At 38.0% G+C, this 576,716-nt stretch overlaps 4 protein-coding genes and 1 long non-coding RNA gene across 27 annotated transcripts in view, besides 18 other annotated features; 3 read left to right on the top strand and 2 right to left on the bottom strand.

Annotated features, from left to right (window-relative positions):
- Nucleotides 1-96,468: 96,468 nt before the first annotated feature.
- PLCL1 (phospholipase C like 1 (inactive)) lies at nt 96,469-441,739 on the bottom strand. 4 transcript variants are annotated; one of them, NM_006226.4, is made up of 6 exons: nt 440,993-441,739; nt 160,100-162,574; nt 157,271-157,474; nt 144,972-145,047; nt 142,396-142,505; nt 96,469-99,552 (listed from the first exon to the last, which is right to left on the bottom strand). In NM_006226.4, the coding sequence occupies exons 1-6, from the start codon at nt 441,230-441,232 to the stop codon at nt 99,370-99,372; spliced, it is 3,288 nt and encodes a 1,095-aa protein (NP_006217.3). In that variant the 5' UTR covers nt 441,233-441,739; the 3' UTR covers nt 96,469-99,369. The 4 variants fall into 4 exon arrangements, with proteins under 4 accessions (NP_006217.3, XP_005246700.1, XP_016859828.1 ...); XM_005246643.5 differs by lacking the exon at nt 440,993-441,739 and adding an exon at nt 436,010-440,968; XM_017004339.3 differs by lacking the exon at nt 440,993-441,739 and adding an exon at nt 244,324-244,437.
- Nucleotides 204,089-204,178: a silencer, noted in NCBI's record as "silent region_12218". NCBI's record gives its function as "represses an Ori minimal core promoter by ATAC-STARR-seq in GM12878 lymphoblastoid cells {active_cell/tissue: GM12878}" and the evidence as "EXISTENCE:reporter gene assay evidence [ECO:0000049][PMID:35858748]".
- Nucleotides 240,815-241,004: an enhancer, noted in NCBI's record as "active region_16949". NCBI's record gives its function as "activates an Ori minimal core promoter by ATAC-STARR-seq in GM12878 lymphoblastoid cells {active_cell/tissue: GM12878}" and the evidence as "EXISTENCE:reporter gene assay evidence [ECO:0000049][PMID:35858748]".
- Nucleotides 307,630-307,843: a silencer, noted in NCBI's record as "fragment chr2:198803213-198803426 (GRCh37/hg19 assembly coordinates)". NCBI's record gives its function as "represses an EF-1alpha promoter that drives an FKBP-Casp9 reporter gene in an ReSE screen in K562 erythroleukemia cells {active_cell/tissue: K562}" and the evidence as "EXISTENCE:reporter gene assay evidence [ECO:0000049][PMID:32094911]".
- Nucleotides 316,693-316,987: an enhancer, noted in NCBI's record as "tiled region #14302; K562 Activating DNase unmatched - State 5:Enh". NCBI's record gives its function as "activates a minimal TATA promoter and a strong SV40 promoter by Sharpr-MPRA in K562 cells {active_cell/tissue: K562}" and the evidence as "EXISTENCE:reporter gene assay evidence [ECO:0000049][PMID:27701403]".
- Nucleotides 336,234-337,433: an enhancer, noted in NCBI's record as "CDK7 strongly-dependent group 2 enhancer chr2:198773623-198774822 (GRCh37/hg19 assembly coordinates)". NCBI's record gives its function as "activates an origin of replication core promoter dependent on BRD2, BRD4, P300/CBP, MED14 and CDK7 cofactors, with strong dependence on CDK7, by STARR-seq in HCT116 cells {active_cell/tissue: HCT116}" and the evidence as "EXISTENCE:reporter gene assay evidence [ECO:0000049][PMID:35650434]".
- Nucleotides 352,133-352,427: a silencer, noted in NCBI's record as "tiled region #13904; K562 Repressive non-DNase unmatched - State 2:TssF". NCBI's record gives its function as "represses a minimal TATA promoter and a strong SV40 promoter by Sharpr-MPRA in K562 cells {active_cell/tissue: K562}" and the evidence as "EXISTENCE:reporter gene assay evidence [ECO:0000049][PMID:27701403]".
- Nucleotides 352,620-352,679: an enhancer, noted in NCBI's record as "active region_16948". NCBI's record gives its function as "activates an Ori minimal core promoter by ATAC-STARR-seq in GM12878 lymphoblastoid cells {active_cell/tissue: GM12878}" and the evidence as "EXISTENCE:reporter gene assay evidence [ECO:0000049][PMID:35858748]".
- Nucleotides 352,720-352,769: an enhancer, noted in NCBI's record as "active region_16947". NCBI's record gives its function as "activates an Ori minimal core promoter by ATAC-STARR-seq in GM12878 lymphoblastoid cells {active_cell/tissue: GM12878}" and the evidence as "EXISTENCE:reporter gene assay evidence [ECO:0000049][PMID:35858748]".
- Nucleotides 356,926-356,975: an enhancer, noted in NCBI's record as "active region_16946". NCBI's record gives its function as "activates an Ori minimal core promoter by ATAC-STARR-seq in GM12878 lymphoblastoid cells {active_cell/tissue: GM12878}" and the evidence as "EXISTENCE:reporter gene assay evidence [ECO:0000049][PMID:35858748]".
- Nucleotides 357,236-357,325: an enhancer, noted in NCBI's record as "active region_16945". NCBI's record gives its function as "activates an Ori minimal core promoter by ATAC-STARR-seq in GM12878 lymphoblastoid cells {active_cell/tissue: GM12878}" and the evidence as "EXISTENCE:reporter gene assay evidence [ECO:0000049][PMID:35858748]".
- Nucleotides 372,784-373,284: an enhancer, noted in NCBI's record as "H3K27ac hESC enhancer chr2:198737772-198738272 (GRCh37/hg19 assembly coordinates)". NCBI's record gives its function as "activates a minimal SCP1, AML or CMV promoter by ChIP-STARR-seq in primed H9 embryonic stem cells {active_cell/tissue: H9 hESC(primed)}" and the evidence as "EXISTENCE:reporter gene assay evidence [ECO:0000049][PMID:30033119]".
- Nucleotides 397,750-399,062: an enhancer, noted in NCBI's record as "amplified fragment containing the chr2:198711994-198713304 (GRCh37) CAGE-defined region". NCBI's record gives its function as "transcribed enhancer in T cells {active_cell/tissue: T cell}" and the evidence as "EXISTENCE:reporter gene assay evidence [ECO:0000049][PMID:24670763]".
- Nucleotides 441,563-441,692: a silencer, noted in NCBI's record as "silent region_12217". NCBI's record gives its function as "represses an Ori minimal core promoter by ATAC-STARR-seq in GM12878 lymphoblastoid cells {active_cell/tissue: GM12878}" and the evidence as "EXISTENCE:reporter gene assay evidence [ECO:0000049][PMID:35858748]".
- LOC105373828 (uncharacterized) lies at nt 441,786-448,159 on the top strand. Of its 4 annotated transcripts, none has more exons than XR_001739850.3 (4): nt 441,786-442,623; nt 444,513-444,594; nt 445,446-445,508; nt 445,965-448,159. It is a non-coding gene; the product is annotated as an uncharacterized LOC105373828 (long non-coding RNA). The 4 variants fall into 4 exon arrangements; XR_001739851.3 differs by having other exon boundaries at nt 441,825-442,623; nt 448,043-448,159; XR_001739852.3 differs by having other exon boundaries at nt 441,825-442,623; nt 445,442-445,508; nt 448,043-448,159.
- Nucleotides 459,608-459,837: an enhancer, noted in NCBI's record as "active region_16944". NCBI's record gives its function as "activates an Ori minimal core promoter by ATAC-STARR-seq in GM12878 lymphoblastoid cells {active_cell/tissue: GM12878}" and the evidence as "EXISTENCE:reporter gene assay evidence [ECO:0000049][PMID:35858748]".
- BOLL (boule RNA binding protein) lies at nt 460,126-519,442 on the top strand. 12 transcript variants are annotated; one of them, XM_011511692.4, is made up of 12 exons: nt 460,126-460,349; nt 464,467-464,610; nt 467,266-467,357; nt 469,219-469,273; nt 470,592-470,667; nt 474,350-474,477; nt 479,729-479,800; nt 487,325-487,390; nt 488,932-488,979; nt 489,776-489,904; nt 503,173-503,271; nt 517,754-519,442. In XM_011511692.4, the coding sequence occupies exons 1-12, from the start codon at nt 460,329-460,331 to the stop codon at nt 517,775-517,777; spliced, it is 954 nt and encodes a 317-aa protein (XP_011509994.1). In that variant the 5' UTR covers nt 460,126-460,328; the 3' UTR covers nt 517,778-519,442. The 12 variants fall into 12 exon arrangements, with proteins under 12 accessions (XP_011509994.1, XP_047301536.1, XP_011509995.1 ...); XM_047445580.1 differs by having other exon boundaries at nt 517,758-518,084; XM_011511693.4 differs by lacking the exon at nt 517,754-519,442 and adding an exon at nt 490,371-490,402 and having other exon boundaries at nt 503,173-503,266.
- Nucleotides 516,515-517,085: an enhancer, noted in NCBI's record as "NANOG-H3K27ac-H3K4me1 hESC enhancer chr2:198593971-198594541 (GRCh37/hg19 assembly coordinates)". NCBI's record gives its function as "activates a minimal SCP1, AML or CMV promoter by ChIP-STARR-seq in naive H9 embryonic stem cells {active_cell/tissue: H9 hESC(naive)}" and the evidence as "EXISTENCE:reporter gene assay evidence [ECO:0000049][PMID:30033119]".
- On the bottom strand, nt 537,937-540,963 carry MARS2 (methionyl-tRNA synthetase 2, mitochondrial). Its single transcript, NM_138395.4, has one exon. It carries the CDS (start codon nt 540,924-540,926, stop codon nt 539,145-539,147), a length of 1,782 nt encoding a protein of 593 aa, NP_612404.1. The 5' UTR covers nt 540,927-540,963; the 3' UTR covers nt 537,937-539,144.
- Nucleotides 540,560-540,679: an enhancer, noted in NCBI's record as "active region_16943". NCBI's record gives its function as "activates an Ori minimal core promoter by ATAC-STARR-seq in GM12878 lymphoblastoid cells {active_cell/tissue: GM12878}" and the evidence as "EXISTENCE:reporter gene assay evidence [ECO:0000049][PMID:35858748]".
- Nucleotides 540,720-540,769: an enhancer, noted in NCBI's record as "active region_16942". NCBI's record gives its function as "activates an Ori minimal core promoter by ATAC-STARR-seq in GM12878 lymphoblastoid cells {active_cell/tissue: GM12878}" and the evidence as "EXISTENCE:reporter gene assay evidence [ECO:0000049][PMID:35858748]".
- Nucleotides 540,910-541,149: a silencer, noted in NCBI's record as "silent region_12216". NCBI's record gives its function as "represses an Ori minimal core promoter by ATAC-STARR-seq in GM12878 lymphoblastoid cells {active_cell/tissue: GM12878}" and the evidence as "EXISTENCE:reporter gene assay evidence [ECO:0000049][PMID:35858748]".
- RFTN2 (raftlin family member 2) overlaps nt 570,745-576,716 on the top strand; it is a 107,364-nt gene continuing 101,392 nt past the window's right edge. For all 6 annotated transcript variants that reach the window (XM_017003332.3, XM_011510598.4, XM_011510597.4 and 3 more), the window contains exon 1: nt 570,745-571,012. In XM_017003332.3, the coding sequence (XP_016858821.1) occupies nt 570,874-571,012 (139 nt within the window). In that variant the 5' untranslated portion in view covers nt 570,745-570,873. The remainder of the gene's footprint in view (nt 571,013-576,716) is intronic.

Below are 576,716 nucleotides of genomic sequence, written 5' to 3'. Positions count from 1 at the left end.
TATTTACAAAGAAGATTATAGAAGAATCTTCTACAATTAGATTATAAGGATGCCTCTGGCTCCCACTTAGAATTTATTCTTTTTGTTTCCATAGACCTCTTCTGTGGACACCACTTATTAATCTACTTACTAATCTCAGTCAACTACTTATTAATCTCAGTTTCTCATCCCTCTGCTTGGGAGCAATAAATCATAGGAATAACCAGCTATCTCCACTGTCTTTATAGGCATTGTTGCCCTCTGTCTTTTAATTACCTGAATTATGGCACCTGCAAGGGTGTTCTCTTCCACAGGGACATTTTCTCAGATCACCTCCAGTGAAACCTTTAGAAACTGGACCGCCACCATGCACCAGGAATAATCAATGCCCTACACATCATTCAGGGTGGTGCCTTTTTGCCCGAGGGGAGTGAGTAAGCTAGTCCCCAAATATCCATCTTATTGACAATTTTATTGGACCTCCCCATGTCCAGTACCATCACTTTAGTTTGGATCCTCAAGAAATAGATGCATCACAGTTCTAAGAAAAATTTGGCCAGGATGGGAGGACTTCAGAATTATCCATTAGAAGAATCTGGTGTCCTACACTCGTACCACTAACATGTTCAGTCACAGGCTGGGAGCAGCCAGGGTGAGCCTTGACTAGTAAGAATGTGGTACTAAATTACCTAGGCTTGTTAGTCAAGATCTGGAACAGGAGGTCTAAGTGAAACTTTTTTTTGTGGTTGCTACAATAGGAGAGAATCCTTGTTTGGAGAAATTTACACTGTTGTATTTAATGATATTGGACATTATGTCTAAAACATGTTTTCAAATGTTCCAGAAAAATGATAATGGATGAGAGATTAAACAAATGTAGCAAAATGTTAATAGTTGGAGAATATAGATGAAGGTTATATGAGAGTTTTTATGCTGTTCTTGCAACTTCTCTGAAAGTTTAAAAGTATTTCAAAATAAATTAACTTTTAAAAATATGTTTTAAATCTAAGTTGTTTTGTAAACCTAACTCAAAGGAAAAATAAAATGTTTCACACTTAAGTTAATTACATTGTAAGGAAATGAGTCCACATTCCTTTTACATATAAATTAGATTGGAGGAAGATACAAAGTGAAGGGAAGACTTTTAAAAATATTAAAGTGGATTTTAATTCTAAAGGAAAAAGCCTGTTTTACCCATATAAAGGTGTATATCTATATATATAAAACAATACTGGAAGAGAGAAAATGCCTTCAGAAGGTAAGAAGAGGGTGAGCCCAGAACACATGAAGAGGAATATGCTTTCTACAGGGGGATGGAAACTAGAGACAAAGCAGACAGACACAGCCGGTCAAAATGGTGCTGAAGGGTATATAATATTTTTTGGAAAGTTTCTATATTCTCAATGAAAGATGAGACAATGTTAGATACTAAGTAGGGAGAGGTATAAGAGGAGATTTGTGAAGTAGGTAGCCTTGAAATAATCATTTGGGAGTGATTATTTCAGTAGGAAACAAGCACACTAAGAGGAACAGGGCTATGGCCAGATGGTGGTCAGTGAGTGGTCATCTAAGATTTGTTCTATGTATTGGCTTCTTATTGATGCTGTAACACATTACCACATACTTGTGGCTTGAAACAACAGAAACTTTTACAGTCTGAGAAGTCAGTACTCTGAAATCAGTTTTGTGGAGCTAAAATCAAGGTACAATCAGGGCCACATCCCTCTGGAGAGTCTAAGGGAGATGCAATTTCTATGCTTTTTCCAGCTTCCTACATTCCTTGATCATAATTCCTTTCCCTATCTTCAAAGCCACCAGGGTAGCATCTTCAAATTTCTCCCTCTCTCTGACCTCTGATTCTATCTTCACAATTCCTGCTTTGAACTTCCACCTCCTACCACCCTCTTATAAGGATTCATGTGATTACATTGGGCTCACCCTATAATCCAGGATAATCTCCCCCATCTCATGAGCCATAATTTAATTACATCTGCAAAGTCCCACATTCACAGGTTCTGGGGATCAGGACATGGGCATCCTTGGTGGGGGCATCATTCTGTCTACCACTGAGAAGTGAACACAGTCAAAAAAGTTGCATTTTTCTGCAGCTGATGGGAAAGAAGCCATGGAAGAAGCAGAGACTTGGTTTTTACCACAATTGTAACTCTACCAACCCTGGAGTGAGAGAGGACTAAACAAGCTAACGATAATTATAATGATAGACCTTAGAATCTAAGTTGGATAAGAAAGAACGAGAAGACACATTGATGGGGGTGAGGGTGATTCATAATGAGACAGTGGTAAGGCCAATGGGCTAAATGTCTGGATGGTGTCAAAGCATTGCTAAATAAGATGCCTCAAGTAGACTAGTAGATGCTAGGACTCAAGATTTCAGAAGCATAAAATCATGAGGTGAAAGATGTGACCACAGAAAAGCAGTGCTGAGGTGAGGTGAAAAACACTGATTGGGTTCAAAGGGGCCACTCAGGAATTGCTGTGATTAAGAAAGCTGGAAAGAGGTAACTCACTGAATAAAAGGAGTTAGGTTGATATTTGTCGACAGATGCAGCCCATGGAAACTAGAGTAAAACATTTGTTTCTAAACACGCTTATTCCAGCTAATCCTGTAGTTTTGCCTTGTTAACAAAACCAAAAGCAAACTCATAAGTATTACTAGATAGAAAATTTAAATCATTCCTGTGCTGATCTCTTTCATGAATTGCTAATAATCTGGGTTACTTGGTGTTATGGGCTAAATTGCATCCCCAGTAATGCCTATGGTGAAGCCCTAACCCCCAATACCTTGGAATATGAAGGTATTTGGAAATAGGACCTTTAAAAAGGTAACTAAGTTAACATAAGGGTGTCATAGGATGGATTGTAATCCAATCTGACTGGTGTCCTTATAAGAAGAGGAAATTAGGACACACACACACACACACACACACACACACAGACACCATAGGTGGGTGCACAGAGTAACAATCCTGATGACATGGCAAGAAAGTGGCCTTCTGTAAGGCAAGGAGAGAGGCTCAGGAGAAACCAAACCTGACACCTTGACTTCTGACTTCTAGCCTCTGAAACTGTGAGAAAATAAATTTCTGTTGCTGAAACCATCCAACTGGAACCACCATGCCTACTTTTAGAGATGATTAGCTAGAAATTGTTCCTAATTTTAACACTACTTTAGAAATTTCTTCCTACCTGGAAAGTTCTTTTTCTTTAGGATCTCAGAATTCATTTCCTCTTACTTAATCCCACTAATTCTCAGAGTCTTAGTGAAAGCGAAGTGAGGAGTATTAATGGGAGCAGAGAGAGGTGGTGGGCAAAATTCCATTATGGTCTGGACTTGACTTTGATCTGCATGGAGGCAGTCTTGGTATATGGAGATTGTGTTGTGAAATGCTCCTCGGAAAATACGCACGGCTGAGTCTTTTCCACAGGCTGTGTCTGGAAAAGTCTGAGTGCAAGCCGGCAGTAATTTAAGAGCAACTTAGGAGTCCAAGTTCTTTCTAGCCTGCCTCTACCACATGTTTTCCTTGTGGCAACTGATTTTCCATTGACAGGCTAAGGGGTTTTGTCATTTTTGAGTTAAGATGTTTTTGCTAAAACATTCAGGAAACAAGCAGGAGTAGGAGAATAGGATGTACAGTTCTAAGCAAACTAGCAGTGAAACATAAAAATTAAATGCCTTATGAAGGAGAGCTTGGCAAGATGACCCGCATTCTCCCACCAAAGACATTAAAAAGGCAAATGTCTCCATTTGGAAATGTTACAATGGGAACATAATGTTGTGTTCTTGTGTAGTCCAACTCATATTTTTTAGCTACCATGACATTAATTTGTGGATAGGTTTCTACTCTTTTGGATCTTCAAGTATTGGTAGAAACCACCAAAGTTTTGGTCACCAAATAATTTGTGGAGTTCCTGTAGGAAAAAAAGAGCAGAGATTGCTCAGTAAACACAAGCTGAGTGAAAGTCTTCATGTTGTTTCTTTCCCATGTCACCAGTCTGATTCATCTTTGGCAGCAGAGGCCTTTTGTAAAAGTCTACACCTGGTGTCGTCAATTGAGGCAGGCCACCTGCCCCAAGAGGAGCCAATCCACTGTAACTACTTGGAGAGCAACCTTCGCAGCCTTCACAGCACCCATTAGGTAGCACACTCCATCTTTAACTTGTCCTATGGGGCCTTCCTGCTGTTCCGTCAGCTCCTGCACCAAGTGCAGGGTGGATGCTCTCATCCAGAACATATCTGGATTCAATGATGCTCCGTTTGATACCCAAGAGGCTGTGCATAAATAGTAGTCCTGCCATGAATGCCTGTCACTGCCAAAAATGCATGGCAAGAGGAGAGCATGTGTTAGAATGCTTACAGCACAAAGGGGTACGTGCATGTATTTTTAAACAAACAGCAGAATTAAAACCGTAATTATTACTCATGGCTCCTTCATACGAGTTTCCCTCACTGTGAGAAAAAAATCAATTTTAATGTGTTTCATGAAATCAGAGAAGCGAAACCCATCATTTTACCAGTGAGACCCAAAGAAGTCTTTGTTCAATGTCACACAGAAGCTCACGATGTTTGCTTAATATTTGATCAAAGATGCTTGTTACAAGTTCGCATGGCCTTAGGATCACAGGTTCTAATGGAGTGAGCCTGGGTCAGGACCCAGAAATCTGAATTTTAACAACCACCTCCCCTTCGGTGATTTGAATGCAGGTGAGAAATACTTGGATAATTAATTGCAGGTCTCAGTCACTTCTGTCTTCAGTGGCAGCAAGCTACCTGTGACTTCAGTAGCCTGAAGGTCTCTTGCTAAGTACCTTCACCATAATATTCTTGTTTTAAATTAGAAACAAATCTTTGGAACTCATGTTGAGCTACAGCTGCTACAAGCATGGCTCGCAGGCAGCCAAAGTGTTTGTAATTATTCAGGAGGCAGCAAAAGGATGTTTATAATAAACATTTCATTTAGAAAAGTATTAAATCCTAGAGATGAAATAGTAAAATAAATAGCACTTAGAAAATTGTAAGGCCTATGCTAAAGTGACTGCCTTTTAAAGGCAGACAAAGCTGGAGTTGAGAAATGTCTCCCTGATTTCTTCCAAAGCCCTAGATTTAACCAGTGTCAGCCAGTCCACATAGGAAGGGACAACTTGGCGGGGAGGGGCCACTGGCAGGTGACAGTGGAAAGACACTAACCTGGGAGTCAGGAGATGTGGCCACTGGCTTTCCTTGTTCTACTAACTAGGTAGGTAGGCTCAATTAGGTCACTAAAACTATTGAATCTTGGTTTTCTGTCTATAAAAAACAAGCCTGCAGTGGTTTCCAGTCTGACAGCTCATGAGAACTATCTGGGGGTACAGATTCTTTAACTGTACTCCCAGAGATTTTCATTTGATAGGTCTACCTCCCCATGCACAAAGATATTTTCAGATCCAGTGGGTTCCACGGAAACTCACATCCACTTCAGTGTTCAAAGATTCCACCATAGCCCAACCTGAAGGTGGAGTGTGGGAAAAGACATGAGCAACAAGAACCAGAAAACTGTGCACAGTGAAACTGGCTTCAGACTCTCAACCTGAGAGCAACTGACCTGGTTTAGAGGTGACATATTCTAGAAGGTGCTTTCTGCCTTAACTAGGAATCCTAAATTCAGTACACTAAACACTGTGAATGACCTATTTACATAAATTTACCTTAGAAATTGTTCATGAATTAACCTTTAGATAGGTTCTTTTAATTTTTTTAAGTTGACAGATAACATTGTATGCTTTTATCATATACAACACGATGTTTCGAAGCATGCCTGTATTGAGGAATGGATGCGTTGATTCTTACAGCATCCCACAGCACATCCTAAGTTCTCTTGAACACAATTCAAGGTATAAAAAAATCTAGCTGTTGGATAATTTGGAGCTCAATTCTCTTTTAAATTCACTTGTTTCTAGTCATGAATGGATCTCAAATGAATTCAGCCATTTTTCCCTCACTCTTTTGAGGGAAAATGAATGCAGTTATTATAGTTTTCACTAGTGAAAGAGTATCTGATGCTTAGGCTCACATAAAATTACAATGGCCAAGGTAACACACATAATAAATCAGAAGACAAGGGTTAACTTACAGCAGTGGTTCCCAACCTTTTTGGCACCAGGGACTGGTTTCATGGAAGATAATTTTTCTACAGACAGGGTGGGGAGTGGGGGATGGTTTTGGATGAAACTGGTCCACCTCAGATCATCAGGTATTAGTTAGATTCTCATAAGGAGCGTGCAACCTAGATCCCTCGCATGCATGGTTCACAATAGGGTTCCCACTCCTACGAGAATCTCATGCCTCTGCTGATCTGACAAGAGACAGAGGTCAGGCAGTAATGCTCACTCATCCCTTGCTCACCTTCTGCTGTGTGGCCCAGTTCCTAACAGGCCACAGACTGGTACCAGTCCACGGCTGTGGGGTTTGTGGACCCCTGGCTTATAGAATCACTCAGACGCTTGGGCAAGTATAGTATGTACCAGAATCACTAGAACTTTTCTACAAATGTTCGTTGAGAAATACTGTCTGCAAATCTCTGTGCTACAGGTATTAGAGGAGAGTCAACATCCTACAATCTTCAAGATATATGACTGGGGTAGAGGATGAATATAGAAAGGCAACCACCAGTACCTACTTCATTCACCCAAGTTGCTTATACTGCAACATACAGCATAAACAGAGGTGTGCTGGAGCTGGCTAATATGAGCTTGCAAGATTCAATTGTTAAATTTTCAGAAGTTTTGCAAGTCAGTTGTTAAATACAGCTGTAATTAAAAATTAAACTTTATAAATTTAAAATAAAATGATATTACAAATAATGATGATGAATACTGAAAACTCACCACTTCCTAATAACTATACTACATTTTACTATTGTCTATACTCTTGGGGTGATTTATATCCATTATATCTGTATGGTGGAAATACAGCAAAATAATATACATCTCTTTCCAGCCTCAAATTCAGTGACATCATGTTGGTAGCTTGAAATCAGCCATGATGGTCAGGTTTACACCATAGAAAACAGCAAATGCTACAAACCAGGGCTTGAATTACTGTTCTGTTGATTGTCTAAATTGGGGGTTGACCAACATCTTTGATAGAAGTTCAGAGAGCAAATATTTTAGGCTTTACAGGCCATACAGTCTCTGTCATAACTACTCAATGTTACTGTCATAGTGAAAAAGCAGCCATGGACAACATGTAAATGCATATCATGGCTATGTTTCTATAAAACTTTATTTACAAAAAGAGGTGGCAGCCAGATTTGACCCATGGATGGTGGAGCCCAAAGGCTGAGGTCAGCTGAAGGAAATGAGGATGGTCCTGTCACATGGAAGCTGGTCCTGTCACATGGAAGCTGGTCCTGTTACATGGAAACTGGAAGCGATGTCCCTCAAGGAAGAGAGGGGTTGGTCAAAATACACTGGCTTCTTCCCTCCTCCAGCCCTCCAGTTGCTCACCAAGGTATTCCATCGATCAAATCCTAAGAAAAGCCAGATGAAGGGGACAAGAGGAAGCACTGTGCAGCTGTCACTCCACACTTAACAAAGTGATGGAGAAAATATTCATGCACATCACATTTAAAAGGATGTTGTGATATAGTGTAGCCATTACATCATGAGGAGCACAAAAAAGTTGAGGAAAAATTTTTCCAGTGTTCTAAAACTATTTTCCAAGTCAGCAAATTCTTCTCATCTCATTGATGAAACAGCATATATCATAGCTATTTCACTTTCATCTGAATTGCTAACATAAAATATCAACAAACATGTCAGAACTTCTTTTAAAATATATTTGTTTAAAAAATAATGTGTCTCTATACTTTTTGTCAGGTGATTGGTCACATATAAAAAGTTTTAAAATTGGCTCACATATAATCACTTGGGTGTTTTTTCCTTCTTCCTTTTTCTTTTCTTACTTTGTTTTTTAACCATTAGACTCAGAACACTTACCCCTAGTACTTATTTTGCTAATTTTCTGTACAAATTAGGATACTTTATACTACAGGTAACAAACATCCTAATTCAACCTGCCTTCAAAGCAAAGGGAGTTCCTTGGCTTAAATAACTGGAAGTCTAGAATACTAAGCAGGTTTCAGAGTTGATATCATCTGTGGCTCTGACCAGGTCCCTGCTGTTTTGCCCTCTGGTGTGTGTGGCTTCCCGTTTATGAAGTGACTGCAGCACTTCTGGGCCACACATCAGCTGCCAACAACATTCAGAGGAAGATTAGAAAAAACAAAACAAAAAACTCTCGCAGAAAAGAAAAGATGCACTTTCCTCATAATCTCTAGCACAGCACTCTTTAGTGCTTATTGGCACAAACTGGGTCCTATGTCAATTCCTGAACCAGTCCCCAGCAAGGGGGATAAGCTTATGTATAGGCCCACCCCTGGAGTTTTGAGGTAAGCAGGGTCAAACACCTGAACAAAAGGGAGCAGAGAGGATATGGATGATGAAAAGGTCACTGAAGAGATCCACTAGTATTTATTTCTCATTTACCTTTTCTTTTGGTTTTCATTTTCTCTGCAGCTTAATCTGAACTAAGATTGCTAAAAAGGAGATGTGTTCATAGCAGTTATGCTAAGTAGGCATTGAAAATTACCCCTTTGGATATGATAAAATTACTCCATTGGTCTATAAAAAAGACCCACAGCTCATTGACCAGAGCTTCAGTTAGTTCCAGAAAGGGCCAAAATTCATAGCCTTTAATCGACTTCAGTCAGTTAGAGCCAGTTGTGATGAAATGCAGCATTATGTTTTGATATCTCCTAGGTGAGAGTAAAATATTTTCTTGCCCAATGCAGTGGTGAGCACCTGTAGTCCCAGCTACTTGTGGGGCTGAGGCAGGAGGAGTGCTTGAGCCTAGAAGCTCCAGGCTGTGGTGCACTATGATCACACCTGTGAATAGCCACTGCATTCCAGCCTGGGCAACATAGCAAGACCCCATCTCTAAAAATTAAAAAAAGAAAATTATTTTTATATCACTTTGAACCCATATCAATCTGGGTCCAGCAAGAAACGCAGGAACCACCCTAACATTTAAATAGAGAGAATTTAAGTCAGAGAATTGGATACACAGGAGATAAAAGAGTTGAAAAATCAGAGGAAGATGAGAGATTAGCAAAAGCAAGAAGCTACTACCCCAACCCTAGGCTGGGGGGACAAAGGGAAAGTTGGTGACAGTAGAGACCAAAGGCTGATGTTGTCCGAAGTGAGGACCTTGATGGTCCTGTCACATAGAAGCTGGAAGAGATGTCCCTCAAAGCTGAAGGCAGGGAGTGGGGGTCAAAATACCCTGGCTCCTTCCTTGCTGCAGCCCTCCAATCTCTCACCAAGGTGTCCCATTGGTCAAACCCTGATATAAGCCAGATAAGGGAGAAATTGAGGACAACAGGAAGCACTGTCTGCAGCTGTCACTCCAGTCCCCATCCTTTGCCTATAGAGCCAAGAAAGAATGGATCTGATCACAAATAGGTCAAGGTCTAGTACAGAAGGTCTTGGAGGTATGTGTGCAAATACCCTGCAATTACACTTTACTCTTCCATAGGGAGCAAATATTTGAACCATTAGAACTGTGGCAGAATGAAATATTCTTTTTCTTCAACCATTATTTTACTTCCACTTTTTTATCCCTGGAAAAGATAGAATCTTTTCTGAGAGTAAAAAAATCAGTTCTGTTAACACAATGACATGTTAATATTTTATTCTTGAGAAGCAGCTAGGAGTGGCAAAAGGAAGGTTTGTTTTTCCTTGCAAATACTCCACCCTGGAAACATTTACATTTACATGAACATTTACAGAGACACTCCTAGAAGTTCATCTACACAGAAGAATGTTATTGTTTTTCTGGGTTATAATAGTCTTATTTTCTTATATTTAATTGTTTTTATTCTCTGATTTTTTTCAATGAATATATATTATTGAAGTTATTTTTTAAAGATTACAAATTGTTTTAAAGAATTACATCATTAAAAAAGGAATTGCAAATATTTGGTCAACAAGTCACTCTGCTTTCTGCTTTCACAAAATCTTCCGTATTGTTGTTCATGTCCATGATGCCTGGGAGGGCATGTAGGTGTAATCCATCCTGAGAAATAAAGTCAAATTCTCCAGTGTGAATATACCATGTTACTGCGGGAAAGCAGGGAGATAGTGTGGAATCCAGTAGGCTTATTGGGAAGGCTCTCCTTCACTGTTCTCATAGTGTTTTTATAGTCACGTGGCACTGTCTGCAGATGCTGGCCACCTGCTTGCTTGAACAGTAGATATAAGTAACTACTAACAATGCCAACCCATTCCCAAATGCCTCTTAAATGGTTAGGAGACTAGATGAACTGAAAATCAATTTTCCTGGCATGCTACTCCCTGGTACAAAGTATCTTAACTTTGACTGCCCATTAAGTTAAGCAGGGAAGCATGTTTTAATACTAATACCAGGATCCCATGCCTAGAAATTATCCACAGTTCCTACTTGTCAATTGCAGCCAGGGTTTGAGACCACCCCCGGTGAGGACCAGGCCAAAGTCCACCAAGGGTTTATTTCTGAAAGTGTTCCCTGATGCACATACATGAATCTCCTGCTGGGGATGGTATAATAGCTACTCTGCCTCTCCTCCTCAAAGCAAAGACTAAATGGAATTTTCTAGCTGTTAACATTAGACACTTTTAACCAGACATTTTGCTTAACTATCACCCACTCAAAAGGAGAATTGAAGACAGCCAGGTCAATTTAGCCTGTGGCTGGGCAGCAGCCTAAGACCTCTTTCCCCAACACAGAGTGAAGTTCAAGAAGGGCAAATCATTTACCCAAATTCTCCACAAGTGTCTTGGCTTTGTTAATTTTTAGTCCCAAGACACATCTGTAATAAAATTTAGGCACATACCCATAAACACAAAAAACACAGATAAATTTGCTGGTTTTAGCCCAAGTCCTACTTTGAGCAATAGGACCTTAGCTATATAATTTTCCTCATTTCACTAATGGAGAAACTGAAAAGGGGTGATATGGTTTGGATGTGTGTCTTCACCAAGTCTCACGTTGAATTGTAATCCCCAGTGTTAGACATGGGGCCAGATGGGAGGTGATTGGATCATTGGGGTAGTTTCTTATGAATGGCTTAGCACCACCCTCTTGGTGCTGTTCTCAGGATAGCGAGTTCTCCTAAGACCTGGTTGTTTAAAAGTGTGTAGCACCTCCCCCTCCCTCTTGTCCCTGCTCTCCCCATGTGAGACACCTTGCTCGCACTTTGCCTTCTACCGTGATTGTAAGTTTCCTGAGGCCTCCCCAGAAGCTGTGCAGGTACCAAATCATGCTTCCTGTACAGCCTGCAGAACTGGGAGCCAACTAAACCTCTTTTCTTTATAAATTGCCCAGTCTCCGATATTTCTCTATAGCAATATAAGAATGGACTGTACAAGGGGGTCATTTGATTTTCAATTTAAATATCTCTTCCCCCCGGGAAAAAGTCCCAGTTCCCTAAGTTCATGTCCTTTTCCTATGGTTCTGCCACCCCCTCTACTTCCCTATCGACCACATTTCATCCATTTCATCCTGTTTTATACTGTCCTGGTATTACCCAGTAAAGCAGGGATTCCATTCTCCTGTTCATCCCTGGCTCTCCAATGCCAGGCAGGATACACATTGCAGGGGAAATAGACAGCTATTCTACTTTCGTCAAATGACTATCTTCTTTTTTTTTTTTTTTTTCATGCTTGGAGTCATATATCTTAATATCTCTTTTTAAAAAACCACACTCTACTTAATACTTTAGGGAACATGATAGAAACATGAACTCCTTCAAATCCTTATCACTGTCATCATACATAGTAACACCTTCAGAATTGACTTGGAAGTTTAAACCAGGTCTACCAATTTACAAAAACAAATCTTAACAGCCAACTGAGTAAGACCTAAGAAGATAGCCCAAATTGGAAAGAAACTCCAAGGATTTATTTCTAGGGAAAAAATAAATAAACTTGAAGGAAAGTAAGTCAAAGAGTGAGCACAAGCATCAGAGGTGAATTGAAGGGGAGCCTGCTGGCTGAGACGTGGGAGAATTCTTAGATGATTACAGGCCATTTAGGCTGAGATTTACACTCTTAGTGGTTGGGAGTGCTTGGAAAATAATCAGCAGTCTGTTATTACTGAAAAAAAATAACGTTACAAGATGTGAGCCAACAGTACAAGGTAATAATCTCAAATACCTAAAAATCTTCCTAATTTTGTCTCAATATTGTAGAAGATGATGTCTAATGGAATGTATATTTTTAGAATTTCATACTTTTCCTAATGTTCTCACTTTTCTTCAAGCAAAGCAAAGGTACATTTAAGCCATTATTTTATAGAAAAAAAATTGTTAAAAAATACATTTTTCCCAGCTTCCACATCAATTTCCTATAGCCTTGAATAAATAAATGTTTGGCTAATGTTTTCTCATGTTTTTGAAAAAGACAATTATCTTGTGTTTCTAGGCACTAAAAGCCTCCACTAAGTAAATTGCATCTTTAAAAATGTGCCCCTTTTCCATGAAAATGTAGGAGGAAAAAAACCTACTAAATCTCTTTCAAACAATTCTGTAGAATTTTCTTTTTCTTCTTGCTTTCTCCATTTTGTGAACTCATGCTTGACTCCCAATACCTCCATCTGTCTTGCAAAAATGAAAATCTGGTACATACATTCTTCTCCTAGGTATTTGTCAAAACTCAGAGAGAAGGCTATACTCTTTCACACGCTGTCTTTCCTGCGCTCCGTATTCCCTCATAGGCAGGATGGGAGTGCTCTTGGTATTTCTCCACTTTTCTCCTCCCCATCTCACAAGCAGATCTCTATATTCCCCCTTCCTAGTGGCAGAAGAGGGAAAGAAGGCTAGTTTCTACAAATACAACATTTAGTCAAAAAGAAAAACAGTGTCAGTAAAGCAGACTCCCCTTGCTGATAGGGGAAGTAGGCAACTAAGAAATGCTGTTGGAAACAGTTGCTCAAGAACAAAAAACAAATTCAAGCACTCAAATAACCAGGAGACAAGTTGATGGGTTGTGAGCCATGCTGAATTAGAAACTAAAACATTAGGAGACAGTACTAAACAACACGCTGTTGGGCTTAACCTCAATGGTCAACATCAGTAAGGTCAATACCAGTTTATTATCAGCTCTGACACCAGAAGTCCTTGTTTAAGGCAAAAGACTGAGGTTTCCTGCCGGGCCTGGGAATTATGTACACATGAAAAGCAGGTCAGGTCACAGCAGCCTGACAGCTACCCAGTATTGTAGGATAATATTTTTAGGGATTAACTGAGGTTTCTCTCCCTGTCCCCTGTTTTAAAAAACAAAAATAATCTTTAAACAAATTAGTTATGAAAATATATAAAAATTGTACTAAATCTTACTTCAAGGGAAAAGGCCTTAGCAGACCAATTCAAAGATTCAGTAGGGTATTTTAGAGGAATAGACAATGACTCTATGGGTGTTTCTCAACCTCAGCACTATTGACATTTTGGGCCTGATAATTCTTCATTGTTAGGATGTACAGGATGTTTGGTAGCATCCCTGGCCTCTACCACTAAATGCCAGTAACACCAACACCCCAAGTTGTGACAATCAGAAAATACCCTCAGACACTGCCAAATGTTCCCTGGGGGACAAAATTGCCTTTGGTTAAAAAGCACACATTGTTAGATTCAAAAAACAACAAAAAAAGAATGGTTTGTTAAAAGTTATTAAATTCTCGACAGACATCAGCTGGCTAAGTGAGTGACTGGATTCCCAAAACAAGTTTTGATCACATTAGAATCCCTCAGGAAATCGCTTAAATATTTTTTCAGGAATGCTATTTCCCACCCCCCTAGAAGGAGATTGTGAATTACATTACACAAAAGTTCCGTCCCAGATGAGCTTTGGGGCAATTTTCTTTTACAGTCTTCATGGACACACTTATTTGTGTTCATCACCCTCTCCCCAGGCATTTAAGCGATAACAATGGCAGCTTTTCATCTGTGCTGCTGTTGAGGGAAGGAAGCATGAAAAAATAAGATGGATGAATTTCTAAATATTATTATTAAATGCCTAGCTGAAGCAATCATGGAAAGTTAATCCATGAAAGCCAGAGCTCCTCTTGTAAGAACTAGGCTTTTTGAAATAACAAACATGTATTGAACTCAAAGTTTTAGAATCTGGAACATTGAGAGTATAAAAAGATGCAAGATGCAATATTCCCACCAAAAGAAAAAAAATGGTAGAAATACAGAGATCAAGTTAGATACAGGGAGTTATTTCTGAAAGGGCTCTATACCTGACCTCAACCAAAGTTAAAACACAGATATGGCAGAGGGGGTGACACATCGGGAAACACACCCAGATCCCAAAAGCAATAAGGGCAGGTCAAAACAAACTCTAAAGGGCTACAAAGGGCTAAAAAAAAAATGACCCTGTAGCAGAGAGCTAGAGGACTGACCACCCAAATCAAGTTTCAAATGAAAGTCACAGCTAGACCTTGGGGGAACTTACAGCTTCACCAAGAGCTGGGTCAGCTGAGTCAGCAGAATGAGACCTCTTGTCCACAGGTCATGCTAAAAGTATGAGGGAGTTAAGCCAGTGGTGGACACCCCAACAGTGGATGCAGCAACAGCAGAGTGGGAGGGGGGAAAAGCGGGGCAGTGGAGAAGATAGATCTCAGAGAGTACATGACTAAAAAATGTTAAACAGTTCTTGATGACAAAAGACAGCACTAGATTTGTGAAGCTAAGCAAACTATACTGACTTCTCCCCTCCTGAGGAGTTCAGGAAAACACATCTCACCTAAACACTAGCAACAAAATGATTGTAATTGAATTCCCTATAAAGTTATCATAAGCAAAAAGTGAATAAAGAGTAGAACAATAGTACTGCAAGCAAACAAGTCATCCAGAAATGTATGTACAAATATAAATATATAATATTTTAAACAAGTTAAAATAATTTAAGGTGATAGTAGAAGCTATAAAAGTACAACCTAAATCATAACTTTCAAATCTCAGAAATGAGATGTTTGGGCAAGAGAGAGCTGACAGAGCAGAAAAATTAAAACTAATTATAAGATAAGTCAGGAATTAAGACAAACTGGAAGGAACACAAGAGAAAATAATCGTGCCATAAAAGAAATAGGAGATGAAAGGAAGAAAGTTTTAAAAACCAACAGGAAATGAAGACAGAAAAGATTAAAAGGATCTGAAAGAAATATAGAATACAGGCAAAGAAGCTTCAGCATACATATGAGTCAACAAAATATCTATAATTCAATAAAATTTCCTAAAATAAAAAGAAGGGTACATATTTAAAGGGCATTTTGTCTACCTGGAAAAAAAAAAATGAAACCAGGCAGTCAAACATCAAAACATTGTCTAGTAAAACTATCACCCAAAAGAATAGGGGATGTGGGGATTCAGACTAACAGACCAAGTCACTTATAAGGGGGAAAAATCAGATTGACCAGACAGTTTACAACAGCACTGTTTTATGCCAGAAGAAAATTGAATAACATCAAAGTGGCTCAAGAAAAGAAACTATGAACCAAGTAGTGTTTTTTGTTCTTGTTGTTGTTGTTGTTTTTGAGATGGAGTCTCACTCTGTCACCCAGGCTAGAGTGCAGTGGTGCAATCTCGGCTCACTACAACCTCCACCTCCCGGGTTCAAGTGATTCTCCTTTTTCAGCCACCTGAGTAGCTGGAATTATAGGTGCCCGCCACTACACCTGGCTAATTTTTGTATTATTAATAAAGACAGGATTTCACTATGCTGGCCAGGCTGATCTCAAACTCCTGATCTCAAGTGATTCACCTGCCTTGGCCTCCCAAAGTGCTGAGATTTCAGGCATGAGCCACCGTGCCCGGTCCAAGTATTTCATATCTAGGTATATTGACCTTTCAATATAAAACCACAAAAAAACTGTTGTGAACATATAAGAATTGAGTAAATATTGTTCCTATCAACACTTCCTAAGAATTCTAGAAAAGGAGTTTTTCTAGAATCTGGAGAGACAACTGCAAAATGACTGTTGTTGAGCATTAAATACATATTTACCTGTAATACTTATTTTTATTTAATTTTCATATTATTTTATAAATTGCTACTTTACTAAACTTTTGTTTACGATACTCTTCACATTGATTTTTGGAGGCTATTCAGATACATAATCATATTATCTGCAAGTAGATACAGCTTTTTTTTTTCATTTTAATTCTCATTTCTCTAATTACTCTGTCTTGTTTAAATTCATTGCCTACTACCTCTAACATAATATAGAGATGTGCAACCTTGCTGTGTTTCTCATTTTAGCAGGAAGTCCTCTAATGCTTGTCCATTAAGTAAAACTGGCTTTAGTAGTCTGAGGTATACATATTTTATCTTGTTTAGAAAGTATCCACCATATTCCATATTATTGAACTATTATTTAATTTTGTCAAATTATTTTTCTGCATCTATGGAGATAATCATATAATTTTTCTCCTTATTTGTATTAAAATGATAGAACATATTAGCTGATTTTCTCATGATGAGCTTTGCTTTGCATGGAAACAACTCATTTGGTCATAATGTATTATTTTATTAATTGGCTATTGGGTTCTCTTTGACAATATTTAGAATATTTTAATTGATGGCGATGAGTGCTATGATCAAATGCAAGTGTTCTCCCCAAAATCATGTGATGAAACTAACCCCCAAAGTGAGGTATTAAGAGGTGGGGGGTCTTTGGGAGGTTATTAGGTCATGAGAGTGGAGACTTCATGAATGGGATTCATGCCTTATAAAGGAGGCATGAGGTTGCCTGCTCGCCGCTTCTGCTATGTGAGGATACCGCAAGAAGTTGCCCTCTATGAGGAATTGTCCCTCGCTATACATCAAATCTGCGGTGCGTTGATTTCATACTTCTCAAGCTCCACAATGGAGAGCAATAAATTCTCTTCTTTATAATTTACCCAATCTAAGGTATTTTGTTAAAGCAGCCCAAAAGGAAAAAGACAGTAAGATTGACCTGTAGTTCTATTTTTTGGAGCAAATTTTGTCAGGTTTTGGGATCAATTTACTTCATAAAAAGAATTTGGAAGCTTTATTTTTAAACCATGTTTTGGAATAGTTTAAATACTGTTAGGATTAACTGATCTTTAAAGTTGTAGTAAATTCCTGTGTGAAACCATCTGGGCCTCATAGTGGAGTGTTGTTTGACTTTCCTATTTCTTATCTCTTAATTGGTCCATTTAGGCTTTCTACATCTACTGTTAAATTGTATTACACCATAAATTTACCCATTTCAAATTTATTTTCAGAGTGTAGTGCAAAGTAGTCTCATAATTTTTAAAGTTTTCTCTCCTCTGGACTTTTTTATTTCTAATTTGTGTATTCTTGAGCTTCCTCTCTTATTTCTTCATTAATTTGGAAAGTGGTTTGTCTATTTTGTTGATTTTTCCCAAAGAACCAGATTCTGAACTTATTTTTAGTACTCCTTTTTTTGTTTTGTTTTCTAATACATTATTTTCCCTTTTTATCTTTATTAATTCCTTCCTTTTTTGTTGCCTTTGTCATTCTCTAGATTTTTGTGTAAAGTATACCAGTCATTCACTTTCATTTCATTGGCATAGCTATTTAATGGTTTTGTAGAGACAGGAGTCTCGTTGTGTTGCCCAGGATGTGTTCTACTGTTCTGACATATTCATGGCAATAGAAGCACATTCTGAAGATCTAGCCTGATATAGAAACTAAGAACATTACAAACACATGAGAGACTGGTTGATTTAATAGTGTTACATTCATACTATAATGCAGCCATGAAAATAAATGAGTTAAATGTATACAGGTTGCCTGGCAGAAATTTCTACAAAGAGTTGTTTAGTGATAAAGCAAGATGCATAAAAGACTATATAATTTTCTCTAAAATAAACAGTGATAAGCCTTTAAACACATACTCAAATATAATTATATATCCAAGGAAAAGGACTGGAAGGGTAAATACATTAGTTACTTGGAGGAGAAGGGAGAGCAGGTGAAGACAAGTATATACACAGAAAATGTTTTAAAATATGACCAATAACAGTAATGACATAATCACATTTAAGATAAATTATAAATGTGTGAAAATAAATATAAAGAGAAACACAAAAAGATTGTCAGTAAAATGTGGAATCCTGATACCTCAAAATGATGTGATTTAAGATGTTTTTAACTTTGTTCATTATATATTTAAGAAAATAAGAAGATAATTAAAAATTTATGGTATGGGGAGAGCTTCTCATAGTTATACATGCTCATCCTAACTGTTTCTCATTTTTACCAACATATAATTATATATTTTCTATTATTGCCATCTATTTTCCTTATAGACTAAAAATCTCTCAAAGAGAAGTTGATTTTCTTAGTTGATAGAAGGTGATTTAACAATGATTTTTGTAATGAATATTATATAAGAATAAGTAATTCTACTAATCTCAAAAATGTTCAGAAATATACTAGCTTTCCACGAAAACTTGAATCCCACAATTTTATAGCAGTATGGTAAGCTTACTAATGATTCAGAGAAGTATCAAAAAGATAATTAAAGGACCTGAAAAATAAAATTTATGGGGCAAGTTTAGAGGAAAGTATTGTTTAGCAAAGTAGTTGACAAACTGAATCATATTTATATCTATAAAAGCTTCATACAGAAGAAGGAGGCCAGCTGGTTTTCATATCCATTAATGATGTAACCAGAAAAGGGGGTCGGGGGAGGAGGAAATTGCAGCAGATGAGACATGGACTACCTACAAAGACCCTTATGGCAAGATTTGTCAAACATGAGATGAGTTACTAAGACAGGTTGTGGGATTACTTCTTCCCTCTCCTAAGGGGTGCTTCCCTCATCTCTCTGGAATGGTTTAAATGCAATCCAGCCTTGAGAAGGGTGAATGCCTTCATGACTTATAGGCACTCCTTGTGCTGTATGTGAAAGACAAATTTAGACAAGGGTAAATTTAAAACTAAAACAATTACATTCCCTTCTATCACTCCCCACTCCGTGTCCAATATTTACAGGGATGTTTGCTGTAAAAGTTTATGAGGCAACATGGCAAAGACTGGCTCCATAAGGCAATTTAACAAAGAGAATGGACCATGGAACAGCATAGCCCTGGCTCTACTACACACAAATTTCAACATTGTGTCCTATAAACCTAATTAAAATGTTTTTGCTGGTCTCCTAAACAATTTGTTTTACTTTGGACCATTCTATTGATATGGAATTTTTTTTTAAAGACAGGGTCCCAAGTCTTTCACCAGGCTGGAGTGCAGTGGCACAGTCACAGCTCACTGCAACCTCAGTCTCCTGAGCCCAAGCTATTCTCCCACCTCAGCCTCTGGAGTAGCTGGGATTATAGTTGCACACCACCACACTTGGCTAATTTTTTTATGTTTTGTAGAAACAGGAGTCTCATTATATTGCCCAGGCTGGTCTCAAACTCCTGGGCTCAAGGGATCCTCTTGCTTTGGCCTCCTAAAGTGTTGGGATTATGGGCGTGAGCCATCATAACCGGCCTTGATATAGAATCTTAACAGTGGCCATACAGCGGGGCCTCTTTGCAAGATGACTGTATCTTATTTTGCAAACATATCTCATAAGTAGTCGCTTGTATTTATCATTTTGATTCTGAATATTAAGCATTAAGTAAATACTTGCCATAAAGTAACAATGAAGCAGAGATCAAAGATTATTCCATAGCATAAGCATGGGATAATCAAGTTAAAGGTGGGATAAGGATCAAGGATTCTCCACAAAGCAGTGTACAGAGACCTATGGAAAGCAGGCTGAGAAGTTAGTGAAGAAATTTAAAATGCCTTAGAAATATGATAGCTAGCGCCTATAGGTCCACTTTTTTTAAATTTTTAATTATGGTAAAAAAAACATATACACACAACATATAATGGACCATCTTAACTGTTTTTAAGTGTGATGTTTAGGAGTGTTAAAAACATTGACATTATTGTATGACAGATCTCCAGAACTTTTTTATCTTGCAAAACTGAATCACCGTACTTATTAAGCCAACTCCCTATTTTCCTCTCCCCCCAGCCCCTGGCAACCACCATTCTATTTTTTGGCTCTCTGTGTTTGACTATGTTAGATGCCTCATATAAGTAGTATCATATAGTATTTGTCTTTTCGTAGCTGGCTGATTTCACTTAGCATAACGTCCTCAGTTTTAATCCCTGTTAGAGCACGTGGTGGGATTTTCTTCTTAAGGCTGAATAATAATCCACTGTATATATGTACCACATTTTTTTATCCATTCATCCATTGATGGATATTTGAATATGCCCTCTAATTTTCTAAAATTCAGCATAAAGTATTTTAGGAAGTGTGTCAGTTATGATGCTATTATTTCTCAGCTTCAAACCAACCCTTCTATAAACTATTTCAGGCTATTGGACCTGAGACTCTGTGAATCCCATTTCTGCTTTGCAGGCTGACTCCCTGTTAGGTTTTGTCAGTAAGGGGGCGCAGGAAGAGTGCTACTGGGGGAGAAGGAAAGCACTGTCTCCTTGACCCTATTGCTTTTTGTACTCTTGCAGTTCCTGTGTCACCCGTGCAGTATACTGCACCAAGCAGGGCAGTTCCCTTCCGTGCAGTAGCAGCAGCTCAATGCAGTTTGCAGTTTTTCTAACACTTGCAGAGCCAGCCTTAGTGTACCCCCATCAGCGGACCAGGGTCTTTCCATCTGCCTGACTTTTACCTGTACAGGTCTCTCCTCCAAACTTCTGCCTTTCAGAAATTTCAACCTGTACCTTTTGCCCCCAGCCTTAGTGGAGGGCAGTAGCCTCTGAGATGGAACGGTGTTCTCTTTTTTCCTTTCCAGTTATCTTTCCATATGATTCTCTATATGAAATTCACACTGTCCAAATAACTTGTCTGGTTTCTCCCTCCTGACTCACCCAAACTGATAAATTATGCAAACATGCCACCTGAAATTCTCAGAACCTTCCAGAAAGCAAGAACAAGCCTGAGTGTAGCCAAATAACTGAACACATCTGTTTAATCATTCATAAGATGAAAGTGAAGATTATGGCACAGTGTGGTAAGCCTTATTAAAAGGAAATGCAGGTTGTTATGGGAAGTCAGACGAAGGGCTCAGAGACAGAGAGCAGTCAAAGACAGCCGAGGGAGGCCACCTTGCACCTATGCAGGAGTCAGAGTTCAGGACGGGCTGGGGACGCTTCAGGTCTGCACTCTCCACATCCAGATAGGAGGTCTGCACCATCTAGTGCTGCTTCTGCACTCTGCCGTCCCTCTCTAGGTGATTCTCTGTGGTCATCCCTGAAGTTACAAAAAAAGTGTGTGTGTGTGTGTGTGTGTATGTGTGTGTTCTCCTGTCTTCTTTACATTCTGAGTTCTACAAGACAGCAACAAGAACAACAAGGAGACTTTTGTCCTATCTTTATATCTCTTCCAGCCCCTGGGGGATGGGGGCAGACAGAGGAAACTTGAATAGACAGTCTAGGTCTCTGTGTGCTACAAAAATTCATTCAGATGGGAGGTGTGGATGAGCAATCACAGGGACAAATCCACAGGTGCTCATCAGAATAATAACGACATTTCCTACAGAAGGGCTATGTGCCAGGCATTGCCCTGATTGCTTCATATCCATTAACTTCTATTTTTCAAAAACATTAATATCATTATTATCATTACCACCATCTTACTGATGCTCAAAGAAATTAGACTCAAAGAGAGGTTAAGGAGCTTGCCTGGCCTCACACATGCAGGATTTGAACTGTTTTCTCTGACGCAAGAGGTTGCAGTGTTCTCTCTACTGCCCCTGCTACTGCTCATTTTTATTTTTTTTATTTTTAAAATTTTCTGTTTTTTTTTTTGTTTTTTTTTTTTTTGAGATGGAGTCTAACCCTATTGTCCTGGCTGGAATGCAATGGCACAATCTTGGCTCACTGCATCACTGCAACCTCCACCTCCCTGGTTCAATCGATTCTCCTGCCTCAGCTTCCCAAGCAGCTGGGATTACAGGTATGCACCACCATGTCTAGCTAATTTTTTTTATTTGGTTTGGTTTGGTTTTAGAAACAGGGTCTTACTACATTGCCCAGGCTGGTTTCAAACTTCTGGGCTTAAGGGATCCTCCTGCCTCAGACTCCCAAAGTGCTGAGATTACAGGCCTGAGCCACCGCACCCAGCCTACCCACCCATTTTTATAAATGAAAATAATTTTAATAAAGTATTCTGTCTACTGATTTATCTTCTATTCTTATACTGTTTTAGATATAATGTTTAAGAAATTTTTTTAAACCCTGCTGTTGGCTTTTAAATATAAATTGACTCTTGCTTGACAGTAGAAACTATTCAGTTTATGATAGTATGTATAAATATAAAATTATTTTTACATTAAACTTTTGGGAGTTAGACTAATAGAGATATTCTGGAGAGTAACATTCTGGCAGTACGTAGTCAAAAAAAAAAAGTGTGCACATACCCTATGACCCTACTATCCCTCCCTCTGGGTATCCATCCCACAGAACATCACACAGTCTAGAAGAATCTTCATTGGAGCTTTGTGGTAGTAGAAAACAAGCAATCTGGTTGTCCACCTTAAGGAAGTAGATAAGTTAAAAAGTAGGTAAGGGCTGTGTGTGGTGGCTCATGCCTGTAATCCCAGCACTTTGAGAGGCCAAGGGGGGTGGATCACCTGAAGTCAGGAGTCTGAGACTGGCCTGACCAACATGGCAAAACCCCATCTCTACTAAAAATACAAAAAATTAGCTGGGTGTGGTGGCAAGCTCCTATATTCCCAGCTACTCAGGAGGCTGAGGCAGGGGAATTGCTTGAACCCAGGAGGCAGAGGTTGCAGTGAGCCTAGATAGCACCACTGCACTTCAGCCTGGGTGACAGAGCGAGACTCCATCCCAAAAAACAAGAAATAAAAAATGTAGGTAAGTGTGGTGGATGCATATTACTGAGTTCTATGCTAGAAAGCCAAACAATTGCATTTCCCAGACTCTTTTGCAGCTAGAAGTTAAAATAGAAGTTAATGGATTGATGCTACTCTATCAGATGTATTTGTGTTGCTGTAGGGGCTTCTTAATCATAAGGGCCTTTTGGTTTGTGGCAGGGCAGCTTGATTCTGGCACCAGCAACTTCCCAATACAAGTAGCCTCTTGGTGGCCTTTGGGGGTTTTTTTGTTTGTTTGTTTCCTAGACAGGGTTTGGCTTTGTTAGCCAGGCTGGGGTGCAGTGGGTAAACTCAGCTCACTGCAACCTCCACCTCCTGTGTTCAAGTGATTCTTCTGCCTCCGTCTCCTGAATAGCTGAGACCACAGGTGTGTACCACCATGCCTGGCTGATTTTTGTATTTTTATGTAGAGATGGGATTTCACCATGTTGCCCAGGCTGGTCTCTAACTCCTGGGCTCAACCAATCCACCCATCTCTGCTTCCCAAAGTGCTGGGATTACAAGCTTGAGCCACAGCACCTGGCCACCTTTGGGTTCCTAAATCAATTTTTGAAGGTTCAATCTTTAACTTTCCCAATGATTCTGTAAGCTGATTACCCTATAATAAATTTATTTCTGTCCAAACTTAAGTAGAATTTCTATTCCCTGCCCTGACCAAAATAAACACCATTGTGTATCTTGAAAAAGAAGCCTTGGGAATAACTTGTCAGGACCTGAGAAGAGCAATCTGCCCCTCTGCAGCAGGGTAAGCAGGCTTTTGGATTTTTTTTTTTCTTTTGCTAAAAATAAGACTTTGTTGCCTAGCATGTTTCATGGCTAGTAAATTTATTGTAAAAAATAAAGCTTTTTAAAACTAAACATGCAATGATATCGCCTACCAGCTATATACACAAAATGCTTAGAAATATAGCCTATCTACAATAGTAGGCACAAATATGACTTTATTTATACTCATATCCTTGGTGTAAGACTTGCAGGCACCTCAAGTGAAACCTTGAATCATGTTTTGTTTTACTTTATACTCCTAGCTAAAATGGAATATACTTTCTTTGTTTGTGTAGTTTTACTTTAGCTTATATGAAGCTAACAGTGGAATTTGAGGACTCTCAAGGAAGCTTCTCATCTTCCCCTGCAGCAAAATCAGCAGCCATTATGCTGTATGGGATATATACTCTTTCCCTACTCTTACAAGGCATTTGCTTTCTTTTTCCAGCTAGAAACATTTTCACCATCTAAGGAAGGAGGGACCAGCCCTTAAAGCTAATGTTACAGAAGGGACCAGGATTGGACCAGCTGGAACTGGTGCTGGCAATGAAAGGAAGCCTCCATTCAATGGCAACAGTTTTCCAACACCTAGGCCTCAGGCCCCAACACTTATAATGTACCTGAACTTTGGGCACCATGGCTAGGCTGCTAGGCACTTTTTTTTTTTTTTTGAGACAGAGTCTTGTTCTGTTGCCCAGGCTGGGGCAGTTTTATATTTTTAGTAGAGATGAGGTTTCACTATGTTGGCCAGGCTGGTCTGAAACTCCTGACCACAAGTGATCGGCCCACCTTGGTCTCCCAAAGTGCTAGGGTTATAGGTGAGCCACCAAGCTTAGCCTTACCTCCATCCTTAATGGTGCAGTCAGCTGTACCTTGGGAAAGGAATTGTGAGGGGGGGGGTGGAAAGAAAACACCTGTTTTCATTTGCTAAATTACATCCGGAAAAAGGGAAAAGTTTAACCCTTAATATTCTAGAAAGGGAAAATGATAATACCAAACCCTAACATCATTGCTTTTGTTATTTAATTGTTAAATACAGAACTTGAGAATTAAAAATCTACACATAAGTGTCCACCCACTCCACTACTTATTAGCTCCAGACATTGGGCAAATCACTCAATGGAGGTTTCCATTGCCTCACTGTGGGGATAATTTCTTTCTGATCTAATCCCAGGATTGGAGCTGGGAACGTAAAACACTGTGTGTGAAGCCACCTTATGAACTTGAGGAAAATCATATCATTGTCAGGTGTTAGTGTAAAAATATGTTATGCTCTTGTCATCCATGTAATGACTACCAAGTTCCTAAAACAACATCTGCTCCCCAAACTATTGCTAACAGACATTGATCATACTTCTTTAGTAAATATTTATCAGACATAAGTGTCTGTTGAATGAACACATATGTGAATGACTACAGCTGTGCTCCAAGGAAGTGACTGATTGCAGTCATGCAGGGAGTGCATGTCACAATGTTGCACAGAGCCAGAAGAAAGGAAGGCAGATGCTTCTTTGCCTCATCATCTGTATCTCTCACTGAAAATACAGCAACTGAACTGTAATCACGTTCGAAATCCCTTGCAGGTGTTTCTGCTTGGCTCCTCTGCTCTAGCTCCAGTGACTTTCCACATTCTGGAATCTGTGGTGATGTTTGATAATCATATGTGGTGACAGTCATTAAATTAGGAAAGAGAGGAAAGTGTGTGTCATGACTGCTTCCAATGGCTCCAAAACATAAATCTTGCATCCACTATGACACTACAGCAGTTCAGTAACGGGTGCTATGGTAATACCCAGTGTCTTAATAGAATCACTGATGTTTTTTCCAAAGAGTCATTTCAACAGCATGGTGCATCTGTGTTAGTAAATGCACAGCCTTCTAATGCACGTAGATATAGCAGTTGCTGGGTCTGTGAGCAGCATAGAAACATCAACGAACTGGGAAAGAATTTTGTAAGATATGTATCCAGAAGCTTCTTTTCACTTCCTCTTTGTCTAGGGATACTGCTATGTTTGATTTTAAAGGTAGAAGATTCTCAAATAACACTGAAATATGAACTCAATGTTTATTTTTATACTCATAAAAAATCACTTTTCAGATTCAGTTAATTACAGTAATGACTAGTTACATGTGTAAAACACAGGGTCTGACTTGATTTTTCTTCCAAAATTTGAAGCAAACTTCAAGCTCTTGAAGTTATTTCTGGGCTAATGTTTTATAAAAGATTTCTTAAGACTTTACCATCCCAAAGCAAATAACATTAGAAATGAGAAATCTTGCCAAACTTTTTACATTTTGATGTAGACAATCCAACTGTCTGGAAAGTGTCCTCCCAAGGATTACATGAGACATATACTCTTTCACTACTCCAAAAAAATCTTCGCCTAATACATTTACCAAACTTTGGGTGGAAACTGTTTCTTAAGAAAACTTTTTCTCCAATAATAGCATATTCCCGTGCCCCATGGCAGGCCTACTAAATTAGTAACAGTGTGGGGAGGGCAGCGATCTTTGGTTTAACCAGTATATCAGGTGATTCCAACGCAGCAGTTCTCTAACTTCTCAAACTGTAGCCAGCCTGAGAATTTGCATGTCTATGAAGTTTCCAAGTGATGCTGCCGGTCTGGGACCACTTCTTTACAGCATTTTTTAAATCCTAGTTTGACTGTCTGACAAGTCAAAACAGGCTTTCCCAAGTAATTTGACTAAAATTATCAATCATTTAAAAAATCTCCTTTCTTTCACAGATGCAGTATGTAGTGAATAGATTTAAAAAAGCATTTTATCCTAAGAAAGCTCCCAATTGGTATTTTAATAATATTGTGCTTTTTGCAAACAACTGAGTTTTGAAACCCCTGTTTTGTTGCCATTTGGTGTCTATGGACACACCCCCTGTGAAGCTACTGAAACCTCTGTTTGGCTTTGTCACTTTCCACGAGTGGTAGACATTGGGAGAGGATAACACTTGATTCCAGAATCCCCCTAGTTTCAGGTACAAATTTGTTAAATGCTAAATAAGTGATTTCATGGTAGAATAAGGCTTCAGCAAAGTTGAGAACAAGGATGAGACAGCAAAATTCTAGCGGAGCATGATTCACATTGCTGCACAATGGTGGTGTCTGCAGTTGTGCTGTACACAGCCTGTACAGCCTCACTCAGTAACCCTCTCACCAGCTACACACATATACTTAGTACTTTCTTTTATTCATGGCCATTAGTTGACAGTGCCTAAAGTTAACCATCATACCCTCTGTCCTAAAGAGAGAGCTCTGATAATATGCTCATGACTTCATGCAATGTAGGATAACTACTCAACTTACATTTGAGAAGCTGACACTTTTGGGGGTGCCTGCCCAGCCACAGTCCCCTGTCTGAAACTGTCTTCTTACTCAGGGAAGTAAACTCTTACAGCCATATCCATACTACATGATCTAAACCTCTGGTCATAGCTAATTAGACTATGAGGAGTATCAAACAAAGAAAAAAGGCTAAACTGGCTGACTTGTGGCCAATAAAAATCTATCAAGAATTTGAATTAAGAATGTGGGGACTAAAAGTATTAGGAACTGAATCATCATCAGTGCGAAGCATTAGCAGTAAAGTCCAAGGAAGTGCTAAAGTTTCTGTACCTGGCTGGGATACCACTCTTTCTGAAGTCTGGTAGCTTCTGTTGATCTACAAGGCACTCTGTTCTTCTTTACTGGTTATATTACATTTATCTCCACTTTCCCCAGACCTATTTTCCCTGTCCCCTCTCTTTCCTGTCCTGGGAGCTGACGAAAGTACTCTGCATCACTCTGGTTCTCTTGCTACCTGACTTCCCTTGGAGTTGGCCAATGTGAGGCACTTGCAGGTCATCAGATGGTGGAAGAAAAAGAAACCAGAGTGTTGCTTCCCTACTCCCTTCCTTCATGCTTCAGTGCCTTCTCTGCTAGTAGCTGCATTCCTCTTCAACTACAACCCCTATCAGGCTATCTCTCTAGAAAGCTTTTAACTTTCACCAGGCTCTAGTAATATTATTTCTCCCTCCTCCCTTTAGCCCTAGAGGCGGTAATGATTTCACACTGTTGCTGGACTTTGGTTGCCTCACCATCCCTTGTTTCTTTAAACCTGCATTTCAGTTTTGGGCCCTCATCCTAAAATACACAATCCTGAATGCCATAATCCACAATGTTGAAATTTTTTTTTTTTTTTTGAGATGGAGTCTCACTCTGTTGCCCAGGCTGGAGTGCAGTGGTGCTATCTCAGCTCACTGCAGGCTCTGCCTCCCAGGTTCACACCATTCTCCTGCCACAGCCTCCCGAGTAGATGAGACTACAGGTGCCCACCACCACACCCGGCTAATTTTTTGTATTTTTAGTAGAGAGGGGTTTCACCGTGTTAGCAAGGACAGTCTTGATCTCCTGACCTCGTGATCCGCCTGCCTCAGCCTCCAAAAGTGCTGGGATTACATACGTGAGCCACTGCGCCCAGCCAACCCAAATGTCCAACAATGATAGACTGGATTAAGAAAATGTGGCACATATACACCATGGAATACTATGAAGCCATAAAAAATGATGAGTTCATGTCTTTTGTAGGGACATGGATGAAGCTGGAAACCATCATTCTCAGCAAACTGTCGCAAGGATAAAAAACCAAACACCGCATGTTCTCACTCATAGGTGGGAATTGAACAATGAGAACACATGGACACAGGAAGGGGAACATCACACACCGGGGACTGTTGTGGGGTGGGGGCATGGGGGAGGGATAGCATTAGGAGATGTATCTGATGCTAAATGACAAGTTAATGGGTGCAGCACACCAACATGGCACATGTATACATATGTAACAAACCTGCACGTTGTGCACGTGTATCCTAAAACTTAAAGTATAATAATAAAAAAAAAATCTTGAAAGATGAAAATCCCAAAAATATAATCCTGGAAAAAAATCTTTTTAATTATTTAAAAGACATTTATTTAAATTGTAAAAGGAAATTTAGTTGAAAAACATAAAAACACAATAGAAAGTTTCATAGGACACCTTGCACAAAATTGGCAATAACATACATATTTTTGCAATCATAAACACATAAGTATACTAACAGTCACACAGTTATGAGCAAACTGCATTCATAAAGAAATAGCCCTAAAAGCAAAATATATAAACACATATCACTGTGGTTAGTAATTGTGTGCACCCAGCTTTATAATTGCAGTAACATGAAATACTGTGATGCACAACTCCAGTCTTTTGATGAGATCAGTCAAAAACCTGGATAAGTTATCACCACATCACCACTGTGCCAGTAGCTCAAAGAGCCAAGATCTCTAGACATTTTATCTTTCATAAATACAGATATGCAAAAAGACATTTCTTCATTTACTGAGGAAGTTTCAACGTTTTCCATACATGCACAATGCTTACACACAAAGTCAACCTTGTGTTAATGCACTTTCATGGAGTCACATTTGCAAAAAAAAAAAAAAATGCATAAAATGAATTAGAACTCTCTAAAAGTCTATACATAATTTTACACCTCCAGTATTGAAAATGATGTGAAGATGAGATACCTGGCATAGCAAATTTTGAAAAATAACGCTGACAATTTAAAATAATGGACAAAGCTTTAAAAAAAAAAACCCTCTCAAAAAAAAAAAAACTAAAATGAAAATTTGACATAAGAAAAAGTGGATTACCAGACTAGCTTATGGGCAATCGCAGAGAGAGAATCTGTAAGAGCTAGCCAACTTTCACATCAACTGTTTTGAACTCCTGAATCCCAATGAATAGCTGCCTTTTTTCCTTTCACAGTGTGGCTCTCCTCAGAGAATACATTCACATTCATTTTCTTTCTTTCTTTCTTTTTTTTTTTTTTTTTTTGGAGATGGAGTGTCGCTCTGTTGCCCAGGCTAGAGTGCAGTGGCACAATCTCAGCTCACTGCAACCTCCGCCTCCCAGGTTCAAGCAATTCTCCTGTTTCAGCCTCCTGAGTAGCTGTGACTACAGGCACCCACTCCCATGCCTGGCTAATTTTTGTATTTTTGTAGAGATGGGGTTTCACCATATTGGTCAGGCTAGTCTCGAACTCCTGACCTCAGGTGATCCACCTGCCTCGGCCTCCCAAAGTGCTGGGATTACAGGCGTGAGCCACCACACTCGGCCTATTCACATTCATTTTCTACATGGCTCTGCTTTTTTGAAATTCTTCTACAATTCAATATACACCAATGTGAGCATTCCTTATTAAATTTTTTCAGCTTCTGTGCCATGCTTCTATGTTATTTTGGGTACTCAGAAATTCATTTTGCACGCACTCATATACAAAGCACAAATTTGGCAGAAACAATAATGGTGATGGAACAGCAACACCATTGCATAACGTGTCTTTTTATCCTACTATACACATAATTGTTTTCTTTTGTCTTTTTTTTGTGTGTGTGACAGAGTCTTGCTGTGTTGCCCAGGCTGGAGGGCAGTGGCACAATCTCGGCTCACTGCAACCTCCGCCTCCTGGGTTCAAGTTATTCTCCTGCTTCCTGAGTAGCTGGGATTACAGGCATGCACCACCGTGCCCAGCTAATTTTTGATTTTTTAGTAGAGACGGGGTTTCACCACATTGGTCAGGCTGGTCTCGAACTCCTGACCTCGTGATCCACCCGCCTCGGCCTCCCAAAGTGCTGGGATTTCAGGCATGAGCCACCGTGCCTGGCCACATAATTATTTTCAAACCAGTCAGTAACTTCATTGGCTTCTTCAGGCAAATGTGGCTTTAACTTATTAAAAGCTCTTAGAATGTCATCAGCTGGAAGAAATGCTCATTCAGAAAAATGACACATTTTTAAACTGAAGTTTCCATCATTGCTGTGTCATGTGGCCAATCCACTCATCTGAATTTTCTGCCAAATTCATTGGAATGAACAGAAAAAACAACTTTTTGGTAACACTTTGAAATTTGCTTTTGGAAGCCTTGATTGCACCTGATTCCAAATCTGTCATTATCATTTGGGGACTCTCTGAAATTCATTTTCTTCTGCAAATTTCACCAACTCTTCAAGTAAGAGTTTATAAACTGCTTCTCTTTTTCTGTTGATACATGAACAAGCAAAGAAGTTATAGAATTTTTGGATCCTACAGGGCCATGAATTGCATATAGTTGACAAAAAATATAGTAAGGACCATTTTTTTGTTTCTGTTTTTGTTTTTTTTTTTTTGAGACAAAGTCTTGCTCTATCGCCCAGGCTGTAGTGCATTGGCGCAATCTTGGCTCACTGCAACCTCCGCCTCCCAGATTTAAGCGATTCTACTGCCTCAGCCTCCAGAGTGGCTGGGATTACAGGCGGGCACCACCACACCTGGCTAATTTTTGTATTTTTAGTAGAGACAGGGTTTCACCATGTTGGCCAGGCTGGTCTCAAACTCCTGACCTCAAGTGATCCACCTGCCCAAAGTGCTGAAATTTCAGGCGTGAGCCACCCTGCCCAGCCGAGTAGGGAGCATTTTTAAAGTGCCATCCATTAATCAGAGTGAAGCATGCACTAGTTTTTCTATGTTAGATTTAGTGTTATGAATTAAAAAGTCTATCTTCTTCAACAACTTCTAACATAAAATAGTTGGTTGTTTAATGTGTTTTTTAATATTAGAAAAACCTCTATGTCAGCAAGTGTCTTTAGTTCAGAAGGTCACTGATCCTGTCAAATTCTTTTTATTCTCTAATGAAGAATGATTTTTGAAGGCAAGCATGGCACTGTGTGTGAAGAGACATGATTGAATAATTTGGCAGGGGAAATTTCTTGTATGTTCTGCCTGTGTTTTCACTTCTATGACCTTCAAAACACTCATTGCACTTGTATTTGGAGAGTGGTTGTGGCCTTTAAATCTTGTAAAGTCTCTGCTGCCCATTTGAAAGCCTGATTATTGCTCAGCGATTCCAATTAAGCAATTTTCTGCTTTCACGACACCAATAATGATTAAGACAGTGAGCCTGGAGTTCTGATGTCCAAGGCAACAGAAGAAAAGTCTGTCTCGGCTCTGAGAGAGAGAGAATTGTGCCTTCTGAATTTGTTCTCTCCTGGCCCCCGGCTGATTCGATGGTGCCAGGCTACATTTCCAACATCTTCCCCATCTAATCCACTCAGATTCACACACTAATCTCCTCCGGGAACACCCTCACAGACACACCCAAAAATTATGTTTTACCGGGTCCCTAGATATTCCTTAATCCAATCAAGTTGATGCCTAAAATTAAGTCTGAAAGTTCACCCCTTGTCAACTGAGCACCCATATGCATCTCCTTAAACTGTACTTAATTTCCAAGTAAAGACAATAACAGGGTAATAGTTCCACCTAATATGATGCAACTAACATGATGCAACTATCAGGCAACCAGAAATGCACTAACCTCTTCCCCAGAATTCAGCTTTTAGGATTTCAACATTCAGGATTTTAATATTTTAGAATTGTGATTTTCAAAATTTTAGACATTAGAGATTTTAGAGTTTAGGGATTTTTGTCTTTCAGGATTTCAACATTGGGATTATGGCATTCTGGATTGTGTCTTTCAGAATTATAATCAGCAATGCTGAACCTCTGTAAGTGTTCTTCTCATTAATATTTATTTGAACCATATGGGTGAATTCTATTTCCTGCTGGAAGCCAGACTGACACCTTCCAATACAATTTCCTGTTACTACTAGAAGTAGAATTTGTTTAAATTGGTTATGATTGAGCTGTGGCAGTTGCAAGCAAACATTACTTAACTAAGATATGCTGCCTTTTACAGGGGATTGAAAATTCCAAAAGATATCACTTCCAGGTAAACATGGTAGATGTATCTCCTTTGCATCAAAAATTCCATTGAATGACAGAATTAAAACATTTAACAGCAGATCCAGAATTTCATTTGTGCTGAAGAAATGTAACCAGGATCAGCAGAGGATGAGACTTAGAAAGTGTGGCTGAGCTCAGGAGGATTGTGTAGGAGTCTGAACATCTATTCAGCCTCCAGAATTCCAGCAGCCAGAAGGGATTGGAGATTTCTCCTCTGGAGAAAGTGACCTACTCAGAGAGAACACACTCAAATACTGACAACTGGAAATCTAACAAAGGGCTGGATGCATGCCTGTTCACCACAGAGAGAACCCTGCAGGTTGATGAGCCTCACTGTTACACCCTGGAAAACGTCTTCTTAGTCCCCTGTTCTGTGATGAGTGAAAAGCCAGAGCAGAACCACTCTTGGGCCTGGACAGGAGTAGCCCCTTCCCTAGCCCTCCATTTTAGAGATCCCCATATATCTTTAGCACAAAATTTAATTTATTAAAGAACACAGTCACTCTGGACTTATCACAAAGCTAGTATAATGGTCTATAACCTTAAACATGCCCTCTAAATATCTTGAATGAAAATTAACTTTTTGACAATATACATGAAAAATAAAATTTTTACTTCTTTTACATTCACTTTAACTTAAATATTCAATTAAAATGTTATTGTCAATAACAAGTTATATAAAAATCTTCCTTATGACATATTTAGTGTATTTGCTTAGAGGCAAGAAAAATAATTTATAGAATATATAAATTATTATCTAAATATATTCTCTAAATAGATATATATTATATAATATCATATTACATTATATATTATATATCATATTACATTTTATAAATATAATATATAAATTATTTTATTGCTCATCTACACATCTATAGATCTGTAGAACACCCAGAAATGAGCTATAATAATTAAATTCAATTGTCTTTGATGCTCTGATGACTTCTAGTCCTACAAAAGCTAGCTTTACATAAATTTTTAATTATTATTATTATCATCATCATTGTTTGGAATTATACTTGTCAAGATAGGAGAATTGCAATCTGTTACCTTGAATCATAATTTTTAAATATTTAGGTATATGATATATAGGCTTACATTTGTATCTTGTACTGGGCCCCACAAATATTAGGGGCAGGCCTGAACCATAATTCCCAGGATGTTTGAGGAAAGTCTCAATAGAAAAATGAAGAAAGAATATAAAACAAACAAAGGAAAGAGATTTCCCAGGTATAAAATAAATGCAGATGTCTGAAGAAAACTCCAAGAAATCTATATGATTAATTAATAATCTCAGAAAGAGAAGAGAAGCCATTGTATCCCATTTAGAAAACAGATCAGGATCATTTTTATTTATTTTTGGAATTCAGAGAATAAGAAATATCTCATGGAAATAGAGATGGCCAAAATAAAAATTTTAAACTATGTACTGGTCAAAACTCAACAGTAAAACATAATTCAATTAGAGCATGGGCAAAAGATATGAACAGACATTTCACCAAAGAATATATACAGATGGCAAACAAGCACATGAAAAGATGTCCAACAGCATTAGATATTTAATTTGTATTAATACAAATTAAGTGCCAAATGCAAATTAAAACCACAGTAAAATACAAATTGAAACTACAATGAGATGTCACGACATACCTGTTGGAGTGAATTAAATTTCAAAAAGTGTGAAAAATCAAATGCTGGTGAGAGTGTAGAAAAACTAGATCATTCATACGATACTGGTGGGAATACAAAATGATACATTACTCTGGAAAATAGTTTGATAGTTTCTCGTAAAACTAAACATGCAACTACCATACAATCCAACATTTGTATTCTTAGGCATTTATCCCAGAAATATGTAAAACTTATGTTCACACAAGAATCTGTACAAGAATTTTCATAGCAGCTTTATTCATAGTAGCCCAAAACTATCAGCAACCCAAACATTTTTCAACAGTTGAATGGTTAAACAAACTGTGGAACATCCATGCTATGTAATACTACTCAGCCATAAAAAGGAACAGACAAATGGTACACAAAACAACTTGCATAAATCTCAAGGGAATTATGTTGAATGAAAAAAAATTAAAAATTTATCTACTTTATAACTTTGTGTATAACATTCTTGAAATAAGAAAATTATAGAACTGGAGAACAGATTAGTGATTGCTAGGGGTTAGTCTGAGCATTAGGGAAGGGACGTGAGTGTAGTTATAAAGGCCCAGTTAAAGGATCCTAGTAGTGATGGAAATGTTCTGATCTTGACTATTTCAATATCCTGGTTGTGATATTGTACTACGGTTTTACAAAATATTACCATTGAGAGAAACTGGGTAAAGGGTACACAGGCTCTTTGTTTTATTCCTTAAAATTGGACACAGATCTACAATTATCTCAGAATAAAAAGCTTAATTTAGAAGTAGAATAAATATATTCTCAAATATGCACAGATTTTCTAGAAAATAAATTGCTAAGCACCTTCTACAGAAAACTACCAGCAAGCTATGCAACAAATCAAATGAATATATAAAGGAAGAAATAGAAGATATAGTATATAGGAGACTCAACATAGGTGATCAGCAGCGAGAAATTCTAAGATGATGGTTAAAGAAATCTCAGGTTACCTGCTAAGAAGGTCATGAAAGCATGCATTATAGAATGGAGAGAAGAACTGATGACTTGGAAGGAAGAGATCAAGCAGGAGAGGAGGGAGGGAGAACTGATAGATTTTATTTAAACATATTATTTGAAATATAGTATTGACAGACAAATCTGTTCCAATTTGGGGCCTAATTAGTAATAGGTTGCTATGGTCAGAATGCTTATGTTTCCCCAAAATTAATGTTAAAAGCAATTACCAATGGGATGGTATTAGTAGGTGGGTGGGGCATTTGGGAGGTGATTGGATCATGAGGGCAGAAGTCTCATGAATGGAATTAGTACTCTTATAAAAGAGGTTTCAGAGAGCTAAATAGCCCTGTCCACCATGTAAGGACAGAGCTACAAGGTACCATTTATAAACCAGAAGCAGATCTTCATCAGAAACTGAATCTGCTGGTGCCTGAATCTCAAACTTCCCAGCCTCCAGAACTGAGAAGTACATTTCTGTAGTTTATGAGCTATCCAGTTTATGATATGTTGTCATAATAGCCCAAAAGAAATAAGACATAAGTATATTTTCAAAACTGAACATGTGAAGAAATGGAAACAGTTAAGTCCAGAAAAAGAGTTATGAAAAAAGAGAATAACACTGTAGTATTTGACTAGCAGAGACTAATATTAAATGGCCAAAATTATTCAAATAAATACTGGCTATAGAACAACTGTGTTGTAACTATATTGGGTCCAGATAGGTGGAAGAGAATTGGAAGTGACAGTTACATAAATACTAAATACTAAATTCTCATCTACTAATAAAATATAACAAATTATGTCTACAATTAACAACAAGAAGAAGTGACAATTCAAGCATTTTATTTTAAAATGTGGAGTAGTATCACAAGAAATAGTTAAAAATGTTGAAAATGGTTTATTCATTGGTGAGTGGGACCAGGGGGTGTGTGAATGAGGCAGTGGAATGGCTTGGGAGGAAGATGGAAATAGTAAGTAATTTTCTCATTGACTTCAAATTTGTTATATATCCTTAAATGCTATATACCTTTCTAAAACATGTGCTTATTTGACTCAGACAAAGTTAAACTCTGTTATGGAGCTCCATGTTTATGTGGAAGTGTTTTAGCCCCACCATTCTTTCAGTTATTAAAGTACCTCTGTTCCCATTTGTTTTATATACTGAGCTTCTATTTGGATTAATTTTAAGGCATTTTTTTCTGTTAAAATATAAATGAAATGAAAACCTAAATAATATAATCTAACAAAATAATAGTGTAATTAAATAAAATAACAATAGAAAATAATAAAGTACACTTGGAAAGTACCACGTTAAGGCAAAATAATAAATTTCTGATTATAGGATGTTATGTATCAGAAATAGGCTAGTGAAGAGATCATTTGAAGGTGATGGGTGATTTTTCTTGTTCTTGTTGTAGGTCAACCTACACTGGCAATAGACAGAGCAAGCCCTACCTAACAGTGAAGTTATAATTCTTCTTAGGAAGGAAAATATTCCCTTCTACCTTTGTTCTTATAACAACCAAATCTTATCAATGCATTTACAAATTAAGATCTCTTAATTGCAACTGTCATAAGCTCCGTTTAAATTAGCTTAAGAGTTATTCCAGCTTTCTTGTGATCAGTTAAAAAAATTAACTTAAGGGGAAATAAAGTGGAACTTACTGACTTGTGTAACTGAACAACTTAAAAATAAATTTTTAGGCTAAGTAGATCCAGGAGCTCAAATATCAGGCATCAGCAACAGATCTTACTCTCTTCATCCTTTAGGTTTACTGCTGTATATTGGCTTTATTCCAAGGCAAGTCCTCTACTCACAGAATGGAACTCCAAGCTGATAGCCAATAATCTCAGTAACCCCAAGAAAGAGCCACTCTTTCAAAACAACTTCACAAAAGTTCCAGATTAGTTCTGACTGAATCAATTTAAGTCATGTGTCCTTCCATAAATCAAAGCCCTCTAGATCCACATGGAACGCTATAAATGGGAAATAAAAAGAAGGAGCCATGCAAATTCTTTGGCAGCATCATTCCTGCTGGGCAGGTACCAATCCAGGAACTGGATGCTGAAAAAGGATACAACTTACTCTGCCCTCTATGTGAGTAAAGGTTGAACAACTTGCGAGGGTGATTCCACTCCCTACTGCCCCTGGATCCTCAAGCAAGGCCTCAGTAATGGAGGCTAAATTTTGCCTGTTGGCTAAGTTGTCTTAGATGATAACTTGGAGGAGAACTGCTTTCCAAAGAAAGTAAGTGACCTGCCTGAGGAAGGTTCTATTAATTTGAGAGTTGTTTGTTTGTTTGTTTGTTTGTTTAATGCTTGGGTGGGTAGCATTATTATTTTTAAGCCTTTAGGTTCAACTTACAATTTCTTTAAATTGTTATGAATCTAATAATTGTTATATTGTTAAATTAAATAAGCAGGAGGCCATTGGCCCAAAGTGTTCTCCATACTTTGAGTTCCTATGTAACAAAACACAGCTAACATAGGATGTAAACAAACTGAAAACCTAACTGAGGAGTATAACAAACAACAGAGTCCAGCCAGTGAGCAGCTGAGCCTCAGCCAATCACAGGCAGCCAGGTGATCAGACCATATCCAAAAAGGCAAACACCTAGCTTAAGCAATCAAGCTATTTCTGTACTATATTTCTATACTTTACTTCCATGTACCATCTGTAAACACTCATTGTGCACTTTGCAGAGCAGAGCTCTCTGAACCTCTTCTGATTCTAAGTGGTGCCCAATTTATGAATCATTTTTTGCTAAAATGTTAAATTTGTCAAAAGTTTTCCTTTTAACATATTAAAGTTTCACATTTGATCAATAATAAATTAACTGACAAGGCAATTTATAAAAAAGATACCTACCAAGACTAAACCAGGAAGAAATTGATTTCCTGAACAGACCAATAACAAGTTGAATGAGGAAACTGAATCAGTAATAAATAACCTAACAACAACAACAAAAAGCCTAGGACTTGATGGATTCACAGCTGAATTCTACCAGATGTACAAAGAAGAACTGGTACCATTCCTACAGAAGCTACTCCGAAAAATTGAGGAGGAGGGACTTCCCCCAACCCAGTTCATTCCGTGAGGTCAGCATCCTCCTGATACCAAAACCTGGCAGAAACACAACAAAAAAAGAAAACTTCAGGCCAATATCCTTGATGAACACTGATGCAAAAATCCTCAACAAAATACTTGCAAACCAAATCCAGCAACGCATCAAAAAGTTTATCCACCACGATCAAGTAGGCTTCATCCCCAGGATGCAAGCAAGTTTGGTTCAACATACACAAATTAATAAATGTGATTCATTGCATAAACACAACTAAAGACAAAAATCACATGATTATCTCAATAGATGCAGAAGATGCTTTCGATAAAATTCAACATGCTTCATATTAAAAGCTCTCAATAAATTTGTATTAATGGAATATACCTCAAAATAACAAGAGCCATCTATGACAAACCCACAGCCAACATTACACTGAATGGGAAAAAGCTGGACGCATTCCCCTTGAAAACCAGCACAAGACAAGGATGCCCTGTCTTACCAGTTTTATTCAACATAGTATTGGAAATCCTAGCCAGAGCAATCAGGCAAGAGAAAGAAAGAAAGTACATTCAAATGGGAAGAGAGGAAGTCAAACTATCTCTGTTTGCAGACGACATGATTCTATATCTACAAAACCCCATATTCTCGGCCCTAAATCTCCTTCAGCTGATAAAGAACTTTATGAAAGTTTCAGGACAAAATCAACAACAAAAATTACTACCATTCCTATACACCAACAACAGCCAAGCTGAGAGCCAAATCAGAAAGGCAATCCCGTTCGCAATTACGACATAAAGAATAAAATACATAGGAATACAGCTAATCAGGGAACTGAAAGATCTCTACAATGAGAATTACAAAACACTGTTCAAAGAAATCAGAGAAGACACAAACAAATAGAAAATCATTCCATGCTCATGGATAGGAAAGATCAGTATCATTAAAATGACCATACTGCCCAAAGCAATTTACAGACTCAATGTTATTCTTATCAAATTACCAATGATATTCTTCACAGAAGTAGAAAAAACTATTTTAAAATTCATATGGAAACAAAAAAGAGCCCAAATAGCCAAGGCAATCCTAAGCAAAAAGAAAAAAGTTGAAGGCATCACATTACCTGACTTCAGACTATACTACAGGGCTATAGTAACCAAAACAACATGGTGCTGGTACAAAAAAACAGGCTCATAGACCAATGGGACAGAATAGAGAGCCCAGAAATAAGGCCACACACCTACAAATACCTGATGTTCAACAAAGCTGAAAAAAACAAGCAATGGAGAAAAGACTCATCTCCACTAGTGCTTAAATATTTTTGTTGTTAAAAATGGAGAGGATTTACCGTCTCAACAAAACTGAGGTGGTTGGGTGGAAGGCCTGGGATGGTGATAGGTGCCTTATCTGTCAAAAGTTCTAGGCCAGGACATGGGATCTGAGGTAAATTACAGGATGAGTCTACTTAAGCCACAGGTGAATACTATGAGCCCTTTTCTCATAGTTATTCACAATCTGTGATGTCAATGAGCAAACCTAAGTCCACACCTTTTAGTTAAAATGTATTTTGCCAACCAAGTCAATATGCAAGGTATCTGTCAAGTTTTACCTTTACCAGTGTTTGCTGTTCCATTTGGGTAGAATTCTGGGCTTCTTTATTGCAAAACTTTATTTCACCACTATCTGTTTATTGAACAATAAAATTATATATTCTTTTCATATTCACTTGCCTGCTTATGGTCATTCTATTGACAGTTATGAGTGCTTAAAAGAGAAAGAGAAAAAATGCAGAGCTGGAGGTAACTGTGCTGTCCTTCTCATTCTCCCTCATGTCTACTAGGACCACTCTAGTAGACATGGGGTAGGGGGTGCAGAAAGAGGCAAACGTAGCTCTACCCAGTAATGAAACACTGCCAATGTCCTCTGTACCTTGATGCTTGTGGTGGTCCCAGCCTGCCCACCTGCTTCTCACTTGTGTATGTACTGTCCAAGAAAACCTGCCTTGATTATTCAGACCTCAAACAACCGTTTGCTCAAGACATAGAGGTATAAACATGTGAAAATTATGATAACTACTAGAAGACCTAAAAACAGAGAGGGCGGGTTAAATTGGAATACAGAAGGATTACAAATATTTTAGTTCATTTTATGTCCTACATGTCATTTTCCCCATGGTTAGCATATAGTACATAAATAATAAAAAGCTCCAAGAGGGTTGATACAAAGTCAGTTTTGTTCACTGCTTTATCCCCAGTGATTGGCCCACAGCATATGCTGAATGGGTGAAAGATTGGGTGGATGAATAGGTAATGAGCCATTCACACAGTGAAACACCACACAGCAATTAAAGCAAATAGTTAAATCTCTGAATTGATATGAAAATATGTTATATTGTTAGTGTTTTGGATGCAAATAACAGAAAAATTCCCAAATCAATAAGACATGTAAAATAAAAAATTCTCATATAAGGAGTTCCTAAGGAGAGGAGCTATAGTTAAAAAAAAAAAAAAAAAAAAATTCCAGGCCAGGCATGGTGGTTCATGCCTGTAACCCCAGCACTTTGGGAGGTCGAGGCAGGAAGATCATCTAGGACCAGCCTGGGCAACAAAGTGAGACCCCGTCTCTACAAAAGAAATAGAAAAAAATTAGCCAGGCATGGTGGTGCATGCTGATAGTTCCAGCACCTCGGGAGACTGAGCTGGGAAGATCACTTTAGCCCAGGCAGTCAAGACTGCTGTAAGCTGTAATCATGCCACTGCACTCCAGCTTAGGCAACAGAATGAGACCCTCTCAAAAAAAAAAAAAAAAAAAAGAAATCCAGCTTCTATTCATGTTTCCAAGGAGTCAACAGCAGCACAACAATCTGTCCTGAGGCTGGCTCTCCTCATGTTACAAGGTAGCTGCTAGAGTTCCAGTTGTCACATGCCAGTATAGCTGTGTCCAGAAGAAAAGGGGTTGTCACTTTTAATTTTTTATTTTTATTTTAGAGATGGGGGTCTTGCTATGTTGCCCAGGCTGGTCTCAAATTCCTGAGTTAAAGAATTCTCCCTCGCTTCCAAGTAGCAGGGACTACAAGCACACACCACTATGCCTAGACTTGCGTCACATTTTAGGAGAAAGAAAACCTTTTCTACACTTTCTAATTGACTTCCCTTCATCTCTCATTGACATTGCAAACACTCATTCCTAAATCAGTCCCTGGAAAAAACAATAAAATTGTCACAAATAGCTTGGTGAAACACATGTTCCTGTGGTAGAGAGATGAGTATCTGAACCAAATCAGAATTCCCTATCAAGGGTGAAAGGGAGAAACGGCCTTTGGCTATGCCACAAGCAGTTCCTGCCATAGATGTCTGCAATGCTATGAGTAGAAGAAATGGCTTGTAAAAAAAATGTATAATGTCATTCCCATGGTGTTAAAAGTAGATATATAGATATTTATAAATGTGTACTGTATAAATATGTATAATTTAATGCATAAATTTACAATATTATAAATATTGTAAATATAGATATTTATAAATATATTATAAATATTGTAAATATAGATATTTATAAATATATATAATTTATAAATATATAGAAAGACACATTCTGTTTTTATATTTCTTTTAATACTTTGGGTTTTGGGTTTTGGTACAGTGAATATATATATATTCCCTATATGGTAAACAAAAATATTCTGTTACAAAATCTAAAATCCTTTGTCCTTTGTTAGATTTATTACTAAGTATTTAATTCTGTGAGTGGTATATTATTTTAAAAAAATTATATCCTGTGTTTGCTGCTTGTATCTTTTAGAAAGAGTTTAATAGTCTTACTACTCGTATCCTATAATCTCCCAAACATTCCTCTACCTACTGAAATATAGTTTTCAACCCTGATAGTTCTTCCTCAAAGCAGGAATATCCTCCTTAACCCACACCTTACACTTCATAGAATCCTTTCACCTTGAGGATCATTTCCACTTTCTGGAAATACTCTCTTCCTTTCAATTCTGTGACTACTCTCCTACATCTCTGGCCTTTCTTTTCAGTTTCCTTTGTGAGTTCTCTTCCTTTGTTCATTCCTTAGGTTAGTAATTCTCAGCATTGTTGCCCTAAACCCCCTTCTCATTCTGCATATTTTATGTTGGCAATCTCTTCTTCATTCATGACTTTACATATTATTTATAACCAAGTGACTACTAACTGTGCATCTTCTGCTCTGTTATTCCAGGAACTATGCCAGAGACTGTTGATGTTCACCAATATCCATATTCTCATCTTAGTTCTCAGACACAAGCTAGAATGTATTTTTCAGCCATTGTGAAAAATACATTCTGAACATTGTGCTGTTCAGAGTGATTATGTGATGTTACTCTGGAAGTAAAATTGCTACTTCTAGGGCTGGCCCATAAAACCCTCCCATGGGCAATACTCATTCTGCCGGGTGAATAAAAGAATTTCAGAGACCTGGACAAAAGTCCTAGATGAAAGGAGCCTTAATTATCATATGGAACAGATTCCTATTCTACCACTCCCACCCACACTGGACTTTTAACTGACTGTGAAATAAGCTTTTATTGTGTTTAGTTTAACACAGCATTCTCCCCTTAGTCACGGTTTCGCTTTCTGTGGCTTCAGTTACCCACAATACAACAATACAATACAATTTGCTATTTGGAGAGAGAGAGAGAGAGAGAGAGAGAGGGAAAAAGAGAGAGAGAGACCACATTTATATAACTTTTATAACAGTATATTAATTGTTCTATTACTTTTGTTGCTAATCTCTCACCATGCCTCATTTATAAATTAAACTTTATCATAAGTATATATGCATAGGAAAAACATAGTATATATAGAATTCCATACTAACTGTAGTTTCAGTGGATACTGGGGGTATTGGAACGTATCTGTCATGGATAAGATGGGGACTACTGTACTAAAGGGTTGTCTGTTTTAATAACTAACATTATTTACCTTAACTAATAGAGACCCACATATTTAATTGCTTCCACAGCTTTGTTAAATACAACCAGACACAAAACAAGCTCATCATCTTCCTCTTCCCTACAAACCTCCCACCTAACCTTCTCCTATAGCTCTGATCTCTCTTAGTTATTACCTCATCCACCTAATTTTTAAAAAGGGACATCTGTCAATATCGAATCCTTCCTCTTCTGTGTTACACAAGGCTAATTATCAAGAGCTCTCTGGAATCTAACTACTTTTCTCTATGCCCACTTTTGACACTTTCATTCCAGGCATCATCACCTGGCTCGATTACTGCAATAGACTCCTGATTTTCCTGCTTATATTCTTGCCTTTCTCCAATTTGTCCTCCATACTACAATCAGATTTGTCTTGGAAAAGTATAAGTGTAATCATGTTACTATTCTCCTCGATATTCTGAGAATAAAGCTCATCCACCTTAGCCAGGCTTAAAAAGTCCTATATTAACCATTCCTTATGTATCTCTAGCCCCATCACCTCTGCCACTTTTTCTTATACTCAATCCTCTACCATGCTGAATATTTTTCTGTTCCTGGAACATATTATAAACTTTGTTCTTCTCTCTGCTACTGCCTATTAATGTGAGTAATTATGTGAGTAATGTATGTATAATGTTATTATTACATTATTACACAGTATGTAATAATGTGTGTAATAGTGGTGACAACATTTAATTTTTTTTTATACTTTAAGTTCTAGGGTACATGTGCACAAAGTGCAGGTTTGTTACATATGTATACATGTGCCATGTTGGTGTGCTGCACCGATTAATTCGTCATTTACATTAGGTATATCTCCTAATGCTATCCCTCCCCGCTCCCCACACCCCATGACAGGCCCCAGTGTGTGATGTTCCCCTTCCTGCGTCCAAGTGTTTTCATTGTTCAATTCCCACCTATGAGTGAGAACATGAGGTGTTTGGTTTTTTGTCCTTGTGATAGTTTGCTGAGAATGATGGTTTCCAGCTTCATCCATGTCCCTACAAAGGACATGAACTCATCCTTTTTTATGGCTTCATAGTATTCCATGGTGTATATGTGCCACATTTTCTTAATCCAGCCTATCACTGATGGACATTTAGGTTGGTTCCAAGTCTTTGCTGTTGTGAATAGTGCCACAAGAAACATACGTGTGCATGTGTCTTTATAGCAGCATGGTTTATAACCCTTTGGGTATATACCCAGTAATGGGATGGCTGAGTCAAATGGTATTTCTAGTCCTAGATCATTGAGGAATCACCACACTATCTTCCACAATGGTTGAACTAGTTCACAGTCCCATCAACAGTGTAAAAGTGTTCCTATTTCTCCACATCCTCTCCAGCATCTGTTGTTTCCTGACTTTTTAGTGATTGCCATTCTAACTGGTGTAAGATGGTATCTCATTGTGGTTTTGATTTGCATTTCTCTGATGGCCAGTGGTGATGAACATTTTTTCATGTGTCTGTTGGCTGCATAAATGTCTTCTTTTGAGAAGTGTCTGTTCATACCCTTCACCCGCCTTTTGATGGGGTTGTTTGTTTTTTTCTTGTAAATTTGTTTGAGTTCTTTGTAGATTCTGGATATTAGCCCTTTGTCAGATGAATAGATTGCAAAAATTTTCTCCCATTCTGTAGGTTACCTGTTCACTCTGATGGCAGTTTCTTTTGCTGTGCAGAAGCTCTTTGTTTCTTTTGCTGTGCAGAAGCTCTTTAGTTTAATTAGATCCCATTTGTCTATTTTGGCTTTTGTTGCTGTTGCTTTTGGTGTTTGAGACATGAAGTCCTTGCCTATGCTATGTCCTGAATGGTATTGCCTAGGTTTTCTTCTAGAGTTTTATGGTTTTAGGTCTAACATTTAAGTCTTTAATACATCTTGAATTAATTTTTGTATAAGGTGTAAGGAAGGGATCCAGTTTCAGCTTTCTACATATGGCTAGTCAGTTTTCCTAGCACCATTTATTAAATAGGGAATCCTTTCCCCATTGCTTGTTTTTCTCAGGTTTGTCAAATATCAGATGGTTGTAGATGTGTGGTATTATTTCTGAGGGCTCTGTTCTATTCCATTGGTCTATATCTCTGTTTTGGTACCAGAACTATGCTGTTTTGGTTACTGTAGCCTTGTAGTATAGTTTGAAGTCAGGTAATGTGATGCTTCCAGCTTTGTTCTTTTGGCTTAGGATTGTCTTGGCAATGAGGGCTCTTTTTTGGTTCCATATGAACTTTAAAGTAGTTTTTTCCAATTCTGTGAAGAAAGTTATTGGTAGCTTGATGGAGATGGCATTGAATCTGTAAATTACCTTGGGCAGTATGGCCATTTTCACGATATTGATTCTTCCTATCCATGAGCATGGAATGTTCTTCCATTTGTTTGTGTCCTCTTTTATTTTGTTGAGCAGTGGTTTGTAGTTCTCCTTGAAGAGGTCCTTCACATCCCTTGTAAGTTGGATTCCTAAGTATTTTATTCTCTTTGAAGCAATTGTGAATGGGAGTTCACTCATGATTTGGCTCTCTGTTTGTCTGTTATTGGTATATAAGAATGCTTGTGGTTTTTGCACATTGATTTTGTATCCTGAGACTTTGCTGAAGTTGCTTATCAGCTTAAGGAGATTTTGGGCTGAGACAATGGGGTTTTCTAAATATACAATCATGTTATCTGCAAACAGGGACAATTTGACTTCCTCTTTTCCTAATTGAATACACTTTATTTCTTGCTCCTGCCTGATTGCCCTAGCCAGAACTTCCAACACTATGTTGAATAGCAGTGGTGAGAGAGGGCATCCCTGTCTTGTGCCAGGTTTCAAAGGGAATGCTTCCAGTTTTTGCCCATTCAGTATGATATTGGCTGTGGGTTTGTCATAAATACCTCTTATTATTTTGAGATATGTCCTATCAATACCTAATTTATTGAGAGTTTTTAGCATGAAGCGCTGCTGAATTTTGTCAAAGGCCTTTTCTCCATCTACTGAGATAACCATGTGGTTTTTGTCTTTGGTTCTGTTTACGTGATGGATTACATTTATTGATTTGCCTATGTTGAACCAGCCTTGCATCCTAGGGAATGAAGCCCACTTGATCATGGTAGATAAGCTTTTCGATGTGCTGCTGGATTCGGTTTGCCAGTATTTTATTGAGGATTTTTGCATCGATGTTCATCAGGGATATTCGTCTAAAATTCTCTTTTTTTGTTGTGTCTCTGTCAGGCTTTGGTATCAGGATGGTGCTGGCCTCATAAAATGAGTTAGGGAGGATTCCCTCATCTTATATTGATTGGAATAGTTTCAGGAGGAATGGTACCAGCTCCTCCTTGTACCTCTGGTAGAATTCAGCTGTGAATCCATCTGGTGCTAGACTTTTTTGGGTTGATAGGCTATTAATTATTGCCTCAATTTCAGAGCCTGTTATTGGTCTATTCAGGGATTCAACTTCTTCCTGGTTTAGTCTTGGGAGGGTGTAAGTGTCCAGGAATTTATCCATTTCTTCTAGATTTTCTAGTTTATTTGTGTAGAGGAGTTTATAGTATTCTCTGATGGTAGTTTGTATTTCTATGGGATTGGTGGTGATATCCCCTTTGTCATTTTTTATTGTGTCTATTTGATTCTTCTCTCTTTTCTTCTTTATTAGTCTTGCTAGCAGTCTATCAATTTTGTTGATCTTTTCAAAACCCAGCTCCTGGATTCATTGATTTTTTGAAGGGTTTTTTGTGTCTCTCTATCTCCTTCATTTCTGCTCTGATCTTAGTTATTTCTTGCCTTCTGCTAGCTTTTGAATGTGTTTGTTCTTGCTTCTCTAGTTCTTTTAGTTGCAATGTTAGAGTGTCAATTTTAGATCTTTCCTGCTTTCCCTTGTGGGCATTTAGTGCTATAAATTTCCCTCTACACACTGCTTTGAATGTGTCCCAGAGATCCTGGTATATTGTGTCTTTGTTCTCATTGGTTTCAAAGAACATCTTTATTTCTGCCTTCATTTTGTTATGTACCCAGTAGTCATTCAGGAATAGCTTGTTCAGTTTCCATGTAGTTGAGTGGTTTTGAGTGAGTTTCTTAATCCTGAGTTCTAGTTTGATTGCACTGTGGTCTGAGAGACAGTTTGTTATAATTTCTGTTCTTTTACATTTGCTGAGGAGTGCTTTACTTCTAACTATGTGGTCAATTTTTGAATAAGTGTGATGTGGTGCTGAGAAGAATGTATATTCTGTTGATTTGGGGTGGAGAGTTCTGTAGATGTCTATTAGGTCTGCTTGGTGCAGAGCTGAGTTCAATTCCTGGATATCCTTGTTAATTTTCTGTCTCATTGATCTGTCTAATGTTGACAGTGGGGTGTTAAAATCTCCCAGTATTATTGTGTGGGAGTCTAAGTCTCTTTGTAAGTCTCTAAGGACTTGCTTTATGAATCTGGGTGCTCCTGTATTGGGTGCATATATATTTAGGATAGTTAGCTCTTCTTGTTGAATTGATCCCTTCACCATTATGTAATCGCCTTCTTTGTCTCTTTTGATTTTTGTTGGTTTAAAGTCTGTCTTATCAGAGACTAGGACTGCAACCCCTGCCTTTTTTTGTTTTCCATTTGCTTGGTAGATCTTCCTCCATCCCTTTATTTTGAGCCTATGTTTGTCTCTGCACGTGAGACGGGTCTCCTGAATACAGCACACTAATGGGTCTTGACTCTTTATCCAATTTGCTAGTCTGTGTCTTTTAATTGGAGCATTTAGCCCATTTACATTCAAAGTTAATATTGTTGTGTGAATTTGATCTTGTCACTATGATGTTAGCTGGTTATTTTGCTCGTTAGTTGATGCAGTTTCTTCCTAGCATTGATGGTCTTTACAATTTGGCATGTTTTTGCAGTGGCTGGTACCGGTTGTTCCTTTCCATGTTTAGTGCTTCCTTCAGGAGCTCTTGTAGGGCAGGCCTGGTGGTGACAAAATCTCTCAGCATTTGCTTGTCTGTAAAGTATTTTATTTCTCCTTCACTTATGAAGCTTAGTTTGGCTGGATATGAAATTCTGGGTTGAAAATTCTTTTCTTTAAGTATGTTGAATATTGGTCCCCACTCTCTTCTGGCTTGTAGAGTTTCTGCCAAGAGATCCGCTGTTAGTCTGATGGGCTTCCCTTTCAGGGTAACCCAACATTTCTCTCTGGCTGCCCTTAACATTTTTTCCTTCATTTCAACTTTGGTGACTCTGACAATTACGTGTCTTGGAGTTGCTCTTCTCGAGGAGTATCTTTGTGGCATTCTCTGTATTTCCTGAATTTGAATGTTGGCCTGCCTTGCTAGGTTGGGGAAGTTCTCCTAGATAATAACCTGCAGAGTGTTTTCCAGCTTGGTTCCATTCTCCTCATCATTTTCAGGTACACCAATCAGACTTAGATTTGGTCTTTTCAAATAGTCCCATATTTCTTAGAGGCTTTGTTTGTTTCTTTTTACTCTGTTTTCTCTAAACTTCTCTTTCACTTCATTTCATTCATTTGATCTTCAATCACTGATACTCTTTCTTCCAGTTGATCAAATCGGCTACTGAAGCTTGTGCATTCAGCACGTAGTTCTCGTGCCATGGTTTTCAGCTCCATCAGGTCATTTGAGGACTTCTCTACACTGGTTATTCTAGTTAGCCATTCGTCCAATCTTTTTTCAAGGTTTTTAGCTTCTTTGCGCTGGGTTCGCACTTCCTCCTTTAGCTCGGAGAAGTTTGATCATCTGAAGCCTTCTACTCTCAACTCATCAAAGTCATTCTCCATCCAGCATTGTTCCGTTGCTGGAGAGGAGCTGTGTTCCTTTGGAGGGGGAGAGGAGCTCTGATTTTTAGAATTTTCAGCTTTTCTGCTCTGTTTTTTCCCCATCTTTGTGGTTTTATCTACCTTTGGTCTTTGATGATGGTGATGTACAGATGGGGTTTTGGTGTGGATGTCCTTTCTGTTTGTTAGTTTTCCTTCTAACAGTCAGGACCTTCAGATGCATGTCTGTTGGAGTTTGCTGGATGTCCACTCCAGACCCTGTTTGCCTGGGTATCAGCAGCGGAGGCTGCAGAAGAGCAAATACTGCTGAAGAGCAAATGTTGCTGCCTGATCATTCCTCTGGAAGCTTCATCTCAGAGGGGTACCCGGCCATGTGAGGTGCCAGTCTTCCCCTACTGGGGGTGCCTCCCAGTTAGGCTACTCAGAGGTCAGGGACCCACTTGAGGAGGCAGTCTGTCCGTTCTCAGATCTCAAACTCCATGCTGGGAGAACCACCACTCTCTTCAAAGCTGTCAGACAGGGACATTTAAGTCTGCAGAGGTTTCTGCTTCCTTTTGTTCAGCTATGCCCTGCCCCCAGAGGTGGAGTCTATAGAGGCAGGCAGGTCTCCTTGAGCTGCTGTGGGCTCCACCCAGTTCCAGCTTTCTGGCCGCTTTGTTTACCTACTCAAGCCTCAGCAATGGCAGGCGCCCCTCCCCCAGCCTCGCTGCCACCTTGCAGTTTGATCTCAGACTGCTATGCTAGCAATGAGCGAGGCTCCGTGGGCATGGGACCCTCCGAGCCAGGCACAGGATATAATCCTCTGGTGTGCCATTTGCTAAGACCATTGGAAAAGCGCAGTATTAGGGTAGGAGTGACCTGATTTTCCAGGTGCCGTATGTCACCCCTTCCCTTGGCTAGGAAAGGGAATTCCCTGACCCCTTGCACTTTCCGGGTGAGGTGATGCCTCACCTTGCTTCAGCTCATGCTCAGTGGACTGCACCCACTGTCCTGCCCCCACTGTCCGACAAGCCTGAGATGAACCCTGTACCTCAGTTGGAAATGCAGAAATCACCCGTCTTCTGTGTCGCTCATGCTGGGAGCTGTAGACTGGAGCTGTTCCTATTCAGCCATCTTGGAACTGCCAACAACACTTAATTTTTATGCTATTGTATTTTCAGAGTGTTTGGTATGAGTGAGGACTCAATACTTTTAAAGTGATTGATAGACTAAGTTTGATTGGACCACAGACAAAACCCACATGTATATTCCATATAAAGACATGTCAGAGTTCTCAGTCACATTAATATCTATAAATAGAAACACCAAAATCAACTGTACTTTCAAAATAGTAATTATATTAGAGGAAAAGGATATACATAGCTGTAGCAAAGAGACTCATAAGGAAAGTGGCTTAAAACAAAAAATGTATTTCCCACTCACATTACAGTTCTAACGTGGGTTGTCCAGGTTGGCAGAGCAACTATTGCCTATATGGACATTCAAGGACCTGAGTACTTTCTCATACAGCTCCTTCACTCTCTCTTGGGGATTGCGCCACCATCTACATGGTCAAAACTAGGTCAACATGAGTTCTAGCCCATGAAAAAGGAGAAGAGAACATGGAAGAGACAAGAGAATAGAGCATGTATCAGCCTGGCTTCTAACAGAAAAGCAGAAGCAGTAGGTTAGACATATATTGACATGGTTTGGCTCTGTGTCCCCACCCAAATCTCATGTTGTATTTTAATCCCCAGTGTTGAAGAAGGGACCTGGTGGGAGGTGATTGGATACATTGGGGTGTATTTTTCCCTTGCTGTTCTCATGATAGTGAGTTCTCAAGAGATCTGGTTGTTTAAAAGTGTGTTACACTTCCCCCTTCACTCTCTCTCCCCTGCCACCATGTGGAGACATGCTTGCTTCCCCTTCACCCTTCTGTCATGATTGTAACTTTCCTGAGGCCTCCTGTACAGCCTGTGGAACTGTGAGTCAATTAAACCTCTTTTCTTTATAAATTACCCAGTCTCGGGTAGTTCTTTATAGCAGTGTGAGAACAGACGAATACAAAAAATTGGTACCAGAGAAGTGGGACATTACTATAAAGATATCTGAAAATGTAAAAGCAACTTTGGAACTGGGTAATGGGCAGAGTTTGGAAGAGTTTGGAGGGCTCAAAAGAAGACAGGAAGATGTGGGAAAGTTTGGAAACTCCTAGAGACTTTTTGAATGGTTTTAACCAAAATGCTGATAGTGATATTGACAGTGAAGTCCAGGCTGATGAGGTCTCAGATGGAGATGAGGAACTTATTGGGAATTGGAGCAAAGGTCACTCTTACTATGCTATAACAAAGAGACTGGCAGCATTATGCCCCTGCCCTAGAGATCTGTGGAACTTTGAACTTGAGAGAAAGGATTTGGGGAGTGTCTCGTGGAAGAAATTTTTAAACAGCAAAGTGATCAACATGTAGCCTGGCTGCTTCTAACAGCGTATGCTCATATGCGTTCAAGAAGAGATGGTCTGAAATTGGAACTTACATTGAAAAGAAGCAGAGCATAAAAGTTTGGAAAATTTGCATCCTGACCATGTGGTAGAAAAGAAAAACTCATTTTCTGGGAAGAAATTCTAGCTAGCTGTAGAAACTTGCATAAGTGAAGAGGAGCCAAATGTTAATAGCCAGGATAATGGGGAAAATGTTTCCAGGGCATTTCAGATATCTTCACAGCAGCCCCTCCCATAACAAGCCTGGAAACCTAGGAGGGAAAAATGGTTTGTGGGCTGGGCCCAGGGCCCTGATGCTCTTTGCAGCCTCAGGACATGGCTCCCTGTGTCTTAACTGCTCCAGCTATAGCAGTGGCTAAAAGGGGCCAAGTTACAGCTTAGGCTGTTGCTTCAGAAGGTGCAAGCCCCAAGCCTTGGTAGATTCCATGTGGTGTTGGGCCTGCAGGTGCACAGAAGACAAGAGTTGAGCTTTGGGACCCTCTGCCTAGATTTCAGAAGATGTATGGAAACAAATGGATGTCCATGTAGAAGTCTGCTGCACAGCTCAGATACAGAACCTCTACTAGGACAGTGTGGATGGGAATGTGAGGTTGGAGTCCCCACACAGAGTCCCCCCTGGAGCACTGCCTAGTGGAGCTATAAGTAGAGGGCCACTGTCCTCCAGACCCCAGAATCATAGATCCACCAACAGGTTGCACCATGCATCTGAAAAAGCTTCATGCACTCAATGCCAGTCCATGAAAGAAGCTGTGGGGGCTGTATCCCACAGAGCCACAGGGGAAGAGCTACTCAAGGCTATAGGAACCCACTCCTTCCATCAGTATGCCCTGGATGTGAGACATGGAGTCAAAGGAGATTATTTTGGAGCTTTAAGATTTAATGACCATTCTGCTGGGTTTTTGACTTGCATGGGACCTGTAGCCACTTTATTTTGGCCAATGTCTCCCTTTTAGAATGGGAGAATTTACCCAATGCCTGTGTCACCATTTTGTCTTGGAAGTAACTAACTTGTTTTTGATTTTACAGGCTCATATGTGGAAGGGACTTGCCTTGCCTCAGATGAGATTTTGGACTTGGACTTTTGAGTAAAGACTGGAATGAATTAAGACTTTGGGGACTTGTCAGGAAGGCTGGATTGGTTTTGAAATGTGAGAAGGACATGAGATTTGAGAGGGGCCAGGGGTGAAATAGTATGTTTTGGCTCTGTGTTCTCACCCAAATCTGATGTTGAATTGTAATCCCTAGTGTTGCGGGAAGGACCTGGTGGGAGGTGATTGGATCATGGGGGCGAATTTCTCCTTTGCTATTCTTGTGATATGGAGTGAGTTCTCAGGAGATATGGTTGTTTAAAAGTGTGTACCACTTCCCCCTTCACTCTCTCTCTCCTGCCAGCAGGTGAAGATGTTCTGGCTTCCCCTTCACCCTTCCACCATGGTTGTAAGTTTTCTGAGGCCTCCCCCAGCCATGCTTCCTGTACAGCCTGTAGAACTGAGTCAATTAAATCTCTTTTCTTATAAATTACTCAATCTCAGGTAGTTCTTTATAGCAGTGTGAGAACAGACTAATATATATATATCAAGAGATTTATTGCAGGGAATTGGCTTGTGAGATTTTGGGTAGGAATCCAAGGAATATTGGCTAGGAAAATCTCAAATCTATAGAGCAGGCGCCTTAGGAAGGCAGGCTGTAGAAAACTCTACAACAGAAATTAAAGTCCACAGATAGAATTTCTTCCTCCTCAAGGAAATCTCACTCCTGCTCTTAAGCACTTTCAACTGACTGGATTGGTCCCAGTCCAAGGATAACATCTTTTATGTAAATGCAACTCAGATATCAATCACAGTTACAGAAGGTATCTGTAAAATATCTTCACAGGCTGGATGTGGTGGCTCTTACTTGTAACCCCAACATATTTTGAGGCCAAGGCAGGACTGCTTGGCCCAAGAATTCCAGACCAGCCTGGGCAACATAGTGAGACTCTGTCTCTATTTAAAATAAATGAATAAATAACAAATAAATAAGTAAAATACCTTCACATCAATACCTCAATGCTCATTTTATTGAATTAACTAGGGACTATAGCCTAGCCAAGTTGGCACATAGAACCGACCATCACAGAGGAGAAAGGAACATGGAGGAATGCATAGAGGAGAACACTAGAGAAGAATCACCCACTGTGTTTGGGCCCAGGTGAAGGAGGCACCTTCACTTGCACTCACATTCCACTGCGAGATCTTAGTCATGTGGATGCACCTAATTGCAAGGAGGACTAGGAAATGTAGTCCAGCCATGGGCTCGGTATAAAAGCAAAAATAGTTTTAGTGGACAACTAAGTGGTCACCATGGCAATGGTCAATTTTCAGAAAGTGGGTCTCAGTTCTTTAGTTGCGCATGTTTGGTCCTCACGCTACAGAACTGAGAATGGACTTTTCCCTTTCCAAATAAAGTCTTACTAATACCTAAAAACCTGAAATCATTGCTAATACATATCGGCTTACATATGCAATAGGCCATACAAACTATCTCCTCGGCATTGCTTGTCCAGCTGCTATTTTTTCCAGCAGAGGTATGAGCTTTGATCAAACTTCAGTAATTATTTGTGCAAATTTCCATCGTATAACCCTGCTAAATGTACTGAGTCCATATTATATAATTGACATTCTACTACCTATTTTGTAATGAACAATTGAGAACTTCTAGTTCTAGCAATTCACCAAGAGAGAATGATAAACACTGAAATATTTTGGCTGATTAAACCAGAGAGATTTGATCATATAAGAGCAAGCTTCCTGACTTCAAAACTTGTGAAAAAGTGTGAGATAACTCTGGGACTGGAAACATGTTTCATTTCTCTTAGCAGCTTTATTTCATTTTCACTCATTCACCTTTATTTGAATCTATAGACATGACCCTAAAATAACCTTTCTGCTGGCACCCTTCCATTCATTTTCTCCTCATTGTCACTCTTCCTAAAATCTAATTACTAAGCAAGGAAGGAAGAAATAGAAGGAGACAGCCTGGAACTTCATTGAGTTTGGCTTCCTTCCAGCTCTGATTTTTCCACATGTATTCCCAATACTGCTAAAGTTAAGAGGCTTAAGTGACTTCCACGTTGGTGAGATATCATTATCACTATACTCCTATCACTCCAGGGTCCCTAAAACATTATGTGTGGCCATGTATTGTAGTTACTATTTTAGTATGTCTCACTTTCAAATGAGGTGAAAGGTAGTGAGGAATCCAGTTAAGATATGGTGCCTATTCTCCAGAAATTTACCAGCAAGGGACATGATAGATGTGCACAGAACAAAATTAGGGCTTATCTCTTACTAGAAGAATCTTTGTTCTTTTATGAACTTGTTCCCCCTCTTTCCCTCCAGGTTTTGTCTCCAGATTTTTCTGAAAATATTAATGAAGCCAGCTGGGAAGAGGAGCAGTTTGGATGAGACTGGGATAAGAAGTGGTTAATAAAATCTGGTTATCTATTCTGGAAAAAATAAACAGCTGATACCACCATTCTGAACTATTACAGTGAATTCCACATAGGCACTGAAGGTGCAAGCTTTCATGAATTGCTTGCCTTTGAGTCAGGTACTGTGTTAAGGACATTATGTTTAGGACTAGATTTACTTCTCCAAAAAGCTAATTCCATGAGGTAAGTATGATTAGCCCCAATTTTCAAATAAGGACATCAATGTTCAGAGATTTATTAATTTGCCCAAAATCAAATTGCTAACATGTAGTAAAGATGTTAACTTACCCGTGTTTTTTCTACTACATATAAATGCACAAGGACCTGAGTTAAGAGAAATTGTTTCCGGTAGTGTCTTAGTGCAAGCTGCCAGTTTTAAAATGTTGTTTAAGCCTGGGAGACTTAAATAACAGAAATGTATTTCTCAGTTCTGGAGGTTGGGAAGTCCAAGATAAAGATGCCAGCAGATCCAGTGTTTGGTGAGGACCGGCTTCTTGGTTTGTAGATGTCCACCTTTTCATTGTATCCTCACATGGCAGAGAACAGAAGGCAGAAAGCAGAGAGAGATGCTTTCTCCTGTATTTTCATAAGAGCACTAATCACTTATGAGGACTCCACCCTCATGATCTAATCACTTCCTAAAGGCCCTACTGCCTAATACCATCATACTGGGGATTTGAATTTCAACATATGAATTTTACGGATAATACAAACATTCAACCTATAGCAGATACCTTTAAAAAGAATTATTTCCACTCATTAAAAATACAAAAAATAAAGATGTGAACTATTAAAGATTTTAATATTTATGAGACGGACTTCAGAATCTATTTTCTAAAGATCACAGAACTACTTGGATAAATTGAGTGCAAGTTTAGACAGTAAAAATGGCACAGGGACAAAGAAGAGGGGAGGAAGAAAGAGAACCTCTTTTTATCCTTCGGCTGCTGAAAAGCTTGCCTGAAGTTAGCCTTAACTAGATTCAGAAATAAATTCCAACACGTACTCAAAGTTAGTGGGTCTTAAGTTATAATGGTATTAGGTTTATTTACAAACTAAAGATATTAAAAATGAAATTGTATTTATATATATTTTTATTCCCTCATTAAATATGCCTTTTAAACTATCATTAGAAAATAACATAATGATCACTTTCTAAATGAAATGACCTCAATCTATATTCTACTGGCCCTTCAAGACACCAAGTCCTTAGCTCACATAGTATTTTCATCCACAAAGACAACTCTCAAGGCACCAGACTGTTTCTACCTCTATTAACATACCTTTTACATTGTACTAAAATTCTTTTTATGTATCTATGAATGGTATCTAACATGGTGCCTGTGTAGATAATAGTGGATGAATGAAAGAGGGGGAGAAAGAGAGAAATGAAGGGAAAGAAAAAGAGAAAAAGAATACTGATTTGTCCCCTTGAGGACAGAGACATTGCTAGACACAAGAAAAAAAAAATCTTTGCCCATGATCCACTCACACACATGGAAAAGAGCAACAGCATGCTACCCCTGGTAGCATTCACTGAGGACTTACTATGTGTTGGGCCCTACTCTATAAATAGTTGCCATCATCCTTCTCATTATTATCTATGAGTACACTGAGAAACTGAGATTATGCAATTAGCCCAAAGTCACAGTTAGTAAATGATGAAGTCATTATTCAAACCTTAGCAACCTGAGTCTAGCTCCCATACTCATATCCAGGACTTTCTACTACCTTCCAAATAAACAGGTAATTACAGTGTTCCATGCCCAAAGAGAACTCTGTTCCAAGTGCCAAAGGAACAGAGAAGGCGTAGTCTGTGCAGATGGGAAAGAAAACGAGCAGGCAAAGAGAAAAAATTATCCCAAATTATAGAGATCTGAAAGCATGTGGCAAATTCCATGTGTGAAGAAGGTAGTACTGGATGGAGTCGGGGAGCAGGGCTGGAGACTCTGAATGTGGGCTGGGAACTGATTGTAAAATATATTTTCATTCAACATTTCACAATCAGCTATTTACTGAACACCTACTACATGCCAGCAGACAGCCATGAATAAAGCAGACAGAAACCCTTTATGGGGCTTACATCCTAGGGGGGAGGTGACAGACAATAAACGTATATATTGCGGCATGTGGTGATGAAACAGGAAAAGTTTTCCCTTATCCCCCTCACAGGGCATGCGATGCGGCTGCGGCTCGCTTCTTCTGCGTCCCACTGCTCAAACCCCTAGGGGGAACATGCAGAGGGGCAAGTCATGGGGCTCCGACCCCACAGCGCATCTAGGGTTGAGTGTTTACAGCTGCGGAAGCCCCAGCAGGCGTGTGTTACAGTGTGCTCTTTCAGTTTTGCTGTCTGCAGGCGGCTTGTGCTAATCAGCTCAATTAGACCCTCTGCCTTATCTCAAGGACAGAGGGCTTTCTGTATCCTGGGGTTCTTGCCCTAGCGTACTGGAAAAATCAGATCATATGTGGGCTTGGAAGATGGGTGCAAGGTTTTATTGAGTAAACGCAGCTCTCAGAGAGGTAGATGGGGAAGCCAGAAGGGGGGTGGAGTGGGAAGATGGTCTTCCCATGGAGTGGGGCCGCCCAGGACTAGACTTTCTTCCAACCGCCCAGTGACTAGACTCTCCTCCAACCGAATTCTCCTCAGCGTCTGCCTCTTTCTGCCGTCGATGGCCTGCCAGCATCTGCCAGTGTTTTCTTCTGCTTGTGTGTTCCTCTCGATGTCCAGTTGCTTATGTGTGTGCCCACTAGGGTCTTGGGGGTTTGAGAGTCACAGGATGGGGGACGTGGTGGGCCAGAGTGGTCTTGGAAAAATGCAATATTTGGGCGTGAAAGCAGGAGTGCCTGTCCTCACTTAGGTCTGTGGGCACAGACCTGAGGGTGGAGCCCTCATCAGGGACCCTGCCCTTCTCTACCCAGCACTGCCCTGCCCCCCTCCTGTATCAGTGATAAGTGCTCAGGATGAAAATCAACCAATGTAAGGAGACACAGAGTAAGGGGTAGGTGCTATTTGAGATAGGGTGGTGTCTGATAAGGCATTTGCACAGAGAATTCAAATGAAGGAAGCCTTTATTTTATTAGCAGGGACAGTTCAAGAAAGAGTTTAAGTAGGGATGTGATTTGATAAGATTTCCTTTTCTGGAAGCCACTTTTGGCTAATGGCTTGAGGTGGTGACAGGGAGTTGAGGTTGAGGAGAGCTGGAGGACCACTTAGAAAACTATGGTGAACTACTATATTATAAGAATAATGAGAAATTATGATAGACTAAACCACAGCAGCAACATGTGTGTGGTTTTTAAATAAGAATAACTTCCTTGTAGAATCTGGAACGCTGAGGAGGTCTCTTTCCAGTAACTTGGACCAGAGACAACTGTAAATGTGCTGGAAGCCAGAAGATGTTGGGGAAGCTGGCAAAGAGAAAACCTGAGAGTTATTTACTGCTCAGCCTGCAGCATCCATGAGTGACTGAAGGGAGTATCTGGACCTTTTTCTCACTTCCAAAAGCAAGTGCTACCAGAAAGGAAGAAGAAAACCTTGAAGTTATCTTAGCCTACAACAGTGATATCATCCATATCTTTATTGTCATGGATGAAAATGGGAAATAAAAGATTCTGATGGCTCCTAACTCCTTCCCACTCACACAGACATTAACCACACCATGGTCAGTTCCCCACCAGCATGTGTGCCCACCACAAAGGTCACTGCCACTCAACACAGATGCAGTGGGGGTAGGTACTGCCATACAGCAGAGACAGGTGAGGGCTGGCAGCCTGGCAATGGAGAAGAGAGCAGAGGTGAAGGTGCTATGCAGACAAGAGTAAGGGACAAGGAGGGCCTGGGCTGTGCCTGAGCTAGCTTTATTGTCCCTACTGTTAGAAAACTAAAAGAACTGAAAGTAGGCTGGGCTCTGTGGCTCATGTCTGTTATCCCAGTGTTTTCAGAGGCTGAGGTGAAAGAATCACTTCAGGCCAGGAGTTCAAGGTCAGCCTGGGCAACATAGCAAAACCCCATCTCTTCAAAACATTTAAAAAATTAGCTGGGCATGGTGGCATATGCCAGTAGTCCCAGCTATTCAGGAGGATCACTTGAGTCCACAGGTTCAAGGCTGCAGTGAGCCATGATGACGCCACTGCACTCCAGGCTAGACAACAAAGCAAGACCCTGTCTCTAAAAAATAAAAATTTAAAAATAGAAATGAAAGTCAACAACTTATAATGAAGACAAACACCAAAGACCACCATAGAGAAGGGCAACGAGGGCTTCAGGACAGTGCCCAGCCTGGATGTGGTGAATTCCTTCTTTCTCCTTCCCTAAAATGTTTAGAGGGCTATGGGTCAGATTTTAGGGAAAAATGAAAGAATTCATTAAACTAGAGGTTCTGCAAATAGATAACAGGTGTGCCACAAGATATTGATGTTTGTACTTTTTCTCAGTGGTGACAAAACTGAGTCATTTCCAAATTTACAACAGTTGAAATTATGCTTGACAAGTATTTTCGTAAAGGTCTCTCTGAATGTTTCCTAAACACATGAATTCTTATCTTGCTAGTAAGCTTGGATGAATAGCAATCTACAGAGAGCCGTCTATAAGGGCTACGATATGGCACAAGTCCAGGTGTGTAATACAAAATATAATTTTCCTATGTGCTCCATGAGGTACAAAGACAGGTGGCACTAGGTTAAACTCTCGTTTGTTTTTTAGAAGGAATGTGATTTATGACTAAGTTTTATTTACCACAGTGTCCTTGCCACCTAGCAGAGAGCCTGGCACCATAAAAAGTTTACTAAAATCTTGTAGAGGGGAAAAGCTGACTTAAGAGCCCTGGGAAGCTGTTTTAGGGTCTCTAGTGGCCACTTTGTCAGCTGGAGGTCCACTTGGGGGCTGGGGATACCTTCAGTCTGCAGGTTATTTTTGATTCTGAAGAGTTAAAAGGAACTGGAGCAGGGCAGAGAAGAAGGAAAGCTGGCTGCTTGCCAGAATCAAGAGAGAGAAATAAAGGGGATTCCAAAGCTTTCCTTGAGCATAGTTAGCCCAGGCTTTCCAGAGAGGAAAGATGGCTGAGACTCTAGAGGGATCTAACAACCACATGGTGGACAGTAGAGCTCCATGGTATATACACTTCGCTTTTACACATTCACCTATTTCTACTCCACAACAGGGAGTGAGAGAGTGGGGGTGGGAGTGGGGGAGAAGGAGTAAAGAGAGGAGACTTGAAAGAAAGAGAATAAATGGGAAATTGCTACATTGTTTTCCATGCACAAATGGGAGATATATATCCATTGTTCCCTTAGCCATTTGATACCCACATGCCTCTCACAATATAAACATCTTGCTGAACTAATCGCTTCAAACATTTAATTTTTTGTAGAGTAAGGCATCTAAACGTAGGTACTTAATCTAGTGCTAAATTATAGAAACAGAAATCCATTCTAACACTTTGTCAGACTTGTAAGAGACGGTGTGTTGATCTCTACCATGACACCTTCCTAATGGATTTTCAAAGGTTTGACCTCATAGCCTGGGCTTCGTATCTAACCTCAGGAGACATTTGGCATTGTTACATTGCTCAGGGACCTGGTCCTGATGAAGCCCTAATTTTGTTCATTTTTCTCTGAGTAGCTATGTTCTCTTATTGAGGTTACCCTCAGCCCAGGGACTGAATCATGACTGATTCAAGCCATTCATGGTTGTTTTATTCTCTTGCCAGGTAATTGGTTTAAATATGAATGTATAATATAATTCTGTCCAGTTATAAGTGAGGGGAAATCAACTGGGATGATTCTAGAAGGGTTTTCATTATTCTTAAAAATCAAAAAAAGCAAAAACAGGAATATTTCCCCTTTTCTACCTCTGGATATTCTTGTCTTCGTAAGATTACTTGGAACCAAGCAGCCACTGTCAGAATCAGCAAAAGAGGATAACAGAAATAAAAGTGTCTCTGTTGACATTTGAGGCAAACTTAGAATTGCCCTACCTTCAAACTTCTAGGTATACAGTATAGTAAGTAGTCTTATTATTTAGGCCACTTTTTGGTGTGTTTTCCTTTTATTCCTTATAGTCTACGGTAGATTAAATATGTCTATAAATTATTTACTTCTCTTATTGAGCAGTATTGTCCAATTCCTCTCCCCTTGAATCCAGGTGGGCCCTAGTGGCTTGCTTGATCAATAGAATACAATGGGAGACTTATGAGCTCGGGTCATATGAAGCTTTGCAGTTCCCATATAGTCTTCTTTTTATTTACTTATTTATTTTTTTAGAGACGCAGTCTCACTATATTGCCCAGGCTGGTCTCAAACTCCTGGGCTCAAGCAATCCTCCTACCTCAGCCTCCCAAAGTGTTGAGATGACAGGTGTCAGCCACCATGCCTGGCATCCATACAGTCTTCTTGAAAGGCTCCCTCTGAGAGACAGTAGCGGCAATGTAAGAAATTCAACTACCCTTAGACTGTGATGCAGTGAGAAGCCCAAGCCACATGGAGAGGAAACACATAGGTACTCTAGTTGATAGCCCAAGCTGACTTCCTAGCCAGTTTCAAAGACAAATTGCATCAAATAAGTTAAGCAGGCAAGAAAGACTTTATTCAAAACTACTGCAATAGGGAAGAGAGATGGAACTGAACTCTGAATACAACAGTAGTAGCTGGGGGTTTATAGCTAATGGGCAGGATAAGGAAGTCAGTGGATGGAAAATTAATAAGGTGAACTTGACAAACTGTAAAGGTAGAAGATTCTTGCTAAATTCACTTGGCAGGATTCTTGATAAAACTAGGCTGGACAGACCAAGAACAAGAGGCCGAGGATGAGGTCTGGCAAAGAAGACAGCTTGGAGAAGCCTGACTGAAGTTTGTTCAAGTAGGGAGTCCTTGTCACCAACAGCCACATCAACTGCTAGTCACATGAGTGACCATCTGGGATATCCAGCCCAGTCAGGTCTTTAGATGACTCTAGCCCAAGCTGCCATCTCACTGCAACCACACAAAATATACCAAGCAAGAACCACCCAGCTGAGCCCCATCAAATTATAGAATCATGAGTGATATAACAAATTGTTTTAAAACACTAAGTTTTACAGTTTTTTTTATGCAGCAGTAGATAACCAAAGCACAACCAAAAGCATTCCAAGTGATACAAAGATCTAGAAGATATGAACAAATTTCTTTTCACACAAGTATCTTCTGAGGAATTCAAGTGTTGAAGTAACATAATGAAAAGAGTACCAGGACTACTCTAAGGACCTGTACCACTGCAACAGGAGAGAGGGTGCTGCTAAGGTTTGACATATAAACAAGTGTATCGGTCCATTCTTACACTGCTATAAAGAAATACCTGAGACTGGGTAATTTATAAAGAAAAGAGATTTAATTGGCTCAGCTTCTGGTGAGGCCTCAGGAAACTTGCAATCATGGCAGAGGTGAATGGAGAGCCAGGCATCTTACATGGTGGAGCAGGATCACGAGAGAGAGTGGGGAGGTGCTACATACTTTTAAACAACAAGATCTCACAATAACTCACTATCATGCGAAGAGCACTAGGGGGATGGTGCTAAACCACTAGAAACCAACCTCATGATCCAATTCCCTCCCACCATGCCCTTACCTTCAACATTGGGGATTACAATTCAACATAGGATTTGGGTGGGGACACAGATCCAAACCACAGCAACAGGAATCACAGGGTGGCAAGAAATTTGAACTAGACATGTTTTGGAGCCCTCTCTGTTATAAGAATCGAGGAGCTTTAAATAATAGCTGGAAAACTCACTGAATCATTCATTATACAATCAAAAAATAATGAGAAACTTACCAGAGAGGTAGACCAACAATAAATGAGTGAATGGATAGGATATAAACAGAGCAGGACACTGGTAGTCCATGGTGATTGTCATTTTTGCTGCCACTCTCTTTGCAACCCCACACGGCTGTGCTGTGCCTGGCCTGGCCCTATCCCTTGAGTGTGCTGTCTGAGTACACTTATAGGCACCCCTTTCTACAGCTGTCTACTCAACCTCATGCATGGCCACAGAGACCCTCACTGATGCTCTCAAGGCACTTGGTGTCCAGTGCCACAGCCATTGTCCAGCCATCCCTTATCTGCCCACTGCACGCAAGTTGGGCCTGGTGCTGCCACTGAAGGAAACCCTCAGTCCCCATCATCCTCCCTTTTTCTGAAGATGACTTTCTGTCTCTTGGGTTTGTCCACCCTTGCTTTATCTAACCGTCAGCCATTTACCTTTGGGACAATCCACGCTAATCCAAATCAGTGATCTAGAAACCCTTTAACTGCTCCACCCAGAAGGCTGACAGGTAAGGATGGCAGGAGGGAAAGGAGGCCTGCCTCCAGGAAGCAAGGTCAGATTTCTCTTTTCTGGGATGGGGGTGGGGTGTGAAAGGAAATAGTTCACAAGAAGGAGAATAACAGTTTTTATTTTCTTTTTACTAATACCTCATCCTGTCGCACATGGTATTTGAGAAAGGAGAACTTGGTATTCTAGTCTATGGGGAAAAATCATTCTGAACTCTTGGAGTACATTTAAATTGTTTCTTGAACTAAAATGATGAAAGTATATTTCAGAGGAAAGATTTGAAGGTAAAAAGTTCATGGAAAAGATTTTCCTTATTTATAGCCCAGCGTTTCTCTGAAATGAACTGTATTTCAGTTCATATCAAGATAATTAATAGACCCGAGAAAGCAGTATTCCTAACAAAGATGATACTTAAAAGTGCCTATTTCATTAAAAAGCAAAATATACTACACAGCATAAAGTTGTCCTGTGTGTCCATTTTATAAATTCAATCTTCCCAAAAATATAAAAACATCATAAGACTCAGCACTTCAGAAATTAAACACAATCAGCTAAACATGAAAGTAGGTTTTGGTATTGATAGATGAAAGTGCCAGTTTGAAGCAGTAACATTTAACAGAAACTGACAGCAATTTAAAAGGGGTCATTTCCAGAGGTATAATCATTCAACCATAGCTTTTTGTAATATAGAAAGAGCAAAATAATATGAGTTACGATTGATTGTTCCATCATGAAGGGAACATATCCACAGGGAAGTTCACTGGAGTTGGAGTCAGAAGCCATGGCACTTGGCATTGCAAACATCACCTGGGGGAGCGGAGGCAAGTTGCTGGCCCAGGAGCTCCTTTCCTCACCCCTGCATGGAAGATACTATCACCCACACTGCCTGCCACCCAGGGGCTCAAATGGGAAATATGTGAAAAATATGTGCAATCTCTTTTCAATATATAAATGCTAACTACCATTGTGGTTATTGTTGTCAAAGCCAGTTTTGATAGTACTTGAGATATGGTGCTTAAAAAATCTTAAGAAATGTTAAATTTCTGTACTATAAATATAGAAATAATAGTTGACGTTTGAGTCCTAAAAATTTTTTTTATGGATCTATTTGTTTTGCTGTTGTGAATTATGTAGAAGGAGACAAATGCTAATTGAGATGGAAGACCAACCAAGAGATCAAGCTATCTCTGCGAATCAGGTAAATATCAGCAGTAATTATTGAGGAAATCTTGCATTCTATTTATTCTTTCAACTAACATTTATTGAGTTTTTGCTTCATGCTAGATATGGTGCTAAGTTTTAAACATTCAAGGAAAAATGGCACAATTTTTGCTCAGGGCTCTTACAGTATACTTGGAAAGACAGTCATGGCCCAATATGATAAAAGCAATAAAAGAAGTGGGTATGTGTAAATAAACATAGGACAGAGGTAACTGCGCTCCAAGAACTTAGAGTGCTTAAGGTTACAATGCTATGTGTAGGAGTGTGTATGTGTGTTGGTGGGTGTGAATGTATGTATATGCAAGTGTGTTGAGCATGTCACAAGAGGACAATAAATAAAACAAAACATTTTCATGAAGAAATATTTGTTTCAGCAAAATTTTTCCATGTGTTAGCTCAAGTATGCAGTATTTTTTAACTCTTTCATTATGAAAAATTTCAAACATAAAACAAGAGTAGAGAGAAATATATGATGAACTCCCATGTATCTATCATACAGAATCACAAAGATCAACATTCTGCTTGTTGTGGACTGAACTATGTCTCCCCCTAATTCATATGTTGAAGCCCTAACCCCCCGCACCTCAGAATGTGACTGTGTTAGGAGACAGATCCTTCAAAGAGGTCAGTAGGTTAAAATGAGGTTATTAGGGTGGGCTCCAATCCAATCTGACTTGTGTATTTATGAGAAGAAGAGACTCCGGCATAGGAGAGACACCAGGGATGTGCATACATAGTCACTGTATGTGGCAGAATCACCACATGTTTCATTATACAGTCAACAAAGGAGGAGGTCATGTGAGGACACAGCAAGAAGGTGGCCATCTGCAAGCCAGGGAGAGAGGCCTCCGGAGAAACCAAATAGAACCTTGCTCACTTACAGTTCTGTCAGCAACATGAGCACACCTATGTCAGTCTTGGATAGGATTATAGCCTGGCAGCAACTCCAAAGAGATAAAGGTCAAGGTCAGAGCCCACAGCATTAGGCCAAATGGGAAAGGTTTGAACTGCAAGAAGGTTGGCCCTTGCCATACTAGAGCCTTACAAATTAGCCAAACACATTCTCCTGTTTGTGAGGCCAGAGGCTATTTCCACAATGTCCTTCCAGTTCCATCTCTAAAACTATGGCAGCATTCAAGACTTGTTAGTAAAGAAAAGAAAACGAAATAGGAGAGGAATGGAGCCCAGATATTGCACTTGCACTTCTGACCAATATGAAGTAACAGAGACCAGATTTATCTTCCTGTGTGACACAACTAAAAAACCAAAATATGCATATATATATGAAACATTGACATTAAACATTGCACATCTCCTATGACTTTGCACATCAGGTAACAAAGAACAGTGATACATAAGAGATGGGGAACAAATGAGATAAGCCCCATGAGTGCCCCAGATTACTGCCTAAAGAAAGTTTTTTCCAGACTGTGATGTAGGGAGCAGGAACCGAGGCAGAGCCAGTGATCTCTTTGTGTTGAAGATATACAAGGTTGGGAATCTAAGGAGCACAAGGTAGCTGAAATTCAAAGGACATGGTACTAGAAAGGTCATAGCTACACAGAGAGAGAATTCTAAGGGTCCCCCTCAAGTATTCAATTGAGTAATGATGAGAACACGTATTTAAGGAAACAACCTGAGGTCTTGGCTGGGGTAGGGGGTGGGGTGGTAACTGGAAAGGATTGGAGAGAATAGTGCCTAAAGACCACATAGGATCAAGAATAGCTCCTGCTCCAAAGCCAGAGTGGAAAACCTCATCATTAATGGAGCATTGGTTAGAAAACTAAAAAGTCTTTTGCTTAAGTAGTAGGAAAAAGTTAACCCTAGACTAAACACTATAACAAGGCTTGAGAGCAAGGCACAGAAAGATCTAACAGTTTCTAAAAAGCTTAACTGCACTGCAGAATATTGCAGAATAAATTGTGCAGAATATTTAAAGGAATACAAAAATAATATACAATTATTAAAATATATAAATTGCATTTTATATATTATTAAAAGATATAATATATAATTTCTGGCATCCCATCAAAACTTGCCAGGCAGATAAAAAAGCAAAAATATGCAACCCATAATAAGAAGAATATCAATTAATCACAATGGATCCAGAAATTATACAGAAAATAAAATTAGTAGATAAAGCCATTAAACAGTAATTATTAAAATATATAAATTGCATTTTATATATTATTAAAAGATATAATATATAATTTCTGGCATCCAATCAAAACTTGCCAGGCAGATAAAAAAGCAAAAATATACAACCCATAATAAGAAGACAATCAATTAATCACAATGGATCCAGAAATTATATAGAAAATAAAATTAGTAGATAAAGCCATTAAACAGTATTATTGTATTATTTTATTATTGTAAATGTACTGTAACTGTTATTGTAACTGTATTCCACAGGCCCAGTAAATTACAGGAAAGATTAAACTTGTTAAGTAGAGACATGGAAGATACAAAAAAAAAACCCAGTTTGAACCTTTTAGAGATGTCTGAGATGAAAACCTCATGGATGGCATTAATAGCAGTTAGACGTTGCAGGACAAAGATTAGTGAATTTGAAGAGATAGCAATAAAAACCATGCAAATTGAAATAGCAAGGGAAAAAAGCTGAAAAAAAAATGAACAGCATCAATGAACTGTGGGACAATTTCAAGCAGCTAAATATATATATATATGTAATTGGAGTCCTTAAAGGGCAAAATGCGACAGAAAATATTTTAAGAGATAATGGTCAAAATTTTTCCAAATTTGATGAAAAGTATAACCCCCCAGATCATACCAACAAGCTGAACAAATCTGAAGTACAAGAAACTTGAAGAAAATTACACCAAGGCATATCAAAATCAAATTCTTAAAACCAGTGATAAAGATAAATCTTAAAAGTATCATATCTTAAAAGATATGCTATGTACAGAGGAACAAAGATAAGAGTGGCAGTATATTTCTTGTGGGAAACAATGCAAGCTAGAAAACAGTGGAAGATCATCTGGAAATTACAAAAAGAAAAAAAAGTAGGCAACTGGAATTCTTTACTCATTGAATATATCTTTCAAAACCAAAGATGAATATAGCTGAATTCTACCAAACATTTTAAAAAGAATTATCACTAATACTTCTTAAACTCTTCATAACAACAGAGCTAGAGGGAATACTTCCAAACACATATACAAGGCCAGTAATACCTAAACAATTAGGTATTACTTTGATACCTAAGCCAGACAAAGATACTTCAAGAAAACTACAGGCCAATATCTCTGATGAATGCTGATGCAAAAAATCTCAATAAAATATTAGCAAACTGAATTCAAAACACATGAAAAAAATTATACATTGTGACCAGGTAAGATTCATCCCTGGCATGCAAGGCTGGTTTACCAAATGCAATCAATCAAGGTAATACATCACATTAATAGAGTGAAAGATAAAAACCACATGATCATCTTACTTAATGCAGAAAAAGATTTGACAAAGTTCAGCATTTTTTCTTGATAAAAACTCTGAACAATTTAGGTATAGAAGGGGAGATTCTTAACATAATGAAGGCATTCATTAAAAAGCTACAGCTAACACAGTAACCAATAGGGAACTACTAAAAGATATTTAACTAAGAACCAGCACAAGTCAGGGAAGCCCACTTTCACCATTTCTATGTAACACAGTACTGGAAGTGCTAGCAAGAGAAATTAGACAAGAAAACGAGTAAACAGCATCCAAATTGAAAATGAAGGAATAAAATCATCTCTATTTGCAGATGGCATGATCCTACATGTTTCTTCATATAGAAACCCTAAAGATTTCACAAAAAAATCTTAGAATTACTAAATGGACTCACGAGTGTTGCAGGGTATAAAAATCAACATACAAAAATCAGTAGCATTTCTGTGTGCAAATTAGACCTAGTTGAAAAAGAAATCAAGAAAATAATCCCATTTATGAAAGTAATTAAAAAATAAATTTAGGAATAAATTCAACCAAGGTGAAAAATTTGTATACTAAAAACTACAAAACACTGATGAAATAAATTGAAGAAAATAAAAATAAATTGAAAGAGATACTGTGTTTATGGATCAGAAGAATATTGTTAAAATATTCATATTACTGAACATAATATACAGATTCAGTGTAATCTCTCTCAAAATTCCAATGGCATTCTTCATAGAAATAGAAAAAGCAATCCTAAAATTTGTATAGGACCCTGCCTGCCAGCAACAACAACAAAAAACCTGAATAGTCAAAGCAATACTGTAAAAGAAAAACAAAGTTAGAGGCATCATACTTCCTGATTTAAAATTGTATCATAAAGCTACATTAATCGAAACAGTATGGTACTGGCATAAAAACAGAAACATAGACTAATGAAACAGAATAGAGAGCCCAAGAATAAATCCAAACATAAATAGTCAATTTTCAACAAGGGTACCAAGAGAACACAGTGGTAAAAGAATAGTGTATTCAATAAATTGTGTGGGGAAAACTGAATCTGCACATGCAAAAGAATAAAATGGGACCCTTATCTTACACCATACACAAAAATCAACTCAAAAATGAATAAAAGACCTAAATGTAAGCCCTGAAACCATAAAAATCCTAGAAAAGTACACAAGGGAAGAGTTCCTTGACACTGGCCTTAGCAACGATTTTTTTGATGACACACCAAAAACTCAGGCTACAAAAGCAAAAATAAATAAATGGAACTACATCAAAGTATTCACAAATCACATATCTTATGAGGGGTTAATATCCAAATTGTATATAGAACCCTTACAACTCAACAACAAAAAAACAAAAAACAAATAACCAGATTAAAAAACGGGCAAAGGACCTGAACATACATTTCTCCTAAGAAGATATAAAAGTTGTCAACGGATACATAAGGTACTCAACATCACTAATCATCAGGGAAATACAAGTAAAAACCACTGTATCATCTCACACTTGTTAGGATGGCTATAATCAAAAAGATAAGGAATAACAAATGTTGGTGAGGGTGTAGAGAAAGAGAAACCCTGGAATATTGTTGGTGGAAATACAGATTGGTACAGCCATTATGGAAACAGTATAAAGGGTCCCAAAGAAATTAAAAGTAGAACCACCATATGACCCAGCAATTCCTCTGCTGTGTATATCCCAAAGGAGATTATATAACCACCTCATAAAGATATCTGCACTTCCATGTTCAATCCAGCATCATTCACAATGGCCAAGATATGGAACCAACCTAAGTGTCCATCAACAGATGAGTGGATAAATAAAATGTGGCATATATGTACAACGGAGTATTACCCAGCCTTGAAAGAGAAGATCTTGCAATTTGCCACAACATAGATAAAACTGAAAGGCATTATGCTAAGTGAAATAAGCCAGACACAGAAAGAAAAATATTGTATAACCTGACTTATGTGTGTAATCTATAAAAAAATTATGGAACATGCAAAGATAAAGAAACAATGGTTATCATGGGAAGGGGGTAATAGGCAGATTTCATCAAAGGATATGAAGTAACACATATGTATGATAAACAAGTCTAGAGCTCTAATGTACAAAATGAGGATTATAGTAAATAAAATTGTATTAAATATTTGGAAGAAAATATAGAAGAAAATCTTTGTGACATTTGGCCAGGCAGAGTTTTTAGATATAACAACAAAAGTACAGTCTATAATAGAAAAAGAGTTGACATATTAGACAATAACAATTTAGAACTTTTTTGCTCTGAAAAAGGTTAAGAAATGAAAAGATAAGCTAGTGACTGGGAGAAAATATGTGCAAACCATATATCTGATGAAGGACTTGTATCCAGGTTCAAGAACTCTCAAAACCCAACAAACAGGGAACAGACCAATTTTTTAAAATGTACCAAAAATTTGAGCAAACACTCCACTAAAGATATACTGATGGCCAAAAAGCACATGAAACATCTGCCAGCACTTTGGGAGGCCAAAGTGGGTGGATCATGAGGTCAGGAGTTTGAGACCAGCCTGGCCAAGATGGTGAAACCCTGTCTCTACTAAAAATACAAAAATTAGCCAGGCACAGTGGTGGGCTCCTGTAATCCCAGCTACTTGGGAGGCTGAGGCAGGAGAATCACTCGAACCCAGGAGGCGGACCTTGCAGTGAGCCAAGATCGCACCACTGTACTCTAGCCTGGGTGACAGAGCAAGACTCTGTCTCAAAAAAAAAAAAATGTAAATTAAAACCACAAAGATGACCAATGTTTACCTATAAGAAGGGCTAAATATAAAAAATACATAACAAAGAACTACCCATACCAAGTGTTGATGAGGATGAGGAGCAACTGGAACTCTCACATGTTGCTAGTGAGATTGCAAAATAGAGCTGCTCTTGAAAACAGTTTGGCAGTTTCTTATAAAATTAAACATACACTTTCCATATGGCCCATCAATTCCACTCGAAAGTATTTACCATAAAGCAAGAGTCACACGTTTTTGAAAATGAAGTTGTATTGGAACACAGCCACACTTATTTATGTAATGACTGTGGTTCTTTTTATACTTCAGGGGAAGTGCTGAGGAGTTGCAACAGAAACTATATATCCAGCAAAGCCTAAATATCTATAATCTGTCCCTTTACAGAAAAAAATTGTTGATCTGTCCCGAAATAAATGAACACAAATATTTATAGCAGCTTTAGTCATAATTGCCCCCCAAAAAACAACCAGAAACAACCCAAATGTTCTTCGATATGTGAATGGATCAAGAAATTGTGGTAAATCTATAGAATGGAATTTTACTCAGCAATAAAAAGGAATGAATAATTGATACATGAAACAGCACAAATGAATCTCAAAATAATTATGCTGAGTGAAAGGAGGCAGACAAAAATGAAGAGTACATATTGAATGATTCCAATTATATAAAGTTGTGGGAAAAGGAAAACTTATAATGACAAAGTGCAAATCAGTTGTTGCCTGGAGATGGGGGTTGGGGCAGAGAGGCAGAGGAAAGGATTGCAAATGGTCAAGAGGAAATTCTAGAGATGATGGATATGTTTGCTATCTTGATTGTGATAATGGTATGTGTGTGTACACACACGTAGACACACGCATGCACACACACAGGAAACAGACCAGTTTTTTAAATGCTATATATGTCAAACCCTTTAAATATGTGGTTTATTATAAGTTAATTGTCTCTCAATAAAGCTATCAAAAGCCCAGACCTGCACTGAGTCCAATGCCTGCACATTCCACCATGATGTTCTACCTTCTCTTGTATGACAGGAAGGAGCTGCACTGTGGAAAGTCTAACCACTGACACCGGACAGTAAGTAACAGCCTGCCATGTTTTAATCCCACATGCTCTGATCTTGGAGTGGGGCTAGGTAGGAAGACACAAGCTGCCTCTTCACAGAGGAGTTTTGCAGTCATCAGAGCCAGAGCCACAGGCCTCCCCAGGAATAAGCCTGTATCCTTGCCTTCCACGCCTCCCCTTCCACCCTGACTGCCTGACCTGGCCCAGGTGGAGCGTCTCAGAAATCCTAACAGAAATCTGGGTACCTCTATTTTTGAGACTCCAAGAAGCCAGAAAGCATAGACTTATTTAAATAAATAGTGTCATTCACTGTCACAGGTTGGATTATCTGGAAGCAGATACTGATACTGAGTTGGGGGCAAGACATTTATGAGGAACCAGCCTGTGAAAGAAAGGGACAGGACCGAAATAGGGTGGCAGAAGGATAATCAAACTGTGGCCAAGGTCAGCAAAGCCTTGGTCAACTTGGAGGGGAACTCTGAGGTGTCCCTGGCAAGTACATCCCAAGTGAGTACCAGACAGTTGGTTCTTTGTACCCCTGCCACACTGACTCACTACATGCGGCTGACCAGGAAAGGGTCAGCATAGACTGAGTACCCTTCTGCAGCTAAGGTGGACCCTGAAGGAGCTAATGGCTAGATGCTGTCATCTGGATCACAGGGTCTCTGTAGACTCAGGGTGACTTGAGATAATTATACTATGTTCATTTATCATTAAAAAACACATGCCAAAACAAATCAGTGTGCAAAATATAAATGTGGTCTCTTGACCATTTTCACTAGCTGTAAACACAAGACAAGAGAAAAGAAATTAGGTCCTCTAATTACAGACAGATCAACTTCACTAATTTATCTTTTGTCCCTTTCATGTGCTGCCCAAGGTTTCCAAGCCTTGTCACATTGTGAGTGATGACGTTGGATGGCAGATTTCTGAGCTAGCTAAAAAGGAAAAATTAAAAAGTAAAACCACATACCTGACCTGTTAGGAAGAAACTGTATATTATATGCAGAAGGAGAAAGTAGAAAACTACTCATTAATTATGGGTATGCTTGACTGGCTATAGAAAACCTGATAGGTGTAAAGGAGTAGAAATCGGATGAAGATAATGAGGCAGCCAGCAGGGGCTGAGGATCCTATTTATGGTGCACCAAGCTTAAAACGGGTGTCAGCAAGAGCAGCAGGAGGAACGTGGGCTGTCAGGTCTGTGACGAACAACAGGAGAATTTCGGGGAACAGTTGCTGCAATAGTAAGATTTTGCCAAATACTGAGAGCAAAAAAGTTAGTGTGCTGCAGGATCACGAATAGAGACAAGTGACTATGAGTTGGTATTTCTCAAAAATGAACTGTCAGGAGTAAGCTTTTATTAATCAAGTGATAATGTTTTGCTGTTGAATGGTACTGTTTGCAGAGTGTGGAAAAATAATGAATCAGAATTCACAGAATATTTGAAATGCTGGTCTACAAAAATAAAATACCCTTGCTTTTAATGACAAAGGAAAACTTGTAGAATTTTCATAGAAATGAAAGCAGGGGACAAATGTAAGTAACAGTAGCAGTGGAACACATGGTAAAAAATGGGCAAAAATGGGCCTCTGGAACTTTCTCTCCTCTCCATTTGTCACTTTCACAGCTTCATGTGGGGCTTTGGTCCCTGCCAGCTTACAGATCATCTTCCTCTTTGAGGCCCCTCTTCAGCCTACTCTGTCCACATCAGCCCCTGTTCACCGACTGCTTTCCAGTACACCTGCTGTGTGTTTTTCATCCTGGAGGATCTTAATTAGAGTATACAGCAGAGAGCTACTGAATCTTATATCAATCTCTAGTTAAACAAATTAACCCTAATGTATATGATCCTTGCAGGAGCATTTTGATTGTTTAAAAAGGACTACAAGATATAGTTTCCTGCATGTTGGTGAGAGAAACATTTTCAGGTTGTTTAGGAGTCCTCCAGGGATTCTCAAGTCACACAAGTTAAACAGTTACATCTCTGCCTCGTATTCAGACTAGCCCGGTATCTAACCCTCACTAAATGAAGTTCATATAAGCATGAAGAACCTCCCATCTCCCCTCATTTTGAGCACAGTATTTTTTTTCCATGACTCTTTTCCTGCTTCCTTGCCTATTCTTTCTAGACATAATCAGAAGGCAATTGATACAATAGAAACAACAAGATGACCTGGACTTAAATCCTGACTTTCCCATCATCTAAATGAGCTGCTTGGCAAGTTAAACCTCTTCAAATCTAAAATTTGTCGGTAAAAACTGGTGATTATACCTACCTTTATAGAGTAGCTGTGAGAACTGTTTGATGCTTGGCACATCATAGGCTCTCAAAAGTCAATTTCTTTTCTGCAAGCCAGAAAGCCATGAAATGAGACTGCCATGTGTTCTCCTGGGCAGCCCAGGCTAGACACGGCCATAGAAAGAATCCCTGATGCCAAGTACACAGGAACAGGGACACTTGTTCTCACGCCACTAAGGGACACATGAGGGAATGTGCCAAGGCTGGAGCCGGGAGACCTGGCTACAAAGTTCAGCTCTGCCACACAAAAGCTGTATGATCTTAGACACTTAAGTGCCTTCCTGAGCCTCCAGGTCTTCAAATGGAAAAGAAGGGTGACACCCATGGCTCTCTCTATTCCAGAAGAGCATGATAAAGATCAAACATAAGTCAAAATGTCTTTGTAACAATAAATTATGCAAGGTAAACATCAGAATTCTAGAAATCCCTTGAGTAGCATAAAGGTAAAGATTGTTAACAACGTTTTTTTTTTTTTGTTTTTTGTTTTTTGTTTTTGTTTTTGTTTTTTGAGACAGGGTCTCACTCTGTTGCCCAGGCTGGAATACAGTGGCATGATCACAGTTCGCTGCAATCTCAATCTCCTGGGCGTCAGCAATCCTCCCAGCTCAGCCTCCTCAGTAGCTGGGACTACAGGCTTGTACCAATATTCCTGGCTGATTTTTTCTATTTTTTGTAGAGGTCTCACTTTGTTGCCCAGGCTGATCTTGAACTCCTGGGCTCAAGCAATTCTCCTGCCTCAGCCTCCCAGAATGTGGGAATTACAGGCATAAGCCACCGTGTCTGGCCTGTAAACAACTTTAAAAGGAGAGCTGATAAATAGTGATTTAAGAATCAATGTCTTGATTTTCAGCCATCTTACTTTCCTCCCAATACAAGATTCAACCTGGCTTCAGATACTAACAACATCTACAAGGTTAAATATATTCTTCTTATTTTAACTTTAAGGCAAAATTAATTTGTGTTTTAGTAATGTTTTAAATGTGGAAATACCAAATATCGAAATACTGAGGTTATGAAATTTATACATGAAGTTAGAGACTTACAACACATAACACATTTCTTAAATTAACCAGAATATTTTTGGATGAAGAAAGCTGTACTTACACCATATCCTATGTAACTCAAACTAAGTTTTGGTTTCCAGAAAGAAATTCATACCAAATTAATGTAACCACTGCTATATATATACTATTGTGACCATGACATTATCTGTTCCAATCACTAGGTCACCTCTTACTCCCAAACAAATTCTTGGAGAGGGGTCACAATGGAAGACAGTCTGAGAAAGGTATTTGTGAGCAGGTGAGATGTTCCCTGAGGACTCTCAACCCATAACTGGGTGAGGTTTTCATCTAAGTGGGACTGCAAGTCCTATGTCAGCTATGAGGGTTAGAGGGATAAAAATATGGATTATTTTGTTTAACGTGACCTGCATGTATATTCATAAGCTGTGGAGCTGAAGAAACATCCTGACACCTGTACTACTTCCTGACATCTATAGATATTCCCATAGACAAAAACGCAAAGAAACAAAATACTGATATAGTACCTCTGGCCCTGAATATTCAACACTGAGAGTCTTCTAAGGTTTCTCAACAGAAGATTTCCAAAGTGAATTGGGTCAAATCCTTTCAATGTCACTTTCCCTGGGTGTATTTTAATTAGGAATAAAATGTATTCACCACCAGCTCTGAATCCTAATACGGTAATTAAATGCACCAGTGGAAAAACCTGTACTGTTTGAACTAACACCATTATCTTAAACTGTTTCATTTGATTTAGTCTCAGTCTCTACAAGGATCTTAAAACAGGATGCCATTATAGGCAAATAGGAACACGTGCACAAATGAATAGGCACAAGGAAAGCCACAGGGTATAGTCCAAGTAGAGAATTATAAGGGGGCGGGAAGGCCAAGAAAGACGCCTTGGGAAACATGGTAGACATAGTGAGGTTAGGGTGTTTCCTTAGCTACAAGTGACTTTTAAGGTCCTGTATTTGCTTTACTTGCAAATAATGAAATAAAAGAACAAGCTTTTCTGGAAAAAAAAATGTATTCTTAAGTTATGGCTTTTCTTTCTAAAATCTCTTGAAAGCAAAACTTTGGTTTAACTTGAATAAGCAAGAGGTTTTGAGGAGGAAGAATCATGGTTTACACACACACTTCTCTTCAAGTAGAGTGGAGAAAGATCACTGGACCCAGGCACAACTGGTACACATTCAAGCCCTACAAGACCACCCATAAGCTGCTGAAACTCTCTAGAAAACATACTTCAATGGGTTACCTAAACTTGATTGACAACAGGTGAAATTCTACCTCGTATACTCTATAAGTTTCGGCGGGCATTAAATTCTGTGTAAGACTCAGTGTTTCCAATTAACCAAGGCAATTTCACCTTCTCCACCTCCATCACCTCCCAGAAAACACCTGTCTGTATAAAGCAGCTCCTCCTGGGAATAGTCACAGATTTCTTCCCACCCACCAACACCTTTGAATGCTTGCTACATTCCAGGGAACAAGGGACATCACTTCCCCTCCATGTGCCCCAGATCCATCCTTTGTGGAAAGAACCTTCTGCAAATGTACAGTGTGATATCCCCAGGGTACCTTGACACTGGTTTTGGTTCTCTTTGCCTGGTCAAAGTCTTTGCCCATTTCCTTCATGGATTATTTATTTTTATTAGGAACTCTTGTCATTAGCTGACAAGCTAGCTGGTATTCCCATAAGCCTTTTTAGCTCCTCTGGTAGGAGATAAGGTTACCTCACACTCCAAGTTGTCAACTCCTCCAGATCAGAGTCCATGGCTTTTTCTCTGTGCCCCCAAATTTTGTTTAATGCTTGTAAAAAAAAAAAAAGCAAATACTGTACCCAGTAATTCCTGTTAAACCAACAAGCATAGATAGGAAGACAAGCCTTCTTATGCCACTCTACATGAGTGACTAATTGCCTTGAGAGCAAAAGGTTTCCACAGTTTTGTAATCCTTCAGAAGATCTCCTAAGAATGTCCTGTAGAACCTACCTGGGTTTTTCCAGGGCTCCCAGAAAGGCTGACTCTCAGTTACCTGTTCTCACCCCTTTTTTCCATTCTGTACAAATCTCACAAGAGAGAAGCACTGCTTTCCTCACTGAGGAGTGACTAGTAGATCCAAATTTCAACTGCAGAGTATAGAGGGTTCAATAGTGTCCCCCCCCACCCAAATTCATGGCCACCTGGAACCTCAGACTATGACCTTATTTGGGAATAGAGTCTTTGCAGGTGTAATTAGTTTAGAATCTCTAGATGAGATATCCATCCCAGATTATGATGGGCCCTAAATCCAATGACAAGTGTCTCCATAAAAGAAATAATACAGAGGTTTTCAGCAGAAACATAGAAGAGCTGCAAAGAAGGCTACATGAAGACAAAAGCAGAGACTAGAGTGAGTCAGCTACAAGCCAAGGAATGCCAGGATTGCAGGGAGACTTGATTTCAAACTTCTGGCCTCCAGAACTGCAAGAGAATGTGTTAAGTCACCCTATTTGGGGTACTTTGTACAGCAGCCTTAGGAAAGAAATGCATAGAGAAACAGTCAACCTTAATATGCCCAAACCTGTCCTTCACTTTCTGCCATCCCCTTTTACCTAATCTCAGGTTCTGAGAATATAATCTGATAGACGTTGATGAAGACAGTGGGGAATAGTAAAATATCAGCTTCAGAATCAGATTGTATGCCACAAATGTGACTGTGCCATTGAGTTACACGATGTGTGCTTCTTTTTCTGGCAAAAAGTAGTACATTCCTCTCAGAATGAGATGATTCTGAGAATTTAGTGAGATGATATGGATAAGGATACCTTGAAAGTTTTAAAATAACCTAGTGTATCTTGATTAAAACTGGAACGTAGGCCCATATGTCAGAGTGATATGATGCAAAAAGAAACATTTACCAAGTTAAATGTTAATAATCTCTAAGGTGATTAAGCTAATCAGTCTTGGTCACACATTGGAATTACCTGGAGATCTTTCTAAACCTATATAAGTCCCACCCCAAACTATCCTCTGTGAGTGGGGGAGGCATTGCTAATTTTTTTCATAGTCTCCCTTGTGTAGCCTTCCAAATTTGTTTTCATTTCACCAGACACGCTTCTTTTAATAGATCATATCTACTGATGTCACCAATAATTTCCTCTCCTCATGTCCCATCATAGAAAAATGGGACAAAAGAATGAGGGCTCAGATGCAGAAAAACAGTCATACCCTGGTGACCCTTGCTAATATCCCTAACAGCACAGACACTTGGTGACAAGACACCACTGAATACAGCTTTTATCTCCATGGCAAATTTCACAGTTAAGATGGCTGAAAATAAACCCTTCTGCTTTAGTGCTTGAGCATGCACAGTGGCTGTTTATTATTCTATGATGTCTACTGTTTTGCTGTTGATGGTGTGCATGTATGTATGTGCGTGCACGTGTGTATGTGTGTGTGTTCCAGTTAGCAATGCCTAATTTGATATTTTCTATCTATCCCCATTCTTTTAGCTTATTCCAGTGCCTAGCCGTACAAAAACTTCCAATAATGCAGCATAGCAAAGCCCTTTAAACATAATCCATATTTTGCTTCCTTAGTGAAGAGGCATTGATTATCTTCCCATCTCAAGCGTGTATAACAAATAAGTCATTTCTGCAGTCACGGTGCATCATAATGCATCCCAAAATAAATATTATTAAAGCAGATAGCTTTGAATCTCAAATATAGAGCAAACCTTAAGAAAAGCTGGCAGTGTCCTTGGTGATAGAGTTGCCTGTTGCCATGGGAATGAGTCCAAAGATTCTGTGACATTTCCAGGGACCACATAAGCTAAGTGGAAAGGACTCCTTTTAGACATCAACCCTGTGCTCATATATTTACCTGGTAAAATTCTAGAGAAGGAAAAACTCAAGATGAAAGGAATATATAAGTAGTCTCTATGTGACTCAGGCATTACAAAATTTCTATCTGAATGTTCTTTTAAGTTGTTATATAAACTGTGAAAAAGCAAAATGAGAGAAAATAACAACAGACTGCCTAAATTGTAATCCCATTAAACCTTGAAGTATAATGTATGGGATAACAATATTCTCACTGAAAATACCAGTAGACTTCTCATTTTCATGTCTCTAACTCTTCCCCAAGACAAGCAGTACTAAGCTTTGCAATTCACACAATCATGAGGCCTGTAGGTACAAGTGTAGCCACTCCATTGCCTACCTTCATGCACATTTTGTCTTAATCTGGGTTTCAAATAAGCATACTAAGGATTAAGCTGACTGGTTTTGCTGCCACAGACATGGAACCAGGAAGTTATTCTGACTTGATATAACTCTGTTCTTCATCACGGAACTCATGTTTGGAAGTAGTGATGAAAGTTGGCCTAATCAGCAGTCCGTGGACACTGTGAGGTCATCGCCAAGAAATAAGTAGCTTAGTTCTGCATTCACAGGGGTAGGGAGTCATTGGCCGCACCCCTACCAGCCTGTACCTCAGGAAGGTCCATCCTTTTCCAAAAGTTGCTGCATTTTGGATATTAGGTTTAAAAAAAAGGAATTGCCTGTCTTCAGCCTCTTTTGAACTGTAAAAATGGCAATTTCCGCCTAATAAATTGTTATTCTGCTAGGCTCTACTTAAAATGCAGCTACTAAATATTTTTATTTGATATTTAAAATGCTGTATGGTTTAAAAATCTATATAATATGTATAGATGTAACTATATCACTTACCTATGCCCTATCTAACCTGGCAAAAGGAATTTATTTTTTAGACATTTCTATATTTTTTAATAAGTATCAAGTATTTACTATGTGTCAGGCACTGTGCTAAGAACCATGTGTGTGTGTTTTTAATAATTTAAGACAATAACTATGTGGTAGATAAAATTATTACCCAATTTTAAGATCAAATTGAGGCTAAAGCAGGTGGAATATTTTGTCCTAGTTCTTATAGCCCAGAAGATGTGAAGCGAGACTTTGACCTTGGGCAGTCAGACTCCAGAGCATAACCAATCAGGGTCTATGGTGCGTTGGGTCTGGAAAGGGTTTTGGGGTGCATTTAATCTAGTGCTTTCTTCATTTTTTTTAACAGCAGCAGAAAGCTGTTACTAAGCAAAACTTTATGTGGAACTCCCAGTGATAAAGCACTGGGAACAGAGCTGCCTTGGTCTGCTTGGAGAAAGCAGGGACTGTTGAGACTGACCCCACCGGGCATTTACACCTTTTTAAAATTGTAGGGCACCATTGTGTCCCTGCTTCCAGGAGTCATGCAGCAGCCCATTATGTCCAGCTGCAAGTTTTTGCTGTCTCCAGGAAACCTGTGTTATGGGAGAACTCCCCCATGTCAATACATCCCCTTCTGCAAACACTGTATTCTATTTCCCCTGATCCAACATTTTCAAAAGCCCATCCCACATGGGTTCTCCTGGTTTCACCAGTATACATTAGCCAGTTTTCTCCATGAGTAAGCTATGTTCTCCAGGAGCAGGGACTTACTCCCTTCTATGCTGAGCCCTTACCTCAGGTACTGGTCTGGAGGAATAAAGCAAGGTGATGATGAATCTTGAGGAAGACAAGCCTCACCTCCCATGGCATCTTTCTCAGGTCAAGGTTGTAATGGTCTCCAGGCTGCTTTCTCCACCTCCAGACACGGAGAAAGAGGCTGCTTCTGCTGACTGAGATAGCCCAGAAGAATCTGGAGGCTCTAGCATTTTTGGACTCATGCATCCAAATATTCCCATCTTAAGTCTTCTTTATCAGGGTCCTCATTTTCTGCGCAGGAAACCTGTCACTCCTGTGCATTTTCTCCCCTTATCTCTGCAATGCAGGCCTGATTTTCAACACAGTCTGCCTGTGGCTCTATGAGAAGAGAATCTCTTTAAATGCTACCTTGAAGGACTTTCAGATTTTACGATCACTCTGAGTTGATAGTTGGCTAAACTGATCCAGTGGTTTTCTTTCTTGAGGACTTTTGTAGCCAGTGCCATAATCTTTTAAGTTACCACGACTCTCCTACTATTCCGGTGCTAGAGCTATTGGGTGGGTAAATCCTTCGCCTCCCACCTGTACCTCATCTGAATCTACCCAGGTGAGTCTGTTTTGGGGACGCTTCAGCGTGCCACAGGTTACATCAGGAATCAGTCACTTACCACTAGCAAAAGGTCCTTGTTACTATTTGACGGGTGAGTGAGTGTTGCAGAATCTATCCTAATCAGCTGCTTTCGAAAGCTATTCCTGATACCAGCTGGCTTGCCTTAGCTTCCCCGCAAATCAGTGCCTGAAACGAGACCTGTGTGTTAGTAGTCTATTAAGAGCTGATTCCAGGGCAGAGGAGTGAGCCACCAGGAAGAGTAAGAAAGGGGGAAAACAACAACAATATAGGCCAGTCACTGCTGTTGCAACAGTGATGGCAAGGGTTTGGTTTCACCAGGACTTCCTGAGCAGCATAAAAAGTATCTCCCAAATTTGTCCCATGGGAGGACTAGAGGCAGAGAGTTTTATTATTCGCTATGTCACACTTTTCACCAAAGTAATCTAGAAGCTCAGAGCTGACCCTTAGAGAATGATAGTAAATTCACTTGCTAACATTAGCCATATTCCAAGGTACCAAGTCTGGAAATACGGCAAAAGAGATTACATTGTTTTGAATACATAAACATGAAAAACATCAGCTACCCTTGCTATACAAAGGGCAGCCTACTATATTAAACTCAAATTATAATAATGCCCTTTTTCAGAGATAGGATACACAGTAACAACAGATACATTTGGGAAGAAGTTCAGGGTTTTTTTGGCGGGGGTGGGAGGTGGTTGAGATGGAATTTCACTCTTATCACGCAGGCTGGAGTGCAATGGCACTATCTTGGCTCACTACAACCTCTGCCTCCTGGGTTGAAGCAATTCTTCTGCCTCAGCCTCCCAAGTAGCTGAGATTACAGGTGTGTGCCAGCATGCCTGGCTAATTTTGGTATTTTTAGTAGAGACGGGCTTTCACCATGTGGCCCAGGCTGGTCTCAAACTCCTGACCTCAGGTGATCTGCCCGCCTTGGCCTCCCAAAGTGCAGGGATTACAGGCATGAGCCACTGCGCCCAGCCAGAAGTTCAGTTTTAAAATGTAGAATTACTGTACCTGCAAAAATATTCCAGTGGAGACTAAACAATTCCAGAACGAATCCTTTAGTAAAAGTCAGCTTTTCCTGAAGCAAAGTATGATATTCCTTATGTAATTTCTGTTAGCTAATTTATTATATGTTAGTTGCTTTATAACCTTCATGAATCAGATATTTATAGGACATTTCCTATATTCCAGGTACTGTACTAGAAGCCAGGGGTAGCGTGGTGAATAAGACAGATGAGGTCTCTGCATGTTTATATTTTACTTGGAGAAGGCAGATAATAAACAAGGAAGCCAACAAATAAACAGAATGCTCCAAAGAAATAAAACAGTAATTAGCTGGAGAATATTTGGGGACATTACTTCAGATTGTGTGGTCAGGGAAGGTCATTACAAAAAGGCAACATTTGAGACCAGAATGACACAAAGAAACCAGTCACTGGGAGAGAAAAGATCTAGTACAGAGACAGGTATAATCTCGGTGGGTTTGAGCTTAGAATACAATGGCAGAGGGACCAGCAGACGCTAAAGGCAGTAAGTAGGCAGGAACAAGAGTTCGTAAGTCATAAGGATCATGCTTAGGAATTTGGGTTTTAAGTGCAATCAGAAGCTATTTGACGGTTTTAAGTAGAAGCATGACACAACTGTACACACACATATATCGTTAGACAGATACAGGTATACACATATATACATACATTTCTTTCATTCACTCTGACTACTGTGGAGAAAAACAGACTAAAGGGAATTTAGTTGGAAGCTTTTTCAATAACCCTGACAAGACAATGATAGGTGATACAAGTAGATGACAGAATTCTAGATAGAAAGAAGCAGGAAGATCCCAGGATATCTTTAGGAGGAGGTGCTGACAGAAATTGGTCATAGATTGGATATGGGCAGTGAGAGGAGTTGACATGAAGATGGCCTTCTGGAATTCTAGCCTGAGCTTCTAGGAAGATGTTGATGCAGCTGAGTAAGAGGGAGAAGACTGGGGGGAGGACAGGTCGTAAGGGGCACGTACTTGTTGAGAAATCAAGACTTTTTACATGATGTTTTGACTTTAAACTCTTCTAGTTATGACGGTAGAGAATACTGCCGGCATGTTTATGACTTAAGAAAGGAGGCGGAGTTTGCAGCAAGCCGAGATTGAGATCGCGCCACTGCACTCCAGCCTGGGCAACACAGCAAGACTCCGTCTCAAAGCAAAAAAAAAAAAAAAAAAAGGAAAGAAGGCCTTATTTTGTAAATTGTAACAAAGAGGCATTCCCTGCACGTACCTTGAGGAAAGAACACAATCTATCACTGATAAAAAATGAGCCCAGTCTTATTCTATTCGTGGAATATATTTTTCATAATTATTTAGAAACTGTTGAAGGACAGAAGTAATGAATGAACACTTTCTTACTCAGAAATTTATTTTAAATCTTAGAGGTGTCAAAATGTTCTCTACAAACAAAATTTGGTAAAATCTGACACTGTTAACAAATGAACAAATATAGAAACAAATTTTAATAGCATTTTTTCTTGCAATTTGATTTTTAAAGTAGCAGAATTATAATTCCTTAAATTGTCATGTTGAATTCCTCCTCACAACTAAATTGAATTGAAGGCACAGAGAAATTGATAGTAAAGAACTCTATTGTGATATTTCAACCAAAACAAAAGCCTCCTCACTTGATGACTGCTACAATACACAGCTTCAGTGTGAAAGCCCTTTGTTTTCACAATGCAGGGTGGTTCACCATGAAATGTCTGGCCCATAGAACAGGTTCAGAAACATGTCTTCTTCTAGAAGAATTAATCAGTTAGAAGTTAGAATGGCACATAGGAGTCAAAAATCCAATAAAGATGGCACAAGGATAATAGAGGATTTGAATTGTTGGAGGAGCAAATGCAGAGTGTTGACTTATTTTTGTATGGTGGCCTATGAGTGATGTTTTTAAATTTTTCCAGACAGCTTGGTATTTCTTTTGCTTGAAAGGCTAATTGAAAATTTGAGCACAAGAGGGAATCAATGAACAGATCATGGAAACAAAGAAAAATATCCAAAGTGTAGTGGAGCAGCAACAAGAAGACTGCCACAAGAAGGGAGAGAAGAAATTCGGAATAAGCAGCTATAATTGTAAACCAGGATCTTTTACCATGTGCCCCCCTGTTGCTCTGCCGAAAGGAATACAGGCCTTCATAGGTACTATCCACTGAAATCTGACCCAAATTTGATGGCAAAGAGGTTGGAATACTGCAAATTCAATGTGTTATTTAGGCTTTTTTTTTTTAACCTAACTCCTTATATTCTATGAAGGAAAAATCAGAATGCATAGTGTCTCAAGTATAGATATACTGATGAGAGACTGTGCAGAAAATCTAAAATCTGGACTCTCCAGCTTGCAAGGTCAAATTACTTATATTCTATGCGCTGATTGTTAGCAACTGTATTTTCTAAGTAAAACAGATAAAGAGAACTTTAAAAATATAAATATTAATATTAGCTACTGAGCTAAACTTTTAATCATTGAATAGCTACAATGCCCTTAAGATTTTATGTGAATAGAACTTTTTTCCATTCAGCTGTGTCTCATTACTTTCATTAAAGATAAGAGGTGCTGTATAATATTTATATAAAAGCTATTGTTATTCTCGCCTATGTCAATGGTTTGTTTTTCCCAACAAGTAATTGTGAATTCCTTGTTGAGAAATGCTGAAATTTGTGGTTACATAAATAAAAGACAGTTAAAAGGACTTCTAAGCAATGTGTCAGAAGCTGTTAGTATGTTTGTTTGCTTTAGTAATTCTAAAATCTAAACATTTATATATTATCTTTTATGAAGACATAGTACAGAGGAGATGACAATATTTATGTGGCACATTTGGAAATGGACCAATGCAGACACAAAAAAATCAGTAGAGCAGCATCCAATCTACAAAACAACAGACAAAAAATGAACAAACTACAGTTTTCCCTCAGCAACTGAGGAGGAATGGTTCCAGGACCTCCCTTGAATACAAAAATGTGCAAATACTCAAGCCTCTGATATAAAGTGATATAGTATTTGCATGTAACCAAAGCACATTCTCCCATATACATTAGATCATCTCTGGATTACTTATATTTAATACAATGTAAATGCTATGTAAATAGTTGTTATACTAGCTTGTTTAGGGAATAATGACAAGAAAAAAGTCTATACATGTTCATTAGAGATGCAATTTTTTTTCCAAATATTTTCCATTGTGGTTGATTGGAATCCAAGGATGTGGAACCCATGAATATAGAGGGCTAACTGTATACACATTCCTATAAGTATATATTCCAACTTACATATCTATTTTCTAAAATGTAAGTATATACGTTGTATACATAATGTATATAGGTATATATATTTCATATATATATTTCCATACAGCTTGGTATTTCTCTTGCTTGAAAGGCTAATTGAATAGAATATATACAACTCCTCTAAGATTTAAAATACATTTTGGAGTAAGAAAATATTCATTCATTACTTCTGTCCTTCTTCCACAGTTTCTAAACAATTATGAAAAATATATTTCACAGATAGAATAAGACTACAATATAATATATATTATTGGAGATATATATATATATATATATATATATATATATATCCAATATATGTATTCATTTTTCCCAATCTGGGCCTGTGGAAATTTGAAGACTTTAGGAAGAATTTAGAGCCTAGAAGACCATTTTTTATGTAATGTCACCATGATGCCAATAACATGCTCACTATGATCACTATGATAAAGAAAGGAATCCAAATGCCTATCATTGCATCCTCAGAACTTCCTTGAGTTTAAACTGAGATCAACTATGCCCTAAAGATATTCTGAATGACTTACTTTCTGGTTTCCTTTATCTTGTTCACAAGATACTGCTAAAATTCCTGTAAATGAATGAAAGTTCACTAAATAAGTAGCCAGTCAATATAACTTTTAGGATCTACTAGAGAAACAAATATGCTTTGGTTTCCCCAGTAGCCAAATGAAGATTTTAAAAACTGTTGTAAAACATTAGGAATGTTGCAAAACAAATCATTTCATAGGTACTATCCACTGAAATGAAATTATTATACCATTTAGGAATAAAATAAACCACTGGGTGCAGTGTCTTGCTCCTGTAATCCCCACTACTCAGAAGGCTAAGGCAGGAAGATTACTTGAGCCCAGGAGTTCATGACTAGCCTGGGCAATGTAGCTGGATCCCATCTCTAAAAATAATAACACAATTTTATTTTAAAACCATGTAAAGTCATTCCCCTTTATTACCATATAGTTCTTTTTTTATTAGGAAGTGAAACACTTACACTTTGGTATGCTTTGGGTCCTTACCCCTAACATAAGAAGATCACTAAATAAATAACATCAGATCCTGCAGCTTAAGACCAAATATTTAATTTTTCACTCAAATTTATGTAAGAGCTTTAATTACATAAAAGCTGAAAAGAAAATCTACAAGAATAAATGCATGCCATTTCTTAAGGAAAAAAACAGGTTTAGGTAAAACATTACAAAAGTAATCAGAAAAACTCAGAATGAATCGTACAAAAATATCTTGTAATATAAAGTAAGATACTATAATACAAGACCATGCAACATAAAGAAACAAGAGTAATGGAAGGTCACACTTGTAAAAGTTTTAAATTGAATTAGCATCTCTTTTATACTCAAATTTAAGAAGACCTGATTTCTATGAAATAAGAAATTCCAGTGCCATTAATTATTGTATGACCTTATAAAAATTGCTTAATTTATTTGTGGAATACTATAATTTTCAAAAATGGCAACCACAACATTTCTGGTTTTACATACTCTTCCAGAACCTCACTGTTACATCATCAAGAGTTAATGTTTATCCCACCCGCCTCCCTGATATTGGGTGTACCTTTGTGGCTGTTTCAATGAATATAATGTGATAGAAATGATCTATGTGACTTGTAAAGCTAGGTAGTTCATAATATGTAGAACAATTTCTTCCTGGCTTGCTCTATCTAGGAACACTCACTCTTGGGACCCAACCACTATGTTGTGAAGAAGCCTAGGCCACATGCAAAGACTACTTAAAGGTTTTCTAGCTAAGATCTAAGCCAACAGTCAGCATCTATTGCCAGGTATGGGCAAGAACAAGCCTCCAGATAATTCCAGTCTTATTCCTTCAAATTACCCCCAAGTGATGCCAGTAGAACAGAAATGGGCACCCAAGTTGAACCCTACCTAAATTGCAGATTTGTAAACAGAATAATGGGCTTCAGGTTTTGGTGTGATTTGTTATGGAGCAGTAGATAGGCAGAGCACTCTTTAAGCCTCAGTTTCCTCTTTTGAAATGAGAATTATAATAAGACTGTATTAGTCTATTTTCATACTGCTATGAAGAAATACCCAAGACTGGGTAATTTATAAAGAAAAAGAGTTCTAAGTGATTCACAGTTCAGCAGGGCTAGAGAGTCCCCAGGAAACTTACAATCGTGGCAGAAGGGAAAGCAAACATGTCGTTCTTCACATAGCAGAAGCAAGGAGAAGTGCCAAGCAAAAGGGGGAAATGTCCCTTATAAAACCATCAGATCTCGTGAGAACTCACTCACTATCATGAGAACAGCAGCATGGGTGGAATCTCCATAATTCAATTACCTCCCATGGGGTCCCTCCCATAACACGTGGGGATTATGGGAACTACAAGATGAAATTTGGGTGTGGACACAGCCAAACCATATCATTCTGCCCCTGGCCCCTTCCAAATCTCATGTCCTTCTCACATTTCAAAACACAATTATGCCTTCTGAGCAGTCCCCCAAAGTCTTAACTCATTCCAGCATCAACCCAAAAGTCCAAGTCCAAAGTCTCATCTGAGACAAGGCAAGTCCCTTCTGCCCATGAACATGTAAAATCAAAAGCAAGTTAGTTACATCCTAGACACAATGGGGCTACAGGTATTATGCAAATACACTCATTCCAAACGGGACAGACTGGCCAAAACAAAGGGGCTATAGGCTCCATGCAAACCTGTAGCTGAAAACCAATAGGGCAGTCATTGAACTTTAAATTTCCAAAGTGATCTCCTTTGACTCCATGTCTCACATCCAGGTCACACTGATGCAAGAGGTGGGCTCCCATGGCCTTGGGAAGCACCACCCTTGTGTCTTTGCAGGGCACAGACTCCCCACCCCCCACACCCAGCTGCTTTTAAGGGCTGGCGTTCAGTGTCTGCAGCTTTTCCAGGCACATGGTGCAAGCTCTCAGCCGATCAAGCATTCTGGGGTCTGGAGGATGGTAGCCCTCTTCTCACAGCTCCACTAGGCAGTGCCCCAGTGGGGACTCTGTGTGGGAGCTCCAACCCACATTTTCCTTCCACACTGCCCTAGCAGAAGTGCTCCATGAGGGCCCCACCCCTGCAGCAGATTCTTCCTGGATGTCCAGGAAAAATGGCATTTCCATACATCCTCTGAAATCTAAGTGGAGGTTCACAAACCTCAATTCTTGACTTTTGTGCACCTGCAGGCTCAACATCACATGGAAGTTGCCAAGGCTTGGGGCTTGCACCTCTGAAGCAATGGCCTGAGCTGTACCTTGGTCCCCTTTAGCCATGGCTGGAGCAGCTGGGACAGAGAGCACCAAATACCTAGGCTGCACACAGCAGGGGGGCACTGGGCCAAGCCCATGAAACCATTTTTTCCTCCTAAGCCTCCAGGTCTGTGATGGGAGGAGCTACTGTGAAGGTCTCTGACATGCTCTGGAGACATTTTCCCCATTGTCTTGGTGAATAACATTTGGCTCCTGGTTACTATGCAAATTTCTGCAGCTGGTTTGAATTTCTCCCCAGAAAATGGGTTTCTTTTCTATCACATCATTAGGCTGCAAATTTTTCAAACTTCTATTCTCTGCTTTCTCTTGAACACTTCACTGCTAAGACATTTCTTCCCCCAGATACCCTATATCATCTCTCCCAAGTTAAAAGTTCCACAGATCTCTAATGAAGGGGCAAAATGGCACCAGTCTCTTTGCATAGCAAGAGTGACCTTTACTCCAGTTCCCAAAAAGTTTCTCATCTCCATCTGAGACCACTTCAGCCTGGACCTTATTTTCCATATCATGATCAGAATTTTAGTCAAAGCCATTTAACAAGTCTAGAGGCAGTTCCAAACTTTCCCTCATTTTCCTGTCTTCTAAGCCTTCCAAGTCTCTAGGAAGTTCCAAACTTTCCCACATTTTCCTATCTTCTTCTTAGACCTCCAAACAGTTCCAACCTCTGCCTGTTATCCAGTTCCAAAATTGCTTCCATATTTTTGGGTTTCTTTATAGCAGCATCTCCATAGCATCAATTTACCATATTAGTCCATTCTCACACTGCTAATAAATTAACTCAACCTGGGTAATTTACACAGGAAAAAGGTTTAATTGACTCACAGTTCTGCAGGGCTGGGGAGGCTTCAGGAAACTTACAATCATGGTGGAAGGGGAAGCAAACATGTCTTTCTTCACATAGTGCCAGCAAGAAGAGCCAAGCAAAAGTGGGAAAAGCCCTTTATAAAACCATCAGATCTTGTGAGAACTCACTCACTATCCCAAGAACAGCAGCATGGGGTAACCACACCCATTATTCAATTACCTCCCACCAGGACCCTCCACAACATGTGGGGATTATGGAAACTACAATTCAAGATGAAATTTAGGTGGGGACACAGCCAAAACATATCAAATACCAACCTCTAAGATTGCTTTTGTTTTTGTTTTTGTTCTTTTTTTTGTTTTTGAAACAGAATACGAATGCAGAAAATCTGAGACAGGTCTCAGTTAATTCAGAATGTTTATTTTGCCAACATTGAGGATGCACCCATGATACAGCCTCAGGAAGTCCTAAGGACATGTGCTCAAGGTGGTCAGGTCACAGCTTGGTTTTATACATTTTAAGGAGACATGAGACATCAATCAATATATGTAAGCAGTACATTGGTTTGGTCTGGAAAGGCAGGACAACTTGAAGCAAAGGCAGGAAGGCTGGAAGCAGGGAGGGAGCTTCCAGGTCACAGATAGGTGATACACAAATGGTTACATTCTTTTGAGTTTCTGATTAGTCTTTCCAAAGGAGGCAATCAGATAAACATCTATCTCAGTGAGCAGAGGGGTGACTTTGAATAGAATGGAAGGCAGGTTTGCCCTAAGCAGTTTCCAGCTTGAGTTTTCCTTAGTGATTTGGGGGGCCCAAGATATTTTCCTTTCACAAGGGTCTCACTCTGTTGCCCAGGCTAGAATGCAGTGGTGCAATCATGCTCACTGCAGCCTTGATCTCCCAGGCTCAAGCAATCCTCCCACCTCAGCCTCCTGAGTAGCTGGAACTACAGGTGTGCACCACCATGCATGGCTAATTGTTTTTATTTCTTATAGATATAGGGTCTCACTATGTTACCTAGGCTGGTCTTGAATTCCTGGGCTCAAGCAATCAATCTTCCCATCTTGACCTCCCAAAGTGCTGGAATTACAGGCATGAGCCACCACACCTGGCCTCTAAGGCTGTATTGAGAACTAAGCAAGATTATGCATGTAAGCATTGAACACAGTACTTCACATATAGAAGACATAGTAAATGTTAACTATTAAAGATGTAATTTTCAGACAATCAATCATAAGAAAAAAGAAGGAGCTGGATGAGGAGATAAATAAGAAATGCTTTGACATGCAAAATGTGGTCAAGTACTATAAAGGAAAAGGGTATAAAGTTGAATTTTTGTTGTATAGGAAAGGTACAAGAATACGTCCCATGATTCAAAGAAAAGTGAAGAAAATTAACATGATTAAAGATGAGGGAAAGGATATAATGATGATATGGCCAAAGCTGTTCCCAAAGAATCCAGAGCAGCTGCAACAAAAGCAAATATTTCATATTCTTATATATTTCCATGTGTGTGCTGTGTGCATGTATGAGTGTGTGTTTCTAATTTCCAAACACAAACATACATGCACACTGCACATGCAAAAAAAAATAAAAATTTGAAAAAGAAAACATCTATAAACTGAAAAAAGCTCAATCTATGAATTCACTAATTCCAAGACAAAAGAAAAATTCAACTATCTTTTTTTTTTTTTTTTTTTTGAGACCAGTCTTACTCTGTCACCCAGGCTGGAGTGCAGTAGCATGATCTTGGCTCACTGCAACCTCTGCCTCCCGGTTCAAGTGATTCGCCTGCCTCAGCCTCCCGGGTGGCTGGGATTAAAGGTGGCTGCCACCAAGCCCGACTTATTTTTTTTTTTTTTGTAGTTTTAGTAGAAACAGGGTTTTGCCATGTTGCCCAGGCTAATTTCAAACTCCCGAGCTCAGGCAATCTGCCTGCCTCAGCCTCCCAAAGTGCTGGGATTACAGGCGTGAGCCACTGCACCCAGACAAATTCAACTATTATATTTTTTAAAAGCTGCCTTAAAATTATTAACTGAGAGGTGCTCCTATGTATTTCTAAGAGCTTTTTTGAGATATAATTCCATAAAACAAACTGCACATATTCAAAGTATACAATTTAAATTTTGACATATGTCTAACATGTGAAAACACCACCACAATCAGGATAATGAGCACATATATTATTCCCAAATATGTCCTTATCCACTTTGTAATCTCACACTCCCCATTCCACACTGACCCCAGGTAACCACTTATCTACTTTTTGTTACTATTCATTAGTTTGTGCTTCCAGAAATGTATGTTACTGGACATACAGCATGTACTTTTTGTCCAAGTTATTTAACTCATCATTTTGAGATTTGGCAATTTGTGTCTTTTAAGGAATTTGCCCATTTCACTGAAGTTGTAGAATTTATCAGCAGAAAGTCTTCATAATGTTTGCCTACTATCCTTTAATATCCTTAAAATTTGGAGTGATGTATTCTCACTCGTTTTTTTGATTCAATATTGAAATGATGTCTGATCTTACCTTGATATTGGTAATTTGAGTGTTCCTTTTTTCCTTGTTTGACTAGAGGTTTATTAATTTTATTGATCTTCCCAAAAATTCAACCTTTTTGTTTTATTGATTTTCTCTATTGTTTTCTATCTTATTGATTTCTACTCTAATCTTTATTCTCTTTTTTCTACTTTGAACTTAATTTTCTCTTTTTTTTTCTAGTTTCTTAAGATGAAAATGGAAGTCTTTGGTTTGAGAAATTTCTTTTTTTCTAATACATGTGTTAACTGCTATAAATTTGCTTAGTGTTAGTGTTATCCCATGAATTTGGATGTTTTGACACTTAAATTCAAAGTACTTTCTAATTTCCTTTTTAATTTCTTCTTTGATACAGGAGTTATTTAGAAGTGAGTTATTTAGTTTTTAAATATGTTGAGATTTTTCAAAGATGTTTCTTTTATTGATCTCTAATTCCTTTGTGGTCAGAGCACATACTTTATATAACATTAATTGTTTTACATTTATTGAGATGTGTTTTATGACCCAGAAAATGGTCTATATTGGTAACTGTTTTCTGTGTACTTGAAAATAATATGTACTCTGCTGTTGGTGGTGCAGTGTTCCATAAATGCCAATTACGTCCAGGTAGTTGATCATATAATTTAAATCATCTATATCCTTAATGATTTCCTGTCTAGTTGTTTTCTCCATTGAGAAAGATATGTTGAAAATTCTGACTATAATTGTGTAATTGTGTGTTTCTCCTATCAATTCCACTGGTTTTTGCTTCATGTATTTTGAAGCTCTGATATTAGTTGTATAAATACTTAGGGTTATTACATCTTCTTGATGAACTGATACCTTAATTATTATGTAATAACTTTCTTTATGCCTGGCAATATTCACTGCTCTGAAATCTACATCTCATATTAATATATCCACAGCAGCTTTCTTCTGACTTGTGTTATCATGGTATATCTTTTCCAGTTCTTTTCCTTTAAACTAATTGTGTCCTTATATTTGAATTGTGTTTCTTGTAAGCAGCATATTGTTTGGTCTTTTCATTTTATTCAGTCTGACAATTTCTGCCTTTTAATTTCATTACTTATACAGTTTACAATACAATAAGAGATTTAAGTAATATACCTTTTTCAGTAGTGCCTCAATATCAGCAGAAGATTGGTTCCAGGCCTCCTCATTCACTGCCTGCAAATACCCCATTCACCCCTTGCAAATACCAAAATCCATAGATGTTCAAGTCTTTTTCATAAAATAACATAGTGTTTGCATATAATCTTTATGCATCTTCCTGTATACCTTAAATTATCCCTAGATTACTCATAATACCCAATTAAATGTAAATGCTATATAAATAATTGTACTGTATTTTTATTTGTATTTAATTTTGTATTGTTATTTTTATCAGTTTTTAAGTATTTTTAATCCATTGTTGGTTGAATCCACAGATGCAGAACCCCTAGATACAAAGGGCCAGCTATATTTATCCCTGCAGTTACTATTTCTAGCTCTCTCTCTTCATCTGTTTTTGTACATCCATATTTTGACCTGGCATCATTTTCCTTCAGCCTGAAGGATTTCCTTTAACATTTCTTATAATGTAAGTCTACTGGTGATGAATTGAGCTTTTGAAAATTTTTTTGTATAACCTTCATTTTTGAATAGGTATAGAATTCTAGAATTCATTTTTACTGGGTATAGAATTCCAGGATTACAGTTTTTGCTTTGTTTTCAATACTTTAAAGAAGTTGCTCCACCGGCATCTCATCTGCACAGTTTACAATAAGACATACGCTGTCTTTCTTATTTTCTCTGTACATGTCTTTTTTTACTGGCTGCTTTTAAGATTATCTCATTATCACTACTTTTGAACTATTTGGCTACAATATGCCTTGGTTGTTGCAATGGTTTGAAGGTGTCACCAAAACTCATGTGTTGGAAACTTAATTGGACTCCCTATGCCAGAGTGTTGGGAAGTGGGGCCAAGTAAGAGGTAATTGGGTCATGAGAGCTCCACCCTCATGAAAGGTGTTGTCATCGGAGTGGGGTAGTTGTAGAGGAGGTGGCTTTGTTATAATAGCAAAACCTCCTTCATATGGGCTCTCTTGACCTTCCACCTTTTGCCCTTCTGGCATGGAATTACACTCACCAGATGCCAAAGCCATGCTCTTGGACTTCTCAGCCTCCAGAACTGTAAACCAAATAAACTTCTTTTCTTTGTAAATTACACAATCTGTGGCATTCTATTACAGCAGCAGAAAACAGACTAACTTGTTTTTCTCATGTTTCTTGTCCTTGGAATTTTTGAGACACTTGGATCTGGAGGTTATAGTTTTCATTACAAATGAGAAATTTTTAGCCATTATTTCTTCAAATTATTTTTCTTTCCTGCTCTTCTCTCCAGTTTCATACATATTAGATTCTTGAAGCTATTTCACTATTCTCTAATACCCTGTTCATTGTTTAAATTCTTTTTATTTCTCCTTTTATAACCCTTTTACTGAGATAATTTACATACCATAAAATTCACTCTTTAAAATATACAATTAAATAGCTTTTAGTACATTCACAAATTATGTAAACAAACATCATCATTATTTCTAATTCCAGAACATTTTCATCACACCAATAAGAAAACTCATACCCATTAGCAGTCACTCCCAGACCCCCACAGCCACTGGCAACCATTAGTCTACTTTCTATCTCTACTGATTTGCCTATTCTGGATATTTTATAAAAATGGAACGGTACAACATGTGGCCTTTGTGCCTGATTTCCTTCACTTAGAATAATGCTTTCAAGGTATACTCTTGTAGCATGTATCAGTACTTCATTTCTTTTATTGTTGAACAATCCAATGTATGAATATGTAATTTTTATTTATCCTTTCATGAGTTGATAGACATTTGGATTGTTTCTACTTTTGACTATTATAAAAAATGCTGCCACAAACATTTGTGTACAAGCTTTTGTGTGGACATATATTTTCATTTCTCTTGGGTAGAAATCTAAGAGTAGAATTGCTGGGTCATATGGTAACTCCATGTTTTTTTAACCTTTTGAGGAAGTGCCAAGCTGTTTTCCAAAGCAGCTGAAATATTTTACATTTCCACCAGCAGGGTAGGATGGTTCCAATTTCTCCACATCCTCACTAACACTTGTTATTATCTGTCTTTTTTATTATAGCCAACCTATTTGGTGTGAAGTCATATCTAATTGTGGCTATGATTTATGTGATCTTAGTGGTTAACGATCTTCAGCACGTTTCTATGTGCTTATTTCCTGTTTGCATATTTTCTTGGAAGAAAAGTCTATTCCAATCCTTTGACCAGTTTTTAAAAATTTGGTTTTCTTTTTATTAAGTTGTAATAGTTCTTTATAAATTTTGGTTGCCAGTCTCTATCAGATATATGACCTGCAAACCTGTTCTGTGGGTTCTATTTTCACTTTCTTGGTAGTATCCTTTGGAGTACAAAAGTTTTTACTTTTAATTAGATTATTTAGAGTCAATGAACATATTAATATGCATCCAATCTCATTAGAGATTAAAGATAAAGAGAAATAAGATTTTTGTAACTTAGAAGATTGGCAAAGATGAAAATAAGAAAAATTAAATTTATCATTAGCAAAGATTTAAGCACTCTCATAAACTCCTGGTGGGGTTTTAAATTGAACAAGTTTTCCTGAGACTATTTGGCAATGTATCTCAAAATCCCTAAAAAACAAAAATGAAACAAAACAAAAAATCTCTGTATCCTTTGACCCAACAATTCCACTTCTAGAAATGTATCCCAAAGAAAAAGTTGAACAACTTTGCAAAAATGGATTTTATTATTGGAATGTTTATATAACAAGAAATTAGGTGAGTAAAATCTAGCAATAGGAGATTGGTTAAATATATTCTGGTAAGCCATATAATAAGATACTGTATAATTATTATAAATGACCATTAATTTTTTTTTATTTTTTAAAGACAAGGTCTTACTATGTTTCCCAGGCTAGTCTCAATTCCCAGCCTCAAGCAATTCTCTCATTTTGGCCTCTCAATAAATGATAATTTTCATCAAGTTTCACCACCTATCATGTCCTTAAGGTCCAGATGTAACATAAATGAATGAAAAGGCTCTCTAGAAAATTGGACAGCATATGCCCCTTTTGGAGAGGGCAGTTTCAATTAACTGATGCCAAGCAAGAAAGTATATGTGTGGTGGTTGTGAGGTGGGGAGTGGGAGGTGTTCTGTGTTGTTAGATTATCCAGTATTTTAAAACATGCAGGACATTGAATTGTACGTAACATTTTCTGAATTTCAAAAGCTGTCTATTGCTTAAAGATTTTTTTAAAAAATGTTCAATGGCCAAATAAAACACATCATTTTTGGACTAGATTCAGTTCAAATGCTTGGAACTCTAATGTAAATACACATTTATTGACACAGAAAGATATCCATAACATATTGTTAAAATTTTAAACACCCTGCTACAAACAGTTTATATAATATCTCAATTTTGTTAAAATACAAGCATATTTACATATATGTATAAACTCTAAACAGTGTCTAAAGGGATATAAATCAAAATGTTATTAGTGGGTAATTTTGCTTTTCTGTTGTATATAGTTCTCTATTTTTGTATTTTTATATTGACCATTAATATTTTATATTCAGAAAATAAATGATACAGTTCTTTGTATCTGTGGTTATAAAGGTAAGAGTTAATAGTCTGGTTTAAAATGTTAAGAATAAACTTAAAATCAAAATCACTAAGTATATAATCTTGCACATGAAATCAGACAGACCCAAGTTCAAAATCAATTATTCCATTAATTACCTCAGTGGCTTTGGGCTTTCTCACCTGTAAAATGCCAGTGATAATACCCGCCATCTCCACCTCAGATCCTATTGGTGATGTAAAAATGAATAAATAAAAATAGAATTAATATCTAAAACACTACATTCCTAGCATCACCAAATCTAAGTAGATAGAAGAGAGAAGGGGGCTTTTTCTACCACAGTTCAAGTCTAGAAAGGAGACAGATGCTCCTCATAGAATGTAACAATGTCATGGAGGCATAATACACAAAAAAAAATTGTTTGTTTTTGCTATTCTATCTGGAGGCAGGAACATCACAGGAGACTAGGAGACTTTTCCCTTGCCACCTCCACTCCCAGAATCCAAAGCTCCTCCCTGCTCCACATCTCACTCCCCATCTAGCAAGGACACCCAGTGGAATGAAGCAGAGTATGGCTGACAACCCACTGCCAGAAATAGCATCAGATGAGGCAGAATCCATATTACGTTTTTGAGAATTTTTGGGTGGGTCCTAAGTGTGAGTAGAGCTCTGGGACAAATAAAATAAACTAGAGAAGCTACTTCCAAGGATTGGATTTGACCCTGGAGTAAATAAATGTATAAATATTGTTTGAGAGTTTGTCATCCTTTATCTCCTCTTCCCACCTAACTGTATATCCAGTAAAGACATGGATTTACCAAATAGAATTCAAGTAGATGAAGAGGTACACTAGTAAAATCAACCAATCAGCTGATGTAAGGTGGGTTTTGTTTCTGTCTATAGAACCTCTTTTTCACCACAAAGGGCTTAACACCTGCATTCCACTATTCCTCCTACCAGCAAGTTAAATATAACAGAGGGTAAAGAAATTTTTTCAGGCCATTGTAGCATCATTGGAAACTTGCCTTCAAATGACTTCAGGTACCTCCTCCTCGAGTGCCCAGTTTTAAACCCAGGGAATAATTTCATCATATCTGGTCCATGGAAATAGCAAACTCTTTAAGATATTTTTGATGTAGTAACCCATTTTCATTAGCTTTGCTTTTTCAATTCACAATAAAAGAAAACAATAAGTGTTTTTTTCATATCTTTACTCTTTCAGTAATGTGCAACATAAACATAATAGTGTTAAGAAGTCAGAAATAACACAGAAGCTATAGGAGATGTTTATATTTGCAAAATTTCAACAATTATCTTCTCTAGGTTTCCCCAAATTAGCATATTTGTTAATCAAATTAATTAAGAAGCTTTTCAAAATAAAAGCAATGCTTTAAATAAATATATTCTTTCATAACCATAGAACATTTAGTTCTGTTGGAGGTAACAAACATTACACTCAAGTACTTTATGAAGACATTAGGGTAAAAATTACCTAGATGCAATTATAAATGTACCCTAATTAGTCATTTCTTTTTGCATGTATGCTTTTCTGTGTGTGTTAGGGTTATATCATAGATGTGTGGTAACTGGTTAGCTCTTAAATTATCACAAAGATATTATCGGACCCACAGAATTTATATCAGCTCAATGTGATGATATGATATTGTTTGAACAATATCTTTAAATTTAAATTTAGTACCCTAAATTACATCCAAACAAAGCCAACACCTCTAAGCTGCCATATCTGTTATAGAAAATGAGTGCTAGACTCTCAGCTTGGAAGAATGAGACCTTCCTACAAATCTCGAAATTATACAACAATATTATTGTCACATCAAAATCCTAATTGCAACAGAGCTTTCAGTGTGTTTCAGAGTACCACACAGGTAGGTATAAATTCACTTATGATCAGCTTTTCTAGTGAAATCATATGTTTAGTAAATGACTACAGAAAACTTCCTAAAAATTGATTTTATTTAATAAATATTTTTTAAAGTTTTCTGACTGAAGAAATGACCTTGCTAATCTTTTTAGAAATTCTCATCATCTGTTTAATCTTTCATTCACTTTTATTTCTACTCTGATTCTTAGGAATTTTTCTAATCTATATTTAATCTACCAAAACATCTATGCTTTGATAAATTTGGCTTCCTTCAATAATAAGCTATGCTAAGATCACTAAATTAAATGTCAAAGGCAGAGAAGTCAAATTAAACACAGCAACAGGTTACAGTAAGTGCTCTTTAGAATTTCAGATTAAAACAATTGTCCCAAAATGATCAAGGAATAACTCACTAAATGAATAATGCAACACAGAATAGATTTTAACAGAATTTCTCTCTCTCTCTCTCTTTCTCTCTCTCTGCCACACACACACACACACACACACACACACACTCTTCCACAGGCATCCACACAGGGGTGTTGACACATGTCTCAGAATTTAAAACACTGATACTAAAGGCTTTAATTTAGATAAATTAACTACACTGAAATACTGACATTGTGAAAATATCTATGTCCAATACCCCATATAGGGCACCATTTTGTGAACTTATAAAACATTTAAAGAAAGAAAACAAGAATGAGAAACCAGAGTCCTTGATAAGATGGGTGAACGTGTCGATAATGCCCAGAGTCACAGCTTCCCATTCTCCTCACTACTTTCCTTCTCCTCTATGGCTTCCAGGCTGCGCTTGCTCTTGGCCTCAGCACTGCTGCTGGGGGCTTTACTCAGTCCACAGGACAGGCATGCCAGCTGGATCTGCTTCATGTTTTCTATAGCTTCATTCTTGGCATTCTTCAACAGATCTCCTTGGCCCTACAAACAGAAAAAAACAGGCATCAAAGAAGACAGTTATGGGCCAGGCATGTGCTGAGTGACATCACTCTATGTTCTTACTGCCCATTGCTGAATAAGGAAACAGACCCAGACCTGCAAGCTCACTTTTCCAGGGTTTAACCCAAGGTTCTTTTCTAACATTATTAAGTGACTTTGCTTGTTAAGCCAAGTACCTCAACCTGAGCCTGACCAGCTGGCTATGCAATTGCTGGCAGTCCGTTGAGATTCCTATTGTGAGGAATCCTCCTCTTTATGTGCTGAGGACATCAACTCTTCCATCACCATGGTCTGAGACTCTGCACACTGCTGCAATACCTACCCCGCCCAGATCCAGCATTCCTAGTCTTGGGAGAAAACAAGGAAAGAAGCTCTTCCTTAAAGAAGTGAAAATAAAATCTCCCCCTCTGTACAAGAGCTTACAAAGCAAAGTGTCTTCTGTAAAGTAAGTCACATACCCTTATGCTTGGTGAGCTGGTTTTTAATATACTGGGTCATCCTTGCAATCTGCCTGTTGTTAAATTATCAGTCACCCACATTACTTCTGCCTTTTCCATCATCCTGAAGATGATGTTCCCACCTGGCAGATGGAGAAAAAGAGTCTCCAGAGGCAAAACAAAAAGGAAATGAGGATTGCAGGAACACATTAGCTGTCATTTACATCAGTGCCCAACAGAGATCTTTTCCTGCTATTTTTATTTCTTATTTTAGTTCACTGTTATGAAGATAAAGTGCGTATACTGATACTGGCCCAAGGGCTGAATGACTGAGTGTGGGGAAGCAGGGACAGGTGTCTATGGCCCATAGACAGAGGAAGAAGTAGCTTCTTCCCTCTCCTCTCCATTCTCATGGCAGTGCCTGAAAGTGTGACCTTGAAAGGACAATATGGGTGGATATGGGGTTATGACGATTGCTGGAGCATTATTCTACAAAGCAGAGGCTCAGAGAAAGGATAATTTACCTATTTTATGAAAGGCCAGTAAATGCTTTTTCCTTAGGGTGTATGAAGAAACTTGTATTTTACAAAAGCTTGGAATATTTTATTTCTCAAAACCTAAATATGCACTTGCCAATTCTATCCTCTGTAAAAAATAGCTAAATCCTTCTAATAGCAGCTTTTAATTATATGGGATGATTAAATAGTTGGGCTTTGCCTGATGTTTGTGTTAAAGCGAACTTCTTCTCAAGTACATCAATTATGGTATGGGATTTTGGAAGAAGAGTTGGAGGTGGACAGTTTTGCCTTCTCCTGAGGAGAAATGAAGCTGAGCCTGATGAGGTTAATTGACTGTCCCAAGGTCACAGCTGGTTAATCGCTGAGCTGGGACTAAAGTTCAGGCCTTTGGCCTCCTGCATCAATGCTCTATTCCCCACACCATGTTTACAATCTAGTCTGAGACTAAAGACTAGAGATTAGAGCCTAAAGACTCTGTCAGTGAGAGATGTATTTTCTAAAGAAAAAATATTTACTACACCAGCAGACTTTGGGAAGTCTGTTCTTAACACTATAGACATCACGAATGAGTCTGCTCAACAAAACTGCACATTCTGCACATGTATCCCAGAACATAAATTTAAAAAAAAAAGTGAAGTCACATCCACTTTGAAAAGTGCAACTCTTCAGTAATAATAATAACAGACCAACATATGAAGTGCTTGCTCAGTGTGGTCACTCTTTGTGCTTTATACATGTTCATTCAATCATTCATTACAACATCCCTATGAGATGGGTACTTTCATTATTCTCAATTTACTGATTAAAAAAACTGAGGCCCAGAGCACAGTCACCCTTCCCAAAGTCATACAGCTGCTAAGTGGTAGAGCTGGAGCTTAAAATCCAGCAGCTGGCTCCGGGGTCTGTGGTTTTAACCACTACCTGATAGGCATCTTTTAACAGCAAAGCAGGCACTCTCTGCAGGGCACCCTAGAGACTCCTATTCATTGTTACCCATGGAAGCAACGCAGATAAAAAGAAAAGCATTGCCCATGTGACACAGCCTGACACAATTTAGAGATAGCATCCAGAATCAGGAAGACAGGGCAGAGCAAGAACACACTAGCAGGGACGAGGGTTGGAGCATCTTCAACCAATTTTTATCTGGGCCATTTTCTCTTCTGCAAAAATGATGAAAATATCCTTCAGCCTTCCTTACAGTTCTAAGATTAAAGACAATATGTTGAAGAGCTCTTTATGATTTAAATGATCATAAGTATAGGAATCACAATGATATAAGGTGATTTAGAAAGTGGTTAACATTATCTGCTACTATATATAATAAGTATCTTGGTACTATCTATATTTTATTAAAAATTTGACTAACATTTAAAATGCATCTACCAGAGTCTGTTTTACAGAGATATGTATAATGTATATGTACTACTATATTTTTAAAGGAATCTTTCCATTTATAAAAAATCTATTAGTAATGAGACTATATCCTCCTTCATTTTCAGAGTATTACTTTTAAGTGTTCCCTTTTCATTTAGTTTTGAAAGTTTCATCAAGAATTTTAAAAGCATAGCAGTAGCAAAACTGGCAACTTTCCTAATTGCAAGAGAACAGTGAAACGTACAAAAACATCATTTTATCCTACTAACGCATAAAATTCTCACATCCCCTTTTCCCACAGCATGGCATGAAACATATTTTAATAATCCAGAATGTCATCTCATTGGTTCTAAGAGGTGGCATCCAAATGCCAGACTGTGCCATTTCTGGTAAATAGAAGTCAGTCTCTGTAGAAAACAATGGCCAATGGGAGGAAACAGTTTGTACCAGTGCATAACTAACACAACTACATCATCTCCTGATAACCCTGGAGACAACACACACTGGCTGTACCATATAGGCAAGAAAAAAAAAAAATAGGTAAACTATTAACTAATAAAAGAAGCAAAACTGAAAGGCTGTGTTGTGAAGAGTGTACATTGAAACATGATATAAACTTCTGTTTTCTCTTTTTTTATGAAGGAGGAATAGCAGTCATCTTTCTGTTCTGTGGTTCCAGGAATCACAACCTGCATCTCTTCTTTGGGTCTTCCGAATCAAGGCACCAGAATCAGAAAAGACACATTCTGGTGAAAATTGTAGAAGGTGAATTTGATTGTTAACAACCACCACCCTGGCATTTTCCCTTGGCATGCTGACTTTTTTCCCATTTTATATGCAGCAATTTTCCCTAATCATCTAGCAATCTCTTTCTCTCTACTCTGTCACAAACACCCCCAAACTTCTCTTAACCAGCCAGCTTATACCAGATCTCCCTCTAAACGTCTTTGTCCTGTGTATCATTTCCTCCAAAATATATTAGGTACAGCAGGTGTCCCCAACCCTGGGGCCATGGACTGATACCAGTCCCTGTGACCTGTGAGAAACCAGGCTGCACAGCAGGACGTGAGCAGTGGGTGAGTGAGCATTACTGCCTGAGCTCCCACTCCTGTCACATCAGCAGCGACATTAGATTCTCAGGAGTGTGAACCCTATTGTGAACTGAGCCTGCAAGGGATCTAGGTTGTGTATTCCTTATGAGAATCTAATGCCTGTTGATCTGAGGTTGATCCAGTTTCATCCCAAAAACCACCCCCCGACACCCACCATGGTATTCAGGTCAGCCAAGCCATTTAAAGGTATTCGTCTATAGTATATATTTAAAGAGTAACCTAACAAGTCATTCTTAAGAAAGTGTTTTAATCTTATTCTCCCTAAACAGAGGTCTTAAGGGAAGAGGAGGAACCCCAGGAGAATTCATTTTATTTGGTGATATAGAAATGGAAACACCTCTTGTATACTAAAATAAGTTTAGGATTGTTATGGCATGAAATGCAGAATTAATGTACAAGTTGACCACTGAACACTCAACTTGAAAAAAAAATGTCAAGCTGCTGCCGGCATTTCTATACTAGCAATCTCATGGGGATTTGAAGTATCCTCTGGTACTGGGGATCCTTCATGAAAAAAAAAAAAGAGAAGGATGCTTTAACTCAAAGGAAAGTGAGGGTAATAGAGAGCGCCTCAGGTAGACTGATGCTGATGGGACAACAAGACTAATAGAAGTCCCAAGAGCAATGGCCACCATTTAGCCTCCACAGTGATTTGGCTTCTGAATGTAAGGTTCCACTGGCAGGTCCAACACATTTAGAAAGTAACATGGACTCATGCAAAGCCACAGAGATCATTATAGAAATTCTGAATTTAAAAATGAGTGATAATTAGTGAATATTTAAAAAACAAACATTAAGCATTCCTTATTAAATCTTTCCAACTGCATTAAATTATAATTAAAGTACATTATCTAGAAATCAGGAAATAACTGATGCAATTTAGATTGCAAATTGGGCTGCCGTGCATTGCTGTGGTGATATATCACCACAATTTTGATTACTACTAATAAATTTACTACTGACAAGAAATATTGTCACAACACTAAACAGCAGCTAACATTTACTGAACACTTAATATACTAAACGTAAACCAGTTCAAATACATCTCATTATATCCTAACCATAAAATAGGGTAGAATTCTAAATATAAATTATCTTTTAGTAATATATCTTATAACCCATCAAAAGATATTTAGGATTTCTGTTACTTCCATTTTTACCAAAAAAATGCAGTCCTCCCCCCACCAATGAAAATGGTTTTGACTACAGTCTGGCAGAATTATTCACAAAAGACATCCCAGGCTCCTTCACACCCACTTTTCCCATGAACCGCACTATCCCTTGTGATATTAGTACACAAAAGAGCAGGAGAACATCATAACTAGTGTTCTCATCAAGTGTAAAGGAAATGAGTGGGTTGTTTCAGAGCACACCACAAATATTTAAAGCAGCTAATTGGGACTCTGGGAATAGGAAAACCCTCACATATACAAAACTACACACATAAACAAATGCAGCTCTGTCTCCAAGTCAACTCGTGTGAGTATTTTTGAGCCCACACTCATCAGCAGACTGGGTTTTCTGATATTCTTTTATCCATGGGAGAGTCCATACCCACAGTAGAATCACCCTTGGACAGTGCTGCAGTAGAAACCAGTCACAGACATCATAGTGGGATGAGTAGTTATTTATTTGGTCCATTGATGGACCATACTGTGGAGGGCTGTGCACAACTGCCATCTTACTAATTCAAAAACCATCCGTTGGGACTCTATCATTTAAGAAGTTTAATCCTTTGCTCTGAAGAGGTAAAACAACTGCTACAATGTCCTTCATTTGAGAAATTAAAACAACAAATCAAAAATGTTTTGATGTCATGTTAGACTTTTTTTTTTTTTTTTTTGATGTTACACTCTTGGTATGTTACGCTGTTTGGAAAACTGGGTGAAACTATTCAAAGATGGCCTGGAATTCTTGCTCTCTAGAATGAAGGCCTATCTGTGTAGGAATTATATACAAGATGTTAACAAGAGTTAAAAGGCACAAAGGTGCAGCTATTAGGAAATTGCATATAATATAACTTAATTTTGCACAAAAATAGAAGTGTCCACTGCACTAAGTTATCAATGCTCAGATTTACTGTTTTGCAACACCTCAGCAACCAAATATTTCAACTGCATTCTACTTGCTATTTAAAAAGTTAAATTTTTACTCCATGAACACTCAAGAAATATGGATGAATAGTCGTAGAGTAGTTCTGTTCTAACAGTCTTGGCTGAATGAAGCTTTATCTGTTATTCTTCTGAAACTCTAAACCCAAAACAAATGAAACTCTGCTTTTCAAATCTTTATTATATAATGCAATAAAAATAATCTGTACAGGAACATGAAGAGAATTACACTGGACATGCTCACCTGAGACATTAGATTTTGTAACTGTATATAAAGTTAATTTTTTAATTAGTTACATAAAGGATGTATTTTAGGATTGGTCACAAACTCTGATTAATTGAATACTTCTGAAAACTATGGAAACTGAATATAAATAAATCTTTTTAGTTCCTGAGAATCTAATTCTCAAGAAAAAATAATTTATAAAGTATAGAAGACACTTTAAAGAAATGTTAAGAATAATTTAATGCCAAAGGGTCCACAGAAAATTGTAAAATGCAGCAGATGACATGTTTAATAAGCCATATGAAAGGCTCAGAAAATTTTGAAATCATACTCTGTTAAAATTCAACATAATGAAAATTAAATTTGAAAGAAATTTGAAAGATCTTCTTTTACCACATTTCTTTCTCAAATAACACCTGCATTGTTACAATAGCTTTCCTATCAAGCTTTCTTTGTTACAATAGCTTTATTTATCAAGAAGTCTTGGTTAACTTGAATGTTGAAGAAATGAAGGACCCTAGTTACTTCAAAATAGTAATTAACTGCATTTTAAGCAGAAAACCTTTGTATTAGCCATGTTTTTTAAAATAGTTTTAATATAAGGAGACAATTTTATGTTCTTGTATATATAGAATTCTACATATAAGTGAAGTCTTTCAACATTATTTAAACACTACTCACTAATAATAATATAATTTAAAAAACCATTAATAATCCAGTGGCAACAATGCTGACAATAGGTCCTGTTACTGGTGGAAAACATCTGTATCACTCAATAAAACCCACTGCATTGAGATGCACTTGTTGACCAGAGCTTAAAAAAGAAGTATGGGCCAGGCGCGGCCAACATGGTGAAACTCCGTCTCTACTAAAAGAACAAAAATTAGCTGGGTGTGTTGTTAGGCACCTGTAATCCCAGCTACTCAGGAGGCTGAGGCAGGAAAATTGCTTGAACCCAGGAGGTGGAGGCTGCATTGAGCCAAGATCGCACCACTGCCCTCCAGCCTGGGTGACAGAGCATGACTCCATCTCGGGGAAAAAAAAAAAAGTATGAAATTTAATGTTTCAAATTCTCATTTATTGTCCCTGTTATACCTTGTTCAAAGCTATGTATATGTGAACTGAGATACACCCATCTCTTCCCTGTGCTTTGGAAACAATGGTGGTCTCTTAGCTATTAATGAGGACTTGCACCTTAGTTTTCATTTTATTCACTTATCCAGCAAACAAATATTTATTAAACAATTACTGTATACCAGACTTTGGCCTGAGGTTCTCAATCTATCAAAACCAACCCTTTGAAACAAATACTTTGTAAGGCTTTCTTTATTTTCATAAACTTAAATTCATAGATAATATAACCTATTCATGTATTATTAAAATAAATATAATACCCTAGCTGTAATATAAAGGAGAAAAAGGGAATGGTCATTTAAAATAAAATAACATGTATTGCCATATGTGAATGTCAGGCAGGCACACCAGAAACCTGAAGTAGGCAGATGCCTGTACTTAATATGAATGCAATTAGATATGAAAGAGAAATAAGATCAGATGCCATTCCACTCAAAAAATACATATTTAATGGAAAATGATAATGCAAATGTAGAGACAGACACTAGTATGAAAACAAATAATGGCAATAGACTAGTTGTATTTGCATAGAATAAAAGAAGGAAAGAAACAACCTCAATTAAGGTCGGCATAACATGCCAAGACAAATACAAACCCTCACTGTGGAAAGAAAAAGCTGATAATCCCATAAATGAGGAAGTAAATAATGTCCATACACCACATCAAAACTGCCAAATCTTTTTTTTTTTATTTTGAGACGGAGTTTTGCTCTTGTTGCCCAGGCTGGAGTGCAATGGTGCGATCTTGGCTCACAGCAACCTCCACATCCTGGGTTCAAGCGATTCTCCTGCCTCAGCCTCCTGAGTAGCTGGGATTACAGGTACAGGCCACCAGACCCAGTTGATTTTGTATTTTTAGTAGAGATGGAGTTTCTCCATGTTAGTCAGGCTGGTCTCAAACTCCTGACCTCAGGTGATCCACCTGCCTTGGCCTCCCAAAGTTCTGGGATTACAGGTGTGAGCCACCACGCCCAGCAAAACTGCCAAATCTTTAAAAGTACTCCAAAGGTCATTGTTCTTGTGATTGATAATACCAGCTGATACTTTGTGGGGCCCAGGCGGATGCCCACCATGGATTATCAATAATAAAAAATAAGGTATCAGGTTAAAACCATTATCTGACTGCCCAATTTGTTCCAATATTACTGTGTAGCAATTATATGGTCAAGTGGACAAAATACCCAAGGTGAGTAAATTATTCAATAATTTGGAAACAATGTCTTTATTTCATTTAGACTTACCTCTCAATAACTACCTTTTACTCAAGTACTGGCCTTCAAACAACTTCTTGTAAAAAATAATAATAATTAATTAATATCATATACTAAAGTATTCTGATTTGTATTTTAGAGGGTGATATGGTTTGGCTCTGTGTCCCCACCCAAATCTCATGTTGAATTGTAAACCCTGGTGTTGCAGGAGGGGATTTGGTGGGAGGTGAATGGATCAAAGGGGCAGATTTCCTCCTTGTTGTTCTTGTGATAGTAAGTTCTCAGGAGATCTGGTTGTTTGAAAGTGTGTAACACTTCCCCTTAGCTGTTTCTCTTTCCTGCCACCATGTGAAGATGTGCTTGCTTCCCTTTTGCCTTATGCCATGACTGTAAGTTCACTGAGGCCTCCCCAGCCATGCCTCCTGTACAGCGTGAAGGACTGAGAAAACAAAACAAAACAAAACAAAAAAACCTCTTTTCTTTATAAATTACCCAGTTTCACGTAGTTCTTTATAGCAGTATGACAACTGACTAATACAGAGGGTTTACTCAGGCAGGACTTAACAGAAATCTTGCAGGACACAGGACATTTTTCATCATGTTGTACTGCCCTGCCCAGAGCATGACATCAAATATTCCTGTCTGTTTCCACTAAATGCCAGGAGAATCCTCCCAATCACCTCTACAACTTCCCAGAACACAGCCTAGGGGGCAGTACTGCACCCATTGAGAATCACCAGGCTGGACTCTGGGGGTTACAAAAGTGAGCACAGACATCATCCCTGCCCCTACGGAACCTATTTCTAGTGTGGGATACAGGTATATATAAAATAACCACAAAAATAAAGTTATATCTAACCTTAAATTATGCTAAGTACTTGAGGGAAAAGAATGTATTGCTGTGAGGACTAGGAGATTAGACAAGCCTCCCCATAAAAAGTAACAAGAAAGCAATGATTTGCAAGATGAGCAGGCATCTTCATTTATTTCTTGGCATCTTATGATCAGTGAAACACAGTACAAGGATTTTTTTATGCTTGCCTGGAGGAGAGGCAAGAATCCTCCTCCAGTCTTACAGATACAGATATACATGGTATGGGAGAGTGTTCTGGAAGGTTACCGCCTTTATGGCACAGCACCAAATTGCCTAATACATTCCATTTTTCCTTACGTTTTCTCTATTTAGGATTTATTTTGTTTCATTGACATTTATACTGAAAGAAACACTGAAAGTGGAAAACAATAAAGTGTCATTTAGTGACAGTATCACTGAGATCTGCTAAATAACCGTTCTTAGTAATTATTTCAAATTTTCGAGCCATTCGAAGGACTCCTTTTATAACCTTCAGGTGAATAAATGGACACAGGAAAGCTAAAAAAATACATTGCCCAGGTTCACACGAGAAATAAGTGTGAAGGAAATGAATAATGCCGGCTTCCCAGGCCAAGAGTTGTTTTTCTTAATCTCTATATTGTTTATTTGTTTTTTTGTGTTTTTTTATTTAATTTAGGTACATTACATGATATGGTGCACATGTCATCAAATAGATCTATTTGATCAAATAGAAAAGAAAAACTAGCTTAAGACTTCTTTGGTTTATAAAAGAATTTCTTGATAGAACTTCACAAATGTCCCAGACATAAATACTATCCTTGTGCTGATATTTTGATTTCTAACTTTTGTCTTCAGTGTGGGTACAGGGTTTGGAAGCATTTAATAATTTTAATCTGAGCCAGATTTTCGGAAAACTGAAATACAAAAGCAATGATAGAGGATTCATGAGTGGGATAAGTGCTGGAAAAAAGGACTGGTTTTCACTTCAAAGGTATCGTCATAAGCCCTGATGGCTCAGATCCAAAAAGAAGATTATTAATGAATCATATTCATGACAGGCATCCACTGAACGTTTTGAAGGATGCTACTAATGTGAGGCCTCATCAGTCAATTCTCAGGGCCCCTGTACTGATTTCTCCTTGCAGCACCCATGAGCCCCCACAAGCCTTCCACATAAGCTGGCTGCCCAAGATGGCAGAACACACTAGCTGACGAGTGGAACCCCAGGAGTGATGAAGGAATAAATCTGATTCTAAGGATTCCTCATTTCTCTCTTAGAATAACAATCTAGACTAGTCTCTAGTCTCTAGACTAGAGACTTTGAATCGTAACCATATTGCCATTCTTATAAGTGAATTTACAGCATAAGCTCCACTCTTACTGTACCTGGGCTCAAATCCTGGCTCCAAGACTTACTAGCTTTTTGACCTTGGGCAAGATCACTGGGTGCCTCAGTTTCCTCATCCATAAAATGGCTATAATAATTGTACTCACCTCATAGATTTTTTGTGAGATTAAGAGAGATAATACCTCTAAATTCTTTAGAACAATGCCTGCCATACATGGAAAACTCTAATGATCGTTAGCAATTATTATTCTATTATATAAACAGAAATAACAATGTTGTAGATAAGTCCACTGTCCTTTGCCTCATAAAAATGTGAGGAAACAAAAACATCTTGAAACTTAAAAAGACAAGTTGACAAAGTGGAGAGAATAAAATGCGACAATAAAAGCCAGGATTGCATTACTCATTAGTCCAAAAAAAGACCCCATGTTTAAAATAAAAATGACAATTGCATTAATGTGGCAACTTTCCTTGGGGGATCCCAAAAGGCATCATCCTCCCCTCTCAAAAGCTTATTTTCTTACTCATAATTTAGAGGCTACAACATTGTTCAGTGTCAAACACCAAAGCGTTGCTCACTATTGGAATAAAAAATGTAAAACAGCTGTTTCATTTAAGCCAGCAGAGAAAGTAAAAATGAGCTGAAATCATTTGTCACTAAAAGAAATTAATGCCAAACATTATCTTTTGTGACAGACCTGTTTTATTTCTGAAGATACCATAAGATAGGTTCCTACGGGGGTGCTCTGTTTAAGAAGCCATCTGTCTGCTTTGGGCAAATGACTGCAAGCCTAATCCACTTACAGAAAATGTCAACAAAATTGCTTCAACACCAGTGAGCTGAATAATAGAAAACCCCAAGCTAAACTTTAAAAATATGATTCAACTGCAGGAAGCCTTATGAATTTAGGTTTGTGTGATGATACTGGTATTCTAAGAATTTTCTTGCAGTCATTTTGACAAAAGAACCATTCAATAAAATAATAGCAGTCACTGCTTGTTTATTCCCTTGCTCTCTGCTCTTTCCTTCCCATTATTGTGATCATCTCCCTCTGTGTCAACAGAACTAATAGGATAGGACAGAATATTAATGTCAATCTTTAGCAAGGTGATGAAGGTAATTAATTGCATTTCAAATGAAATTTAGTAACAGATCGTGATTAGCACAATAAACAAACACTGTTTAAAAGTTCCAACATCTCAAATTAACTTTCCATGGATAATAAATGACCCTGAGATCTGAATTCATACTACCGCCATGAGTGTCATAAGCCGAATACAGAAGGAGCTTCTATAGAAATCTCTACCTGACCAACTCATGCTATTCCCATTTCAAAAAATATCATTTATAACAGCTTGAGAGACAGAGGATGGCCCAAACCCCAGAGCAAAGGCTATCAAGATAGTTACAAATATTAGCAAAATATTTTTTAAATACATTCTGGTATTTGGTTGGTAAGGTTTCACTCTAAAAAGTTACTGTTAAATTGTTGCTCAAATTATTGGTTACTTGATCCGTCCAAAAAGTAATTCTGCAAACATGCCAGAACAAAAGTGCAAATACAATAACAACAGTATACCATAGAGTGAACTGATCACAAAAATGGCTTCAGCTGCTTCACCACCTCCACAGTGCTGGATTTCAGCAAGTAAATTGTTTTTCATGACATCTGTCCCGTGTTACACAATTCCAAGGGCACAATTCACCCTGCCTTCTACGTGCATGGCATTCCCTACAGCCAATGACAGTTGTACTACATCTGGTCTAGATATGTCCTTTTACCAAGGACATTTATTCTTTATTCTCTGCTAAATCATAATGCTTTTAAAGAGGCTGAAATTGTCCTCTTTGAGAGTGAATCATGGCATGTGTACGGCTGGCCCATCCCATAGCCTTGTAGCCACCCTTCTATGCTGGCATGAGTTCCAGGTTCTGTGTTAGCTGAAGTGGCCAAAGAGTTATTAGCAAGATATTTCTAAAGGGGCAACTTCTTCCACCCTCCGCCCAATGAGTCAGGTTTTAATGAATGAGGCTAAGGCAGCTATAAAATAAAACATGCTACTTCTTAGTTAAATCAAGGATGTGGCCAACTCAGCTTCCTCCACAATGACTGGTTTGGAGATTTGGTCATTAATGAGATATTCACTCTCGGTGCCCCAGATTCAGCAAAGCATTCATTTAAACACCAGATTAATGTTACTGCAAGGAAAGTCAAGACCTATTTTCTCTAATCTGAGACTGGCTCCAATTTCAGATCTCAGACTCAAGCCATCTACACCAACAGACTACTAGTTACACTTTTTCCTCCAACTTTTTATATTATTTAAAGATTTTTCAACCCTACACAAAAGTTGAATGAGTAGCATCCATATTTCCCAATTTTTCAGATTGTGTCGTGTTGGCTTGATCAACTTACCTATCCCCATCTATCCAACAATGTATACTTCACCCTAAATACCTCAGTGTGCAGACCATGAAAATGAGGACATTCTGTATAACTACAATACTCTTATTAACCCCAAAGAAATTAACATTCACTCAGGAATTGCATCTGATATACAGTACATATTAAATTTCCCCAGTTGTCCCAAAACATCTTATTACTTTTTTAAAAATCCAGAATCCAAACACACATTAATTACTAGCATCATTGAAAATAGCAACTCAGTTACGTGAAGTTAGAGTAAAAGCATGAGTGAGGGAGAGTGTATTGGGAAATGGAACAGCAAATTCACAGCAGTAAATACCACTCACTCAGAAAGACAAACATTTCCACAGCTTCACTCCTGTTGACTTTATGGAATATGCACCATTAAATCATCACATGCACTTGTCAAAACATTTCTTCTAAATGTCAAATACCATCACTCTTACATTCTTATTTTTTTTTTTTTTTTAGATTTCTTTTACTTGGAAGTTTTTTTTTTTTATTATACTTTAAGTTTTAGGGTACATGTGCACATTGTGCAGGTTAGTTACATATGTATACATGTGCCATGCTGGTGCGCTGCACCCACTAACTCGTCATCTAGCCTTAGGTATATCTCCTAATGCTATCCCTCCCCCCTCCCCCCACCCCACCACAGTCCCCAGAGTGTGGTATTCCCCTTCATGTGTCCATGTGATCTCATTGTTCAATTCCCACCTATGAGTGAGAATATGCGGTGTTTGGTTTTTTGTTCTTGTGATAGTTTACTGAGAATGATGATTTCCAATTTCATCCATGTCCCTACAAAGGATATGAACTCATCATTTTTTATGGCTGCATAGTATTCCATGGTGTATATGTGCCACATTTTCTTAATCCAGTCTATCATTGTTGGACATTTGGGTTGACAAATCTGAGAAAAACAAGCAATGGGGAAAGGATTCCCTATTTAACAAATGGTGCTGGGAAAACTGGCTAGCCATATGTAGAAAGCTGAAACTGGATCCCTTCCTTACACCTTATACAAAAATCAATTCAAGATGGATTAAAGATTTAAACGTTAGACCTAAAACCATAAAAACCCTAGAAGAAAACCTAGGCATTACCATTCAGGACATAGGCATGGGCAAGGACTTCATGTCCAAAACACCAAAAGCAATGGCAACAAAAGCCAAAATTGACAAATGGGGTCTAATTAAACTAAAGAGCTTCTGCACAGCAAAAGAAACTACCATCAGAGTGAACAGGCAACCTACAACATGGGAGAAAATTTTCGCAACCTACTCATCTGACAAAGGGCTAATATCCAGAATCTACATTCTTATTTTTAAATCAACTTTGTAAGTATATATGCCTGGAAAAAATTCACCATACATTCACCAAACCCATTCAACTTTGTGAGTGTCATGATAAGGCCTCCCTAATCCTTCCTATCCAGATTTCTTCCCAGAATATCTTACTGTGAAAATCAAACTATCAGTATCTAGTGGGAGAGGACATTCATATTCAATTCCTTAATATGTCAGTAGTTGAGATTTCTTAGAACTTTGAATATGTGGACTCCCCCCCCCAAAAAAACACATTTTTAAAGAAACTTTAAACTATCACCATGTAGAGAATCCAGAAGTTTGTCAGGCCTTATGCAATGCTGTCCATGTCCACAGACCTCTGGTAAAGAAAACAGCCCCACGCTGACCTTGAGTTGGAATGGCCCTGCTCTAAAAGGTAAGAACCAACCACCACAGCCAAAACTGGTTGGACCAAGGATTCACCACAGCCCAAGTGTGGCCAATCAGTAGCTGACCAGTGACCTATGAGATGTCCTGATGCCAGGCAGTAATGACAGCAATTAGACAAACCAATTGGATTAACTCTTTCTGAGACTGAAACTGAAAAATTCTAAGAGTCTTAGTTGGTTGTGAACAGAATGAAGTGCTAGAAAATATAGAGAGGAATAAAAGACCAGCAGAGCTGAGCCCCTGTAAGCCCACAGCACTAGAGTGAAAATCTACAATTCTTGCTCTTAAGGCAAGGAAAGGGGAAATGGAAAAGGAAAAGATAACACAGTCCTCTAAAGCCTGCTTCAAATGTGAAGGATCTTCTAGCCTGAGATTCCATGAGGCTGCCCATTCAGTGGCTCCTCTTCTTTCTAGGAGATGTGTTCCCTGCATCGTCACATGCAGTCTCACTTCAAGAAGCCTGAATGAGTCCCGTTTTATTTTAAATGAGAAATGACAGGCTTGCTACAATTTTAACCACACCATTTGATTGCTTGATAACCAAGGCAAAATAGAGTTTAAACCATGTCCTGGCTAAGGCTTTCAAGCTTCTTGCAGAGAAAACCAGAATCAGTCAAAAGGATAGAAAGAATAGGGGTTATGGCTGATGTCTGCAGTGGGAAGAATGATTAATAAGTTATGAATTGACTTTGTGACTTTGGAAATGTCCCTAACTCCTGTGGGCAGCAGTTTCCTTTTCTCCAAAACATGGGGATTTGACGAGACGTTCTTTGATTTGACCTCATATGCTAAATGTCTACTGTTTATTAATTGGGGCTCAGGTTAAAATTGCTATGTTAAAATTCATCACCTAATTGCTTACAATAATAGAGACTGTCTCGTGAAAGATAAAAAAGCAATTAAAGTGCTATGATAGTGGAATAGCAGAGTTCTGTGGGAATACGTACAGGGATACCTAACTCTGTTGAAGATGGGAGGCAGGAGAAGGTGAGGTGTCCATGAAGGCATCCTGAAGACTCCGTACCTGAGCAAACACCTGAAGTACAGATAACAGTGCCCCATGCAGTGTGAAAACAACAGGATGGGGGCTCCCAGGGAGCAGGGGTACAAGCAGGGTTACACACTTTCAAGGAAGAAGGGACAGTCCATGTGACTACTCAGCATGAAAGCATCCCTGGTGCCACTGAGGAAGTGGAGAAAGTTCCATGTGGCTGGAGTAGTGCATGGAAGAAGAAGGCAATGAGAGACGAAGCTGGAGGGGAAGGAGGGGAGCTGAGAAGACAGGCCACAATGAGTTTCAGAAGAGAAGTTAAGAAGGAGCTGTGGGAAGCCCTGGAAGGGCTTTAGGAAGGGAGAATGGCCATGACCAGCTTTACATTCAAAAAGATCACTCCAGCTCTATGCTATGGAGTGGGAAAAGGATAGAGGAGAAATGACTTTTCACTAACTCAGGTGATAAATGAAGATAACTAAGGTGACGGCTATGGGAATGGAAGTTTCCTAGGGAGGTATTAAGGAGGTTGACCCAACGGTGCTTGCTAACCAATTAGAGGTGGAGAGTTAAGAAAAGGATCAAGGATAACCCCCAGGATTTAGGTTTGGATAACTCTGAGTTGTCATTTATTCATTCAAGCAGGAATTCCAGAGGTGTCACTGAGGATAAGCAGGACATATGGATAGGGATAAGCACAGCTGGAGACATGCCGACCTTGCTGTGGCTGAGTGACCTCCCAGGTACAATGCCTGGGAGGTAATTTGATATATAAACTATATGGGAGGATGAGCAGGGATCATCAAGAGATAAAGAGAGTGACACCTGGGCCAAAAATACACACTTGAGATTTGACAGCATGGTGAAGATAATCAAAACCCTTTGCATGAACTGTGTCCCCCAGGGACAGAAGGTGGAGTGAGAAGATAGCCTAAGCTAGAACCCTAAGAAATACCAGCATTTAACAGAATAGCAGAGGAAAGGGAACCTGCAAACGATTCTGGGAAGAAAGAGTCAGAGATGTAGGAAGAAGAGAGAAGGGGGTGGTGTCCCAGAAATCAAGAGAAGCAGTGTTGCAAGAAGTGGGGAGTCAGCCTGGGAAATATCACAATATTCTATCTCTACAAAACATAAAATTAGCAGGGTGTGGTGGCATGTGCATGTAGTCCCAGCTACTTGGGAGGCTGAAGCAGGAGGATTGCTTGAGCCCAGCAGGTTGAGGCTGCAGTGAGCCATGATCATGCCACCACAGTCCAGCCTGGGTGACAGAGCAAGACCCTGTCTCAAAAAAATTAAAAAAAATAAAAAGTAGGGAGTGCTTAGCCACGTAGAATGTTCCCAACTAGTCAAAAAAGATAAAAACTGGAAAAGTGTCCATGAGATTTTGTGACAAGGTGGTTATTGGTGACCTTGGTGAGAATGATTTAATGGAGTGTCGGGGAAGAAGAAAGATTAAAGTTGGCTAAGAAGTGAGTGGGAGGTAAGGAAGTGGATTCGGCAAGTATAAACAACCCTGTTAAGAAGTTTGACTATGTAGGCGAGGAGATAGAAAGAGGAAGGAGATGAGCTGAAGGAGGGCTGAAAGTCCTTTAGAAAAGCCCGTTTGTATACATATTGTTGATGAAAAAAGCAAGCCAAATTCTGTAAAATATTTGAAGAGATTTATTCTGAGCCAAATGTGAGGACCATGACCTGTGACACAGCCTCAGGAGGTCCTGAGAACATGTGGCCAAGGAGGTTGGGTTACAGTTTGATATTTTAAATTTTAGGAGGACATAAGACATCAATCATGGTTTGGTAGGGAAAGGCAGAACAACTCGAAGCAGGAGACTTACAGGTCATAGGTGGATTCAAAGATTTTTCTGATTGGCAATTGGTTGAAGGGTTTAAGTTATTATCTAAAAAACCTGGAATCAATAGAAAGGAGTGTCTGGGCAAAGATAAGGGGTGTTGTTGGAGACCAACGGTCTTATTATGTAGATGAAGTCTTATAGGTGGCCATCCTTAGAGGCAATAGATGGCAAATGCTTCCTATTCATACCTTTAAAAGGTACCAGACTCTCAGCTAAACTCTTCAGGATCAGAAAAAGACCTGGAAAGGGAAGGGGCTTCTCTAAAGGAGGTAAATTTCCCCCACAAGAGATAGCTTTGCAGGGCCATTTAAAAATATGTCAAAGAAATATATTTTGGGGTAAAATACTTGATTTTTCTCAGGGCCTGCTATCTGTCATGTGATGCTATACTGGAGTCAGGTTGGAATTTGGTATCTTATTGCTACAAAGAGCCTACTGTGTCTTAAGATCTCTGTTTTAATTTTAAGGCCGATCAGTTCAGCCTGAATTCCAAAGGGAGGAAAGTATAATGCAGCGTATCCAATTCCCTTTTACCATTGAAACTGCCTTTGCAAAATTATGACTGAGACAGTGAAAGAGATCCAACTTAAATGACTCCATCTTGCCTCTAACCTCCAAGCTGGGCATAGGCTGAACTAACTTTGGGAAGAACTTATAGTTTATGGTTTAAAACAAGAACAATAACATCCCTTTCCTAAAATAAACCTCCTTCTTGACTACTAACAGTAGCCACAAGATTAGAAATTATGGTTTAGGAGTCATGCAGCTGGAGGCTACAAGATTCTGACCCTCCCTAAACTGCTCCTAAGATCAGTACTTGAGAAGTTTTGCAGACCCTGCACTTGACGGATCAACTGGCACCACCATATCAAGAAATTGGCCCATCTGATCCTGTGATGCCCACCCAGGAACGGACTAAGCGCAAGAAGACAGTAACGCCCCATGATTTCCTCTCCATAATTTCATCTCCGACCCAGCCAATCAGCAGTCCCTGACTCACTGCCCCTCCCCTCCCACAAATTGTCTTTAAAAACTCTGATCCTGGGGAGACAGATTGGAGCAATAATAAAACTCCAGATTCCCGCACAGCTGGCTCTGTGCGAATTATTCTTTCTCTATTGCGATTCCCCTGTCTAGATGAATCAGCTCTTTCTAGGTAGCATGAAAGGTGAACCCAACTGGGTGGTTACACCATCAGGTTCCCATCATGGCCTGAACTAGCTTTTTGGAATTTTTTGGAATCCCCTTGTCCCCATAGGACAGGTCCATTCAGTCGGTTAAGGGGCTTAGAATTTTATTTTTGGTTTACAATATAAATGCAGTTAGGCTGAACTACGAATGAAAGGAAAAAGACAAAATACAAAATGGAATGACTAAAAGCCTCTACTTCTAGTACTGATCGTTGTTCAAATTTGTGTTTCATAGCATCCTAATTTTTTTCTCCTTATTTTAGAGCCGCTTTATTTGTGTGAAGTGAGAAATTTACTCAGCAAAATAAAAAGTACATAAATTTATATGTAAGTAAATCTACCTAAACTTAAAAGTAAAAAAGCAGGGATGACTACCTCCAGAAAATGAAGATTTTTCACACTGTCCAGCAGGTGGCTCCCCTGCTTTGGACTTAGGTAGGGAGTGCCTGCTGTCCACAAAAAGCTTGTGCTCCAATGATCAGAAATGGCTTCTAAAACCATGTGGTTTATTCCTCTGCTTCCATGTAGATTTGCACCTAAGTCATTCTAAGCATATAAAAATGACCTCAAATAGATTTTGAAAACTTACCACATCATCAAAAAACATTGGTGTATCCCCAACCTGTGTAAATAGGCATTTAAATTAGAAGTAAACACTATGTACACACATTTTCAGATGGAAACTATCTTTCTTAGCAAAACCTGAAACTGTCATGCCTCTTCAAAGGGAGAAAGCATATCTAGCTATTTGCTTTCACAATTTGGTGAAAGAGAGAAAAAATGGTAACGTAAAACTATGTCCAATAAAGTTTATTTCATATAATTTAAAAAATATGTTAAAATAGCCATACCTCTTATATGTATAAGACAGTATCTTTATACTTACTGTTTGGAAAATTTTAATATACACAACTTAATCTAACATGATGTAAAGCTCTCAGGTTTAAATAATCTGTTGGTATTATAAGACAACATTCTTTCCTCTACTTGGTAGGGGTCATTAGCATGATTTAGCATGTGGAAAATGTTATCATTATGCATTTATGATTATTCACAGTAAAGAGGGTATGTGGATGGAAGGGCAATTGAAAAGGTTCACCCCATAGACAATTCCCTTTGCAACTCTTCCATCCTGCTGTGCTACAAACTGCCTACTAACATCAGAAATAACATGGGAGAGAGAAGGGCAAAGGTCAGTTTTTCAACTGTCAGTGTAAAAGGGACTAAGAATACACCACCCCCCACACACACACACACACACACTCACACACTCATTCACTGTACTAGCTAAAACCAGCGTCCCTCACCTGCCAATCTGCTTAGTAAATGGCTCTATCTTGTTGTTGTTGTTTGAGACAGGGTCTCACTCTGTCACACAGGCCGATGTGCAGAGGTGCAATCATGTCTCACTGCAGCCTCACCCTCCAAGACTCAAGCGACTCTCTCCTCAGCCTCCCAAGAAGCTGAGACTATAGATATGTGCCACCATGCCCAGCTAATTTTTGTATTTTTTGTAGAGCTGGGGTCTCACCAGGTTACCCAGGCTGGACTGGAACTCCTGAGCTCAAGGGATCTGCCCACTTCAACCTCCCAAAGTGCTGGGATTACAGGAATGAGCCACCGCGCTTGGCCTGGCTCTATCATTTTTAACTTGCTAATGGTGTGAAATGAATGTGAGCACCTAGATTTGGAATCTAGGTTGACGTCATGGTTATGAGCTCAGCGCTAACGTAGGGATGGTTCCCTCCACACAGCCCCTGGGTGGTCCCCACAGCCCAGGCAGCAAATCATGTGACCTCTCACTCTTTCCATCTTTTCTCATTTTCTGCAAAACCTAAAGACAAAAAGTTGAAAAGATTAGCCACTAAGCAAAATCACCTCAGAAGGAGACAAGGGCTTTTTTTGTAGGACAGGCACAGATTTATCATCATAAATGCAATTCTTGTTCAAAAAGATCTCAAGGCTGAGTCTTCTAGATTGTAGAGGAGTTGGGGGGTAAGCACAGAAGAGAAATGGTGTATGCAGAGACATAGAGGCAAGCACACACATGGGATATTTGGAGAACTGCAGAGGGATGGCCATGTTAGGAGCAGAAGGAGTAAGTGGAAACTAATCAAAGAAAAATGAAATCTATTGTAGGGAAAGTGTCCTACTTAACCTGAGGGAGTAGCCCCACTAGAAACAAATTAAAGAATTATATACACCTAGACAGGATTTTAAAACTTTGTTATCCTAGAGACTTGAGAAGCTATATTCCACTAAAGAAAATATATGTTGACTAATATTTGAACACTTCATGTATCTGTTGTGTCGCTAAAGCAAAAATTTACACGTCTGTTCAGAACAAACACTGGAGCATTCTGCTCGGTCTACTAGGAGGATCCCATGGCCCATTTTTGCTTACTCTTTAATTTTCCATATTTTTTTGTTCACACACCCAGGCTGACACCTGCCAGAGGATGTTTTAGTACTAGAAAGAAATCAATGGATCCTGGCAGCTGTCTCAGCTCCCTTCAAAGAGTGACCTTTAGGTGTGGCAGCCAAAGCATATCTCCCACCATGACATATTATATTTTATAATCCTCAGCTTCAGGTTGCATGTTTTAATAAAGTCTTCTACTAATGTCACCTTCAAGGGTATTAAACCAACACAGCTGATTTCCTTATTCTCCACCCACATATTCTTTTCTTCTTTTTTCTCTTGTACTTGAAAAAAAATGGGAATTGGTGGTACTGAAGCTGAATTTAATTCTTTCAGCTGTGAAAAGTCCAAACATTGCTATACTATTTTAAAGTAACAGATTCCAATACTCCTCATATCTGTAAACCACATGTTGTTTATTTTATGTAGTCATATATTTTAAATAAAAGGAAAAAATATAAAAATCCCCTAGTTCCTATGGACAAATTGCTCATACATACAAAAATGAGCACTCACAAAATGCAAAACCCCAATACTCATAAGACTAAGAGGAAAGGAAATCTGTCCTTGGTTTAAAACCAGCCCATTCTTCATTTTGAAGGCCAGACTAAGATGAGATTTATACTATGGCCTGCAGCCAAAAGTGGACTATTTTGGTAGATATAAATATATATATCTTCTGTTCTCTAAGGAATTAAGCTAAGGGCCCTCTTTCTTGACTTTGCAGGTCTGGCACAACTCTAGAGCCCAGATAGCATTCTCTGGTGAAACTTTCAGCAGTGCAGAAACATTCTGTATCTCTGTTGTCCATTATGGTAGTCACTAGCCACATGTGGCTACTGAGCACTTGAAATGTGACGAATGCCCCTGAGGAATGGAATATCTAATTTTATTCAATTGTAATTATTTTGTATTACTTAAAATAGCACACCTATGGCTAGTGCTTTCTGCATTGGACAGCACGGGCTAAAAAGTGCCAACCTTCAGCAAGATAATGAATTAAATAAAATTATTTTTCATTCTCTACAAAGTACAAGCCAAAATAACTAATTATGGCTTGTACTTTGTAACATCTGTATCTCCCATAAGAACATAAACTCTGAATGCAGTAGCTGCTTCTATCATGTTCATAGAGGCATCCCAGGAGTTAGCACAGGGCCCGGCCAAAGCAAGATTTTGTTTGTGTTTGTTGAATCAAAGGCTTTGTTTGTGTTTTTTGAATGAAAAAATTAATTGAGTGCCACTGAATTCCTACTCCCCTCAGCCTAGGTCCCAATTTCCCAGGACTATGACTAACCACCCCCAAGAAACCTCATCTTCCAACTTCTTAATTCTGGCAAGGAATAGTCAACTTAACCAAAAATTAGCCTATCCTTTTATAACTAGTTCATTGCCCCCAGCTTTTTATGCAGGCCCATTTTAACAAGACTTTTCTGGAGAAAATTATCAAAGGACTGACCATCATGCTAATTAGTAATTTCAAGGTCAGACAATTATAATTATTTTAATTACATTATATTATGACAGGTATATCTGGGAAAGGCAGAAGCCAGTGGAGTAACAATGTGTGTATTTGTTGAGCGATAAGCTAGTGAAATTCTAATCACGCTGGTTAAGGAGACTGTCCTATCTGCCCACATAAAGAACAAGTCATGTGGCCAAGGGCACCCCACTTTACATAAAAATGCATCCTAATTAAATTACATTTTTCTGCCAAAGATCAAGAGAAAATTGTGGAGTTTTAAGTTTGTGTCCTGATGAGTTTTGCACTAGGAAACTCAAACGTTAGCTTTCTCCTCCTAGGTCCCTGTATTAGTCTGCTAGGGCTGCCATGACAAAGCACCACAGACAGGGTGGCTTAAGCCAGGGTCCCCAACCTTTTTGGCACCAGGTACTGGTTTCATGGAATACAATTTTTCCATGGACTGGGGGGCTGGAGAGGGGTGCATAGTTTCAGGATGAAACTGTTCCACCTCAGATCCTCAGGCATTAGTTAGGTTCTCATAAGGAGCAAACAACCTAGATTCCTCACATGCACAGTTCACAATTGGTTTCCCATTCCTATGAGAATCTAATGCTGCTGCTGATCTGACAGGAGGCGGGGCTCAGGCAGCAATGCTCATTGCTGCATGGTCTGGTTCCTAACAGGTTACGGAGCGAGGTTTGCTCTGTAGCTTAAGCAACAGAAATTTATTTCTGACAATTCTAGAAGCTAAAAGTCCCATATCAAGGTGTTGGCAGGGTTGGTTTCTTCTGAGACCTCACTGCTTGGCTTATATAGATGGCCATCTTTTCCCTATGTCTTCACATGGTCTTCCTTCTGTACCTGTCTAAGTCTAAATTTTGTCTTCTTATAATGACACCCATCATATTGGATTATCCCCCGCCCCACCAATTACCTCATTTTAATTTAGTTACCTCTTTAAAGGCCCTATCTCCAAATACAGCCATATCCTGAGATACTGGGGGTTTAGGATTTCAACATAGAAATTTGTGAAGGGGACACCATCAAGTCCATAACAGTCAACCCCTCCTAATGTTCCAATCTCTGTTGCAAGTGGACTTGTTATCTACAGCCAACCACACTAGAATCCTCTGTATTTAAAATTGAGGGATAGTTTGCCTATTGTAACATGAATAACAAACCCTTCCCTCCCCACTGAAGATGAGCATCTATCTCTCTGCTTTTATATATTTACAAGTTCAGGAGTTTAATTGTTATTATGAAGTGTGGATTTACCATTGTTATTGAGCTTTTTCATTCATTGTATATGAAACAGCTATGGACCAGGTGGGGCAGTCTTGTCAGACTGTGGACAAGGACTGCGGGTCCACACTGCCTGGGTTTCAATCATGGCACTGCCACTCATTAGCTATTAGCTAACCTTTCTGTCCCTTGGTTTTCTCCTGTAGAAAATGGATATCATAATAGTGTGTACATATATCACATAATTGCTATTAGAATTTACTGATTTAATAAGTACAAAACACTTAGAACACTGTCTAGAGAGAATACATATTTTATAACTATAAGTGATTATTTGTTGTTAAGTGTATTTTACATTTTAAAAATATATTTTAAAACTGGAACAAATTCAGTTCCAATCAGTCATATGCTTAATTCCAGCTTTATGGTGAATATTCTGATTTTCTCTAAAATGTCCCACTTCTTTCTGGTATACCCAATTTGTTTTACAATAATTCTCTAGTTTATTGAATAGAAATAATGATGATCTCAAGATGAGAGGATTATTCCAAAAGTGTAACTGAGACCAAAGGGTTTGCCAATTTGGAGCATAAGTGAATACCGGGGAGGAGAGCATTTTCTAAAAGCATTTTCATATATTTATGGCACTAGATATATGATGAGTTCTTGGTAAATACTTAAAGATTGGCAGTGATGAAGATGGTGATGATTCACAAAGGAAGGAAGAAACTCAAAGATAAAAGTTACCCAGATTTTAAGAAAAGATCATATAAAAAATCTAAAGTTCAGTCACTTTGATTGTTAATATCTGAACCATGCTAGAAAAAGACAATAAACCTAAAGGGAGTTAAAGTGTCTTTTTTTTTATCCTCTTATGAGCAACCAAAGGCAATAGTGACCAATGTCTTCTTGCACTGGGATAATTGTTAATATTTTCACAGATTTAAATTCATATAATTCAGTTCACATCTTGAGCACATTTTGTGTGCTTCTTCTAGAGTAACAACAAAAAATCAAACATGGGCACTAGAAGAGTAGAATGTAGAATAGGGCCACTAAAAATTGTATATAATGTATACTCAGGATATCTGTGTACATATGTATATGGATGCCTGTACACAGCATGAATTGAGGGAAATGGCTTGAAGGAGCTGAAGCACTGATCTAGAAACCTGTGCAATTATATCAAATAACCCTGAGAACAGTCACCAGTTGCCTGATAGTCAAAAGATGGCCACCAGAAGGAGGAGAAAAATAAAGATGGGCACTGGTCCTATTGAGAGAAAAAGCCAAAAGCAAATTGCCAGTCCAGTGCATATGGGAGCCTGCCTGTATTCTGAAAAGATGGAATACTCTGGTAGGAAAAGATGAAACTGAGTAAAAGAGTAGGCCAGGTTCTTCAAATTATAAGACAGAGCTGTAATAACCAAAACTGGATGGTGCTGGCATAAAAACAGACATATCGACCAATGGAACAGAATAGAGAACCCAGAAACAAATCTACACACCTACAGTAAACTCATTTTCGACAAAGGTGCCACGAACATACAATGGGGAAGAGACAGTCTCTTCAATAATGGTGCTGGGAAAACTGGATGTCCATATTCAAAAGAATGAAACTAGATCCCTATCTCTCACCATTTACAAAAATCAAATCAAAATGAATTAAATATAAGCCCTCAAACTATGAAACTACTACAAGAAAACATTGGGGAAACTCTCCAGAACATTTGTCTGGGGAAATGTGTCTTAAGTAATACCCCACAAGCACAAGAAACCAAAGCAAAACTGGACAACTGAAATCACATCAAGTTAAAAAGTTTCTGCACAGCAAAGGCAACAACCCAAAAGTGAAGAGACAAACTATAGAATGGAAGAAAATATTTGCAAACTACCTATCTGACAAGGGATTAATAATCGGAATACATAAGGAGCTCAAACAATTCTGTAGGAAAAACTCTAATAATCTGATTAAAAACTGGGCAAAAGATCTGAAAAGACATTTCTCAAAAGAAGACAAATGGCAAACAGGCATATGGAAAGGTATTCAACAACACTGATCATCAGAGAAATGCAAAACAAAACTACAATGAGATATCATCTCACCCCAGTTAAAATGACTTATATCCAAAAGACAGGCAATAAAAAATGCTGGCGAAGATATGGAGAAAAGGGAACCCTCATACACTGTTGGCAGGAATGTAAATTAGTACAGCCACTATGGAGAACAATTTGGAGCTTCCTCAAAAAACTGAAAATAGAGCTACCATACAATCCAGCAATCCCACTTCTGGGTATATATTCAAAAGAAAGGAAATCAGTATATCAAAGAGTTACCTGCACTCTCAGGTTTATTGCAGCACTATTCATAATAGCCAAGATTTGGAAGCAACCTAAGTGTCCATCAGCAGATGAATGGATAAAGAAAATGTGATAGTACATATGGAGTACTATTCAGCCATAAAAAAGATTGAGATCCTGTCATTTGCAACAACATGGATGGAACTGGAGGTCATTGTGTTAACTTAAATAAGCCAGGCACAGAAAAACAAACTTTACATGTTCTAAGTTATTTGTGGGAGCTAAAAATTAAAATAATTGAACTCATGGACATAGAGAGTAGAAGGATGGTTACTAGAGGCTGGGAAGGGTAGTGGGGAATGAGGGGAGATGAGGATGGTTAATGGGTACAAAAAGAAGTTAGAATGAATAAGACCAAGCATTTGATAGCACAACAGAGTGACTATAGTCAATAATAATTTAATTGTATATTTAAAAATAACTAAAAGAGTATAATTGGTTTATTTAAAACACAAAGGATAGATCCTTGAGGGGATGGATAACCAATTTTCCATGATGTGATTATTATGCATTGCATGTCTGTACCAAAACATCTTATGTACCCCACAAATATATACACCTATGTACCCACAAAAATTATTTTTTTTAAGAGTAGACCAGGAAAAATGAAACTCCCCAGAGGTTGAAGTAAGAAAAACAGGACAAAATTTCAACCCCATGAGAAAACGGAGCTGCCAAGAACTGCAGAAACGCCCATCTTCCCAAATGACACATAGGCATCCAATGGTGACGTTGGACACAACGCCCAATATGAAGAACAAGCTTTGGTACACAGGCATCTACAGTGACCTTGGACATCATGACTGTGGATATTAAGGACAGGTTTTGGTGTCACATAGATCAAGGTGTGCATCCATCCCCACGGCTTACTAGTTAGTCGCATCATCTTGAACAACTTGCAGAGCTTCTGTAATCCTCTGCTTTCTCCTAAATCTCAGCACTGTACTAAAACACAGTCCCCACCCTGAAGGAGCAGGATTTTGTATGAGAAAAAGACATAGGGACACATCATTAACATTTAGTGAGTCAGGGTGGTGAGCATGGGAATAAAATTGTGTATAAGCTACAGATCTGGCACTATACAGGAGATAATTTGGTTTTGATGAGAATTGGAGGGTGAGGGGTATGGAGGGACAAGAGCAGGGAAGGCTTCCCTGGAAAGGCAATGGATAACACTAGTGCTGGATGTGAGTGATGAAGAGGAGCTGGTGGGTGACTGAGGAGGGAAAGAACATCACAGTTGGCAGGAACAGCAGTGCGAAGGCATGGAATCCCAAAACTGCCTGATATTTCCAAGAAACAGAACTGAGGGCCTGGAGAATATAAAATGTGAAGACACGGAGGTAAGCAAAGCCCCCATCACAGAGGACCTTCTATCCAGGTCAAGAACTTGGCATTTTTTCTTGAAGCTAACAGACTAACATCAAATCATTTCTCTCACTCAAGTCTTAGGCTTTTTAAAAGATTTATTTATTTTTAACTCTCTTAAATGAATTTAGAGCATTTTTTTCAGAAGATTAAATGAATTTAATTAAATTTTCTTACACAAGAAGGATGTATTAGATTTGAAAAGAGGACTTGATATTATTTTCCAAATGCCTACAGTTTCTGTTGTCAAGTTACAAACTGAATCAACTATGTTTGGTTGTCAAAACCAATCAAAGTTAAGATCTAGCTGAGTTACAATTGACATTTTCCTCATCTGATGTATGTAATACTCTGGATTCTTGGGCTTCTCTACTGTGCTTCAATACACAAATAACAATAGTTTCACATGAAGACACACTACTGTATATGAATCCTTTTGAAATGACTGAAGATTTATCCTAAATGTAAACCTTAGTAGGGAAAATCACTACATTAGACAATAATTATAATTAATGTAATAATAGTTAAAGGCACTCAAAACTTCATGGAGAACAAAAGGTTAGAGACAGAAAAATGCTTAGACTGACAACTTCATGGTAACTACATGACAAATCCAGAGGACACTACTCACATGCATTCAGTGGGAATGGCACCCCCTACGGTTGTGCAGTGCACAATTGACATAGGAGTATGCAGCAGCTCTGGCCAATTCAGGGATTAGACTGTTAAACCTTATGCTGCAAAAAAGAAATGACAGACAAACTGGTATAGAAATGTCTAATCAAAAGCTCCAGGAAAATAATACTGGTTGTGCTGATGTTTAACTTCAATGAAAATTCATAAAGTTTCATGTAATTAATTTTCAAGTCTCCTGTAGTTCAGAGATCTCTATGAAAACTTTTCCTGAGTATCTTTGACAAAACAGCCAAAGGATCTGACCTTCCCAGGAGCTGTTATTTAAAGAGGAAGGACAGTAGTAGTCACTTTATTATTTGCTCCTTTCTCTCTCTCCTCTCCCTCTCTCTCTTTCTGACCAGAGAAGAATCTCTAGAACAAAATTATGCTTCCTGAGATGAACCCAGCAATTTTTAAGGTGGTGGTTATTAAGTAGAGGATGACCGAATGATTTAGTATGGTTGATAAAACTGTGATTCAGTAGCAAAGACTATATTTTTCAGAATTTAAAATTGTAATTTCCATCTTGATGGCATTTGTAATTATTATATTGCTTACACATTTTTATGTTTTTCATAAGAACAGCTGAGAATACATTTAGTTAACCAAAGCCTCCAAGGAAAATTTCATTCCTCTATTATTGTTATTATCATATCTACATGTATTATTACAGAGCTTACAATAAGCAGGGTTTAATAAGTGAGTTGTTTAATATAAGAAACGAGCCTATGATATAACACATATACAAGCACACACTATGCATACATATAATTGTTCCTTTTGATGGTATTCTTCCTCTCCCAGGCTAAAATGTACTATTGATAAAGGAGAACAGGAAGGAAGTTGCTGGCTTTTTCCCTCTCTAGTTTCAGAGTACATGTAAAGACTCTATGGGCTGACTCAGAGGATACACAATATACATTGTTAAGAAGCTTCAGTCTCACCTACTCAGATTTAATACTAGGACATAGTTACCTCTAAAACATACTTTTCCTATACAAGACTTTATACGCTAGCTTTGTTTTTTAGCAGTCTTAGATATCAGTTTCTTGGTTGATAGCAAACCCACGATAAACAAGAACCTGTTTCCTGCAACATGTGTGGTAAGTGTGGAGAGCCATCTGGAAGGTAAGGGAATGAGGAAGCGGTGTGTAACCATCCATGATTTCACCAGCAAATAAACTGTATGGAACTCTCAAGTGTCTATAGGACTGTTTCAGCATATGTTCAAATTGTGCCCATCCAAGCAGTTTGGAGGAATAAACTTCTGTTACAATAATGTACCACCAGAGAACATGAGTAATTCTAACACATTCAACCTTCCCTTTCTATATATCTTTGCTTACAAAAAAGTGAAGCCCAATTGAATCTGAAAAAAAAAAAGAAAAAAAAAACAGAAAATGACTGATAGAGACCCATATTTCTGACCCAAGGAAATCAGAATTTGTTGCTGAAACCCAAGTCATATTTTCAGGGCATCCAGTATATTTTAAATGTATATGAAAAATATGTCTCTTAACACATGCTTAAGAAAAGGAGCTCAACTTTCTGAGACTAGATTTATTTGTAATTGATCAGGAATGTTTTTTGACCCAAGAAAAGGAAAATTCCCAGGCAACACATTCATGAACCAGTTTTATTCTAGTTTTTTTCATAAGGCCAGCTGCTGAGTAGCTGACAACTGGGAGATCCAGAATATTCTAGTTGATTAAGGAATCCCTCTGAGAGATTTGAATTGCAATATTTTTTCCCTGGAATACATTGTAAAGCAATTTAAGAACTTTCCATCCCTCAGTATAACTGACTCAAAAATCCATTGAGAATAGTTATCTTTTAAATAAACACTCAAAGACTTTAGCTATTTTTAGAACACATAGCTTCGTCCTGGCAGATTTACAAATCCCATCATGAGGGGTTAGTGTATTTCACTGCATAGGGAAGGATTCTCTTCTTTGTCTCTGAAACCCTGGAGCTTCTACATAACGACTTGTTAACCTTTCCATAATATTATGCAATGATGCAAAAGTCTAATACTTAATTCTAAGTCATGGTTCTGTGAGAGTCTTTTCTTTCTGGAAGTTACCTTTTTTCAAAGCATTAATAAAATTATTATAATGATCCGTATTTCTTGTCTTATTCAAGTAGTTATCTGAAGAGTTATGTGTAAATTTTTATGAATTTAAGCATATTTTTAAAACTCCAAGGGCATACGTTTTTCAAAGAATCTATAATTAATCTCATAAGGCCATGAGTTTTTCCTTAAAGGGAAAATTCAGTTATTAATTATCCTGCATTCATAGATAGGTATCTTCACTTACCACAAATACTAAAAGTATCAATAATGTATGGAGAGTAATTAATAGTACAAAATCATTTTACAAAAAGTGGGAAATAAGGAGAAAAAAAGATTTATCCTCCTGGCCTATTACTATGAGTATGTAATCTCATATTTGATGTATCTTTGAGCACATTGTATCTACTTGAAATAAGAAATGTTTAATTAAACTGGAAAATAACCACTTATGACTCCAGGGTAACTTTTTTGCTGCTCCATAATCACGATCTTTTCAATATGACTTTAAAAAAGTAGCATCTAATTTCATTATGCTTAACCTAAATTATTCTTTAGATTTTTACATTTACATATTTGTATGTACACATATACATATATACACACATAACATTTTATATATACATGTATATTTATATATTTATATGTATCTATTTTTATATATTTAATAAGTATATTTTTATATATTATATGTATATATTTTATATATTTAATAATTTTATATTTCATAAAAATTTTTTATATATGAGATATGGCTTGGCTGTGTCCTCGCTCAAATCTCACCTTGAATTGTAATAATCCCCACGTGTCAAGGGCGGGGCCAAACAGAAATAATTGAATCATGGGGGTGGTTTCCCCCATACTGTTCTAGTGGTAGTGAATAAGTCTCACGAGACCTGATGGTTTTATAAATGGAGTTCCACTGCACAAGCTCTCTTGCCTGCCACCATGTAACACATTCCTTTGCTCTTCTTCCGTCTTCTGCCATGATTGTGAGGCTACCCCAGCCATGTGGAACTGTGAGTCCATTAAACCTCTTTCTTTTATAAAGTAACCAGTCTCAGGTATATCTTTATTAGCAGCATAATACAATATATAAATGCATATGTTGACAATGCTCAACTTTATCTGAGCCCTGTGTTCCAGGAAATCAGGGATGGTTAAGAAATCCCCTCATCCTTTTGTGTTCCTCAAAAGACCTTACTTACTGCAAAGAACCCCTCTTCCCCATAGGACTTGGCTAAGACTCATGGAATCTCCCTTGTTTATCTGTGACATGGCCAGACACAGACCTTTCAAATTCCCTTTCTTGCCTCATAAATGACTAGCTGAACTGTTTGTCTGTTTGTGTCCACTAACCAATCTGGAGAAAATATTGATACCTACTACCTGGACTTGGCCAAACTTTAATTAGGCTTCTCTCTTCCCCTTAGGCCCTGGAACTTTGACCCACTCTCATCCTGAGACAGCACACAGCCTCTCCTTAATCGCCTCTTACCAAGAAAGGACTGACCACAGGAAAGATGTTTCCTCACTGTAGGATCAACTGTGGGATCACGCTACCCACTCCCTCATATGTGCTTCTTTCTGACCTTCTGTGCCCTTCCCTATAAAAGAAAAATCCTTTCTGCCTGGCCTTTCAAATGCTTACAGATCTTAAGGTAGGAGCATTCTCCCCATTACAATAGTTCCCCTATCACAGTAGTCCCCTCTCCTTATTGTGATAATTCTTTTGAACAGATTCTCTATCTAAATTCAGATTTGACTTTATTTGACAATGTCTGTGTGCATACCATATATGTGTGTATATATGTATATGTATATATAGATATATATATGCACACACACACACACATTCAGAGAAGTGAACTCATTTTGCTCTGATTTGGATTAACAATAAGGAAATTAGATAGATGTAGCCCATTTTTGTCTTCCTTGAGTAACAATATCAGAAAAGGAGCTTGTGAGTATAAAACCTACAAGGGCTGTAAGGAACCAGAATGAAACAATTTGGTTATCAATGTTTTCTTTCCACTTATATCACTGTAAGAAATACTTAATGCAGAGTTAAGACATCAAACTCACTTAAGCTACAACTCACCTTAGGCTAAAACTCTGTGTGTAAGAAACAAATTTTCTCTAAGGAAAATTTTCCTGAAAGAAAAGTAAGACCTTCAATAACTTCACAAGTTGGAGCCAAGTCCTCTGGTCTATGATGCATCTATTCATTAGGATCCTGCCACTTTTGAATTATTCAGATTCATTATAAAATGCAGCTTTCATCTGAAAAAAAAAAGTGTACCTCCAAGAGATGCTAAATTTAGTTCTACTGGAGATAAAGTGGTGTGTGCTTCCATAATCATGTCAACAGCCCGGCTTTTATCTCTACTAAACTCCTGGGCAGCACAGCTGGGATGCAGCCACCCAAGGCAGAAATCTGGACACCATGTAACCAGTCTGCCTATTGCTAAGAAGCATTAACATTCTATTTAAACTGTCCTATATTGTTGGATAAGAGCTGTTTGAAATAATGTTTTAAACTTGTGGCTTTTTTTAAATTATAGATGCATCAATTATACTTCAAAAAATTTACCCATATATCTAACACTAATACTAATATTCTATATTATATAACTCTCTCTCTCTCTCTGCATCTTTTCAGCTTTAAATTGTAGAAATTTCTCAGAAACCAACCTTATAACATCCTCCTCTGTAACTATAAGCTATTAAATGAATTTTATGGATACACATGGTTATAAAACTTCGCTGCAGATTATATTTTAGAAGGTGGATGATTAAATTAATTTGTAATTAATATGGCCAGATTTGATATAATAACAAATTAGCCATAATGCTAATGAGTGGTAATTAAATGAGCAAGGCAGAAATTTTAGAACTCCCCAGACCATGTTGAAGAGGTCCGGCACATCTTTATTTTGATGTGTTTTCTTTTCACCATTATTTTCAAATTGTTTTGGCAACCACACTCAAGTATCAAGATACAAGGCAGGGTTTTGGAATCCATGAAAGGCTGGAATATTTACTCACCACTGTACTGGTATTTCCTCGTGGAATACTTCCCTGGCCTCTCCCATTAGGTCAAATCCCATTGCACACTCTCATAGTGTCATGCACTTTTTTAAGGCACCCATCATAAGGACAAATTTAACACACATCATGTGCTTGTTAAATGACAGCTTCCCCCACTAGACTGTCAGCTCTGAGACCAGAAGGCCACATTTTTATTCACCAGTACATTCCCAAGCACAAAGCCTGTCACCTAGTAAAGACGTAACAGATACATTTGTTGAATTAATAAATTTGGTTTCACCAAAAATAAAATGAAATAAAAATTTGTTAAATTATTGTTTGCTAATTTATGGATTAGAAGCCTCATTTATGCATTGCACTTCCTTATTTATAAATGTCAGTGTGGAAATAACATCACCTTCTTGAGGTGGGAGAGAAGGGTCTTTATTTTGCACTAATTAGCCAAACAATAACAAGATTCTACAAATGTGTCTAGGAGTATCTTTTCAGATACCTCGTCCACGGATAAATATATCAAACTTAGTTTATAACCCCCAGATAGATGCTATGCCTTCTAAATGTATACTCTACACTTTATAAGGCTTAATAATATTTTCTTTTGTGTATAAAAATAATGGTACTGACATATGAGATTCAAGCTGTTTTTCTAGAAGTGATCCATCCATTCTCTCCCTTCTGCCACCCACCTTCTTCCTGGTAATCAATGATATCCATTGTAAAGCAGCTGGCTAAGATTCCAAGTGAGTTGAGGGCTTACTAGGTTGAGCGAGACTAAACTGGCTGCCACTGGAATAAGACCCTCAATTTTGGCTTCATCCCTATTTTGCCCCTCCCAGTTGCGTTCACCAAATGTTTCTGGCATGACTGTTAACCGTAACTGTTTGCCAAAATTCCAACATTATTTTTAAACGTTTAATAGACAAAAAAATTGAAATAAACTTTACAACAAAATGAAAATTGAAGAAGTAAATGTTGCCTAGAGGAGACACAGAATAGATTCTGCTGTAACTCCTCAGTTGATAAAGGACAGATTGTAGGTCTGAACAGTAGAACTGTGGCTGTGGAGGAGGGGGCATGAGGAAGGAATATGAAAGGAGTATAGCCTTTGTAAAGTTTTTGCTAGAGGCATGGCTCTTGAACTTCCTCTGTCCCATCAAGAAATGGCAGCTAGCAATGTCCAGACTAAAAGCCAATGAATAGCAAAGCTGTCCAAGAGAAACAAGAGGAGGCTGGCTGGGCTCTCAGGGGTCCTGGGTCTGGTCTTCTGCTTTGGTATTGTTGTTGTTGTTTTGCTTTGCTTCCGTGATTCCCAATCGTACCTGTCCAAGGACTCAACTGTATCCATTCGCTCAGGGGTGATCAGGCCCTGGGAAGCTGATTCATGCTAACCAAGCTCATAGGAGATGGACAAATAAAAAAGGAAGTTAACTGATTTACTTACAAAGAGAAATGTGACTACTGGGCAGATGGAACTAGTTATACCACTTGGTCAATTCATTCTATTTTCCACTAGAAAAGTGTACCTGGGAAACCAGATTGAGAAAAGAGAGTTGTTTTGTAAATATAGTGTTGTAAATAAATTATTCTCAAGATACACTCTCTCGCTGTAGCTTTCTGCACTAACCACTGACTACTGACAGTAGGCATATTCTGTCAAGGTGATTGAAATATTCATGCTAGATGGGCAGGACACTCACTCCCTTAGATAAGTAAAATAATAAATATAAAACACTTGGTAGGATACTTGATACATAGAAAGTGCTCAGTTAATACAAACCATTACTATTATGGTGCTGTCAGTATTTTGACAATATAGCATAGTGGGATGACAACATGGCCTTTAGAGTTAAATCCTTGCTCCATCACTCACTTCCTGTATGCCAATGGGAAGGTTCTTAACCTCCTGAGCCTCATTTCCCCTATCTGTAAAATGGGTATAATAAGAGTAAATTTACAGGGTTATCCTTAAAAGTAATTAAAATGTTGTGTAAAAATCACTTGATTATTGTAAGCACTGAATGTTCATTTTTAATAATAAAAATAACAAACACTCATATAGCATGTGCCAGATACTGCTTTATATATATTTACTCATTTAGTCCACATTATAAGGGGTAGTTGAAGAACTTGTCACTGGTAGATTGTATTTACCAATATCTGCTCCTCTTCCCTGAGAAGGTTTACATTTGTCCTACTCCATGAAATCAGACTTGACTGTGGCTTGCTTTGACCAGTCAAATGTGAGTGGAAGGGACATGTGACTCTACTGGGCAGAAGCTTTTAAAGACCATTTTTGCATCCCTACCTCTGGGATTGTAGAAGTATTTGCTGGGATGGAGTCCCCATTAGCCTGTGTTCCTGAGTGACCATTACTTACCTGTGATGGACATGTAGTACAAGCAAGAAATAAGCCATTGTGTTATATTGTAGTAGATTTTCAGATTTTTGTTACTATAGCACAACCCAGCATACCCCAACTGATACAAGAGCATAGAGACAAAACAAAATTTTCCCAAAGACACAGAGCTAGGAAGTGTCTGGCTGCAGCGTCTGTACACTTAATCACTTTGCCTGCTGTTTCTCAATAATTGATAGTATAATAATATCAATATTAAGGATGGTTTATTATTAATGCATTATTGTTGTTGTTTGGAGGTCTGTTTCTACACTTTGTAAATATACTTTTTTTTCTGAATACTCAAAAGGAATCCTAGCCTTTCTCTAGATTCTACAGCAACAACAGCTGGCAGATGCCAGAGACACCACTGGAAAAGTTCTCAATAGACAATGTGGATGATACTGGGCATGTTCCTTCTTTATATACCCTCAGGCAGCCCCCAAAGGCATGGTCACTATGTCTGTTGGAAGAGCCTGGTTTGAACATTCACACTAACAGCCCCCTCTCCACAGTATCTCATAGAATGATTTTAAATATCTATGGCCAGTAAGTGAAGGGTAGCCCACTTCTCACTCTCACTCAGCTTTCAGAGATGGATGCCTCTCCTCATACTTCTTTTCCCATTAGCCCATCATCTGTTTCCTTTCTTTTGTCTCTCAACAATGAACAGAGACTTCAAATGTGTTTTCAGGCTCTAATTGAAAGCGTATTTCTACACTGACATCCATGTAATTTCCTCTGTTGTAGCAAGATTCCCCAGAACTGTAAGGTCCTGAAATTCGGGAATTCAGTGAGGGAATCTGCCTGGGTTAGAAACATAACTACACACGGAGAAGTGAGAAGCTTCAATCTCTGCTCTTCCCACGGAAATTGAAAATGTTTTAGATAAAAGCAGAAGGAGCAAAGGCTTAAGTAGTGATAAAAAGCAAAAGCGTTATGGGGAAAAGTAATAGTCACATATACTAAACATAAATTTATAAAAGCAGCCCAGAATCATGGCACACATTGGAATGCATTAAATTATAAGTTGGAAATCTATCCAGGAAAAGTGTAAATACATATTTAATAGGAATGACCATTGAAGAGGTAATAGTTATATTCATTTTTTATTTATTGCCTGTTATTCAACAAGTAATCAATGAAAGTCATGAATAAATAAGAAGGGCAGCTACTTCTTAACCCTTTTATTTCTCTTTAAGCTCTAGTGATTACCTACTTCATAGTTTTTCCTTTGTAATAAAATATTTATTAATTATATTTCTTTAATATTATTTTTATATATCTCTACTTGATACTTCTCCAGCCTGCTAAAATTGATTTTTACATAAAACTTTTAAAAACACAAAGTAATAAAATTTAGTTTCTTAAAATAGCCAACAGGACAAGTTAGAAAAATATATATTGGGAAAGCTCACTAAAATGCTCCCCTTGGGTTCTTTCTAATTTCAGTTTTATAGATGTGATCACCTTTACAATGCAGTTCTTTTTGTACTTAAAAAGTCAAATCACTCTGGATAGAGTTCAAGACTTTAGATGAATTCCACTTCATTGCAAATAGCATTTTATCAGTGATATAGTGTAATTCCACATCTTGCTCCCAAGAGATCTTCAGAACTCTCATGAGTGAAACACTTCCAAAATTACTAACAATGTACTAGAATATGTTGGCTACGTAAGTGAAGTTGTAGTATCCCTTTCTGAAAGCCTTAAAAAACAGGAAAAATTTCCATTTTGAGATTTTAATATTATGTTAACAACCAAATGTCTATAGTTTGAATGTTTGTGTCCCTTCCAAAATTCATGTTGGAACTTAATCCCCAATGCAATAATATCAAGAGGTAAGGCCTTTAGGAGGTGATTAGTGCCCTGTAAAAGGGCTGGAGGGAACTAGCTAGGCCCTTTTACCTTCTTTTGCCTTTCTTTCCCTTCAGCCATTTGAGGAGACACCGTTCCTCCCCTCTGAAAGACGAAGCAAGAAGTCACCATCTTGGAAGAAGAGACTGTGCTCTCACCAGACACTAAATCCACTCCTGCCTTGATCTTGGATTTCTCAGCCCCAAGAACTGTGAGAAATAAATTTCTGTTGTTTATAAATTACCCAGTCTCAGGTATTTTATTATATCAGCACAAGAAGGACATCATGGAGAAGAAACAGAGGGAAAGGTCTTTTAACATGTGAGGGTGGAATGGAATGGAGTTATTTTGATCCAGTGATTGTCTTGAAAAGGTAGTGAGGACTGAATCATCCTATCATCCTAAATAAACACAATGGCTATGTAAGGAGACCAATTTCATGTACAATAGTGAAAAAGAAAGAAAGGAAGAGCAAATTGACTGCTACAGTTGGATATAGACATATGGCAAAAGTATGGAAAAATGCAAAAGATACGCTAAACAAGTCCCTATACTGGACCCACGTAGGTGCTAGAATATGAATTAAAGAAAAACACAAGTGTGGGATCTTCCAGAAGCACCTTGATTTCAGTTTCCTTGCTAAATACTAAGTCCTGGTCTCTGCAACAATTTGGACACTGTAATTATAATTCTTATTCATTATATTGTCGTTAGTCATTTTTCTTTCTGCAATTTTTTTCTCCAGCTTTTAATATCAGATAAATGTAATATTGAACTGCAGAAAACACTAAACAATTTATTTTTCAGTCTCAGCTCAATTTACTCTAAAGCCAATGCCCCTTTGCACCACTCCATGCTGTCAATCCCCCAACTTGCTGAGGGCACATTTCTCATTTTTTTCCAGCTCCTTCCTTACTTATTGGAAATTACACTGGAATTAAATATTTTTAGAAATACAAACCAACACATTTAACCAGAATTGGTTAATTCCCACTCCCTCTCTCTAGATAGTAGGGAATACTAGTCTAAATCATGTATAAGGAAACTTTTTCAGTAGGCAACGCAGAATTGTACCACAGCCTCCTAATTCAGTGATTATGTCTTTCCAGGATGGTTATTAATCATTCAACCAACTGGAAGCAAGGTAAATTGAATCTACTAAACTTATAAACAAAGAGCATTTATTAAAATACTTAGAGGAGCTCTGAAAATCAATAGCAAGTCTGGAGAATTAATTGGGAATCAAGTGTTTCAGATCTAATGCATAAGAACTAAAGGAAGAATCGTATAGAAAAAGATATCTTCTTAGAGCAGCACCACTGGAATAAAAAGTCTCCAACAGAGCCCAGGCTCTTTTTCTCTCAGCTAATAATTCAAATTCAAAGGAGGTCATTTGTCCAGCTCTTGGGGAAAGGACACCAGATTAACAGGCCCCAAACTCAATGGAGGAGAAAAAGGAGCTATTGGAAGTGTGGAAATGTTCTCTACTCTTGTTTAGTAGTAGTCCACTACTCTAGTGCTCAAGCTGAAATACCAGCAGCTAGTATGTGAGTTATAATAATAGAAAATCAATTCTGTCTGAAAAGCTCTCTCTTGGAATAATTTGAACAGCATTTGCTCAATCACATCTAACAATCAGCTTCTGTTACTAAACCAAACAAAAACATTAAGAAATCTCTGACAACACTAAGTGGGCTTAAGTCAGAAGTTAACAAAGAAATAAAAATAACAAAAACCTCATTTCTCCATGTTTATCCTCACCTGGCAAACAAACAAATAACAGCTAACATATATGCTGTCTAGTTTTGTGCACTGTGACTTACATCTTTTGTATGTATTATCTCATTTAATTCTCACAAAATCTGAGATGTAGGTATTATTACTACCCTGAGGGAGATTATATAACTTGGCTAGTCTCACCACTATCAGGTAATCACACAGGGCCTGCATTCTTATTCCTGCACTAGGCTGCCTGGACCCAATGGGACTGATATGGTTTGGACCCAAATGTCATCTTGAATTGTTGTTCCCACAATCCCCACGTGTTGTAGGAGGGACCTGGTGGGAGGTAATCAAATCATAAGGGAGGTTATCCTCATGCTGTTTTCATAATAGTGAGTGAGTTCTCACAAGATCTGATGGTTTTATAAAGGGCTTTTCCACCTTTTGCTCAGCACTTCTCCTTGCTGCTGCCATATGAAAAAGGACATGTTTGCTTCCTCTTGCACCATGACTGTAAGTTTCCTGTGGCCCTCCCAGCCATGCTGAATTGTGAGACAATTAAACCTCTTTCTCTTATAAATTAATTACCCACTCTCGGGTACGTCTTTATTAGCAGCGTGAGAAAAGACTAATACAGGGACTCAGCCACATGGATGGAGTTTTAGAGGAGGCAGAACAGTGTAGTGGATAGAACCATGGGCGTGAGTTAAAAATTGCAGGCTGGCTGTTTACTAGCTGTGTGACTCCAGGCAAGAAATTTCAACCCCCACAAGCCTCAATTTCCTCATTTGTGAGATGGAGAGAGTCCTATCAGAGTCAGCATGTCATGTTGCAAGATTGCACTGTTGTGGCAAGGAAGAAAGGGGAAATGTACATAAAGTACCTAGCCTTGAGTGCTGATCACAAAATAAGTGCTGAACAATTGATGGCCATTATTAGTTACATGTCTGTCTCTCCTTATAGACTAGTCTTGGAGACCCAGGTAATCCTCCTGATATTTGTATCCCTAGCACCTTTCTGTGACAGGCACATTAACAAGCCCATATAAAATCTTCTGAACATAAAATGTTTATATCAGGGTACACACTGCCACATTATAATCTAGGGTTATAATAAGCACCTCTTTAACACTACAGCTCTAGGTCATCCCTGCTCCTTAAGCAAATGATGCCTTATCCATCCCCCTCCTCCACTGGACTCAGACTGCTAACTTCATGAGGTCAGGGTCTGTATCTCATGTTCTCCACGTATTCCCAGTGCCTAGCACAGAGCCCAATGCATAGTAGGGGCTTATCACTTGTGGACTGAATTTTTAATAGACATTTGTAATATGTCTTACAGCTAACCTAACACTTTCACATAAACATGTGCAGCATCTCTGCAGCACAGGTTAAAGACACAGGGTCTGGAGCCAGACTGCCTGAGCTTAAAATTTAGTTACACCATTTACTAGCTGAGCGCCCTCAGGAAATATACACAGACTTCCAATGCCTCCGTTTTCTCACCTGTAAAATGAGATTAATAACGATACTGAGTTGGTGTGAGTATTAAATTGTTAATTCATATAAACCTCATAAAACAGTACCTAGCACAAAATGAGTGTTCTTTAAATGTCAGCAATTATTAATTTTGTTTGTAGCTATTTTTCTCCCATTTAGCTGTCAAGAATATATTGTCTGCCTAAATCATTTCTTTTTTCATGTAAGAAAATATAAAAAGTGGCATATTTACTTCAAAATTCTAAAATTCATGTGCAGCAGAGAGCAAATCATAATCTCAAGAAAATGACTTCCAAAGTTATTTGCAAAAAGAAATGTATTTATAGGAACTGTTCTTAAAATAAAAATCCTCAATGGCCCTAGATATTTTGTACTTTGTCTCTTCAAAATCATTTGTGTTGGAATCTTCCCCAGAAGCATTTGTCATTATTCTTTCCACAAACAAGAACAGCCATATTGACTTGAACGTAAGTATTCATGTGAGTAAACACACACACACACACACACACACACACACACACACACCAGGCAAATTAATCTCACACATGGGCTGTACCCTGCCTGCACCGAAAACCTCATTGCCTTATTAAGGCAAAAACCATGTTAATTCCAGTATGCAGCTCCCCATCTCCTAGAGTATGAACCTAGAGATCAAGCCACACATTCCTGAAGCCATCACTTGACCCAACTTCAAACGATACTACAAGGCTACAGTAATCAAAACAGCATGGCATTGGTACAAAAACAGACATATAGACCAATGGAACAGAATAGAGAGCTCAGAAATAATGCTGCACACCTACAACCATCTCAGCTTCAATAAAGTCAACAACAACAAGCAATAGAGAAAGGACTCCCTATTCAATAAGTGGTGCTGGAATAACTAGCTAGTCATGTGCAGAAGATTGAAATTGGACCTCTTCCTTGTACCATATACAAAAATCACTCAACATGGATTAAAGACTTAAATGTAAAACCTAAAACTATAAAATCTCTGGAAGTTAACCTAGGAAATACCATTCTGGACATAGGACCTAATAAAGATTTCATGACAAAGACACCAAAAGCAATTACAATAAAAACAAAAATTGACAGTGGGATCTAATTAAAGAACTTCTGCACAGCAAAAGAAACTATCAAGACAGCAAACAGACAACCTACAGAATGGGAGAAGATATTTGCAAACTATGCATCCAACAAAGGTCTAACATTCAGAATTTATAAGGAACTTAACAAGCAAAAAAATAAACACCCCATTAGAAAGCAGGCAAAGGACGTGAACAGACACTTTTCAAAAGAAGACATATACGCGGCCAACAAGCATATAAAAAGGTGTTCAACATCACTAATCCTTAGAGAAATCCAAATCAAAACCACAGTGAGATACCATCTCACAGTCAGAATAGCTAAAAGTCAGAAAATAACACATGCTGGCAAGGTTGTGGAGAAAAGCGAATGTTTATACAATGCTGGTGGGAATGTAAATTCATTCAGCCATGTGGAAAGCAGTGTGACAATTTCTCAAAGAACTTAAAACAGAATTACCATTTGACCCCAGCAATCCCATTAGTGGGTATATACACAAAGGAATATAATTCCTTCTACCATAAAGACACATGGACATGTCTGTTTGTCACAGCACTATTCACAATAGCAAAGCATGGAATCAACCTACATGTCCGTCAATAGTGGACTGGATAAAGATAATGTGGTACATATACACCACAGAATACTACACAGCCATAAAAAAGAATAAGATCATGTCCTTTGCAGCAACATGGATGGAGCTGGAGGGCTTTATCCTAAGCAAACTAATGCAGAAACAGAAAACCAAATACTATATATTCTCACTTATAAGTGGGAACTAAACAATGAGACCACATGGACACAAAGAGAGGAACAGCAGACACCAGGGACTACATGAGGATGGAGGGTGGGAGGAGAGAGAGGGTCAAAAAACTACCTATTGCATACTAGGTGCTTATTACTTGGGTGACAAAATAATCTGCACTCCAGCCCCCCGCGACACACAGTTTACCTATATAACAAACCTGCACATGTAACCCTGAATCTAAAGTGAAGGTTTAAAAATCCAAACCATCATATTTAATCCTTTACATTTCTCTACACATTGGAGAGATGAGGAGAAGAAAAGTAAAGGCACAGGGGACATCTGAGTGTTTCATCTACCTTCAATACTGTAATGTTCCAAGCAAAGCTCTCAGTTGCTTTGTTGAGTTTTCTTCCCTTCAAGCCTTCTTTTGCCCCCAAATTATGAAGTTCTTCATGGAACTCCATCCCTTTGAAGAAAGAATGCATAAGAAATCTGAGTATATATCTCAGAAAAATGGGCATCTTATAATGAAAATATTATCAGTAAAATATAATTTCACATTCCTGTCTTCTCATAATTTCCAAATCCCTAAATTGAATTATCCTTTTCATTCTGTTCATCCCACCAAGTAGCTGTCCTTATGCACAAATTGACAACAGTCAATGCATTAGGCTAAATTGTATTTAAAACAGCCAGGAGCCATAGAAAATGACATGAGAAGGAAAAAAGTAAATTCTATGGGTACAAAAAAATAGGAAGAATGAATAAGACCTAGTAATTGATAACACAACAAGATGACTATAATCAATAATAAGTTAATTGTACATTTAAAAGTAACTAAAACAGTATAATTGGATTGTTTGTAACACAAAAGAGAAATGCTTGAGGGGATGGATACCCCATTTTTCATGATATAATTGTTACACATTACATGCTTGTATCAGAACATCTCATGTACCCCAAAAATATATACACCTCCTATGTACCCACAAAAATTAAAAATTAAAAAAAATTTTAATAAGTAAATAAGTAAGAAGCAAATTATTCCAACAGGTTACATGGACCTTGTTTGTCCTCTTCCTGGTTTATGCATGAAATGGTCTGATGTGTCAATGGCAACCATATGTGAGGAATGCATATGTCTTATTTTTCTTTATGAACCATCCCTGTCGCTTAATAGTAGGTCCTGGAACCCACATAGATAACAATGAGTAATCAGTAATGTTGGCTAAAAATAAAAAGGCTTTTTTAAAAATAGCATTTTGGGAAACACCCAAGTATTTCAGATTTGGGAATGACCTTAAAGTATTTTTAGCTCAACCATCTGCTCGAGCTTGAAGATTATGAAAACCATCACCATCACATTTCTTCAGCCTTTGTCTTAGCACCTTAAAGATGGAAATCATATTCTCTTATGAACAGCTCATTCCATCTTCAGAAAGCTATGACTGACATCAAGCCAAAAATCTCCTTCCTTGGAACTTCTACTCCTTGGTGCTAGCTGGACACAGACCAAAAAGGTCTAAACTCTTTTCTACAGTGCAAGCTTTTAGATATTTGAAGAAAGATATTGGGTAAAATCCCTTCAAGTCTTCTCTCAGTTAACCATTCAAACATATTCAGCTTGCCAATGAAACTCTTCTTTAAAGATGGCATCCAGGCAAGGCCACTGCATTGCCCAGTTTCCTGGAGCTGAGCTCTGTGGGAACTTGCCTCCAGGAGTGAACGCTGTACTCAAAATGGGCTTGGAGAAGCCTACATGAGGTCAGGGATCTACCACCATTCTCCTTGTTCTAGTTTTTATATTTTTATTAATGCAGCCTAAGACCACGTTAACTTTCCTGGTGCTAACATCACAAACATAGCACATAGTAAAGAACATGAGTGTGGAGCCCAGCTCTACCACTTACTAGCTATGTGAGTCTCGGAAAGACCCTGACATCTCTGGTCTTCAGTTTCCTCACGGGTGACATGTGGTTAACAAGTGGGTTTACCTCATGGGACAGAGGTAAAGCTTAAGTCAATCAGTACATATAAAGATCTCAGAGCAGTGCCTGGCATCATGTAAGTATCAGGTATTATTATTTTTGTGCTTCCTGTCAACAGAAATATCTAAGCCTGCTGGTCAGCCAGTGAAAAGCACCATTTTAAAAGTTTGGTCTGGATTCAAAGGGCAGCTCCACCGCGTGTTGATATGGCACCTAGGGTAAGTCACTCAGTCTCTCAGAATCTCAGATGCCTCATCTATAAATCGGATATAATGATGATTACTTTGCAGAGTTGTCATGAGTAAGATAGTGTGTGTGCTTGGTATAGCATATGCAATGTATCAAGCAGTTGCTACTATTGTCATCTTCCTCGTCATAATCATTATCGGGTATGTGGATAGAGAAGGTTGTGGATCCAGGAGATGAAAGCACAAGGGTGTGGATGAAGGTGAACAGAAATAAACAAGTACACTCTCACAGATATGTGACTCATCCCATACTTAAAAAGAAAGAACAAATCTAAATCTAAAGTGAAGACTAGTAATGGGGCAAAAGCCTGGAAGATTAATAGGATTTTGGTTCCAATTGTAAAATTGAAGTGGGTTTTAAGGGACTGTATGGAACCATAGCTTCAATACCAGCAGTAGAAGGTTTTGATGGGGTTCCAAACCACAAAACTAGATTCAGAAACCCTCATCCCTCTAGACTTCTTCAGACACCACCCCAACCCTGTACGCTCACATACAACCCACCTATTATCACTTGGATTTCATCTGTACTAAACAAAGACTAAAGTGTAACTTAAAGTATAGTTAAGCATTGCTATAAAATAACTGCATTTTAAGAGAAGCAGAAAGTTTCTGAAAAAAAAATCTACCAAGAATTATTATAGTTTCCAAACAAAATAGAAAAAAAAAACAGAAAAAAAAATTAAAAACAATTACCTGCTTTCTGACACTGTACAATCTTTTCCTGGACTGTGTCCGCCATTTCTATGAGAAACCGGCTCTCTTGAATCATCTGTTACAAAATAAACATCAAAAAGGTGGTTGTCAGAATCCTTGAACTGGCTCATTGGGAAGACGACATACAGAGAGACCCACATGATACCTCCAGTAAAAGTAAGCCATAGTCTCACCACAACAGATGGGAGGGAGAAGGATAAGCTCTGTTCCAACCCCCATCCATCCTAACACTGAGGCTAGTGTCACCTTCCTTATGATTACTCTCTTGTGTAACATGCTTGGCACACAGTGGGCACCAAATAAGTAGCTGTCAAATAAATGTATATACATTCCTTATGTCCCAGGTCATATTCATAAATACCTAATTCCACTCCCTTAACATCAAAGATTACTGCAATATCAAGGCAAGTGGTATTGGAACATAATAGCAATGAGAACCAGAATAGGGTTTTTTATCCTTCCAGAGGCAGCAAAGTCACCTTTAAAAATATTATCTGCTCCATTTTATCCTCCCTGTCTCTCCCCCACCCCACTCCCACCAAAAAAATGAAGTATCTCCTATCTTCTCCGAATTCTCTCAAGCAGCACTCAAAGGTGGGCTTGAAGTCCCACTCAGCTACCAGTAGGTTCTGGTCCTTCTGATCTCACTCCTTCCTAAGTACCACTTCCAGAATCATCATCCAAAACTACAGTACTAATTCCTGGCTTTGTCATTTTCTCCCTTGCTTACTGAATGAAGTAAAATTTTTCTAACCTAGAACTATGGTGTTCCAGTTCCCCTAAGTCTCAGTTGACATGGATGAATCACGCTTCTCTAAACACACCCTACTTGTTCCTCCTCCCACACATTTCTTTCTATTAGGGAAACTTTCTTAAGCCATCTGCCCTGATCAAAATCCTGCCAGGCCTCAAAGCTCACTTCAGTGCCCTCTCCTCTATTAGTTTCCTGATTTCCCCTTCTGTCTCCTTCTCACTCCCCATATTCCCAAAACATTCTATTTTTTTAAATCTGTTCATGGAATTTTTTTATTTTCTATCTTATGATTTATTCTTTACCTATATTATTTCCATCTTGTTACTTCTCCAGTAAATTGTAATTCCAGTAGAGCAGGGACTCAATCTTATTCAGCTTTGTATTCCCAGATGCATCCATCCATTTACATAATCACTTTTTTCCCCGTTTTGCTTTTGTGATACTTATTTCTTCTCTCTGTCTGCTACCCACATATGTGTGTGCAATAAAACATTTTATTTATTACTGACCACTTCTCAAACTTGTAATTATCTTTTTGAACTCCCATCTCTCTTTTTGTCTCTAGATTTCTCCACTCTTATTTTTCCTAGGCTTCCTCATTTTTCTGTAATTTTGTATGCTCTTAATTCTCTTTCAAATTAAGTACTGAAAAATAAGCATAAAGCTTTTAATAGGATTACCCCTGTAGAAATATAATACTCAAACATCAGAAAGTAAAACAAATGTTAAAACTTTATTACATGCTTATTTGAGGTAAAATAAATTTAGGATCAAAACATACTCCAAAACCTTATAGTTCAAGTTCTTCTCAAAAGCCCCCAAGTAAATATTTGTTAACCCCATGGTATAAGTTGTTTCTGTTTTTCCCATTGTCTAATAAACGTCATAAAGAGATAATCGAGTATAATTTTACCTCAAAACAAGCTTCTGTTTGAGATTCCTCAGAAATAACCAGAAATCTTTTAGTAATAAAAGTCTCAAATTGTGTCCTCACATATCTTATCATTAATATTCTCAGAACATAAAATCATTGCTCATATGAAATTGTTTCATAAGGGGATTTGATTTTTCTCTCTGTCAACAGCTTCTATTGTATTGAGAATTATAAATTTATTCTATTTTCTGCAGTCAGCTTTCAATTATTAGTAGCTATAGAAAAAACAAATGAGATGAATAGCTAAAATGTACCAATAATCCAAACCACAATTTAAGTCAAAAATTTCAAATTTTCCTCTCAACTAAGTAATTTATCTAAGTTGTCAGGGAGAAAAAATGGTCGATTTGAGTTTCACCTCCTTCCAAGATCTCTAAATGATACTGATGGAAATAAAATACAAAGCGCAAAAGCCAAGCAGAGAAGGTGAGAAGATGTCCTCAGATAATCCCTGAGCCGGGAAGTCAGCACGACTCAGCCATGACGGCTGGGTTGATTCAGTCGATAGAATCTGGCAGTGGCCTGATTTACATATCTGATGTCTCAGCCTGAGCTGCTAGTTGCCTTTGCCTGTTGTAGTAATACAAAGAGCTTTTCTCTGGTTCTGTCACATGAATATCTCCTAATGGATCTTATTTCCTTGTCAGGGCTTTGTCTCTAAAAGAATAGAGGACTTGCCCAGATAAAGGTTGACATTACTTTATGCATTAGATGTATCCAGAGCAGGGGTGTGTAAAGTTACCCTTTAAGAGTAAAATTATGTCTTTAAAAAGAAAACTTTACTGAAGGGGGCAGTGATACTGTTACTCAAAGATGGATTAAATTGTCCAGCTTTTGTGAAGAAACTATCCTTCCAGCTCTTACCAGTAAGAAGTTTAACTAATTGCCCAGAATCATTGCAAAGTCAATGTAATTATTTAATAATACTGAAAAGATGCACTTTCGTCATATTAGGACTCAAAAATCTTGCATAGATTCCCATTTTATCCTGAATTAGACCTAAATTCCTAGAACCACAATCTTTCTACTTAGAAGTTATCTTAAAGACAGTCTATCATGGACAACCACATTTTATAGTTGAAAACCCTGAGCTAAAACTTAGCTTGCTTAAAGCCACACAACTAGCTAGTGAAACAATTTAGACTAGAATCTAGGCATTCTTGAGGAGCAGACCATATTAAAGTGTAGAATTCCTATTGCAAGTGCAAGTTGGTAATAAACAATAAAGTAACATTCATCAAATTAAGCATCATGAAAATAAATTTTGCCATGACTGCTTTTCCCTCCAAGTCTAATTCACAACATGCATCAATCATGATAAACATTTTTTCATATGAAACATAGGAAGAAATGTATTTACTTGAGTCCTCTGTTTTTTCAGGAAGGAGTTAGGAACTTTGGAGAAGCTATTGCTTGAGAAAATGTGAGTCAATAAAAAGCTAATCTACTCTAGACTTTTTTTGTCCTCTCCTTTTCAGAACACTGGAATAATTCCTCTAGCTCTTACTTTCCTTCTAAGCAAAAAAACTAGGTTTCGATTCTATGGTTCTGCAGTGGCTCATCTTTTCAGATCATTTAAAACAAGATGACTCTTATTAAACTTGGTACATTTGTAAATCAGATTGCTCTTACATATATATTTGCTAACTAGAATGAAGATTATTTCCTTTCATTCTCAAGTTCCTTAAATATTTAAAATGAAACAAATAAAAGCATTGCTAATAGATTGGCATGTTGTTTTTAAGCAATCAAGCCTGTCAGTGTGGTCAACTCTCGGTCATACAGAAACAAGTGTAAAGTCAGAATATTTGCAAGTTCACTGGAAGTCCACTGCCTTTGGTGTATGCAACAGAGCTCTCTGTCCTGGGACTAATGCATCACATTTGCAAGCCTGATTTGTAATGGCGCAGGACAAGTGAACTTGCACACAGCAAGTCAGAGGACGTTTGTCTCCACATTCACAATGGTGACAAAATCTACTTCAGGGGGCCCTTTTGGCATAAACAGATCATTTTTTTTCTCTTGTTGTTTTGTTCCCCAAACAGTTGTCAGCTATACCTTGAGTAGTCATTAGAAATATTTGTTTTTATCCAGCTGTCATTACGATTTAACTCCTTCATAAAATATCCAGACGAGTAGCCTTAGTAAACCTTCTCCAGAATTTTCAGGCCAATTTGACTACCTTACTACCTTTAACCAAAAGTGTTACAAAGCCTGAGGATTCAAGAATGCAAAGCCAGCTTTGAGTATGCATGGACAAAATTCCACAAAAAAAAGCCAACCTGAAATACTTGCTTATGGATATGTATCTCTGATATCCATGGTCCTAGAGATCCTGGTACCAAGTAGAAATTTTGCCACTCCTCAAGATGCTGATAATTTTCCCCTTACACAGAAAATGTGTCCAAAGACATTGCTGTACCCACATGTGAAGGAAGTTTCCATACCCCAAGAATACAGCATCTTGTTTTTAAACACCGAGCTCTGTTTGGGCACATGCCAGCAGACAGTTCTTTTTTTAGGTTCTATTACTATACAAGCAAAGATACTTCTTGAAATGCAAACTAATAGAGTTCCACACAAACTTCACAATAAGAGACAGTGATGGAATGAGACTATCTTTGACTGAATCCAATTTTAATTTAAATGGATTTCAATAAGCAAAACTAAATCGGGGAACTATAGACATAACTACAACTCTTTCCCATCCTGAGGCTGAATATATACTGGTTATAACACTGATATAACAGAATGTATTTAAGCCAACCATTATGCCTGGCTTAACTGTAATACTTACTAGTGTATTCATTCCATTGCAAGCGTGATTAGACAGCAATTAGCTCTTTTTTGCTAGATTCCTGCTCACTCTAGCACTATCAACTGCTCTCCAAATCACCCCCAACTGACTTAGTAAAAGATTAAATAACCCTTGACTTATGTTCTCTAGATTGTTTTGATTTCCTTTTTTTAACAACAAATTTAAAAAAAATTGTTCTTACCATAGTAAAGTTTTAACTTTTATGTTAATGTTAAATAAGGTAGCACAGAAGTCACCTTGGAGAATGCTTTGGGCTTATTTCTTACAGTTGCAACCTCCTGTAGCTATTCCACTTCAGAATGATATATTTAAGATATTACCCAAATATTTTTCATAACAACTTAAAATAATGGAAATGATCAAATATATTAGGAAAATACTTCTTGACTGCATGAAAAATTAGAAAGGTGAGAACACTGAAAAGGAAAAGCTCGGCCATCTAAAGAAGAAAGTATATAAAGTCAGATAATATTTTTCTTTCAAATGTATTTGGAAATAAAATTCTGCTGAGTACCAGGTGGCAGAGGTGGTAGAAGAAGTGTGTTATAAGTCACTGTGAAAAGTCTATCATAGGACTAAATGATCTAAGACTCCAGCTAAGGACATAAAATACCATGTGGTCAACTCTCTGAACACTGCGTGTGACTACTTCCCTTTTTAGGTGTAAGTCCTCCTTTCCCATCAGGGTTGCCCATTCCTCAAGGACAGAAGTTTTGCTTCATACTATTTCTTTCTCTAGCACCTTGCACACTGCCTTGCACATAGTAGGCATCCAAAATATTCTTGTTTAGTTGAATAATTAAAAGCCTAAAGACATATACAAAATGGCATATCAAATGAGAAAATGTTATTTTACAAGTGGCAAATATATGTGTTCCTACACATTTTCCTATTTCTCTTGAGTTACAGAACTGTCATTCGTTCTATCATGACTATCTGTGCTGATTCCGTCTCTGCTTATTCATCTTTGGTTACACAGAATAAAACGTAGAAATGTGACTAGAGTAAAACATTAGGGCTGGAGCTAAGTCTACATGCATAAAAACACGATTGCAGAATGAAAAAAGTCAAACCAATTCAAACAAACTAGTTTTGATAGTGCCCTACTAAAATTACAAAATGTTTTCCAGTGTAATCCCCTGCTATTACAACTCCATGTTAAATGATGAGTAACATATTCACATCCCCAATAGTAGACTCCTAGGGCTGGGTAGTACCTCACCAGGTTACATCTCCTGCTGGTAAGCTGCTGAAGCACAAGATCTGCTGAACCTTCCACAACATTTAACGCAGTGGCTTGCACATTAAAAGGAGTTCAGAAAATGTTTATCAAATTAAACATCTCCATTTTCTGGCTATAACACTAAGTAACTCTTTCTGTAACCAATTTTTACTCTTAACAACACCCAATTTAAGATGAATCCTAAATGAAAAAAAGTCATATTACTTTTATTTGCAAAATATAATTATATGACATTATCAGCCTTAAAAGACGATGACTCTGTGACTATACTACCTACTTCAGTGGGATATTTTTCCAGAGAAAGTAAAAATCCAGAGTGGGGAAGTGATGCTTGCTCTTTCAGAGACCTGAGCCAAAAAAGAAGAAGAATCGCAGTAAAATAAATGGAAGAGTCACTTAGAAATGGTCTTCTGATTTCAAATTAAGCTCCAGGGACAGTTTCTGGAAAACTTTCCTGATGAGCAGAGGGCCACTGAAATGGCACTGTGGTGAACAATCCAATGCCAACAGCTCTTCTCTTTGTGTATTTAGCCTGCGAAAGAGGCATCCATTCTACCTTCGACTTTTAGAGCCTTTTCTACTTGCCAGAGTTATTGATTGATAGTGCTCCCAGTTCCCTCTAGTGCTGTTTTAGAAGCTGTACACTTCCCACCTCCAGCCGTGACACGTTTTATATCAGCAAAGTCATCTCTGCTTCAGTTGCACAAAATACTAGATAGGCATTTACATGGCAACATCCTATTGAGAGTATTAATGGTAACAGTAAACAGGGCTGCCCGTAAGCAAATTGCAATTCTTTGAGCAACCCCACCTTCACCTTACCCAGACTTGGTGAACCCTCTGTCATTACCATCTCTCGCTTCTCCCAGGTTAAAACCTGCTTGTAGAACAGGATCTGCTAAATTTACTCGAAAGTAAGAATGAATTACTGATAACCCAGTGTGTTATTACTCACAGGGATGTTGCTGCATTTTAAAAAAGATAAAAAGTCTTAACCCTAGGGAACTGGTTGTAATTTTGAAATTTCAAGTCCCAGGAAGCAGACAGAAAACGTATACTTTAAGTAAGATGTGCTAAGACAGGGGAGAGTGTGCCTTCCCTTTCTTCTGAAATTCTGCCACGTCAATAGGCCCATTTTGCTACAAATACATTTGATTTTTGATTTCTTGATACCAACACAGTTGCTATAATGGAATTATAATTGCAAGACTAATTTAAAAGGACTTTTAAGGCTGGGCACGGTGGCTCACACCTGTAATCCCAGCACTTTGGGAGGCCAAGGCGGGCAGATCACGAGGTCAGGAGATCAAGACCATCCTGGCTAACATGGTGAAACCCTGTCTCTACTAAAAATACAAAAAATTAGCTGGGCATGGTGGTGGGTGTTTGTTGTCCCAGCTACTGGGGAGGCGGAGGCAGGAGAATGGCATGAACCCAGGAGGCGGAGCTTGCAGTGAGCTGAGATCGCGCCACTGTACTCCAGTCTGGGCGACAGAGTGAGACTCCGTTTCCAAAACAAAAAGAGAGAGAGAAAAAAAATGACTTTTAAGACTGAATTTTAAAACCCTCAGGAGGAAATATTTTCAAATATTTAATGACTAATAAATAGTGGGATTTATTTATTTATTTATTTATAGTGGGTAATAAATATGGAAAGCTAAATTTAGGGGAAAAAATCTGTGCAGATGAACTCAGGGTCAGTGTTTTCTAGAATATTTTATTTTATTTTCCCTTGATAATAGTATAATTTGATGCACTCAAGTTTGCTTTCAACAAATGTAGGCTACCAAGTTGCCTGATTTCTTTCTTTCCATACTGAAAAAAGAAAACATTTGTATCTGTTCAGGAAAGATTTCAGGTTGTTTTTATTCTAAACATATTCTGCATTTTTTAGTGGTAACAATTTTTCCTCTTGGATGGCATCTACACAGTTCATTACCATTTTCAAGAAATCCAAAAATTTAAGCAACTTAAGTCTAAATTGAACCCAAGCTGTTCATTTTGGAATACCTTCTCCCCACACCAACCACACCACTAGGCAATAAATCTTGGATTTGCTTTTTTCCCTTATTCATCCAAATCAGTTTTTATTAATAGTCTGTGGTAGGTTGGGGGGGTGGTTAGACTGTATTTTTACGAGAAGTTTCAAGTTTGCATAAAAAGTAAATGGAAAGTACAGAGTCCTCACCCTCTAACTCTACCCCCACCTCCCAGTTTTCCCTACTGTTTACATTTTGCATTAGTGTGGTATATTTACTACAATTGACAAGCCACTATTGATACATTCTTATTAGCTAAAGTCCATAGTTGACATTAGGGTTGACTCTTTGTGTTGTACATTCTATAGGTTGTTGACTAGTGTATAATGACATGTATCTGCCATTACAGTTTCATACAGAATAGTTCCACTGCCTTAAAAATCCTTTGTGCTCCACCAGTTCATCCCTCCCTGACCCACTCAAAGGCCCTGGCAAATAATAATCTTTTTACTGTCTCCATAGTTTTGCCTTACTCTGTAAGTTTTTTAGCCAAATATAAGATAGGGAACAATTCAGCAAGGGTGGTGTCAGAGAGGTAAAATCAAGGGGATTTAATAATTTATCATCAAACATGTTCAGTTATAGGATGGAAACTACACGATTTTCACCAACAATAGATGCTTTTATTTATTGTTTTTACTCAGTGAACATTACCTGATAACGTGCTATGTGCCAACATTGTTTTGGGTGCCAGAGGTGACAGTAATAAATATACAGATAGGATCTAACCTCACGGAGTTTACATTCAAATTGAGGAGTAAAAGAGGACAGCAATTAAAAAGTTCAAGCAAAGTATTTTTCAATACTTCTAAGCAGGAAGATGGAAATAAAACATGGCTATGTGACAAAGGAATGTATGGGGAGAGTAGTTAGGGAAGGCTTTTCTGAGAAAATGACATTTGAGCTAAGAATTAAGAGATAAGGAGGAATAAATTATGGTGTTCCATTGCACAGTAGTGACTATAGTTAACAATAATATATTGCATATTTCCAAATAGCTAGAAGAGGTGGTGTCGGTGGTACAGTGGTAAGTACCTTGCAAAATAGCCAGAAGAGAGGATTTTAAATGTTCTCACCACTAAGAAATAAATGTTTGAGGTGATGGATATGCTAATTACTCTAATTTGATCATTACATATTGTATAAATGTACGGAAATATCACACCATACCCCATAAATATGTGCAAAGAAAGCCAGTGTGGCTGGAAGAGAGTGAGCAAAATAGAGGGTGTGAGAATGAGGCTGGAGAAGCAGATGAGACTGGAGAGGCAGGTGAGGTTGGGGAAGGCAGGTGAAGCTGGAGAGGCAGGTAGGCTAGAAAAGGCAGATGAGACTGGAGATGCAGGTGAGACTGGGACAAGCTGGTGAGGTTGGGAGAGGCAAATGGGGCTGGGGAAGCAGGTGAGAGAGGCAAGTGAGGCTGGACTGGCAGGTGAGGTTGGGAGAGGCAGTAAAACTAAAGAGGCAGGTGAGGTTGGGAGAAGCAGGTGAGGCTGGAGATGCAGGTGCAGTTGGGAGCGGCAGGTAAAACTAAAGAGGCAGGGGAGGCTGGAGAGGCAGGTGAGGTTGGGAGAGGCAGTGAGGCTGGAGAGACGGGTGAGGTTGTGAGAGGCGGATGAGGTTGGGAGATGTAGTGAGATTGGGCAAGGATGGAGAGGCAGGTGAGGTAGACAAGCAGGGGCAAATCATAAATGACCTTGTAAAGCCACAGTCAGGAGTTTCCGTTTTATTTTAATGGAACCCATTGGAGGATTTTAAGCAGGAAAGTGACTTGATTTGATCTATGTTTTTATTTTATTTTATTTTATTTTATTTTATTTTATTTTATTTTATTTTATTTTATTTTATTTTATTTTATTTTATTTTTTATTTGAGATTGCATCTTGCTCTGTCACCCAGGCTGGAGTGCGATGGCGCAGTCTCGGCTCACTGCAACCTCCGCCTCCCAGGTTCAAGCGATTCTCCTGCCTCAGCCTCCCAAGTAGCTGGGATTACAGGCGGGTGCCACCATGCCCGGCTAATTTTTGTATTTTTAGTAGAGACGGGGTTTCACTATGTTGGCCAGGCTGGTCTCAAACTCCTGACTTCAGGTGATCCACCCGCCTCGGCCTCCTAAAGTCCTGGGATTGCAAGTGTAATCCAGCCCCTTGATCTATGTTTTTAAATGTTCACTCCAGATCTGAAGAGATCTTAGAAGACCTATTTAAAATTAACACACAGTAATACACTAAGAGCATTAAAGATGCCAACCAATACAATGCAAATCCTAGAAAGTAAAAATGGTGTTTTAATTTCAAGGCCAATATCATCATTACATGTATCTGTCCCTACCCACCCCATCCCCCAAATAAATACTCAACAGAGATGTCAATGGTGTTTTTAATCATTTTTGAATTCTACCAAGTTTACCATGTGGTATAAGGATATTTACACTCAATTCCCTCCCAAAATGGTTTTCCATAGAGAACTGTACATGAAAGACTTCATTATAAGTATTTCTGCTTCCACCGTAGCCTTTTATTTTAATCTTTGAAAACCATGCTCTGCCTGCAATTACAATTTGCATTGTAATAATACAGATGAGAAAAGGCTAATATTTCAGTCTTGGCTTCAGCAGATAAAACAAAAAATAAGACACTGTCAGACACTCGGGGGTGTGAAATGGCAATTGCCCAGCCCCAGACCAGGTATCCTTCTGCTTATTACAGGCCAGCTTCAGGGACCTCCCTGGCCATGAATGATTTCTTTTTCTTAGCTTAAAAGAGAAGTGGAGGAATAAGTGATTTCTACTGTCTGTCTCTATGGCAACTAGTACCCTAATTTCACCTCTTAGATGGCAATTATACCTATTCACTGAATAGCTTTCAGTCCCCATTTTTATGATGAAAAAGTTGATTTCATGAAAAATGAGATACAGGTAATAGGTAAACTTTCCCCCTAGCAACCATGAAGTACATTTTATAACAGGTATGGTCATTCATAAGCAGAACATGCCCTGTGGAAATTTTTCTTTTTCATTCGTAGAATGTTTATCTCCAATATCTTTCTTCTACTTGTTTTTTAATGACAAAATCTTCATCTTTTCTTCCTTAAGGTTTATTTTATGCAATTATAAAATTAGTTGGGTTCATTATAAAGAGTTTGGTGAATATAGAAAAAATACAGAAAAGCATAAATAAGAAAATAAAATTCACTCTTATATAAAAACATTCACTATTAATAACCTGCTAGCAACTTAGGGGCATATTCATAGAAATGTAATTTAAATCCTATCTCCCATTTTATTGTAATCAAATTTTCTACAAAACATTGTAAGGACTTCTCCATACCATTACATATTCTTCTAACACATGATTTTAATATCTTCAAAGGAATCTATAATATAGATTATTATATTTCACTTAGCTAATCTTTCTATGTTGAATTATTAACATAAATGTTTATGCTTCTCTCTACTGGCTTAGAATAAATCCAAGAAAAGGAACTCTATAGATCAAACTCGTAAGCATTTTAAATTGTATTGCCAATTGTTTCTCCAAGAAATACTATATCAATTTATTTTTCCACTAGAAGTAGATGAATGAGAGTATCCATTTGCTTAAATTCTTGATCAGAGGTACTATTTTTAAAGAGAAAAAACATGTCAATTTAATGGTGAGGGGAATATCTTACTATATTTTCTTAATTTCTAATTAAAAACTTATTTTAAAGTTAAATGTTTTTAATTTTTCATTGTTATTGGGTGGGGGGTAAGTGAATTGCCTATTCACCTCTGTAGCAGACTATTGGTTGTCCCTTAATATCCATTCTCCCCTTATTTCCTAGTAACAGAAGAGACAACATTTAGCATATAGCCCCTTGAAATGATATTTTCCATTCTCCTTTGCAACTAAGTGTGGCTATATGTCAACTCCAGGCTGATGAAATAAAAGCAAACATGATCTATTCTATTCCAGAGAAACGTCCTTAAAGGAAGAAGCTATGTCTTACATCTTTTCATCACTCCTGATGGTTGGAATGCAGATATTATGGCTGGAGCTCAGCACCCATTTTGGACCATGAGGATAAGGGGTACATTCTAGGAATTAGCTGAAAAATATAGATTCTATATAAATTTTGTCTCAACCATCATAAGGCAGCACTGAGACATGTTTACTTCCCATAGGTATATAATTAAATGGTTATATTGCACTCTAAAGTCATTTAGATGATGAGTGTACATATTTTTGAGGGTTTTTTAATAATTCATTCCTTGCTAAAGCAGAGTTTTCCACTTATAACCTGTGCAGCTCCAGGTTCAAGTCATTTTCTCAGAGTTTTCCACTGAGACTTAGCAGAAGCTGAATGGGCCGGCTCTGCATGCTACCTCCAATCCATGTTTCAAAGGTAGTCACCCTGTGTTATTCATTGGAGTTCCACAGAGGAGTCCCTGCTATTTGTGATTTCACACACACACACACGTAAAAAAATATGGAGTCGCAATTTCCTACCAGATCATAAGCAGTCAGCATCTTTTTCTGCACATCTGGAATTGCACCCAGAGGCTCCAGGTAAGGAAAGCTGTCTTTCATCACAAGTGAGACTGAAGGAGTATTGTCACTGGTGATGAGCCGAGATGACAGAGTTAACAGGCACTGCTTCAGACTGGCAATTGGAGGGAGTCCACATAGTTCCTTAATAGACACGATTGCATTCTGTGAGGAAGAAAACATGGAATCACACTTCTGACCACCTGACACATCACCGCCAGCACTCCCAGGTTTACAGAAAAGTACATTCATTTTTAAAAGATAATAGAGGGCTAATTCATAACTATACTTCATCTTGCTCAATTTTTAGCAATCACCACAAACAACCCATGAAAGCAAAGCAGAGTGGGACACAAGGCTATGCAGTGCTTTTCAAAGCAGACCACTGGGATAGTCACACAACTAAGTACTGGCTGATCATGAATGTCATGTTTGATTTGTATCATGGTGATCAGGAAAACAGAATGGCAGGGGTTGTACACTGGAGTGCATTTCACTTGGGCTTTTTTCCTCAAGGTAGCAGGATGCTACTGCTCACCACCCTCCATCTGACTAATCAATGGCATTCCTTTGTCACTTCATCAGAAAGGCACCTGACAGACACACACACTGAAAGCACATTTCATGTAGAGCTACATTTGTCCATGTTACAGTCTTTTCAAAAAATTCATTTGAAATAGAAATTATGACTATTTTACATTTCACCCACAGTGAACAGTACCTAACTTATTAGGTGTCTCATGAATTTCATGACAATGATCACCTTCATTTTTCTTCTGATTAGACTCCAAATAATCCTTAACCCCAAAGACTTTATGTTAAGATAATATGAACTATCAACGCTACCTGGATACACTTTATCTATAACACTTCTATGTATTTTAAATACATAATATAAAATATGCAAAGTACATATTTCAAGATTATATAAAATATGTAAAGTCTAATCTATAAAGTTAAGTGCAGAAATGGTTTATAACTAATCTAACATAGGGATTTATAATAGTACTAGAATTATGTCAGAAAAAGTTACATAGAATATGCTGATATTGGGACTCTATTTTTTAAATGGTGGCTAAGACAACCTACCACAAGTATTTAACTGTGCCGTGGGTTTGTGGTTCTGCACATGAATGATAATGGAAATGGATTTTGGTATTAGGCAATCCTGGATTTATTTTCTTTAATTTTTAACTTTTGCAGGTACATAGTAGGTATATATATTTATAAGGTACATGAAAAGTCTTGATACAGGCATGCAATATGAAATAAGCACATCATGAAGAATGGGGTATGCATCACCTCAAGCATTTATCCATTGAGTTGCAAACAATCCAATTAGACTCTTTAAGTTACTCTAAAATGTACAGTTATTATTAACTATAGTCACCCTGTTGTTCTATTAAATACTGGCAGTCCTGGATTTAAAGGCTAACATTGCTATCTGTTAACTTGCAATACTTAGGAAATGCATTAACATTTTCAAATTTATTATCTATCTTGAAAACAGGGATTTTTGGTGAGGATTATTATAAACACATCAGCTAAAGAAATAAAGTGAATTGAATAATATCCACTTTGCACATTGCAGGTACTCGGTGAATATCTGTTATTGTTTGCATCTCAATAACACTAGCCTAATAAGTATATTAAGTAATTTTTTTTAAGTTTACCACTGTCTCAGATTATAAGCATTAATGAAGGAAAGAAAACTTAATATTGAATTTCTAAATGTTCAGGCTAGTCAATTTCCATATACCCTAATTTTACTCTAATAATAATTTTGCGATAAGTGTAACTATTTTTCTTACCTTATATGGAGAATATTGATGATCAGAGACCTGAAATAATTTGTTCAAGATCGCACAGGGATAGATTTGATCAAGAACCCATGTTCTTTCAATTAAACCACATTTCTAAGACAAGGTTAAATATTTTTCAACCAGTTTGAGTGCCAATTTTTTTTGTTTAGTTTTACTTGTTCTTGTGGGGAGTAATTTATTATTGTTGTCATTATACCTAATTTAAAACTAAAAAGTAACCTAATAGACATTATGCTTGTTTTATATCACTTCAAATTCTTTCATGATCATATATGCAAATATGTTATATATACACTGGTAATTAGTATGTGTATGTTTGTATAAATTTTTTATGTATTACACACATATATTGTATATTCTACTTGGTTCCCATTGTTTCAGATGCACATTTCCATATATTGATTCAGTTTTGTACTAAGGATATTTAATATACAGCATTTTGCTACATCTTAGTTCAGTCCAAACTTAACATAGCATTCACAGTTAGAAACATAAAATATATCTGTTTTATCACAGACAATACTGAACTTAGTTCAATGGTACACAGGTTTACACATCTTTCTTTCTTTTTATTTTGAGACAGGGTCTTGTTCTGTTGTTGCCCAGACTGGAGTGCACTGGTACAATCACAGCACACTGCATCATTGACCTCCCAGGCTCAAGTAATCCTCCCATGTCAGCCTCCTGGGTAGCTGGGACTACACGTGCTCGCCACCACATCTGGCTAACTTTCATGTTTTTTAGAAATACAGGGTTTCACCATGTTTCCCAAGCTGGCCTCGAACTCCTGGCCTCAAGTGATCCACCTGCCTCAGCCTCCCAAAGTGCTGGGATTACAGGAATGAGTCACCACACCCAGACTTAAACAATCTTTCTGATAAATTTTTGCAAATCAGATTATTAATAAAACATTATACGGGTAGGAATAAGCAGGGATAGGGAAGGAGAGTGTGAGTGTTTCTCCTACCTGCATATTTTCTCTCATATCTATGGCTTCTCGTAATGGATGAACCGCTATTTTAAAGATGTCATCAATGGTTTTAAGACCGATATTCCTGAGCATGGTATATTCCCGAACTTTCTTCCCCATTCTCACTGAAAGACTGCGCTTCTGTGCCTTTCCTCCTCCACTTCGATTAGTTATTGCTATGTGGACAAAAAGGGTTACGTGCTCCATGATGTCACCCACAAAAGAACGCAGGGGAACATGCCGATATCCAGGCTGCAAACATTCAAATGGTATCGTATATTGCCCTATAAACTCATCCCCAATGTAGTCATCATCCAGAACAACAAAACGGATCATGGCCAGCTCAGGTAGGTTTACTTGGAACTCAAAAGTTTCATCAAAAATAGGATTATCACTGTTTTGCTGTACAGTTTTAGTTCTTTGTTCCGAACAATCCGCTGGAATTCCGTGTATCTCTATACAAACATAGGGATCTATGACATCCCCTTTGGCACAAGCTCCCTTGGGCTTTGGGAAATTCTGACCACTGATGATCTTGATATGAAGAGCTAGAGGAGACACCCCAGGTAGAATGCCCTTTGTATTTGCGCTGAAGTAAGAAACTTCATCTCGCATTATAGACGGCCTTAGAACATAACCACATCCCCCGTTTTGAAGAAACCAGCCCGTGTGAAGGTCCATCATTGGACCCGGAGTCTGAAAATTCATTGCTACAATCTGACAGCCACAATTCCAAAAGTCCTGTGGATTCAAGTTACTGGAATCGATCCTCATGGCACTTGGATAGATTCTTGATAAGAACTTCTTATTATAATTAACAAAATCCTCTGGGTACTCATTTGCAATGCGGCTGGCCTCTGTTTCACTAAATGAACACATTTCCCAATAGTTTTGGCTTTTCATAGATAGTTCAAAATCCCTGTATTGAACAGATTTACAAATAGACACCAAATCAGAGAGCTCCCTACAGAGTCGGATTTGCTTCTGCTCACCATTGTAATCTACCGACATCCTTCGAGACATTTCAGCTTCTTCATCTTCATCTGTTACTTCTCCTTCTAACACATCTGGATCAGAAGGCAACTTCTTTCCTTTCACAATGATCATTCTTTTTAATTTTTCTGGTGATGGGAGGTAGGATTCTGAGGGCAAAGGTGCTTCAGTATAGAGTTTATTGCCAAAGACCTTTTTCATCTGTTGAGCCATTACCTTCTGCTGCGGCAAGGAGCAGTGATTTCCCAAGCAAAGAATGAGTGGGTATTCAGAAGCAACAAAGGCAAATTTATTTATTACCTCTATGACACTTCGAAAGGAAACATGGGTTGTCATGTTATTTCGATTACAAAGGATTGGTTCATTATCTGAACCATCACTTACATCGAGTTCAACGCTTCGACAGCCCATTTTCAAAGCTCTAATGTACCCATTGATGTCAGCTGGCCCCCTGAACTGGTCTTCTATTAGATAGGTGTTATGAGAGGCATTGATATAGTAGTGAGATAATGGCTGGGTCATATCTTGGGCAACCTTCTTTTGCTCAGGATCAAAAATGTCACATTCTGATGACAATAAATACTGGGTAAAGCCATCAATTGCAAGAAACCCTTTTTGACGTCCCTCTTCAGAAAGTTCGTATCTCCTTATGATGTCTAAGCATATATCCTCGGTGATATGGGTGACTCCTTGCTCAGCTTCTAAAAAGAGCATGAGATCATTGGCATCCAAATATTCTTTGTTTTTAGATATCTGTACAAGTAAGAAATACACTTCTGGCCTGGTGCAAAGTTCACAAAAAGCTTCACAAAATTCCTCTTCGGTCACGCGGGTGGTTAGTTTTTCCTTGCTCTTCTGGATTTCTTTAAACTTTAACCTGATCTTGGCTTCCTTCAGAGTAGGGTTGAGTTGTTTTATTAACTCTACAGAGGTGTCTTCCAACATAATCCCATTCCCATCAACATCTGCTGCTTCAAACACTGTTTTCAACCACATGAACCGTGGTGTGTTCTGGTTGCCCTCCATAAAATCAAGAGGCTGCTTACTTCGAGAAACCAGGTACCGTAACCCAGACACCCAGATGTTTGCCACATCTGCTGAATTGGCAACTAGGTCCAGAGACTCATAGTTTTCCCCGTGGAGTATGGAAAAGGCACAGTCCTCACAGATCTGGTCAGCAAGGCCATTGTTTCTAAATGTTTCCGTGTTTTTCCCCAGTCTGATCTCTTTTATGGCAGAAATATCAAGCTTGGCTTTCTCGAGGTCTTTCTTTGAAGGTTCCCAGCGAAGAGCTTGAAGGTCTGTGTCCAGAGTGAAAAAACGGTTGTAAATGCGAGAATTTGGCCGGACTTTCTTCAACTCACAGCCAGCTTGCATGAAGCTGATGCAGTCATTTGCACTGCTAATTTTCTTTTCCGATGGCATGCTGCTGAAAGACACGGTTTTCTTTCTTCCACCACATTTTTGGTTTGAAGGATCCTGTAAAATAATTTGAAAAAAATGAATCAATTTCCTTTAGAAAACAGACAAATTCAGTAACACTCTATGAACTCCTCAAACTTCAATTCACATATTGTGATTATTTGAACAGAGGCTACCCTAAAGTTTACATTTTCACTGTTTCAGAAAAGAGAAATTGCTAAGAAAGCTGAAATTACAGGATTCAGGCAAAAACTTATTTTTCAAATGCCTATGTGGCCTTTGAAACAAAATCAAGTATTAAGTACAAATCACTCTGATTTGTTCATTAAAGCAGATTTCTTAAGAACCTCATGCTGGTGCCTCGACTACCTAGCTCAATTCCCAATAGATACGTAAAAGAAATAAAGCTGTATTTTTTTAAAGGTTTCCTCATTTATACTCTGCAACTTTCTAAAGAGGTTTTCTTAAAGTTGATTTAAATAAAAGGTTTTACCTTAACATACTTTGTATCACAAAGTGCTTAACTGAACAGCTTAACTAGAAATCACGTTTTTTTCCTGAAGCTATTTCAAGGTGTCTTGAAAGTCAAATTGAGAGCTAACAATAGCCAATCACTCTCATTTGAGCAAATTTTCAAACTGAGGTAAACAATTTGATTTTAACATTATAGGAATTCACGCCTGCATTTCAGTGCAATGTTATTAGCAGGCACAGCTTAAACCAAACAGAAATATGAATGGCTCTACTAACTTTTTAAGGTTCTTCCAATATAAGTTAAATTTCAAAGCCCTTTGCCAGAAGATTTACAGGGAACACTTGCACCTTGTAAATGCCATTTCTGGAAGTGTCCTTGGATCTTAGTGTTACAGAATTCCAGTTTCCTCAGCCCATTTCACCCTTCCCTGACCAACAGGGCCAACAGATCATCAAACTCCATCCATTCAGAAGAGGGTATCTTAAGCAGGTTTATTATTTTTTGAGGCTGTTTCCTTCTTGATTGTATCTAGGCCTTCTCACCTATCGTCCTTCCTAAAATATAGTTCCAGTCCCCTGAATACTCATGAGATGATAGATTTCATTTCAGTCTTGGACCGTTCACTGTGTCTATCATTCCCAATTCATTTACACTGAATATCTGACTGATGCCACTTACACTGGGTATTTCTTTATACTAGTCTCTGTTCTGACCACAGACTCAATTAATGATGCTCCCAACCACATCCCAATTCACGTGATTGCCCCAGGAACAAATTTTCCAAAAGAGTCGTAATGCATGTTTACCATGCCCAATTTTATAGGGCATGCCAAAGAGTCAGCAAAATGTAGAGTGCAAAGTACCTTGTCCTTGGAGCAAAAATAACTTTTTTTTTTTTGACAGAATCTCGCTCTGTTGCCCAGGCTGGAGTGCAGTGGCGTGATTTCAGTGCAATGCAACCTCCGCCTCCCGAGTTCAAGCGATTCTCCTGCCTCAGCCTCCCGAGTAGCTGGGATTACAGGAACGTGCCACCATGTTCTTGAGTTGTAATTATTCCACTCCCTAAATATATCACCTTGAGTGAGTCACTTAACCTCTCTCAATCTTAATTTCTGATAGGAATTAATAATCTTTTCATATAACATAGTGTCATTGTGAGACTGAAAAGAGAAAATGTGCGTGACTGTTCTTTATAAACTGTAAGCGCTTGAAAGGTTATGCTTTTCAAAGGAAGAGGAGCATTGCCTTTTACACCCAGTAACTGTAGGACTATGAGTAGGTACTGACCAGGATATTGGGTGTTATATAGAAGTTAATTCATTCCTGACTTCCGAACATTTCAGACAAATCTTCGGTGATAAATTGAAAATATTTTTCAAACAACCACATAAGATTACTATTTCAAATATTGAAAAGTATAACCAAAGTAGTCTGGACCATATCCTTCATTGGAAATATTTTAAAACAGGGTAAAATATCTTCTTTGGGGCCTCATTTCATCAGTTCTGCCTACAGAAGCTTGCCTATCCTATGATTCAGAAAAGACAGGATAATTTATTATTCAATTGACTAAAACCCTACCCATGAAAAGGAAACAAAATTTGCTTTAGTTATGAGATGTTGGTGGGATGATTCAGTGACTCCAATTTATATCAGATCTTCAAGTGACAATGATATAAATTACCCAATTTAGATTACAGAATATTGCCTGTTGGTGCCCTGGCATTTGACAACTTAGCTCCTGCATTTACAAAGAGTTGCTGTTTTTAATTATCCTATAGTGGTCAGTTTCCTCATCCTTAAGTTAAAAAACATCTATAAATCTTAAGCTATTTATACACAGATGATCTATTAGAACACATTTAAATTTGTCACAACCCAAATGCTCAGAAATATCAGATGTTTGTGTGTATTTTTCCACACCATCAAGGCAGGCACCTAATGGCATTGCTGAGACAGGATTAATCTACTAATTAAAATAAAGAAGAAAACTGTGAATTCTGATGGTAAATGAGACTGTGACTCAGCTTTTAAAGCTAACCATTTCATTTGCCTTTTAAGCTAATGAGAGCTTTCACATTAAAAATGATTTTTATATAAGCAGCTCATGTTCCAAATAGAATTGTTGTCAGCAGAGTGATAAAATCTCTAATAGTTTCTAACAAATATTAAATGGGAAATTAATGCTACTCTAAATGAATGTATATGGTTCCTATACCCCAAGTATGATATTATGCTAGCGTTCTCCACAGTCTATCGCCCTGCTACTGACTTGAGTCACTGTTTATTTGTAAGAACAAAACCACTCATGTCAGAATAGCTTTCTCTTACAAGGCTCTTCTCTGCCATATCTCCTTAAATCAAGACATTCCCTCCTAGAATGCCAAGCCTTCAAGAAATACATGTTTTACATCTAGCCTGCAAAAGAATCCACCTGCCCATAATGCTTATTTCTTGCTTTGACCCACAATTCCTACATGATTATAAAACTTATATCAAAATCCCACCTAAAACTTGGAACCAGTAAAAAGACATGATTCTTAGGTTGTCATTTTACAAAGGACAGAATCCAAAGTCATTACAAGTCTCCAAATGAGCTAAAACTTGGCCAGAGCATGTGTGAACGAATAATTATCTTGTCTGCTGATGACTACAGCCAAGATTACGTACATTCAAAATACGCTGGAAAAGGTTCAGTTGTCTGATATTTCTCCAGGTCTGTCATAGGAAAGGACAATGTCTGGATTCAGAGAGCAATCACGCTGTTCTTTCAGTAGCCATGCTATTGGCTCTGACAGGTTGGGAGGAGGGGAGATGGAAATGGTGCCTCAGCGGACTGAAGGGTGGACGACTCCAAATCTCCTTCTAAGCTTCACCACCACCAGAGTCCTACACCCCTACATCTGTATTCCCTCAAGAAGATCTTGGCAGATTGATGGTGAGAAAGTAGGAATATTAAGGTAAACAGACTAGAAAAAGTTGAAGGTTGAGTATCAGTTTTCCTTCTTGGTAAATACAAAACATAATTATGATGATGATGATTGAATGAGAGTCAATTCTCTCTTAACACAATTCAACTATACACTTAAAAATGGTTAAATGGTAAATTTTATGTTGTGTATGTATTGGGAAGATGGGTACTTTTGGCACTTTCCAAAAGAAACCAAGTTTATTATCAGTTCAGGTGTGCTCCAGCCAATGTGTAGCTCATTAGATGACTGAACTGATTCCAATGACCATAACATCTTTCCAGGAGATTTTTATAAACTACAAGGTCTTTCAGCTTATTTCAAAGCTAACTCTCCTCACATGAGAATGAAGGCAAGAGGCTGAAGTACCAATACCCCTTCCACCCAACTCCTGCCCCACAACCAAAGTCTCTCTTTGAGCAGCTTACAACAAACGCTTTAAATTTATTAAGATAAATAGTGCATTGTCATGCCTCTGTCCCCTAAATTAAAGCTTAACCTCATATTGTAGTTGAGTCCAATAATTAGTCAGACATTGAATTCAATCCTTTCTACTTCCTAATATTCTATGCATAAGTCTCCAAATTATCATTTCTCAAGAAAGGAATCACATTTAAATAAGTTAAATTAAAAAAAATTAACAAAATTGGGTTTATATGGTCTCTGAACATCTCTAAATAATATTTCACATTTTGGATCTACTGTCTTTTGAAATTATTCAATATCTTATAAAGGATTCAATCATCAGAATCAAGAAGAGTCTCATGAACTAGTAAAGCAATAGACAAATACTTTTTTGTTAAAACAACACAAGATTGATTTACCTATGAGCACTGTTTCTATTACATTTATATCATAAAGATAATTTCTATCTAATCTTATGCTATAATGTCTGATTTCTAAACTCAGAAATCATTTCAAAATACAAGGGGAAAATGGCCAAATGTCTTTTTAATTTTTAAATTATTTTCTACAACACTGTTGCTTATCTACTACTGTTAGGAATAGGATACCAATCATGATTAAATGAGACTCGTCACAACAGCAAAATATTTTCAGCTTCCTAAATATTTAATATTTTTAATAATTGTATTAAAATATTTAATAATTTTATTAAACTAAAATTGGAAACAAAGTTCAGATAAGCCAAATTAATAAACATGTTTCCATAAATTCCCATTGACATTTGCTCTCCCTAAGCCCAATAAGATTGGATATAATGCAAGCTCCTTAATCAAAATTAAAAAAAAAATCATTTTTCTTCAAAACACATTGATAAGCCCCCAGAAAACTCTACTTATTCAATACAAGTTTTGGATCTCAATCATGAAAATATCAAATTATTTCAATATAAATTCAGGAAAAAGTATACTGAAATTGCACAAAAAATGTGAATCTACCTAATGCTTATACACTTAGAAATGGTTATGTACTTAAGTGTACTTACACACTTAAAAATGGTTAAATTGTAACTTTTATGTTATGTATATTTTAACACACAGGGAAAAAATGCACACTGAAGCATTGTACAAAAATTTAAAAGTGAGTAAAGGAAATACCAAGCCCAAGCTTCCCTGCCTTTGACCTCATGAGCATATTTAAATATCTAATTATATCATCACATATACTTTTTGGTGTTTTGGCAAGTTTTTTTTAAGCAAACAGTTCTAAAATGATTCTTTGTTAGAACAAATTTACACAACTCTAAAGACTAGAAATCAAAACACCAGTTGTCAAACTGTGATGAGAAGGAATCTTTGTTTCATAACACTGAACTCCAGCTACATAGTGTAAGGGAGGGAAAGATTTATATTTGAAAAGTTCTCTTAAGAAATTATTAATAAAAATTTAATAGATTATACTAAAAGATAAGCATATAGGCACATAGGTTTGATTTTCACCATACAGACCCTATCTGTTCATATATACAACCTATACACTATAAAAATATGCTATTCATTCTGGTTTTGTGAAGTTCCAAGCAAAACTGAGAAACAAAAATTTGGTTGATACATGACATTCTCAAAGGATGGTAGACAATATACAATCTAGAATCCAGATAACTCCAACCTTGGATACTGAGAAGCCTCTGGTCTTATTCTTCATTTATTCATTTGACAAACAAGAATAGGTACCTACTCTGTGACAAAGTCTAGCACATTACAGAGTTTGGAGGAAACTGATAAGGTTTCATTTTTATCTTAGATATATCACTCTGCATATGTGCTAAAGGGATTTGATACGGACAAAACTGAAGATGGTACATTAGATGACTATTTCATTCAGCATTACAATAAAGAGATAGTGATGGCCTGAGCTAGATTCCTAATAAAAAGGATGAAGGTATTAGGTAGATTAGGAAGGTATCCTAATAAAAAGGATTCCTAATAAAAAGGATGAAGGGATTAGGTAGGTTCCTAATAAAAAGGATGAAGAAGAGTGGGAAATATCAAGAAACATGAGGTAAAACAACTTCTTGACTGAGTAAAGGATGACTTCTAGGTTTTTGGTTTGAGTGAGAAGTGAGTGGAAATATTACTAAATGAGGTATGAAATATCAGGGGAAGTGAAGTTGAAGTGGAAACTAAGTTTACTTTGGGCCATGGTGGATTTTACATGACTATGGGCCATCTAGGTGAAGTTGCCCAATGGAAAGTTGGATATATGAGTCAAACCTCCAGGGAGAAGTCTGGGCTGCAGTTTCAGTGTTGGAAGTTATACCCGTAAAGGGATAAATAGAACCTTGAGCATAGTACAGTCACCTATTAAATAAAAGCAGTTAGAGATGAGCTAAACCCAGAGGAACACCAGTATTTAGAGGCTGGGCAGGAGAGAAGACCTAAAAGAAAAGAAGAGCTGAGGGGTAAGAAAACCAGGAGAATGAGCTTCCACAGAAGCCAAGACTAAAAGGAAAGCGTGTTGGAAATTAAGATCTGAAGATAAGCTTACTGAATTCAGCAGTTAAGCAGTTACTGCTAACTTGGGCAAGAGAATGTCTTATGTTCCTTTTTTTTTAAATTATTATTATTTTTTATTATTATACTTTAAGTTTTAGGGTACATGTGCACAACGTGCAGGTTTGTTACATATGTATACATGTGCCATGATGGTGTTCCTTTTAAGATGCCTAGGATAGAGAACGAAATGAGACCCAAACTGCTGCCATGACAAGACTGAGAGTAAAGGGTTCCAGGGAAGGAACAAAAGTCCTTCAGTGGGAAAGACAGCCAGGATGGCTACTACCATATACTAAGTGAGATAAAGTGGCCCCAAATGAGACCGAATAACAGGCAGAGGCAGAGAGTAATAAATCCAGGAGAGGGCTATCCTCAAAAATGTTGGCTCCACTAACCTGGATTGTGATCACAGAATGGAATTCAGTTCTGATGCATACATTTTGCCTTTCCAATGGGCCTATGCTCAAAATCACATCCATGTTTGGCAGTTAAGTGTTCTGGAGAAAACCCTTACCCATACACAAGGCCTAACAGTTCACACAAAATTCAAGATGGTGGGAGAGATGGGATCATCACTGTATCTGTTGCCTTCAAGTTTCAGAAAAGGGAAGTCTGCAACTATAGAATTATACCATTAATTTCACGTTAAATTTTCCCAAGTTTTATTCCCATGGTCAACTCCAGTTACTTAATGCAGAGACACAAACAGGTGATGCACTTATTTATGGTTAATACCATGTGACTTACCCAGGGTCACTGTGATGCAGTGGGAGTGGAGGTCCTAATGGCCACTATTGAGAAGTAGCTGAAGCATAACCCAAGTAAACCACTGGCCTTCCCTAGTGGGTCCCTTATTGGTAAGGATCTGAACAGTTATTTTATGATCAATAAAAAAAGCATTTATTGTCTACACCATCTTCTAAGTCAACAGAATTAATTAAAGGCAATGCTAAGTGTATGCATGCAAGTTTCTCTAGCCAAATTAAGTTCTATGTCTGAATTTACCATTAAATTTTATTTATAAAAGGTGATTCATTTAATAAAACGCACTAAAGCCATCTCCTTTAGGAAACCCACACTGATATATACGCTGTGGTGGGGATGGGATACTAATTAAAATATGGGCAGCCAGTGACCCTCTAAATTTTACACATCTTCTCTGAAATGACTCTCTTCACTTGGAAGCAAAAATAATTGATGTTCTACAGGCAAAGCTAGTGATAGAGTGCTGAGAAAAAAAAAAGAGTCCATTTCAGAGTGGGTAGTTAGTACCATTGATTTGTTTTTGTAAACAGAAGAAGCTTCCACTGTGCTGTACCTCACTGCAATCATTTGCTCATTAGAACTCATTAAGAAGGGACAATCTAAATAAAAGTGATTATCTCAAGCTCTTCTTCTGTATAGTTTCCATCCAGTTAGGGTTTTTCTGCAAGAATGATTCTTATTATACACATCCAATGGATTATTTCAAATACAACTTCCATTTACACAAAGATTGACTGAGCCCCTACTCTGGGCTATGCATTGTACAAGTGATTTGTTCTTTAAAAAATCATTAATCCCAACACTAATGTTGTCCGGAATAAATTTTAATGTATGAATGTTTGTAGCTAATTAAATCAGTAAATAAGAACAAAGATCATCAAATTTAATAATTAGAGCAAAATGTATAAAGAATGTTTCTAAATAAACAATAAAAACAGCTTTAAATAACATTAAAGATGTTCATGAGCCAAGCCCACAAGGGAGCATAAAAGGCTGATGAGGCCTATTAAACAGAAGTACTACGTCCTTTGTAGTGTCAGCTGCTTTCATGTAAAGGCCTTGTCTCTTATTTTAATCTTGTCATTCTCCTCTTGTATCCTTCCCAGTCCACTGCTTCGTACGCAGTTATGAGATACGTGAACTTCCATTTCTCTAGTCAACAACATGGTCCTTTTCACTAATCCCACTGCTGCATGCAATGCGTAGTTTTGTTAATACTGTGCTTTAGCTGCGTCAATTTGAACAAAATGAGGGTGACAACAATAAAGGTCATCTGACGATTTATTCAGCAGCCTCTGAGGAACGACTTGCGGCTATCAGTCCTGTCCCTCTAAGACAGATGTCTGCCTCATCCTCAAAAACAATACATTTAAAATTAATAGGTAGCCTGCGCAACTCTTAGCAGAAGTGCCAAGAACCAAGTGGGCTTGGAGACCGAGATACGATTCTGTCCTTCCTCAGGAGACCCCTGCACAGCAGGGCCCAGGAATCCTGGCGGAGCTTATGCCAGCACTGACTGTTGTTTCTGGTGTGAGGATTAATTCGATGTTCTCTTGATGGAAAACAGGATGTCATGTCCCTTTAAAAGGAAAGTCAATGATGAAGTCTAGCTAAATGTATACCTTTAATACCTACATGGCTAATACTTCTCTTTCAATGTATTGTTATAAAGATTAAATGTAATGCTCCAATTATTTCACAGGTATAAACATATAACTTGATGCTTAATTAGGGCATTCATCAGAAAATTATATGTAATTAGGTAGGCCTTCAAATAGACGCATACTTTTATATTTTATTCTAATTAATGTTGCACATTTACTTAAAATACTTTATCTGAAAAATTAAAATATCAACGGGAATAAGACATTATTAAATAGAGTTCATGTCACGAACATTCCTGACAAAATTTCCCACCTCTCTTTGTGTCCTATGTAGTGAGTTCACAGAATCGTTTTTCCTTCCTTGCGACTTTTCAGGGGTTTTTTTGTTTGTTTGTTGTTTGTTTTTGAGACGGAGTCTCGCTCTGTCGCTCAGGCTGGAGTGCAGTGGCTCGATCTCGGCTCACTGCAAGCTCCGCCTCCCAGGTTCACACCATTCTCGACTTTTCAGTTTTTAATGGTAATATTTACCCCCAACTATGACACACCAATATATTATTTTCATTGATTTTAGTCACTTTGGAGTCCAAATATATTCTTTAATCATCTAAATTTGAATTAAGCATATTTAAAACTGAAAAGGAAATACCCAATGTGCTTCAATATTATGTGAGTTTTGCCATTTATTATCATAGAGTGTTATTGGAGCTAAGTTTTAGAACAGATGTGATTTATAAAAATAAGAAAATCATTTACAGTTATACCAGCTTAAGTGGAAATAAGAGACATAATTAGCCTTTCTTCAGAGCATAAATTTTCATTAATGAGATAGTTTGAAAAATAGTCAATTTCCAGGAATTTATGGTTTTCTATGCAATATTTGGTAAGGACAAAACTCCAGGTTATATGCATCACTTACAAATTCAACTCAATGACATAAAATATATAACGACTAGTGGTATTTCTTAGAAATGAAATCAGTTCTATTGTACTGTACAGTAATATATACATGTAGGTTTTTCATTACAAAAAATATTCTGTAGAAGATTTAAAAACAGTGAATTTACTTTTTAAAAACATTTTATAAATGTATGTCACTTGGGACAAGGAGACTAAATTTCAATTTCAATTTTTAAAAAACCTAATTCTATTCAAACTTAAGAAATAATACATTAATAGTCTAAACTGATCTTTCTCTAGATTTGGAGAAGTCTATTCTACCATTTAATAAATTGGTGTATATATCAACAAATGGACTCCTTCTTGCATTTGTATTAAGTCTGTATTGTAAAACTGACATTTAAATTATTTTAAACTGCCTAATTGAATCTTTCTTTTGCAACAAACCCCTTAAAGCAATCTCTGAGTTTTCCATAAGACAGATCTCTGAACCACATATAAAATACAATGTCAATTATCTTGACCCAATGCTGTGTGCAAACACATCCTTAATATGTTTTCTCTTAATGACAATAATAGAATATGTCCTTTGGGACTAGCTATCATAGAGATACAGAACCTTTGGCTCAAATAGCCAACTTGGTTTCAACGTCAAGATGAATCTGATTAAAGGTTTTAAGTTTTACCCATAACTTCCGGAATGGGTTAGAACTATCTAACACTTTAATCCTTATTGCATTACCTCTGATTAACTGAACATCAGCATCTGCTCATGTTCAAGGAACAGATGGCAGATATCAGAGAATGAATATTCTCAGCTCAGGGACTCCTTTAGGGTGAACTCTCCCTCACCCCCATTCATACCCAGTGAAGCCTCCATGGTCAAAATGGAAACAAATTCATTCTCTCAACTTAGAAAAATGTAAAAGAAAACTACATAAGCATAGTTTTTATTTGAGATAATAAAACTCAAAGTCCATAAATATCGTACTGATAGAAATTACTGAACTAATTAAATTCCTTCTCTCCAAACCAAAGTATTGGATTAGAGATTAATAAATTTTACTCACCATTACCACCTACTTGCATGACTTTTTGCAAAGCAAATTTCTATGTCTATAATTTTTATTTGTCAAAAAAATATAATTCCTAGCCTGATTCATAGGGCTGTGTCAAGGAAAAAAGGAAATAAAGCATGCTAAAGTACTTTGTAAAACATAGACCACAATCTGATAAAATTCCAGAGAAGTGAATTATAGATCTTTTTATGAAAATAAGTAAGATATGGCAATGTATTAAAGAAATATATTCTTCAAAAAGTCAGATTTATTCCAGGAATGTAGGAATGAGTCAACATGAGACAGTCCATCAATGTAATTCAATAAGTAAATTGGTTAAAAGAGAAAAACAATTGTTCATAACTGAAACTACCCCAAAGACATCTGACAAAATACAGTATCAATTCACAACAAAACTCAGTAAACTGAGAAGAGAAGAAAACTTCCTTAACATAATCAAAACCATTTCAGAATCCTAGAGAAAACATTTTACCAACTGCTGAAGATTTAGACGCATTCTCATGAAAATCAAAAAGCAAACAAAACAAAAAAGCCCACTATTTATTTACTTTATATTTTAATATAATTTTGGATAGTTAAGCCAAAGCAATAAGATAAAGATAAGAAATTAAGCGTAAAATATTGTAAAGAAAGTGACAGATCATTATTACTTGCAGAAAATATAACTATTTACCGAGAAAATCCCAAAAGATCAAATGAAAAACTTATTAAAACCAGTAAAAGTGATAGTGGCAAAATATAATATAAATATAGAAAAATTAATAGCTGCCTTATATGCCAACCTGTTTCTAAACATAATGGCAGGGGTGAATGGGGGTGAGAGGAATCCCATTCAAATCAGTAATTAAGATTATAAACAAGTCAAGAATAAACTTAACAAGATATGTGCAAAACTTATATAATTTTATTTCACTTAAAGTTAAAAGGAAAAATTAAATAAATAAAAATGTTAAAAATTACCAAAAACATACTACTGGCAAAATTCAAATTCTTCACTAATTAGCAGACAAATACAATCAAATTGTAATGAAAAGCCCAATGGGATAGTTTCAATGGATGCAGTTGTAAGAGGCATTTTAAATAACAAAGGAAACAATACATTATTCAATTATTAGTGTTAACGAATTGAGTATTCATTTGAACAAAAAAGCTAGATTTCTGCTTCATGTCAGACAAAAAATAATTTTAAATAGATTAAAGATTAAATAAAACACAGAAATGCTAGGAAAAACTATAAGAGTATATTTGTATAGTTTTGGGTGAAGAAGACCTTTTCTTAACAAATATATTAAGACCAGAAAGCATAGAGGAAAAGATTGATAGATTTGACCATATAGAAACTTAAAACTGTATTGATATTTTTTAAAAAATTGAAACTGGAAATATTTGCTATGTGTTTCTTAATTTATAAAAATTGTTCACAAACAAATTTTGGAAAAGACAAATTCACAAAATTATATAACTGTTTAGAGAATATATAAAAAGATGCCCAAATAATTATACATTATGTATATATATATGTTTACAAAGGTATAGACAAATAAAATGACTATTTTTACCTATCAGATTACTAAAGGTAGGGAAATGGAAATTTTTGTACAACAGTACATTGAATATAAACTTGTACAACTTTTCTGGAAGGTAATGTAATAATATATTTTAAAACATTAAAGATGCATCTACTTTGATCCAGCAATTTAATTTTTAGGAATTTAAAGAAATCTGAAGGAAATACTTGAGTAAATGAGCAAAGATATAAGTAAGAGGTGGTTCACTGCCATGCTGCTGATATTTTAAAAAGTAAGTATAAACTAATAAACTAAACATCCATTCCAAGGACTGGCAAAATAAATTATGGTACATTACATGTAACAGGATCCTATACAGCCCATATAATGGGTGATGCAGACCTATAAATCTTAAAATGCATTGTGTGTGTGTGTGTGTGTGTGTGTGTGTGTGTGTGTGTGCATACTTAAAAAGCAGATAACAGAAGAGTACTTATAGTATAATATGAGAGCTTGAGAGCTTACCATTTACCTATGACAAGTCTGGAAGAATATATTCCAATTGGTGATAGTGGTTATCTCTAGAAAAAGGGAGCAAAATTATGGAATTTTCTTTCTCTGTATTGCTCAAATTATTTAAAATTAACATATATTAGCATATACTATGAGAAAACATATTAAAGATATTTGCACATTAAAGACAATTAGAAAGCATTAGTCCTATAATTACCTCATGAATTATCAGAACAATAGATACACTTTGTAGAGATTAATGACATCCATCTTTTTTAAGCTTTTTTGAGTCATAAGTAGAACGGTTAAAATTTCAAAGAGCCCAGGAGTTCAAGGGCTCTTTTGAAATTATTTTTATTAAAATAATTACACTGGTGTTATTTTAGTTAAATACAATATTTGAAATATTTATTATTCTTGAGAATGGTCAATGCACTTCTAATACAATATGTAAAAATAGCCCTTAAATATCATGTCAGACCTCTGATTTGGAAATTATTTTAGTATCTTACATTTTAGAACTAATAATATTAGTTAGCTGTGGTGAAAAGAATGTCCAAAGCACAATTCAGTTTTATAATGTATCTGGAAAATTAGTCTTATAAATATTTAAACAATCAATTTGAATGAAAATGTGTATCTTCTCTTAAATCAAATTTTTTCTACCTCTAAGGTTTGAGAGTAGATGTAAGCATATGAATGTACCCAGAGGTGGAAAAGAAGGTTAAACTTGAGAATTCCTTACTAGATGTTTAAATCAATTTGATTTCAATTAAATGCACTCCACTGATAATAAGATTCAAATCTGCTATATTGAATTAGGATTTAAGTATATCCCAAAGTATTGGGCTCAGTAAGAATTACATATAGGTTACAAGGTCTTTTACCTTTCAGAGCATACATACTATTAATAATTATAAAATTTCAACCACAATCATCAAATATAGAATGTAGCCTTAAAAGCTCTCCATCAGGTGAACTTGGCCTATCCCTCTATTTTCATGTCTAGATATGTAACTACAAATTTGCCTTTGCATTCCGCCCCGCAACACACTCCCAAATCTTCAGAAAGTATACATTAGTTCACCAAAAAGTCTTTCATTGTCTTCTAATCCACATTCCTTTATTTCTTCTTTAATAGAGGGTCCTTATCTGAACTCAACTAATCTCACTCCACAAAATAATTTCTGCCCATCTCTGCCACTTAAAATACTCTTCTACTAATTGTACTTAACTCTACATTTAACATGTGAAATCTCAGGACATTCAACTAATGAATGCAATATTACACTCAAAATGTTACTTAAAATAGCAGATATTTTCTGAATCATTTTTACACTCTCAGGAAAAATATAGTTGTCAATATATTTTTTCAAAAAACTAAATCTGCTCAATTACCACCAGGCTTATTGCCTCCTGAGAATATCTGCAGAATGAGAATATAATTATAAGTAATAAGAAATGGTAACTAAAATAAAAAATGCTCTCATAGCCCATGTAAATCTGAGCCAAATTCAGGTGAAATATTAACACTCAATTCTAGTGCATATTTTTTATTTTGGTCAGGGTCTTGCTCTGTCACTCAGGCTGGAGTGCAATGGTGGGATCATGGCTTACTGCAGCCGTGAAATCCTGGGCTCAAGCAATCCTCTCGCCTCAGCCTCCCAAGTGGCTGAGAGTATAGGCATGCATCACCACTCCAGGCTGTTTCTTTATCTCTGTAGAGACAGGTTCTTGCCATGTTGTCCAAGCTGTTTTCAAACTCCTGGGCTCAAGTGATCCTCCCGCCTCAGTCTCCCAAAGTGCTGGGATTACAGGCATGAGCCACCGTGCCCAGCTCTGGTGCATATCCTTGTGTGTTGGTTCACTTTAAAAAAAAAAAAAAACTGCCAGGTGGCTTACTTTCTTGGCACTGAGAGAAGTTTACAAAATCTTATGAAATTTGAGTAGTTATGTTTGCTTATCTAGGCAATTTTTTTTATTTTTTTATTTTTATTTTATTTTATTTTATTTGAGACAGAGTCTCACTCTGTCGCCCAGGCTGGAGTACAGTGGTGCAACCTCAGCTCACTGCAACCTCCGCCTCCTGGGTTCACGCCATTCTCCTGCCTCAGCCTCCTGAGTAGCTGGGACTACAGGTGCCTGCCACTGCGCCTGCCACCACGCCTGGCTAATTTTTTGTATTTTTATTAGAGATGGGGTTTCTCCATGTTGTTCAGGCTGGTCTTGAACTCCTGACCTCAGATGATCCGTCCACCTCGGCCTCCCAAAGTGCTGGGATTATAGGCGTAAGCCCGCCTCAGTGGCAATTTTTAAATGGAATAAACATCACACTTGTTTGCAGGACTATAAGCTAGCACATACTGATCTCTAGGCTATCAATTTGTCTGAACACAAAGATATTTAACACACATTTGAATTGTGTGTAGGGTGTGGTTGTTACATAAGTTCATTCGTTTTACTAAGGGATCTTGAATTCCATTTGTTGATGAAACTGACCAGCACAACCCCTGAGAGGATAAATTTCTAATACATCTACTAATATTATCTGAAAAGAATAAGATATTTCACCTCAGGAAGTGTGAATCCCATGATGTAGAAATAAAAGAAAAATATTCACATTACACTTTCTTCTTTAGTATTTAATCATAAAAGGATCATGGGCAGCAAAGATTCCAAGCCATGCAGGGTCAATTAAATTAAATTTGTTTCAAAATAATGTTTCATCTTTTAGATCTCATTTAAATTATCAGCAAAAAGAACGTTAAAGTCATTTATTTCTGTAGAACTGGTATAGTGACAGGGAAATAAAGTACTTAATGAAACCATTTATAATCTATAATCATTTTATTAAAACAGCATTTCCACTAAACACTTTACAATGAAAAAGTATAGTAATTTACAAATAGCTTAGGGACTGAGCTCTAATTAATCTCTTTAAAAAAAATACTTGACACCTCAACATATTTATACTTTATTAGCTTTGCTATCAGGAAACCTTGTAAAAAATGAGAAAGGCAATCCATAATGAATTCACTACACTTAATTTCATATTATCATCCCTAGGTGGTTTCTTAATAACACTTGCATGAATTGAGAGAAAGTGACAGCTAGTCTTATCTATGAGAATGACTGTGTTCATTATTACTTTAAGAACCTCCAAGTAAAACCACTTTGTGTTCAAAAATGAAAATCAAAATAAGGAGGGTAAGAGCATCTCACCTTTCTAAGAAGTTTTAATTTTTTCAAAGGGTTTCCACATTTGTTTTCTGTTGACATCTCTGAAGATTTGAGATGAGAAAATGCAAGACACAGGAGACTGAACAACATGCCAAAAACATAAATCAGTGGCAGAGTCAGATGCCAAACCCAGGTATTTCTAGTCCTGGTGAAATTTTTTTCCTTTAAGTTTATACTACCTCTACATTTTACTACTATGCTTTTCTAGTTCCAAGTGTATTTTCTCACCCTTCACTACGGGAAGGAATACAAGTTTTACCATTATTGATATTTTCCCTCACTGAATGTTGAAAAAAAAGAACTGTTACTTACACTAATTATCTCTTCCCAACAGTGCTATATTACTTGGCAAAAATGCCGCTCAAAAAGAGGGCCACAAAGGCCAGGTGCGGTGGCTCATGCCTGTAATCCCAACACTTTGGGAGGCCGAGGCGGGTGGATCACCTGAGGTTAGGAGTTCGAGACCAGCCTGGCCAACATGGTGAGACCCTGTCTCTACTAAAAATACAAAAATTAGCTGAGTGTGGTGGTGCACACTTATAATCCCAGCTACTCAGGAGGCTGAGGCAGGAGAATCACTTGAATCCGGGAGGGGAGGTTGCAGTGAGCCGAGATTGAGCCATTTCTCTCCAGCCTGGGTGACAAGAGCAAAACTCCGTCTCTAAAAAAAAAAAAAAAAAGAGGGCCACAAAAAAGAGGACATGGTATGGAAAATTCTTCATATTTTGGAATATTTGAAGTTCTTCAACATATATTTATGGAGTCCCAATTTAGTGTCAAGCACTGAGCTGGATATATAGTGCATATACTGTAATGGCACCTGTAGGAGAAAGATATATTAAAGGATAATCACACAAACATGTAATTTAAAATGATAAGAACTGCTCTGAAAGAAAATATGGAGTATTTTAGGTAGAGGGGAACTAATTTAGACTGGAGTGGGGTACTACGCATCCCCTGAGGAACTAACACAAGCTAGGCAAATTGCCAGGCAAATAGTGTGGGAAAAATATTCCATGCAGAAGAAACAGCACGGGAAGATCCTGAGGAGACTCCACTAACACAGGCCCCTACAGCAAATGCATAGGAGAGGAGGGAGGAAATGAAATGAAGCTGTGGCAGGGGGCTGTAAAAGCCATTTTTTATAAATCTGGAATTTATTCTATGGAGGTTTTAAGGCAAAGAAGTGAAAGTTCTTACATTTTCAAAAGAAAAAATATATCTAGCTGCTAGAGAATGGATTTGGAGATACAAATTAATGGAGTAACCACTTGGTGATTGCAAGAGAGTTCCCAGTATACTGAACTAAGGTGAGAACAAGAGAAAAGTGGATTTATTTGAGGAGCTACTGATGAACTGGGTTGGGAGCAATGGGGAGAGGGAGAGAGGGATCCCCAGATCTCTGGTTTGGGCAACTGAGAGGCTGGAGGAGCTGCTTGTAGAAACAGAGAAGTCTATAGAAGGAACAGATTTGTAAGTGGCTCTAGAGTATTAAGAATACAATTGTAAATAAGGAACTAGATCCTAAGATAAACCCTGAGTTCAAGGTAAAAATTTGGGATTTAGGAACTGTCAGGTTATTAGTGGTTTTCAAAATCATGGGGCTGAATGAGATAACTTAAGGAAAGAAGGCAGAATAAAAAGAGAAGAGTACTTAGCAGTGACCTTTGAAAGTGCAGAACATTTTGAGCTTGGTTAGGAGAAAAGCTAACAAAGGAGAGGGAAAATAGTGGTATTGGTAATCTCAGGATTTCCACTAAATAAATTATATTCCTTGAAATTTTCAGTAATAATAATTTGTAACCCTTGATATTTGGTATAATTAGGAATTTGACACGATTACTAATATTATATAATAAAAGTGAACAAGCTATTTAGAAATAAAATTGTTCATAACACTTTTTCCTTGTCTCAAGCTTAAAGAGATATTCAACTTAAATGTAAAAATGGCATAATATAAAAATCCCTCAGTGTCTTATCAACACCTAAACTGGCAAAAGGCAAATTAAAAACATGTTTTACATCTAACTTTGTATCCAAGGTGAGGCAGAGACTGATATTTTCCTGTAGTTTAATCAAGGGAAAATAGGCCCTTTAAGTTCTATTAAATTATTTAACAGCCACAAACAGATGCAATAATTCATTGTTGGCAAAACAAATCATTTTCTCTTCTTTCTCAATGCCAATAAAGCAAACATTCACAGGCACTTAATCAACATCCTTCCATAAGGCCAAACAATACAACCGTTTTATGAATGACAAAGGAAACATACATTAATAGGGTGACAGAATAATGCATCATTGATAAGCCAAAGATTTGGGAAAGTTTAAAAAATGATTCTGAAGGATATGGAAAACAAAAATTTACCATGATTCTGAATGTGCATGTCATTTCATTGAATTGACATTTATCAAGCAATTGGTGGAGAGAATTCTGTAAGAAGAATTAAGTTATTTAGACTTGAAAAGCTTTCTGACTTATTTATTTGGTCTGGAAAGTTGAAAGCCTTACTCATCCTGGATTGAGAGTACCCCTTGGACTAAAGAAGTTTTTTTAAAGAAGTTTCCTAAAGTATTCTGGCAAGGTGGCAACTAAACCAATCCAGAAAGGACTACCACCAAAGAAAATGAAAAACTTAGATTAATATTATTCTGATTTGCTAAAAATTTCCCTTCCTTCAAATAGAGTGGAGCTTTTCTCTCTATCCTAATCTTAGAGGATGTTGAGTGTGTCCATTATTCCCTACAATGCAGTCTACAGAATGTAGGTTTGTGTATTTGCATAGTCTATGTTCTTGAAGACTACATAAATCTTAGCTGCCCCTCAGTCTTATTCTGTATTTCAAAAATCCTAATCCCTTGAATTTTCTGTCTCCACAAGCTTCTGTCTCCATAAGCTTCCCTATACCAAACGGTCCACTGAAATTATTTGCTCCAACAATTCATTTGCTGAGGATAAATGGGTGCTCTCTTGTCTGCAAAACATAAAGACTTTCATTCAGTCTTTGCTTTAAATTAGTTAAAATCCTATAGAAGAAGTACAGTCATAAATGAATCACAGTTAATAATTAATACAATTTTGGCAAAGTTCCACAAAACTAAAATAGTACTCTCCTTTTGGCCCTGGAAACAAATTTTACTTAAATTTTCAAACATACTAAGACTATAACAATGGTGCGGTTAGTGGGAATCAATAGCTTCCTAGATTTTGTAGTTAAATTTGACCTCAACAAAATGAAAATTATTAAATTATATAGAATTTCTAATAGATTATAAAGTGAACATTTTAATTGTGGCTAAGCCTTAAATTACAAGCATATCAAATAGAGAATAAAAACATAAAGTTCACTGTTATTTGCACTGGTAATATGGACAAAATCTATTAATGCCTAAGACAGGATAGAAATGAAGATTTTTTTAAGTTGCAAACTAACCTCTGTTAAATTCCCGAATTAAGGAGCTCAATCTGATGAATAAAATAGTAACCTAGTCAGTAAATCTAAGTCACATTTGACTTTTGATGAGCTTATGGAAGGTAAACAAACTAGGATATAAGGCACTATAATGGAACTTGGAGGACTAGGGACTTATGTTTTAGTTTTGTTAATTGCTCCATCCTTAACACCTACTATTATTATATGAACTTTCTTATTCACAGGTTTCTTGCCTGTCTCCCAGAGCTCCCTGAGAGTGGATATCCCCAGTACCTGCCACCATGCCTGGCACCTCTCAAGCAGTCAATAAATACTTGTTGAATAAAAGTTTGTAGAAATCCCATAGCTATGTACTATAATGATTACTAGCTTATTGAACATTCCTATGGCAACAGAACGGGCCCTAAGAGGTGAAAGCAAGATTGGAACCCAGATATCTGACTCCTGGAGTACTTGCTCTTAACCAGTACTCCAGGAGTTCAATTCTGTGGGAACACTATCTCCACATAAGGCTTCTGCCTGAACATTGGATTTTACACCCAAATTGGCTTTTCTATTTCAAATCATCAGAGAGGATAAAAATACTTCCCATGAAAAGCTGATGGAACACAGTATACAAATTTAAATAATGGTATGAACCCTAAATATGATGGCTATGTTTCTTTCTTAGAAAACTAAGTTTACAAATATGTCATTAGTCATGTGTGTAAAAAGAGCAGGTAGCAATCATTTTATCCTCACTGACATGAAAAACAGCTCTCACATGATTGGTTTCTCCATGTCAACATTATTTTCCTCTTTTCAGTATCTGAACTTTCAGAATCTCAACAGTAATGATTCAGACAAAGCATTCAAATTAATCAATGCTATCATACTTGTACAGCCAAGTGACCTTTCTCTTCTCCTTGCAAAGTAAACAGTTAGCTTGACTTTTAATACATTCACTTTGAGTTTGCTTCTGATTATGTTGTTTTGCTGGGTTCTGGTTATTCTAGGACACAGTTATTACTGTGCAGACCACTCACTCTCCCTTGAACCTACTTATCAGCCTCCTCCTTGCTCTCATTTCTGCCTCCTTCTTCTCGGTTTCCATCTGTGCTCCATATTTATTCAAGGTAGCATTTAAACCCAAGCATAATATATATGTATGAGTGTATAAATTTATTTAAGGATATTTTAAAAAATTGAAAATAAAGAGGAAAAAACTCAGTAAAGTATAGTATTAAGTACTTAGTATAGTATTAAGTAACTATACTAAAAAATTTCCAGCTATTAAATGAGACTGGAACCCAGATGTGTCTCATCTCAAGACTACATTCTTTCCACTACATCAGTGGTCCCCACAGTGTGATCTTTGGACTGCCAGCAACAGCATCACCAAGGACCTTGTTAAAAATTGCAGACTTTCAGACTCTACACCCACTGGATCTGGGGGTGGGGTTCAGAAATTTTGGGTTTTAATAAGACAAGGGTGATTCTGATACACCCTTAAGTTTTACTGCATTACATCATTGGTCCCAAACTTACCTGATTATAAGAATCACCTGAGATAGCTCATTGACTTAGTATATTCCCAGGTTCTACACATCTGATTCAGTAGGTTAAAGGGGGGAGGCCAGGAATTTATTTTTTTTAACAAATGATACCCTAGGCTCACCCCCAAGTGATTCTTATGGTCAGGAAAATTTGAAAACACTGCACCAAATCAGAATATTCAACTTCATACACTTATGAAAAAAACTAGACATTGCATTTAATTATATGATGGCTCCATGTTAAGAATATAAGGATACTGAAACCGTGTTTTTTCAGCACTTGAATTTTAATTCCATTGTTAGTTCAGAAAAAAAGAGGAAGGGTATTGCAATATAATAGGGAGTCACCACTTTAAATGTGTTAAGAAATATTATTTTACATAAGCAGTTCTAGAGAAGTATATATAATTGAGTTACGTATAAATTGTAGGTAACTGAGAAAAGTCCAACCTCCATTCAAATATACAGAAGTTAATAAAGAAGCTTTATTTGCATAATAAAGGATTTCTTCCTTTAAGAAAAAATTTATCACAATTGTCTTGTATAAATTTGGAGCTCCCCTAGAATAGATAAAACTTGTCTTTTAATGCACAAAATTTATCAGAAAGGATAATCTTTGCCATTTCAAAAAAATAACGTGTAAATGAGACAAATAATTTGAAGGGCAGATTTGGAGCAGTCTGGGGCTTCCTTTGAATTTCACTTTATTTCCTGGAATTAGGCTCCAGAATCTTACCATGTCCTAAACAATTCAAATTTCTGACTAATGAATTGTAGCAGTTCAATGTACTCAGATGAAGAGGAAGGGAGCCGTCATTTATTAAAGTCCAACCACTGCCGTGCTAGACAGGATGGAATACATTTCTTCTCAGTATTGTGTAATGTGTATGGAGGAAAAAGTAAGAATCAACGTACCTATTGACCCTTATAATACATTTGCAGCCAGGCTCAGTGGCTCACACCTGTAATCCCAGCACTTTGGGAGGCTGAGGCAGGCAGATCATGAGGTCAGGAGTTCGAGACCATCCTGGCTGACACGGTGAAACCCCATCTCTACTAAACATACAAAAAATTAGCCAGGTGTGGTGGCACATGCCTGTAATCCCAGCTACTCAGGAGGCTGAGGCAGAAGAATTGCTTGAACCCGGGAGGTGGAAGTTGCAGTAAACCGAGATGGTGCCATTGCACTCCAGCCTGGGCGACAGAGCGAGACTTGTCTCAAAATAATAATAATAATAATGACGATACATTTGCAATGGAGGAATGATTTGATAATTCCTAAATCAGTGCTTCCCATTATCCCAGATCATATACCAATGAAGCCAGCTTCTCTAGTTCCCCTTCCCTCCCTTCCTTCCCCTCTTAGGCAACAGCTGTTCCTCTCCCTGCCCACCCTCCTTCACTGCTGGGGGCCGTTAAAGAGGATTCGAACGGTTAACATCCCTTTATAATGTGTAGGTAGTACAAATCACACTGGAAAACAATATTCACACCTCAAGCATTTCCTAGTGTTCAAGAAACAATAGAAATTGTATCGGTAAGATATAAATGTATTGAAAGTTACTAATTAACAGAGTGCACGTTTTAGATAAAATGTTCACATCTTTATAACACACCCCTACTCCCACCATGATCAGTGGCTTTCAGTAATCATTACTTTCACTCCCACACACTGAGTTCCTAATTATAATTATCTGTAATCTTTTTTTCACGAGCATATGGAACTAGAATTCCACAATGGGATATTTCCATTGCTAATCATTACACTTGGCTGGGTTGATTTGCAGTCCTTACTTCCAATTGGGATTTGTTTACCCCCAAAGTAGCTTATGAGAAAAGTTAAATAGAAAGTTCCATAGAGTTGCTGGCTTATTAGGGTTAATAAATACTTTCAGCTAATAACCACAATATTTAACACATCAATATCAGTGCATTGATCCTGAGACAATCCGATTAACATTCCTTATGTTCATTTTACTTAATGGTACTTTAAAGGAAGGTGGCATTTTTCAAGTCACCTCAAGGGATGACATCTACCACTATTTTATAACAAAAAAAATCAACATTATTTCTTTAAACAAACAGTGATATAAAGGTAGAAAGCTCTGATTAATTGAACCTAATTATTTTCAAAACATAAATTTGAACTATGCTAATCAAAAAGTTCTATAGAAAAGTTTGGGGCAGTGGAAAGGAAGGAAAGAAAGAAATCCATCAAGATTCCAACAGCATGTACATGTGTGTCAATGCATTCCCATAAACTATCTTCATGGACAAATTGACAGCACGATGGTGAACTGTAGGACTGAAATGTTCCAACTCGGCCAGAGGTACTGTGTCAGCTCAGCAGGAAAATTCATCTGAGACCAATTCAACAAGCAGTACATTTGTGTTTAACACTACAACATTCAGCACTCTCCACACCCAGGAGTTTATATGTCTTTGCTAAATTTAACATCTGTAATGACTTAACACAGAGACAACTTCAACTCACTGATAATTCACATATCTCTATCAAAATTAGATCATAAATTTTCTGCTGAATTTTGAATTGGGTTCCACTGCCCATTACCGTAGTCACTTAAAGTTAGTACACTTTTCAGCGGTGAAGATGGCAGGAAATGAATGGACAGACTATCAAAGGTTTTGTTTCTCCACATTTTAAGTGAATGGTCGTTTCTGATTTCTTCATTTTTAATGAAAAAGAAGTGAGAAGAGCCAACTAGTGGTCTTTTTCAAAGGACTCGAATTCAGTAGGGTATCAGAAGCTTGTGAGCTGTCAGCAGCACCTGTGGCTCCTGCATTTGTACACAGGGAGGGGACATCCCAGGCCCATAACAGTATGTGCAGTCAGATAACCTCATGCAGCCAGATAACCTTGCGCTGCCCTGCCAACCTGACACCTTTAGAGATCAGTTTAAACATGGCCTGTCTCCAATTCCACAGCCCAAGACAGCGCAAAGCCCCTCTGTCCCCGTGCATCGACGGAATTCCTGCAACAAAAAATGCCATCTCTTTCCTACTCTGTTTGCCTGGGCTACCTCTATTCTCAAAGGTTTCCCTGCTTGCAAAACAGAGAATTCAGAACCTTTCCCAATTTCCTGAGAAATCCACACATAATTAAACTCCATGATTGTACTTAAAATTCTGAGTGTGTGTGTCCTGGGTAGAGGAGGCAGGGGGCTAGCTTGGCTGAACCCACTCTCCCATCCTCTCTCAGCTTTCTCGTCCCTCAGTGCCAAAACTACTTTCTTCCAACTACACCAGGCTCCTCGCGGTCTCTTCTTCTCTGTCAAGCAAAGTACTTCTTCCTCCACAAATGAAATGCCTTGCCTAAGTAAAAGAGATGATGTCTGTCAGGCATAGTTAACCTAAAGATAATTTTCTACCTCAAAGTATGTAAAACATACAATATAAAAATCAACTTTACTGGTACTATACAGAAACCAAACAGATGTTTCCAGATAATAACATCCTGATTCTTCATATATTTTTTAATAATGAGATACATCAAATTTAAATATTTGATTTCTTTTTATATGCTCTAAGACTTTTCATATGTATCAACTCACAAATCAGAAAGAGAATTTTGTCAGGTCATGTTGTCCCTTTTCATAGGTATACACATTTGGAGGGGAGCGTTGGCTATGCCCCAAAAGCTTGAGTTGGTCTCTGATGGATAAAGTCACACAAGAATACAGGAGAGTAGCCAGAATAGGGAACCTGCTTATCCAGAAGGAGCAAATGGCAGGACTGCTAAGTGTTCAGGGGGTAGTAATTATATGAACTCAGCTAGAGCTCATGATTCCTGTTGGGGGTTATAGGCAATGAAACAGTATATATCAATGACACCCACAGTAAGATGTACTCAGGATTCTCTTAGGTTAGTTCCTTGGAAATCTTTAAGAAAAAGACAAAAATGAAAGTCATATCCTGCTCTATAATCTGTTTTTGCATGAGTATTTAATGTGCATAATTTTAATTCTGTCTTCAGCCTGATTGAAGGAATCGCTAAAATGGAATGAAATAGAATAAAATAAAATAAAGCAATCATATGTCTTTATACTAAAATCTAAAAAGAACGGAGAATTTTTGAAACTGACCTATCTATATAAGACACATATTTGGATAAGTAAAACAGCTATCTTTTAGATTGCTATGATATCTGGTACAGGTAGATAGAGCAACTTGCTTATATAGAATATAATTAAAGTAGTTCTTAATTATATTTATTAATATAATTAAAATTGTTTATTATAATTGTTACTTTTATAAACTATATCCCTCAAAATGATTTTTTAAAAATGTTTACAGAAGCCAAGCAGTCTGGTAATTGCATGTATTTGATCTTATTAAATGGCACTTTTTATTCCTGAAAATTCTTTTCTATGATTTGACTATAATTTAATATTATTTTGATGTATCGAAACTCATACACTAAAATGAATTCTTCCTCCTTTACAGTAGACACCTTGAGAAGGGATATATTTAATTTGGGATGCAGCCTTTGATTAAAGGTACTGTTTTATTAAAAATTAAAATTTTATTTATAGAATTGTAGGAAAGCAATGTCTATATAAAACCAACCATACAGAAGGACATAAAATGGAAAGTAAAATTCAACCAGTATCACAAAAATGCAGAGGTATCACTATTAATATTTTGGCAAATATCTTTCCAGCCATTTATTTATATGAATATGTTACATAAAGAAAAAACAACTACAAAAATACCATCATACTATATCTGCAGTTCGAAAACCAGTTTTCACTCCACACTATATCAGAGGCATCATTCAAAATAGGTAAGTTTTAAGTCACATAGTATTTATTTGTTGAATCCCTCTTTGATGGATATTTCTATTTTTTTCCAATTTTACATTACTATGAACAACTCTGCAACAAGCTAAATGCATTTTCAGAACACGATTTTGGAATAATCTTCTAAGTCTAACACATAGACATCTGCAGTTTTAGGAAACTATACTTCTCTAAGTGTATCTTCCCTTGGAAATATTCAAGTCTTTCAAAATCAGGTCTAGTTAATAAGAGTAGCACTATTTCTCGCCACGCCTAGCTGTGACTGACAGAGGAAATTCCTTGTAAAGCACTTGGAGTTCCATGCATCATACTTTTTTGGTGGTAGTATGATAGAAAAGAGCATAGACTTTGTCAGGCAGATCTGTTTGTTTTTATAAGTAACTTTTTATTGAAGTGAGCATATATACAGAAAAGTACACAAATTATAAATATACATCTTGATGGATTTTCACAAAATATACTGGGTAACCAAAACTGATATTTCCTCCTTTTATTACTGCTTTTCTATTCACTATGTAATCTTGGATAAATCATCTCTCTGCACCTTTGAAATGGGCATGACAATACCTGCCTTAAAGGTGTACCGAGAAGACTAAATGAAACAATGTGTACAAAGCATCTAGTACACAGTAAAAAAAGGTTAGTATCCTCCCTACTACCCCCACACCAGGGAACAGGTCCTGGCCACATCCTCACCAGCTCCTCCTGTCCTTCAACCCAGCACCATCAAGAGCCTAGGATGCCTCGTTCCCCAGACTGCTTTCATTATGAACCTCTCCATTATAAAATAAGTTCTTAATACTGTTTGAGAGGAATACAATCACATCGAGGACTCTAATTTAGAACCACAGAGTATTGACTCCTAAAAGATAAAGAGGCTCATCTCCATTAAGAAAAGTGGTTGTTCAAATGATTCACAAGTTTAATTCTGCTACTTGCCAAGCATTATTAAAAATATAATGAAATGCAAAGCTCCCTGAGTTTTCACCAGGGCACCCACACATGCCAAGTGCAAGTCTCACTCAGCAGCTCAAAATGTGCTATATCCTCAAGCATAAAACCCTATTTTTATTCAAAAACCCCAAATCAAGGTTGTGGATAGCGTTGATTGAAATGGAATTCATCTTTTGCCATTGCTGCTAAAGCTATCCAGGTGCTGAATGTGGTGTCCAGGGGTGCAAATCAAAGTCAGCAACACCCAACACTTCAACAGGTCTATCTACACTGTGAGGTCTCAACCATCGCTCAGGGACTGCTCTATCAAGACAAAATTTAGTAATGCGGTAAGCACACTGCCAAATGCTAATAGTCACAAAAGAAAATAGTGCAAAAATAATTTTGTTAAAAAACAGCTACTATGAATCTATATGCTAGGCTCTCTGTTATGTAAGCTCTTTACACACACGATCCTATTTTCCCCTCACAACAGGTCTTCGTGGTGGTTTCATTATCACCATTTTGCAGATGAGGAAACTGAGGCTTTGAAAGATTAAGTAACCTGCCCAAGATCACGAAGTGGAAAGATAAATTGAGATTCAAATCTGGCTCAAAGGAGAGATAGCTTAAATGTAATCCTAGGTCTGTCTGACTCAGAGGCCTTGGTCTCCAAAAACTACATAGTACCAGAAAAGTCCCACTTTGTCCCACTGATGTTTGCATTCCGATCAAACACCAATCTTTTAAACTAATCAATCCTTATGGGGGGGAGGGGAACAACTTGATATTGTAAGGATAAGAAAAAAATTATTAAACCAAAAGCCTTCCTGATGAAAAATTCTGTTGCTAGAATTTTCCAGTTGTTTTGTTTTTAATTAGCAGGTAATTAATAGTGTGATAAACAACATGAAGACAGAGAAATGTTATTGAAATGGTTGTTGTCTATAATAATTTTCTCCACTTCTTTGAATGCTTTTAATTTTAAAATTGAAACACAGGCATCTTAGTGTAACTCCCTCTCAATTTGAAGCCAAGAAATTGTGGAAATTTCATATGGAAATTTAAATAATCCCTTTATCTCCAAAGCCAATTATTTTTCTTTCCTACTTGGAACCTGCCCACCCCATTTGACTTCCAGCCATAAGCTTGGAGGTTGGTTGGAAAGCTGTAATGAGCTGAGGCTGCCAGCATGTCAGGTTCCATTGTGTGTATGTGACCGCTGATCACGGTGATGAAACAGTGATTATTTCATCCCTATCACTACAAATAAATGTGATTTTATGACAGCACTGGAGCTTTCATCATTTATTTAAAAGGAAAGAAAAAGATGTAAAGGTGGCTATACAATCCTTATCATAAAAATCTGTTTGCTCCCTGAGATCAGCAGTTGATTTTAATTTTATATTATCTATGTCGTTGTGAGATAAAAAGCCTTATTAATGTAAACATCATTCCAAGGAGAACCATGCTTCATGCTTCACCTCATCATATTTTAGAAGTACATAACATAAACGGTTTTCTCCAACTAAACCTAATTCACTCAGAGTTGAAAAAAAAAAAACAAAATAAAAGGTTTGAGAAACTACAGAATATTGATGTATTTAAGATTCACATGAATCAATTATTCAGTTATCTGGAGACTATCTGGAAATTAGATGTAATGTAATACTCCAAGAACATCTGCAATAGATCTTTCTCTCTCTCTCTCTCTCTCTCTTTCTCTCTCTCTCATACACAGACACACACACACACAGAGAGAGAGAGAGAGAGAGAGAGAGAGAGAGAGAGGCTTTGACCAGCAGTCCTTGAGGTTTGTGAATATTATGGGTTTAAGAGTTTAAATCAATTGGTTTATGCATTTTTCAGCCCCAAGTTCCTACAAAACAGGAAACGTTATATTTGCAGAATGCAGGTCAGAGCACTAGCTGTTTCTTCCCAGAACCTTCGACCTGTACAACGTGACTAAGAAGTATTTGGGAAGAGAGTTTAGGAAGGGTTTCCTGTTTGTCTTCATTTATTAGACTCTTCTTTTCTTTCCCAACACACATATACTATATAAAACATCATGAATGCCATATAATGTGCACCTTCTGATTTGCCAAAATGTTTTTATATTTGTTTTTCATCTGAGGTCATTTCTTAATATATCTAGATATTGTTCCCAAAGATGTGGAATCATTTCTCTCCCTCAGAGATCATTATTTTCCATAATGCCCCAGTACATTGAGGAAGTGGATTCCAGCTTGCTGTAGCAATGTTGGCCATCCCCACTATGAACTATCTTAACCCACAGGGAAATCAAAATCTTAAGTATCTGCTGTTTTACTTATTAAGTCTGAACCTAAAAGCCAGTCCCAAAAATGTCTCTGAAATTTTGCTGGCCATTTGGAAGTCAATTTTTATCTCCTCCCACAGCACTCCTCTTGCAAATGTTGCACTGACAAAAGGAACAGCCTGCTCATCTTGGTCCCTTGGTAAAGAGCTGCTGCCCAACTGGCAAAGAATGGGTTCCTATTCTACTCCCAAAAAAGTTACAGAGATGGGGCTGGAGTCAATGGTGTTAGATGTGTTCCAGGCTTAGCAAGCCACCAGGGGGCATTCCCTTCTGGGCCACACACTGCTGTCCTCTCTGAATTTTGTTAAGACTTGTCTTGTCGCCTAAGATGTGATCAATCCTAGAGACTGTTTCATGTGTACTTGAGAAGAAGGTGTATTCTGCTGCTGTTGGATGGAGTATTCTGCATATGTCTGTTAGGTCCATTTGGTTGAAAATGTAATTTAAGTCCAACACTTATTGATTTTCTGTTCAGATCATCTAAACAAAAAATCAATAAATATTGGACTTGAATTATACTTTTACACCTATGTGTAAATGTGTGAATATTGGACTTGAATCACATTATTATACCTATGTATTTAGGTGTTCTGATGTTGGGTGCATACATATTTGCAATTGTTATGTCTTCTTGAGGAATTAACCTCTGTATCCTTATGTAATGACCTTCTTTGCCTCTTTTTGTAGTTTTTGACGTAAAGTCTATTTTTATCTGACATAAGTGTAGCTACCCCTGATCTCTTTCCTCTGAACATTTTTACCCTTTCCCAAGAGAGAAAGGCAACTCCATAAATACTCCTGCAGCTGCAATACACTGAAGTGGGAAAGGCAGTGAAATCATGAAGTTTATCTTCTTTGACATGCTCTACACAAAACCCATTGGTTCTACACCCAAACCAGTTCCCCTTCCAAAGGCCTGTCTTCAACAATGGCAGTCACAATTATCTGAATTGCTTTATTTCTCCTGATCTTTTCCCCATCTAATAGGTTACTGCTCTCTTTCTCCTTTGGCAGGTCTCTCCTTCCTTTCTATTTCTATCACAACCAGCCTAGTTGAAGTACTGCAGCTCACAGCTAGATTACCGAAATGGACTGGATCAATAAGGGTCCAATGAGGGAAATAGGAACCACTCCAACATTCTAAAAAGAGGGAATGTAATACAGTGACTTAGATACATCACTGCTAAAAGAGCTAAGAAGCCAAAAGAGAATAAAGAGGCAACCCGGAGGCTAACAACTGCAGGTAGCTACTACCACTCCTTGGCTGGAGGGACAGAAGGAGAGGATGGTATTACCAGCACCAAAGGGCCAGAGTCATGGAAAAAGCTGGAACCACAGTGGGCCTGTCTTACACAAGCTGGAGCCACAAAGCAAACACAGCAGCTGTGCTTGCCTGCCCATCTCCTGCCAGTGCCTCTCATTGGCTAAACCCAGCTGGGAAAGAGCTAGGAAATCAGCCTGCAGGGGTTGAACCTTCAGCCATGCAGATAATGAAGTGGGAGAAAAGGAATAGATCTGACAGCAAAAAAGGCCAATGATTAGTTCATAAGATAAATTCACTCTTACATGTAGCTCTCACTATAGATTACTGACTTCCCATTTTATATAATGAAATATGGCCTCAAGAGGATAAGTACCAAACCGAGGGTCAAAGTACCAAACCTAGGGTTCTATCCTGCAGCCCAGGCTAGAACTTGAAGGTCTCTCAGACCTAAAATCCCACTTTTTCCCAAGTCTCCACTGCCTTCTCTTGTCAGTTGCCCTTCAGCTACAACATTTATACCATCATGGGCTATATATAGCATATGATTACTTTTATATAATAAGCAGAGACTATAACTGTAATCTCGAGGCTCCAGTCTTCTTCCAGGCTAGGAATGAAGGGGGAGGTACCTCATTTTATTTAGAGGCCTCCAGCACCTTGAGGAGATACTTAACCTAGTCAGTCCCTTCTTCCCTGCCAGTCCAAGGCCCAGAATCAGCAAAGCCTGTCTTACCTGGAATGAGTGAGCACTTCCCAGGTGGGATTTGAGGAGACACAGAAAAGGCCCCACATTTCAAAATGACATTCCTTATTTTTACTCATTGCTTCATTTCACAAATATTTATCAAAAATTCTATGATATCCAATAAGGACTATGGGAAACCTGTATTGGTTGGTGCTGAAATAATGCTTCCAAAATTTATGTCAATTAGTGTAAGGTAATGGTTTTTTTTTTTTTCAACCTCTATAGCTATAAAGACAAAACAGAGTGAACTCATACCACCAAAGTCTGCACACTGCCAGAGACCACCAAAGAGTCCCATTTTAAGCTATCTCTTGCTTTTTAAAAATGCATAAATTTTACATTATACCCCACAACAGTTCCATTTTAATCTAAAAAATAGTGAGATTTGGGCTGGGCGCCATGGCTCATGCCTATAATCCCAGCACTTTGGGAGGCCGAGGCAGGAGGATCACGATGAGGTCAAGAGATTGAGACCATCCTGGCCAACATGGTGAAACCCTGTCTCTACTAAAAATACAAAAATTAGGGGCTGGGCGCGGTGGCTCACGCCTGTAATCCCAGCACTTTGGGAGGCCAAGGCGGGTGGATCACCTGAGGTAGGGAGTTCGAGACCAGCCTGGCCAACATGGAGAAACCCTGTCTCTACTAAAAATACAAAAAAATTAGCCGGGCATGGTGGCGCATGCCTGTAATCTCAGCTACTCAGGAGGCTGAGGCAGGAGAATCACTTGAACCCAGGAGGCGGAGGTTGTGGTGAGCCAAGATCACGCCATTGCACTCCAGCCTGGACAACAAGAGTGAAACTCGGTCTCAAAAAATAATAATAATAATAATGATAATTAGCTGGCCGTGGTGGCACATGCCTGTAGTCCCAGCTACTCGGGAGGCTGAGGCAGGAGAATCGCTTGAACCCAGGAGACAGGTTGCAGTGAGCCGAGATCGCGCCACTGCACTCCAGCCTGGCGACAGAGCAAGACGCCGTCTAAATAAAATAAAATAAATAAATAAAAGTGAGATTTGCCAAAGAAACTTCCAGTCAAAGCAATTTTCCAGGATAAAATGCCATGGTAACATACCTAAATTTGGAAAATTTGGGCATAAAGTTTTGCATCCTGCTAAAAATGTAAATAACTCAGAGAAGGGCTGTTTTTTTAAGATATGATCAGGGGTTTTGTTTGCTTGTTTTTGTTCTTCTTGATATGAATGTGGTTGGAAGATATTACATATTCTTAAAGTGTAAACAAGAATATAAATTTTCAAGTAGAAAATTATATGTCTAATTTTCTTCTAATACTATAAAAAAGTAGTGACATCTATAAATCATAGACTCATGTTTATCATAACCATTAAAAATCTAAAACTGTAATATGTTAGCATTAGGGGAAGCTGGATATAGAGTATATAGGAACTATTTTTGCTATCTTTACGAATGTTCTATTAACCTAAAATTGTTGCAAAATACAAAGTTTTTTTCTCAATCCTCTATATTTTTAAAGTCCCCATAGAACCTATGGATTGTTTTTCCCTAGATATGGAAAATCCCTGTATTTGTTCCTCTTGTTATCCATTTTTCAGTTCCCTTTCTAATGAGTTTGTTCTCCTTATAATTTTCTTGTATCTCTGACCCTTCAATTTGACTTCATTTTGTGTTCAAGCCAGGAAAACCTACCAATTTGAACTTGAAAGAGACAGAACTCACTTAGCACAATTTTCATTCTTTACGTTGTCGTTGTACCACGTTAAAATGTTTTCCCTTCAAATAATTATATGGCATAGCACTTTGAAATATGACCATTTGCGGAAACCCAATTTCAGAAAATCAAACACAGCTCACGAAGGTGCTGACTGGATAACAAATTCAATCCAGGATCATAGATGCCTCTAAAGAGATAGTTGCCAGATGTTCTTTTGGATATGGGAGAAGATAAAGAATTAGGAAAGAAGAGGCAAAGGAGAGAACAATCATGAATTAAGCAGGGACTTTTTAGGGGAAAAACTAGAAGGGGAATTTTTAATTCCAAATAATTTCCTATCTGTCAAACTGGCCAACTGATATATGTAAGTCTTAACTTAAATATCACCACCTAAGCCAAAGGAATGTTGTGAGACATATTTTAAAATATTTGTCTGTCATACAGCACACAAAACAACCTTTTAGCATTCAGCTTTGAACTGAAAAAGTTCTAGTAAGTTGTGTATTTTTTTTTATCAATCTCAAGGTTCCCAAAATGATATCTTTACTACATCTCCATTTTATTTACTCAAATAGATGATATCTTCTTTGTCTTTTCCCTTTTTCCCTTACTCCTCCCCTGCCCTCCCCACAACCCCAGCACCCCATCTCCTGAGACATAAGAGGGATAAAGGATCCTCAAGTATCTACATATTAACCATGTACTGGGTATTGAAGAGTTACTTTTACTTTCTTGTTTAACTCTGTTTTCCTCAAGTCTCTTATTTCTTCCAATCTCACCTACCACTGTCTACAAACAGCCATGAAAACGTACAGAAAAAAAACAGGCCTCGGCAGACAGATGTCCTGAATATTAAGCTGGAGCTGTTTCCATGCTCCAACCAGGCAACTGTGAGCTAGAACCTTTTCTGTGTCAGACTGCACACTACAGGAGGCCAACTTCCAACTCACGAAACCTCACCTCGTTGCCCTCTTCAACCAGTCCGGCCTGCAGAGACCCATACTTGTCTAAGCGCTGGGGCATTTATCCTTGCCAAAGCCTTTCTCAAAGCTTTCATACAAGGTCTTTCAGGACACAGTGGCCCCATGGGTGATAGATGTGCCCATCAATTCTCATATTTACTAGTCTTTTAGTTACACACAGACCAGCTTCCTTGGCATCCTCTTGCTGTCCTCTCTGCAGAAACTTTCAGCCACCCAATCCATCATTACTGGCACTGGCTCACCCAGTTTCATCGTTCAATGGAAGTTGTCATCTGTTAACATTATTGAAGTCAGGGACAGTGTGACCACCACACAGTTGTAAGCTGGAGGTGCCAAGTTTCACTCAAGAGACATGAAGGATGCTATGATTTACAGCACTTCTAATGAGCTGGGGATTTCTAGACCTATAGGCACCTGCTGCTTTTTGTAGCCTCTGCCAGCTCCACCACCACACCCTGGAGTATTGGACAGCACCACCTAACCCCCTTAAGAAAATTTATGGTTAAGCTATATTGAAAATCTCTCTCTGCCATCCACCTTCATTAAAAAGCAACACTAACACTCAAAGTCCATTGGGATATGTAAGAGAAGGGGTCTTGCCTTTGCTTTTTCTTCTTTCTCTCTGTGGCTTCTCTGAAAAGGAAAGAGACTCCCAACCAGCTCCATAGTGACATAAAATCAGGAGGCAATTTTATTTATTTCCTATCTACATCCTACACTCTTCTATAAAAGATTTAGAACAAAGGGTCAAAAGGCTACAGGTGCTGTCTATTATGAGAGAGGATTTATGCTGTTGCATTTTAGTCACTTGATGTTCCTTTCCCTCCAGGAATGTGATTTGTCTTCAGTTGCAACTTGGAGCAGAGCAAAACAATCTCAGTGATTCCCAAACCAGGTAGACCTGTGCACACCACTTGGTCTCCCTATGATTCATTCTATGAGATGTCACTGAGCATTAAACACTCAATCCCATAATGTAACGGAATCACAGAAACTAGGCTGACCCAAGTGGTACCTTAGTTCCCTTATGTTCCATCACTCTCCCACCCTTATCTCCCCTCACCTTTCTTACTACGCAACTAATCTGCTCAACTTGAGGCATAAGCCATTCACTTTGCCCAAGTTCTTCTTCTACACAAACCATGCTCATTGCTGAATATGGTCTGAAAGCTTATGCTCCCCAAAATTCATATGTTGAAACTTAGTCCCCAGTGCAGTGGTAATGGGAGGTGGGGCCGCTAGGAGGTGAATATGGTTAGTGCCTGGTTATTTGTTCCTTCCATATCTCATGTTGAAATATGATCTCCAATGTTGGAGATGGGGCCTAGTGGGAGGTGTCTGGGTCATGGGGACAGATCCCTCATGAATGGCCTGGTGTCCTCCCCATGGTAATGAGTTCACATGAGATCTGATTGTTGAAAAGAGTCTGGGACCTCCCCACTCTCTCTCCTTCTCCCTCTCTGTTGTTCCTTATCTCACCACGTGATGCACCTGCTCTCCCTTCACCTTCTGCATGACTGGAAGTTTCCAGAGGCCTCACCAGAAGCAGATGCTGGTGCCATGCTTCTTTGTACAGCCTGCAGAACTGTGAGCCAGGTCAATCCTCTTTTCCTTATAAATTACCCAGTCTCAGGCATTTTTTACAGCAACATAAAATGGACTAATACAGTGCCCTTATAAAAGGGTCTAAGAGAGCTTGTTTGCCCCTTTGGGCCATGTGAGAACACATAAAAGGTATCATTGATGAGAAACAGGCCCTTACCAGACACCAAACCTGCTGGTGCCTTGATCTTGAACTTCCCATCATCTAGAACTGTAAAGCAATAAATTTCTGTGTTGACTATAATTTACCCAGCCTAACGTATTTTATTATAGTACCCCAACAGGACTGGGAAACTCATTCAAATCCCAGAGTCACCAACTTGCTTCTTTATAAAGGCAGCTTCATACTTTACTCAGAACAGAAACTGAGAGAAAATCCAATATTCTCCATAAAGCTTTTCCCAGTTAGTCCAGGCCACCACATTGACCTCTTTTTTTATTTTTATTTTTTGACTCTATGAAATTTTGTGGTTGGCAATGTGTAACAAAATGGTTCTACTACAGAAGGTTCTTAATCTGCCACCACTCGCATGGAAGAGTTATGCAAGGAGCGTACCTACTTCTGATTTTAACCTCCCTGCCCTCTGATAGTTATTTCAATATAGAGCAGAAACACTCCACTCTTTAAAGCTGGGATCTGCTTTATTATTATGCAAGACACTCAAGATACAAAACCAAATGTAAATGATACAAGTTACCAATGTATCATCTTGTGTTATTTATGTTCACATATAAGTTCACACCAATTTATAATTGCTTCTAGTGCCCCTTCCAAGATCACCCTTTTCCCCAATATATGTTCAACTGTGTGCCATGTTATTTATTCCAGCTTCATTTAGTCCCTGAAGACAGATTTTCAACATGTTTTAATCCTAAGCCTCCCTACCTAGGTCCTATTAAAATTGTGTTCTTCAGAAACAGTTGTGGTGGCATCCCTATATACTGATCATAGAACTACCTGAAATTACTGCATCTTTTGGCTGGGCGTGGTGGCTCATGCCTATATTCCTAGCACTTTGAAAGGCCAAGGTGGGCGGGTCACAAGATCAAGAGATTGAGATCATCCCAGCCAACGTGATGAAACCCCATCTCTAATAAAAATATAAAAGCTAGCTGGGCCTGGTGGCGTGCACCTGTAGTCCCAGCTACTTGGGAGGCTGAGGCGGGAGATTCACTTGAACCTAGGTGGCAGAGGTTGCAGTGAGCCGAGATCGTGCCACTGAACTCCAGCCTGGCGACAGTGTGAGACTCCCTCTCAAAACAAAACACACACACACACACACACACACACACATACACACACATGCATCTCTCCTGGTTCATACTCAAGCAAGCCTAGTACATCATCCTTTCTGACCCCACAATTTCTAGAAAAGCTCTAGATTCCTTTAGAACCCTGGCTAACCTAGATACAACCATATAACTATATGGCACTAAGTTGATGTTCCCATTTCTAGACGAAAACATCAAAACATATCCTACTACATTAGTATGCTAACATTGCAATTTTGAGAACTTTAGAACTCTGACTCTGACCACATTAAAGTGACTTTCAATTCACATATATTTATGATACAGAATATATGAAGGTTTTGGTTTTTTGTTTTGATTTTGTTTTTTAAAGAAAAGGTCTCACTCTGTTGCCCAGGCTGGAGTGCAGGGGCTCAATCACAGCTCACTGCTGCCTTGACTTTCCAAGCTCAGATGATTCTCTCACCTCAGCCTCCCAAGTAGCTGGGGCTACAGGCACACACCACCATACCGGGCTAATTTTTTGTACTTTTTGTAGAGACAGGATTTTACCACGTTGCCCAGGCTGGTCTCGAGCTCCTGAGCTCAAGTGATCCACCTGCCTGGGCCTCCCAAACTGCTGGGATTACAGGTATGAGCCACTGAGCCTGAAAAGGGTTTTTTGATACTATCATACAATTTAGCCCTCGATTATAAAGTGATATATCTTTCTCTGTTTTACTTATTTATGTCTTATCTGAAAAATTTTTCAAAGCAGAAATCACCCGTCTTCTGCGTCGCTCACGCTGGGAGCTGTAGACTGGAGCTGTTCCTATTCGGCCAGGTTTCTTTCTCCTTTAGCATCTTGGTAATTTGATTCCATATTGACATGTTAAACAATAGTATACCATCAGGTTTAAGAAATACAGTACTATAAGGGAAAAGTTTAACTAAACTTAGTTGAAATTTTTTTTCAGTAAAGAGCTAGATACTAATATTTTAGGCTTCGCAGTCTAGATAGCTCCTCTTGCAATTACTTAATTTTGCCACTGTAGCATGAAAGCAGCTATAAACAATACATAAACAAATGATTATGTCTGTGTTCCAGTAAAACTTTATTTACAAAAACAGATGGCAAACTGGACTAGGCCTGCAGGCTATAGTTTGCCAACCTCAAACTTAAACTATGAAAACATCAAAAGGGACAAATACTACCACCCCCCACCAGTCACCCTTTTTATTCAAACTCAACAAGCAGTTTTTGATTGCTCGTTACATTGAAATGAAAAGTGGTAGGATATATGCAATGAAGATCTCTGTCAAATAAAATGGTACATGTGTACCCTGTTAGGGCTCACTTCCAACATCCCTGAGGATTTTATTTCAAAAATAATCACAGCTAAACCTAAAGAGGCAATTGTATGCTATTATTGACAATTTTCAGCCATTTTTGCTTTTCATCTGAGTCCAAATAAATCAATTTCTAAGTAAATGTCTACTCATTAAAAATTAACATATGAATCTGGCAGAGCCATTGATTTCCGGCAGTTGAAATTCATTACTCTAGAATGCATATCCATGAATGTCTTCCTCCTTTCCTCCCATTCCTGGTTACCTCTCAAGTGCTTATATTAAATATAAATTAATGCAAAACAATTATTTCTTTTCATGTCAATTTGGAAATTCTATAAAACAAGATGAACTGACTCATCAAATATTTCCACAGTTAAGATAATAGTGAAAATGCCCTATGTAATAAAATGAGGACAACCTATCTAAATTACAAAGTCTAACTTTCCATCTAAAATAATGCAATATGTTTCATATTATCTACATTCCTATGATTCATAACCCTCATAAAAGTACAATATTAAATGAAACTGAATAAACACTGGGAGATTAAAGCAAATCTGTCTTGAATAATCAGTTGACTCTAATGGACATGTGAGTTCCATTAGGAAACATAATACAAAAAACTATATACAAATGTTAAGAGAAAAATAACTTGACAACAAAAGGACTTATCACCCCAAATTAATTTCTATGTTTTGGGATATAAATAAATGATTCTAATCAAGGTATAAAACTAAAATGTTCTACGCTTAGAGTTAATCCTGAAAAGAATACGGTATAAATCATAATAAAGCTAAAACATTGTTTATCTTCTACAGAATAGTGACATGGGAGACTTTACTCATTGCAACCACATTTTTCTCAGTAAAAAGTTACTGGATGTCACAGATTAGTCAGCCTTTCTATTTCCCACAGAAATAAGCTATCTGCTAATTCCTATGTTATATGCTACCTACTTCTAACACCTTTGCTTGCTGACCTTACAGAGTTTTCAGAAAATGAAACCAGAATTAAAAGTCAATTGACCTATTGAGGTAGGAAACAAAGGTTGTTTAATATGATTCAGTTTAAAAAATAAAGTGCCCCTCCCCTCACCCAAAAATAGGTGAAGAGTGACTATCTCCAGGAAGTTGAGATTAAGAGCAATTTTTATTTTCTTTCTATTTTTCTCCATTTTTCAAAATTTCTACATGATAATGACTCACTTTTAAAAATCAGAAGAAAACAACAGTTTAAAGTCTTACTAAATTAATCATAATTTGCAATGATTATTTGAAACCCCTATGGTTTTGGTTTATGTGTAGTTTTTACATAATAAAATTAGTACTATAACATATACATTAAAATTTGTCCCAACCTACAGAAATTGTTCCTCTCTAAGTTAATACAAACTTGAGCTTCGCAGGATTCCTCCTGAGTTGAGAGCAAAGTTCTTTATATAGTTCAAGTACAGTGTGGAAGTAACACCAGTTAGGAAACCATGCAACACACCATCTGCCATATAATTAAAGTAGCATGCTTTTTTAAGGACATTTAAAAAATTGTGCTCCATGGAAATCACTAGGAGAAGCCACTGTGAATGGATGGCAGGTTTCAGTAACACTGTAGAAACCCAAGGTTGAGTTCAGCAAGAGGGTAGTTGAATGTGTGGAAGGGGAATATATTGCCAGAATTGGAACATGGATGGCTTTTTATTTCGTATTTAAGAAGTCTCACCAAAGTGAGATAAAACTCAGTACATTTGTACCTTATTTATACTTGGCCTCAATTTTATTTATAAGTAAATAATGCACTAGAATATACTGAAAATATGTTGTGTAATTTTGCAAGGGTGGTAGACTTAGTAAAAGATAGTTTTAAAAAGAGTGAAAACTGGGAGGAAAGAACTTTGTGGAAAGGACCAACACTTAAGTGGAAAGAAAGGTACAAATACACAGAGAAAGTAAAAGAAATGTGTGACAAATTAGCCTCTCATTTAAAAAAAAAAAAAAAAAAGAACAAGAATTAAATCTCTACTTGTAACAAGCTGCTGTGTCCAGGTACTCAGAAGCAATTTTTGGATCTCACCATTTCAAGCTCTGTCTGAGATTTGGACTTACTCTGCTCAAGCCACCATCCCCTTCTCTGCCACCTCCCCCAACCAAACCTGTTCTCTGGACAATCTGCACTTGGACTTTAACCTCTTCCTGAGAACACTAGATTTCTCCTCCCTCTCCAGGAGCATTGTTCTAGATTCTCTCACCTTCACAACTCCCTATGAACCTCCACCTGATTCTGGGTCTCCTCTTCAGCTTCTGGTTCTCCGCTATGGTCCTGCCTGAGAAAGACACAAAATTACGCAGCCTTGCCCTTGACAATCCTTGCCACGTTGATGGCAAGGCTGCATGATTTTGTAACTGCATGAAGTGGCTAGCTCCCCTTTCACTTCTCCCTACCACTAGACCAGCTCCTAACACAGGACTTCACCTACCCAGTAGAGACAGCTGTTTACAAGTATATTTGCTTCCACTCATTAGATTCCAGAGCCTCCTTGTCATCCCTGCCTCCAATTTCAGAGGAATATCTGAACTGTCCTGAAACTAAAGTCTTTCTCCAACATTACACATTTCTTTAACTTTCTCTGTGTGTTTATACCTTTCTTTCCATTTAAATGTTGGGCCTTTCCATGAAATTCTTTCCTCCCAGTTTTCACTGTTTTTAAAACCATCTTTTACTAGGTCTACCACCCTTGCAAGAATCAGCCTTTCTCAATTCCCAGCTCCTTCAATGAATGATCTGTCACTACCACTTTCATCTTGGACTCCCTTCCCTTCCCACTTAACTGCTCAGATCTGGGCAGCCAATATATCCTCTCTTGGAAATCATTGGTGTCCTATTTTTACCAGATTCACTTTTTGTCAGATTTACCAAATTCTCTCCTCATTCCTCACCTTTCTTGATCTCTCTAGATCATTGGATACTGATGATGACATATTCATCCCTGTACCAACCCCGTATTATCTCCTTTCTCTGTCTGTTTATGCAAATGACCTCTTTTCTTCCTCTCAAATAACTGGTGGCATCATTTATTGCTTTTCTGTTTCTCCATGCCCAAGGTCATAGGCATTGTATAGATTCGCCTCAAATCAAATGTTGTATTTCTGACTATGCACGTAATATTTCCACTTGGATGTTCCATCATCATAATCTCAAACTCAACATACCTTAAGACAGAACTCGTCTTTACCATTATCTGCCTATCCCCAAAGCTGTAATGCAGGCCCACTTATCTTCCTGATTAGAAACTTTGAGGTTATCTGGCTTCTTCTATCCTTCACTGAATCTGCACTGAATACTTTTGCTTCTTCTCTGAGATGTCTGCCTTCCTTCCTATTCCCCTGGCCACAAGTCTTGCCCAGAACTTCTTCACTTAAGACCCATATTGCTAAAACCACCACCTCAATTCTCATCACCTTCCGGTTCAGCTGGTGTGCTATTGCAGATTAACCTTTCTAAAATAATGTTAAAACATTGCAAACAACTAAAACCATAATTTATACTGTTTTACATAAACAGAGGTTGGTTTCTCTCACATAACAGGAAGTCCAGAGGTAGACAGCTGTTGGTGTGGGTTTAGCAGTTCAGCAGTATCAGAAACAATAACTCTTTGCCTTTTCCTCATAACAGCAAGGTTGCTGTATATTTACAGACCTTGCATCTTCATTCAAGGCAAGGAGGAGAGGAAAAGGAGGTGCCAACATTTTATCAAAGAACAAAAACATTTCCAGAAATGCCATCAGCAGACTTCAGCTTGAAGCCAGAACACGATCACAGAGCTGCCCTAGCTCCAAAGGAGACTGGAAAGGCGGAGGATAGAATCATCATGAATGGGTTAGACCAATCATGATTCATCACTTGCAGATAGGCACAAAATTGAGGTTCACTTATCAAGGAAGGGGGGATACCCAACTTTATTTTTTTGTTTCTCTTGCATACCGATTTTTGTCACCTGGTCTCCTCTTATTGTCCAAAACACATGCCATGCTCAACTCCATCATCAACCTTGTTACCTTTGCTCTCTTCACCTAGAATATTCTCTCCTCCACTTACCAGTCCTATTTATGTTTCATGGCTATGTTCGTATCCGACCTATTCAATGACACATTCTAGTCCACAATGATTTCTTCCTTGAATGAACACTTCATTCATTAATTTATCCATATTCAGTATTTACTTCCAGGAGATTCCTATCATGAGTACTACACAGTTGAACATTTAATTGTTCTTTGTTTCCTCTGATTTGGTTTTATTTCTCCACAAACACTGTAACCTACATGAAGACTTGAACCATGCCTCAGATTTCATTTGTATGCCTCAGTTCCTTACACAGTGCTGAAAACATGACATGTGCTTAGTAAATTACTGACTGAAAAATTCTATAATTACCTAGAAATAACAATATGTGGATTACTGAGTGTAAAACAAACAAACAAAAAAAACACTGTGGTTGGAACTTAGAAAACAGAACATTGTCTACTTATTTCGGTCAAAATATACTCTGTGAGACAAGAAAATAACAACGATTATATTTGTACTTCAGTGGCAAAGGTAGCAAAATATAATCCACTTCTGAGAAAGCTAAAAAGAGCAGCAGAGCTAAGTAAAATTCAAGATTGTAAAACAGAGAAGCAGTTTTCAGACATTTCAAACCGAAGGGTTAGTCTCCCAAGCCATTCCTGCAATGTTAGGCAGAAAACAGTCAAGTGATTTATTTTAGAGAGATGCTGATCTATATGAGGATTAAGAGATCTCAGGCTAACACTGCTGGCAGCCACAGAGCAGCTTTGGGAGTGTACTAAGAAGATTTCAAACTGGGAGCAACTTATGCAAAAGACACAATTCCCCCAACCCCCCATTGGCCAGGGCTTTAAACAGTCCTTGTGATTCGCTTGTTGCCCTTTCTTTGGCCTATTTACTGAGTAGACACAATCAGTCCCTCTCTATTCACATAGTCCTTTGGTTCACATATTTGGGTAAATGTATTGTTTCATCTATCAGTTTCTACATGAAACTCTAGCAGAAGACCAATTGAAGGCACACTTCAATCCATGAATCTCAGGCATTTCTTCTTAGCCAACCTAAAATGTATGGGACCATGTTTTCTCCAATTAGAAAATGTGCAACTTCACCACTCAGCTCACAGAGCCTGTAGAATGGAAAGCTTTGTAGTGTGTTCCTCATTCCTCCTGGGGCCAAATGAAGAGAACCTTTCAGAAGCTGGAAGAAGAAAGCAATTCCCAGGGAAGCTCATAAGCCTCCTCAGATCCTCCTCTAGAACGGAAATTCCACCCACCAAGGAGAAGCAGTTTGGACCCACTGCACCATTGCTGACAGCTGGGTTCCTCTCTGCCTCTCCTCCCCTATCTCCACCAGGAGAAAGAAGACCCAATGATAGGTCTTGGGGAAAAGCTTTTCAAAAAGCATCTTTTTTCTATCTTCCTTTCTCTCAACACCACATGACAGTCATGATAGTCCTAGGATGGCTGCAACCTCAAAAAAAGCAAAACCTGCAAATAACCCCTGTGAGACCTCTGTCCTGACTGTCCAAAACATGAAGCCCAAGAGCCAGTTTTTCAAATGCACTAATGTCCACGGGATGAAAATCTTGTCCTGTTTGCCTATATTTTCCCTTACCCTCCTCAACTCCTCGTCTATGCTGAGAATATCAGCATGCTCTATGATTTCCATAACAAAGTAAGATTCAGAAAAAGAAGTATAACTAGAAGAAATATTGTTGCAACCATTCTACTTTTGGATTTGGTATCAAGTCGTATTTAAGACATAATTTATTGCCCTACTTCGGACAAAATGTCCAAATCTGATCTATTCCCTCTCCCTAACTCCAATCTCAATGTCACTCCCATATTTTTCATGTAGGTTAAGACATATGTTTGCCCCATTCTAGCAAATAACATGTTCTCCATTTCAATTATCTTTTCATATGGTACCATACATTTTCTAGAACATAGCAGCTGAAAAAGGAATATTGACCAATCTTGCAGAGAACTATCTCATCTAGCTTAACATCTCTAGTTCTCAGCAGCTACCTGACTCATAGATGTTCAGTGAGCCAGTCAATGAGTGATGTGTTTGCACACTTAAATGGCTACTCTTCCTAATGTAATAAAAGCTCTGACAAATTTTCTGAAAGTGCTATATTGTGACCCTCTAAATTGATCTAAGGAAACAAAAATAATCAGTTAACTATAACAAGAATGATCAGAAACCTGAGAATCTCCAAGAAGGAGGCTCAAGAAGTGTTCAACTCCAATAAAACAAAAATAGAAGTCCTTTCTCCTTCATGGGACTTACAAAATAAAAAACACAGTATACACATGGGTATACCAAGAGACAGGAAAATATTTCATTATTACAGTAACAAACAAATCCTAAGAAGTAATTATGCATCAGTTCTACAGGGTGATTTGGTAGAAAATTATGTGGATAACTACAGGAATAAGATTTCAACATAACATCAAGAAGGCTCCTAAAACGTCTACAGGTATCAAAAATGTATAATCCATGCTGCTTGGCATAAGCTATGGGCAGATAGATCACTAGAGTTTAGAATAATGTTTTCCATGTTGAATCTAGAAAAACTATATTGCAGGTCCCAAAACAACCATGCCAACTACTCTTCTTGAGAATGAGAAACTATGTCACTTTGACTATGAACCCTGTTCAATACCAGCTCCTTCCTTAGTCTGCTACATCCTGACATGTTTACCCTCCACAAAAATGTATAAAGAACCTGTCAAAATGAAGCAGACAGGGTTTGTTTTTAAGCAGTCATTCAATTACCACCCTAATGTAAGGGCTTTTAGTATTTCAAAAAAGCAATATTGCACGGGGTGGAAATACCTTTTCATATTCAAATACCAGCTTAATGTGTAGTTTAACAAATTACTATCTTACAGCTCTGTTTCTGGTATTTGTGAAAAAACACGAGATAAAAAATTGAGTGAACTCTTTTTTTCTTTTTTTTTTTTTTTTGACCTTTAATGAAAGGATCAAGACAGTATTTTCCCTTTTTGTTCTGTTTGTATATAACAAAAGCATTTCTTTGCTTAACTGCTTTTATAAACTACAGACCTCTGTACAAACACAGTCTTAATTAAACCTGAGAAGTGATTGTTGTATTCTACATTTCAAAAGGAAAAACTGGTCTGCAATAGAATAACTGTTTTGTTTATGCAGCACATACAAGTACAGATGCTAAAAATTCTTAAATAACAACATAACCTTAACCTTGAATTATAGGCTGCCATGGGACCAAGCCTAAGAGAACATAGATAGAAATCAAATATTATTTATTACACAATATTTTAAGAACTTTTACTACAAAATAACACTGAAAAAATACACTAGTAGTAAACTTTGTTCCCAGCCATGAACTATGTATATATATATGGACCACTCCCAGGGAGAAATTAGATTTTTAACTCTAATTTTCTTTAACAAGGTATTAAGCAATCCCACAGACTTACAATAAAGTTGAAAAAACACAAAAGCAGTGTGTCAAGAATGCCAAAGGGTTCTGAAGACAACTGAGCCTGGCTTGAGGAAATATGGGCAAAATCTATGTGGAATATTTTAAAACATGCCACAAGGGGTATGTGTGTGTGTGTGTACACACTTTGCTTTGTGAAGTCTTCTCTTTAATTCTCTCTCTCTCTAGAACAAAAGCCCTTTTCTGACTCTTACAAGGTTTATGCTTAGTCACTTAATCAAAAAATTCAGTAAAAGCAGAAAATAATAAAAATTGGCATACATATACCTCACATGTTTTATTTAAATGTAAGGCTTTTGAGTATGGCTCCACTAATTCAAGTTCTCTGCTTGAACTCTTTCTTGAAAAATGATACATTTCAGTTTCTTGAAAATGCATCAATAACTTAAAAGATACTTACAAAGTAAGTTGTATTAGAAATTCTTTTTTATATTTTTCCCAAATCTTTCATAGTTGTCTTACCCTCACCTTATTTAATAACACTTTCAGCAATTCTTTTCTAGAGTCTTTCCAAAACTTTCAGTTTATTTTTCAAAGAAACAATAACTCTTTATATTTACACTCAAAAGTCACGGGATTATGTAATATTTAATTAAGTTATGTAACTGTAATTACAAGTACAAATAGAATAAAACCGTTTTGGAAAAAATCTCAATTGACTCTTTGTAAGCACAGAACTCAACTTGATAGAGAGTATTTAAGATAGGTGCCTATTATCCTCGAATTTTATAAAGAGAATGCTGAGTGTCAGTTAAGTGGATGTTGAAGGAAGCTTCTCCTATAATCTCTAAAGCAATGTTTTCTAAAGCCTTTCCCAGGAATAACTAATTTCAAGAGTGCGATGGAAAAAAGGACTTGGGGTCAACTAAGTTTGGGAAATGCAAGGTCGAACAAAACTAAGCAGCTTTCCTTTATTGCAGGACATTAACCTCTAAATAGCTAACATGCATTTTTAATTTCCAAGATGGCACTATAGTATGTAATGTTCTCCCAGTGTATTTCATCAAGACTGTACATTTATCCAGTATTTTATCAGAAAGGCAATACTCCAGAAGCAATCACTATAAGTACTTCTATTATCCTGATTTTTATTAACACCTAAGACTTTAATAATCAGTATAATGTATGCTAGCAATGGATTTTAATTGGTAAAACTAGTGGCTTATTAATATGAAGAATTTAGAAATGGACTCTCTCGAGTAAAATTAAAGACAATCAAGAGTATGTGGAGTAGCAAAAATATTTTAGAGATATTCTCCACTCTAGTGTAATGGAGGATAAGGATCCAGAGAGCCTCTCCCCCAGAGACAAACCTGAGGTTTTTTCCTAAATGGCCCAGTGTCCACCTGTTGATTTAAGAAGATTTGGCATTGCCCACTGGATTGATAAGGGTAACAGGATCCAGCCTCTGGGATGTTGCCCTGTCTGCCTTGGAAGAACCTTTATGCAAGGTAGCAGAACTGGGACTTCCTAACAAGTTGTATAACGAGCTGTAAAAAAATGTTTTTTACTTTGCTTGCTGTTAAGTATTTATGTAATCAATGGTCTCTGTGTGTAGCAGAATTTTGTCTGGCTTGCTTTCATTATGGACTAGTAGCAAAGTTTTGTGTAGTGCCTAACACTGACTCAGCTCAAACCTCTTTTGATGTATGAACCATGGAGGAAAAAACCACTAAGGGCTATGAATGACCAAATCAGCTTAGGTCAATTCTCAACACCTGTCTTCAAGGCAGAAGATGAAATTATATGTCCATCCATTCTATGATATAGAAGGAACCCCAAAAGTCTCATTTGCCCCCAATAGACTCTCATTTATCTGCTTCCCAAGCAGATAGTTCCCTCTAACTTATCCAGATTTTATCAATAGCATGTTTGAAAATGCACTTATGTTAGCTGGCAATGAAAAATGATTCTAGCAAACTTCTCTAGCATCTCAACTTAATTCAAACTAATAGAAAATTAGCTAAGTGTTTCCTTGGAATGTGTGAAGAATCTAAACAGAGATGAGGTAAGATATTACTTCAGTAGTGGAAAAGCAGCATATTTTGTGGTCTTAGATATTCACACACATGGTACAATGGGAAGGGGAAGCCCAGCTTAAGAACAGATTTGACCAAGGCAATTGTGTGCTAAAAGCTGTGCACTGAATGGATAGGGAGGAGTCAGAAAGAACAAATCTATGTTATTAAAAAAGAGAATTCATTGATGATTCTTGCCTCAAACAACCATTACTATGGTAGTTAACAAATGATGATTTTCAATCAATCATACTACATACATTTTTTATTTTTGAGACAGAGTCTGGCTCTGTTGCCCAGGCTGGAGTACAGTGGCACAATCTTGGCTCACTGCAACCTCTACCTACTGGGTTCAAGGGATTCTCCTTGCCTCTGCCTCCTGAGTAGCTGGGACTACAGGTGCACACCCCATGCCCGGCTAATTTTTTTGTATTTTTAGTAGAGATGGGGTTTCGCCATGTTGGCCAGGCTGGTCTCAAACTCCTGACCTCAGGTGATCTGCCCGCCTTGGCCTCCCAAAGTGCTGGGATTACAGGCGTGAGCCACCGCATCCAGCCATACCACACACATTTATTTGTTGGAATTCTATTGTAATGAATAACTAACTTTCCATTTTACATAGTTGCTCATCTATTTGTTCTTATCAGTATGGACTCATGGATTCTTATTCCATCTGTTACTACCATTTATTTTTATGGTCACATTGTCCTGTATTTGGCTAGTAGGAGCCCCTTGGAGCTGGCTCGTGTGTCCTTTTGACATGTCCCCATCATTCTTTGCTCACTCTCTTACTTTCAAATGGAAAAAAACCAAAAACAAACAAACAAACAAAAACAAAAAACAACACCTGTTCCAGGCTTATCTTGTTCTTTTCCTGCCCCAGCAAGGAAGAAGACTTGGTTGATTTTTGTTGGTGAATAGTATTTAGAAACCAAGATAATGGTACTACTTATGCTAATTGCTACTGAATTATCATTGCTTCTTTATCCTGTCAGAGGATACAGCTAGGCAATTAGATTGATCTACATAGCTATAAAAACCACGAATTCATACAGTTATTGCTAATCTTAATCCAACAGCACATGGGTTCACTCTAGCATTCTACCTTTTCATATCTATAATTCCTTTCTTCTTCAACAATGAGAAAACTGACCGTCATTAACACTAATAGATATATTTATTTTCATAGTCTTGGTGTGTCTCCCACAAGATAGTTATTAATTACAGGGGACAAAGAGTAATTTTACAGTGCAGAAATATGGCAGATACCACATTAATTAAGTGAACACAAGTAAGGGCAGAAATAGATACCATGACGAGACATGAAAAAGGACACAACATTCTTTCAGTGGTGTTCTTGCCAAAAACATATAATCTGAATCTAATCATTAAACAACATCAGATTAACCCAAAATAACTGGCCTGTACACTTCAAAAATGTCAAGGTCATGAAAAACAACGAAATACCGAAGAACTGATCTAAGTTAAAAGAGACTTTAAAAATGACAGCACAACACAACATGTGATCCTGGATTGATTTCCTAGACCACAAAAATTGGTTTTTGCCCTTTGTTAGAGATGACATTGATGAGACAATCAGCAGAATCTGAATGAAGTCTATTAATGTTAATTTTTAGGTTTTGATAATTGTATTGTGGTAATAATACAAGAGAATGTCCTTGTTTTTCAAAATGCACACTGAGGTATAAGGGGACAGGAAGTCTGTAACTTACTTGCAAACATTAAAAACAAAAACTTTTTTTATGGCTGCATAGTATTTCATGGTGTATATGTGCCACATTTCCTTCATCCAGTCTATCATTGTTGGACATTTGGGTTGGTTCCAGGTCTTTGTTATTGTGAATAGTGCCGCAGTAAACATACGTGTGCAAGTGTCTTTATAGCAGCATGATTTATAATCCTTTGGGTATATACCCAGTAATGGGATGGCTGGGTCAAATGGTATTTCTAGTTCTAGATCCCTGAGTTCATGTCCTTTGTAGGGACATAGATGAAGTTGGAAACCATCATTCTCAGCAAACTATCGCAAAGACAAAAAACCAAACATCGCATGTTCTCACTCATAGGTGGGAACTGAACAATGAGAACACTTGGACACAGGAAGGGGGACATCACACACCGGGGCCTGTTGTGGGGTGAGGGGAGGGGGAGGGATAGCTTTAGGAGATATACCTAACGTAAATGACGAGTTAATGGGTGCAGGACACCAACATGGTACATGTATACATATGTAACAAACCTGCACGTTGTGCACACGTACCCTAGAACTTAAAGTATAATAATAAGAAAAGAAAAAGCTAATAAAAATCAAATTTTTTAAAATAAAAAAATAAAAACAGAAACGTGTGCACCACATACAGACACACACACACAGAAACACGAGGCAGGACAGGGCAGGCTGCGGTTACCTCCCAGGCAATTCTAATGCACAGTCAGCCAAAGAATATAAAGAAGAGGGCTGGAAACAGAATCTTAGGAAATAGCCAGCTTGAGGGGGTAGAGACTGGAACCCAGAGAAAGAAAGAGGCAGCAGCAATAAATCACGTAAACGGAGAATCAGGAAAGTTAAAGAAAGTTTCCAACAGAAAAGGGGATGGGTGATTTCCAATGTTACACAAAGGTAAACAAGATGAGGTTGGATAAAGGGTTACAGTCAGCAGTTTGGGCTTAAGGGTACTCATTCAACCACATATGTGTTTTGAATTCTTGGATAGTAGGCATGTGAGGAAATACAGAGACTCAGATACCGTTCTCAAGAGGTTTACATTATACTGATCCCAAGAGAAAACGGTACTGGTAAAATCTGTCGCATTTGAGAACACCCAATATCTCCCAATCTCCGTCTTCATGGTACCCTCACATGGAGCACTCTTGATGCCAGTAAGTTCTGGGGTTTGCTGTCTGGGTTCCCTCCAGTGAGGGGGCAATTCTTTGGAAAATGTGGCTCTCCCTGCAATAAGGGATGAAAGGCTTTGTGAGAAGAACCTGCATTTACCAAAGAAACTTCATCTGGCCAAGTTTAATTAAGATAAGGCCTCAGAAAAGTGCTAATGCTGCTCTTGGTATTTTCTGTGTCAAATGCACTGCATAGTCTCAGTGCTTCTCTGATTGCATTTTATCTGTTGTTCAGATTCCAGGTTCAAATTCATCATTAAAATTATTCTTTTGTTCCCATTTATAAGAATCACATTTTACCTGTTCTACAATAAAACACATTTTCAACTTCATTCAGAAGCTGAGAGGAAAGATAAGCCTGCTCTTTCCATGTTACCTGGTGACCCTATTTTTATTTGACTTTATAAAGTTTAGGAAGCTGGGCTAGGGATTCTTGAGCAGCAAATCCAAGTCCCAGTTCTTAGCATTTAAACAGATGCACCAAAGCAAATTCCCAATTTCCTGATGCATTAATTGGGTCAGAGGGAGGGGTGGAATAAACACATGCATTTAACTTTGTTTTCCAGATAATAATAATTAAGATAACAAGTAATATTTTATCTTTTACAAAGCTCTTTGTAGTATGTTCTTATTTGATCTTATAACCTTAAGGTAACCTGAATAAATAAAATTTCAAATCAAAAGCCATTTAAGAAAGTGATTTCCATTTCCAGATTCCTTTATCTCTATAAAACAGCCTGTGATATAAGATTCTAGCACACACTAGATTAAGCACCCAAACCAGGAAATCCATCCATAAACTAGATTTGAGATGTACTGGCCTAAAAAAAATGTTAATTTATGAATAATTTGGTTCACCTGATGCTTAGCAAATTGTTTAATTTAAAAAGTAACAGCAAAGTTATCTGGGTATTTGACTTCTTGCACAAACCTTTTGTCTTCATGAAAGCCAAAGACACACAGTCTTATTTTATCTTTCTGAGGCAATCTCTTGTCACTGATGACAAACAGAAGCTTTAATTAAAATGGCAATTAGGTATTGGAAGGAGTTTTTTTTTTATTATTCTCATTTATTTTGAGCCTGCTTTAGAAATGTTAATGTCAGTGTGTTTGCCTAGTGCAGCCGTATCTCAGAGGAAAACGTCCAAATATTTAAAGGCTGACTTCTTTTGATGTTTAAAGAAACCAGTAGGTTTTCACAGTCTGCTAGCACACAGACAGATTGATTCTTAGAAAATTAGATTTTTGAGAGACATGTGATTAAACCATCATAGAGACCACAAAGAAATTTTAGTCATTATCTTTTCCTTTTTTCCAAAACAGAGAATCAATATTTTATGTTTATCTAGATATACATGCAGAAATAAGCTTTACTTCTATTGAATTTATTGTGGATTTATTCTACATGCCCAACAAATGAAGAATAACAAAAATCTATATGTACCCATCTTACATGACAATGCTATAAGATTTGTGCTCTCAAATTATTTTTGATGCAATAATTATCATTAGTTTTCTAATTGTCACCCAACATATATAGAGGCACAAATTTCATAGTAACAAGTAATATTAAGTCATTTGTGGCACAAATATTTATTGAGAACCCATGAAATAAAAAACATTCAAAGAGCATCCAACTCAATAGGGGGGTGACAAGACATATATATGAATAACAATAATATAAAAACAAAAGTGATGTGTAAGAAGAGAGATTAAAAAAAAAAAAAAAAAAAAGCACTGGCCATTCACGGTGGCTCATACCTGTAACCTCAGCACTGGGGAAGCTAAGATGAGAGAATTGCTTGAGCCCAGGAGGTCAAGGCTGCAGTGAGCTCTGATCACACCACTGCATTCCAGCATGGGTGGCAGAAGGAGACCCTGTCTCAATCAATCAACCAATACTGAACGGTCAATCCATACAATTGATAAATATAAAATCTCACCCCTTCCTTTAATTTTGCTAATATTTCTATAATTATGTAACCACAAAAGTTAGAAAACATTATATATTATATATATATAAAGACACGGGGCCTCTTGCTCTGTTGCCCAGGCTAGAGTGCAGTGTTGTGATCATAGCTCACTATAGCCTCAAACTCTTGGGTTCAAGCAATCCTCACGCCTCTCAGGTAGCTAGGACTACAAGTATTTGCACCCAGCTATTGGCTATTTTTTTTTTTTTTTTTGTAGAGACAAGGTCTCACTATGTTGCCCAGACTGGTGTTGAGCTCCTATGCTCAGGTGATCCTCCTGTCTCCACCTCACAAAGCACTGGGATTACAGGTGTAAATCACTATGCCTGGCCAGGAAATATTTATTTAACATTATATTAGTAAAGCAACTAAGGCATGATGTATGGCATTTTGTTTAAATATGTTTTAGAGCGCTTTATTAAGGAACTGATATTTTAATTAAGCTTATCAATTTTGAACCTTTGAATAAAATGTAAAATGAAGCAAAAAAGGAAATCCTTAGCAGACTCTTGTGCCTTACGAACACAGAAAGTCTGCCTTCTATATTACAACACTCAATAGCTCAGGTGCCTACCATCACCATTCCTCCTGGGTCAAATCAGAGACAATGGAGTAGAAAACATGTCAGTGAGAATTCCGCCTCTGCAGTGTGCTAACTGTAAACTTGGTGAGATTGCTCCACTAAGCTCTCTATGCTGCAGTTTTCTCATTAGCAAAGCAGAATAACAATACATTCACCTCACAGAGCTGTTAAAGAAACTAACAGCATTAATGACATGTAAAGCATTTACACCACTTCAGGCACATAGTGAGTGCCAGAAAATGATAACTACTATGATTATCATCATACTATTGCTAGCATGTGGCTTCTGTACACACACATTCAACTACCCTGCTGGCCTTCAAAGAGGGGAAGGCTCGTAAAAACCCCATTACCATCTTCTTTGCTTCCTAAACTTTTTTATCTTCCTTTCCCCAACTGTGGAAAAACTTTTATTTATTAGTTATTCTGGAATCTGAAATTTTGGGGTGACAGTGTGAGGTGACACAATCACCGGGCAGTGTTACCCACCCCCTGCTCAACAAAAGCAAGCAAGAAAGACAGAGATGGAGGCCATTATCTTTAGCAAACAAACACAGGAACAGAAAATCAAACACCATATGTTCTCACTTATAAGTGGGAGCTAAATGATGACAACTCATGGACACATATAGGGGAACAACATATACTGTGACCTACTGGAGGGTGGAGGGTGAAGGGTGGGAGGAGGGAAAAAGTCAGGAAAAATAACTACTGTGTAGTAGGCTTAATACCTGGGTGATGACAGCTGTGCAGCAAACCCCCATGACTTGGTTTTACCTGTGTAACAAACCTGCACATATACCCCTGACTGAACTTAAAATTTAAAAAAAGAAAGAAAGGCCTGGCACTGTAGTTCACATCTGTAATTCCAGCACTTTGGGAGGCTGAGGCAGGTGGATCATTTGAGGTCAGGCATTCAAGATCAGCCTAGGCAACATGGTGAAACCCCGTCTCTACTGAAAATACAAAATTAGCTGGGCATGGTGATGCATGCCTGTAATCCCAGCTACTCAGGAAACTGAAGCAGGAGAATCACTTGAATCCAGGAGACAGAAGTCGTAGTGAGCCAAGATTGCGCCACTGCATTCCAGCCTCTTTTTTTGAGACTGTCTCAAAAAAAAAGAGAAGAGAGAAGAGGAGAGAAGAGGAGAGAAGAGAAGAGAAGAAGGAAGGAAGAGACATGGCTGGAAGAATAATCAGCCACTGCAGCCGTGACTGCAGAAGGCTCTTAAGTCTCCCATTTGGTGATGCCAAGCGTAGCCATCAGCCCAGACGGCATATCCCACTTTCATTTGTCTAAAACCCTGCTTTTCCTGCACTCCAGTTGTTCTTCGGGGTATAGAGATAACAATACACAAAAGTGCCTGCCTCAGAAGCAATTTAGATCCCAAAGAGAATGCCATCTCATCCTCACAACAGGAAAAATATAATGTCTCACAAGTGAGCTTTAAGAATAGATACTCTCTAGTAGAAAATGTATGTTTGTGCTAATCTGAAAATTACTCTCTGAATAATTATATTCTCTAAGTTTGATAAAACAAACATAAACCTGAGGTTCAAGTGTTTGACCTATACAATGTAGTAAATAAAGCAAGCAACTGGACATGCCAAAAGTAATTAAGTTGTAAGAATCATCAGAAAAGCCAGACAGGAAATGTCACCCTCCCAAAGATAGAAAGTCTTTAGGAAGATGAATTACTTTTAGTCTCAGCATCAGAGAGTTCTTGAACACCTGCTGAAGATCATGATCACGCTGTGAATAATGAAGTAAATCTCCTTACTTCTCCACTGATATGCTGTGAATATACCAAGTTAAGAAATGTCACTCATGAATTTGTCTTTTTATTTAATAAATTCATCTGAATCCAACTATATCTAATTTCAGAATGTTTGAATAGTACTGTATATTTGTTTGTAATATCTTCTCTTTAAATAGACTTCATATGTATCTTCTGTAAAAAACAGAAAGTGGGGGTGGTGGCACTGGCAGGGGGAGCTCCAAGATGGAATCATTTGTACGAATGGGCCAAAGTCATGTTAGAAACCTCATAGAAAATAAGTTCATGAAATGTCATGAAATAACAACTTTAAACATCAAAAGCTAGAGAACTTGGTGAGAAAGCAGGCAATAAATACCCTTCTCCCCGAATAGGAGAAGGTCAATGTGATGTGATGTAGAGACGGTTTGTGTACAAAAAATATGACCGTGATCTCTCTCTTCCAATGTCACATTAAGGATAACTACTTTTACTCTAGTCAAGGGGAAAAATGTCAGAGAAAAGGAACGACTGAAAAGATAAACTGTCTGAAGAGTAAAAGTAATTCTTTCTCTCTGCTAAGTTGAAAGCAGGATAAATCCTCCTATCAGGGTTCTGATTGCAGGGACTCTGAGCAAAGGCATCACCATCTGATGTACAGTATTTACATATATCCATAAGCCCACATCCGTAGCAAGGGGGAAGGCCAGTGGCAAGCCCAATCCCACTCCTGCTGAATGGCCTAGAAAATGTTTTAGTCTTAAAAAAAAATCCTAATAAGACTAGGAAATTTTTTGCATTACATAATAACAATTGATGTAATATGTGCATTTTTATTTAATTCATTTCATATATGTTGGTATAAATTTTTACTTTTAACTTTTTATTTTGAGAAAGTCTTTGATTTACAGAAAAGCTGTAAAAATGATTCAAAGTTCCTGGCCGCACATGGCAGCTCATGCCTGAAATCCCAACACTTTGGGAGGCTGAGATGGGAGGATTGCTTAAGGCCAGGGATTCAAGACCAGACTGGGCAACATGGCAAGACCCCATCTCTACAATAAATGAACAAATAAAAAATTAACCAAGCATGGTAGTGCATAACTGTAGTTCCAGCTACTCAGGAGGCTGAGCTGGGAGAATCACTTGAGCTCAGGAGTTTGAAGCTGCAGTGAGCTATGATTTGCACCACTGTACTCCAGCCTGGGTGACAGAACAAGATCCCCATCTCTCCAAAAAGAAAAAAGAAAAGAAAAGAAAAAGATTCAAAGTTCCAAATTACCCTTTCCCCAGCTTTCCCTAATGTTTACACTTTACATAACCATACTAAAGTTATCAAAAACTAGGATATTAACATAAGTATAGCACTATTAAGTAAACCACAGATATTATTTGAATTATATCAGTTTTCTACTAATATTCTTTTTTCCCCTTTCTAGGATTTTTTCAAGTGACAAAAATTGTATATATTTATGGTGTACAACATGATGTTTCAAAATACAAACATATTGTGAAATGGCTGAATTGAGCCAACTAATATTTGCATTACCTCATATATTTATCATTTTTTGTCATAAGCATACTTAAAATCTATTCTATTGGAGATTTTCAAGTATACAATACGTTTTTATTAACTATAGTCAATATGTTGTACAATGGGTCTCTTGAACGTTTTCCTCCTAACTAAATTTTGTGCCCTTTGAACAGCATCTCCCCAATTCCTCCATTCCCCCAGCTCCTAGCCACCACCATTCTAGTCTTTGCTTCCATGAGACTTTTTTCAGATTCTGCATATGAGAGAGGGCAGGTGGTACTTGTCCTTCTGAGTCTGGTTGATCTCACTAAGCATAATTGCCTCCAGGTTCATCCATGTCGTTGCAAATGACATGATTTCCTTTTTATTAAAGGCTAAATAGTATTCCATGTGTATATATACCATATTTTCTATATCCATTCATCCACTGATGAACAATTAGGTTGATATCTTGCCAATTGTCGACAATGCGTAATGAACGTGGGAGTGCAGCTATATCTTTTCAACATACTAATTTCCTTTGGATATACACCCAATAGTGGGATTGCTGGATCATATAGTAGTTCTTTTTTTAGTTTTTTGAGAACTCTCCATACTATTTTCTATAATGACTTCACTAATTTACATTCCCACCAGCAGTGTGCAAGAGTTCTCTTTTCTCCACACCCTTGCCAATATTTGTAATCTTTGGTATTTTCTATATTAGCCATTCTAATAGGTGAGTGGTGATATCTCATTCTAAATTTAATTTGCATTTCCCTGATGATTAGTAATGTTGAGCGTTTTTTCATATACCCTGTTTAAAATGGCCTGCCAGCCATTTGTATGTATTCTTTTGAGAAAGGTCTATTCAGGTCCTTTGCCCAATTTTTAATCAAGTTATTTGTTTTCTTTCTAGTTAATTGAGTTCCTTATATAAATTGGATATTTTTAAGAGAATTACTAAACCCTTTCCATACTTTTTCTTCCTTTAAGTCTTTAAATATGATGATGTTAACAATTTACAATCTAGAAATCTGTCTTCAATCCATGATAGGCAAGTCACTAACACTGAAGCCTCAGTTTCCTCTCCTGTAACATAGAAATGATAACAACTACTCTGTTCAATTAATTCTCTCTCTCCCTCCAATTAACTCACTAAGTCATTCACAATTATAAGAAACTTAACCATTAAATCTAACTTTCCCAAAACATGCTCCATGAAAAATAGACTCCATAAAGGAAAATGTCTGTGAAAACCAGCATTTTACATCCCTATCTTGAGAAGTTATATGCATATTAGTTACTAAAAGCTCTAAGAAATCTTGCAATAAATAAACTTAGTTCTTTTCAAATTTATTTGATTATGGAACTCTTTGTTCCCAATAACACACTTTGTTCCCAAGAGAAAACTATGGCAAATATTGCATGAGTTCATGAGACCAATGCATACACCACCACCTACCTGAAGGCCTCTTTCAGGGTGGCAGATGCAGTGCCCAGGAATTAGAAAAATAAATAAATAATTTTGCAAAACTCTTTAATGCCAGCCTTAAAACTAAACCTATAAAGAGACAACAATGGCCCCATTGCAAATATGATTAACTGCATGTTGTTTTCATTTTGAACAAAATCTCTGGTCCAATGGCTCCACAGCAAGTCACCTAAATAGTTTATGAATCACTATTTTAAAAATTCACAATCTTAAAATTTTTAAGATTTTCAGAAAAGGTAAGTCCTAAGTGATTGTTATCACTCTCCAAACACTCTTTGATCTGGGTTCTCCATGTTTACATAGGAGTTTTCCCAGGCTGTCCAGGGTTAGTTCTCCATGGGATCTGGCACCAGGCTTGTCACACTGCTTTCCTCAAGGTTGTGCCAAAACTAAACATTTTTTTAGTTTATAAAATGATATAAATATCATTTTACATTCAACTCACACAAAAAATTGATTTCTGTTAGGTATTAGTCTCCAAGAGACATATAACCACCAATGGACAGACATTCAGATTACCTGATCAGCCACTTGGGAAATATTTATTTAAAGCATGATATGACAACCCCTATGTCTATCAGTGTGCAACCTAATGAATAAAATATTATGTAGCCACATAATATGGTACTGTGCAGCTATCAAAAGAAATAAAATGATCTTCAGAATGTATTGTTACATGAGAAAACAAGGTCCAGTAGAGTGCATCTAGTATACTACATTTGTGTAGAAAGGGGAAAAGATTTATGAATTGATATATGTATAAATATTCATATTATTATCTTATATATGCATGTGTGTGGGTTTGCTTATGCTTTTAAAAAGAAATAAGTAAACTAAAACATACACTAAAAACTAATTTTTAAAATTCATTTGTTAAAAGGGTATAGAGAACAGACAGGAATGAATACTCCAAATGTACCTTGTTTCATAGTTTTGATTTTGGAATCATGTACAAGTTTTAGATTATTAAAAACCAAGGTTAAATAAAAAGGAAAAAATCAAAACAACTCTTAAAAAACAAACTGATAGAAATAAGCCTAATTATACATCAAGTAGATTTTCAAAGATCAAATTTCAACCATACATTTCAATGGAAAATATCCTGAGGAAAAAAAGAACCACAGAGAAATCTCAAAAATTCAATGGTCCTGTTGTTTATGGAAGTATCATTAGGAATTATGTTAAAGTCACTAGGAATAATGGAATTACGTTAATTAGGGAAATTAATTCATCAGAAATTTTCATGATGCCACATAAAAGACACTAATGCAAAAAAAGGTACCACTCGTAGTAATTGTTTTTTTTTTTTTGAGATAGATTTCGCTCTTGTTGCCAAAGCTGGACTGCAATAGCACGATCTTGGCTCAGTGCAACCTCTGCCTCCTGGGTTCATGCGATTCTCTTGCCTTAGCCTCTGGAGTAGCAGGGATCACAGGCATGTGTCACCACACCTTGCTAATTTTGTATTTTTAGTACAGCTGGGGTTTCTCCATGTTGGTCAGGCTGGTCTCGAACTCCCGACCTCATGTGATCCACCAGCCTCGGCCTCCCAAAGTGCTGGGATTACAGGCATGAGCCACCACGTGTAGTAATTCCTAAACATCAGTTGCTTTAAGATATGAAATGCTAGTGTTAATATAAAAATAATTATGCTTTTTTTTCCTTTTTTTAAATTATTATACTTTAGGTTCTGAGATACAATGTGCAGAACGTGCAGGTTTGTTACATAGGTATATATGTGCCATGGTGGCTAGCTGCACCCATCAACCCGTCATCCACATTAGGTATTTCTCCTAATGCTATCCCTCCCCTTGCCTGCCAACCCCTGATAGGCCCTGGTGTGTGACGTTCCCCTCCATGTGCCCATATGTTCTCATTGTTCAACTCCCACTTATGAGTGAGAACATGTGGTGTTTGTTTTCTGTTCCTCTGTTAGTTTGCTGAGAATGATGATTTCCAGTTTCATCCATGTCCCTGCAAAGGACATGAACTCATTCTTTTTTTATGGCTGCATAGTATTCCATGGTGTATATGTGCCACATTTTCTTTATCCAATCTAACATTGATGGGCATTTGGGTTAGTTCCAAGTCTTTGCTATTGTGAGCAGTACTGCCATAAACATATGTGTGCATGTGTCTTTATAGTAGAATGATTTATAATCCTTTGGGTATATACCCAGAAATGGGATTGCTGGGTCAAATGGTATTTCTAATTCTAGATCCTTGAGAAATCACCCCACTGTCTTCCACAATGCTTGAACTAATTTACACTCCCACCAACAGGGTAAAAGTGTTCCTATTTCTCCACAGCCTCTCCTGCATCTATTGTTTCCTGACTTTTTAATGATTGCCATTCTAACTGGCATGAGATGGTATCTCATTATGGTTTTAATTTGCATTTCTCTAACGACCAGTGATGATGAGCTTTTTAAAATATGTTCATTGGCCGAATAAATGTCTTATTTTGAAAAGCGTCTGTCCATATCCTTCGCCCACTTTTTGATGGGGTTGTTTTTTCTCTTGTAAATTTGTTTAAGTTCCTTGTAGATTCCGGATATTAGCCCTTTGACAGATGGATAGATTGCAAAAATTTTCTCCCATTCTGTAGGTTGCCTGTTCACTCTGATGACAGTTTCTTTTGCTGTGCAGAAGCTCTTTAGTTTAATTAGATCTCATTTGTCAATTTTGGCTTTTGTTGCAATTGCTTTTGGTGTTTTAGTCTTGAAGTCTTTGCCCATGCTTATGTCCTGAATGGTATTGCCTAGGTTTTCTTCTAGGGTTTTTATGGTTCTAGGTTTTACATTTAAATCTTTAATCCCTCTTGAGTTAATTTTTGTATAAGGTGTAAGGAAGAGGTCCAGTTTCAGTTTTCTGCATATGGCTAGCCAGTTTTCCCAACACCACTCATTAACTAGGGAATCCTTTCCCCATTGCTTGTTTTTGTCAGGTTTGTCAAAGATCAGATGGTTGTAGATGTGTGGTGTTATTTCTGAGGTCTCTGTTCTGTTCCATTGGTCTATATTTCTGTTTTGGTACCAGCACCATGCTATTTTGATTACTGTAGCCTTGCAGTATAGTTTGAAGTCAGGTAGCATGATGCCTCCAGCTTTGTTCTTTTTGCTTAGAATTGTCTTGGCTATACCGGCTCCTTTTTGGTTCCATATGAAATTTAAAGTAGTTTTTTCTAATTATGTAAAGACATTCAATGGAAGCTTGACAGAAATAGCATTGAATCTATAAATTACTTTGGGCAGTATGATCATTTTCACTATATCGATTCTTCCTATCCATGAACATGGAAAGTTTTTCTATTTGTTTGTGTTCTCTCTTATTTCCTTGAGCAGTGGTTTGTAGTTCTCCTTGAAGAGGTCCTTCGCATCCCTTGTAAGTTGTATTCCTAGGTATTTTATTCTCTTTGTAGCAATTGTGAATGGGAGTTTGCTCATGATTTGTCCCTCTGTTTGTCTGTTATTGGTGTGTAGGAATGCTTGTGATTTTTGCATATTGATTTTGTATCCTGAGACTTTGCTGAAGTCACTTATCAGCTTAAGGAGTTTTGGACTGAGACGATGGAGTTTTCTAAATATACAATCATGTCATCTGCAAACAGATAATTTGACTTCCTCTCTTCCTATTTGAACACCCCTTATTTCTTTCTCTTGCTTAATTGCCCTGGCCAGAACTTCCAATACTATGTTGAATAGGAGTGGTGAGAGAGGGCATCCTTGTCTTGTGTCGGTTTTCAAAGGGAATGCATCCAGCATTTGCCCATTCAGTATGATATTGCCCATTCAGTATGATATCAGTGGGTTTGTCATAAATAGCTCTTATTATATTGAGATATGTTCCACAAATACCTAGTTTATTGAGTGTTTTTAGCATGAAGGGGTGTTGAATTTTATTGAAGGGCGTTTCTGCATCTATTGAGATAATCATGTGGTTTTTGTCATTGGCTCTGTTTATGTGATGGATTACGTTAATTGATTTGTGTATGTTGACCCAGCCTTGCATCCCAGGGATGAAGCCAACTTGATCATGGTGGATAAGCTTTTTGATGTGCTGCTGGATTCAGTTTGCCAGTATTTTATTGAGGATTTTCACATTGATGATCATCAGGAACATTGGCCTGAAGTTTTCTTTTTTTGTCAGGTTTTCATATCAGGACGATGCTGGCCTCATAAAATGAGTTAGGAAGGAGTCCGTCTTTTTCTATTGTTTTGAATAGTTTCAGAAGGAATGACACCAGCTTGTCTTTGTACCTCTGATAGAATTCGGCTGTGAATCTGTCTGGTCCTGGTCTTTTTTTTGGTTGGTAGGCTATTAATTACTGCCTCAATTTTAGAACTTGTTATTGGTCTATTCAGGGATTTGACTTCTTCCTGGTTTAGTCTTGGGAGGGTGTGTGTGTCCAGGAATTTATCCATTTCTTCTAGAATTTCTAGTTTATTTGCATAGAGGTGTTTATAGTATTCTCCGATGGTAGTTTGTATTTCTGTGGGACCAGTGGTGATCTCCCCTTTATCATTTTTTATTGTGTCTATTTGATTCTTTTCTCTTTTCTTCTTTATTACTCTGGCTATCCATTTTGTTAATCTTTTCAAAACAAAAACAGCTCCTGGATTCATTGATTTTTTTGAAGCGTTTTTTGTGTCTCTATCTCCTTCAGTTCTGCTCTGATCTTAGTTATTTCTTGTCTTCTGCTAGCTTTTGAATTTGTTTGCTCTTACTTCTCTAGTTCTTTGAATTGTGATGTTAGGGTGCTGATTTTAGATCTTTCCTGCTTTCTCCTGTGGGCACTTGTGCTGTAAATTTCCCTCTAAACACTGCTTTAGCTGTGTCCCAGAGACTCTGGTACATTGTGTCTTTGTTCTCATTGGTTTCAAAGAACTTATTTATTTCTGCCTTAATTTCGTTATTTACCCAGTAGTCATTCAGGAACAGGTTGTTCAGTTTCCATGTAGTAGTTTGGTTTTGAGTGAGTTTCTGAATCCTGAATTCTAATTTGATTGCACTGTGGTCTGAGAGACTGTTTGTTATGATTTCCATTCTTTTGCATTTTCTGAGAAGTGTTTTACTTCCAATTATGTGGTCCATTTTAAAATAAGTGCTATGTGGTGCTGAGAAGAATGTATATTCTGTTGATTTGGGGTGGTGAGTTCTGTAGATGTCTATTAGGTCTGCTTGGTCTAGAGCTGAGTTCCAGTCCTGAATATTCTTGCTAATTTTCTGCCTCGTTGATCAGTTGAATATTGGCAGGTGGATGTTAAAGTCTCCCACTAGTACTGTGTGGGAGGCTAAGTCTCTTTGTAGGCCTCTAAGAACTTGCTTTATGAATCTGGGTGCTCCTGTATTGGGTGCATATATATTTAGGCTAGTTAGCTCCTCTTGTTGCATTGATCCCTTTACCATTATGTAATGCCCTTCTTTTTCTTTTTTGATCTTTGTTGGTATAAAGTCTGTTTTACCAGAGTCTAGGATTGCAATCCCTGCTTTTTTTTTCTTTTTTTTTTCTTTCCATTTGCTTGGTAAATATTCCTCCATCCCTTTATTTTGAGCCATGTGTGTCTTTGCACATGAGATGGGTCTCCTGAATACAGCACACCAATAGGTCTTGAGTCTTTATCCAATTTGCCAGTCTGTGTCTTTTAATTGGGGCATTTAGCCCATTTACATTTAAGGTTAATATTGTTATGTGTGAACTTGATCCTGTCATTATAATGCTAGCTGGTTATTTTCCGATTAGTTGATGTAGTTTCTTCATACTGTCAATGGTCTTTATATTTTGGTTTGCTTTTGCAGTGACTTGTACTGGTTTTTCCTTCCCATATTTAGTGCTTCCTTCAGGAGCTCTTGTAAGTCAGGCCTGGTGGTGACAAAATCCCTCAGCATTTGATTATCTGCAAAGGACTTTATTTCTCCTTCACTTATAAAGCTTAGTTTGGCTGGATATGAAATTCTGGGTTGAAAATTCTTTTCTTTAAGAATGTTGAATATTGGTCCCCACTCTCTTCTGGCTTGCAGGGTTTCTGCAGAGAGATATGCTGTTAGTTTGATGGGCTTCCCTTTGTGGGTAACTCGATTTTTCTCTCTGGCTGCCCTTAACATTTTTCCCTTCATTTCAACCTTGGTAAATCTGACGATTATGTGTCTTGGGGTTGCTCTTCTCAAGGAGTATCTTTGTGGTGTTTTCTGTATTTCCTGAATTGGAATGTTGGCCTGTCTTGCTCAGTTGGGGAAGTTCTCCTGGATAATATCCTGAAGAGTATTTTCCAACTTGGTTCTATTCTCCTTGTCACTTTCAGATACACCAATCAAATGTAGGTTTGGTCTTTTCACATAGTCCCATATTTCTTGGAGGCTTTGTTCCTTCCTTTTCATTCTTTCTTTCTCTAATCTTGTCTTCATGCTTTATTTCATTAAGTTGATCTTCAATCTCTGATATCCTTTCTTTCACTTGATCAATTCAGCTATTGATACTTGTGTATGCTTCATGAAATTCTTGGGCTGTGTTTTTCAGCTTCATCAGGTCGTTTATGTTCTTCTCTAAACTAGTTATTCTAGTTAGCAATTCCTCTAACCTTTTATCAAGGTTATTAGCTTCCTTGCATTGGGTTAGAGCATGCTTGTTTAGCTTGGAGGATTTTGTTATTACCCACCTTCTGAAGCCTACTTCTGTCAATTCATCAAACTCATTCTCCATCCAGTTTTGTTCCCATTCCTGGCAAGGAGTTGTAATCCTTTGGAAGATAAGAGGTATTCTGATTTTTGGAATTTTCACCCTTTTTATGCTGGATTTTCCTCATCTTCATGGATTTATCTACCTTTGGTCTTTGCTGTTGGTGACCTTAGGATGAAGTTTTTGCATGGTCGTCCTTTTTGTTGATGTTGATGCTACTGCTTTTTGTTTATTAGTTTTCCTTCTAACAGTCAGGCCCCTTTGCTGCAGGTCTGCTGGAGTTTGCTGGGGGTCCACTCCAGACCCTGTTTGCCTGGGTATCACCAGCAGAGGCTGCAGAACAGCAAAGATTGCTGTGTATTCCTTCCTCTGGAAGCTTCGTCCCAGAGGGGCACCTGCCAGATGCCAGCCGGAACTCCCCTGTATGAGGTGTCTCTCGACCCCTGCTGGGAGATATTTCCCCGTCAGAAGGCACAAGGGTCAGGGACCCATTTGAGGAGGCCGTCTGTCCCTTAGCAGAGCTCGAGCACTGTGCTGGGAGATCCGTTGCTCTCTTTAGAGCCGTTAGGCAGGAACGTTAAAGTCTGCTGAAGCTGCGCCTACAGCCGCCCCTTCCTGCAGGTGCTCTGTCCCAGGGAGATGGGAGTTTTATCCATAATCCCCTGACTGGGGCTGCTGCCTTTCTTTCAGAGATGCCCTGCCCAGAGAGGAGGAATCTAGAGAGGCAGTCTGGCTACAGTGGCTTTGTGGCACTGCAGTGGACTCCACACAGTCCGAACTTCCAGGCGGCTTTGTTTACACTGTGAGGGGAAAACTGCCTACTCAAGCCTCAGTAATGGTAGACGTCCCTCCCCCTTCCAAGCTAGAGTGTCCCAGGTCAATTTCAGACTGCTGTGCTGGCAGCAAGAATTTCAAGCCAGTGGATCTCAGCTTGATGGGTTCCATGGGGTGGGATCCATTGAGCAAGACCACTTGGCTCCCTGGCTTCAGCCCCTATTCCAGGGGAGTGAACGGTTCTGTCTCGCTGGTGTTCCAGGTGCCACTGAGGTATGAAATAAAACTCCTGCAGCTAGTTCGATGTCTGCCCAAACAGCCGCCCAGTTTTGTGCTTGAAACCCAGGGCCTTTGTGGTGTAGGCACCTGAGGGAATCTCCTGGTCTGTAGGTTGCGAAGACTGTGGGAAAAGCGTAGTATCTGGTCCTGATAGCACTGTCCCTCATGGCAGGGTCCCTCTTGGCTTCCCTTGGATAGGAAGGGAGTTCCCCAACCCCTTGCACTTCCCGGGTGAGGCAATGCCCCACCCTGCTTCTGCTCGCCCTCCATGGGCTGCACCCACTGTCTAACCAATCCCAGTGAGATGAACCGGGTGCTTCAGTTGGAAATGCAAAAATCACCCGCCTTCTGTGTTGGTCTCACTGGGAGCTGCAGACCAGAGCTGTTCCTATTCAGCCATCTTGCCTGGGAGCCAATAATTGTAAGTCTTAAGTGGCAAAGATAGAATCTCATTTATCTTTGAAATTCCCACACAATCAAGAACAGTATATAATATATACTTAAATGTCTACTGTTGAATGAATGCCTGACCAGTGTTGCCCAGGGAATACATGTAAACTTGCTGAAAAATATTTTTTGAGTTAAAATTTTGCGGAATAAAGTTTAACATTTTGGATAACTATGTTATTACTAAAGCATTAAGAACATTCTTATGTGTGCCTATTGGCAAAAGCAGAGATTCTCTTAGAGCTGAGAAATCAACAAGCCAAATATCATTACAATGTGCTACCCAGGTCTGTCCAAATCTTTATGCTATGTTAGAATAATGTCAACAATTGGCTTGGAACTCTTAGGGTTACATTAAGACATACAAAGAGAACAATTTTTTTGTCCTTTCATTCTTTACATAAGTACTGAGTGCCTGCTATATGGAAAATCTTTCCTAGATTCCTCTTTTATGGTAGGCAGCTGCATAGGATGGAAGACAACCTCTGCAGATTTAACTGGACAAAGGCACTGTCATCCTTCTTATTCAGCCAACCTGAGTCTCCTCAGACATTACAATTTAAACCATGCCCCCAGTTCTAAGGCTGAATCGTGTAAGATAATTCTCGACTGTGTAGGAGGAAGCAGGTGTTTAAAACTGGTCAGAATCCAAGGTCTTGGCCCCATGTCTATTGTTCTTTGTGAAGGTGAATTCCTGTTGTGTTTTTGGAGCATGTTAAATGGGCATCATATGTGTCATTGTGGTTTTAATCATAATAAAAATACACTGGGCAATTTTGGCAATGCATAGGGATTGTCACACAATATGGTACATATTATTTTCCTGGTCACTATCATGCCTTTAAGAGTTTATTTCATATGGCTCCACCTTCATTCCCCTATTACCGCCTCCCCACCAAAATCTGCAGAAGCACGGCATGAAAAGCACCAGTCTCCATGCCCTTCATGGTCTCTAACTTTGAGAAATTTGTTGAAAGGCAGTCCAGAAGTGGCAGTATAAGCATTAAGTGCTGACTGGATACTGAGGACTCTGCAAGGCACAAGGAAGGTAGAAAAGCATAAAATGTTTCATGTCTTCAAGACTCTCACCATGCTCTGAGGGAAATGAGGATTACAGAGGAAACAACCCGAGGATAACCTGATACTGAGCTTTGTAACCTCAAGTTCGTTCAAAGTTGAGCCCTAAGTAATAAGCAAAACAGACTAAGTGCCAGCCATGGTAGAAGACGCCTTACCTGTGTCAGTCTCAATCCTCACACAATCCTGTAAACAAAGTTTTATTACCCCCATTTTAGAGTCGAGGAAGCTATAGATCAGGAAGTTAAATAATTTGCTCAAGTCTCCCAGCTAGAAAGAGCCAGAGCTGAGATTTGAATACAGAACTACCTGTGACCCCAAAATATTTCCACTAGACTGCAGCCACTGTGCTTACAGTTGCGTAGAGCACTGCAGTTTATAAATAGCTTTCTTAGAAGGAAGACAGCCACATGGGACTTGAAGAGAGGAGCATCAAAGAAAGCTCCAGGGTGAGCAAATTCAATGTTTTCAAGTTGACGGGAAACAATTTTCTCACACAAAACTGGTTTGTTTTCTGTGAGCACGACAAGTAACATGAGCATGTAGATCTTTTACTCTTCTTCCAACCTGCTCTCCTATTAATTGGCTGTTACCACCTTGACCCTAGAAGTAAAAGACTCTGTGGATCAGCCAGAACTTCAAATGTGTTACTACTGACTAGATCCATTCATCTGTCCCTCCTCAGCCACATCTACCTCCCCACTGAGTGAGGCATTAGTGTCACTATTTTACATGATACTACACAGGGCATTTTAGCACTTTTGAAAGTTAAGAAAAAAGGTTTTTTTCACTCACATGTCAGACTTATTGTACATTTTACAAAAATGTTTTCCAACATATACAATCTATTGTAATTTAGAAAGATCATGTCAGGTAAGTTGTAAAAAAAGTTTACCTTCAGCAAGATAGTCATATATATTTTTTAATGCATCATTCTAAGCACCACTGTTTTACTATAAAGTGTTTTCAAATGAGCACTCAAAATTTTGGCTCCAGTGTTTTAAACATACTGCAACAACTTCATTTATCACACATATGCTCTGAGTACAGTATTTGGAGTAGGTTACCACCACCGTGACCACCCTCGTTATCTTACACTATGCATATCACATATGTAAGTATATTTTTATCCATTTGTTAACTCGGAGCTGTCTGTCTCTCTCATTAGAGTGTAAGCCACTTTATTCACCATTTGTATTAACAAGTAGTACCTGGCCCACTTAATAAGTATCTGTTGAATGAATAAGTCATTTCCACACCAAGAAATAAAGTCAATATATTTCTTACCTCATTATTAGCTTAACAGGTATTAACTGATTACTCACCATAACCAACAAGACTTATTATAAACCAACTAAATCTAGGTCAAAAAACTTTTGCTTTCTGATTTTTAAGTGACTACTTTAAATCGTAAAAACAAAATAAAAGTGTGGAAAAAATGTGCCTTATGAGAGAATGTGTTATATTTTTTGCTAAGTACTATATTGCTTTTTATATTTATGCTTGTAAATATATCTTACAGTGACACTTTTTATTATGCTTGTGGGGTCCCACTAAATGCTTCTTCATTATCCCTAAAATGAACAAGATAGAAAGATAGATTTGTAGATAGATAGATAGATAGGCAAGAACAGTAAAATAACCAACATGCAGTTATAATCTCTATAAGCTTTGAGATTTGATGAAATAGAAGGAAAATAGCCTGTTTCTAGTGGAGTGGAAATCAAGTTTCTTCATTTTATCTTCCACTGAAACGCCGAACATGTAAGTGTCAAGGAAAAGTAGGCAATAAGTTTTTAAACATTAAAACAAATTGACTCAGAGACTATATCAGAGGAAGCAATATGGATAACTTCACTGGCTACTGCTATACAAAATTGCATGAGGCTCAAAAATATATGGGGGGAAAAATTCCTGTAATAAGCCTACGTTTTCAGAATTGATGACATAAAAAGGAAAACAATTTGCACAAGTAGAACACTTCTGTACACCCCCTAGAGATCAAAAACCTTAAAACAACTGCCACAGGGTGTAGCTAGTATTAAGTGAATTATTTGCAAAGGCTAATCTGTGTGTATACTTGAACCGAGCCATGAATCAATCATTTAAAATGAACACTTCAGGAAAATGCAAGAATTGTTTATGCAGTCATTACAGATGCTGTTGCATATTATCTATTTAAAAAAATTCAGTATTATATATTTTTCAGCATAAAACTTCCCACATGGTTATAATAAAGATAACATAAACAACAAAATTAACAAGAAAAAAAAGGTCTAATACCTATTGAGAGCTTATCATGTGCCAGGCACTGGACTAATTACTTCTTTATACACAGAGTAGTACATTTAATTCCAATCAGAATCAATTAAATTGTGGTCCTACCATTGTGCTCACTTTACAGATGAGGAAACTGACTATTGGAGGAATAACTTGACCAAGCTCACATTGATGGTAAATGGAGGAATTTGTATTTGAACTCAAGCAGTCTGATGCTTGAGCCAAAGTTAGGCTCTTCACTAATAAGCTATTGTTACACCCTAAGAATTTTCATTCCTTTGAAACAGACATCACTTTTCTTTCAACCCCAAACTTTTCTACCTAAGACAGCCAGAGAATTATTAAGGCAGAGCATGTCCTCATGTGTAGCACACCAGTTCCTTGTATTAGACTGTGCTGCTTTCTATGAAATAAAAGGCTACTTTTTAAACCAATTATCTAAATGGACTATGTTCTGAGATGCTTTTCTAGAAATGATGATCCATTCACATTCTTTTACCTAGTTCAGCTTGGGAGTCATGACACACAGGTTGAAACAGGCCAAGAAGAATTAGGAACAAAAGCTGTGGCCATAAAGAGCGCAGAGTTCACTACTTTATAGTCTCACATGCTCAACTAGCCACAAACAACATTAAGATTTTAAAAGAGGTGTGAATTATAATAATCATGCTTATTCCAAATCCCCAGAGTATTCATACCAAAGGAAGAAAAGTTTAATGTTCACACAAAATATTGTTTTAATTTACTTCAGCTATATAAAATGATACATTAAGCCCACTTAGATGTTTAAATCCCCAGCTGCACTGGTTCATTGGTGTTTCATAATTATTCATCTCACACACATTCTCACAGCTTTCTTATATGTTTGTCTATAATTGGTCTAATCGCCACCCATATTTGCCTTAAATTCAGACCACCTATGATACGCTTTCTCAGATTTTCCTAGGGAAAGTCAAAAGATTTTTAGTTAAGCTGTAGTCAAATAAAACAGCAAACCACTTTCTAGTATAATATTAATCAGCATGGTACATAGACACAGAGTCTTGGAGTAAGAAGATTTACCCAAAAGGTAAACCCCAAAAGTCAATTAATGGGATTCATCTGGGAAACAAAAAGGCTTAAGGGAAAAGCGATAGTCCTAATAAAGTGGTCACAATCAAAGGATGATGATAACAGTCTCATTTAGTCTCAGCACTTACAATCACAAACTGATCTTCAATATCACCATATATAAAACCTAGAACCAGGAGTGATAACATTAAAATGGCAAAATAGGAAGCCCTGGACTCCCCTTCAACCACAAAAATATGAACTTAAAAATGACCAATGGACCAATGCCCCTGAGAGAAATCTAGAAACCAGTTAAAAGGATCCTGCACCCCAGGCAAGTGCAAAGCCAACCATATCAAAGCCTGCTAGAAAAATTAACACTTATAAATCTGGTATAGATTTTTAAAATCTATTTAATAAAGCATAAAAAGTAATGATAAATCTATGTTCATGGATATGAAATATGACGGCAGATAATTGTGTCATCAATAACATAAACTGGGAGGGGGCAGAGATGTAAAAGGTTTTCTACATGATTGTAGTTAAGTTGTTATCAGTTTAAAATACAGTGTCATAATTTTAAGATGTTTTATCTCATTGCAATGATAACCACAAATAAACTATCTATAGAATATATGTAAGGTATGCTTTGTCATCAGAACACTAAACCTCTTTCAGTTTGGTGTTTCCCAATTCATGAACTGCTTCTTACTCAAACTCGTTAAGGTTTATATATATGTAATATATATAAATTTTTATATATACACATATACACACAGCTACACACAAAGGAAAATGAGAGGAGAATCAAAACATGTCACTACAAAAAAAAATGAAACACGAAGACAACAAGAGAAGAAATGAGGGACAAAAACAATAAGAAAACAATAAAATAGCAATAGTAAGTCCTTCCCTATCAGTAATTACCTTAAATGTAAATAGCTTAAATGCACCAATTAAAAGACACATATTGGCCGAAGGACTTAAAAAAATAAGATCCAACCATATGTTGTGTCTATAAGAGACTCAATTTAGCACTAGAGACAGTGCAGAACGAATTCCAAGATGGCCTTGACTGACTGCACTCTTCCCCACTTTCTCAATTGTAGTTCTCAAAAATAACTGTAGGATATATTAGGAGTGCAGCATCTTGAGATAAGGAGAAAGTATCTGAAACAGCTTGGGCTCTGTTCCTGTCCCTCCAAGAATAGGATGCCCTGCAGCACTTTAGCCCAGCAATCCCCATTGCCCCTGGGTATACAATCCAGAGTAGACTGCTTTCAAAGTTCTTCACCTGCACTGCAAAGTAGGTAACACACAGAAAGATTCCATTCACTCTGAGCTTTGGGGAACTATGAATCCTAGGCTTTTGTTGTCCCTTGCTGCCTAACTGTGCCTATAAAGTTGCTTCACTTAACTTGTTTGAGTGTTCTGTCTCATACAATTGATAGAAATTAGAATTACTGATTGGTAATCAGTGAACCTGCCTTACAGACACACATAGGCTACAGTAAAAGGGTTAAAAAAAGATATTCTATGTAAACAGGAACCTACAGAGAGGAGAAGTGACCAGAGTTGTATCAAACAAAGTAGACATTAGGACAAAAATTGTCACAAGAGACAACGAAGAATACTGTATAATGATAAAAGGGTCAATTCACCAGGAAGATATAACAGTAAAAAAACAGATATGTACTTAACATTACAGCACCTAAATAAATGAAGCAAAATTGACAGACCTGGAGAGAGAAATAGACACCAATATGATAATAGTAGAAGACTTCAATACCCCACTCTCAGTTATCAACAGAATCAGAGAGAAGATCAATAAGGAAACAAGAGGACCTGAACAACACAACAGACCAACTGGGTCTACAGATATATATATACAACATCCAACAACAGCAGAACACACATTATTCTCAAGCGCACATGGAACATTCCCAAAATAGACCACATGTTAGGCCACAAAATAAATCTTAACAAATTTAAGAAGATTGAAATCATATAAAATACCTTCTCCAATCAAAATAAAATAAAACTAAAAATCAATAGCAGAAAGAAAATAGGAAAATCCAGTAATATGTGGAAATTAAACAATGCACTCATAAACAACTAATGAGTCTAAGAAGAAATCACAAGATAATTTAGAAAATATCTGGAGACAAGTGAAAAGAAAAACACAACATACAAAACTTATGGAATGCAGTGAAAGCAGTAGTAAAAGGGAAGTGCATAGCAGTAAACATCTACATTAAAAAAGAAAAAAGATCTAAAATCAACAACCTAAATTTATACCTTCAGTAACTAGAAAAAGAAAAACAAACTAAATTCAAAGTTAGCAGAGCAAAGGAAACCATAAAAATTAGAGTAGAGATAAATCAAATAAAGAATAGAAACAATCAGTGACTCCAAGGGATGGTTTTCCCAAAAAAACAACAAAATTGACAAATCCTTAGCTAGACTAACAAAGAAAAAAGAGAGAAGACTCTATGGCTAAAATTAGAAAAGAAAAAAGAGATATTACCACTGATGTCACAGCAATAAAAAATATACTACTATGAGCAATTATATGCCAACAAATTGGATAATCTAAAAAAAGACAAATTCCTAGAAACATACAACCTATCAAGACGGAAACAGATCTATAACTAGTGAGGAGATTGAAGCAGTAATAAAAAAAAAAAATAACCTTCCAAAAGAGAAAATCCCAGGACCATGTGGCTTCTCTGAATAATTGTATCAAATACTTAATGAATAATGATTACCAATCCTCCTCAAATTCTGCCAAAAAAATTAAGAGAGAACAATTCCAAACTCATTCTATGAGGCTAGCATTATCCTAATACCAAAACCAGAAAAAGACACACAAAAAAAACTGTAGACCAATATGTCTGATGAATACTGATGCAAAAACCCTAAACAAAATAATAGCAAACCAAATTCAAGCACACGTTGATCACACCATGATCAAGAGGGATTTATAAATGAAATGAAAGAATAGTTCAAAATATAAAAATTAACCAATGTAATAACCAAATTAAGAAAATGGACAAAAACCAAATGATCATCTCAATCAATGCAGAAAAGACATTTGATAAAATTCAACATGCTTTCATGATAAATACACTCAACAAACTAGGAATAGAAGGAAACTACCTCAACATAATAAAAGCCATATATGAAATGCCCACAGCTAACATCATATTCGATGAGAAAAGACTAAAAGCTTTTACTCTAAGATCAGGAACAAGGCAAAGATGCCCACTCTTGCCACGACTATTCGATACATTGCTACAAGTTCTTACCAGAGCAATTAGACAAGAAAAAGAAATAAAAAGCCTAAAATTTGGAAAAGAAGAACCTAAATTGTCTCTGCTCACAAATGACATGGTCTTTTAAGTCACACACACAAAAATGTTAGAACTAATAAATGAATTTAGAAAAGTTTGCAGGATTCAAAATCGATGATCAAAAATCAGTTGCATTTTCTATACATTAACAAGACCAATCTGGAAAGAAAATTAAGAAAATAATTCTGTTAACAATAGCCTCAAGAAGGATTAAATACTTAGGAAAAAACTTAACCCAGGAGATAAAAGACTTATACACTGAGAACTACAAAACATTGCAAAAAGAAATCAAAGAAGATACAAGTAAATGGAAAGACATCCCATGCTCATGGGTTGAAAGACTTAATATTGTAAAGTTGTCCATAATACCCAAAGCAACCTACAGATACAATGCAAACTCTATAAAAATTCCAATGACACTTTTTGCATAAACAGAAAAATAATTATAAAATTCTACAGGATCTTAAGGGGCCCAAAAGAGCCAAAACAATCTTGAAAAAGAACAAAGTCAGAGGCATCACACTTCTTGATTTCAAAACCTACTGCAAAGAAACAGTAATTAAGACAGTGTGGTATGGCCTAAAGTAAGATACATAAACCAACGGAGTAAAATAGAGAGCCCAGAAATAAACCACTGCATATATGACCAAATGATTTTCAGCAAGAGTGCCAAGACCACACAACAGAGAAAAGACAGCCTCTTCAACAAGTAGTGTTGGAAAAATAGGATATTCAAATGCAAAAAGAGTGAATTTGGGCCCTTGCCTTGTACCATACATAAAAATTAACTCAAAATGAATTAAAGACCTAAAAATTAGACTTAAAACTGTTAAACTCCTAGAAAGAAACATAGGGGTAAAGCCTCAGGACTTTGAATTTAGCAATGATTTCTTAAATATGACACCAAAAGCACAGACAACGAAATCAAAAATAAACAAATGGAATGACACAAAAACTTTTTCATGTCAAAGGAAACAATCAACAGAGTGAAATTGCAACCTATAAAATGGGAGAAAATAATTGCAAATAATATATCTGAAAAGGGGTTAATATCCAAAATATATAAGAAACTTTAACAACAACAAAAAAATTGATTCTAAAATAGGCAAAGAACTTAAACTGACATTTCTCCAAAGAAGATATACAAATGGCCCATAAGCACTTGAAAAGATGATAACATTACTAATCATTAGAAGAGTGCAAATAAAAACCACAATGAAATATCACCTCATACTCATCAGGATGGTCACCATCAAAAGAGCGTAAAATACCAAGCATTGGTGAAGATGTAGAGAAGATGGAACCCTTGTGTATTATTGGTGGGAATGTAAAATGATGCAGCCATTACAGAAAATAGCATGGAGGTTCCTCCAAAAATTCAAAATAGAATTACTATATGATCCAACAATCCCATTTGTGGGTATATATCCAAAAGAATTCAGAAAAGGATCTTGAAGAGATACTTGGACACCCATTCCTTGTGGCATTATTCTCAATAGCCAAGAGATAGAAGCAGTCCAAATGTCCATCAACAGATGAATAAGTAAGGAAAATGTAAATATATACAATGGGATATTATGCAGCCTTAAAAAAAAAAAAGAAAATCTTGTCACATGCTACAATAAGAATGAAACTCGAGGACATTACGTTAAGTGAAATAGTCACAAAATGACAAACACTGTATGATTCCATTCATATGAAGTATCTAAAGTGGTCAAATTCATAGAAACAGAAAGTAGAATGGTAATTTCCAGGGTCTGAGGAGAAGGAGAAATGGGGAGTTGTTTCATGAGTAGAGAGTTTCAGTGTAACAAGACGAAAAAGTTGTAGCAATCTGCTGCACAACAATGTGAGTATATTTAACACTACTGAACCCTACACTTAAAAATGGTTGAGATGGTAAATTTAATGTTATGTGCTTTTTACCATAATTTTTAAAAATCTAAAACCAAGCCCAAAGAATTACTTAAGCACATGCAATATAGTATGAAAAAAATTGGAAGAGTTCATTGTGATTTTAAGTCAAACTTTACATTTCTGGAGGTAATAAGACTTGAGGTGATCACTAACATATCTCTAACAATCTCAACGTGGAATAGGGAGTAGTAAAAGTAAACAATGAAATAATGATCATGTTATGTTACTGGAGTCCCTTTTTGCCTTGGCTGCTGGGAGGCTTAGAAATAATTATTAGTACTCGCTTTCAATGAATGTATTAGCCTAGGTTTGGGTGGCATATTTATTTCCCTCTCCCTGTAAAAGCATTCAAATTATTATCTAATTGCATATATCTTTCCTTATAAACATTATATCTTTTATGGAGACAGTCAGGGTGTAAATTATAGATAAATTGAGAAATATCAATGGTTGTGGAGCAAGAGAGCTGGAATCTGAACAAATGCTTAATGAAACACAGACCTGACTATATCCAAGTCCTAAAATGCATGTTTTTTGAAGAGGGTTTATGATGAAGTTGATGTAACTGACCCATAAAAGAGAGGGTTAACATTCTACTAATACAATGACATCCTTTACTTTGAGAAATAGTGATATTTAACTAACATCATTTCTTTACACTGTTTCACTGAAACTTCACATCAGTGGGCTCCCTTGTGCCTGTAATATTGTAAATTAGCTATTTTTTAATATATGTACTGAATTACACACATATGTCTTCATGGTCCCTGTTGAGACTGATAATTCCAGCTATTCTGTATGAGTTTGTGATAGCCAAAACAACCATAAAATATAACTAAACAGCCAGTAGGTTATCAGAAGTGAATAAAAACAAACAAGAGGGGGGTGGGGTGGTTAAAACACATTTTGACTCAATTTTTAGTTGCCAATTTCTAGATTTCCAATGAGTTTTATTTTTTATCATGTGTAGTGAGCTCAATGCTGATCCCCAAAGATACTCATTTCCTGGAAAAGCAGATCATTGTGCATATTATAGCTTCTTCTATGTGTCATGATCTGATCCTATTTTTTAATTAAAATACCACATCATCAATATTGAGGAACATTTTTAAATCCAGCCATCCAAAGCAACAGTTGTTTTCATTCACAACTTCTAATCCTTATTTTCATGAATCTGTTTCTGTAATCTAAAGATTACCTTCTAATCTTATCTTCATGAATCTGTTTCTATTTCATGGTATCTACACACAACAAGCTGCTCACTTGGTATTGCAGAGATATAGGGGTGACTATCGCTCACCTAAAGAACCTTCCTAGGAAAATGAAAGCAGGTGCCTTTAGAAACTGGTAAAAGGTTTTGGGCACAGCTCAGTTTCTAGAAGGCAGATCAACAATCATTCCACAGGGTCCTTTGCAGCAAAGGCAGCTTTCTGTTGCTCCAAAGGGCACTAAAGTAAGAAAAATGCTCTAGTCTCATTCTTGAAATATTAACACTACAGAGACAGAAGCCCAGAGCACAAAGACAGAATCTTGGCTATATATCAGCAGCCTCTCCAGGAAGAGAATCCTTCATCACATTATGTACACCCACCAAAGGTTCCAGACTATTGGGAAAATTTAGATTCTAAAAATATATGTGGCAAAAATAAACTGCGAATAAACATAAATATAAACATTATACATGCAATGACTAAAAACATGGGGGAAATGAGGCAACACGCCTCCAGAGTTCTTAAGAGGAAAATTCCACTCTGGTAGGGCATTTGGGACATATATATATACTCCAAAAGTTATACTTCCTTTACCTGAAATTCAAATTTATCTTGATGCCTTGTATTTCCATTTACCAAATCTAGCAACCCTACCCTATTGTACCAAAAATTAATTTAGCCTTAGGTATGCAAGCACACATGCCCACACACATACACATTAAATGGGATGAAAGGAGCTGCCCATCTTCAGAAAATTAATGCCATTATCACTCAACAATAATGATAACTTACTTCTGCATCAAAACATCACAAACTTCATTTTCTCATGTTTTATGTCAACAGACTTCTCACCCTGTCTTTTAACAACTCCAGTCCTTTTATGTTGTTTCCCTAGAAGGGAAGAAACTGGTGAACTGTCCCTCTTTTCTCTTAGCTTAAAATATCCTTTTCTAGATACCTAGGAATCATCTCTGAATATATTAAGCCTCCTTCAGCTGCTGGCCTAAGTGCCTTAATCAGCATTCCTATTTCAACAAGGATTTATTAAGCAGTTATTATATTCACACATTAACTGTGTTATCAAGATGTGGATGTCCCCATTTTTTTAATTAGAAAAGGAAAAGTCTGAGTGGAAGAAATGTGCACTGTTTGCTCAGCTAAAAAGAAGTCCTCAGTCCCCTTGCATCTTTCAGCACCGCCTTTTGTGATATCGGCTGTCCACGGCCTCCCTGCCCCTGTCACCAGCCTTGCCTCTCCACCTCAGGCGAGTTGCCTGCAACCCTTTGCCTCTGCCCAGTTAACCAGTCTCAGCCTTCCCTGACCACCGCCCACACCTGTTACACATTCACAGTGCCGCATACTTTTTTATTGCAGTCTGCCCGTCAACACTGAGGTGAGTCTTTAATGAATGTCTGCCTTCCCCTCAAGACTATAATATCCTTGTGAACAGGACTGCAGGACCTAACACAGGGTCTAACATAGGGTAGGCAGTCAGTAAATATAATGCAATGAAGAAACTGAAGTGTGAAAGAAAGACTTCTTGAACACTAGCCTGGAGGGACTTTCCAGGCACGATGTGCAGTTTCCATTTCAAGGCCTCAAAGAGAACTTTCCTTTGCCATCAACAGAGTGAGCATGATCTGTGAATGGATGGCTGGAGATCATATTAACCCTGGTACAAGAAGGGCATTTTCACCTTTGAAATCTGCTGGTGAATTTGCCATAATTTCACATCTTTTTTACTCATTGCCTATGCAGGGAGATAAAGCGTATATCTCACTGCCCCTATCACTTAGCACTCGGAAAATCTTGAAGTGAAGTTCTAAGTTAACACACATAAAGAAGGAGAAATAAAGGAGGGTGGAAGTGAGGGAGCGAGGGTGGAAGGAAGGAAAGTTTAAAAAGAAAATCCTTTAAAAACTCACCTCCCTACCCTGCCTTGTCTGAATATTTTATTTTCACTAAGCTATCTTAGGAACCGAAAGCTAGAAAATGACTATTTCTAGATGTGTTAATGGCCTCATGATTTCCTTTCATGTTCTGCAGCAGCAGCTAAATTAGCAGTAAGCACTTTTATGTTCATTGGCTAAGTTGGACCTTTTTAAGAACCTAAAATTGAAAACAGAACTTAAATTTCAAATAGTCTGACATGGCAAGTCTATTTTCATTCAAAATACTTCTTATACAAAAAGATGCAGGAGGCGTTTATCCTGACCAAAAATGCTATAATTTCATATTTTTTGGCATATGAGACTGAAATATGTTTAGATACTTAGGTTTTCAATGTTGGAATATTTTTCTTAAGTCTATTCTTTCCAGTATTTAAGATTTATTAACAAAAATGTGTAACAGTACTCATCTAATTCTTAGATTTATTATTTAAATATGACCACCCTAGACTTTATAAACAATACTGACTACTAAATCTTTGTATTTCTTTCAAGAGCCACAAAGTTTTTTTTAACCAAATACATCACGAACTTGACTTGGACACACATTCTACAGATAAGTTAGCCAGAGCCTCTTTAGAATTAATGTTGGAAGTAAGCCTAAGTCATATCAGTAGGACACAGTCAATGCAATAAAGATATTCATTCAAAGAGTACCCCCAAATGACAAATTCATTCAGAATGTTTTAATCAGTTAAATGTTCCCTGGCATTGGCACATGCAAGTGATCCATCAAGGAACTGAATGACTAATCCACTAAACTTCCCTGTAACTCTTCTCAATCTTTCCTGAAAGCAAAAAGAAGAGTAATTTAAATGAACCAAGTGTTTAAGATCTATTGAGTTTCCACAAAAGGCTAGCTACTGAGCAGAACATTTGTAGAAATTGGCCCAGCTTCCAGACTTGCTTTTAAAAAAAAAAGCTAAATATATTACATTGAATCCTTAAATAATGTTTAAAGTTTAATTTAATATATAGGAATATAGCAGTGAAATGACAGTTTACTTTCAGTTTTTAATTACCCTATAAGTTGAATAACTTATTCAAATAAGAATTTCTGGTCCTATGCATGCATTGAATAATATTAATCACTTCACTTTGAGGCATAAATTAAGCCACAGACTTGGTCAAGTTCCTTCTAATGGATTCTCTAATTAGGATATTCAGTTTTGTGGTGGAAAGAGGTCTTGAGGAATAACCTCAATCCATCAACCTTTTTCAACCACAACACTTTGTAATAGTTCCACCTCCAGCTCAGAAGTTTTATGAAAATATTTGTATAGGTCTGTATAGAGAATGTACAGTGAGAAGTTATTTGCATAGACCATATATTCTTCTGCGTAGGCCATATATTCTTCTGCAAACCACTTTAATGATGACAGAGTGAGCATTAGCTAAAAATATTAAGCATAGGTTGAGCCAAAAAAAAGTATCTGAGAAGAAATTATCTGAAATACTAGAAGTTAGACGAGGTGAAATACATAGTTCTTCTGTCTTAAGTAGAAGGTCTAAAAGCTAGAAGCAAGAGTTCAAGTTTCTGGCTATCACTTCCTAAACTACAACTAAAGTCAACGAACCAATACAAGAGTCCAGCACATAATTCCAAGATGTGACAGGTCCAAGGATGGTTTTCATGCCTGGGTTCCATAAGGAGCATCTCTATTATTCACTAATATGCTCATAAGTGCAGAACTGTTTAGATCTGTCTTCCCTGCTCCCTATAGCTAATTCCTTCCTTGCCTAGCACTAGTTCAACCAATAAAGACTAAGTTAGCACAAAATGGCAAGAAGTGCCCCTTGTTTTTTAAGATATTAAAAAAAATTGTAAAGTAGTCTTAGTAGAAGTTTACATTAAGAATTATGTCTATTATTTAAAAACTCACATTATTAGTTAAAAAATTGTGATTGCTAAAGTTTTCTTATGAATTTCTTATGATTCTGTGTAGTTCATTTAGCATCTAGTATAAATACAGAGTATCTAACAACCTCTAAATCTAGAAGGGCGGACAGTACATCCATCTACTCCTTAGGGACCAATGAGAGCAGGTAGCTTCCAGAAGTTAATTGCTTAGAAATGGTAACATAGTTCACATAGAGGGCTGGAAATCCTGACAAATGATTGCAAATATGGGCTTCCCTTAAGCAGGATGATGACCAAATGTTTAACAAAGTGCATGGTAGAAGAGCAACCAAACAAAACAGATGCTCACTCAGAATGATGCTGGCCTACAGCAGTACCTTATGGTACCTGCCTGCAGAATACAGGTCCCACAAGGATGGACAGACCCTCAGGATACCAGAATCAATCCTAAAGAGCAGAACACTCAAGATCCCACAGCCTGGCACCTGTACATTTTTCTGGCCTTTTTAAAGCTTCACTGTTTAGCTTTTTCTGAGTTTATATGCATAAGAATCTTTACAATAACACCCTTCTTCCCCACAAGCTAAGTTACTGGAAATGAGGCTGTATTCCATGCAATCTAAGAACATAACTAAAATAGAATGTCAACAAAAGAGAAAAACATAAACCCAGTTTTCAATGATTCAAGCTGTATTTTTGTATATCCCACTATGAATGTAACAATTTTACAGATGTTAAAAAATATTATATTTGTAGTCATGTAAATTGGTACAAACACTTTGGAAAATTATTTGTCACTATTTATTAAAATCAAACCTTTGTATACCCATCCTACCACCCAGAAATTTGATTTCAAGATATATATACAACAAAAATGCATACATATGTTCTCAAAGGACACATGTAAGAATGTTCATGGCAGCACTATTCATAAAAGCCAAAAATTAGAAACAACCCACAAGCCCATCAACTGAAGAATAGATACATAAATTGTGGGGTACAATAGGACACTCTAGAGTAGCAGTTGCCAACATTTGTGGCACCAGGGACTGGTTTTGTGGAAGACAATTTTTCCATGGACCAGGGGGTGGAGATGGTTTTGGGATGATTTAAGCACATTACATTTATTGTGCCCTTTATTTTTATTATTATTACATTGTAATATATAATGAAATAATTATACAACTCACCATAATGAAGAATCAGTGGAAACTCTGAGCTGTTTTCCTGCAACTACACAGTCCCATCTGGGGGTGATAGGAGACAGTGACAGATCATCAGTCATTAGATTCTTATAAGGAACACGTAACCTAGATCCCTCACACGCACAGTTCACAATAGGGTTTCGCGCTCCTATGAGAATCTAATGCCGCCACTGATCTGACAGGAGGCAGAGCTCAGGTGGTAATGTGAGTGATGGGGAGTGACTGTAAATACAGATGAAGCTTAGCTCGCTTGCCCACCACTCACCTCCTGCTGTGGGGCCTGATTCCTAACAAGCCACAGACCGTACCGGGGTTTGGGAACCCCTGCTCTAGAGCCATGAGAATGAATGAACCACAACTACACAGAAAAAAAATGGATCAACCTCTCAAACATAATAGGAGTCAAAGAAGCCAGAAAGGGAAGAGAACATTCTGTATAATTCCATTGGTTAAGAGTTCCAAAATGGGAGAAATTAATCTATGGAGTTAGAAGTTAGGATAATTATCTTTGAGATGAGGTAGTGATGGGAAAAGGGTACCTTGGGGCTTTCTAGGAGGTTCTCTTTTATTATCTAGGTTCTGGTTACACAAGTATGTTCACTTTGTGAAAATTCATAGAGTTGTACACTCTTGTGTGTAGTTTTCTGTGTGCATGTTGTCCCTCAATAGAAAGCTTACGTTGAAATAACTAAGCAAACAAAAAAAATCCCTCAATAAGTGATGTGACAGCAGCACTTCACTGTTCACAGTGCCCTTTTCCAACCATTGTCTCCATGGTAATCACAATGCCATGTGGTAAATAGGTTGCACAGTGTCATCTCCAACTTACAGATACAATAGGAATGCATAAACCAGGTATTCTATGTAGGTTACCTCATTTTACCCTCTAAACAACCCCATGAGGAGGCTATTATTCCTCTATGAGTTACTTATACAGCTAGTAAACAGAAAACACCACATCTCTCTGCCTTCGAAGCCCATTTTTTTCCAATAAAACTTGCTGGGCCTATAAGAAACTTAAGGCTCTGAAAAGTTAAGTAGCTTAACTAAGTTAATTTAGTCATGATGACTCGTTAACAGGATACATACACATATATTCATAAATCAACTATCCGCTCCATGAGAATAGGAACTGTGCATATTTTTTATGAATAATCAAATTAGAACACTCAGAACTCAGAAATATGGACCTTAAAAGTTTGAAAAGTTTGAATAGTTCCTTTCAATAAAAGTCTCCAAGATAAAAAAAAAAAAGGGAAATAAAGTGATAGCAGGTTGTTCTCCAGCTCACCAGTGTTATCACCTCGAATAAGTCACTTTGCCCCTGTGAACACCAGTTTGCTCATTCATCAAGTGAAACTTTAAACCATATGACTTCACTGATCTCTTCAAAGTATAATATAGTAGGCCCACATGACCACACAGAAGACCCCAAAAATGAATATTAAATGGCAAAACACTTTTGAAAAGTGACTAACACTAACAGCATTACTCTTGCAACTTTCAACTCACTAAATTTCCCTGGGAAAGAAGGGATATTACCAGTGTTAAATTGAGTCTCATTCATTTTTTCTTCTAAAACTACAAACAACTATGACCAGTACCTGGGTGGCAAGATCATTTGTACCCCAAACCTCGGCATCACACAATATAGCCAGATAACAAACCTGTACATGTATCCCTTGAATCTAAAATAAAAGTGGGAAGACAATAAAAATAAATATAAGTCCAAACAAAGCAGACATTTTTGCACTCACAGGTATCCATGGGGTGCAAAGTATCGCAATTAAGATGTACGAAACTTGGCCAAAACTGAAACCTCCCTCCTTAACTACCCTGGCATCATCTTTCTTTTAGGTAATTTAAGATACACTATAGATGTACAAAAAAAAATTCTATTTTCAGTATAAAACTGTCATCAACTCCAGGAGGTCAGAGGTTATTTGAGATTATACTTTGGGTAATTTAACAATGAAAGTGGAAATTTGTATATTTAATGATTTGCAGGAATTTGCTCCAAACAAATAGATAATTGATAACTGATACAGGTTTTTCAGCTATGTGTGACTGCACTACCTACGGAATGTGTTTTATCTTGTTTTTTTCCTCAAACTCACACATTCTGTGGATAAGCACACACACACACATACGTATTACATATACAATATGTAGGAGAGGGAAGAAAGGGAGGAATGTTGGTTCTATATGATTTCCATAGCCACATCTATATATGCAATTTAAATTTCATGGTCCATCCCCTCCTTTCCAGAATCTGCACTAAGGCAGATGCTCAGTCATGGAGAGAGGAAAAGATGGGGTATTTCTTTGTTATGGTATCCATTAGGGCAGCAACGCCCTATACATCTAATCTATAGAATTCTGTAGAATTGAAATCATGAAATCACAACTCTCTACATTTCTCTCTGTCCAAATTAAAGAAGCATGTAGCTATACATTCACATCTACAGGTATGAATATCACTAAACAAGCAAGTCTCACTTAAGCCTATTTCTTACAAATTTTAGGATATGATAAGGGATGTTAATTATTAGGCTACAGGGAGAGCCACTTACTTATGATATAGCTAAAATGTAGTAAAAATGTTCTAATATTACTATCACTGCTACTACTAAACTACATTTATAGGGTCCTTTTTATTGTCCAGGTGCTGTGCTAAATGATTGTATGTAGATCACATTCAATCCTGGCAGTTTACGTCTTCATTTTATACATGCAGAAAGTGAGATGGTGCCAGCTTTTTTGCCCCTCCAGTATGACACACCACCTTTCTGTGCCCTGCTCTGTGCCTTGAGAAGCTGACCTTTAGGGACCCTGGTCTTGTGTTTCTCTTGGGCTTCCACCAATGGGAAGAAATAGCTGAATAGAGAAAGATCAGGATACTGGTTCCTCTGTGATCTTTCCTTGCCAGCTTATGGTCTTGAGCTGTCCTACCCATGGCCACAACTCCTGTTGGGAGGTTCCTTACCAGAGCTGTAGCTCTCACTAGTTCTGAAAATGAATGTGTCTCTCTCCTCTGGCCACTCAAGGCTTAGGGTGGCAGTGATTTTCTTCTGCTGCCAGTCTCTAGGTGATTCACAATCATGTGGGTGGGTTCCGTTCCCACCCACACCTTCGTTGAGTGTGTTGTCTGTTTGATCAAGATCGTAAGACAGTGAAGACATAGAAGTAAGGAAGTAGTTCACCTTGGATTGGGTGAATCCAAGGGCCATAAAAAGGAGTGGGTGAATGAGCACATGCTAACTGTGGAGAGTTGAGGCAGAAGGACAAATTCATTTTAAGTCATTGGAGCAACTGCCTGTGGAGGTTCTATGTAGCCAACTTCTCTATCAGACTTAAACCAAGTGAAAACAAAAGCTTTTCTGATGCAGCGTCATCAGTCCTAATTTCCTATGTTGCCTCAAAAACAGGAGGCCCCCATGATGAGAGGAAGTAGTTCGAGTGGGCAATAAATACATTGGTACCTAACAGGCTAGAGATGAAGGGACAAATAATGATTTTACAAAGGTAGCAGCAACTTGGACATCTATGAAACCATCACTGTTTCTGCCTCCCTACACACACCCCTCACACATTTAGCACTCATGATCATAAAGTCTCCAGGGAACCAAGCATCATTCTAAGAAGAATGTTAGTTGAGAATATTGCATTCGATGTCTGGCTCTTCCCAGTTATCATTTCTTATCCCAAACTTTCCACAGTATCGTTCAACACATACACATACACACATGCACACAGGCGCACAAGCAATCTCATATCACACACACACACACACACACACACACACACACACACACACATAGCTCCATTCTTCTCAAGGAAACTCCCAGGAAAAACTGAATAAATAGGCACAGTTTCTTCTCCTCTGGCCTCAGTTTTCAGTTTCTGTCTCGCTCCATATCACTCTCCACCACTCCCACCCACTAAGCCCTCATGCTTTCTCCTCCATTTGCCTTATCAAATTCTGAGCCCTTGGCAACTCCTTTACCATAAAGGCTATAACTGAAAAGAGTTAATACCCAGAAGGTATTTATATTTTAACATAAAACAATAATCCTCAATCTAAAGTGTTACTAAATGAAACATTAAATATAGAATTGAATGAATCAGCCTCAGGGAACTTTTTGGGAGGCAAAGGGACCCTTTTTGCAGCTCCTAAAATGTCACCACATGGGCCACAAGGTAAGGCCCTCTCTCTGCTGTTTCCTCTTTCTAAAGGCTCCACTCCAAGGGTTCATAAAATGGAAGATAAAGGTCATGATTGGCATGCTTCTTCAGACCTATAATGCATCACTTGAGGTTCTAATCTAGTTAAATTCCAGAAACTAGGTAGCTCCTTCACACAGAATGGGAGATATCTGGGTTCCCACACTGCTGGGCTTGTCTACCTGAAACAGCCATCAGTGCGTGCAGGGCCATGAAAAGGCCTCTTTGGGTGTGAATTGTGGGGACCAGCTCGATGAACAAATAACCATTTCTACTACACATTGTCTCAGAACCAGAAGAAGGTGGTGTGGCTGCAGGTTATGATAACATAGTCATCACCTGTCACTTCTAATTATCAGAAGCCGACCTCAGCAGATCACAAGAAACCACTTGGCTGCCACTTGAGCTTTGACCACTTGAGCTTTGAGTTCTTGCTTTCATTTCATAGGAGTTATTGCATTTAGGATAGCAAGCAAAAGACAGAGCCAAACAAAGAAGCAGATACCAGCAGCCAGCTGGGCTCACGCCCCCGCCCCATTAAGGGGGAAGAGAGAAAATGGGAGCGGACTCTGTGGACTGTGCCACTTACGCTGTGCACAGATGGGAAGGAAGAAATGCTGGGATAAGCCAGCTATACCTGTTGGCTCCTGCCCTCCCCACAGTAGTGCTACACTCTCAGGATTCCGTGAGCACAGGAAAACGACACTAAAAATGTTTGACAATTGAGTCTGGTTCAGGTAATAGGACAAAGCACAAGCTATCTCTCTCCTTCCCTCTCCCGCCACCTCACCCTCAACACTTGTCCAAGCAAAACTCATTCAAAATGTGGTGTAGTGAGGACTAGGAGAGCCCTGGTACGCTAATGCCACCCTAATGTCATTAGTGCAGCCTTGACAGCAAGCAATGACCTCCCCTCCTCCATGCAATTTGGGTTGCTTTACTAGTAAATTTAGAGGAGTTAGAAAAACAGGATGTACTACAGCCTGCATTCTGATAACTAGTGATTTGTTCAGCTGATTATTTCTCTGTGAGGGGAGTGTTATTTTTCTTTCTTTTAACTGTATTATGTAAGCCTGAAAAAAGCACGCTCACCAAGGAGATTCTGCAGAAGTATAGCTGCTATGCACATAACTGATCTTCACTGGCTTTTTTTTTTAATTAATAGACTTTATTTTTAGAGCAGTTTTAGGTTTACAGAAAATACAGTGCTCCTACAATATTCACCTCTCCCCACACTGCACAATTTCTCCTATTATTAACCTCTTGCATTCTGGTGGTACATTTGTTACAACTGATAAACCAATATTGATACATTATTATTAACTAAATTCCAAAGTTTACAATAGAGTTTTCTTTGTGTTATGTAGTTCTATGACTTTTGACAACTATATAATGTCATTTATCTACCATATCCTCAGTATCATACAGAATAGTTTCACTACCCTAAAAATGCCCTGTGCTGTTCCTCAGATTTTTCCTTAGCCCTCTCATCTCTCTGTGCATTCTTCAAATGACCTAGTCCACCCCTGTGACTTCCACTACCATGCAGCACCAATGCCTTCCTAACCAGCATTTCTGGCCTGGATCTCTCTTCAAACTCAACAGAATTCATCATCTCCTTCCATCTTTCTTCTCCCTCCTTTCCCTTTCCCTCTTGCCCGTCACCTTGAACAAACCTGCTCTTCCTCCAATGCCCCGTCTCTTCACACAACATGATGTATGCAGCCCCCTCCCTGTCGCTGCAGGCATAAACCTTGCAATCATCCCCACTTCCCAAATACAAAAATGTTTGCAGAGGCACTTGTTTCTCCCCCAAATCACATTTCCTGTGCATAAACTCATGTGACAATTTAACCTTTCAACTCTCATAAGATGACCATTTGTCACTAAGACAGAAAGTTCTTGCTTTCATTTCATAGGAGTTATTGCATCTAGGATAGCAAGCAAAAGACAGAGCCAAACAAAGAAGCAGATACCAGCAGCCAGCTGGGCACACGCCCCCCCATTAAGTGATTTCCTCCTGTACACTGGCCACCCAGGGCATGAATTTAAAATGTATGCCTCCACAAAAGTACCACTGTACCACACCATGAACATGGCTGACGCTGAGATTGTTGACTGCTCAAATGCCAGGGATTCCCTGGTCTTGGCCTTCCCATGCTGTGCTCTCCGCCCAGGGTTGCCTTTCTTCTCCTTGATTATGGAACTATTGCCTCATAAACCCTCAGGACCCACCTTGGGTCACCCCATTAGGCCCCTTTGTGGTATTCTCATTATACCATGTGTCTCCTGTCTGACATGTATATCATGTGGCAGTTTTTATTTACTTGTTGCTTTCCTTTCCATTGGATGGCGATAGCAAGCTCCTGGAGCAGGGGGACTTTGTGTTTCATTTCAGATTCTCCAACACCTGGAACAATGCCTGTGACACATAATATAGCAACTCAACCAATACTTTGAAGGAGTGGAAGAAGAGAAAAGGAGGGAAAGGAAAGAATGAACAGTCTGGTTCTCCAAATGGGTCCATTCCTAGGAGATTCATAGGAAATAACAGAAAAAGCTTTTTACCTAAAATGGTAGCACATGACACTACATTAATAACACAGAGAAGGCTGACATTATAAAACAAAACAGAGCAAAATGATAACACATCTGCACCAGAAAGAACAAAAGTTAGTACCTGTAATTTACTGAAGTCATGGATATGTGCCATATGTTAAGACTGCAGAATTCCACTAAACTCATTTAAAACCCAAAACTTATGGGGCAAGCATTGGAGAAAGGCTTTGAGAAATGACAGCTTAATCACTTAATCCCTTGCTTCTGCATGGAGATGACAGGTTCCTCCTTTCTTCACTGGTTCTCTGATTAGATAAGAAAACTGATGCCTAGGACACGTCTGCTTTGGGGATCACATACATAAGAAAGAAAATGGCTAGAGGTTTATTCTAAACTAAATTCAGAAATTAGGCCTTCACAATTAAAATACATTTAAAAGTATAAACAGTTAGATGTGAAATTATTTATGCCAAGGAAACTACTCTACTGAACTCACCTGAAATTAAACAAGAATGTTTCTAGTGTGAACTTTAATTTAGGCACACCTTACCAAATGTTGAAATATTTTCATTTACCTAATTTAGGTTTTAGCTACTTAAAGCTAAGAGATACTTGGATAAATTTCATGGAATTCATGAGTTATCCTATTTGGCCTGTGTTTCTACATTGGGAAAATGTCAAAGAAAGCATATCTTATATCCCCAAATATGAAGTAATCCCAAATATAAAGCAATCTTTCCCATTTCTGACTCAGATGACTTTCTTAAAAATGTGTTTATATTTACCAAAATATACAAACTTTTAGGGATATGGACTGCATATGATGTTTGTTACAGGATGTTAAAATACAACCAATTCAGCCCCAGTTTCTGCTAAAGTTCCTAGCCCATAGCCAGCATATTTCACAGTGAGGTGTGAAAGGACTGCGTAAAGATTGCAGTTTCCTAGATTTTACCCTTCTCCTCATCTCTACTGAGGGCATAAAAGTCTAGGTAGTTGGAGATTACAGAAGACTATTTGGAGAAAGTTACTGGTGTGCTATGAGTCTCATCTTCCCCGCAAGAAGAATTTGGGGAAGAATTTGTCCCTCACCTCAAGCCTAGAGTAAGGAGCTTCAGTGGAATTTTTAGAGCTCACATGCTTCCTGGTTGTGGTGGAATGGCGACTAACTCACACTCTTGAGAACCCTAAAGGGTAAGTGACTCACTGAAGCAGCCTAGGGCAGCAGAGAAAAGCCTGTGGTTTGAGAAGTAACTGCACTCCCAACAATGGGTAGAAGATCCTGTGGACCAAAGAGGAATTCCACTCATGTGCTGGATATATCTTGTCTACCACTGTAGACCCAGCCTCCACCTGTTACTATCCTGCTCTATGCCCAAGAGACTGACCTTGATGGAAATTATCACAGACTTCCAGCTACATTTGTCCAACAGGAGGCACCTGCAGAAGACAAGAACAAGGAAGGGGAGAGAGAATGGGGTATTTATCCCCCCAGTTTTCTCCCTGCTGGGTTAGCACAGGTTCTAGAGAAGTTGACAGCTTCTGCTGGGCAGTCCTCTCCTGCAGATGTAGCTCTCTCTAGGCTCTCTGTCCTCATGCCTTCTCCTTGTCCCCTCAGGCCCAGGGGTGATAATGACTCTACACTGTTACACAAGGCACTTCAACATCCCTTGTTAGTATCTCAACACTGCCCACACTTCTGAGAATAATCTCTTCACCAAGCTCTCCTCAGTTCCTCCACTGGAGTGTGCCATCTGTATGCTTCCCTGACCCTGATGATGGAGCACACAGGGACCAGCACAGGGTCACCAGAAATCCTACCCAAGAATGCTGATGCTCAACAACAAAAACAAACAATCTAATTAGAAAGCAGGCAAAGGACTTGAATAGACATTTCTCCAAAGAAGATATACAAATGGCCAAAAAGCACATGAAAAAATGCTCAACATCACCAGTCACTAGGGAAATGCAAATCAAAACCGCAATGAGATACAACTTCACACCCATTAGGATTGCTATTATAAAACAAACAAATAAAAACAGAAAAGTACAAGTGTTGGCTAGGGTATGCAGAAATTGGAACCCATGGGAATGTAAAATGGTACCGCCACTATGGAAGACAGTGTGACAGTTCTTCAAAAAATTAAACATGGAATTGTCATACAATCCAGCAATTACACTTCTGGGTATATACCCCAAAAAAGTGAAAACAGGGACTCAAACAGATATTTGCATACCTATGTTCACAGAAGCATTATTAGTAACAGCTAAAAGATGGAAGTAACCCAAGTACCCTTCAAAAGATGAACCAATAAACAAAATGCGGATATTATCCAGCCTCCAAAAACAAGAAAATTTTGAACACATGCTACAACATGAATGAAAACAGCCAGTCACATAAAGACAAATATCATATGATTTATTTTATGTGAGGTTACAGAGTAGTCAGATTCATAGAAACAGAAAGGAGAATGGTGGTTGCCAGGAGCTGGAGGGAGGAGCAAATGGAGGGTTAGTGTTTAATGAGTACAGTTTCAGCGTTCAGTATGGGGAAATGAAAAAGTTCTGAAGATGTGTGGTGTGATGGTTGCACTACACTATAGATACACTTAAAATCACACAATTATAACTTTAAAATACTTGAAATTGCCAGGCATGGTGGCTCATGCATGTAATTTCGACACTTTGGGAGGCTGAGGAGGGGGGTTGGTTGAGCCCAGGAGTTTGAGACCAGCCTGGGCAACATGGCAAAACCCTGTCTCTACAAAAAACACAAAAATTAGTTGGGCATGGTGGTGTGTGTCTGTGGTCCCAGACACCCAGGAGGCTGAAGTGGGAGAATCACCTGAGCGCATGAGGTCAAGGCTGCAGTGAGCCATGATTACTCCACTGCACTCCAGCCTGGGTGACAGAGTGAGACCCTGTCTCAAAAATAAATTAATTTAATTTAATAGTTAAAATGATGAATTTGTAATATATATATTTTGCCACAGTTTTAAAAATGAATGCTGATTGGGAGATATACCTAATGTTAAATGACAAGTTGGTGGGTGCAGCACACCAACATGGCACATGTATACATATGTAACTAACTTGCACATTGTGCACATGTACCCTAAAACTTAAAGTATAATTAAAAAAATCTTGCTAATCATAAAAAAAAAAAATGAATGCTGAGAAGCAAGCAAGGGGCCTCATCAAAAGGAAACTGAAGTTGTGTGCAGAGCTGAGCAAAGCATCAGGAGAGACGAACCAGGAGAAATGTTTTCACCCATGGAAGACAAGCACAGATGAGCGATCTCCGGTGAGGGAGAGATTTCCAGGCCCCACAGAAGACAGTGGGTGCTTTCAGCTCCAACCTCTCCTCACTCTGATGACATACCCCACCATGCTTCAAGGGGAGTAAGCTAGGAGAGGATGAGAGGAAGTAGAAGCACTGAGTGGGAAAGAGAAGGGCTTCTCAGCACATCTCCCACTAATGAGGGCTCGTCTGCAGCAGTCCTGCACTGGGAGAAAGGGGAAGCTTTAACTTCAATAAATTCTGAAGTTTGGAATAAATATACTAAGCAGACTGTACTTCCAGTGGAAGTAGAAGTGACTGGAAGAACCATGAGGCTGTGTCTAAATTTCAAACCAGAACAATAATAAGTAGGAGCACAGAATAAATTTAAAAGAACAAAAGTGGGTGACAAAAATAAAGTTGCTTTATAATGACCATCTGTATTTGTCAGAGTTGTCCAAACAAACAGAACCAAAGGAGGTTATATATGCACAGAGAGGAAAGGAGAGAATGAGAGAGGGAAGTGGAGAGAGAGATTATGAGTAATTGGCTCATGCCACTATAGAGTTTGAGAAATCCCATCATCTGCCATCTGCAAGCTGGAATCCCAGGAAAGCCAGTGGTATTCCCAGTCTAAGTGTGAAGGCCTGAGAACCAGGGGAGCCAAATTATAAATCCCAGTCCAAGGACAGGAGAAGATGAGATGAGAGGTCCCAACTCAAGCAAGAAGGCACGAAGCGAAAGGGTGAGTTTCTCTTTCCTTTGTTTTTGTTCTATTCAGGCCCTCAATGGATTGGATGATGCCCGACTTCACCAGGAGGGAAGTCTTCTGAGTCCACCAATTCAAATGCTAATCTCATCCAGAAACACCCTTACAGACACACTCAGAAACAATGTTTAATCTGGGCACCCGATGGCCCACTCAAATTGACCGTAAAATTAACCTTCACTCCCTCCAGGATTAATACTTGTTCAAACCTAATGGTTATATAATTAATTTAATTATCCATATTCTATAACACATCCTATAAAATTATATATTAATCTTGGAATGCTATAAATTCCATGAGTTTTATCCAGACTCTACATTTCCACTTAAACTTTAAGTCATCAAAGAGTTTTCCAAAAAGTACACCTTTGCATCAGTCTAAACTGTTAGAGAAACATTTTCTGAATCTACCCTGATATGGTTTGGCTGTGTCCCCACTCAAATCTCATCTTGAATTGTAGCTGCCATAATCCTTATGTGTCATGGGAGGGACTCTGTGGAAGGTTATTGAATCATGGGGGTGGGTTTTCTCATGATAGTGAATAAGTCTCATGAGAGCTGACAGTTTTATAAAGCGCAGTTCCCCTGAACACTCTCTCTTGCCTGCCGCCATGTAAGATGTGCCTTTGCTCCTCCTTCACCTACTGCCATGATTGTGAGGCCTCCCCAGCCATGTGGAACCACACTTAGGTATTTCTTCATAGCAGTATGAAAATGGACTAATACATACCCTCACTGGAAATCTTACCATACACCTTGAATTCCAGTCATATTAGGTTAGCTTTCCTTTTGTCCTGAGGTGTATGTTTGTAATATCCACAAAATATCTGCTGCATTGCTTTAAAAGGCATGTTTAAAATTATATCCAGCACCTGCAATTGCAAACTCATATCTCTAGGAATAATAACAGAAACTGTATTCCATTTATTTGCCTCCTTTTTTTTACCCATCATGTCAGCTACATCTCTATGAGCAAATAAAAATAGCTCTGATGAGCTCGTTTAGGTCTAATGTGTCTTCCTCAAGTGGTCTGCTGCTCAAAATAAGGTAATTGAGCAGCGCCCTGTAACATGAGAGACTCTATAAAGACTCCAATATAAGGTGACTTCCATAGGCCTATACAGGAACTGAAAATTAAATAACATTCCAGACTCAATACTATCTTTAGCAAAATGGGATTCTCCAACTGTAATCTATTACCAGTAGGCACTATCTGTACATTTTCCTTCATTTGTATATTAGTCTCTGTGTATCCTAAGTAATACCTGGGAGAATCTCCAAGTGGACTCCAGGTGCAAGTCTGAGGGGTTATTTCTGCTTAGGAAGGTTTTGATTCTCTCCTGAGCAAGCTGTTTTCTAAATCGCAGCTATTCACAAAGGCATTTTACAAACTCCACTGAAAGTAATCCATCCCAAAACACTTTTTTTTTTGTTTTTTGTTTTGTTTTGTTTTGTTTTGAGACAGAGTCTCACTCTGTTGCCCAGGCTGGAGTGCAATGGTGCGATCTCAGCTCACAGCAAACTCCGCCTCCTGTGTTCAGATGATTCTCATGCCTCAGCCTCCAGAGTAACCAAAACACTTTTAAATGTATATTATGATCTTAGCACCAAGCTCACTTGGTCAGTTTTGGAAACCATCTCTTTGAAATGCAAATTATCTAGCCTGGAAGTCAAGGCCCTCCCTAAACAAACTTCTACCATTCCTCTGGTATTTCAAATCCTACTCATCCCCTCAGATCTAGTTCAAATTCCTGGTCCTCATCCCTCAGAAAGTCAAGCTAGGAGAAGTGGTGTCTCTTTCTCTAAGCCACCAAAACATTAACTTAACATGGGCTTGCCTTATGTAGAATACTCCATGTCTTCCTTTTTTATCTCCCCAACTAGGTCAAAAGCAACTCAAAGGCAGAGACGTTTCCCCAATGCTCAGTATGGTGCCCTACACCTAGCAAACTTCTATAAATAATTACTGAATGAATGAATGAATGAATAGTAATAAGAACAGCCATCATAATCTGAAAATGTTTTCATCAAATATTTTGTTTTACGCATTTTGTAGGTTCATTCAAAAAACAAGAATTTCTACTCTTCATTGTTTATTATAGTTATTTTTTGCAAGTCCCCTAGTTAGTTCTTTCACTCAATAGGATATAATTTATCCCCTTGGGTTTGAACTATATAATCCATCCTAGAAATTACACTTCACAAAAAATAAGTGATTCAATGAGATATCACCTTACTCCTGCAAGAATTACTATTATTGAAAAGTCAAAAGACAATAAATGTTGGTGTCAATATGGTGAAAGGGGAACACTTATACACTGCTGGTGGGAACATAAATTAGTACACCCTGTATGGAAAACAGTACAGAGATTTCTTAAAGAACTAAAAATTGATCTACCATCCGATCCAGCAATCTCACTACTGGCTATCTACCTAAAGGAAAAGAAGTTATTATATCAAAAAGACAGCTGCACACAAATGTTTATTGCAGCACAATTCACAATTGCAAAGATATGGAACCAAGCTAAGTTCCCATCAATCAATGAGTGGTTAAAGAAAATGTGATATATATACACCATGGAATACTACTCAGCCATTAAAAAAGAATGAAATAACATCTTTTGCAGCAACTTGGATGGAGCCAGAGGCCATTATTCCAAGTGAAGTAACTCAGGAATGGAAAATCAAATACTGTATGTTCTCACTTATAGGTGGGAGCTAAGCTATGGGTAGGCAAAGGCATGCAGAGTGATATAATGGACACAGAATGAGAAGGAAGGAGGGTGAGGAATAAATAATACTACATATTGGGTACAATGTACACTGCTCGGGTGATAGGTACACTAAAATCTCAGACTTCACCACTATACAATTCATCCATGTAACCAAAAACCACTGTACCTCAAAAGCCATTGAAATAAAATAAGTGATCAACACTATACTCACTCAGCTCATTTATATATCTGACACCCCTTCTTATCACTGGGTAGGTCCCACCGTCAATTCCTTTAAACTGCCTATTCTCACTCAGCTTCTACATGCTCCTACTTGTGGCTGACAGTGCTAGTCCACTCCTGCATCCACTCATCCCAGTTTCTCAGTATATACCCGCAATACCGATCACTGCTCTTTCCCTCAGTTTCTCTTTAACATGTGCTATTATCTAACATGAGGCACCTTCTGCTTCTAAAACTGAAACTCAGTCTCAGTGCTGAAATTCATTCAAAAATGCACCCTCCAATCAACTTCTCCAACATAAGAAAATGAAATTCATTCATTCAGTTTACAGTGACCCATGTTTTCAAAACTGAAACATACAATACATAGTCTGATGTTTGAAATATTTTAAGTCTGGCTAATATGGCATAAATATAAAATATATAGCAGACCCTCACTAAAACCATATCCATTTATTTAAAAGTGTGCATCATTTTGGCATTTCTAATTACTATTCCCTTGCTGTTCTGTTATTCTTCAGTAATGATAATCTGGCCATGAAGCCAGGATCCAAAAAAGGGCTCTGTCTCAGGAAAACAAGTTGTAATCTTGGTGCTGCCTAATTGACTTACTACTTCGAATGTCACTTCTTCATTCACAAAATGAGTATCCTAGTCTAGATCAGGGATCACAAACTCAAATGCTTCCAGGAGTCAGGTAGGTACCCTAAATGATTGAAGTGAGGTTTGAATGGGAGGGCAACAGGGCATTATAGTGACTTGTAGAAACTAGAAAGCAAATGCCCCCTCCAAAGGAGACAACTGTTTAAATTCAGCCTACTGCCATGCATGAATGTGGGCACAGTGTGGCCAGATCTGACTTTTCTAAAGAAGTTGGAAATCTGGACTTATTTGTGATATTACTTAACAGCTAAATCCATGTAATTGTTTAATAAAGCCATGTACAGGCCGATATTATAGAGGCTAAGTCAAACACATCTGCAGGCCAGATGAGACTTATGGTCCAACAGTTTGCCAGCTCTGATCTAGATGATACGTGTTTCTGGTGAAAAGGTCTCTATGTTCTCTCCTCTGGATGCTTACTTTAAAAACTAATGAGACTTTATATTTTAGCTATTTTTCAGTAAACTTGGCGGAGAGTTAACATCAGACAAAATAACTTGGCAGAGAAAACATGGGATATGAAGTCAGAAGACAAATCAAGTCCCTCCTTCACCCTTTAGAGTTGTATGGCCTTAGGCAAGTGGCTTAACTTCGTAGAACCTGAAGTTGTTATCAGTATGAAATACGGATGATTCCAACCCTTCTAGCTTGTAAGGTGATTATGTTATTTGAATAAAATTGTGTAAATGGAAGCACTTTGTAAACTCTAAAGCACCAAATAGCTCTCAGGAATGATGATTGTATTGTCTAACTCCCCAAAGATCAATTAAGGAGAAAAGCAGACTTTGGGATGGTAGAATATTACTTATTATGAAAAATGAAAGACTTCTCAGAACTTCCAGTAGAGGCCAGCAATTGATCTGATGTTAAATCTATCAAAATTATTAAATTGAAGCCAGACTCTGTGGCTCACACCTATAATCTTAACATTTGGGTAGGCTGAGGCGGGAGGATTGCTTGAGGCCAGGAGTTCAAGACCAGCCTGGCGACATAGTAAGACTCCATCTCTACAAAATTTAAAAAATTAACCAGGCATTGTGGTGCATGACTATAGTCCTAGCTACTCAAAGGCTGAGGTGGAAGGACCACTTGAGTACAGGAGTCTGAGACTGCAGTGAGCTATGATCACACTACTGCACTCCAGCCTGGGCAACAGGGTGAGACCCTGCTCTAAAATAATAATTTTTAAAAATGATTAAATTAAGTGGAATATGGCTTCAGACCTTCAGTCATTTGCAGCACACAGAGCCTTGTCTAGTTTTGCCTACTCTGGCACCTGAAGCAGCTACTCTAATAACCAGGTAAAATGCATTAATTCCAGGGTCTCTACATAGTAATATCGGGTTACAATCTTTTAATTTAAGATTTAGGATGATTCACAAAGACCTTTTAAGAATAACTAAATCCACTTTGTAATGAATGCTTGGAACAATTTCCATAGCTGTAGGCTGATAAAGGATGTCATATAGGAATCTAATATCACTCCCTGGCTTCTCCCCACTCTGAAACTGAACCACAGAAGGTTTTGGTCCTGTCCAAATGCCCTTCTGTAGGTACTAGGTTTTTATTCCCATCTATTCCAGAGGATCTCACCACTAATCACAGATAATCCTTGGACTTCTCTGGTGAGCCCAAAAATAGCTAAGTAATGCTGTAGTCTATTCCTACAGTAATTCACTTAAAATGGATCCTCTCATTTGTGCAAACCACAACACTTCATAATATCAATTAAGCAATCCCCTGACAACAGCTTAGACCAGGAGTAGCTAAACTTTTCCTGTAAAAGGCCAGACAGTAAATATTGTAGGCTTTATGGGTCACAAGGTCTGTGCCACAACTAATCTGCCATGATAGCATGAAAGCAAACACAGACAACACTTAAATGAATAAGCAAGGCTGAACTGCAATAAAACAACTTTTTTATGTATCATTGATATAAAATAATTGTACATATTTATGGGGTACAGTGTCATGTTTCTCAAATCAGGGTAATTAGCAATAAAACTTTACTTACAAACACAGGCAGAAGGCCCTATAGTTTGCCAACTCCTCTGGCTTAGACTATTTATTCACTTCATCCTATATGAAGTGAGCTGTATTCAATATCAGATGATACTAAACTGGGTAAGAATTCAGCCTACTGCCATGCAGGAATGTAATTCAGCCTACTGCCATCCTTTTAAAAAGGATTCCAAGTATAATTAACAAAACACTGCAATATGCTCTACATAATGAATTTCTCTTTCTTCTCTAAGCTACCCTGTGAGGTGGTTGTTTTGTTCCCCATTTGACAAGTAAAGAAACTGAGACTTCACACGCTTAACCAACTGGCTCAGAGTTATACAGCTAGTGGGCAACAGTTACACAGCTAGTAGGATTTCACCCTAGGTTGCTCTGATCCTACCTTGCGCTTGCACCAAAGCATTCAGCTGCCCATGGTAGTACATCTGGGAATTTCTAAATGCCTCAAAAAATTGCTGTGCTAATCTGAGATATGGATACTCATTAAACTTGCATTAAAAAATGTACATAATGATCGCACCACTGCATTCCAGCCTGGGCAACAGAGTGAGACTCTGTCTCAACAAACAAAAAAAAAAAAACCATAATGAAAGTGAGGATTTTTAAAATTTTTAGCTGAAATGAATCATGCTTAAATCCAAAAGGATGAATAGGGCTAAATTCCATTCACTATCCTTTTATTTTCAATTAGGGCTATAACATTTTATTTACAAGCTCTTTTGTAGAAGCCAACGAAGTAATAACAGGCCGATTTCTAATGCAGTAAGTAAGATAAATCATTCTTCTCACAGTTTCACTGGGCCTTCTCACTCTCTTGTTATAAACAACATCAGTAGAAACATTAGCTTTTTCTTGCACTTAAATTTGAAATACAAATCTCTTTTGCAAATTTAACAAGTTGGTATTATGGACCACTCAGGAGAAAACTGTTAAAAGGAAAGAAACCCATTATTGAAAAATCCAAATATTTAACAGAATAAACTGTGAACATGATACTATTACTATTGAGGATCTAGTAGAGCATATTTAAATGGGTTATTTTTAATGTATTTTCTTAATACTGAAAATGTTTTCAATGTACCTTCAACTTCCTTGGAAATCAGAGCCAGTCACTATTGAAGATTTTGTTCCACATATCAACATTACCATCTATGGTGCTAAGAAAAATTACTCTCAAATGTTTTTAAGGTAACCGAAGTTCTCTAGTAATTGTAAATTACCATGAGAGATAAATGAAAATTTGTAAAGTAACTCAAAAGAGCTTATTTGTCTTCTAATCAGTAATGCGCCTTTAGCTACTAAAACATTGAAAGTAAAACATGTTGAAACAAACCATTAAAACATGTTTAGAATTTCAAGAAATTGGAAAGTACCCGTTTTCCACAGATCTGCCTAATCACTACACAGACTAATCAAAACAAATCTAAAAAATTTTCAACAAAGCAAAAATTATACTTTGATAACAAACTAGATGAAGCTTAATATAAATACAACTGCTAGTTGTATTTCAGTTATGCTTCCCTTGAAGGCATATGGAAGATTCAACTAATAAAGTTAAATCAAGAACTTGGGAAGCACAGTAAAACTTTTTAACTAGAGGCTGCTGGGTTCCATGCTATGTTATGGAAATACTACTCTTTATTCACCTTCTGTAATCCTTTGTGTATTTTTGCAGGTCTATGTATTGCATTAAAGAACAGATGCATAGACCTGGTGTGTAAAATGGCAGAAGGCTCCAGACCCAAACTACAAAATAGCCACAAAGTTCCATCTTTAGAAAACAATCGTAATTCTAACTCGATCCCTACAGGCCTCATCACCAGGCTTTGATCCTTTTGAGATAGTACACTTTTATCTCCTTTCTATCTTCGGTGCCTAGCACAGGGTCTGGCAATAATAGTAGCAACAACAACAACTAACATAAATTCCATCCTTCCTATAGGCCAGATATTATGCTAATAAACCTTTTATAGAAAATGCTTATTTAGCCCTGATGCAGCAGCTCATGCTTGTAATCCCAACACTTTGGGAGGCCAAGGCGAGAGGATTACTTGAGCTCAAGAGTTTGAGACCAACCTGGGCAACCCAGGGAGACTCCGTCTCTACAAAAAGTTTTTTAAAAATTAGCCAAGCGTGGTGGTACACGCCTGTGGTCCCAGCTACTCAGGAGGCTGAGATGAGAAGACCACTTGAGCCCAGGAGGTTGAGGCTGCAGTGAGTTGTGATTGTGCCACTGCACTCCAGCCTGGCAGCCTCAGCAACAGAGCAAGACCCTGTCTCAAAAAAAAAAAAAAAAAAAAAAAAAAAAAAAAAAAAAAAGAAAAGAAAAGAAAAAGAAAAAGAAAAAAGAAAGAAAGAAAGGAAAAGAAAAGAAAATGCTTATTTAATCCCCAAGAGAAGCTTCCTGAAGCAAATAATAACTCCTCATTTGAACACAGGGATAAAGGGGAAGGAAAATATGCATTTTACAAATAATGAACTAAATAATGAACTAAAATCTATCAAAATTGTTCACTTATAAGCCAATTTTTATTATTACCAATTTAAAATTAAGCAAACAAACATTTAGCTAAGAAAAATATATAAATTTAAATGTTAGACAAATAAAAGTATTAATCTGAAAAATATTGATATTTAAAAGTTTTGAATCAACAAATTGTTGAGGCTGTTCTGTTTTTGAGAAGCCAGTTGACTTGTAGCTAAAGATGGATGCGAGGTCCTCCAAGGCTTCAGCCCTGCCTTGTGGGCACTCAACTCACATGTTTGGATCACAGCTACTCCCTCAGCAGATCAGGTTACCCCACATTTATATCACAAAAGGAGGCAAAAACAATGGTAAGGTCCACTTAAAATGTGAAGTGATATATTAAAGTTTACATATGTAAGTGCACCCATAACTGATTATTTTCCAGAATGGTCAGTAGCTTTCAAATTTTTGAGATTCGTAAAATCCTGGAAACAGAATGTGGATTCAACTGCAGGAGGAATGATAAGAGCTGATCTAGTACCAAGTGAAACAGACAGAAGGGAAGAGATCGGGAAACAGAAAAAGAAGATTAATTTCTTAGAAAGCATGAGGAGGCTTAAAGATAGTTAAAAGTATGGCTTTCTCTACCACTCTTCAGCAAATTCCTAACTAGCCCTCTGAGATTATACACTTAACATTTGGAAAGTGTTTGGTTATCAATAAAAGTGGAAATAATGCAAAAATAGGAAGCCCAAAAGACAGTAGAGATACAAAGGGGCTCCTAGTTGCATCACCTTTTTATTTTGTTCCAATTTTAGACTTTCATATATATATATACATATATATATACATAAATTCTATTGATTAAAATTCGTCTCTTTTAATAAAAACTCAGACAAAAATAAATTTATTCACTAATTCAGTAAATCAAATTGAATTATAACAGTTTTTACTTTCCCATGATTAAATACAAAATGCCCACATAAATTAAACTATTAAACTATTAAACTTAAGGCAATAAAATATAATTATATTTAAAAATTAAAACTATATTACAGTTTTCTAACTTAAAATAATTAAAATACATAGATAAGCTTAAAATGCATAATTCTAAGTAAATATGCAAGTTTATCAAGAAATGCTACCCAGAATCTCATCCCTTCTAGGTTGTGACTTTAGATAAGACAGCTGGCCTCTCCTGGGTTATAAACTGAGGGCACTGGATGAGAAGATCCTTCTAAGCTTCTTTCCTGCAGTATGGCCCTAACTTTTATCATGCCTAGTTTGAGACGTCTTTCTACACAGATTTATTTTACAGATTGCTATGGATAAATTCGTTCTGGAAAATGAAGGCTCCTTTCTAATAACAGACAGACATTTCGGGCCCTTGATGAACTTCCTCCCTCCCTTTAGCCATCACAGTCTCATCAAAAATTCTACGTAAGAACAAGATGGAAAATCAAAAGTCCAACTACTGTATTAATCTTTTCATAGTTGCCCTAAATGATTGACAAAGTAAAGTTTGTGTGTCAATATGATTTACATGCAAATAACCTATACAGATCAGGAAAAATGAATTAAAAAGTAATTGTTTATATTTGCTTGTTCCTAAGAAACTTTTCCATTAAGAATTTAGTCTGATTGAGTGAGCAGATAAAGTAGGTATATCTTTATGATTTTGCTCTTTCCTAACTTAATCTACCTTAGAATCTAAATCATTTTTCTACATGTGTTTTCATATCATTTTCCTGTTGATCTTTATCATAATACATTAGTGAGTACAAATGAGGTAAAATTCCCCAATCTCCACTCACTACAAGCTACATGTGTGTCTTAATGTACGTGGAAAGGTCTTTTGCCCTAACCTTAGATTCTACAATTAACTACTGCTAGTTTGATTGGTTGTAGGTGAACTAAGGTGTAGAGTATTTGAAGGCTAGTGAATGCAACTTGCAGTGATTAAGAAAAGTCTGTATTCTTTTCACATTAAAAGAAGAAGGTTTTATTAGATTGGTACAAAAGTAACTGCAGTTTAGCCATTACTTTTAATGGCAAAAACGAACCTAATAAAACCTAAATTTACTTGAACTGTGCATGAAACATCCTTCCCCCAGATCTCATTGAGGCTGGCTCCTTCACAATTCAGCTCCATTATAACTGCAAACAGCCTTCTCTGACCATTTGCCACCATATTACTCGATTAATTTCCCTACCTTATAAGATATTGTGAATATTAAATTTTAAAATTCATGTTAAATGCTCAGGACAGGCCCTGACACATAATAAGAACTCCATAGTATTAGCTATGATCATTTTTATGATCTGATATTATCTTGCTTATTTACTGTGTTACTGTTCCCCCACTATCATTTTCACTGCTGTATTTCCAGTGGCCAGGAGACTTCCCAGTACATAGAAGGTGCTCAATACATTATTTATTAAATGGATCAATTTCAATATTCTCTCACCCATGAGTAAGACATGGCTGAGTGAACTCATATTCATTCTCTCACTTGAAATGAAATTTTTATGTGCAAAGCAGTGTAGTAGACACTGAGGATACGAGGTGAATTAATAAGTGAGTGTCCTTATGGGAAAGCAGGCTATGTCACCAGATATACAATATGATACGGAACAAAAGAAGGGCATGGAGCACCTGGTAAATTCAGAAATTTTCCTAACATCAACTGCTATTTGCTTGTTGGAACCTCCCAGAAACTTAACTTAATCTCCGCTTCCTCTCCTGAGCTCTTGATCCATAAATCCCATTGCACACTGGACATATCACTCAGATGTCCTAAAGTCACCTCAAAGTTAAACTGGTCCCACTTCCCACCTCGCCTGCTCCTTCCTTTCATTTCCTGTGTCCATGGACAGCCACATACCTGTGTCATTCAAGGCAGGAATATGGGGATTGTTCTCTTCTCTTCCGCTTTCTGCATTCCCACACACAGAGTCAGGCACTAACTCCTCGAGTTTGTTCTAATGCATGGAGTCTCTCTAATTTGGTCCCCTCCCTGCCCTCAATGTTGTCATTTTCTTTTTTACATCCCTATACAGCCCCTTACAGTCCAGGGACTAAGGTTTCTAGGTCACTTAATTCCCAGCACTTTTTAACTACCTGGATTTCAATATGTGAATGAGTGAATGAATGGTATAGGAACACAGAAAGGGGGCTGCTCTCTGAGGAAGTAGGGAAAGGCACCACAGATGAGGTAATACTTGAGTTTTTATTAAATAATGAATGGGAATGGGTCAGGGGAAGAAATTAGAGGGATCTTTCAAGCCCCAGAAGAACATGGGTCTTTCTGGGAGTAGTGAAAATCTCAATGTGGCTGGGGACAGGAGACACAGCTAAGCAAGTGACAAGAGATGAACCTGGGGAAGGCAACTGGGATTTGAATCTAAAGGGACTCAGAGGTCCCACAAATGGACTTGGACTTAATTCTGGAAGCAATAGGAAATCAGAAAATGTGCGTAAGCAGAGAAGTGGCCCCACCAGAGATGATTCTTCTGCAGACAGATAGCAGTAGGATGAAGCTGGTGGCAGAGAGGTGGTGAGGGTCAGAAATCCGGCCCCTACAGTGTGAAGGGAGAGAAAGGGATAGATTTCAGAGGTCTTGTAATGGTGGGATCAGTAATATTTGGTGATGTAGAGAACTACGTTAGCAACAACTGGGTACCTCAAAGTTAACTTAGTGATATTAGTAAAATCTTGTTTGCTATGTTTTTCTACCAAAACACTGCATCAAAACCAAAAAGACAAAAACAACCTCATATCAATTGGACAAAATAACCACGGGAACAATTTTAGTTACAGTATTTGGGCTTTTTCCAAGCAAAATCATGTACAGTCCCAAAGGGCCTCAGAAGCCGGATGTCCTCTAAGTCCATAACAGATACTATTAGCTTTCGTGAGATCATAGGTCAGGAAAATGGAAAAAAGTCTAAACAACTAAAACAATCAAACACCAAGCAACTGAAAAATTGTTCAAATGATATTAGTGGAAACTAAGAAAACTGGGCCTACAGAGCAATCCACAGTGGATGTACAGCAGGTCCTTGAATAGCGTCACTCTGTTATTATGTTGATGAGAACAAAAACCGATTCCCAGACGAGGCCATTGTCTGTGTGGAGTTGCAGGTTCTCCCCATATCTGCATGGGTTTTCTCCCCTTATTCCAGTTTCCTCCCACATCCCAAAAACGTGCATCTTCGGTGAACTGGCGTGTCTGCATGGTGCCAGTCTGAGTGAGTGTGGGTGTGTGTCTGAGTGCACCCTGGGAGGGAATGGCTCCTGGCCAGGGTTGGTTCCCACCTTGTGCCCTGAGCTACGCTGAGCTGCCAGAATAGGCTCTGATCACTCACAACTCTGATTTGGAAGAAGTGTCTAAATAATTATCTTACTTGTTTTTATTCATCTTTCTTAAATGTATGTATAGCTTACATTTATTTTAATGTTTAATGTTAGAAGTGTTTTGTCTTATTTCGAGTTTTGGTGATGTTTTTGTGGCCAGAAATATGCCTTAGGAACTTAACTCTTTTTTTGTTTGTTTGCTTTGTTTTTGTTTTTTTGAGACGGAGTCTCCCTCTGTCGACCAGGCTGGAGTGCAGTGCCGCCATCTCGGCTCACTTGCAAGCTCTGCCTCCCGGGTTCACGCCATTCTCCTGCCTCAGCCTCCCGAGTAGCTGGGACTACAGGCGCCCACCACCACGCCCGGCCAATCTTTTTGTATTTTTAGTAGAGACGGGGTTTCACCGTGTTAGCCAGGATGGTCTCTATCTCCTGACCTCATGATCTGCCCGCCTCGGCCTCCCAAAGTTCTGGGATTACAGGCGTGAGCCACCACACCCGGCCTGAACTTAACTTTTTATATCAATCAGCCTATGGTAAAATTGGTTTCACTTAACTTCACAGTTTCCAAGAACATATGAACAAAGTGCGGATTTACTCTACAATAAAAAATATCATACAGAGTTAACAAGTAACCTAAGATAATCTACTACAAAATTCGGAAAAGACTATAATTTCTTGCTGAGGATGAGAGAGGCCAGGAAAGCTTTTAAAAGAAGTGCCACCGGAGTTAGACCTTAAAGTGTGCAGTAATTTCACTTGCAGAGTTGAGGGGTAGTCCTCTTCAGAGAAAGAGAACAAAGACAGAGGTGGGAAAATCTGGGGAGCAGTAAAAGAATAGCCAGGGATTTCCATTTTGATTGGCTTATGGGGTACATAAATAGAAATAATGGAAATTAAAACTGAGAATGTAGTCCAGGGCCAGGTCTTAATGGATCCCAAATGCTACAATAAGCCATCTGAACTTCAGGGACCCACTAGAGGCAGAGTGAACAAAAAAGTGCCACACTCAGCGCCAGCTTCAGGAACAGTAACCTGGCAGGAAAGGGACAGGGGAATGAATGGATGGGGGCAAGGTAAACAATTGTTGGGTGCAAGTTAGGGTAGGGGCAATAGGAACAGATATGGAAGACACTTTTGAAACAAAAAAAGAAACAAGTAGGTGGGGCTTGATAAGATTGGAATTGGAAAAAGCTCAGAATAGTTCCAGTGAGAAACACAAGTAGGAGCAAATTTGTAATGAGACTGCAATGAAGCCAGAAGAGGTTCTAATTGTGGGTTGATATTTGTGGTAAAACCAATCAAACCAATTTTTCTGCTGAGTCTGGTCTCTGCACGGCCCCTGGAAATGCAGCAGCTGGTGGCTAGCTAGAGACTGAAGCTGTCCTAATAGGACAACAGGGGGTTAGGTGAGGGGGCGGGGGGAAATGGGAAGATCCAAGGTCTTTGATGATGTTATTGGATCGCTAAATTAACCAATCATGGGACTGACTGTGAGTTACATGCTAAAACGTTATAGCAGATTTTCCTTATTGTTAACAAAAATCAAGATTCATGTCCTTTTTTTGTACTCAGTAATACAAGAGGAGGCGGAGAGAAATCAGATGGTGATACCTAGAATTGGAGATTTGCAGAGCAAGTAAAATAGGATCAGAGCCTGAAGTCCATGGAACTATCAAAAACTGAGCTCAAATGGCAGACCAAACGGTCCACATGAGTAGAGAGGCAGGTGAGGCCAGTGTGGCATGTCAAGGCAATGGATGAGGCAAGAAGCTGTTACACTGAGAATAAAGCCAAGATTCAGCCCAAGAGAAGATTGCAAAGAGGCAGAACTATAACTGGGTATCATCCGAGAAGATCATTTCAGATAAGGGGCAGTTTCAAATGTCAAGCAGGTCTGAAGTGTGGTTGTGCCTATAAGGAGCAAGAGTGAATTAGAAATAAAGTTCTTTGGCCGGGCACAGTGGCTCATGCCTGTAATCCCAGCACTTTGGGAGGCCAAGGTGGGTGGATCACGAGGTCAGGAGTTCGAGACTAGCCCAGCCAACATGGTGGAACCCCATCTCCACTAAAAATACAAAAATTAGCCAGGCATGGTGGTGCACACCTGTAATCCCAGCTACTCAGGAGGCTGAGGCAGGAGAATCACTGGAATCCAGGAGGCAGAGGTTGCAGTGAGCCGAGTTCATGCCACTGCACGCCCTCCTGGGTGACAGAGTGAGACTCTGAGAAAGAAAAAGGGAAGAGAAGGGAAAGGGAAAGGAAAGGAAAGTTCCGTAATGTCCTCAGGCCAAAGATCTCTGAGGCCAGGGATTGGAACACCAGGTAAAGTGTTTAGCAGTTTCCATGAGATGATAGAAGAAAGAGAGAGTCAGCAAAAGTGGACTCTTCTAGGTTGAGAAGTGAGCAGAAGGTGTGAGTTGAATGTAAGATGGAAGAAGTGTGGTACACAGGATAGAGTGGAATTCACAACACAAGTTCTTGAGAGGCAATGAACAAGCAATAGACTGGATGTGCTGGTGGGAAGCAGGAAATTCTCTGGCTCCTGCTCCTCACTCTGAGAGCCAGAAAATTGAAAGAAATGACGACGAGTGAAGAATGTGGCTCAGGAACTTGTAATTTAGAATAAGGCCAAGAGTGAGTTTTGGCAAGAGTGTAGGGAAATATTAAGGGAAAAGTTAAAGAATGAGAGGTCTGTGTAAGTAATAGAATCCTAGAGTGTACTAGGAAGGTATGGTTGGGGAGAAGAAAGGTATGAATTTGAGGATGGGGCTGAAATATTTAGACAGAAACCAGAGGCGTAAGAGGCGGGGTAGGGGTGTGTATACTTCAGGGGACTTTTTTCTGTTTTTTCTGTTGTCGTTGTTGTTGTTGTTGGATGGGGGTGAAAAGAGCCTCGCTGTGTTACCCAGGCTGCCAGGCTGGAGTTCAGTGGCACAAATATAGCTCACTGCAGCCTTGATGACCTGGGCTCAAGCAATCCTCCTGCCTCAGCCTCCTGAGTAGCTGGAACTATAGGCATGTGCCACCACATCCAGCTAATTTTTAAGTATTTTTAGAGATGGGGGGGTCTCACTCTGTTGCACAGACTGGTCTCGAACTCCTGGCCTCAAGCAATCTTCCCACCTAGGCCTCCCAAAGTACTGGGATTGCAGGGGTGCCTGGCCCTTAGGGATGATTTTTAAAGACAGAAATGTAGATGATAGCCAATTGGGTTTTTGGCTGGAAAGACATAAGAGTTGATAGGAGAAAGCAGGACTGGAAGAATAAACTAAGGCAAATTTTGGCAGTTTAACAGCCTGGCAGAATGAAAATTGTAGATGCTTTCAGAAGCAAGCAGACCCTAGGCCTGATTTTGTAATTTACTAGCCATGTCACCTTAAGCTTCTGTTTCCTCATCATTAAAATGGAAATAAAAATACCTACCTTGCAGGGGTTTTAATATAATTTAGAGATAATCTATGCAAAACAACTGGCATTGTCATAAGCATTTCGTGGACACTCAATAATGTGAAGCATCACTCTTTTTTTTTTTTTTTTTTTTTTTTTTTGAGATGGAGTCTCGCTCTGTCGCCCAGGCCGGACTGCGGACTGCAGTGGCGCAATCTCGGCTCACTGCAAGCTCCGCTTCCCGGGTTCACGCCATTCTCCTGCCTCAGCCTCCCGAGTAGCTGGGACTACAGGTGCCCGCCACCGCGCCCGGCTAATTTTTTGTATTTTTAGTAGAGACGGGGTTTCACCTTGTTAGCCAGGATGGTCTCGATCTCCTGACCTCATGATCCACCCGCCTCGGCCTCCCAAAGTGCTGGGATTACAGGCGTGAGCCACTGCGCCCGGCCAAGCATCACTCTTACTATAGCTAGCTTCCAAGCTCCCAGGCCTGTCAGGGCAAACAGCTTCTGACAGCGCAGCTGAGATTGGGAGAAGGGGTCAGAATTTCCCCCAACGGCATTCTTCCCAAAGTACACAATACCATTACAGAATAAAGCCATGAGCTTAGCAATGAACAAGAGTGAAAATTCTGAATTAAACTCTGCACTAATTCAGCAGCCCTGTGGTGCAAAAGACCTGAAGAGGAACTTCACATATATGGCTGTAGAAACAAACTTTGTGCTCTGCATTTTGTTTATTCAGTGAATGAGCCTATCATCAGTACTTGCAAATTAGCTCTAATTATCAGATAAAAGTGATGTGGTTATTCTAATTGCCTGAAAATCAACTGCTACAAAGACTCTAAGTAGTAAGCAATAATTACCATATCATTTCATAAAGGAGGGCTTCTTTTTTTTCCTGACTGAAAGTAGCACATGCTCAAGATGAATTACAGGACTGGTTTAAACTTTTACTTATCTTTTCACAATTCACATCAGATCCATGCCAATGGTTCCCAAATTGAAATCTCCAGCCCAGGACTTTCCATAGCAATTCAAGCTGCCTGTCTGATATCTTTCCTTCAATATCTATTAGGCCACCCAAACTTAATATGGCAAAATCAGAACTCTTGGTAAGTCTCCAAACCAGTTCCTCCCCAGGTCTCTCCCTCCTCATAAATAGCCCTACCATACACCCAGTTTTTCCAAGTCCAACACATAGGAATCCTCCTTGATTTATGCCTTTTCTTATTCTCTTACAGGCAGCCATCAGCAAGTCCTGTGAGCTCTACTCTGAAATACATCCCAAAGCCATGACACTTCTCTCCTTCTCCACTGCCACTAACCTTGTCTGAGTCACCATCACATCTCAGTTGGATGACTAGATAACTAATTCCCTATTCTCTCTACTCCTCCACTATCCATTCTTCACCTAGCAGCCAGAGGAACCAAGAAGAGTATACAAATCAGGGCCTATCATTCTCTTGTTTAAACCCTCTAATGGTTAACTGCTCTTACAATAAAATCCAAATTTTTCCCCATGGCCTGCAAGGCCCACTTGACCTCACGCCTGCCCACCTCCCTGACCTCAACTCCTGTCATGCTCCCCTTTGCTCATGTACTCCGGCCACACTGGACTTCTTCCTTTTCCCTGAACATGTGAAGCTCCTCCCCACCATTCCCTTGCCAATCCCTCTCCTGGAATATCCTGACATCAAACCTTTTCATGGCTTGCTCTTCTTTTCACTAAGAGTGAAATGTTACCTCCTCTATGAGTCTGTCTCAATTTTAATTAGTACCTAGTCATTCTGTACTAAATTATACTTTTTTATTATTTTTATACTTCTCCCCACCAAAATGGCATAGGGCAGGCACTCAATAAATGTAGGATTCATGAATAAACTATACATAAATGTTCTTCAATTGAATTATGGTAAACACATCAGAAAGGCTTAAAGTATCATCCTACTTGGGACAGTCAGATCTCCTAGAATTCACCTTCAATTCAAAAGTCACTCAAAAATCTGCTGAATTGGTTTCCACCAGCTCCCAAGCCCATAAGGAAAGACGGTGGTAAGCAGTCGCCAAGCAAAGTGCACTTGTATCCTTCTACAGCTTCTTAGTTCATACCTCCATGCACTACTGTGGCTGAGAGCCTCTGGGAACAGTAGGGACTCGCCTCATGAAGACCCAGATTGTGTTTCTTAAAGAACCTGAGCAGATCTCCCACCTCATTAGGCAGAGTCACCAGCAGCAGGGCAGCTCCAAGAAGACTTGAGGACAAGGGTAGTTTATCCTTGCCAGGGGGAGAATATTGCTGTCTCCTGCTCTGCACAGCCATCTCATTGATACAGAACCTGTGTCAGTTGGATTCTTCCTGTTTATCAATCACTACAACCCTTCTGACAACCATGCAAAGGCTTCAAAGTGTATGGAGAACTGGAAGGGACAATGGGGAAGGTCCTAGTTTTCGATCATGTCTATGAAGTAACCACAGTGCTTTTCACACCATATAAAAATTAGACCTTGATAAGGAAAAAATTTTGCTGACATATATCAAAGAGTATGTGAATATGTCAAAAATAATAATTTGTTTTACTTAAAAAAATTAAACCTAGGAGAGACCATAGCACTTTTTACATCTAAACCCTCCAGATTAGACAAAGGAGAAAAATGGACCCAGAAAATGTAAACGGCTTGCTGAAGATCTCCAGCAATTCAGAATATTTTTGGATATATGACACCTTATATTTTGTACATTTTTAAAGATGGATAAAAGTGAACTGATGATGAAGGATAATTTCTTTACTTTACCCACACTCAGGAGTTTGAGTAAAATTAACATTACGAGGATGTTTTCTCTGATGCTGTCAGACATGTAATTGAACTCAACAAGGTCGCATCTCTTGGGGAAAAAAAATCTCCTTTTCTCATCTCACATCTTGTTACACTTTGTTTTTCCTTTCCTCTTGCTACATGTAATTTGTTGAGGTAGAATGCCTTCATACTGAATTTATTTTGGAAAGATTTTCCAAGAAATTAGAGTTCCAAGTTTTCCAGACATTGCAAAACAAACCCTGTACTTGCCTTTCTTTGACGAAACTTGGCAGCCTGCCTCAAAAACATATTACTCAGCATGTGCCCTCATGGCATAATTCCCAAATCTTCTATAATCTTACAAAAGCATTTTTTATTTCTGAAGAAATGTTCACTTTCAGATAAGATGCCACCATGACCTGAATCAGCTACTTCCCTGTGTCATTTAGAAAATCAATTGGAGCCTAACCCAGGGAGGAGGATACTAGGCCTATAAACATGTACATTTTAAATATTCTGTGATAACCAAAATGCATGTACTGGCAGTATACTTCTGATTACTTTTATATTTATAATAATTTGACAGTTTTATTTTAAAAATTAGCATTCAACAGAATGCAAATAATATAGACAATTTTTGGTTGGGTTCTTAATCTTTGTCCTGATGTTACCCATAAATGAAAAAATGCTAGATCAGATTATTTGCTGAGTATACAGATGATACATGCTCATCTGGAGAAAAATTCAAAATGTGTAACAAAGAAAGTAAAAGTCACCTGAGATTCAGCCACCATACAGAGAAAGAATCACTACAGTTTGGTAACCACTGTTGTAATATCTTTCTATGCACATACACATAATATGTGATTTTATGCACATGGAATAGTATATAAGTTGGTTTGTGGACAAGTTTTTGCTAATTCTATGGTCTTTTGATGAGAGTATCTATCTTCCCCTTCCCCTGTGTCACCTCCCCTGCCGCTCCTTAGCCAATGGAACAGCCTAGTATGCATCCGTCCATAACTCCTTCTGGGTTCGTACACTTTCATGGCAATAGCTATAATTTATTAAGTGCTTAAGATGTTTTCCAGCCTATTTGGTACTTTGTGTTTCCCCCACCCTTTATTTGTTAAGGTATGTTGTTCCTTTCAGTGACTCTTTTTACCACCTATTTTACTTTCTGTCTCACTCATCTAAAAATCCAAAGAACTGCTTCCTCACATGTGCAGTCCCCACAGCTGATGCTGCAGAAGGACTTCATGGCAGCTCCATTTCTCTTTTTCTGTTTCCTTTTGGTTTGTAGCACAAGGCCCCATGCAAAGGGGCCTAATTTAATAAATATCCTAAGTGGCAGATATTGGAAAAGAAATAAAAGTCACAACTATGACTGAACAAACAGGGACTTCTTTGTTATTTTTACAAAGATAAGAAAATGTTAGCCATAAGGAGTGACCTTGCTAAAAAATTTCATCAGGAGAAGTATTTAATGGGCATAACCCCAGCCTTCTTATTATAGCATAAACATAACATCACAATATGATATTCAATTATCTGATGATTGAAAAAGATTTGAGTTATTCTTTAGCTAACGGAATTACAAGAAGGAATTATTAAACACAAAAATACAAACAAACTTCATGTTGAGAACGGCATTATTTGTTAAATGTTAAACTACATATAAATGGAGACACAGTTTGTTCATTAAACCTACATTAATGTTGCATATCTCATATCCCAGACACTGTTGGATGTTGTGGGGGAAAAAAAGGTAAAACGGATACAACTCTTGTCTTCAATAAGCTTGTAGTTCAGTGCAGCACTATCTAACAGAAAGATAATGCAAACCATGTGTAACTTTTTAAAAGTAAAAAGCACCAGGTAAAATAAATTGTAATACTATATTTTATTTAACCTAATATATCCAAAATATTATTTCAACATGTAACTAATATTCAAAAATTATTGAGATAGTTCACATACTTTTTGTCATACTAAGTCTTCAAAATTCAGCATGGGTTTTACACTTATAGTATATCTCCATTTGGACTAGCCACATGCTATGGTTTGAATGTTCACTCCAAAACTCTCATTGAGATTTAATTGCCATTGTGACAGTATTAAGAGGTGGCACCTTTAAGAGGTGATTAGGTCATGGGGACTGCACTCTCATGAATGGATTAATGCTATTGTCATGGGAGTGGGTTTGTTATTGCAAGACTAGGTTTTTATTAAGTGAGCCTGGCCCCCATGCTCTCTCTTTTTACACACACTCACTTGCCTGCTTACCTCCCACCATAGGATAACATAGCAAGAAGGCCCTTATCAGATGCTGGTACCATCCTCTTGGACTTTCCAGCCTCCAGAAATGTGAGAAATAAATTTCTTTTCTCTATAAATTACTCGGTCTTGAGTATTCCGTTACAGCAACAGAAAATGAAATAAGATGCCATACTTCAGGGGCTCAATAGCCACATATAGCTGGTGGCTATCATATTGGAAAGTACAGGTCCAGTGCATTTGTCAGAATAAGTCAGGTTATGCTGTATACAAACCACCCCAAAATCTCAATGGCTCAAAGAATCAAAAGTATATTTCTAGTTTAAACTACATGCACTTTGCAGGTCAGCAGGAGACTCTGGACATTGCAGTCATTCAGGGACTCAGACTTCATCTCTACATACCATCACAGTGAATAGGAAGGAAAAGTAGGAGTTGAGCAGTGGCTATTAAATGATTTCACCTGAAAATAATTTGCATCACTTCTGATCACATTTCTTTGGTCAAAGTGAGTCATTTGGCCAAAGATGGTGGAAAGTACAATCTTATCATCTGCTCAGAAGACTGAGAGCTGGAAATATTTGCTGTACAATATCAATGATTACCATATGTATTAAGCAAACATTATGAGTCAAGCAATGTGAAAAACAAGAAGGGAGAAAAAGAGTAGATAGCTAGATCTACAACACAGGATGGAGGTGATGAAAGCTCTCAGTAAGAGAGAGATAAAAGGCTTAGGGAGTTAAGGGGAGAGTCAAGTTACTGCTGGCACCAATGGAGAAGCAGGCATAAATAGCACTTGCCTGGAACTGTCTTACACATCAGGAGGATCACTCCACCTAATTAACTCAGAGTCTAGCCTTGAGAAAGCAGATATCTCAACTCTATTATAGAGGACATATTGCCACTATGCACACCCTATAAAAAATGTACACTACAACATATGCTAGACTCACACATGCACTTTGAGGGTGATTTTGTGTAAATTGTCCTTTTAAATCAGTGGTCGCCAAACTTTTTGGTACCAGGAACTAGTTTCATGGAAGATAATTTTTCCATGGACCAGAGTGGGAGGTTGTTTCAGGATGAAACTCTTCCACTTCAGATCATCAGGCATTAGACTCTCATAAGGCACACACAATCTAGATCCCTTGCATATGCAGTTCACAAATAGTTACCACTCCTATGAAAATCTAATGTTGCCACTGATCTGACAGGAGGTGGACTGCTCAGGCGATAGTGTTCACTCACCTGTAGCTCACCTCCTGCTGTGTGGCCCGGTTCCTAACCAGACCGTGGTCTGGGGGTTGGGGACCCTGTTTTAAATGAATTACTCTTAACTTATAAAACAGCCATCTCTGAACCAGCCATCAGATCATCCAGAACATTCTAAGATCTCAGAAGAGGGGTAAGGGGAGTAATCTGCAGTGACTAATACCTGCACTATGTTCTGAAAACGTCCAGTAGAATAAGAAATTCAGTGAAAAACCAAAGATAGTCTCCAGAAGAACAATTTTAATTTCCTAATCAGCATCCTGTACTGGTATTGAGAGACTGCTTTGTTGAGAAACAGACCATTCTGATTAGATAAAATAATTTTTTATAGAGGAATGGAAACTAAAACTGGAGAATTAAGTTAGCACCATGGTATACTGGAAGCCCTTCAATGCAAAGAAAGTGATTTTTAACTATTTCTATTTTCCCAGTTAATTGCCTTAGAATAATATCTCTAAAGAGTTGGAAACCTAGAAAGTACCCCAAAAATGATGAATACTTTTGTTATTATCATTTTATAAGGAAACCTAGAAAGTACCCCAAAAATGACAAATATTTTTGTTATTACCATTTTGTAAGGGGGGATCTCTGATAATTCTGTGTGGTACATTCACCTTGCTAGGAATGATGGATTGGCCTTTTAAGGCTGACATAGTTCCTGGGTTTTATGTGACCACTTGGGTTTAGTTCTCCCAAGGCCAGATTTCCATGCATGTTAATCTCATTTACTAGTGAAGATTAAAGAAAATAACAGAAAACAGCTTAATTTTTGGATTCCTAAAAAGCATAAAATAATTTCAGAACCTTGAAATTCTAAAGCATAATGTAACACACAAAAGCAGTATCCACTTAGGTAAATTAGACTTGTATGTTATCTTGAGGTAATAGAATGTCACTAGAATAATAAGTGAAAGACAATTAAGCTCAATAATGGCTATGTTCTCAAGAAGCTACTCAGCCAGCCACACATCACCAGGGGGAAGCTACTAGAAGATATTGGTGAGTGGAAGAGAGTAGGCCTTACAAGAACAAGGGAGAAATCAAAAGTCACCCAAGATGACAATAACTTTTCTAGCTTTGATGGATCAGGCCTTTGAGTTATATGAGGGAGCATATAATTTCTTTCCATGTTTCTCTCTTCTGAACAAAAATAATTCAAAGTTCATATGCATGATAAAGTTCAGCATTTAAAGGGCACTGACATTTTATTGATAATAAAAATAAACTAAGAGAGAATATGTAATTTTTTCCTCTGGATTTCTTACCTTTTCATTTATGACTAGGAGGCAGACATAACTTTTCTGACCAACTTTTTAACTGTCAAGTAAATAATGAACCCACATACAAGTCCTGGAAGAGTCACTAAAGAAACCCCCAAAGTAAATAAAGAAATATAAAATGGAAAGCAGTGTTCCTACTTTTGAGCAGATTATTTCAATTCTAATTACTCAGTTTAGAATGCATTCCAGTTGCCCATATGTATCTAGTGATACCCAAGTTACTTCTAAATTTAGGTCAAGATTATCAATAAGTGATCAGAAAGAGAACAGCCTGGCCAACATGGTGAAACCCCATCTCTACTAAAAATACAAAAATTAGCTGGGCGTGGTGGCACGTGCCTATAATCCCAGCTATCCTGGAGGCTGAGGCAGGAGAATTGCTTGAACCTGAGAGGCGGAGGTTGCAGTGAGCTGAGATTATGCCACTGCACTTCAGCCTGGAAGACAGAGCAAGACTCCATTCCAAAAAAAATAAATAAATAAACTGCTAATGTAACGTGGTGATTCTCCTGTAGAAAAGCAGTTTTTCTTGTAAGGTTGCAGGAGCAAGTTCTCACTGGGGATCCACAATGTCAGCACCCATTCAACTCTCTGACCCTCTAGTCTCTGAGCTGGAGCAGCAGACTCTGCTTCCATGTTTAGTTCTGCCCCAGACTCTGACCTTACTCTAGCTACAGGGCCCAGGCAGATTTAAAAAAAATTAGTATGGATGAGGCAGGAGAATGGCATGAACCCAGGAGGCGGAGCTTGCAGTGAGCCAAGATTGTGCCACTGCACTCCAGCCTGGGCGACAGAGCGAGACTCTGTCTCAAAAAAAAAAAAAAAAAAAAAAATTAGTATGGATGGAGACAGAGCAAGATGGCCAAATAGTAGCCTCCATCAATCATCCTCCCTGAAGGAACACCAAATTGAACAACTATTCACAGAAAAAAAAGCACCATCATAAGAACCAAAAATCAGGTAAGTGACCACAGTACCTGGTTTTAACTTCATATTGGTGAAAGAGGCACTGAAGAAGTAGGAAAGGCAGTCTTGAATTGCCAGTGCCATCCCTTCCCCATCCCCTGCAGCAGCTGCATTGTTCAAAGAGAGAATCTATGTGCCTGGGGAAGGGAGAGCACAGTGATTGTTAGACTTTACACTGAAACTCAGTCTTGCCCTGTCACAGCAGAAAGCAATACAGGCAAAACTCAATGGAGGGTGAATTCAGGCCAGCCCTAGCCAAAAGGGAATCACCCATCCCAGAAGTCAGAACCTGAATTCTGGCAAGGCTTATCACCCTGGCTAAAGTACTCTGAGGTCCTAAATAAACTTGAAAGGCAGTCTAGGCCACAAGGACTGCAATTCTTGGGAAAGTCCTGGTGCTGTGCTGGGCTCAGAGACAGTGAACTTGGGGGCATGTGACCTAGTGAGACCAGCTCATGTGCACCATCTCTTCCACAACCACAGGCAACACAGCTCACAGCTCCAAAAGAGACTCCTTCCTTCTGCTTGAGGAGTGGAGAGGGAAGAGTAAAGAGAACTTTGTCTTGCAACTTGAATACCAGCTCAGCCATAGTAGGATAGGGCATGAGGCAGAGTTCTGAGGCCCTATCTCCTGGATGCCCAGATGACATTTCTAGACACACCCTGAGCCAGAAGAAAAACCCTTCCTTGAAGGGAAGAACCCAGTCCTGGCAGGATTCATCATCTGCTGACTAAAGAGCCCTTGGGCCCTGAATAGTCAAGAGTGGTAGCCAGGTAGTACATGCTGTGGGCCTTGGGTGAGACTCTAACCACAGTGGAATAAAACTAGAAATCATTAACAAGAGAAACTTTGGAAACTATACAAACACATGGAAATTAAACAACATGCTCCTGTTCCTGAATGGCCAATAGGTCAATAAAGAAATTAAGAAGGAAACTGAAAATTTTTTTGAAACAAGTGATATTGGAAACACAACATACTAAAACCTATGGGATATAGCAAAAACAGTGCTAAAAGGGAAATGTATAGTTATAAGTGCCTACATCAAAAAAGAAGTAAAACTTCAAATAAGCAATCTAATAGTGTATCTTAAAGATTAGAAAAGCAAGAGCAACCCAAACACAAAATCAGCAGGAAAAAATAGTGAAGATGAAAGCAGAAATAAATGAAGAAAACAATACAAAAGATCAATGAAACTAAAAGCTGATTTTTTGAAAAGATTAAAAACAATCAACAAAACTTTAGCCAGATTAAGAAAAAAAGACAGAAGACCTACATAAATAAAATCAGAGATGTTAAAGGAGATATGACAACCAATACCACAGAAATTCAAAAGACCATGAGAGGCTGCTATGAGCAACTATATGCCAATAAATTGGAAAACCTAGAAAAGATGAATAAATTCCTAGACAAATACAACCTACGAAGATTGAACCATGAAGAAATCCAAACCCTGAAGAGATTAGTAACAAGTAAACAAAAGATCAAAGCTGTAGTAAAAAGTCTCCCAGCAAATAAAAGCCCAGGACCTGATGCCATCACTGCTGAATTTTACCAAATATTTAAAGAAAAACTAATACTACTCCTACTCAAACTATGCCAAAAAATAGAGGATGAGGGAATACTTCCAAGCTCATTCTACAAGTCCAGTATTACCCTGATGCAAAAATCAGACAAAGATACATCAATAAAAGAAAACTACAGGCCAATAAAACCATCAATAAAATGCTATCAAACCAGATTCAATAGCATATTAAAAAATCATTCATCATGACCAAGTGGGATTTATCTTAGGAATGCAAGGATGGTTCAACACACACAAATTAATCAATGTGATATATCAATAGAATAAAAGATAAAAAACATATGATTATTTCAATTGATGCTGAAAAAGCATTTGATAAAATCCAATATCCCTTCATGATAAAAACTCTCAAAAAACAGGGTATAAAAAGAACATACCTCAAAATAATAAAAGCCATATAAGACAAACCCACAGTTAGTATCATATTGAACAGCAAAAAAACTGAAAGCCTTTCCTCTAAGATCTGGAACATGACAAGGATGCCCATTTTACCACCATTAATTGGAACTCCTAGCTAGAGCAATCAGACAAGAGAGAAATAAAGGGCATTGAAATTGGAAAGGAAGAAGTCAAATTTCCTTGTTTGCAGATGGTATGATCTTACATTTAGAAAAACCTGAAGACTCCATCAAAAAACTATTAGAACTGATAAACAAATTTTGTAAAGTTACAGGATACAAAATCAACATACAACAATCAGTAGCATGTCTATATGCCAACAATGAACAACATGAAAAATAAATCAATGAAGCAATCCCATTTATATTAGCTACAAATAAAATAAAATAAAATACCCAGGAATTAACCAAAAAACTGAAAGATCTCTACAATGAAAACTATACAACATTTATGAAAGACATGGAAAAGGACACAAAGAACTCAAAGATTCTTCCATGTTCATGGATTGGAAGAATTAATACTGTTAGAACGTTCATACTACTGAAAGAAATCTACAGATTCAATGCCATCTCTATCAAAATACCAATGACATTCTTCACAGAGAGAAAACAATCCTAAAATTTATATAAAACCACAAAAGACACACCATAGCCAAAGCTAACCTAAGCAAAAAGAAGAAAACTAGACAAATTACATTATCCGACTTCAAGTTATACTACAAAGCTACAGTAATGGTACTGTACAAAACAGCATGGTACTCTGGTTTTAAAAACAGATACATAGACTAATGGAACAGAATAGAGAACCCAGAAACAAATTCATACCTCTACAGCAAACTCATTTTTGACAAAGGTGACAAAAACATACATTGGGGAAAGGATCTCCTCTTCAATAAATGATGCTGGGAAAACTGGATAGCCATCCACATGCAGAAGAATGAAATTAGATCCCTATCTCTCACAATATACAAAAATCAAATCAAAATGAATTAAAGACTTAAATCTAAGACCTCAAACTGTGAAACTACTACCAGAAAACATTGGGAAAACTCTCTAGGACATTGGACTGGGCAAAGATTTCTTGATTAATACCCTACAAGCAAAGGCAACCAAAGCAAAAACGGGCAGATGGGATCACATCAAGTTAAAAAGCTCTGCACAGCAAAAGAAACAACCCACAAAGTGAAGAGACATCACACAGAATGGGGAGAAAATATTCACAAACTGTCCATCTAACAAGGGATTAATAACCAGAGTATGTAAGAGCTCAAACAACTCTATAGGAAAAAATCTAACAATCTGACTTTTAAATGGGCAAAAGATCTGAATAGATATTTCTCAAAAGAAGACATGCAAAAGGCAAACAGGCATATAAAAAGATGCTCAACATCATTGATCATCAAAGAAATGCAAATCAAAACTACAATGAGATATCATCTCGCCCCAGTTAAAATGGCTTTTAACCAAATTCAGTCAATAACAAATGCTGACAAGGATGTGAAGAAAAGGGAACCTTCATCCATAGGTGGTACAATCCATAGTGGTTGTAAATTAGTACAACCACTATGGAGAACGGTTTGGAGGTTCCTCAAAAAACTAAAAATAGAGCTAACATATGATCCAGCAATCCTACTGCTAGGTGTATACTCAGAAGAAAGGAAATCAGTATATCAAAGAGATATCTGTACTCCCATGTTCGCTGCAACACTGTTCACAATAGCCTATATTTGGAAACAACATAAGTGTCCATCAAGAGACAAATGGATAAAGAAAATGTGGTGCATATACACAATCAAGTACTATTCAGTCATAAAAAAGAATGATATCCTTCCACTTGCAAAAACATAGGCAGAACTGGAGGGCATTATGTTAAGTCAGGCACAGAATGACAAATTTTGCATGTTCTCACTTATTTGTGGAAGCTAAAAATAAAAACAAACCCATGGAGATAGTAGAAAGATAATTACTAGAGGCTGGGAAAGGTAATGGGGGAATGGGGAGTGGGGATGATTAATGGGTACAAAATCATACTTAGAATGAATAAGGCTTAGTATTTGATAGCACAAAAGAGTGCCTACAGTGAACAATAATGTATTATACATTTTATAATAACTAAAAGTATAATTGGACCATTGTAACACAAAGAAAGGGCAAATAATTGAGGAAATGGATGCTCCACTTACCCTGATGTGATTATTAGGCATGTGTGCCTGTACCGAAATATCTCAAGTACCCCATAAATATATATACCTACTGTGTACCCACAAAAATTAAAAATTAAAAAGAAATTCAATTAGTTTACGTTAGTTACCACACAGTGATGGATGATCCAGAAGAACTCTGAGTTGAAGAGAAAAACTAACGATAAATTTTGAAGTCACTAAGGATAATCCACCTGTGGTTAATCAAGTGGTCACACAGATAAGCCATTTATATTTTACTCCACTTTAAATGTCCCAAACTGCAAGTGGTGACTCTGAGCATCAGCAGTCTGCTCATAGGTATGCTGGGTGGTCTCTACATTGGCATCCTAAATGACTTATTAATACATGTACCATCATTCCTTTTGTGTTTAGAGATGTTTAAAGGGAGAAGGAGGATAAGAGTTAAGATAAAGGAGTTATGAACAAACTCTGCAAGCTATTCTGAGGGCATAGAGTCTTTTACAATATACTTTTCTCTCATTAAAAACAACTTTACTGTATACTATGCCATATACATTCCAAGGATAGCTTGATCACTTATATTACTCAAATACAAATTATTTTTGTTACTAATTATAATAGAATAACTACTTCAAACAGATACAGCCTTCCTCCCAGTCCATTTATTTATATTCTAAAACACAGTATATTTCTTGTTACTTTCCATTCTTTACCTCAGTTGAAGAGGCAGGAAATATCTCATCCTTTGTTCCAGGAGAAAGCACCATTATCACCTATCCTGTAAATCAAAACAACCCCTAAGGTCTAAAGTTTCATTTCCAAAACCACCTCTCACATAGAGTCTATTATTTGGTTGGAGAAAAAAGACGTTAACTGCCATGGCCCTAGGACCTAAGCTTATTTTGTCTGAGCCAAATATTAATAAGACTACAGTTCCTAGCAGAAAAGCATAATAAGCAATCCTCCAGCAGCTATAGTCAGTCCTTTACTAAGGTTATTCCAAAAGATACCATAGGAAGCACAAAACTAGTATTAAGTATAATAGTTCTCTTTCTATGATTTCAAGGAAAAGGGATATATAAATAAACTCTTAAGTAGATTTAAAAATAAAAAAGCTATAAATCTATTCAAAATTTAAATAAGCAACTGGCTAGAGTTAATAATGATCCTGATATCTTCAAAATTAATAGAAATAAAAAGTAATAGAAAATGTTCTAAGAATGAAAAATCTAGAGGCAAGCATACACCTCCCAAGCAAAAAATCTAATGTTAGACATTAAAACCTATGCATGCTCGCTCTCTCTCTCTCTCTCTCTCTCTCTCTCCACCTTCCCAAATGACCTTCAAATAATTTATCCACAGGAATCCAAGTATCAAGGAAAAAACTTTGCACACAAAAATGAATATTCAAATACACACTATGGGAAAGGGAAAAGCATTTCTACTGAAATGGAATATGGCAGCTATTTAAAGCTAATACATTTATGACTAGTATAAACCATTATTGATTGAGATTATTAAAGAGAAACCAAATGCCAAGTTCCAAAATAAAATTTGGAAACATTCCAGAACATTTCTAAAATTGTGTGTCCTGTGGAGCATAAATTTATAATCGAATACTATTTGCCAAGAAACTGACAGAGATTCTAACATTACCGAATTACTTTTATGAAGGATGACTTCTAGAGAAACCATAATAATGCTATACATCTTAAATGCATTTTTTAAACACAGAAAAATAAAGCTTGTTTGCAAACCATATGGCTGATTGAATTAATTCTCAATTCCCTAATGACAATTTGTATCTGTTTTGTCCCCCCAAAAACGGCCATAGACATTTTAACATGAAAAGAAAAGATGTGGCTGTGCCAGTCATACTGCACAGATGGTAAAGCAAATCTTGGTCCTCTAAGCTTCTCCATTATTGTACACTTTTCCCTTCTGCAGCTTTCAGACTATACAGTGTCCCTTGGTTTCATCTTTTCCCTAGTCCCCCCACCAAAATGTATTTGCAGTATGGCTCTAATATCACCATTTTGTTCCTTTGTCAATTTAAGCCATGTGTTGCTACTCTCAATCTCTGCTATATGAACTGCTATTTGTCCTGGTTGAAGTAATTTGAGCATTCAGGGAACAAGTGGGGAAGTAATGAGGCTATGTAAAATGAAATCTTACTATTAGACTGATCATTCTGTTTTCCTATAAAGCCAGCCTTGCTAAAAGGAAAGTAATTCTTACATTTGAAATTGCTTCATGAACTAACTCAACTCCATGCAAAATTAGCAGCTTCTATTCTTACATCAATGTTCCTCCATCTTTTTATCTAGTGACCCCACTCAGTGACTCTGAAGAAGGCAGCTCACAATTTCTATCACCTCCTATGAAAAAGAAGTATGCAGGAATATAAAAGCATGTTTTTTATTAATGTGAAAGAAGGCAGTGATCTGAGGAACCCAGAGAAGGGAACTCTGGGAACGGTGATAAACCACACACACTCACAATGAAGAGATAGCTCTGTTTTCCAGCCCAAGCTCGGGCATTCACTGTGTTACAGAAATCCTAGTTCTCTCTTTGTCATTTATAATTGAGAGGTGGAGGTGCCACAGATGTTTAGTAGCTATGGAGGCAAGGATTAAAAACTTAAACGCCTACAAGAGCTCTGAAGCACACAGAAATAAGTGCAATGAACCAGGCGAATGAAATGGGAGGAGTGGTAGGCATTTGGGAGGTTGCAAGCCACTCCTACAGGTAGCATCTGTGGCTCAGCTACACTGTTGTCATGCAGTGTTGCCAGATCATCACTTGTTTGTTGTTGTTTTTTTTCCCAAGAAACTAGAAATACAGATTTTTATGTAGAACTTGTTAGCAACTTCTGGTAATTCAAACAATTTTTTTAAACACTGGTTGCTTTAAAAAAACAACTCTAGATGAGCCAAACTAAAGTCATCACTTTTCAGGGTGTGTTCCACTGGTCACCACTTTGGTGCATCTATTATGTAGTTATAACCATCTGGCCCAATCCCTGGTGATCTTCTCAATGAGATTTGATCTATGGAACTCAGAGGGGTTGAGTCAAATGATGAATAATTTTATGTGTCAACTTGGTGAATATTTTTTGGATGGGATTCACATTTAAGTCTGCAAATTTGGGGTAAAGCAGATCACCGTCCACAATGTGGGTAGGTCTTATCCAATCAGTAGAAGACCTGAATAGAACAAAAAGACCAGCATCCCCAAGCAAGAGGGAATTCTGGAGAAGACTGATTTCAGACATCAACTGCACCATCAGTTCTCCTGGGTCTCTGCCTGCCAGTCAACACTACAGATTTTGAACTCACCAACATCCATAATCATGAGCCAATTCTTAATAATAAATCTCTTTCTCTCTATATCTGTATATACACATATCATATTAGTTCTGTTTCTCTGGAGAACCCTGACGAATACAAGTGATTTGGCTGAAGTCACATAGCTAGTTTGGGGCACACACACAAAAATTTTCTAATTCCCTTTCTAGAGTATATTTCGGTATACTGTACTAGAACAGTAATCCTGGTAGAGTGAGTGATGATATATCTTGGCAGCTCCCCAAGATGATCCTTATGCATGCCAAAGTTTGAGAATCCTGTAGTAATTAAGAGGCAATACAGATTAGTGCACAAGAGCACAGATTCCGAAACCAAAATGCCTGAATTTAAAGCTCAACTCTACCACTTACTAGATATGTGAGTGGCCTTGGACAAGTTACATAGCTCCTGTGCTTGAGAGTAGAGTACATTTCACAGCTCACATTATCTCTGTGGTGTGAGGATTGAATGAGGTAAGGGTGTAAATATTCATACATAGTTGGCATGTAATAAATAGTAGCTATTATTACTAAACTCTCCTGCTATGAGTGTTCTGGCATATTTTCACTATCATGCTAACTTGACATTTATAGTGACCATCAGAGTGTCACATCTTGAAGTGTGCCACTTGAAAGATTTTGAAATACTTTCTAAAGCAAAGATCAATGTGGTTAGATGCCATGTGTTTCATTTAATGCAATTTTAGAATAAGGTGTATAGTTTAGTTTGGAGCAAACTTGTCTAACCCATGGCCTGTGGCTGCATGTGGTCCAGGACAGCTTTGAATGCGGCCCAACACAAATTCGTAAACTTTCTTAAAATATGATGAGTTTTTTTTTGCGATTCTTTTTTTTTAGCTCATAAGCTATGGTTAATATTAGTGTATTTTATGTGTGGTCCAAGACAATTCTTCTTCTAATGTGGACCAGGGAAGCCAAAAGATTAGACACCCCTGCTTTATAACTTGGTGACCTGGTACAAAAGGAAACTAGAAATAATATGGATTCATAGAATATTTAAGTTTTCTTCCTCACCAAAAAAAAAGGCTAATTAACTCATATGTAAACTTTTTATCCCACCAAACCCTTAACCAAAGAGTTGTTATCAGCTAATAAAATGAAACTATACAAATATAAAAGCTACTAGACAAGGGAAGCCACATGAGAGAAAATTGAGATAAGCCAGAAATATGATGGTCTTTTTGATCATTTAGAACCAGAAATAAACTTGGGATCACTTTGCATTTGATTTTGTCAAGATTAAAATTAGTCTATTAATAACGTGGATCTGCTTCAGGACAACTTAAAACATGGAAAATATTTGATAGATCTTGTATGATAAAATTAAATCACTGAGGATAAAAAATAAAAATAATGGAAACCAACAATTATCACAGAATTTAACTTTGGATAGAAGGAATATGCTCAAGAAAATAAGGAAGGGCATGGGCAAAATAAGGCATTTGGCATAAAAAGTAACATTCCTCCATTTAGAGCTTGAAGCAGGATGAGGGGCTCTCTGGGAGGGATTATCCTGGTTGAGCAGAGGCCAATAGGCTCCGAGTCGGGAGGCTGTTCCCTGTAGATGAGATGGTCTGAGAATATGTGAGGGAATCAGCAAACTGGCAACTATATCCAAGACTAGAATGCCAATGGTCACAACTTAACAGCCTAAGGTCAGACTAACATATCTACATGTATCCAATATCATGCAAAATCCACCAACTTTATACTAGTGAGAGGCTTCTAAAACAAAGAAAGAAGCAAGAATAAAGAAGCTACAAAAAAAGAGATTTCACCAGAACTAAAACCCTTCATCCACTGGCCCATTCAACTAGCAATTATAAAGGTCAACCCTCTGCAAGGTACTATCCAAAGGAAAACAAAACAAAAGACATGGCCTCTGCCTCAAAAAGTCATAATCTAGTAGAAGGATACAACATAAAGAACTTACACACAAGAAATAATTATAACACAAAGGAACAATCACAGTGCTTTAAGTGAGTTTCAGTACTCTAGCAGAGTTAAAGAAAGAAAAGATAATTCCTAGTGGAAGTGAGTTGGAAAAAAATGTATGGAATTAAAAGCTTTTAAAAAGGCCTGAATAGTTGGGCTTGACTTGATTATAAGATAGAAGGAGAACAATATCAAAAGAGGTGGCACAAGCAAATGCCTATGAAGGGAAAAACAGAGAATAACCAAGTAAAGAAAGTAGTTGACATGGGTAAAGACTTCATGACAAAAACACCAAAAGCAAGTGCAACAGAAGCCAAAATTGATAAATGGGATATAATTGAACTAAAGAGCTTCTGCATAGCAAAGAAAATTATCATCAGAGTGAACAGGCAACCTACAGAATGGGAGAAAATTTTTGCAATCTACCCATCTGACAAAGGTCTAATATCCAGAATTTACAAGGAACTAAACAAATTTACAAGAAAAAAACAAACGACCTCATCAAAAAGTGGTCAAAGGATATGAACAGACACTTCTCAAAAGAAGACATTTATATGGCCAACAAACATATGAAAAAAAGCTCGACATCACTGATCATCAGAGAAATTCAAAGCAAAACCACAATGATATACCACCTCATGCCAGTCAGAATGGCGATTATTAAAAAGTCAGGAAACAGCAGATGCTGGCAAGGCTGTGGAGAAATAGAAATGCTTTTACGCTGTTGGTAGGAATGTAAATTAGTTCAACCATTGTGGAAGAAAATGTGGCGATTCCTCAAGGATCTAGAACTAGAAATACCATTTGACCCCGTAATCCCATTACTGGGTATATACCCAAAAGATCATAAATCATTGTACTATAAAGACACATGCACATGTATGTTCACTGCAGCACTATTTACAACAGCAAAGACATGGAACCAACCCAAATGCCCATCAATGACTGACTGGATAAAGAAAATGTGGAAAATGTGGTACATATGTTTACTGAAGCACTATTTACAAAGCATAGACTTGTAACCAACCCAAATATTCATCAATGATAAACTGGATAAAGAACATGTGGCACATATACACCATGGAATACTATGCAGCCATAAAAAAGAATGAGTTCATGTCCTTTGCAGGGACATGGATGAAGCTGTAAGCTATCATTCTCAGCAAACTAACACAGGAACAGAAAACCAAACACCACATGTTCTCATTCATAAGTGGGAGCTGAACAATGAGAACAAATGGACACAGGGAGGGGAACATCACACACCGGGGCCTGTCAGAGGATGGGGGGCAAGGGGAGGGAGAGCATTATGACAAATACCTAATGCATGTGAGGCTTAAAACCTAGATGACGGGTTGATAGGTGCAGCAAACCACCATGGCACATGTATACCTATGTAACAAACCTGCACATTCTGCACATGTATCCCAGAACTTAGGGTAAAATTAAAAAATAATAATAAAAAGTTTAAAAAAGGAAAGGAAAAAAAAGAAAATGTGGTACATATATACCGTGGAATACTATGCAGCCATAAAATGGCATGAGATCATGTCCTTTGCCGGCACATGGATGAAGCTGGAAGCCATCATCCTCAGCAAACTAACACAGGAACAGAAAACCAAACACTGCATGTTCTCACTCATAAGTGGGAGTTAAATAATGAGAACACTTGGACACAGAGAGGGGAACAACACACACCAGGGCCTGATGGGGGATGGGGGAGTAAGGGGAGGAAAGATCAATAGGAGCAGCAAACCACCATGGTACACATATACTTATGTAACAAACCTGCATGTTCTGCACATGTATCCCATTTCTTTTTTTTTTTTTAGAAGAAATAAAGAAAAAAATTAGATAAAAAATAAAAATAAAGTAGTTGAATCAACCAGGACACAGAGTTCTGGCTAGAGTTATAGGAACAAGGCTGGACTCACACCAGACTGTCAAGGACCATCACTGCAAAGCTGCAGTGTTTGGGTTTTATTTGGTAGGCACTAGGAAGCCACCAAAGGCTTTTACCTGATCCCATCTGGGTTTGATCTATCTGATGAGTGTCTGCAAAGCTGTATTAAGAAAAGACTGAGAGCCAGGAGAAAAGCTAGGAGACTCCTACAACTATCTAGAAGAGTGGTGGTAACAGATGCTTAAACTAAGGTAAAGCGTATAGGAATGGGAAGGAAAAGACTGATGGAAATGATACCTGTTCCTAAAATGTAGCATATTCTGATAGTAACTGGTATATACACCGCCTAGAAAATGAATACATATCATGCCCTCTGGAATTAGAAACTGTTTCTAATTCCAGGATGATAATTCTCCACATAGCTTCCTCTTAAATTCTTAAAATACTTTTTAAATGTTTCCTCTTGAAGAGACAATTTCCTGTAATACACTTTAGCCTCCAAATTAAAATAAATCAAAATTATCACTGATTGTTAGTTCCTAGATTCTGTCAGAGGTTCTTTCCTAACTGCCATGTAGAGAAAGAACAAAGATGGTTAGAAATAGTGCATATCCCAGAATACCAAAAACAGTCCCTGTCATTAATGAACTTAAGTGTGAAATTCATAGAAGTCAGTAGCTACTATCACTTACAAAGCTAGTCGTTTCTGAATATAATCATACTTCAGCAAAGAAGCGCCTCCAAAACTATTATTCTCAAGTGCACACGCATTACATGATGCCATCGTATTATACTAAATTAGCATATAATTCTTGACACCCACTATGATGCTTGCTCATGAAAGAAACCACAGATGCTGAAAAACCATAGAGATTAAAATCTCTCCTGATCATTTTGAAGGAAACAGGAGGCAAGACATCTGAGAAACTAACCTGAAGCTCTCTGCAGGCCTTCCTGTCTTTAAATTCTATTCCAACACAGTGAACAACATAAAGTGTGGTCAGTTTTCTGCTATTTACAAAATGTTTTGTGATCAAACCTCAGAAAGCAAATCTCCAATTATTTGGCATTTGAGAATTCCAGCTTTTAAGTTGAAATGAAACTTGCATTTCGTTTCACTTCACTCAGTCACCTCATTCTAAGGCCAAGAGAAAAAGAGGATCAAGAGCCTTTAGCTGGTATGGAAAAACATAAGGCATTTCATGCCAGTTTATTGCCCTCCATATTGTCTCTCATGAGCTTTCAGTTCTAAATATCCATGTATCCAAATGATAGGATGTCAGTCCCAGTATTATGTAGTCAGTCACAGTTGAGTCAGAAAATTTTTTAAAAACAAACAGCCATGTACACACAGGGCAAAATTATTTCAGTTCTGTCCCATCATGGAGATGTGTATTGTTGCCAAGGTGTAGACCAGTAAAAATACATGCAGATTTATTCTACTGTGGCATTGGTGACTACTCAGGAAGCTAGCAAAAATAGAGCAATATTTTAGAAAAAAAAAAAACTCTGGAATACACGAAGAACTGTTTAAAACACTTAGAAAAGATAACAAAAACACATAGAAAAAATGTTGATCCTTAGATGTCTGAGATATAATTCAGTTTGGTAGGAGAATATCAATATATTTTTCAATCCAGATGCTTCTAAAATTGAGTAAATGATGAGATGTTCATTACTGATATATTAATATATAAGTAAGAGCATGATTGTGGTCCATTTAGAACCTTCAGACCTGAACTCCAATATGCCTCTAGGAATCAGAATCACAGGTTCTCAATCAATAACTCAACCACCCTAAGGTAACATGCAATAATTCCCAATTACCCTGAGGAATTAACCTCTGAGCAAAATGGCAGACAAGCAACTTGCACTCAGCCTGTGCATCATCATTTAGTGATTCTTGGTTGATATCAAGACTCTTCCACAGCTAGGTTAAGTCATGATCCATGGGGGGCTTCCAGAGGTTTTCTGTTCCCTTGGGATTAACACAGCACCCACTGCCCACACCACAACTAAAGGCAGGTAAGAAGGTAACTCATATAGGCAAGGAGTCCAGTTTGAAGGAAGCAGCACTGGTAAGTGTCTTCTGGGTTTATTAGAATGGTACGGAAAACCAAACTTTGGAAATTATATAGACAAAAGAAGCTTCAGAGTCAGCAAACCCGAGTTACATCTCCGCATTAGTCATATGACCTCAGCCAACCTGATTAACTTCTCTGTATGTTATCTCTAAGGATAACAATACCTACTTCATAACATTGTTCTCAAAATTGAATTCAATGAGATACAGTGTGGAGGCACCAGCTATATCTGGCACAGGGCAGCTCTCTACAAATAGTGCCTATTCTTACAGTGCATGAAGGCATGGTATTAGTCCGTTTTCATGCTGCTGATAAAAACATACCCAAGACTGGGTAACTTATAAAGGAAAATAGGTTTAATGAACTCACAGTTCCACATGGCTGGGGAGGCCTCACAATCATGGCGGAAGGTGAAAGGCATACCTTACATGGCAGCAGGCAAGAGAGAATGAGAGCCAAGTGAAAGGGGAAACCCCTTACAAAACCATCAGATCTCATGAGACTTATTCACTACCACAAGAACAGTATGGGGGAAACCGCCAACATAATTCAGTTATCTCTCACTGGGTCCCTCCCACAACATGTGAGAATTATGGGAACTACAACTCAAGAAGAGATTTGCCAACCATATTAGGCATGATTCATCCACACAAGTGCAATGATGTAGGATCCCCACAAGAAAATAGACTTGAGATAAAATACTGCTTACCAAGAATGGTTATGGACAGGCTCTCCAATAAAAGAATTTCAGCATCAATAAATTTAATGACGTTTACTGCTGGCACCTGGGTGCTGCTTCCACAAAAAAATTTTCCTTCTTGCTATGCACCTTCAATCCACAACTAACTCATCTGGTGAATTAAAAGCCAAGTGCTAACTGAAAAGACCAACAAAATAGGCCATTATTGATGAATTTCACTTCAGCACAGAGCAGGTTATCACATTCTTGAACTAATCACTAGCAGGGTACTAACTTAGGGCTGGGAAGGTTTAAGATAGGACATAAATAAAGTTAAAAGTCTAGAGAATGTCCCTTGACTTCCTGAAAGAGCACTTTCTTGAACACCAGGGAATCCCACAGAGAAGAAAAGAGGCTATCACGGGATAGAAGGATTGTAAAGAAAACTTTCACTGCTAAATTATGTTGCCAATAAATAGTCTTGAGTGTAAACACCCAGGCTGTTCTCATTCAGGTTTGAGAAAGGACTTGTTTGCTCAGTTAGGGGTCACAGTGACAGGATCCTATCAGTCCTGGTAAATTAATCACGAATGCTTATTACAAAGACAGAATGAGTTTCGACAACTGTCCTGCTAATCAAAAGAGACAGATTAGTCTCCAGGTTTCTGGACTGGCCTTGTGAACAATTAAATATTTATCAGAAGACAATAAATCACTCAATCAATCAATGGGATTTCTACCAACACAAGTTCATGTTCCTCAGTCACGTCCCACAAGCAACCAGTTCAGAGTGTTTTAAACCTCAGAATTATTTTGATGACAACAGTCTTCTAGTCTTTAATAAAACGTCCTTCCTATGGACAGTGCCTATGTGTTCGCTGGAATTTCTGTTGTTGTAAAGTGACAGAAATCCAGATTAGATTACTTTAAAGCAAAATTAAAATATATTAGAAGAATGCTAAAATAGCCTGTGTTATTAAGGGATTGAACACTCAAACTACAGGAGGTATGCTTCTCTCCACAGTCTGACCTTCTCACTGCAGACCGGCTTCCTCCTCTGGCAGCAAACCTGGCTGTCAGAAGCTCCTGGGTTTCACCTCTTATAAATTCCACAGCCAAAGGAACTGACTCTTTTCTAATACGCTTGAAAATTTCAGGGGAAGAGCCAGCTTAATTCAGGTACCCAACCTGCACAGTCCACTGTGGCCCTGGTAAGACAGCAAATGGAAGCAGGGAAAGAGCAGGGTCATGTGAAGCACAAGGCAGTATCCACTGGACACTCGAGTCATTCCCAAAGGGAAGAGAGTGCTGTTGCCAGAAGAAAGGCTGGAGGAAGGGCTGCACAGACAATAGCAGACCATTATAGGTACTTACATGCAATTTTATTTCAGAGATAAGTATGGCATGAAAACATGTATGTTTGTTCATTTTGTAATTATACCTCCACCAAACTTAATCATGGACCATAAGTTCTATAGCCATTCCAGTCATGTAACCTATTGTATCCCTGACCTTCTTAGCCCACTAGTTCCATCATTCCCATCTCCAGACTCTTAGCTAGAACACAAACAGCCTCCTAAGTAGCAACTTCTACAGAAGGGAACACAATACAATATTTCACAACCATGCTTCTCCTGTCTAAAGCAGCCCTCAGGCGAGAATTATTTTCCTGCTATTCTAGGTGTCTAATTCTGGCCTCAGATAACCTAAGCAGTTTTTGCAATGCAATTTTATTACTGGAAACAACTTCATTATAGGAGAATATTAGGCAACTGCTCTAGTGAAGTCAAAAGGTTAATATCCACATATAAACCACATTCCTATCTTACAATTCTGCCTACTTAGATTTAGTAAAATCTGAAGTAGCAAAATAGACTCAGTAAAAATATTAAAATATATTTTTTAATTCTATTATATTAGCAATTGTAAATATTTCCTCCAAAAACATGTGTGCTGACTGTGACGTTTTCGTCATGTAGAGTACTTTCAAGGCACTGGTTCTAGGAGTTACAATACGGCTACTAGTGAATCTTCTATTGCTTCTTCCTCTCTTCGGTGACCTTTTAAAGTTACCTGATATACCATATTCCTTTCTGGTTTAAATCTATCTGATCATGCAATATATGGTCTTTGAAAAACAAATGCCCCACCCATGCTTATGCTCAGGAAAACAATTTCCCTGAATATTAGTCATGTCTGATCTCCCTTCCCTGGTTATTAGAGGTCTGGCTGAATTCAGGTGCTGGACGGGGTACGAGAGACCCCCAGCTGTGGAACTGAAGAACTGGTCTCCCACAAAGCTGAGAGGGGCAAGAGAAGGAGAACAAGATCCAAAACAGAGAAAAGTCAAACAAAGGACACTCTACTAGTTGGAAGCAGCCAGTGGAGAGGCCCCTGAGTCAGAAGCACGGGTTTAATGAAACATCCAGCAAAGCTGAAGATGAGCCAAATCACTTTAACAGAGAGAGAACCCTAAATTTTGTCAAGAGAAATTGTCTTTGCTATCCAAAATGTTATAATGCAAATGTGACCTGGATTTGGAGTCTTCTGCCAAAGCTCTGCCCCAAGTTTCTGAGGATTCCCTAGGTACATGCAATGGTGGAGGTGGAGGCAGAACTTGCATTCTCAAAGTCATCTCAACTCCCACTTCCAATAGCCCTCTCTATTCTCCACCATTACACTGGATATGAAGCTCAGACTTTCTTGAGTTCCCCACTCATAAATCCCACGCACACAATGCATCCATTAATATAAGAGACTTTATAAATTATTTAAAGGGAAGCATAAGGGAGTTTACATTTCAGCAAAGTAAACAATTTCCAACTGAACATTGAACATCTCCCTTCTTAAATTAGTTTTCAGCCATCCTACCACTATGTTATTTCCTCAGGTCCCTTCACCCTGAAGTTTCTCTCTCCTCCCCTTTCCCTCTGTTTACCTCCTTAGAAAGAGAACAATGAATTCCCCTTGTTATGTAAGGGTATCAACCTAGCCATTCTCCTCTGCTACCCTGAGTCTAGCTTCTGATTTGTTCTCTGGTTTCCTTTTGTATCCCTAAGTGAATTATCAAGGTATTTTCACAAATAGGGTTTTTTCCTCCTTGAGAAGAACTTGAGTGACAGCTGTTAAGATCATGAGTTTAACTTTTTACCCCATTACACAAGATTGAAGTGGAATCACTTGTCCCTGGATGGGGTTGATAAGGACAAATGAGTGCAGATGTCCATTTCATAACCTTCAGATACAGCATCCTGGACTAGGGAGAGATTCCACCTGCTCATTCACAAATCTGGGCATCTGAATATAGTCTGGGAACAGTTCTCAGCAGCCTCTCTGATCTCCCTAGTTGTAGAATTGATTCTCCTTAACAAATTCTCCAAAAACAAATTCTGACTTCTGGTTTATCAGAAAAGGCACTCATAGACAGATGTTCATCATCTGTGAAATCTCAGATAATCAGGTATGATCCCAACTAGATTATCATACACAGCACCAAGCTGGCTTATGGGAGTTCTTGCCTCTGATCTCTGAACATTCCCCCTGGCAGGCTCTGGCATGCAGAGAAGCAGGAGGACTTTCTGTGAAGGCAGATCCCAAACTTGGGCTGATTTTGCTGAAATCACACAGATTATACTGGCTCATGACAAAGGGCAAACATATGATCAGAGACATGGGACTAGAAACCCACAGGGGTCTTAGATCCTATTTACTGCCCCTTTACCAAGGATAACCCAAGGAACACAACACCGTTTATACCAAAACCCTCTGCCCCTTTTGATTCAGTGGATTCATTCTACAGTTACTTTATGGTAATAATTGAGACATAATCTTTAACCACTGGATATTTGATGTTCCCTATACAATATGATCTGAACCCACATCTTTCATCAAAATGCTAAATGGGATTGATATATAAAAGTGAGTTCATGCATTCATTCATTCAACAACTATACACTGAGTGCCTACCATGTTCCACTATGCTCACAGGTTTAAACCTCTAGAAAGTTCCTACTCTGATTCTATTTACCCCTTTAGAAAGCCAAATATTTGCCATGGGTGGTAGTGAGTGAAAACAAAAAAAAAAAATTAAGCCACACATTACAGGAAAGTTTACATATTTCAAAATGCATATAAAGTCCACATAAAAAATAATCCTATCCCAGCTAGCTATCACAAGCCTGTCAAAGGAGTAAGGCAACTGTCTACCCTCAGTCCCACTCCCTTTCTCTAAAAACAACCTGGTTCTTAACTGTTCCAAAAAGGCATCTTGGAGTTAATAAATCCAAAACAAAATTTTGTCATTTCTCCATAAACCTGTTTCTACTCCAGCGTTCTTAGTTAACAGTGTCACCTTTCACCAGTTAAAAGGTTACCTTGGAGCCATCTTTGAATTCACTCACTCTCTCACTGCTCATATCCTCCCATCCATCAGCAAATCCTTTCTGTTCTACCCCCAAAATCCCATCTACCATCCTGTTTCTCATTTCTCATCATCCCCATCACTATCACATAAAATAAGCCAACATCACTTTTAACCTGGACAATTATGACATTTTCTGACTGTTCTCCTCACTCATTCTTAATCTCTTACAAAATCCATTCTACAACCAGCAGCCAGAAACTACCCCCTAATTATGTCCTCTACTGCTTAAAACTCCCCAATGGTTTTCATGACACTTGAAATAAAATCTTAACTTCCCATGGCTGCAAAGGACCCCTATCCATCATTCTCAGCCTTTGCTGCTTAGTAGAATCATCTCAGGAGTTTTGAAAAATACTTAAGTGCCACCCAGATTAATGAAATCTGAGTCTCTCTCTTGGGGTGGGCTCCAGTATGGTTGGAGGTTTTTGTTAAGTGTGCACTCAGAGCAGAGGATAATCACTCTGCATGGCAGATCTTCAGACTATCTTCCTCTCTGCTTTTATCTGCTGCCACTGTCTCCATTCATTACATTGCAGCCTCAGAGCCTTTTTGCTTTCTTCAAACCACAAACAGCTTCTCTACTTTGCACATTCCCAGCCTACATTCCCCACCACTGCTCATCTTCACATGAATGGTTGCTTCTCGTCATTAAGGTCTCTAACCAAATATCACCTCTTTGCAGAGGCTTTCCAGGATCACCCTCTGCCCAGCTCCAGTGGTTCTCAAAGTGTCTCCAGAGCAGCAGCAGCGGCACCTGAAAATTTGTTTCCCACGCCCCACACCAGGCCCCTACTGAATTAGAAACTCTGGGGACAGGGCCAAACAATCTGTGTTTTAATAAGTCCTGCTAGTAACTCTGATGTACACTAAAGTTTGAGAAGCACTATTTTGCTCATACATAATGTGTATATACATATATATATATATATATATATTTATCTAAGCACCTCTACCCTTTACTCTTTATTACCTGATTTCATCTTTTTCATAGCAGTCATCTGAAATTCTTAATTTTTTAAATTATCTGTCCTCACTCCCCTAAAAGATAAGCTCCATGAAAACGTATGTTCACCCCTATTTGCCCAATGATCAGAATACTATCTGATACACAGTAAGCACTCAATAAATATTTACTGGGTAAATGAACCCATAAGCAAACCCATCTAGTCCCTTCTCCTCCAGAAGCCCTAAGGATTTGCTTTATTTTGTTCTCCTCTAGAGTGGGGGCCCCTGAGGAAGATGTACACAGGGATCTGCAGTAGAAGGTCTCAGAAAGCAATCTCAAAACCCAACCAAACGGCCACACACCAGCCAATTCAGGCTCTTTCAGAAGAGAGGCTTTTTAAATGTTGAACATGCTTGGCTCATATGAATGTGAAGTAATTGCTAGCTGTGACTAATGCACAGCTGGAAGGCCTCATTAAATCACAGGTAATCTGCCAAGGCATTTTTCCAAGGAAAGGAGCCTGCAGGAGCGTTCTACTCAACAGAGTATCTTGAAAGTAGAGAGGAGGCCAGGTACTCAGGGCAAAGGTCAAGACAATCCTGCCCCCAGAGTATATTCTCCCTTGATTCCAGAACTCTGGAAATGTTAGTTATCTGTTCATATATCTTTCTAACTTCCACTAGCACCCTCATTTCCAATAAATAAAAAAAATTGTTTTTAATTTCTTTAAAATATAATGAGGACTTTTGCTTATCTTTGCTTGCCATTTTTCACTTCTTTTTCTGTAAACAGCCTGTTCTTGTAGTTTTCTTTTAGACTGTTTGCCATTTTCCAACTGATTGGTAATTAAACTTACTCTTGTCTATCGTATGTACTGTCATTATTTTTCCCAGTTTCTGTTCCCCTCTCGACTTTGTTTTGGAGACTCCCCTCAGGCAAAAGTTGAAATTTTATTTAGTCAAATATGTCAATCTTCTACTTTAGGGTTTCTGATTTTTCATATAAATAAATAGAAAAGCCTCTTCTACTCCAAATATATAAAACCATTCAATCGTATATCCCACCAATACTTCTATGGCTCTCCTTTTTTTGTTAAAGGTTTAAATCTTATCTATCTGGAGGTCTTTTTTAGTGTTAACGTTGAAGAAATGTTCTAGTTTCATTTTAAAACTCAGTAACCTCAGCATTTAGCATAGTCAAATTGTACATGGTTGACATTAAATTTATATTTGTTAAATTATCAGAGGAGTGACAAAGGTACAAAATAGTTATGAATCACACTCAACAACATATTCTAATAAAAATGTGTGTACATATACATATATTACTTTAATGTAATATTAAAGTGTATTAATATAAATTTTAATAACTGGACAGGTGTTAACCAATGCCAATTTGGTCATCACTTGTTCTATAACAACAGAAACAATAATAATAACTACTGTTTATCTAGCACTTATTATGCTTCACAAAGTATAAGAGCTTTAAACATATTAACTCATTTAATCCTCAAAACAAACTGATGAGGAATTTCTATTTCTATCTTAATTTTAAAGATGAGACTACTGAGGCACCACGAGTTGAAGAAACTTGCTCAAGTTCCCACAATCAGCAATTGACAGAGCAGCAATCTGGGACCACGGCACTCAAGAGCATCCCATGCCTTCACCACTATGTTATCCTGTCTTTAAGAACACTGTTGACCGTGAAATAGAAAAAGCAATTGGTTGTTTGTGCTATTAACATCTAAGGGGTGTATACATTTTACTGGGACATTCTGCATTTCTAATTCTGTGTTTCTAATCTGAAAACTGAATAAGCATGCCCTCATCCCCACCCTCACCTACCTCCCCTAAAAAGCATACGTATCTTAGAGCTCAATGCATTTGGCTAGAATATCTAATAAAGAACCTATGAGGGTCCAACACAGGTAACTCAAAAACTGATATCTCTCTAGACCAACCCACATTCTCCCCGCATCTTTTAAGTTCAAAATCCTGCCATGAACTGCTGTAATTCCCAAGCATCCTCTGATCTGAAATGTGTATATTACAAAGCTGCCGTGACTAATTTGGTCTATATAGCAAGGTCAAAAAGTACTTCCCAGGATCTTATGCTATAAATTAGATTTTAAACATTTAGATAAGATATTAAAACACTCTGAACAATAAGGAATGTCATTGTACAACTCTATAGTTTTTATTTAGAAAAATGAGTAAAACTTTCAGTTTCATGATGGCAAAAGAAAGATACTTTTGCTCTTGTTACTTCTTTCAAAATTCCATAACCACAAAGATGATAGGAAACAAAAACACAAACTCCAGTTTCAATGAAATAAAGAAGTGACTGCAGTCTAACATCTGAAGATGAAAGTAGTTGGAGGAAACAGCAGAGAGAAGAAAAGTCAAGCCAGTGACTACAAGAAGCAAGCTGATTTGTCCCTGGAAATGTTTAAGAAATTGAGATACTGGATACTTTAGAAGCTAAAGGTAAGGGAAGTTGCTAAAATGAATGGGTATTTAGACTTTCCATCATTGGTGAGCTGCAGCTGGCTTATACCGGCTTGCAAGAGTTATTGTTAACGTTTCTTTCCAACTTTGCAGTGACCTCACATTCTTAGCTTGAAATCAATGCTAGTGAAAGTATTTACACAACACAAACTGCACATGCTACAAATCAGAGTTTTGCTTTGTTTTGTTTCAGAGAGCTAGTTGTTAAACATTTACCAGCACACCACTGCTCCCAAGTTGTAACCTCTACCACCCACTAGAAATCTGGGGTTTATTCTCCAGAGAATGTGAGCCATAGGAGCTTGAGACTCAGGCACAGCAGTCAAAAAGGAGGGCAAGCAAAAGATCCACTGCTGAAAATAGAGACACTGTGTGAAAATCTGTATATTGATCACTAAGTTCCTTCAACCCCGGAATCAGCATTCAGGTTGCATTCCCCTGACAGGAAACTGAGAATTCTTCTCTGAAGAGACAAAATTGTCTCTTCAGAAAAAAGAAAAAAGACTTATGCAGAATGATATGTTGAGAGGGCCTCAGTGAAAAATCCGGCTAACTTGTTTGATCCTCCTGCACTGAACTAGTCTATGCAAGCTATCTACCCAGATACGCAAACTCTAAAGAATTCATTTTACAAGTAACCTTTCTCAAGAAGTCACTAAAGGATATACTCCTCCAAAACAAAGGAATAAACCAAGAAGAGAAAATGGATTTAGGAAACAGAGAAGAGAGGCAATGGACATTCCCAGAGTGACAGCTGTGCCTTATGCCCAGAGAGCACAGTGCATGCTGGGGCAGGAAGCAAAGGGCTCCAAGGAGGAGGAATGAAAAAGGAGCTGGTAAATTATCTGACTGTTTGACCACACAGAACACTGTAATGAGAGATATTTTACAGAACTGTTTGGGGATATTAGAAGACTTAGACATTCAAAGAAAATTAAACAAAGGAAAAAATGAGGCAATTACTAACTCTAGGTAAAACTGACAACAAAAGTAAATACAAAAGGCAGCCACACATTCCAGTGCAGATCACTCAACACTGGAAAGCACTTATGTAGTCACAACAAAGTAACAAAAAAAAAAAAAAAAAAAGATGTAACCAAAAATTTAGACATAATCAATTATATATGGAAGAAGTGAGGAAAGGTATAGGAAGTATAAGGTTTAAATGAGTAAAAATCCTAACATATCCTATAGAAAGTAAATTGATTTAACAAGAGGAATATTATTTTCACATGAGGAGGTAAATACCAGAACAAACAGTTAAAAACGAAGTGATTCTTCTAGCAAATGGCACAAATCAATGAAATGGGACAAATCAATGGGAGAAGAGAGTGAAGAAATATGTATGTGTGTGTGTGTGTGTCTTATAGAAGTATTTAATAATTATTTTCATGTAATACTTTCACCATAATTTTTAAAATTTAAATAATCAAGAAATAATGAAAAATAAAAATAGTTTATAAATTACAGACAACTGCAGAGAATGTGGGAATTCTGATTTTTTTTTTTTTTTTTTTTTTGAGAGAGGGTCTCACTCTGTCACTCAGACTAGAGCGCAGTGGCACAATCTGGCTCACTGCAACCTCCACCTCCTGGGCGCAAGTGATTCCAGGCTCCCCCACCCCCGACAATCCCACGCATGCCACTGCACTTGGCTAATTTTTTGTTTTTTTGTACAGACAAGGTCTCACTATACTGCCCAGGCTGTTCTCAAACTCCCAGGCTCAAGCAATCCTCCCAGCTGGGCCTCCCAAAGTAATGGGATTGCAGGTGTTAGCCACTACACCTGGCTTGATATTCTATTATAAGGGGATTACTGCATTGTAATAACAGGAAAAAATTTCCAAATCAGGAGAAGTCTGGTTAAAACATCTTGCAATAAACTTTGATTATTCATCATTAGATACCATAATCAAAGCCTCACTTAGTTATGGGCCATTAGACAAGAGAACCTGTGATGAACACATCAAGGATAAATCAGGACAGTACTTCTGACCTTATCCTTTGCAGGAAGCCAGAATCTTTACTGGGGCACCCACACTTACTCATCAAATGTTCATGAAAGATAAAATTCATGCGTCCCTTGTGTATTTCAAATTTCATTTCTAAAAAAGATCAATAAAAACCTTTTCCTTTCATAGTTCTCGTCATACTTTTTATTTCCTGCTTTGAAATGCCAATATAACTGCTATAGGGAGAAATTGATTTCATAATTACAGGGGGAAATTAGCAATGGGAGCAGGCTTAGAGTGGTAAGAACAAGAACCATAAATTTTAGTGGAATGGAAGAAATAAATCATTCTTTCTGGAAGTTTGGTGGGGAAAGAATGAGAAATTCAGTGGTAGTGGCAATACGGAGGAATGAATTTTCTAGATGGGGAGATCTACGTTTGTTAAAAGGCAAAGGGGCAAGATGCAATTTTTTAAAAAAGTTAAATGGTGGTGAAAAGGAAAACTAAAGATGGAAATGGACTGATTGAAAAGCAAAAGTGGAGGGGTTTGCTTTGTGACCAGGGAGCCCTTTCCTGTGAAATTCAAAGAAAGACAATGACTATCTAGAGAATGTTTCTAATGTAACAAAAGGAAATATTCTTCACATGAGGAGGTAAATACCAGAACAAACAGTTAAAAACAAAGTGATTCTTCTAGCAAATGGCACAAATCAATGAAATGGGACAAATCAATGAGAGAAAAGAGTGAAGGAAGGCTGACTGCACCAAGAATCACCAACTGAAACAGAGAGACTCCCCAGTTCCATCCCCAGAAACTCTGATTCAGTAGGTCGAGGATGAACCTGGGAGGTCATGACTAACAGGTTCCCCAGGGGATCTCTGTGGGTAGCTAAGCTTAGATGCCACTGTATAGGGATCCCCAAGATATGAATAAAATAATTCCAAACAGTATTAAAGGCACCAGTGGGGCTAAGATGTTAATGCTCCAACAATGGGAGAGAGAGAGAGAGAAAGCAGAATGGTGAGGGCTAACCCACATAATTAGTGGGAATTACAGCAGCTTTGAGTTGCTGGCCAAATCGCACCTTCTTGTTCCAAGGTGAAAATGATTAAAACTAAAACACAAAACCTCATTTCTCATTCTTTTTTATTTAATCAATTTTCAACCAAAAGTAGCTCCCAGCCAGGTGCAGTGGCCCACGCCAGTAATCTAACACTTTGGAAGATAGGAGGATTGCTTGAGCCCAGAGTTCGAGACCAGCCTGGGAAACATAGTAAGACCCTATCTCTATAAAAAAATGAAAAATTATCTGGGCATGATATCACACATCTGCAGCCCCAGCTACTTGGGAGGCTAAGGTGGGAAAATTGCTCAAGCCTGGGAGGTCAAAGCTGCAGAGAGCTGTGATTGCACTACTGCACTCCAGGCTGGGCAACACAGCGAGACCCTGTCTCAAAAAAAAAAAAAATAGTATTCCCCTTCATTGATAAAATCATTACCTCAGTGCATGGGGGCACTTGCTTCCCAGGTCACTACTTAGTTCAATAAAAGGAAAACCCATAATTTGGTTCCTCTCTTTGGGTACTTTGCTAGTGTACTTCTAGGGCAACATTTGTTTTTAAACAAGGTATCTAAACTTATTGGTATAGATGTCTAGTTTAATCTCAGTGCTTGGAATTCTTGTAGAACTTTCAGCAAGATATGGGCTCCCTGCAACTTTAGATAATGATTACTTATTAGTTTTTTTTTAACTTAAAAAGCATATCAGCAAGTATCTGTATCAGATATTAACATACAGAAAGGACAAATAAAAATCAACTACTTTCCTAAGACTGTATACTTTCATCATTTAAATAATGCTTTTCTGATCTTAAATATTGCTTCTTTAATTATTTGATTAAAGCTACAAAATTCAGCCGAAATAGAAATCATAGTATTTAAAATAACTTTCCAAAAAGATTGAAACTAAAAATACTATTAGAGCACAATGGAAAAGGCAGTGTGTCTATGTGTAATATGGCGTAATAGACATGGTCTTTTGTCATTGAAATAATAATACTGTTTCCTCACCCAAATGCAGGCTTCTTTTAAGTCCAGAGAGTGAAGAAATGTACACATAATCAATTTAAGCAAATTACAAAGGCAGCTGATCCATGGCTTTATAACATAATCTCTGTCACAGCACTGCATTCTGGGAAGCAGCCAGCTGTTGTCAAGCCTTAATGAAAAATGCCAGATAAGTGGCTTTACTTCAAAACACAGAAATTGGCCTGAATAAATCAAGGAATTGTTATCAGATTTTGATATCATCTGGAAAGGAAAGTCTAGCCTCCTTCTGAAAGCTGAAAAACATCATTTCTTTAATCAAGAAATTACCTCACTAAAAGCTGTGACACTTTAGTCAACTTAATCATTAAAGTGTCAGTTTCTTCACTTCATTTGCTTTCTGAGTGATAGGCCCAAGTTCTTTTGATTTATTTTCATTAAGCAAAAAAGGACTATAAGTCACAAAGAAAATTATATCACAAAACCCACATTTGATTTGAAACATAACACCTTAAAAGTATTTTGTTCATTTTTTAGACCTGAATACTACATCATTAAATATATATCTTTCATTAAAATAACTTGCATTTATTAAAAATTTTCAAAAAAAACAATTTGGAGAAAGGTAAGAAATATGCTTCCATTTATACAGTTAAGAAACACATATTAGTGCAGTGATACTCAAACCTGGTTACACATTAAAATCACCTGGGAGACTCTGTAAACTAACAACATCCCACCCCACACGGATCAAATCACATCTCTGAGGCTGATGCCTAAGTATTGGTATGTGCTGTTTTTGGGGGTTGTTTAAGTTACCCAGGTGATTCTAACGCAGCCAGGTTTGAGAATCCCACCTAGGGCATTGACTCTCAAATTTGGCTGCATATTAGAATCACTTGGGGGAAGACAGTGGCCGATTAAAAACACTGATGCTTTAATCCTGTTATAAGTTGAATTGTGTGTCCCCTCCTCTGCCAAAAAAAAAAAAAAAAAAAAAGTCTGTTGAAGTCCCAATCCCCAGTACCTCAACATGTGACTGTATTTGGAGATGGGTTATGTAAAAAGGTAAAAAGAGGTCATTAGGGTGGCCCTACTCTAATAAGACTGTTGTTCTTATAAAGGAAGGAGAACAGGATACGGATGGGTACAGAGGGAAGACCACATGAAGAAACCAGGAGGAGAAGATGGCAGAGAAGAGAAGCCTCAGAAGAAACCAAACCTGCCAACACCTAAATCCTGGACTTCTACCCTCCAAAACTATGAAAAAAATCAACTTCTGTCGTTTAAGTCACCCAGACTGTGGTACTTTGTTATGGCAGCCATGGAAAACAAATACAGGTCCCATTCCCAGAATTCTGATTTTGTAATTGCGGAGGCAACCCTGGATCTGGGCTTTTTAAATGCTCCCAGGTCATTCTAATGTGCATTCAGGGTTAAGAGACACTGCTGTAGGTATCCTAAAATCTGATTTCACCTGTCCTCTACTTGATGTTAGGAAAGCAGCAGTTGCTTATACTTACCGACATCTCTCTACTAAAACTATTAAATGGATGTAATCAAGAAAATAAATAGAAAATTAAGTATTTTATTGAGAACATTGCTTCATCCCAGTTAAGAACTCCCACTGGAGATAGTGCCATTGATCCTCCTTCTCACCACCACCCCCATTAATGGAAGGTATGTTATTTTCTTATGAAATATTTAATATCTGTTCCCTATAATTCACAACTTACAAACAGGATCATTCCAACCATTTGTGTTCACAAACTCAAATGTTCTTATTTCTATTTATCTTTCCACTCTTAATATTGCCATTTTCTTGTCTCCACTTGAGATTAATGAAACTTTGCACAATTATTTCAAAATATGGGTTTTAATAGCTTCAGTGTCAACTTGGAATGCAACAGCTATGCATTATCTTTCTTTCCCCATAAAAGAGATCTAGTGGCTTCTGAATCACACAAACCTCAGATCCAATCAGCCCTGCCACTAAACAGCTGTGTGACCTTCAGGAAGTTATATAAACTCTCCAAGCTTCCAGGTATTCCCCTTGAAAGGACTAGGTATGTGTTCCCCTGGCCCTTTCCCCACCAACTGCTGGTAGGAGATGGCAACAAGTGGAGATTTGGGCCCAAGATAAAAACCGTGTTTTGAGGATGGTAGGACAACCCAAAAAAGCTAAAGACCCCTTGCCTAGCTTGGATATTATTTGAGGGATAATTAAATGTCTATCTTGTCTGAAACACTCTATTTAGAGAATACTACATCACAGCAGCAAAGCTTGTACCATATTCTACATATTCGCTTCTGTGGAGACAAGTTTGAGGAAACTATTCTGGAATTTTGGAAGAAACTCTTATGGAAGATACAAGAGCAATGAGGAGGTTACTATAGAAGTTCAAATGCAAGAGTCAGTGGCTTGGAATACTACAGTATGACAATGGAGGTGGATGTGGAAGTTGGTAAACATACACTTTGGAAGTACAATGAACATAAACTGATGATGCACTGAATGTAAAAGAACATGTCAAAGATGGCTCCCAAGGTCCTAAGAAGATAGAAGAATTATTGACTCATGAAGACTGGAAAAGAACTATAATTCTAGGGGAAGATTAAGAAATTTAAACTTGTAAAATGTAAGATATCTGTGAGACATAGATGTGATCATGTCAGAGTTGAAGGTCTGTGCCAGTGACGTGGGAGTAACTTCTCTATTCATCTCCAGACTTGGGTTGTTGCCCAACAGGTCCCAAGTACAATGCACAAAGTGAGCACAGCCACACTAATACCACCTTAAATATTTAGGAAACATTATGGGACCCCAAGTCCTTCATTCATTCCTGTACATGGAAAAAAAATCCTTGATCCTTCTCTTGGTTTTATTTTATAGCCTTCTCTTTGGCACTAATGGACCGTAAGTTCTTTTAATCCTTTTGTAAAGCACCTGACTGATTTATATTTAATCTTTCATTGTAGCTGTGTATAGTTTATGTTTGTTTTCAAAATTCTATGTCTAAGGTTTATTTTTAAAATGTCTTTGTCCAAACAATCTCTGCAACATTTCAAGGATGATATGGCAGAAAACATTATAGTGTGCTTGGTGACCCAAATCAACAGAAGTAGCTGGTGAGGGAGATGAGACAAAGAGGCTTAACAAAATTTATCCAGCCCATTTACAATAGCTTCAAAGAAACAAAATACTTAGGAATAATTTTACCCAAGGAGGTGAAAGATCTGTACAATGAAAACTACAAAAGATTAATGAGAGAAATTGAAGAAGACATAAATAAATGGAAAGATTATCCATGCGCATAGATTGGAAAAAATAACATTGTTAAAATGTCCATCCTATGCAAATGGTGTACAGATTCAATGCAATCCCCACCAAAATTTCAATGACATTTCTCACAGACACAGAAAAAGCAGTTCTAAAATTCATAAAGGATATTACAGGACCCCAAATAGCAAAAACAATCTTGAAAAAGAACAAAGCTGGAAGCCCACTTCTTGATTTCAAAACATCCTAAAAGCAACAGTAGTTGAGACAGTGTGCTACTGGCATAAAGTAGCATACATAAATCAACAGAACAGAATAGACATCCCAGAAATAAATTTATGCATTTATGGTCAATTGATCTTTGGCAAGTGTGCTAAGAACACACAATGAAGAAAGGACAGTCTCTTCAATAAATAGTTCTGGGAAAACTGGGTATCCATATGCAGAAGAAAGAAAATGGACCTTTATCTCACACCAAATTCAAAAAGCAACTCAAAGCAGATTGAAGACTTAAATATAGGACCTGAAACTATAAAACTACTAGCAGAAAACACAGGGGGAAAGCTACGTGACATTGGTCTAGGCAATGATTTTTTTGTATATGACTTTAAAAGCACAAGCAAAAAACCTTAAGCACCTTAAAAGCACAAGCAACAAAAGCAAAAATAGACAAACGGAATTACATAAAACTAAAAAGTTCTGGCACAGCAAAGGAAACAATCAACAGAGTGAAGAGACAACTCACAGAATGGTAGAAAATATCTGCAGACTGTACATCTGATAAGAAGTTAATATTCAAAATATATAAGAAACTTAGGCAACTCAATAGCAAGAAAACAAATAACTCAATTTTAAAACAGGGAAAAGACTTGAACAGACATTTCTCAAAAGACATACAAATGGCCAACGGGTATATGAAAACATGTTCAACATCACTAATCATCAAGAAAATGCAAATTAAACCAAAATAAGATATTACCTCATGCCCATTAGAATAGTTATTGTCAACAGATAAGTGCTGGAAAGATATGCGGAAAAAAGGAAAGGCTTGTACATTGTTGGTGGAAATATAAATTAATATAGCCACTATGGAAAACAATGGAGGTTTATCAAAAAATTAAAAATAGAATTATCATATAATCCAGCAATACCACTTGTTGGTGTACATCTAAAGGAAATGAAATCAATATGCTGAAGAGATATCTGCACTCCATGCACTGCAGCACTATTCATGATAGCTAAGATGCGGTATCAACCTAAGTGTCCATCAATGCATGAATGGATAAAGAAAATGTGAGGGGGGGGGTGTTTAATATATGTATACATACACACAATAGAATACTACTCAGCTGGAAAAAAGGGATCCTGTCATTTGTGACAACATGAATGAACCTGGAGGAATTATGCTAAGTGAAATAAGCTAGGAACAGAAGAACAAATACTGCATGATCTCACTTATATGTGGAATCTAAAAAAGCTGAACTTTAGAAGTAGATAGTAGAATGACAGCTGCCAGACACTGGGAACTGGCATAGGTGGGAGATGTTGGTCAAGGGGTGCAAAGTGTCAGATAGAATAAATAAGTTTGGGAGATCTATTGTATAGCATGGTGACTATGGTCTGTAATAACATATGGTATAGCTGAAATTCACTAAGAGAGATTCTCTTTTAACTTTTACGTTCAAGGGGTACACATGCAGGTTTGTTGTATAGGTAAATTGTGTGTCACAGGGGTTGGGTGTACAGATTATTTTGTCACCCCGGTAATAAGCATGGTACCCGATAGGTAGTTTTTCGATCCTCTCCCTTCTCCCACCCTCTACCCTCAAATAGGTTCCCGTGTCTGTTGTTCCCCTTTGTGTCCATGTGTTCTCAATGTTCAGTTCCCACTTATAAGTGAGAATATGCAGTATTTGGTTTTATGTTCCTGCATTAGTTCACTTAGGATTATGGCCTCTGGCTCCATCTATGTTGCTGCAAAGAACAAGATCTTGTTCTTTTTATGGTTACATATTAATAGCATCCTATGGTGTCTATGCACCACATTTTCTTTATCCAGTCTACCACTGATGGGCATTTAGGTTGATTCCATGTCTTTGCTATTGTGAATATTGTTGTCATAAGCATACATGAGTCTTTAGGGCAGAATTAATTATATTCCTTTGGGTGTATACAGAATGGTAATTCTGTTTTAAATTCTTTGAGAAATTGCCACACTGCTTTTCACAGTGGCTGAACTAATTTACATTCCCACCCCAGCAGTGTATAAGTGTTCTCTTTTCTCTGCAAACTCACCAGGACCTGTTATTTCTTTACTTTTTCATAACAGCCATTCTGTCTGGTGTAAGATGGTATCTCGTTGTGGTTTTGATTTGCATTTCTCAAATGACGAGTGATGTTGAGCATTTTTTCATATGCTAGTTGGCCGAGTGTATGTCGTCTTTTGAAAAAGTGTCTGTTCATGTCCTTTGCCCACTTTCTAATGGAGTTGTTTGTTTCTTGCTTGTTAATTTAAGTTCATTTAGATTCTGAATATTAAACCCTTGTCAGATGCAGAATTTGCAGATATTTTCTCCTATTCTATAGGTTGTCTGTTTACTCTGTTGATAGTTTCTTTTGCTGTACAGAAGTAAAAGTGATATTAAATGTTCTCACAAAGAATGATACGTATGTGAGGTGACTGATATGTTAATTTGCTTGATTTAATCATTTCACAACATATACATATATGAAAACATTACTTGGTATACCATAAATATATACAATTTTTGTCACCTATAAAATGTTTTTGTCAACTATAAAATATTTTTCTTTCCTAACGAAGAAAAAAAAACTTATCCAGAGGTCAGAATTTAAGTTTATGCCTCTCTTATCTGCAAATACCTCATTCAAATAAAATCTATCATCTTAATAGTGCTTTTGAATATGAGAGAGAAAAAAAGAAACCTTCTGTCTTGGTTGCTATGGTTACAAGAAAGGCGTTGTGGATGTGAATATGCCGACTTCACAAAGTCAAAAGCAAGAACAGTGATATTCTCAGCACTGATAAACACTCTGCCACTACAGCTGCACATTTACAAACTTCCATGAACTCAATGAAAGTGGATTCAGGGATCCATTAGGTATTTTATCATATTATATATCATCCCCAGCTCACACTACTTTTAAAAGAGCTGAAGAAAGAAATCTCTTGATAGACAGCTTCCTGTCCATTTACAACCTAGAAGGTACCTAACAAAAAACAAACAAAAAAACTTGCTGGCAAACCAAACTGTTTTTACTGAGATAAGAAAGAAACCATAAACACAATCATTTTAAAACACTCATATTTTAAGTATAGCTGCTAATATTGAATGACAGTTGCCATAAACTCTAATTGGATGAGATGCATTAGAGTTAAGTGTGTTGAGCCAAAATGCTCTTACATTTGCCGTACAGATTTCCGGGAGCAATTCACAGTATGTATTTCTGCAGCTATAACCATTTTTAACCCAGATTACTCTTTCAGGAAGTTTATTTTAAGCTCAGTAACTTAAATACTGTACCCAAAAAATATATAGAAAGGAAGAAAGTAAGACTTTACAAAATTATTATAGAGGCCATTATATATATATAGACAATTATTATATAGACAATTATCCAGTCTACCATTATGAGCATTTAATATAGAATAAGAAAGAGCTCTGTACTGTATCACATCAAGAACCTTCTTCCCACCCTTAAGAAACATTCTGATCTTAAATCACCCTGCAGGCCCAGTTCCAATGACTTCCATTAGCTCTCAATTATCCACGATGATAATGAACCAGAACAAATAGTCAATTCACCAATTACCCTCATTTTGCCCAAATATCACAGCCTTTTCCTTAACTAATATAGCTAAAGATTTGCAATTAATCTATTAATCTTGTTATTTCCTTTCTACCAGCTCTGAGGCAATTAGTATATAGAAACAACACATACTAGCTAACACGGCGAAACCCCGTTTCTACTAAAAATACAAAAAATTAGCTGGGCGTCGTGGCAGGCGCCTGTAGTCCCAGCTACTTGAGAGGCTGAGGCAGGAAAATGGCGTGAACCCGGGAGGTGGAGTTTGCAGTGAGCCGAGATCGCACCACTGCGCTCCAGCCTGGGCAACAGAGAGAGACTCCGTCTCAAAAAAAAAAAAAAAAGAAAAGAAAAAAAAAAGAAACAACACAAACATCAGATGGGAGTCAGGAATAAAAGAAAGAGAAAAAGAGAACAACTTAGATAATTCTCCAACTTGATATTTAGCTCCTGAATAATTAAGAATCAACTAGGATATAGTGCCCACCACACTCACTGAAATTTTTTAAAATTCTCTTTTCATACCTTTAAGTCAAGGGCAAGCATTTTAAAAAGCAGACAGCCAATAACTGCTCCTCTCACACATACTTTGTTTCTAGGAGTAGATACTTTAAACTATTTCCTTTATGAAATTCTAACTTATTGTTTTTGTTGATTGGCCCTAAACCTCACCAAAACAAAACCAGCAGACCTAAGCAAATCAGGATGCCTCCCAGTTTCAGGTGATCTCTTTTTCCTTTTAACACTCACAGTGAAGTACCTAACATGCTCTCCTATTTCTTCACCATTCTGAATGCCATCTCCCAATCCTGCTTTAATACCAATTTACTGCCACAGCCCATGTCTCACTTACCTTTTAATTCCTGCAATACCTGGAATAGTGTCTTGTGCATAGTAGGTGACTAAGAAATTGATCTTGAGTTGAAGTAAGTTAAAAACGCCTTTCTATACACATGCAAAATAGTGAGTTAGCAGGAACAGAAAACCAGACACTGCATGTTCTCACTTATAAGCGGAAGCTGAACAATGAAAACACATGGACACAGGGAGGGGAACAGCACACACTGGGGCCTGCTGGGTTTGGGGGGTAGGGGGACGGAGAGCATCTGGAGAAATAGTCAATGCATGCAGGACTTAAAATCTAGGTGGTGGGTGACAGGTACAGCATACCACCATGGCACATGTTTACTTATGTAACAAACCTCCACGTCCTGCACGTGTCCCAGAACTTAAAATTAAATTAAATTTTTAAAAAATAGTTGTCAAAAAAGTGTAAGTACCTCAAAATGGGAAATAACTGTGTTCAGTGCAGTATAAAAAGAGGTCCTAGACAGCAATTCCTAAACCATCACAAGCTGAAGAAAATACCCAAGTTCACTGCATAATCTCATTCAACAGAATCAGAGCACTGAAACTAGCCACATCTCATCAGATGGTAACTGTGGAATGAGTGAGTATCAGAGGACCGTGCAATCAATATGAGTAGCAATGACCCAACAGAGAAAGTATGGGGAAGATCACAGAAGCCTAAAACTGAGAAATTGGCAGTTTTTCAGGTCCTTTGGTCACATCATGTCTTGCTCATTACCCATTCAAAAGAATTTCCTTTAAAATAGTCCAGTTCTGCTCTATGCAGGATATTTTACAATCTAGCCTTAAACAAAATTGAATATACATATGTAAATTATGTAAAATGACCACAGCCCTCCAATTTTGACAATTTTAACCTTAACAATTTAAACCTCTCCACTTCCCCTTTCATGTTCAACTGACCTGTGTAGTAATAAGACATTCAAGAAATAATTTTATCATAGTCCTTTATGCTTCCCACTGAATTTAAAACTGGGAATAAAGGCCTCTGTCCTATGAAAAGGTTAGATCATTGGTTGGTTGGGTGATTGGATGGTTGGGTGGGTGGGTGGGTGGGTGGGTGGTTGGTTGGTTGGTTGGTTGGTTGGTTGGATGGTTGTAGGTTGGTATGAGGAAGGCAAGAGGTCTGTCTATTTCTTGAATCATACTCAATAAGGCCATCTCCAAACAGGAAGACAGGAACCCCACCAAGATCATTTGTATAAAGGTACTGGTAGCTTCTGCCATAAAAAGGAAAAGAATGGGTGGAATTTGCATGCAGAAATGAATAATTTAATTGAAGATCAGCCGGTGTAGACTGCCTTATAAGTTGTTACCACCTACAGCAACAGCTGAGCCTCCTTGTAATTATAGTTCTATCAATGACTTTATCCTTTAAAGAAAAAAACAAAACCTGAAATATCCTCAGAGCACTATAAATGATAGCAACTATTCCAGAATGCTGCTCTGAGGTGGGTGAGGAAAGTTTAAGTCTGACTTTCACCGACCAGATCTAAACACTTTTATGGGGGCAAAGGGAGCCCAGGCTTTCTTGCTAGCAATAGATACTGCTTCTTAGGCTCTATCTTCCCTTCCGAGACACCTCCCAGTTTCTTTTCCCAATCAAGGTGGCTCTTATTTTTATTCCAGCTGGAATTTACCACACGAAACTTAAGAGGGTGAGCATATAATGTGACTTAGCCCAAACCCTTCACTTACCTGCCCTGCCACCCTCCAACTGACCCCTCCCTCATGACCTTCTGTCCACAGCCCCTGCTCATTCAGCACTGATGTAGAATAGGGCATAGAGTAAAGAGTAACTGTCTACCACTTTTAGCAGCCTATCTTTATAGAAAACAAGATCATAGAAGGCACAATAAACCAAATAAGCCCTTCCCAGATAGAAAAAAGAACTTTGACAGTGCTGGCCTCCTTATGTGGGAACTTTTGTGAGTTAAAAATGTTATTAATAAAATTGCAAACATGCCCCTCCATATGTGTCCTGGTAGGAGCAAGATGGCTCCCTGAAAATTATGCAGGCAGATGACCTACTGATTACAATTCTTCCTCACATCTGCAGTGTGTTGCAGCTCAGAAGGCCTGACCAATTGTCGCTGTATGGTGCCTAGAGTTCTATGAACATACATTATTTTTCCAAAACATACAAGGAAATGAAAAGCATCAAAGAATAAGGTATAGTAGGAAAACGAGGCCTCTTTACACAATAAACTATTAAGAAGAAAAACAAAAGACCCAGTTATTTCATTTTATTTTAGCCCCTTAGTTTTCACAGATTTAAAGTCATCAAGTATAAAAGAACCCAAAGATCTTTCCCTCAAGACATTTCACCAAATAGCTCAACTGCCAAACATCTGAATTTGAGTTCAGTCATATCATTTGCATGTACTCTATTTTGTGAAGAACAGATCTGTTGAAGTAGTGTTTCTTATTACCAAAATTGTATGTTTCCCTGAAGCAATGTAGTAATTAAAGATTCTCCTTGACTGATATTTTCAAAAACGTCTATTTAAAGTGGGAGGTTGGGATATGTGGTAAGTCTTATGAAAGTGTGAAGTAGTTAAAAGATCTAAATGGCACATATTCCATTGCAGATCACTTAAGTTACTTTTAGGTTGTTAATATTTATATAGAGCAGTAGTAATGGATTTTTCTTTACTTCAGAAGTTCCAAGATTAGTAGGCATTTGCACAGATTAATGCACACTCTTCCATGCAGATTCACCCCATGGGAATCTTTTTCCCTCTCACTATTTGATACTCAGTGAGACATCTGTGTATCACAGGAGAAAAAATGTCAAAAGAACAACTTTAGGTAATGTTTGATTCAATAAATAAATTGAAATTAAGTATGTTATTTTTGTTTTCTTTTTCTCTCTATTATTCTATAACCTCACACTGATAGAGTAGATAAAGGATGAGGCAATGCAAGTCAACGAATGAGAAACAAAGATGGACGAAGAACTAAAGGAAAGTCTCTGTGTCACTTACTTTACTAGTTACCTAGCACTATTTTTAACTCTCTCATTAGAATTCATACCTGCCCAGAATCCAAATGTGAAGCTGTCCAGTACTCTGTTCTAAAATCAAAACACATCAAATGCCCAGCTTTCAATTATTCCTATAAAATATATCTTAATCACTCATATCCCTTCTACCTAACCTTCTGAAGTACCTGAAAACTGTCAAGAGAAAAGGAAGGAATTCTTGATATGAATCCCACTAAGTCACTGTGAGTCACAGAAATGGCCAGGCCACTCCTGCTTATCTGCTAATAACAGCTGCAGCCACTTCCAACTGAAGAGCAGGAGCCTTCCTGCCCACCAAACAAAGAGTGGAAACAGGAAAGAATCTTCATTCAACAGTTAAGGAGCATGCTGCCTCATCTTCTGGAAGGTGGAGCTTCCTTCTAGGGTGTTTATAAGACTGCTGATACAAATGTATAAAACCCAAATCAGGAGAAGGCGTTTACAGTCGGCCCTCCATATCCATGGGGGATTGGTTCCAGGACCCCAGAAGGATACCAAATTCAAGAATGCTCAAGTCTCTTATATAAAATCGTTCAGTACAGTATAACAAATGTCACTATGGCATTAATGAGGCTAGAAAATGACTGGCCTGGAAACTGTTTATTCATTAACATAATTTAAAAACTAACAATTCACTGAAGCATATACATTAGCAATCACAGAATCTCATTTAGTTAAGTGACACATGCCAATGCTAAAATGTTTTCATTATAGAAAAGTTGAAAAAATTAAAGAAAAGTGTAAAGAAAAAGATTACCAAAGGGGAAACAATATAATCCAAACAGAAGGCAATGACTATTGACATGGTGGTATATTTTTCCAGGTATTTTTCTAGGCATATTTATTTTTGAATTGTTGTACTGAGTTGTATACATAATTGTGAATCGATTCTGTTGCTTCATTTACTATTGTAATATCTAAGTTATGAGAAACTCTTTATAAATATCATGTTTATGACTGAGTTTAATCTTGGAACTAAGCAAAGGTGAAGACAAGGACTCATCAGTGATTTAACACCTTTTTAAAATCAAAGTTCAAGGATACACTTCCATCATTAACATTTCATCATATTGTTTTCATAAATACTTTTAGAATTGTGGGATCCAGTCCAAGTCAAAAAAAAGAGAGTCCCCTAACAGTGCTTAACACTTTCAAAATAATAATCCATTTCATAAATCTTCAGAGCAAAAACTATACCAGTGGTAATAATGTTAGCACAGATTCCACTCAGAGCATCTTGAATATTTATCTAAGACATAGTCCCAGCATTGGCTAGTATCTATACTTCTTTAAAAATATAATGGGGTCAAGAGAGAATTTTCATGTAAGTTAACTTCCTAGAGGCTCCTAACAGCTCTTCATAGTTAGTACTTAGTGAAAAATAAGCAACATTTGCTTGCTTAATGCCACTGAGTACAGAGTCAAGGAGATTTAACCATGACAATTAAGTCATGTTGAGTGATTATATAAATTGGAAGAAATTTCTTGTCCAAAGTGAAGAGCTAATACATATATCATTCTGGATGCTTACTCATGACTAATCATGTATTGAGCAATAAATGCAAAAGGAAAAATTGAAACTTGATGAAAGGAAGTTTCTAAAACTGTATACCTTTGGTTGAAATATATGCATATAATGACTAGATGCAGATATAAAGCAATATACCAGTCAAAAAAATCATACCATCAAACTTCATTTAAAAATGACCCTTGGTTCTAAATTTAACCTTAAGAGTTTGTGCATTTTTCACAAAATGGATCCTTCTTTGTGCTTTTCCTAAAAGAGGGGAAAACTACACCATATTTGCTTGTCAATTTTCACATAATCTGGCCATAACGTCACTAATGCTAGTCATCAGTGTCTGTTTGGGTTATTCCTGAGAAACAATATAACCTTAAAATTTTCCATAATAAACATAGATTTTGACACTCAAATTATTTCATCTTAGTATCTCACCCATGCACACTTGAATCAAAAGTTTGACCCATGAAGGAAGGTGTCTAGTGATAGGATCCCTCCTCCCAAGTAGTCCTTTCAAGTGAGCCAGAGAGGTTTCTAAATCTGGAAACCAGCATAGCCATTTCTCCAGAATTTTTGTAAAAATGCCCTGTGAGTTGGCTTATGTAATACTTGGCTGTTTGCCTTGAAAACACTAATTTTGTTCATTACAATGCTACTTTTGCTTTTCTACCTTTCTTCTTTGTATTTTTAGCATTAGGAAAAGACAGAAGGTAACCCTCAAAATGATAGAAGAACATATCAACCAAATTCTTCTTGAAATCCCAAAGGAAAGAGATATGAAGCATCACAGAAGAGGGTGAATACATTGAGGAGGGGCTCACTGACATTGGTGGTGCCAAGATGAGTTAAAGCAATGAATGGAGACAGAATTAAATAACATTAAATGACATGGTAGAATGCCATTCCCCTTTCAGTTCTCTTTCAATCCCTCTGATTACATCACAAAGAACATTTAAGTTTGCTATTCTTTAACACCCCTCTGACAATAACTGTGATAGATAAAAAGATGGCCACAAATTCTTCCCTACTATTTTCCTTGAATCTGAACTAGACTAAATCAATAGAAAGTGGTTAAGATGTTGTGGGACTTCAGAGCCTAGATCCTAAGAAACCTCAGTGTCCACGAAGACTTCTTTGAGCACTCACTCTTGGAACTTAGCTGCCACATGTGATGACAAACCATATGAAGAAGCAACGTGTAGGCACTACAGGAAATAGCTTCAGGCGGTCCCAGCTAACAGGTAGCAGCCCTTGCCCAGCCAAATAAGACAACCACCATGAACATCCAGCCCAATCAAGCCTTCAGATAATCCCTGCCCCAGCTGTCAAATGAAACCTCATGCCAAACCCAAACGAGTACCACAGGATAGCCAAGTCAACCCACAAAAATGTGAGTGATAGTAATAAAGTATTATTTTAAACCACTAAGTTTTGGGTGGCTTGTTTTGCAGCAACTGATAACCAGAAGGCTTCCTACTCCCCAGTTTCAAGAAAGAAACAATAGGCTGCAGTTTCAGCAAATGCGCAGGCCAATAGTAGACAAATGATAAAAATACTACTTTTGATCTTATTTATGTTTGTGCCATGTGATAGTGGGTTTTTATTTATGGTCACGGTTAGAAAAGGCAACATCAAATGAATACAAAGTTAAAGAGACAAATTTTTTAAATATCACGTAAATTATAATTTGAGTTTGAAAGCTCATAACAAAAAATGGGATGGTGAATGGCCATGAATGGCTGACATATGGGAAACATTGCATAAAGATAAAGGATAACATGGAAAGGTTCTAAGGGAATAGACTAGGCTCAGAAACAGAAACCTCTTATTTTGCCTAAAGAGGTAAAATGGCAGTGCAAAATCCACAAGTGGGTTCAGCCATTGCTTGTCACATTCTGATGTTTTCTGTCTATGTGTCACTACTTATTCCTGAGTCTCTACTACAAAATCTGAGGGTAACTCTGACCTCTCCCACAGGGTTGGTTTGGGGCTCTACAGCATGTTATTGAATCTACTCATATACTCTTTGGAGGTAGAAAAAAATCACAGTGAGCCACTGAAGCTTGACAAGTTATTTGCTGACATGCTGTGAACAAGAAATTTACACATGTTGCAGAGCAGCAAGTAAGGATTCATAAAGATGAGAGGGAAAACAAGACCCCCTCAAAGACAAACCAAAAGCCATAACTGACAAACATGGTTTGAATAGAAGGAAAGCTGACCTTCAAAACAAGACTGAATTTCATTCAGAATGTATTTAAGATCCAGAAGAAAGGACAGATGTGCTACAAATAGAGTGACAAAATATGATACTTAAGAGCATTTAAAACTGAGTAGAAAAATCAGGTCTCCAGCTAAAAGAGAGATTGAAATAAAAAGGGTTAATGACAAAGGTGTGGGAAGGTTTGGCAGGAGGCTCTGGTGTAGAGGAGGTCTGAGGGAGGGAGGGAGGGAGGGAGTGTTAGTGAGTGCATGGAGAAAAGTTGTAGTTTAAGTACAACTAGCAGACCATTAACATTTATGATGGATGTCCTCAGGCTTTTGTAAATACCACTACAACATATGATTTCCTCCATAAGATACACACTTGAGAAGATGTGGGTACAGGCTTTCTCCTTGGCTAGGAGTGGCTCCAACAAATTAGTCTTGCATTCTCACTGTCATATTTATGATTTGACCCAATTACAAATCACCACATTGAAGAGCTTAAAGTTCATTCCCAAATAATAGAAACTGAAAATGTTAAATCTGGGAAAGCCAAGAGTCTACTGTATTCACTTGGGAAGAAATTTCTTCTCAGAAGCTGAATGTTGATGATTAAGCAATCCACTAGCTAGAACTGAAACACCCCACTCAAAATTCAAGCTAACTGATTTTTTTTAACCAACCAGTTTTTAAAACTTCTCCAATATACTTCTATAGCACATAAACAAATCCCTCACAACTCTGAAAATTTTATTTTATATTTTTCACTTTATCACCCATATAAATACAGATTTTTTTTCTCAATACTTAAAAGTTTTCAGTGTGGGAAACAGCATGTGGTGTTGATAATTTCCTAGCCGGCACATTCATAAATTCAAGATTATTGAGAACTACAACAGTGTCCACAAAAGCCCATCAGGAAAAGTAAAAAACTGATTCTTAATCTGTTCATTTATAAATCACTTTTTCCATCTTAAAAACCAAAGCCATAATATTATGCTACATTTCAGATTGTTTGATTGCCCGAATTTATTCAACAAATGGGTAGGGAATCAGCTAGAAATTTGCATTCCTTTCACTTTATTCTATGATCAGTTCTAGATTATTCTCAAATATTATGGAAACCCTAAATGTAATATCTAAATGTAACGTTAAAAACTCTAGATGTAATACCTGAAATGCTCTGGGTTTTCAGTCAACCACTTAAGTCCTCAGAATATAATGAATACGTTCCTACTCATGACCCCCCCAGATAAGAAGGATGCTAAATTCAACTGTTGCTCTCCCTGTGCTGACAGGCAGGCCTGCACAGTGCTCAACAGTGAACTGGAGCCGGTCTCGACCCTGTGAGCGCTTCATTAAACAAGTTTAGCCCTCTGTACTTCAGTTCCCTGGTCTATAAAGTGCTGTATCAATAATAATAGTATTGCTCATGGGTTGTTGTAAAGATTAAATAGAGTGATACACATAAAATACTTAGCCTAATGCATCTACATACATTTTAGTGCTACTGTTTGTTGTTGTTACTAAGATTTACCACAACTCAAATTAACTCAAATCTAAAGGTGAATTTCTCAGAGCTTTCTCCATTGTCAATACCAGTGGAGGGTTCACCTGAAAAGATGTTTGTGTATTTGTGATATGACTGCTCTCAATTAAGAATTTATCAATCAGAGCCTGCTCAGGAGGAACAAAGACATTGAAGCTGCAGCAGAGACAAGGTCTTGATTTTCAAAGATCAGGCCTACGGCTAGGGTAAAGCTAGTGAAGCACTTGCCTTGCGTGCAAAAATGTAAGGGGGCCTCTCCCTCTCCCTCTCCCTCTCCCTCTCCCTCTCCCTCTCCCTCTCCCCACGGTCTCCCTCTCATGCGGAGCCGAAGCTGGACTGTACTGCTGCCATCTCGGCTCACTGCAACCTCCCTGCCTGATTCTCCTGCCTCAGCCTGCCGAGTGCCTGCGATTGCAGGCACGCGCCGCCACGCCTGACTGGTCTTGGTGGAGACGGGGTTTCGCTGTGTTGGCCGGGCCGGTCTCCAGCCCCTAACCGCGAGTGATCCGCCAGCCTTGGCCTCCCGAGGTGCCGGGATTGCAGACGGAGTCTCGTTCACTCAGTGCTCAATGGTGCCCAGGCTGGAGTGCAATGGCGTGATCTCGGCTCGCTACAACCTACACCTCCCAGCCGCCTGCCTTGGCCTCCCAGGGTGCCAAGATTGCAGCCTCTGCCCGGCCGCCACCCCGTCTGGGAAGTGAGGAGCATCTCTGCCTGGCCGCCCATCGTCTGGGATGTGAGGAGCCTCTCTGCCTGGCTGCCCAGTCTGGAAAGTGAGGAGCGTCTGCGCCCGGCCGCCATCCCATCTAGGAAGTGAGGAGCGCCTCTTCCCAGCCGCCATCACATCTAGGAAGTGAGGAGCGTCTCTGCCCGGCCGCCCATCGTCTGAGATGTGGGGAGCGACTCTGCCCCGCCGCCCCATCTGGGATGTGAGGAGCGCCTCTGCCCGGCCGAGACCCCGTCTGGGAGGTGAGGAGCGTCTCTGCCCGGCCGCCCCGTCTGAGAAGTGAGGAGACCCTCTGCCTGGCAACCACCCCGTCTGAGAAGTGAGGAGACCCTCCGACCGGCAGCTGCCCCGTCTGAGAAGTGAGGAGCCTCTCCACCCGGCAGCCACCCCATCTGGGAAGTGAGGAGCGTCTCCGCCCGGCAGCCACCCCGTCCGGGAGGGAGGTGGGGGGGGTCAGCCCCCCGCCCGGCCAGCCGCCCCATCCGGGAGGGAGGTGGGGGGTCAGCCCCCCGCCCGGCCAGCCGCCCCGTCCGGGAGGTGAGGGGCGCCTCTGCCCGGCCGCCCCTACTGGGAAGTGAGGAGCCCCTCAGCCTGGCCAGCCGCCCCGTCCGGTAGGGAGGTGGGGGGGTCAGCCCTCCGCCCGGCCAGCCGCCCCGTCTGGGAGGTGAGGGGCGCCTCTGCCCGGCCGCCCCTACTGGGAAGTGAGGAGCCCCTCTGCCCGGCCAGCCGCCCGGTCCGGGAGGGAGGTGGGGGGGTCAGCCCCCCGCCCGGCCAGCCGCCCCATCTGGGAGGGAGGTGGGGGGGTCAGCCCCCCGCCCGGCCAGCCGCCCCGTCTGGGAGGTGAGGGGCGCCTCTGCCCGGCCGCCCCTACTGGGAAGTGAGGAGCCCCTCTGCCCGGCCAGCCGCCCCGTCCGGGAGGGAGGTGGGGGGGTCAGCCCCCTGCCCGGCCAGCCACCCCGTCCGGGAGGTGAGGGGCGCCTCTGCCCGGCCGCCCCTACTGGGAAGTGAGGAGCCCCTCTGCCCAGCCAGCCGCCCCGTCCGGGAGGGAGGTGGGGGGGTGGGGGGGTCAGCCCCCTGCCCGGCCAGCCGCCCCGTCCGGGAGGTGAGGGGCGCCTCTGCCCGGCTGCCCCTACTGGGAAGTAAGGAGCCCCTCTGCCCGGCCACCACCCCGTCTGGGAGGTGTGCCCAACAGCTCATTGAGAACGGGCCAGGATGACAATGGCGGCTTTGTGGAATAGAAAGGCGGGAAAGGTGGGGAAAAGATTGAGAAATCGGATGGTTGCCGTGTCTGTGTAGAAAGAAGTAGACATGGGAGACTTTTCATTTTGTTCTGCACTAAGAAAAATTCTTCTGCCTTGGGATCCTGTTGATCTGTGACCTTACCCCCAACCCTGTGCTCTCTGAAACATGTGCTGTGTCCACTCAGGGTTAAATGGATTAAGGGCGGTGCAAGATGTGCTTTGTTAAACAGATGCTTGAAGGCAGCATGCTCGTTAAGAGTCATCACCAATCCCTAATCTCAAGTAATCAGGGACACAAACACTGCGGAAGGCCGCAGGGTCCTCTGCCTAGGAAAACCAGAGACCTTTGTTCACTTGTTTATCTGCTGACCTTCCCTCCACTATTGTCCCATGACCCTGCCAAATCCCCCTCTGTGAGAAACACCCAAGAATTATCAATAAAAAAATAAATTTAAAAAAAAAAAAAAAAAAGAATTTATCAATCAACCTGCACTTGTCTCTATCTGTACCTAGAATTCTGCTAGATAGGGCACTTTCCTTCACTAACACCACCCAAATACAAAAGGAGAAAATATAGAAACATTAAATATAAAGATAATAACACAAGTTTTCATGACTGTTATATTATGAGATACCCAGTAAAAGAGTTGTAAAAATTCTGATGAGAGAAATAACAGTGTGAACTGGATTTCAGTTTTCTGATATTTCAGAAAAGATATGCAGTTTCTGTTGTACATTAAACTCAAAGAAGTGTATGTCAGGTGAGAGAGACGGTGTGATCAAAGGTACAGAGGTGGAACAAGAGTGGAGTGTGCATAGAAATTAAGTCATGAAAATAGAGATTTTGGTGGGTAAGTACAGGTATGCTTGTTTCTCCAAGTATTAGGTAAAGAAATGCTTATTTATTTATTTATTTAAATTTGATTTGTATTTTTTGAACTTTTATCCATTTATTTAATTCAACTATAAAAGCTTATATCCGCCTGAATTAAGTATGAGGACATTTTTCCACGCCAATATTTATAATCAAGGCATACATTCTTACCACAACCAGTAATTTTTCACCCGAAACTTTGAAAAGGACCCCTATTAATTAATAGAGGTGCCTCTTGTTTTCCTATTTCATAGGTTCCATGCCATTATAAGTAACACTCAGCAACTGATAGATGCTGGTTTGCTATCATTCAATATAAACCAAATTTTCAGAAGAAATACAGTCATGTACCACATAACGCTTTGTTCAACAACCAACCTCATATATGACAGATTATAATACTGTATTTTTTACTGTCCCTTTTCTATTTTTAGATATGTTTAGATGCACAAATACCATTGTGTTATAATTGCCTACAGTATTTAGTACAGTAACATGCTGCATTCTTTGTAGCCTAGGAGCAATAGGTTGTATCATGTAGCCTAGGTGTGTAATAGGCTACACCGTCTAAGTCTGTCAATGTGAGTATACTCTATGATGTTTGTATGATGACAAAATCGCCTAACAATGCCCTGTCGTTAGCGACACATGACTGTACAATCACTAGATACTAAAGGCATAAGTATACATTCAATTTCATCTCCATGGCCTTTCTCATTGAGCTGGGAAATTAACTTGCTCATAAATCAAAATACGAAAGGCTTTCATGGTTTGCAAAGAACATTACATTGGCTTGCAAATAATGCTGGATATTTGCCCACTTTTGGAAAACAGCTGCAACAAAGTTATAGAAAATATGCCAAGTCATTTCACCCTTAGTTCTATATATATTCTTCAGAGGGCACAAGACCACAGCAGGTGTATCTTTTTACACTAGACACTGTCTGTAAGAACTATAATAATTTGAGCAGCATAAACCTATGCAAGCAACCTTAGGTACTTTTGCATATGTTATTATATACTTACTCTATTTTGCAATCATTCCATTAATTTCAATTGTTTCACTCATCAGAAATGTTACAATAAAATGAAGCAGCCATTTGGTTAATAATTTTTTCAAAATATGAAGTTACCATTTCAAAGGAGCTAGAAAAATAGTAATAATTTCCAATTCCAAGAAAGAAATCTCAGTCTTCCTCAGGCACTCTGTCCTCTGCTTGTCACTGATGTAGCATCCCATGCTACATGGTAGTGTCCAGTTTCTTCATGTTTCACAAACCACTCAACATCAAAAGCACTGGAGAGAAAGATGATACACACAAGTCTTCCAATGAGCATTCTGAGACAGTCTGTGGAACAGCTGTCCCTTTCACTCTCCCCTGCAGAAATAGCTGTGCCATTCTGAACAGCATTGTGATTAATGTTTCATATTCAAAAGTTTAATTTGACGGACCACTGATAAATTTTGAGTTGCAGAGTCAAAAAGACCAATGGATAAACAATAACCCAGTTGCTATTGACTTTGTGCCAGAAGACAATATATATGATCTTATTTCATTTTCATGACCACCCTATGGCTAGGCATTATTATTACCCTCATTTTCCAGATAAGGAAATCAAAGCACAAAGAGGTTAGGGAAGTTGCCCAAGATCACACAACTAGTAAATGGTGTGTAGCCAGGATTCAAACCCAAGCAATCTAAGAACTTGTCATTTTCTTCCAGAGACTTAATACAATGAGTTTATTTCTCATTCATGCTTCAAGGTCAACACAGGTCATCAGGAGAGTGCTCTGCTCTTCTTAGTCACTCAGAGAATCAGGCATACAGAAGCTCCATTTGGACACATATTTCCCCATTCATGCAGGCAGGAAAAGGAAATGTAGCAAACCTTGTACCAGCCCTTAAAATGTCCTCCTGGATAGAACATAAGTCACTTCCTCTCTTGTATCATTGGTGATTACAAGTCATATGCCTAACTTCAAAGAGGCTAGGAAATGCATTCTTACTCTGTGTTAGGAAGGCAGACAGCCAAAATATTTTGGAGCAGAACTAATGACAACTATAAAGGAAGTCAATGAGTGGGGGTTTTGAAGACACAGGAACATCATTAGAATTGTCAAGGAGGTGGAGCTTCCAATAACTATCTTGATTTTGATTTTTTTAGTTATGTTAAAACATCATGATAGTAAACGACATGTGGGTAAATGCCCTGTAAGAAAATCTTTGTGCTTCAGTACAAAACTATACATTGTCTAGAAAACATCCTTCTGGGTATCTGATTCTGACCCTATGGGTGTTGTCTTACAACTCTATAAATTATAGGTAACCGATTGCAATACAAAACAATTCTTGTCTATAGACATGCACATTATGTCCTGTCCAGTGGAGGTTAAACTGACTTGCTTTCCTCCCAGCAAAAGAAGCTAGTTTTGCCTCCATTTGCATGTTCATTTCAATATTTTTGATCTATAAATATATCTGATCTTTGGATTTATCTTTAAACTAGTTGTAGCATCTGCCTTGTTCCTTCATTATGAATTAAGTAAAATCTTTTAACACTATAATAATTTTTATATCTGTATGTGAGTCATTATTTTACTTTGTGTGTGTATGTGTGTGTGTGAGGGAGAGAGAGAGAGAGAGAGAGAGAGAGAGAGACAGGGTCTCCGTCTGTTGCCCAGGCTGGAGTGCAATGGTGCAATCACAGCTCACTGCAGCCTCAACCTCCTAAGCTCAAGTGATCCTCCCACCTCAGGCTCCCCTAGTAGCTGGGACTACAGGTGCATGCTACCTCACCTGGTTAATTTTTCGTTTTTTGTTTTTTGGGATTTTTTTGGCAGAGATTGAGTTTCGCCATGTTGCTCAGGCTGGTCTCAAACTCCTGGGCTCAAGCTATCTGCCTGCCTCAACCTCCCAAAGTGCTGGGATTACAGGCATGAGCCACCGTGCCTGGCCAACTTTACCCTTGTTAAAAATCTTCTTTTAAATGGACCATTATTTTTTATAATAAACTTTAATTTTTAGAACAGTATCAGACTGTAGAAAAATAATGAAAATAGTACAGAGAGTTCCTATATACTCCATACTCCGTTTCTCCTATTTATATCTTACATATTATGGTACATGTTTTTATAGTTAATGAACTATTACTGATATATTAACTAAAATCCATATTTTCTTCTAATTTCCTTAGTTTTTGCCTAACGCCCTCTTTCTGTTCCAGGCTCTCATCCAGGAAACCACACTGCAGTTAGTTGACATGTCTCCGCCTTAGGCTCCTCTCGGCTGTGATAGTTTCTCATTCTTTTCCTGTTTTTGATTACCTTATTAGTTTTGAGTACTGGTCAAGTATTATATAACATGTCCCTGAACTGGGATTTATCTGATGTTTTTCTCATGATCAGACTGGGGTTATGGGTTTGGAGGAGGAAGACAACAGAGGTAAGGTGCCATTTTTATCATATCAAGTGATAAATATGTATGTATAGAGAATATATACTATCAAATGATTTCTCACTGTTGAGGTTAACCTTGCTCACCTGGCTAGTTTTTGTTGGGTTTCTCCACTGTAAAGTTACTTTAACCCACCTTTCCACACTGTACTCTTTATATCAGTATGGACTCACGGATCTATTTTATTTGGGGTGGCGGTGGGGCAGGTTCCAGTACTACTTTATGTTGTTGCTCAAACAGTTCCAGTGTTGGCCATTGGAAGCTCTTTCAGTTGGCTCCTGGGTCCCTTTGATATAACCCATTCTTGTGGATTTGTTTGTTGTTGTTATTGTTTTGTTTTAAGCTCTTCCTTACTTCATGGCACTACAAGATACTACAGGTTCATCGCGTACATCTCCTGCCCAGTCCTAGAATCATCCACTTACATAAGGAGCCTTGGTTCCTTTTCCTTGGTTCCTTTTATCGTCTTGTCACATTCTGCATTCAATCCTAGGATCCCCCAACCCCTTAAATTATTTTTTCATTTGCATACATTAAGGTTCACTCTGTGTACTATAAAGTTCTATGGGTTTTAACAAATACATAGTATCATATATCCATAATTACAATATCATACAAAATAGCATCACCACCCTAAAAAATTCTCTGTACTTCACCTACTCAACCCTGCTTCCTCTGCCAGCAACCACTAATAGTTTTACTATTACTACAGTCACTTTTCCAGAATATCATATAATTGGAACCATAGAGTATGTAGCCTTTCACTTAGCAATATGCATTTAAGATTCATCCATTTCTTTTTGTGGCTTGATAGCTATTTCTGTTTATCAATGAATAATATTTTATTTTATGATATACCACAATTTATCTAATCACCTATTAAAGGACATTTTTGTTGTTTCTAGTTTTCAGAAATTATTAATAAAGCTGTCAAAACATTCACATGTAGGTTTTTGTGTAGACAAGTTTTCAAATCCATTTGGTAAATAACTAGGAGTACAATTTCTGGTGTGATAAGACTATATTTAGCTTTGTAGGAAACTGTCAAACTATCTTTTAAAGTGGCTGTTCCATTTTGTTTTCCCAGAAGCAATGAATGAGGGTTCCTTTTGCTCTGCATTCTTGCCAGCAATTGGTATTGTCAGTTTTTTTGGATTTTTGCCATTCTAATAGGTGTACAGTGGTTTCTTATTGTTGTTTAATTTGCAATTCTCATCTACAGCCATACTACCTTGAACATGCCTAATCTTGTCTAATTTGCAATTCCCTAATGACAAAAATGACATCTTTCCATATGCTTGTCATCATGTATATTTTTAGTGAGGTATCTGTTCAGTTCTTTTGCCCATTTTTTATTTGAGCAGGTAATAACTTTTTAGCCTACATCATTTTGCTGGGCACCGGGCATCAGAGTCCATCTTTGATTTTCCCTTCACTCTTATTTTTGGGCAGTATCTGGTATGCAATTTGAATTGGCCTTCTCTGAAAGCCTGCTCTCTTAACCATGACTCTGTCCTGGTCTCTAAACTGCTGCAGCTGCTGGTAATGAAGATGATGATGATGATGATATATATTGAGTGCTAACTATGTGCCATTGCATGGACTGCATTGTACATATATAAGTGTACAGCATGGATTATTCCCTTTCCTCCTCACAACAACCCTAAATGTAAATACTATCAGTATCTCTGTTTTATAAATGAGAAAACTGAAAACTAGAGAACATTAAGAAACTTGCCCATGTTTACAGCTAGTGAGTAACTGAGCCACTACTGAATCCAGAGAGTTTAAGTCCAGAGCCTATAATCTTAACCAGTATGGAATATCCACACTGCCTAGAAACTAGAAAGATAAAAAGCTAAAAACAACTTATATTCTTTCCCAGTGCTTAAAAATACTTGAAACACCAAATCAGTCATTTTTGGAAACTACCAAAAACAAATATTATCTGTGGAAAAGGAATGAAACAAATTACTGATAAGTAGTCAAAATAATGTTATCTGAATGCTGAAAATGTACTCCTACCAAGTAAAACACAGAGAAGAATTAGGCAATCTTTGCCTCAAGAATTTAATGGTTAGGACAAAGGAAGGTTTCAACATCTCCAAGTTGCAGCACTAATATGACCACAAGCAATCACAGACATATGCCTACCAGGCTCTTAGTTATAGCAACTAAAGCTGGTATATTGTCTGATGCTAACTTAGCTATTTCTCCTATTGTCCTCTGAAAAATCTTATACTAATTCTAGAAACAATAACAACTGAGATACCTAAAGAAGTGTCATTGGTAAAGAAATCATCCTTCATCTCTGTATCTCTCTCAGCCTTCGCATCACCAAGCCCCTCCAACCACTTGAGTCAGAGCTTTGAGATGAAAGGGAAATCATCACCTTATCACACACAAATAGGGTATCGGTGCCTCATGGAAGGGAAGCAGTTGAGCTGGAAATCATCACTAGGTTGTCTGAAATCCTTCCTGACGATTAACAAGCTGCTTCTGTGAAAGGAGCACATGCTATGAAGAAGAAAGATCTCCACCTTCTTCTGCTTAACTCCCAGCACCACTGAACTGGGAATCTCACATCCTGCTGCCATCGGACTTCAAAAAAAAAAAAAATCTCCTTCTGAAGAGTAAAATTTTGAGGTTTGGTTTAAAAAAAAAAACCCTCCTTTTATCCACAGAATTCTTGGAAAGAGTGTCTTCTGACTCTTCCTCTCTTTCACACTTGACAAGTAAAATTCCTCCAAAACTGGCTCCTCATTTAAATATGGGTAGGAAATAGATTTAGACTTGGCATCTTGAAAAATGGGACTGCTGACATACAAATCCTGCTACTTTATGTGGTATTGTTGACACCGCTATCACTTCTTTTACTGGTTGATCCTTGAGAGCAGCTTTAATCAGGTTAATCATTACTGTTTCCAAATTTTGTTTTTAAGTTAGCAGATGATTTGAAGATTAAACCCCTTCTAGGCTCTAATCTCATCTGGAAGTTGGAATTGTTCTTACCTGAGCTGCAAACTGTCCAGAGCATGCAGTCAAAACAAGAATGCAGGATCTCTAGAACTCTAAATGGTATTTTGGCTCCTTGGGAAGAGCTCCATGTCCCTGACAACGTTTTAAATAAATGCTTCTTTATCCAACTCTTAATTCCAACAATATGAATCATGTTCCAGGTTATTTATGAGGAAACAACATGCCCTTCTCAGACACTGTGTTACTCCCTTCCAGGCCACTATTGCAGAGCCTCCTGTTCACCTGTAATAAATGGTGCGCCCTTCCATTGTGCAGCAATTGCCTTATGTTGTGGTCCTACTTACATCAGTTAAAGTGAGCCAAAGACAAGAACTGTGTCCTCTCATCTCTGTAACCCCCTCACACAGTAGGTATTCAATAACTGTTTATTGACTTAACTGATTTAATAAATCACCCTGCGACACAGGACTGCTATTTGATAAAGTTGTTTAACAGTATCTCTTTCATGTGCTGACTATTTTAACATAAAAATATGGCCGGGCACAATGGCTCACATCTGTAATCCCAGCACTTTGGGATGCCAAGGCGGGCAAATCACAAGGTCAGAAGTTTGAGACAAGCCTGGCCAACATTGTGAAACCCCGTCTCTACTAAAAATACCAAAAACTAGCTGGGTGTGGTGGCGTGCACCTGTAGTTCCAGCTATTCAGGAGGCTGAGGCAGGAGAATCACTTGAACCCAAGAGGCAGAGGTTGAGGTGAGCCGAGATTGTGCCAGTGCACTCCAGCCTGGACTACAAGAACAAAACTCCATTTCAAAAAAAAAAAAAATAACATAAAAATTTAATGTGAAAGCAAATAGGACCTATATATTTTCACTACCATATAAATCAGATATTCACTTTTTGCTTTTTCTTTACACCCATGTCATGATGTCTGTGATTTACTCTTAAATGCTCCAACATTACGAATGTGTAAATTAACTTAATATACCCTAAAGTGTTTCAGTTACCCTAATTGGGGATCCATACTCCTGGGATGGTTAGCTAACATTTAATCAGAAAGACCACACTATCAGTGGTTACTACAAATGCTTCAACTCTCTCTATTTCTAGTCTGGCCAGAGGCTTTACTAATTAACACAATGAATGTTAGAAATGAGTTTTTCTTGATTAAAATAGTAACATATTAATTAGTATAATGGATATTAAAAATGGACTATCACTGGCAAAATTAATGTATATTCGAGATGGGTGAATTGTTTAAATATATATATATATATAAAACCAAGACATTCCCTACCCTTTTATGAAAAGGAAAGAGAAAACTTTGCCTCCACCATGGGGTCCAAGGCTGAACCCTAAACTACCATAGTTTGTGTCCAACCATAGGTTTGGAGGATTCTGGTAAAAAGTTAATTGAGTTCTTCCCCTAGAGTATTCTTACTGCCTTGAGTAAATCTTTCATGCAATGAGTAGACAAAGCATTTCTTCCTTGATCATTTGAGACTTCCTCAAGTTTATAAAGCAAGCTGTCTGATAAATGTTTACCTAAAAATATCTAAACATTGTATGTATGATGAAATTTGATCAAGTCTTGCTTTTATTGTAACCTGGTAGGGGAATGCGTAGTGGAATAGCTAACCTCTGCCCACCTCTAACTATGGGTAAATGTTATTTATTGAAAGAACCTAATCGTTTCTCATGACACATTGGCTTAGGTCAGTTTGCAACACCCCTGTAAACTGGTTGCTTTTTGCTGCTGCTATTATTTTACTTGCATTTTATGCTAAAAAGGCTTTAGTGATGAAGCAGTCTTTTCCCACAGCTGAATATCATTGGTGGAGACTAGAATTAGCAACTTCATTAGCATACGGGACTCTAACTTGGCAAACTGGCCCTTGGAGTCCAAATATGTTTAACATATACATGGATATCTTCCAAGTGTTTTCACATTGACTTTCTTTTTTTCCTAGTAACTAAAAGTGACTTCTGCCTCCAGAGAGAACACCCATGAAGTCGTGTGACAGGGGAAGCTATTCATTTCCTATTCATTAAGCCAAAATGTACACTTTCAGCTTTGGTCCCATCATTTTATCTCTACATATTTCAGCTTACATTGTTGGAGTCAGAAGGCATTTTCCAAACCAAAATTTGAAGATCCAGCATAAGAGAAAGCTTTTCATTTTTCTTTTTTTTTTTAATTTTTTTTTATTATACTGTAAGTTTTAGGGTACATGTGCACATTGTGCAGGTTAGTTACATATGTATACATGTGCCATGCTGGTGCGCTGCACCCACTAACTCGTCATCTAGCATTAGGTATATCTCCCAATGCTATCCCTCCCCCCTCCCCCCACCCCCCACCCCACCACGGTCCCCAGAGTGTGATATTCCCCTTCCTGTGTCCATGTGATCTCACTGTTCAATTCCCACCTATGAGTGAGAATATGCGGTGTTTGGTTTTTTGTTCTTGCGATAGTTTACTGAGAATGATGATTTCCAATTTCATCCATGTCCCTACAAAGGACATGAACTCATCATTTTTTAAGGCTGCATAGTATTCCATGGTGTATATGTGCCACATTTTCTTAATCCAGTCTATCATTGTAGGACATTTGGGTTGGTTCCAAGTCTTTGCTATTGTGAATAATGCCGCAATAAACATACGTGTGCATGTGTCTTTATAGCAGCAAGATTTATATTCCTTTGGGTATATACCCAGTAATGGGATGGCTGGGTCAAATGGTATTTCTAGTTCTAGATCCCTGAGGAATCGCCACACTGACTTCCACAATGGTTGAACTAGTTTACAGTCCCACCAACAGTGTAAAAGTGTTCCTATTTCTCCACATCCTCTCCAGCACCTGTTGTTTCCTGACTTTTTAATGATTGCCATTCTAACTGGTGTGAGATGGTATCTCATTGTGGTTTTGATTTGCATTTCTCTGATGGCCAGTGATGATGAGCATTTTTTCATGTGTTTTTTGCTTTTCATTTTTCTTGCCTAGTCAGAAAACCAAGTTGATGGATTCCAGACAGCACCTTCTTCCCAGCCATCACCTCGTGTGATAGCTAAGGCAGTTAATATAGATTCAGTGTTCCCTGTGGAAGTGTCCAATGCTGTGACTCAAATGTATTTTTAAGGAGGTCTAAAGGGACTGGCATTAGAAAATAATCCTGGAAGCATTAAGATGTATGAAGTGGTAGCGGCTCTCTCCATTTTCTTCAAAAGTATAACTTTCCAGAGACTCCTATGCATGCAAGGAATGCTTTCCAGGGGGTCGGGAATGTTTCTCCCTGTGTTCTGACAGGGACTCAAGGGCAGCATAAACTGGAACTCGGGACAAAAGGCACAGGCTATGTTGCAGGTCACTGAGCAAATGCCCAATGTTTTTACTGAAAACTCTTGATCTATTATCCTAGTGAATATTATATGCTAAAAGTGTTCAGGTGCCAGACTCAGGGTATTAGGCATTCCTCACAAATTGGACAGGAAGCTAAAGAAACAAGAGAAGGAAAAGAGGGGAATAATTAACAGTATTAGCAACTCCCAAATCCTGGCCTAATTCATACTCTTAATGCCTGGAAGCAAAGGGTGATCTTCCAAAGGTAAATAAAGTACAATATTTTATGCAGTTCTAATTAATATTTAAACCATAATTTCTGAAGCAAACCTGATTATTTTTTCTATTCTTGGAGAAAACTTGATTTTCAGATATTCCCTCAAATATAAAAGGGAATATCCGAAAATCAAGAAAAAAATATTTTCTTTTCTAAATTGCTAAACTTTATTTTTTATTTTATTTATTTATTTATTTATTTTTTGAGACAGGGTCACACTCTGTCACCCAGGCTGGAGCTCAGTGGTACTATCACAGCTCACTGCAGCCTCAGCCTACCCAGGCTCAGTTGATCCTCCCACCTCAGCCTCCAGAGTAGCTGGGACTAAAGAGGCAAGCAACCAGCTAATTTTTGTATTTTTGTCGAGATGGGGTTTCCCCATGTTGCCCAGGCTGGTCTCAAACTTGTGAGCTCAAGTGATCTGCCCGCCTCAGCCTCCCAAAACTAAAGTATTATTAAAAGATGACTGAATCAGTGTGCTTTTGGAGTTTTTGAATAAGGTGTATTATACCCAAAATATCAACATTCTGGATTGTGATTCATTTCACAATGTGTTCAGGCTTAGTTTACTTTAAATAAACATCCTGTCCATTAATTTTATATCAAAATATAAAGCTTCCACTTCTAGATCATCTTTATTCTAGCTTCCCTCTTACATTTTATAGAACAATAATAGAAACACAAGTTATTTTATTTTGAAGTAAATACTAAATGTAATATGCGTTACATTGAACACTAAGCTATTTACTTCTCACATCATTTATTGCAGGATATTTGAGTCAGGCAGAAAAGGTTAAGAAATTAACTCTGAATTAACCTGGAATTCAAGTTTAAGGGAATTGAGGGGAAAGGGGATATTTTCGGGTTGCCGGGAATAAAGGAATATGGTTTGATATCAGAAGCCTGTGAGAACAGAGATGAATAGGATGAAGATTCTGCTTCAAAGCAATTGACCATCAAGTAGAGAAGAGACTGATGTGCAGTAAGAAACAGAGTTTCTCACCCAGATATTGAGGTGAGCTGATAAACAAAAATAAACAAACAAAAAACCTGAAAGGGCAAGAAAAGGAGCAATCATCTCTGAGATGGTCGTGGGGTAAAAGGAGGGCTTGGGTAAAGCCCTTGGAGAAGGTGAGCTAATATTTGTTGAGTGTCTACTAATTCCTGCCCAAGTAGGACAAGATGGTCCACTTAAATCTTAAAACAGTCCTCTGAGAATGGTACAGTTTTACAGAAGATGAAACCAAAGGTTACAGAACAAAATGCTTGGGCATCTTCAGTGATCAATCGTGCAGCTAGGAAAGAAGAGATCCACCAGGGAAATGAAGTATGAATGGTTCCAAAATCCATCTCCTTTTCACTAAAAACACTTGCTTTCCTAAGAAGATATGCTAACCATCTTGTATACATTAACCCACCTAATCTCATTTAATCCTCACCTAAATCCCTGTGCAATAGGCATGGTTAACCCCAGTTTACAGATGAAGAAAGCAAGTCCAAATAAGCAAGTTAACTTGACCAAAGCGCCACACTTTGACCAAAGTCAAAGATTCAAACAAAGTCTGCCTCACTCTCACTTGAAGATCAGCTTGAAATCTGAGTAGAACCACAATAGGTGCAGATGAAGGAGAGATTCAAAGAGAGCTCACTTCCCATTTCCCTACACTGATGCCTGGAGGTCACAGTACCTGCAAAGCCAGAATTGAGGGTCCACTGGACTTTTTATTTTCCCAAAGAATATTTACTACATCCTATGACCCTTATCAAAGGGCAGACAGCATAAACTTTATAAGCCGACTGCTACCAGCACAACTTTTCCCTAGAGAACTCCACTCTCCAGAATTCCAGGCCACCATCCAAAATTCCAAATACCCTCAGAGAGGGAACTCTGAGGTAAACAGATCCCATCTTCAGAGAGTAACCAAAGAGCCTCTGGCCATGACTCAGGAGATTAGCCACTGCCTTGATTCATCTCTGCAAAGTCAGCCTGTGGGGCTTCCCAGAGCCATGAGGAGGAAGTGGGCCAGGAAGGAATCAATAATTGCCACCCACAGATGTGCCTGTGAGTGCTATAAAGGGAATGACCGAGAACACCTAGGGGAGGTTCTCAGAACACGCAGCCAGTCCTCTATGTTGGAGCAAGTCTTAGTTCTTCCAGGCACGAATTTTTAGTGCCCACTTCTGTTCCTTAGCAAAAAAGGAAAAAAAAAAAGAGAAAAAGAAAAGAAAGCAGGAATGAACTTTTAATAACATTCTTTCAAACCAGAATGGGCAAGAAAGGTTTTTCCAGCTATATATGGAAAAATGTCCTGGCTCTGCCAAGTACCTAAAGGAGACTTCCAATCCTCTGACGTATGAAATCATGATCTAAACAACAAATTCCGAGCTCAAAACAGTTTCCAAGGGAAGAAAAGGGAGCTCAGTTATCCAAATGTGTGCATACCTTCTGGACTAGCAGCAGTGGGAAACTGAATGCCGCATTTATCCTTGAAGATTAAATCTTCTGCAAGAGAAATAGCATGAGTCTCGTGTTTGGTCCTTGAGTGACTCCTCTCTTCTATAACTTTACAGACTTTTAAATAACCATTATCATCAATCTTGAAACAAAACAATCAAATACTTGACCATGTTGAGCTAATTCTTAAATCAATTATAAGAATATTTTATTCAACAAAATATAAAGTATTTTTACACACATTTTCTATTTTTAAATGTAATTTTTAAAAATATATAATGGAGTATAAAAGAAAAAAGAAGAGCATTATTTCAGACAATATCACCTCTTCTATACTGCAAATATATCATGAGGTTTTTTTAAGTTAGGATATTAAATGTCATTAAATAAAGACATGATTAGGAAATGCTTATCGGGTCTAAGGTATTTCATTAACATTTATGTTTAGCTGACTTGATAAGAAGATGAGTTAGAAAGTATGGTTATTGCAAGCATATTAAATGAGGACCTGGTGGCCATGGGCCCAAGGAAGAGAACACTTGAGAGTAAATTTCTTCTGAGGCTTGAAGACTATCTCATGGAAGAGAAAGTAGACTTGTTGTGAATAACTCCAAAGACATCAAAAGGATCACTGGACAGAGGTTAGGAGCAAGGCAGATGCGGGGTCAATATAAGGAAGAACCTTCAAACTATTTTAGCTGCCCAAAGATAGAATGAGTAATTCATTCTCTTTTGCTAGAAATATGTAAGCGAAAGTTAAGCACCTGGCAGGGATTCTTTACTATTTTTAGCAATAGAGAATACATTCCTATTTTATTTCTAGTCAGCACTGATATTTCCTAACAATTGTGATTTTCAAAGGGATTTCCCCATGGGTTGCTCAAATTCTCTCGTTCAAAACTAAATCCTTATTTTTTCTCTTAAGCAGCATGTCTATTTTTGCTATCTCAGTAAAAGGCACCTTCATCCATCCATTGCAAAAGCTCAAAGCCTATGCAATGTCTTATACTCATCTTCTTTCTCATGCTAAATATGTGATCACTTCCCAAGTCTTATCCATTCTCCCTCTCAAATATCACTCACGTCAGATGATAGGTTAAAAAAGATGACCCTCTTGTACAAGAGCAGTGGCCCTCAACCTTAGCTGCTCATTAGAATCATCTAGAGAGTACTTAGAATGTAAGGTGATTTTAATATTCTCAAGCTGTGCCCCAGACCAATTAAATACAAATCTCTGTGGGATAGACCAGGCATTAGCAGTTTAGCTCTCAGGTGATTTCAATGTGCAGCCAGAACTGAGAACCATTGAAAAAGAGGCAAGAAGGCCAGACAAGAAGGTACTGAATTGAAGTAATCAAAATATGAAATTATGCACTAGGGTAGTTACAATTGGAATTGAAATTTGAAAAATATTTTGAGACAATTGAGAGAGATACTGGAACACAGTGCCAACCTCTCATGGCAGTTCTTTTCATCCCATGCCATGGTCAGAAATAACCCAGCAACCAATTACTTCCCAAAGTAACTGAAGGTAAAGGTATCTGAATGGATCAGCTCAAACTTTTCACTATCCCTGAGGAACAACCTACACTGAGTTAGGCAGGTAGATCACTTGAGATTAGGAGTTCAAGACCAGCCTGGCCAATATGTGAAACCCCGTCTCCACTAAAAATACAAAAGTTAGCCAGGCGTGGTAGCACAGGCCTGTAGTCCCAGCTACTCAGGTGGCTGAGGCAGGAGAATGGCTTGAATACAGAAGTCAGAGGTTGCAGTGAGCCAAGATCACACCACTGCACTTCAGCCTGGGTGACAGAGCAAGACACTGTCAAAAAAAAAAAGAAAGAAAAAGAAAAAAGACTATTTGAATATCTTTTATTTCTTTCTCTTGCCTGATTGCCCTGGCCAGAACTTCCAATACTATGTTGAATAGGAGTGGTAAGAGAGGGCATCCTTGTCTTGTGCTGATTTTCAAAGGGAATCCTTCCAGCTTTTGCCCATTCGGTATGATGTTGGCTGTGGGTTTGTCATAAATAGCTCTTATTATTTTGAGACATGTTCCATGTCTCTCTGTCTCTGTTTGCAGATAACATGATTGTATATTTAGAAAACCCCAGCATCTCAGCCCAAAAACTCCTTCAGCTGATAAGCAACTTCAGCAAAGTCTCAGGATACAAAATAAATGTGTAAAAATCACAAGCATTCCTATACACCAATAACAGACAAACAGAGAGCCAAATCATGAGTGAACTCCCATTCACAATTGCTACAAACAGAATAAAAATACCCAGGAATACAACTTACAAGGGATGTGAAGGACCTCTTCAAGAAGAACTACAAACCACTGTTCAAGGAAATAAGAGACGACACAAACAAATGGAAAAACATTCCATGCTCATGGATAGGAAGAATCAACATCGTGAAAATGGCCTTACTGCCCAAAGTAATTTATAGATTCGATGCTATTCCCATCAAGATACCATTGACTTTCTTCACAGAATTAGAAAAAACTAGTTTAAACTTAACATGGAACCAAAGAAGAGCCAGTATAGCCAAGACAATCCTAAGCAAAAAGAACAAAGCTGGAGGCATCATGCTACCTGACTTCAAACTATACTACAAGGCTACAGGAACCACAACAGCATAGTACTGGTACCAAAACAGAGATATAGACCAATAGAACAGAACAGAGAACTCAGAAATAACACCACACATCTACAACCATCTGATCTTTGACAAACCTGACAAAAAAAAAAAGCAATAGGGAAAGGATTCCCTATTTGATAAATGGCATTGGGAAAACTGGCATTCAGAAAACTGAAACTGGGCCCCTTCCTTACACCTTACACAAAAATTAACTCAAGATGGATTAAAGACTTAAACGTAAGACCTGAAACCATAAAAACGCTAGAAGAAAACCTAGGCAATACCATTCAGGACATAGGCATGGGGAAAGACGTCATGACTAAAACACCAAAGCAATTGCAACAAAAGCCAAAATTGACAAATGGGATCTAATTAAACTAAAGAGCTTCTGCACAGCAAAAGAAACTATCATCAGAGTGAACAGGCTACCTACAGATTGGGAGAAAATTTTTGCAATCTATCCATCTGACAAAGGGCTAATATCCAGAATCTACAAAGAACTTAAACAAATTTACAAGAAAAAAACAACCCCATCAAAAAGTAGGTGAAGGATATGAACAGACACTTCTCAAAAGAAGACATTTATGCAGCCAACAAACATATGAAAAAAAGCTCATCATCAGTGGTCATTAGAGAAATGCAAATCAAAACCACAATGAGATACCATCTCACGCCAGTTAGAATGGCGATTATTAGGAAGTTAGGAAACAACAGATGCTGGCAAGGCTGTGGAGAAATAGGAACGCTTTTACACTGTTGGTGGAAGACAGTATGGCGATTTCTCAAGGATCTAGAACCAGAAATACCATTTGACCCAGCAATCCCATTACTGGGTATATACCCAAAGGATTATAAATCATTCTATTATAAAGACACATGCACATGTATGCTTACTGCAGCACTATTTACAATAGCAAAGACTTGGAACCAACCCAAATGCCCATCAATCATAGACTAGATAAAGAAAATGTGGCACATATACAGCATGGAATACTATGCAGCCATAAAAAAGAATGAGTTCATGTCCTTTGCAGGGACATGGATGAAGCTGGAAACCATCATTTTCAGCAAACTAACACAGGAACAGAAAACTGAACACTGCGTGTTCTCACTCATAAGTGTGAGTTGAACAATGAGAACACATGGACACAGGGAGGGGAACATCACACACTGGGGCCTATTGGGGGATAGGGTGCTAGGGGAGGGATAGCATTAGGAGAAATACCTAATGCATGTGGGGCTTAAAACCTGGATGACGGGTTGATGGGTACAGCAAACCACCATGGCACATGTATACCTATGTAACAAACCTGCACATTCTGCACATTTATCCCAGAACTTAAAGTATAATAAAAGAATTTTAAAATTAAAAAAGGAGAAAAAAAATGAAGCATTTGTGCAAGAAGACAACAAAATGCTTTATCAGAGTCACCTATGGCATGCCCTGAAAAATTAGATGCTAAAAAAGTTTTGGCTACCTACAAAGCAAGGAATGTGTCCATCTAAATCACATTCTAAGATCTAATATTTACATATGTGATATTCATAAATATTAGAGCTAATAATACTTTTGATAATTGACTAAATATTATTCTTAAGATTGAAATTTTTATTATATGCAACAAACAAAATTTTTCTTCAAAAATTTTTTTCTAATTAACAGAATTATGCACATATTATCATATGCATTTAGTTCAAAGATAAAATCACTGTCAGACCAATATACCTTGCCATCCCTAGAAACAGCCCTGATTTACCACAACTATTTCCTCAGGAAGTGGGGTGGGAGTAGAAAGCCACTAAACTCCTACACTCGTCTGTCAGCCCATGACACTCTGTGATGGCACAAGAAACCCAAGAATAGGCCATGAAATGAGTTAAAGTCATATACTGTAGGCACCCTACTCCGACTTCCTGGGCCTGCTCAGTGTATTGCCAAGAAAAAACCAATAAAGGAAATCTGTGACTATCCATTAAGCCAAATTTTACTGCCTTTTTCTAAACTTTCTAATACAAAAGAAATGAAATAAAACCATCTAAGGGAACGACTTTTTAAACCCTGCAAAAAGAATACAAGTACATGAGATGAGACCATGAAGAAAAACAACGGAATAAAGAACCCAAAATTCAGTTAAGGGAATACCTCTGAAGTGGAGAGAAAGGGAAGGGCCTAGGGAGGAGAACATGCAGAACTCCAAAGGAAACAGTAATGCTCTGCTTCCTAAACTGACTGTCTGATGTTCACACCAGATGTTTGTTTTATTCTTCTTTGCACCTTTCACATATCTAATGAGTATTTATGTAATTAATACCTAAAACAATGTTTAAAGATTGTTTTTGGGCCAGGTATGGTGGCTCACGCCTGTAATCCCAGCACTTTGGGAGGCCGAGGTGGGCAGATCGCCTAAGGCCAGGAGTTCGAGACCAGCCTGGCCAACATGGTGAAACACCGTCTCTACTAAAAATACAAAAATTAGTTGGGTGTGGTGGTACATGCCTGTAATCCCAGCTACTCGGGAGGCTGAGGCAGGTGAATCGCTTGAACCCAGGAGGCGGAGATTGCAGTGAGCCGAGATCGCACCATTGCACTCCAGCCTGGTCGACAAGAGCGAGACTTTGTCTCAAAAAAAAAAAAAAAAAGGCCGGGCACTGTGGCTCACGCCTGTAATCCCAGCACTTTGGGAGGCTGAGGCGGGCAGATCACGAGGTCAGGAGATCGAGACCATCCCGGCTAACACGGTGAAACCCTGTCTCTACTAAAAATACAAAAAAAAAAAAAAAAAAAAAAAAAAATAGCTGGGCGTGGTGGCGGGCACCTGTAGTCCCGGCTACTCAGGAGACTGAGGTAGGAGAATGGCGTGAACCCGGGAGGAGGAGCTTGCAGTGAGCCGAGATCTCGCCACTGCACTCCAGCCTGGGCGACAAAGCGAGACTCCGTCTCAAAAAAAAAAAAAAAAAAAAAAAAAAAAAAAAATTTAAATGGAGTAAAAAGGAAGATACATAGATTTTTGTCCCAAGCCTGAAACTGTGTAACCTTTAGCCAGATATTCCTCTGAGATTTATTTTAGTAAAATACAGGCATTGGACTAGAGCAGGAGTAGGCAAACTGGGGCTCATCAGCTGCTTTTATAAATAAAGTTTTATTGAAACATAAGCAAATCCATGCGTTTGCATAGTGTCTGTGGCTGCTTTTACAACAGTAGCTAGTGGTAAGTAGTAGCAATAGAGATCATATGTTCTGAAAATCCTAAAACATTTATTATATGATCCTTAAGAAAGGTTCCCAACCTTGGGCTGGGGAATTATCGTGGTTTCGCCTAACTAACAAAGGCTAATATTAAGGGGAAAAATGGTAGTATCAAAACACGCTAACACCTGTTGGCTCACTGATGGACCAAAATTTATTTTTGGTACTTTCCATAAATGTTTTGTTTAGGTTAAATGCCCCATATTTGTAAAATCTCATGAACTGTATCAACAGATTTTAAACATATATTTTGTACAGTGTATCAATAGTAACAGGAGTGCAGAATCAGCACTCTCCTGAGCTGGATGCTGAGATCTGTCTCTGAAACTAAAGCTTGTAACTGAAAACCTGGGCTGGGAAATCTCTGAAGCCCAAGACACTCCAGCTCTTGTGAAGACTCTCAGCTCACTTAGAATCAGAGAAGTTCATTCCCAGAACTCCCCATATGCTGTCCCAGGGTTTTCTCAAGGAGAGTTTTAGTCTCAGCATACACATGTATGCACATGGAAAAGCCTGGCATTTGTCATTTTTAAATGCCAAGAGTGGTAAGTTCATCCTGTTCTTCATACCAGTATGTTCACTTTTATATCTGGGCAAACAATCCATTAGCCTACAAAACTATTAGGGAACTGCCTATTCCAGAGATAAAAAACAGGAAAATATTTTCTCCTCAAACTTTTTCCTGTATAGCTGTAGCTCTTTGTTCTCCTTGATGTCCTCCTGTGACATCAATGATCCAATGTCACGTTCACACTTGGGACTGACAGCTGCCAAACCCAAACTTGCCATGCTGCCTAAAGTCCAACAATTACTTGGATGACCAAGTAGCATGAATGACCGGAAACCACTCTGAGTACCTAACTTCTGGTTCTGAAAAACCCATGAAATTAACTAAAACTAAGACATTGGTTGGAACTATATCCATTCCAGGGTCTATAGATTCACAAGAGCAACAAGCCCAGAATTCCCTTCCTTGGCTGTCCTAGGATAGCTGCGTATCAGGCCCACAAAAGGGTCGTAATGCAGAAAATGGGGCTGCTCAGTGCCCCAACAGTCTCTGGAGCCACAGCCAGTATGCCATCCTTGTTTGACACATAGTGCTTCTGTTATTTTCATTTAACTGAAAGCAACAAATCTCCTTTTTTCCCTCTAAAAATAAGAGTTTATGAGGGTTTATATGATTTCTTTTCTAGCCTGCATTTCATGTGCATAGATCAAAGTTACTTGTTTGATAAGAAGTGCTTAACATAGGAAACTATTTTGGTATATAGGTCTTTAGGGAATTTTGACTTTGGGCAAGAAAGAACACTTGGAGTCGAAATGAGAGGACCTGGATTCTAGTTTTTTGTATCAAGCTGGAAAGGCACCTAACCTCTCAAGACATATTTTTCTGAAGTAAACTTATTGGAATAAGTGATCTGAAGATAACTCTCATCTGCCTCCTTTCAATGAATAACTTTGCTCCCAAATCTAATGAGCTTGAAGCTTTGAAAGAAACTCCTTGATGTCTTCACTTCAAATTGCTCTGAATCTTTATCCTCTCGGTCTCTGCTTCCTCTCTCTCTCTCAGTTGGAAATATCCTTCCTTCTTAAGGTACACTTTCCACGCTGGCTCCCCTTCTGTCTCTTCTGGAACATTGCTGTTGCCTGAACGTGACCCATAATATTCGATCTCTATGCCTCTGCTCATGATATATTGTCATCCTACTTCATCGGAAAATCTCATGCAAGATCCAACAGAAATCCCACTTACTGCCTCTTGCCTTTTCTGAATCTTTACTGGTAGTGATCCCTTTGTCCTGTGCATCTCACCAGCTTTTATTTTATTTATTTATTACAGTACTGACCTGTATCAAAAAGATTGTATATTTTTGCCTTTTCTGCTAGATTATAAATTCCTCATTTCTTAGTTAACTTCCTATGCCTTATAATGTCTTACACAAAATAAGCACTCAACCTGTACTGAGTAATGATGAATAAAGTAGATTAAAAGTCTCCTCATATACTGATTCTGGATTCTGATTCGAAAAAGCTTCACTTCTATTGTCTGTAGCCCTTATCATGAAAGGGGTACACTTTAGAAACACATATCTTTATTATTGAGTAAATTATCAGCTAGTCACAAATTCGATCCCAAAAGACATCACTTCTCAATGTGTATGTACCTAATCCATTTTTCTGTTTCCCTAGTTTAGAGATTTTTTTCAAAATCCCAGGAAGTAAAGTTGAGTAAGGGAGAGACTGGCAACAAAGGCTTAAACAAAACACTTACAATCTTTGAAGAAAAATCACTGTAGACAGGAAAGCCTTGAGGTAGGAATGGGACTTCCACTCCAAACAACTTACTCTTGCATCTTCCAAGAAAAACCCTCCAGAAAAGCCCTTAGATTTTACTGCTTGTCAAAAGTTAGCATTTTTTTCTTGTTTTGAAAAAACATTATTTATGACAACCCTTTCACTTTGTAAACATACAATAAATAATTAGTTGAGTGAAAACAACTTAACAGTAAGAGCACAAAAGACTAAGAGGTAGTAATAAAAACTGAAATGAGAAGTCAAGTGTTCAATTTATTTTGCCCAGATTCTCCAGGGATTTTGTACTAGGGCTAAGTTAGACAATGATCCCGAGGTCCAAGGACTATTCTTTCACACATTGGTGAGACCCACAGCATCTTCTGCACTCAAATGTTTCTGAATATTTATACTCTTGGACAATATATTTAAATATACAACATTAAATTCTGTTTTCTTATTCTTTTCTTAATTTTCCCAAGATTCACTTTATTTCTTCTCAGTCCATTCCATTCCATCTTAATCACTATTTCTGACTCCTCTTATGAAAACAATCATGATCTTTAGCTCCATTTCACCTAAACTTAGAATTTACTGTCCTACTTAATAGATTCTAAAATATTTCCTCTGTAAAGTTGGTAAGCTGTCTTGCATGTATTTATTCAGTTAGTGAATATTTATTGGCCACTTACTATATGTACTCACTCTTCTAAGTGCTGGAAATACAGCAGTGATCAAAACACACAAATTACTGCTCTCAAAGAGCTTACATTTTAGTGGTGGGGACAAACAATAAACACATGTATGTCAGGAGGTGTTAAGTGCTATAAAGAAAAGTGAGGCAGGTATGGGACTAGAAAGTGCTGTGAGGAAAGTACTAGCTTAGGTAGCATGGTGAAGGGCAGAGTGGGGTAGCAAACCTTACAAAAGTCTACAGGAAGAACATTCTTGGTAGAAAGAACTCATGTGGGCCGGGCGCGGTGGCTCACGCCTGTAATCCCAGCACTTTGGGAGGCCGAGGCGGGCGGATCACGAGGTCAGGAGATCGAGACCATCCTGGCTAACACGGTGAAACCCCGTCTCTACTAAAAATACAAAAAATTAGCCGGGCGTGGTAGCGGGCGCCTGTAGTCCCAGCTACTCGGGAGGCTGAGGCAGGAGAATGGCGTGAACCTGGGAGGCGGAGCTTGCAGTGAGCCGAGATCGCGCCACTGCACTCCAGCCTGGGCGACAGAGCGAGACTCCGTCTCAAAAAAAAAAAAAAGAAAGAAAGAACTCATGTGCCAAGGCCCTGAGGCAGAATCCTTCTTAGTCTGGTTAAGGAATAGCAATGGATAGTTAGAAAACTCTATAGCCCATCAGATTATACTAGCTGAAGACTTCATTTAATTAAGGTTCATAAACCTTCTACTATTATTTAAATTACTTTCCAAATAGAAATTGTCACATGAAACAAAATAATCTAAACTACACTGTCCTCTTGAATTAATTGCTGAGTACCAGTAGGTATTCAGACAGTGACAGATGGACAAAACCATTTTCTGGCTCTAAAGCATCCTAGATGTGAAAATGACTTTGTGTGATAGTAATTCATTTCCTCCAAAGTCTTATTCTTATTCTTATCCTTAGTCTGTCTAAGTAAATGAAATGACAACCTAAATATATGTAAATTATGAAATATGTGTCTAAAAATTCTTCACGATACTTAATCACTAGCATCATTATTCTTATTTATGTGCTCTCATTCTCCTCCACTGGATTGTAAATTCCATGAGAGCAGAGAATCTGTTTTGTTTAACACTATTCCCAGTGTCTGGAAAACAGTACTTGAGTTGTATACTAGACACTCAATGAATATTGAAGATCAAACAGGAATACAACAAAAAGGAGACAGAAATATGCTGTTACTTTGGTTAAAGACAGCCTATGTCATTGAGGTGATGGCAATAAGAAAACCAGTAATATTGTGTGAGTCTTTATCGAACGGCAGGTACTGTGCTGAATGCTCTACAGTGCAGTATGCAGTGTATACAACAACTTTTCGAAGTAAATACTATTATTATCCTTATGCTACAATTGAGGAAACAGAGGCTGAAAAGGTGAGTATGACCAATTTGCAAGCATCAGAGTTCAGGTTCGAACACAGGGTATTTGAGTCAAGGACTAAAGAAACTAGGAAATACATACACACACACATTTATATTAATAAATTATAAGTATTGTAAAAATGTTCTATCAGGAAGACAAAACTAGGAACAGAGCACAAAGTTAAGGATGAACAGGTACTTGTCAGATAGAAGAAGGGCAAAACATGAGGGTTCTCTTGGGCATGATGCCAAGATCAGCCTTGCAGTACATTTTATAAATGGACTAGAAGAGACTGAGTAATCTGATGTTTCAAATTTTGCAAATGACACATTAAGCATCTTTGGGGTGTGAAATGCCAACCTGATAAAAATAAAACAAAGTACACTTAGAGAATGACAAGCTATAAGTTCACAGAGCCCAAGAACGGGATCTGGCAACTTCATGAAGCAGGTAGGTGTCTTTCTGATTTCCATTTCAGTACTTGCTTTCCTGGTTCAGAGCATTCCACTGTCCTCTGATCTATCAAGACCCTTGAGCCCAGTAACCTACCTCATGGCATAGTTAAGGCAAGAAGGCCCCCAAGAACTCATAGAGTTAGCCAAGACCTGAAATTTGAACTAACTACACTTGGTGTTCAGATCAGGACATCCAGCCCTGCCAATCAGAAAGATCTAATTAGTCCCAGTCTGCAAGGGAACAAATGCCAGAAGACTACAACTCAGCTCAGCTGTACCTTCTCAAACTGGACAGACGCCTTTTAGCTAAAATGCGTGGCTTCTCTACACGGAGATGGTGAGCCTGTGGAACTTATTACTATAATATATGGCACAAACTGAAAATACAACTGTAGCATAAGAACTTTTAATGAATTCATGATCATGAATCCAAATGGGATTTCAGGTAAACTAGGGCCACTTCTGACATAACAAAAATCAGTTTCAGCTCCTGTCACATGCTTCTTGAGGTAACATTGGATATGCGATACTAGAGCTGAATGGATCACAGATCTGACATATGTGAAAATTCTCATATAAAATATTTAGTAGCTACCAGACCTCAGAATAACAAATTTGCCTCTTAATGCTTTAACACTTAAATCCTTTAATGCATATTCACCTGACATCCAGAAACCAGCAATCTTTATGTTTTTGGTCACTAAACAAGTAATTACAGCATTAAAAATGTTCATTAACAAATAAATATCTTATTAATTAAAGCAAACAATAATTTTTGTTTGTTTTTTTCTCATTTAATGCATATTAAAAAAATAAGTTAGGTACCCTTATTATTCTGATATTTTAGATAAGAAAACTAAGGATTTTAGAAGTTCTGTGACTTAGCCAAGACACTATGGCTATTAGTTGGTAGAGCAGGTAGCCAAACCCTGACGGTATGGCCTCAGAAGCCACACTATGAACCACAAACACTCTATATTGCCTCCATTGTCTTCTACAATAATGCAAATTCATTATAATGTACATCCTTACATATTAATCTGCAAATTAAATCCTCTATTTCAGCACAACTAGATACAACATATAACAAGTTAAACAAAAAAGAAGAGGAAGAGGAAGAAGGAGGAAGAAGAAGAGGAAGAAGAGGAAGAAGAAAGAAGAAGGAGAAGGAGAAGAAGAAGAAGAAGAAGAAGAAGAAGAAGAAGAAGAAGAAGAAGAAGAAGAAGAAGAAGAAGAAGAAGAAGAAGAAGAAGAAGAAGAAGGAGTCATACTTCTATCCCCAAAGGTATCATTATGGAAATGTTCAACTATACTGTTTGGCTTAATCACAAAATACTAAAAGCAGTATATAGTTTTCTAATGAAAATGACATGTCTGTCATAAACCCCAAATCTCAAATTTAGGGGTTTTTATCTTCTTTCTATCTGCTCTAAAATACAGAGGGTAATTTTAAGACAGAAAAGCACAACTGGAGAATCATCAGTGGCCACATGGAACCATTCTTAGAGATAACATTTTCATGTAAAACAGAGACCAATCACTCTGTGGACACAAAACAAATTCTATCTGGAAAAAAGCCACCAATGAAAGGAAAGCAAATGCAAAACTCTTTTAGCATTTTAACTAAATTGCATGTAAACAAAGATTACCAAACTTTAAGCAGCAAAACTGGTGGCTTATAGAAAATGAGCTTGAACGCAGACATGTACCAAAACCACGTCGATCTGCAATTTATTATGCCTGATGTTAAGCACCATTCTCACATTTTACACATCTACCATATAAAATAGCCATTTCAAACTGTTTAATACTGGAGATTAGTCTTTATCTTTTAGAGTCATATGCTGAAATATTTATGGATAAAATAAAAATGATATGATTCCAGATTGGAAAAAGAAGAGAGTGGAAAGAGGAGCAGGTGAAACAAGGGAAACCATGAGTTGAGAATTGTTGAAGCTGAGAGATGGGCACATAGGGCTTTGCTCTAGGATGCTCTTTGTTTTTTATTTATACTACTCTACTTACTTATGCATATTTCTGACATGTCACATAATGAAAACTGTTTTTAAGCTAAGAGTTTGTAAAGTACAATTATACTTGAATTAATACGGAATTTGGTATTAATTTGTACACTAGATAGAATAATCTATACAACAATTTAAAATTCAGAGTATTAACAGAACATAAAGTCTCCACTAAACAATACACAGTTTATAATCTGCCTCATTTAGTTCAGTGAAAGCCTGAGACTACTAGGTCAAAGTTACAGGTTCAATTTTGTTAAGAAGTAGTTTGCTTTCTTCTGTCTCTCAAATGTATAATTCTAATCTCAGCCAGGCATTCCAAAAATGCATTTTAGCCCCTAAAACAAAGAATAATATATAATGTTGAATGAGGACAGCAATTACCAAAAAAAACCCCACATCATTATACATGACAGTATAATCGAAAGATGATCAGTTCAACAGGAATTGCAGGGTATGGTTCCAATAAGCTTCAAAACCAACAGGCCTTAGAGCTTCACTGATGTGTTCCATTCTCCTTCAAGGCTTCTAACTCAAGGCCCATATTTCACATGTTAATGTTGATTCTCATGATCATTCTACAACACTAAATTGCGAAGTTCCACATTTTGCTTCTAATAAACACAAATGGCCCTAGTATGGCAAGATCCAACTTATCATGGAAATGCTTCTTGATTATTTACCAAATGTGTATGCAAAAAAACTGTTTCCAGAGCACACTATTTAAAGTACATATATATAAATGTTCTGAATTCTTCATTATAACTAGCAACCCAAAATGATAGTAGTATATACTTATATTTTACAACCTGCTTTATAAATATCACAAAAGCAACTACGTCAGGAAAGTAGCGCTCCTTGACTTCATTAAGAATTACATGAATTTCTACATATGGAAATTTGCTTTATATGTATATATATGTAAAATATATAACAAAAAGAAAAATAAAAATGATTGATCTTTTATTTACCTATATTCTTCTCTTAGATGCACACATCTTAATTAATATTTTCCTTTCAAAATGGCTCTAGAATGGCACCTTTTACTTTCTCTGACTCAAGATGGTTTACTGAAGTGAAATGGAGACGAATGGAGGATGGGGAGAGATGTCAGTGGATTCCATTTTGAGGGAGCACTTTTATTCTTGGTAGAGAGTATGCTCTCTCCAAAGTGATAACTTATGACAATTTTATCTGGCACTTGTATCTCTTTTATTAAACATAATTGCTGTGTATTTAATCAAAAGGGAAGTCCACTGGGCCAACACTTTTAAATTACTTCCCCTTTCTGTAAGAAACAAAAACTAAACCTTTTTATCAAGGGAAATAGATAAACAGCTTCCAAGTTCAACAAGCCATGGTGTTGTATGGAAAACAAAGAACTAGAAAGAAAGAGAGTTAAAACACAGTGAAGTTAGCCCAGCTCTGTGGTGCTGCCAGCCATGTGCCATGTCATGAATCCCCTATCCTCACTTGGAAAAGGAGGGACCATGGTTCAGGAGGTGACCCAGGATTATAGCACAAGTCCATCTGACTCCAAAACTTCTCTTTACATTTCACTTACCTGAGAAACAGAATATACATCGTCACTTGGCTGCAGCTTTAAATACACTCATGAATAGGTTTTTGCTTCTTCATAAAAACACTCAGCTCTAGGCAAACACACACAATCCAAGGCTTGCTGATCCTACACCATTCTTAAGACAAGCGGCCACAGTTTAATTCCAATTCTTAACTAATTTACATGCATGCATAAAATAAACATTTACAAAGGATGATAAGGTAGATGTGTAACTATTGCACCCAAAAAAAAATGAGCTAGTTATACTGACAAAGAACTATTAAGAATCCAGCACCCCTTCTCTTCTCCCATGTAATTATAGTTCTTTAAATTTGACTTTCCCCAGAAGTGAGCAGAAAAGAGCTGCCTAGCACTCAGAAGCAATAATCACAAAATTCATCAGTGGCAGGAAACTATGAGGATGTGCACTCAATGTTTATCCAATGCTATTTGCTCCAAATAGAATTACGGTAAGACTGTGACAGGCACTGTAGGCTGGCTCACTCAACACCTATTGTCAACCACCTGTCTCCCTTGCCTGCCTCTACTTTTAAGGTTGACAAAGCTAAATATTCACTTTCCCTGCCTTTTCATAAGGCAGGAACGGGGCATGGACAGGGGATAGACAAGATGACATGTACCAACTCTCTGGCCAATATGACTTAAATAGAAGTCAGCTGGTGGAATTTCTGGGCAGCTTTTTCTTTTCCTGATAAGAGAGACAGATGAGGCTGGCACTACCCCCCACCCCTTACTGCACACACACTCCATCACCCTTCTCCCAGAGCTAGGGCAGCCACCTTGGCAAGTAGGAGGAGACAAGCCTGAGAACGAAAGTCAACATATGCAAAACGGCAGAGCAAAAAGTCAAAGAGCCTGGGTCTCTGAACAGCAGAATCAGCACTAGCAACTGCCTACCTCCAGCTTCTAATTATACAAAAACATTAAATCCCTATTTGTTTAAACCACTCTAAGTCAAGCCTTCTGTTGCTTGAAGCTATTTCTCTAACATTCAAATAAACACTATGGTAAGTAGCCACGTAAAGCCCAGCTACCCTAGAGCATTTAAGCACCTAACTTTCTTTGGGTTTAAATTTGCATGCTGAGATGAAAACACACCGGACTCCAGACCAGGCATTCACTGTGACTTGCTTTTGACCTTAGCCAAATCATTTCACTTCTCTGAGCCTCAGCCTTCTCACATTTGTAAAGTCACATTTGTAATGATGCCTGTGCTGCCTATTTCACATGACTGTTCTGAGGGTCAAATGAAGGACCTCACTTTGAATAAACCCTAACGTGCTATAGGAATGTAAAAGTTGTATACTCCTTGAATGTATTATGCTCCCTGTATATATATTTAGTTGCCACCTATCTCACTCCCAAATCTGACAACAAATATACTATGGCACTGAATTTACTCAAGAACACTACACAAGATACTGGTTTTTTAAGTATTCTTCCCTAAAGGATATTTATGCTTTCTAGCCAACACACAGAATCTACTTTGAAGCAAAAAGGTTCAAATCTAATAAGAGACAGTATATATGTAGTGAAGGCAGACAAAAGAGGTACTCTAAAGTTACAGATATTCCAAATTCTGCTTTATAATTCATCTGTTGGTTATATCTGATTAAGAAATTTGATTAAGGAACAACTATACCAAGAAATAAGCAATGGTGGCTTTGTAACTCAATACAGTTAACTAACTTCAAACCTCTTATTCTGTGAAAGTTCCTCCTACTCAAAAGCGTTTTTCAGGTTTTTTTGTTGTTTTTTGTTTTGTTTTGAGATGGTCTCTTGCCCAGGCTGGAGTGCAGTGGCGCGATCTCAGCTCACTCCAACCTTCCCCTCCCGGGTTCAAGCGATTCTCCTGCCTCAGCCTCCTGAGTAGCTGGGACTACAGGCGCGTGCCACCACACACCCAGCTAATTTTTGTATTTTTAGTAGAGACAGGGTTTCACCATGTTGATCAGGCTGATCTCGAACTCCTGACCTCGTGATCCGCCCACCTCAGCCTCCCAAAGTGCTGGGATTACAGGTGTGAGCCACCATACCTGGTCCAAAAACAATCTTTAAACATTGTTTTAGTTATTAATTACATAAATACTCATTAGATATGTGAAAGGTACAAAGGTACAAAGAAGAACAACAAAACAAACATCTGTCTACCGCCAGCTTCTAATTATACAAAAACATTAAATCCCTATTTGTTTAAACCACTCTAAGTCAAGCCTTCTGTTGCTTGAAGCTATTTCTCTAACATTCAAATAAACACTATGATAAGTAGCCACTTAAAGCCCAGCTACCCTAGAGCATTTAAGCACCTAACTTTCTTTGGGTTTAAATTTGCATGCTGAGATGAAAACACACTGGACTCCAAACCAGGCATTCAATTTAGGATCAGACACTCAGTTTAGGAATCAGACAGTCAGTTAGGATCAGACAGTCAGTTTAGGAAGCACAGCATTACTGTTTCCTTTGGAGTTCTCACGTTCTCCTCCCTAGGCCCTTCCCTTTCTCTCCACCTATTCCCTTACCTGCCACCGCACCCAGCCGCATTTTTCAGTTTTATGAAAACACTTAAGACTTAACTAGAAAATTGGCTCTGAGTTATGTATGTATTGGTTGGCTCTGCATTGAAGCTTTCACATAGTAAATCGTGAGTAAACAGGATGTTATTTGCACAGAGAAAGGGGTCAACGGAAGTAGAACTTTGTTAGGGATATTACCATAACAGATCGCAAAGTGAGCTTCCTGAAGTCTTAAGATCATAAAGCACACTCACGTGTAAAGAATAAAGTGGAAATTCTCATTTAATCAAAAACCCTCCTTTGGCACATCTACTCCTGTGTAGTGCACAGATTAGGGCCCTCAACATCATTTAGGAGCTTGTTAGAAAGGCAGAATCTCAGATCCTAACCCTGAACTATCAAGTAGGAATGTATATTTTCACAAGATTCCAGGTAATTCATAAGCACATTCAAGTTTGGGAAGCACTGAACACTGCCCGGCCAGCACTTAGTTTGATTTATTGTTGATAAAAATAACCAGCAAAACAAAAATGTATTACCTCTGCACAAGAAGCTGGGAAAACATTTCCATAATACTCTCCCTGTCAGATTAGCTTATCTCAAACACAGTTCTAATCATGACATTCAAAACCTTCAATGACTTCACCTATCAAAAAAAAAAAAAAAATCTAAAGCCCTCAGTATGACAGTCAAGCTCCTCCAGTATCTGGCAATAATCCCCTTTCCAATTCCACCTTAGCCCCTTCACACGCCCAATGTCTGTTTCTCAAAGTGTCAAGAGCAGGTCACCTGCAACAACAGGACCACCTGAGGCCCCACCCTTGACCTTCTGAATCATGCTCTCTGGGAGACAGAACTGGGATGGAGCAATCTTAATCACTCTCCCAGGTGATTCTTGGGAAACAACTGCTTATGCTTTAAGACTGTCTCATCCTTGGTCAAATTTCTCAGTGTAACCACACAGAAGGGGTCACTCCATCCTTAGTGTGAACATGGGCCTATATGTGGCTCTGTTGTTGTCCACCTCACACAGTATTGCAATTACATGTTTCCATGCCTGTTTCCTCTTTCAGTACCTAAATGTAGGAGATGCATGCTATGTATCTCTGTATCTCCAACACCTAGCACATCCTTGACAGAGTAGGTGTTCAATAGTTGCTGATTTACTATAGCATTACTTATACTAAGTAAAAAAAAAAAACTTTTGAAGCAACCTAAAACTCTATCCTTTGGAATCTACCTAAATTAATTACAGTACAACCATCCAGTGGAATATGCATTCATTAAAAATGACATTGATTATTTATTGATTGGAAGGATACCCAGGATATATAGATACACATATATATGCGTGCATATATATATGCATATATGTATATATACACATATATATGCGTGCATATATATATGCATATATGTATATATACACATATATAGCAAATATATATATACATATATACATATATATGTGTATATATGTATATATACATACGTATACATATATACGTACATATGCATATATACGTATATGTGTGTGTGTATATATATATATATATATAGCAAAAAAATAAAAAAGCCAATTGCAGCATAAGTCTATAATGATCCTGGAGAATATACACCAAAATGTTAACGGTGGTTATCTCTGGGTGGTAGGTTTATGAATAACATTTATTCTCTTCTTTATTTCTTAATTTGAATTTTGTATAATAAGCATGTATATCTTTTTTACATTTTAAAGCTTTTCCCATTTTAAATGCTTAGGGAATAAATGCTGTTACAGTAAATGATGGCTTCATTTATTCTCCTTCCAAGGACAGGGATTTCCAAAGGTTGGCAGTGATCCAAAGGTTGGTGTTGCTGCTAAGAGGGAGAAGAAGAAAGTAGGAAATGGGTTGTCCTTAGCAACTGGCTCTCACAACTGTTCCTCCTACTGTCTGGGATTCATACGAATATTTAAATAGCCTTAAATATCTTATCTCATAACACTTTTCTAATAAGAACTGTGGCTTCCAGTGGAAATGATATAGCTCAATTTTGACAATACCAATTAGTTTCAGCATAAAGAAACTATCTGTTGTCAATTTTTTCAGTTGTGAAAATCAGCTTCCAAACTCATTTCACCTTCCCTGTTGGCTCTTCTCTCACCTTTCAAAGTGTTCACTGTCCAAGATGAATTTATTAAATACTGTCTTATTCTATTTAGCATGATACCAAAGCTGCGTATGCAAGCTGATGTCAATGACCTTCTCTTACTATCACCAAATTGGGGCACTGCTTCTGCTATAAGAAAGATGAATGGGGAGGTGGAGGGATATCTCTAGTCTTTTTTCTTATACTATATAAGAAACCTACAAGCAACTTTCATTTCAATTAATATTTTACATGAACTCAAGATAGCTTAAAGAAAAATAAATTAAAATTAAAATCACACCAACCACAGGAAGAACATGTCAATTTATTGGTATTTATTTCCTTAATTTTAACATTTAGCCTAAAACACAAACAAAACTAAGATTTGCAAGAAAAAAAAACTGAAATAAATTTGCTAGCCATGCTAGGATTTTATTATAGTTTGGATCAACTTTGAATGCTTTAAATATATATTATGCTTGAATATCAACAGAAAAAATGTGTGTTGGTGTAGCCTAAAAACTTGAACATATTTGCTTCTTGGGTTCTTCTAAAATGTCCTTACTCTATGAAAACCTGAAGTAAATCGGAGAAAAAAGTTTAAAATGTTTGACAGAATATTAAAACTCAGTGTAAGCAGAAGTATAGGAAGAGCTTTTAAAGCCTGTTTTTTTTTGGTTAAAGCAGCTCAAAATCATATCTCCAAAAGAGCAGAGTTTGAGTACAACTTATTTCCCTCTAGGCTAGAAAACCATGGCTGTTCATTTAACAAGTTTAAGGAGTATAGCTAGTGTCATAAACCCCAAACATGTAGCAGAAATGCAACCTATGCATCCAAATGACATAGGACAGTGAAAGGGGCCCTACACTGGGAGACAGGAGACAGAAAATTTCTTCCCTTTTGTTCTGCAATGGCCACATGACTCACTAGTCACTATGCTTCTCGGAATTTCTCACTTCCTCATCTGTAAAAACAAGCCCGGGGCTAGATGATGTCTAGGTTGTTTCCAGATCAAAAATTTTTAAAGCTCTAATTCTACACATTCACTTTACACATATACAAAACTGAAAACATTCTATTTTTATGATCTAAAAAAACTGCAAATAAAAGAACTGCATTTTAGCAAATTTTTCCACTGACATTTTGAAAAAGGAAATAAGATTTAGCCTTATCATTTTAATATAATTAATTTACTTTTCAATACTAGTATCATATAATCCTTTATTACTCATTAGCATTTAATAATCATATCTTTTATTTCTAATTCCAATATTAGAAAGAAATTTGTCTTCCTTAATTATGGAATCAGCAGGAATCATGAGATATGCTAACAGCAGAAAAACATCTGAAATATAAAAATTAGTTTTGTCTTTCAAAAAATAATTGAAGACAGAAATTTCTATTTCCTGAAGTATTGTATTCCAATATGCAAGATAGTTCAGTAATAAAAACTAATATTCACTTAGTCTTATGTATAGAGCACTTTAACATGCATGATGTCACTAAATCTTTATGACTCTATGAGGAAGTATTGTAATTATCCTCACTCTATAGTTGAGGAAACTGAGGTCTCCTGACATTAAGTGATTGTCCAGGATCATAAAGCTAGAAAGCCCCAGCTCCATGACTCAACCTCTGACCTTTTCTCTCAATTTCTTGCTCTCTCTCCATGCTGTTCTGCCAGTTCATAAGCCCTTAATGTTTCTAATGAAGCCCACTTTCACCTAATTTAATGTAGACGGTTGCTCATAAACACCATAACAATTAACTGGGAACAAATATTTGAAACACATATGGCAGAAAGGGTTAATTACCTATCTTTAACATATGAGGAATCTTTACAAATTAAAAAAAAGAAAAGAAAAAGACCAACAATTCAATGAAGTTAGGTGAGAAATACAACCAGAGAGTTTACACACAAAAAAAATTATTGCTAATAGCTTTGAAACACTTGGGGGGAAAATGCTCAATCTCAATTAAATGACCGCTAGTAAAAATAAGATTTTTTCCTTTTTTTTTTTCAGACAGTGTCTCACTGTCGCCCAGGCTAGAGTCCAGTGGCACAATCACAGCTCACTGCAGCTTCAACCTTCCAGGCTCAAACAATCCCCCTACTTCAGCCTCCCAAGTACCTGGGACCAGAGCCACACACCACCGCACTTAATTTTTGGTAGAGACAGGGTCTCACTATGTTGCCCAGGCTGGTCTCGAACTCCTGAGCTCAAGTGATCCTCAGCCTCCCAAAGTGCTGGAATTACAGGCATGAGCAACTGAGCCAGGCCTTTTCCCTATCTTATTAACAAAACTTTTTAAATTGTTCATGTGCTTGTACATAGAGTATGAAATAATAGACACTGGAGACTCGGAATGGTGGGAGGGAATGAGGCATGAGAAATTACTTAATGGGTACAAAGTATGGGTGATGGCTACACTAAAAGCCCAGATTTCACGATTACCAATATATTCATGTAACATAACTGTGCTTGTACCTCTGAAATTTATACAAATCAACAATATTTTAAAATAAGATCAAAATTTTTCATATACCGAATTGACCATGGTATAGGAAAAAGTTACTCTCATATACCATCAGTGGGGAGTGCATGTGTTAAAAGTTTTTTGAGGGCGATTTTACAATATTTAGCAGAACTAAACACAGCCTTAAACACAGCAATTCCTCTCCTTGGAATTTGTTATTTATTTTATTTATGTGAGCAAAGAAAAAAATGATCATCTTGTAAAAGATGTTCCTAAGAGCATCAGCTATTACAGCAAAATACTGAAGACAACTCAAATGTCTCCCCTCCCTCAGAATTAACTGAATTTGGGGTACTTCATACAATAAAACACTACACTCCAATGTAAAACAGTATGCTTTTTTTAAAAAGCAGAATATATTGTAGTTTACTCCTCATTTGCCTATGAAAAATATACATGGAGATCACACCCAAAGATCTGAGATGGTATATGCTTAATAAAATATGTCTGGAAAGATACGCAAGAAATTCCCCTTTAGAGAATGGAACTAAGGATGCAGGTCTCTAGGGAATTACATTTAAGTTATTTTAAAATGTAATATTGTTTGAAGTGTTTAATTCTTTGCATGGCTATACTCAACTTGGTTGATGTGAGGAGCCAATTAGATAAAATAATGTATGTTAAAGCAGCTTGCAAACTGAAGAGAATAACAGAATATAAAAACCTAAGGCTTCCTGGATATTGCTTTATCACTAGCATTTCGGGAAGACTTTTGATTGATCCAGCACCTACTGCCCCGAGCTAAACCCAGTAAGCATAATTCCTCAAAAGAAAACTTTATGATGGATTGAAGAATTCTCTATCAAAATGCAAATATCCACCCAAGAGCTAAGACCTTTAAATGGTGCTTTTCAAACTTCATCAAATAGCCCTTAGTGTCAAAGACACTGAGCTTGTTCCCCCAGGGACCTAGAAAGTAGATCGAAAGGCCCTCACATTTTTAATATGTCCATACTCTTTCTGATAATTTTTTTTTCCACAAACCTTCAAATAAACTGACAATCTGATAATTTTTTTTTCCACAAACCTTCAAATAAACTGACAATCCAGGGAGATGCACTAGGTTTATTTTGAGGCCTTGCCCCCAGGAACTGGGATGCACCTATTTGAAGAATTTTACTTTTTTTTTTTTTTTTTTTTTTTTTTTTTTTTTTTTTTTTTGAGACAGAGTCTCATTCTGTTGCCCAGGCTGGAGTGCAATGGTGTGACCTCGGCTCACTGCAACCTCCACCTCCCGGGTTCAAGCAATTCTCCTGCCTCAGCCTCCTGAGTAACTGGGACTACAGGCACGTACCACCACACCCAGCTAATTTTTGTATTTTTAGTAGAGACAAGGTTTCACCATATTGGTCAAGCTGGTCTTGAACTCCTAACCTCAAGTGATCCGCCCGCCTCAGCCTCCCAAAATGCTGGGATTACAGGCGTGAGCCACTGCTCCCAGCTAGGAATTTTACTTTAAAGGATATGTGTTGGCATCTTAGCAGAGGACATTTTAAATATGGGATGAAAGCTATGGAGAAAAAAAGGAAGTTAAAAAGAACTGGAATCAGATACTCTGTGATTTAATCTTCAAATTCACCATTCTTTCAACAAGTTACTGAACTCCTACTATGGCCATAGTCTCTTTCCCTCATGAAGCTATAGTTTTAGTTCTAATGGATACTGTACAAGTGCCCTCTAAAGAGGTTTTTAGCCAATGCATGCATTCCCCACTGATGATGCAGGAGAATATGTCTTCCTCCACACCGTGGTCAATTCAGCACATGGCCAAAATTTTTGTCTATTTAGAGGAGCAGGGTGGAAGCACATGTCAAGCCCTGAATCAAATATAATTAGATAGCGAAACAAAGGATGTCTTGGACATGAAGTTAGAAAGATGGTCAGAGAAGGCCTATCTGAGGGAAAAATGTTTGAGCTGAAACCCAAACTGCGGGAAAGTGTGATGGTTAATTTTTGTGTCAACTTGACGGGACCTTGCATGGGATGTCCAGATTAAACATCGTTTCTGGGTGTGTTTGTGAGGGTTTCCGGATGAGATTAGCATTGGAATCAGTGGACTCGGTAAAACATATTGCCCTCCCCACTGTGGGCATCAGCCAATCCATTTTGAATAGAACAAAACATGGAAGAAAGAGGAATTTGTCCCCCCTTCTCTGTTTCTTGTCTCACCACTTGAGCTGGGAAATCTCATTTCATCTTCCCTTGCCTTCAGACTGGGATTCACACCATCAGTTCCTCTGGCTCTCAGCCTTCGGACTCAGACTGAATTACACCACCAGCTGTCTTGGGTCTCCAGCTTGTAGATGGCACATTGTGGTCTCCATATTTGCATATGCTAATTCTCCATAATAAAATCTCCTTAAAAATATAAAAAACCAATTGATTATCTTTCTATGGAGAACCCTGACTAATTCAGAAAGGGTTAGCCATGCAAAAATGAGAACGAATGTTCCAGAGCAAAAGTCTGAGGTAGTATATACTGGGTACATTCGCGGGACAGGAAGGTAGCCACTGTGGCTGGAGCATGAGAACCTGGGGACAAGGGGTAGATGATGAGTTTACAGAGGCAGGAGCCAAACCACGTCAGGCCTTATAGGCCAAATAAGAAGGTGACATTTATTTTTATTGCAATGGGAAGCTGTTGGAGGGCTTTAAGCAAGGGAACAATACAGTCTCAATTTTTTTTTTTTAGGAAATCATTCTGTTTGCTATGCAGGCAGTGATCTGTGGAAAGCAACACAAGAAGCAGGGAATTAATCAGGAGGTAACTGAAAGAATCCAGATAAGAGATGATGGTGATTTAAATTGTGGATTTAATAGTAGTGATAGAGGGTTCCGATTTCAGGATGTATTTTAGAATTGTGGGATTGCTGCTAATTTGCATATGGGGAATGAAGGGAAAAAAGGATTGGTGAATGAACCTCAAATTTTCAGAGTGAGCTATCTATCTGGTGGATAGTGATAGAATTTGCTAAGGAGAGGGGCCATGAAGAGTTTTGTTGAGAACATCGTGTCTGAGATTCCTGGCTGACAGCCAAAATCACTTTCCACTTCTTCCTTAGTAACCAATCCCCATTTTTATTCCAGCTAAAAGACTACATTTCCCAGCCTCCTTCTGTTGCTACGTGAGGTTATATTGCTAAATTCTAGCCAATAAGAAACAAAATGGAAGTATTGTACAGGACTTCTAGGACAACTAAAAGAGAGAGAACTCAACTGGGAGCTAAACTTTTTGCCCTATGCCCCATCTTTCTTCCAGCTGTCTGGAATGAGGAAGATGGCTTGGAGCTCCAACATCCACTTTGAGGATAGAACTCGTGCTGAGAATGGCAGATTGAAGAGTTTAAATGGAGCCTAAGTTGCTGGTCATTTCAGGAAGCAGATGTACCGGTGCTAGACCGTCTATCTCTGGACTTCTTTTAAGTGGAATAAATTACTGTGTGTTTACAGTTATTTTGAGTCCTGACACAAAGATAGATTGATATATCTATTAAATATCCCAGTTAGGTAGAACCCCCATTTTAAATATGAAAAAATTAGTGTCAGAGAAGTTACTTGCCAAAGTCAAACAACTTAAGATAGAGACAAGATTTGAACTAATAGCAGTCTAACTCCAAAGTTCGTGTTTTGTTCTCATATGATACCATTCTGTACTTAAAACAAAGAGAAGAAAAAAGGCACCAGAGCCAAATGTTCCCAGTAGCAAAATCCTATCTAGGACAAGTTCTGCACATGATACCCAAAATAGTCCTACTCAACTTGATATAAGGAAGAATTATCTCCTATCTAAAAGTGTTACTATTTATATCATGTGAGTATCACTTCCTTTACCCTTTTCTAAAGGCAATACATTTTTTACTGTATTCACCTATCAATTCAGCCCTAGGTTTATTTCCATTGTATTAAAATACTACTTATATGTATAGTTGCTCTTGCAACTAAATATATGCTGAACTTCATTCTGAAGTCCTCTTGTCATACTCCTTTGGCAAGTATAATACATACTCCAACCCTGAGTCAGGACCTTCCCTTACATGACCCATTAATTATGCACCCTGTAGGAAAATAATAAGTTTTCCACAGCTGCCAACACTGATGTATCCAACTAGTACTTTATTGTAACAATCATTTCACAGTTTATTGATGATTATTATCCCACGAGGCAGAGAAACAAATACTTTGTACAGTAAAAACTTCGTGTGTCTATAACTTCTTCCTCAGTCTACCAGGTCTATCTCCCATACAACAGAGAAAATCTGATTAGTAAGGCAAGTCTTATTTTTTATATGGTCAGGCTGACAATAGGTTTAAACTTTAGGTGTTCCTAAGTAATCAAAAGGAAGGATTTTTTCCTTTTACTTTTTCATTTAAATATAATTACATACTGTGAAGTACATAGATCTTAAATGAACAGCTTGATAAAATTTTACAAAATGAGCACAACTGTGTAGCCACCACCCAACTCAAGATATAGAACATCTGCAATGTCTAGAATCCTCTCTCAAGCTCTGTCCCGTCATCACCTACTCCCCCATCAAGTTAACCATTATCCTGACTTCTGATTCCACAGATTGATTTCACCTGTTTTTGAACCTGATGTAAATGGAATAGTGCAACATATAATCTCTCACTTAACATTATGTCTGTAAAATACGTCCATAATGTTGCAGGTAGCCATAGTTTATTATTTTTAACTAGTGCATAGTATTCCACTTATCCATTCTGTTGTTAAAGGATATTTAGATTATTTGAAGTTTTATATTTGCTATACCTTATAAGTATACATATAGTATATATTTGCAGTTTTATATTTACTGTACATAATGCTGCTTTTAACAGTCTTACCAAATACTTTTAGTGCATAAAGGAAAGTTTTTTACTTAGAATTTTTTATTCTTGTTTTTATTTTATTTGTGGTATGCAGACTATGTTGCCTATACATTTGGGAGTAATACATCCAAAGTAAGTATGCATACTTTGGCTAAAATATATTACACATAATTCAGTGCTCAACAAAACTCCCTTGAGTGCTTTAGCATTGTTGGGAAAATAATGAAAAGAAAAGAAAGAAGGAAAAGAGACTATTGTGAAGGATAAAAAATGTTTAGAAAACAGGTAATAGAAAGTATAAAATAAAGAGAAGCATCAAGTGTCAAGTCCTTCCCATAAATTTTTAAATTCCCATTAAATTAGATGAACACAGTTTGGCCTTTAGGTTGTGCTATCTCCTAATGCTAATATATTTCCTCAAGATGCACCCATAGGGTTGCATGCCTTTTTTTGCTTATCTTTGGCATGTACCTTAACTTCTTGGAACATGCTGGGGCTCCCTGGTGATACAGTGATTACATGTAATAGATAAAGTTGCCCTTTAATATTCCACACCAAATTAGGATTCCCAATAACTGGAAGCCTTGGCTCCTCCCCCTCCACTGCCCTGAGGAACTATAGGTTAACAATTTTTAAAATGTTTTAAATATTTATAATTTGGGGTGGGGGGTGAGGTGCCTCATCTCTTACCTTTCCCAACCCACTCTCATTCATTTATTCAAAACCATCATCTTGTTTCCTAATGTATACGAGGTTCTATGTTAGGTGCCTGCCTGAGAGGTGAGAAAACATATAAATACAAAATATTTACAGATTAAATAACAAGTATCTAAGATTTGCTTCCAGATAATAAGGAGAGTAAGAGGATGGGGCAGAATGGGGCAGAATTGGCCATGAGTTGATGGATTGATTGTTGGAGCTGGGTGATGAATGCTTGCAGGTTCATATTACTGATCTGTCTGCTTTTGTGTGTGGTCAAAGTTATCTATAATAAAAAGTTTTTTAAAACACACACCAAAAAGCTGCATAAGAACATACAGACTAATAAAAGCACTAAAACATGCATTCAAACAGCATACTGAAGTTTAAAGGGGCCATAGCAGTTATAAATCCCAATCTTAGCATGATAACTCTGAGGCCTAGAGGTTAAGTGAGTTGCCAAGGTCACATGGGCAGTAGCAGAGGGGATACTAAAAACTAGCTCACACACACACACACACAGAGCACTGTTCCTTCTTCCAGACAGACTGCTCCAATACAGAGCAGTATATGGCAAAAACCATGAAGCTAGTCCAAACTAGATGCCTAAGAATTCAAAAGAAACACCACCTGGGCCTGAAAACCATGGGCTCTTTCACAAACTATGCTCTGCTCACAAAACTAAGAGGGCTGTCCCCCTATAACAGAGATAAAAATCTGATTAGTGAAGCAGGAATTTTACATTAATTTGCAAGATTGTTTGGTTAACCTCTGTTTCTCCCAAAGTCGCACACTTGCCTCGCAAGGTGCTGAAACCGTCACATATTAGCAACAGAAACACTAGCAGCTGATTACCCCTTCACTTGTCAGTTAGATAAGAAAAGTGAGCATATACTACATGCCAAGAACTGTGTTAGGAGTAGGAGATACTACAGAGATGAGCACAGTGCCTGCCCTCAGGGAGCTCACAGGCTGGCAGAGAATTTTTTAACAATTCTGAAGGAGAACCACAGAGTCCCCTAGCAACCTAAATTCCCTACAGCTCTAAATTCACATTGACTAACCTTTAAAAGGTACATTTCTGCACATTTAGACATTTTCAGATGGGCATAATTTTAAAGCAATAAACCAGCATAAGGTATGGTTTTATTCTAACTAGCAAATTGTCAGGCACTAATAAAGGTAAGGCAACTGCCTAAAAGAAGACAAAAACTGTCATGCATTGGTAAATGTTTGCTTTTGACCATGATGACTTTATTCTGAACATCTGTCCAGGTGATTCTTCCCATAATGGAGCTTTATAAAGAACCTTCAGTGAGATTTCATCTCTTTAAAAAACAAAAAACTATAAATATTCCACTTTTCTCCTATACATAATGTTGTTCATTCTAGACTCTAGATGTGCTAGATAAAATCCTAACGAAGCATCTTCTCATTTCTTTTGGAGTAGATTGCCTTTTTCCTTATAGTCCAGGAAAGGAAATTCATTTTTTCTTATGTTTTCCATTGTGTCTTAGAACACCTGAAGACAAGTAAAACAATAAAATTACTTAAAAAGTAAAAAAGCAGTTATCAAAATTAACTCTTTCAGATCATCTCATTTTTACTTTTCACATAAAAATAGATGTCACCTCTGGTCAGCCTAAAAAAATCACAGAAGTAATATAGTCTGTACTCAGAACATTCAAACATATTTCTAAAAATTTCACTGTTGGGGAAATGTAGCAAGTTATAGTGGTTTACCCAAAGTCCTTCGGCTGCCTCTATGAGGAAAAAAATAGAAGAGAAAAAGAGAGAGAGGGAAAAAAAATCTAATTTCATAATCATTAGATCACTGCTCTGCTCATACATAAGCACTGCCAAAAGTGATTTATAATATTAAAAAATGCTATTGATCTGGACATTCATAATTTTATGTAGCTTTTATTTCTAAGGTTGGGCAATAATTCTCTACCTCATTATAAAACATTTATCCATTCCCACATTCAAATCCCCTGAGCTTTTATGCATTCTAATTCATTGCTAGGCTAGCAGTATGTGAAAACAAAATTGTTTCGAAAGAAATATAATCGTTCCAAGTTAGCACACTGGCAAGCTTTTATTTTTCTCTTTTGGACATTAAATACTAATTACCTTCACATTCATGATATTACTAAATACCTTGTTTCAGCCACTCTATCTTAATCAAACTGCAGAATTTAGTGGGATTAAAAATGGCTTCCAAAGACCTTAGGCAGAAAGATAAAGGCTAGCCCTCCAACAAGTTGAATATGAGTTTTGGCAAGGAGATTTATCCATAACCAGAAAGGGTTGTTTGGAACAATTGGAAAGGAAGACTATCTGAATTTGCACAGCCCTTTATCCTGACCAAAATAATTGAACATTTAAAATTAGAAATTTACAGCCTCACAAATTAAAGAGACAACCCAAATCTATTAAATTTTCCTCAGGGTTTTGTCCAAAGCATAAAGAAATCATAACATCCTAGAAGTCTACATATACCATAATGCCTTTTTAATCAATCAACTCTTTGTCTTAAGGCCAAAAAAAATCCATTTTTTATCATCAAATTCCAGAACCAGCAAGCACAAGTTAGTTACAGCACTACTGTAATTACAGCTTCAGACCAGCTCTGATACACAACAGAAATTGAATGTTTGTAAGGACAGATAAGCATTTTAGGCATTTGTGTTCTCTTTTATTTGCACTCCTTGCCAACTTCAAGCCCAAATTAGAAATTCCAAATCCTTTGAACCTGAAAATTATTAGATTTGATGGTCAGATATCTATGTATTATTAAGTAATAAGGCTCTCTGGGACCAAGAAGATAGCTTTATACAAAACCTGGTTATTAATCAGAAGACTAAGGCAATCTCAAAGGCAGCCTTAAGCCAATCTCAAACTGCCTCCAGCAGTCAAGCAGGTAAATAACTGCTTGGGCTGGGTGTGAGCACATGAAGTCATGGAAGGAACTGCAGAAGGAAGCTGTGCCCCAGCGGGAGGAAGACAACTGCCCCTCAGCTCCAGCCAGTTATTCCCATGTCTTCTGATTTCTCAAGACAATGCAGAAATGCAGATCCATATGTGAAATCTTCCTATTAAAATGTTGGCACAAACATTGTAAAAGCACTGCATGGGCCAAATAAAACATGTCTGTGGGCAGGCTTCAGCCAGCTGGCTGCCAGTTTGAGAGCTCAGGGAAACTATGGAAAAAGAACAGAGTAAAATATTTCCTTGACTCTCCCTCCCCCAACCTGATAATGCACAATCTTGGAGACCACTGTGAGAGCCTAGTCAAACGAGGGTGAAAAAATGGTGTGGAAACTTCAATTTGATCCTAAGGTAGACACTACTTTTCTATTATACTTTGTTCAATGAACTTTGTATACACACACACACATGCACACACACACAGTTTTCCACAGATCCAGGATCACAGATAATTTCTGGAGCACTTTCATCCCCCATTGACTTGAGGAATATCTTGCTTATGTATCCTAGAAAATGGAAATCCATTTAAAATGCATTCATATTCCAAAAGATAGGCTGACTTTAATCACAGTTGACCTTGCTCTTAACAAAAAGCAAAATGTACATAGCATTTTGTTCTTGGGGAAGCAAATTGTTCTTGGGGATATGAAGTAACCAATTCAAAGTCCAGTAAGCTCATTTTCAGTAACAAGTCAAATGCTTGCTGCTACCAGGCCACCCTTGCTTTGTTCATTATTCAATCTGTGATGTGGTACAAGCAAAGTGTGATAACTAAAGAAAAATAAACAGAATGTCCAAACTTCTGATCTAAGCACAGCTCTAATCATGGAGAATGTTATTTCTCATTGTCTGTTTGCAGGACAAGGCAACATAGTACAGAGGGAAATAAAAGTTTTGCATCTCAACAAAAGAATAAAGTTCTCTATGCAAACATTTTAATAACATAGATACCATTTTATTGCATTCCCAGAAATATAGCCTCCTTTCATCTTTGTTACCATATACATAGGCATATTTCACAGGCTTGTTATATTTCCCAACTATTTACCCACTGTCTCTAACTAACACACACTAGGAATTGGTTTAATCAATGGTTCTTAACTGTTGAGAACCTGATAAAAGTGTAGGACCTACTTACTCCTGAAAAATGGCTTTGATTTACTACATTTGCACACAATTTTAAGAGGTTTGAGGACCCCCTGAAAAAGTACATCCAAAGGCCCTCATTTGAGAACTCTGTTACAAAACTACGGTAATTTCATTTTTATTTCATTTATTCTAACCTCCCAAAACATTTATTTTAGGATTTGCTCTAAGAAATTAAGGCAGTGGACTTGCGTTCATTTCCTTTCTTTTTGACATATATTTAAGCAATTGTTTATATTTTAGAATTACCATCATTTTAAACCAGTCAGGCCTGGGCAGATCATTAGGCTACTAATTGGCTAAGAATAGTTTACCATTCACTTGGTAAAATATATTATTTCTTTTTATTTCTGGACCATAAGTGCTTTTTCCTTTCCATCATTAGGTTATTACAAATGTTAAGATGATGCGGAAAAGTGGCACACTATGAGAGTATCACTTCCAGGAGATATTTCCCACAACTATCCTATACTATGGGCCAATATTTTACATTTCACAAATTTTTTTAATGGTATAATTAACTTTAAAAGCCCTTATAAACACAGGCCCCTCATGTTGCTTCCTTTATCACTAATGTTCTGCTGTCTCCCACTTGAACTTTCATTTATTTTCCCAGGCATTCCTCTCATAAAAAAGAGAAAGGATCTAAGGCATTTTCTCCATATTACCTAATGACTCATCAGCAATTATAAAATATTTTAGAGAACCACCTTAGTGGATGTCATCAGAGATGCCAGGATATGTCTATCAGGAAATGCAAAATACCGTTTCCACATAAAGGTTTTGATGTTATTACATTCTCTTTCTGTAACTGAATTTCTTTGCTGAAATTTGGTTAGGCCTGACCTCTGTTTACAAACAAGGGATCATCTATTGAACCTCACATAAAGAATAAGATGATGCACACATCATATCTGAAAAACAAAAATGTCAACCTTGAAAAGTGGCCTATGCTGGCATCAGTATTGTACATGGGATTTTGCTGCCTTAGAGCTTTACGCTCATCTAAATGCCTATAAATAAAATCTATAGCATAACCTATTTTTAAAAATTAATACCACCAACAGGCTGTATGCAGCTCAGTTGAATTTATTTGTAAATGGATTTTGATATGCAAGACTTGATGATGTTAGAATTCAGCTGAAATAAAATATCTGAACAACCTCAAATCTAACAGCTCAGCACTTTAGATTCACTGACAAAGAAGGCAAGTGTAGTATTAAAATGAAGAACTCACTTCTACCAAAAATAGCCCCCTCCAAAAACAATCCTGCAATAATCTTAATGAACAGGCTATTATGCAACTGGACCCTGGAAAAAAAACAAGGTAGTATAAGATGTCCTATCTTCAAGGAGTTTACCATCCAGTTGCCATCTCTGGAAATTCAATCTGTTCTTTAAATTTCAAAAAAAAAATGTTCTCTAAGAATACAAAGTTTCTTAAAATTGGGAGGTCAAAATATTATGAGGGGAAAAATGTAGGAAATCTAACTGACCTATCAAGTTTTACATAAAATAAAATGCATCCCTGTATATTTCAGATTAGATTCCGGGATCCCCTCCTCCAAAAGACCTTCCAAATGCTTCTTTTCTAAGAAGCTCGTTACCAGCCCCTCTTCTGGGCCAATATTTTCCACAAAACACTGTGGGATTCTCTATTATTTCACTTATCACGTTTGTGTTATAGTAATATTCCTAGCTCCATCTCCTGCAGAGGCAGGCACAATACCCAATGCTCAGAAACGTTTGTTGAATCAGTGAGTAACTCCCCTCAATGTGCTTAACCATACTTCTTAGATACAAATGTAAATTTCATCTACAAAAATGTTTTTATAGTTAGTGCCTATTCGTGTTCATGGAAATCTTTTTTCTCTGGGAGTCCAAGTTTTGGGGAAATTCTGAGTTATCTATGACTGTAGCAGTGTTATATAGTCAGACAGCACAGAGGAATGTTAAAAGAACTGCATTTCAATTCCAGGCTCAGCCAAACATTTACTCTCCCTGTGTCTACTTTCCTTATCTGAACAATAGGGACTGCAATACCAGCCTGTCTCACACATCTGCTGGGAACAAGAACTAATAAAATGTATCAACTATCTAGAAAATATGTAAATGACTTGGAAATTTTATCACAATAGAGACAAAACAAATGGTAGCAGTTCTACGGTTTTTTTTTTTAAGCCTAATGCATCCTTGGAAACCATGACAGTAAAGCAAACCATATTTCCCTGAGGAAATAACAGGAAGATTGGGTGTTATGTCGGGAGCAAAGAGTAGATATCAAATAAATATGACTTCTGTAGTAATTATTTAGCTTTTTATACTGAAGTATATCACACACACAGCAAAGTACACAAAATATAAAGGAAGCTCAATGCGGTCTTTTTAAAAGCGAGTGCACCTTACTAGCCATCAACCAGGTCAACAAATAGATCATTTTGAGTACCCTAGATGTTCCTTCCTGCCTTTCCCAATCACTACCCTCTTCCTCCTTTCAAAAGCAACAAATGTCCTAAATTCCTAACTGTATTATAATTTCCTGACTGTCCTTATCCCATCTATAGTTTAGTTATATCTATTTTTGAACTTTACATAAATACATTAATACAGTATTTTTTTTTGAGATGGAGTGTCCCTCTGTCACCCAAACTGGAGTACAGTGGTGTGATCTTGGCTCACTGCAACTTCCACCTCCTGGGTTCAAGTGATCCTCCTGCCTCAGCCTCCCGAGCAGCTGGGACTACAGGTGCACACCACCACACCCAGCTAGTTTTTGTATTTTTAGTGGAGATGGGGTTTCACCATGTTGGCCAGGCTGGTCTCAAAATCCTGACCTCAAATGATCCGCCCACCTCGGCCTCCTAAAGTGCTGGGATTACAGTCATGAACCATTGCTCCTGGCCTGAGTATATGTATTATTTTGCATCTGGTTTCTTTCATTCAGTATTATGGCTGTGAGATTTATCCATGTTGTTGAACATGGCTATAGTTCACTCATTTTCATCACTGCATAGTATTTCATTATGTAAACTATTAGTTATCTATCCTACTATTAAAGAACATTTTGGTTGTTTTGACTATTATAAAGTTAAATAGATAAAATTACACTGCAAACCCTAGAAAACAAGCATAAAATATACTATATGCTATCAATGCATAAGAAACCTTAGTGTACCATATGCAAATTGAATCCCAACAAAAAATTATGCTACATAACACAAAAGTCTATTAAATCATAAACAATCTAAATCTAAAACACCTGTGTATCAAACTTAATATTTAATTTGTGCTTTTTCACCTTTTAAAATTTCAAATAAAGTGTTTATTTGCTTACTTTTAAATAGTTTGGAGGACTTGGGCTTCTTTTTAAAGAAATCTATCAAGGTTAGTGTAAACAGATAATTTAATTTTCTGTCAGTATATTTTCCTGCAATAAGCAGTAAATTTTAAAAAATCATTTCATTATAAAAAACAAATTTTAACAACGGCTATCTCTGGATGATGAGATTATTAATTATTTTTATTTTCTTTTTGTTTATCTACATATTCCAAAGCTTCTAAACTATATTATAATTTTTAAAGTTACTTTTTTCTATAACGAAGATAATTTCATCAGCCTTCAAATTGCAATATTCAAAAATAATCTAAAGAAAATAGAATTTATATCAGTAAGTTGATGTTAAAAAAGTGGGAAAATTTGAAATACCAGAAAGGACTTGTGACTGCATATTTACTATGGAAATGTGACTACACGCCATTGAGATTTGAATCCGTCATTATTTTGACAAGTAGCCATTTCCCAGAGCAAGTGCTATAAAATGAAAAACTTATAAGTAAAATTTCATAAGGTTGCTTTGAAATTACATTTTTGTTAAAGAACCATTCTAAATACTATTGATAATATTGCGTTACTAAAGTCAACATCAACAAGTACTAAAAAATATTTCCTTTAAGAAGAAAAGCTATCAGTGAACAGCTGAGTGTGGAGATGAAATGAACTACACTGGGTTTCCAACAAAAAATAAGCAAACAAACAAGTAGCAATGCTGAGCCTTGTCCGAAATATTTTGCATCGCAATTTAAGCTCAGATTGTGGTGTGCCAAAAATCTGGCAAAGATTGAGACACCAATGTCAGGACTTTTTTAGGATTTTCCTATTGGAGGAAGGTGGCCTGATATATTGGTGAGGCACAGAGACAATAAAGTCAGACTGGCTGAATCTAAATGTTCTAATCCCCACCCCCAGCTTTGGCTGTATGACATTGTAGACCGTATGGATGCATGCGTTGTGACTCATGAGTCCCAGGGATAGCCACAAATAAGGGTTCTGTTATTTGCATGTGCATAAAACTCAGCCAGATGGATGGGGGTAGCAAAGCCAGCATGCTTGCTACTTTGCAGAAGCCAATTATAGCATGGCTGTGAGCAGCCACAGCCCAGAAGAACCTCTCCCAGCAAGAAAGTTCCCCGCCACAAAGTGTAAGAACCTGCCCAGCACAGCTTGATGACAGTCTCTCTGCAGGGTCCATGCTATTCCTCTACTGGCCACAGGCACTGGACTTCCTGCTGGCTCTGTAACCTATGCAACCACCAGAGAGAAAAAGAGCACTCCGTGCCTGCAGGCTCCCACCTAGAAGCTAAGATGCTGGGGCTTTTTACCCCCACCCTAAAGGAACATGTGTTTGTGATATGTGTATTAATAGAAAGTTTTTTGAATAATGTTATAGTAAACAATTTGTATTGAATACACATAAACATGTTGAATAATTATATTATAAAAATGAGCAATTTAGAAACCTTCCCTATATTAATCTTTTGAAGCCAGTGGAGTGACTATAACATAGTGTGTGGTAAATCTTAGACCCTTGTTAACGCTGACAAACTTTGAACAAGATACTTAATCTCTCTGTGCTTCAGTTATCTCATCAGGAAAATAAGGTAATAGTAATAGTTCTTAGCATGCCATGATGATCAAATAAGATCATAGATGTAAGAACTTTGGATTGTGCTAATGCCTACTAAGAGCCTAATCAATGTGGGTTATTATGCAAATAATTTTACTCAGCCTGTCATCCTGTAGTTATTGTCTTCTTTCCTAGTATAAGAAATCTTTTACTCAAGCTTATCTTACTGGCATTTTAAACAAATAATAATAATATAATTACAATTGTAATCACAAAAATAGCTAATTGAGAATTTATTGTGTACCAAGCCCTTTATAAAACTTACATAATCTAATTCTCTCAATCATCCAATAAAGTGGGTATCATGATCATTGTCATCATTGCCCCCATTCATCAGATGGGAAAAATGAAGCTTAGAGCAGTTCAATAACTTGCCTATGATCACAATCTAGTAAATGGTAGAGCTGAATACAGTCATGGATCTGTGGCACAGCCCTTAACCATTAGGGTACAGTGCCTCCAAGGAAGGGATGCCAATCATATGTTTGGTATAAAACTTATGGTTGGCATTGATGCCTACAGTTTAATGGGGAAAACAGACGGATTACAAATGAGAAAGAGGGAGGACACAGGCAGGCAAAGAGATTCAAGGCCCTAAATGCCTTCCAGACTTAGTATAAAGAAATTAATAGGATAGGTGATTGGTATTGTGCTGATTTGGCTATATTTCATTGAGAGAACTTCCTCTGCTTGCATGGAACAGGAAATTTGCTACCTAAAAGTAAATTAAGGTCACCAGAGGACCTGATGAGCTAAGCAGAAAGCTCTTGGATTAGGCCAGGGGGGAGAAAACTAACAAATTATTTCAGGTCAACTGGCTTTTTAAATTTTACATCTTCCAGCATTGTAAATATTAGTCCGAGTTACTCACAAAAGGTTTGTAATCCAGACTGGAATTTAGTGTCTACAGCAACAAAGTGACAGCACAGCTGAACAAACTAGCCATTCACCAGGAGTCCCAGGAGCTAAGTACCTGCCCCCACTTCTTTCCCACAGAAAGCATGTCCTTGGGTTTATTAGAGAGCCTCCAAGTCCCTTTGTAGAGGGTGTAAAGGGGAAAGCACAGGTGTCCTTGTCAGATAGGTGAGTGTTGCAGTGCTGGTCGTGTTCTTATGGTTGTGTGTTAACCAGAGCAATCAAAGCAAAATTAGAGATTTACTCAAAGCACTCAGGGAGGGGGACACTAAGGAGTGCACCTAACTTAATTTAGGTGGTATTTTGTTATTTTTGTTTTGTATTGTTTGGGGTACGATGTTATTATAAGCCAAGGAATGCCAAGGATTTCCCACAGTCACCAAAACTAGGAGACAGGCATAGAACGAATTCTCCCTCAGAGCCTCCAGAAGGAACCACCCCTTGCTGACACCCTGATTTCAGATTTCTGGCCTCCAAAACCATGAGAAAATGAATTTCCGTTTTAAGCCAACAAGGGTGTGGTAATTTGTTACAGCAGCCCTAGGAAACTAAGGCACTCCCCTCAGTGGATCCAGGTGGGGGTCTGGAATCTGCATTTTACCAAGAACCTCAGGCGTTTCAACACTTGAGAACTTCTGCCTTATCCTATTCCCTCTGGTCTCAGGAGGGCCACACTGCCCCTTCCCTTATGAACCTCATTCTAAGAACAGGCCCCAAAAAATCTAAAGCCAGGGATGTAGGGAAGACTAGGGGTTTCTCTCCAAACAGTACAGGATCTGTTTGGGGTGAAACAGATGTGTCTGCAACTGTACAGGCCCCTCACATCCCTCAGCTAACTCTTCAGGAGTTTAAATTAGGATTCTAAATTCAGGAGTCTAATCAGTCTAGTAATTTAAATGTACCTCTCATTCCTGCTTGAGGGTAAGTATCAAGCCTCTCTGTATGGCATTAGACCCAGGAAGTATCTCTGCCTCTAACACCATCCCAAACACGGAATTTTACACAATACAAAATGTTCACTCTTGCTCATGTAGTTTAATATCCAGAAAAACAGCTCCTCTCCCGAGGTGAGCATCTGAATCACGGATGGTATCAGATATAGTGAATTGGAATGATCAGGGTAAGGGAGTGTGATAAGGAATAGGGGCAGCCTGGTCTCTTTTCCCCCCAGTAGTAAGAATCTCAGCTCTAAGGAAGAGCGTCACTCCTATCTACTCACATCAATTCCACATCCAAGGAGAAGCAGTTCTATTCGAGCTCAAAGGAAAATGTGCATATTCAAGAAATATAATTATACCAAGGCAGCTGGACTTGGAGGTATGGGTAGTAGAATAAAGAGGTTCAAAGTTTTCCACTCTTTGAATAGATGTTCAAAGTTCTCTTCTGTTCAAGCCTGACACTTTTCTCTCTTCCCTTCCCGCTAACAAATATGGTAACACTCTCTGAGGGTAGAGATGCCACATATTTAGAAGGGGTAATGATACTTAGGAGGCCTGTGCAGAGGTTCCCAAATATGCATCAGACTCACCCAGGAAGAATAGTTAAAATGTCCATCTCTAGTCCCTACACCAAGAGATTCTCATTCACTGGGTCTTGGGTGGGTGGGACTCTTAACGCCACAAAAACGAACCATAGGCCTCTAACCTACATTCTATGTTAAAAAGGTCAGTGTGGCTCATGAAGATGTGACTAGATAAGGGTTTGGAGCCTACATGTACCTGAGTGTCCCTTGTACTGTGGTATCAAATAGATTGAAGGTAGTAGGAGACCAGATCAGAATTCACATCAAACACCCTAAAAGCAGCAAAGCTCCCCTTAGCATTTACTCTTATTTCTGCATGCTTTAGTAATTCAAATTCTAGCATGAGTCAATTCTAATCAGTTATTTGTGTAATTCATTTTAGCTAAAGTTCAGTAGAACTGCTAAAACCAGTTAACTCCACGGAGACACAAAACAAAAACTCCATGATGCTTCGTGGCCGCCCAGATACACGGGAATCTTTATTACCCTTCCTGTTTCACAAAGTTTGGTTTCTACCATTTAAGATTTCTGATAAATAACACTTATGGAAAAAAAAAGTATGCTTGAAACCTTTTTACAAAATCAGATAAGAAGCTAGAAGATAATGTTGTGGTTTTCTTTCATGTGATCCCTGAATTACGTAAGAAGTCTTGCCATGAAATTTACCGTTGCAGCATACCTTCTACTATGAGCTGTTGCTGCTGTTTTTACATGACAGATAAAAATTGATGGTGTCAAGAGGTGAGGAGGGATTAAAACCAAACACTAGGATAACATCAAAACTTCTTTCAGTCACATCTGTCCCCATTGTTTTGCTCTCTGCACCAGTGATGGCTCAGCAAAGAAATTACTTTTACATATCTGTTCTCTTTAATCACTGTACCACCCGTGGCAGTTGTCACAATTATCTTGATGCTTTTCTGGCTGTTCCTTCCTTCACATGATCCTCACCACAACCATTTAAAGAACAAGTATGTGACTGCATGAGTCGAACATCAACAGGCCTGAAGCCAGAAATAGTATTATTAGAGTCACAAACTGAATCTATACAAAGTGAAAAAGTTATTATGTAAATATAAATCAAAATAATCACTATTTTTGTTTATATCCCCATTTAGGCAAAAAAAAAAGAAAAAGATACGTAAATTCAGGGGAGTCAGAGGAGGTTATTATTAAGTTCCTCTAAGAAGTGTATTGCTCTTAAAATAATAATTTCACTAAGTACATTGTGGAATGGCCCATGTGGAAGCAATTTGATATGATAGAAACAATAGGGCCTTTAAATCGGACAGTCCTGGTTTTAATTCAAACTCAGTTACTTACTGCTTGGCCTTGTGCAAATCATTTCACTCATCAGAGCCTAAGTTGTTCTCTAATTTTTAAAATGGCAATAATAATGTCTGTCTCACAGACAAGATGTAAGAGCTAGAGAGGACTCTGGTAAACATTGCATTGCATTGCTCAGCGTATAACAGGCACTCAAACTGTCTGAAGCTTTCTAACACAATTATCAGTTTTTAAGTTAAAATGTGACTAAAACTCACTCTTTCACTAAGTTTAATCATTTAGGTATTAATAAAGTATAATTTCTTAGTATTTTTCTCTGGTAGTCTATTCTTTTCTCCCTTCTTGTTTGCTACTAACCAGGAAATTATATAACTGAACCAAACCTGTTAAAAGTATGTGTAAAGGCCAGGTATGGTGGCTCATGCCTGTAATCCCAGCTCTTTGGGAGGCTGAGGTGGGTGGATCACTTGAATCTAGGAGTTCAAGTGAACTTATCTCTACTAAAAAAAAAAAGCGAGACCTTATCTCTACTAAAAAAAAAAAAAAATTCAATTAGCCAGGCATGGTGACATGCATCTCTAGTCCCACCTACTTGGGAGGCTGAGGTGGGAGGATCACTTGCGCCCAGGAGATGAGGCTCCAGTCAGCTATGATCGTGCCACTGCACTCCAGCCTGGGTAAGAAAGCAAAATCCTGTCTTTAAAAAAAAAGTGTAAAATTTTTTAAAAACAAACTGATTTTGCATGTGGTTGTAGAAGGGTTTTCCAGTGAATAAAGATAAAGTACACAAGAATAGGTACTGCATAGACACTGGGATATCTCTTAGGTTATCTCACGAGCCAATTCAGCTTCCTACCTGTTTCTTGCCTAGTTTCCACCTAGTTGAGATTGTCAGATAAGCAACATCTGATATGAAAGACACTGCAGTAATCTACCATTAGTAAATAGCTCACATTTCAGTAAATGCCTAGCCATGTATTTAAATGGAAAAGACTATATGAACACTTCTTTAGCTAGAAGTAATATTCATAAGCAAGCATATGCAGAGTTTGCAGTTTTGACTGGACATAAAAGGTTCACAAAACTTCCAGCAGTTATAATAGCTAAGATAATACCTATTTCTAATGAATAATACAGTGGTCACCGGGTGGATAGGCCTTTCAATTGTAAAAATCCTTGCCATTTGTTTTCAACCATTTGGTATTTTACCTACAGGATCAATCATTGTCATGTTTAAAGTATACAGTATACTCATACAGTTGTCACAGAAATGATGAACAGTGGTTAAAGAGGTATAACTTCAAGTTGAGAAAGACAATTTACAGCACACAGCAGCATACTCAATTTTTTTTATGAGTATTTCTGTGAGATCACCACAAGAGTCAGAGTGACATCTCTAAGGAATTGCTGATAAGGACGTCTGGTTGGGGACAGTGAGCCACGCTAGAAATCCTGGAGCAGAGTAGGCAAGATGATGGCAGTGTTCATCTAACTACTACCCTGGGGATCCCAGCAAACCACAGCCAGAGAAGCGAGGTGTAGCAGGGATGTGTCAGCAACAACTGGCTTGATTGCTCCTGGTTAAGGCTGGAAGAGATTTCCTTAGCATATGAAAGTTCTCATTCACAAGATCATGCACAGAACTAAATGGGACTAGAAACAAAAGATTAGAAACTATGTCTATTTCATCAATATCTTATCACTAATTTTCAAAAATAAATCATCAGATGCTAATTTTGCCAAGTACTCCTCGAAGAGAAAATGGAATATTTGACAATGCTCCATAATGTAATAGCAACAAAGACCAGCGGACTTATAGTACAAAAAAAAAAAATACCTACAGATCCTAGAAGTAACTGCTATAACAGAATTTAATATAGCACCTGACAGCACAGCACAGTAGCCCATTAATCAACAAGTATTCACTATCTATGTGTATACTGCTGTAGAAGATTTAGGGAGAAAGAATAAAATGAGATCACCGCCCACATCAGTCAGGCCAGGAAGGACATGCAAAAGTAAAAGAAGGCATTGCAGAAATGCCCTTCCCTGAACCTCCAGCTCTACAGCAAATCCAAAGCAATGTGACATTGGACAAGGAAGGCTTATCATTCTGACTTCAGTCTTACTCTCCAGGCTCAGATCAGGGGCTTTCTCCCAAGGTCAGATTTCCTGTGTTTGCTAATGCATCTCGGGTCATGCTAGATAACTCTTTCAATCCATTAGTGTGCGTCATTGATCCTACTGGTCCTTCTTTAGCTTTATGAATGATGCCTTTTATGTAAAACACTTGAGAATTCCCAAACGATGATCGCCATGGGGTTAATCCAGGTAGTGCATAGAAGTGTAATAACAATAATGCCTAATTTTAGGATTTAGTATGGGTTCTCCAGAAGCAGACCCCAAGTAGGGAACAGTGGTAGGGAAGTGGGGAAGAGAGACAAAGAAGGAAAAGCATCTAATAAATCAGCTGCCAGAGTGGGTGCTTGGAGCTGAATTCCCTGGGGAAGCTTTCAGAACTAGTGCAAAACACAGCTTCAGAATTATCTCATCTGAGGGTGAGGGAGCTGGAGTATTTATATGTCACCTCTAGAGAGTTATTAGATGAGGGCTGCTGGAAAAGCAAGCATATTAATTCCCTAGAATGAACTGCTGTCCATGGGCAAATCAGCATTTGAGATGCAGGTGCTGACAGTAGAAAGTTCACAAGAGAAATGTGAAAGGTCCTGGGGATAAGGGTTGGCTCTGGTAGCATCTGCCCCATTAACATTCAGGTAAGTAGCCCTATTCTTGTTTATCCACTAGAATAAGTGACAAATTAATTCAATGTGAAAGTACTAGGAAACATAACTAATTCTTTTTTAAAATAAAACTGTAGATTTTTTTCACTGTTTACAAAGAACATTTTCAGCCAACGCAAATGTTCAAGATATTTTTGGTGTTTAATCTAAGAAAAGCTATCATAAATTTCTGCCTAGCTATTCATTTTTGCTCATTTCTTAAACTAACTATATATATATATATAGTTTATATATATATATAGTTTATATATATATATAGTTTATATATATATATAGTTTATATATATATATAGTTTATATATATATATAGTTTATATATATATATAGTTTATATATATATATATATATAGTGTGTGTGTGTGTGTATATATATATATATATTTTTTTTTTTTTTTTTTTTTTTTTTTGGAGATAGGTTCTCACTCTGTTATCCAGGCTGGAGTGCAGTGGTGCAATCATGGCTTATGCAGCCTTTAACCTTCTCTCAAGCTATGCTCCCGCCTCAGCCTCCTGAGTAGCTGGGACTACAGGCAGGCACCACCATACCCAGCTAATTTTTGTATTTTTTGTACAGACAGGGTTTCACCATGTTGTCCAGGCTGGTCTTGAACTCCTGAGCTCAAGTGATCTACCTACCTTGGCCTCCCAAAGTGCTGGGATTACAGGTGTGAGCCACTATGTCCAGCTTAAACTGTGATTTTTAAAATATTAAAATACATCATTTGACGCGTGAGCTTTGATTCCACTGATATGTTTCATCTAACTTAACGTGCTAATTAGCATTTCCGATTTATATTTGTGCTTTTTTAAAGTCAAATTTGTTTTTAAAGATTTATAAAAAGGTAAATTCAAGAAGAATTCACTGATCTAAGCTTCCATGCTCTCACGGCCATATCGGTAGTTTTCTGTCCTGATCTCCCCTGCCCCTTCCATCTTATTGCATGTGAGCTCCTTAAGGTTAAAGGGACTGGGTCTAAAACTTCTCAATATTTTCCAAATTTCTAACAAGAAGCCAGGTTTACTTTCCAATTTTTGAAAAACAGTCCCGTTTTGCTTTTAATAGTTTGGAAAGGTGAGCTGGAATCTAGTGAAATTTCTTCAGTGCTGAGAAATGCTCCTTATAATATACAACCTATAACTCACCATTATAAACTATCTGACCTACGTCCCCTGCTGGTTTCCCCATATTTCACTAAAGGACCACAGGACCAGGCGAGATCTCCCAGCAAAGCACTTCATTGAGTGACTGAAACCTATTTTATTTTGAACTCTGTCCCTCAGTAGGTCACTTATCTTGCTGTACCTTAGATTCTTCAATTATAAAAAGATGATTTGTTGCTAATTAACCTTGATTCACACTCTAATTGGGCACTAAAGTACAAGTCACTACACAGAATTAGAGGGTCTCTATGCAGTGGGCTCAAAAGCAACTAACTTTAAATAAAAGGGTTTAATATAAAGTGGCTTAGATCAAGGTGAAATTAGTATTAAGAGCATTCAAGTCATTTGGAAAATAAAGACTGAGTGAACATTGCTTTCACAAGGAAGTTCTTAACCGCTTCTGTAACTGCTGATTTTTAACATGTTTTTATACTGTATAAAAATGTGTCCGGTTGAAATAAGATTTTTTTAAAAGAGTAAAATTGGCCAGGTGCAGTGTTCATGCCTGTAATCCCAGTACTTTGGGAGGCCAAGGCAGGCAGAAGGCTTGAGCCCATGAGTTCAAGGCCAGCCGGGGCAACATGGTGAAACCCCATCTCTACAAAACAATTAGCCAGGCATGGTGGCACACACCTGTAGTCCCAGCTACTTGGGAGGCTGAGGTAGGAAGATTGCTTGAGCCCAGGAGATCGAGGGTACAGTGAGCTGTGATTGTGTCACTGCACTCCTGCCCAGGTGACAAAGTGAGATCCTGTGTTAAAAAAAAAAAAAAAGAATGCTATTGAAATATGCATTCACATTATTAAGTATTTATTAAATTACTATTATAGAATAGAAATTATACTTAACAAAGAGAGTTCACCCCTTAAAAAATAAATGAAACATAGAGAAACAAAAAAAAAAAAAAGAAAGAGTTGACATGAGATTTGTTTCCTTCATTCTCTGGCCCTCTGTTACCATGATGCTCAAATCTTAAATGCCACCTGGAGGGACAAGGATAACAGAAAAATAACTTCCATGTGATATACTGAAATTGGCAGGGGACAGTAGAAGACTTCTCATTGTTCTTCTAACCTCCACTGCCTTATTGAGGTATTGTCAATTACACCATCAAGATATCTTTATCAGGCATTATTATCATAGTTTACCTGGCATGATCTATTTTAGTCTAAGAGGTGACCAGGGACATGGTTAGAGAGCTAAATCTGTCATTCAAAAAATTAATTATTCCTCCTACTAAATACTCTGCTAGAAAAATAGAGAAAGAAGCACTGGGACTTTCCAAATGCTGTCATGTCTATGAGTGTTTAAGATGTTATTAATTCTTAAAGGAAAAATAGGCCATACCAAAGAAGTCACATGACCAACAGCTATCTTATCAAAGTGCTCTGCAGTATAAAAAAAGTCCTCTGACACTGTTCCTTATAGAGAAATTTAATATTAAGTGTACAGGTAATAAGTTGTATTGTTTATACACGGGATGACTTCAAGTCCTGGTTTGTCTAGATTCTGCCTGGTCTCACAATGTAATTTTCCCCTGTCACTCTCAACAATGTCCTAGTTTGGACTATTGATTAGATGATCACCTATTTATACAGTAATCTATGATAATAAAAGGAAATTTTATGATATCTTCTTGTATAAAACCCCTATACTATTTAAATAGGCCAAGTTGGCAGGAGCTAATTCATCTCTGACTTGAATTTTACCAACAGACAGAACAAATCAGAATATCCATTCTGATTTTTTAAAGGAATACATTAAATGTGTCCAAGAATTCTAGAAATGGTTATGATATGACAAGCTACCCAGAAACATGCAATAATCGATCACATTTATCTATCTGTTATCAGACTAATAGTCATAATACTATTTTATATAACTGATGGATGCAAATATAACTGTTTTGAGTACTTTTAAACACAATTTACAAATTTTTAATGGAGAAAACATTTTAAGTTTGTCCAACACTGAATTTTATAAACAGCATCAAGCCTTTTCATCACATTCAGTGTCTTCCATCTGTAAAATCAGAACATTATTATTGCTAAATAATTGCGTGAAAGGCACATAATCATTAAAAAAAAAAAAAACGCTTTAAGAAAAGACCAGAGAGTGCAAACTCTTATCTATATTTACCCAGCAGAGTTCCGAGAGCAAAATACACAAAAACTCAAAAGGCTAAAATATCCTTTTCTAACAACCGTCTCTAATTTAAGACATATTATTGAGCATCTACTGCGTTCCAGGAACATGTACGTTACATTTGTAATAGACCCTAGCTGTGTTTGGCTTGCCATGTCAGCTTTACCCTACTTTTGAAGTCTCCTATTGTTATCTAGAATCTACTCTTCTCCAGTCTCAATCTGTGGGCTTAGGATGAGGGTCCCTGACTTTGTTCCAGAAGAACAACAAGTGAAGCAAGAGAGAGGCCTGAGACAATCAAGGTATTCCATCCTTCTAGTTCATCTGGGGTTGGACAGACACATGACTCACACCAGATCAAGCAGTCCTAAACAGATCTAATCTCAGGCATTTTCCTGAGATTAGAAAACCATTCTTTTCTATTGTACTTAAACCAAAAGAATACAGGGATTTAAACTATTACAACTAAAGTGTTCCCACATCAAGCCTGAGACTGGCACCAACACAGAAGAAAGAGACAAAAAACATGGAGAAAGAAAAACTGGGTCTTCATTACCTCCTCAGGCCCCTACATCCAGCTGTACTGAAATGTATTCCTCTTAACCCTCCCTTTATATGACCAATAATTTCCCATTTTACATTTTCTGTCTTTTGCAACTAAATGTCTTGACTAATAGATCTGATTTCACTAGAAATAAACTAAAGACAAGTAGTAGCATGTACTTCCTTTTCCTTTTATTTCCGTATCTCTTTTCACTTATTATTCTTAGCTCTCCAATAATCAGCAAATCAAGTTAGCATTTATCAGAAAATATTTATTATTGTCAGTTATATAAAGAACAGTATTTCAAACTAATTCTCCAAATGATTGTTTTTAGATGCAGTGCAGATTATTATGATCATGGCATCACCAGGAGAACCTGGTTGATTCTCATAATCATTTAACAGGTTCTTAAAAGTTATAGATGCTATCTAAATTATTAAAATCCATGTAACTCATCTATCTGTAGACTCAGATTAATTTAATTACTCAATAAGGAGACAATTAATTATCACTTAAAGGGGAAAATGCTAGAAGTTTGCTTTATTGGTTTTCTTAATCACATATATACAATTCCATTAAACTGAAAAAGAAGAGTGCCGTGAGCCTTTGTCAAATTGCTAAATATATTACTTTTTCCGTATTTTAAATTATTATTCATCTTCATTCCAAAACCAAGCTTTCTTCAGCAAATTCCTTATTTGATATTGAGGATATAGGAAAAAAACAAAGTCAGTTTCTCCTATACTGTCACTCAACAGTCAACACAAAAGATTTCTGTGACCAAATGTAGGGGTAGGGGTTCCCCCCCATACACCAAGCAAGCAATCACTTCTGCAGCAGACACCAGCTGGGTGTCCTCTAATTCAAGTCAATTGTGACACTCTCTACCTGGAGGTAGTTCAGATCCCACAGGTTGAAGTCTCAGTCCCCAAGACTTCCCCTCCTTATCCTCCACCCACCACCATTCTGATGCCAATTGCAAATTCCAGGTTATTTTACCTGTGCTTCTGACCAATCGGCTATAATCAGGGTTTCCACAATCCCCTACTCAAGTTTGATTAATTTGCTAGAGTGGCTCACAGAACTCAGGGAAACACTTATTTATACTTTCTGGTTTATTTAAAACGATGTTACAAAGGATACTGATGAACACCAGATAAGAGATGGATAGGGCAATGTATGGGGGAACGGACACAGAGCTTCCATGCCTTCTTTAGGTGCTCCACCTTCCAGAAACCTTCATGTGGTCAGCTATCTGGAAGCTTATCCAAAGCTTTTATGGAGGCTTCATTATGTAGGTATGATTGATTAAAATATTGTCTATTGGTGATCAACTTAAACTTTATCCCCTCTCTCCTTCTCAGAGGTTGGGGAATAGGGCTTAAACAGTTCCAACTACATAATCATGCCTTGGTCTTTCTTGTGATCAGCCCCCATCCTGAAGCTACCCAGGGGCTGCCAACCACCAGTCATCTCATTAGCAAACAAAGAGACGCTTATCACTTTGGAGATTTTAAGGATTTTAGGAGTTGTATGCCAGGAAACTGGGTGAAGATCAAACACAGTCATGTGCCACTTAAGACAGGGATCCCAATCTAGACAATACCATTCTGGACATAGGAACGGGCAAAGATTTCATGACGAAGATGCCAAAAGCAATTGCAATAAAAGCAAAAATTGACAAATGGGATCTAATTAAACTAAAGAGCTTCTGCACAGCAAAAGAAACTATCAACAAAGTAAACAGACAACCTACAGAATGGGAGAAAATTTTTGCAAACTATGCATCTAACAAAGATCTAATATCCAGCATCTATAAGGAACTTACAAATTTACAAGAAAAACGGTCCCATTAAAATGTAGCAAAGGACATGAACAGACACTTTTCAAAAGAGGCATGCATGCCGTCAACAAGCATATGAAAAAAAGCTCAACATCACTGATCATTAGAGAAATGCAAATCAAAACCACAATGAGATATCATCTCACACCAGTCAGAATGGCTATTATTAAAAAGTCAAAAAATAACAGATCCTGGTGAAGTTGCAGAGAAAAGGGAACACTTATACACTACCGGAGGGAGTATAAATTAGTTCAACCATTGTGGAAAGCAGTGTAGTGATTCCTCAAAGAACTAAAAGCAGAACTACCATTTGACCCACCAATCCCATTACTAGGTATATACCCAAAGAAATATAAATCATTCCACCATAAAGACACATGCACACATGTGTTCATTGCAGGACTATTCACAATAGCAAAGACATGGAATCAACCTAAATGCCCATCACTGGTAGACTGGATAAAGAAAATGTGGTACATATCCACCAAGAAATACTATGCAGCCATAAAAAAAGAATGATATCATGTCCTTTGCAGGGACATTAATGGAGCTAGAAGACATTATCCTTAGCAAACTAACACAGGCATAGAAAACCACATACCACATATGCTTATTTGTAAGTGGGAGCTAAATGATGAGAACACATGGACACATAGAGGGGCACAACAGATACTGGGGCCTACCTGAGGGTGGAGGGTGGGAGGAGGGAAAGGATCAGGAAAAACAACTGATGGGTACTAGGCTGAACACCTGGGTAACAAAATAATCTATACAACAAACCCCTGTGACACAAGTTTACCTATATAACAAACCTGCACATGTACCCCTGAACTTAAAAAAATTTTTTAAAAGACAGAGATCTGTTCTGTAATGTGCACTGTTAGGCAATTTTGTAATTGTGCTTATATCATAGAATGTATTTATCCAAAACTAGGTGGTATAGCTGACTATACACCCAGGCCTATTGCTTCTAGGCTACAAACCTATACTGTATGTACTGTACTGAGTACTATAACAATCATAACACAATAGTAAGTATTTGTGTATCTAATCATAGGAAAGGTAATAGATATCACTACGACTTTATGACCACTACAACTCATGAGACCATAGAAATTTTTCAGCTCCATTACAATCTTATGGGAGCATTGTTGTATGTGTGGTCCATAGTTGGCCAAATTTTGTTATGTGGTGCATCACTGTATATATTTCACAATTTCACAGATATAAACTGAAAAAGGCAAGACATTTTAATGTCTCATATACAAACTTTTTAAAAGAAAATACAGTAAAATTTTTAAGCATTTTATTTTTAAAAGGTATAAGTAGGTTTAAAATTCAATCTAATTTAAACAACAGATTAAGAATTTATAAAACTGAGTATCAGACACATCTGAGGGAGTCTTATTTATGTCTAGTTCTTCTCTTCTTCCATGGAAGCTTCTCTTCAATTCGTGTTTATTTAACCTCAGCAGAAATAAGAAGCAAGGTAGGAAGAGGAAGAAGAGAAAGCTAACATATTTCAGGATCTCCTATTTCAGGCAGAGCTAGTGGTAGATTATAAACAGCCACATTTCTTTGCAGCTCATTCTATCAAGCAATGGAATCTACTTTTCGACTCCTTAAATCTGGGCTAATCTTATGCCTCACTTTGATGAATAGAATGCAGCACAAGTGGGAGTTCTAAGCATAGACGTCACGAGGCCTTCCAGTTTTCTCTCTCTCCCTCTTTAAAGGCTATGCCATGTGAGCAGCTCTGAGCTAGTCCACTAGAGAGGCCCCATGGAGGAGTAACAAGGTAACCAGCTAATAGCCTGACAACTGCCAGACAGTTGACTGAGGCCATCTTAGATCACCTACTCTCTGCCAACTGACTGCTATCACAAGAGTGAGCCAAGGCCAGATCAGCAGAAGAACCACCAAGCAGAGCCCAGGCTGAAGGGCTGATCCACAGAATTGTGAACAAATAAAATAGTTACTGTTCTAAGCTGCTAAGTTTTGGAATGGGCTGTTATTTGGCAATAAATAACTGATAAAGTGCTTTACATGATTATTTTGCTTAATCTTAATAAGAAAGTTACAAAATAAACATGGCAGACCCTAGGGTTGTGAGGCATGAAATTTATCCAATTTGGGAAGCTTTCATTAGGAAAAATAGTACACATAATATAAAAATAGGAAAATAATACAAAATGTACATACAAAGGAAGTAAACATATAATTATAAACCCAAAAATATCCATGGCCATTTCAGTACCACCCCGCATAAGGGAGAACGCGATAGAGGAAAAATCAGAATGGAGACCACAGGCTTAATAAAAACAGCCATGTGAACACATGGCTCAGGCCCTTTGGAGGGCTTGATTCGCTAAGCCTCATTAACTTCACAGGAAATATACTTCAACGGTTAGCATTACTTTATTTTACAAGAGGAGCTACAACTCAGTGGCTGTCACTTGCCTTGGGATCACATGGATAGCATGCTGGAGAGCCAGGATTTGAGCTCAGGTCCCTTTGTTTCCAAAACATGTGCTCTTTGCAATACCCAGGCTACCTCCCTACCAATAGATCACATATTCATTTTGACCTTGTAATCTACTCCACACCAAGTTTTATATCAATTGAAAACACCTCTACTTCAGTATTCCGAAACATACCCCACTGCAAAACCTATCTAAGTACTTCTCTCTCATGAGGTATGTTCAACAGCCCCATGATGTAGGAGTAAGAGGGCCTGGTTTCCTGTCCATTTCTCTGATTAGATGAAGAAACTGCAGAGTAAATGCCCTCAGTCAGGGACTCTTTTGGCTTCCTTTTTTTTCAAGATCCCTTTCACCATATGTCAACTTCCTCTTGGGCAAGGTTATATAATTCCAGAAACATTGAGTGCTGCCATCTTGCTTGCCTACCTATTTTATGCCCTTGCCTTTGCATTTTTTCATTCATTCTATTTGTATCAAGTTTCTTCAAGTGCATATATAAACTTGCTTATGCACAATAAGCCCAGAGTGAAACCATGCTTTAATAACTTGTAATTAATCATTCTGTGTTCAGCTAGACCCATCACTGCTCACTCTCCTTTCAAATGACCTTCACTAGAAAACTAGTGAATCATTACTACAACATGGAAACCAGATTTCTTCTCTTTTAACATTTAAATAGACTGCTTGTTTGCAAGGAATTCCTAGCTTTTCACCTCACTAAACTGATACAATCAGCTGATTATTTGTTTTGCAGCTCAGTTTCAAAGTCAGAAGCCCTGATCAGCAGTACTATAGTAGTTTATTCAGTGTACCTATGCCTATCAGAGAACAAACTTTCTGTGTAAGGTTTAACCTTGGGAGAAAAATTAAGCTGCTGGAGAATATAGCTGAAGATCTCTGCAGAGGTTGTACTGGTGGTGATTTAAAAGCATGCCAGGCAGCCTGGTATAGAGAAAAGAATGCAGGAAGGGTTCAGAGATGGCCACATGCCATTTCTGGTAGCTTCAGCTGTAAAATTCTGTCAATATATTGACTTTCTCCTTATCAAAGTGATCTTAAAAAAAAAAAAGTTCATTCTCTTTTTTTTAAATTTCCAACTTTTATCTTAAGTTCAGGGGTACATGTGCAGGATGTGCAGGTTTGTTACATAGGTAAACATGTGCCACAGTGGTTTGATGCACATATCATCCCATCACCCAGGTATTAAGCCCAGCATCCACTAGCTACTTTTCCTGATCCTCTCCCTCTTCCCACCCCTCATTCTCAATAAATATTTTTAAAGTACAGGAATTCTAAATATACAATCGTCTTAAAGTTAGACCACTTTGAAAAAACTTCAAAAAGCCTCATCATAATGTATTTTTAAAAGTAGTTTTAAACAACAGAATAAAGGTAATGAAGAATATTGTAGGTAATAAATGTTAAGTCACAAATATTGCAAATAATGGCAAAATAATGGCTCATTTCATCTTTACCTATACATTGGTCTTTGGTTGTCTGAACTAAACTTGGAAACAAATCAATGAAATGTCCTGTGAAGGGTTTTTCATATCTTATATATTGTATAAACCACTAGGCTAGCTGTAATTCTTCAACTTCCAAGTAAAATAGTCCAGGTTGAAATTTAATAAAATTCCAACTGATTCTTCCCTAGAGAGCCAAAACTCACTTTTATATAATTCGTAACTGCATACATACAATAAATTTAAAATGTTGACAATAACATTCTGTTAAAGATAAATGCTTTTCTGATTTTTTTCAAGTTCATTTCCTGCATAGGTACCTTTTGGTAAGTTGTTTTATAAAAATAACATTTAGAAAACTGTCATTGTAGTAACAGTAAGCCAAACAGCATAAATCTAAGATCCTATAATGCTAAAGAAATTTTAGCATCATTCTCCTCTAACTTATCTCGACTTCTATCTCATTTATCAATTGTCTTTACAATAAGCATGGTTGGATATGACAACTATAAAAAGGAAGTAAACGTTCCATCACAGTGTCACTATGACCTACGGGGCTGGACCTCTAAGTAGTCCATGAACTCCCTAAATTGGGAAACAAAATATTATGCATATGTGTGTTTCCTCTAAGACCAATAAAATAAAAAGCACAGCAAGACAAGTAACTCAAAATTGTCTGATATGTTCTTAAAGTTCCATTCAAAATCACCTTAGAAAGTAAAGCTTATGCAGTGAGACAAAATTTGGTGGGGACACTTGCTGTAGATATGGCTGGCCTCTGTTTTAGGTTCAAAGGAGGTGACCAAGCTAAAACAGGTGCCCTTACTGAGTAACATTCTGAAGTGACATATTTTATGGTGCTCCAATGGCACATTTGAACAACTGACTGAGAAGCAGAGGTTAACCAGGATGTTTCTCCTGTAGTGAATTAAAAGCATAGACATTAACAATTTAGCCACTGAATTGGTCTTTGGTCATCTGAATCAGGATTCAGGTGAAGCAGGATGGGCCCCGTTAAAGAAGGCTAGGCACAAAGACTAACCCAAGTGGAGAAGTGATGTGGAACAAGTGAAGGACATCAAGTTGGCAAACCTACATTAGGCAAGGAGTAAAGTTAGCTAGAGGTGTAAGTAACTAGGCTCTTGGAATTATAGAAAGACATGGAAGCAGATAAATTAAAACCCAGCCAACTAGATTGTTCTGGAGAAGCCTGTAGAATCCAAGCAGGAGCCCAGGACCAGACTAGCTGGGCTATCAGAAAAGGTGGAAAGAAAGTGATAGTGCAGAATTTTGGTCACAAGGAACAAGAAAAAGGCTTATTAATAGAATCAGACAAAGGCATAGCAAAACCAACCAAAGATTGATTTGTTGTGAATGACCAGATTAAGTCACTAAGAACAGGACTGGTAGAAAAACCTAAACCAGGGCAGAATCCACATGTGGGGATTAAGCGGCTTCAGCTCTGAAAAAAAATAGCAGTGTGCCAGGAAAAAGGGCAAAGCTAAAATGAAGAGTGGGATTTACTTACAGTAGAATGGGCAAGCATGTAAGCTGAGAGGAAACTAATGTCAGGTGCCAGTCACAAACACGGATGCAAGGAACAGTTTATTCCCTTAGCCCACCTCTCAGTTTAACAAAATTCTTTCCCCAGTTTCCTTAAACTAAATGAGGAAATCCGTATACTGACTTGAATATTTATGAGCTTTATTAAGTTACTTGCTCCCAGAATATTAGCCAAAAGAGGGCCTCAACTAACACAAGGATCTTTATCCTAGTGACTGACCATTTCAGTTATCCAAAAGAATATTCACAATGACCACAGGACAAGCTGTAAAAATTCTGTCTTTATTTTAAACATGTAATTTTCAGAATAATATTTAGCTTAAGCTTTAAACCAAAAAGCAAAAGCATGGGGGAGGGGAAAGCATGGCATTACAGTACCAAAAAAAGTGACAAGCCATCCAACTGAGACCCTCCATAATTAATTCAGGCAACTCCTGAGTGCTAGTAATTTCAGGCCCTTAAGTAATTTGTATCTTCCCTCCTTTTCTCCTTACACAAATGCTTAAAAATAAACTTACCTCATTACACTTCAACAAAAAATATAGCCCTAGTATACAGATACACAAGTGGAGTCCTTGTACACAAAATTTTATAATATTATGTATGTATTTCTTTATAAATAAATGTTAACATAAATTATGGCATCCAGAAAACTTTATTTCAAATTCTTGCACTATATACCTTTGCAAACATTATAATGCTTAATAAAAACTCATTTGAAGATTTTTTTTTGCTGGAAACTAAAGAAGCATGAAGACTCTCAACTAGTCAACAATGTAATGTAATTTAAGACGAAAATGGGTCCATTTCCTTCCTTTAGGAAATCTCCTAGAGATGAGGCTGAGGCAGAGAGAAGCCTCACTCAGTAAGAAATCAATATATGTTTAGATTTATGTTTGAATTGGCTTGGTATTCCACTTGTTGGGAAAAGGTAGAGTTAATCTTAACCTCATACTATTGCTGGTCACTCCTAAATTCCAGCCCCATTTCAATTCAGAGTACCCTCCTTCTTCAACAAATACTTTTGTGTAACTGTTTTGTGCCAGAAATTGCACTCAGGGCCAAGGATGCAGTGTTGAAGTGACACAGGGCCTGCCCTCACGGAACCTCTGAACTCACAAGCTAATAATGTGCGTAAGAATCACCCAAGGGGAATGTTAAAATTCAGATTCTCAGACCCAGCATGGGTCCCCAAAGCTTCCAAGGATTCTGATGCAGGTGAGGTGGTCTTTAGGAACACACCCTGAGGAACTGGTCCAGATGAAGCCCCCTCCAGATAGATCCTATAAGTGTCTGCTACCACTGAATCTCCAGCACTGACCACATATTAGATATTTCAGTACATATTAAATTAGTCTACAAACAGGAGATGGAAGAATGAAGAGATAATCCCTATTCAGTGTGGCAGGTACAATGATAGAGGTGCCATAAAAGCATAAAATGGGGCAATATAGCTTGGGTAGAAACAGGGACAACTTCCTAGAGAAGGCAGCCCTTGAACAAGTCTTACAGGATGCATAGGAGGGAGTCAGGTAAGAAAGGCCATTACAAACAGAGAGACAGCAAGAGCAGAGGCAGTGAGAAATAGCAAGATTTAGGCAGAAACTACACGTTTTGTTGCTACTGGCTCTAGAGGCAAGAAATGCTGGCACTTTAACTACATTATCTCTAACCCTGATAGCCCTCTTCCAGTTAAGGATGATTATTCCTGTTTCACAAATAAGGAAGGTGAGGCACAGAGAAATTAAAGTTTGTCCTAGGAAATGATATCACAGTTCCTCAAAAAATTAAAGCTAGAATTACCATATGATCGATCCAGCAATCCCACTTCCGGGGAATATACCCAAAAAACTGAAAGCAGGAACTCAAACAGATATTTGCACACCTGTGTTCATATCAGCATTATTCTCAATAGCTAAAAGGTGGAAGCAACACAAGGGTCCATCATTAGACGAATGGATAAACAAAATATGGTACATACCTACAATGGAATATTATTCAGAATTTAAAAGGAAGGAAATTCTGATACCTGCTACCACACGAATGAGCCTTAAAGACATTATGCTAAGTGAAATAAGCTAGTCATAAAAGGACAAATATTGTACGATTCCATTTATATGAGGTACATAAAAGAGTCAAATTCATAAAGACAGAAAGCAGAATAGTGGCCACCAGGGAGTGGAGAAAGGAGAAAATGGGGAGTTTATGTTTCATGGCTATAGAATTTCAATTGGGGAAGATGAAAAAGTTCTGGAGATGGATGGTAATGGTTGCAGAACAATGTGAATGTACTTAATGCTTAAAAATGGCTAAAATAGTTAATTTTATGTTAAATATATTTACCATAATAAAACAAAATTTATACAGATAGACAGACATAGATACATATTATAGATGTATATAGATATCCTAGTGGCTGCTCTGGGATTCAAGTCTAGCTCTGTTTTCTAAAAGGAGTGACTAGTTTCACCCTCAGGCCCAAAATAGGAGAGGTTTAAAGAAGGGACCTTGGCCAAAGCTACCTACAACCCGCCAGCATCTTAGAATTATAACATTAATTAGCAGTGACTGGCATCTATCAACATTTCTATACATATATGAACATTGAAGAAAAATCCATCGGTATAAAAATGTTAAATGACAGAAGCAATATGATATATTAATCCTGAGAGCAATAGTAAAAGATAGTTACACACCTTCATCTCCTCCTTTAATCTACAATAAATGCAAATGAATGAGCATATTAAGTGCTTCCTATCTCTTTTTAATCACTACCATGCCATTCCAAGCATAGAGATTTTTTTACAAGCTGTAGCAAACAGATAACAGTCATGAAGTTGGTAAAACAATGTGTAATCAGATGACAATCTAGAGCCAGGATCAGTACTCTCCAGCTGCCTTGTCAAGAGTTTGGCTGGCCAGGGCAGGCTGCAGCACACAGCAGTGCCATCTCCCCACCATCCTCCCTGCTCCCTCCCCCACCCTACCACATTGCAGCTGTGCAACAGGAGGTGCCAGGAATTGAAAGGCACGTTGCCTTGAATGATATTTTTGCCCTCATTCCACATGCTATTAAGTCCCTCCTACCTCCAACTATCACCACCCGGTACATCAAAAACATGGCCAAAGCTGTCGCTGAATTCATTCACTGCATTTGCTGCAGCTTTAAAATACATAGCAAAATCAAATGCCAACCATCCTTATTCATATATGAGAGGAGAGCTATTTGGAAATTGTTCTACATTGACCTTTTACTACCAACAGCAAATCCAAATGCCCAGCCATGAGCCATCTATCTTGTGGCCTCACATTGGTACAGAAATGCAATCTTAATATATAATCATCAGGGTTTGGGTGAGGTGGAGTCAGGGGAATGGGGCCAGGTGCCAGTACTTCTTCTATTTCATCTTGTTGGGGTCTAAAGGCCCCTTGAACTTTGTCCAAGGCTAGACCTTCTTGTCCTCCTGGTCTCCTCTAACATGCCTATTTCCATACCAGGACCTGCAGGTGAGGGGTAAGAGAAGTGAAATTGCTCCCCCTGGAGCCAATGTCTTTTCTCCCCCACTGTCTCTACTGCTTTTCACTACTTTCCCCAGTTCCTGTCTCTTCTCTTTCTTATCACTTGTACCCAGATTTTAGGTGTCATTGGGAAAGTCTTTCTTCTTATAGCGGCTCAGGCAGCATGCCTTGCCATAAACACCAATAGCTTCATATGCTTCTTCAAATAAAGACCACTGCAGCCAATCAGAGCACTGCTTTTATTCCAGACAGATAGCTAATCAATACTTCTATCACTGTGCAATAGAAAAAACTCTTCAGATTCTAGATTGATTATTACTTGATAAGCTACGTAATTACTAAAATGCATCTGTACTGACTGTTTTGTTGTATTTTTTCTATGTATGTAGAACTGCTCCCAAAGTCTGAAGTTTCCGGAAATCCTATCTTCATGTTTACAAAAACTGCATTTACATAAAACAGATGTCAGGGAGGAAAAAAGTTTTTCCGCTGCTCTCTTAGGTTTATTTCCTGGAGGTATGTGAATTAAACTGACAGAAAATAAAATAGCAAGAGAAAAGAAGGAGTTTATTTACACGTGCAATGCACACACATGTGGGAGTGCCCAGTGATGACTAACTCAAAGGGGTGGTTAGAATATGAGACTTATATACCTAACTTTGTGGGGAAAGGGGAGGAAGCTCCTATGGGAAAAACAGGTAGGCTTCCTTAGGAAAGGCAAATCAATTTTTAGGAGAGCAAACGGTATATAAGAAAGTTTGTGATAATGTTTGTTTATGGAGGTGCAAGTGGTCTTTCTGTCTTCTTCATGGCCATGAAACTCTCCTGGAGAGAGGATTTATGGTAGCCTCATTTCCCACAAGTTGCTGCTTTTAGTCAGATAAGGGAAGCTCCAATATGTGTTCTTGAATCTCAAATGTCTCCAGCTTGAAATAAACTTTATACCAACTCAGGGATTCCCGTAGGTCCCCACTCCAAAGATGAACACCTGAAGTAGGTAGGTGTAGTTGTTGTACAGACAATATAACCTGTCTTCTATAATACTGGAAGGGAAAAAACATATAAGCCATAAAGTAACTCTCCTGATATGTATATGGCCTTCGGGTTTATTCTACTTATGAAACCCACCTTCTTATCAAGTACTGAACCCTCCTAATTTTTCTCATTCCAAATATTACTAAAAATTATAAGCTTGCTCGTTTATTCCTACATGCATTCTCTATTTCACACAAACACACACACACCATATTTATCAAGACAATTCTGACAATCATATATTCTAAACTCCATGCAGGATTCACACTTTCTCAAATAATTGACAAAAACGTGCATTCCTTGAGTTCGTATGTTCCAAAAAGCACTTAGCTCACTGTCTGAACTGGAAATGGCTTAATTACCTTGGGACAAGGGGAAATGGTGGGGTGAGACAGACAGGAAGAGAAAATGAGATCAATTCCTTAAAACAAAACAGTTAGAGCAGGTAGAAACCTTGGAGAAAATCTGATTCAATCCTGTCGCAGTACTAATGAGGAAATTGCTAAACCTTGGAAAGGTTAAATCACCTGCCCAAGGGCATACCACTACCTGGTGACTGAGCCAGGCTTCCTGGCTGCAGTCGTGTGTGTGTGTGTGTGTGTGTGTGTGTGTGTGTGTGTGTGTGTGTGTCTGTGTGTGTCTGTGTGTCTGTGTGTCTGTGTGTTTAACCTCTAAGAGAATCACTGAAAACTTGTGTTAAAAGGAAATTTCAGATACATGCTTCAACAGTCAGTGGTACTTCAAGAGCACCTCAGAGAACCTGAACCAGTCACTCAAATGATAATCTACTCTCACTTTAATAATCTCCCCAGAGAGATTGCCTCTTGCTAGACATTTCTGTATTGATTTAAGGCCAGTTCTACAGATCCTAAAGGAGATGTGCTCAGTTCCTTTTATTGCTCTTTAAAACCTCTTGATTTTCTCAAAGTCTATGAGGAGCTTCTTCCTCTCACTCTCTACCCACCACCACCATTGAATATTTCAAGAAAAAAAACATTTTAAGGTTATTTTTAAATGCCATTCTCCTTTTACATTTCTCCAAATTTCTTGCATTAAGCTGTACTGCTTTTGTAAGCAGGGGAGAAAAGGCAATAAATATTTATTTTTTAATTTCCATTATTCTATGTCATCTGCACATCTCACAATTACTTTAATCATTACTTTAATCATTTAAATCTTCCTTTAAAATTCAAGGCAAAAATTAAGACTTCCCACAAACACACACATGCACGCACACACAAAAAAGCCTTTTTTCTTTTGCTAATTTTTTGTTATTTTGTAGAGATGGGGTCTCTCTACGTTGCCCAGGCTGGTCTCAAACTCCTGGCCTCAAGCAATCCTCCCACCTCAGCCTCCCAAAGTGCTGAGATTACAGGCATGAGCCGCCTCACTAATATTTTCTTTTCTATTGCTATTTTGTTGTGGCTTTCAATTACACATATGACAGAATACCAAGGGTACTGCAAACCTACTGTTCCTTGCATTTATTACTCTCTTGCCTGCTACCATCCACCCAGGGATTAAAGAAGGCAGGGAAGATGGTATGTCATGTTTGTCTCCACCTTGCCAATATTCTATGGACTGTAGCCTTGGGAACAGAACCCCACCTGCCCTTTAATTCCCTCAATACCAAGTCTTCATTGTCAATTCACTTAGCACCTAGGGCATAAAATATACTTTGTGAAGTATATCAGAATACCAAAGACATATAGCTCTGCAAGTACACAGGTTGACTGCAGGGTCCATTCCCTCTAGTTAAAGAAAGGAATTTTCCGTCTCTTTACTTCCCCAGGACTGGTAGTACTTGTCTCATCTCTGTGGTCCTATATTTCTCCTGATAAAAGGTTTGGCTCCAGACACCATCACTTGGGTCAGGCCAAACCAGTCTCTAGGCAGCAACACAACACCTGCAAGTGGTTTGATTGTCCTTCTTGCCCAGAAATATTTTGACCTTGTCTATTATTTTTAAAGCCGTTTGTTCTAGTTTACCTTCTCAATCAGCCCTTCTCCAGGATCTGTCTTAGATAACTTGCCACAAAATGTTTTGTTTATTTTTTGACTCCTTCTTTTGTTCACAATGTTTTCCCACAGCAGTCTACTATGGGTTCATAACAAATGAGTCCCCACATTTACATCAAACTACCTCGGCCTAGTCCTTGTCTTCAGGAAGAAGTACATTTACACTCTACAAATCAACAAGAAAAACTCTCAGAATAGGAAGCCTATGAAAAAGCTATCTTTATTTCTCGTTGTGTAAGAGCCCATTTCTAATCCTGACGTACTCCCGTTTTACCAAGTAAGTTGAATTTCTACCTTTTCTTCTACTCTTTCTTATCAGAAATCTTAGTCTCCTTCCCTGATTTTTCTTCATAAACAGCATGTTCGTGTCAGAATTCGGTGGTTAATGAGTGCCAACCACTCACCTGTGCCAAGAAGTGTGGGTGCTCCCAAACCCATTGTTTTACCTTTCAATGAAACAGTTCAGAAATTTCAGAAGCTCATCTGTTTACAATGAGCCTACCTAGTTTCATCTGAAATAAATTCACTGGTATACTTTAGTATATATGTGCTTTATCAGAATTCATCTACTTCATTCTATAGTATGGGTTCTAAATAGTTTTATCCCGTTTAACACTTTAGAAATCTGATTATAGTTTTATTTTTTTAGCTCTCTTTAGAGGAAAGGATAGGAAAACACATCTTAAATTGCACAGCTGCACTCTCTGACTCAAGCTACCTAGCAACTGTCAAAATATAACCCAAACCACAAAGGTGTTTGAAGCTGCATGTGAAAGCTTATTCTAAGACAGATACTGCCAACTCTTCTACTGTCACATGCAGCTTGGCATTTCAGCACAAATACAATAGGGAGACAGCTTGAGAGCGGGAAAAGTGTTCTGACGGCCTAAAATGTTTCAATATTCTCCTTTGCATTATTCAGAATATAACATAAATGCATAATTAGAGCCAAAGCAATAAATTCCATGAATTACATGAGGGAAAATGTTATTAATTCCAGTTCCTCCAAATTTCAGTTTCAGTGAGTACATGTCCACATAAAAATCCAAATATCTGGGTCTCTTAGGTCAGAGTATTTAATCCTGCTCCTCAAAACTCATGTTTCAGAGTCTGCTTGGAAAAAGAAGGTAAAAATAATTTGCCAACTGCATTGCAAGGAAACTACAGTTACCTTTTTGTATTCCAGAGGTCAAATAAAAGCCATTCTCTCTATGAAAATAAAAACATCTATTGTATGAAAGACCCACTAGAAACTGTTAACAGTATTTGCCTCTGGGGTGCTGAGGATCTGGGGCACTGAGGATCTGGGGCTGACCATTTATTATATGTTCTTTCATATTGTTAAACTTTTTTCCGTGTTCACTTCTTGCTTTTAAAATATGAAACAAACATTAAAAATAAGCTAACTTGAAGGTTGCATAGGTTTAATAATGAGATTACCCCCCCGGGATGAGGAATGGGAACATGTTTATGCTGGTACCTGCAGACAATCACAGGTTTCTACAGTAAACACTCCTCCGTCAAGTGCTTTCTGACCATATTTAAGAAATACAGCTTTTCTCACTGGGACTACTGAGAAAATAAACTGGAGTTCTGTTTTGAGAATTCAAAGTACATACCATTCATGCAAACCAAAGAACACACACTTATTCAAGGACCCAGCCTACTACTTCATAGTTATAAAATGTGGAAAAGAAACCACAAGTCTCATATCAGCAATACAGCTGCACAACTCCTCAAATACTTTTCTAAAGAATTTCCATTGTATATATTAAACCCATAAAACATCCCTGAGGATCTATCATCCATATATGTCTCCACCTTGACAACATTTACTATAAAACCACAATATTTGTGCGACTTCGTTGCTTTCTCACCCTCCTACCCTAAATATTTGCACTACTTTTTCTTGCCTGGGTGAAATTAAGTTTGAAAATAATTATTTTGTAAATTACTGGGCACTCACCCATCACATTACACCCCAATTGTCTTCAGTTCTTTATTCCTTACCATATTTGTCAGCTTCTTGAGGTTTAGGGGACTCTATCCTATTTATACTTACAACCCCAGCACTTACCACAGTAGGTCCTCAATAAATGTGTTTTTAAATCTAAATAAATTCCTCCCCAAAAAGATTCCTAATTTTAACTTTTAAAATATATTTTCCTGGTGATTTGCCTTCTGGTCATCTGAATACTCAGACAGAAACCTAATATTTGCTTCTCTCGTACTACCATTAACATTCCCTCAGGGTTTGGCTAGTTGTTCTCTATACAGAGCCTCCTAAACATAATTTGCCTTTGCGATTATAATGATCTCTATATGAATCATCTCCAAATCTAATTTGCCAGTCCTGATTGTTTTCTCTTATTAGCTCATCTTTTATTTCCTGTACTTATCAAATACTTCCACCAAATGTCATGCAGACACATAATCCTTCAAATGGCTAAAACAAAACACTTCATTTTCTATACAAAGTCCAAAAAACCTGGAAAAAGTGTATATACAGCCTATTTTAGTAGCGTAGTTCCGAACAGTACTTTCAGATTTTTTTCCTCATATTGTATTTTATACCCCTCTTCCTCTCAGAGTAGACTGTTCGACCAGACCCTCGTTCTTTTAATACACCCATTTCACTAAATTTCCTAGTCTGTGGACCCTAATTTCAATTAGTATCAAGTGCACTGGAGAGGAAACCTCACCCTTCTCATTTATTCTTTTGGCTATGGCACTTAGCCTTGGTGATTTTCAAAGGATGGAGAAGAAATGAAGAAGTACATACACACACAGGCATGTTAGAATGTCCCCAGGATGTATGTAGTTATTAACTTAACTCAACATTCTCATCTAATTTACATTTGGGGGGAATCCTTTCTCTACAATATATACTATAGAGAGTGAAGCTTAACAAAATCATCTTGGCTGGAGATACGTAGGAAATATAATCACCTACATATTATGGGGAGGAAAGGTAATCAGAGTTTTAGGATGGAGTGGTAAAGATATATGTTTATCTAAAGGAGGCATGGGCTTAAAAACTACTGAGAAGCACTGCATTGGCATTCTTTTACCTGGAATACGAATTCAAATTCCCAAGAAAAGGCTGACCACGTCCTCATTCCCTCTCCCTCCACACCAGTGAATCTTTTCTTTTCTTGCCAGGCTCCTTTATGCCTTCTTTTTCCATGGCAATGGCTTTCACCACTTCATGGCCAACATTTCTATGCCAATTATCTCGTTTCTCCTACTTCCAAAGTCTAACTCAAATGTCCTATCTTTCTTCCTAGTCTACTTAAGAGAAATACTCTATATTCTTCCCTCCTTACCCCTCTTCAATTACACACACTTAGCATGTGTGTGTAAAATATTTATTTTAGTAGCTAATTGTCAAACTTGTAGAATCTTTGACTTGTCATTTTCCTGAATAAATTGTATGCCGCCCCTCAAAGGTAAGAATTCAGAGCTCTTGTGTCATTTTTTTGCCTTCATCTTGATCTTTTTATCTCACGGATGTTCTACAAATATTAACTGATTCAAATCTGAAAACACAGCCATAAGGCTGAATAACTTGTTAATCTACTAGAACCTATACACACAGCACCAAAACATCACCTATTATCTGCCTTGAGCTGAACTGGATAAGATACTAATATATATAAATAATATGTTGAAGTCTGTCCTCCAATATCCTTGCACTGACAGGAAATCTCCATCTCTCATCTTCCTTCTTCTGAATAAACCATCATTTATAATGTCTAAATGACTTCCTAGGGAAATCGAGATGACCTTTAAATCCAAGAATTCCTTCAGTCATTTCAAGAAATGCCATATATGAAGTTATAAGAACAGAACACAGAGTTTAATCCTACAACAAACTAGTTTTTTTCAGGTAATATTTACTTTAAAAACGTTTCCAAAGGCCTACAATATTGATTCACTGTATTCAAATAGCTAGAATATAATACTAAAATTTTAGAGCTCATATTAGAAATCCTTAGCCACAATTTCCATGAAGAGATTAAAATAATGAAAATGATAAATAAGTTAAATAACACAAAGATCCTTATAATCTTAGACATTTTATACTCAGTTTCTCAACTCCACTTTAAGAGTGACAGTAAGTGTAAAAGAATCATTTAAGATGCAGAATATGGTATATGTACTCAATGGAATACTGAACACCCATAAAAATAAACTATTGCTTCACACAAAAATACAGGTAAATCTCACAAATATTATGTGGAGGGAAAGAGGCCAAACACGAAGATGCATATTATATGACTCATTTATACAAAGCTCAAAAATGGGTCAAACTAACCTACGGGGTCAGAAATTAGGAGAGTGGTCACCTTTAGGATGAGGCAGCAACTGGGAGAAGGTGTGCTCCTTCTGGGGTGCTGACACCATTTTATTTCTTGATCTAGGTGCTGGTTACACAGATGGGTTCACTGTTTTGAAAATCCATCAAATTATCTATTTGAGGTTTGTACCACTTTTCTGTATATATATTTCAAATAAAAGTTTACTTGCCAAAAATAAAAAATAGTAATGTCCATAAGCTTCTTCCTAATGAAAAGTTACTTTACAGAAAATGTGTACTTCTTCAACAAAACCCATGGGTTAATTTCTAATTGCATAAAACTTGATATGTGACAAAATAATAGCACAACCAATACATGTTCCCTCAAAATGAGTAAAATAATTATTAAATATGGTGCCGCACTGCCTGGTAAAAAGATGAAAAACCTGATTCAGAAATCCATGATTAATGTTAGCATTATCTGTGAAACTAGACAAGTCAAAAATGTTCCTTGGTTCTGTTTCAACTATTTGCAATAAGAGTAAGTTTCTATATTCTTCACCAGACCTACTAAAATTGTTCCTTCCCCTTTCAGATCTAGGGAATCTTTCAATTTGGAAGTATGTAAAGTTTTGGGAAGGACAACCAAATGGAAGCAGAGTAGTAGCAGAGCCTGGGATGGATACTTCCTCCATTATCCATCTTGACCTTTAAGTCAAAAGTGAGTTCAGGATACTCCATTTGTGTTCATGCCAACTGTTTGAGATTTTCCTTGTGGATTCTCATCATGCTTCCATTGTGATCAACAAAATTGGATAATTAAGAATTATTTCTACCTTGGAAGAGCTAACAATATAGAAGGAAGAAGAACACATGTACTCATACCCAATAATACCTGTCCTCACACAGGGAATATCTAAAGTGATATGGTAATCTATAAAGAGAAGATATGTGGAATAAAAATATAAGTTTTCTTTTAATTAGTGATTAATCTGAACCTTGAGGGATGTATAGAATCACACATGAAGAATGTAAAGCAGGAGGGGAAAATATGTGGCAAACGCTGGGCAATGCCCCACTAATGCATGGTCCTTCCATCTTCCATACCCATGATGGTCATTACTAGTCGATCATTGCAATCTCTTGCTGACCTGGTTTTGAGCATCAGAATCCTTCTCAACATAGACCTACTCATTGCCACAATGAGCAGAACAGTCATATAAGATGAAATCTATTTGCCATCCCTGGTGTAAGATAAAACACACAGATGAATAAAGAAATATGAGAAAAGTAAACAGTACAGTTTGGCAGGAGAGGCTATAAAGGAGTAACAGAATACAAATATGAAAATTTACATTAAAGCCAGGTCATGGAGTGCTAGAGTGACCTGAATGCATTAACAAATTTGGATTCTTTCCTATTCCTTACTGCCTAGCAAATGAGGCTCAGTGTTAAATATCACTCTGTGCATGTATGTGAAATGAAAAGGTTCTACCTTATAACTTTCTCCATCAAGGGAGAGAAATACAGTTGAGACAGTATACGACAGAGGTTGACAAGGCAGATGTGGCATAAGGACAAGAGATAAGAACAATTTTAGGTGCTGGTAATAGCCTTGTTGATAGAGTTGATTGTGGATCTGAGAAAGGAATCAAGGGAGCTAATGGGTTAGAATATGGGTGTTGAGAAATCAGAAACCACAAAAAAGGTTAAGTACAGGTTCAGTAAGAGTGAGTGAAGAGAAAACAGAATTATGATGAACAGACAAATGAGATAAGAGAGATTCAAAGTTCTCAATTTTGAAGCTGGAACATTAGTTCCCAGAGATTATATGACCCTTTGAGAGACAGTGTTTAGAGGTGCTGATGGGGGATGGCAATTTTGAGGAATAAGATCGTGAATAAGAATAATAAAACTAAAGAGTGTGAGAGAGTCCTGGAGGTCAGTGGAAAACATTAATGTGGATGAGAAAAGTCAGAATGTCAGCTGTCCACCAGCCTCCAGAGAAGAGTAGGGTTCCCAGAGATGGCACTGGAACAAGAGTTTAAAGCTTTAGAAGGAGGCATCAAGGAGAAGTGTGCTCAACCTTTCTCCTCAAAACTGGAATGAGGGGTAGGAGAATAAACAACACTATTGAAAGATCATGTAAGGGGCAGGTAGGCTATGGTTATAGGGAAAGATAGGAGGAATGATAAAGAAAAAGGCAAGAATGTAGGGGAGTTTTGACACAAAATTTAACAGGCATTCCTAATGGGCAATCTTAGATCCTATGAGGCCAAACAAATCTGGACTTACTGAAGGCTTCATTTTTTCCCCCAGCTATTTTTTAAAACATAGGCTAAAACCTTCTGAGCAGTTTTTACCTAGAACAAGAATAGAGAAGGGAAGATCTTCCCTACATGTCTTCAATAAAACTAAGCTAATACATATAGCAATAGACCACTTAATTTCCAATCAATTGCAAGGGTCTCAGTTCTTAAAGGCATCACATCATTTCTGCTTCATTTTTCTTTCTTCAAATCCGCAAGTATTTACAGAACATCAGAAGTTACCTTGACATTTCTTACAAAACTAAACATGTCCTTACCATTTGATTCAGCAATTATACTTCTTGATATTTACCCAAATGAGTTAAAAACTACATTCACACAGAAGCCTACACACAAATGTTTATAGCAGTTTCATGCATAATTGCCAAAACTCAGAAGTAACCAAGATGTCCTTCAATAAGTGAATAAACAAACAAACTGTGGTACATCCATACAATGGAATATTATTCAGTGTCAAAAAGAAATGAGCTATCAAGCCACAAAAAGACATGGAGGAACTTTAAATGCACATTGCTAAGTGAAAGAAGCCAGTATGAAAACACTATACATAGTTGAGTCCAACTATATGACATTCTGAAAAAGGCAAAACTATGGAAACAGTGAAAAGACTAGTGGTTGTCAGGGGTTTGGAAGAGGGTGACAGGCAAAGCACAGGAGATTTTCAGGACGGTGCCACTACTCTGTATGGTGCTATAATGATAGATACATATTATTATACACTTGTCAAAACCCACAGAATGGACAACACAAAGGGTGAACCCTGATTTAAACTATGAATCTCTACCTATGGGTTCATGAAGAAAAAAAATAAAAAATAACTATGGGTCTCAATATATTGATATTGGCTTATCAAAGTAACAAATGTATCACACTAATGCAAGACATTAATTATAGGGGAAACTGCGGTGGGTTGGATATGAGGAGTATATGGGAATTCTCTGTACTTTCTGCTCAAATTTTCTGTAAATCTAAAACTTCTCTAAAAAGTAAAGTTTATGAACTTAAAAAAAAGTTAGCCCTGAAGTGTTGAAGAAATTTAACTACTTTCCAGGACTTTATTTCTGACTTACACCAAATTTTGAAATGTACTTCTATAGTCATAGGTAGCAGCTTTTTCCATGATCTTCCACTAGAAGATTAGTTGCATTCTGTTGTTTACTCACATGGCAAAGAAGTAGGCCATCTCCCTCAACTGATAAAACCAAACAAAGGGGACTATAAAGGAAGCTAGGGTGCTATGGTCCATTCGGCTTCCACGTATGAGGATCATTGGGCCACACATCAGCTTAAGAGTTGCACCCAGATCATGGCATCTGCCCTGCCCTTCCTTACTATGCATTCATTTTAGGAGCATTTATTCCTCCTATTTCTAAAGAAGATTATGCTGAGAGTAGGATTTGCCCTTTCATCAGGACTTATTTGAAATAAAATGGACCAGTTTGAGTCGTGCCAAAATGCCTTACCCACCCTCAGTCTCCCCACAACACACAAAGCGAAGTAGCTTGAAAGGGTGAGCTTCTGATGATGAAATGGAGAAGTTAGTGAACAAGCCTACATAAAAATTCAGGTTTGAAAACACATTTTTTCTCACGTATGTTTTATGTAGGCAGATTTCTAAAACTGACAATATTAAAATTATTTTCTCACCGAGAGGCATGCTATCTGCATTTTAATCAACCGATGAAGTTTTACAAAATCTCTAATGATGAAGTGCCTTCCTGACCAGACAGGGGAAAAGTAAATTGGGTGCAAAAGAGCTTCCATAGAAGGTGAAACAAACTCTTTTTAATTCATCTCAAAGCTTCAAGCTCTGTTTCAGAAATGCTGCCAAGTTTCAGGGTGAAATAAGGAAATTTCCCTTTCCCTCTAGCCAACTATTTCATTTACCCTTCTTAAGATACACTCTTTCCTTAGAAACATAGAATCTTTTATATTTAGAGATGACCTTGCACTTCCTACTATAATACTTGGTAGACAAGAGAATAGTCTTCCACTGCCAGGTTTTAAACAGTTCTTGTAGAGAAGAAAAATAAATTGAGCCAGAGTTACTGCTTACATTTATTTTCCTAGAATTCATCTCTAATGGGTATTTCTAGCTCACTCTCCAAAGATTAAAACCACAAAAGAAATGAAAAGGAAGCTTTAGAACATACTAATGCAGTTTTTAAAAAAGTAATAATAATATATGTGGGTTTGGCTAATGGGAAGCAAAAAATAAAAATCATATATGGATAATTTTGCTGAATAGTCTAATGGTCTTAAAGACTCTCTGGAGATATGAAATATGAAACCTGTTTCTTCTAACAACATTTTACTTGATCATGGACTGCATTCTTGAATTGAATATTAAGGTGGCTTGTTAGAATTATTATTTAGAAGAGGGGTCCCCAATCCCATGGCTACGGACCGGTGTCAGTCTGTGGCCCATCAGAAACTGCACGGCACAGCAGAAGGTGAGCTGCAGGTGAGCAACTGAGCATTAACAACTGAGCTCCACCTCCTGTCAGACCAGTGGCAGCATTAGATTCTCACAGGAGCTCGAATCTTATTGTGAACTGCACATGTGAGGGACCTAGGTTGCATGCCCCTTATGAGAAAATAACTAACGCCTGATGATCTGAAGTGGAAATTTCATCCTGAAACAATCCCCCCTTCCCTTGGAAAAATAGTCTTCCATGCAACCAGTCCCTGATGCTGAAAAGGTTGGGGACTGCTGATTTAGAGCATACATTTGTTTGACATAAACTGATTCCAGACTATTTCTAAAGGTTGTTTTCAAAGATTTTTGTAAAGGTACCCTGTTCAGATTTGACAGGGAGATATCAAATAGCAAAATCTTGTGTTAGTGAAATGTTTTTCTTTTTAAATATTTAGGGTAGTGTTGAGAATAACTGCTTTTCAAAAATAGATGTAAGAAGAAATAATGTGGTATTAAATTCTTCTTTTGTAAAAGTTGACAACGGCATGAAAGATTCAAAAACTGAACAGAGCAGATATATAAGGCAATACTTTTCCATTGAATAGTATTCAACATAAATGCATATGCACCAAAACAGTGTAAAAATTTCACAATTTTACTCATTGTCATATTTCTAAGATAAAGCAGGTTCCTAACAGAATTCTTAACAGTGATCTCTTTAGATAAATCAGAGAGAAAATTACAACTGAACCACTGATTCTACTGTGGGTCAGGATGGTGACCAGCTCTGGCTCATGGGCTTGACACATCCAGGCAGAACTAAGTCAGTTTTTCTGCAAATTCCCATCTCTTCCCCTGTGAAACGGGAAGTGTATCGAGGAGCTCCATTGCCACTCACCCTCTTAAAGTCAAATTTCAATCCTTTGTGATATATGTGTTTATATTTCCTTTGATTAGTGTCTCCAGAATGGTATAGAAATACCTAGCATACATGGAAAGCTATTAAAACTTTTTCAATTCATGATTTTTTTTCTAAAAGAAACTGAAAGCATACCGCATGTTATGTTCTTTGTGATCCAGTACTTTTCAAGTTAAAACATCATTCATTTCCTGAAAAATCCCAGCCTTAGTCTTCTCCAACACTAAAACTGAGGAAATCATAGCTGTCTAAATTTTTCTGCCACTACAGAGTAAAACTGAGATATTACTAAGAAAAGCATTTAGAACTCTTATGATTCATTAGTTGGTTAAGTGTTTTTCTTTGGAGAAGCTAAATGCTCTTCGAAAGCAGAATTACATGGGCCCTCCCATCTAAGTGAGGAAAGCATAAGGCAGTTTATAACACTCGACCTCTTGACATAGCCAAAGGGAAACTGAAACTCTAAAAGATGATTAGCTAGCATCACTAGAAATAACAGAACTCAAACAAACTGAGCTCCCAGGCGAGAGCTTCCTGAGAAACATGCCGCTCCCTTCAAGCCGAGAGCAAATGCTAGATATTTTCATCTTTAGCTTAACCTATCAATTTCAGCTGCTGAGGAAAGAAACTTTATACACCACATACAAATTTTAGAATGTAAAAATTATTAAACACACAGCTGAATTCAATATAGGAATGACTATTTGTTCTTTGAAAAAAAAATCACAGTTTATAGCAATCTTTGAAAAATGTAATTGGAAAAAAGGAGCCCCCAATTTCAAACAAATGCTGCTGTTTCGCTTCCCTGGTGATGCTAAATTGCATAATATTCTAACTGGATGCATATCTTCTTCTACTTTCAATATGCACCAAATGATTCCTATGATAATTAAGGATTAACATAGCTTTTGTAATAAAATCCCAAAATTTTTCCAGAAACCTAATTTTAGTTAACAATTTTACACACTAACTTTGTGCACTGAAACCAATCCACTCACTTAGTTGATTCAGTGGGTCACCCGCCAGTCATAACTAGATGCCTTTCTACAGGCCTGGCCCAATCCCGGCTCTCCATCCTTCATCCTTCAGTTCCCATCCTTAGCTTAGCCAAGTTGGATTTTTGATATCTATCTTCTCTGGAGAAAGTGGTGAAGATATATGACCTGAAGTCAGCTGATCTTGAGGCGCAATTCTAACATACTCCTGATGTCCTTCTTCCTTTAAGAAGCCACTGATTTCAAGAAAACGGCTAAGCAGACAGAGACCACAGAAAGAGGTAGCAACTGAAAACTATTGTCAAACTTGATTATTTTGTAGAATATTTAAAATATACTTACTATTTAGGGAGCAAAGTTTACAAATTGTACCAACATCTGCTTTTATCATTAATGCATATAAAACCCTTTATGTTGGATAGCATGCCAGTCTTTTGTCCTGAGATCCAGAGTCTCATTTAAATTAGGATATCCCATCTTCACCTCAAAGCCTAACTCGTCATTAGTCTCACAAACCCCATGACTCTGACCTTCTGAACCGCAACCTTAAACTTTAATGCACAAGTGGCCTCCCTTTCCAAGGAGACTCTAAATTCTTTCAGGGAAGAAATCATGATTTAGATTTTTTTTAATCTCTCACAAAAACTGATACTTAATACTTGACAGAATCTGCTCAATAAAGCCAGGCACAGTGGCTCATACCTATAATCCCAGCACTTTGGGAGGCCAAGGCAGGAGGATCACTTGAGTTTAGGAGTTCAACACCAGCCCGGGCAACACAGCAAGACTTCCATCTCAACAAAAACAACTTTAAAAAAATAAGCTATCTGTGGTAGACTGTGCCTGTAGGAGGATCCCTTAAGCTTAGGCAGTCCAGGCAACAGTGAGCCATGATCATGTCACTGCACTCCAGCCTGAGCAACAGAGAACCCATCTCTAAAAAAAGAGAAATTGCCCAGTAAATATTTTTCAATCAATACATTGGAAATAGTAAAATATGTAACTTAACAATATAGGAATTTCATTAATTTGCATAACTTGATTATTTGGGTAGTTTAAATACTCTTTGACTCCTGGAATACAGAAGACCTGTTTTAACAGAGCTAACAAAAATTTAGCAAGCTTAAGTTAAATCTCCTTTTATTTATTCTATATATTCTAAGACGGAAGTGACAGACAGTGAATTGAACAAAAGGTAAGGATTTTTTTTTTTTTTTTTTTTTTTTTTTTTTTGAGACGGAGTCTCGCTCTGTCGCCCAGGCTGGAGTGCAGTGGCGGGATCTCGGCTCACTGCAAGCTCCGCCTCCCGGGTTCACGCCATTCTCCTGCCTCAGCCTCCCAAGTAGCTGGGACTACAGGCGCCCACCACTACGCCCGGCTAATTTTTTGTATTTTTTTAGTAGAGACGGGGTTTCACCGTTTTAGCCGGGATGGTCTGGATCTCCTGACCTCGTGATCCGCCCGCCTCGGCCTCCCAAAGTAAAGGTAAGGATTTTTTACAAACAAAATAATTTTAATAGGAAAATTAGAGGATGATTTAAAAACTGGCCAAAAATAAAATTCATGAGTTAAATCATTACTTTGCTTTCTACTGGCAACAGCCAAAAAAATTTATTTCTATAGATATAGCAAAACATTGTTTAAAACTTCAGTTTATAAAATGCAACGACTTGTGATTTCTACTCTCCAAGGAAAAAAAATTCATTTGTAACATACCATGGACCAACCTGGGAAATAGGTAGATTTGAATTCACAATGACATACTATCATTACACTGTAGTAGTCTCACCGGCTCCTGCAGAAGTCATTAAAAAATTGTCCGACTGAAAAAAATGAGTTAATATTTTAAGAACAAAAATAAAATAAAATAAGAATACTTTGAGAACATTCTATATTTCTAATATCATTTATTAAATGCCTATTATGAGCCTGATGATTTACATACGTTGTCTCATGTAATTCTCACAACATCACAGTAAATTGCTAGTCCCATTTTAGAGGCGAAGAAACAGAGTCTCAGAGAAATCAAACAGTTTGGCCCAGATTACAAACTAAATATGACAGAAAGCGTTTGGCTCCAGTCCAAAATTTTTCCTACCATATCATGCTGCTCCTATTAATAGTGGATATCAAGTTTTGGCACTATTAAACATGGCCTTTGCAAACTCATAGAGACAGAAAGTATAACGATGGTTGCCAGGAATGGGGAGGGGTGGAATATGAGGAGTAATTGGCAGGGTCAGTTTGGGATGACGAAAATGTTATGGACCTGTATACTGGGAATATAACAATGTGAATATACTAAATGTCACAAAACTATCTACTTAAAAATGGTTAAAATGGTAAAAATTTCTGTTATGCACATTTTAACACTATGGTTTTTTTATTATACTTTATGTTCTAGGATACATGAGCAGAATGTGCAGTTTGTTACATAGTTACACACATGCCATGGTGGTTTGCAGCACCCATCAACCCGTCATCTACATTAGGTATTTCTCCTAATGCTATCCCTCTCCTAGGCTCCCACCCCTGACATACCATTGTGTGATGTTCCCCTCCCTGTGTCCATGTGTTCTCATTGTTCAACTCACACTTATGAGTGAGACCATGTGGTGTTTGGTTTTCTGTTCCTGCATTACTTTGCTGAGAATGATGGTTTCCAGCTTCATCCATGTCTCTACAAAGGACATGAACTCATCCTTTTTTATGGCTACATAGTATTCCATGGTATACATGTGCCACATTTTCTTGATCCAGTCTATCATTGATGGACATTTGGGTTAGTTCCACGTCTTTGCTATTGTGAATAGTGCTGCAATAAACATACGTGTGCATGTGTCTTTACAGTAGAATGATTTACAATCCTTTGGGTATATACCCAGTAATGGGATTGCTGGGTCAAATGGTATTTCTGGCTCTAGATCCTTGAGGAATTGCCACACTGTCTTCCACAATGGTTGAACTAATTTACACTCCCACCAACAGTGTACAAGCGTTCCTATTTCTCCATATCCTCTGCAGCATGTGTTGTTTCCTGACTTTTTAATGATCGCCATTCTAACTGGCGTGAGATGGTATCTCATTGTGGTTTTGATTTGCAATTCTTTAATGACCAGTGATGACAGGCTTTTATTCGTATGTTTGTTGGCCACATAAATGTCTTCTTTTGAGAAGTGTCTGTTCATATCTGTCACCCACTTTTTGATGGGGTTGTTTTTTTCTTGTAAATTTGTTTAAGCTCTTTGTAGATTCTGGATATTAGCCCTTTGTCAGATGGCTACATGGCAAAAATTTTCTCCCATTCTGTAGGTTGCCTGTTCACTCTGATGACAGTTTCTTTTGATGTGCAGAAGCTCTTTAGTTTAATTAGATCCCATTTGTCAATTTTGGCTTTTGTTGCCATTGTTTTGGTGTTTTAGTCATGAAGTCTGTGCCCATGCCCATGTCCTAAATGGTATTGCCTAGGTTTTTTATGGTTTTAGGTATTATGTTTAACTCTTTAATCCATCTTGAGTTAAATTTTGCATAAGGTTTAAGGAAGGGGTCCAGTTTCAGTTTTCTGCATATGGCGAGCCAGTTTTCCCAACACCATTTATTAAATAGGGAATCTTACCCCACTGCTTGTTTTTGTCAGGTTTGTCAAAGATCAGATGGCTGTAGATGTGTGGCATTATTTCTGAGGCCTCTGTTCTGTTCCACTGATCTATATATCTGTTTTGGTACCAGTACCATGCTGTTTTGGTTACTGTGGCCTTGTAGTACAGTTTGAAGTCAGGTAGCATGATGCCTCCAGCTTTGTTCTTTTTGCTGGGGATTGTCTTGGCTATACCAGCTCTTTTTTGGTTCCATATGAAATTTGAACCAGTTTTTTCTAATTCTGTGAAGAAAGTCAATGGTAACTTGATAGGAATAGCACTGAATCTATAAATTACTTTGGGCAGTATGGCCATTTTCACTATATTGATTCTTCCTATCCATGAGCATGGAATGTTTTTCCACTTGTTTGTGTCCTCTCTTATTTCCTTGTAGTCCTCCTTGAAGAGGTCCTTCACATCCCTTGTAAGTTGTATTCCTGTGTATTTTATTCTTTTTGTAGCAGTTGTGAATGGGAGTTCACTCATGATTTGGCTCTCTGTTTGTCTATTATTGGTGTATGGGAATGCTTGTGATTTTTTGCACATTGATTTTGTATCCGTAGACTGCTGAGGTTGCTTAGCAGGTTAAGGAGATCCTGGGCAGAGAAGATGGGGTTTTCTAAATATACAATCATGCCATCTGCAAACAGAGACAACTTGATGTCCTGTCTTTCTATTTGAATATCTTTATTTATTTCTCTTGCCTGATTGCCCTGGCCAGAACTTCCTATGTTGAATAGGAGTGGTGAGAGAGGGCATCCTTGTCTTGTGCCGATTTTCAGATGGAATGCTTACAGCTTTTACCCATTCAGTATGATATTGGCTATGGGTTTGTCATAAATAGCTCGTACTATTTTGAGATATGTTCCATCAATACCTACCTTATTGAGAGTTTTTAGCCTGAAGCTGCCTCCCGGGCTCAAGTGATTCTCTGCCTCAGCCTCCTGAGTAGCTGGGATTCCAGGCACATGTCACCATGCCTAGCTAATTTTTGTATCCTTATTAAGGACAAGGTTTCACTCCTGACCTCATGATCTGCCGGCCTTGGCCTCCCAAAGTGCTGGGATCACAGGCGTGAGCCACCGCACCTGGCCAAATTTTATCGAAGGCCTTTTCTGCATCTATTGAGATAATCATGTGTTTTTTGTCATTGATTCTGTTTATGTGATGGATTACATTTATTGATTTGTGTATGTTGAACCAGCCTTGCATCCCAAGGATGAAGCTGACTTGATTGTGGTGGATAAGCTTTTTGATGTGCTGCTGGATTTGGTTTGCCAGTATTTTATTGAGGATTTTCGCATTGATGTTCATCAGGTATACTGGCCTGAAATTTTCTTTTATTGTTTTGTCTCTGCCAGGTTTTGGTATCAGGATGTTGCTGGCCTCATAAAATGAGTTAGGGAGGAGTCCCTCTTTTTCTATTGTTTGGAATAGTTTCAGAAGGAATGGTACCAACTCCTCTTTGTATCTCTGGTAGAATTTGGCTGTGAATCTGTCTGGTGCTAGGCTTTTTTTGGTTGGTAGGTTATTAATTACTGCCTCAATTTCAGAACTTATTGGTCTATTCAGGAATTTGACTTCTTCCTGGTTTAGTCTTGGAAGGGTGTATGTGTTCAGGAATTTACGTATTTCTTCTAGAATTTCTAGTTTATTTGCGTAGAGGTGTTTATAGTATTCTCTTATGGTAGTTCGTATTTCTGTGGGATCGGTGGTGATCTCCCCTTTACCATTTTTTATTGTGTCTATTTGATTCTTCTCTCTTTTCTTCTTTATTAGTCTGGCTAGCCATCTATCTATTTTGTTAATCTTTTCAAAAAAACAGTTCTTGGATTCATTGATTTTTTGAAGGGTTTTTTGTGGCTCTATCTCCTTCAGTTCTGCTCTGATCTTAGTTTTTCTTGTCTTCTGCTAGTTTTCAAATTTGTTTGATCTTGCTTCTCTAGTTCTTTTAATCGTGATGCTGGGGTGTCGATTTTAGATCTTCCCCACTTTCTCCTGTGAGCATTTAGTGCTATAAGTTTCCCTCTAAACACTGCTTTAGCTGTGTCCCAGCGATTCTGGTACATTGTGTCTTTGTTCTCATTGGTTTCAAAGAACTTATTTATTTCTGCCTTAATTTTGTTATTTACCCAGTAGTCATTCAGGTTGTTCAGTTTCCATGTAGTGCGGTTCTGAGTTTCTTAATCATGAGTTCTAATTTGATTGCACTGTGGTCTGCGTGACTGTTTCTTATTATTTCCGTTCTTTAGCATTTTCTCAGGAGTTTTATTTCCAATTATGTGGGCAAATTTAGAATAAGTGCTATGTGGTGCTGAGAAGAATGTATATTCTGTTGATTTGGGGTGGAGAGTTCTGTAGATGTCTATTAGGGCTGCTTGGTCCAGAGCTGAGTTCAAGTCCTGAATATATTTGTTAATTTTCTGTCTCGTTGATCTGTTGAATATGGACAGTGGGGTGTTAAAGTCTCCTACTATTATTGTGTGGGAGTCTAAGTCTCTGTGTAGGTCTCTAAGAACCTGCTTTATGAATCTGGGTGCTCCTGTATTGGGTGCATATATATTTAGGATAGTTAGCTCTTCTTGTTGCATTGATCCCTTTACCATTATATAATGCCCTTCTTTGTCTTTTTTGATCCTTGTTGGTTTAAAGTCTGTTTTATCAGAGACTAGGATTGCCACCCCTGCTTTTTTTTTCCTTTCCATTTGGTTGGTAAATATTCCTCCATCTCTTTATTTTGAGCTTATGTGCGTCTTTGCATGTGAGATGGGTCTCCTGAATACAGCACACTGATGGGTCTTGACTGATGGGTCCAATTTGCCAATCTGTGTCTTTTAATTGGGGTATTTAGGCCATTTAAATTTAAAGTTAATATTGTTTTGTGTGAAATTGATCCTGTCATTATGATGCTAGCTGGTTATTTTGCCCATTAGTTGATGCAGTTTCCTTATAGTGTCAATGGTCTTTACAACTTGGCATGTTTTTGCAGTGGCTGGTACTGGTTTTTCCTTTCCGTATTTACTGCTTCCTTCAGGAGCTCTAGTAAGGCAGGCCTGGTGGTGACAAAGTCTCTCAGCATTTGCTTGTCTGTAAAGGATTTTATTTCTCCTTCATTTATGAAGCTTAGTTTGGCTGGATATGAAATTCTGGGTTGAAAATTCTTTAAGAATGTTGAATATCAGCCCTCACTCTCTTCTGGCTTGCATGGTTTCTGCAGAGAGATCCTCTGTTAGTCTGATGGGCTTCCCTTTGTGGGTAACCCGATCTTTCTCTCTATCTGCCCTTAACATTTTTTCCTTCATTTCAACCTTGGTGAATCTGATGATTATGTGTCTTGGGGTTGCTCTTCTCGAGGTGTATCTTTGTGGTATTCTCTGTATTTCATGAATTTGAATGTTGGCCTGTCTTGCTAGGTTGGGGAAGTTCTCCTGGATAATATCCTGAAAAGTGTTTTCCAACTTGGTTCCATCCTCCCCATCTCTTTCAGGTACACCAATCAAATATAGGTTTGGCCTTTTCACATAGTCCCATATTTCTTGGAGGCTTTGTTCATTCCTTTTCATTCTTTTTTCTCTAATTTTGTCTTCACACTTTATTTAGTTAAGTCGATCTGCAATCTCTGATATCCTTTCTTCTGCTTGATCGATTCGGCTAGTGATACTTTTGTATGTTTCACGAAGTTCTCGTGCTGTCTTTTTCAGCTCCATCAGTTCATTTATGTTCTTCTCTAAACTGGTTATTCTAGTTAGCAATCCCTCTAACCTTTTTTCAAGGTTCCTAGCTTCCTTCCATTGGGTTAGAACATGCTCCTTTAGCTTGAAGGAGTTTGTTATTACCCACCTTCTGAAGCTTACTTCTGTGAATTCGTCAAACTCATTCTCCATCCAGTTTTGTTCCCTTGCTGGCCAGGAGTTGTGATCCTTTGGAGGAGAAGGGGCATTCTGGTTTTTGGAATTTTCAGCTAAGTCATTTTAACCATTCTCAAAAGCATATTTTTAACTAATGGGGCTTACGATGTGATGTTTTCATCTTTATATTTAAGAGGTTCCAGTTTCAAGGTATTTTGTGACTGTTAGATTTCATTTATTTATACTTGTAAATGAGTAAATGTAGATCATGAATTATTACAAGATTTCATATGTAATCCCTGCCTAATTATTAATGAGGGCTAAGTCATAAAAGGCAACCACTGTCACTCATGGGAAAAAATATGTCCCATAGCATGCAAAGAGCACTGGATGACTGATGGCTACAGCAGAAGAGACCAAGGCCAGCCAAGCTAAAGAAACAACCAGAGCAATGTGCCACTCCAAACTATGGCTGCTTCCCAGTTGCATAGCACAAACACAGTAATTCAGCCTTAACAAGAAAATGAAAGGCAAATCACTATTAATCATAAAGCAAACAAAAACATTTGGTGAAACTAATGAATACTACTTATAATAGAACAGCAAAAATCTACATGTTTTTTGAAAATTCTCATCAAAAATGCCTCTTTTAAAAAGAAGAAAATTAATTTATTAAATAAGTTAATTTCTTAACATAAAATTTAAAAATGGATTTTAATAATTTTAACGATGCATAAATTCAACATAATACAGTATGAAATAGTGTGTAATGTTGCAATTGAATTACTTTTAATTTCACAAACACCAATATGAGAGGTGGTGATAGGGCACGGCTCTTAAAGCTAGCTCTCTAAGTTCACGTACTAGCTTCAAATATGATTTACTAGCTGGGTAACCAAGATATTCTTTATTTGATTCTGGAGGAACTTAGGGAAGAAATTCTGTTTCATTAGAAAAATCTGTTTCTTTACTATTACCTATAGTCTACCCAATCACATACAGCTAGGGTTGCCAGATTTAACAAATAAAAACACAGGATGCTCACTTAAATTTGAATTTTAAATAAACAATAAATAATTTTGCCTAAATTGTACTAAAAACTTATGTACTGTTTATCTGGAATGCAAATTTGACTGCATGCCTTGCATTTTGTCTGGCAACCACCTACAGCAACTCTGCTAATACTATACTTACTATTTTTCATTATTTTTAGTGAGCACACCATAACAATAGTGTCATAAATCATGCTTTGTGCTATATGGCATGTAATTACACAATCAGCTGGCAGCCTGTGTAAAGAACTGCAATGGATTCAAGAGGATTCCTAACTTTTGAGTTAAAGTGGTAACCATTTATGGAATTGTTTTAAGACAGTTAAAGACATTCTGTTTCAATCTGTTCTTGATATGTTTCCTAAGGGGACATAACAGCTTTTAGTATTTGCTTTTACCCAAATGGCAATGACTGGAATATTCGATTATGGATTTATGTATACAATTATAAAATTGATCTCAGCAATCAAGTTTCTGCCCACATAAGCATATTTCACATCACTATATGGATACTTTTACAAAATTTCCTTTGACATTGCAAAGGTATAAGTTTTAAAAGATTTGTTCTAAACTTCAAAATTAGCATTATTGAATATTTTTTCAAAAGCCACACTTGATTGTTAAATTATAATAATCCAAGCATAAGAATTTTTAAATCCTATGTTAAATAACAATTCTGTAATCTAATATAGATATATGAATTAGCAAAAAATCAAAACTTTGACTACAATTTAAAATCACAAAGACATTAAATAAAATGTTTTGTGCTTTTTACTGTTAGTAAAACAAGTTTTGAACTCAAAGGTAATTTTGATCATCAAAACGTCTCAATAATATAAGTTTTCTATGTGGCATTTATACTATTTCAAAGCAATTTGACAACAGTTATCCCGTGAACCAACCAACCTCTTGCAAATGGTTTTATCAAATAAAACATAATTAATATAAACACCAGTGAAATACTGATATTTACAAAAGATCTATTTACTCCAAACTAATGAAAATGAATCTTCCAACCCAAATTATAAAAAGAAAAAGAAAAACTATAATAACAAACTTTTTTCTATTCATCTCTAAAACATGACCTAAATGATTCAATCTCAAGTTATCAACAGTATTTGTAATACTAGACAATAAAAAGTTAGCAAAATGATATTTTATTTCATGTCTTATAAAAAACATATTTGCTAATCTGTGAGAGTAATAGAAACATAGACTCTTGACCATGTTAAGATAAAGATCAGTAAGCTAAAACAGAAAACAGTTACATTCCCTGTGAGTCATCATATTCCATTGACTAAAAATCACAATTTAAGGAAATTCTGTAGCCAACTGAACACTTAACAACAGTGCTATGACCATTTGGGGGACTTTGGAAAACAATGTAAATCTTGAAGAGCGAATATCTGGCAACTTTTCTAAACTAGATCATAATCTCAGGAAATGATAAATTTAAGATCCAACAGAGTACTTTTTTAATGCTACACTGAATTATTTTTCAAAACCAACCCAAAAATACGTTTTTCAAAAGTTGAATGGATTTATTTTTTAACCTTTATCATGATATCCACTTTGTTGACAACACCTAGATTATATCCTCTTGTCGACTCTGAGCTTCTCTCTCTTCCAATCTCCCTTGTTTAATGCTCCTAAAAACATTTTTCCCAGCTGTGCCAGTTTCGAAGAAAGCACATTTAGAAAAATAAGAATAGCCAACATATATTGAGCAACTATGAGCAGGGCACTATGCCTATATATATATATACACATATATATTTATATGCATATATACACACAGTGTCATCTCATAAACTGGAATGTGAGAAGTAGGAAGTGGTAGGAATTGGAACTGGAAGAAAAAGCGGGCTCCACATTGCACTGGGCCTCCTGACCCACGTAAAGGGATTTGCACATTATTCCTAGGACAATGAGAAGTCATCAAAAACTTTTAAGGAAGAAAATGATGCAGTTGGATTTGCCATTTAGAAATAATACTCTAGCTACTACTCTGGAGAATTAATCAGGCAAAAGAAAATGGCTGGAGGCAGAACTACCATGTGGGAAGATGCCACAATGATACAGGCCAAGCTAGTGGCCTGAACTAGTGTAGCAGTGAGAACTATTTAGTAGGTAGACCCAAGAAAACATGGTGATACATTGGATATGATAGAAGAGGGGAAAAAGGAGACAAAGATGACATCCAGATTGCTAGCAAGGGCAACTGAGGATAGTGGTGCTATTCATGAGATGAAAAACGAGAAGGAAAAATCTAGGAACTTGGAAATATCCAGCAAACAGATATCCAGGCCTAGGTATATTCACTCATTCAATAAACATTTTTAAGCACCTGGCTTGGAGCTCAGCTCTATACTATACTTCTGTTACAGCACCTATATTCTATTTGGGCTTACAGTTTTAATACATTGGGTATTGTGCATGTCTGCCTCACCTTCGAATCTCTATATTGCAAATATAGTCTTGTCATGAATGCTAGAAGCATCAATGAACAGATGAATGAACGAATCGGTCATTAAAAGTAACTTTGCCAAATGTATTATAGTGTAAAAAGAATTGATTAGCATTGCCAAAAAGGCTGTTAGTAGAGTTAAATTTCAATGGCCTTGGATCCACAACAGAGATATTAAGCATACATTTAAAGATTTAACATAAAACATTAAATAGTAAGAGAAAAGGTCCACATTCTTCCTCATCTTCACATATAAATCAATTATATATCAACTCAATTTTCAATATTTGAAGGAAAGAGTCAAAATCTATCAGAATTAAGAAATTCCTTTATATATAATCACCTAAAGAACATTGTTTTCATTTTAGTTGTATCTCACAGGATGAAGCGTAGGTAGATGATAGGCCACCCATGCCAGATGTGGTCCATATTCACAAACATTCACTTATGCTATTGTGAACGAGGTATCTCAAGATAGCAGATGGGTAGTCTGACTAAATACATGTCATACATGGTTTGATTAAGAGATAGCGGCAGCCGATAGGACTGCTTCTCATACACCAGTCCACTGCTGTTGTGAGGCTCAGTGAAAAGCCTCCGAGAAGGAAATACTGGCAGGTACAACTGCTAGGAAAGTATATAGACCCTGTCGTAAAATTATGTAGTGAATTACCGACTTTTCATTAGTAGCCAATGGACAGTGTCTTTATTAGAGGAACTGCTAGATAAATGGATTGTCAAGTCCATTTTTTTAGGCACAGCCTAAAATATTTCTAAAATATATAACAGATATATTGCATTATTCACCTGCAAGCCTTATGGCAAACTTGTGGGATAGGCATTAAAATTCCCATTTTACCAATGAAGAAACTGAGGCTCAGGAAAAATTTTATGATCACACAGTTAGAAAGTAGCAAAAATGAGATTCCAGGATCCCAGATCAAATTCTCAAATCTGTGTCCTCTTACCTGCCCACGCTGTCTCTCAAAGACTTAAGTTCCTGTTAAGGAAAGCGAACCTAGCAATGGTAGACTACATTAACTCAGGGCAAGATTCCCTTAAGGAAGGTAGAAGAGAATGAGTTGTCTTGGTTTAGTTTGGGTGAGAGATGGGAGATAAATCAAGTACATGCTTAGCACTTAGTAGGAGCTACAGAAGATGCAAGAAAAGTCTAAAATGTGGTCCCTTTCTTCATGGAATTGGTAGGAGACACTGTAATTTCCCACTGTTTATAGGATAGTTTCTAACTTATATCATCCTTGTGAAAATCAAGGTTATAGCTGATTAGCTAAAAGAATACTGCCTATGCCTTCTACTGAAAGAGCTTGTAGCCTTAAAACTTCCAGGAACACTGGCTCCATTTTACTGTGGTACTAGGACTGGGTCCAGTGTCATACAGCAGCTGAATTTCAGAGTGAATCCATGATTGGCTTGCACAAAGATTACAGCCAAAATTCCAATTCTTTCAGAATGCTTTCATAAAGAAAGCTATGTTTAAATCTAATAGGTATAAAGAAAGAAGCAGAAAAATGTTATATTCATTATATCCTCCTCCACCCACTGACTTGTGTCTTACCCACGAGAACCTGGCAGGTGACAAACACCTAAGGCAAAAAACCAGAGACACCTCTGATTTTCAGCATGCTTGGTCAAAAAACCTGCAGAAAAAAAAGGCAATATTGCTTCCTTAACCAAATTATTACTTATAATAAAATGAGTAATAGCTGCCAATTTTATGGTTCACCCCTTTCCTTAATTTTAAGGTTTTATTTTAAGACCAGTCATTACTTATTTAAGGCCCCTGCCTTTACAGAGCATCGTTTTGGACCACAAAACTGAACAGCTCGAAAGAGTTCTGGCTTTTAAGGAATTTACAGTCTAACAAGAAAGACAGACTCATAAACAAACAAGCTGAATATCTGAGTAGGAGTCAGACATGTTTTTTTTTTTTTTTTTTTTTTGAGACAGGGTCTCGCTCTGTTGCCCGGGCTGGAGTGCAGTGGCACAATCATAGCTCACTGCAGCCTCAACCTCCTGAGCTCAAGCAATCCTCCCATCTCAGCCTCCAGAGTAAATGGAGCTATAGGCATGCACCACCACACCTGGCTAATTTTTGTATTTTTTGTACAGATGGGGTCTCACTATGTTTCCCAGGCTGCTCTTGAGGTCCTGGGCTAAAGTGATGCTCCCACCTCAGCTCCCCAAAGTGTTTGGATTACAGACTGATTTTTTAAATACTTAAGTTTTCATTCACGTTTTGCATATAGCACAAATTTTACCAAAATGGCCATAATTCCAGGGTGAAAAAAAAAAGGAGTATGAAGTCATCAGCTGTAACAGGACTTTTGCTCAGTAAAAAGCAAAATTCAAAGATGTCATTGAATTGTAAGGTGCAATCAGTTTGGACAAGTTAAGAAAGTTATTCTAACAGATGCCTTCACAGAGTTTTAGGTGTCTCTTAAGTCTGAGTTTGTGTCAAGATGAGAATTATGAGGACTTTTCTAAAATTTCAATCAACTTGAAGCAAGGAAAAAAAACCATTATATATTGTTCATTAATATGAAATTTTAGATAAAAGAATGACCAAAACCAAGGACACAAATATATCAAAACCAAGGACACAATATAGTGTCAAATTCTGTAAGTACTTAAAAATCATTTGCTGAATTAAATTGAGCTATGCTAAATTCATATATAGCTCATTCTTTTACTCTAGAATTTGAGGAAAGTGGAGACCACTTTTAAACAAACTTGACCCTTTCGTAAAAATTGTGCTTTTGTTTGTCAAGAAAGAACAGAGAGAGTGACAATTATACATACTGAGGAGTGGTTTACAGAACTTTTTTGGAAGAAATTTGAAGCGTAAAACAAGTAACTACTTACTATATCAACTCAAATCAAAGTTTCTGGGCATTTTTCTTTGTAATACTGCAAGAAATTAGAGAAAATCAATGATGACCAATATGAACAGAGACACTGGAACTGCCCCATCTACCAGAAAGATGACCATCACAACTCCAACCTGGTTAGATATGGCAGCCAAAAGACAAGGTTTGCTCCATGACTCAAACATACCATTTTATTCAAAGCCCTCTATGATCAAAGTCTTAAGAATTACTATTTCTTTATTTCTTCATATCTGAGAAGTCCTGACAATTCTTTCAAAACTAGCCTCAGATTTTATTTTCCTATTTCCAAATAATAATAATTAACATTCATTGACTATCTACCTTGTATCAACCATTTAGGTAAGCACTCTACATGAATTCTCTCATTTAAATCCTCCCAAAAACCACCAACCACATATATATATATAGAGAGAGACAATCAGTATTCCAATTCTGGCAGTCCAATTCTAGGGCCTTTTAATGGTAGTGCTATACCACCTCTTAGATCTAGCACTTAATTCTAGAAACTTCTAGCCATTCTCCTAATCCCTAATTTATTTCTACTGTTTCACATAGTTATTAAGAAAATTATCTTTAAGCTGGGGGCAGTGGTACATGCCTGTAATCCCACCACTTTGGGAGGCCAAGATGGGAGGATCACTTGAGCCCAGGAGTTCAAGACCAGCCTGGAGAGCCCATCTCTTAAAAGGAAAAATAGAAAATCATTTTTAACTGATTTTTTACCTATGATTTTTACCTATAATTGCTTCCCTATTGAAGAAAAGTACAACGGCTTTATACATCATATTAAATTGAATCCAGCTGCCATATCAAGCCTACCTTTGGTGAACTCATCATATCCTCTCAAATTCAGGAGCATAGTGTCTTAATATAAAGACAACTTTGCTGAACTGTGGTCAATGGAATATGTATTTTTTTCCAGAAAAACAATTCTCCTGATGGTTACATTTGTAGAAATACAGGATCCAAAAGAAGGAAGGTAAAACAGCCCACTACAGTGGACCACAGTGCATCTGGCATAGCAACCAGTGTTGAGGCCTAGGAACACCATTTCAAATGAAACACTGACAAATCAGAACATGCCACTTACTGTGTGAATCTGGGCAAATACTTAACCTGTCTGTGCTGCAACTTCCTCATCCATGAAATGGGGTAGACAGTCCCTACTTCATAAGACTAGTAAGAATTGGTAAGAGTTAATACACATAAAGTGCTTAGAACAGTGTCTGGAACATGGTAAGCACCCAATAAATGTCAGGGGTTATTTATTATAGTGGGAGTGTGGGAGGAGACACCCACGTAACTCCCTTCAAATATGTCAAGAGCTGTCATGTGAGAACTTAAACTTACTCTTTATAGCTCCTGAAGGTAGAAATAGGACTGCCTAAGGAAAGTGTCAGAGAATAACTTGATTTGGGCTCAACGTAAGAATTTTTTCAAACGACAAAAGCAGACTGAAAATGAAATTGGCTCCCTAGTAAGGGAGGCAACTCCCTGCTGACTGGAAGCAAATTCTGCACATCTAGAAGGGTTCCTGCCCTAGTGTGGTTAACTGCAAAATGACCTCCAAAGGCTCTCCTAAAAGTTCACCACAGGATCTTTCAGACAGCATGTGGCACACAACAGTTACTCAAGGCATCCTAAGTTGTTCTTGCTTGGAGTTTATCTATGATTCACATATGGTATACATTTGAAAGTCAGGATAAAAAGTGCAGTCCATGTCTGTGAGACATCATTTTGAAGCCAACTGGCTCATACAGACAGACCCTAGTAGCACATGAGCCGTGTTCTGGTCAATTTTCCTAACCAGGTTAAACAATGTGAACCCCAAAACAGAATAATGTCTGATTCCCTCCTATTACAAAACACTTTGGTCCCTTCTCCAAATTAAGAATATATCCCACGACTAACTGTTTTAACCTTAACAAAAACTTACAGTCTCCTCTTGTTCATTTTACCAATAGAATCTCCTAATCTCTACCTAAGCACATGGCCATCCTGATAAAGACTACATTTTCCAGCCTTCTTTGCAGCTGGGTATGGCCATATGACCACTGGGCCAATGGGCCAGTGGGATATGAACAGAAGTGGCATGTGAAACTTATGGGTCACTTCCTTAAAAAGAAACTAATTGCTCTCCACTTTCCTCATCCCCCTTCTTATGAAATAGAAGGCAAATGTGGTGATAGGCCATTTTCATCAAAGGGACAAGCCAACATCTTAAGGGGTGGCCCAAAAAGAAGAGCAAAAAATCTGGATCCCTGAATTACTTTACGGAGCAGAGACACCTACCTGATTTGTAATAACCTGCTTAGTGTTGCTTATTAAAGAAATAAACTATCTTGTTTGAGCCACTATGTGCAGGGATCTCTTTGTCAGAGCGACATAGCCTCCCATCAGATGAAAGTATTTATAAATATGGAGAGTGGACCTCTTCACTTCAAAAGCTCAGAAGTTCATGTATAAATATTCTCAGCTAAATTCCTCCTTTAAAAAAGATTTTTATAGTGAAATTTTAAGTTCAGATGTAGATCAAGCCAACTATCTAAAGCAAACAATACTTTGGAGGGCTGAGTACCACCACCAGTGATATACTTCCTGAACACTGAAAAACAGAATGGTTTATAAAGGAAAAGACCCAAATGATAGGGGGAAAAAAGAGAACTTGAAGAAAACTACAAAGACAGTCCTTGTGGGTTATAGCACCGTGATCCTTACAGGGACAAGACAAATAATCTACCTTAATCATCTACTTGATCTTTAAAATGCTTAAGCCATTTTCAAATGTAAGACCTAAATATCAAAATTGAAACCATTAATAAGAATACAGAAAGGCTTCAAACATAATCAGATAAACACAGTTAAGCTTTAATGTCCATACGAAGCTTCAGAGCAATGTTTCTGTAGCTTGTAAAAAAGCAAATTCTTTAAAAGATAGTAAGGTATTAGGCACAGTGGGTAAAGAACTTAAATCACAGTTTTGCTTTCTCCAGATTTTTCTTGAAGAAGTTCAGAACAGCAAAAATATCCACTTCAGAATTTTCATTTTATGTAAATAAATATCTAATATCTACATCTAGACAGTTTTAAATTTTGATTTCAACTTTTTATCTTATTTAATACCACTAAGCCCACCACATTCTCAGTTGATCCCAATGTCAGCAGAAAGTATTGCTTTTCTCTTCTGGCTTTTAACAGGCTTCATGCAATGAAAAATATTCCATAACCTGGTCTTGTTATCCATGAAACCAGATTGCAACTGATTCCCTATGATGTGAGCTTATATGGAAATCACACTTTGATACAAGCAGTGCTAAGAAAACTGGGCTTTGTTCTTATTTTAATATCTTACACTGCCATACAGGCTGGCATACATACCCCATTACACTGACAATGCACAGAGGAACACAATAAATGACTCTAGAACTATAAGATAATAAATCTGTGCTGTTTTAAGCCACTAAGTTTGTAGCAACTTATTACAGCAGCAACAAGAAACTAATACTTGGGGTTGCTGACATGTAAGTTTTGAAGAGTCAGAAGCCCAAAACCCAGCCCTAGGAGTTGTGCCAAAACAACTACTTCAGATCCATTGCTTTTTCTTAGATCCTTCCTACTTCCAACTTAAATGAAATAACATATATGCACCTAACTCAATAAACGGTGGTTGCTTTTATTGCAAAACAATCCAGGGTTTAACTACCTTAACTTTTGTTTTTCTGCTCAGCTCCATTCCAGCCAGATGAATATATTCTGAAATCATTGTTCGTTTTTTCAGGTTGCAGGTTTGGAAGACAAAAGAAAATGAAGAGTAAAAGTATACCTTCCCCCAACCCTACTACATACACACACACACACACACACACACACACACACACACATGCATAATAGTGAGCCTTGGCTTCCTCATCTCTAAGGTGGAAGTGATAATGATAGCTACATGTCTTCCCAGACTGTTGTAAGAATTGAAGATATTGTAAGATCTTGACAATGGTGTGCTCATTATTATTCTATAACATGAACGCTTGAAAGAAACCTCCACTACCTATCCCTGGTATCATAAACAATTCTAATTACATTATCTAATTATCACAAATAATCTCATTTTAATGATTCTCTGAAAGAATGGGAGTGATAGTAGACAGCCGGCTTAGTAAAATGAAAGGGTAGAATTGGAAAATGGTCTCTAAGCTCCCATTCAGCCCTCCAATTCTATAACAATGTAATTGAATAAGTAAGCAGTCTCAAGTTGTGGTATAAACATATATTTTTTTCCCTAACTGCTCATTCTCAGATCCTCTCTGTTTCTCTATACTCCAGTTATTACTGATAGCTTACTCAGATTCCATAGTGTTTCATTCTGTTTCCATTATCAGAAGGGTTCTTTTGAGTCCTTACTCAGTCTTGCTCACTTTAAAATTTCAATGTCATGTTTAATTCAAGGTCTTCTCTACTTTGCAGCCCCCACGGCAAGCTAGAATGGTGGATTTAGTGGCTAGGGCTGGGGGTGGGTCTACTCTACCCACTTCTCCCTTTCTCTTCCCTGCTACACTTCCTTTCTAGTCTTAAGCTGGAGGATGAAATGAAGCCGAGGTCTCTCCATAGGATGGCCTCATAGGGATGTTGCAGGCCCCACTGGGTTGGTTTTCTCTACTCCTCAAATTAACACTGAACTGACCACTGGTTCTCTCTGTGAGGCAGGCATCCAAAGGCTGACTCTCTATGAAGTTGCTTATTCCCTATAGTGCCCTTCTTCCCCACACATTTATTATCCTGGTGTGGGAGATTTGGCATGAACATTGACCTTTTCCCTCCCATCCCTCACCAGCCCCTGTCCCAGCCTTTTGTTACCAGAGTCTCTTCACCCAAGAAACCTCTTTGGGTGGGGCAGCAGCAAGAGGACTGGATGTCTTCTACAGTGTCCTCTTTCTCCACAAACAGGAGAGCATCAGGGGCTCTGATGGTCCAGTAACTCAGTGTCTTTCAAGAAGAGACAGAAAGACACCAGTCTGAACTTATGGGGAGATTTGGTGGAGAAGGAGACAGTTAAATGCCGCCACCATTACCAGTCCAATCTTACACTTAAGAGTTATCTCTTGGCCAGGTGCAGTGGCATGTGCTGTAGTCCCAGCTACTGAGAAGGCTGAATCAGGAGGATTGTTTGAAGCCAGAAGTTCAAGTTCAACCTGGGCAATATAGTGAGACACCATCTCAAAACAAGCAAACAAAAAAGAATCATCACTTGAGTCCTTTCTCAACCTCAGAAAGGGTCATTATCTCTTCACCTTACAATGAGGTAAGTGGAAGGAATAGGCTGTCTTCAGGAACCACAAACACCCCCCGCCCCAACCTCCAAGTCTACTTTGTCCCTTCCAGTCATTCCCTTACTCAGCCTGGGGAAAAGGGTTTGGGCAAAAGAAATAGTGAAGGTAGTGGAGGTAGTGAAGCCAGCTTCTTAGTAAGGAAGGGACGGTCATGGTTGCCTGAGTATGTGAATATTTAGAGCCTTTTTTAAAGGAGTGGTGGCTAATTCCAGCACTCACAACTACTTCCATCCTAGTACACCAACTTCTACAATGATTTGTTTGTCAGGTCATTTCTCCCTATTGGTAAATCTATCATACTGAAGGTGCCACCATGAAGAATCTCCCTGGACTTTCCTAGAGCTGGGGTTAGCAAAATAGCCAAGTAGACAAAGCTTACTTTTAACGCCAATCATCACTATCGACAACCCAGAACAGTCCTCCCTTGATTCTTCTCAGGAATCTTCAGACTCAAAAGAGCTTTGGGTCCAACGATCACTGCTAAGTGTGTTAAGGTGTCAGGTGCCCATCGGTTAAAAGTTCTCCAAAAAAACCAAAGACCATCAAAATTAAAAAAAATAAATAAATTCCAAAATGTACAACTTCTGGCAGAATGATTCAAGTAAAGACATTTGTCAAGGCATTTACTCAGCCCATTTATAAGCATGGTCCCATCTGACTCCATTCCCCTCTAGCACATCTTGATCCCTCTCTTTCTCTTCACTCCTTTCAGAAACCTCAACTACTGGTCAAGCTTAACAGCTAACATTTCTGAGTGTGACTTCTCACAACCTATGCAGTTCTTACTTTGATGACGATGTCTCTGGATAAAGACCATCTTCCCAGTTGCAGGAAAGAAAACTGGGGATCAAAAGGTTACCTAAACCAGGCATGGGGACACAGGCCTATAGTTCCAGCTACTTGGGAGTTTGAGGTGAGAGGATCCCTTAAGCCCAGGAGTTCAAATCTAGCCTGGGAAACACAGCAAAACCCCCATCTCTACTAAAAAAAATAAAATAAATGTTACCTCCTGTTGAGACTTCTGACTTCCAATATGCCTGGCGTAAGTATACACACACACACACACGTGCACACGCACACGCACATAGAAACATCAGTTCATTTATCACAAAACTAGCTTGTTCCCACACTAAATAAACATGAGAAAGTATGAGGAAAAAAAGTTTTTTAGGTTTCAAATGCTTGGGAGAACCCTTTCTTTTTGGACAAGAAAAAAAAAATCACTTTAAGAGAATGTGACCAAATACTTTATTGCATAAGTGCTGTAATACTAGAGAGAGAGCCAAAGACCTGTACCTTTCAATAATTTAACATAACTTCAGATAGATAATTAAAACTGACATACAAAAGAAAGCTTACTGTACCTTTAACACTAGGCAGTCTCCAAGTTATGGGGACAAACTTATGGGTACCATTTGGCCATGACACTAAATCTCTGCACAGCAGAATGGATTCATTACCTTTAACACAATAAAGCATCCACAAGGGCACAATTTCATGACACAATCATATATTTGAATTTCCCACATATTGACTTTGCAATTTCTACCAAAAATAAGAAATTAATTGATCAGACAGAATTTCAGTTTAATGGAATTTAACAAATATTAAACATGTTCCTCCTACATGTAAGGCACTATATCTGCCTCAAAGCTAATTAGGAGGAAATCTTGACCATATAGCATCATCTCTCCTACCACTAAACAAAAGTTACAACTTCCTTGGACTGGAAACTTAAATGCTCTTTATTTTATTTATTTATTTATTTATTGACACTGGGAGACAAATCTATCAAAATATAAAATAATTCATAACAGATTACAATAATTAAGTAATGGTCCATCCTTAGCCTATATAATTTATACCAAAGTTGGACCATAAACTCTTGCTTCATGGTAAAGAAGATAACTTCAGTCAAAGAATAAAAATAAACAGGCATACCTCAGAGATATTGTAAATTCAATTCTGGACCATCACAATTAAGCAAATATTGCAATAAAGCAAGTCACACAAATTTTTTTGTTTCCCATGCATATAAAAGTTATGTTTACACTATACAGTAGTCTATTAAATGTGCTATAGCATTACATCTAAAAGCACAATGTATATAACCTTAATCTTAAAATACCTTATTGCTAAAAAATGCTAATGATCATTAGCCATAATCATAATGATTATGAGCCTTCAGCCAGTCATAATCTTTTTGCTGCTGGAGGGCCTTGCCTCCATTTTGAACACTGGTGACTGATCAGGGTGGTGGTTGCTGAAGGTTTGGGTGGCTGTGGCAATTTCTTAAAATAAGATAAAAGTGAAGTTTGCCACATTTATTGACTCTTTAGTGAAAAATGTATCTGTAGCATACAATGCTGTTTGATAGCATTTTACTCACAACTAACCTCTTTTAAAATAGGAGCCCACTCTCTTGAACCCTGCTGCTGCTTTATCAAATAGGTTTATGTAATATTCTAAATCTTTTGTTGTCATTTCAATGCTCAGAACATCTTCACAAGGAGTAAAATCCATCTCAAGAAACCAATTTCTTTGCTCATACATAAGAAGCAACTCCTCATCCATTCAATTTTTATCATGAAATGGAAGCAATTCAGTCACATCTTCAGGCTCCACTTCTAATTCTAGTTCTCTTGCTATTTCCACCCCGTCTACAGTGACTTCCCCCACCGAAGTCCTGAACCTTTCAAAGTCATCCATGAGGTTGGAATCAACTTCTTCCAAATTCCTGCTAATGTTGATATTTTTACCTCCTTCCATGAATCATGAATGTTCTTAATGGTACCTGGAATGGTGAATCCTTTCCAGGTTTCAATTTACATTGCCCAGATCCAACAGATGAATCACTATCTATAGCAACTATAGCCTTATGAAATGTATTTCTTAAATAATAATACCTGAAAGTCAAAATTTCTCCTTGATCCATAGGCTGCAGAATGGATCTTATGTTAACAGGATGAAAACATTAATCTCCTCTACATTTCCATCAGAGCTCTTAGGTGACCAGGTGCATTGTCCACAAGCAGTAATATTCTGAAAGGAATGTTTTTTTCTGAGCAGTAGGTTTCAACAGTGGGCTTAAAATATTTAGTATATCATGCTATAAACATATGTGCTGTCATCCAGGCTTTGTTGTTCCATTCATAGGGCACAGAGTAGATTTGGCATAATTCATAAAGACCCTAGGATTTTCAGAATGGTAATTGAGCATTGGCTTCCACTTAAAGTTACCAGATGCATTACCCCAGGCAAGAGAGTTAGCCTGTCCTTTGAAGATTTGAAGCCAGGCATTGATTTCACTGCTGTAGCTATAAAAGTCCTAGATGACACCTTCTTCTAATTTGAGGTTTTTTAGTGTAGCCGGCTTCATCGATAATCTCTGCTAGATTTCCTGGAGAACTTGCTGTAGCTTCTACATCAGCACTTGCTGCTTCACCTTGCAATTTTACATTATAGAGATAGCTTCCTTCCTTAAACCTCATAAACCAACCTCTGCTAGCTTCCAACTTTTCTTCCACAGCTTCCTCGCCCCTATCAGCCTTCACAGAATTGAAGAGAGTTAGGATCTTGCTCTGAATTAGACTTTGGCTTAAGGAAATGTTATGGCTGGTTTGATCTTCCATCCAGATCGCTAAAACTTTCTTCATATCAGCAACAAGGCTGTTTTTGCTTTCTTATCATTCATATGCTTCCTGGAGTAGCACTTTTAATTTCCTTCAAGCACTTTTCCTTACATTCACAACTTGGCTAACTGACAAAAAAGGCCTACCTTTCAGCCTATCTCAGCTTTAGACATGCCTTCCTTACTAAGCTTAATCATTTCTAGCTTCTGATTTAAAGTGAGAGATGTGAAACTTTTTCTTTCACTTGAACATTTAGAGGCCATTATAGGGTTATTAACTGAACTAATTTCAATATTGTTGTGTCTCAAAGAGTAGGAGGCCCAAGGAGAGGGAAAGACACTGACAACGGCAGGTCAGTGGAGCAGTCAGAACACACACATTTATCAATTAAGTTCGCTGTATTATATGGGCATAGTTCATGGCACTCCAAAACAATTACAATAGTAACATCAAAGATTACTGATCACAGATCACCATAATAGATATAATAACAATGAAAAAGTTAAAAATCTTGTAAGAATTACCAAAATGTGACACAGAGACACAAAGTGAGCACACGATGCCAAAATGAGACACGAAATGCCACCAGTAGACTTGCTTAACACAGGGTTGCCACAAATCTTCTATTTGTTTAAAAAAATGCAATATCTGCAAAGTACAACAAAGCAAAGTGTGATAATGTGAAGTTTGCTTGTACTACTAGGAGCCCCACTCCTCTCAAGGGAAAATGGAATGCAATATTAAAGTAAAGTTATAGGTATTTTATGTGAAAGGAAGGCTATGAAACTGAGAAAAAATGTATATTCAAGTAATCCTTGAGTTTCCCAAAACTGTTTTAAAAATTGGTTTTTGATTTGTCAGCTGAACTTAGTGTTTAAGATAACAATAAAAAATCTGCTATTTTATCCACACCAGCTAAGCTTCAAATCAATACTGTTTTAGAGGATAAGAACATATAGCATAAAGATTAAAAGCAACCTCTGGAGCTAGATTATTTGGACCTACTTCTTGGCTCTGCGTTTATTAGCTATGTGACCTTAGGCAAGTCACTTAACATCTCTCCATCTGTAAAAATCGAGATAATAATAATATGCATATCATATGGTTATTGTGAGAATTAAATTATTTGACACACGTTAATGCTCAAAACAATGCTAGACTCATCATACAAATTATATTAGTATTTGCTATTATTATAAAGAAAATTGCTCAGTAGGAAAACCAATTCAAGATGTTACTAGGTGTTTTATATATTAGATTAAACATAAAAATAAAGCTACTTACTATTAATAACATTTCTAAATATATAATATTTAATTATGATATGAAATCAATACTTCCAAAATATTTCAAAGCTGGAGTTTACTAAATGCTGAAGATGACTTTGCATCTTTTATATACGCCTCTAGGGGGAGCATGAGGCTCCAACTCCCTCACCTCCATCCCCACTCCCACTTCCAAACATTAGTCACCATCAATGATTAAGAAACTGCAAGTTCAAGGACATTGATGGGGTATGTTATATGGGGAGGAAGCTTTCAAAGGAGAGAGAGGTCAGAGTGCACATAGCATGGTCTTCTCTCTCTCCTCCCCAACCCAACAATCAGGGCTGACCTGTAGGGGAGCAGGGCCATCACTCTTCTGATGCCATTACCCTTTTCCTGAACCAGGCCTTAACCCAGCCTGAGCCAAGGGAGGCTTAGAGGGGAAACATACTCTCCCCCTGCTGACCATGTCTCTGACTCCTTATTGTCTAGCCCTAATGCGTGTGCCCCTGATTACACCCTAGAAGGTGTGCGCACCCTCATCATCGGCTGTCAGATCTGGGAGGTGGGGTGTGGGCTTTAAGTATACAGGTTATTTGGCTTGCTTTTGTTTGAAGTCGTTTGGGCCTTAGGGAAAAGTGCCTACAACATGGTCAGGTCTAGCTTTCTAGGGTTCTACATTGTAATTTTGGTCCCAGATAACACTAAAGTGTTCTTTTGTCTCTTTTTGCCTCATTTGTGCATCCATCTCCCTCACATCAGAGAATGTCTCACAGAGCAGGTGTTCTGAATTTGAGTATCTCTGATTGCTAAATACTCAGTAGCATCACAATCCCACCATTTCTAACCGTGATATTGTACCGTGTAAATAATACAAGTTTGCCTGCTTATACATATTGCCTGGGCTTAGTCTGTGTTTAGTACATACTTAGCATCTTTAAAAGGCTTTTGAAAGACATGCATGCAGCCAACAAATATATTTTAAAATGCTCATCATTACTAATCATTAGAAAAATGTAAATCAAAATCACAATGAGATACTAACTCACACCAGAATGGCTATTATTAAGAAGTCAAAAAACAACAAATGTTGGTGAAGTTGTGGAGAAAATGGAACACTTATACACTGCTGGTGGTAATGTAAATTAGTTCAGTCACTGTGGAAAGCAGTGTGGAGATTCATCAAAGAGACTAAAACAGAACTACCATTTGACTAACCAATCCCACAACTGGGTATATATCCAACAGCGCTCTACCAAAAAGACACATGCACTTGTATGTTCATCACAGCACTCTTCACAATAGCAAAAACATGGAATCATCTCACCAATGGTGGACTGGACAAAGAAAATGTGGGAAGCATACACTATGGAATACTACACAGCCATAAGAAGGAACAAAATCATGTGCTTTGCAGCAACATGGATGCAGCTGGAGGCCATTATCCTAAGTGAACTAATGCAGAAATAGAAAACCAAATACCACATGTTCTCACTTGTAAGTGGTAGCTAAACACTAAATACACATGAACACAAAGAGAGGAACAATAAATACTGGGGACTACTCGAAGGGGAAGGTTGGGTTAGGGTACTTGGGTTGAAAAACTAACTATTGGGTACTATGCTTACTAGCTCACAGGATCATTCATACACCAAACCTCAGCAACATGCAATTTACCCAAGGAACAAACTTACACATGTACACCCCCTGAACCTAAAAGTCAAGAGAAAAGAAGTAAAAAATGTTAAAAATTAAAGGCTCTTGAAAAAGGTCAGCATAAGAATTAATAAAGCAGATATTATCTTTCAAAGGTATTTTAAACTTTTGAATATGAAGATGTATAGTTAAGGAAAAACACAATAACCTTGCCTATAATAGCTACACACTTTCATAAATTTACAAATACAAATTAAGAAATATATGGAAACGAGACACACTAAAATAGTTTATGTTGTTTTGCCTTGATAGATTTTATTATTTTCAAAATTAACTTGCCTTCTTTCTGAAGTGATAATGATAATGTAAACAATGCTTCTTTTCTACTCACCATGTACAATCCTACTTTTCTCAAAGTAATGCTAGATTGATTATTAATAAGATGAGTTTAAACGGCACTGCTGAAAATAAACTAGGTTATATCTCTCTCTTATATTCACAAAAGATGTTACAGATAAAACTACAAATGAAATCCAATTTTAAATCCAATGGACTATTCCAATACTTCGTCATACTATGATTTTGTTGCCATTAAAAGTTAGCTGAAATACACAATACATTTGCCAATATGTAAGACCGAATGTTGTTGTTACAGAAGTTGGCCGTTTGGCCCTAATAGTTATTGTCAGTTTAGTATAATCATTAATTACCATAAACTCTGTCTATTGTTTCCTATTACAGGAACTAGAATACAGAGATGATCTAGGATAGATAGGGAGGTGAATAAGAGTCAACAAAACTACAAATAAACCTCTTTTACATTATTAAAACACTAAGATTTTGCAGAACTGAAAGGTTTCACTATAATAAAGTTTATTGATTTATTACCTTAGATTTCAATGTAAAGTCCAACACAATGATTCTCTCCCTCCTTCTTATAACCAATGGCTCATTTACTGTTGCTGAGATCCTGCCTCTTAGCTCTGTCTGGTCATCTAAAGTCGGATAGTTTTTTAAAATATACAGTGTTAAGCACATCTCAGTTTGGACATTGCTCCTGAATGTGGAGTTATTTTTAATATTCACAGTTATTAAAGCTGAACAGAATTGAGTGAGGGCGCAAAGAAGACTGATGCAATTCCTTCATTGAGTTACTGCCTGGGCCACTGCCTGATTAGTTTGCTGTGGCATTGCCTAGAAGCAGTTAATGAATTGCTTGTTCAGTAGCACCAAGGTAAGGTCGGCTGTCTCCTGATATCTTTTCATAATGCCCTGCTATGCCTGAGGTGTTATTTGGCAATAAATGTTCAATTGACATTTTACTGTACAAAATTTAATTACCTGTTTTCTCCATTGTAAAAAGGGAAAGGTTGGGAAAACACTATTCAGTCTCAATCACAATGCACGTTTAACCCCTCAATGGCTATGTAATTAACTTACACTTTTTTTAGCCTTAATATATTTTCCAAAAGGGAAAACAAACTTTGTAAATTCTGATAATAGTAGCAAACACTAATCAACAGACACTTCAAAAACCTTTCATCAAAGTAAGACAAAGCTCTTTACCTGAAGTTTATTCTTCATTTTCTTGAGAGGTGCTATAAGAAATCACATCAGAAAGACCCTGCAATAAGAAGCAACCACTTCTAAGGTGAAATGTGACCATGTTACTATGGCAATTTGAGAGAAAGTAACATTCTAACTGAAGTTGTGGGGATCATAAACCAAATCTACCTAAGAGGTTCATGCCATTCATGCAGCCAAATCACATCTCGGGAGGAGAGCCGCAGCTGAAGCCCCCAGGGCACACTCTCAGCAACCCTTACGGTAAAGTAAAGGCTGGCCAGCTCCTCTGGTTATTTCTCCAAAATCCATCCATAAGTTGGTTATTCGGAACTTTTAACACATATTTGTAGAGAATAAAATCTATAAATGCTGATTAATTCCTGGGTCAATCTACAAACGCCTATATAATCCATAGAGTGCCTAAAATTTTTAACTAATTTTTAATCACATTTAATTTCCCTTCATAACCGTCCCTATTTAAACACACACACACACACACACACACACACACACTTTCAGAGCTCCAAAAGAAGATTCCCCCATTTCCTTACTCCCCTAGATTTATATATATTCCTATGACCCAGGTATTTTTTCTGCCTGCGTATCAGCCTAAAAGAGAATACAATGCTTCACAAACTCCACTGTCTGCAGGGGTATGGGGAAAGTGGGCCTGGGGTAAAACAATAGGATGTAAGCTCCATATATTGACGCCAAGCAGAACACCTGCCAGATTGCTCTGTCTTTTCAAGTACAGCACAGGCCTAACAAAATAGCCAAAGACAGAAGAGGTTGCAATCCCTTTCTAGAATAATCAACCTCCAAATGTTCTGAACTGAAGGAAAGAAGGCTGAGAAAAGATAATGTACCCCACAAACCATAGGACCTAAGATGCGTACTCTTCTGTCACTATCTCACGTGTTCGGGCTGTTTCAAACCTAGAAGTGTTGATGGATTGTGGGACTTCTTGCATCTGAGAACCAGCCCAAGAGCACAAACTCTGAAATTAAGCAGACATGACTTTCAGTCATCACTCCACATTTTAACAGTAGCTCTCTGTGCCTTCCTTCCATACTTTAGAGAGTTTCCTGTGAGGTTTAAGTGATACAAACGTACGAAAGCTCCTAGTTTAGTATATGACTCACAGTAGTAGGCACTTAATGTGAACTGCATTCCTCTTGCCTCTCTGAGGAAAGCCATAATCTTGATAGGGGTCTACTGGTACCCAAGGGGCACCTTTAAGGCTTCAGTTCAAAAATCCACCATACCAGCCCAAGATGACATGAGAGAGTGAGACTCGCCATGATATAAAATAATGAGACATGAACAACACCCAAGTAGCTGCTCCAGTGCTGGTCTCAACACCTCATTCCCAACTCCCATCTTCATCCCCCACACCCATGTCCATGAGATCCAAGTGACAATTTCTATTCTTCCTTGCCTAGAGAATTTGTTCTTAAGTAGAACAAAAGGAAGTTGAAAAAAAGTAGAACCCGTCAATGTGTCACATACAATGGAAGAAAAATCAACTGCTATTTTTAAAATACACATGTAGCTCAGTTTCCACCAACTAATATAGTAAATAAGCTATGCTGCTTCCTATTTCCAAAACATTACAATTATTACTGCACTACAGCTATTTGGAACAGCATTTAATGTTTTGATTAATATAAAATGTACTAAAGCTTTTCTTCTTTGTGTACATTTCAATGCCAAATTTAAAAAAACTCTTGGCAAAACTGTGAAAAATGCATTTTCTCTCAATATAAAACATTTGCTATGTATTTCTTATATGATCTAGACTTTTTTTGGAAACTCATTTTTACTATGCTAAAGGGAACAAACCACAGGGCAGCAGATTATAGGGCTATAAGCAATAATCTAAAATGTTAAATATTTTAAATGCTATAAGTTTGATATCAAATACCAGATAAATAAATGGTCTTATTTCTTAATTAGAAATATATTCAAATGCAGAATAGTAAACAACTTTTAGAGATTATCAATACTGCAGGTATCCAACTTGTCATTTCAAACCACAAGTCATCAAGAAGAAATTAAAATGGATTCTATTGCATTATTGTGGTATATAACAATGCGCTTACCAAAAAACATGCAGCATTTATCAATGTCAATGCTGTTGAAACAATCACACAGAAAAATATAGGAAAAAGTAGACAGATTTTAAAAAAACTTAGTTTAATTCTCACATTGAACGTTTTTAAACCTAGGATTGGTTATATGTGGGGAAGAAACACAATGTCAGTAGAAAGAATTTCTGAAGATGCATACAGATAAATGTTGTCATTGTTTTCCTCAGCTCAGAAGAAAATTGTTTTTTCAACTAAACACATGTTTTCACAAATTATGGAGGGCAAATTTACTAAAAACATTCTTTTTATTAATATACAAGACAGTCTGTTTTCTGTCAGGATAGCACTATTCTGAAACAATACCTTAAATTGAGCTGACAAGAATTTAATATTTGATGATTCACAACCTTTCAGTGGCTCAGCATTATGAATATCAATTATTACTGCACTACAGCTATTTGGAACAGCATTTAATATTTTGATTAAAATGTACTAAAGCTTTTCTTCTTTGTGTACATTTCAATGCCAAATTTAAAAAAAAATCTCTTGGCAAAACTGTGAAAAATGCATTTTCTCTCAATATAGAACATGTGCTATGTATTTCTTATATGATCTAAACTTTTTTTGGAAACTCATTTTTACTATGCTAAAGGGAACAAACCACAGGGCAGCAGATTCAAGAATGTCACCAGAAAGGTTCTTGATCTCAGAGACGGAGTGGAACAGAGCTTACCACCTGCCTTTTTTTCTCCTTAGAAGGGCGTTAAGGCCTCTGGGAACAGACCCCAATGACTGCTGCCCACCAAAGACCTACCAGATTACCCCCTCTAGGCTTCAAAAATGCTTAAAACTATGAGACTTGTAAAACTCTAGCCAGATTTTTTTGTAGAAATCAGGAGCTGCTATAGTTCATCATAGACACATATAGATATATCTGCTTACACATGCATGGAATATTTTGGAAGCATACATAAGAAAGTGTTAACATCTATGAGGGTGGACTACATAAGTGGGAATGTGGAGTGTCTGAGGGTCTTTCCTTCACACTCCTTTGCAACATTTGATTTTTTAAATTATATGTATGTGCTACTTTTCCAATAAAAACCTAACATAATAATTCACTTTATTTTCTAATATCTTTAATTTTAAAGGCCATTTACCAAATGTTAATTGCATTTACTATTAAATAGGGGAAAAATCAAGTTAATATTCTGTTGTCTCCCTCCTTTTTTGTCACAAAAAGAAACTTCAAAACAAAAGAGGCACCATTACTCAGCAATGACCCTTCTGAGAATATAAACCAGCATAGTACAATTCACAAGTGGCAAACTCAGTTGCAAGAATTTGTATATTCCTTATACTCCATTACTTTTGTTTTTTACAACATTATAGAGCCGTTTGCTCTTTATTGTCATATATTTTAAAGTCTCTTGCAGTGCCTGTTTTACACACACAGGACACCATGTAGTATCAATACAGTAGAATCCAAAATGTATGTGTTTCCTAATTGTGATGTTTTTTAAGTTTGAAAACAGTGTGCTTTCTGACCTGTGGGTTAAAAACAAAATAGTAATTTCCCTTTGTCCAAATTCACACCCAGAATAGAACACTCCTGTTACATAATCAAAAAGCCACAAAATAACAGAAACTACTACAAGCCATTTGTAATTACCACCCACTCTTCTTTATATATTATAGAAACCTCTCCACTGATTTTAAACTTCCATGTGTCAGTGTTGGGAAAAAGACTTTACTGGAGCCACATTCTGTGGTTAGTCTACCTAAGCTGGTGCTGGGAGCTTGCAACATGCGTGATGCACTGGTTACGCAGCTTAACCCTGAACAGAGCTTTTGAATATATTAGTGAACCCAATAAATTCAATAGTAAGTAAAAGTCCATCTTTCATTGTCATTGAGGGATGTGTGTGTGTGTATGTACACACACACATATATACTTACATATATACATACATACATATCGTTTTATACTGACTGCTCCACCAAAATCAATTTTAATCTGACATACATTTGATTGATTACTCACATGCATTTACACTGAGGCCCTTTTCCAGAGCCTGTGCGAGGGTTCTTTCCTAAATAACCTTACCCCAAAGTCATGCTCCCAAAAGAGGAAATCTCGAACAGAAGAAACAAGCCCCAAGTGGAAGGAAGATGGAAAGAGAAAGGGGAGGAAAGAGGTTTACAAATTCCTTGCCAAATGGATGGAGAGAAATTCTGTGAGGTGATTAGCGGGTCAGGAAGCGTTTTCCCTGGATGTGGTGGTAACCACAAGGACCAGTGATAATGCTTGGGGGATTGATTGCTTTCCGGTTGTGCTTTCTGCAGCGCAAAAACTCTGGGCTCTTGCATTGCTCTTTACTGTGATGCAGGGTCCACTTAAAACTCTGCCTCCCTACCGGGAAAGTTCACACATCTTGGGATTTCGGGATCATTTAAGTCTAGAGGGATTCTTTTTTTACACTTGAGAGTAAGCTGTGCATTTTCTTCATTGTATGGGAAAAGCTAACCCTTCATTGGAAAGCAATGCACAACCATCCGGTGGGTCTGCATTTATCCAGAGTTCTCCCTTCCTCCCTCCATCAACGGTTTAGTGAAGCTTGCAGAGAAAATGAGGGAAAGCATCCATCAGAACGCAAAGACGCAGAGCGGAACTTTTCCTCTGCCGTCAGTGGGGAGAAAAAGTCACTTGTGCGTCTCGTGGCTGACAGCTGAGTCTGGGAACCTCCGGATAAGGAAGGAAGGTTTGGCGTTGAAGGAGGTGGGAGAAAACAATGCTGAGCCCGGATGCCTCCGGACACCGCACATCCTGCCCGGGTCCCTGACCCACCCATCACCCACAGCCACGCTCCCGGTGCGGCGCGGCTTTGCTTACCTTGATGATGCTGCTGCGCCGGGGGGTCGCCCGTGCTGCCTCCAGGAGGCCCGCCTCGCTGTCCGCTGGGGTCCCCGCGGCGCCTGGCAGTGCGACCCCGCTGCGACGGTCCCTCATCCGGCCCCCAGAGGCCGCCGTCACGCAGTCCCCGGCGGCATCCGGGCCCACTCGGGGGTCGTCTTCGCCCCCCGCCGCGTCGGGCGGCGCCGGATCCTCCCTGCCGGCCGCGCCCTCGGCCATGGCCTGGAGCGTTTAGGGCTCCCCGGGGGAAAGCGGGACGCCCGGCAGCGGAGTCCAGCCGCTAGGCACCGGTGCGCTCCTGCACCGGGAGGCGGCCCCGCCAGACTTTGTTTCACCGCCCAGCGGCGGCAGTGGCGGCGGCGGCGGCGGCGGCGGCAACTTTCTGGAGAGGGGACATCGCTCGGGCAGAGACGTCCTCGGGCTTCGGTCTAGGAGGCTAGCAGTCCGGCGGGGGACGGTGGCGGGAGTGGGGAGGCGATGTGAGCGGGAGGCAGAAGGAGAGGCGAAAAAGAGAGGGAGGTATCCGAAATGTGATGCAAACGCCGGCCCTGCGCCAGACAAAAGGCACCGGGCGCCCAGCCAGGCGGCCTCTGGAGCCCGGACGCCGGCGGCCCGATAGGGGCCAGAGCCGGGCGACTGCGGCCGGGCGCACCCGCCACCTGCCCGCGGACTGCGGCGCAGCGGTCCCAGGAAGTGCGGCGGCGGCGGCGGCCTCCACTCAGCTCTGTTGTGACAGGGAGGGAGACTTGTTTTGACAGCCCTTGGGGATTGGCAGGCGTCTGGGCCTCTTAGGAGCCTCGCCTCGCCGAGGGGGCTCGGCCCGACCAATCCTCACTGCGGAGGGGTGTGCCCGAGCGCGAAGAATGGAATGTGTTCTGCAACTGGGAGCCGGCCCAGCGGGGCTAATGTACTCGAGCCAGGGTGTACCCGCGCGCGCGCGTGTGCAAACCCGGAGGCGCTCCGTGTATATTTTAGGAAGTTTAGATTTGCGAAATGAGCCTGAGATGCAACAAAAATCCAGGTTGGGTGAAGGAGAGGGGAGAAAGAAACCTTCTTCTGCCAAACAAAGCAATTTGGAGGAAAGTGGGTATTGAGTATGAATGTCTAAGCGTTTGGGGTGACGGGGTGAAGCTTTGCGTGGTCACAGGTTAATTGCAGGCTCTCAGGCCAATTCTTAGAAGTCAAGTCCATGCAGAGATAAACTAGGGTTTACTGGGATCTTGGGGTTCCATAATTTGCTTCAGGTTCCAGGAAAGGATTCTAAGGTCATTCTGCAGTGTGAGTAAATATAACAAGGAAAGGGAGTCAGTGAAAGAGATGAGGGTGAAAGGAAACTGAACCAACTAAATCCCTCCGAAGACTGACTCTTAAAAAGCACAGATATAATCCAAGTCAGATAAATGCAGGTGGGGAGTTTAGTCTCTATCCTAAAACATTCCTATTTGACAATGGTTCAGCCTCCTTTCTCTATATAATCCTATATAAAAACATATTTTGCTCATTTCCAGTAAGCTAGCAACCAAGAAGGGAGAGATCTTTGGATGATGAGTTAAGTCACTGAAATTATCCACAGAATGCTCAGATGCAAACCATGGTCCTAAGGCTCCCTGGTAAGACAAAAGACTTGGCATTTTAATTTTAAACTCCTTTGATATTAGAATCTATATTAAACCTCACTTATAACATTACATTTTATCTTATTAATAATTTAATAATTTGAGATTTTACTTGTTCCTTAGTCTGGCTAACAGCATGAGAAATTATTCAGCATTTTAGACCAACAATTTGGTTTGAATCTCATAATTTTAGAGATATATGGGGATTTAGGGATCAACTAGGACATCATTTTTGTTTTACGGTTGAGACAAAGGCCCAGGGAGTCTTGTCTACTAGTTAGTGCAGGAGCCAAAATTAGAATCAGCCACCCAACTCCTCCGATAATCTCTTCACTACTTTATCTGTCTCCTCTGGGCTACAACCAGCCAGAACTGGCAGGGGCACTTGGGAGGTTTCAGATTTGACATTTATCAACTACTAGGGAATACTGAGAAGGCTTGACTTTGCCTTTTCTTTAAACATAAATGCAGCCTAGTAATGAATGTACTGTAGAGAGTAGCAGTGACCTCTGGTTTTAGAACCAACACCACCCTCTAGTGAGATTCTGAGAACTGCATCCATAACAGCAAAGGCTTCTTTTTCCCCCTCATCTTTAAAAGACAGGAGGGGTAACCCAACAAAAGTTTCCTTTTCAACAGGTATGCCTTTACAACGCACAGACTAGAGGAAGAAAATAAAGTGTACCCAGACTTAAAACAACCATACATGTCTTCCATCTCCTTTAGTTCAGGGAATTCCTGTCTATGCTATATAGGAAATATTTTTAATTGCTATCCTCAGAAATATATCTTATTTTAGGCTATCATTTTTTTCTTTGATATTCAACTATTATTACATTTGACTTCTGTCATTTACAGTTGTCAGTGCTTCATTTTTCTTTGTTACTCTAATAAAAGTCCCATTCTTCGGTTGTCCTCTGAAAAATGTAAAACTGCCTTTATCTCACTCATTATCTTGTTATAGGATATTAATGTCATTTATAAGTTCCTCATCCTACAGATTTGTGTACCATTATGATAATAATTTATTTTTACAAATTTTAAAATTAGCATCACTTTATTAACAAACATTCAAGGTCAGTGATTTAAAAAAAAACAGAGGCCAGAAAGTACAGCATATAACTTGCAAAATGTTGTATCTTTCAACTAGACAATGTCTAGTTGGACTCTTTTCTCTTCCTTGGCATCCTTCCCTCTCACCCTCATGTGAAAGTGCACACACACACACACACACACCCCTCTGATTCCTTTGCTCTGAGCCTCTATCCGTAAAGATTGTTGTCTAAATTACTCTGCTTTGATAAACTAGTTGGACCCTAATCTAGCAAGTCGTTTATATTGTTGTGTTCCAGCATAAGCTCAGAAGGCTTTTCCTGATACTCATGTTTGCAATTGAAAAAAAAAAAACCCCTCCTATGTACTTGCTCCTAGCCAGGAGCAGATTCTGCTTTGTGGACCCACTTCAAAAACTGAAAGAGACTAGCTAGTTTCAGTTAAGTCAGCAGCCATGGGCACATTCCTACCCCTGCATTAACAGTCCCTCTTTCCAAATAGCTGTCACCTACAATTCTTGCCTCCCAACCTTTTACCAAGTCATGGTGACAATTGCTAGATTGGCAGATTGGAATTTGGGGGTGAGCAGGGGTAGGAAGGTAAGATATGAATAATAGTAACGAGCAGGAAATTCAAATGTTACTACGTCAGAAAGGACTCTCTAACTACAAATCTCAAGTTGCCCCTACAAGCCTCAGTACATGTCAGTCATATTGTGTTTTGTCTTCTCACAGGATTTTATCACTGTGAACAAACTGTCTTTTCCGTGGAATTGTTTACTTACATATTCTGTTTTACTTTCCCCCTATCTCTGCTTCACTGAAATGTAGAATGCCATCTCCATGTGCCTAAAGACCTTGCGATTTTATTCATTGCTGTATCTCCAGCTCCCAGAACTATGTCTGGAACAGAGTAAGTGCTCAATAAATATTTATGGACAGAGGACTTTTGCAGTCCTGTGACTAAATAAAATAATCAATCTGATAAAGAAAAATGGTTCTGTCACTGTCTGCATGGTAGAACTTCTCATCCTCAAGGATCCTAGAATTCCATTTTAGAGCAGAAATCAGAACAGATCCACACCAAGCAGCTACAAATCTCAGAAGAAGGGCACTTATTAATTGGAATGACTTGAAATCTAGAATTAGACTGAAATACAACCAATAAGAACTAAGCAAGTTCTAGCAGTCCTGAAAATACCTAGACCAGACTAAAAGACTAGATATGTCAATATAGTCCTTCCAGCCAGGGAAGTCCAGAACCCTGGGCCTGAGAAAAAACCAGTGAGAATATTAAGACTTTCCATATACTACCAGGAAGTCATAGTGGGGGGAAAAGAACTATCTCTTTGATAACTGCTTTCTATGTACCAGATAATCCTCTCTGCAGTATTCTGATCTCCACTTCACAGATAAGAAAACTGGGGATCAAAAGGGTCAAGTAGCTTGCTTGAAGTTAGAGCCAACTAGGAAGTGAAAGAACCAGCATTTGAGGCAATGTTAGTGACTTCAAAGCCTGCATTCTTCCTGCTACCCAAAGCTCTCATAAGATACAAGTCCAGTAGCTGTCCTGGAGAATGAAGAGCCACTCCTTCAGATCTGGGACCACTCATATTAACCATGACAACCTCCTCTCTCAACATCAACATGACCTTTATGTCATCAGCATGGACCACCAGTATGACTGATTCATTAGTGCATGAGGAAACACATTTATCATCTCATTCACATATGTGTAAGAAAAATATTTTTATATTGAGACAGGTCTCCTAATAAGTTAAAGGACGCATTGCACGTAATCAAAGAAGAGGACATACAGCATTTTCAGTTAAGTTGCATGCATCTTTACATTCAGTCATAGCCCTCCCCAATATACATGGTGATCATTTTGTTTTGCTAGCTCAAGAAAACAGAATTTGTAGGGTAATTTGTAGAGTGAATATTATAGTAGAGTAAATACATACAAGTCAATAAAAGATAAGCAAAACTTGATATATGACCTCTTTGAAATTCAAGTTTTTTCTTGAAAGTTTTTGTCACTTATATTAGGAATTAAGAAATTTCAGTAACTAAAACATAAAAATCAACTAATCTTATTTCAAAGAACAAGTAAAGTGTGCTCCATTATAACAGTCCTACAAAAATGAGAAGTTACAAATTGCTTATAATAGGTCTAGATTCCCCAGTTTAATAAATCTTTAAAGTACTGAGAGGCAATGAATCTAAGAAATCTTTAATTACAGCCAATGTTCTTCAATGTCTGATTACTGCTGCTTCTTTCAGAGGTTGAGAAATCTCTACTGTCTGCAGGAGAGCAGAATGCCTGGGCCTCTATCCATTAACACCATTCCCACAGGAATTACCCCATGAAGACCCTGGGGCTAAGGCACTATCAGGAGCTCCAGGCCAATCATCTGGCAGTAGTCTGTATTGTGCATGGCAAAGGTCTTTTAAAAATAGACAGTGTTGATTTATTTTCTATGTATTAACTTACTTTGACGTGGATCCTGGAGTTGGAGCTCATGTCACGGTTTTTTCCCCCACTGATGCAGAAGCCAGAGGCACTTAGGAAAAGTACCACTGAAATGGCACAAATAAGGCCCCCATAAAAACTTGATTCTCTGTTTTATTTGACAACCGAATCTTTTCCAGGTACAACGTTATGACAGAAATCTTTTCAAACCAGATATACACCCAATGCCTGACATTTTCAATGCAGAAGTGAATATACAGTAGGTTCCTCCTCCCCTCGAGCCCCCAAATCCCAGGTACATTCCTCAAATCTAAATCACCTACACGATGTTGGGGTTTTTAATCCTCCAACTTATACCAAGGTATGAAGTTTATTAATGCTTTTTAGTGTCACAGGGCCCATTGGAAGAAACTGCAGAGTCATATTTCCTTTTCTAATGCACTTCTTTTCTCCACTCATAATGTGTAAGACTCTTACACCTATTTTATAGACTTTATTGATATGCCTTTGTTCTAGTCTACCTTAAACCTTTCGGGAGGAAGAAGCAGAGTGCAATATTTGAATAAATATAAAATCATAATGCATGTTTTACATTAAAATATAGGACAAAAGTAAAGTATAGTTTGTTTTGTAAGCCCTTTTTTTCCGAGTTAGTTTTCAGGTATATAGCTCTTTTGTTAAGCATGATACGAAGTTTGTCTGCTTTACAAAATGAGGAGTTAGAAAAAGTGAATCCTTCCTTTTAAAAAAAAAAACAAACAAACAAACAAACAAAAAAAAGCCAAATGCCTCATGAAAGCTGGCTTGCCAGCGTTTGCTCTGTCATTAACCCCTGTGAGAATCACGCAGTTCCCACTCTCATTAAGTCATATAGGTCACCATGGATACAACTGCCTCTACTCAGCCCACAGTACGGGAGCAACAGCTGTTGAACCACACTTGGGACTTTTGCCATTCACTGTTCTGTATAAATTGTACTGGTGAAACATTTCAGATAATGTTACAATTGTTTTTGAAATTTTAAGTATGTTGTAGGAAACATCTGAAATATTAGACAACAGTAAAGGACTGAAATTTAATTTAACTTGTGAAATAGAATAACAAGTAAGAAGCACCGTACATTTTGTGTAATAAGATGTTGCGGCACTTTCTTCAAATTTTCTCCTAACCAAAATGAAATTTTAATAACTAAACTGATAGCTGCAGATAAAATCTACTTGGAAGATTCTTTGACAAGCAAATACTTAACTCTGGGCAAAAACCACAAAACAGTACTATTTTATACTATAATTTATAAAGGAAGGAATATGTTTTCTGATTTGTGATGATCATTATATTTCTCATCAATAAGCTACTGTGAATTCTAAAATTCAGAAAAGTAAAATATGTAGTTAAAATTTTACCCTTCTGCCTACCATAATTTTTCTATATTCAGGATATGGATTAAAGAGATTTTACTTTGTTTTATGAAAATGTGATGAGATGGTCTGTGATCTGTGATTGAAACAAAAAAAAATCAAAAGGAGTGTCTTTATACTTAACACCCAGTGGATAATAAAAATAGCATTTATTTAATTATAAAAAGTAGCATACACAATGTATTTCCTCTTATTTCTCATCTTAATTCTCACCACTCATTAATCCACCAATCATTAATAACATTCACTACTGTGATCACACGGAAACACTTCATTAACACTCTTTGTCATAAAGCAGATCTTTATACCCTGGGGGATTTTTACTGATCCTCCCTGGAGGAGGGTCATACATCCTCATCCCATTTACAGTGGGCTCAGCCATGTGACTTGCTTTGACCAGTGAAAGAAACCCCTTCTAAGCAGACGCTTTAAAAGCCAGCATAAATTTAACTATGATCTCATTTTCTCAGCCTCGAGATTGTTCACCAGACAGGGGCTGAATCCTGAGTGAAAGTGGCATGGAGCAGAACTGAAGCCAATCTATAATAGACACGTAACATGAGCAATAAAACATCCTTTGTTGTAAACCCCTTGGATTTGAGGGTCATTTGTTACTGTAATATAACCTAGCCTCTGCTGAGTGATAGAGGTATGTAAGTTTACTGAAAGCCCTGTGCTTTCCACAACCATGCTTTCAGTTCATATGGCCGGATACTGTTTGATTCACATGTAACCAGTAAACATTTCTGGCATCTAGTAAACTGGTACAAACTAAAAACTTTTATATATCCAATAAAATTGCATATAATGATTTCCATTTCTGTGACCCATTTTTCTCATTTATCTCTTTACTGCAAGCTGTGTAAGCCCCGATTCTGCCTTTCTTACTAGGTTTAGAAATTATAGCATAATGAGATCATATGTATGCTTTTTTGGTACAATTTGTTCTTCTTTTGCCTATCTTGGACATATCTTCCCTCTTCCACCCACATCAACCCTCCCCACTCCTTGCAAGGTAACTCAAGTTAACATTCATCTATGTATATGTATATGTGTGTATATATATACACATAAACAAAGTATATTTTGTCACTGTTTAGCAGAAAAAAATGAGGGGGAGAGATAATCTTATATATACCTGATATGGTTTGGATGTGCCCCACCCAAATCTCATCTTCAATTTTAGTTCCCATAATCCCCACTTGTTGTGGGAGGAACCAGCTAGAGATCATTGAATCATAGGGGCAGTTTCCCCAATCCTATCCTCATGATAGTGAGTTAGTTCTCACAAGATCTGATGGTTTTATAAGGAGCTTTCCCCTTCACTTGGTGTTCATTCATTCACATTCCTGCCACCCTATGAAGAAGAACATGTTTGCCTCCCCTTCCACCATGATTGTGAATTTCCTGAGGCCTCCCCAGCAATTCTGAACTGTGATCAATTAAACCTTTCTCCTTTATAAATGACCAGTCTCAGTAGTATCTCTGAAGCAATGTGAGAACAGACTTATAGAGTAAATCGGTACTGGTAGAGTGGGGTGCTGCTATAAAGATACTCAAAAATGTGGAAGCAACTTTGAAACTGGGTAACAGGCAGAGGTTGGAACAGTTTAGAGGGTGCAAAAAAAGTTAGGAAATTGTGGGAAAGTTTGGAACTTCTTAGAGACTTGGAGGGCTCAAAAAACAGGAAGATGTGGGAAAGTTTGGAACTTTCTAGAGACTTGAATGGCTTTGACCAAAATGCTGATAATGATATGGACAATAAAGTCCAGGCTGAGGTGGCCTCAAATGGAGATTAGCAACTTGTTGGGAACTGAAGTAAATGTCACTCTTGCTATGCAAAGAGACTGGTGGCATTTTGCCCCCATCCTAGAGATCTGTGGAACTTTGAACTTGAGAGAGATCTGAAATTGGAAATTATGTTTAAAAGCAAAGCAGAGCATAAAAGTTTGGAAAATTTGCAGCCTGACGATTCAGTAGAAAAGAAAAACCCATTTTCTGGAAAGAAATTCAAGCCCACTGCAGAAATTTGCATAAGTAATGAGAAGACAAATGCTAATTGCCAAGACAATGGGGAAAATGTCTCCAGGGCATATCAGACACCTTTGCAGCAGCCCCTTCCATCACAGGCCTGGAGGTCTAGGAGGAAAAAAATGGTTTCCTGGGCCAGGCCCAGGGCCCCCCTACTGTGTGCAGCCTAGAGACTTGGTTTCGTGCATCCCAGCCACTCTAGCCATGGCTAAAAGGGGCCATGGTACAGCTCAGGCCATGGTTTCAGAGGGTGCAAGCCCCAAGTCTTGGCAGCTTCCACATGGTGCTGACCCTGTGGGCCCACAGAAGTCAAGACTTGAGGTTTGGAAACCTCCACCTAGATTTCAGAGGATGTATGTAAACCCCTGGATGTCCAGGCAGAGGTTTGCTGCAGGGGCAGAGCCCTCATGGAGAACCTCTGCTAGGGCAGTGCAGAAGAGGAATGTGGGGCTGGAGCCCCCACACAGAGTCCCCACAGGGGCACTGCCTAGTGGAGCTGTGAGAAGAGGGCCACCATCCTCCAGACCCCAGAATGGTAGATCCACCTACAGCTTGCACTATGCACCTGGAAAAGCTGCAGACACTCAATGCCAGCCTGTGAAAGCAGCCAGGAGGTGGGGGCTGTACCCTGCAAAGCCATGGAGGCTGAGCTGCCCAAGGCCATGGGAACCCACCTCTTGCATCAGTGTGCCCTGGATGTGAGAAATGGAGTCAAAGGAGATCGTTTTGGAACTTTAAAGTTTAGTAACTGCGCTATTGGATTCTGGACTTGCATGGGGCCTGTAGCCCCTTTGTTTTGGCCAATTTCTCCCATTTGGAACAGGTGTATTTACCCAATGCCTGTACTCCCATTGTATCTAAGAAGTAACTAACTTGCTTTTGATTTTACAGACTGATAGATGGAAGAGACTTGCCTTGTCTCAGATGAGATTTTGGACTTGGACTTTTGAGTTAATGCTGGAATGAGTTGAGATTCTGGGGAACTGTTGGAAGGGCATGATTATGTTTTGAACTGTGAGGACATGAGATTTGGGAAGAGCCAAGGGTGGAATGATATGGTTTGGCTATGTCCTAATGCAAATCTCATCTTGAGTTGTAGTTCCCATAATCCACATGTGTTGTGGGAAGGACCAGGTGAAGATACTTGAATCATGGGGATGGTTTCCCCCATCCTGTTCTCACCATAATGAGTAGTTCTCACAAGATCTGATGGTTTTAAAAGGGGCCTCCCCCTTCACTGGGTATTCATTCATTCTCCTTCCTGCCACCCTGTGAAGAAGGACATATTTTCTTCCCCTTCCATCATTACCATGAGTTTCCTGAGGCCTCCCCAGCCATGCTGAACTGTGAGTCAATTAAACCTCTTTCTTTTATAAATCACCCAGTCTCAGATAGAATCTTTGCAGCAATGTGAGAACAGACTAATACAATACTCCTCTGCATTTTTCTTTTTTCATTCAATAAGAGCTAGTAAAAAATCCCACCACCTCTTCTGCAATAGCTACTTATTCATTCTTTTAAATAAGTGCATAGTATTTCCATGGTGTGAATATATCATAATTCATTCAGCCATTGCCTTATTTAGGGTATCCAATTTATTTCTAGTTTTTCACAACTACAAACAATGTTGTAAAAATCATTTTTATACACATATTTATGAACCAAAGGTTTTATTTGTATAAGATAGACTCCCAGGAGTCAAATTTTAGGGTCTAAGGCGTATATTTACCTTTGATAGATAATGCCTGATAGCTTTCCCAAAGAGCTACAATACTTCACATTCCACCTTAAAAGGTACTGTAGCTCTGATTAATTTCTGTGACTATTATAGGTATAAAGTTATAGTCTATTGTTATTTTAATTTTCACTTTCCAGATTACTAAGCATTGTTTCCAATGTTTCTTGGCCATTTGGTCTTGATCTTCAGTAAGTTGTCTACAAATGTGCTTAGCCCTATTTTCTATTGGATCAAATGCCATTTTCTCAGGATTTTGTAAGAGTTTTATGGCAAACATGGAGTTGCCACACCCAGACCCTGCTACGATAAAGGACTCAGTCCCCAGCTGCGAGGAGTAAGGTTCACTGACAGCCTGCAGCTATTCACTTATTCAGGGTCCACCTCAAATTTGAACCAAGATCATAAAGTTCTTCTTCAGGCAGCCCATGGCCAATGAATGAGTGAGGCAGTGATAGCTGAGGGCATGCCCTTCTCCATTTCCACCATCACAGGACTCCACCAACAGACATCCTTGCTCCACAGCTCCCACTTGGCTGGCTGAGTCAGCTTGTAACAGAAGTGATGGCACCACCTGCTCCTCCCTTTTCCCCCAAATATTTTTTGCACCCCTATAAACCTTTTGCACCCCTAACTCCATATGCTTCCCAGAGAACTCAATCAGCACATTGTAAATATTATCCTTATTATGTCATCTACATTAATAGCTATCTAGAATAATCCTTTATTAACTTTATGGAAACTTTTGCCTGCACATTATATTAATTTTCACAGAATCAAAAAATGTCTATCAGCTTGATTATAATTTTTGAGTCTCCACTGTTGATTAAAATGCAGTTTTCCACCCCTAGATTGTACATGTAAATCCTACCTTTTTCTGCAAGATTTTTATTTCTTTTTGAAACTATGTATTTGGTCTGTTTATAATTTATTTCTAAATTTGGTTTTTATATTTATATAAGTGTTAATGAGTGTGTATAAGTGTCAAATAAATTTTTTAAAATAAGATGGGGGTCTATTTTTATTTTCTTCCAGATGAATGTCTATTTGTGCCAACGCTATTAAATAATCCTATTGTCTCCTCACTGAATAGAATTATCCTTCTTGTCATATATCACATTTCTACATGTACTTCAATCTACTTTTGGATTGTCCTGATTCCCATCCAATACCAATTAAGTTGATTACAGTGACCATGTGTTATGTTCTAATATCCATCTTCCCTCTATATTGTAGATAGAGGGATTTCTGTAAAGTACAAATCTGACTTCCCGCTATTAAGATTCATTGGCTTCCCAGTGCCAGCTGAATAGAGTCCAGGCTCTTTGGCACACATGGCCATGGCTCCTATCTACATCCCTGGAATCCTCTCTGGCTACACCACTTCTCTTCTTTCACACTCTAGGACTATCAGACTACTTGAAATCCACTGAATACTAAATGCATTTCATGCTTTCACCTCTTAGTTATATGAAATCCCTTTCCCACCTCTCTTCCTTGAGCTAACCATCACTCCTTCAAAATTCATTTCAGACATTGTCTTTTCCAGAAAGTGTTTCCAAAACCCTCAAGTTACCATGTATTCTCCATTAATACCTTTTATACCCAGTGTACTATATTTACATCTTTTTAAGTGTGTCTGCCTTTTTAAGTGTGTATTTCCTCTGCCTTCTAGAACAAAACAAAACAAAAAAAAAGCAGATCTTGAGGACCATGCTCTTCTGTAGGAGTTTCCACACATTGTGTTTGCAAATTCTTGTTGGTTTTTGAGGACGCCCATCATTTACTATGTCTCTATGTTAGTATTTATGCACATTATAAAACATACACCAAAGAGTTTTAAGAAGATGAAGCAAATATTACTTTAAAATGTTTTGCTAATGGTGATGGCTTTATATCACCATTAGCTAATATCTTAAGAAACAATATCCATTTAGGGCCTTCTGTTGTTTATGGAAGAGGGTGTACATCCACATACTAAAAAGTCAATTTTGGGGAGCTGACTTCTTATAAGATATATTGTCATTGTTTTTACTTCATGATGTGGCTGAGGACGTGCTTGTAGTAAGAATAGAAGAAGGGAACGCTCTGCAATTTTTGAAATGTTCACTAGAATTATCTTTGATTTATGTTCTCTGGAATATTTAAGCCATGCATCCATCTTGAGTTAGTTTAATTCAAACTAACACAACATAATTTAAAATTCATTTAGCTGGGCTCATGGACCAGGCAATGAGTTGGAGCTGTCAACTTCTCCATGTTCTAGAACTCCCAATCTTCCCTCAAAATATTTTTACCCATATATGGACCAAGTAAGGGTAAGAGTGGAATCTACATATCAAACATTAGCAAAGCTTGATTTACTTCTTATCAATTTAGATAAATAAAAATATGAGCTCTAATATTTTATTCCCATATCCCTGGGGTACTACTGCTCTACCTCAATAGTTTAAGATAAAATATTGAATGTCTGTTATGTGTCATTACAGAGTTAAGTTCACAGTGTACAAAAATGAATAAGACCTGACACATATCTCTAATCATCAAATAAATGCAAATTAAAACTGCAATGATGTATCACCTCACATCTGTTATATGGCTATCATCAAAAAGGTGAAAGATAAGTGTTGGTGAGGATATGGAGAAAAGGGAAGCCTAGTTGGTGGAAATGTACATTTGTACAGTCATTTTGAAAAACAGTACAGAGGTTCTCCAAAAAAACTAAAAATAGAATTACCATATGATCCAGCAATCCCAGTTCTGGGTATACATTCAAAGAAACTGAAACAAGTACGTCAAAGAGATATCTGCACTCCCATGTTCACTGCAACATTATCCACAAAAGCCAAGATATAGAAGCAATCTAAGCGTCCATCAACAGATAAATGGGTAAAGAAAATGTGGTATATGTACACAATGGAATACTATTCAGCCTTTAAAAAGGAAATCTTGTCATTTGCAACAATATAGATGAACCTGGAGGACAATATGTTAAGTGAAATAAGCCAGGCACAGAAAGGCAAATACTGCATGATCTCACTTACATAGAGAATCTAAAAAAGTCAAACTCATAGAAACAGAAAAAGGGAGGACATTGGTCAAAGGGTACAAAATTTTACTTAGATAGAATGAATAAGTTTTACTGATACATTTCAAAATTGCTAAAAGAGTAGATTTTAAATGTTCTCACCACAAGAAAAATGATAAGCAGATGAGATGATGGATATGTTAATTCACTTGACTTAATTATTCCACAATATATACATATATCAAAATATCACATCGTACCACATAAATATATACAACTATGCACTTATAAAATATTTTTATTTGTCAATTAAAAAAAAGAACTACAGAACATCAGAGCTATTAAAGGACCAACCAGTGAGCTTTTTAGATTTGCCTACCACCAGGCTGGCAGAAGCTTCCGAGAGTGAGAACTTACAGTGTGCCAATGAAAAGGAATCTGTACTCTCACAAATTGTTATGGGAAAATCAATCAGGAGAAATCAATTAAAATTTAGAATCCACATATCCATTGAGGGGGAAAAGGAACAAAGAAAAAGGTTATCTGGCAATAATCAATTGTTCTTCACTCTTAATCCAGAAGGATGTCATAGTGGTCTAGAAGGACAGTTGTGTTCTAGCCATGAGCTAGCCTGTCTAAAGTACCAAGAAGTCTCCTAGTTTATATCTTAATGAAAAAAAAAGCCACCTCTTACTAAGCATCACAACTAAAACTTTCCTTTACAGTTAAACATGTCCAAATTCACTTCTGTGAGTTAAGGACAAGAAAGTAAGTATCTGATCTCATTCTACCGATAAGGATTAGAGGACAGTCCAGCTGGTGAGCCTCTTAATGGTCCAAATGTCTAAAGTAAGAATCAAATGGTGGGGACTTAGACAAAGTGTGGTATGGGGTGAGGCTTATCTGTTCATTTATTCCCTTATTCTACAAATATTTTTTGAGTTCATACTTTATGCTAGTCAGTAGGTTCTATATTGTATGTTCTTGTATCTAAGTAGTGCTCACAGTAAACAGCGTAAGCAAATAAATGAACTAATTTTTACCAAAAAAAATCCAATAAATCAAATATTGTTCTAGTCTTCGTCTCTGTAACAACCTCTCCAAGTCTAAGTGTTGTGCTCCCTGTAGGAGAAAAGAAGATCTGAGCTGTCCTCTTTGCTTTCTTAAGGCATTTTTTTAAACTCTATCCCTCACCTCTCCTATTTCAAACATCCAACCATTACAGAGAAAAAGAAAGCACCTAAAATCCTCCAAAATGAAACAATAAGTTAATAGATCTGGAAACAAGAAAAAAAATAAAATGGAAACAGAGGCATCTTCTAAACATGTCTTTTCATGTTGTTTTATCTACCAAGTTAAATCACTCCCTGGTCTGGGCTATCTCTGTACCTGGCAACTCTTCTACTGCCATGCTTAGCACAATGAATGTATAAACTTTTTACTTACTTAGCTGCTTCTTGCACTAGACCACAGGCTGCTTAGCTGCTTCTTGCACTAGATCACAGGCTGCCACTAGGTCTTGCTACCAGAGCAAGAACTAGGCCTTAATCATTGCTGTATCCCATGCCATAGCATAAAGCCTGCCCACAGGAGGAACAAAATAGTTATCCACATCTATAAACTAGAGAATGCATCCAAAGGGTTATCAAGAAAATGAGAGCCAGAAGTAGATATTAGGAGCTTCAATCTGAAGTTAGAAAACTCAAGAGGCAAGAAGGGAAGAACTGTCAACTAGGGAAGGCAAGAAAGAAGGGTAGTTGGGTAAATCCCTGAAACAAAGACTATGTTCTGAACAGATTGTGCGAAGAAAAAAGATGAGAAACATTGGGAACCTGGCAGAAAACTTAAGAAAATGGGATTTTTAGGTTTGCAATTTGTAATGTGCTATACTTTTATGTTTATCTTGGTAAACAGTATCTCCCATATGTGAAACCAGATTTCTGAATGAGCCTCACCAATCCCTCTCCATCATCACCCATGCCCAACAGTCTCAATTCCTCACTGGTATCTCTTTAACCTTTTCCCAGTGTTTGATTCTCACTCCTGTCACCTTTGTTCAGGTCCCCATTATTTTTCACTTGAATTGTTTTCTCCTCCAAATTCAACTATCTGTTTCCAGTCTGTGCCCCTCAAAAACTCTTCTTTGATATGAAAATATCTTCCTAAAATTTGGCTCTGATTATACAACTTCCTGGTTCAATCATCTTCAATGGTCCCTATTTACAAAGGTCTCCAGAATAAAATTCTCTTTATTGCCATAGTATAAGTAACATGACAAAGTGCACTGAGCCCGAACATAAATCATGCTACTGTAAAGACACATGCACACGTATGTTTATTGCAGCACTATTCACAATAGCAAAGACTTGGAACCAACCCAAATGTCCATCAATGATGGACTGGATTAAGAAAATGTGGCACATATACACCATGGTATAATACTATGCAGCCATAAAAAAGGATGAGTTCATGTCCTTTGCAGGGACATGGATGCAGCTGGAAACCATCATTCTGAGCAAGCTATCGCAAGGACAGAAAACCAAACACCACATGTTCTCACTCATAGGTGGGAACTGAACAATGAGAACACTTGGACACAGGGTGGGAAACATCACACCCCAGTGCCTGTTGTTGGGTAGGGGGCTGGTAGGGGGGGGATAGCATTAGGAGAAATACCTAATGTAAATGATGAATTAATGGGTGCAGTAAACCAACATGGTACATGTATACCTATGTAACAAACCTGCACGTTGTGCACATGTACCCTAGAACTTAAGGTATAATTTAAAAAAAGGAACAAAGTTTTGAAAATGACATCCACCACTTACTAGCAATGTGACCACGAGAGTCACTTTTACCTCTCTAAGACTCAGGTTTCCAATGAGAGAGAGAAAAAGAGAGACTAAGAAAAAGAGAGAACTAAGACTTAAAAAGAATGTGGCTAGCCCAGCATTAGGTACATGATGCAGGCTCAATATCTTTCCCTCAATTTTTCTGCCCAGACCAGCATTCCAGCCTTAACAATGCCCTTACCCAGCCCTGGACACTGTGCTCTATGATGCTATCCTCTGTTCTCCCACAGACCGTTGATCATTGTTAATATATCACTCAGCCTGTTATGCCTGTATTTTATTTTCTTATAAGCATATTTATATTATACTGTTTGGAGTAATTAGTTTTTTCTATCCTTCTAGATTTAAAATGCTTTGAGAACAGAGGTTTGACCTTGTTCTTCAAGCTTGTCCAACTGGTGGCCCATGGGCCGCATTTGAATGCGGCCCAACACAAATTCGTAAACTTTCTTAAAACATTATGAGATTTTGTGATTTATTTTTTTAGCTCATAAGCTATCGTTAGTGTTTATGTATTTTATGTGTGGCCCAAGACAATTATTCTTCCAATGTAGCCCAGGGAAGCCAAAAGATTGGACACCCCTGTTCTTCATCTTCATATCTCCCACATTATATTCCATTATGTACTGCACAGAATAGGAACTCTGTTAAGTGTCTACTAAATTGGGGTGCATTGCATAATTTTATGTGGTTTATCCAAGTTTTAAAGCTGAACTTTCCTTTTGGTGTAAGAATTAATAGTAAGAGGCAGAACAGAGAACTGCCACACTGAAAATAAAGTATATCCCTCTAGTACCCAACACCAGCCTTGAAATACAGTTAGCGTTCCCTAAATTACGTAAATTTTTGTCAGATTAAACACCTACTGCGCTGAATACATTTTTTAAGAGAATGTAGTTCTTGAAAATAAGTGTTTTTAGTCAAAATGTTTTGGGCAAGAGAGGATAGTAACATCTACCCAAATCCAGCAACAGTCCTAGGAAAAAAAAATGCCCAAAGAAGATTAGTTCTACTGGTATTGAACAGTAAGATTATTATGCTTTAGAATATGAGTTTTCATCTAAATAGGTTTGTATTCTCGATTTCCACAGAGACTGAAACCTGGTAAAATGAGCTTAAATTGCATGCAGAAATGTATAATGACTTTAGGGATTCTTCGGGTAAGATAAACAAAAATTGTTTCCCATTTTATTTTGGGTAAAATAATATGAAGAGCTAATCTTTGAATAAATCAAAAATTAATATATTCACTCTGTTTTTAATTCTATATCTTGAAGGCAAAGTAACCCAAAGTCAAACTTTTATAGTAGTGTGTACAATAGTTATTACTGGTGTAAATTTTAACAGTTGTTACTGCTGATTCTTTAAAAATATGTGGCAAAATGGTTATGATCAAGAACTGTGGGTTGGGGGGGAGACGAGGGTTAAACCTCCTACAGCTTTAGATCTTGACCAAATTACTTATCCTTCAAATCTCTGCTTCATCACGTACTATGACGATAATTGGAGCATCTATCTGAAAGGTTGCTGTGAGCATGAAAAGATTAAATGATACTGATCATAAAGCATTGTGCCTGAAACAAAGTGAGTACTTGATAAATGGCAGCTATAATAATGATAATCATTACTATAAGTTTATCCAGTTGTAATCATTTTAGCTACCTACTAGAAATACGTATTATTTACAAAGCAGTCTTCTTTCAGCCAGGCATGGTGGCGTGGGCCTGCCTGTGGTCCCAGCTACTCAGAAGGCTGAGGTGGGAGGATCGCTTGAGCCCAGGAGGTCGAGAATTCAGTGAGCGTGATCGCACCACTGCACTCCAGCCTGGGCGACAGAGTGAGCCTTCGTGTCTAAATAATTAGTCAACTGGACGGGCACGGTGGCTCAAGCCTGTAATCCCAACAATTTGAGCGGCCAAGACAGGCAGCTCACTTGAAGTCAGAAGTTCAAGCCTGGCCAACATGGTGAAACCCCGTCTCTACTAAAAATACAAAAATTAGCCGTGGTAGCGGGCGCCTGTAATCCCAGCTACTCGGGAGGCTGAGACAAGGAGAATCGCTTGAATCCGGAAGGCGGAGGTTGCAGTGAGCCGAGATCGCGCCACTGCACTCCAGCCCGGGCGACAGTGCGAGACTCCGTCTCAAAAATAAAAATAATTAGTAAATTAATTCATTAATTTAAGAAAAAAAGCGCAATCTTCTTCCAAAGGCGATCCCAAGGCTGTTGGAGGCTGAAACCGCTAAGTCGCCCCCTACCGCGCGGGTGGCTTCGTCCCGGACCCCTCCAGAGGCTGTGCCACTGCTGGAGGTGCTCAGCGGGGCCGGGACCCGCTTGGGGCGCCGTCCGGGGCGAGCACCGGAGCCCGACTGGGCTGAATGGCAGGTCCTGACCAAGCCACCCGCGCGGCCCCGCCCGCCTGGCGGGATGAGTGACGGCGGCAACAGGTGCAGAGCGGCGTCCGCGGCTTCTCGGGAGCCCCCGAGTTTTGCGAGTCAGGCCCCGAGAGTCAGAGTTTGACTCTAGAACCTTCTTCGCTTTACACCAGTCTTCGGAAGTCGCCCGTCAACCGGCTTCTTCTACCTCAGTAAAGCCTTAAGGTCACCTCAACCTCTCGAAACCCACCAGTCCCAGAGGCCGACTCTTCTCAAGTGGAGGAGAGGGGAAGGCGTGCATGGAGCTTTGCCTGACCGCTCGCTCTCTCCTCCCCAGCCGTCTGAGAGAAGGCGAGAGGGGTCCCAGAACCGAGCCCTCGCTCCGCACGCCCCACGCCCGCCCCGCTGTGCCGTGCGCTCTGCCCCTGAGACGCCCCGGCTCGGAGTCCCAGGGCCACAGCCGAAACTCGCCCTCCCGCGCCCCTCTCCGGCTTGCAGCGCCCGCCCGCACCGCCACCTGCCACCCGAGGCGACGCAGTCCGCTTCTCCCCACCCGCCAGGTGGCAGGTTCAGGGCCGGGGTCCGAGCCTGCTTCCCTGCAGCTGCCACAGCCACCCTCGCCGCCAGGGGGCGAGAGTCCCAGGCAGGACAAGCAGCGCTGCTGCCTTGGCGTGAAGGTGGTTTCAAACTTTAGGCTTCTTTTCCCTACCCCGCGTCTCTGAAGAGCAGAGAGGAAGATGGAAACCGAGTCCGGGCCGGTGAGTACGGCGATCAGGGCCCCAGGGCGCGGGATAGCGGGGAGAAGGAGCAGCGTGGAGCCTGTCCCTGAGGGCTTGGAGGGGCGAGGTGAAGGCCCCAAACGCTCGCTATCTGGTTGGGAAGAAACGTGGCCAGGTGCCCCATCGACCGCTGCCAGGAGCCACCCGCCCGCAGACCTCGTCTGGCTGTGTCATGGGGGTCAGAAAGGCGCCGCCACGGGGCCTGGACTGGGTGTAGACGGGCCAGGGGACCTCAGGCGTGGATGTTTCGGGAGGCGGCGGGCTGCCAGGCACCCAGCGAAGTCCGAGCAGGTAAACCGCTTTCCCGCCGAAATTGGGCTAGGCAGCGTCTTTGACGCTCCCTGCGGCCGAACTCGACCCAGCCGCCCAAGGCGAGGAGTTGCCAGGGCGGTCGACGCCTCCACTCCCCGACTGGTCAGCGAGGACCGGAAGGTCTGAGAGACCTGGCAGGGCCCGCCTGTGGCCCAGGCGGGACCCGGACACTCTAGCCCTGGCTGTGCACCCAAGCCAGTCAGGGTGGACTTGGGGAAGTGAAGGAGGACTGCCCGCACAGGCCCGAGGCGCAGCGGCAACGTGCCATCCCGCCCCGCCCCGTCCCGCCGCCAGCAGCCAATCAGGGAGCGCCGCGCGAGGGTGGGGACCAGCTGCGCACGAGGCCAGCGGCGGGGTCGCTGCCGTTGAGGCTTCCCGCCACTGCTGCTGGCGGATTTGTGGGGCAAAATTTCTCGCTGGCTAGCCTTCTTTTCCCTCCCGCACTTTGGTGGGGAGGGGGTGGATCCTCGTTTCGGTGCCCAAGTTCACGATGACCCGAGAGAACTCGAGGAAGTTGTCGCCGCGGCCATTTCCCCCAGTGCCGCAACTTGCTGGCCTTGGAGGGGGAGGAGCGCCGAGGCAGTGACTGCGACGGTTAGCCCGCCCGTTCCTGCTGTCTTCGTTTGCAAAATAGATGCTAGATCTCGAGGTTGATTCTCAAGGGGAGGGGCCAGTGAGGGCACATTGCTTTGGAGGAGTAGTTTAATAAACTCTCTAGTGCTGGAAGTTTTAGCAAACGGAGGAGCCTTCAAACCCGGCAACAGTCCCCATCTAGGTGTTTCCGTAACACATGCGGAATTATTGCTAGTGGAATTTCAGGCTTTCTTTGTTGTTTAACTCAATGCATCGCTAATTGTTTATAATGAACTTAGATGTTGCCTCCACCTGAGCCTTGCTATTGCTAACATTAAAATATTTTGTAGGCCTGGCGCGATGGCTCCCGCCTGTAATCCCAGCACTTTGGGAGGCCAAGGTGGGCGGATCACGAGGTCAGGAGATCGAGACCATCCTGGCCAAAATGGTGAAAACCCATCTCTACTAATACAAAAAAATTAGCTGGGCGTGGTGGTGCGCACCTGTAGTCTCAGCTACTCAGGAGGCTGAGGCAGGAGAATCTCTTGAACCAGGGAGGCGGAGGTTGCAGTGAGCCGAAATCACGCCACTGCACTCCAGCCTGGCGACAGAGCAAGACTGTCTCAAATATATATATATATATATATATATATATATATATATATATATATATATATATATATATGTATTAGACTGCTGTTATACTGTATTCTTTAGCCTTCAGCCTATTTGGCATATCATGAGCAGGTCTCTCCTGAAGAAATGATTCACTTTTAGTCATTCAACAGATATTTATTGAGCACCTGCTGTGTACTGTCAGTACTTTAGATGCTGCCATGAAAAAAGCAAAACTTCTGCCCTGGTGCATTACATAATAGTGGAGACAGATAATAAACATACTAAGTAAACTATATCGTATGTTAGAAAATGATGAGGGAGAAAACTTAAGCAGAGCGAGCCCACAATAGAGCCTTAGAGAGTGGAGGAGAATGAAGTGAATTGAGTGTGAAAGGTTGTTTTTCTTTTCTCAGGGAGTATCCTTTAGTTTCTCGAGATTGGAAATAAAGCACTGTTTACTTCCGTTCATTTCATCCTTCTCTCAATGAAATATAATGGGGTTTGTCTTTTACTTAAACTTGCGAACATATTAGTACATCTTATTTTCAATAAGAGAATTTCATGAAGAATGATTTTTTAAATTTAGCAAATAGGTAATTTTGACACTGTAAACAAATGGGCAGAAAGACAAGATTACATCTACTAGAGCTGTTATATTATCTCTAGCAATACAAAATCCATAGTTGAAAAATACTAAGCATTCCAGAATTACCCATTCTGAGCATTATATCCTACTGAGCGAAGTGACTGAAGTCACAAATAACCTCCAAGTGCCCAGAGAGAAAGCTGTTAAGATTAGATTCCCAGTTTCTTTCATTGGAAACTACAACATAGTAATTATTAAATGTGGTGGCTTTTCTGTGTTTTAAAAGAAGTATTTACATATTCCCTTATTAGGAGTACATACTTCCTTAAGGCTGGATGGGGAAGAGAGCCCATAAGGTCCAGCCTATAGCCCAATTGCCACTCCTGCCCTAGTCATTTCTCTGTACATCTTGCAAAGATTAATTTAGGGATTGTGATTGTATTGGCCAGAGAAGAAAGAGCAGAACAAATTTGAAAAAGAACAACTTTATTACCTGAGCTGGAGATTCATTTTCATGAGTTTGTTTCTCAGAGAATTGGAATTATGAACTTCAAGCTTTTGTTATTTTCTTTTTCTTTCTTTTTGAGATGGGGTCTTTCTTTGTTGCCCAGGCTGGTCTCGAACTCCTGATCTCAAGCAATCCTCCTGCCTCAGCCTCCCAAGCAGCTGGGATTACAGGCACAAGCCACAACACCCAGTTTACTTCAAGTTTTTTGAAGCACACATTTAGGATATTATGGGGTTTGTCTTTAGGATATTATGGGGTTTGTCTCAGAAGTGTGTTTAGTGTTTCCAGATGGAAAATAATTCACCAGTTCTTGAATTGGTTTCTCTTCAATGTGATTCTCAAGTCTTGGGTTTTTTTTCAGTTATACCTTAAAAGTCTATTATCTTACCATTCTGCAAAGGCTTATACATTTATATATATTTATTAAAATTTAAATTATGTCCTCTAACTTAGAATTGTGAACATGTGGATATGTACTGAGCTAATTCTTTGGAATAAACATTTATGAGCTACAAGTATATAATTTTTTAACAAAATCAGTCCAATCTTCAAATTGACAAGTGCATTTAAAATTTTGACTTTCAGGCTGAAAATGGTGAATGTGAATGTTAGAGTTTATTAACTTGTCGATGACCATTAGTTAAAGACCACCAGGAACACATGCGTCATTTAGTAAAGTTGGGTCTGTTAATTGTTCAAACAAGGGAAAACATAAACCATGGGGCCTCTCAATCAGAAGGTGTTAGAACTTACAGGATATAGGCTTCTGTTGAGCAATTTCTAGAGAGGGTTTAAGGAAGTAGGGCTTTACTCTGGAATGTATAGCGTCAGGAAATGGTAGTAATTCTATGATTGGATGTGTTAACTTTTATCTAAAAGGAAAGAAAAATGGATCGAGGCTAAAACTATAGCTGATAAAGAAGGAGCAGTCACTCATATCAGCCAGAATGGAGGGTTGTTTGGTTATTCTTGTGGTTTGGGCAATGCCTTTGTTTTTGTCAGCATTCAAACATGATTATGGAGTGGTCTTGTTTTTAATCTTGATCCATCAGAGTCACAGGGTGACTTTGTCTGATGTTGGTGTTCTGTTAACAAGAGAACACCACAGCCTAGCTGTGAGTGCCAGGCCAACTCCTAACAACACCAGGGTGTAGTTGATTGTGTCAGGCTGGGACTGTTTTCTCTTTCTCAAACATGTTCATGAGTTTAATATTCCCCTTAATAATTAAGTAATAGGTTTGATAATAATATAAGCATTTTAAGTAATATATTTAATATTTAAAATCTCTATAGTGGAGTAGATTCTGTGTTTCCTAGTTCTGTTGCCTTAAAAAGCTCTTAGCTCTAATTATAATTTTTATAATATTAAAAGTAAAGCCTAGAATACTATATTTTGCCTAAATGACTCTTCTTTTTGAAAAATATATGTTTTTGGTCTGCATCAAAAGCAGACTGCATTATACCCAGTGCAAAAAGTGTAAAAGAATTTTATTTTACAGCAAACATCAAACCAGATGCAAACAGATTCATTATCTCCATCCCCTAATCCTGTGTCACCTGTGCCTTTGAATAACCCAACAAGTGCCCCAAGATATGGAACAGTGATCCCTAATCGCATCTTTGTAGGAGGAATTGATTTTAAGGTACCTATTTATGCATGCAGTAAAGTGTATTTTTTCATTAGAAGTCTTTATTTCTCAGAAATTATTTCTTTGTGCAACTATAAAATAACATATTTGCATAATGATTAACAGATTTTGAATTATCTTATTATAAAGAATCTTTTCAACCAGCATGTAGGTTACATAAAGCATTAAAAACTGTTCAATGTCAGATATAAAGAAATTGATCCTCACTGACTTGCTGTGGGCTGCTAGCCACATAGTGACAGAGTGAGACTAGAAGCCTAGTTTTCTGTCTCATAGCTCCATACTCTTCCATACCAGAACTAATTATACTTTCTTGCCTAATATTCCAATAGCCAAAATAATTGATTATTATAATTTTCAAAAGAGACTCTATTTTTTAAAAACTTACTTTTATGAAATACTATTTCTTTACCCCAACTCTTATCTCAGATTCCTGAGCAACCTCCTAGGCATCTATTCTTTGCAAAGCACTTTCTATGTTAGAATTTAGGATTTGATCACCAAAAAAGTCCTGTGTCCTTGTCAGAATAAAGCATCTTAAAAGTAGTATATTTAAGCAGAAAAAAAAATAACTATTCGGTACTAGGCTTAGTACCTGGGTGCCAAAATAATCTATACAACAAACCCCAATGATGAGTTTATAACAAATCTGCACGTGTACCCCGAACTTAAAATAAAAGTTTTTTAAAAACTAATATATTTATATCATGTAATCAGCCATTCCACTGTTTCAAGAAAGCATAGTTCATGACATGATGTGCAGTGCCCCCCAGCCCACATAGGGGAGGTAAGAGTAAACACCTACAAGAAAGGCATGCATAGATATTTTAAGTGGAATACTCTTACTTTCAAATGGATATATAGAAGGATTTCCAAGCTTCTATTTTACATATTAGAAATTATAGGGAGAGTTATCATTTTCAACAAAAAAAAAACCTTCCTTATGCCATTAGGTGTGATATTTGACATTTATAACTATTTCCATATAACCAATCTGTTACAATTTGGGTGGAATTTCTTTTTTCCTGCACAAGAGAAATGTTACACTTAGTGTATTTGCCAAAACAATGAGTCTTAAACAAGTATATGATTGTTTCACTAAAAATAAAGTAAGAAAAATTATTTCTTATAAAATATTTATTTTTAAAAAGATTTTCTTTGTGGAAAATACTGATAGCTGGCAGAAATGTTCAATTTGGGAATTCATTTATATTACAATAGATTAGCATGTTTTTAAAAATAAGTTATCAATAAATATAAACATTTGTATGGCCAGGTTATTTTAGGTTACTGAAGCCCATCAGCTACAGCATGCACTTTGGAGACGGTTGTTATAATGCAGCCATAGCTTTAAGGTAATTGCTAGGGCTTCCTCCTGTATACTTATACCTTTTTCAAAACCACAGATAAAGGCCAGCAAGGAAATCATTTACTTTAATAGCAAGTAGTCACAGACTTTTTAACCTTTCATTTTTATAAGCAAACAGACTATCCCTCTTAATGCTTACTTTTCTTGACTGTCTCTTTGTCACTAAAGAAGTGGAGCTACAAAATTGAGGTAGTGATTATTCTACCAGAGAATAGTTGGAATTAATTTGTATTCAAATATCTAGTAACAATTCTTATTCTAGCATTGATTTCATTTTCTGTTAACTGAAATAAAAGTCATTCAGTTTTTCTTAGATTGAATCAGTATTTGTCATTATGCAGCTTAGCAGGCTTTATGTTACCAACTAAAAACCAATAGTGTATGTAAGTAGTGAGGTGGCAGTTGAACTCAAAAGGCATAGCTCTGCACTAAGGCATGTCTTTTTGCAGTGTATATAAAGAAATTTTTTTCTAGAGAAAAGTTACTCTTGTAGACAAACAGTTACAGCTAAACCAGGAAATGAAATTGCAATGAATTTAGTGTCAGTATTCTGAGAAAAGGTGATATGAGTCTATTATCAGACTATTTCAATTAAAAAAACAGACATGCCAAAACCATCTTTGTAGACACCTTGTATGCTTTAAATCTAATTATGATTCCAATTTTTATTTTATTATCAAAACAATGTCTGAATTTAGCTGAAATGTATATTGAGTACAGATAAGGAATCTAATAACTTTAAATCTTATAGTCACTCCATTGTTCTCACAGTTGAGTTCAAGCACTTTTGGAAATACATTCCTTTCCTAAAACTGACTTAGGAAAGGAGTTCCTGAGACTACTGATTAAAATAGAATGACTGGTGTAGGCCAACACAACCTAGTTCCACTGCCATGACTGTCTCTGAGCCACAAGAGCCAAAATAGTATTGTACCCTTACTATGGAAATAGCATTCCTAATCCAAATTGGCTTTTTAAAAACTGGCCAGCTAGAGAACAAGAATCATTTAAAGATTTCTTTAAATAGTGAGTTTTGTAGTTTTAAAATAATTCAGCTTACATTTTTATTGGCATATGGTAATTTAACAACATAGCTATTGCATAAAGCAAGATATTTACCTTGATTTTAATCACCTAGTGGTTTATGCACTGTTTTGATGATGAGAGGCATTTTTCATGCATCTTATCTATAACTTTTTCTGTCTCCAGAGCAAGCATGAGAATTATTCATCTTTTATCAACTAAAAATGCTTTTTAACGTTTTCTTTTTATGCCATTAGACAAACGAAAGTGATTTAAGAAAATTTTTTTCCCAGTATGGGTCTGTGAAAGAAGTGAAGATTGTAAATGACAGAGCTGGAGTATCCAAAGGGTTAGTATCACTATAGATTGTCTATGGAATTAGCAACTCTATTTTCATTGGATGACTAGGTTTTGTACGCCAGTTTACTTTGGTTCCATTTTCCAGCAGAGACCATCATGCCCTCTTCTTTCCTCCTACCTTTTGATTTCCTTGTGTGTGTGTGTGTGTGTGTGTGTGTATTTTGGAGGGAGGAGACACTGTAATATTTCTTAATTTGTTGAGAAGTTATTCTTGCATGGGTGGAGGGACCATTCAGTGGTAGGCAGCAAGCACTTAATGTAAGTAGCAGATGTACATTAGCTGAGGAATGAGAAGCAAAAGGAATCAGATTCTTTTGGAATTGTATCCCTGCTTTAGGCCATAGAGAGCTTTATTTGAAAACAGCTGACACCAAGAAATGTCTGTAGGTTGTGCCTCAGAGACCTAATTAGGGGACCAGTATGAGAAATATAATTCTAGTGAGAATGATTTTTAATTGCTATATCAATGATAATGAAAATTGAGAAGAAAGTAATAGACTGTGTCTTTAAATGTGTATAGAGCTGTTTCAGTGGAATGCTATGTGTACAAAGCCAAATTTCAGAAAGGAAAAAGATAGTTTACATAGTACACTCACTTAAGGAGTTGGACTGCAAAGTTAAAAGAAAATAGATAAGGCAGTAAAGTATTGTATTTACTTTCTTGAAAGAGAGACGAGACATACATATTTATAGGCATAAGAAAAGGGACCCATTGAGGTGGTATTGGTGAGAAACAACATTCGACAGATGGATATGCTGGAAGAGATGGGATTCTACAGAAAGGTTATTTATAAACAGATGAGATACTTCCTCAGAATGCCAAACAATATTAAGGTGAAGTGAGATTTACCTCTTTTGTTTGACTAACAGAATTTGCTATGTTTTGGTAATACCATTTTTTAATCATTGGAAAACATACATGGAAATGTAAATGTAAACTGTATTTTATGCCTTTTCCACTGGGTGGCGTGTGTGTTCTACCAAAAAAATAGCGTAAAACTAATTCCTTAACTTTTTAATGTTTGGGCAAATAGATAAAGAGAAATTCCTTTGTTTAAAAGAAGAAACTTTGTATATGATCCAGTAATTATGAATTGAAGAAAATAGTGAAGATATTTAGCATTACTCAGAAGAGTTTACTTAAGTTATCTAAATAGCAATTATGTTTTGAGAGATACATTTTTTCTTTCTTTTGTTACTTTTTTCTCTACCTATTGTGGCTTTTTGGACATGGAGCACATCATTTATGTGTATTTGTATCTTCAACATTATATGAATTGTGCTTGAAGTTAATTATGTATGAAAAACAGATGTGAAATCTGGGTTGTACATATTTTTAATTGATATTGTTTGGGAATATACTAATAATTACATTATCAGTTATATGTGCTAATAATAATAATTAAATAATACATTTACATTGTCATTCACCAATATAAGAAATTTTATTGTGTTGAAATTTTAAATTTTTTAGTTATTTTTCTACTTTGATTTCTCTTAGCCAAACTTCTATTAGTTTAAAAGGAGATTATTGCTCTGGATTGAAATTTATTGCATCCCCAATTTTTAAGCAACAGCATGAATCTCTTGTGCTTTTCTTTCCTGCATACAGCTGAGAGCTGAAGCTGTTTCAAGATCTCAGGGGTTTTTTTTCTTTTAGTTCCTGACTAAAAGTGACAGTGTTAGGCTGTGAATGATTCTTCTAAGATTCCCATGCTAGTGCAGCATAGAAACATGCCTACTCCTACAGTGGCCGATGATTTAAAAACAAAATTTTTAAACATTTTAATATAATTAATATAACATTCTAAGAAAATGATTAATTAGTAATAATTAATGCATTTATTTAGGTATGGTTTCGTCACTTTTGAAACACAAGAAGATGCACAAAAAATTTTACAAGAGGTATGATCTTTTGGTGTATTTAACTTCATTTCTGGAAATTTTGTATTTGAAACTAATCTTTTCGGGGTTCAAATACAATAATCAACTGCTTTTTAAAAAAGGTTTGCATCTTAAGATTGGCATTGGTCTCTAGGAAACTTAATCTGCAGAAGAGCAAATTCCAAAATCACTACAAGTATGGTTGTGAAACTGTAATATAATGTTTCGCTTTATTTACTTAAATTAAGAACTTGGGGATATATCTTTTGCGAAGTGTTAATAGCATTTTGAATGTTTAAAAAACACTACAAATGTGGATTCCAACAGTGAGGTTATCTGAGATGATTTCCCTCCTGTGAAAAACATTATATAAACTAAGAATATTCACAGAAAAAAAGCCTATAGCCAGCAATTCAGTGTAATAACTTTAAGTTAAGGCAAATATAACATTTAACTTTTTTAGAAAAAAAGTAGAATTTGAATTGTATGTTATTAAAATCAAATACAGTCAATTCTTGTTATTTGTGGCAGTTATGTTCTCTAACATTGCTAGGAACACTGAATTAGCAAATGCTGAACTCCTCTTTCTAGGGGAAGTACAAGGTAATGTTCCCAAGAACCTCTGGTCACAATATTGCCATCAACCTATCAATATATAACCTTGTTTTATATGGTTTTCCATTTAAAGGCATCATATATAACAGATTACTGGTTCATTAACATTGAAGCCATGGCCAATAGCACTATAATTCATGCTTGAATTAAGCACATCTAATATATATATTCTCCATAATGCCTATGACAGTCTTCTTGTGCTAGCCAGCACTTCAACAATACACATGGGGGCCATTTTAAATAGCCAAATCACCAACAAAAAGCACAAAAATGGAGAAAACATGGCACTAAATAGAAAGCTCTCTCTTAGAGTATGAGCACTGGAACAAGAAGAAAGAATATCGCCTTATTTGACCTCAACTGGGAGCATGCGCATCAGGCTACTCAAATTTTCCGCCGCTCTTCACGTGTCCACTAATAACCTCAAAATTGCCACAAATATTAATTTTAGGATTACAAGTAAATTTTAGCAAGTAGGCAAATTCACAAATACAGAATCCATGAGTAATGAGGATTGACTGTATTACAAATGGAGAAAATGGGGAATTGCGGTCAGACCCAGATCTATTTCAGTCTGAAGACGGCTCTTTCCCACTATTCCTTGCTGCTTTGAAAGAATATTATAGTCTGAATTTTTGAAATTCTTTCTAACTAGTTTTTCCTTATTGATTTTATAAATAATAGTGCTAAAATAATAAAATAATTTCTTTTTTCTTTATTTTAGGCTGAAAAACTTAATTATAAGGATAAGAAGCTGAACATTGGTCCAGCAATAAGAAAACAACAAGTAGGGATCCCTCGTATGTATTGAGAACTAATGTATTTTTAAATATTTTTGCATGGTTCTTTTTTGAAATATAAGACTTTTTATAGAACTTTATTAAAAGATCATGTTTCTTTCATCTAATAAAGTTATTTTAGCAAAGTTGGTGGAAAAACTGAATATTTTTGCCACAAAATAATATATCTCAATTTTTTTGGCTGGGAAAAAATTTATATACATAAAGATGCTTAAGTATATTCCATGTAGTTACATCATTAAAGGAAAAAAAATCTTTCGTGATGAAAATATCATTTAATATAGCAAAAGTAATTAGAAGTAATTTAATAATTTAGACTTACTAATGAGAAAAATTTTAATTAGAAACTAATTTAAAATTAATCAGAGTAAAAATATTGAAAGTGAAAACATAGAACTAATATCAGAAACTCGCTGCATGCTGTGTACTGTAACCCAGCCAGGTGTGTCATAATTTTCAGGGGGACAATCCCTAAAGCTTTAGGAATTGGCTAAATTATGTATCTACCTTCCTCAAATTTCTCTAATGCTTTCAATTCTATCTTTCCTCACTCTTTCTACTTATTAAGTTAGGCATCTTTATAGTTAACTTTTTACCTTTAATATTTATTAAAATTCCTAACAGTCTTTGGCTAGAAGGAGAAATGTGATGTAAAATTTATAACTAACTTATTTTCCCTTAGCCACATCCTAGTGTCTACGGGAATGTTTAAAACATTAGGTTATTATATATAATCTGTTAACAAATTAATAGATTGTATTCATTTGGACTGTTATGCTTTTGACTTAGAAATAATAGATATTTGGTTAATACAGTTGCCACAACTACAACAAAAAAGAGATTGATGTATATTAAGTTTAATTTTGACTTAGTATTTGTTAATTTAGGAGACAATCAAAGTATCCTCAGTAGGTTAATACAAAATGGAATGCACTAAATATGGCAGAATGCTGAATATTTTCAATCTACTGTTGTTACTTGCAAAGGTTAAGCTAGAACATATAGTAACGGTCCGTTAGCCCATTATCACCAGCAATATGTACTAAATAGTAATGCTCATAGTATGATCTACCAGTTGCTGAAATAGAAAATAAATCAGCACTATGCTGAATGCTTTCACATATACAAATAGTTTTTTCAAAACTACTTAGTGCAAGGGTCAATGTTATGAGTTTTCATTTAATCTTCATAGAATCCCATGATGTATTGTTATCTCTATTTTTGTAAATAGAAAATTCAATCCCAAAAAGATAAAGTCATTGTTTTAAAAATGTTTCTGCTGAAATACTCCTAAAGGTAGAGGAGAGTTAATCTTGGCATGTTGTGGTTCCTAACCCACTGCAGCATACTGGAATTGCAAATTTTCTTTAAAGTCTCATGATTTATGCAAAAACATCATGTATAATTTGCATTCTGTTCCATAATATCATATTGTTTATTTGAATATAAAAATATTTCCCAAAAACAATTGAATAAAACTGATTCTGTAGGAAGATTACTATGTTCAGCCTCTGCTTTTTCATATCTCCTGGTATACCATCCATCCCTTATCCAACTTTAAGAAGTATGGGGTTAAATAGCCTAATGGTGAGTGGTAGCACTAGCCTTCAAATGCAGGACTGTTTGACTCCAAAGTTCTTTTGACTTTTCTGCGAAGAAAAATAGGTGTTAAAAGTACATTTACAAATAAGGGATTCTTATCTTAGTTTTTTCTTAGATCTGTCATTTCTTTCCATCTCCATTACCAACACCCGAGTCCCAACTAACCACTTTGTTTACCTTAATTCCTGGAAAAACATCCTAAGTGGTCTCTCTGAATCCAATCTTTCTACCTTCCAATCCATCATTCACAAGGCAGCCAGAGTGATCTTTCAAAAGTGCACCTCTTATTGTCTTATGCTCAGCTTATTTTGAGGTATTCTTCCCTTTTCTTTCCATGCTTTAGCCATGTAGCCTTCTTTCAGTTCCAGAACATTCTATACTCCTGTTCTCAGAATCTAATATACTGTTTTCTTTACCTAGAATGTACTTTGCCATCCAATTCATTCTTTAGAGCTTAGCTGAACATCATTTCATCACAAATTTTCCATATATATGTATATAGAGAGAAATTTTATATATGTTTTGTATACATAATAATTGAAATGTTCAGTATCGTACCCTATAATGCCTCATGTATTTATCAAAATTGTATTTAATTAATTAATTGTGTAATCAACTAATGACTATCTTCACTACCAGACCTAACTTCTTTGAGGATACAGACCATCTCATGTCTAATTTTTTTATTTTTTGCTGTATCACTAGGGCCCTGTTCAATGCCTTGAAATAGTATGCACTGAAAATTTATTTATTTAGCAGGTAAAGCATGGTTCATTTTCTTTGAATAATGAACCATTATTGAATAATGAACCATTATCATTATCTTTGAATAATAGTGGAATATCTTTTGGGGGGAATCCATGGACCTCCAAAATTGTGTGTAAAATTGTGTTTGACTGTATATATATCTGAGGAAAAGGTCCCTGATTTTCATCAAATTCTCAAAAGGATCTAATTAAGAACCATTAAAATAAATAATAACAATACTAGATCAAATGCAGTGAAAATATAAAAGCTGAGGAGCAATAGTATTATTTAAAGTGGTAGGCCCATGCTATTTGAAGTGTGGTTTGCAGACAGTGTCATTTCATTGGAAGCTGTCAAAATGCAAATTCTTAGGCCCTGTCCCAGATTTACTGACTCAAAATCTCTGAAGATAAGTCCCTGGAATTTGCATTTTAGAAAACAATTTAAGTGATTCTAATTTATGGGAAATTTTGAGAAGCACTGGTATAGGTGGAAGAATTGTCAGTTTCACTAATTTATATAACCTTGCTGGTTAAGACCTAATCTAATTTGGCTAATTTAACTTTTAAAGTCTCCTCAATGACAAAAAATATATATATATCTATGTATATTATTTACTGTTTTTTGGTTTGTGGTGGGGGTTTATATAACTTGGCCCGGGAAAAGAGTTGGGGACCCCAGACTAGCCACATGAAGACTTGCGGTCATGTTTGCAACAGCAGCAGTTGTAGCAAAGGGAGACTAGATAGAGAATAGATCATAGAAAAGAGAGATAAAAGACAGCCATAGCATGAACGAATGTTTGCTGGTAGGATATCCAAAGAATTAGTAGGGTGGAACCAAAATGTCTTCAGGAAAGTAGAATCTTCTCCAACTTTACTGCCTCCATCATCTTTGGACTTTCAGAAATAAAAGGTCTAGCCAAGACCTTAGGAACTTCACTACAGTGTATGTTGTCTTGAAGTAACTTTAAATTATACATAATTTATATTTGTACAAATAATTACTTCGCTGATGATAGTCTAAATTGTTCAGCTTTGTGTAGCATACTGGTGTTGGAATCTGAATTGATACATTTTTGGTATTTCTTATTCGTATTGTTTTTCTTTTCTTTTAATCATCTTAAACTAAAAGCTTTAAGGTATTGAGTTTAAAAATACAGGCTTCAAAGATACTTTGACATAAGGAATTTTTTAAAAATATCTGTGACATTCAATTTTTACCATAGCTACATAGGTATATTAAGATAAATATTTTTCTGAAGTGTTTAGAAACTACATTTTTAACAGTTAAATTGAACATTTCAATTATTATTATTTAATCTTTGCTTTAGGTTCTAGTATAATGCCAGCAGCTGGAACAATGTATCTAACAACTTCAACTGGATATCCTTATACTTACCATAATGGTGTTGCTTATTTTCATACTCCAGAGGTAACTTCGGTCCCACCGCCTTGGCCTGTAAGTAATTTCATTTAAAAAAGGATTTCCATCTATTACTATCAATTTTTTAATGTTTGTTATATTTCTGAAATATCTTAACCACAGATAATTACAAATAATAACACACATCAACCAAATTAAATAGACATCAACATTTTGCCACATTTACTTAAGTTCTTAAAATGGGGAGTAAAGTAAGACAGCTTCAGGTCAATTCTCCTTACCCCCACTTCCTTACCCTCTTTCCTGTTCAAAAGTAAGCAGAATATCTTTCCTATTCATTTTATATATTTTTACTACAAATATATGTATTCATAAATGACATATAGTACTGCTTTAGTGGTTTTTATTTTTTATTTTTTGCATTTCTTTTTTTTATATACTTTAAGTTCTAGGGTACATGTGCACAACGTGCAGGTTTGTTACATATGTATACATGTGCCATGTTGGTGTGCTGTACCTGTTAACTCGTCATTTACATTAGGTACATCTCCTAATGCTATCCCTCCCCCCTCCCCCCACCCCACAACAGGCCCTGGTGTGTGATGGTCCCCATCCTCTGTCCAAGTGTTCTCATTGTTCAATTCCCACCTATGAGTGAGACCATATGGTGTTTGGTTTTCTGTCCTTGCAATAGCTTGCTCAGAATGATGGTTTCCAGCTTCATCCATATCCCTGCAAAGCACACGAACTCATCCTTTTTATGGCTGCATAGTATTCCATTGTGTATATGTGCCACATTTTCTTAATCCACTCTATCATTGATGGGCATTTGGGTTGGTTCCAAGTCTTTGCTATTGTGAATAGTGCCGCAGTAAACATACGTTTACATGTTTCTTTATAGCAGCATGATTTATAATCCTATGGGTATATACCCAGTAATGGGATGGCTGGGTCAAATGGTATTTCTAGTTCTAGATCCTTGAGAAATCGCCACACTGACTTCCACAATGGTTGAACTAGTTTACACTCCCACCAACAGTGTAAAAGTGCTCCTATTTCTCCATATCCCCTCCAGCACCTGTTGTTTCCTGACTTTTTAATGATCGCCATTCTAACTGATGTGAGATGGTATCTCACTGTGGTTTTGATTTGCATTTCTCTGATGGCCAGTGATGATGAGCATTTTTTCATGTGTCTTTTGGCTGCATAAATGTCTTCTTTTAAGAAGTGTCTGTTAATATCCTTCACCCACTTTTTGATGGGGTTGTTTGATTTTTTTCTTGTAAGTTTGTTTAAGTTCTTAGTAGATTCTGGATATTAGCCCTTTGTCAGATGGGTAGATTGCAAAAATTTTCTCCCATTCTGTAGGTTGCCTGTTCACTCTGATGGCAGTTTCTTTTGCTGTGCAGAAGCTCTTTAGTTTAATTAGATCCCATTTGTCAATTTTGGATTTGTGGCCATGGCTTTTGGTGTTTTAGACATGAAGTCCTTGCCCATGCCTATATCCTGAATGGTATTGCCTAGGTTTTCTCCTAGGGTTTTTATGGTTTTGGGTCTAACATTTGAAGTCTTTAATCTATCTTGAATTAATTTTTGTATAAGGTGTAAGGAAGGGATCCAGTTTCAGCTTTCTACATATGGCTAGCCAGTTTTCCTAGCACCATTTATTAAATAGGGAATCCTTTCCCCATTTCTTGTTTTTGTCAGGTTTGTCAAATATCAGATGGTTGTAGATGTGTAGTGTTATTTCTGAGGCCTCTGTTCTGTTGGTCTATATCTCTGTTTTGGTACCAGTACTATGCTGTTTTGGTTACTGTAGCCTTGTAGTATAGTTTGAAGTCAGCTAGCGTGATGCCTCCAGCTTTGTTCTTTTTGCTTAAGATTGTCTTGGCAATGTGGGCTCTTTTTTGGTTCCATATGAACTTTAAAGTAGTTTCTTCCAATTCTGTGAAGAAAGTCATTGGTAGCTTGATGGGGATGGCATTGAATCTATAAATTACCTTGGGCAGTATGGCCATTTTCACAATATTGATTCTTCCTATCCATGAGCACGGAATGTTCTCCCATTTGTTTGTGTCCTCTTTTATTTCGTTGAGCAGTGGTTTGTAGTTCTCCTTGAAGAGGTCCTTCACATCCCTTGTAAGTTGGATTCCTAGGTATTTTATTCTCTTTGAAGCAATTGTGAATGGGCGTTCACCCATGGTTTGGCTCTCTGTTTGTCTGTTATTGTGTATAGGAATGCTTGTGATTTTTGCACATCGATTTTGTATCCTGAGACTTTGCTGAAGTTGCTTATCAGCTTAAGGAGATTTTGGGCTGAGATGATGGGGTTTTCTAAATATACAATCATGTCATCTGCAAAGAGGGACAATTTGACTTCCTCTTTTCCTAATTGAATACCCTTTATTTCTTTCTCCTGCCTGATTGCCCTGGCCAGAACTTTCAACACTGTGTTGAATAGGAGTGAAGAGAGAGGGCTCTACGCCAATAAACTAGAAAATCTAGAAGAAATGGATAAATTCCTGGACACATACACCCTCCCAAGACTAAACCAGGAAGAAGTTGAATCTCTGAATAGGCCAATAACAGGCTCTGAAATTGAGGCAATCATTAATAGACTACCAAATAAAAAAATTCCAGGACCAGACAGATTCACAGCCGAATTTTACCAGAGGTACAAAGAGGAGCTGGTACCATTCCTTCTGAAGCTATTTCAATCAATAGATAAAGAGAGAATCCTCCCTAACTCATTTTATGAGGCCAGCATCATCCTGATACCAAAGCCTGGCAGAGACACAACAAAAAAAGAGAATTTTAGACCAATATCCTTGATGAACATTGATGCAAAAATCCTCAATAAAATACTGGCAAACCGAATCCAGCAGCACATCAAAAAGCTTATCCACCATAATCAAGTTGGCTTCATCCCTGGGATGCAAGGCTGGTTCAACATCACGAATCAATAAACATAATCCATCACATAAACAGACCCAACGACAAAAACCACATGATTAATCTCAATAGATGCAGGAAAGGCCTTCGACAAAATTCAACAGCCCTTCATGCTAAAAACTCTCAATAAACTAGGTATTGATGGAACGTATCTCAAAATAATAAGAGCTATTTATGATAAACCCACAGTCAGTATCATACTAGATGGGCAAAAACTGGAAGTATTCCCTTTGAAAACTGGCACAAGATTTTTTCTTCTTTTTTAGTTTTTTGTTTTTTACTACAAGAATATATGCTATTTTTTATTTTTAATGCTATAGTATTGCCACTTTTCACTTCTAGATCTTAAATCTTGAATTTATGTATCGACTAATCCACCTATTTCCTGCTATTTTGAAATTAATCCTCTGCCAAACACTAAGTTTCCATGTGTGTGGGTCTTTTTTCTGCTATTTTGTTCCATTGGTGTATTTGTTCACCTTGCCCAGTTGTAATTATTTTGACTTTATAACGAGTCTTGAAATCTTAAAGTACATTGTTCATCTTCAGGAGTCTCTCATCTATCCTTATGTCTTTGCTTTTATGTGTATAAATTTTTTAATTCAGTTTGTTTAGTTCAGTGAAAAGCCCTTTTTTTTATTAGAATTGCATTAAATAGTGTGAATAACTTGGGACATTTCAGTATTTTAAAATATTGAATCTTCCTATCCATGAACATGATACATCTCTCCATTTATTTGTCTTATTTTACTTCTATCCATAAAAAAGTTTTCTTTCTCCATAAAAAAGCGTGACACATTTTGTCAAATTTATTCTTAGTAGACTATAGTTTTGTTGCTTTAATGAATGCTGTTTTTTAAATAACATTTCCTAATAGATTGTAGCTGGTGTATAGTAATGCTCTTGATTTTTCAATAGTGATAATCTATCAGTAACCCTGCCAAACTCTCATTTACACAATTATTTATGATTCAGTGTACTTCTATTTCTTTCACTTCTTTTTTTCCTGGAGTTTTTGCACTGACCATGTCTCTGCTACAGTATTGATGTAGTGAAAACATCATGACCTTGTTCTTGAAAAAGGGAGCAATTTCAGTGATTCACCATTAAACTTTACATGTATGCATGCATGTATACATACATATATAGACACACACACGCATACTTTGTAAGTGGGAAGATACTCTTAACCAGACTTTCTCAATCTTAGCACTGTTGACATTTTGAGCCAGATTATTTCTTTGCTGTGAAGGTCTGTCCTGTGCACTGTAGGATGTTTAGAAGTATCCCTAGGCTCCCCATAGTTATGATAATCAAAAATGTCTCCCAACATTGCCAGATGTTCCCTATAGGACAAAATCACTCATGGTTGAGAGTTACTGCCCTAAATCAATTAAGGAAGCCATTTTCTACCATGTTTGTTAAGAGTTTTTAATCATAAAAAGGTATGGAATTTTAACAAATGCATTTTCTGTCTCTGTTGAAATTACCATTTTTTCTCCTTTAATCTATTAATATGGGAAATTACATTATTATTTTCTAATGTTAATCAGTGATACAGTTTTATTAGCATACCATAGTCTGTGAATTGTACAAAACTGTGATACTTTTCCTCAGTTTCGGGGGTGCAAACATTAAACAAAACAATATAAGTTAGATCCCACATTAGACACTGAATTTTAATTGCTACATTAGAGCCAGTTTTACTATCTTGCAATACAACTTGCCTGTTTTATTAAAGATCTGGTTTTAAGTAATCTGTTTTGGGGCTTACTCTTTCACTTTGAATAATCAAGTGTTACCTGTACTTTTTTCAGCACAGATTTTTCACTTGTAAGTTTATCAAACTATTAACTCTTTTAAATGTCAAATTACTAAAATAAAAATAAAATATCTTTGCTTTAATTATAGGTATAACAAAGGAATAGAACATTGATTATTTGTAACTAGTGGGAAAATTAGATACGACTATTCATTCAGTTCTAAACACTATTATAAACATTAACTGTTTCCTGCTGGTCCCCACAATGGAAACAGGCAGCGTCACCCTAAGTCTTGCTGTCATTTTCCTCTAAGTATTCTCTTATAACTATATTTTCATAATCTTTGGAGATGGTACATTTCAGACTAAAAACAACTTTTCTGGTGATTGTTTTAGCATTACTATGGAAATGAAACCACGTAGAAGTAGAAATATTGTGATGATTTTAATAGACTTAGTAGAGTTGGTAATCATATCAATAAGAGGTAGAAAAATAATATTTCTAATCATAAACCAGAAGTTTACTGGGTTTAGGTAATAATTTGAGATAAATTTTATTGTGAGCTATTTTAAAGGCTTCTGCCTAATTTTTCTTTTTCCATCCTTTTATAGTCACGTTCTGTATGTAGCTCCCCTGTGATGGTAGCTCAGCCCATTTATCAGCAACCTGCATATCACTACCAGGTAAACATAAATTACAATTAAAATTCTCTCTGAAACTTTCAGTCCTTTCTTAGCTAACTTTCATTTATTTCTTTCTCATGCAACTACTTTGCTAATTACAAAGAGATAGTTCATTAGAGAAATGTGAATCAAAACCACATTGATATACCATCTCACACCAGTCAGAATGGCTATTATTAAAAAGTCAAAAATAGCAGATGCTGGCGAGGTTACAGAGAATAGGAACACTTATACACTGTTGGTTGGAGTGTAAATTAGTTCAACCATTGTGGAAAGCAGTATGGAGATTCCTCAAAGAACTAAAAGCAGAACTACCATTAGACCCGTTACTGGGTATATAGCCAGAGGAATATAAATCATTCTACCATAAAGACACATGCATGCGAATGTTCATTGCAGCACTATTCACAATAGCAAAGACATGGAATGCCTATCAATGACAGATGGATAAAGAAAATGTGGTACATATACACCAAGGAATATTATGCAGCCATAAAAAACAATGAGATCATATATTTTGCAGGGACATGGATGGAGCCAGAGGCCATTATCCTTAGCAAACTGACACAGGAACAGAAAACCAAATAACCACATGTTCTTACTTATAAGTGTGAGCTAAATGATGAGAACTCATGAACGTAAAGAAGGGAACAGTAGACACTGGGGTCTACTTGAGGGTGGAGGGTGGGAAGAGGGAGAAGAGCAGAAAAGATAACTATTGGGTACTGGGCTATGAAATAATTTGTGTAACAACCTCCTGTGACACGAGTTTACCTATGTAACAAACCTTCACATGTACCCCTGAACCTAAAATAAAAGTTTTAAAAATAAGTAAAATAAAATAAATGATTAGTTAGAAAATAAAAAATAAAAAAGAGATAGTTAATCCTTGGTAGTGTTTTTTTTTTAATTTTTTTTCATTGACAAATGATAATTATACCTATTCATGGGGTATGTAGTGATGTTTTGATACATGTAATATGGTGATCAAATCAGAGTAATTAGCATATCCATCATCTCAAACATTTATCATTTCTTTGTGTTGGGAGCATTCAATAGCCTCCTAGCTATTTGAAACTATGTATTATTGTTAACTATAGTCATCCTATAGTGGTATAAAACATTAGAACTTATTCCTCCTATCTAGCTGTAATTTTGGAGGTGTTTTGGATTTTTTGTTGTTTTTTTTTTAATTTTTATTTCCATAGGTTTGTGGGGAACAGATGGTATTTGGTTACATGAGTAAGTTCTTTAATGGTGATTTGTGAGATTTTGATGCACCCATCACCCGAGCAGTATACAGTGAACACAATTTGTAGTCTTTTATCCCTCACCCTCTTCCTACTCCTTCTCCCTAAGTCTCCAAAGTCCATTGTATCATTCTTATGCCTTTGCATACTCATAGCTTAGCTCCCACTTATGAGTGAGAACATAGGATGTTTGGTTTTCCATTCCTGAGGTAGCTGTAATTTTGTATCCTTTCACAAACCTCTCCCTATTCCTCCTTTCCCTCTATCCTTCTCAGCCCCTAGTATTCTTTTTACTTCTATGAGATCAACTTTTTTTTTTTGTAACACATGGTACTCTTTATTGTGATGCTCAGTGGAAAACATCTGTAAACCAGCTTACTGTAGTGATGACAGTTGCAACTCATGCTAAGGCAGTTTTATTATATAAAAAAGGGATTAGGGTAGGAGTTACATTCATTTCTTTGTGACAGCAATGGGACCTGAATTCAGAGCTTTGTAGGCATATGCAACATTTACATCACTTCATGATTTGAGAGTTTGTTTCCTTTAACAACAACAACAACAAAAATGCCTTCTTGCCATATGTAAGTCTAAATGCAGCATATACAAAAACAGGAATACAAGTAAATTCAGCAACCAGTGTAGACCAGCAGAGGATAAGCTACTCTCTTCTGAACATGGTTTGGAAGGCAGTGAAAAAGACTTGGAATTTTATCACTTATTACAAGAAAGGGGGAAAAATAAAACTTGTTTCTTTCAAAAATATCTGTGCAGGTGGCAGATTTTTGAGATCAGTGTTTTTTAGCTTCCATATATGAGTGAGAACATGTGTTGTTTAACTTTCTGTTCCTGGCTTATTTCATTTAACGTAATGACCTCCAGTTCCATCCATGTTGCCATGAGTGATAGGATTTTATTCTTTTTTATAGCCAAATAGTATTCCATTGTGTATATATATACCATATTTTCTTTATTCATCTGTTGTTGGACACCCAGGTTGATTTCATATTTTGGCTATTGTGAATAATGCTGTAATAAACATGGGGGTGCAGATGTCTCTCTGATACAATGATTTCCTTTTCTCCAAATAAATTCCCAGTAGTGGGATTACCAGATCATATGGTAGTTCTATTTGTAGTTTCTTCAGGGATCTCCATACTGTTTTCCATAGTGGTTGTACTAGTTTGCATTCCTAGTAACAGTGTATAAGAGTTCCCTTTTCTCTACATCCTCACCAGGGTTTGTTATTTTCTCTTTTTGACAATAAACATCCTAACTGGGGTAGATAATACCTCATTGTGGTTTTGATTTACAGTTTCCTGATAATTAGTGATGTTGATCATTTTTTCATGTATTTGTTAGCCATTTCTTTGTCTTCTTTTGAGAAATGTCTATTCAGATCATTTGCCCATTTTTAATCAGTTTATTTTTTGTTTATTTTGCTGTTGAGATGTCTCAGTTCCTTGTAAATTTTGGGTATTAATTCTGTGTCAGATAAGTAGTTTACAGATGTTTTCTCCCATTCAACAGGTCGTCTGTTCACTCTGTTGATTGTTTTATTCACTGTGCAGGAACTTTTTAGTTTAATATAATCAAACTAATGGGATGAATTAGGGAGAATTCCCTCTGCTTCAATTTTTTGGAATAGTTTGGGAAGATCTGGTATTCTTCTCTAAAGGTTTGGTAGAATTCAGCCATGTAGTTCTGGACTTTTCTTTGTTGGAAGACGTTTTAATTACTGATTCAATCTTGTTACTTAAATTTGTTTCTTAAGGTTTTCTTTCTTTTTTTTTTTTTTTTTTAAGACGGACTCTCTGTCGCCCAGGCTGGAGTGTGCAGTGGTGCAATCTCTGCTCGCTGCAAGCTCCGCCTCCCAGGTTCATGTCATTCTCCTGCCTCAGCCTTCCGAGTAGCTGGGACTACAGGCGCCCGCCACTACACCCGGCTAATTTTTTGTATTTTTAGTAGAGACGGGGTTTCACCCTGTTAGCCAGGATGGTCTCGATCTCCTGACCTCGTGATCTGCCCGCCTCGGCCTCCCAAAGTGCTGGGATTACAGGCGTCAGCCACCGTGCCCGGCCTTGTTTCTTAAGGTTTTCAATTTCTTCAGTCTTGGTTTAGTCTTGGCAGATTGTATATGTTCAGGAATTTATCCGTTTCTTCTAGGTTTCCTAATTTATTTGCATAGAGTTGTTCATATTAGCCTCTAATGATCCTTTGTATTTCTGTGGTATTCATTGTGGTGTCTTTTTCATTGCTGATTTTATTTATTTGGGTCTACTTTCTTTTTTTTCTTAGACTAGCTAATGGTTTGTCGATTTTATCTTTTTAAAAAGTCAACCTTTTGTTTTGTTAATCTTTTGTATTGTTTTGTAGTCTCAACATTGTTTATTTCTGCCCTGATTATTACTATTTCTTTTCTTCTACTAATTTTGGGTTTAGCTTGTTCTTGCTCTTCTAGTTCCTAGAGGTACATTGTAAGGGTGTTTATTTGAAATATTTCTAGTTTTTTGATGTAAGCATTCATTGTTATAAATTTGCCTCTTAATACTGCTACTGTTGTGTCCCATAGGTTTTGGTATGCTGTGTTTCTATTTTCATTCTTAATTTCTTCCTTCACCCACTGGTCATTCAGCAGTATGTTGCTTAATTTCCATGAATTTGTATAGTTTTGAATGTTTTTCTTGTTATTGATATCTTGTTTTATTCCATTGTGGTCAGATAAGATACTTTATATAATTTCAGTTTTTTTTAATTTTTTGAGACTTGTTTTGTTTCCTGAAATATGGTAATTCTGGAGAATGTTTTATATCCTGATGAAAAGAAAGTATATTCTGCAGCTGTTCAGTTAAATGTTCTCTAAATGGCTGTTAGGTCTGTTTGGCCTATGGTGCAGTTTAAATCCATGTTTCTTTGTTTCTTTTCTTTTTTTCTTTTTGAGAAGGAATCTCGCTCTGTCACCCAGGCTAAAGTGCAATGGCATGATCTCGGCTCACTGCAACCTCCGCCTCCCAGGTTCAAGCAATTCTCCTGCCTCAGCCTCCTCGGTAGCTGGGATTACAGTTGCATGCCACCACGCCTGGCCAATTTTTGTATTTTTAGTAGAGACGGGGTTTCACCATATTGGTCAGGCCGGTCTCGAACTCCTGACCTTGTGATCTGCCCACCTCGGCCTCCCAAAGTGCTGGCACTACAGGTGTGAGCCACTGTGCCCGGCCTGTTTATTTTCTTTCTAGATAATCTGTCCAATGCTGAGAGTGGGGTGTTGAAGTCCCCAACCACTATTTTATTGGGGTTTCTCCCTCTCTCTTTAGATCAAATAAGACTTGCTTTATATATCTGGGTGCTTTTTGTTGGGTACATATGTATTACATTGTTATATTCTCTTGCGGAATTGATCCCTATATTATTATATAAATGTCCTTCTTTGTCTCTTTTTAAAACTTTTAACTTGAAGTTGGTTTTGTCTGATATAAGTATAGCTACTCTTGCCTGCTTTGGTTTCCATTTGCATGAAACATGTCTTTCCATCCCTTCACTTTCAGCCTATGTGTGTCTTTACAGGTAAGGTGAGTTTCTTTTAGGTAGCATATAGTTGGGTCTCTTTTTTTAATATATTCAGCTAGTCTCTATCTTTTAAATGGAGAATTTAACCCATTTGCATTCAGGGTTATTATTGATAGGTGAGGACATCCTGTCATTTTATTTATCATTTTCTGGTTATTTTGCATATCTTTTGTTCATTGTTCCCTCTCTTTTTGGTGATTTTTTGCAGCTGGGTTCTCTGTAATTATAAGGCTTGATTCTTTTCTTCTTTTTGTCCTTTGTGTAATGGCTGTCCCAGTGAATTTTATAGTTTTGCATGTTTCATGATCGTTGTTACCATCCTTTCACTTCCTGATGTGAGACTCCCTTGAGTATTTTTTTTGTAAGGCCAATCTAGTGGTGATAAATTCTCTCAGTTTTTGCTTGTCTATGAAAGAGCTGGTTTTTTTAGAGACAGAGTATAGTGACATGATCATAGCTCACTGCAGTGTCAAACTCGTGAGCTCAAGTAATCCCTCCCACCTTAGCCTGCCACACAGCTGAGACTACAGGCATGTGCCCTGCCTGCTAATTTTTTTTAAGAGATAGGGTCTTGCTATGTTGCCCAGGCTGGTCTCAAATTCCTGGGCTCAGGCAATCTTCCTGCCTTAGTCTCCCAAAGCACTGGGATTACAAGTATGAGCCACCACACCTGGCCTTGTGAAAGATCGTATTTCTCCTTCATTTCTGAAGGATAGCTTTACTGGGTATAATATTCTTGGCTGGCAGGTTTTTTTCCTTCAATATTTTGAATATATCTAAATATATCATCCCATTCTCCCTGGTAAGATTTCTGCTAAGAAATCTGCTGTTAGTATAATGGGGATTCCTTTAATTGTGACTTGATACTTTTTTCTTGCTGCTTTTAAAATTCTTTCTTTCTCTTTGACTTTTAACAATTTGACTATAATGTGCCTCTGAGAGGATCTGTTTAGATTGAATCTGCTAGATTCAACCTATCTGCTAGGGTAGTCTCTGTTTAGTCTCTTAAGCTGTAATACTCTCTAGTTGTGTTTCCAAGTTTCTCAGTGACCTAGCAAAAGAGAGTCTATGACAATGGTGGTAGGGCTTTGCCAGGGGTGGGCTTGCTGAGCTGTTCCTCAGGTCAGGGCTGTGTACATGAACATGGTAAGTCTGGCTCACTGGGCTTGGGGCCACAGGGCTGTTACTCTGGCTGAGAGCACAGGCATGCAGTTTCTCAGCCAGCCTGGAGGAGTGCCCACCAGAGGCAGCCTGTGGGGCTGTTTCTCAGGTCTGGTATGCAGGCACATGGCTCCTTCGCTGGCCTGGGGGTGCATCTGCTGGGGACAGCCCATGGGACTGTTTCTCAGGCCTGGAATACAGCTGCATGGCTGTTCAGTCGGCTAGGGACATGTTTGTCAGGGGCTGTTTCTCCGGCTCAGGATGCAGGTGCACAACTGCTCACCTGGCCTAGGGGCATGTCTGCTGGGGGTGGCCCACGGAGCTATTTCTCAAGTCTGGGACATAGGCACAGGGTGGATCACCCGGCCTGGAAACGTTTCTGTGAGGGCTGTTTCATAGGCCCAGAATGCAGGCACAGGGCTATTGGTCGGCCTGGGATCATGCCCACTGGAAGCAGCCTATGGGGCTGCTTTTCAGGCCTGGGACACAGGCTCCAGGCTGCTCAGCTGTCCTGGGGACGTGTCTGCTGGAGGGGTGGGCACGAGGCCATTTCTTAGGCCTGAGGCATGGACACACAGCCACTCCACTCCCCTGGGGACATTTCTGCCAGTGGCAGTCCCCGGAGCTGTTTCTTGGGCTCTAATTGCATGCACAGGGTAGGTCAGGGGCTTGTCTGCAGGGCGTGAGGCACCTCTGGGCTGTTTCTCAGCCCTGTATGCAGGTGTGTAACCATTCCATCCCGGCAGCATGTCAGCTACTACGAGGCTTGAGGACCTGTCCTGCTCAGGAGAGTGCAGCAGTTTGACCAGCTAAAGAGTGGGTTCACCCTGGGCAGGTCAGCCAGATTGTTCCTCTAGCTGGAGGTGAGGGCAACAGACGTTGGTTTCCCTACTGTACAGAACCAGAATCACAGCCAATCTTGAGCCTCAGGTTCCATGCTGCTGAGGTTGTGTTCAGCCACTGGTGTGTACTTGGCAGAATGAAAATGGAACCCCAGTACTGGAGACGTGCAATAGCTACTGGCCCCCTAGAGATGACTATGGCTTCAAGATGCTGTCACGCTGTAGCAGCTTCGCTCACAGGGTGGGGTTGAGGGGGTGGGGAGTACACACTTTGTACTCCTAATTCGGGGCAATGCAGCCACGAATTCCCAGCAGCTCTTCAAACTGTGAGACTGTGGGATTCTCCTGTTGCAAGGAGTGTGGCTGTTTGCAGTAGCAATGCAGGCTGGTGGGGATCTTCTGCTTACCTTTTCCCTGCAATAAGAAACTGCAGGACTCCAGGCAGAACCAATCCTAGCAGAAGAGAAGGGTTTGCAGAGGCTGGGTGGCTCCATGCTGCGCTCCTGGATTTGCAATCACCACAGGTGTGTCTCCACTCCCCTGCGGCACTCCAGCACTCTCCTTTTGATGCTCCTGTCAAATTGTAGCTGTTTATTCTTTGCCTTAGTCTTTTCTTGTGGCGGGGTGGGGAGCCAGTGGAAAATGAATGCTAGGCATCTCTGGTCAGCCATCTTGCTGACATCATGCCTCTCTTTTTTTACGAGGGAATTAAACAATGTCATACAAGAAGATGGATGGACTCTTTGCTTCCTTTTACCAAATGTGATGAGGTCAGTTTTGCTCCCCTGGCTAACATTTAGATCTAAAAAGTCTTTAGCAATAATTCCCCAAGTAAGATACAGGTATTGGACTGCAAGCTGGTTTTTTAATGTTAACATATGTCAGTTTCTTGCTATATTATATTTAACATAATTTATATTAAAGCAAATAATATATTGTGGTTTATTATATATTATGATATCCTCTTTCAGTTAACCAGCACTCTTCATTAATTTTAGTGAGAAATTGGGGATAAGTGAACTATAATGCCAGATCATTCTGGTCTATAGCAGGGTCATCAAACTATGGCTTGCAGACCAAACTCCAGCCAGCAGCCTGTTTTTGTAAATAAAACATTATTGGAACACAGCCACATTTGTTTACTTATTGTCTATGGCTGTTTTTGTGCTACAGTAGATGAGTTGAGTCTTCTTTTTCCCCTTATCCCAGTGCTAGGCAACCAGTAATCTACTTACCTGTTTTTCTAGATTTGCCTATTCTGGATATATCCTATAAAAACAATCATACAATATGTGGTCTTTTGTGACAGGCTTCTTTCATTTAGCATAATGATTTCAAGATTTATCTATGTCATGATAAATGAGACATGACATATCTCAGTACTTCGTTCTCAAATAATATCCCATTGTATGGATACACTGTACCACATTCTGTTTATCCATTCATCAGATGATGGACACTTGAGTTGTTTCTACTTTTTGACTGTTATAAATGATACTGCGATGGACATTCACATACAAATTTTTATGTGAACACATATTTTTATTTCTCTTAGGTTTTATAACTAGAGTGGAATTGCTGGGTCATACGGTAACTTTGTTTAACCTTTTAAGGAAGTGTTTATTTTCCCAAAGGGCTGCGCCATTTTACATTCCCACCAGCAGATTATGAGGGTTCTAATTTCTCCACGTGCCCGTCAACATTTATGATCTACTTTTTTGATTAAAGCCATCCTAGTAGGTATGAAGTGATGTTGTATTATGGTTTTGATTTGTATTTCCCTGAAGGCTAGTGGTGTCGAGCATTATTTCTTGTGTTTATTGGCCATATGTATATCTTCTTTGGAGAAAAGTCTATTCATATCATTTACCAATTTTTAAGTTGGGTTACTTGTCTTTTGATTATTGAGTTGTAAGAGTTCTTTATACATTCTTGATATAAGTTCCATGTTTTCTCTCATCCTGTGGGTTGTATTTTCACTTGCACAAAAGTTTTTTAAAGTTTTGATGAAATCTAATTTAACTATTTTTTGTTGTTGCTTTGTTGTTTATGCTTTTGGAACCATAATTTTAAAAACATTTCCTAATTCAAGGTCACAGGCATTTACACCTATGTTTTTTTCTAAGAGATGTATAATTTTAGCTCTTACATTTAAGTCTCTGGTCCATTTTGAGTTAATTTTTGTATATGGCTTGAGTTAATTTTTGTATATGGTGTGAGGGTCCAACTTCATATTTTTGCCTGTAGATATCTAGTTTTAACCCTTGTTTATAATCAGAATGGGTTTTTCTTTTCTTTTATTTAATTTTAGGCCACCACACAGTATTTACCAGGACAGTGGCAGTGGAGTGTTCCTCAGGTAAATGTTAACTTTCAATATATAATTTTAAATCCTTCTTTCATTATATTCTTGTGATGACTGCATGAATACTAAAGTTTTTTAGATTTGAGACCTTCTTCTTCTGTTTATTAACTTATTCTTTTGGCAGTTCATTTTCAGTTTCTTCATTTGTAAAATGGATATAATGATACTATACCTTTGTAAGTTTCCTTACATGATTTTTGTGAATATCAAATGATAATGCATAAGTGAAAGCATTTTATAAATGTGTACTGTATAAACATGAAAACTTACCCTTTTTTACTATTAGTGTTATTTGAAAATTTAGCATTTTTCTAACTTCATTTGGATTTGGCTTCAGTTTTTATTCTGTTCCTAAATAAGTATTCTATTTCCCAACTTTTGGTAACAAATAGTACTTCACCAAAAAAGTTTCACATTTTCCCACTTTCATTAGAAGTCACAGAGCTGAGAGTAGACATTTATGTCAATTTAAATACCATAGATCACATTATCACAACCTTTACTGGTGACATTAATATAACCATAATTATTATCTGAATTTATATATGAGGTTCTCAGTCATTAAGAAGTTCTAGTGCTTACCAATGATAAGATTCTTTAACTACATCTACACAGTTGGAATTTATAACAGATCAGTTTCTAATCCGTTGCTGAGATACTTCTGTGCTATTCCTAAAAAAAAATTTAGTAAAATAAAAAACAAGTACTTCTCTCATCTGTTGGCTAAGTCATTTGGTTTAACAGAAATAACTAATCATATTTGAATTAGAAATATGGTTTTGTATTTTAGCCTTCTGCCTCTTCTGCTCCATTCTTATACCTGCAACCTTCTGAGGTTATTTATCAACCAGTGGAAATTGCACAGGATGGTGGATGTGTTCCTCCTCCACTGTCTCTGATGGAAACTTCAGTTCCAGAGGTATGTATTAGTCTTAAAGTAATTGATCTATAACTACCTCATGTTAACATTTATTTCTTTTTCTCTTTTTTAAATTTGTTCACGACCCTCATTGAAACTGCTTCATCTTTGTTTTGTTGATTTATTCAAATCTCTTCCCCTTTCTTATATCTAAGAATGCATCATCTTAGACTTTTTCGCTAACTAGTTCTGAACCATTTCCCAAATCAACCATTCACTCCACTAAGCTAATCTTTGATTTGATCTTTTTGAAATAGTAAAATTCCAAATACTCTGCATTCTCATTTTGCCTGTCAATCTGTATTGTTACTAACATTCTATTAGTCAAAAGCATATAATTAAGATGAAGAAGAAAAAAAATCTTTAAAAAAATTCTTCCTACAAAAATGTAAATTAAATTTATAATTACAAATTTTAATATCCTCTTCAGCATCTTTAAATTATATTTCTGATCCGTTACTTATAGCTTCACCATCTGTATGCCAGGAACTGTGCATGGTATGTTTTATTTTATATTTTTTATTTTATATTATTTTAAGTTCCAGTACATATGTGTAGGATGTGCAGGTTTATTACATAGGTAAACCTGTGCCATGTTGGTTTGCTGCATCTATCAACCCATCACCTAGGTGTTAAGCCTGGCATGCATTAGCTATCTTTCCTGATGCTCTCCCTTCCCAGCCCCGACACGTCCCAATGTGTGTTGTGCCCCTCCCTGTGTCCATGTGTTTCTCATTGTTCAGCTCCCACTTACAAGTGAGAACGTGCAGTGTTTGGTTTTCTGTCCCTGTGTTAGTTTGCTGAGGATAATGGCTTCCAGCTCCATCCATGTCCCAGCAAAGGACATGATCTCTTTCCTTTTTATGGCTGCATAGCATTCCATGATGTATATGTACCACATTTTCTTTATCGAGTCTATCACAGATGAGCATTTGTGTTGATTCCATGTCTTTGCTATTGTGAATAGTGCTGCAATGAACATACACATGCATATATCTTTATAATAGAATGATTTATATTCTTTGGGTATATACCCAGTAATGGGATTGCTGGGTCAAATGGTATTTCTGCCTCTAGGTCTTTGAGGAATCACCACACTGTCTTCCACAATGGTTGAACTAATTTACATTTCCACCAACAGTGTAAAAAAGCGTTCCTGTTTCTCCACAGCCTCACCAGCATCTGTTGTTCCTTGACTTTTTAATAATCGCCATTCTGACTGGTGTGAGATGGTATCTCATTGTGTTGATTAGCATTTCTCCAATGATCAGTGATGCTGAGCTTTTTTTATGTTTGTTGGCTGGATAAATGTCTTCTTTTGAGAAGTGTCTGTTCGTGTCCTTTGCCGACTTTTTAACGAGGTTCTTTGTTTTTTTCTTGTGAATTTGTTTAAATTCCTTGTACATTATGGATATTGGACTTTTGTCAGATGGATAGATTGCAAAAATTTTCTCCCATTCTATAGGTTGTCTGTTGACTCTGATGATAGTTTCTTTTGCTGAGCAGAAGCTCTTTAGTTAATTAAATCCCATTTGTCAATTTTTGCTTAGTTGCAATTGCTTTTGATGTTTTCATCATGAAGTCTTTGCCCGTGCCTGTGTCCTGAATGAATAGTATTGCCTATATTGTCTTCTATGGTTTGTGTGTGTGTGTGTGTGTGTGTGTGTGTGTGTGTGTTTTGGGGTTTTTTTGTTTGTTTTTTGTTTTGTTTTTTGAGACGGAGTCTTGCTCCATCGCCCAGGCTAGAGTGCAATGGTGTGGTCTCGGCTCACTGCAACCTCCACCTCCCAGGTTCGAGTGATTCTCCTGCCTCAGCCTCCTGAGTAGCTGGGACTACAGGCACGTGCCACCATGCCCAGCTGGCTAATATTTTCATATTTTTAGTAGAGACGGGGTTTCACCGTGTTGGCCAGGATGGTCTCGAGCTCCTGACCTCATGATCCACCTGCCTCGGCCTCCCAAAGTGCTGGGATTACAGGTATGAGCCACTGCACCCAGCCCTTCTGTGGTTTCTATAGTTTCGGGTTTTACATTTAAGTCTTTAATCCATCTTGAGTTAATTTTTGTATAAGGTGTAAGGAACGGGTCCAGTTTCAATTTTCTATATATGGCTAAACAGTTTTCCCAGGACCATTTTTTTTTATTATACTTTACATTCTGGGATACATATGCAGAACGTGCAGGTTTGTTACATAGGTATACATGTGCCATGGGGGTTTACTGCACCCATCAGCCCATCATCTACATTAGGTATTTCTCCTAATGCTATCCCTCCCCGTGCCCCCGACCCCCTGACAGGCCCTGGTGTGTGATATTCCCCTCCCTATGTCCATGTGTTCTCATTGTTCAACTCCCACTTATGAGTGAGAACATGCAGTGTTTGGTTTTCTGTTCCTGTGTTAGTTTGCTGAGAATGCTGGTTTCCAGCTTCATCCATGTCCCTGCAAAGGACATGAACTCATTCTTTTTTATGGCTGCATAGTATTCCATGGTGTGTATGTGCCACATTTTCTTTATCTAGTCTATCATTGATGGGCATTTGGGTTGGTTCCAAGTCTTTGCTATTGTAAATAGTGCTGCAATAAACATACATGTGCATGTGTCTTTATAGAAGAAAGATTTATAAACTTCTCAATATATACCCAGTAATGGGATTGCTGGGTCAAATGGTATTTCTGGTTCTAGATCCTTGAGGAATCGCCACACTGTCTTCCACAGTGGTTGAATTAATTTACACTCCCACCAACAGTGTAAAAGCATGCCTATTTCTCCACATCCTCTCCAGCATCTGTTGTTTCCTGACTTTTTAGTGATCGCCATTCTAACTGGCGTGAGATGGTATCTCATTGTGCTTTTGATTTGCATTTCTCTAATGACCAGTGATGATGAGCTTTTTTTCATATGTTTGGTGGCCACATAAATATCTTCTTTTGAGAAGTGTCTGTTCATATCCTTCACCCATTTTTTGATGGGATTGTTTTTTTCTTGTAAATTTGTTTAAGTTCTGTTTAGATTCTAGATATTAGCCTATTGTCAGATGGATAGATGGCAAAAATTTTCTCCCATTCTGTATGTTGCCTGTTCACTCTGATGATAGTTTCTTTTGCTGTTCAGAAGCTCTTTAGTCTAATTAGATCCCATTTGTCAATTTTGGCTTTTGTTGCCATTACTTTTAGTGTTTTAGTCATGCCTATGTCCTGAATGGTATTGCCTAGGTTTTCTTCTAGGATTTTTATGGTTTTAGTTCTTACATTTAAGTCATTAATCCATCGTGAGTTAATTTTTGTATAAGGTGTAAGGAAGAGGTCCAGTTTCAGTTTTCTGCATATGGCCAGCCAGTTTTCTCGACACCATTTATTAAATAGGGAATCCTTTCCCCATTTCTTGTTTTAGTCAGGTTTGTCAAAGATCAGATGGTTGTAGATGTGTGATGTTATTTCTGAGGTCTCTGTTCTGTTCCATTGGTCTATATATCTGTTTTGGTACCAGTACCATGCTGTTTTGGTTAGTGTAGCCTTGTAGTATAGTTTGAAGTCAGGTAGCGTGATGCCTCCAGCTTTGTTCTTTTCACTTAGGATTGTCTTGGTTATATGGCCTCTTTTTTGGTTCCATATGAAATTTAAACTAGTTTTTTCTAATTCTGTGAAGAAAGTCAATGGTAGCTTGATGGGAATAGCATTGAATCTATAAATTACTTTGGGCAGTATGGCCATTTTCACAATATTGATTCTTCCTATCCATAAGCATGGAATGTTTTTCCATTTGATTGTGTCCTCTCATATTTCCTTGAGCAGTGGTTTGTAGTTCTCCTTGAAGAGGTCCTTCACATCCCTTGTAAGTTGTATTCCTAGCTACTTTATTCTCTTTGTAGCAATTGTGAATGGGAGTTTGCTCATGATTTGATTCTCTGTCTATTATTGGAGTATAGGAATGCTGAATGCTTGTGATTTTTGCACATTGATTTTGTATCCTGAGACTTTACTGAAGTTTCTTATCAGTTTAAGGAGTTTTGGGGCTGAGATGATGGGGTTTTCTAAATATACAATCATGTCATCTGCAAACAGAGATAGTTTGACTTCCTGTCTTCCTATTTGAATACACTTTATTTCTTTCTCTTGCCTGATTGCCCTGGCCAGAACTTCCAATACTGTGTTGAATAGGAGTGATGAGAGAAGGCATCCTTGTCTTGTGCCGGTTTTCAAGGGAATGCTTCCAGCTTTTGCCCATTCAGTATGATATTGGCTATTCGTTTGTCATAAATAGCTCTTATTATTTTGAGATACATTCCATCAATACCTAGTTTATTAAGTGTTTTTAGCATGAAAGGGTGTTGAATTTTTTTGAAGGCCTTTTCTGCGTCTATTGAGATAATCATGTGGTTTTTGTCGTTGGTTCTGTTTATGTGATGGGTTACATTTACTGATTTGCATATGTTGAACCAGCCTTGCATCCCAGGGATGAAGCCAACTTGACGGTGCTGAATAAGATTTTTGATGTGCTGCTGGATTTGGTTTGCCAGTATTTTATTGAGGATTTTTGCTTCGATGTTCATTAGGGATGTTGGCCTGAAATTTTCTTTTTTTTTTTTTGTTGGTTTCTGACAGGTTTTGGTATCAGGATGATGCTGGCCTCACAAAATAAGTTAGGAAGGAGTCCCTCTTTTTCTATTATTTGGAATAGTTTCAGAAGGAATGGTACTAGCTCCTCTTTGTACCTCTGGTAGAATTCGGCTATGAATCTGTCTGCTCCTGGACTTTTTTTGTTTAGTAGGCTATTAATTACTGCCTTAATTTCAGAACTTGTTATTGGCCTATTCAGGGATTCAACTTCTTCCTGGATTAGTATTGGGAGGGTGTATATGTCCAGAAATTTATCCATTTCTTCTAGATTTTCTAGTTTATTTGTGTAGAGGTGTTTATAGTATTCTCTGATGGTAGTTTGTATTTCTGTGGGATCAGTGGTGATATCCCTTTTATCATTTTTTACTGTGTCTATTTGATTCTTCTCTCTTTTCTTCTTTATCCGTCTGGCTAGTGGTCTATTTTGTTAATCTTTTCAAAAAACCAGCTCTTGGATTCATTGATTTTTTTTGAAGGGTTTTTCGTGTCTCTATCTCCCTCAGTTCTGCTCTAATATAGTTATTTCTTGTCTTCTGCTAGCTTTTGAATTTGTTTGATCTTGCTTCTCTAGTTCTTTTAATTGTAATGTTAGGGTGTCCATTTTAGATCTTTCCCTCTTTCTTCTGTGGGCATTTAGTGCTATAAATTTCTCTCTAAACAGTGTGTTAACTGTGTCCCAGAGATTCTGGTATGTTGTGTCTTTGTTCTCATTGGTTTCAAAGAACCTATTTATTTCCGCCTTAATTTCATAATTTATCCACTAGTCATTCAGGAGCAGATTGTTCAGTTTCCATGTAGTTGTGTGGTTTTGAGTGAGTTTCTTAATCCTGCATTCTAATTTGATTGCACTGTGGTCTGAGAGACTGTTTGTTATGATTTCTGTTCTTTACCATTTTCTGAGGAGTGTTTTACTTCCAATTATGTGGTCAATTTTACAATAAGTGCTATGTGGTGCTGAGAAGAATGTATATTCTGTTGATTTGGGGTGGAGAGTTCTGTAGATGTCTATTAGGTCCTCTTGCTCCAGAGCTGAGTTTAAGTCCTGACTATATTTGTTAATTTTCTGTCTCGTTGATCTGTCTAATATTGACAGTGGGGTGTTAAAGTCTCCCATTATTATTGTGTGGGAGTCTAAGTCTCTGTGTAGGTTTCTAAGAACCTGCTTTGTGAATCTGGGTGCTCCTGTATTGGGTGCATATATATTTAGGATAGTTAGCTCTTCTTGTTGCATTGATCCCTTTACCATTATGTAATGCCCTTCTTTGTCTTTTTTGATCTTTGTTGGTTTAAAGTCTGTTTTATCAGAGACTAGGATTACAACCCCTGCTTTTTTTTGCTTTCCATTTGCTTGGTAAATATTCCTCCATCCCTTTATTTTGAGCCTATGTGTGTCTTTGCACATGAGATGGGTCTCCTGAATATAGCACACCAATGGGTCTTGACTCTTTGTCCAATTTGCCAGTCTGTGTCTTTTAATTGGGGCGTTTAGCCCATTTACCTTTTAAGTTAATATTGTTATGTGTGAATTTGATCCTGTCGTTGTGATGTTAACTGGTTATTTTCCCATTAGTTGATGCGGTTTCCTTATAGTGTCGATGGTCTTTACATTTTGGTATGTTTTTGCAGTCACTGGTACTGGTTTTTCCTTTCCATATTTAGTACTTCCTTCAGGAATTCTTGTAAGGCAGGCCTGGTGGTGACAAAGTCTCTCAGCATTTGCTTGTCTGTAAAGGATTTTATTTCTCCTTCACTTATAAAGCTTAGTTTGGCTGGATATGAAATTCTGGGTTGAAAATTCTTTTCTTTAAGAATGTTGAATATTGGCCGCTACTCTCTTCTGGCTTGTAAGGTTTCTGCAGAGAGATCTGCTGTTAGTTTGGTGGGCTTCCCACCAAACTCTTCTCAAGGAGTATCTTTCTGGTGGTCTCTGTATTTTCTAAATTTGAATGTTGGCCTGTCTTGCTAGGTTGAGGAAGTTCTCCTGGATAATATCCTGAGTGTGTTTTCCACCTTGGTTCCATTCCCCGTGTCACTTTTAGGTACACCAATCAAACCTAAACTTTGGCCTTTTCACATAGTCCCATATTTCTTGAAGGCTTTGTTCATTCCTTTTCATTCTTTTTTCTCTAATCTTGTCTTCACGCTTTATTTCATTAAGTCAATCTTCCATCTCTGATATCCTTTCTTCTGCTTGATCAATTCAGCTATTGATACTTGTGTATGCTTCACGAAGTTCTCGTGCTGTGTTTTTCAGTTCCATCAGGTCACTTTTCTTTTTCTCTAAACTAGCTATTCTAGTTGGCAGTTCCTGTAACCTTTTATCAAGGTTCTTAGCTTCCTTGCACTGGGTTAGAACATGCGCCTTTAGCTCGGAAGAGTTTATTACCCACCTCTGAAGCCTACTTCTGTCAATTCATCAAACTCATTCTCCGTCCAGTTTTGTTCCCTTGCTGGCGAGGAGTTGTGATCCTTTGGAGGGGAAGAGGCATTCTGGTATTTGGAATTTTCAGCCTTTTTGTGCTGGTTTTTCCTCATCTTTGTGGATTTATCTACCTTTGATATTTGATGCTGATGACCTGTGAATGGGGTTTTTGCGTGGATGTCCTTTTTGTTGATGTTGATGTTATTGCTTTCTGTTTGTTAGTTTTCCTTCTAAGAGTCAGGCCCCTCTGCTGCAGGTCTGTAGGAGTTTGCTGGAGATCCACCCCAGACCCTGTTTGCCTGGGTATCACCAGCGGAAGCTGCGGAACAGCAAAGATTGCTGCCTGCTCCTTCTTCTGGAAGCTTCGTCCCAGAGGGACACCCACCAGATGCCAACTGGAGCTCTCCTGTATGAGGTGTCTGTCAACCCCTGCTAGGAGGTATCTCCCAGTCAGGAGGCACAGGTGTCAGGGACTCACTTAAGGAGGCATTCTGTCCCTTAGCAGAGCTCAAGCACTGTGCTGGGAGATCTGTTGCTCTCTTCAGAGCCGGCAGGCAGGAACATTTAAGTCTGCTGAAGCTGCACCCACAGCTGCCCCTTCCCCCAGGTGTTTTGTCCCAGGGAGATGGGAGTTTTATCTATAAGCCCCTGACTGGGGCTGCTGCCTTTCTTTCAGAGATGCCCTGCCCAGAGAGGAGGAATCTAGAAAGGCAGTCTGGCTACAGTGGCTTTGCAGTACTGAGGTGGGTTCTGCCCAGTCCGAACTTCCCAGTGGCTTTATTTACACTGTGAGTGGAAAACCGCTTACTCAAGCCTCAGTAATGGCAGATGCCCCAACCCCTGACCAAGCCTGAGCATCCCAGGTCGACTTCAGACAGCTGTGCTGGCAGCAAGAATTTCAAGCCAGTGGGTCTTAGCTTGCTGGGCTCCATGGAAGTGGGATCCACTGAGCAAGACCACTTGGCTCCTGGCTTCAGCTCCCTTTCCAGGAGAGTGAATGGTTCTGTCTCTCTGGAGTTCCAGGTGCCACTGGGGTATGAACAAAAAAAACCCTGTAGCTAGCTCGGTGTCTGCCCAAATGGGCACCCAGTTTTGTGCTTGAAATCCAGGGCCCTGGTGGTGTAGGCACCCGAGGGGATCTCCTGGTCTGCAGGTGCAAAAGCCATGGGAAAAGCGTAGTATCTGAGCCAGATATCACTGTCCCTCATGGCTTCCCTTGGCTGGGGAAGGGAGTTCCCTGACCCCTTGTGCTTCCCGGGTGAGGTGACGCCCCACCCTGCTTCTGCTCACCCTCCGTGGGCTGCACCCACTGTCTAACCAGTCCCAGTGAGATGAGCTGGGTACCTCAGTTGGAAATGCAGAAATCACCCACCTTCTACATTGTTCTCACTGGAAGCTGCGGACCAGAGCTGGTCCTATTTGGCCATCTTGCCCTGGACCTCCCCAGCACCATTTATTAAACAAGGAATCCTTTCCCCATTGCTTGTTTTTGTCAGGTTTGTTGAAAATCAGATGGTTGTAAATATGTGGTCTTATTTGAGTTCTCTATCCTGTTCCATTGGTCTGTGTTTTTGTACCAGTACCATGTGCATGGTATGTTTTAAATCAGTGTGGTGAAAGATTAAGAAATTAGCATTTACCTCCCAGTTTAAGTACATTGTTTTATTACTTTTTTAATATTATAATTTTGTTCTGAAACAATAATTTCCACAGTTGGATCTTAAGATTTACTATCAATACTTTTACTAGGATTTCTTTATTATTTGTTTCATGCCCCACCTTTTTTTTTTTTTTTTTTTTTTTTGAGCCCGAGTCTCGCTCTGTCGCCCAGGCTGGAGTGCAGTGGTGCCATCTCGGCTCACTGCAACCTCTGCCTCCTGGGTTCAAGTGATTCTCCTGCCTCAGCCTCCCAAGTAGCTGGGACTACAGGCGTGTGCCACCAAGTCTGGCTAATTTTTTGTATTTTTAGTAGAGACGGGGTTTCACCGTGTTAGCCAGGATGGTCTCAATCTCCTGACCTCGTAATCAGCCTGCCTCGGCCTCCCAAAGTGCTGAGATTACAGGCGTGAGCCACTGCGCCTGGCCTGCCCCACCTACTTTTTTATGGTTGCTTTTTTCTTTTTATCCTCAGCTTTACTAAATTGTAACTAACGACAAATGGTATACATTTACAGTGTATAGCATGATGGTTGGATATATGTACACACTGTGAAATGATTACCCCAATCAAGCTAATCCATCACCTCACATGGTTATCCTTTTTTTTGTTTGTGGTGAGAACATTTAAGGTACTTTAAGTCTTAGCAATTTTCAAGTATATAATATGTTATTATTAACTATAGTCATGCTATACAGTAGATCTTCAGGGCATATTCTTCCTTTAGAACTGAAACCCTGTAACCTTTGACCAACATCTCCCATCTCACTCGCCATCCCCAGTCCCTGGCAACCACCATTCTTCTCTCTGCTTTTTTTTTTTTTTTTTTTCGAGACAGAGTCTCACTCTGTCACCAAGTTGGAGTGCAGTGGCATGATCTCGGCTCACTGCAACCTCTGCCTCCCGGGTTCAAGCGATCCCCCTGTCCCAGCCTCCCAAATAGCTGGGACTACAGGCGCACACCACCATGCCGGGCTAATTTTTATATTTTTAGTAGAGACGGGGTTTCACCATGTTGGCCAGGATGGTCTCGATTTCTTGACCTCATGATCCGCCTGCCTCGGCCTCCAAAAGTGCTGGGATTACAGGCATAAGCCACCGCACCTGGCCCTCTCTGCTTCTATGAGTTCGACTTTTTCACGTTCTGCACATAAGTGAAATCATGTAGTATTTGTCTTTCTGTGCTTGGCTTATTTCACTTAGCATAATGTCCTCCAGGTTCATCCATGTTGTCATAAATGACAGGATCTCCTTCTTTGTTAAGGCTGAACAGTATTCCATTGTGTATATGGATACTACATTTTCTTTATCCATTCACTGATTGATGGACACTAAGGTTGATTCCATATCTTGACTATTATCAATAATGCTGGAGTGAACATGGAAATGGAGATATCTTTTTAACATACTGACTTCATTTCCTTTGGATATGTATACACAGTAGTGGGATTTCTAGATCACATGATAGTATTCTTAATTTTCTGAGAAACCACCCTACTGTTTTCCAAAATGGCCATACTAATTTACATTCCCACCAGCAGTGTACAAGGATTCCCTTTCCTCCACATCCTTGCCAGAGATCATTTTTGTTCCTTGTAAAGCCCTTTTTATCACAGGGGTTCTGTATTGGGATGTGGCAATTGCTACTTCCTTTCCCACTTTCTCCCTGCTTCACCTCCAGCAGTATTCCTCAGGTAAAAGGCTAGATAGTAGACAAGAAAAATTATATAAACATGATTTCTCCATCAATTCTACCTCCCCTGTTAAGTCAGGATTCTTAATTATTATTAATTATTATCCTAATTATGAATAGGATCTCTGTGGAGATATTTTGTGCTTCTACCTCACTCTGACCAATACATACTTCTGCACTCAAGACTCTAAAGTATCTTTGAGGAGGTCTTCCAGAACATTGACCTCTTGGGAAATCGTCATCCTTTCTCATGACTGAGGAGGCTTCAGAATCCTCCCTTATGTTCGTCCAACTTGCACAGCACTTGGCAGACATTCTACATTGTGTATGGTTTGGGAGTCATAGGCATTTTCTTCTTTAATTGATGATGGCATTTTAAAAATCTATATTTTGTTCTTTTTGTTGTTTTCTGGTTTGCCAGGAGCAGGTAGTGAGATAAGAATGCTTTTACATTTGATTTTTTGTCAGAATCTCTTTTGGCATTAAATCATATTTTTAATATCTGATATCAGATACTTACCATCAGAATATATGCACTATTTAATGGAATCTAATAAAGCTTTTCTGAAAATATTGCCCATCATTATCTTATAACTTGTACTTTGTGTGGTATTTCCATACAAAATATTTGCATGTTTTTGTTTTGCTACTGTTTCTAGTAGAGGGTATAGTCTGACTAATATATAACTTAATGAATAGAGTGGGATGGTTTACAGTTGAAGTGTTTTTTTCCCTAAAATTAAGAACTTCACGACTTTTCTTGTGAGTGTTATAGTCAAATTTCTTTTTTTAAAAAAAAAAGTGACCGTCTTCACTCACTTATTTCAATGATTATTTTAAACCTTTGCCAAGCCCTCAGTACTACCAGATTGCACCCACTCCACTGCCTGCCCATGTCATTCTGAGAATATAGCTTTGCCTTCTCTTTTGCAGAGTAAGAACCAATTTGTGAAAACCAACTCAGCCTCCAACCCCTGAAACACAAACTTTACCTGTATCGTAACTCATCCTTAGCTTCTTATATTTATTTAGTGACTTTCAGTCTTGTCCAAGGTTATTTCTGCCTCTTGCGATCTAGATGCTATCAGTTCCCTCCTCCTCAGGGACCTCATTCCATCTACTGTTCTTTTTCTGTCTTGTATTTGAAGTCTTCTTCTCTCCACTGGTTTACAGCTTCACAACTTACTGTGTTACTTTGAGGAATTGCTTAACCCTTCATGGTCTTGCTTTCATAATCTCCTTATTTGTAAAATGAGGACATCAGGAAAAACTATTTTGCAGGATTGATGTAAAGACTAGAGAGATGGTATACAAAGTTCTTTGTATAGTGTGCAGCACCTTGTAAGAGGCAATATTATCCTGTGACACACACTCCCACCACTTCCCTGATTTTCTGCTACCTTCCAAAGCCAAGTGTCTTGAAAAAGTAGTCTACATTCAGAATTTCTGCTACTTCACTACTCATTCACTCCTCACCTGCTGAAGTCTACTTCATTACCTTTCTGCTGAAGCTGCCTTGGGTAAAGGTCCTCAATGACTTCCTAACTGACACAAACTTTCCTTTCTTTTTTATCTTATTTGACCTCTCAGAGACATTGTACCTACTCCCTAAAACTCTTCCTACCCTTGGTTTCCATGATACTACTCTCTTCTGGCAATCCTTTTACCTCCTTTTGTTTTCCTTTATAAGCAGATTTTGTATTTGATTCTCCATTCTTTCACCACATGTACTCACTCTGATGTTATCATCCATAGCCATATATCTAGCCTCCGTCTCACTCCTGAGTTTTAGACTGCACTATCCACTACAATAGCCACTAGCCACATGTGGCAGTTGAGCACTTGAAATGCAGTAAGACCGAATTGAGATGTCCCCTAAGTGTAAAATACATACTGGGTTTTGAAGACACAGTGTGAAAAAAGAATGTAGCTGGGCGCAATGGCTCACGCCTGTAATCCCAGCATTTTGGGAGGCCGAGGCGGGTGGATCCCGAGGTCAGGAGATCAAGACCATCCTGGCTAACACGGTGAAACCCCGTCTCTACTAAAAATACAAAAAATTAGCCGGGTGTAGTGGCGGCACCTGTAGTCTCAGCTACTTGGGAGGCTGAGGCAGGAGAATGGTGTGAAGCCGGGAGGTGGAACTTGCAGTGAGCCGAGATCACACCACTGCACTCCAGCCTGGAAGACAGCAAGACTCCATCTCAAAAAAAAAAGAAAAAAGAATGTAAAACATCTTGGTAATGTTTGTATTGATTGTACTTTTATATGATAATATTTAATATGTATTAGTTTAAATAAAAGGTATTACTAAAAATTAATTCTACCATTTTTTATTTTTCTAACATGACAATGGGAAAATTTTAAATAACATATGTAGCTCACATTGTATTTCTATTTGACAGTCCTGGTCTAGAGCCACATCTATCAACAGTATACGTCTACTAGAATTCCTACAGATACCACAAATTTTGTATATCACAAACCTAACTCCTGCTCTGCAACCCCTTACACACAATTACATGAATATTAAGCTTTCCTTGTATTCTATATTCCAATGAATGGTACCACCATCTGCTGGACAAGCCATAACTGCATTTACATAATCTCTTCCCTTGCCTGTTGCATCCCTATACATGTCTATAGGATTTATGATCATTCTGACTACTGTCTATTTCCCTCATCAGATTACAAGTTAATTCATAAGTTAATTCATTATATTAACTCATCAGATTATAAGTTAATTAAACATAAGGGCATGTGTTTTTAACTGTTTCTACATTGTATAGCTAGATGATTAGTATATTGTAAATGCTGAGTAAATATTTAGAATTAATAGATGAAAGGTGACATTTTTTCTCTCTTTTTTTGTAATAGCCTTATTCTGATCATGGAGTTCAAGCAACATATCACCAGGTTTATGCTCCAAGTGCCATCACTATGCCTGCGCCTGTGATGCAGCCTGAGCCAATTAAAGTAAGAAATTTGTTTTGACTTTTTACTTTGTTTTTCTTCCATCATATTTCAAGTTTTCCAACTTTCTCTTCTAGAAAGGAACAATTTTGGATATTTACATCACACTTGTGATCAGAAGTACAGAATTAGCAAACTCATGTGAAGGAAATATAATTCTAAATTAACTATTAACTTTTTTATTTATTGTGGTAATATATGCAACTTAAAAATTTTCTTTTTTAAAAAATTTTTATTTTATTTTATTTTATTATACTTTAAGTTTTAGGGTACATGTGCACAATGTGCAGGTTTGTTACATATGTATACATGTGCCATGTTGGTGTACTGAACCCATTAACTCGTCATTTAGCATTAGGCATATCTCCTAATGCTATCCCTCCCCACTCCCCCCACCCCACAACAGTCCCCGGAGTGTGATGTTCCCCTTCCTGTGTCCATGTGTTCTCATTGTTCAATTCCCACCTATGAGTGAGAACATGCGGTGTTTGGTTTTTTGTCCTTGCAATAGTTTGCTGAGAATGATGGTTTCCAGCTTCATCCATGTCCCTACAAAGGACATGAACTCATCATTTTTTATGGCTGCATAGTATTCCGAGGTGTATATCTGCCACATTTTCTTAATCCAGTCTATCGTTGTTGGACATTTGGGTTGGTTCCAAGTCTTTGCTATTGTGAATAGTGCCGCAATAAACATACGTGTGCATGTGTCTTTATAGCAGCATGATTTGTAGTCCTTTGGGTATATACCCAGTAATGGGATGGCTGGGTCAAATGGTATTTCTAGTTCTAGATCCCTGAGGAATCGCCACACTGACTTCCACAATGGTTGAACTAGTTTACACTCCCACCAACATTGTAAAAGTGTTCCTATTTCTCCACATCCTCTCCAGCACCTGTTGTTTCCTGACTTTTTAATGATCGCCATTCTAACTGGTGTAAGATGGTATCTCATTGTGGTTTTGATTTGCATTTCTCTGATGGCCAGTGATGATGAGCATTTTTTCATGTGTTTTTTGGCTGCATAAATGTCTTCTTTTGAGAAGTGTCTGTTAATATCCTTCACCCACTTTTTGATGGGGTTGTTTTTTTCTTGTAAATTTGTTTGAGTTCATTGTAGATTCTGGATATTAGAGATATCCTTTGTCAGAGGAGTAGATTGTGAAAATTTTCTCCCATTTTGTAGGTTGCCTTTTCACTCTGATGGTAGTTTCTTTTGCTGTGCAGAAGCTCTTTAGTTTAATTAGATCCCATTTGTCAATTTTGGCTTTTGTTGCCATGGCTTTTGGTGTTTTAGACATGAAGTCCTTGCCCATGCCTATGTCCTGAATGGTATTGCCTAGGTTTTCTTCTAGGGTTTTTATGGTTTTAGGTCTAACATGTAAGTCTTTAATCCATCTTGAATTAATTTTTGTATAAGGTGTAAGGAAGGGATCCAGTTTCAGCTTTCTACATATGGCTAGCCAGTTTTCCCAGCACCATTTATTAAATAGGGGATCCTTTCCCCATTTCTTGTTTTTGTCAGGCTTGTCAAAGATCAGATAGTTGTAGATATGCGGCATTATTTCTGAGGGCTCTGTTCTGTTCCATTGGTCTCTATCTCTGTTTTGGTACCAGTACCATGCTGTTTTGGTTACTGTAGCCTTGTAGTATTGTATATCTAGAAAACCCCATTGTCTCAGCCCAAAATCTCCTTAAGCTGATAAGCAACTTCAGAAAAGTCTCAGGATACAAAATCAATGTACAAACATCACAAGTATTCTTATACACCAATAACAGACAAACAGAGAGCCAAATCATGAGTGAACTCCCATTCACAATTGCTTCAAAGAGAATAAAATACCTAGGAATCCAACTTACGAGGGATGTGAAGGACGTCTTCAAGAAGAACTACAAACCACTGCTCAATGAAATAAAAGAGGATACAAACAAATGGAAGAACATTCCATGCTCACGGGTAGGAAGAATCAATATCGTGAAAATGGCCATACTGCCCAAGGTAATTTATAGATTCAATGCCATCCCCATCAAGCTACCAATGGCTTTCTTCACAGAATTGGAAAAAACTACTTTAAAGTTCATATGGAACCAAAAAAGAGCCCTCATTGCCAAGTCAATCCTAAGCCAAAAGAACAAAGCCGGAGGTATCACGCTACCTGACTTCAAACTTAAAAATTTTCTGTTTCAACCATTGTTAAGTGTACAATTCAGTGGCATTAATTACATTCACAATGCTATGCAACCATCACCATTGTTTTCAAACCTTTTCCTCATCCCAAGTTGAAACTCTGTGCACCCATTAAGCAATAACTCTTCCTATGTGCTTCCTCTCAACCCCTAGTCCCTGGTAACCTCTAATTTACTTTCTATCTATATGAATTTGCCTATTCTAGATATTTAATATACAGTACTCTGATTTTTATTATCTATGTTGATGACATGTGACATTTATGGGGAGGTGAAAACAATTAATGATCTCCTTTTCCAGTTTGGGAACCATGTTCATGCCTCCTTAGTCAGATTCAGGCCAAAGAATGATAATCCAGTTATACCCATGTATACACTCAATATATTTTGACTATCTACTATGTACAGGGAATTCTTCCTATTCCCTTATGAACAAGTTTCTTGGTGAAACTCTTGCATCATCCCTTTAAGGAAATGAACTTTATCTGCAGTAAAGAGCCACAGACTGATCAACTGTTGAGATGGTAATATGAATCCTGCATACAGTGTACTTTGGTGAGGAAGGTAGGCATAGTCTTTGCATTAAAATAATGGATATTAGCTATTTCACACTCATATTTATGTTCTGGCCCATCCTATGTGTTGAACTCAATACCAAGACAGTCTACTTTAAGGAGCCTCCCGGTCTTCTCGTGACCCTTCACACCATTACCACTCACTGCCATTACCACTCACTGCATCCCTTCATTGGCTTTATCACTATACACCAAACATGAAATAAAACCATAATTTTGACATATTGTCAAAACCTATAGTGTTACTAAACATTACTCATAGAGGCTTCATTTTTAGTATTGTTAGAAAATCTTCTAAAATAGACTTCTTCTGTCGTTAACATTTACTCCAAATATACTTTTGCAGAAATGGCTGATGTTGCTATGCCATATTATGTAAGTGATAGTTATTTTCAGTTACTGAGAGAGAGCTATATCACAAAGTGATGGAAATTGTGTAATTTATACAATTATACAAATTGAATAATTTGAATAGAGGATGGAGTGGTGGGTGGTATTTGGATAGGAGAAATTTCCAAAGGATGTTAATGTTAAACATTCTTAAAATTTAATTCTTCTAGTTTAAGAGTATATATTTCTCTAAATGTTCTTAGATCTGTGAGTAGGTAACATCAGAAATTGTACAGAGAAACTGGTATCTTACTCTTTAATATAGTCATATAAAGATTACCAATTCTGGCCAACTGTGGTGGCTCATGCCTGCAATCCCAGCACTTTGGGAGGCCAAGGTAGGAGGATTGCTTGAAGCCAGGAGTTTGAGAGCATAGTGAGACCCTGCCTCTACAAAATAAAAATTTTAAAAACTATCTGGGCATGGTGGTGCACCCCTATAGTGCTAACTCCTCAGCCTCTACAAAATAAAAATTTTAAAAACTATCTGGGCATGGTGGTGCACCCCTATAGTGCTAACTACTCAGGAGGCTGAGGCAGGATGATCACTTGAGCCCAAAGGTTCAAGGTTACAGTGAGCTATGATCACGCCACTGCATTCTAGTTTGGGCAACAGAGTGAAACCATGTATATCTCTAAAATAAAAAAATAATAATAATTACCAATTCCTCTTTTGTTAGAGATGGAAAAAAATAGACTTCCAAAGTCAAAACTGGAGCACAAGATAGTTATGTAGAATTTTGTGTTTCTCATTTTTATTTTTTAAGATTAAATGTTCTATGCATTTTATACTCAATATTTTTCTTTAGGTGACTTAGTGGCCCTCAATACAAAACGATACCCCACTCAGAGACAGAAACTCCAAAACCACTTCTGTAGTTTTCTAGAACTATATAATGCTGTAGAAATGCTTTAATATGCATGTATTACTATGTGGCAAATTATCTATTTTCATTTACAGTGCATTTCTATTATAACATGGAAATCTTAATATACAAATGTTGTTCTACATTATGAAACAATCTTTTTCTAGAACATATTACTAATATTAAAATATTAGTGAATGACATTTGAAACATTAGCCTTTTTTTACTTCCAATGCAAATTTTCTCTAGTACCAAAAATCTTGGTGACTTTTAAAATAGAAAGGTGGAAATATTCTTTGGAGGAGTTGTTGTTTTTATAAGCGTAAAACTCATTTTTAAAGCTCTAATGATTACAACTCATGAATGTTAATTGAAGATATCCCAAAGTAGGAATTTCAAATGTCAAAATTATCTTGAAGCAACAAATCTATTCCATAAAATAGAAACCTTATGCAGAGTTTGAAGCACAAGTCTAACTGCTGTGAAGTACTGTTTACCAGAAACTACTCATTGGCTGTAAGCCACAGCCTACATACTCTGTCAAATCAAATACAAAAACGAATAAATACAAAACAGACCAATATAGAGGTAACTAGATTAATATAATACTAATTAGGGCCATCATTCCCTAATTCAGCAGTAACATCTTATACAGAATCAAGTTTTAGGCCAGGTGTGGTAACTCACACCTGAACCCCAGCACTTTGGGAGGCCAAGGCAGGAGGATCACTTGAGCCAGGAGTTTAAGGCCAGCCTGGCAATATGGCGAGACCCCATCTCTAATTTTAAAAAAGAAATAAAAGAGAATTAAGTTTTAAAGTCAAAAAAAGCAAAACCACATAATGTCAAAATTATCCCACTGAACTAGACTAGGAAGGAACAAAAGGAAAATCTGTGTTTCTGGGTATGTGAACTATTATGTTTCTAAGATAAATATCAAATCCCAAGGTATGAAGGGTATAAGTGGAGAATTCTCAAGTGTTTTGGTTTTCTTACAGTGTTTTTACATTTTTGCATTAATATAAGCATCTAATAAAATTGTTCTTATATGGATTAAGTTCAATGTGTATTTTATTTAACTCCCATGTCTACTAACAATCGATGAAAACATATGGCTATTAAGGATCATATTTAACCTCTTGCCCAGGCTATAAGGAATTTCTTCTAAGTAAAATACTGATTGGACTTAAATGAAAAACACAACTAATGGTCGACAAAGTATGATTCAGAAGTAAATTGGAGAGGGATCTGAACTACTACCACTATCTACTTCTAGTTCAGAGGCCCAGAGCGTGCACTTACCTAAAAATTAGCAACTATATCTGCTTTACAAAAAGATTCCACTACCAGTATTTTTTTCCCAACCATTTCCTCATTTGAGTATCATTAATACTTATGAATCAATTTAGAGACTCAAATTGTCTTGTATTCTGAAAAACCTGGGAAGGACAAGTATAAAGCAATGTAATCTAGAGGACAGAGGCAGGAAAAGCTCTGAATATATAAGGAGGGTATAAATTTTCATGTATGCTATATATAGTCAAACAATAGACAGCCTCAGATTCTCTAGAATAAGTTTTTTACTCATAAAGAACTAGGCAGGAGGAGCAAAAAATGCTCACCCACTTAGACATTAGAAATTGTATAGGTTCTGTGTCTACCAAGACTCCTTTTTGATGTAAGGACAGTAAGGAGAATCAAGTGTTCATGACACCAATTCTAATTGTCATGAGTAGATCCCCATTCAAGGATGAGTAAACAGAAAAGTATGTATTATATGGATTCTGTGAAAAAAAATTGAATATGGCACTACATTGAAGGCAAGGATGAATAGTATAAATATGTATATATGTATAAGAACGTATGTATTAGAGGAAATTAAATACAATTTTTAAGATGTATCCCATGTTCTCAGTAATAGATCTTTAAGAAACAATTGCAAGCTGAAAAACAGGAAAAATGAAATGGTTGCTGGCTAGTGTAAGAAAATACTGCCCAAAAACTATTGACATGATGGAAAGAATCATATTTGCCTTTGTCATAAAGGGCCAGTAGTCACAAAAGAAAATGAAATCCTTCATAGAGAGGGATATTTTTAATTCTTCCAGAATGTAAAAGAAAATAACATGAAAGATTAAATGATGAGATAAAATGCTAGAATAGAGAGAGCAGAGAGACAGGTCCAACCAAAAAAATAGTAATTCTCAAGAAAAGAATACAGAATAAATGGAACAGAAAGAATGTGCAGAAATTTTAACAGCAAAACAAAATCAAAAACACTGTGACTTGAATTTACAAATCAAAAAAGGATTCATCATGCCTCAAGCAAAATTAATGAGAAGCAACCCATGCATAGATATCCTGGCAGTTATCCTCCCCCATCATCCCATCCCACCAAATGTCCTTGGCCTTTTAACCTATTTTTTAACATTTTATTTTAAAATAATTTTACACTTACAGAAAGGTTGTAAAAATAATACATAGAGTTCATGTATCTCTTCACTCAACTTCTAACAGCTTATAATTGAAACAATTAGCAAAACGAAGAAATTAGCATTCATAAAGTACTGTTAAGTAAACTACAGACCTATTAAGTGAACTACAAACTTCACCATTTTTTTCACTTATGTTCTTTTTCTGTTCTAGGATCTAATCTAAGATCCTACATTAATTTGTCATGTCTCCTTATTCTCCACCAATCTGTGACATTTACATAGTCTTTTATTGTCTTTCATGACCTTGATTCTTTTTTAAAATATTGATTAGTTATTTTGTAGAACACTCTTCACTTTTGTTGGCCTATGTTTTCTCTTAATTAGATAAAGGGTATGAATTTGGGACAATAATATCACAGAGGTGATATGCCCTTATCAGTGTGTCATATCAGGGGATATGAGATGCCAATATGTCTAATTACTGGCAGTGTTAATTTGATCACTTTAAGCTTAAAAAGTAACTTGCCCACAGTAGCATAGTTGAGTAAGTGGCAGATCCAGGATTCTAATCCAAGCATGCTTTCTACCACAGAGAAAAAGTTCGATGGTCTCTTAAATCCTTGAAGTGAAGATCACTGACAAACCATGCACAAAGAACTTCCCATTAGGATTTTAGTGCCTCCCTCTTAACTATGACGTGCAGCCACGTTAGAAGAAAACCTCTAGGGTGAGAGAACAAAATAAACAGAAAAAAAGAAATTCATAAGAAACATACAATGCAGGGAGCAGAAGAAAATATCAAAGAAACTACAATTAATATCCTCTCCGAAACAGGCAAAAACTAATGAGAAGTGGGACATGCATAGACAGCCTGATACTTTTTCTCTCAAATATCTGTCCTTTTAATTTTTTTAGCCTTGCATTTTGAAATAATTTCAGATTTACTGAGAAGTTATAGAAATAATAGAGTTTCTGTATATCCTTCACCTACTTCATCCTTTGGCTAGAGGGCACAGGCACAGGAAATGAACATCAGTACAGTCGTCTAAACTATACACCTTATTCTAAAATGTCACTAGTTTTTCCACTAATGTGATAATTGAAATAAATTATGTGTGAGTTAAATATTACAGGCAAAAGTTTTCAGAACGTAGAATCAAAAAAGACTGAGGTGAATAATAATAGAGAAAAGATAAAATTAGATTAATCCCAGAAGTCAAATATTTTTTAAATTGCAGAAAGAGGAATAGAGAAAAATCATTGGAGGAAATTATCAATAAATTAATAGAAGAAAACTTCCTAGAAACTTAAGGACAAGAGTCTCTAAATTGAAAAGGCCTACCAACTACTTGCCACAATTACTGCAAAAGACTCACACTAAGGCCAATTATTGTGAAATTTCAGAATGGCAGGAATAATAGAAAAAATTCCAAAAGCTTCTAAAGAGAGAAAATAGATCACATTTCCCCTTGATCTTATCCATTTTTTTAAATAAATTTTACAGTAACTTTTACCTCAAATGTATCATGTAACCTGGAAATAGTTATCTCAATGGTTCACTTTGTAAGAATGTACAGTGTATTTTTGCAGTAATTTTCTGCTTCATTTTTCATTATGCAGACTTTAAATAGAATTCTTTTTTTTAATTTTATTATTATTATACTTTAAGTTTTAGGATACATGTGCACAACGTGCAGATTCATTACATATGTATACGTGTGCCATGTTGGTGTGCTGCACCCATTAACTCGTCATTTAGCATTAGGCATATCTCCTAATGCTATCCCTCCCCGCTCCACCCGCAACAGTCCCCTCTGTGTGATATTCCCCTTCCTGTGTCCAAGTTTTCTCATTGTTCAATTCCCACCTATGAGTGAGAACATGCGGTGTTTGGTTTTTTGTCCTTGCAATAGTTTGCTGAGAATGATGGTTTCCAGCTTCATCCATGTCCCTACAAAGGACATGAACTCATCATTTTTTATGGCTGCATAGTATTCCATGGTGTATATCTGCCACATTTTCTTAATCCACTCTATCATTGTTGGACATTTGGGTTGGTTCCAAGTCTTTGCTATTGTGAATAGTGCCGTGATAAACATACGTGTGCGTCTTTATATCAGCATGATTTATAACCCTTTGGGTATATACCCAGTAATGGGATGGCTGGGTCAAATGGTATTTCTAGTTCTAGATCCCTGAGGAATCGCCACACTGACTTCCACAATGGTTGAACTGGTTTACAGTCCCACCAACAGTGTAAAAGTGTTCCTATTTCTCCACATCTTCTCCAGCACCTGTTGTTTCCTGACTTTTTAATGATCGCCATTCTAACTGGTGTGAGATGGTATCTCATTGTGGTTTTGATTTGCATTTCTCTGATGGCCAGTGATGATGAGCATTTTTTCATGTGTTTTTTGGCTGCATAAATGTCTTCTTTTGAGAAGTGTCTGTTCATATCCTTCGCCCACTTTTTGATGGGGTTGTTTGTTTTTTTCTTGTAAATTTGTTTGAGTTCATTGTAGATTCTGGATATTAGCCCTTTGTCAGATGAGTAGGTTGCAAAAATTTTCTCCCATTTTGTAGGTTGCCTGTTCACTCTGATGGTAGTTTCTTTTGCTGTGCAGAAGCTCTTGAGTTTAATTAGATCCCATTTGTCAATTTTGGCTTTTGTTGCCATGGCTTTTGGTGTTTTAGACATGAAGTCCTTGCCCATGCCTATGTCTTGAATGGTATTGCCTAGGTTTTCTTCTAGGGTTTTTATGGTTTTACGTCTAACATGTAAGTCTTTAATCCATCTTGAATTAATTCTTGTGTAAGGTGTAAGGAAGGGATCCAGTTTCAGCTTTCTACATATGGCTAGCCAGTTTTCCCAGCACCATTTATTAAATAGGGAATCCTTTCCCCATTGCTTGTTTTTCTCAGGCTTGTCAAAGATCAGATAGTTGTAGATATGTGGCATTATTTCTGAGGGCTCTGTTCTGTTCCATTGGTCTCTATCTCTGTTTTGGTACCAGTACCATGCTGTTTTGGTTACTGTAGCCTTGTAGTATAGTTTGAAGTCAGGTAGCGTGATGCCTCCAGCTTTGTTCTTTTGGCTTAGGATTGACTTGGCGATGCGGGCTCTTTTTTGGTTCCATATGAACTTTAAAGTAGTTTCTTCCAATTCTGTGAAGAAAGTCATTGGTAGCTTGATGGGGATGGCATTGAATCTGTAAATTACCTTGGGCAGTATGGCCATTTTCACGATATTGATTCTTCCTACCCATGAGCATGGAATGTTCTTCCATTTGTTTGTATCCTCTTTTATTTCGTTGAGCAGTGGTTTGTAGTTCTCCTTGAAGAGGTCCTTCACATCCCTTGTAAGTTGGATTCCTAGGTATTTTATTCTCTTTGAAGCAATTGTGAATGGGAGTTCACTCATGATTTGGCTCTCTGTTTGTCTGTTGTTGGTGTATAAGAATGCTTGTGATTTTTGTACATTGATTTTGTATCCTGAGACTTTGCTGAAGTTGCTTATCAGCCTAAGGAGATTTTGGGCTGAGACAATGGGGTTTTCTAGATATACAATCATGTCGTCTGCAAACAGGGACAATTTGACTTCCTCTTTTCCTAATTGAATACCCTTTATTTCCTTCTCCTGCCTAATTGCCCTGGCCAGAACTTCCAACACTATGTTGAATAGGAGTGGTGAGAGAGGGCATCCCCGTCTTGTGCCAGTTTTCAAAGGGAATGCTTCCAGTTTTTGCCCATTCAGTATGATATTGGCTGTGGGTTTGTCATAGATAGCTCTTATTATTTTGAAATACGTCCCATCAATACCTAATTTATTGAGAGTTTTTAGCATGAAGGGTTGTTGAATTTTGTCAAAGGCTTTTTCTGCATCTATTCAGATAATCATGTGGTTTTTGTCTTTGGCTCTGTTTATATGCTGGATTACATTTATTGATTTGCGTATATTGAACCAGTCTTGCATCCCAGGGATGAAGCCCACTTGATCATGGTGGATAAGCTTTTTGATGTGCTGCTGGATTCATTTTGCCAGTATTTTATTGAGGATTTTTGCATCAATGTTCATCAAGGATATTGGTCTAAAATTCTCTTTTTTTGTTGTGTCTCTTCCTGGCTTTGGTATCAGAATGATGCTGGCCTCATAAAATGAGTTAGGGAGGATTCCCTCTTTTTCTATTGATTGGAATAGTTTCAGAAGGAATGGTACCAGTTGTTCCTTGTACCTCTGGTAGAATTCAGCTGTGAATCCATCTGGTCCTGGACTCTTTTTGGTTGGTAAGCTATTGATTATTGCCACAATTTCAGCTCCTGTTATTGGTCTATTCAGAGATTCAACTTCTTCCTGGTTTAGTCTTGGGAGAGTGTATGTGTCGAGAAATTTATCCATTTCTTCTAGATTTTCTAGTTTATTTGCGTAGAGGTGTTTGTAGTATTCTCTGATGGTAGTTTGTATTTCTGTGGGCTCGGTGGTGATATCCCCTTTATCATTTTTTATTGCGTCTATTTGATTCTTCTCTCTTTTTTTCTTTATTAGTCTTGCTAGCGGTCTATCAATTTTGTTGATCCTTTCAAAAAACCAGCTCCTGGATTCATTAATTTTTTGAAGGGTTTTTTGTGTCTCTATTTCCTTCAGTTCTGCTCTTAGTTATTTCTTGCCTTCTGCTAGCTTTTGAATGTGTTTGCTCTTGCTTTTCTAGTTCTTTTAATTGTGAGGTTAGGGTGTCAATTTTGTATCTTTCCTGCTTTCTCTTGTGGGCATTTAGTGCTATAAATTTCTCTCTACACACTGCTTTGAATGCGTCCCAGAGATTCTGGTATGTTGTGTCTTTGCTCTCGTTGGTTTCAAAGAACATCTTTATTTCTGCCTTCATTTTGTTATGTACCCAGTAGTCATTCAGGAGCAGGTTGTTCAGTTTCCATGTATTTGAGCAGTTTTGAGTGAGATTCTTAATCCTGAGTTCTAGTTTGATTGCACTGTGGTCTGAGAGATAGTTTGTTATAATTTCTGTTCTTTTACATTTGCTGAGGAGAGCTTTACTTCCAACTATGTGGTCAATTTTGGAATAGGTGTGGTGTGGTGCTGAAAAAAATGTATATTCTGTTGATTTGGGGTGGAGAGTTCTGTAGATGTCTGTTAGGTCTGCTTGGTGCAGAGCTGAGTTCAATTCCTGGGTATCCTTGTTGACTTTCTGTCTCGTTGATCTGTCTAATGTTGACAGTGGGGTGTTAAAGTCTCCCATTATTAATGTGTGGGAGTCTAAGTCTCTTTGTAGGTCACTCAGGACTTGCTTTATGAATCTTGGTGCTCCTGTATTGGGTGCATATATATTTAGGATAGTTAGCTCTTCTTGTTGAACTGATCCCTTTACCATTATGTAATGGCCTTCTTTGTCTCTTTTGATCTTTGTTGGTTTAAAGTCTGTTTTATCCAAGACCAGGATTGCAACCCCTGCCTTTTTTTGTTTTCCATTGGCTTGGTAGGTCTTCCTCCATCCTTTTATTTTGAGCCTATGTGTGTCTCTGCAAGTGAGGTGGGTTTCCTGAATACAGCACACTGATGGGTCTTGACTCTTTATCCAATTTGCCAGTCTGTGTCTTTTAATTGGAGCATTTAGTCCATTTACATTTAAAGTTAATATTGTTATGTGTGAATTTGATCCTGTCATTATGATGTTAGCTGGTTATTTTTCTCATTAGTTGATGCAGTTTCTTCCTAGTCTCGATGGTCTTTACATTTTGGCATGATTTTGCAGCGGCTGGTACCGGTTGTTCCTTTCCATGTTTAGTGCTTCCTTTAGGAGCTCTTGTAAGGCAGGCCTGGTGGTGACAAAATCTCTCAGCATTTGCTTGTCTGTAAAAGATTTTATTTCTCCTTCACTTATGAAGCTTAGTTTGGCTGGATATGAAATTCTGGGTTGAAAATTCTTTTCTTTAAGAATGTTGAATATTGGCCCCCACTCTCTTCTGGCTTGTAGGGTTTCTGCCGAGAGATCCGCTGTTAGTCTGATGGGCTTCCCTTTGAGGGTAACCCGACCTTTCTCTCTGGCTGCCCTCAACATTTTTTCCTTCATTTCAACTTTGGTGAATCTGACAATTATGTGTCTTGGAGTTGCTCTTCTCGAGGAGTATCTTTGTGGCGTTCTCTGTATTTCCTGAATCTGAACGTTGGCCTGCCTTGCTAGATTGGGGAAGTTCTCCTGGATAATATCCTGCAGAGTGTTTTCCAACTTGGTTCCATTCTCCCCATCACTTTCAGGTACACCAGTCAGACGTAGATTTGGTCTTTTCACATAGTCCCATATTTCTTGGAGGCTTTGCTCATTTCTTTTTATTCTTTTTTCTCTAAACTTCCCTTCTCGCTTCATTTCATTCATTTCATCTTCCATCGCTGATACCCTTTCTTCCAGTTGATCGCATTGGCTCCTGAGGCTTCTTCATTCTTCACGTAGTTCTCGAGCCTTGGTTTTCAGCTCCATCAGCTCCTTTAAGCACTTCTCTGTATTGGTTATTCTAGTTATACATTCTTCTAAATTTTTTTCAAAGTTTTCAACTTCTTTGCCTTTGGTTTGAATGTCCTCCCGTAGCTCAGAGTAATTTGATCGTCTGAAGCCTTCTTCTCTCAGCTCGTCAAAGTCATTCCCCATCCAGCTTTGTTCTGTTGCTGGTGAGGAACTGCGTTCCTTTGGAGGAGGAGAGACACTCTGCTTTTTAGAGTTTCCAGTTTTTCTGTTCTGTTTTTTCCCCATCTTTGTGGTTTTATCTACTTTTGGTCTTTGATGATGGTGATGTACAGATGGGTTTTTGGTGTGGATGTCCTTTCTGTTTGTTAGTTTTCCTTCTAACAGAGAGGACCCTCAGCTGCAGGTCTGTTGGAATACCCTGCCCTGTGAGGTGTCAGTGTGCCCCTGGTGGGGGGTGCCTCCCAGTTAGGCTGCTTGGGGGTCAGGGGTCAGGGACCCACTTGAGGAGGCAGTCTGCCCGTTCTCAGATCTCCAGCTGCATGCTGGGAAAACCACTGCTCTCTTCAAAGCTGTCAGACAGGGACATTTAAGTCTGCAGAGGTTACTGATCTTTTTGTTTGTCTGTGCCCTGCCCCCAGAGGTGGAGCCTACAGAGGCAGGCAGGCCTCCTTGAGCTGTGCTGGGCTCCACCCAGTTGGAGCTTCCCAGCTGCTTTGTTTACCTAATCAAGCCTGGGCAATGGCGGGCGCCCCTCCCCCAGCCTCGCTGCCGCCTTGCAGTTAGAGCTCAGACTGCTGTGCTAGCAATCAGCGAGACTCCGTGGGCGTAGGACCCTCCGAGCCAGGTGCGAGATATAATCTCGTGGTGCGCCGTTTTTTAAGCCCGTCGGAAAAGCGCAGTAGTGACCCGATTTTCCAGGTGCCGTCCATCACCCCTTTCTTTGACTCAGAAAGGGAACTCCCTGACCCCTTGCGCTTCCCAAGTGAGGCAATGCCTCGCCCTGCTTCAGCTTGCGCACGGTGCACGCACCCACTGACCTGCGCCCACTGTCTGGCACTCCCTAGTGAGATGAACCCGGTACCTCAGATGGAAATGCAGAAATCACCCGTCTTCTGCGTCGCTCACGCTGGGAGCTGTAGACCGGAGCTGTTCCTATTCGGCCATCTTGGCTCCTCCCCTGGACAGCGTTCTAAATAGCCTCCTGCCAAAAATACTATTCCCCTTTTAAAAACAAGTTTTTAAGACCCACCTAATAGAAGGAAATGTTGTAACTCGTAATCTGTGCTGACCCATCCCTCATTTTATTTACTCAACATTTATACTGTAACACTAGACTAGAGATTGTCTAATATAGATTCTAAGCTCTCAGAGAGCAGGTTTTCCTGAGTTCTGGAGCCCTCCTAAATTGCTAGCCTCTCACTTTGTAACATTCTAATTTAATTGGTACCAAGGTTCTGCAAATATTTAGTGAATGTTGATTGATGGTCTGTACTCATCTGTTCTAACTTATCTTTTTTTTTCCATTCAGTCTTCCTGATCTATATTTTCTCTTTACTTAACAGACAGTGTGGAGCATTCATTATTAAGACAATTGGGCAGCTCTATTCCAGCTCAACTGATTTCTTGTCCAATGATCCTTGCGTGGCCGAGATCCAGCTTCAACGAACCAGCTAGAAGCTGCCCGTTGTGAAACTTAGTGTTAGTTAATACCTCACCATACTCAGTTATTCCACTATAAGCTGTCTAAATTTGATGAAATTTGCTTTTTCAGCTGTTCTACAAAATTATTTAGGTAGATGTGGCATGTTGGTTTTTTATGTGCTAACCTAACTGTAATGACCTTTTCTACAACATGTTTTATCCATTCCATAAATAATAACCACATTGGGAATAGTGAGGTGTCTTTTATTTTCTCTGCTTTGTGTTATTTTTTCTTATCAAACAATTAGATGTTATGTTTCATATTATTTGATATTTATTTTCATATTTAGGATAAGAATCATTTTTAATTATAATACTTTTAATACTTTCATATATTTTACAACAGTATACTATTTAATATTAATGACAATTCTATTTTTGCTTTGCTGTTTTGTCATTTAATATGCTTTTGTCTAATTTTTAATTCATTTATTACTGTTACTCCTTATTTAATTTTGCGTCTGCCATGGTTTTCAGAATCTGAATAGTATTTATACTTCTTTTTTATAACATTTTCCAAATATTAGAAATACCATCAACATGATCAGTATTCTTGCCTTTTCATGTAATTTGACTATATTAAATTTTTTCTCCAGTGTTTGAGACAATATTGAAATCTTCCTATAACATAATTTATTTGGTATCAAATTTTATAAAATATGGATCCACCTTTGGAATTTTGATAAAAGGGTTCATCTCTGACATGATCCCATAACACTGACTGAAATTCCACCAAATTACTGTTCTTTGAATGCTTTAATCCTTAAACCTTTTCTTCTGATATGCAACCAATATATTCAATTATATATGTGATTAATTTTTAAAAGGACAATTGTTTTCATAAAATGCAAAACTATTTTTTACACCAAAGGAAAATTTTAGATTCTGATTCTAAATCCGATTTTTACTATAAAATTGGAAAATAGATGGGAGGGGTGTCATTCATTGTTCAAAAGGTACAGAACAAATCATAGGGGTTTTTAATCTCTAAAATTTCTACAGTAGTACAGGAAATATTCCTCTTTACATTCATTTGCAGTTCTTTCACTGACCTCCTAATTTTAGGTGGAGGGGGCAGGGGGAGCCATAAAAGTTGGTATTACCCTAATAAATCTATCTCTTTCCTCCCCTGTTTCAACCCCACATGTATTCCATGCTCAGCAGCAGCAGCAGAAATAGTAGGATATAGATCACAAAGGTTTTTCTGGTGAGTCAAATAGGGTGTTTTCTTTTGAAACTGTAATGAATATGTTTGCCAGTCAAATGGCTTCATGAGAACAGTAGAACCTTATGAATGTATACTAGCATACAAGGATCTCAAATACATTAATTATTCTCAGTTTTAGGAATGTAAATAGATTAAGTCCCACAATGAAATTTCAGAAGTTTTTGTTCTGTAAGTAAAAAATTACTAACCACTGATGTTCAAGATTTTCTTTTAATAGCACTATCCTTGAGAACCAAAAAGTTTATGTTTTGATTTTCAAATGTTAAACAAGATGCTAAACAAATCCTGGACTGTTAATAAAAATTAATTATGTATTATTGGATAAGGAATTTTGATGATAATTGATACCCAAGTGTGTTTCTTCCACAACTATATAGATTATATGCATACACATATATACATGTTTATATGCATATATACACACACATATATAATTTATACATATGCACTTTCTTAGAATTTAGCTTTATTTTGAGAAGCTACTAAAAATTTTGGGAGTTTGACAATCTGAATAAATGGAGGATATCATACAGCCTTCTTCATGGCCTAGCTTAATAGCCCAAACATGTTACTTTTTTTTTTTTTTTTTTTTTTTTTAAGAGACTGTCTTGCTCTGGGGCCCAGGTTGGAATGCAGTTATGCGATCATGGCTCACTGTGACCTCAAACTCCTGGGCTTAAGCCATCCTTTCACCTCAGCCTCCCTAGTAGCTAGGATTACAGGCATGCACCACCACACCCAGCTAATTTTTTATTTTTTGTAGAGACAGGGTCTTACTAGGTTCCCCAAGCTGGTCTCAAACTCCTGGGCTCAAGTGATCTTCCTACTTTGGCCATCCAAAGTGCTGAGATTACAGGCGTGAGCCATTGTACCCAGCCCCACACATGTTACTTCTAAAAACAGATAGATTGAGAGACAAAAATTCTCCTTACATATACTAAGTAAAGCCCATTTTATTTATTTCTATTTTGTAGTATATCTCTGATAATTTTGAAAATTAAGGTTTTACTTAGGACCCATTTTGAAAGGCAAATCTGAAGAAATTATCTGAAATTCACTGGGTGTTAGAATAAAATGGATAATACAGATATTAGTACATGTACCAAAATCACAAGGTAATAACTTTGCAGCCTGTTTTCCAAAAATCTCTAATACAATCTGAGATAGAAAGATGGTAACATGTCAAAAGATAAAGCATCTTGGGAAATTAGGCTTTAACTTCCTCTGTCAGCTGATTTCAGAAGGATGGCTTGGAAAGAGGTACGATTTAGTTTAAAACAGATTGCTTTATAAATTTCCACCGACAAGAACAGTACAATTATTTTCAAACAAATTTATACATGATAACCCCCATATGTAGGAGTGTGTTTCCTAGATTTATGCTACGCTTAACTATAAAATAATGATTTGGGGGTCACACATAAAAATTATTCGTATCTTTCCCAGAAATTGCACTTCAATAGAATTAAAATACAGAATCAAAGGACTTTAGGAGGGCATCCAATACAACTTCAATATCATGCTTCAACATGCTCTTTGTTACTGTAATAAATTGTTGGCCTCTAGATCTATAGTTTGACTCCAGTTTATCCTGAAATCCCTATAGACTTAAAAGTGGCAAAGAGGAAAATTTTACCCAAAGAATGAATATAAGTAATATTCATAATTGGTGCGGTTTCTTTCAACTCTATTCAGTGTTTTTATCCCTGTGCATAAGTCCTTAAAAATATCGCATCGGCTTTGTCCTTACATGGTGAATACTACTCTCTGATTAGCAACTACAGTGGCTGCTGTTTGTTGGACTTACTCTTCCCTTGGAAATACAGGAGTGTGAGAAGTGACCTCTCTATACTTTGAGACCAAGGCCCCTCACTTCCTCCCCTGCTAAGAGTCTTCTCACTTCAGAAGATAAGCAACAGTTGATGGTTGTTCATCAGAGAAAATTTTGGGGACCTAGATCCTCACACTTCTTGGGATGTACCCATAAGATTCCAGTATACCGTTAGGTCTGAAGAGAGAATGTCTAAGAAGAAAGTTCTTTGATTAGACTCCTACTTTTTTCTTCTCCATTTCTTCCTGCATGAGATGGTGAAGATAAAAACACATCTCTAAGAGTTTTTATTTCCTGGGAAAAAAATATCATTTTAAAAATATCATTTTGTGTTGTTATTTTGTTTTATAATGAGTCAGGTTTCTTTCCAGAGGTATAAAGCCTTCAAAGTAACTGCCCCTAATGTCTTAATATTTATTTTCTCCCTTTACTAACCACTGACAAGTTTTGTGGCATTCTCTCTATACCTTTGTCTTTGATAGGTTTTATTCCTTTAAAAAGTATTTGTGAAGGCTGGGTCTATCATATAATCTATGTGTTATCTCAGTAAAGTATTTTCTCCATCAAATGGGACCTGTGGTATTTACATTAATAGTGGCTTTACTTTCACTCATGAAGCATTTGAAATAAAAACATTTCTAAGTTGATCCTTCAATATCTCATAGTATTTGAATTGCAGATGCCCATTGGGGTACAATTGCTCATGTCATCATTCATTCTGTTCTTTTAATTAATCAAATGGTATATAATCATCTGAAACCTAAGGCTTTGTGATAATCTATAGTGAAGTCCTTTTATAGAAATATCTTGGTGATTAGAGCTTTTATGTAACTATATTATATATATTATATATATACACAAATATATATGTATGCATACATGTATAGATATAAAGAAGTATAACAGAAAACATATGTTAATTAGAACAGACAATATTATTGTAATATTACTTATTAACAAGTAGTGTTGCACCTATTCTACGTGTCTGGACTGGGAATCTGAGGCTACAGACAAGTTCTAATTTTTTAACAGGTGAGTTTTTGCAGCTTTATCTAACAGCTATCATTCCATCCCTTTGTAGAAGGTATCAAAAAAGCAACTGATAAATCCCATCTAATTAATGGATCAAAATTCTGTGGACTTATTTCTAGTTTTGGGGGAACTGACCAACATCTGATTTTTGAGAAATATAAAAGTCTGAATTCCTTGTTAAGATTTAGTTCTTGGCCAGGCACAGTGGCTCACATCTGTAATTCCAGCACTTTGGGAGGCCTAGGCGGGTGGATCACAAGGTCAGGAGATCGAGACCATCCCGGCCAACATGGTGAAACCCCATCTCTACTAAAATACAAAAAACTAGCCAGGTGTGGTGGTGCACGCCTGTAGTTCCAGCTACTCAAGAGGCTGAGGTAGGGGAATGGCTTGAAGCCGGGAGGCAGAGATTGCAGTGAGCCGAGATCACACCACTGCACTCCAGCCTGGTGACAGAGCAAGATTCCGTCTCAAAAACAAAAACAAAATAAAAAGATTTAGTTCTTCGTGCATCAAATGTTTAACTGGTGGTTTCCTACAGAACTGGAGTATATGTATTTGTTTGTAGTGGTAGTCTAAAGCATTATTTTTTTTCCCCATCCCCCAGTGAATAAATGACTTTGTTATCTTAGTAACCATATTAAAAACAGCAATAGAGAATTCAGGACATCCTTTCACATCACCTTCAGTGCACACAGGCTCCCTTAGCCCCACTGTGCCATGTGAATATTATGGTTATGCCATGATATGGGAAAAGTTTAGAAAGCTGAAGAAAAGATAATGTGTTTGTTTTTTTGATGGGACTTTTTGAAGTTAAACATTTTTTTAAAATTCAAACTTTGATTTGGGATATAAACCTAACACTGTACAATTCATTTAATCCATTCACTTGCTTCATGAAAATTACTTTCTAAATCACTGTCACCTTTGCTTAAATTTTGTATATCCATTACAGAGAATTCAGCTTTCCCTATTCTCTTCTAAATGATGAATTATTTGGAGAAACATCCAGAATTCATTCTAAATGTCATTTCTTCATATAAATCATCCAGTTGGTCTTTCCTTATTAAACATCCTTCAAACCAAACATCTTCATACATGCTAGCTAAAGGTAAGTAACAGTACAGTTTTTACTGACATGATTTAATCTCGGGTCATGCAGTTTCAAAAGAAATCTCATCTTTATTATTTAAATAAAGTACAATTCATTCCATTAAAGTAAGACAGACTGCCTGTCTTACTTTACGGTCTGTCTGAATAGAGTCATGTGTAGTAATATAACTACATCTTTTCTTAGAACTGATTACATCCTTAGACACATGCCAAGTTCCACTGTAATTATTAGTTTAACCTTCTCTGAAACAACATTATATGGACTCAGAATTAGGAGTCCTTGTTCTCCAACACATATTTCCTCTTGAATCTCACCCCCACCTGCATTGATGAGCAGCAGACTTGATTTTTATTATCTTTACAGAAATCAAGGTGATTCACCTATAGACGAGGTCCTCTGATGTTTCATCAGTCATATCAAATTCTGCACTAACTTCTGCTCCTTGTAATAGTCAGACAGTTCTTGACTTTGCTGATCTCTGCTCAGAGATCTTATATGGGGTAATCATCTACTTATCATCCAAATATGAATACTTGAGAGAGAAAGGGGGCACCAAAAAGAATTAAAATTACATATTTTTTGAAATATGTCTTTATTGGCCAAAAAGAAGTTTGCCATATTAATAAGCCTATAAAATCATTCTATTCAAAAACTGTTTTTCAAAACTAAAATTCTAGTAATACAGTAAGCATAAGCCTCGACTGTCTCAGGGAAATTGGAATATAGCTAACCCTATTAATATTAATATATTACACAATAAATGTAACATTAAATCAGGATCAAAAAGTATGGCCTAAAAAGGGATTAAGCTATAGGGCCTAGGCCTGGACTGCTTTATTACTTTAACCCTTGAAGCTTTATGGTTTCCAGTTTAGCCAGTGAGTGATACAGCTATATAAACAGATTGACTTATGTTTAGATATAAACATATTTTCCTATGTTATAAATATGAAACCATAGAATTATATAATTTAAGGACTCAAATAAATCCCAGAGATCCTATTATCCCTTACTTCATATATGAAGAAACAGAGTCTATAACTATGGAATAGTCTTAAGATACTAGTCTTGAAATTTTGGTCACTTAACCTGTGTTCACTGTTCTACAGAAAAGCTTTGCTTAAATCATTGAAGATTGTTCAAAGTCCACGATAATATTCCAAGTAAAAATGGTATTAACTTTGTTGATGATGTGCTATAAAGTCCTGCTTAAAATATCACATTTTTTCTGACTATATTATTTCAAAACAAGAGTAATACCTTATATTTATATATTTATATTTATATAGCACCTTACAATGTACAAGCACTTCACATGCATTATCTCATTTTATCCACTCAATATTTTTGTGAGATAATCAGGCACTTTTTTATGAGAGAAGTGAAGCTCAGAAAGGTTAAGAGAATTTCCCAAGGTGACATTACTATTAAGTGTTAGAACTCAGAACTTTTTTTTGCTAATAAATGATCACCTGTAAGGAAGCAAGTGATTTCTGGGGAGTGGAGGCGGGAGGAGGGTAGGAGGAGTGAGAGGGAAGTTCCTTAACACAATGCTTTTCAAAAATAATTTTTGTCCCACCCAAGAGTTATGGACCGTCTTTCATTGAATCACCAAAATTAAATCTAACTCAAATAAATATCTATTCTAATCCCTTTAGCATCTGGGAATCTGAATCAGAAAAATATTTCACTTCTAAAAAAAAGAAACAAATTGTGATAAACATAAAACTGTTTAATCATGCTTTTATCAAGTAACCTAAATATTAACCAGTTTTCTAACCAAAATAGTGGAAATAAATTACCCCAGAATTTAATTTTCTTTAAAAGTATTGTGCAAGTCAGCATTCTGGGAAATATAAGAAGGAACACAGCATGAGAAGAAAGAACTTCTAAGGTATCCCAGAAAAACTTTAATCCCTGCTATAGCAAAAGATACCTAGAGGCTGTGCCATGTCCTCTTTGTATATTGGGAACATGGCACATTTCCACTGCTTATGAAAGAATAAAGTTCACCAAAAATAAATGTTATTTTTCTTCTTTCTTCCTTTCAATTTTTCTTGCTAATTGCCACAATGTAGGCATGTATCAGTCTTAGTACAGGCCCTCCATATAGAATTTGCTATTTTGGAAGAGGGTTATTCTAGTTTAGTTTTCCTTTTTACATCCTAATGACAGGTACCAGACTTTTTATACTGATAAAACTTGGATGTGTCTCTAAGGTAAATGGGTCATTATCATAATTGTCCACTGAAGTATTTTTAGCTCAAAAATTATAACAGTGCCTAAGGTTAAATATAGTCTGATGTCATTGGAGTGAATTTTTTTCACAACACTGATTTCGATAAACCACCTTTAAATTATTATTAAAATACATCATAAATGTGTTTCTTTCCTAGTTGGAAGACTATTTTATAACTTCACAAGTGATAATTGTGCATTTACACAGAAAGCTTATTCATATTGCTTTAAGATACTTGATAAGAATAAACTCTGTGTAATTGCACAATTTAAAACACTTGACCCTAGAGTTATCTAGGTCTTATATGCCATGAGAAATTATCCATTGTTTTTATTACTTACTCCTGATACTTACCTATTCCAGCAGTGGCAAATTGCTTGTTGATAGACATGTTCAATGTTTTGGTAAGTCAGCAGAGGGCCTACGTTCCCAAATCATGGAAATTACAATATATAATCAAACATACCTCTTTACAAAAATTTTGCCTTTTACCTTAGAATCTTTAGCTCATTTCCCTTAACTATATAAGTCCCTAGTTAAGTTTTTGGAAAAACTAACAGAACACTTAGTATTAAATTTCTGTTATTAGATGCAGGCCAGGCAGTTGATTTGGCCTAAGTGCTACTTCAAAACTTGTGTTCATCTTTATGAAGTTAACCCCACCTCCTTGATGCTTGCATTCTTCTTCAATCACAACTCAAATCACTTAAAGCAGGCAGGGAAAATTACAAGATTTTTAGGTAAAAGGATTTGGTTACATCTTGACTCCTGAAGTAAGCATTTATTCATTATGGATGCCTTAACTGAAATTTCCTATTCTCAGTTTCTTGAGCAAAACAATATCTCAAAGGATCCTTATGTTCAGCAGTGGATCGAATAAAAATCATTTGTTGGGACACAGAGTCTATTCATTGCATGTTTTAACAGGATGCTACTCTATTAACATGAAGTAGTATATTAATAATTCTCTGATTTTCTCTGGATAGTTGCTTTATTACCTATCAGATCTCATCTTAATTTTGTATATCATAGTTCATAAATCTTTTTTCAACAAATCTTTACCAAAGTTCAGGGATGATACAAAGAAAGCATAACCTAATAACTTAGAAATACCATTGGATGTGGCCTCAGATCCCTTGAAGTGAGTCTCTTTTTATAGCCCTAGAATGCCTCCTTGTCCAGCAGCAGGTTATGAGGTCACCTACTTTTTCTAGTGGGAATTTCCTAAAACACACCTTCTCTCTGCAGAATCCAGGCCCAGTTAATCTGATTTTTTAAATCTTTCCCAAGTAATTATAAAATTAGAGCCATTTAAAATGCATTAAACCTTAATTTTCTTTAAATCTCTTAATAGGAACCAAGGTTACATTCTGTGAGAAGCTTTTCTCAGCCTTTGTCTAGGTTTGAAACCTTGATATTCTCAAAGCCCACATCTTCATCCTAGAAAAGATTTCAGAGCAGAGGATTCAATTCTTACTCCACCTTCCTCTGCTGATTCTGTTAAGCAGAACCTTGGATAACTATTTTGTCCAATAATAAAAAACAACTAGCCCCATATGTGATCTGGTAACAAATATGAGGGTTTGGATGTGCTTAAGGTTAAATGTTTTTGCTTTTTTAAGAGAATTAAAGAAATCTTAGTAACCAGAACATTGGAGATGCAGGATAAACTAAATGTTTCCTTTATTCATTCACACACTCAAGTAACATAGACTTATAATCTGTAACAAATAGACCAAAGGTTACACCTATAAGACAACAAAAATCTTGAGTTTGAAAAATTTAGTTATTATCTGGCTATTTTGTCAACATGATAATTTCATATACAACCATGTACAAACATCTTTGGTGTTTAGATTTTTCCATTTTATTCCAGCTATTCCATATTTGTAGACATAACTATGGCATGTACAGAATATGTGTAGCAACAGGCCATTTGTATAATATAGTACAGTCGAAAAAAAAAAAACACTATCTTGCTAGGGAGATATGTCAAGTAGATTCTAGTTTCCACATTATTTTGATTTTATTGTATTTAACTTTGTATATATTTTACATGTATTAAATGTTTTGATGAAACATTTCAAACTCTAAGTTTATATTAGAAATGTTGGCAAACATTAGTATCTATAAAATATAATCTGTATATATATAAAACATCCAGAAATCTGTCATATTTTTATTTTATAGCAATTACAATGGCCAAAGTTTACACTATTCTTAAATATACTTAATGATTATCTGGATTATCTCCATATCTATTTTTGGCCCTCTTTTGCCATCCATACGTGAAGTATAAAGATCCTTATTCCTTATGGCATCTTTTGTTTTTGTTTTTGTTTTTTTTTTTTTGAGACGGAGTCTGGCTCTGTAGCCCAGGCCGGAGTGCAAGGGCGCAATCTCGGCTCACTGCAAGCTCCACCTCCCAGGTTCGTTCACGCCCTTCTCCTGCTTCAGCCTCCCGAGTAGCTGGGACTACAGGCGCCCGCCACTACTCCCGGCTAATTTTTTGTATTTTTAGTAGTGACGGGGTTTCAGCGTGTTAGCCAGGATGGTCCCGACCTCCTGACCTCGTGATCCGCCCACCTGGTCTCCCAAAATGCTGGGATTACAGGCGTTGAGCCACCACGCATATTTCACCTTTTAAATACAAAGAAGCTATGATTGCGTGCTTTTACAGAATTAGAGAAGCTTTTTACAATTAACAAATGCCACTCTAACTAGAACATTTTAAAATTAAATAATTGCCACAGTAACTTTCCTTTAAATATTGCCTGTTTAATATATATCCCAACTTTCTTCTCTAAAAACATTATACTCCTTTTAGAGAAGAATAGATTAATAAAACAATAAAAAGTTACATAAATAAGCAATATTTACATTGACTACATGAAAATTTATTCTGGCCTTTAATAAAATTCGATTGCACAATACGAGGAAATACTAGGATTTTACTATTTTAATTTCACATCCATTCTAAGATCTAAAGTTGATTTGTACTTCTGCTGGGCAAGAATAAGAATTATATACAAAAAATCTTCTCATAATATTAGGAAGATAACCCAATAATAACTTTAGGTGATTTTATTTTACCTTGTCATAAAAGATAATGTACTAAGGTTTCTGAGCTCAAATATTTAGATTAAGGAATAAAATGTAATGGCATAGTTATATTAAAGAATATTTTGGCACACCCTAAGGCCACTCCAACTATTTAATTTTTTTTCCTGCAGTTTTTTTGTTCTGTTTTGGTTTTTTCTTTTGTTTTGTTGTGATATGAAGTCTCAGCCTTGTCCCCCAGGCTGGCTTGCAATGCCGCCATCTTGGCTCACTGCAACCTCTGCCTCCCGGGTTCAAGCAGTTCTCCTACCTCTGCCTCCCAGGTTCAAGCAATTCTCCTGCCTCAGCCTCCCGAGTAGCTAGGATTACAGGCGCCTGCCACCACGCCCGGCTAATTTTGTATTTTTAATAGAGACAGGGTTTCACCATGTTGGCAAGGCTGGTCTCAAACTCCTCATCTCAGGTGATCCACCCACCTCAGCCTCCCAAAGTGCTGGGATTACAGGCCTGAGTTCTGCAGTTATTTTTATTTATTTTTTATTTTTTTAATTTATTTTGATTTATTTATTTATTTTTTTGAGACTGAGTCCCGCTCTGTTGCACAGGCTGGAGTGCAGTGGTGCCATCTCGGCTCACTGCAAGCTCCAACTCCCGGGTTCATGCCATTCTCCTGCCTCAGCCTCCCGAGTAGCTGGGACTACAGGCGCCCGCCACCAGGCCCAGCTAATTTTTTTGTATTTTTAGTAGAGACGGGGTTTCACCGTGTTAGCCAGGATGGTCTCTATCTCCTGACCTCGTGATCCACCTGCCTCGGCCTCCCAAAGTGCTAGGATTACAGACATGAGCCACCGCGCCCAGCCAGTTATTTTTAAAATAACATGCTGTGTAGAACAACCCCAGTAGAGTGTTATTAGAGCCCTAGTCAAAATATCGTGAAACAATCTATTTCATATTCAGCTTGTCTGATGTTTTCAGCATACATGTTAATCCTATATTTATTATTCAGGCTTATTCAAGTGTACAACAAGGCATTTTTGTTCCACACCATCTGTAAATTTTAAGAGTCTGAGAGTCATTGTATATTAGTTCAAGAAAGATTGATATCGAAGTGTTTTTCTTAGCTATTTTAGGCAATTGGCTCTTTACCAAAATGTATTGATGTGCTTCCACATTACTTTCGTTCAGTTCTACAAATATTATATATTACTTTATTTCTCACTCCAAACTATAAAGTACAGAAGAACAGAGATGGTAGGAAAATTTATTAATGTATTCCCCCCAAAAAACTTACTCTGCTTAAATTGTGATATTTGGCTCTTATTTTGTAATATAACATATCCATGATAGCAAAAATACCTTTAATAACTACAAAAGATCAATGCTTTAACTTTTAATTATCAACATCATTTTTATAAATCATGGTATAAAAATGAATGAAGATACCGAGACTAAACTTTCATCTTTAACCTCATACAGCTGTGAAACAACACAATGATAGTATATAAACGTTTCATTACTATAAAAAGTATTGCCTAAAAAGCATACCTTTTTTTCCTTTGATGTTTTGGAGAAAACATCTAAAGGATGATAATTTTAAAGTATTCATTAACAATTTGAGATGATTTTAATACAATGTGTATTAATTGCTAATCACACTCAGGATCTTTGCTTTTAACATGTCTAATTTTGATACCAAAATAAAGCTACACAATATTCATTTATATATTTGTAGCAACACATAAAAGAAATTTCCTAAAATCCTTATTAGTATCTGAACTATTACGCATAGTATTTTAAAAGATACTAATACGTGTAAATTTTTCCTGCCCTATATAGGTACCCACATACTGACTTCAGTTAACCTGTTAGCATTATTTTATTCAGGCTATTTCCAACTGTCTGTGAGAATAGCTTTCAATTAAAGTAACATATTTAATATCCTAATGTTGTCTATTTCCTTATGTCTAAGGAAAAATGAACATAAATGCAGCAACAATCCTACGTTTACCAAATAGATTTTCATGCTTATGCCCTAGCTGTTTAGACAATTTGTTTAAAACTCTTGAGCTCAGACTCACCTACCTACCTTCACATACTGAATATTTAAACATCTGCCTCAACCAACTTACCAAGGATGAGTTTCGATAACTTGGTTTAACTTGGGTAGTCCCCTTCTCTCTACTCTGTGTTAAGCAATAAGATTTCACTATTTTTCCTATGTTTTTCTAACTGATATCATACTGATTTCAATTTTTACAATAGCTACACAGTTATACATTTATATTGGTTTTATGCCCCAGTGCTGATAGCTCCACTTTTAGATCATCTCCATGGATTATGGAAAAAGAAAGAAGTGCTACATATTCTCCTTAAGCTAAAAAACTAATTTTAGGACATCAGTTACAACCAAAAGTTTTATTTAAAATTTGTTATGAATTAACTACCTTCTAGAGGCTGATTTTTATGTACATAACATTTAAATAAGAAAAAACTTACTATTTTGAGGACTATTATTATTGTTTGTAGTAGGTCAAACAATATCACAATGAATGTTAAAAATATTTCCTTTATAGCCAAGCCAAAAAATACTTTTTTCAACTCTTAAAATGGCACGAAAATGCAATCATCAGCGTTCATGCAATTAACCATATATATTTTCAAAAATTTGCTTATGTTAGTACTTATAATTTTATTCTATAAATCAATAGGCTTCTCACACATTTTAACTTGATATAATGTTCCAGTAATTACTTATAAAATCAAACAGAACTCAGTACTGTTTTGCTTTTTATATAAAATATAGGATGTTTCTGTAAAATAAATTTTATAGAAATTTAAATGTAAAAAATTAATGCAGTAACTTCAATTTACCAAAATTGAAGACTCTTTACGAAAGCCTTTATAAGCCGGGAGCGGTGGCTCACACCTGTAATCCCAGCACTTTGGGAGGCCTTTCTTACCTTACGAGGTCAGGAGTTCAAGACCAGCCTGGCCAAGATGGTGAAACCCCGTCTCTACTAAAAATACAAAAATTAGCCAGGCACGGTGGCAGGTGGCTATAATCCCAGCTACTCAGGAGGCTGAGGCAGGAGAATTGCTTGAACTCGGGGGACAGAGGTTGCAGTGAGCCGAGATCACGCCACTGCACTCCAGCCTAGGCAGCAGAGTGAGACTTCACCTCAAAAAAAAAAAAAGAGAAAGCCTTTATAAATTCCTTAAGTGAGTTTTAAAGGTAATCTAAAATATGCTACCCAGGACATTTTGTATGATCTATCAATCTGATTCTGTCAAAAAGTCGTAACCTGCCATACCAAAAAAAAAAACTGAAAAAGCACCCATCATGCTTTGCTGTGGGACTATACTGCTTGCATTTAGACAGAATCCTGAAAAAAATTATTTAAACATGGAATAAAAATATAGGTCTTCCTGGCCTTCCAAGTTAGCAAGAACTTTAATGCCTTTTGATATTTTTTAAATACATTTTCGATGATAGCTAAGAGACCTATATAAAAATAAGATTCAACACATTTCTTCAAAGACACATCATGTCCAACAAAATAGCTACACTTCAGAAAAAATGTAAAATACAGCATTGTGTATTCATTATGCAATTCATAGTAAAGTCTCTTAGTTTGGGGGTATAAGAGCTTATCTCAACTGTGATATGAGGTGTTTAATTTACCAGGAATTATCCAATCTGTGGCATTTTAGCTAACAGGGTGGTATTTGCTTTGGTAATAACCACTGTCAAGGATATTTAATCTGGTTTCTGCAGGCTTGTTAGGAAAGATATAAGAATACAGTAATAAATGTTCGATAAATTCATAGAACTTAAATTGTTAATAAATGGATGTCATATTAATAAGTTCATTTGCATTAAAACTGTATGTATGAAAAAGTTTCAGTGTTTGTGGCCTCTAATAAAATTATCTGGCTTTGTCACTATAATAGTTAATTCAAATAAAACTTTTGAATGTTGATGTTTTCATGTTCAGAGATAAATGTATATTTAAATAATTAGTAAAATATCATTAAAAAATACTTAGATTCATGAATTTATGACTATATACTTTCACTTAGAGAACTGCTAGATTCTAGAAATTGGAACATCATTCTAAAATTAAGAAACAAAATAAGAAAACAAGGACAAACAAAAATAGGGACTATACAGTTATTTAAAATTTTAACAATTTGCACAGCACACATAAGCAGATTTAGGATATAAAAGAAAATACTAAAAGCAAAAGTGAAATATACCATATTTCATGATAAAGGTAAGTATATTTTTCTGAATTTCTATTTTGGCACTCATCAGTTTCATAATCTGGCTATCAACAAACAGATTCCTCATCTTGAAACACTAACTGATCTATTTCAGTTCAAGGTTCTTATTTGGACTTTTCATCTTCAGATCTTTAAATCTCATTATACTACTTCCTCTTCCCCACAATACTTAAAACAATGCCCTCAGTATATACATATTGACTGATTGTGGTGTTGGTACTAAAGGTGGTGCTAAGGCTTTGGCATTAACACAGGATTGAGTCCCAGGCTCTCCTGTTTTACAAGCTGTATAACGCTAGCCAAGTTGCTTAATCTCTGTACCTCCGTTTCTCATTAGCCCATTTATACCTAGAGTTCCATTATTGGAACGCCAAGCATGTGGGGGTTATTTTATATCCTGCTCAAGGTCTTCGCCAAGGTCTGATTGCAAAAATTCAAAAAATTGCAACCTCAGGCATAAATGGGTTAAACACAAGAAGAGTACCTTAAGGTGCTGAATACCTCAAGGGAAAAATAAATGAGAGAACACAAATAAGGAAAACAGAACTGTTGGTTCTCTCCCCTCAACTTATTACTGAACTAACAGAAAATTTGGCAAAATTATGGCCATGTGATTCCCCGCTTTTGGTAACCCAGAGAGGACTTACTGAATAGATATATTTGGCTGACAGTTATATTCAAAAAGCAAGCTGTTATTTTCACAGAGGTATAGATAGAAAAAGACAAAGTTTTAGAGTCACGAAACCTTGACTGCCATAATTTTTTTTCCCTACATTTAGCAGTGATGATACACTTAGTAGTAAGCATTAAAGACTGAAATGCTAATGTCTAGTATGAGTTGTTATACTTTTACCCTGTGGGCCTTTTTTTTTTTTTATAGACTTGAACATTTCTTGTAATTTTCAATCTTAGCTTTTTACATTTTGAGGCTATGTGGTTAGGTCATACAAGTTTATAATTGTAACTTGGTGCATTACTCCTTTTATATTAAATTCCACCTTTTTAGTAATGGTTTCCCCCTAGTATAGATTATGTAATATTAATATTGCTACACCAGCTTTCTTTTGGTTAATATATGCCTAGTGTTTCTTCGTATGTCTTAGTTTCTTCTATGTTTAAGTATATCCCTTTTAACTACATATATTGCTTTTTAAATTTAATTTTGAATAGTTTTGTCTTTTGACAGAAGACTCATGAAGTTTTATTTTATTACAATTACTGACATATTTGTATTTATTTCTGCCATTTTATTTTGGGCTTTCTATTTACAATATTTTTCCTTTTTCTTTGCCTCTTTTTTCTCCTACCTGTCTTCTATTGCATTGTTCCTTCCTGGCTTCTGTTGGATTGTTTTCTTTCACTTCTCTTTTCATCTGGCTTGAAAGAAATACATTCCATTTGTATTATTTTGTGATTAATCTAAGATGTATACCATGTTTATTAACTTTATATTTTTAATATCTATAGCTTTTTAACCAATAGAAGCTTCTAGACTGGTTTCAAAGGAAGCCAAACTACTGAAGCTATTTTATTTAATGTGTTCCAAAAATATACAATCAGGAAAAAATGTGTAATTGGTCATATTTTTATGGAATGTATTAAAAGAATAATATGATGATACCAACCTATAACAATCATTATCTAGTTTTTGAAGCTTCATCATCATGTTAAATCCCATAAACAATTGATTCTCAACTAATGAGGGTACATGTACAAGGCATGGCCTTAATAGCAGTAGCACAGAGGTGTTAGTACCATTTCTCCCACATCATAATCTAAGAAAGGCATCCTCCATTTCCATAGTTATTCCTGGGTCTGTCCCTTCAGCTTACCCAGTGAGTCAGGCCCTCTGCAGATGTTTCATCCAGAAGTGACTCAAGGGCAGGGCTCATCCCTCCTTGGAGCTATAATTTTCTTCTTGCAGATGGCACACTTGGTTTCCTGAAACATCTTGAACATCTCACACCATCCTGTTCTTAAGTGAGGAGCAGTGGACTTTAAAATCCATGGTGAGTAAACTGTGCCATTAGCTAAGGGGGTACAATTCAGCTCAAGGCCAAGGATGAAACATATGTACTATGCCTTGCTTACCTTGGTGAACATCCAAGTATGGCTGAACCTCCCAAGTGGTACTCATCAGAAGAGGCATGGTAGAGGATATATTATTTCTAGTTGTCGGGGCCATAGGAAGATCCTGTTGGTGTGTAGTTCCTTCTAGTTCCCTTCCCTCATCATGAAAAGTGGAAACTAATGTGATACAATCCTAAACAAACTATTTAAATATGGCCAACTGTTTCCTGCTAGGTAGTTCCTTTAATTCAGAGGATCTATTCTGGGTAACCCAAGACTACCTACTAAAGAGAAGCAGCTAATTTCACCTCTAAATTGGTTAGTCCCTTCCCCTCTGCTCAAAGTAGTTATTGGTGACATAGGAAGGAAGTTTAACCAGGGCTTCTCCTGTCCTGTCTCCAGAAAGAATAAGATACTCTTCCTAAAAGGTTAAAATTCCCATTAACCTTAATTAACTTGGTTGTTAACTGTTGTTAACCTCCAAATTTGGTGTGTTCCTCTTGATAAGAGTTAACTAATCCTCTCCAAACTTCCTGCAAGAGGAAGGGGCAGGGTGAGTTTTGTTGTGCTGAAATAACATATATTATACTATCTTAGTTTTCCAAGAGACTCAAGGGCTTTCTTCTAGAATCTATCAATATGTCTACATATTGACAATAATATGTATAATATTACACATATTATTATACATATAATACATATTATATTATATGTATTATATATATACATATTATATTATATATGTATCATATAATACATATTATTATTATACATATAATAATATGTATAATAATAATAATAATCTGTCAATAATCTGTCAATATGTCTACACCCTTTTAGGTCCATTGATATTCACTTTCTGACAAAAGACAAGGCAAGGACCCACCAGCACTCCAGGTCTCACTTCATGATGATGTCATCCTCATTGAGGGCTCACAACCTGACCAACTACTGGTTTCACTTCAGTTTTGACATTTCCCAGAGCTAAAGAGCTAACCTAAGTCCCAATCACAGGTACAACCACCTTGGGGGGTGGGGGGAAGGGGGAAGACCAGTGTCCCAGGGCCCATGTTCCAGCCTAGGCCCTTCTTAAGTACTCTGACATCAACTTCATATTCAATTTATTGGGCTCTTCATAGACCCTACAAAGTCCACAGATTCTTAAGAGAAATAATGAGGTCTACATGCAGAATAAACTGAGGTTTCAATAAAATCAGAGATTATATCTATTTCTTATGCTCCTTCTTATAGCCATAGGTCTTCTGTCTAATCTATGAGTTCACTTGTGAAACAGCCCTCCAGTATATAATGGGGCAACTTAAAATGTGCATTGCCCACTTCTCACATGACTTCACAGAGAGGATTATAGTCTGCTGAGTGAGTTGACGTCTTTTTATTACTCTCCTAATGTGACATCCATGAATACCTGATCTAGGCAGTGGTCTTTCACCTCCTGCAACGCTGCTTCCAGGAACACACCAAAATGAATATTTGAGGACTTCAAGGATAGTATTTGGAAGACAGTTACTTTCTGGCGAAGGAATCCAGAAAATGCCAGATAAAAGTATTAACAGTGCTAGAGTAGGGAATTCTACAAGTGTATCATTTTCTACCAGAAGTGGTTAGGATGCCCCCTCTTGGAAGTACATCCCCTTCAGTTTTCACGTATTCTCCATTTGCTATTCTTAAACTTCTGGACCAACTCAAACACATCACTAATTATTCAAAGAATATTTGCTGTATCTATTGTGCCTCCTATAGAGAATCCAACTGGTTCATCTTCAGGATCACCGCAGAAGTCAGATCCAACTTACCACACATTCCTCCATTTAAAATACCCTGTCTTTGGAAAGTCAGGCCTCTGCACCAAAGCTAAGCCATCATATCCCCTGTGACCTGCACGTACACATCCAGATGGTCGGTTCCTGCCTTAACTGATGACATTCCACCACAAAAGAAGTGAAAATGGGCTGTTCCTGCCTTAACTGATGATATTACCTTGTGAAATTCCTTTTCCTGGCTCATCCTGGTTCAAAAGCTCCCCCACTGAGCACCTTGTGACCCCCACCCCTGCCCGCCAGAGAACCCCCTTTGACTGTAATTTTCCTTTACCTACCCAAATCCTATAAAACGGCCCCACCCCATCTCCCTTCGCTGACTCTCTTTTCCGACTCAGCCCGCCTGCACCCAGGTGATTAAAAAGCTTTATTGCTCACACAAAAATAAATAAATAAATAAATAAATAAATAAATAAATAAATAAACAAAATAAAATATCCTGTCTTTCTAATAATTACGCCCTGTCCTATCTGGTTCCCCTATGTTCTTGTGTCCTCCAGTATCACAAATATCCAGGTAGCCAGCTAAGTGCCTGCACAAATGACAGACTGCACTAAAAGAACTCCATTGACACCCTCCAGCAAGCAAAGGTCGATTGTATTGACCAGCACAAGGCTATAGGAAAGATCATTCAAGTAGAAGACACTGTCTCCATCCATGGTAGGAACTGTAACACTGCTATAAGAGCACTTCAGAGGCAGAGGTTATCATCTCACTGGTTTTCAAATATGTTTTCCTTCATCCACGTAAATACATATTATCTTTTTCCACTCTCTGCTCTATCCACCTGTAGGAGATATTACACTCCTACATCCTATGCCCCAGTAGTCTGTGCTAATAACCCCAGCAGTTAACTTGAACATGTCATGTGGAAAGCCCAGACTTATGAATAAGAAGGGTCTGAAGGGACATTTGTGGCAACAGTCCTTCCACCTTTAGAATACCTTCAAGCATTCTCTTCTAAGCAATATTCCAGCAACCAAAAATTCCTCATTTCGCTGATTAATAAACAGAAACTGGAACTGAATGGTGGCACCTAGAATAAATCCAGGGGAACTACCAGTACAATAGTTTAATTCATTGTGGGCCCTCTCTACTTGCTACCATACTTAGAATGTATATTCCAAGGCAAGTTCTCATTTTGAACTTTGGCCCAGCTGTCTAATCACCTATGAGACATAACTGGCTTACTATGTTGTAATCACTGTATAAATTGCTAACATCTTCTCTGTGATGTTCTCTTATGGAGCCTTAGAGAGATTCCTAAATCCAGTCTGAGATTCCTGAAGCATTGGTCAGTTCCTCCTTTCACCATCACCTTCAACGAATGCAACAGAACAGATCTGAATAAGGTACTTACGAACTTTTAAACTTTAATAACTTAAGTTAAAAGAGCAAAAGAAATAATCAGTTAAAATTACCTGAAAGTTGTGTATTAACATTTATAATAACTATTACACAATTTCTATATTGTATTAAAGATCCTGATTGACCAAAAGAAATCATGAGGTAAATTATGCACATGGATAACAAAATTAAGACTATAAGAAATATAAAGAAAACATTGCCCTTTTGAACTATTTACAAATTTTTAAATCATACCTGTAACCTAATGTTACTAAAGTTTAAAATTTTTAACATACCAAGTGCCTCAAGAGTTTTATAATTTATTATATAAACAACTTGATACATTTACTTATTCACTTATTAAACATTTAACAGAGTAAATGTCATTTTTCAGTAGTCTGAAAAAGAACGAGGATTCTGATAAGTTTGGGGGGGTTTTTTGCTTTCCATTAAAACAATAGTGGTTGCAAAGCTATCCCTTATTTTAAGAAAAGCAATAAAAATGTAAAGATCTGCAAAATTAGAAAGCAGAAAACTAATTTATTCTAAATATTCCGAATCCTCAATCTTTAGTAAGTAAATGTGTGAGATTAGAGCCATCTACCGGTTGAAGTGTGATGTTACACAACCCAACTGTTGGACTATTAACAAAGCAGGGAGACTTAGTTGTAGGAATTTAAATGGGGATACACATGGGCAAAAATCATCTGGTCTAGGACACTGGTTCAAGGGTTTAATAAAATACTCTCTTTTTATCAGGAAACCCAACATGTGTAACAAAGTAGGATCCCCCTGTAAAACCACCAGTAAGGGGCCTCCAACCCTGACCCTCAAAGAAAGGAGTCACTAATTAGCCTGAGAAGCAGAGGCCAGGCCAATGAAAAACCAGCCACGAGAGGTAGTTTGGGCAAATAACTGTGGTTTGGAAGGAGGCACAAAGAAGGAACAGCATTAGCAACACTGTCTCTTACCCATCTTTCCCCTGAAGACATCTTAGACACACAATGCACAAAGGACAGTGATCAATGGTCACAGAGAAATGAATAGGAGCAGGCACCTGAAAGGCTACAAACCTCTTTTCACAGGGACACAGCTTATGTGCTCATTTGATTCCACACTTAAGAAAATACTAGTATAACTTTCCTGAAAATAAAAAATAAAAAGATAACACATTTGCTTTTTTACCACAAGCCGGTAAGAACTGAGTTTCTAGGTCCGGTGGGCTTTCACCAGCCAAGTCCTGGACTGGTCTAGTCTTGGAAACAAAAGCCCAGTTTCAGGTCCCAGCCTCCTCCCTTCAAAAGGGCATGGATGTCCATAGAATCGAGGCAAGAAATAGAGCTCTCCAAGACTCCTCTCTGAGGCAGAGACCCCCAGCCTAGACAGCAGCTTGTCAGCTAGGCTTGGGGTGACAGGCTGCAGCAAAGTCCCAAAGACTCGCAAACATTCCAAGGCCACATGAAGCACAGTACCCAGCCAGGGAGCATCCACTGGGCTCTCCCAGTTCAGCTTCCATGGTGCATGCCTTTGGACAAAACCATTAGTTTGCCGGACACAGCTGGACACGGCCTCCAGAGCCTTATATATCCGAAAGTTATCATAGTGGTCTGCTACCTGCTTTGGCAAAGTGGCCACTGCGCTCACCAGAGCATAATCCTCTGCCTGAGCACGAACTGACGGCCCCACCAACCCTGGCTCACTAGGGAAGCAGGTAGTGCAGAAGGCTGGGTAGGTCTCAGAAGGATTTATTCTTTTGGCAGTGCATCGGTTCAAGAGACCTCCCAAGGCATCTGCCAGCTCGGAGTTCAGCAACTTAACCACCTTTTCATCATAGTAGTCACAGTCCCAGTTGGGGACGCCCTGCCGAAGGAGAAAGTAGCGGAAGCCATCCACGGTATAGCGGTTAAGGCAAGTCCTAGGATCCACCACGTTGCCCAAGCTCTTGGACATCTTTTGGCCACAGACTGTCCAGTGGGAATGGACACAGATGCGCTGTGGCGGGCTCATGCCGGCCCCTAACAGGAAGGCAGGCCAATAGATGGCATGGAATTTGAGAATGTCCTTACCTATGATATGAGAGGTGGCCGGCCACCAAGATTTGAACTCAGCATTTGGGTAGCCAATTACAGTGAGGTAGTTGACCAGGGCATCCAGCCATACATAGATGGTCTGCGAATCATCCCCGGGCACCGGAATGCCCCAGTGCAAGTGGCTACTTCTGCGAGACACGGACAGGTCGGGCAGCTCCTCGTCCAGCCACTGAAGAACTACGTGATGAAATGGTTCGGGGGTGATCGCCTGAGGGTTGCCCCGCAGCCACCGCTGGAGTGGCTTCCGGAACTGGGAAAGCCTGAAAATGTAGTTTTCTTCCTTGGTCCAGGAGACTGGATGCCCGCTCTCGAGAGATACAGGAAACGAATCCCCCGATGGGCCCGGCTGCTGGGTGACCTTGGCCTCAGGCAGGAAGCACTCGTCGGAAGCGCAATACCAACCTTCATAGACGCCCTTGTAGAGCAGACCGCGGGACTTAAGCACCCCCCAGAAGTGCTGCACAGCCACCCGGTGCCGGGCCTCCGTGGTGCGGATGAAATCTGTGCAGGAGATACCGGCCTCCTGGAAAAGCTGCTGGAACTGCTCAGAGACTCGGTCGCACAGCTCGGTCGGGGCCAGGCCCGCGGTAGCTGCTGCCTGCTGAATCTTCAGCCCGTGCTCGTCGGTACCAGTGGAGAATCGCGTGGCGGCCGTGCTGGGACCTCGGAGGCGACGGTGGCGGCATAGGGCGTCCGCCAGTAGTGCCGAGTACAGGTGCCCGATGTGCGGCGCCGCGTTCACGTAGAAAATGGGTGTAGTGAAGTAGGCGCGCACATCACAAGCATCATCGCCGGCACTGAGGGAGCCCGAACTGTAGTAGCGTGGGCCGAAGTCCTCCAGGAGAGACAGCCTACTAGCCCCCGTGCGTCCTAGCAGGCGGAGGACGGACGTTCGCAGCATGGTGCAGACCGGCCGCAAGCGGAGGAGGCGGCGTTCTGACAGCACGTGTGAGAGGCGCATGCGCAGCCGGGTCGCGCCGCAGCTTCCGGCCGGAAAGCCAATGAAACGCGGCCCCGAGCGCCGGCCCTCACCGCCCTCCCCGCCCGGCCCCGCCCCGCCCGCGCCTGCGCCGTCCGCACGCCGAAAGCCGCGGCGCCAGAGGCCGCCAATGGACGGCGGCTTGCCAGAAAAACAGCTCAGAGTTGCCGGGTTTAGGAGAGGCTATGAAAGAAGACGAACCTCTTTGCCTTCGTATAACATACTGTGTTTCCTGCTTTGGATTGTAATTTTATATTTATGAATCTGTTTCCCCCTCTAGGCTGAGCTGCTTGTAGGCAAGAGTTTTATATTCAGCCGTTTGTCTAAACCCCGTCCGTGGCTGGCATACTGCAAGACAGAGTATTGCTCTGCACATGCCCTGTCGATATCTAAAATGTCACCTAAATTTTATCTCAGAGCCTAAATCAATCTGTAAGGGAGGGAGAGAGAAAAAAGATGAAAAATCATTACCTACAGCATTTTGAGAGAAGGATAAGAACTGAGAATGGAAGAGAAGTCTTTAAACAGTTTTTGTTGAATCAACAAAAGTAGATTTGTGATCTGCCAAGTTCTTGCCAAAGTTTATTGAGATCCAGGAAAGTAGAGTGCAATATGCTGTCACTGTGCATATAAAGAATAATTTTCAAATTTATTTCTCAAAAAGTTAATTTTTTTAATGGTCTTGAAGTTCTTTTAAAATAGTGTTTCTCAAGTTTGCTTTTAGTAATGGAACCTTAGAATTTTTTTTAGGGGAGGAAACCTCAGGAGCCCAGAATTGAATTAATGTTAATCCCTAGTTCATAACACACTCTCATCTTTGATCTTTTTTTTTTAATTTAATTTAAGTAGCATATACATTTAATAATAAAATGGAGCAGCTATGAACCTACAACCCAATCTAAGAACTACAAGTGGTTTCAGAGTGTGGTCCCCAGAGCAGCAGAACTGGCAGCACCTGGAACTTCGTTCGATATGTATATTCTTAGGCCCCATCCCCCACATACTGAACCAGAAAACTCTGAGGGTAGGGCCCAGTAATTTAGATTTTAAGGTGATTCTGATGCACATTAAAGTTTGAGAAACACTGAACTAGAAAATTACCAGTGATTTAGATCTGTGTGCTCCTTTTCTTCTCGTACTGTCCTCCCTGAGGTAGTCATTGTCCTGAATTTTGTTCTTGCACATTTGTGTGATCACATACAAAGTATGTCTAAGTAACATTGTTTAATTTTGCTTGCATTTAAATATTCTAAAAAGGATATAATACTACATGTAGTCTTCAACTTGCCTTTTTATTCAACATTTTGTTGCTATATTAATCCATGTTGTTGCATGTAACTGCATTCATATGTTCTTAATACATGTTGCATGTAATTCATTCATTTTGACTGCTGTATAATAACCTTTGACTGAACACATATGGTAACTTGGATCTGATTTCTCTAGTGATATGATGAAAGGTGGACCAATCGAATTCTGTATAAGAGATATAAAAAATAACTTTGGATACTCAGTTGATGTGCTCTTATTTAATCCAGCAGTTTAAGAATGACCTACAACCATCTGGTCTTCAACAAAGTTGATAAAAACAAGCAATGGGCAAAAGACTCCCTATTCAATAAATGGTGCTTGGATAACTAGCTAGCCATATACAGATGAAACAGGACCCCCTTCCTATACCATATACAAAACTCAACTCAAAATGGATTAAAGACTTAAATGTAAAACCTAAAACTAAAAACCTTAGAAGGTAACCTGGGAAATACCATTCTGGACATAGGACCTGACAAAGATTTCATCATGAGGATGCCAAAAGCAATTGCAACAAAAACAAAAATTGACAAATGGGACCTAATTAAAGAGTTTCCGCACCACAAAATAAACTATCAACAGAGTAAGCAGACAATCTACAGAATGGGAGAAAATATTTTCAAACTATGAATCCAAGAAAGGTCTAATATCCAGAATCTATAAGGAATTTTAAAAATCAATAAGCAAAAAACCTCATTAAAAAGGCAAAGGACATAAACAGACACTTCTCAAAAGAAGATAGACATGCGGCCAACAAGCATATAAAAAATGCTTAACATCACTCGTCATTACAGAAATGCAAATCAAAACCACATTTAGATACCATCTCACACCAGTCAGAATGAATATTATTAAAAAGTCAAAAAACAACAGATGCTGGCAAGGTTGCAGAGAAAAGCAACACATACACTGCTGGTGGGAATGTAAATTACTTCAGCCATTATAGAAAGCAGTTTGGTGATTTCTCAAAGAACACAAAGCATAATTATGATTTGACTTAGCAATCTCATTATTGAGTATATATCCAAAGGAATATAAATCATTCTACTGTAAAAAAAAAACGCACTCCCATGTTTATTGCAGCACTGTTCACAATAGCAAAGACATGGAATCTTCCCTAAATGCCCATCAACAGTAGACTGAATAAAGAAAATGTGGTACATATACACCATGGAATACTATGCAACCATAAAAAAGAACAAGATCATGTTCTTTACAGCAACATGGGTGGAGCTGGATGCCATTATCCTAAGTTAACCAACATAGGAACAGAAAGCCAACTATCATATGTTCTCACAAGTGGGAGCAAAACATTGAGTACATATGGACACAAAAAAGGAAACAGCAGACTCTGGGGCCTACTTGAGGGTGGAGGAAGGGAGGAGAGTGAGGACTGAAAAACCATCTATCGGGTACTATGCTTTTTACCTAGGTGGAGAAATAATCTGTACACCAAACTGCCGTGACACACAATTTACCTATATAACAAACAGGCACATGTACCCTGAACCTAATACAAGTTTTTTTTAAAATGGCAAGTGAACATAGGTAAAACTTAAAACTGGAAGGTATATACGGCACCCTCCAGAACTGGCAGATAAATGGAAGCTAAGTGTCTGAGAAACCAGGTTATCCAGAAATTCTTACTATTTTTTTTTCCTTTTCCATTGAAGTACTGCCTCAGCATACAAGTGTGCTATTTTTTCTCCCATTTAAAAAAAAAATTCTCAACCTCCATTACTGCACCATTTCTTTCCTTCCCTTTAGAGCAGAACTCCTTAAAGAAATGGCCATTGATACACACTTCAGTGATTCAAGTTTTCACTCTTAGAAACAATACTACTATTAACACTGTCGTATATGTCTCCTGGTGCCTATATGCTGAAGTTTCTCTTGGATATATACATGGGAATGAAATTGCTGGATCATAGAGAGTATGAGTTTTCCATTTTTCAAAATAATGCCAAGTTATTTTCCAATGGTTAAACAAATTTACACTCTACTCAGCAATATACCCTTGAATAGATCTCTCCAGTATTTGGTATTGTCTGTCTTAATTTTTGTCAGTCAAATAGATGTAAAGTATTATCTCACTAATATTTATTTATAACAGCAGTATTCACAATAGACAAAAGGTGGAAACAGCCCAAATGTCCATCATCTGATGAATGGATAAACAAATGAGATATATCTATACAATGGACTATTACTCAGCAATAAAAAAGAAAAAAGTGAGAGAGGGAAGATGGTGGTTAGGAGACAGGGCTGATGTGCAGCTCCCACTTGGATGGAGAGAACAGTGTGGGCAGATTCACACCATGAACTTTTGCTCCAGCAACCACTGCAGGAGCATATCAGGAAAACCATAACAAATCACAGATCCTTTAAAATAAGTGGCAGGCCCCTGCAAATTCCACAAGACAGGTGAAAAACTCTGGTGCTATCTCAAAAACACCACCTCCCAGCTAGAGGCCAACCAACTCAGGACATTACAGCAACTCATGACAGAACAACCCTGTTCCAAGGAAGGAGAAAATAACAGCTAATTCCACTGCCTGCAACATCCTGGCTAACCAGTGGTTCTGAATCTGTCCACGTGACAGCTTCACTGCTGGCATAACCAGCATTTGAGAAAGCAGGCACTCTAAACATATCTACAACCAAGGACTCTCACAGAGTCTACGTCACTCCCCTACCATCTCTACCAGAACAGGTGCTGGTATCCACAACTGGGAGACCTAAAGACGAATTGCAACACAGGAATCTTCACAGACATTCTCCAGCACCAGCCTAGAGTCTGGTAGCACCACTGGGTGGCTAGACCCAGAAGAGCAATAACAATCAGTCTGCAGACTGGCTCGCCAGAGCCCCATCTTTAGGGAAAGGAGGAGTGTACCACATCAAGGGATCACCCCATGAGTCAAAAGAATCTGAGCAGCAGCCCTTGAGTTTCAGATTGTTCCACTGAAATAGTCTATCCAAATGAGCAAGAATCAGAAAAGTAATTCTGGTATTATGACAAAACAAGTTTCTATAACACCCCCAAAAGACCACACTAGCTCCCAGCAATGGATCCAAACCAAGAAGAAATCTCTGAATTGCCAGATTAAAATTTCAGAAGGGTGATTATTCGGCTTCTCGAAAAGATACCAGAGAAAGAAATTTTAAAAAACAATACAGAGTATGGATGAAAAACGCTCCAGAGAAATAGATATCATAAAGAAAAAACTATCACAACATCTGAAAATGAAAGACACATTTAGAGAAACACAAAATGCACTTAAAAGTTTCAACAACAGAATCAAACAAGTAGAAGAAGAACTTCAGAGCTCAAAGACAACTCTTTTAAATTAACCCAATCAGACAAGGACAAAGAAAAAAGAATATTTTAAAAAAATAAACAGGCCAGGCACGGCTGGGATTACCCAGCACTTTGGGAGGCCGAGGCAGGCAGATTGCCTGAGGTCAGGAGTTCGAGGCCAGTCTGGCCAACATGGTGAAACCCCGTCTCTATGAAAAACACAAAAAAATTAGCCGGGTGTGGTGGTGTGCGCCTGTAATCCCAGCTACTCAGGAAGGTGAGGCAGGGGAATTGCTTGAACCAGGGAGGTGGAGGTTGCGGTGAGCCGAGATCAGGCCACTGCACTCCAGCCTGGGCAAGAGAGAGAGACTCCATCTCAAGAAAAAAAAAAAAAAAAAAGAACAAGACCTCCAAGAAACTTGGGACTATGTTAAACAGCCAAATCTAAGAATAATTGGTGTTCCTGAGGAAGAAGAGAAATCTAAGAGTTTGGAAAACATGTTTGAGGGAATAATCAAGGAAAACTTCCCTGGCCTCACTAGAGATCTAGACATCCAAATACAAGAAACTCTAAGAACATCTGGGAAATTCATCAGAAAAAGATCATCACCCAGGCACATAGTCATCAGGTTATCTAAAGTCAAGACAAAGGAAAGAATCTTAAGAACTGTGAGGCAAAAGCATCAGGTAACCTATAAAGGAAAACCTATCAGGTTAACAACAGATTTTTCAGCAGAAACCTTACAAGCCAGAAGGGACTGGGTTTATCTTTAGCCTCCTCAGATAAAATAATTGCCAGCCAAGCATTTTGTATCTAGCAAAACAAAGCTTCATAAATGAAGGAAAAATAAAGTATTTTTTAGACAAAAAAAAATGCCAAGAGAATTCACCACTACCAAGCCAGCACTACAAGAATTGCTAAAAGGAGTTCTAAATCTTGAAACAAAACCTTGAAATATACCAAAATAGAAACTCCTTAAGCATAAATCTCACAGGGCCTATAAACCAATAACACAATGGAAAAAAAAAAACAAGGTATTTAGTCAACAACTAGCACTATGAGTAAAACAGCACCTCACATCTCAGTACTAATGTTGAATGTAAATGGCCGAAATGCTCCACTTAAAATTTACAGAATGTCTCAAGGATCCAGAACTAGAAATACCATTTGACCCAGCCATCCCATTACTGGGTATATACCCAAGGATTATAAATCATGCTGCTATAAAGACACATGCACACGTATGTTTATTGCGGCACTATTCACAATAGCAAAGACTTGGAACCAACCCAAATGCCCATCAATGATAGACTGGATTAAGAAAATGTGGCACATATATACCATCGAATACTATGCAGCCATAAAAAAGGATGATTTCATGTCCTTTGTAGGGACATGGATGAAGCTGGAAACCATCATTCTGAGCAAACTATCGCAAGGACAGAAAACCAAACACCGCATGGTCTCACTCATAGGTGGAAATTGAACAAGGAGAACACTGGGACAGAGGGCGGGGAACATCACACACCGGGGCCTGTCGTGCGGTTAGGGGGAGGGGGGAGGGATAGCATTAGGAGATATACCTAATGTAAATGACAAGTTAATGGGTGCAGCACACCAACATGGCACATGTATACCTATGTAACAAACCTGCACATTGTGCACATGTACCCTAGAACTTAAATTATAATAATTTTAAAAACTATTTTAAATAATTTTAACAGCTTTAAATAATCTATTATATGCCAATACATAAATAACAACATTTCAAGTTAAAAAAAAATTTTTACAGAATGACAGAATGGATAAAAATCCACCAAACAATTATCTGCTGTCTTCAAGATACTCACCTGATACATGAGGACTCACATAAATCTAAGAGAAAGTGGTGGAGAAAGATATTCCCTGCAAATGGAAACCAAAAGTGAGCAGGAGTAGTTATTCTTGTATCAGACAAATTTTAAAGCCACAACAGTTTAAAAAGATAAAGAGGGACATTATATAATGATTTAAAAAATCAGTCCAACAGGAAAATATCACAATCCTAAATATATATGCACCTAACATGGGAGGTCCCAAATTTATGAAACAATTACACTAGACATAAGAAATGAGATAGATGGCAACATAATAATAGTGGAGACTTCGGTACTCCACTAACAGCACTAGACAGGTCATCAAGACAGAAAATCAACAAAGAAACAATGGACTTAAGCTATACCCTAAAAGAAATGGACTTATCAGATATTTATAGAACATTCTACCCAAAAACTGCAGAATATACACTCTTTTCATCAGCACGTAGAACATTCTCCAAGATAGACCATATGATAGACCACAAAACAAATATCAATAAATTTTTTCAAATTGAAATTATATCAAGTACCCTCTCAGACCACAGTGGAATAAAACTGGAAATTCACTGAATGGTAATAGGAACACAACTTACCAAAGCCTCTGGGATACAGTAAAAGTGGTGGTTAGGAGGGAAGTTCATAGCATTAAATGCCTACATCAAAAAAACTGAAGAGCACAAATAATCTAAGGTCACACTTCAAGAAACTAGAAAAACAAGAACAAACCAAACCCAAACCGAGCAGAAGAAAATAAATAACAAAGATCAGAGCAGAACTAAATGAAATTGAAACCAAAAAACAATACAAAAGATAAATGAAACAAAAAGCTGGTTCTTTGAAAAGATAAACAAAATTAATAGACCATTAGCAAAGTTAACCAAGAAAAGAAAGATCCAAATAAGCTCAATTAGAAATGAAACAGGAGATATTACAACTGATACCACAGAAATACAAAAGATCATTCAAGACTACTGTGAACGCCGTTACACACACACACTAGAAAATCTAGAGGAGACAGATAAACTCCTGGAAATATACAACCCTCCTCGATTAAACTAGGAAGAAATAGAAACTGAACAGACCAATAACAAGCAGCAAGATTAAAACAGTAATTTTTAAAATTGCCAACAAAAAAAATGTCCAAGAGCAGATGGATTCACAGCTGAATTCTCTCAGGCATTCAAAAAGAATATACCGAGCATTCATTCAGGAAGCACTCATGAAGAGCCTACCAGGTGCCGGCCCTGGCCTGGGGCTGGGCTTAGAGCCGGGGCAGGATGGCCCGGCATCTGCTCCATGGAGCTCACAGCCCAGCCTAGGCTGGCAACTCCAGTCTGCCCCAGTTTCCAGTTCTGTCCATTCCCCTTGCAGCTCAGCATGGATGAAGCTTTGAAATCCAGCTCTCCCTCTCCCTCTCCCTCTCCCGTCTCCCCACGGTCTCCCTCTCCCTCTGTTTCCACGGTCTCCCTCTCATGCCGAGCCGAAGCTGGACTGTACTGCTGCCATCTCGGCTCACTGCAACCTCCCTGCCTGATTCTCCTGCCTCAGCCTGCCGAGTGCCTGCGATTGCAGGCACGCGCTGCCACGCCTGACTGGTTTTCGTATTTTTTTTGGTGGAGACGGGGTTTCGCTGTGTTGGCATGGCCGGTCTCCAGCTCCTAACCGCGAGTGATCCGCCAGCCTGGGCCTCCCGAGGTGCCGGGATTGCAGACGGAGTCTCGTTCACTCAGTGCTCAATGGTGCCCCGGCTGGAGTGCGGTGGCGTGATCTCGGCTCGCTACAACCTCCACCTCCCAGCCGCCTGCCTTGGCCTCCCAAAGTGCCGAGATTGCATCCTCTGCCCGGCCGCCACCCCGTCTGGGAAGTGAGGAGCGTCTCTGCCTGGCCGCCCATCGTCTGGGACGTGAGGAGCCCCTCTGCCTGGCTGCCCAGTCTGGGAAGTGAGGAGCGTCTCCGTCCGGCCGCCATCCCATCTAGGAAGTGAGGAGCGCCTCTTCCCGGCAGCCATCCCATCTGGGAAGTGAGGAGCGTCTCTGCCCGGCCGCCCATCGTCTGAGATGTGGGGAGCGCCTCTGCCCCGCCACCCCGTCTGGGAAGTGAGGAGCACCTCTGCCCGGCCGCGACCCCGTCTGGGAGGTGAGGAGCGTCTCTGCCCAGCCACCCCGTCTGAGAAGTGAGGAGACCCTCTGCCTGGCAACCGCCCCGTCTGAGAAGTGAGGAGCCCCTCCGCCCAGCAGCCGCCCCGTCTGAGAAGTGAGGAGCCTCTCCGCCCGGCAGCCACCCCGTCTGGGAAGTGAGGAGCGTCTCCGCCCGGCAGCCACCCCCTCCGGGAGGGAGGTGGGGGGGGTCAGCCCCCGCCCGGCCAGCCGCCCCGTCCGGGAGGGAGGTGGGGGGGTCAGCCCCCCACCCAGCCAGCCGCCCGGTCTGGGAGGGAGGTGGGGGAGTCAGCCCCCCGCCGGCCAGCTGCCCCGTCCGGGAGGTGAGGGGCGCCTCTGCCCGGCCGCCCCTACTGGGAAGTGAGGAGCCCCTCTGCCCGGCCAGCCGCCTCGTCTGGGAGGGAGGTGGGGGGGTCAGCCCCCCGGCCGGCCAGCCGCCCGTCCGGGAGGGAGGTGGGGGGGGTCAGCCCCCCGCCCGGCCAGCCGCCCCATCCGGGAGGGAGGTGGGGGGGTCAGCCCCCCGCCCAGCCAGCTGCCCCATCCAGGAGGTGAGGGTCGCCTCTGCCCAGCCGCCCCTACTGGGAAGTGAGGAGCCCCTCTGCCCGGCCAGCCGCCCCGTCCGGGAGGGAGGTGGGGGGTCAGCCCCCCGCCCGGCCAGCCGCCCCGTCTGGGAGGTGAGGGGCGCCTCTGCCCGGCCGCGCCTACTGGGAAGTGAGGAGCCCCTCTGCCCGGCCACCACCCCGTCTGGGAGGTATGCCCAACAGCTCATTGAGAACGGGCCATGATGACAATGGCGGTTTTGTAGAATAGAAAGGGGGGAAAGGTGGGGAAAAGATTGAGAAATCGGATGGTTGCCGTGTCTGTGTAGAAAGAAGTAGACATGGGAGACTTTTCATTTTGTTCTGCACTAAGAAAAATTCTTCTGCCTTGGGATCCTGTTGATCTGTGACCTTACCCCCAACCCTGTGCTCTCTGAAACATGTGCTGTGTCCACTCAGGGTTAAATGGATTAAGGGCGGTGCAAGATGTGCTTTGTTAAACAGATGCTTGAAGGCAGCATGCTCGTTAAGAGTCGTCACCACTCCCTAATCTCAAGTACCCAGGGACACAAACACTGCGGAAGGCCGCAGGGTCCTCTGCCTAGGAAAACCAGAGACCTTTGTTCACTTGTTTATCTGCTGACCTTCCCTCCACTATTGTCCTATGACCCTGCCAAATCCCCCTCTGTGAGAAACACCCAAGAATGATCAATAAAAAATAAATAAATAAATAAATAAATAAATAAATAAAAGAATATACCAATCTTACTTAAACTGTTCCAAAAGATAAAGAGGGAATCCTCCCTAAATCGTTCTGTGAAGGCAGTATCACCCGAACACCAAAACCAGGAAAGGACATAACAAAAAAATAGAACATTACAGACCAATATCCTTGAAGAACATAGACGCAAAAATCCTTAACAAAATACAAGCTAACCGAATCCAACAAATACTAGCTAACCAAATCCAATACTAGCTAGCCGAATATCAAAATGATAATCCACCATAATCAAGTGGGTTTCATACCAGGGATGCAGGAATGGTTTAACATATACAAGTCAATAAATGTGATACATCACATAAACAGAATTAAAAACAAACATCATATGATCATCTCAATAGATACATAAAAAGCATTTGACAAAATCCAGCATTGCTTTATAATTAAAACCCTCAGCAAAATCAGCATACCGCAAGGTAATAAAAGCCATCTATGACAAACCCACAGCCAACATTATACTGAATGGAGAAACATGGAAAGCATTCCCCCTGAGAACTGGAACAAGGCAAGGATGTCCACTTGCACCACTTCTATTCAACATAGTACTGGAAGTCTTAGACAGAGCAATTAGACAAAAGAAAGAAATAAAGGGCACCCAAATCGGTAGTGGAAGCCAAACTGTCACTGTGTGCTAATGATATGATCATATACCTGACTGAGAATAGTGGCTCACGTCTGTAATCCTAACACTTTGGGAGGTCGAGGCACATGAATCACTTGAGGTCAGGAGTTTGAGACCAGCCTGGCCAACATGGTAAAACCCCATCTTTACTAAAAATACAAAAACTACCCAGGCATGATGGTGGGCACCTGTAATCCCAGCTACTTGGGAGGCTGAAGCAGAGGAATCTGCTTGAATTCAAGAGGCGCAGATTGCAGTGAGCTGAGATTGCACCACTGCACTCCAGGCTAGGTGACAGAATGAGACTCCATCTCAAAAAATAAAAATAAAGTAAAAATAAAAATGATCATATACCTAGAAAACCCTAAAGACTCATCCAAAAAGCTCCTAAATCTGATAAATGAATTCAGTAAAGATTCCGGATACAAAATTAATGTATGCAAATCAGTAGCACTGCTATACACCAACAATGACCAAGCTGAGAAATCAAGAACTCAACCCATTTTACAACAGCTGCAACAAAAAAAATAAAATACTTAGGAATATACCTAACCAAGGAGGTGAAAGGAAGACTATGAAACACTGCTAAAAGAAATCATAGATGACACAAACAAATGGAAACATGTCCTATGCTTACAGATGAGTAGAATCAATATTGTAAAAATAAATATACTGCCAAAAGCAATCTACAAATTCAATGCAGTTCCCATCAAAATAGCATCATCATTCTTCACAGAACTAGAAAGAACAATCCTAAAATTCATATGGAACCAAAAAGGAGACCACATAACGAAAGAAAGACTAAACAAAAATAACAAATCTGGTGATATCACATTACCCCCACTTCAAACTATGGTACAAGTTTATAGTTACCAAAATAGCATGGTACTAGTATTAAAAATAGGCAGGTTGGCCGGGCACAGTGGCTCACACCTGTAATCCCAGCACTTTGGGAGGCTGAGGCAGGCGGATCACCTACCTGAGATCGGGAGTTCGAGACCAGCCTGACCAACATGGTGAAACCCCCATCTCTACTAAAAATACAAAATTAGCCAGCCGTGGTGGTGCATGCCTGTAATCACAGCTACTCCGGAGGCTGAGGCAGGAGAATTGCTTGAACCTGGGAGGCAGAGATTGTGGTGAGCCGAGATCGCGCCATTGCACTCCAGCCTGGGCAACAAGAGTGAAACCCTGAATTTGGGGGAGGAGCCAAGATGGCCGAATAGGAACAGCTCCCGTCTACAGCGCCCAGCGTGAGCGACGCAGAAGACGGGTGATTTCTGCATTTCCATCTGAGGTACTGGGTTCATCTCACCAGGGAGGGCCAGACAGTGGGCACAGGCCAGTGGGCACGCCCACCGTGCGCAAGCCGAAGCAGGGCGAGGCATTGCCTCACCTGGGAAGTGCAAGGGGTCAGGGAGTTCCCTTTCCCAGTCAAAGAAAGGGGTGACGGACGCACCTGGAAAATCTGGTCACTCCCACCCGAATATTGCGCTTTTCAGACCGGCTTAAAAAACGGCGCACCACGAGACTATATCCCACACCTGGCTCGGAGGGTCCTACGCCCACGGAGTCTCGCTGATTGCTAGCACAGCAGTCTGAGATCAAACTGCAAGGCGGCAGCGAGGCTGGGGGAGGGGCGCCCGCCATTGCCCAGGCTTGCTTAGGTAAACAAAGCAGCCAGGAAGCTCGAACAGGGTGGAGCCCACCACAGCTCAAGGAGGCCTGCCTGCCTCTGTAGGCTCCACCTCTGGGGGCAGGGCACAGACAAAAAGACAGCAGTAACCTCTGCAGACTTAAATGTCCCTGTCTGACAGCTTTGAAGAGAGCAGTGGTTCTCCCAGCACGCAGCTGGAGATCTGAGAACCGGCAGACTCCCTCCTCAAGTGGGTCCCTGACCCCTGACCCCTGAGCAGCCTAACTGGGAGGCACCCCCCACCAGGGGCACACTGACACCTCACAGGGCAGGGTATTCCAACAGATCTGCAGCTGAGGGTCCTGTCTGTTAAAAGAAAAACTAACAAACAGAAAGGACATCCACACCAAAAACCCATCTGTACATCACCATCATCAAAGACCAAAAGTAGATAAAACCACAAAGATGGGGAAAAAACAGAACAGAAAAACTGGAAACTCTAAAAAGCAGAGTGTCTCTCCTCCTCCAAAGGAACGCAGTTCCTCACCAGCAACGGAACAAAGCTGGATGGGGAATGACTTTGACGAGCTGAGAGAAGAAGGCTTCAGACGATCAAATTACTCTGAGCTACGGGAGGACATTCAAACCAAAGGCAAAGAAGTTGAAAACTTTGAAAAAAATTTAGAAGAATGTATAACTAGAATAACCAATACAGAGAAGTGCTTAAAGGAGCTGATGGAGCTGAAAACCAAGGCTCAAGAACTACGTGAAGAATGCAGAAGCCTCAGGAGCCGATGCGATCAACTGGAAGAAAGGGTATCAGCAATGGAAGATGAAATGAATGAAATGAAGTGAGAAGGGAAGTTTAGAGAAAAAAGAATAAAAAGAAATGAGCAAAGCCTCCAAGAAATGTGGGACTATGTGAAAAGACCAAATCTACGTCTGATTGGTGTACCTGAAAGTGATGGGGAGAATGGAACCAAGTTGGAAAACACTCTGCAGGATATTATCCAGGAGAACTTCCCCAATCTAGCAAGGCAGGCCAACGTTCAGATTCAGGAAATACAGAGAACGCCACAAAGATACTCCTCGAGAAGAGCAACTCCAAGACACATAATTGTCAGATTCACCAAAGTTGAAATGAAGGAAAAAATGTTAAGGGCAGCCAGAGAGAAAGGTCGGGTTACCCTCAAAGGGAAGCCCATCAGACTAACAGCGGATCTCTCGGCAGAAACCCTACAAGCCAGAAGAGAGTGGGGGCCAATATTCAACATTCTTAAAGAAAAGAATTTTCAACCCAGAATTTCATATCCAGCCAAACTAAGCTTCATAAGTGAAGGAGAAATAAAATACTTTACAGACAAGCAAATGTTGACAGATTTTGTCATGACCAGGCCTGCCCAAAAAGAGCTCCTGAAGGAAGCACTAAACATGGAAAGGAACCCCCGGTACCAGCCGCTGCAAAATCATGCCAAAATGTAAAGACCATCGAGACTAGGAAGAAACTGCATCAACTAACGAGCAAAATAACCAGCTAACATCATAATGACAGGATCAAATTCACACATAACAATATTAACTTTAAATGTAAATGGACTAAATGCTCCAATTAAAAGACACAGACTGGCAAATTGGATAAAGAGTCAAGACCCATCAGTGTGCTGTATTCAGGAAACCCATCTCACGTGCAGAGACACACATAGGCTCAAAATAAAAGGATGGAGGAAGATCTACCAAGCAAATGGAAAACAAAAAAAGGCAGGGGTTGCAATCCTAGTCTCGGATAAAACAGACTTTAAACCAACAAAGATCAAAAGAGACAAAGAAGGCCATTACCTAATGGTAAAGGGATCAATTCAACAAGAAGAGCTAACTATCCTAAATATATATGCACCCAATACAGGAGCACCCAGATTCATAAAGCAAGTCCTGAGTGACCTACAAAGAGACTTAGACTCCCACACATTAATAATGGGAGACTTTAACACCCCACTGTCAACATTAGACAGATCAACGTGACAGAAAGTCAACAAGGATACCCAGGAATTGAACTCAGCTCTGCACCAAGCAGACCTAATAGACATCTACAGAACTCTCCACCCCAAATCAACAGAATATACATTTTTTTCAGCACCACACCACACCTATTCCAAAATTGACCACATAGTTGGAAGTAAAGCTCTCCTCAGCAAATGTAAAAGAACAGAAATTATAACAAACTATCTCTCAGACCACAGTGCAATCAAACTAGAACTCAGGATTAAGAATCTCACTCAAAGCCGCTCAACTACATGAAAACTGAACAACCTGCTCCTGAATGACTACTGGGTACATAACGAAATGAAGGCAGAAATAAAGATGTTCTTTGAAACCAGCGAGAACAAAGACACAACATACCAGAATCTCTGGGACGCATTCAAAGCAGTGTGTAGAGGGAAATTTATAGCACTAAATGCCCACAAGAGAAAGCAGGAAAGATACAAAATTGACACCCTAACCTCACAATTAAAAGAACTAGAAAAGCAAGAGCAAACACATTCAAAAGCTAGCAGAAGGCAAGAAATAACTAAAATCAGAGCAGAACTGAAGGAAATAGAGACACAAAAAACCCTTCAAAAAATTAATGAATCCAGGAGCTGGTTTTTTGAAAGGATCAACAAAATTGATAGACCGATAGCAAGACGAATAAAGAAAAAAAGAGAGAAGAATCAAATAGACACAATAAAAAATGATAAAGGGGATATCACCACCGAGCCCACAGAAATACAAACTACCATCAGAGAATACTACAAACACCTCTATGCAAATAAACTAGAAAATCTAGAAGAAATGGATAAATTCCTCGACACATACACTCTCCCAAGACTAAACCAGGAAGAAGTTGAATCTCTGAATAGACCAATAACAGGAGCTGAAATTGTGGCAATAATCAATAGTTTACCAACCAAAAAGAGTCCAGGACCAGATGGATTCACAGCCGAATTCTATCAGGGGTACAAGGAGGAACTGGTACCATTCCTTCTGAAACTATTCCAATCAATAGAAAAAGAGGGAATCCTCCCTAACTCATTTTATGAGGCCAGCATCATTCTGATACCAAAGCCGGGCAGAGACACAACCAAAAAAGAGAATTTCAGACCAATATCCTTGATGAACATTGATGCAAAAATCCTCAATAAAATACTGGCAAACCAAATCCAGCAGCACATCAAAAAGCTTATCCACCATGATCAAGTGGGCTTCATCCCTGGGATGCAAGGCTGGTTCAATATACGCAAATCAGTAAATGTAATCCAGCATATAAACAGAGCCAAAGACAAAAACCACATGATTATCTGAATAGATGCAGAAAAAGCCTTTGACAAAATTCAACAACCCTTCATGCTAAAAACTCTCAATAAATTAGGTATTGATGGGACGTATTTCAAAATAATAAGAGCTATCTATGACAAACCCACAGCCAATATCATACTGAATGGGCAAAAACTGGAAGCATTCCCTTTGAAAACTGGCACAAGACAGGGATGCCCTCTCTCACCACTCCTATTCAACATAGTGTTGGAAGTTCTGGCCAGGGCAATTAGGCAGGAGAAGGAAATAAAGGGTATTCAATTAGGAAAAGAGGAAGTCAAATTGTCCCTGTTTGCAGACGACATGATTGTATATCTAGAAAACCCCATTGTCTCAGCCCAAAATCTCCTTAAGCTGATAAGCAACTTCAGCAAAGTCTCAGGATACAAAATCGATGTGCAAAAATCACAAGCATTCTTATACACCAACAACAGACAAACAGAGAGCCAAATCATGAGTGAACTCCCATTCACAATTGCTTCAAAGAGAATAAAATACCTAGGAATCCATCTTACACGGGATGGGAAGGACCTCTTCAAGGAGAACTACAAACCACTGCTCAAGGAAATAAAAGAGTATACAAACAAATGGAAGAACATTCCATGCTTATGGGTAGGAAGAATCAATATCGTGAAAATGGCCATACTGCCCAAGGTAATTTACAGATTCAATGCCATCCCCATCAAGCTACCAATGCCTTTCTTCACAGAATTGGAAAAAACTACTTTAAAGTTCATATGGAACCAAAAAAGAGCCCGCATCGCCAAGTCAATCCTAAGCCAAAAGAACAAAGCTGGAGGCATCACACTACCTGACTTCAAACCATACTACAAGGCTACATTAACCAAAACAGCATGGTACTGGTACCAAAACAGAGATATAGATCAATGGAACAGAACAGAGCCCTCAGAAATAACGCCGCATACCTACAACTATCTGATCTTTGACAAACCTGAGAAAAACAAGCAATGGGGAAAGGATTCCCTATTTAATAAATGGTGCTCGGAAAACTGGCTAGCCATATGTAGAAAGCTGAAACTGGATCCCTTCCTTACACCTTATACAAAAATCAATTCAAGATGGATTAAAGATTTAAACGTTAGACCTAAAACCATAAAAACCCTAGAAGAAAACCTAGGCATTACCATTCAGGACATAGGCATGGGCAAGGACTTCATGTCCAAAACACCAAAAGCAATGGCAACAAAAGACAAAATTGACAAATGGGATCTAATTAAACTAAAGAGCTTCTGCACAGCAAAAGAAACTACCATCAGAGTGAACAGGCAACCTACAAAATGGGAGAAAATTTTCGCAACCTACTCATCTGACAAAGGGCTAATATCCAGAATCTACAATGAACTCAAACAAATTTACAAGAAAAAAACAAACAACCCCATCAAAAAGTGGGCGAAGGACATGAACAGACACTTCTCAAAAGAAGACATTTATGCAGCCAAAAAACACATGAAAAAATGCTCACCATCACTGGCCATCAGAGAAATGCAAATCAAAACCACAATGAGATACCATCTCACACCAGTTAGAATGGCAATCATTAAAAAGTCAGGAAACAACAGGTGCTGGAGAGGATGTGGAGAAATAGGAACACTTTTACACTGTTGGTGGGACTGTAAACTAGTTCAACCATTGTGGAAGTCAGTGTGGCGATTCCTCAGGGATCTAGAACTAGAAATACCATTTGACCCAGCCATCCCATTACTGGGTATATACCCAAAGGACTATAAATCATGCTTCTATAAAGACACATGCACAAGTATGTTTATTGCGGCATTATTCACAATAGCAAAGACTTGGAACCAACCCAAATGTCCAACAATCATAGACTGGATTAAGAAAATGTGGCACATATACACCATGGAATACTATGCAGCCATAAAAAATGATGAGTTCATGTCCTTTGTAGGGACATGGATGAAATTGGAAATCATCATTCTCAGTAAACTATCGCAAGAACAAAAAACCAAACACCGCATATTCTCACTCATAGGTGGGAATTGAACAATGAGATCACATGGACACAGGAAGGGGAATATCACACTCTGGGGACTGTGGTGGGGTGGGGAGAGGGGGGAGGGATAGCATTGGGAGATATACCTAATGCTAGATGACGAGTTAGTGGGTGCAGCACACCAGCATGGCACATGTATACATATGTAACTAACCTGCACAATGTGCACATGTACCCTAAAACTTAAAGTATAATTTAAAAAAGAAAAAGAAAAAGAAAAAAAAAAGCAGCTTCCATAAAAAAAAAAAAAAAAAAAAAAGAGTGAACCCCTATCTCAAAAAAAAAAAAAGAAAAAAAAGAAGAAAAATAGGCACATAGGCCAATGGAACAAAATAGGGAACCCAGAAATAAAGCCAGATATTTACAGGCAACTGATCTTCGACAAAGCAAACAAAAACATAAAGTGGGGAAAGGCCATCCTATTAAACAAATGGTGCTGGGATAACTGGCAAGCCACATGTAGAAGAATGAAGCTGGATCCTCATTTCTCACCTTATACAAAAATCAACTCAAGGTGGAACAAAGACAAACCTAAGACCTGCAACCATAAAAATTCTAGAAGATAACTTCGGAAAAACTCTTCTAGACATTGGCTTAGGCAAAAAGGTCATGACCAAGAACCGAATAGCAAATGCAACATAAAGAGAAATAGACGGGACCTAAGTCAACTAAAAAGCTTCTGCACAGCAAAAGAAGTAATCAGCAGAGTAAACAGACACCCCACAGAGTGGGAGAAAATATTCACAAACTGTGCATCCGACAAAGGACTAATATCCACAATCTACAAGAAACTCAAATCAGCAAGAAAGGAAACAAATAATCCCATTAAAATGTGGGCAAAGGACACAAATACATAATTCTTAAAGGAAGACATACAAATGACCAGCAAACATATGAAAAAATGCCCAACATCACTAATTATCAGGAAAATGCAAATTAAAACTGGGATGAGATACCACTTTACTCCTGCAAGAATGGCCATAATTAAAAACTCAAAAAATAACCGATGTTGGCATGGGTGTGGTGAAAAGGGAACGCCTGTACACTGCTGGTGCGAACATAAACTAGTACAACCGCTATGGAAAACAGTAGGGAGATTCCTTAAAGAACTAAAAGTAGAGCTACCATTTGATCCAACAATCCCACTAGTCGGTGTCTACCAAGAGGAAAAGAAGTCATTGTATGAAAAAGACACTTGCACAAACTTGTTTATAGCAACACAATTCACAATTGAAAAAATATAACCAGCCTAAAAATATAGAACCAGCCTAAATGCCCATCAGCCAACAAGTGGGTTGGTTGTATACCAGAAAATGGGGCATATGTATACCATGGAATACTACTCAGCCATTATTTCATTTATATGAAATAATGGCATTCTCAGCAACCTGGATGGAGCTGGAGACCATTATTCTAAGTGAAGTAACTCGGGAATGGAAAACCATGTATCATATGTTCTCACTTACAAGCGGGAGCTAAGCCATGAGGTCACAAAGGCATAAGAATGATATAATGGACTTTAGGGACTGTGGGGGAAAGGTGGGAGGTGGGTGAGGGATGAAAGACTACACATTGACACTGGATGCAGTGGCTCACGCCTCTAATCTTAACACTTTGGGTGGCCAAGGCAGGTGGATCACTTGAGGCCAGGAGTTAGAGACCAGCCTGGCCAACATGGTGAAACCCCGTCTCTACTAAAAATACAAAAATTAGGTGTGGTGATGCGTGGCTGTAATCCCAGCTACTCGGGAGGCTGAGGAGCAAGAATCACTTGAACCCGCGGAGAGGGCAGAGGTTGCAGTGAGCCGAGATCACGCCACTGTCCTCCAGCCTGGGCACCAGGGCAAGACTCCATGAAAAAAAAAATACTACATATTGGGTACAGTTCAGTGATGGGTACACCAAAATCTCAGAAATCACCACTAAATAAGTTTTTCATGTAACCAAACACCGCCTGACCCTAAAAGTATTGAAATAAAATTTTTTTAAAAAAAATTTTAAAGAAAAAAAAGAGCGAGAGAGTGATGACACCCCTCTCTCTCTTTCTCTCTCTCTTTCTTTCAAAACCTAGCTGACCTTCCCCTGAAAGTAGGTCATGAGATCCTCACTCCAGATAAACGGCTTCTCCTTATACCCAAAGGAAAGAAATGTTCTCGAGACACAGTGGCACCAAGAAGAATCTCAACAAATAGGTTTTGCTAAGTTCCCCCAGTTTACTACCATTAGATGACATCCATCTGTCATCCAATCATACCTCTGCAGCCAAACCGTCCTGAAAAATACACAACTTTCCCTATTTCTTTAAGTCTTTATTTCTGCAGGTTCCTGTGTAATCTAAAATTTATATTAAATAAATTTGTGTGCTTTTCTCCTGTTAGGAAAAAAATGGCTGGGCACGGTGACTCATGCCTGTAATCCCAGCACCTTGGGAGGCCAAGGCAGGTGGATCACTTGCTGCCAGGAGTTCGAGACCAGCCTGGCCAACATGGCGAAATCCCATCTCTACTAAAAATACAAAAAAATTATATGGGCATGGTGGCCCCTGCCTGTAGTCCCAGCTACTCAGGAGGCAGAGGCACGAGAATTGCTTGAACCTGGGAGGCAGAGGTTCAGCGAGCTGAGATCATACCACTGCACTCCAACCTGGGCCACAGAGTGAGACTCAGCCAAAATAAAATAAAATAAAATAAATAAAATAAAATAAAATAAAATAAAATAAAATAAAATAGAACCGAGACACAAAAGGCCACATACTGTATGATTCCATTATATGAAATATCCAGAACAGGCAAATGTATAGAGACAGGAAGTAGGTAAGTGGTTACCAGGGGCTCGGGGAAAATTGGAATGGAGAGTGCATGCTTAATTGGTAATGGGGTTTCCTCTTGGGATGATGAAAAGTTCTGGAGCTAGATAGTGGTGTTCATTGTACAACATTGTGAATGTACTTAATGCCATTGAATTGTGCACTTTAAAATGCACAAGGTGGTAAGTTTTATACAGTATTATTTATACTTTGCCACAACTTTTTAAAATGTTACTTTGCTGTGGTTTGGATTTACATTTATCCAAATACAATTGAAGTTGAGCATCTCCTCATATATACTTGAACCATATGTGTTACTTTGCCTGTGACACACCTATTGATATTTTGTGCCTGTTTTTCTATTGGCTTGTCTTTTTCTTTACTTATTTGCAGGAGTTCTTTATATACTTTTTCTCTATGCATTTTTTAGATTTATTTTTTAAATTGGCACAACTGTACATAATTATGAAGAACATAGTCATGTTTCAATACATATAATGTATAGTGATCAGATCAGAGTATTTAGCATACGTCATCCCAAACATTTATCATTTATTTGTGTTGGGAACATTCAGTATCGTCTCTTCTAGTTACTTGGAAAATATATATAATATGTCATTGTTAACTAAAGTAACACTACAGTGCTATAGAATACTAGAACTTATTCCCCCATCTAGCTGAAATTTTGTATCTTTTAACAAATCTCTCCTTATCACCCCCACTTCCCTCTACCCTTCTCAGCCTCTAGTAACCTCTGTTCCACTATTCTATAAAATCAACTATGCTGGATTCCACATATGAGCGAGCTCATACGATATTTGTCTTTCTGTGTCTGGCTTATTAACATAATGTCCTCCAGGTTCTTCTGTATTGCCACAAATAACAGGATTTCATTCTTTTTTATGACTGAATAGTATTCGCATGTGTGTGTGTGTGTGTGTGCACGTGCACACATTTTCTTTATCCATTCATCCGTTGAAAGACACTTAGGTTGCTTCCATGTCTTGGCTATTGTGATTACTGCTACAATAAACATGGAGGTGCCAATATTTCTTTGACAAACTGACATCCTTTCCTCTGGATAAATACCTAGTAATGGGATTGCTGGATACTATTCCTTTATTAGTTGATAATTTGCAAGTATCACCCACCAATTTGTATCTTGCCCTTTCACATTAAGGAGTCTTAATGAATAGAAGCCTTAATTATATTTATTAAATTTTATTTTATGATTATCATTTTTACCTTAAAAACACTCTTGTACTCTGTCAGAATAAATATCCATATTTTCACATAAAAGTGTAAAATTTTTGCTTTTTATCCTAAGCAAAAAGAACAAAGTTGGAGGCATCAAGCTACCTGACTTCAAGCTATACTACAAGGCTACAGTAACAAACACAGCATGGTACGGGTACCAAAACAGAGATATAGACAAATGGAACAGAACAGAGACCTCAGAAATAACACCACACATCTACAACCATCTGATCTTCAACAAACCTGACAAAAACAAGCAATGGGGAAAGGATTCCCTGTTTAATAAACGGTGCTGGGAAAACTGGCTACCTTTATGCAGAAAACAGAAACTGGACCCCTTCCTTACATCTTGCACAAAAATTAACTCAAGATGGATTAAAGACTTAAATGTAAAACTCAAAACCACAAACACCCTAGCAGAAAACCTAGGCAATACCATTCAGGACATAGGCATGGGCAAAGACTTCATGACTAAAACACCAAAAGCAATTGCAACAAAAGCCAAAATTGACAAATGGGGTCTAATTAAACTAGAGAGCTTCTGCACAGCAAAAGAAACTATCATCAGTGTGAACAGGCAACCTACAGAATGGGAGAAAATTTTTGCAATCTATCCACCTGGCAAAGGTCTAATATCCAAAATCTACAAGGAACTTAAACAAATTTATAAGAAAAAAACAAACATCCCCATCAAAAAGTGGGTGAAGGATATGAACAGACACTTCTCAAAAGAAGACATTTATGCAGCCAACAAACATATGAAGAAAAGCTCATTATCACTGCTCATTAGAGAAATGCAAGTCAAAACCACAATGAGATACTATCTCACGCCGGTTAGAATGGCGATTATTAAAAAGTCAGGAAACAACAGATGCTGGAGAGGATGTGGAGAAATAGGAATGCTTTTACATTGTTGGTAGAAGTGTAAATTAGTTCAAGCATTGTGGAAGACAGTGTGGTGATTCCTGCAGGATCTAGAACCAGAAATACCATTTGACTCAGCAATCCCATTACTGGGTATATACCCAAAGGATTATAAATCATTCTACTATAAAGACACATGCACATGTATGTTTATTGCAGTACTATTTACAATAGCAAAGACTTGAAGCCAACCCAAAAGTCCATCAATGATAGACTGGATAAAGAAAACGTGGCACATATACACCATGGAATATTATGCAGCCACAAAAAAGAATGAGTTCATGTCCTTTGCAGGAACATGGACGAAGCTGGAAACCATCATTCTCAGCAAACTAACACAGGAACAGAAAACCAAGTACTGCATTTTCTCAATCATAAGTGTGAGTTGAACAATAAGAACACATGGACACAAGGAGGGGAACATCACACACCAGGGCCTGTCAGGGGGTGGGGGGCAAGAAGAGGGAGAGCATTAGGAGAAATACCTAAGGCATGTGGGGCTTAAAACCTAGAAGACAGGTTGGTAGGTGCAGCAAACCACCATGGCACATGTATACCTGTGTAACAAACCTGCACATTCTCCACATGCATCCCAGAACTTAAAGTAAAATTTTAAAAACTAAAGAAAAAAAGAAAAAGAAATATAAAAGAAATTTTTAAAAAATTGCTTTCGATGTTTAAGTTCTTTATATAGAACTGAAAGTTTTGTGTATAGCAGGAGGTAGGGATCCAATTTTTCCCCATATGGATAACCAGTTTTCTCAGTTCCATTTCTCCACTGACCTACCATGCCACCTTCATCATATATTACATTTTCATGTGTCGGGTCTCTTTCTAGGCTCTTTAGCTATTGTATTGGCTAATTTATCTATGCCTTGCTAAAAACACTATTTTAATTACTATAGCTTTATACTAAATTTTAATATATGAAGAATTTACCTGTCCTCCGTATTCTTCTTCAGAAGAATCTTAGCCATTTTTTGCCCTTTTATCTTCCACGTAACTATTAAAATCAACTTGACAAGTTCCCTGCCAAAGACCTGTTGGGTTTAGGTCACCATTGCATTAAATCTATAGCTCAATGTTAGGTGTCAAGGGCTGGGGGAGGTTGACATATTTACTATATTAAGGGTTCCTAAAACTGACTATGAATATATACCCATTTACTTAAATCTCCTTTAATGCTATTCAGTAAAGTTTTATGACTTTCTACATATAAGTGTGGCTTAATATTTTGATGGATTTATTCCTAGTTTATTTCTAATATAAATGGTGTCATGGTCTGATAGTTAGGGCTTTTAAATCGTTTGTTACTGGTGTATGACACTGATCAAAGCTAGGCTGTTCTGTTTGAAGAAAGGATGGAGGGAAACCAAGAGCCTGCCTGCTTGGCCTCCCCTCATGATCAAACTCTCTCTCTTCACCAAAGCTGGCACCTCTTTGGAACCAAAGAGTTCTGCCATACAGTTTGAAAACACTGCTCCAGAAGACTAAATAGTTAAGAATAGTCAGTAACTTTTTTTAAAAAAGAAATACATTTTTGTAATTTCCGGACATTGAAAAATTATAAACCCATAAAAATTTTGAAATGTGTTATGCTGAGAAACCAGACTATAGAACAAAATTAAAAGTCAAAATACTAATCATAGTTTATCTAAACCATAAAGTGGTTTAGATAAAGTATCTAAACTATAGTTTATCTAAACTATAATGTGATAAATGTAGCATTTCTAAATATTAAACAAAGAATGGCTTTTTCAATAAGTGATGTTTTTCAATAAGTCATTAACATCTTGGGAAACTTGACTACGTAATGAAACCAATGGTATAGTAAGTAGTTAAAACTCAGCATTAGTCTGCTAGCTTGTGAATTCTGCAGAGCATAACGTGGCTTTTTCATCTTTGTGTCCAGGCAGTGCCTTACATATACAGTAGACACTCCACAAATACTTGAGCTGTTGAATTTACTTCTTTGAGAAGGGATATCCAAGATAGACTAGATTTAAAAGTTGCTATCATGCAAAAGTTTTCTCTGTAGGGAATGGATTGGATGATACATAATTAACTCTTAGAAGCTTTGTGTCTTTGGTAAACTCGGTGATCCAAAGTTGCCTAGTAGCTATCAGAATATTATGCTACATTTTCTTTTCTCTTTTTTTTTTTTTTTTTGAAACGGTGTTTCACTCTTTTTGCCCAGGCTGCAGTGCAATAGTGCACTCTCGGCTCACCGCAACCTCCGCCTCCCAGGTTCAAGTGATTTTCCTGCCTCAGCTTCCTGAGTAGCTGGGATTACAGGCATGTGCCACCATGCCCATCTAATTTTGTATTTTTAGTAGAGACAGGATTTCTCCATGTTGGTCAGGCTGGTCTCAAACTCCTGACCACAGATGATCCACCCACCTTGGCCCCCCAAAGTGCTGGGATTACAGGTGTGAGCCACCGCGCCTGGCCTGTGCTACATTTTCATAAGTTTCCTTCATTCATTCAAGGACTAAGGGAGCCCATACTAGAGCACAGGCAAGAAGTGATAATACATCTCCATCATACCTAGCCAAATACAAACCTGCGCTTGGGGAAACTCTATTTACAATACAGAACTGAAAGCTGTCCCTGAAATCTGCATTGGCAGCAAACAAATATAATTCATTATAGAAAAAATGACCAGAATTAGAAGACATTTATTCCAAAATTTTATCCTAATTACTGTTAATATTTAATATATGATAAGCCTGAGGAAACATCATTGATGAAAGATTATGGAAACAAATGTGGTTGTGACAGTTGGATATCAGGCTGGAAGAGAAATGACTTGGATCTATAGCTTACCCTATATATTACCATTGCCAGGTGAATCAGAGTTAAAGCAATAAGGAGGAATGAATAAGTGGACCATAGAATTTTTAGGACAGTGAAACTACTCTGTGTAGCACTACAATGATGAATGCATGTCATTATACATTTGTCAATACTCATAGAATGTACACCTGAAGTGAACCCTAATGTCAGCTATGGACTTTGGGAGATAATGATGTGCTGATGTAAGTTCATCGATTGTAACAAATATGTCCCTCTGGTGGGATGGTGATAGTAGGGGAAGCTGTGCATGTGTGAAAATGGAGCATATGGGAATTCTCTGCTTTCTGTTCAATTTTGCTGTGAACCTAAAAATGCTCTTAAAAAAAGTATATTAATTTTTTAAAAACTAACAGAAAACAATATTTGTTCCAAAAAGAGAAATACACTAGTGAAGAGATGCAGATTATTCTTCAGGACACAAAGGAGAGGCAGAAAAAAATTTTTTTTTTTTTTGAAACAGAGCCTCACTCTGTTGCCCAGGCTGGAGTGCAGTGGTGCCATCTCGGCTCACTGCAAACTCCGCCTCCCAGGTTCAAGCAATTCTCATGCCTCAACCTCCCGAGTAGCTGGGACTATAAACATGCACCACCACACCTAATTTTTGTATTTTTTTTAGCAGAGATGGGGTTTCACCATGTTGCCCAGGATGGTCTGGAACTCCTGACCTCAAGTGATCTGCCCACCTCGGCCTCCCAAAGTGCTGGGATTATAGGTGTGAGTCACTGCACCCATCAGAGAAAAATTTTTGAATGCAAGTGTTTTTATATAAATATATAGGCATAAAAGATATAGGCAAAATATGTGGTAACAACTGATAAAACTTAAAATATATAAGATTGATACCTTAAACAGTTTTATGGCCAACCACATATTTAGATAAGTAATACACATGAGTTATTTAGCCATTAGAATGCATTTTCTCTGCTTATTGCTTCGTAACTGATTTCTTTGTCTTGAACTCCTGGCCTCAAGTGATCCTCCTGCCTTGGCCTCCCAAAGTGCTGGGATTACAGGCATGAACCACTGTGTCCATCCTCTAACTGGTTTCTTGTATGTAAACTACTTGACCATTTATGAAGTAGAATCTAAGTATTTAGGAAATAATCCAAAGTGAGGAAAAAAGTAACCCTTAGAAAAATCTTCACAGTAGAAGTTTGAAAATGACCAAAATGTTACTTGGTAAGCATTGTATTAATGCAGTGAAATCCCATGTAATTGTTAAAATAGCAGGAATGTGTGCCATATTGATAAATGAAAATGTTTTAAAAATATTGTAAGAGTCTAATTAAATTTTATTTTGTTAGAATTTGGAGGAGAAAATTACTTAAGTGATTGTTCAATTATGAACTTAAGAAACTATAGTTCCTTTTCCTAAAGGTAAAAATAATTCCTTAAGGACCTACTGATGTACCACATTCGTTCAGTCATCAGCTCTCTACTGGACTATTGCATTTACCCTCTTGACTGGTCTCCATTCTTGCTCTAAGTAAAACCATCTTCCTGAAATCAGCCACAGTAACCAATCTAAAAGGCAAACTGATATCACTTGCCTACTTCAGACTCCTCACTTGATTATTCCATTTGATTATTTGATTCACCTTTGTTGCCTACAAAATAAAGTCCAAATTCCCTTTGTATGGTAGACAAGTTCATTACAGCTTACCCCTTGCCTCCCTTACAGCTTAGTCTTTTCTCACTTTTTATGTTCTAGTAATTGTCAACTGTTTCGTGTTCCTTCGACATGCCATACTCTTTCATGATTCCATGATTTTGCTCATGCTTTTCTCTTCTGGCACATGCTACCCACCTTTCTTTATCACCTTAAAAATATTTATCCTTGAGGACAACTCAGACATCATCCTCCAGGCTGAGTTAGAGGCCCCATCTTGAGTTTCTATAGCATCTTTTGCATACTTTTATTTCAGCATCTACCAAATTACATTGAAATTATCTGCAGATAAGTTTGTATTCCCCATTACACTATAAGTTTCTTTAGGGCAGAGGGCATGTTTAATTATCTTTTGTACCAGCACCTAGTTCAGTGGCTGGAATATAGCATGCATTTAATAAATATAATGGGTACTTAAATAATCTTCCAGGCACTTCAGTAGATGCTAGTGACCTTCAAAGATTCCATTTCTGCCATACAGGACCTCACAGCCCACCATACCAAAGAGGATACGGAAAATGACAGGCATGAAAGTACTGTGAACAGTCAGATGAGTCACACTGGGTCAGAGTTGGCTGTCTTTTTAGTCAAATTGCTTACCACCGACAGTGCTCATCCTGGAGCATGAAAGACTGTGGAATTTTTCTCTAAGACTTTTCTGAGAAATAAAACATTTAAAGGCAAGGAGGCAGTAGGAAAAGAAAAAAGGTAATAGTGATCTATAAAATAAAGGATCCATCCCCCTTTTGAGAGTTTTCATGCTCAGGCTTCAATGTGATTGAAAAAATTTTTCAGGCTTGTATTCTCTAGAATCTCAACTGTGATAAGGGTTTATTTTGTAAATAATGGAAGCAGTGGCAGAATCACTTCCTTCCTATTCCTACTCCCAACCTGTTTTATAACGTACACGCATCAACAAATGTATTTTGTGCTATTAGCCAGGCCTAGTGTTAACATATGAGATAAGATTATCTCATTCAGCCTTCATAACAAGCCTATGTAGTAAGTACCATTTACAGGGGAGGAAGTTGAAACTTGAAGAGGTCAAGTAACTTGCCCAAGATTACATCTCTAGTAGGCCTAAGAAGCAGGATTTGAACCCAGGCAGCCTGATTCCAGGGCTCACAGTTTTGATGAGCGCACCATACTTCCTGACCTGTAAAGGGTAAAATACAATAAACGTTCATTACAATTGGTCCATTATAAATTATTCTTGACCTCCGGTAAATGGCAGTTTATAAGACTGAATGGCCCTGGTGCAGTGACTCACACCTGTAATCCCAGTACTTTGGGAAGCCGATCCAGAAGGATCACTTTAGCTGAGGATTTCAAAACCAGCCTGGGTGACATAGTGAGACCCTATCTCCACAAAAAAATACAAAAATGAGCCAGATGTGGTTGCATGTGATTCTGCCACTGCTTCCATTATTTACAAAATAAACCCTTATCACAGTTGAGATTCTAGAGAATACAAGCCTGAAAAATTTTTTCAATCACATTGAAGCCTGTGGTCTCAGCTACTTGGGAAGCTGAGGTGGGAAGATGGCTTGAGCCCGGGAGGTCGAGGCTGAAGTGAACCATGATTTTGCCACTGCACTCTAGCCTAGGTGACAGGCAAGACCACATCTCAAAAAAAAAAAAATTAAATGAATCAAGTTGTCAGTTTTGTTTTATTTTTTAATTAAGGATACTTTGAGACCTATAGAAGTATTAGTTGCTATCATAAGCCTTCTAATAGTAGAGTGTTTTAAACTATTTAAGGATGTTGGGGAAACTAATTACACACATAACTGTCTCTCCTTTGCAATTAAGTAAAGTCTTTTTTATAAAAATATTTTAATATAAATTTTTTATACTTTGCTGTTTTAATTAGCATATGATTTTTTCCAACAGAAAGAAACTTCATATGGAAAGAAATCCTCAAAAGTACTAACTAAAGACTTAAAGGGCTGTTTTTTTAAACTTTACTTTCCTCCTTTTAGACTCCAGAAATAGTTTCCTCATAAAGCTGACTTCCTTTCTGGAAATGATTTTTGTTTCTAAATATGTTGAGAATCCACTCTTTTCATTTTTCTCTTTCTTTCTTTCTCTCTCTCTCTTTCACTCTCTCTCTCTCTTTTTCCCTCTCTCTCTCTGTCTCTCTCTCCACCCCCCTACTGCCTCTCTCTCTCTCTCTCCTTTTTCTTTCTTGGTAGTAGTTGAGAGGAAGGAGGGTAGGCGCAGGACAGAGAGGAGAGGGAAAACAGAAAAAGAATTGTGTGCCACTATGTCTGAATATATCTTCTACTTGTAGATAATTACATCCAAGTTGCCCTTTTGCCTTTTTATTTCCGTTTTTGGACACCTCTTTTTATCATCCAGCCAACTGGAATAGACAAAGCACCGCTGGTGCCCTGAGCGACAGAACTCTGGTAGGGGGCTGGCTGTAAATTGACGTGGCATGGAAATTCTCCGCTAAGTTGTAGCAGCTTGCATGTTTCTCTAAGATCAAGCCCAGCCTCCTGGAGCTGTAGCTTAATCATGGGTTCAATGACTTTACAGAAAAATGGATAGAAAAATTCTTCAACTCCTTTCTTTGGACCCAGATGGTTTTTTTTGGGTTTTTTTTTTTTTTTTGGTTTTTGCTTTTTTTTTTTTTTTTGGTTATCTATAGTTTAGCTGAAAACAAAATCAAAGCAGTTAAGTCTGTAACTTTCTTTTTGCAGCTTAAACAACAGAATTTGCTGCTCTCCCTCCCCTTTCCTGCAATTTAATTCCTTACAGATTTTGCCATGGGGTGCGGACTTAGAAAGCTAGAAGACCCTGATGATAGCAGCCCTGGAAAAATATTTTCTACCCTGAAGAGACCGCAAGTGGAAACAAAGACAGAATTTGCTTACGAATATGTATTGCTGGATTTTACTCTACAAGGTACTTTTTGCTTCTATTTTGTTTGTTAAATGTTTCAGAGATGAGACTACTAGTCATTTTTAAGTGTTGACTTAATAAATTTTTAAACTGTTCTTCATAATGAGATTGTATATTCAAACAATAATGCTTCGCTTCTTAATTATACTTTGTAAGATTTTTGTTTTGTTGATTGCTTCGTATTTTGGTAACATGGCTCATATGTACCTTCTAAAATTAGGGAAATTGCTTGGAAATACTTCTTTCATTTTTAAATCAAATACTTATTTATAGAAGGATTTATGAAAAATGCTTGATTTCCAGGACAAATAGCTATATAGCCTTAGTGACAGTTTGTATTTTGAAAAAGATTTGAAAATCACAATAAGGTATTATGTAGTAAATATTACTTGCATCATATCGTGGAAGAGTGTTTGCTAAGACAATTCTGAGGCTTCCAATTGTGTTAGACTCTGTGATTATGGTAGTCATTTGATATTTTTGACCAAACTAAACTATAAGTTTTGAAAATGTAGTTAAAAAAAAAAAAAAGATAGCCTTCTGTAAGACACTTCCTTTGCTCAGTGCCCTGTCCCTAACAGAGAAACTCTCTGTTCCAGAAAGTTGGAAACACAAATAAACAAGCCCAGATGGCAGCTCTGTGGAAGGAATCGAGGTGGCTCGATTTCACAAATACTTTGCCTCATTTCTTTTGGAAACTTTAGAGTACTGTACAACTGCACAGACAAAGCAGCTTTTTAAAAAAGCTATATCTTTAATTATGAAGTAGTAAAAATGAAATTTAGAGTGCTTTGCTTGCTGTTAAAGTTATCAGATATTAGTAAAATTCTTATTATAGTTATATTTTTAATTCTAATGAGCCACACATTTTATCAATTCACAAAAAGTTTATACTAAATTATCATGTTGAATATTATCTTAATTTTTTTCCAAATTTTTTGTTTACACACATTCTTTTCTTTTTTTTTTTTTTTTTTTTTTTTGCTTTGCTCTAGAAACAGTGCATCTTTGTGCAAGAAGCAAGAGCAGCCCATTTTTCTTTGTCAAAAATTAAGCTGGCCAGCAAACAAACTCCCTTCCAGGGACATACACAAAATCTGTACATAGACTTTTAACATGTTCATATCCTATTTTTGTTTAAAGCTAAGGCTACCAAAAGAAAAAAATTAATATTCTTAATTTCTTAATTTTCTTTTAAATTATGAATGTTAAAAATGGATTAAGATAATAGCAATTATCAGAGAAGTAACCAAACAACCGTTTGAATTTTTTCTATACTTTTTCAAAAACCTTCATTTGAGAAAATATTTGTAATGTGGTGCTATGTTCACACCATTGATTTTCCTCATCAATTTTTTTTTAGGACTCGTTTCTGTACATCCATAGGAGACAGACACATACTCTCCTTAACCTTGAAACACTGTGTATTCATGAATTTAGGTCAGAACCATTTTGATCTGTACTTTAGGATTCTCTGCACAACCCATTGTAGGATCATAGGGTTTAAAGTAACTTGAAAAGTTTTTCTGATTCATTTCCTTCCAACAATGTTAACATCTCAAACAAATTTGTATAAATGCAGTCATCCTTGAATCAGAAAGATCTGCAGCTTTATTCAAAAGTCACTTGGGTTTTGTTATTCTCAGAAGCCCTTCTCTCTGTGAAAGGAGTATAATTTCTACCTTCCACTCTAGGTGCTTAGAAGAGATAACAGAGTATTACACTGTAAAAGTTTAAGTATGGGCAGAGTGTGCAAATGTTAACACATAAAGCAGGCACATACTTTAAAGCTGCACCTGGATCCTATTTGGTACAGGCGCCTAGTCTCCTGGTGCCCCATTGCGCTCCAATTTTTCCCCATGTTTTTGTTTTAGTTTTTTCTTTGTTTCTGTCTTCCCCATTGCCTTTGCTTCAGAAGCCAGGACTCAGCATCAGCCCAACTCCGCAAACTACCTTCCAGGTCATAGTTTCCCTGCTGCTCTTCTGTTGTCTCTGACCTCCGGCTGCCACTCCAGTGTATATAGGAGTGGGTCATGGGTGGGTTAAAACATGCCAGCTTTCTGTTTGGCACCGGTAATTCTGTCCTGGGTTGCTGGGAGGAGGCTTGAATAGTGGCACCTCCTGCCTGTCAGAGGCCACCATGGAATGAGCAACCTTTCAGGAAATAAAATGGCCTGGTGACAGCTGTGTGTGCTCATGATGAGCCTGTCTCTTACATTATTTTCCTCTGTTTTTTCCAAATAGAGGCCATGGCACAGAAAGTAGATCCAATGGGGGCAGGAGGAGGAGACCCTCTGAAAATCCACAGTGCCCTGTCCTGCATTATGGTGGTTATAACTTTCTAGAACAACTTATTTATTTTCCATTCAATTATATATCACTTTCAAAGCTCCACCCAGAAAACAAAACAACTTACACCTCCCATTCTCTCCTTATCTCTCTGTCTCTGTCTCTCTCCCTCTCCCTTCCCCACACTTTTCTTTTTCTTTTTGGCCTTTGAATCATTATTTACATCTCTATAGGAGAAATCATAGCATAGACTTGAAGCATACAAAACTCTGGAGTCATAGTTTTGGGGTCCTGAATCTAGGCTGAAAACTGTGGCAAATTTGTAAATGTTGCTCTATCTCAGTTTCCTCATCTATAAAATGGGTATTCTCATGGTGCTGACGTCACAGAGTTGTTTTAAGGATCAAAGGACCTAATATAAGATGATCTACTTGGAAAGGTATCTGGCAGTTAGTAAGCACTTGATAAAGATTAACTGTTATGATCCTTCCTCTGAGAATACCCTCTGTCTCCACATTCCTCCTTTAAACCCAGCTCCTGCAGGATGCTTTTTGACCAACCTATTGAGGTCATTAAAATAATTCCTGCATTTCCCCTCTGATACATAATCATCAAGTATTGGTTACTTATATGTTCTCTTCAAAGGTTCATACACATTTTTCTTATTCTGGCCATAAAATTATTAGTTTGTGCAACTACAACTCGACAAATGTGTTTGGAGTAGCTCCTGATTGCGCTGCTATGCTGGGTATCTTAGGTACTATAAAAGAAATAAAACACATAGCCCCTTCTTTCAAGAAATTTAAAGTTTCATCTAGGTAGGCCGAATTTTTCTGGAACTTTATGCCAAGTCTACCAACTGCACTAATGAGGTTTTGGTAAAATGTTTATATTTTTCTGGATTATTGTATAGTAATGATTTCTTTCACTGTATTATGATAAAGTAACAATTCATTATTCCTGCTTATTAGTGAAAATTCAAAATAGTCTAGAGATTTCTTATAGTATATCCATTTATATGTGTTTATGAGAGCATATGATGTATGTATATGAGTATGTTACAGGGTTTCTTAACAAAAAGTTAAAATAACTCTACAAGTGATCCAAAAGGATTAATTTACCTCCTTGTATAATTCCAGGAAACAATCTGAATAATAGTAGCCTTAAGAATTTTTACAGCATTTATAGCTTTATGAGTAAAAAGAGGTTCTACAATACTAAAACCCAACAGAAAATTGGATGGTAGCTTCCTTATCTGAATTTCTGGTAGAATTACATAAAATGTGAGTGAAATTTTGCTAGCCTCTAGCTTGCTTCATTATTATTAGAACAAGAAATTCTATTTGTCTTTCATCATCACCATTAACAGGAATTGTACTCTGTAAAAAATGCTGATTAGCATTGGAAATATAAAAAAGAATAAGACAGTTTCTGCCCTCGGATATTTTGTATTCAACTCGGTCAAACTGGACAAGGTCATGAACTCATCAAGGTTAGGAATTATATCATCTCCATCTTTGTACACCCTGTGTCCAGCACGATGTTTGGAATATGAGTGATGGTCAATATTCTTTGTTGAATGAGTGAATGAACAAAAAATTACAATACAAGGTACATGTGGAGGAAATAGTGTGCTACAACAAGTATCAGAAAAAGGAGAAATCAATTTTGAGTAGGATCAGTTGGAACTAGAGTTAGGACTTTAACTGACCCTTGAAGAAAGTGGCTTAAACAGAAAAAGATTAAGAGATTGGAGTAAGTTCAAGGGCTGGTGAACAGAGCAGTGAGCTAAAGGAGGTTTTCTAGGGAGGAAGCAGGAAGTAAGATTCTAAACTGATGGGAAATGGGAAGGTTCTGGCTTAGCCAGGGAGTTAAGACCTAATTCTATGGAAGATAAATGGCAGTAAAGGCTTTTTGAACAAGTAGTTGATAGATGCAGAAGAGTGTTTTAAGAAGATTCATGTGGAATTGCAGTGAGAAGGGATGGAGGCAAGAAGTCAAGGCTAATGATGATGAGGACCTGTGGGTGAAGGGCAGTAACAGGGATAGGATACAAGGGGTAGATATGACAGATGTTACAAAGGAGGAACTTAGCCTGTGACTGGCTGGATTTGAAGGGACAGAAAGAATGAGGAATCCAGGATGACTTCCCAGTTTTGAGCCTGAGTGGCTATGGAAATAATGAGTCCTCTTACAGAAGGAGGGGCACTCCAAAGGGAGTCCGTCTGTGGTCAAAGAGCAATTTCATTGCAGTCATGTTGCATTTGAGGTGGCAGTGGAAGATCTTAGTAGAGGCAGTTTATAGATGCACAGCTGACTGTGAAAATTTCAAGAAGGAATTGAAATAGATTTTTTTTTTGAGACAGGGTCTCACTCTGTCACCCAGGCTGAAGTGCAGTGACTCAGTCACAGCTCACTGTAGACATGACTTCCCAAGCTCAAGCAATCCTCCTGCCTCAGCTGCTGGAGTAGCTGGGACTACACATGTGCCACCATGCCTGGCTTATTTTTTAATTTTTTGTAGAGATGGAGGTCTTGCTATGTTGCCCAGACTGGTCTTAAACACCAGTGTGGGTAAACTGTTAGAATCATTGAGGGAAAAAATTGTTTGGCATTATCTACTTAGCTAAAGATATACCCAACAGAAATGAGTGTACATGTGCATCATGAGGCACTACAAGAATGTTCATAGAAGTGTTGTTTGTAATAGCCCAAAGGTGTAAACAACCCGGAACTCCAAAAAACAAAAGAATGGAAAAATAAATTGTGGTATACTCACACAATACTGCAGAAATCAGCAAATACCCTTAAAGGGTTGGATGGTAAATATGAGGTCTCTGTCACAACTATTCAACTCTCCTGTTGTAGCGCTAAAGCAGCCATAGACAATATATAACAAAACAGACCACAGGCCACAGTTCGCCAACTCTTAGCACACTGCAGTGGAAACAGAGGAACTACAATTACACAAGATGAATTCCACAAGCATAATATTGAGTGAAGACAGACACACAAGTCCATGCTATATGCTTCCCTTTATATGCTCAAACGGAAGTATAGTGTTTAGGGCTGCATTCTGGGAAGTAAACTAAGAAGAAAGGCAAAAAAAAGTCATTATCATAAAAATCAGGGTATTACGGAGGGGACAGGAGCATTGTGATGGGAAAGGGTAAAGGCTTCTGAAGTGCTGGCTATTTTCTAATTTTTGAATGGATAGTGGTTACCCTAGTGCAGGGGTCCCCAGCCCCCAGGCTGCAGACTGGTACTGGTCTGTGGCCTGTCACGAACAGGGCCACACAGCCAGAGGTGAGCAGCAGGCCAGTGAGCATTACTGCCTAATTAGCAACGGCATTGGATTCTCATAGGTTCTCATAGGAGCATGTATTGTGAACTGCGCGTGCAAGGGATCTAGGTTGCA

The sequence above is a fragment of the Homo sapiens genome, chromosome 2 (genome assembly GCF_000001405.40).
Source record: "Homo sapiens chromosome 2, GRCh38.p14 Primary Assembly".
In the NCBI taxonomy this organism is placed as follows: domain Eukaryota; kingdom Metazoa; phylum Chordata; class Mammalia; order Primates; family Hominidae; genus Homo; species Homo sapiens.
Note: the sequence above shows the minus strand (reverse complement) of the source record. Positions and strands in the feature narration are given on the sequence as shown.

Bases quoted from the DNA above. Each gene is read 5' to 3' on its own strand.
- PLCL1 (NM_006226.4), bottom strand. From the start codon at position 441,232: ATGGCCGAGGGCGCGGCCGGCAGGGAGGATCCGGCGCCGCCCGACGCG. The intron at 157,475-160,099 runs GTAGGAGAAACA...TCTTCCTCACAG, and splicing joins ATATGAGAGAAAATATGCAG to AATGCAATCGTGTCTATTAA. The intron at 145,048-157,270 runs GTAGGAAATTGC...ATTTTGTAACAG, and splicing joins TGCTGACTGCTTATGATCTG to ATGATTCAAGAGAGCCGGTT.
- BOLL (XM_047445580.1), top strand. From the start codon at position 460,329: ATGGAAACCGAGTCCGGGCCG. The intron at 474,478-479,728 runs GTAAGTAATTTC...ATCCTTTTATAG, and splicing joins CGGTCCCACCGCCTTGGCCT to TCACGTTCTGTATGTAGCTC. The intron at 479,801-487,324 runs GTAAACATAAAT...TTTTTTTACGAG, and splicing joins AACCTGCATATCACTACCAG to GGAATTAAACAATGTCATAC.
- MARS2 (NM_138395.4), bottom strand. From the start codon at position 540,926: ATGCTGCGAACGTCCGTCCTCCGCCTGCTAGGACGCACGGGGGCTAGT.